The sequence below is a fragment of the Pleurodeles waltl genome, chromosome 8, assembly GCF_031143425.1.
Source record: "Pleurodeles waltl isolate 20211129_DDA chromosome 8, aPleWal1.hap1.20221129, whole genome shotgun sequence".
NCBI classification, from domain to species: Eukaryota; Metazoa; Chordata; class Amphibia; order Caudata; family Salamandridae; genus Pleurodeles; species Pleurodeles waltl.
In genome coordinates, this window is record NC_090447.1 from 1,488,796,663 (window position 1) to 1,489,209,480 (window position 412,818).

General features: G+C 46.2%; 1 protein-coding gene across 2 annotated transcripts; it reads left to right on the top strand.

The window, feature by feature from the left end:
- The first annotated feature begins 16,459 nt into the window (after positions 1-16,459).
- On the top strand, positions 16,460-369,550 carry CFAP91 (cilia and flagella associated protein 91). 2 transcript variants are annotated; one of them, XM_069202687.1, is made up of 18 exons: positions 16,460-16,622; positions 42,688-42,764; positions 113,613-113,746; positions 147,856-147,924; positions 149,356-149,412; positions 199,599-199,780; positions 212,943-213,120; positions 233,807-233,964; positions 260,771-260,953; positions 261,067-261,206; positions 270,445-270,561; positions 282,648-282,719; positions 320,166-320,312; positions 326,875-327,096; positions 338,352-338,500; positions 350,067-350,158; positions 357,008-357,166; positions 369,399-369,550. In XM_069202687.1, the coding sequence occupies exons 1-17, from the start codon at positions 16,538-16,540 to the stop codon at positions 357,163-357,165; spliced, it is 2,220 nt and encodes a 739-aa protein (XP_069058788.1). In that variant the 5' UTR covers positions 16,460-16,537; the 3' UTR covers position 357,166; positions 369,399-369,550. The 2 variants fall into 2 exon arrangements, with proteins under 2 accessions (XP_069058788.1, XP_069058789.1); XM_069202688.1 differs by lacking the exon at positions 16,460-16,622 and adding an exon at positions 17,271-17,390 and having other exon boundaries at positions 369,399-369,549.
- Positions 369,551-412,818: the final 43,268 nt, after the last annotated feature.

Sequence of the window (412,818 nt, forward strand, 5' to 3'; positions counted from 1 at the left end):
TATATATATATTTTGTGAACAAGAATCTCACCGCACTCCACGAGGTTCAAATTGGCATCTTTTATTGCAAGCTACAGCCACATACGCGTTTCGACTCTCAAGGAGTCTTGATCACAGTAAATGAGTCCCTCTTTTCTTTCATTTTTTATACTTGCAATAAAACATGTCAATTTGAACCTCGTGGAGTGCGGTGAGATTCTTGTTCACAAAATATTTTTGAGGTTGCTCTCCTCCATCACTGAGTACCGGCAGTGGAGTGCGCTGCACAACAATCTTTTAACCAATTTGTGTTGCATATATATATATATATATATATAACTATATATATATATATATGTTTAGAAACAAAGTGGTTGAAGGGTTGCTGGGTGGCGCACTCCACTGCCGGTGCCCAGTGACAGAGAAGACCAATCTTGAAATTATGTAATGCCGAAAAATGTCACCGCACTCCACGAGGTACAAATAAACGTGTATTTTATTGCAGTCAATAACCACCAACGCGTTTCGACTCACCAAGGAGTCTTGATCACGGTCCTCGAGGAGTGCAGTGAAATTGTTCACCATTATAAAACAACACACACAAAAGAAAAACAAGCATTTACAATGCAATGGGTCTCGCATCTGCTCGAGTTAGAGCTATTAACGTTATAAACTCCTAACCCAACTTTTCTTGCCACATAAATTGATAATTGAAAGTTAAACACTTTCACATAAGAGAGCCGATTCACAGCGCCACGGCCACCATAAGCATCAGGTGAAGTGATACACAAAAGGAAAAGAAGTTCGCTTGCAGTTAAACATAACAGCAAAAGTGCAATTAGCCATGTACCAGGGGCGATGGCCAAGGCGGTAACAAAACCTCCCCAAGGAGGGACAAAGGTAAACCATTTACCAATGTAATCAAAGGATTTTTGAAGGGCAAGCCCACTGATGGGCGTTGTTAGAAGCCCAGATCCACACCAAGTCAGAAAAGCAGCGCATGGGGGCTGCAATGCTCGACCTGAAAAAAAAAAATATATATATATATATATATATATATATATATATATATATATATATATATATATACATATATATTTTTATATATAAATATATATGAGAGAGAGAGAAAACAAGACACTAATTTCACATAACTTTTTTTTTCATACATGTGTGCTTGCCCTTGGCAAAGCACACATGTATAAAAAAAAAAATGGCCCCATAGATGGTCACCCTAAGGGGTGACCACCAACAATTTGGTTTTTTTTTAGTACAATTTTTACCCTGGGGGGGCGATCGGCCCCCCCAGAGAAAACTACATGGTTTTTTTAGCCCCAGGGGTCGGCCCGTGTTCTGAGGGCCGACCCCGCCATTTTGTTTTCCCTTTTTTTGTTTTTTTATTTATTTTTTTTTAAATGTGGGGGTGCGATCGCCCCCCAAAACAGTTGAAATAATTCAATATTGCCCCGGGGATGGGGGGTGGCCCTTTTACTAGGGGGCCGACCCCCCGAAAGAAGATCCCTGGTGCCTAGGGGTGTTTTCTGGCCATGGATCGCAGCCGCGCTGCGATCCATGGCCAGGAAACGGTGCCAGGGAGGCATCAATGGAAAGGGGAGAGCCTCCCCTTTCCATCGATGCCTCCCTGGCATCTGGGGAGGCTGTTTTGGCCTTTTTTTCCCCACCGTAGAACAAGAGAACGCTTACCTGCTTCTCTTCTTCTCCGGTGGGGAAAAACAGTGACATCAACGCGCCTCGCGGCGCGCTGACGTCACAAAGGGGCGGGATGGAGATGCAGAAGTTCTTCTGCGTCTCCTACGGGAAAAAAATAAAATACAAATCCTCCGGTGCATTACACCGGAGGATTTTTAACCCACTCCCTGGTGTCGGCCACTGGTCGTGACCCGCACCAGGGAGGGAGGGCGTCGGCCAGTGGCCGACGCGCGCACCTAAAAGGTTAAGTACTAGTTTGCTACTCCGACCACCCTTATGGTACACTCTGAAAGTGGTAATTTTGGAACCTCTGCACTTCTGACTGTAGAGCGTGTAGCTCTGGTATCAACCAAGAATGAAACCTTGTGACCCATTACCTTTCCTTCTACATAGGGTCCCCTCTGGTCTACTTCTAGGGACGCTGCAAGCCTGCACTCTTCGCTATCTGAGCTGTCATCCGACCACTCCTCATTCATTCCATCTTCACCATGCAATGGGAATTGCTGTACTGTATTGTTTTGACTCATCAACTGACCCGTGACCTGCTGAGGAAGCATCACCTGCTGCTGTCCCATTGGAGCCATTGGTAATTGCATTTGCTGTCTAGGTACCATGGGAACCTGCTGTTGTACTTACTGCATTTGCGCTGGTTGAACACGCGGCATTTGCATTTGCTGCATTGGCTGTAACCCTTGCATCTGAATCATGTTATTTTGGAAGTTCGAATTTTGATTTCTCAATTTTGGACCTCTCACATTTTGCAATGTACCGACATTAGTGCTTTGTTGAACGACACCATCCTGCACCACATTCGGGCATTCCCACTTACAATGCCCCACACCCCCGCACGCGTGACATGGTGACATCCTTTTCATCCCTTGTGCATCATTTTGAACCACAACAGTATTCAAGTCTGGACCGCGACTCACAAAACCTCGACCTCTCGGTTGTGCCTGAAACACACCATTCACTTGCGGTTGCTGCTGTATCATCTGTTGAACTCCATTTCCCTGTATTCCTGCCTTTGCAGCCCTTATCTGCATCACCATCACTTTCTCCTTTAACTTTTTGTGCTTCAGCTCAATTTCGTCACTACGGTATTTCGCGTACTGCAACACCTCATTAATCGGCTTCGCTTGCCAACAAATAAGATGATTCTTAATCATCTGGCTAACCTCTGGTCTCAGCCCTTCAACGAATCTGAACACGAGATGGTTCATGTCTTTTGGTTCGATGGTCTCAGTACCACTGTAATGTTTGAATGCCTTCAACAACCTCTCATAGTAAGAATGTATTGATTCCTTACCCTCCTGCGAGGTCCGGTCGATTCACCTTCAGCGACACTTTCTGCTTCAAAAATTCAATCACTTTATGATAGTACTTCATCACCTCCTCAGAGGGTGCTCCGGTTACCTTATCCCTTGCCGGCTCCTTCGTCAGACAGTCTACCCCTCTCTTGCACTCGAGCCACAAATCAGGTGGAACAATGATCTCAAACAGGGTATTCAAGTCTTCCCAGAGACACTTTGCAAGTTTTACAAACCTATCTGTTTGTTGATACCACTCGATCGGTTTCTCCCTCAACCTGTGATAATCAGTAGTAAAAGATAGGAGGTCTCCTCTGGACCACGGCACATGAATTAAAACTCCACCAGCTGTTTCTCTCATTGGTAGTATTTTTACTGATTCTGTATCAGGTGAAGCTTTGGCTTTACTAGCTCCTGGGCTGTCATCTTTCTCCTTGTCTCTTTTCTTAGCCCATCTGCCTTCCCACTTTTCTAACGCTCCCCAGATTTGCGCACTTTGCAGTATTTCCTTCAGATACGCTTTCATTCCGGCAGACCTCATATGCTCAAAGTCTTCTGAATCAAAGTCTAACCTGTAACTTATTTTCAAATGTTTAGTGTTCTCAAAATCAATGTTGTATTTGTCTGCTAGGTTCGCTAATCTCTGATGTACCTTGCCTACCTCTTTAGTAATCTTAGGGCCAAGGTATCTTAATTCTGCTTCTGTGTATGATTCTAATCTGTTTACACCCATTGTTCCGTCCACTAGTTCAGCAGCTTCCACCCCCAGTCTCACAAAATTCAGGTACTCATCTCTCCCTATCCTTTCCGGTTCTATTGCAGTCACCGTAATCTTCTGTGAAGCATAGGTCTTCTCTAACCATTCATTCAACTGTTGTACTGTAAAACCTTGCAGTGAAATGTTCCCTGCATGCATCATTGGCGATTGTGAAGCGTTCGTACTTATTGTCTGTGGGGTTAACACCCCTACCCCTGCCTGCCTCATTGCCTCCAAGGGTGCTTCAACTGAGCTAAGGTCTATCAAAGACCCTGGTTTTTCAATTGCTTGTTCTCCTGGGGCCATTAACTGAGGGGTTCCTATGGACCCTCCTCTTAGCCCATCTTGGGCCTTTACTCCCTGATCACATACACCAGGCTTACTTTGTGCATACAATGGTACTGGTGGACCAACAGTAATTGGTAATGATATTGTGGCAGGTATCTGACCCGGTCCCAAACTTCGTGGAGCAGCGACTCCAAAGGTCTGATCTAGCGAAGCCGGGGCAGGTATTAACGGAGGACCCGCTACTGGGTTATATCCTGGTATCAGTTGTGGCCGTGGCTGGGGCAGCTGTTGCGGAGTTGACTCAATCTGCACTAATCGCGATTTTGTATATATCGGGACTGGCGGCACTATCAGATTTGTAGTAGTCTCTAGTACTGGGACATCTGGATAGATTCTCTGTATCTGCGGTGGAGGTTGCAACTGTGTCTGTATGTCTGGCGCAGTGGGTACACTGACACCATTTTGTATCATACCCGTATCACTAGTCTGGGCTGTATCAGTAACTCCCTTCTCCTGCGTCTGGTCCCCAGGATCTGTACTAGTGCTCGGGACATTGTCGCTCGCCGCATAAGGTGAGGGGCGATCATGTAATATACGATCCATAAATTCTTCATTGTCTGAATCGTCTTCCTCTTCCCAAGGTCTCTTAGTTTCCTTAGGCTTACTAGAGTCTTTGTCTGTTTTACAGGTGGCTTTCTTTCCCTGCGTCTCGTCTCCCTATGTCATTGCTGGGAACAATTTCAGTCCATCAACTATTCCCCGTCTCCACATTTTGTTCTCATTATCCCACCTAGCTTCTGCATAAGTCTTTTCGGCTCTTTTTATTCTTCTTTGGAATTTCTCTTGTCTATGTTAAAGGGCCATTAAGTCCCAAATCGCTAAAGCCTCATACTGAGCTGGCCTCAGAGGTGGTTTTTGTGTACTTAACATCCACCTTAGATTCTCTAGCACCTTTGTATTGAACGTCCCTCTTTCTCTGTTAATTTGCGCCACTGTTTCATCCATAAACAAGGCGCGACACCTTTTTCTTCCATAACTATGTAAGCTGGAGTACCCTCAGGTGGTGTAGGCTCCCCTTCACTCGCCATAATGTATGTGTCTCCTTTCAGAGCACTCTTAAAAGACTTGACAAAATTAATTTTTAAGTTTTCTCTTATTTGTATTTAATCAGAAAATGACTTAGTTCCCAGGACACTCTTCACCCACCTTTCTCAACCTATTGCCTCTCACGGACAGCGGCCAATCCGTGCGTGACCCCTCTCAACAACTGACCTATCTCAGCGTGGCACCACTGACGTCACACTCACACACTGCAGCTGACAAAGTCTTGCGGCTCGTCCGCCCCTCACTGTATTCACACAAAACTAATGCAAAATTACTGCGAGCACCTTTAAACAACAACACAAATCCGCTGGTTTACTATAGGAAGGGTAATACATTCGCTTCAGAACTTTATAGAGATTTCACTTGAAGCCTCGGCCGCTACTCTGTCCTTCTCAGTTCCCGCATACGCAAGCAGAATTCGACCCGCAAATCCTACTCTCGACTTGTCAATGGTTCGTCCTAGGGCACTTTAGAACTTGCCAAATCTCCATCGAAGGTTTTTGACACATACATTTTGACTCGAACTCGACTTGTCAACCACGCCCGATTGACCTATTAAACCGCACAGATTACAACATAAACCCAAGTGTCTCCTACACTTGTCAATATACTCCGGAGTCTTAGACCACGACGGGTCCGTACATGAACAACCAACCACGTGGATAATTTTGAGTATAAAAGCGCCACACTCATATGAAGTACGCCGACTTCCCTACTTTCATACTGCTGAGTATGCCCACTCCTACTAAAACAACTTTTACCTGGCCTAAATACACACAATTTTCACAATCACCTGCAAAAAGGCATAAGCTGAGCAATCGCAAAACCCTATACCACACACGCTATGACGCCGAGAACATTCCCAACTCACTTAGGCAGGCTCCGAGATCCCGGGAAAGTCATGGTGAATTTAGAAACACATCATACCTCCAATTTGCATTATCTCAGAAAAACAATTTAAACAAGGATTCTCCGTCCTAGGGCCCCAAAGGGCCAAACCGTTGCTCTGCTACCAGAACTGCTAAATCGTCCCTTTATGATAATTTATTTCACATCAGGACTCGTTTTAGGCCAATTAACCTTTAGACCCAGTTGAGAGACACCGTAGGACGAGATAGCTAATCAATATATCAATTAATACATCAATAATGTCATCAATATTTATCACGACAATGCATTTCACTTTAGTCAAAGTCATTAATCAATTTAAATGACCCTACCACGACCTTTCAGCCATGAATAACCACACCTTGTTTAGTAGAATCTTATGAATTTTATTCCCTATTAATTACAATCTAGCAGCAAATGTGTTAATCTCAAAACCAAGAAACAAAATAGCATAGTCACGATATGGCAACTTTGATAAGATTTAATTAAAGCAAGAATCACAAACATCAGAATATAACATGGCGTGAACATAGATCAAGATTTGCAGAGTATCAATATTGCGTAAGTTCAACAAAGCATAATTTCGGTCGTTTGTCTATTTGCGTCAGTTTAGGTGATCACCTGTCCTATCCACTGATTAGCATTAGCATGTTGGGCTTCATACAAAACAATTTAGAACACCAATTTGGAAAACATTTAGCTAAGGTCTCTGTCAAAAGTAAGCAGTTGGTACCTAGAAAGGAAAAAGCAAACAGACAAATCACAAATGCATTGTCATAATTACCCTCCAAGGATTGGGTCAGCGCACAGGTTCAGTCTTCATCTTCAGGACATCAGTCAAATCGCCATCAATCAGAACTCAGCTAAGGGGCAAGAAGGCACTTCCCTCATAAGGAGGAATGTGTAAATGGACAAACTAAGGACGAGGATGGTTTTAATAAAATCTCAAGTCACCAAACAGAGTGACAGAGTTTCTGGATAAAATCAATAGCATTCCCTAACCCATCATTGACCTCTCTATGACATGGGTTTTATCCTTTTTCGTAGTACATTCCCCCAAAATTCTATTGGACATTTACTATACCCCACTATCTTTAACCTATCAAATTAGACATTTAGGTAATCCTAATCTTCACCCCATATTGATTTACAAGTTTTTGATTGGTCTTCATAATTGATGTCTTCAGAGGTGGCATATCGGGTGACTTCCTTCCCTTGTAATTCTTTGCACATCTTTTTGTCAGCAGTTCCATTGTCTTCCCCGGTTTGAATGACCTTGTACACTACATTAATCTACACTGTTTCAATTCATTTATAACACTCTAGTTTTCAAGACGATGGGAAACAGGGAAAAACAGATCTACATGGCTACATTCATCTTCCAAGTTCGAAGGAAAAGAACGAGCGGGTCATGGCCCCTAGTGAGTCAGCACACTGAAAAATAGAAAAATGCATTTAATATGAGAGCCAGGCAGCTAAACTCCGGCTCATGCTTATTTAAGGCCTATGAGGTTTTCAATACAGATTTAATAACGCAAATGTTAATATAAGCTCATTTAAACGTAACATAAACATTTTGGTCATCATTATTAGTTTGCGTATACATTGGTGGCCACTCTTCGTGGTCACAATTCAAGTGCACGTTTAAGCAAAATTGCTACTACTACAGTTTCTATGCGGCATCATCACACCTTAATTCATAAACATTTCATGTTAATATAGATTATATAAACTACGCTCTCTCACTATCTTTATAAGAGAGCAAGAAATCAAATAGAGAAAAAAAAGTTTGATGGGCACTTTATTTATTTCACTTTATGTCGTTTTATAAATCCCTGCCAAGTTTCCCAGGTCCATGCCTGACAAACTGCTCCAGGTACCATCCGACCCGAAGGTATTTTGAGCGCTTTATATGAGCACCAGTTATGTTACACAATGACACACATTCGTTTTTTGGTGGGCACGGGGAGATTAAGTTGTTCCATTCAATTATAAAACGGGACTACAAGTCCCAGAGTTCAAAAGAAAAAATGGTCTGGAGCAGCACGCCAGCACGTATGAAACTGGATAGCTTTGTTTATAAAGCGCGGACACGATCCGACGGCTTAGAAGGTTTATACGAGAAGCAGAAGTTGTCAAGGCTCATAGCGCTGCTACCCCTAGTCCCTTAGTGGGTGTGCAATTGGCATTTATCACAATATCATGCATGCAACATAATAAATGCTAGGACAACATTTTGTGGGTATAATATGTCGCAAGTTTATTATTTACACAGGTTGGGTTAGCTTACGGGCGATCCCGGTGTCAGCGATGAGTTTCTTAAACATTGGCCGACACCCATCCTGAGAAAGCTAGAGCTGTTCCATCTGGTGTTCTCTGCACCAGCACGCTTAGCATCTTACAGCTCGTTCCTTTATTGTGGTTTACCACTTTATCAATTTGTCATGCTCCTGACAAGTCAGAGCGAGACCCAGGCCAGTCTCCACAGTTGCTCAGGATTCCAACTGTCCCTTGCGGGATTAAGGAGCGCCGTCACGTCATCCCAGGCCCCGCCGTAAAAGGCTCCAAGTAGCCTGAGGAATAGCTTTTTGCTCCAGGAATCACCATCTGGAGGCCTTTTAATCATTTATAGCTTTAGGATCGCCCTGTAACTCCGCTTTGCGACGTTTCTTGATGTTCCTGTTGAGAAATTCATGTTGTAAACACCTCTTTCACATATGTAATCACCTCTTCATCTCTGAATGCATGAGCTTGTTTGCCCTGTCGTAGGGGTGGGTGGGAGGTTGCTCGCCTTTCGCCAAAAGAGGCCCAGCCCTGGGAGGTCACCCCTTAAATGGACCTCCTGGCCTCACTCCTCCCTCCTCGCACCTTTTGGGGCCATAAACCGGGGGTGGACCACCCTCCCTAGTACGGAGGCCCCCCTGGCCAATTTTTCCTCTAACAGGGGAGCGACGCTAAGAAGCTGTCCCCTTTATTGTCGCCCTACGTGCGACGTGGCCAGCCACATAGCGCTGCTACCCCAAGTCCCTTAGTGGGTGTGCAATTGGCATTTATCACAATATCATGCATGCAACATAATAAATGCTAGGACAACATTTTGTGGGTATAATATGTCGCAAGTTTATTATTTACACAGGTTGGGTTAGCTTACGGGCGATCCCGGTGTCAGCGATGAGTTTCTTAAACATTGGCCGACACCCATCCTGAGAAAGCTAGAGCTGTTCCATCTGGTGTTCTCTGCACCAGCACGCTTAGCATCTTACAGCTCGTTCCTTTATTGTGGTTTACCACTTTATCAATTTGTCATGCTCCTGACAAGTCAGAGCGAGACCCAGGCCAGTCTCCACAGTTGCTCAGGATTCCAACTGTCCCTTGCGGGATTAAGGAGCGCCGTCACATCATCCCAGGCCCCGCCGTAAAAGGCTCCAAGTAGCCTGAGGAATAGCTTTTTGCTCCAGGAATCACCATCTGGAGGCCTTTTAATCATTTATAGCTTTAGGATCGCCCTGTAACTCTGCCAAGCCTCGGGGATGGCATCTCGCGATAACCGAGGCCCCCCCACCTGTGCTCCTCCCTTACTTATTAATTCTCAGGCTGTTATCTCGAGAGGGTTTCTACCCTTGTTAGGAAGTGTCTGTGCCCGCCTCAGACCGGTGTACCCATCTGCTGAATACCATCCATGCTGATTCACACTAGCGCGGGCTGACTCTTTGCCTGGACATTCCACTTGGGGCTGGAGACCTGGCTCCCTGAATCACCTCTCCTGGGATCTTCTTGGCCCAATTATGCCTCAGAGCTCCCTCGGGCAACCTTTCTGGCCAGACCCAGTGTTAAGACGGCCCGCCACCGTGGACCTCTACCGCCAGTTGTTTAGCTAGTTTTCCCCCCAGGTGGATTTCTGGAAAGGCTGGCTTAACCCCTTCTTGGCCCACCAGCTGGCCCACTCTAGCTCACACATGGCACATCACGTTCCAGGGGGTTCCCATCCAGGAGAGTTGCTATCGCTGAAACCGGGTTCCAGCCACCCACTCTGGCCAGGCGTTCAGCTCTGGCCACCACGGAGTGGCCCCATCATCATACTGTCGCAGTCCCTAGATGGACGAGAAGGGAAGCATTACCTCACCACTTCTTGACATCTGTTACCGCACATGTTATGGCTCGTCAATGCTCTAGTATATTTACATGCCCCCTTTTTTTTTTTTTTTTGCCATGCCTTAACTTCCTCGGATGTGTCCGCCATTACTGCAGTCATTACCCTGCATTACTGAAGTGCCTTTCTTCGCCTGTGCCACCACTTCCTTTGTTTGCAAATATTGCACCTGTGGTTCTTAAAATAGACTAGAAAGATATTTTCTCTACACAACCTATTAGCCTGGAATTGTCTCTGAGTGTGTGTTCCTAATTTATTGCCTGTGTGTGAACCACAACGCCCAGCACACCTCTGATAAGCCTACTGCTCGATCACACCACCACAAAACAGCGCATTAGAATTCTCTCCTTTCGCACCATCTTACCTCTAATGGGAACGATTGTACTCTGTGCATGCCATTCCTCGCTCTGAAATAATACCTCCAGAGCGCGCTTCCTACAGCTGGGCTACAGTTCGGCCCGGCTGAGATTCATTTAAAATTCCTAAACCTATGTCGCTCCTTTCGTTTATCTGCTTATCCATTATTATTCTGAATTTCCAATAACCCCCCACTTCGTGCATGTGTGTGATCCTAATTCATTGCCTGTATGTGAACCACAATGCCCCCGCACAAACCCCTGATAGGCCTACTGGCTGACCACACCACCACAAAATACCACATAGAATTCTCTCCATTTGCACTATCCTACCTCTAAGGGGAACCCTTGTACTCTGTGCATGCCATTTCTTACTTTGAGATAATACCTCCAGCCCGCTTCTTACAGCCGGGCTACAGTTCGGCCCGGCTGAAATTCCTTTAAAATTCCTAAACCTATGTCGCTCCTTTCTTTTTTCTGCTTATTCCTCATTATTATTAATTTTCGATAACCCCACTCCGTGTATGCATCCAGGCCCCAGCGCTGCTGGCCACCGATTGGTCACAACCCTACTCTTAGAGGCAGCTGGGGCCCCAGCATGATTACCTGCATAAACTCCTGCCCCACTGGCCTGCCTCATCCGCTTGACAACAACACGTCTCATCTCGGTAGCTGGGCCGCAGTTTCCTTACCTGTGTAGGCTCCTGTGACAGACCTTTGCCTCCTAACTCAATCACTCCCTTTGTCTCCTCAAATGACAAGTCCCTAACATTACAAGTCAGGATAAGTTCGAGTGCCACGCATTGCTCTCTATATGGCTGTCAGACAGAATTTGGAGGCAGGTTATAAGTCACAGATGGTAGGTCCCATATTGCTAGTTCTATCCTGTCAATTGCCCCGGAGTCCTGCTATTTGCGGCTAAGCTTCTGCTTCGCATCCTTATTGCTATACTTACTTATATATGTTAATTTCATTTTATTAATATTGTGTATATATATATATATATATATACACATCTTTTTTTTTTTTTTTTTTTTTTTGTTTTGTTCCCGAAGCGTAGTCCAGAAATGCACATGCGCCTGGAATTGTTCGCCTGACTCAACCCTCCAACAAGTCCATCTCTTATGTATGCTGCCACCATCGTTCTTTCATGTCAGATCTGGTGGTGCTGTCCTACTCTCCATCGCTGCCCCACCTTCGCTAAGTCCTGTGACACCGCAGAGAACCTTTTGTGGGGGAGGCAGCCGGGTTACCAATGTTACACATAACATACTGTTGATAATAGGGCCGCTGTGTTACCCATGTTATCAGTAACATACTGTTGATAATGGTACCCTAGGGTAAACCTGTCCTCCGAGCAGGATCCGAACCCGAGACCTAAAGATCCCTGACTTTGCTCACCGTCCTCCGCTCTGCCAACTGAGCTATCGAAGGGGCCGTTAACCTACTGCCCCACCCGATTCCATGGGCCTAATTGAATAGACCCCCTGGTTTGGCCGTTTTGAGGGACGAGGGGCTGAAGCCTAGCCCCGAACCTGGTTCCCCCGCTCAAGGTTGTCTCCACCGTTGTGTTGTCGATCTATTAATGCAAACTCGACACAAGGGTATTAGAGCGTTGTTAGTTGACTTCATTTGCGCCCACTCTACCTGAGGTATTGGAAAGCTCGGAGATGTGTTGATCGGCACACATGTTGCCCACCCCCCTCAGGCGGCATCCCTAGTTGTTACGCATCCTCCCCTGTGTGACCTTACCATATATATATGCATATATATATATATAAACCAACCTTAAGTGTCCCGATAAGATACACATGTTTTCTTTTATTTATTATATATATATATATCTACATACATACACACACATATATATATATCTATATATACATATATATACATATATATATACATATATATACATATCCACATACATACACATATATATACTTTTTTTTTTTTTTTTTTTTTTACTTCGCATGCCTCGTATGTCTTAATGCCTCACGACTGTTGCGTATCCCTGTGTCATAACTGAACGGTGGCTTTCAGCTCCCCAGGTGGCACCCCCAAGGAATTCTTCGTAATGCTACAATTACAAGGCCGTTCCTAGTTTATGCCAGGTAATTGGTTTGATGATGCGGGGTTTCCTTACGCGTACACATATCGTGCGTATGTAACTTGTCCTCATGCTGTGGGTACTCCCTGATATACTGTTGGCCTACTGTCCTGAAATAAAGTACCTTATTTTTTGTACTTTTGTGTATTGTGTTTCCTATAATATTGTGCGTGTGACACCAGTGTAGACCAGATGGTCAACTACTGAGGGCACTCACTGGGATCCTTTTGGCATATTGTAATAATCAAGGACCTTTCTTTTAGTATATCTGTGTATTGTGTGTTTTTTTTTTTATTTTTTTTATTTATTTTTTGCTATTGTGCATACGACACCCGTGGTACGGTAGGAGCTCTGCACGTCTCCTAGTCCAGCCGAAGCTGCTCTGCTCTATCTACCTTCTATCAGCCTAAGCTGCTAGAAACACCTCTTCTACACTAATAATTGATAAATGGGCTAGGCACAAGGTGTAAGTACCTCTTGTGCCCCCTATGCGCCAGGCCAGCTTCCTACACTGCGCACCCCTCAGCTTGATAAAGGTGCCCTGACCAGACGCCCCCCCCCCCCTTTTTTTTTTTTTTTTTTATCTCCCAGCTAGCAACACAAGCCGCTTTGCCAGGCCTGTCAGGGCCGCTCCACGCAAAGCGAATCGATACCAGTTCGTTGCCACCATCCGCTGGCTACCATTCAATTATAATGTCTGTTGGGGAACCAGGACTTTACTTTCCAGAAGCTCCTCTGAAAAAGGCTCTAGGGGTGATAGGCAGTGCTTGAAATGGAAAAAATGTGAGTGCGGTTACTCTGTGCTAGAGTTTCTGAGGAGTGCCGGTACTCTCCAATTAAAAGTATTACGTTTTTTTTTTTTTTTTTTATTTTTTTTTTTTTTATATAGATTTGCCGGCCCATTTAAAGCACTGGTGATAGGAATGACGTTAGTTGAAAATCGAGACCCAGGCCGATTACTCATTACCGGCCGTTTATTTTGTGGGTAGTTTTTAAAGCAATGGATATGCGTTTCGTTTGAACATGCTGTAGCTGACTTTCCTGTAGGCTGATAGCAAGAGCCCCCCACACCCGCATCTGTATGGGCAGCTCTTCTGATACTGCCTGGTTTACCCTAGTATGGTCTAGTCCCACTTTGTATATTAACAAGGGGGGGGGGCTTAAGCGCTTTCTAGGCATGTTGGTTAACCCGCAACCACGCTTCACCAACCAGCATTCGCACCCAAAAACGTAATACTCCCAGTTTACCGACAAACAAAACACTGCAGGACACCATGCTTGCCTGGCAGCTCTATTCACTCACCCAGTACGGTCGCGTTGTGCACATTTCCCCGCTGCATCAGGTGTGAATCCACAACCTGGTACCACCTGTTGGGTAGACCGGAGGCAGGTCGCCCTTTATGGGGGCGCCGCCTCACCTCGCTGGCCGTCTCTGTGCGGCTCCTACCCTGTTCTGTTATCTGGCCAATCTGGTCAGGTCCCCGCAGGAGCTCCAAGGGCCCGCAGCAGAAGCGATGGAGCCAGAGTCCCGCCATCAGTAGCACACAGGCTAGGCGGGGCGGCGACGAAACCGGCGACTCTGGCATCAGCTGCCCGCCGAGGACGAGCCCGGCCGCCGCTCTGACCAGCAAGGCGCCTGCACAGCTCAAGAAGCTGCGAGGAACCGACTCCACGCACTCTCTTCCCGTGGGAAGCCGAGATCGCCCCCGAATGCCGCTCACCTGGAGCAACCGAACACACGTATTTCTTAAAGTATGCTGGGCGGCGGTGTCCCCGACTTACAACCCCGCCTGAAGCAATACGCCTCGGAGTGCCTGCAGGCAGCGGCTGTGGATAACACTGCCCAACCCCCACCTGGGAGCCGTGCGCGCGCGTGCTGCAGGCTGTTAGTAAACACACGCTGGCCAGAAACCTGTTGACCACAATAACTATTTGCAACCATCCTTCCATATACGGCGATACCCCGGGAGTTTACTGTGTTACGCCGGTTACGGCGCCCTTCAGCTTACTTACTTATTCAATTAATTTCTTTATATTTTTAACATTTATTTATTCCTTTATTTTCTAGATGCATGGTTAGCTTATGCTTTAAGTTGTTAAATGTCGTAATGCCAGTTGGAAACACAGGCATTCCCTAGCTGTTCATTGCAACAAAACCCTGACCGCTGGCCCTGACTGTGTTTAGTGGGGGGGGGGGGGGCACTTTTTTGCCGAGCGCCACTCAGCCCTTTGCGGCATCGGCCCGCCCCTCGCCCCCAGTTCCTTCGCGGGTCCTGGTGAGGGCAACTGTGCGCCGCTAACGGCAACTTTTCGCTAGCCCCGATGTGCCCGCACCCCGACAGAAACACGACAATGCAGACTCGGCCATGTCAGCGCCTGCAGCCGCTTCTGATACTTTATATAGCCGCGCCTGCAAATGGCGCGCCGTCCCCCTGAACACGAACTGAGGTGAGGAACTGTAGCGGGCGGGGGTACGTGGTATTCTGATTGAGCGGCCGTAGGTGTGTTTGCAATGGGGGGGGGGGCGCTCTTGCGGAACGAAGCCTTCCACTCAATGCTGCTTCGAATCCCGATGAGCTTTCTATAGTTATTAGTTAACTATTGTTAGTGTAAACGATTTTTGGCCTCGGGACCCCCGCGCAATCATTATTATTATTATTATTATTTTTTTTTTTTTTTTTTTTTTTAACTTCATGGCTACCAGACTGAAGCGCTTCCGCGGCTTCATTGGCGCCCAACACTGCCGAGGCTTCATGCGGTGCCCACCCCTGGCCGAGACACCCTTGCTCGAACCATCCCCGTGCGCTCCCTCGTGAGCGTTTCCGCCCCGGTACCGGCGCGAAAAGGCCCCGGCATGCCGTTGGCGGCTGCGCTCAATTCGCCGCTTGGAACCAGGTTCCTAACTATCCCGGGGGCCCCAAGATAACCTGCGAGTATTCCGCCGCCTGCACCAGACGAGAGCAGGCGAGAGTGGCTTTGCTTCGGTGACCCAAGCAAAGTCTGAGAAGGGCAGGACAGAGGGGGTATCAGCTTCGGACCCCAAACCGAAACTGAGAGAAACAGATCTGGTAAGGTGAAAAGGAAGGAGGAAGGGTTTGCGGGTGGCAGCGGCCGAAGGGAGCGGGTGGCATCAGGTTACTGAACTCGCGCCTTCCCCGCTTTCTCTGACCCATATCCCCTTTACAAAAGCAGGGATTCGCCACTGCCTCCAACCCTCGTACCCCCCTTTCCTCTGACTCACCTCACATTTTCCCTGCCAGATGTCCGTATCAGGACTCTGCCTCCCTCCCGTCCTGCTCATTGCTCGCCTTTCGCCAAAAGAGGCCCAGCCCTGGGAGGTCACCCCTTAAATGGACCTCCTGGCCTCACTCCTCCCTCCTCGCACCTTTTGGGGCCATAAACCGGGGGTGGACCAACCTCCCTAGTACGGAGGCCCCCCTGGCCAATTTTTCCTCTAACAGGGGAGCGACGCTAAGAAGCTGTCCCCTTTATTGTCGCCCTACGTGCGACGTGGCCAGCCACAGAGAGGTTAAGCGATCGGCCCCACACCATAGGCTGCTGAGAGAGGTTCGGGTTTCGAACTGGGATCCAGGTCTAAGAGGGCGCAACGTGTTTGCTGGTATCAGGCTCACACGTCCTCTCCTGTTCCGAGGCCTCCCCAAGAACTGGTCACTCCTGGACGTTTTATGCTGTTAACGACCTTCATGCTCACTCTAAGATGTCGCCCTCTTCAACAATCTCCTGCACCATTTCCGCGTCATGTGACTTGCTCCATAGTTACCGTTGCTATAGTGACTGTGTACCTCGGCCATTACCACTCTCCCGCACCGGAGCCCAGTGACAGCCTTGTCGGGCAGGGACTTGGACCCAGGGTGCGGCAGAGGCGTCATGTCGGTGACCCACACCGTGCAGCATCGGCAGCAGCATGAAGGCGGCGGGTACCGGCCTACCAGGCCCTACGACTTCCTTTATGGTGAGACGGGGCAGCGGGCCGGGGTGGGTTGAATATAAAAGGGGTGGGGGGCGTGGCGTGAGACACGCCCAGGAAAAGGTGTTTGATGATATGGATCGGTATATCCTCTCCTACACATGGAGACCTTAGGAAGTGTGCTACTTACAGAGCTCTTCAACGTCTAACATTTGAATGAGTAGCCTGAACTTGTCATTGAAATTGGGTCCAGGGGCAAATTCGAATACGCTGGTGTAATTGTCGCGTAATTTCTGAAAATTTGCGTTATGTTTATTATTCTGCATGCTCGAAGATTTGCCAGTACGCCACGTTGGATAATTGGAAGTGCTTGGGGTAAAAATCCTAGGCCTATAGTTACAAAGTTTTCATGCAACGCAGCTCGCTGGCAGCCACATCTACCAAGTTCCATACGTAACTAGTTTGACTAGGCATGTTGTGTTTTTTTAGGTCGAGCCTAGACAGCGCACATGCGCTGTCTGGAAAGACTTGCTGTATTCAGCAAAAGGACTTTAGTCCCACCTGCTGCTTACAGTTGGTTCTCTGCAACGTCACTCTTCCTTGCTACCTCCTAACTGGATCAGGCCTCCGATACGTCACTTCCGTTCGGGCTGCGGCGCACCGGCCAAGTACAGTTTCCTTTCGCTTTTATTGTTTATCTGTTGTTAGGGGGGGACTCTTTTTTAAATTATTTCCTGCCTCGGTATGTTCCTGCCCCTGTTTTGGAAATTTCCTCCTCTACGCCGACAGGAGTTCCTTTCTAACAATTTCAAGGTATTCACAATCTTGTTTTTAGGCACAGGACGCAGAGACTCGAACTCAGCTCCCCAGTGCCAAAGTCAGCAGCGCTGGATGTTACGCCACATCTTTTTCTCTAAATATTGCTTCAAAACACTTAAAAATAGTTTGCCATCAAATTCCAAACAGCCATAGAATTTCCGTTATGAAACGTAGGAAACCCACGAGTGAATCCTGCCACTAAGTGCTGCACACGCTGATCTGTATTCCTTGTAATAAATCAGCATAGGCAGGTCCTCCTGCACTTCGCTGTGAGACAGATGCTTGTTTAATCATGCCACATTACTAAAACAAAGCTCGTGAGGTGAACCAAAGAACAGACTAAAGCATTAGCAGTTCCTACTCCAATAAACCTCAGTTCACTCTCAGGCCAAACTTCGCGCTTTTGCCACTTCACATTAAATGTCTTCAGAAAAACAAAATTTTCACGAGAGCAATAACTCAAAAGCACACGATGTAGGAGACGAAAAAACAGTGAAACGGGAACAATAAATCCACAAGCTTTGGCATGAATGGCAGTCCTTTATTTGCAGATATCAGGCGTTTCAACATAAGGGTGACTGGTGCATTTCAAAGTTTGTTTTGGCGGTAACAGCAATACATGCTGTAGGAGGCTGGACTGGCTTGTAGTGAGTACCAAGGGGTACTTGCACCTTGCACCAGGCCCAGTTATCCCTTATTAGTGTATAGGGTGTCTAGCAGCTTAGGCTGATAGATAATGGTAGTTTAGCAGAGCAGCTTAGGCTGAACTAGGAGACGTGTGAAGCTACTACAGTACCACTTAGTGTCATATGCACAATATCATAAGAAAACACAATACACAGTTATACTAAAAATAAAGGTACTTTATTTTTATGACAATATGCCAAAGTATCTTAGAGTGTACCCTCAGTGAGAGGATAGGAAATATACACAAGATATATATACACAATAGCAAAAATATGCAGTATAGTCTTAGAAAACAGTGCAAACAATGTATAGTTACAATAGGATGCAATGGGGAAACATAGGGATAGGGGCAACACAAACCATATACTCCAAAAGTGGAATGCGAACCACGAATGGACCCCAAACCTATGTGACCTTGTAGAGGGTCGCTGGGACTATTAGAAAATAGTGAGAGTTAGCAAAATAACCCTCCCCAAGACCCTGAAAAGTGAGTGCAAAGTGCACTAAAGTTCCCCTAAGGACAAAAGAGTCGTGTTAGAGGAATAATGCAGGAAAGACACAAACCAGCAATGCAACAACTGTGGATTTCCAATCTAGGGTACCTGTGGAACAAGGGGACCAAGTCCAAAAGTCACAAGCAAGTCGGAGATGGGCAGATGCCCAGGAAATGCCAGCTGCGGGTGCAAAGAAGCTTCGACTGGACAGAAGAAGCTGAGGTTTCTGCAGGAACGAAAAGGGCTAGAGACTTCCCCTTTGGTGGACGGATCCCTCTCGCCTTGGAGAGTCGTGCAGAAGTGTTTTCCCGCCGGAAGGACGCCAACAAGCCTTGCTACACGCAAATCGTGCGTTTGGCGTTTTTGGACGCTGCTGGGGCCCAGGAGGGACCAGGAGGTCGCAAATTGGACCTGCAGAGAGAGGGGACGTCGAGCAAGACAAAGAGCCCTCACTGAAGCAGGTAGCACCCGGAGAAGTGCCAGAAACAGGCACTACGAGGATGCGTGAAACTGTGCTCGCCGAAGTTGCACAAAGGAGTCCCACGTCGCCGGAGACCAACTTAGAAAGTCGTGCAATGCAGGTTAGAGTGCCGTGGACCCAGGCTTGGCTGTGCACGAAGGATTTCCGCCGGAAGTGCACAGGGGCCGGAGTAGCTGCAAAGTCGCGGTTCCCAGCAATGCAGCCCAGCGAGGTGAGGCAAGGACTTACCTCCACCAAACTTGGGCTGAAGAGTCACTGGACTGTGGGGGTCACTTGGACAGCGTCGCTGGATTCGAGGGACCTCGCTCGTCGTGCTGAGAGGAGACCCAAGGGACCGGTAATGCAGCTTTTTGGTGCCTGCGGTTGCAGGGGGAAGATTCCGTCGACCCACAGGAGATTTCTTCGGAGCTTCTGGTGCAGAGAGGAGGCAGACTACCCCCACAGCATGCACAAGCAGGAAAACAGTCGAGAAGGCGGCAGGATCAGCGTTACAGAGTTGCAGTAGTCGTCTTTGCTACTATGTTGCAGGTTTGCAGGCTTCCAGCGCGGTCAGCGGTCGATTCCTTATCAGAAGGTGAAGAGAGAGATGCAGAGGAACTCGGCTGAGCTCATGCATTCGTTATCTAAAGTTTCCCCAGAGACAGAGACCCTAAATAGCCAGAAAAGAGGGTTTGGCTACCTAGGAGAGAGGAAAGGCTACTAACACCTGAAGGAGCCTATCAGCAGGAGTCTCTGTCGTCACCTGGTGGCACTGGCCACTCAGAGCAGCCCAGTGTGCCAGCAGCACCTCTGTTTCCAAGATGGCAGAGGTCTGGAGCACACTGGAGGAGCTCTGGACACCTCCCAGGGGAGGTGCAGGTCAGGGGAGTGGTCACTCCCCTTTCCTTTGTCCAGTTTCGCGCCAGAGCAGGGGCTAAGGGGTCCCTGAACCGGTGTAGACTGGCTTATGCAGAATTGGGCACATCTGTGCCCAACAAAGCATTTCCAGAGGCTGGGGGAGGCTACTCCTCCCCTGCCTTCACACCATTTTCCAAAGGGAGAGGGTGTCACACCCTCTCTCAGAGGAAGTTCTTTGTTCTGCCATCCTGGGCCAGGCCTGGCTGGACCCCAGGAGGGCAGCTGCCTGTCTGAGGGGTTGGCAGCAGCAGCAGCTGCAGTGAAACCCCAGGAAGGGCAGTCTGGCAGTACCAGGGTCTGTGCTACAGACCACTGGGATCATGGAATTGTACCAACAATGCCAGGATGGCATAGAGGGGGCAATTCCATGATCATAGACATGTTACATGGCCATATTCGGAGTTACCATGGTGAAGCTACATATAGGTAGTGACCTATATGTAGTGCACGCGTGTAATGGTGTCCCCGCACTCACAAAGTTCAGTGAATTGGCTCTGAACAATGTGGGGGCACCTTGGCTAGTGCCAGGGTGTCCTCACACTAAGTAACTTTGCACCTAACCTTTACCAGGTAAAGGTTAGACATATAGGTGACTTATAAGTTACTTAAGTGCAGTGTAAAATGGCTGTGAAATAACGTGGACGTTATTTCACTCAGGCTGCAGTGGCAGGCCTGTGTAAGAATTGTCAGAGCTCCCTATGGGTGGCAAAAGAAATGCTGCAGCCCATAGGGATCTCCTGGAACCCCAATACCCTGGGTACCTCAGTACCATATACTAGGGAATTATAAGGGTGTTCCAGTAAGCCAATGTAAATTGGTAAAAATGGTCACTAGCCTGTCAGTGACAATTTGGAAAGAAATGAGAGAGCATAACCACTGAGTTTCTGATTAGCAGAGCCTCAGTGAGACAGTTAGTCACTACACAGGTAACACATTCAGGCACACTTATGAGCACTGGGGCCCTGGGTTACCAGGGTCCCAGTGACACATACAACTAAAACAACATATATACAGTGAAAAATGGGGGTAACATGCCAGGCAAGATGGTACTTTCCTACACAACCCCCCCCCAAACGAAGGACAATAAGACTAGCCATTACCTGATGAGTCTTCATTGTCTAAGTGGAAATATCTGGAGAGTCCATCTGCATTGGAGTGGCTACTCCCAGGTCTATGTTCCACTGTATAGTCCATTCCCTGTAGGGATATGGACCACCTCAACAATTTTGGATTTTCACCTTTCATTTGTTTTAGCCAAAGTAGAGGTTTGTGGTCTGTCTGAACAATGAAGTGAGTGCCAAACAGGTATGGCCTCAACTTCTTCAGAGCCCAGACCACAGCAAAGGCCTCCCTCTCAATGGCAGACCAACGCTTTTCTCTAGGGGTCAACCTTCTACTAATAAAAGCAACAGGTTGATCCTGGCCCTCAGAATTAAGTTGTGATAGGACTGCCCCTACTCCTAATTCAGATGCATCAGTTTGGACATAGAATTTTTTAGAGTAACAAGGGCTTTTCAGGACAGGTGCAGAGCACATGGCCTGCTTCAGCTCCTCAAAAGCTTTCTGACAGCTTGCTGTCCATAATACCTTTTTAGGCATTTTCTTTGATGTGAGGTCATTAAGAGGGGCTGCAATGGAGCCATAGTTCTTAATGAACCTCCTGTAATACCCAGTGAGGCCTAGGAAGGCTCTCACCTGAGTCTGAGTGGTAGGGGGAACCCAATCAATAATAGTTTGGATTTTCCCCTGAAGTGGTGCAATCTGTTCCCCACCAACAAGGTGTCCCAGATAAACCACCTTACCCTGCCCTATCTGGCACTTTGAAGCCTTGATAGTGAGGCCTGCCTTTTGCAGGGCCTCCAAAACTTTCCAAAGGTGGACCAGGTGATCATCCTAGCTGGAGCTAAAGACAGCTATATCGTCCAAATATGCTGCACTGAAAGCTTCCAGCCCTTGCAGGACTGTGTTCACCAACCTCTGAAAAGTGGCAGGTGCATTTTTCAAACCAAAAGGCATTACAGTAAACTGGTAATGTCCTCCAATGGTAGAAAATGCAGTCTTAGGTTTAGTATCTTCTGACAATTTGATCTGCCAATACCCTGCAGTCAAATCAAAAGTGCTTAGATACTTGGCAGATGCCAGTGTATCTATAAGCTCATCTGCCCTGGGTATAGGGTGAGCATCAGTTTTGGTTACCAAGTTGAGACCTCTATAGTCTACACAAAACCTCATTTCCTTCTTTCCATCTTTAGAATTGGGTTTTGGTACCAGTACCACAGGAGAAGCCCATGGACTGTCAGAGTGCTCAACCACTCCTAGTTCCAACATTTTCTGAACTTCTTGCTTTATGCAGTCCCTGACATGGTCAGGCTGCCTATAGATCTTACTTTTGACAGGTAAACTGTCTCCAGTATCTATAGTGTGCTCACACCAAGAAGTGGTGCCTGGCACAGTAGAGAAGAGTTCTGAAAATTGTCCTAGGAGATTTATGCAATTATCTTTCTGCTCAGCAGTAAGACAATCAGCCAAAACTACACCTTCCACAAGAGCATCTTGTTCTGTGGAAGAGAAGAGATCAGGTAGAGGATCACTGTCTTCTTCCTGTCCCTCATCTGTTGCCATGAGCAGGGTGAGATCAGCCCTGTCATAGTAGGGTTTTAGGCGGTTGACATGGAGCACCCTAAGGGGACTCCTGGCAGTGCCTAAGTCAACCAAGTAGGTGACTTCACCCTTCTTTTCAACAATAGTGTGGGGTCCACTCCATTTATCTTGGAGTGCTCTTGGGGCCACAGGCTCCAAGACCCACACTTTCTGCCCTGGTTGGTACTGAACCAAAACAGCCTTCTGATCATGCCATTGCTTCTGGAGCTCTTGGCTGGCCTGAAGGTTTTTACTGGCCTTTTTCATGTACTCAGCCATCCTTGATCTGAGGCCAAGTACATAATCCACAACCATAAATACAAGTTCGAACAGCATTATCTTTTGGAAACACATTACCTCAACTGCAGAGAGTTCCACTCTCTGTAAACAGGCAGCCAAAGGGTTTGTGCTGCAGAGGGTTGGGCCTACTTGTCCCAAGGACAAAGTAAACATAAAAACTTGTTGCCCTTGACCCCAAACAAGATGTCCCGGGCGTCGGGCGATAGGAATTCCACATCCCTGTGCGCTACGTAATTAACTACATTTTATATGATTCCGGGCCATTTATGAAGCAATGATGAATCCCTTGGTTTGAATCCCATTTATCCAGTTACGAGTCTTCCTGTTTACAGTTGTAGTAAATGAGCAGATGGTTTAATGAAAGCTTTCATCTTCCGCATCCCAACTCATTGAGGGTCAAAGGCTGGCTTGTCTTGTATATACATGTATTTGTTATTGAACTGAATGGAATGCGTTGCTTCAGAATCAGAAAGATAAAAAGTGAAAAGTAAAACAGTTTACATAAGCGAGCCAATTCACAGCGTCACAGCTGCCACGAGGGTTGGGGCAAAGGGCACAGAAAAGTAAAACAGTTGCCTTAAGCGAGCGCAATGGCTGCCATGAGCGTGAGCACGAAGGAGACACGAAAGGAAACATGGAAAGTAAAACAGTTTACATAAGCAAGCTGTTTTAAAGTGCCACGGCCGCATGAGCGTGAAGGAGACACACAAAAGGAAAAAGAAGTTTGTTTGCAGTCAAACATATCAGCAAACATGCAATTATCCATGTAACAGGGTCGGTCCCCAAGGTGGCAACAAAAGCGCCCCTAGGAGGAACAAACGAAAGCATTAACCAATGATTATAAAGGATTTTTGAAAAGCAATCCCACGAATGATTGAAAGTGATGGGCGTGAGGTGGGCATGGTTAAAAGCCCACATAGATACCAATACGTCCGAATAGCAGCGCTTGGGCACTGCTATGCCCGACCTAAAAATGATGAAATAATGAAGTAATCCCATTACAAAATGTGCTGCACTATGCTACATAATTTGCCTTTTTTGCCGAAAAATCTGACCCTCCCCTGCTGCATAATTTGACCCATACCTGCTGTATAATTCCAGGGGCCCTGCCTATGTGTTTTGTTTTGTAGTGGATGTGTGTGGTGTGTAGTGGAATTATGTGTGTTGTACTGGAATAGTTGGTTGTGTGTGTTGTGGAATTGTATTGTGTAGTGTACTTGTGTAGTAGAATTATGTGGCGTGGTGAGAGCTGCAGATAATAGACAGAAAGGAAGAATGAGAGGGATAGGTAGTTTGTGCAGATAGTGGTTAATGACATTGAGACAGAGGAGCAGAAATAGTGTGAGAAAGAAAGAAAGAAGGGGAGACCACAGATGCCTAAAGAGGGATCTTTTGTGAATGCAGAAGACACCCTAAGAAGAGGATGAGAGTGTGTGTTTGAGGGACGTCAATTTTGAAAAGGCACGGGAAAGAAACTGTGTATGAAGATCTGAAGTTAACTATACTAGTGAGGCGCGAGATAGATGGGTATGGCATTGGTAAATGCAATAGGTTTCACGTATGTGATTAATCATAAGCTGTTTTTGTTGTACCTTGGTGAGCAGTTGTGCAATTTAAGCAAAAAGCTTAAAAAAGCATTGGTAAAGCCATTAAGTCTTGCTTGTTTGAGATTTATTGGTTTTGCTAATGTTTTTTCTCTTTATTGCAAATGGCTGAAAGTAAAGTAAAAAAGCTGTATGACACAGCAGTGTTGTCCGTGATACAGCACCTTTTCATTTTCAGTTATACTGCACTGAAGCTAGCACTGCTGTACTAAATGGCTAACAAAATATTGACAAAGTCGATAGATTTTGCATAGGCGAGACCTATTGGCTTTGCCAGTTCCTGGTATGGACCGCCGTATGGTAAGTATATATTGTTTACAACAGATGAAATGCTAATGTTACAGAAGGGGGAGTGCCCTTGCCAAGGTGTTACTGTGCCCAGATTCAGAAGCATTTTAGGGCCATACAAAAACTGTGAAAATGTGCCATATAAATGCGCTGTAGGTAGACAGAAAAATCCAGTCGGTTACAGCTTTTATTGCAGTGATACTTTAGGCTATGTGTTACTTTGGGTGCAACTGTTACAAAAGAACCAAAAAAAAGCACTCCTGACTGCTTCCTAGTGGTAAAATATAGCAATAATTAGTGTTCAGTTGGTTTCCTAGAGCAGTGGTTCCCAACCTTTTGACTTCTGTGGACCCCCATTGTATCAATACTGGAGCCCGGGGACCCCCACTAAATCATTATTGGAACAAGGGGACCCCCAAGGAGTCATTACTGATAGCTGGGACCTAATATTATTACATTTTTTAAGCAGCCGCGGACCCCCTGAGGAGGATTCGCAGACCCCCAGGGGTCCCCGGCCGACAGGTTGGGAACCACTGTCCTAGAGCATTTGGCCCCTGTGCCACTGCACCTGCTGCACCATTCAAATCATGGCCATGGTGCTTACAAGGTAACTGCGCTTGTAACTGCTTGTTTAGTAGCAACATACAGCAATAATCGGTTTTCAGTGGGTTTCCTGGAGCGTATGGCCCCTGTGCCACTGCACCTGCTGCACCATCCAAATTATGGCCTGTGCCTGCAAGGTAACTGCGCCTGTGACTGCCTGCTTAGTAGCAACATATAGCATTTGGCCCCTGTGCCACTGCACCTGCTGCACCATGCAGCAGGGTCATCCAGAGGGCTGCACTGGCGGAGATGAAACCAAAGTTGAACCGCTTGTAATAACCAGTGCCACGCAGCACGGCTCCCGGGTCCCGAACCTATGGCTGGCTGTACCTCCTCGAGCAGAACGAGTCACCTCTAGCAGCCGTAGACTGAGAGGGGGCCGTGTTGAGGGGAATTTGCAAGGAGCGGTGGCAAAATGACCCAGCCGCGATTGCTGGAGGAAGGGGGGGCACACTAAGGGAGGTTTCAGCAGTACGGCTGGCTGTACCTCCTCTTAGGACAACTCAAGCAAAAATGAAGGAACTTTAGACTGAACCACTTGCAATGACTGGTGCCCCACAGCACGGCTCCTGGGTCCTGCTCCTCTGGCTGGCTGTACCTCCGACGAGAAGAACAAGACACTTCCAGCAGCTGTAGTTTGAGAGGGGGGCTGCTTTGAGGAGGGCTTGTGAGGAACAACTGCAAAGTGACCCAGCCCAGATTGCCGAGGGAAGGGGGCCTCTTTGAGGGAGGTTTCTGCAGTGCAGCTGGCTGTACCTCCCAGAGGATAGCGAGACATGATGACCTTTAACCCCTTCGCTGCCAGGCCTTTTCCCCCTCCTGTGCCAGGCCTTTTTTTGGCTATTTGGGGCAGTTCGTGCTTAGGCCCTCATAACTTTTTGTCCACATAAGCTAGCCAAGCCAAATTTGCATCCTTTTTTCCAACATCCTAGGGATTCTAGAGGTACACAGACTTTGTGGGTTTCCCTGAAGGAGGCCAAAAAAATTAGCCAAAATACAGTGAAAATGTCGTTTTTTTTTCTCAAAAAAAGGGGAAAATTGGGCTGAAGAAGAAGGCATGTGGTTTTTCCCTGAAAATGGCATCAACAAAGGGTTTGCGGTGCTAAAATCACCAGCTTCCCAGCTTTCAGGAACAAGCAGACTTGAATCAGAAAACCCAATTTTTAAACACAAATGTGGCATTTTACTGGGACATACCCCATTTAAATGATTTTTTGTGTGCTTTCAGCCTCCTTCCAGTCATTGACAGAATGGGCGTGAACCCAATGCTGGATCCCAGAAACCTAAACATTTCTGAAAAGTAGACAACGTTCTGAATTCAGCAAGGGGTAATTCGTGTAGATCCTACAAGGATTTCCTACAGAAAATAACAACTGAAAACAAATATATTGAAATTGTGGTGAAATTTTTTTTGCCACGTTTTACTCTGTAACTTTTTCCTGCAATGTCAGATTTTTTAAAGCAGTATACCGTTATGTCAGCTGGACTCTTCTGGTTGCGGGGATATATAGGGCTTGTAGGTTCATCAAGAACCCTAGATACCCAGAGCCAATAAATGACCTGCACCCTGCAGTGAGTTTTCATTCTATACTGGGTATACAGCAATTCATTTGCTGAAATATAAATAGTGAAAAGTAGCTATCAAGAAAACCTTTGTATTTCCAAAATGGGCACAAGATAAGGTGTTGAGGAGCAGTGATTATTTGCACATCTCTGAATTCCGGGGTGCCCATACTAGCATGTGAATTACAGGGCATTTCTCAAATAGACGTCTTTTTTACACACTCTCTTATATTTGGAAGGAAAAAATGTAGAGGAAGACAAGGGGCAATAACACTTGTTTTGCTATTCTATGTTCGCCCAAGTCTCCCGATAAAAATTATACCTCACTTGTGTGGGTAGGCCTAGCGCCCACGAAATGAAATGGCCCAAAACACAACGAGGACACATCACACTTTATCACAGAAAACAGAGGTGTTTTTTACAAAGTGCCTACTTGTGGATTTTGGCCTCTAGCTCAGCCGGCCCCGGGGGGGCAGAAATGGCCTAAAATAAATATGCCCCCCCAGCCGCCGGGGAGCTACCCTTGCCTATGGGGTCGCTCCCCTTGCGTGACATTGGCACAAAAAAAAAATCCCCGGTGCCTAGTTGTTACTGCCCCCTTGGGGGCAGATTGACCTACAATCGGCCGATCTGCCGCCGATCTTCCCCCAAGGGGGCCAGAAATGGTCTAAATACAATTTGCCCCCCAGGGGAGCGACCCTTGCCTAATGGGTCGCTCCCCATCTCTAAAAAACCAAAGAAACAAAAAACAAAAAAAAAACAAAAATTGGGCTCTAGCGCCTAGAGGTTTCTGCCCCCCCTGGGGGCAGATCGGCCTAATTACAATAGGCCATTCTGCCCCGGGGGCAGAAATGGCCTAAAATAAATTTGCCCCCCCAACCCCTCCCTTGGGAGCGACCCTTGCTTACGGGGTCGCTGTTAGGGTTTGTGCACAGCAAAGAGCATGTCCCCTCTCACTGCACTAGTGGGTTCTGTAATAGCTCCCTTTTAAAACTTACTATTGAAAGCCTTTCTTGTTATCTCACCTTCCCCCCCCCACCCCCCTAGGCTTCTGTGTATGTTGTTTAATGTGCTGTTTTGTTTACACATTGGGCCTTGCTTTTACCAAGGCTTCTTTAAAACACTCCTCTCTAGGCCATGTGTTAATTTAACTCATTTGCATAATAACTGAAACTCTGCACACCTTTCAAGAACATGTGCAGCATCTGAGGACCACACCCAGCTCTTCAAACCACACCCAGCTCTGCACACCTTTCAAGAACATGTGCAGCATGTGAGAACCACACCCAGCCCTGTCTATAAAAGGCAGCCCCCGAGCCTCACCCAGTGCTTGTGCTCGTCTACCTCCCGCTTACCTGAGGACCGATCCCTCGGCGCTGGCACTCCTGCTCTCTACAGACTTTCATTGGCTTTAATGGGCGCAGCTGCTGGCTCTTCCTTCTTCCGGTTTCCGGTTCCTCCTTGCCTAAGCCTCTCTCCTACAAGCAACCTGCAAAAGAGAAAGAAGACCGGGTTAGACTGATCAGTATCTCTTGCCAGCAACAAGTAAGTGCAAAACTTTTATTACCTGAAAGAACTTTGACTACAATTTCTGGATTTGTGTATAGACAATTTGAAACAAGATACCTTCCACGAACATTGTGATTCAAACTCTTTGTTACAACAATACTTTGCGGAACTTTGTGAAGCAAACATTTTTTTATGGAACTTTTAAGAATCGAACCGTGGAAACCATTAACAACAAGGCAAACAGTAAATCAAGGACTTGCACAAATTACATGCTGTATTTTGACGTAAAAGTACAGTATTTGTTTTATAAAAGATTCTGGAAATATGGGAAAAGTGAGTCTGCTATTGGCAATTTAGGCTTTAGTTATATTAAGATGAATGTTTGATATTGATAATTCTGATAACCGTATTTGTTTAATGTTTTAGAAGCTTTAGAGTAATAGAAAGCACATCCCAGAGCAGTAACACATTCCAAACCTGGAAACTAGAGACCAGGATCCAAGAGGTACTTTTAGAAGAAAATTTCTAATAAATAAAGGGATAGTCAGGAACCCAGTTAGGAATAGGATGTACTTATCTGTTCTTTGTTTATGTTTCATTAGGCACCAGTTTCTACAGAAGTCAGAGAGGGCCGCAGATTTGTGCAGCACTTCAACAGTGGAAACGCAAGAACGCTGTTGTCTCTTTATTTTATTTTATCCACTTCCCCCCCTTCCCTTGAGCTTCTGTTCTGAGTGCACTGTTTTAAAAACTAGTGTGCTGGAACAAGCAGTTTCAGGGTGGGGTCGGATTGTCTTCAACCTCCATCAGAACTGAACAAGGACTCAGGTGAGCTGGGCTTTGACAGTCGCTCCCCTTGCGTGACATTGGCGCCAAAAAAAAAAAATCCCCGGTACATAGTGGTTTCTGCCCCCCTGGGGGGCAGATTGACCTAAAATCGGCCAATCTGCCCCCAAGGGGGGCAGAAATGGTCTAAATACAACTTGCCCCCGAGGGGAGCGACCCTTGCCTAAGGGGTCGCTCCCCTTGCGTGAAATTCACGTAAAAAAATAAAAAAAAATCCCTGGTGTCTATTGGTTTCTGTCCACCTTGGGGGCAGATTGGCCTCCTAAAAATAGGCCAATCTACCCCCAAGGGGGGCAGAAATGGCCTAAATATAATTTGCTCCCTAGGGGAGCGACCCTTGCCTAAGGGGTCGCTCCCCACCTGTAAAAAAACAAAACAAAACAAAAAAATGATCCCTGGTGCCTAGAGGTTTCTGCCCTCTCTGGGGGCAGAAAAGGCCTTTCAATAAAATGCCCCCCTGGGAGAGACCCTTGCCCAAGGGGTCTCTCCCTTATGCCAATTAAAAAAAAAAAAAATCCCTGGTGTCTAGTGGGATCCGGCTTTTGAAACGCTCAGAGAGACTTCAAAGGGAAGGAAAGGCCTCCTCCACGTGATCGAAAGAGAAATGCTTTGCATGAGCTTAGCTTCCAGCGCGATGGAGGAGGCCCTCTGTGATTGTCAGCGTGCTATGCGCTCTGACGTCAAGGGGGGGGGGGGCGGGGTGGAAGGGGAAGGGCTTCCCCTTCCATCCACGACTGGGGGGGTGGGTGGGTAGCCCATGGGGGGAGCGCTAGCGCTCCCCCCAGTTCACGGGTGCAGGACGACATGACCTCGTCCAAGGCACCTGGGAACCGGTGCCTTGGACGAGATCACCTCGTCCAAGGCACCGTAGGGGTTAATATTTATTTATGTATATAATTATTTACCAGTTTTGGAAGACTATTCGTCAAACGGAGTTCATAACACTACCACTAAAACAGCATAGCCATTTTGGGATGCCAAATAAAACAACAAACAAAAGCAGTGCAGGGCTGTTTGTCAGACGCACTCCAAACGCAACCAGTAAAGAAACAGACTATTAATCAAAAGGAAAATTAGTGCACAAAAACAACAGATAAGAACGACAAGGGAGGAAACAAATGAGCACAAGGTGGCACTGAAAGGAGAAATCACCCAATGGCAAAGAAGTCTTTTTCAAAGAACCAGCAAATAAAAAGCTACTGGGCTTGATGGAAGCCCATTAACTGATTACAGTATGTCTCATAGAGACAGCCCATGCCTAGACTCGACAGAAAAATGTGGAGTTTTAAACCTTGCTTCACAGTTAAATCTTTCTCTAGGAGACATAAGGTTTTGAGGAAATTGTTGTTGGTAGATAGGGATTTGCATCAAAACCCATGGATAGTTGTTTGGAAGTGCCCTATGATACCCATGGAATAACCTCTTAACGCAAAGTAGCACATTATAATACTTTGCATTACTTTGGTCAACTTTCCAAATCAGTTCCTGATTTGTGTTGGAAAGTAAAAACCAAACATCGCTCTGGTTTTTCATTAGTACTGTGTTTGCATTAGTTTTCTAAGTGTTAGTAAATTTTGACACTACTGCAGGGCACAGAAACAATGCAAATGAGTGGAACGTGAATATCTGTTGTTCATGTTGCATGCGATTTTTGTGCTTTTCTTTTTTTTTTTTGCGTTAAATACACCTTTGTGCCCAAAAATCACACATTTAGCGATAAAAGGGAATTTGAGTGATGAAAAGCCAATGGAACAATTGTATGAGAAACTGTGAACATATTAAAAGAGGGTTTACAGTGAAAAATCAATTACGAAAGCCATCTCAACTGCTAAGCAAGGAGATAGGGCATTTCTTCTGGCTACCATAAGCAAAGAAACAAATTGAAATAAGGACATCACATAATTTGCAGAATCATTAATAAGAATTGGCATCTTCTTATTAATAGTCCTACCCTAAAATATGCAATAACTGCTCAACCGTGATTCTTTTAGAAGGAGAACCAATTTGAAAACTTTACTGTGTTGCTCTGAATTTCATGAAAAATGAAGCAAGACTACAGCATATTTCCGAAACCCAATGGCGTCTGCAATATGCCAAGATTGCCCAATTTGCAAATTTAAGGAACATAAAAAAGTGAATTCAGTACAGTAGGCCTGAGTTGGTTATGGTGACAAACAAAATATAACAGCTATAGACTTGGTTGGTGTGCTTGGAATTGTTATGCCAGATGCTATAGGTGAAGCCTTTTTACTACGGGAAGATATTACAAAGGCAGTAGGCCTTAATTATGTGTTGTGAAAAGCATGTGGTACAGCCACTAGGCCTTTAACAGTCGACCGTTGTCACATTTTGTTACAGGCACTTGGGGCCAGATGTAGCAAAGGTTTTTACCCATTCTGTGTCTATGGGAAATAGTGTTCGTACATATGGCCCTTGTTTACATACAATCTCACATATTACTATTGTATGCAAGGGTTATGCCAATTTGGCCAACCCAGGAAGTAGAATTTCACTGTGATAATTCTTGTTAGGCTCTATTGGGAAGGGCTGTATATTGTTTTGCCAACTGTAATTTTGTAAGTATTTGTAATTTTATAAATGTATGCCTTGATGGTTGCTAGATTCTGTGCACTTCTGTAGGCCTGGGTAAGGGTTGTATAGATTGTCAAGATACTGGTAAAGGGTATAGTCTTTCTAAGTACATTGGGAAAGTTCTATCCTATTCTCAAGTGTTATCTGTTTATAATGAAGAGTTCTATCTGATAGAGACTTCTAGTTGCAGATTCCTTACCTTAGAATTTCCCCCAGGCGTAAGACTGGATCTGGAGATTTTTCTTCGAGCAATACCCTTGAACGTCGGTAGGTGGTATTGGCCGACTCTGCAGGCGGCGATGGCATCGTAGGCGCGGTGTTGATGTCAGGAGTAGTACATAGACCCTACCTCAGCTCAGTGACGTAGTGTAGGAAAATGCCACTGTTGGCATGGTTACCCCCTAACATTTTTCCTTTTGTTGATGCCAGCTTGGATTGAAAGTGTGGTGGGACCCTTCTAACCAGGCTCCAGCACCAGTGTTCTTTCCCTAAAACTGTACCTTTGGCTCCACAATTGGCACAGCCCTGGCACACAGATAAGTCCCTTGTAAAAGGGCCCCCTGGTACCAAGGGCCCTGTGGCCAGGGAAGGTCTCTCAGGGCTGCAGCATGTATTTTGCCACCCTGGGGACCCTCACTCAGCACATGAACACTGCCTCACAGCTTGTGTGTGCTGGTGGGGAGAAAAAGACTAAGTCGACATGACACTCCCTTCAGAGTGCCATGCCCACAACCCACTGCCTGTGGCATAGGCAAGTCACCCCTCTAGCAGGCCTTACAGCCCTAAAGCAGGTTGCACTATACCACAGGTGAGGGTATAGCTGCATGAGCACTATGCCCCCACAGTATCTAAGTTAATTCTTAGAAATTGTAAGTGCAGGGTAGCCATATAAGAGTATATGGTCTTGGAGTTTGTCAAACACAAACTCCACAGTTCCATAATGGCTACACTGAATACTGGGAAGTTTGGTATCAACCTTCTCAGCACAATAACTCCACACTGATGAAAGTGTGGGATTTATTGAGAAATGCACACAGAGGGCATCTTAGAGATGCCCCCTGCATGCCAGCCCAACTGCTAGTGCTAGGCTGACTGGTCTCTGCCAGCATGCCACTTCCAGACCAGTTTCTGGCCACGTGGGGTGAGTGCCTTTGTGCACTCTGTGACCAGGAACAAAGCCTGTCCTTGGTGGAGGTTCTTCACCCCCTACCCCTGCAGGAACTATAACACCTGGCGGTGAGCCTCAAAGGCTCAAGCACAGTGTTACAGCACCCAGGAGCACTCCAGCTAGTGGAGTTACCCACCCACCCCCCCCCCCCCCCGGACACAGCCCCCACTTTTGGCGGCAAGTCTGGGGAGATACCAAGAAAAACAAGGAGGAGTCACCCCCTCAGCCAGGTCCACCCCTAAGGTGACCAGAGCTGAAGTGACCCCCTCCTTAGAAAATCCTCCATCTTGTTTTGGAGGATTTAGCCCAATAGGAATAGGAATGTGTCCCCTTACCAAAGGGAGGAGGCAGAAAGAGGGTGTAGCCACCCTCGGGGACAGTAGCCATTGGCTACTGCCCTCCAGCCGTAACACCCCCCCCTAAATTTAGTATTTAGGGGCGACCCTGAACCCAGAAAATCAGATTCCTGAAGACCTACAAAGAAGAAGGACTGCTGACCTGAAAACCCCACAGAGAAGAAGGAAGACGACAACTGCTTTGGCCCCAGCCCTACCAAACTGTCTCCTGATTCAAAGAACCTGCACCAGCGACGCATCCTTCAGGCCCAGCGATCTTTGCCGACTCAGGAAACTGAACTGCATCTACAAAGGACCACGAAGTCCAGAGGACAGCGGAACTGTCTACCTCAAGCAAGAAGAAACCATCTTTAAAGGGACCCTCACCTCACTCCAGAAGCGTGAATCCCCACCACTCTGCACCCGACGCCCCTGGCCTGTATCCAGAGAAACCAATGACCCAGAGAGGATCCCCAGGTGACTCTAATGTCGTGTCTACCCTGGGCTAACTGCAGAGGGAATCCCGAGGACCCCCCTGACCGTGACTGCCCGGAAAGAAGAAACTAGACGCCTGGAAGAAGCACTGCACCGCAGCCCCCAGGCTCGTGAAGACCCAACCACCGGTGCAGCAGTGACCAGCAGGTGGCCCTGTCCCTTGCCCAGTCGGTGGCTGGCCCGAGAAGCCCCCCTTTGTCCTGCCTGCAACGTCTGAGTGACCCCCTGGTCCCTCCATTGATTTCAATTACAAACCCGACTCCTTGTTTGCCCACTGCACCCGGGCCGCCCCTGTGCCGCTGAGGGTGAGCTTTGTGTGCCTACTTGGGATCCCCCCGTGCTCTACTAAAACCCCCTGGTCTGCTTCCCGAGGACGCAGGTACTTACCTGCCAGCAGACTAGAACTGGATCACCCCCTGTCTCCATAGGCGCCTATGCTATTTGGGTCCCTCTTTGACCTCTGCATCTGACCGGCCCTGTGTTGCTGGTGCTTGGTGTTTGGGGTTGATTTGAGCCCCCAGCGGTGGGCCGCCTTTGCCCCAGAGACTGAACTTGTAAGTGCTTTACTTACCTGAAAAACTAACCATTACTTACCTCCCCTAGGAACTGTTGAATGTTGCACTGTCCTCTTTTAAAATAGCTTAGTGGCATTTTATGCCAAACTGTGTACATTACTGTTTTGATTCAAAGTGCTATCTATACCTATGCAAAGTACCTTACATTTAATATACTTACCTGCAATTGGAATCTTGTGGTTCCAAAATAAATTAAAATAATATTTTTCTATATAAAAATCTATTGGCTTGGAGTTGTCATTGAATATGTGTTCTCATTTTTTGCTTGTGTGTTTACAACAAATGCTTAACACTGCCCTCTAATAAGCCTACCTGCTCGACCACAATACCACAAATAGAGCATTAGTATTATCTATTATTGCCTCTGTCAAGTGTCTTGGGGAATCCCTGAACTCTTTGCCCACTATCTCTCACTTTGTGATGGGTTCAAGCCGTGCGAGGACTGTCACAGCATGATGTCGATGACGGATCCGCATCTGGTTTGTCTGTGGTGTCTCGAGTGTGGCCACGACCCGAAGTTGTGCTCCAAGTGCCGGGCCATACACCCGAAAGCCTTGAGGGAGCAGTCCCTCAATCTCATGGCGGCCCGGCACTCGATTCTGCGTAGGTCCCGGTCTCACTCGAGAGGAAGGTGTTGAGACTGTTCACAGAGTCATCATCACTCATCTTCCTCAAACTTTTCGGGTGCATGTAAGAAGAAGAAGTCGAAGCAATCTCATCGCACTTTGACTTCGCCCCGTCCTTGGAGCCTGCTTCTGGGTCTGCTCCGCGCTGCCCAGAGTTTCCGGGAGCCAGAGGGACCCCCACCCAACTTAAGGAATTCTATGAGGCCATGTACCTCATCTTTGAGCAGACCTACCCCGATACAGCGCCTTCGGGTTCCGCGCTGGCGGCATTTGCTCTGGCCACCAAGGTCCCCTACGGATCCACTCAGGGATCCACAGCGGCACTGATCGCACCACTGAGACCTTCCCCGGCGCCGGGTCAATTGTCGACTCTCCTGACGTTGGTAGTGCCCACTATCGATGTTGACCCGATCCTTCTCTCCGACGAATCGGAGTTGGAGCGGTGTCAGCCGATGCCACCTTTTGTCTTCGATGGGGCCTACTCACCCTAGGTTGGATTTTGCCCCTTTTTCGAATGGGTACGAATTCGGGGAAGGATTGGAGGGGTCCCTGGACCCTTATGAATACCAGGATGATCCATCTTTGGACTGGGCACATGAACTGTGGGGCACCAGTGGACTGGACACTTCTCCAGACGCTAGCATGTTGTCTCCTCCTACCGTGACTGCAGTGGAGGTAGCGACTTATGGTATGGTGGTTAGTAGGGCGGCTGAGGTCCTTGGCCTTGAGCTACCTACTGTAGAGGTCAGGCCCAGCCTCCTGACAGAGGTGCTTCAGCCAGGGGCTGCCACATCTGAGCACCTTTTACTTTTCAGTGAAGCCCTCAGTGATGTCCCTTTGGGTATTTGGTCCAAACCCAACACAGGGGCTCCTGTGAACAGGACTATCGCACACCGCCATCTGAATGACCCTTAATTCCTGTCCCAATGCCCCAAGAAGTTGTTTTCTTCCTCCAATCTCGCGCTGCGGTCCGTGAACACCACATGTCTTTTAGGCTGCTATATCCACTCTCTGTGGGACACTGTTGCGCAAGTCCTGCCGCAGATACTGGAGGAGGCCCGTGCTATCGTCTCCCAAGCTGCCAACGATGGGAGTGATGCAGGGAAGTTCACAATCTGATGTGGGCTGGACACGACCGGCTCGCTAGGCAGATCAGTTGCTACGACAGTGGCCTTGAAACACCACGCCTGGTTGCGTACTTCTGGTTTTTCTGGGGATGTCCAACAGTCTCTCGTGGACATGCCCCTTGATGGCTCCCGCCTCTCTGGAGACAAAGCGAACTCGGCCTTGGAGAGATTTAAGGATTCCCGGGCTATAGCTCGTTCCCTTGATCTTTTTGCTGCCCCTGCAGTCTGCTTTTCTCCCCTTTTATGGCCACGGAAGGGGCTCCAAGTTGCGTCCCCCGCCCAGCCACCATGCCACCCATGCTGTTCAGCCGCTGTGTGGCCGAGGATGTGGAATCCCAAATAGACGTGTGACAGGGAACCAGAGGTCTGCCCAGTCCACCTCTGCCCCGCTGCAGCCTCCAAACCCTCCTAGTCCATCCCCTCATTCCCATCCAGTTGGTGGCAGGATTCGCCATCACCTGCCCCACTGGGAATCCATCACTACAGACAGGTGGATTTTGCAGACCGTTCGAAAGGGCTACTCTCTCCTTTCCGAATCTGCCCGACCAGCCATGCCTCCATCACTCAGCCAACTCCCGGAGGATCATTCAGCACTTCTCCGCCAGGAAGTCGCGGCTCTCTTGACCAAGGGAGCTATAGAAAAGGTCCCTGTGCCCGAAGTAGGTTGTGGTTGTTATCCCTGCTACTTTCTGGTGCCGAAAAAGGACAAGGGCCTACGTCCTGTGCTAGACCTTCGGGACCTCAAATACTTCCTCATAAAGGAGAAATTCAAAATGCTCACCCTGGCTCAGGTTCTGTCTGCCTTAGACCCAGGAGACTGGATAATAGCGTTGGACTTGCAGGACGCTTATTACCACATCCCCATCCTGCCTGCCCACAGACGTTAACTACGATTCGTGGTAGGTCACGAGCACTATCAGTTTACCGTGCTCCCATTCGGCCTTACCAGCCCCCCTCGGGTGTTCACAAAAGTGACAGTGGTGGCTGTAGCTCATCTGCGCAGGTTAGGGGTGTCAGTCTTCCCCTACCTCGACGACTGGCTGTTGAAGGTGGACTCGCCCAAGAAAGTCATCTCCCACCTTCAGACTAGAGCGAACCTCCTGCACATGCTGGGGTTAACTATAAACTTTCTGAAGTCACACCTGACTCCCTCTCAGACGCTCCCTTTCATCGGAGCTGTTCTGGACACAGTGCAATTTCAGGCTTATCCTCCCGAAAAGCGAGTCCAAGATAATCAGGCTGTGATTCTGATCTTTCAGCCTCTGTCATGAGTTTCTGTGAGACTGACTCTGAGGCTGCTGGGCCACATGGTCTCCTGCATCTTCCTAGTGACACATGCCAGTTGGCATATGCGGGCTCTGCAGTGGGACTTGAAGTTCCAGTGGGCACAGCATCAGGGGAATCTCTCCGACATGGTCCAGATCTTGGAGGGGACTGCGAAAGACCTGCAGTGGTGGCTTTCGAATCCGCATTGGGTCCATGGCAGATCTATCTATAGTGACAGATGCGTCACTTCTGGGTTGAGGCGGCCACATGGGAGAGGCAGAGATCAGAGGCCTCTGGTCTCCAGATGAATCTTCTGGTGCTCTGGGCGATCAGGCTTGTGCTGAAAGCATTTCTTCCCTCTCTCAAATGGAAAGTAGTGAGGGGGTTCACGGACAATACTACCACCATGTGGTACTGCAACAAACAGGGCGGAGTAGGGTTCTGCACCCTTTGTCAAGAGGCACTACGTCTCTGGACATGACTGGAACATCAGGGCATTACCCTGGTAGTTGAACATCTGGCAGGTTCCCTCAACGCCAGAGCGGACAAACTCAGCTGTTGATGCACAGCTGATCCCGAATGGCATCTCCATCCGGAGATGGCGCAAGGTCTGTTTCAGCAGTGGAGAGATCCTTGGCTAGGTCTGTTAGGCTCCACAGAGAATGTGCGATGTCAGCTGGTTTGCGTGTTGGCGTTTCCAAGGCGGCACTCGCTCAGAGACACTTTTCGTCTTGAGTGGAACTCCGGCCTCTTTTCCGCCTATACTACTTCTGTCCAGAGTTCTCAAGAAGATCATGAACGACTGGGCCTGAGTCATCTTGGTGGCTCCGGACTGGGCACAGAGAGTGTGATATCCAGAGCTATTGAGTATGGCCATCGCTCCTCCACTGAGACTGCCTCTTCAGGTGGATCTTCTGTCGCTGCAGCAGGGGACGGTTCTCTACTCGAACCTCTTCAATCTCTGCCTTCATGCGTGGATATTGAGCGGCGACAGTTGACGACTTTTGATCTTCCACCCGAAGTCTGTGATGTTATCTTGGCAGTCTGGCGTCCCTCCACCAAAATGGCATATGCCTGTCGTTGGCATCAATTTGTGGCATGGTGCACCAACAAATCTGTTGATCCTCTCTCTGCCCCTCTATCTGAGGTTCTTTTGTTCATTCTTGCTGTGGCCCAGCAGGGCTCTGCTTTGGGCACCCTTAAAGGATTTTTTTCAGCCATTTTGGCCTTTCCTAGGTTTCCTGATCAGCCCTCACTCTTTAAATCTCCTATTGTGAGTAGATTCCATTTATTTCCTCCCACTCCATTGATCATGCCTCAGTGGGACCTCAATTTTGTCCTTACTTATTTAATGTGTACTCCCTTTGAGCTGATGCACAATTGTCCCTTATGGCTCCTCACCTTCAAAACTGTCTTTCTCGCTGCCATCACCTGTGCTTGCAGGGTGAGTGAGCTCCAGACCCTTTTGTCCAAACCTCCAAACTTGTCTGTTCACCCTGACAAAGTGGTGTTGTGCACTAAGGTGTCTTTCCTTCCGAAGGTGGTTACGCCTTTTCATGTAGGCCAGTCCATCACCCTGCCTACTTTCTACGCACCCCCACATCCTTCCCATGAGGATAAGAGACTCCACCATCTGGACCCAAAAAGAGCCTTGATGTTTTATCTTAATTATACTAAAGATTTCCAGGTGGACGATCAACTCTTTGTCGGGTATGTGAGTACGAAGAAAGGGAAGGCGGTGTAAAATCGTACCATTTCTCGATGGGTACTTCTTTGCATCAAGATGTGCTATGCTTTGGCCAAGAAGCAACCCCCTGAGGGCTTGTGTACTCATTCCACCAGAGCAACCGCTGGTTCCACTGCGTTAGCACACGGAGTTCCTGTCCTGGTTATCTGCCAGGCTGCTACATAGGCATCCCTGCACACGTTTACTTAACAATTCTGCCTGGACATTCAGGTCAGTCTGGACGGCTACTTTGGTCGTTCAGTCCTGCAGGACTTCCTAGTATGATCTTGGTTTGCAGCCCCCACCGAGGATGACATTGCTTGGGTATCTATTCTAAGGCAGTGGTTCCCAACCTGTGGTCCGGGGACCCCTAGGGGTCCGTGAAGCCCCCTCAGGAGGTCCGCGACTCCTTAGAAAATTAAAGAATATTAACACATTATCCTCCCAGCTTTCAGTAATGACTCAGTGAGGGGGTCCCTGGATTCCACTAATGATTTAGTGGGGGTCCCCGGGTTCCAGTAATAAAACAGTGGGGGTCCACAGAAGTCAAAAGGTTGTGAACCACTGTTCTAAGGTAAGGAATCAGCAACTAGAAGTCTCTATCAGATGTACAAGTTTCTTACCTTCGGTAACGAAATATCTGGTAGAGACATATTCTAGTTGCAGATTCCTTATCAACCCACCCATCCTCCCCGCTTGCGTACTGATTTCTAGGGACAGGGATTCCCCCCTTCAAGTCCTTAGCTCTGGCGCACCAATCTCCGTGTTCTTAGCGGCTCTGCGCTTTGGTGTGGAAAGTCGTTAAAAGAAACTAATGTCACTGCGCTGAGTCAGCATCTATGCACTACCCCCAATGTCATCACAGCGACTACAATGCCATTGACGCCCGCGGAGTCGACCGATGCCACCTACCGACGTGCGGGTATTTCTTTAAGAAAAATCTCCAGATCCAGTCTGACACCTGGGGGAAATTCTAAGGTAAGGAGTCTGCAACTAGAATATGTCTCTACCAGATATTTTGTTACCAAAGGTATGTAACTTGTACGACAAAGCAGGAGGCCTTATTTACTTATTGTAAAAAGTATGTGTTAATGGGAAAGAAGGATAGATTGTTATTTTACTGTGCTAAAGCCAGTAGGCAGACATTTTGTGACCTGGAATATTGCAGATTACTAAAGTTGGAAAGGGCTTTGGTGCTGGTGATTCACCTGACGATAGAACCAAATATGAATTACTGTGATGCAAATAGTCTATCAGTAGGGATTGTTTACTGGTTTGACAGCTGGATTTTGTACAGATTTGTAATTTTATTACAATATAACTAGTTGTTGCTTTGTGGAAGGCTTATGAACCAACAAAGTAGGTCTGATCTGCATATTTTGACAAGCCGCTGATAAAGGTTATATGCTTGATTGTTTATAACGAAAACTTATGATAAAGGGAAGAGGGCTGACATATTGATTGTGGCAGACATATGTTAAGGTCAGTACACATTTAAGGGCAGATTGGTATTACTCGATTTTAAAGCCTAAAGGTAGGTACTTTGTTACATTAAATCTCACAGATTACTGTAGTAGGCAAGCATTTGAATGCTGGTTACCCCCTCTGAGAATCCCAAGGTATAGAAGATTTGTGTTGCCAGAATCCTTGTTAGGCCCTTTTAGGAGAAATAATATTTTACTTTGTCAACTGTAAATTTGCATACTATATCATTTTATGACTGTATGTCTGTCTTATGGGAAAGCTTATGCTCAGTGAAAGAGGTCTCAGTTGCTTATGCCATTGATAACAGCTACAGGCCTGATTGGTTCATTAGGAAAATATTCTGTTGCCAAATGCCTGATCTGTTTATATGAAAATTATCTTATACACATTAGGCTTGATCTATTGATTATGAAAAGCATATGTTAAAATCAACAGGCATTTAAGGGTGGCTTTTTATTTCACTGTATTACGACCTATGGGTAGATACTTTTGTTACAAGAAATGTTAGAATAATTTTGTAGAAAATGATTTTGGTGTTGGTTACTGCCTCTGACAAACCCAGGGAAGAAGATTTGCACAGTAATAATTCTTGCTAGAATATTTTATTAGATGTCTGACAGGATCTTGTAATAAAAAAACATTAAATATTGCAAACATCCATATATGAGAGAGAGAGAGAGACAGAGAGAAAGATTGAGAGAGAGCGAGAGATTGAGATTTACTCGCGCTTCTACCCTTGACAGCACACTGCACGGGGTAATGCTTTCTTTCTGCATCATTCATTGTCTCTTCTACCATGTGAATGATGGCATTTTCTGACCACGGGTGTATATCCACCTGAAAATGATTGTGCTTCATTATTGTGGCTGCTCAGCCAATCTCTTATTTATGAATTGATGAGTGGATGCCCGAGTAGAAAGATGAGTGATAGTGTGTTTATGATGACTTTGAGTGTCTACAAACATCAGTGACACAAAATACATTTTCATACATATGCCAGACCTATTGTCATTGGCTGTGCTTGTTTACATGTTTTTTACTTTAATCAACATATAACCCTTTGTCTTTCCTTTTCGAACCTTTCTCCAACCCAAATAATTCTGTTTTTGATATGTGTTTTACATATCATTCATTTTCACTTATTCTGGAACCTGCATTGCTGATCTGAGGATATAGGTTATTTTGTATACGCAGGCACAGTGGGTAGCCTACTGAGCCACCTGATGTTTCTTGTACTCTGTCTCAGTGACCATCTATGTGCAACACCGAGTTCAACTAAGTTCTGATGCTCTATCATCACCCATTACAAATCTCTAACAGGTTTGCGTTCACACTTTAGCGGAATGCCCAGTGCTGCTACAGTCAACGCTTTCGAACCATGAAAGACCTGATAGAGATCTAATGATTTTGTTTGCGCCTCATAAAATTGAGTTCCAATGCAGGCGTCAGCACTTGAAGAAGACTTGTCTGATTACGGGCAAATCATCTTATCACCCTGTGTCTCAAATTGTAACTGTGTGTTGTAAAATAATACTATGAGGTGTTTTCTTCCAATGGCATGTTGATCATCTTATCCTGTTGTCTGTGGTAGTGTTACCATTGGATCCGATATACACAATACTGTTCTATGTGCAACACTTTTTCATAGATTTTGCTTAACAGCAATAAAGGTTATTGACCTTAGGTGTGTGATGTTCCTGCAGCAAAAATAGTTCTCTGCAAAGCCTTCCACTGAAGGCTTGAAGGTATGTTTGTGCTACTTCTGAAGACTGAAATAAAACTTAAAATTAAAAATACACCACTGTTTTACAGTCTGCCCAACAATCGCTCACTCCACTTTAAGGTAAGCATGCATAAATCATCCAGGTCTCAATTTAAATGTTGTTTGCGTTTTTGTGGCACAGTGTTAATATTCCTAAAGTGAATGTCCTGCCATGAATAGTATTTTGGTCATGAATCTGAGGGCTCTAACATTATCTTCCAGATCCACTACACACCTTATCAGGTGAGATGGACCATGCTCGGGCCAATGTCCGCGCACAGCTCGTTTACGGCAGGATGGTAAGTCTCATCCCTTTTATAAAGTACTATATGAGCAATAACAATTGGTACATTTTGTTTATTAATTGATTTGCTGATTGTACTTTAACACTAGGTTTGTTGCCTTCTGCAAACCTGGGAAGTCCTTGCTACACACACGTATACTGCTGTGGTGATCCTCATTATCATTTGTATTTAGTTAGTGTAAGGAGTTGTGCTGGGTTTTAAGGGAAGGCTAGTTAATTGAGAGGGAAATAATGGACATACTGTTCTTGAGCATGAATGTATCATACTGAGCAGTTGAAATCAGTCTATAGTACTTTAATTAGTTAGTGTAGTCTGATCTCGATGTCCTATCACATCATGGGTACTCAAAGTACGGCCCGGGGGCCGCATGCGGCCCACTTGACCTTTACATGCGGGCCCCTGGACAACAGGAGTACAGGGCTGCTCTTCATTTGATCCTAAATAAAGAGACAATTGTTTATTTCAAGGTTAACTGTGTTAAGGAAAGAAAGTAACCAGGGAGTCCTGAGCTTCACTTTAGAAGCAAGTTAATTTTTAAAGACATCTTTCAGCAAAAGTGTACAAATATAACAGTCACTTCAAAATTCAATTAAGTTAACACGCAGTCCATTTCACCTAAGTGTAATTCATTTATTGTATCAGTGCAATGAGAAGTATTAATTTAAATGTGATAGTTTTCAAACAATAATTTAGAAACATTATTTTTCACTTCTACCCTGACAAATACGCCAATAGTGAATTAAACAAGCAAGTCATGTGCTATGTGCACTTTTTGAGTGAACTGGGTTTCTATTATAGATGAACAGCATTATAGTTTATTAAATCAAACACAGAAGCAGATTTGTACGGTGCAGACCCTGAACCTACAATTAAGCAATTGCCTAGGATCATACAATTTGGAAAAGTGGGGAAGCTAAAATTAATCCCAGGTTTTCTAGTTTCATATTGCTCAGTTCAGCCACTAGATGTATACCCTTCGCTTCACCTACCAATACTTAACCACCAATTCTCCCAACCCGCTCGCCCGACTGCCATTCCGCTGGCATTGATGCGGCCTCAGTCACATCACAGACCAAACTTTTTGGCCCCTGGGAAAATGTTTGTGAGTACCCATGTATCACATGCTTGTAGGCAGACTTTGGTTTTCAGGAATTTTCTGATTTCATGATGGGAGCAAGTGAAATGTTGTTGTTTTTGCCCCTGGTTTTTTAGTGTTCATCACAACTGTTTGTGCTGCTTCAGTTTCTTTTGACAGATGGCCTATATGTTGATTAAATTAAGGGTTCTCAATAGCACCTTCTTTGTTGATATCATTTTACCATGGTTCTTGTGCCAGAACAGCATGGACATAAAACAAAAAAAGATTTTTAATTTAACTTTGGCCTCTGTGTTGGAACAGGAATGTCTCCTCTTTGGTTAATAGGCCTGTACACCTGCCCTGAGTGATCAACTACTTATGAAACTGGTATCCTGACTTTTAGTTTGGCCTTGGCATCATGCTCATCCAGTGTGTGTGCAGAGGCCTAGGCATCACCGTGTGTGAACCAGACCAAGTATGTCCTTATAATTAGCATTGGACTACTCTCCATGCCCTGAATGTATTCACGTACAGCCTCCTGTGTTTTATGAATCAGTAGTATGACCAGATATTTTTTCTGTGTCAAGAAGAGGAGAGCCTACTGCCTTGTCTTACGTAAAGTTCTGCTTGTTATCAGGACCAAGAACCTTGTACTGACATGCTGAGTATGTTTTGAGTGTGTGTATTTGCAGTGTGTGTAGCACAAACTGGTCTTATTACCAGAGTCTCATGATTGTTGTCTCTGACACCCTCAACCACTAATTACCACAAGCGGTATATGTAGGAAAATGGATCCTTGTTGCAGTTATCCCCACTCACACACTTTTTGCCTGATATTGATGCTGACTTGACTGAGAGTCTGCTGGGGCCCTGCTAACCAGGCACCACACCAGTGTTCTGTCACAAAAAATGTACCATTGTTTCCACAATTGGCACACTCCTGGCACAAGATAAGTCCCTTGTAAAAGGTACCAGTGGTACCAAGGGCCCTGTGACCAGGGAAGGTCCCTAAGGGCTGCAGCATGTGTTGTGCCACCCTAAATCAATCCGGAATTTGTAAAGTGCACTACTCATCAGTGAGGGTCTCAAGGCGCTGAGGAGTAGGGGGGGTGCTGCTACTCCTCGAACAGCCAGGTCTTGAGAAGTTTCCTGAAGGTAAGGAGGTCTTTGGTCTGGAGCAAGTGGGTGGGAAGAGTGGTCCACATTTTGGCGGTGAGGTGCAAGCATGATCTACCTTCGGTTGTGTCCCCTAAGGGACCCCTCACCTAACACATGTACACTGCCAATGCAGATTGTGTGTGTTGGTGGGGAGAAAAAGGCAAAGTCGACATGGCATCCCCCTCAGGGTGCCATGTACACAAAACACTGCCTGTGGCATAGGTAAGTCATCCCTCTAGCAGGCCTTAAAGCCCTAAGGCAGGGTGCACTATACCACCGGTGAGGGCATAGCTGCATGAGCAATATGCCCCTAAAGTGTCTAAGTCCATTCTTAGACACTGTAAGTACAGTGTGGCCATATTATATATGTATAAAGTATATGGTCTGGGAGTTCGTCAAAACGAACTCCACAGTTCCATAATGGCTACACTGAATACTGGGACATTTGTTACCAAACTTCTCAGAATAATAAACCAACACTGATGCCAGTGTTGGATTTATAAAAAAATACACACAGAGGGCATCTTAGAGAAGCCCTCTGTATTTTACCCAATATTTCAGTGCAAGACTGACTGGTCCGTGCCAGCCTGCCACTGAGAGACGACTTTCTGACCCCCTGGGGTGAGAGCCTTTGTGCTCTCTGAGGCGAGAAACAAAGCCTGCACTAGGTGGAGGTGCTTCACACCTTCACCATGCAGGAACTGTAACACCTGGTGTTGAGCCTCAAAGGCTCAGGCTTTATGTTACAATGCCCCAGGGCACTCCAGCTAGTGGAGATGCCTGCCCCCCCCCCCTCCAGACACAGCCCCCACTTGTGGCGGCAAGACCAGGAAGATAATGAGAGGAACAAGGAGGAGTCACCCCCTCAGCCAGGACCACCCCTCAGAGCTGAAGTGACCCCCTTCTTGGAAAATCCTCCATCTTGTTTTGGATGATTTAGCCCAATAGGGATAGGAATATGAGCACAAGGAGGGTGTAGCCACTAGCTACTGCCCTGGGAACCTAACATACCCATAAATTCAGTATTTCGGGGCAACCCGAGCCCAAGAAATCAGATTCTTGACGACCTACAAAGAAGAAGGACTGATGACCTGAAAACCCCACAGAGAAGAAGTAAGACGACAACTGCTTTGGCCCCAGTCCTACTGGCCTGTCTCCTGGTTCAAAGAAACTGCACCAGTGGCGCATCCTGCGGGCTCAGCGACCTCTGCCGACTCAGAGGACTGCACTGCAACTACAAAGGACCAAGAACTCCAGAGAACAGCAGAACTGTCCACCTCAAGCAAGAAGAAGCCATCTTCAAAGGGACTGTCCCCTCACTCCAGAAGCGTGAGTCCCCACCACTCTGCACACAACGCCCCTGGCCCGGCTCCAGGGAAATCAACGACCCAGAGAGGATCCCCAGGCGACTCTGACAACGTGTCCACCCTGGGCTAACCTCTGAGCACCCCCGCGCTGACGGCTGCAGAGGGAATCCCAAGGACCCCCCTGACCGCGACTGCCTGGAAAGAAGAAACCGATGCCTGGAAGAAGCACTGCACCCGCAGCCCCCAGGCTCGTGAAGAACCAACCACCGGTGCAGCAGTTACCAGCAGGCGGCCCTCACCCTTGCCCAGTCGGTGGCTGGCCCGAGAAGCCCCCCTGTGCCCTGCCTGCAATGTCTGAGTGACTCCTCTGTCCCTCCATTGATTTCAATCACAAACCTGATGCCTTGTTTGGCCACTGCACCCGGCCCCCCCTGTGCTGCTGAGGGTGTGCTTTGTGTGCCTACTTGGGACCCCCCCAGTGCTCTACTAAACCCCCCTGGTCTGCTCCCTGAGGACGCAGGTACTTACCTGCCAGCAGACTAGAACCGGAGCACCCCCGTCTCCATAGGCGCCTATGTTATTTGGGCCCCTCTTTGACCTCTGCACCTGACCGACCCTGTGTTGCTGGTGCTGGGTATTTGGGGTTGACTTGAACCCCCAACGGTGGGCGGCGTATGCCCTGGAGACTGAACTTGTAAGTGCTTTACTTACCACATTAATCAACTTGTACTTACCTCCCCCAGGAACTGTTGAATTTTGTAGTGTCCACTTTTAAAATGGTGTATTGCCATTTTATGCCAAACTGTGTACATTACTGTTTTGATTCAAAGTCCTATCTATAACTATGCAAAGTACCTTACATTTAATGTACTTACCTGCAATTTAAATCCTGTGGTTCTAAAATAAATTAAGAAAATAATATTTTTCTATATAAAAACCTATTGGCCTGGAGTTAAGTCATTGAGTGTGTATTCTCATTTATTGCCTGTGTGTGTACAACAAATGCTTAACACTACTCTCTGATAAGCCTAACTGCTCAACCACACTACCAAAAATAGAGCCTTAGTATTATCTATTATTGCCTCTGCCAAGACTCTTGGGGAACCCATGGACTCTGTGCACACTATCTCTCACTTTGAGATAGTATATACAGAGCCAGTTTCCTACAGTATATATAATCTCCTCTGGCGTGACATTGTAGGTAGCTGATTGACTCCTGCGGTGGAGAGCCGTTGTGCCAAGGTGACTGCTCAGTTCCAAGTAATCCATTAATTGAGTAATTCAAAGGTACATTGGGCTTTTATAGACAACTTTGTAGATTGAGGGTTGCATTTTAGGTTTTATTGAGTATTTTGACACTGAGCCCTGATGATGGTCTCTTGGACCTCTTGGCCATTTGAGACCAAAACGTCAAAGTTGGGTCCACTCTAACTACGATTACGGCATCGTATATTGGAGGAGTCCAGTGTTGGCAAACTAGATGATAAGGACACTGACCACTTTAGACTAGAGATTTCTATCCCTCGTGATTAGGAGGACTTTGCACTTCCTCAGATCTGTGGATTTCATATATATGGATTTTAAAAGAGGAAGTGTCGGTGCTCTACTATTATTGTATGTGCTGGTCACGCTCTAAGAATCAAAAAGAGGTTGCTATTACTATAAGTTTACAAAATTGTGATATTATCTACTGTATATATAAAAGTGAACTGTTTTCAGCTATACAATACGCTATGTATGGATTTTGTGTAGCAATCATTGATTTAATGTTTGATTCTATGTTTACAAATTATTTTTTATGTTTCTGGCTGGATCATTATGTTGACGAACACTCAATGTAATGAATTTTGATAGAAATATTTCCTGGAACACCTTTGCCTTATATTTTAGATTACCCAGTTCCATGGGGAAAATTGGGTTGCCCTGGCCTTCATAAATAGTAGGTAGCGTTCCCAGGTACTCTCTTCTCCAGGTGAGTGACTCCTCCAATAGGAGGGAGAATATCTGGAAGAAGATACTAGTGGGAGCGGTGTAAAAAAAAAAAAAAAAAAGGATACCATTACCGTGAGTGAGTTTAACGTGAAAAGAGAGATGGGGGAAGATTAAAAAGATGTGGGTGATGTTGTTGGCCACATTACAGATCCTTAGCATCACACAAAAAGGTCAACATGTTTCGCCCCTTAGATTTGGTTGGCCTTTATCAGGACCTTATGGCTTAGATCCCTGTTAGTTAGTGAAAAACAGCCCTGTGTTCAGGTAAGTGCAGTAACTTACAGATCTTTGTTATTCTTGTATAGAATCTTATTGTCACAGGTGTAGTGGCCGCTTGCAACATATAGGGAAATAAACAGTAGAGAGCAATGCAAAAACTATTTGCATGCAAATTATTAATTCACCTGTGACCACCGCCATCTTGTACCCGATGTGTAGCTACATGAAATTAACTCTGTTTGTACAGGGTATCTGCAGATGGCACTTTAAGGATGTCTTATGTTCAGGGCAATTAGCCAGACTTTCTCTATAAATTACACAGTGCAATGGTTAAGCACAAAGTGTGGTGATTCCTGCAAACAGTAGTGCTTGCTATTAAAATAATAAAATCTGAAAACAACATTCTTGGAGTAGAACCGTCTGTCTCCCATAGTTCCCCACTTACGTGTGGATCGAGAGCCTGCAGCTTGTTTGTCTACGATGTCCTCCCCATCTTAGATATTGGATCCTATGTCTGGAGCACTGGTTAAAATAGGTGGACCTTCATGATGCAGCTCGCAGTAAATGTTTTCAGATGTGCCCTGGTGTGATTGTGGTGGAGGCTCATGGGAAAATAAAGATAACACTAATGATTGCTAAAACAACATAGATAGTGTCTATAAGTGAGCCCAACTTGTGTCAGGGCTAAAAATAGGACTGACGATTGCTCAAAACGACATGTCTAGGGTGTGTATATGAGCACAGGCTGTAACAATGCTAAAGGAAATACTGGGAAGCATGTGTGTTGACTAGCCTGTTAACATGCTCTTTGAACACAGTATCTAAGAATAAAAGGAGCCTGCTCAACCTCTGTGAATAGATATGCTGTCAAGCGTGTAGTGTCACAAAGACAAGCTTAATATTAATTGTTAGTTGACGTTCACTCCTCCTGTGGGAGCTATCAATCATAAAATGGACCTGGTGATGGGGGTAGATTCATGGGTTCAAGAACGGACTCAGGCGATGGTGTTCTGACTGTGTCTGTAACATTATCAGATGAACCCCTAGTTTTTTGTTTGCGGTAGTAATGACTGATTAGGGCCTCCTTATCCCACTGACTGTGTCTGTAACATTATCAGATGAACCCCTAGTTTTTTAGGGTCGAGTCTGCGGTAGCGTGTGCTTGCGCATGCGTTTCGCTTGCGAGACGCTGTAGTAGTTAGAAAAGGGCTCGGAGCCCCGTCCATGTCACATCAGTGTCTTTCATTGGTTTGTGGGCTTGCCTTTTCAAATCTGCTTGCTTTCACTAGTGGAAGGCATGCATACGTCATACCTTTTCCGGTGGTTAGCCCTCCTCGAGCGCAGCGAACAAGCACTGAAAACATACTAGGCTCGCTGTTTTCCGTCCAGTCTGTGGACTACTTTTTTTCTCTTTTTTTCGCAGCACGATCTCGCTTGGCAGAAATCGAGCACTTTGCATGACATCGACCCTGTTACATAGTTCATTGCACTTTTGCTGGTTACGTAGATAATTGCACTTTTGCCGATAGGTTTCACTACGAGTAAACTGTAGCAGCGCGATCACGCTTGTTTTTTTCCATTTAATGAGGCAAGAAAAGTCTGGTTTGGGAGTTTACAACTGCTAATAGCTCTAACACGGAGAAATGCGAGATCCGTTGCATTGCAAATCATTGATGTTTGCAGTAGCGACAACAGATCAGGCCCTCCTCATCCCACTGTGTATGGTCTTTCGTCATGCTTGATGTTATCTGGATACCCAGTCAAAAGTCCTCGACCCGGGGTATGTTCTCTAAGAGTTAGATGCGTTCTCAGTGTAAAAGTTAACTCACCATCAGTAATAACTATGGCATGTGAACACCAACTCAGCTATTGTGTACGATATTTAAACATTAACGGTTATGATGCAGACACTTGACTGGCAATAGATGAAGGCTACTGCTTGTGAACAAAACTTGTTTCTTGTGTGCAGAGCTAAGCAGCTAACAACCACAACCCTGTTAAGGGTAAAGCCAGTGCGTTGTCAGTTGTGTTCTACATTCATTGTTGTGAAGTTGTATATTATGATCTACTGATTCCTTGCCTATACATCCGTCACCTTGTCCTCAAGGAGACTATTGCATTGGGCACAATGTATTTTGTTCAGACTTTTTATCATGTTGTTTTATGAGTGAGCTGTTTGGTTCAGTGCCAACAAGGGAATATTGTCGTTCAGGCATATGTGGAAAGTTTTAACATGGTTGATTCCCCCATTGTTCTTCTTGGGAGAAAAACTTTGTTTGCATTATTATCATCGGCGTGATCTAATGTCTCTAGGACCACCCATTCAGGATTGTCTGCTGTGAGGAAGTGGTTACCCATGCACGTTGTTGCTTTTTTGTACCTGATGTTGCTGTGGTGTTCCCCAGTCGTATTTTGATCTTTCTACATGTCATCCCTATATATTTCAATGGGGAAGGCATGTAATCATGTGAATGACGTGTTGGAGCCCATATGCTTTTTTAAGATCCACTTGAAGTGGATGTCAAGATCTAAGACTGATTGCCTTTGTTAGGTGGCACACTGAGCATGTGCTGCCTGGGTAATGACCTACAACGGGTTGTACGCTCTGGCAGGTAGGCACTGTGTGAATGTTTTTCAAAATTTTTGCTGATTGAGTATGGACTAAACAGTCCAGAATGTTCTTCCCTTGTTTGTTAGCGGATCTAGGTTTTGGCCAGTTCAGGGTCCCTGATGTGATGATATCTCAGTGTTTGGTGATAACCTTCTTCACACAGTTGGAGGCTGTACAGTATGTAGTTGAACATGTGAGGATGTCTTTATCAGTGCTTCTATTTGTTTATTCCAAGAGGCTTTCCAGTAGTCTGATTCTTGGCACGTTTGCGGCACCTGTATATGATGTGCTCAGGATATTCTCTGTCTCTTAGTTTATTAGTGAGATTGCATGTTTGATTGTTGTAATCCTGTATTTTACTGTAGTTGGGACGAATTCTCAGGAATTGACCGTAGGGCAGATTCTCCTTCAATGAGCATGGGTGAAAACTGTTAAATGATAATAAACTATTTCTATCTGTTGGTTTGTAGTAAATCTTGACACTAAGTCCTGTACCTTCTGAGAAGATGGTGACATCTAGGAATACTAAAGTAGTCTGATGTGTAGAGCAAGTGAATTTCAGGAAATTATGTGTTCAGCAAATGTGCTGTCCATTGATGTCCCATGGGACTGCAGGAACAGGGAGCCCTTGTATTCAAAACATTTTTGGTCAGTGCTAGTCTGCAACATTAAAGGACAAAGTGCCTAAGTGTACTATGATGTGAGTCTTCTCTGAACAGTATGTGCTCAGTAGTTGCCAGAGTGGCATCTTGTAGCAGGCTTGTGCAAAGGTTTTCAATGTCAAGCCCTACCAGAAGGTTACTAGTATGATCATACTCTTGGTCCTTTAGCAAGTTCAGCAAGTCTCTGGTATCCTTAAAGTAGGTAGGAGTATGTTGTATGAAAGGGTGAATTAAAGGGTCAGCAAACTGCGATAATGGTTCAAGAATGGAAACTATGCCTGACAGTATGAGGCGTCCTGGAGGAGGTATTTTGTTCTTACGCATTTTTGGAAGTGAATAAAAAAATATTTTTTTTTTAATTCCCTTGTGAGAAGGTATTCTGCTTCTTTTTTGTAAATCCAGCATTTGACTTTGGCCTCTTCAATCATGTTCTCTATGGTCATGCGTAGTCTCTGGGTGGGGTCTACTTCCAACAGTTCATAGTACCGAACCTCAGTAGTTTGACTACATATCTGTGTGTATTTGGATATAGGTATATACATAAAAAGTCATATTTAAACATTTTAATTAAGCAGCACTGCTTTGCAAAGAGACATTCAGCAGCTGTGGGGTGGATTACAATAGCCCTCTTGAGATGCCAGTGAGAGGAACATCAACAAAGTAGATGGGTAAAAGTTTACATATATTTGAGAATAAACTGTAACATTCTAAAATTCATCTTGAGGACAAGTGTGCAGACAAATGGCCTGTCTGGCTTGTCAGGAAGTAAAAACCCAGCAATAAATTATCTGATGTTTGTAAGTGAAAATTAATAGCTAGCTTACAGTGTGGCTAATGGAGTAGTCAAAAGATATTGTAGGAAAGTATACGCTCAACCTCTTACCCCTATAAAATATCAAATATGAGACTACCTGGGGCAGGCCTAGTTGGTAGAGTTTCAGAGGGTGACCTGGGGGCCCAAAAGTGACAAGGCCCTCAATAACCAGCTGTTCTGTGTTAAAGAGCTAATATGTTAATGTTGAATTGGGAAACCAAGGCAAAATCCTCTAGAGATACAGTTTTGTAAGGATAAACATCAGGCAGCATTTTGTGTGAAACGTTTACTTACAGGCAGGACGACATCTGTTAAAATTACTCGTTGTCCTAAATTCTTATATGCTTTTCAAGTCAAATGAGCACTGGCTATGTGACTACGTGGGTGAAACAAGGAAGCAAGTAGCTCTTGAAGCGTCTCTGTTCCCTGGCAGAGAAAAGCAGAGTTGATTTACATATGTTAACTACTACTTCACAGCTGCACAGCTTAATTTAAATGCAATATCTGTGAGGGATTGGAATGAGTTCAAACAAGCAATGTCAAATTTCCTAGCTGTTGTGAAGGAAAGTGTCAATTCTATTAAAGACACAGAGGCTAGGTTAATGCAATTATGTTCTCCATTAATCTGTTCTGGAGCCAAAAAACAACCACATTTCAAACAACTTTAAGACTGCGTAGCTCATGAGTCCTAGAATCAAAGTAACAATTCACCAATCGCAATCCAAGACCTCCATGTAAAACATTCTAGAAGGAAAAGCACTTTCTCTTTATTCATCCCTCGTTTTTGCCCTTTGCCTCTGGTAGTCTTGTTTTTGCCTCTTGGGGAAAGGAATAATTTGAGTACTCATGTTTACAATCCATGTAGATGCTACTTTATCACATTTCAGTGAAAAAGCACAGAACAGTTGTGTTGTAATCCAAACTAACAAGTATACTTGTATCATATGTTCAAATAAGACCCAGAACCACTGGGCAGGTGTACAGAAGCCTTTGTATCTTCAGGGATGGGATAGCTCTCTCCTCGGTTTCCTTAACAGGATTAAAAATTCCTTCACAATGGCTAGGACATTTTACACTCTGTGCCAAGTCCAGAGGCTCAGACTATGCAAGCTGAAAGTTTACTGATTACAGATGATGCCACCCTCATCATTGGCTTACAGTTGAGTTTCCTAAAAGTTGAGTCTGAATACTAAACTGTCACATTTAGGATGCCTTCTAAATGACTTCCTAAGGAAAAGGCTTTAGATTCCATCGCCCTTTGACAGAATGGGTACCAAAGAGCCCATACCTGCTTCCTGCATAACCTACCAGACCCATGGTGTGGGAATACATTGGTTTATAAGGTTTCTTAATTGCAATCAAGAGTTTAATTGTAGACGGAGATCTTATCTCCTCCGTCATGGCTTCATAAGCCATAATGCACTTTACCATACACAGAATTGGGTTCTCGGGGAAGCTGGGTATCGAACTACTCTAGTATGAAACTTGGAGTTTCCACACACCGTAATGGAGGCTACATCTGAAGTGAATTTCCTGGCTCACAAATCCAGGTCTCTCAAATCTGATTCTCATTTACAAGATATAAGGCAAAGTAACTGTTCTGCTTTCCCTTTTATCTCATAACCGAGCTTACAGAACCTCTCTGGAATGCACTTCTGAGTTTAAAGAAGACATTTATTGTTAGTAATTCCCCACCACGAGGTCCCTGAGAGACGAAATTAGTAGATTGGAAGCACACGTTCAAAAGTAGTCGCAGCAATGCAAAGTACTTCTCAGTTGCAATGTACACAGCAAATATAGGTGATTATATTATAGCATAACTTCAAAGCAAAGCATAAAAGTCAAAATTCATCACTGTAGGGCCTATAGCTCAGCTTCATCTTTCTGGGGTCTGCAAGTTGATGACTCCGGTCAACTGCGAGAAAGAGATTCTCTACCCAAACTGGAGACAGGCAACTGACGTCTAGCTCCTGTCTGAAGTCAAAGCAGGTTCAATCTACCTCTCTGTAGCCCAGAGTCATCCTTAGAAGCAAACTCAGTGTGAGAACCGAAGGACCCTGGAGAGTGGCCAATTCTCCCGAGCCCCCGAGCTCTCAAACTGGATTGCGAGGTAAACACAAAATATACGTGCTCTTATCAGCTAAGGTCTGGTGTGAAGAAAACAGCTTGGTCCATCTTGTGGAAAAACACAGCTTGGAAAAACACAGCTCATCTGCAATGTCTCAACTGAAATGTCTAACCCCACATTAAAGCCAATAGGCAGCTAACCTAAATATCAAATGTAATAATGTCTAATGTCATGTCAAAGCCAATAGGCAGCTAAATTGAATACAGAATGTAATGTCTAATGCCATGTCAAAGCCAATAGACAGCTAAATTGAATACAGAATGTAATGTCTAATGCCATGTCAAAGCCAATAGGCAGCTAAACTGAATACAGAATGTAATGGGTAATGCCATGTCAAAGCCAATAGGCAGCTAAACTGAACAAAACATATAATGTGCTACTGGTGAACATTGAGCAACTAATATGCGCAGTGGTGAAACACAAAGTCATTGGTCAAACACAATTAATAGCATCACCTTCCACCCTGTGACCAATGAATTTTTGTTTCACATACCTCTTATTTCAAACAAAAACAAAAACATCAACACAAAAAACATTATAAGCAAATCAGATTTGAATGATAAAAGCAATCACTGTAAAGCAATGGAAGTGGATCAACATATTGATCTCATAACCTTTCACATCAGATACATCTACACAGAAAAGACTGAAACTTATATACTCAGATTGAACAGTGTCTCTAAAATAGCAAGTGGATGTAGCATGAGTTCTACTCATGTAAAGGTGCACGGTCCACCTGAAAGGTTTGCTGGCGAAAGTCAGCGTTCCACACGAAAAAACACAGACAGTTAACTGTTAAGGTTGCTTAGTTCCAGTGGAAGAATGTAATCAAACAAGTTGAACTTGAACTGAAGGCGCCATTTGCGCAAGATGGATCCATGGTGCTTGTACTTTACTCAGTCAGGTTCAGGTTGGGGGTTGGTCCCTTCCCCGACCCAACACGCACACACCCGAAGGGAGACCACACAGCACCCTCATGGTCAGTGGCGAAACGTGTAGGATCTGCAAAAGAAAAAAGTATGAATTTTCTTGCAAATAACATTTGTCATCTGAAATGTGCCCTTCCTCTTCCTTTCCCTGTTTTATAATCAGCAGGATATTTTTGGGGCCCTTTGTTATAATTTCTGCAGATTCTGGAGGGTCAATTGGGGATTCAACCCATACCTCAGCACTGAAGTTTTTATCTGCTGCACCACAGCCTCCCTTTCCTTGCACTCTCAGAACGGCTGGGGCAGACTCCTTCTTTAAAAAACCTCCATTCACTGCACTTTTGACAAGTTGGGCCATTCTGTCTCCAATTTGTATGAATGAATCGGATTCTTTTCTAGTTGCCAGCAAAATTTTGATTTCTCCTTGGTAATCTGCAGCAATCACTCCCCCTAAAACCTGATCAATTTGCCATATCTGTCCTGGTAATTTTTCTCTCTCCAACTGATCTTTGACTGTTTGTGGGACAGATTTCTGTTGTGCATGCTGACAAATAGGCACAATCACAGTTTTTATCAAGTCTAGGGGAATGTGCATCTCTCTAATCTCTGCCCACCTGTAAGTGGCTTTTTCTCCCAGCTGTCCACATTTCTGGTGCACCCACTTAGGCATCCCCACTAAGTCAGAATTCTGGGTGGATACTTCAGACTCTGAATTTTTCTCTTTAACATCTGCAAGGGAATTGAACCAGTTATGTACAAGCCATGTGGAAAACCAAACGGCTAAACCATTGGCAGTGAACCAAGAATCAGTGTAAAAACGACACATCTCAAACAGCTCATGCTTTAAAGTCTGACACACATTGTACAACACTGTTTCTTCTCCTGTGCTAGAAAACCACTTTTCAGTCAATGAATCATTAGTCAAACAAACATGCTTTTTATCCTCATGGGACACGAATTCAAATGGTGCACACAATTTCACTGGTGACTCTTTTACCTGTGGTACTCCCTGCACCCTCTCCACATCCTGAAAAGGGACTTGTGACACCTGTTCATGTAGGGCTGCAGTGACTCTAGCCCTGTCTTGCATGTACCAGATCCAGTGTATGATACTAGCTTCCTGTGCCTGTCCTAAACTGTGAGATTTAGGTGAATTAATCACCCACTGCATGCTTGATATTTCAGTTTTCATACCCCAAAGTTCCAGGGACACTCTTGATTCACATGTAAATCAGTGTTTCCCTCTTGCACTGCGCAGAAACCTAAAGTCTGAATTATTTCATTTGCCAAATCACAAGCGCGCAGCTGCCCATGCTTTTTTCTAATTACTTTATACCAAAGTGTTAGGATTTCACTCAGATGAGGGCTATACTGTTTCCAAAAATCAAACAAGCTAATGAAACTCGGTGTAGTGCAAAGAGTAAGAAACTCTAAAATCTTTTGTTTTACTTGTGCCAGTAACTGCACATTTTGCAACGGCACTTCTGCCATGTCCGAATTAATTTTTATTTGCAGAAATGGTCTGTAAATAACATTCTGAGCTCTGTTCTCAGTGTTATCTGTTAAGGAATGCGGGGTGTTTTGCTCTATGCTCTGCTCACACGGAGGCTCAGACTGGCTCACAGCTGTCTTAACCGCCTCATTACTGGAATGGGAAAAGCCAGATTCTTCTAAAACAGCAGTTTTATAGATTTCAGCATTATCTTGCATTAATGTGTTCTGGCTAATTTGCTCACATAAATTCTTATTTTCATGTTCTAACTGCCTACATCTCTCCTGCATTTTTCTGTAAGCATATAAAAGTATCCAAACCCTTCTGTCAAGAACAAAAGGAACATCATTTCTTTCAAAAGGCACATCTAAATATGCTTTATCACAGCAAGAAAACATGTTTCTCACAGCACCATAAAGCAGTTTAACTTCACATGCATTTTCAAACATGGTCTGCCGTGCTTCTGTAATTCTCTAAACAACAAAAAACAATTACACTTTTAAATAGTGCACTTCCAATTTCCAATTTGACTCCCAGACTGACGACTTACGACAAAATGTTCTGCTTTCCCTCTTATCTCATAACCAAGCTTACAGAACCTCTCTGGAATGCACTTCTGAGCTTAAAGAAGACATTTATTGTTATTAATTCCCCACCACGAGGTTCCTGAGAGACGAAATTAGTAGATTGGAAGCACGCGTTCAAAAGTAGTCGCAGCAATGCAAAGTACTTCTCAATTGCAATGTACACAGCAAATATAGGTGATTATATTATAGCATAACTTCAGAACAAAGCATAAAAGTCCAAATTAATCACCGTAGGGCCTATAGCTCAGCTTCATCTTTCTAGGGTCTGCAAGTTGATGACTCCGGTCAACTGTGAGAAAGAGATTCTCTACCTAAACGGGAGACAGGCAACTGACGTCTAGCTCCTGTCTGAAGTCAAAGCAGATTCAATCTACCTCTCTGTAGCCCAGAGTCATCCTTAAAAGCAAACTCATTGTGAGAACCAAAGGACCCTGGAGAGTGGCAAATTTTCCCGAGCCCCCGAGCTCTCAGACTGGATTGCGAGGTAAACACAAAATCTACGTGCTCTTATCAGCCAAGGTCTGGTGTGAAGAAAACAGCTTGGTCCATCTTGTGGAAAAACACAGCTCATCTGCAATGTCTCAACTGAAATGTCTAACCCCATGTTCAAGCCAATAGGCAGCTAACCTAAATATCAAATGTAATGTCTAATGTCATGTCAAAGCCAATAGGCAGCTAAATTGAATACAGAATGTAATATCTAATGCCATGTCAAAGTCAATAGGCAGTTAAACTGAATACAGAATGTAATGGCTAATGCCATATCAAACCCAATAGGCAGCTAAACTGAATACAGAATGTAATGGCTAATGCCATGTCAAAGCCAATAGGCAGCTAAACTGAACAAAACATATAGGGCCTGATTCTAACTTTGGAGGACGGTGTTAAACCGTCCCAAAAGTGGCGGATATACCACCTACCGTATTACGAGTCCATTATATCCTATGGAACTCGTAATACGGTAGGTGGTATATCCGCCACTTTTGGGACGGTTTAACACCGTCCTCCAAAGTTAGAATCAGGCCCATAATGTGCTACTGGTGAACATTGAGCAACTAATATGTGGAGTGGTGAAACACAAAGTCATTGGTCAAAACACAAATAATAGCATCACAGTAGCATTGTCAATTTACCTGGTAAGAACTGATTATCTTGCCAGGATCACAGAAGTCACAGATCCAAGTTCACGACCCATAGACTTTAGTGTGTCTGTTCCAGAGGTAGTGATAATTCTACTCCCCAGAGGAGTCTACATACCAGCAGGTGTTTACCCACCAGTACTCTGCTAAGGGGAAAATTGTTGAGGGGCGTGTCCAAGATAGCGACCGCCTTGGACGCTCTTTAGCGAGCTCCGCACGGGGCCCGAATATTATCCTGCCTAATCAATGCCGCGGGGTCTCCTTGTTAGTGTTGCTGCCCACAAGCCTAATCCTCGCACGCTGGACCCCTGGACTGCAATAGAGAGGTGGAGGGCGACGTGGCAGACCCCGATCTGCTCGCAATAACAGAGGCTGCAGCAGGAGGGAATATGGCGGCTTAGGCCTGTGGCGCGACCCAACACCTAACGTGGCGAGCCGGGCCCGCCGATAGATTGTTGACGACGTGCCTGGCCTGTCTGCCGAGACCATCTGAGAGGCCCCGCAATGGCTGTCGCGCAGCGTGGAACTTACCGGTGCTGCGCTTGACAGAGGGGGCCCTCGCACCGACGCGAACGGACACGGCGAGGCGGTGCTCGAAGGGCTGCTCTCATCCTGCAGATCGTTAACGCAGTGAGTGAATTATCGCAGAAGGGAAGAAGGGATGCATGCTATCACTGGCACAGAAGCGTAAGACCCCAACACCAGGTGCGCGCCTGCACTTTGTCTTGCTGGAGACTAACACCGCCACACAGCGTGGGCCCTGGGGCAGAGGTACACTCGGGCACACATGGGCCAGAGCTGGCGATTTAAAAAAAAAAAAAAACATTGTCATAAAGTAGCGAACTCATGCAGACTTGCCACTCCTAGTACAGAGCGTCTAAGCACCTACATATAGGATTATCGGAGCATGTGCAGCTACACTATGACTACTGGGCGCATTGTATGAAAGACCTTGCGCTGGACCCCAATGAATGGCCTTCTTCCCCTTGGACATTCCTGCACGTTGGTATACCGGATCACATAGATTACAGGCTCGCGCCCTTAGTATCGCACACTGGCTACACAGCGCTTTGATCATAGGGATTGTATAGTACTGCTGGTTGGGTGACTGCCATCTGGTAACTGCAGATCCCTGTCAGTAATTGAAACATTGCTGTTTAGCCACTCATAGCGACTCAATCCAGAGAGGATCTGTTTGCTGCTATAGATTTCTCCCTTGCAAAGCCATGGGGAAACCGTGGCCTGCAAGAACACCGGGAGACAACTTGCACACAGCCGAGACTGACACCACGGACCTCTCATCACAAACTGCACAATTTCAGCATCTGGAAGCGACACTCAATGGTCATTTGGAGAAATTTGAAACAATTTTACATGCCATACTGGATACTAAGACCTCATTGGAAGCTAAGATAGACTCGGTCTCTTTGGAAGTGAACTTGCTGAGAGTGGACCATCGTAAACTCCGACTTTCCAATCCATGCAAATGCAAATAACGGCCATGCAGGAAGAACTGAATGCCCTTCACCGCAGGGCTGAAGATGCGAAGGGCCGTTCATGTCGCAATAACATCCACTTCATTGGTTTCCCTGAGCGTTCTGAACTCCCCAGTGTCGAACTGTTCTTGGAAAACTGGCTTCGCTCAACGGTGTTTCAGGACAGCGTACCCTCTTTGTTTACCGGGTCGCCCTCCCAAAGCGGGAGCTCTACTTCCACGACCGAGATACAATACTTCACTTGTTTCGCACCAAAGGACCATGGCACTTTGAAGGAGCATTGATATCTGCATACCCAGATTACACAATGGAGGTGCAGCGTAAAAGGGAATCCTATATGCCGGTTAAACAACGGCTTCACACCTTGCAAATCAAATATGCTCTTCTATTTCCAGCAAAACTTAAAGTCATGGATCAAGAGAAAACAAATTTTTTTCAATCTCCAGAAGATGTATGGACCTGGCTACATGCCAAGGGCCTGGCGACAACAGAGGGAGAAGAGAAAGAGACGGACACGTGGATCAGCCCTAAACCAAGAAGACGTCGCAGGAACCCACCCAACTCCCGACCAGGCCGCACACAGGCAGTGGCAGAATGAGCCCGAGCAGTTGAAACAGTAACTAAGTGTCAGACCAATTCCTATTCGGCTCTTCACTCTTCGCTCTGAACACGCACTATCATCTGGATCGGATACTGGCTCTGAAGTCTCCTTGACAGGCAGCAATAGGCCACTCATGTCACGCCTGGATCAGTGGATGATCTTATTTGACTGCAAACCAGTAATAACTTTGGCGCTACAATCTAACGTCCTTAGTTCGCAGCATTGGCAAGGAAGGAGACAATCTGCGGACAATCACCACCTCGATATACTTTCTTATTATCCCACACGGGCCCCAAAGCGGGGCATTTTCACAAATACACTGTCACTACCCCCACAAGATGTACCTTTGGACACGTTGTTCATCGAGACATCATGGTAACTGGTACTTGACGCCTGTTTGTGCGTATTGGGCGGTATACTGTATGGTTGCGGCCCTGGGGGGATTGTTCTTATTGTTGGGGTTATTCCTTATTTTTCATGTTTATGTTTTACCATGCTTAACACTACAGTGCTTTGAGCGGCACCGCTGTTCTAAACATGTGTACACAAGAATGCAGGTGATTATAAGAGTGGTCTGATATATATGCATAGTGAGTCTCAGTTACCTGTTATTTAACGTGCATTGCCTTGGAAATGATGTCTAACATATCGTCGAAGTCCCATGTGCCACAATATAGATTCTTAACCTTGAAAGTCCGGGGTATGGCGTCTTATACCAAGCGCTATAGAATACACTTATATCTCAAACGACATGCAGTAAATATTGCAATGCTTCAGGAGACGCATCTTACGATTTCAGAACTAAACAAGTTGCGATCCAGGTGGCGGGGGCAAACATATGGTACTGTCACACCTGCATATGCTAGAGGTGTCCTAATCTGGGTGGCCCCTGGAACTCCATGTGCCCTTACATCGCAGACCATAGATGTGGACTGCAGATATGTCATACTGGAAGGCAACCTAGATGGCATGCCCATTAACTTTGCGGCTGTCTATGCTCCTAATACAAATCTAAAACAATTTTTAGATTCCCTCACACCAGCGTTGTTCCAGGATCCACTTATTCCGACGATCTGGGGTGGAGACTTTAATTGCATTATGGATCCCCAATTGGATCGCTACCATCCCTCGTTGTCAGCAGCAACTAGTACTCGTAACGCCCACCACTTTCGGTACTGGAGCACATATATGAGACTCGGGGACAGATGGCGCATAGGTCACCCACATGATTGTGAATATTCATTCTACTCCCCGGTACATGACCTTCACACTAGGATAGATTTCCTATTTAGCTCTACTAACAATGGACACCTACTAGATCGCTCAGAATACTTAGTCAAGACACATTCAGATCATAATCCACTGGCAGCGATACTAACCTGGGGTTTACCACGCACTTCCATACCTACCTGGCGTCTGCAAACGGAGGCTTTATTAGATCCCACATTTTGTGAATCACTATTACAAACTATCCGACAATATTTTCTAACCAATGCGGGTTCTACCTCCTCTCGGGCGATAGAGTGGGAAACTCACAAAGTAGTAATCAGAGGACACTGCATGTCTTCAACCTGGGAAGTTAGGCTGCAACTACTATGTGATATCTCTGAGATAGAGCAGGACTTGCAACAGGCGGAATTGCATGACGCAATGCGCACTTTCACCGCCATACCTACGCCAGCTCCGAACTCGTAGACAAGAAGCGGAATCCACTTTAAGTCACCACGACTATCGTACACGAGTGGCTCTGCAATATGCCCAGGGAGATCGCTCGGGCAAAGTTCTGGCCTGGCTTCTCCAAGGGGTACACCGTGACATACCGGCTATGTCCATAAAGACGCCGGATGGCACAATAGCCACCTCACAATTGTCTATTAATGCTACTTTTTGCGACTATTACCAACAATTATATGAAAAACCGGCTGACCTGAGTGCAAAGGGCGCGCATAGTTTTTTGAGGGAGGTATCCCTTCCTAGGCTAACGGACCCGCAGCGCACTAGTGTAGAGGAACCAATACAATTAGAGGAGATCAAAACAGCCATCACGCAAATGGCCCACAACAAAACACCAGGTATAGATGGCTTGCCCATTGAATACTATGCCACATATCCTACCACCCTCATCCCTCGGCTGCTGGAGGTCTATCAGGAAGCATTTGAAAGAGGCTTCTTACCACATTCCTTGCGGGAAGCCCTAATTGTGGTGTTGCCTAAGCCGGGCCGTGACCCAACGGATGTACGGTCCTATGGCCCTTTGTCTTTACTTAACTTAGACTGTAAAATCCTGGGAAAGATATTAGCCAACCGTTTATTGCCTGTAATGCACACATTAGTACACCATGACCATTCCGGCTTTATACCTGGTCGCACCAGATTTCTTAATATTAGAAGCCTCTAACATTTGATCCACAATCCCACAGTTGGTGACATACATCGGGTGGCAATCTCCCTAGACATAGAGAATGCCTTTGACACCCTGGGTTGGGATTACCTCTTTGCTTGTCTAGACAAAATGGGATTTGGCCCATATCTTGTACGCTGGGTCGTGATGTTGTATGGGGAACCATTGGCCAGAGTGAAGACAGGTCGGGTTTTATCTCCCTGCTTTAATATTCAGCGAGGCACAAGACAAGGCTCCTCGTTGTCACTACTCCTATTTGCCTTGGCCATGGAACCCTTGGCATGCTATTTGCGCACTTGGGCCGAAGCCTGGGGGATATGGGACTCACAACGATTCCATGTGGTGTCTCTCTATGCGGACGATGCTCTTGTATATGTAAGGGATGTACGCACCACACTAAGTGAACTAGAACAACTGTTAACACGCTTTGGCACAGCCTTGGGTCTCCAGGTCAATTGGCCTAAATCATGCGTGCTCCCGCTGACAATGTGCCCCCCAACCGACAGATTTACTGGAAATACTTTGCGCTTGCAATGGCAATATGATACCTTTAAATATCTAGGAGTCAATATATATCATACACCCGAAAATCTTTTGGATGGCAACTTAAACAGAACATTAATGAATATACGCTCGTCCCTCACCTTTTGGCATTGGCTACCATTATCGCCGCTGGGCAGAGTGGCAATATCTAAAATGCTAATTCTCCCTCGACTGTTGTATTTCTTTTCGGCACTACCTATAGTGATATCACGTACTTTTTTCAACACGTTGAATAGCTTGCTTTTGGACCTAATATGGGGAGACAAGCGTCGCAGAGTATCTCTCTAAACTACAAAGACCTCTGCAGGAGGGTGGCTTGGGTGTTCCACATTTTGAGTCATATTATGCATTGATGCAATTGCAATGGCCGACCTCATGGCTAACCTCCCCGCTACACCCGGAAACAAGAGACATAAAGGCCCATCTAGGAAACGTGGCACTATACACCTGGTTAACTGACACTAATAGAGTCGATCCTACTACCACTCCACTACTAAAAATAGCACACACATGCTGGCACCGCTAGCTACATTCTAAAGGACCTTACATTCCTTATTCCCTTGAGACACCCATATGGGACATCCCCGGAATCAAACGGAATACACAAGCCCATGACCGGAATTACAGGACAGAAAAGGGGGCCACCCGAGTGGGCCATCTCTTCTTGGAGGGCAAGCGTAGATCCTTCACGGACATGATTACCACATATGACATCACATCGGGACAATTTATCACTTACTATACCCTAATACAGTGCGTGAGCCATCTCTGGGGCACAGTGACTACTGAACCGTCAATGTCTCCTGCATTACAAGCCATGTTATCTGCCACGTCCACTAAACACGTTATTACCACCCTGTATATTGAGTGTGCCCACCAATACCCTTTTACAATCAGCACACGAAAAATGGAATAAGGCATTGCCACAACCACTGACTGCAATAGAATGGAACCTCGCGCTACACTCCATAAGAGAGATTTCCCGTAATGTTCGATTTAGGTTTACCCAATTCAGTTATATACATCATGCATCTGTGGACCCACAACGCCTACATCGGATGTATCCTACATGTGAACCGGTTTGCACACGTTGTGCTTCCTCCTCAGCTGGATTTTATCATATGGTATGGGACTGCCCAACGCTGCAGATTACTTGGCACAAAATTAACGAGGTGATCTCGGAACTGACTGATCACCCCCTACCCTTGACACGACCTTTTGCTTGTTAAGCATTCGCACGAAACGGAAAAAAGATAAATACCTCCATAGGTTTATTGACCTAGCATTTGTACTTTTCAAACGCAGGATAGCCATGTCATGGAAATCACTGTCTCCCCCTACTCATATCGCAATGGTTATAAGATTTATTGCTGTGGTCCGAAGCCTATCATCTCCGATGGCTTCGAGATAAGGGAATACTTAGCACGAGCCCGGAATACTGGGACCTATTAGTTCTAAAAGTAGAGGCTAAAAACGATCTGCCTGAATCAGGTGTTCAGCACCAACACACACATGCTTAAACCATAACCTCCATATTTACCTGGATGTCAGCATTGATTGCTTATGCTGTCAACCCCATCCATTTCTTGGTTAATTGTAACCCACACTGTATTGCATACACTATATCTCACAGAGCTGCACTCGATAATGCGCTAGCATGGTTTTTATTTTTATTGATTTTGTTATATCTTGGTTTGGAGTCTATGTTACAGTTAACAGTTTATAAATAGAAAAACTAGATGTTTGTATATGTATAGACTCTTCAAACAAATAAGAAATGAAACACTGCAATATTGTTGGAATATCTGATAACCTATTACTATCCGTAGTAATGTTGCTTGCAACAACAAAATGTTATCCTGTCTTGTATAATCTATAAGCAAAATTGTGAAAACTAATAAACAAACATAATCAAAAAAGGGGAAAATTGTTTGCCAACATAGCTGACATGCAAAAATTAACAGTGTGTTAAGCCCAACCCTTTGTTAGCTAATTCTGACAAATATTCAGGATATGCACTGCACCTGTCCCCATGGGATTCAAATTCCATCCACAACAAGCTGAACTACATCGTTTGACTGTAGATTTCAACTATTCCTACTTGTGAAGGGTTAAAGATTGTTCCCAAAGTCCTGTGATAGCCCAGTGTCTCTAGTAATCTTCCATGCCATCAGTCAGAGTGTCCCTTTCTTTGCTAATGGATGTAAGTTGTTGTAAGCATCACTCAACATGTTCTGAGGCTAGGGAAGTTGGATTGAGGAGTCCGAAGAAAGTTCCAGAAGGACTAGGAAAACAAACTTGCAATCATCAAACTGGCATCACCACAACCAGGATCTTCTTCTGTTTCCTGACCTGCACTGTGAGTTTCATAGTCATCAAGGACAGAGGGAACCCTCATCTGAGATTCTGACTTTTGTCTTGAAGAAACGCATCCATTACCTGTGCCAGAGTCTGGCTTCTAACTGAGGAACTGAGGGAGTTGATGAACCAGTCTTGAATCAAAGAGTTCTACGGTCCCCACTTTTTCATGATCCCCTAGATCAATTCCAAATCTATCTTCCAAACGTTGAACTCCCTCAGATATCTGGTGTTCCAATCTGCTAAAAACCCAGTATTTATTCCACTGTGACCGATACCTTTTTACTGAGGCAAAACTGTCAAAATTCCTTTGCCAATTCTGGCAGGGCTTTATATTTGGCTCAGTCCCCAGAGAGAGTTTATCTACTGTACCACCAGTACATTGTTCATCTGCAGGCGAATGAAGCATGAGACCTTGTCTCTTGTCAAGCATTTCATTGTTAACAAACCCACCAAGAGTTCCAGAAAGTTGATGTGTAATTTATTTTCTTGTTCTGACCACGGTCCTTCTGTGGTAGCAGCTCCCCACTGCAAATGGCTTGCGTCTGATTCTGTGACTAGATCTAGTGCAGAACCAAACAGTCAATGGCTATGCCAAGGAGTCTTGCATTTGTGAGAGTTAGAGCTACTGGTGTTGTAAATTAAAATGTGTTTTATTTATGTTTTTGGTTTGGAGTGTAGAGGATGTTTGTATTGTGTAGTGGAATTGTGTGTTTTGGAATTGTTAGTTGTGGAGTGTGTGGTTTATGTGTGTTGTGTGTAGTTGATTTGTCTAATGGTATTATGTGACTAGATGGGGTGAGATCTGCAGAGAATAGATAGGAAGACAGATAGTGATAGTGATAGTTTGTGTATGAATTGGTGAATGATTCTAAGATAGAGCAGTAGATCGTGTGTGTGAAAGGGTGAAAAAAGGGTAGGGTATGCAACAGACGTATAAAGTAATAGTGTTTGTGTACGTGCAACTTTAACCCCTTAGCTGCTGGGCCTTTTCCCCCCCAGTGCTGAGCCCTTTTTTGGCTATTTGGGGTAGTTCGCGCTTAGGGCTTCATAACTTTTTGTCCACATAAGCTAACCACGCCAAATTTGCGTCCTTTTTTTCCAACATCCTAGGGATTCTAATGGTACCCAGAGTTTGTGGTTTACCCTGGAGGAGACCAAGAAAATAGCCAAAATACAGTGAAAATTTAGTTTTTTCCAAAAAAAATGGGAAAAAAGGGCCGCCGAAGAAGGCTTGTGGTTTTTTCCCTGAAAATGCCATCAACAAAGGGTTTCTGGTGCTGAAATCACTATCTTCCCACCTTTCAGGAACGGGCAGACTTGAATCAGAAAACCACATTTTCCAACACAAATTTGGCATTTTACTGGGACATACCCCATTTTTACTATTTTTGGTGCTTTCAACCTCCTTCCAGTTAGTGACAGGAATGGGTGTGAAACCAATGCTGGATCCCGGAAAGCTAAACATTTCTGAAAACTAGACAAAATTCTGCAAGGGGTCATTTGTGTAGATCCTACAAGGTTTTCCTACAGAAAATAACAGCTGAAATAAAAAAATATTGAAATTGAGCTGAAAACAACAGCCATTTTTCTTTATGTTTTACTCTGTAACTTTTTCCTGCGATGTCAGATTTCTGAAAGCAATATACCGTTTTGTCTGCTGGACTCTTCTGGTTGCGGGGATATAAAGGGCTTATAGGTTCATCAAGAACCCTAGGTACCCAGAGCCAATAAATGAGCTGCACCCTGCAGTTGGTTTTCATTCTATACTGGGTATACAGCAATTCATTTGCTGAAATATGAGGAGTGAAAAAGAGGTATCAATAAAACCTTTGCATTTCCAAAATGGGATCAAGATAAGGTTTTGAGGAGCAGTGGTTATTTGCACATCTTTGAATTCCGAGGTGCCCATACTAGCATGTGAATTGCAGGGCATTTCTCAAATAGACGTCTTTTTTACACACTCTCTTATATTTGGAAGGAAAAAATGTAGAGAAAGATAAGGGGCAATAACACTTGTTTTGCTATTCTATGTTCCCCCAAGTCTCCCGATAAAAATGATACCTCACTTGTGTGGGTAGGCCTAGCGCCCGCGACAGGAAATGCCCCAAAACACAACGTGGACACATCCCATTTTTTCACAAAATACAGAGCTGTTTTTTTGCAAAGTGCCTACCTGTAGATTATGGCCTCTAGCTCAGCCGGCACATAGGGAAACCTACCAAACCTGTACATTTTTGAAAACTAGAGACCTAGGGGAATCCAAGATGGGGTGACTCGCGGGGCTCTGACCAGGTTATGTTACCCAGAATCCTTTGCAAACCTCAAAAAGTGGCTAAAAAAACAAGTTTTCCTCACATTTCGGTGACAGAAAGTTCTGGAATCTGAGAGGAGCCTCAAATTTCCTTCCACCCAGCGTCCCCCCAAGTCTCCCGATAAAAATGATACCTCACTTGTGTGGGTAGGCCTAGCGCCCGCGACAGGAAATGCCCCAAAACACAACGTGGACACATCACAGAAAACAGAGCTGTTTTTTGCAAAGTGCCTACCTGTAGATTTTGGCCTCTAGCTCAGCCGCCACCTAGGGAAACCTACCAAACCTGTACATTTTTGAAAACTAGAGACCTAGGGGAATCCAAGATGGGGTGACTCGCGGGGCTCTGACCAGGTTCTGTTACCCAGAATCCTTTGCAAACCTCAAAAAGTGGCTAAAAAAACAAGTTTTCCTCACATTTCGGTGACAGAAAGTTCTGGAATCTGAGAGGAGCCTCAAATTTCCTTCCACCCAGCGTCCCCCCAAGTCTCCCGATAAAAATGATACCTCACTTGTGTGGGTAGGCCTAGCGCCCGCGACAGGAAATGCCCCAAAACACAATGTGGACACATCACAGAAAACAGAGCTGTTTTTTGCAAAGTGCCTACCTGTAGATTTTGGCCTCTAGCTCAGCCGGCACCTAGGGAAACCTACCAAACCTGTACATTTTTTTCAAACTAGAGACCTAGGGGAATCCAAGATGGGGTGACTCGCGGGGCTCTGACCAGGTTCTGTTACCCAGAATTCTTTGCAAACCTCAAAAAGTGGCTAAAAAAACAAGTTTTCCTCACATTTCGGTGACAGAAAGTTCTGGAATCGGAGAGGAGCCTCAAATTTCCTTCCACCCAGCGTCCCCCCAAGTCTCCCGATAAAAATGATACCTCACTTGTGTGGGTAGGCCTAGCGCCCGCGACAGGAAATGCCCCAAAACACAACGTGGACACATCACAGAAAACAAAGCTGTTTTTTGCAAAGTGCCTACCTGTTGATTTTGGCCTCTAGCTCAGCCGGCACCTAGGGAAACCTACCAAACCTGTGCATTTCTGAAAACTAGAGACCTAGGGGAATCCAAGGAGGGGTGACTTGCGGGGCTCGGACCAGGTTCTGTTACCCAGAATCCTTTGCAAACCTCAAAAAGTGGCTAAAAAAACAAGTTTTCCTCACATTTCGGTGACAGAAAGTTCTGGAATCTGAGAGGAGCCACAAATTTCCTTCCACCCAGCGTTCCCCCAAGCCTCCCGATAAAAATGATACCTCACTTGTGTGGTTAGGCCTGGTGCCTGCGACAGGAATAGATCACACAACGGTCAATGTTGGTCCTTACGTGAGGCAGCTGTTGACCCTGGGGTGATCCATTCCTGACACAGACACTAGGTGTAGGCACTCAAGTGGGGTAGTGTTTTTATCAGGACAGGTGAGGAGTCACTGTGTGGTAGGAATATTGTGGATCCCAGCATATTCCTGTAGTTTGTGTGACAGAAATGCGAGAAAAATTGAGTTTCTTTTCAACATTTCAGCTTTGCAGGTATTCTGGGTAAGAAAACTTTGGGGAAGCCACACAAGTCACACCTCTGTGGACTCCCCCGAATGTCTAGTTTCCAGAAATGTTTGGGTTTAGTGTGTTTCTCTATATGGCCGCCGAATCCAGGACCAAAAACACAGGTGCCTGCCTTACAAAACCAGTTTGTTTTGCCATGGATAATTTTGATGTCTCCACAATATGATTTGGGTGGTGGAATTTGGGGCTGAACTAAATTGGGGAGCTCCCAAGAGAGCACTCTCTCTCTGCTTGCCGCCGCATTCACCTGCTCTCTGGGTTGGCCTAACCCACTATTACCCAGTTGCACAAACAGCTTGCGAAGGGACAGCAGGACTGTCCTCATCACCTCCCTCATAATGTACTGGAAGAGGAGTTATCGAATGGGACTCCTCTGACTGAAAAATCACTCCCAGAGTCTGCGCCATTGTCCTATCCCTCAGATGCTGTCTCAGTATCTGATGTCTCAGTCTCTGATCCTATGTCAGAGCGGTCCTCTATAACCCGAGTGCAGGCAGCAGTCATCCATCAAGATGCCATCTCTGCTATTGGCTAAACTGTTGCTCTAAAACACTAGCCTACGTAGACAGTCACAAAATCGATGGTGTGTGAGATACGTGCAACAGTAGAGGCCACCTTACCTGCGCTTCTTCCCTCAATCAGCACGTACTTTCAAGACACTCAAAAAACACCTTGTCACATACCATTCGTCACAGTCTTTAGCACCTCCTGCGCCCAGTCCAACAATCATTATTGGTGCTCCCACTCCCTCCTCCTCGGATTCCCTCATTACCACCCAGCAAAAGTGCCCTTCATCTCTCCATAGACTTTGCTAATGTACTCAGCTATTTACATAAAATACAGATTTGCTCTTTGCAGTAGGCATATAAACCTTCTGCGCTTCTTTATGGCACTAAAACTGCCACTAGACAAGTCGGACCCTTTTCCCCCCAGGGAAACCACACACATATTGACAAAAGTGATATATATATATGACAGCCAATCACCTGAAACTCAACTCAAGCAAAACCGAAATAATCCTCTTTGGCCCACACAAAAACACCTGGGACCCCTCATGGTGGCCCACCACGCTAGGCCCTGCACCCACCCCCGCCAACCACGCACGCAACCTCAGCATCATCCTAGACTCCTCCCTCTCGATGACCCAACAAATCAACGCTCTCACCTCCTCATGCTTCAACACACTCCGTATACTGAAAAACATTCAAATGGATCCCCACAGAGACCAGAAAAACTGTCACTCACGCACACATCAGCAGCAGGCTTGATTACGGAAACGCCCTCTACGCCGGCACCACTCTAAAACTCAAGCGCAAACTACACGCATCTAGAACTCAGCAGCACGACTCATCCTCGACCTCCGCCGACACGAACACATCTCTCCACACCTCAAATCCCTCCACTGGCTCCCCATTGACAAAAGGATCACCTTCAAGATCCTCATCCTCGCACACAAATCACTCCACAACACAGGCCCTGCCTACCTCAACGAGAGTCACCTTCCACACCCCCACACGAAACGTCCGCTCAGCTGACCTCTCTCTCGCCTCTGTCCCCCGCATCAAACACACCACCACTGGGGGCAGATCCTTCTCCTACCTTGCACCCAAAACCTGGAACGCCCTCACAACCCACCTTCGCAAGACCCAAAACCTACTTCTTTTCAGGAAGGGCCTCAAAACCTGGCTTTTCGAACAGTGAACCTCCCAGCCCCTTTCCCTCCCCCCAGCCCCCCCCAAGCGCCTTGAGACCCTCACAGGTGAGTAGCACACTTTATAAATCTCTTTGGTATATATAGATCTACCTCTATATATATATATATATATCTATGTACATAGATATATCTATAGATATATCCATGTACATAGATATATCTATCTACATAGATATATAAATATAGATCTATATATAGATCTATTTTTTTTAGTTGTTGTATGGTTTCCTTTGGGGCCAAAATGGCCCCCAGGGAAACCCTACAACATCTAAAAAAAAAATTGCCCCCACAGGGGGTCACCCTGCCCACGGGCGACCCCCTGTCATTTTTTTTTTTTTATTATTTTTTTTATTATTTTTTTTTAAAACAATCCCCGGGGGGGGCGCAATCGCGCCCCCCCCCCCCCCCCCAGGGGGCACCTACCTTTTTTTTTTTTCATTAATTATGCCCCCGGGGGGGGCGGCCCGTTTTCCGAGGGGGCCGCCCCCCCAAAGTGAAATCCCTGGCGCCTAGTGGTGTTTCCTGGCCCCCGATCGCAGCTGTGCTGCGATCGGGGGCCAGGAAACACTTTGAGAAGGCCTCGTAAGAAAGGGGAGACTCTCCCCTTTCTTACGAGGCCTTCTCAAACTGTTTCTGGCACAGCTGCGATCGGGGGCCAGAAACAGTTTGAGAAGGCCTCGTAAGAAAGGGGAGAGTCTCCCCTTTCTTACGAGGCCTTTTCAAAGTGTTTCCTGGCCCCCCGATCGCAGCTGTGCTGCGATCGGGGGGCCAGGAAACCTGAAAGTGTTTCCTGGCCCCCGATCGCAGCACAGCTGCGACCGGGGGCCAGGAAACACTTTCAGGAAGGCCTCGTAAGAAAGGGGAGTGTCTCCCCTTTCTTACGAGGCCTTCCCGAACGTGGGAAAGGCCGTTTTCCCCATCAAAGCAGGAAGCGGCCGCAAGGCTGCTTCCTGCTTTGATGGGGAAAACACCTTTGCAACGTCAGCGCGCCGCGAGGCGCGCTGACGTCACAAAGGGGCGGGTGGGGGGGCGGGGGGAGACACGGAAGCTTCCGTGTCTCCCGGGGGGGGTTTAAAAAAAAAAAAAATCCTCGGGTGCGACGCACCCGAGGATTTATTGATACTCTTCCTGGTGTCGGCCACTGGTCGTGACCCGCACCAGGGAGGGTGTGTGGGCGTCGGCCAGTGGCCGACGCCCGCAACGAAGAGGTTAAGAAGAGGAGTATAGTGTGTGTTTTGAAAATGTATAGGAATGAAAGTGTTTTTGAAGTTTTGATTTTAATTTTTTAAGAGCGGTGGGAACCGTGTGAGAGCATGAGAGAGAGAGAGAGAGAGAGACTCTTTGATTTTATTAATTTAATTGTATTAACTTATAAATTTAGTGTGGTTGTGGGCAAACTTTTGCTACTTGTTTTCAATTATGATTGAGAGGAAAACGTAAGAAATGGTGTGTGTATGTTGAGAGTAAGACAGTAAGTGATATATTTTTAGTGTGAGAGTTTTTAAATGAGAAAGCAAATGAATATTTGTATCAAAGTAATTAATACACAGACAGGGAGGGCTGCTTCGGGGAGTGGAGAGAAGAGAAGAGGCTCCTGCATGTAGAGAAGGGGCGAGAGGGATGGGGGGTTATTCTGCAAGGAGCAGAGAGCAGTGTGGGGTCCTGCAGAATGGAGAGCGTAGCTGTGAGGGTGGGTTAAGAGACCTATGTCTTCAGAGAGCGGGGTGGGAAGGGGAGCTGCTGCTGTGGGAGACATGGCTGTAATGGGAAGCAGAGACAATGACTTAAGCAAGTCAGAGAAGCACTGTGCGAAATCCGTCAATATTTCAACCACAGCTCTAAAAATGGAATCACCTTTTGTACTTAATTGAGTAATGTTTAATGGAACAATGAAACATATTTATTATACTAAACTTCTCTTAAAACAACGAAACTGGAAGCCTGCTGGTATCTCTTACGCATGTGTCCTTTTACTCAGCAAAGGGGTTCCCATTTATCAAGCCGATATATTGGTCCATGATGATCTGTACATTACAGTTAGCCGCATTGCCCTTTTTTGCCAGCAAACCATAATAAAATAAATACAAAGGGAGGTTGTCTAGTTACAGCTGCAGTTAAAGTACTGACGGATTCTGCACAAAGCTTCTATGTTTTCCAGACGGAATTATTTTAATGTCATAAACAGTGGACAAAAGTAACAAACTTTATCCTGAACTATCAGCCCTGCAAAAAAAATTGTTTACTTCACTGTTGGTTTATGTTTACAGAGGGAGCTGGTGGGGAGGAGTGACAGAACAAGCACCCATACTGTTGAGGTGAAACAGGCAAATGCCAAAAAAAGTCCCTTACAGAAGAGATAAACAGGACATAGCGTAATTACACAGTACTTTGTGCTGCTCCCAAAGTGAAAAAAGGCAGGACAAAGCGGCAGAACTGACCACTAGCAAGCATGGATTTTTGAAGGACACTGCAACTAACAAATCAAATAGCTTTTCTTCACAATATAAGTATACTTAACCCCTTCCCCGCCACGGACGTAATGGTTACGTCCATGGCAGCGCCCGTGTGGCGCCATGGACGTAACCATTACGTCCTGAATGCTTCCCTCGGGAGAAGCGCTAGCGCTCCTCCCGAGGGCCGCCCCCCCACCCCCCTAGGTCAGGGTTGACCGGGGAATCCCTTCCCCTTCCACCCCCCCCCCCCCCAGCGAGCACGCGCTGATTTGTCACAGGGGCCTCCCTAGTCGCGCTGGAAGCTCTGCTTCCAGCGCGATTGAAAAAGAAATGCAAAAGCATTTCTTTTTCAATCACTTGGGAGGCCCGGAGGGGCTTCAAAGGGAAGGAAAAGTATTTCCTTCCCTTTGAAGTCCCTCCGAGGGTTTCAAAAGCCGGATTGCTTGCAATCCGGCTTTTGAAACCCCACTAGACACCAGGGATTTTTTTTTTTTTCATTGAAATTGACCAAAGGGAGCGACCCCTTGGGCAAGGGTCGCTCCCAGGGGGGGCATTTTTTTGAAAAGGCCTTTTCTGCCCCCCCTGGGGGCAGATCGGCCTTACTAGGCCGATCTGCCCCCAGGGGGGGCAGAAACCTCTAGGCACCAGGGACCATTTTTTTTTTTGTTTCATTTTTTTTTATTGAGGTGGGGAGCGACCCCTTAGGCAAGGGTCGCTCCCCTTGGGGGAAAATTATATTTTGGCCATTTCTGCCCCCCTTGGGGGCAGATTGGCCTATTTTGATGAGGCCAATCTGCCCCCAAGGGGGGTAGAAACCACTAGACACCAGGGAGTTTTTTCTTTGCGTGAATTTCACGCAAAGGGAGCGACCCCTTAGGCAAGGGTCGCTCCCTGGGGGGGAGGGCAATTTATTTTAGGCCATTTCTGCCCCCCCTGGGGGCAGATCGGCCTATTATTAGGCCGATCTGCCCCCAGGGGGGGAAGAAACCTCTAGGCGCCAGGGCAAATTTTTTTTTTGTGTTTTTTTTTTTGTTCTTTCTTTTTTTTTTAGAGATGGGGAGCGACCCATCAGGCAAGGGTCGCTCCCCTGGGGGGCAAATTGTATTTAGACCATTTCTGCCCCCCTGGGGGCAGAAACCACTAGGCACCGGGGATTTGTTTTTTGGCGCCAATGTCACGCAGGGGGAGCGACCCTGTAGGCAAGGGTCGCTCCCGGGGGGCGGGGGGGTGGGGGTTGGGGAGGCAAATTTATTTTAGGCCATTTCTGCCCCCCCCGGGGGGACAGATCGGCCTATTATTAGGCCGAACTGCCCCCGGGGGGGGGGGCAGAACACTCTAGGCGCCAGGGCAATTTTTTTTTTGTGTGTTTTTTTTTTGGTGTTTCTTTTTTTAGAGATGGGGAGCGACCCATCAGGCAAGGGTCGCTCCCCTGGGGGGGGGCAAATTGTATTTAGACCATTTCTGCCCCCCTGGGGGCAGATTGGCCAATTTTAGGTCAATCTGCCCCCAAGGGGGCAGAAACCACTAGGCACCGGGGATTTGTTTTTTGGCGCCAATGTCACGCAGGGGGAGCGACCCCGTAGGCAAGGGTCGCTCCTGGGGGGGGGGGGGGGGGGTTGGGGGGGCAAATTTATTTTAGGCCATTTCTGCCCCCCCCGGGGGACAGATCGGCCTATTATTAGGCCGAACTGCCCCCCGGGGGGGGGGGGCAGAACACTCTAGGCGCCAGGGCAATTTTTTTTTTTGTGTGTTTTTTTTTTGTTGTTGTTTCTTTTTTTAGAGATGGGGAGCGACCCATCAGGCAAGGGTCGCTCCCCTGGGGGGGCAAATTGTATTTAGACCATTTCTGCCCCCCTGGGGGCAGATTGGCCAATTTTAGGTCAATCTGCCCCCAAGGGGGCAGAAACCACTAGGCACCGGGGATTTGTTTTTTGGCACCAATGTCACGCAGGGGGAGCGACCCCGTAGGCAAGGGTCGCTCCCGGGGGGGGGGGGGGGGCAATTTATTTTAGGCCATTTCTGCCCCCCCGGGGGACAGATCGGCCTATTATTAGGCCGAACTGCCCCCGGGGGGGGGGGGGGGGGCAGAACACTCTAGGCGCCAGGGCAATTTTTTTTTTTGTGTTTTTTTTTTTGTTGTTTCTTTTTTTAGAGATGGGGAGTGACCCATCAGGCAAGGGTCGCTCCCCTGGGGGGGGGCAAATTGTATTTAGACCATTTCTGCCCCCCTGGGGGCAGATTGGCCAATTTTAGGTCAATCTGCCCCCAAGGGGGCAGAAACCACTAGGCACCGGGGATTTGTTTTTGGCACCAATGTCACGCAGGTGGAGCGACCCCGTAGGCAAGGGTCGCTCCCGGGGGGGGGGGGGGGTAAATTTATTTTAGGCCATTTCTGCCCCCCCGGGGGACAGATCGGCCTATTATTAGGCCGAACTGCCCCCCGGGGGGGGGGGGGGGGGGGCAGAACACTCTAGGCGCCAGGGCAATTTTTTTTTTGTGTGTTTTTTTTTGTTGTTTCTTTTTTTAGAGATGGGGAGCGACCCATCAGGCAAGGGTCGCTCCCCTGGGGGGGGCAAATTGTATTTAGACCATTTCTGCCCCCCAGATTGGCCAATTTTAGGTCAATCTGCCCCCAAGGGGGCAGAAAAACTAGGCACCGGGGATTTGTTTTTTGGCGCCAATGTCACGCAGGGGGAGCGACCCCGTAGGCAAGGGTCGCTCCCGGGGAGGGGGGTGGGGGTTGGGGGGGCAAATTTATTTTAGGCCATTTCTGCCCCTCCCCCCCTGGGGCCGGCTGAGCTACAGGCCAAACACCACAGGTAGGCACCTTGCAAAAAACACCTCTGTTTTCTGTGAAAAAATATGTTGTGTCCACGTTGTGTTTTGGGCCATTTCCTTTTGTGGGCGCTAGGCCTACCCACAGAAGTGATGTACCATTTTTATCGAGAGACTTAGGGGAACGCTGGGTGGAAGGAAATTTGTGGCTCCTCTCAGATTCCAGAACTTTCTGTCACCGAAATGAGAGGAAAAAGTGTTTTTTGGGCCAAATTTTGATGTTTGCAAAGGATTCTGGGTAACATAACCTGGTCAGAGCCCCGCAAGTCACCCCATCTTGGATTCCCCTGGGTTTCTAGTTTTCAAAAATGCACTGGTTTGCTAGGTTTCCTCAGGTGTCGGCTGAGCTACAGGCCAAAATCCACAGGTAGGCACTGCTTTTTATAAAAAAATGTGATGCAAGTCACCCCTCCTTGGATTCCCCTAGGTCTCTAGTTTCAGAAATGCACAGGTTTGGTAGGTTTCCCTAGGTGCCGGCTGAGCTAGAGGCCAAAATCTACAGGTAGGCACTTCGCAAAAAACCTCTGTTTTTTTCCAAAATTTAGGATGTGTCCACGTTGCGCTTTGGGGTGTTTCCTGTAGCCGGCGCTAGGCCTACCCACGCAAGTGAGGTATCATTTTTATCGGGAGACTTGGGGGAACGCTGGGTGGAAGGAAATTTGTAGCTCCTCTCAGATTCCAGCACTTTCTGCCACAGAAATGTGAGGGACATGTGTTTTTTTAGCCAAATTTTGAGGTTTGCAAAGGATTCTGGGTAACAGAACCTGGTCCGAGCCACACAAGTCACCCCTCCTTGGATTCCCCTAGGTCTCTAGTTTTCAGAAATGCACAGGTTTGGTAGGTTTCCCTAGGTGCCGGCTGAGCTAGAGGCCAAAATCTACAGGTAGTCACTTTGCTAAAAACAGCTCTGTTTTCTGTGATATGTCCACGTTGTGTTTTGGGGCATATCCTGTCGCGGGCGCTAGGCCTACCCACACAAGTGAGGTATCATTTTTATCGGGAGACGTGGGGGAACGCTGGGTGGAAGGAAATTTGTGGCTCCTCTCAGATTCCAGAACTTTCTGCCACAGAAATGTGAGGAACATGTGTTTTTTTAGCCAAATTTTGAGATTTGCAAAGGATTCTGGGTAACAGAACCTGGTCCGAGCCCCGCAAGTCAACCCTCCTTGGATTCCCCTAGGTCTCTAGTTTTCAGAAATGCACAGGTTTGGTAGGTTTCCCTAGGTGGCGGCTGAGCTAGAGGCCAAAATCTACAGGTAGTCACTTTGCTAAAAACAGCTCTGTTTTCTGTGATATGTCCACGTTGTGTTTTGGGGCATATCCTGTCGCGGGCGCTAGGCCTACCCACACAAGTGAGGTATCATTTTTATCGGGAGAAGTGGGGGAACGCTGGGTGGAAGGAAATTTGTGGCTCCTCTCAGATTCCAGAACTTTCTGCCACAGAAATGTGAGGAACATGTGTTTTTTTAGCCAAATTTTGAGATTTGCAAAGGATTCTGGGTAACAGAACCTGGTCCGAGCCCCGCAAGTCACCCCTCCTTGGATTCCCCTAGGTCTCTAGTTTTCAGAAATGCACAGGTTTGGTAGGTTTCCCTAGGTGGCGGCTGAGCTAGAGGCCAAAATCTACAGGTAGTCACTTTGCTAAAAACAGCTCTGTTTTCTGTGATATGTCCACGTTGTGTTTTGGGGCATATCCTGTCGCGGGCGCGAGGCCTACCCACACAAGTGAGGTATCATTTTTATCGGGAGACCTGGGGGAACGCTGGGTGGAAGGAAATTTGTGGCTCCTCTCAGATTCCAGAACTTTCTGCCACAGAAATGTGAGGAACATGTGTTTTTTTAGCCAAATTTTGAGGTTTGCAAAGGATTCAGGGTAACAGAACCTGGTCCGAGCCACACAAGTCACCCCTCCTTGGATTCCCCTAGGTCTCTAGTTTTCAGAAATGCACAGGTTTGGTAGGTTTCCCTAGGTGGCGGCTGAGCTAGAGGCCAAAATCTACAGGTAGTCACTTTGCTAAAAACAGCTCTGTTTTCTGTGATGTGTCCACGTTGTGTTTTGGGGCATATCCTGTCACGGGTGCTAGGCCTACCCACACAAGTGAGGTATCATTTTTATCGGGAGACGTGGGGGAACGCTGGGTGGAAGGAAATTTGTGGCTCCTCTCAGATTCCAGAACTTTCTGCCACAGAAATGTGAGGAACATGTGTTTTTTTAGCCAAATTTTGAGGTTTGCAAAGGATTCTGGGTAACAGAACCTGGTCCGAGCCACACAAGTCACCCCTCCTTGGATTCCCCTAGGTCTCTAGTTTTCAGAAATGCACAGGTTTGGTAGGTTTCCCTAGGTGGCGGCTGAGCTAGAGGCCAAAATCTACAGGTAGTCACTTTGCTAAAAACAGCTCTGTTTTCTGTGATGTGTCCACGTTGTGTTTTGGGGCATATCCTGTCGCGGGTGCTAGGCCTACCCACACAAGTGAGGTACCATTTTTATCGGGAGACTTGGGGGAACATAGATTAGCAAAACAAGTACTATTGCCCCTTATCTTTCTCTACATTTTTTGCTTCCAAATATAGGAGTGTGTGTAAAAAAGACATCTATTTGAGAAATTCCCTGTAATTCACGTGCTACTATGGTCACCCCGGAATTCAGAGATGTGCAAATAACCACTGCTCCTCAACACCTTATCTTGTGCCCTTTTTGGAAATGCAAAGGTTTTCTTGATAGCAATTTTTTACTCCTTATATTTCAGCAAATGAATTGCTGTATACCCGGTATAGAATGAAAACGCACTGCAGGGTGCAGCTCATTTATTGGCTCTGGGTTCCTCGGGTTCTTGAGGAACCTACAAACCCTATATATCCCCGCAACCAGAGGAGTCCAGCAGACGTAACGGTATATTGCTTTCGATAATCTGACATTGCAGGGAAAAGTTACAGAGTAAAACGTAGAGAAAAATTGATGGTTTTTTCACCTCAATTTCAATATTTTTCTTTTTCAGCTGTTATTTTCTGTAGGAAACCCTTGTAGGATCTACACAAATGACCCCTTGCTGAATTCAGAATTTTGTCTACTTTTCAGAAATGTTTAGGTTTCTGGGATCCAGCATTGGTTTCATGACCATTCCTGTCACTGACTGGAAGGAGGCTGAAAGCACAAAAAATTGCACAAATGGGGTATGCCCCAGTAAAATGCCAAAATTGTGTTGAAAAATTGGGTTTTCTGATTCAAGTCTGCCTGTTCCTGAAAGCTGGGAAGCTGCTGAGTTTAGCACCGCAAACCCTTTGTTGATGTCATTTTCAGGGGAAAAACCACAAGCCTTCTTCTGCAGCCACTTTTTCCAATTTTTTTGAAAAAAACGAAATTTTCACTGTATTTTGGCCAATTTCTTGGCCTCCTTCAGGGGAACCCACAAAGTCTGGGTACCTCTAGAATCCCTAGGATGTTGGAAAAAAAGGACGCAAATTTGGCTTGGTTAGCTTATGTGGACAAAAAGTTATGCGGGCCTAAGCGCGAACTGCCCCAAATAGGCAAAAAAAGGCCTGGCACAGGAGGGGGAAAAGGCCTGGCAGCGAAGTGGTTAAGTATACAACACGTCGAACGCTAACGCTCAACCTAAAAATGAAACAAGAATAATGGGCCCTATACTAACCAGAGTTCCAGCCTGTTAGACACAAAACGTAGTGTCTACTCGTTTTTCTAACCCAACGTGTAACAAAATGTAAACACTAAAATGTGAAACCATTTATTAACAGGAAGAGATACCACGTTCTTACCCCTAAAAGGCGTGAATGGCTGAGACAGTCAGTAAACTGCAAGTCATTGCCACACTGAACCTTTGGTACAGATAATTTACTATGTCCCAACTCTATCTGCCCTGCACAAACACCTTGCTTGTTTTTCATGGACTCTACACCAAGATTTTTCACATTTAGTCAGTCATAAAAGGGCTTTCTTGTTAAAGAGCTCTTTCCTAATTAATGAGTAACTATCCAAACCAGCCTTTTCTATTTAAAACACGATCAAGGAACGGATTATGGGGAGCTTTATATTATGTTTCAAGTACTACACTTTTAGTTGTTTGCAGCACAATGTAATTTTAAAAAAAACCCACAGATGTTGTGTTTTTATACCTGCTGATGAGATGTTATAATATAACACACAATTATGTATTTGTGCAAAAACAATGATTTACTCCCATTTAACATTGTTTTAGATGGAATACGATAGTTTTGCCACAAATATTTTAACGCGTGCTAAATGGTAATAGCATTTTAATAGCTGCTGTAAACATCCAACGCACATCAGTAGTGTTTTAAATAAACATTTCTCCCAATCAAGTGTAATAGAAATCCCCACATGAACTAAACGGGGCAAGTTTTAAATTCAAAGAGCTGGTAGGGCTGGGGAAAAGTCAGCTACTTAGCAAATGGGTAAGTGAGTTTAAATGAGAAAGCAAATAAATATTTGTGGAAAAGTAATTAATATAGGAAGGGCTTCTTTGTGGAGAGTAGAGAGAGGAGGCGAGGAGAGTGGGATGGGGGTTATGCTGCAGCTGGGGCGTTGGGTGAGGATAGGGACGCCTTCACAGAGCTGCTGCCATGAGACATGGCTGTGATGGGAAGCAGGGTAAGGATTTATGGAAATGAGAGATGAAACCATGAAAAAACAGCAATCACGAAGCGCGAGGGTGTTTAAAGGTTAAATATACACTTAGGGGGTCATTCTGACCCTGGCGGTAATTACCGCCATGGCGGAGGTCGGCGGTAGCACCGCCAACAGGCTGGCGGTGCACCGCTGGGCATTCTGAACCGCCGCGGCCAGAAACGGAAAGTCGGCGGTGTCCCGCCGACTTTCCGCTGCCCTTGAGAATCCTCCATGGCGGCGGAGCGCGCTCCGCCGCCATGGGGATTCTGACACCCCCTACCGCCATCCAGTTCCTGGCGGTTCTCCCGCCGGGAACAGGATGGCGGTAGGGGGTGCCGCGGGGCCCCTGGGGGCCCCTGCAGTGCCCATGCCAATGGCATGGGCACGGCAGGGGCCCCCGTAAGAGGGCCCCAAAAAGTATTTCAGGGTCTGCCCAGCAGACACTGAAATACGCGACGGGTGCAACTGCACCCGTCGCACCTTCCCACTCCGCCGGCTCAATTCTGAGCCGGCATCCTAGTGGGAAGGTTGATTTGCCCTGGGCTGGCGGGCGGACTTTTGGCGGCCGCCCGCCAGCCCAGGGCAAATGTCAGAATCACCGCCGCGGTCTTTCGACCGCGGTGCGGTGTTCTGACGGCGGTACCTTGGCGGACGGCCTCCGCCGTCCGCCAAGGTCAGAATGACCGCCTTAGATTTTTCATCAAAAGAAAAACAAATACCAGCACAACAGAGCATATGGGACACAACATCACAAACTCACTTCTTCCCTAAAATATGTATCTATTTGCATTCTTATTACATCGCACTTACCAAGTTCATACGTAACTGACGTAATCCACTGCGAAGCAGTACAGTCTGCTTTAAAGCAACACAGAGTTACGTTTAGAAAACTGTCACATTACAGAAGCAGAGAGCTGCAAGGAAAGCTGCTTGAGGACAGAGGAAGTGTGGGGCAAGGACCAGAGCTGCCGACTTTGGAACGAAGGACCTGCTCAACATTACTTAATCACAACCTGCCTACAAAAAAATAAAAAATAATGCAGCTGGTACTCACGAAAAGCCTCATTAAATAAACAAACAAGCGGGCCTCTGCCCTCCCTCCCACCACCGGAGACTGCATTCGGGCATAGTCGGATCCACGAAGAGCAAATGTGACCAACAGCCTGATTTACAGCCTCGCTTGAAGCACAGCCTTTCCTGAAGCAACGTTAAGGCGAAGATAAGCTGAAAACAAAACAAGCATTTTCAATGTAACGGGTCTCGCATTAGCTCGAATTAGAGCTATTAGCGGTGTAAAGAAAAAAAAAATGAGTGCGATCTTACTATGCAAAATGTAGCGCGATTGCGCCGCGTGGAAAATAAACGGATAAAGTAGTCCGGACACCATGCTGGAAACATAAAGCCTCGTATGTTTTTAGTAGTTTACCGGTGCTGTATAGGTGGGCTAAATGCATGCCTTTCACAAATGAAAGCAAGCGGATTTTAAAAGGCAAGCCCACGAACCAATGTAAGTGACTGACGTGACATGGTTGGCAGCCCAAAGAGAGATTACAGAATGGGTTGGTGCGCTTTGCGGTCACCCCTAAAAATGCTCTGCAAAGAAAACAAGCATTTGGAATGCAATGGGTCTTGCGTTTGCTCAAGTTAGAGTTTGTTAGCGTTGTAAATTCCTAACTGGACTTTTCTTGTCACACAAACTGAAAATAAAAGTAAAACAGTTACATAAGCGAGCCGATTCGAAGCACCACTGGGAGCGCGAAGAGAGAGACAAACGGAAAAAGAAGTTTGTTTGCAGTCAGAGTTATCAACAATTGGTGCAATTATCCACATAACAAGGTCGATGGCCAAGGCGGTAACAAAAACGCCCTAAGGTGGTCGAACTGACAGCAGTTACCAGGGAAAACGAAAGATTTTTGAAAGACAAGCCCATGAACGAGGGGTAGTGAGGGGCGTGCGGTGTGCGTGCTTAAAAGCCCAGAGACATACCAGCACATCAGAAAAGCAGCACTTGTGCGCTGCTATGCTCAACCTAAAAATGGCTTTTCTGTTTCATGCTCGTGGCCTCTTCTGTGAAGTTTATTTCCACTTTGTAGGTTAAACTTTCCTTGATATGTGATGCTGTGACTCTCTTTTTTTTTTTTTTTTTTTTTTCTCTCCCCCGCATTTTTTTATTGAGAAACCAAAGTGGAACAATACAAAAAAAAAGGGGACTGAGAGAGATTAATTGAGGGCGCCTCCATTAAGAACCTGGTGCAGGATGTTGATGCCCGCCGACCGCCACGGTTCCCAGTCCAGGACCTCTCCACTGATGCAAAGGCCTGTGTTGCCCAATAATGGTGCATGCTTGTGGAGGAAGGGGTCCACATTGAAAAGGTCTGCATGATCGGATTGGCAGGATGTGGTTGGAGCTTGACACCCCTTTAGAGTGGTTGTAGCCTTTGCTGGCAGGCCAATAGTGAGTACTCCACCATGACTCACAAAGGTGGGACAGGTGTCCCGGGGAGCATGTAAGTCAGCTGGGAGAGATGAAGGGCCAAGGCATAGTGCTCGACTGAGGCGAGGCCCATGGCGCCACACAGGCGATGCACCAGGGGTTTGGTCTGGGCCAGATGAGAGTGACCCCTAAGTACTTGAGGTGTGATGCGTTCCAGCGAAAGGAGTAGTCATCATAGTTTAGCACACGAGGGGCAGAGCTTAACTCTTGTCCCAGTTCACTTGGTACCCTGGAAGTGCAGTGAAGTTAGCAATGATGTCCAGCAGGGCCGTAAGGGAGTGAGGGAGGTTAGTAGTACATCATCCGAGTAGAGATATACTGTGGATGTCCCACCTGGGATGAGAACGTTAGAATGTAGTTGGGATTGGTGGATAGAGGCTGTGAGGAGTTCCACTGCCAGGAGGAACAGCTGGGGTGGCAGCGGGTAGCCCTACTGGGTCCTGTGTTGGATCGGAAAAGAGTCCAACAAGAAGTCACTGCAATTAACCTGAGCCATGGAGGAGTCCAAGAACCAGCGGATCTTGGCAATAAATCCTTCCCCTAGGCCTAACCATCTCAGGGTTACATAATGGTACCTGCACTCGATCGATCAAACCCCTTCTTGGCGTACAGGGAGAAGACAAAGAGGCTTGTCTGGTAGGTCTTTGGCCACCCATAGGGTGTGAGTGAGAATACGGAGGTGGTTCCTAGAGGAGCGGCCGAAGACAAATCCTACCTGTGTGTGGTGGATCAGGGCTGGAATCACTTTGCGGAGGCAGGATGTGAAGACCCAGGCGAGATTATTAATGTCTCCGTTGAGTAAGGAAATAGATCTGTAACTGCCGCAGAGGAGAGGATCCTTCTTCTGCCTGTGGAGGACCGCAATCAGCACCCTATTAGAGAGGGATCTGAGGGACCCCGTCTGGTTGGCTTTGCAGAAGGCGTTGTGTCGACCACGTCCCCGCCCGCCAACTTATAGAACTCTGCGGGGAAGCCATCTTTCCTGGGGCCTTTGTGGTACAGAAGTCTGGAGATGGCTTGTGTGATCAAGGTCTTTCTGATTTGCCCACTCAGCACAGCCCTGCTAGACTTGTTATGCTTGGAAGGTGTATATTATCGAAGAAGGCCCCCAGACAGGCAGGATCCACCATTGTCTCCAATATGTAGTGCGCACAGTAGAAGATGGCAAATTCATTGACTCTGTCATGCAGGTGGGAGAGAACTGGGCCATCCGCGGATTGTATGGCAGAGATAGCAAGCGCAGCCTCCTGTTGGCGCAGCTGAGCCTCTAGGAGGCGGCCCACCTTCTTGCCCTGTTCACAGTGGTGTCCTTTAAGCCTTTGAGGTGCATACTCAGCCACAGAGATGAACAGGGTCTTAAGGTCCATATGTGCCTTCTCCAGGTGTCACCGGGCAGGGGATGAGAGTTTTGCAGTGTAGAGATGCGTAAGAGTCACAGTCTCGTCCTCCAGGTCTTTTTGCTGGACTGCCTGCCGCTTATTAGTCAGGGCCGCGTCTCTCATGAGCTAGCCACGGATGGTTGCCTTTTGCAGCTGCTTACAGAACCCTGTGGGAGGAAACCGAGCCTTTGTTCTCATCCAGGTATGTGGAGACGTGGGAGCGGAGTAGGATTTTTCCCTGAGGGGCACAATAGCGTGCACACTTGGGTGCTAAGATTTGTGGCTGGGGGAGGTGAGGCCTAGGACCAGTGAAAGCAAGACTGGGCAGTGGTAAAAAAGCACCCATCTCCCCAGCATCTGGGAGTCCCGGACAAGGGCCACCACTCAATGAGAAACCAGGAAATAGTCCAGCCTGGATTGGGTGCCATGTGCCGATGATAGGAAGGCATACTCCCTATCTGCTGGGTGCAAAAATGGCCAATGGTCCATCAGGCCATGAGCTGAGATCCCATCTCCCAGGAGGGCTCTGTCCACGTTGTCCCCTGTGTCCAGGGTCCCAGTGCGCTCCAACTCTGTGTCCTGTGCCAGGTTCTAATTGCCCCCAATGAGGAATTGGGAGGGGCCGATTTCCGTGAGGAGGTGGTTGAGCTGTAATAAGAGATGCTTAAAGCCCGTGGGGGCACAGACCGAGCTGATACAGAGTGTCTGTTCCCTCAGCATCAGTTTGGCGAAAACATAGCAGCAGCCGTCCAGGTGAGACCAGGACTTGAGAATGGTGACGAGCAGATATCTGAGCATGATGACCGCAACTCTGCATTTTCTGGAGGGGCCAAAACTAGACATGGTAGCCTCTGGTCAACTACTGTGGATCACTCATCCCATCTAGCTATCCCCACCCCCCCAACCAGTTTTTCGTCTCCGGGCGTGAGAGGTCGGTCTCCTGTATTAGGGCCGTGTCCACTCATTTGGACTGCAAGAAGGATCGCACCTTCTTGCGCTTAATGTAATGCATTAGGCCATTAACGTTCCAGGAGATGGCGCTCAGAGAGGCGGCCAGCGAGTGTGTAGGGGCTGTCATCAGGGCAGCGTATGGGCAGGAAGATGGCGGTGAGTTGTGTGATGTGCCTAAGGCAAGGGCAGGGGGCGCAAGGATATGGGAAAGAGGTGAGGGGAGCGTGTTGGAGGTGCAGGGATTGGGAGGAAACAGAGAGGGATAGAGGGAAGGGAGGAAGAAAAAAAGTGGGGTAGCAATTTGGTGTGGGGACTCCTTGGGTGTGGTACTGGCTGAGTTGCCAATTGCAGTGGGGGCAAGGAAGGAAGGAAGGAAGGAAGGGGAGAAATGTGAACCAGCTCTAAGCCAAAGACTAGACTCTGGGAGCGCTGGTGGCTATTAACCACGGGTCTAAGCTTGCGGTGCAAGTGCACTGGGGTTGAGCAGAGAGGGGCAGGGAGGTGCAAAGTACACTCACTGGGGCACTAGAATAGAGGCCAAGTCATGAGGGGGGACAGGGGCTTACGACGGGCTGAGGTACATCCCCTAGTAACATCCCAGCATCTTCGGGCAAACGCAGAGTAGGGGATGTGTGTTGGGGGAGGTAAGGCTCTGCTGGTGACAGGCAGGTGGTAGGCTTCGGGCAGACTCATCATGGAAACTACATGGCATAGGTAGTGGGAGGGGTTGGGCGGGGTGAGTGGCAATTGGAACAAGATCCAATGAGAGGCCGGAGGCCACGGGGAGGGAGATTGGAGAATAAGGGGGTTGGCAGTGCTGAGGGTGCCCTTCAAGCTGGTGGTACAGTTCAACTGAGGGCGTGGCAAATGCAACATGTGGGGTTAATCATCAAGCATCATATCTTAGAACAATACAGAGGCATGTGTGCTTACAGCAAGACAAAACAGTGCAACAGAGGACATAATACATTGCAGTTGCTGAAAAGCATTCTGGAACAGCTTGACTGTATAGGGAGCTTTGAAGGGAGACCTTCAAAGCTGTGCGGACCTCATGCCCCTTCAAAGTCCTATGACCCATGGGAGCAGGCTGCAGTTAGGAGCAGTCCCACCTGCTCCTGCCGGAGGAAGCAGGCTATTAAAAGGCGTGGTCGACCCGATGGTTCCTGTCACAGTGGACCCATACGGTGTGCCCGCTGCATCCTCAGAGGAGGAAAGAAGATGAGGCCTCTGAGCATGGGAAGGGCACTCTTAAGGAAGTCCCTGACGTCCGCAGCCTTTGCACGCTCCGGAAAACCGAAGAAGCGGACATTGTTCCTGCGACTTCTGTCCTCTAGGTCCATGAGTTTGTTCCGCAAAAAGATAAGTTCCCAGTCTCTGTCTGGTATGGTGCTTAGGTGGCCCTACACGGCCTCCAGTTGCTGCTTCACCCCTTCCACTTTGTCTTGGAATCCCACAATCTCGTCACAAATGGATTTGGTCTCAGTCACTAAATCGGTGATTTTGAAGTCCATGTCTTCCAGGTGGTGGCCAACCGCCATGACCTCCTGAAGGATGGATTCCATGGTAGAATCCTGTTGCGTACAAGAAGGGGTTGGCATCATCGTGGGCCCATCAGTGGATGGTCCCTGTGGGGCAGCCATGGTACGGTGCTGGGAGAAGGCCTCTGAGAAGAGCAGCTGAGGTGAGAATTAGCTAGAGGACTTACCGCAGGGCATCTCCAGGACAAGGGTCTGAGAGTGGGGGGATGTGGGAGGGGAACCTAAGTGTGGAGCCCTGTGGGGCTGTAGAGGAACTGGTAGCTCCCTATGCTGGTGGTCAGGTAACGTCAGGCTCCCACGAAGTTGGAGAGAGCACCCCAGCAGGTGCCAGTCCATCCGGGCAGGTGATTTCGAGGTCCTCCCTCTGTCTCCCAAGATTGTAGATGGGGGTTCAGATCATGAGCAGTGGGTTCCCCATCACTCCAATCGGGGGCAGCAGGCAAATCTGCTTGGTGCGTGAGGCAATCCCAGACTCTTAGAGAGGGAGGAATGCCGCCCAGGGGCCGTCAGGAGGCCTATGACAATCCCCTCCTAGGCTAGGAGGGGGGAGCTTGGGCAGGAGCAGAGGCTCTGGTCGAGAGGGGATGTCCACACTGCTGGAGGGGACCAGCAGCTGCCCAGCAGTCAAGCAGTGGTCTTCATGCATGTCCAGACCACACCCATGCTGTGACTCTTTGCTCTTTAATTAATGTTCGAACTCAGACCTGTGATCATTGACGATAAACACCAGACCTTCAAGCAGTGACATTGTCACGTTCAACTCGCTCTTCAAGCAGGTGGAATATTGGTTCATTAGCAATATGTCATCCTGATAGACCACGATTTTACCCTTACTGAGACAGAGGCAGCATTTTTGGGCAGTGCGCACTCTAGCTTTCAAGAAGACTCACATGTATGAAGCTGGGCCGTTGCGTGGACGTTCAGAAGGTGCACCAAATGTGAGACCATCTGTGCCCGTCGGCATCCCAGCAGTGGCCAGAGCTAGCCACTATGTTACTGGCACATTAGGAGTTACCCAGCGCATTTGCTGCTCGATGGAACTACTGTACTGACTAGCCTCCATACAAAAGTGTGCCTTGCAAACTCCACCATTTATACTCAATGACGGCCACTCCTGTGCTCATTGTGGCTTTCAAGCAATATCTAGCCCTTATTGTAAGGACCTACTCTCACTCCACAAGTCAGTCAAAATAGAGCACTGTTCTTAGTCTCCCTGATAATGTCCGCTCTGCAAAATCTTTGTGAGGAAGAGCCAGATGTGCTGTTCATGACAGAAACCTGGCAGTCTGGAGTCTCAAACCCATTAATTGCAACAGCCATCCCCAAGGGATACTTAATGCTCAATCTTTATTGCCCCAGTGGGAGTGGAGAAGGGGTAGTCATACTCTTCAGGGAAGACTCAAGCTGTTTGACAATCCCTAGCAAGGATCTAGAGGGAATGGAAGCACTGTGCTTCTGCCTCACTTTGTCCTCCCACCATCCATAGCAGGTGTGTTAGTCTATAGACCTCAGGGCTCTGCAGAACCCTTTCTTAGCTCCTGTGACAATGCATTAGCTCACTTGGCCTTAAGATATGCACATTGTATGGTGCTGGAAGACCTTAATTTGCACATGCATTGAACAGAAGATAGAGGTGACTACACTATTAGATTCCATGGCATCACTTGAGCTGACCCAACATGCCTTTAAACCCACACATCAGGCAGGGCATATTTTGGACCAAGTCTTCCTCTAGTGTTAATTTGCAGACTGATGAGCCCATCCCAGAAGTCTGGACTGATCATTTTCTGATTAAATTCGCATGGTCTGTCTTGTTAAAAATACAAGGCCTGCCTGCAAGAGCTCCTTATGAGTTAAGAGTGTTCCACAAGGTTCAGCAAACTGAGTTGTCCCACTCTCTGGAAAAGAGTATTTCCACTCTTTTGGGCTCAGTTGAGTTAGATACCAGTTTGGTCGACAGCTGGGTTAGGAAAATAACCGATAAGCTGGTGCAGGTTTCATGCTGCAAACCCTGCAGAAATAAGCTGCCAGATCTCTGGTTTATAGACAGTCTTAGGGTAGAGAAGAAACACTGCAAGAATTTGGAAAGGCAGTGGAGGAAAGATTATAAGGATGATGATAAAATCTTATACAAGCCCGCACTAAGGAAGTATCATGCAGCGTTCAAAAGAGCAAAGAAGCTCTATTTTGAATGAAAGATAGAAGGTAGCACGTAATAAACCAAGGAATATTCAAGGTGGTGAAAAAGTTTGTTATGTCACCTAAGGCAGTGGTTCCCAACCTTTTGACTTCCCTGGACCCCCACTTTATCATTACCTGAACCTGGGACCCCCACTGAATCATTATTGGAATCTGGGGACCCGTTACTGAGTCATTACTGAAAGCTGGGGACCTATTCTGTTAATGATATTTAATTTTCTAAGCAGTCGCGGACCCCCAGGGGTCCCTGGACTGCAGGTTGGGAACCACTGACCTAAGGCCTGTGCCGGAGCTCAACAACCGTGTACTGTATGGTGCAAACAGATGGCCTCCTATTTTCAAAACAAAATCTCTATTATTGAAGCAAGTGTGACCTATGGTATACCGGTAGATGAGTGTCTCATGGGTACAGTGAACATGAGTATGACCACCAAAGTGGAGTCCTCACTACCAACATTAGTCCATTTTTGATGGATACAACTACCTGTGGATTCCTCACCTAATGAATACTCCTATGGCGCCAGCATTCGACGGAAATCTTCTTCCTAGTCTCTGCACGTCGACGAGGACGTCACTCTAGCCCACGCGACGCCGTCTGACGTCATACAGGCAATAAGAGGTCCTCGACAACGTGCCGACGTCAGTTCCCTTTTTTCCGTGCATTCGAAACGGTTATCTTCGAGGGAGCAACTGTTACTTTTGTGGTTACAGTGTATTTTTTGCTGCGTAGTCCTTCTCTGCAGTAATAATGTCGCAGAGAAAGTCGGGTTTCAAGCCTTGTCGAGAGTGTGGAGGCAAGATGTCAGTTACAGATCCTCACTCCGACTGCCTTTGGTGTTTGAGCTCCAACCACGACGTCTCAACTTGCGATTCATGCCAGCACATGAATCAGAAGGCCCTCAAGGAAGTGAGGCTAAGTTGTTTATGGCGAAGTCGAAGAAAGAAAAGCATCACAAGAAGTCTTCTTCGCCAAGGCATCGGCGTCATCGAGACTCCCGGCGCCGTAGAGATTCACGGCGCCATTCAAGCAAGGAGACTCGTTCCAGGTCGCCTTCGGATCGGCGCCGGAGGACTTGGGAGGTCAGTCCCACGGTCACGCCGCATCCGTCGATGCCGTTGCCCTCTCCGGCGTCACCGACTTCACCTGGGCAGGCGTCGGTGATTGAGGTGATGCAGCCTCTTGTGTTGTCTCCGGCGTCGCAGACGTCGAGGCCGGCGTCGGGGTCGCCTTCGATACAGGCACCCCAGTATCCGGCTTTTCCCACCCCTGGAGCCGATAGTACCGCATTCCTAAATGCGATGTATACCATCTTCCAACAGATGGCTCCAGGGGGTGCTCCGGCTGGTCCTTTGGCCTTTTCATTGGGTGATCCTGCGCCTCTACGGCTGGCACCCTTTATGCCCTTTCTCCCTTTTGGGAACGTGGGCTCGGCGCCGGTGTCGGTGCCGGTGGCCGCTCCGGTGGCTTCAGAGGGATTGGCCCCGGAGATTTCCATCCCGTCGACGTCGGGATTTCGTCCTGTGATTCCGGTGGGTCCATCTGCTCCAAGTTCTCTTCGTCCTGCTCTTTCATCGGCGTCGAAGTTGCTTCTGGGGATCGGCGCCGATCTTCGACTTCGGCGGAGGCCATGTCGACTCCGCGTATCGAGCAGAGGCTACATTCGAGGAGACGGGCTCTTCGTCTTTTGGAAGAGCAGGAGTAGCAACGAGTCCTGGAGGAAGGAGAACTGGAGGACTCTGGTGATGGACTGCATGGTCTGGATACAGCCAGTGGGCTGGACACTTCCCCTGAGTGGGATCTTTCGTCTCCAGGGGAATATACGGAGGAGGCGGCTTCCTTTCACGCTGTAGTACGGAAGGCAGCTAACTTTCTGGACCTGCCTTTGCCGGTGGCAGAGGCGAAGCAGAATCTTCTAACGGAGGTGCTACATCCGGCCTCTGCTGCAGCGGAGCCTCTCTTGCCGTTTAATGAGGCTTTGCTTGATCCAGTGGTAGAGGTGTGGAAGAGGCCAGTATCTTCCTCAGCGGTTCATAGGGCTGTGGCCAGGAGGTATTGAGCTGCGCCATCTGACCCTGGCTTTCTTTCTAGACACCCTACACCGGAGAGCTTGGTGGTGCAAGCCTCCTGTTCATCAAAATCAGCGCCTAGATGTTTCCCGACGGTGCCTGGAGACAGGGACTCGAAAAAGCTGGATGCGCAGTCCAAAATTTTTTTTTCATCCTGCAGTCTGGCGTTGAAGGCCACCAACGCAACTTGCATTCTGGGGAGATACATCCATGCTCTTATGGATGACATTGCGTCATCATTTACGGAGCTTCCCCAGGGTCTTTTGGATGTTGTTTCGGACGCCCAGGCTGCCGCGACCCAGATTATTCAGTCTGGGCTGGACACGACCGACTCGGTGGCTAGGGCAATGGGCACAGCTGTGGTGGCACGGAGACAGGCCTGGCTCCGTAATTCGGGGTTTTCTGTGGATGTGCAGTCAACCCTATTGGACCTCCCGTTTGATGGGGACAAACTGTTTGGGGCCAAGGCAGATTCGGCCTTGGAGCGATTTAAGGAGAGCAGGGCCACAGCCAAATCGTTAGGGCTCCAAGCTCCTTCTTCCTCTGCCTCTTCCAGATTTTTCAGGAGGTTTCGTGGATTTGGGCGTGGCTCTTCCTCCTCTTCCTTTCGGGGGAGATTCCAGCAACCTACCTGCCTCTTCCCATCCCTATAGATCTTTTAGAGGGAGAGGTAGGGCCCGCACCAGAGGAGCCTCTCAGCAGCACTCTGCCTCTTCCTCGTCCTCTGGAGGGGTGCAGCAGGGAAAGCAGCCTTAGGCTTCCACCATTTCCCACTCACTCCTCTCCTGTAGGGGGAAGATTACGGCATTTTCTCCGCAAGTGGAAGACTATTACAACGGACACTTGGGTTCTCAGTATTGTGGGAAAAGGCTACACCCTTCCCTTTCGGGAGTTCCCGCCCCCCATCCCGCCTCGCCCATCTTATTGTTCAGAAGAACACCTCTTGTTGCTAGAACAGGAGGTACAAGTCCTCCTTTCAAAGGGCGCGGTGGAGTTGGTCCCAGAGCAGGAAAGGGGTCGAGGTTGTTACTCAAGGTATTTACTGATTCCCAAGAAGGATGGTCGGTTGAGACTAATCCTGGATCTGAGGATCTTGAATTGGTTCCTCAAACAGGAAAAGTTCAAGATGCTGACCCTAGCTCAGGTGCTTTTGGCGTTGAACAAGGAAGATTGGATGGTGTCTGTCGACTTGCAGGATGCTTACTTTCATATCCTGATACTCAAGTCACACAGGAAGTATCTCCGGTTTGTGGTAGGATCGCAGCACTATCAGTTTGCGGTCCTTCCGTTTGGTCTTACTTCAGCACCTCGAGTCTTCACGAAGGTGATGTCGGTGGTTGCGGCAGAGCTCAGAAGGAAGGGGATAGCAGTATTCCCTTACTTGGACGACTGGTTGATCAAAGCCAAGTCTCCGGAGCTTGTGTTGCATCATCTGCAGTCAACGACTCAGTTGTTGTTCGACCTGGGCTTTTCGGTGAACGAGCCCAAATCTCACCTGGAGCCCTCTCAGCGCCTCCTGTTCATAGGGGCAGTACTGGATACAACATTGAGTCGAGCCTTTCCTCCGCCTCAGCGGATTCAAGATATTCAGGAATTGGTTCCAATGTTTCGAAATGGAGCGGTAGTTCCAGTCCTCAAGGTCCTTCGTCTGCTCGGTCTGTTTGCCTCCTGCATTCTGTTGGTCACGCATGCTCGCTGGCACATGAGGGCTCTTCAGTGGTGCCTCCGAAGGCAGTGGTCTCAACACAAAGGAGATCTAGAAGGTGCTGTCAAGATCTCCAGAGATGCTGCTGTGGACTTGAAGTGGTGGATTGCGAGCAACAATCTTTCACAAGGAAAGCAGTTCGCGCAGTCGCCACCAGTGGCCACGGTCATAACGGATGCTTCCACTCTAGGGTGGGGAGCTCATCTGGGGGATCTGGAGATCAAAGGCCTTTGGTCTCCAGAGGAACAGATGTTTCATATCAATCTGTTAGAGTTACGGGCTGTACGTCTGGCTCTCAAGGCCTTCCTCCCTTCCCTTCGTGGTCAGTCGGTACAGGTCCTGACAGACAATACTACCACGATGTGGTACATAAACAAACAGGGAGGAGTAGGGTCGTACCTTCTCTGCAGAGAAGCTCTTCGACTATGGTCCTGGGCAAAGGACCATCAGATTTGCTTGGTAGCAAATCATCTGGCCGGGGTCTTGAATGTACGTGCGGACGGTCTCAGTCGCCAATTCTCGGCAGACCACGAGTGGCGTCTCCATCCAGATCAAGCCTGTTTGATCTTCCAAAGGTGGTGGTTTCCTCGGGTAGATCTGTTTGCCACTCTGGAGAACGCGCATTGTCCGTTATTCTGCAGCCTCCAGTATCCGATGCAGGGAGCGTTGGGGGACACGTTTCAAATAACCTGGTGCGGCCAGTTGCTTTACGCGTTTCCTCCCATACCCTTGATTCCTCGAATATTGAGGAAGATTCGCCAAGACCGGGCGCTAGTCATCTTAATAGCTCCGGATTGGCCAAGGAGGGTGTGGTACTCCGACCTTCTCCAACTCTCAATGTGCCCTCCGCTCCTTCTCCCTTTCAGGGCAGACCTCCTCTCGCAGTCGCAGGGGCAGGTTTTACACCCCAACCTCCAGAGTCTGCACCTACATGCCTGGAGATTGAACGGGGCAACCTGAGTTCCTTCTCTCTTCCGCCTGATGTAGTGGATGTTATATTAGCGGCCAGGCGACACTCCACTAAATCTATCTACGCTAATAGGTGGTCTAAATTTGTTGCGTGGTGTGGAGAGAGGCAGATTGATCCCTTACATGCTCATCTATCGGACGTTTTGTCTTTTGCTCTGTCTCTAGCGCAGAAAGGTTGTGCAGTGGCTACCATTAAGGGTTATTTGTCGGCCTTGTCAGCCTTCATTTGTCTTCCAGACCAACCATCGTTATTTAAATCCCCTATTGTTATCAGATTCTTGAAAGGTCTTCTAAATAAATATCCTCCAAAACCATTCGTTATGCCGCAATGGGATTTGTCCTTGGTCCTGACTTTCCTTATGGGGTCCCCTTTTGAGCCTATGCATTCTTGCCCCTTAAGGTATTTGGTTATAAAAACAGTTTTCCTGGTAGCTATAACATCTGCAAGGAGAGTGAGTGAGTTGCAGGCCTTATCGGTAAAGCCCCCTTATACAACTTTTTATGGGGATAAGGTGGTGTTGAGGACCAAGGCTGCTTTCCTCCCGAAGGTTGTTTCACCGTTCCATTTGGCTCAGACAATTACTTTGTCCACGTTCTATCCTCTGCCTCATCCTTCTAAAGAGGAAGAAAGACTGCACCGTCTGGACCCAAAGAGGGCGTTGAGCTTCTTTATTGATAGAACAAAGGATTTCAGGCTGGAGGATCAGCTGTTCATCGGGTACGTGGGCAAGAGGAGAGGAGAGGAGAGGAGAGGAAAGGCAGTCCACAAGAGAACACTCTCCAGGTGGGTTGTTCTTTGCATTAAAATCTGTTACTCTTTGGCAAAGAAGGATCCTCCTGAGGGCATTAGAGCTCATTCCACCAGAGCTAAGTCGGCCACTTCGGCCTTGGCCAGAGGTGTTCCTGTGGTCGACATCTGCAAGGCCGCAACTTGGTCGTCCCTTCACACTTTTGCGAAACATTACTGTTTGGACTCTGAGGTCAGAAGGGACGGCCATTTTGCACAGTCAGTGCTGCAGGATTTCTTGGTTTGACCATTTAGGCACCCGCCACCGGGCGTGGTACTGCTTTGGGACTCTATTCATTAGGTGAGGAATCCACAGGTAGTTGTATCCATCAGAAGAACGAGTTACTTACCTTCGGTAACGACTTTTCTGGTGGATACATTAGCTGCCTGTGGATTCCTCACGGTCCCACCCGCCTCCCCGTTGCCTTTCTGGTCTTACCAAGTAATCCTTGAGTGCGCTCCTCTTGGTCTTCAAGGTTGCAATAGATGTTGTATATATAGATACTTGTGTATATTTATCTGTATATATATATGTATATATCTTTGTGTATATACATGATTTGCATATATTTGTTCGTTTAAAAAAAAAAAAAAAAAAAGAGAGTTATATTAAATTTACAGCTATTCATTGCAATATTGTGTATTTTACAAGGTTTTGGGATGTTGCCTTGCTCTTTCATTGCATTGGGTTGTTGTTCTCATGCACATAAAAAATGTTGGTACTGACGTCGGCACGTCGTCGAGGACCTCTTATTGCCTGTATGACGTCAGACGGCGTCGCGTGGGCTAGAGTGACGTCCTCGTCGACGTGCAGAGACTAGGAAGAAGATTTCCGTCGAATGCTGGCGCCATGGGAGTATTCATTAGGTGAGGAATCCACAGGTAGCTAATGTATCCACCAGAAAAGTCGTTGCCGAAGGTAAGTAACTCGTTCATCTCTTTGGAGGAGACACTAGCGGCTATTCGCAGCCTTCAGTCAGGAGCACCTATGGATCCTTGTCCTTCTAATTTGCTAGTACTATGGGCAAATGCCATCAACCCTTTAATCAACTCGGTTAAATGAGTCTCTGTCTACAGTGACAGTACCTCGCTGGAAACAGGCGAAAATTCTTCCCCTTTTAAAAAACAAAAACTTCCCTTAGATCCCAAAGTACGCTCTAATAATAGACTGATATCTTTGCTGCCAGCTCTGTCTAAAGTGCTAGAGAAGTTTGTAAACCAGAAACTCTCCCAGTATCTGGAGGACAATAACTTCTTACATCCGAACCAGTCTGGCTACAGATCCAAATTAGCACTGAGGCCACATTGATGGAGGTTTCTGAGTACATCAGAGGTATCCTGGATGCAGGAGGGGGGGGAGGCAGTGCTGATGATGTTAGATCTGACAGTGGCCTTTGACATGGTCCCCCATTCCAGGCTCCTGGCCTGTCTCCAATCAATTGGAGTGGAAGGTCAGGACCTGAACTAGCTTGCATCTTTCTTGAGTGGTAGAGGACAGAAGCCATAGGTCCCTCCTTTTTCTTCAGAGTCTGTGGAATTAACAGCTCTGCCTTGGGCCCCAATCTGTTTAACATTTATCTTAATCCACTAGCACAGTTGGCGGGAGCCTTGGGGGCAAAGTGACCTCCTATGCTAATGACATACAGTTGCTATTTTCCTGTAGGAAGGGACAAAAGATTGCAGGAGATTCAATTAAATCTTGTTTAGCGATTGTATTTTACTGGATGACCATCAACCAATTGAAGTGTAATGCAGACAAAATCGAAATTCTTTTTTTCTGTCAATATCCCCCAGCAACCTGGCAGATCCTTTGGCCAGATGGTGCCCTCCCAGCAGGCCCTTTGGGAGGGGAGTAGTCAAAAATCTTGATGTCAAATTTGACAGCTGTCTTTCAGTTCAACCACAGAATAATTCTGTGGTAGTCTTTTGCTATGGTCTAGACTTGCTAAATTGTTCTCTTATCAGGAGACAACCCCCCCAATCAATCAATCAATCAAAAAATGTGTAGAGTGCGCTATTCACCCGTGAGGGTCTCAATGTGCTAGGTGGGAATTAAGGGGGGTCAGGGAGGGTCCCTGATCCTACAACCATGTCTTGAGGTTCTTTTCGAAGAGCAGTAGGTCTTTGGTTTTGCGAAGGTTGGTGGGGAGGGAGTTCCAGGTTTTGGGGGCGAGGTAGGAGAAGGACCTTCCTCCTGTGGTGGTGCGTTGGATGTGAGGGACTGTGGCTAGGGCGAGGTCGGCTGATCGGAGGTTGCGTGTGGGAGTGTGGAAGTTCACTCTTTCGTTGAGGTAGTTTGGGCTGGTGTTGTGGAGGGATTTGTGTGCGTGGATGAGGATCTTGAATGTGATTCTCTTGTCTATGGGGAGCCAGTGAAGGGATTTGAGGTGTGGTGAGATTCGTTTGTGGTGGGGGAGGCCAAGGACGAGGCGTGCGGCTGTGTTCTGGATTCTCTGGAGTTTGCGTTTGATGCCGGCGTAGAGGGTGTTACCGTAGTCCAGTCTGCTGCTGATGAGTGCGTGGGTGACTGTCTTCCTGGTCTCTGGGGGAATCCATTTGAAGGATTTTTTTTAGAGTGCAGAGTGTGTGGAAGCAGGAGGAGGTTGGAGTATTGATTTGCTGTGTCATGGAGAGGGAGGGGTCCAGGATGATGCCGAGGTTGCGTGCGTGGTTTGCGGGGGTGGGTGCGGGGCCTAGGGCGGTGGGCCACCAGGAGTCATCCCATGTGGTTTTGTTGGGGCCGAAGATGATGATCTCGGTTTTGTTTGAGTTGAGCTTAAGGTGGTTAGTGGTCATCCAGTTGGCGGTGTTGAGGAGAGCAGCGTGTAGGTTGGTTTTGGCGGTGGTGGGGTTGCGGGAGAGGGAGAGGATGAGTTGGGTGTCATCTGCATAGTAGAGGATAGTGATTCCGTGTGCTCGGAGGATGTTGGCTAGGGGGATCATGTAGATGTTGAAGAGTGTGGGGCTGAGGGAGGACCCTTGGGGGACTCCGCAGGTGATCTTGGTAGTGTTGGAGTAGAAGGGTGGAAGGCGGACTCTCTGGGTCCGGTCGGTGAGGAAGGAGGTGAGCCTGTCTAAGGCTTTGTGGCAAATTCCTATGTTGTGGAGGCGTGTGCGAAGTGTGTGGTGGCAGACGGTGTCAAAGGCTGTGGAGAGGTCTAGGAGGATGAGTGCAACGGTCTCGCCTTTGTCGACTTTGGTCCTGATGTCGTCAGTGCATGCAATGAGGGTGGTTTCCGTGCTGTGGTTCTTGCAGAACCCGGATTGTGAGGGGTCAAGAGTGTTGTTTGCTTTGAAGAAGTGGGATAGGCAGGCGTTGACTAATTTCTCATCAACCTTGGCGGGTAAAGGGAGGAGGGAGATGGGGCGGTAGTTGGAGAGGATATCCGGGTCGGCTTTTTTTATTTTATTTTTTTTTATTTTTTTAGGAGAGCGGTGATTTCCGCATGCTTCCAGGGGTCTGGATAGGTGTCGGAGTCGAAAGAGGAGTTTATTATGTTGTAGAGTATGGGGGTGATGGTTGGGCTGGCTATGTTGTAGATGCGATGTGGGCAGGGGTCGGAGGGGGATCCGGAGTGGATGGAGTTCATGGTTTTTTCGGTTTCTTCGTGTGTGGTGGGGGTCCAGGTGGAGAGTGTGGTGGGGAGAGTCAAGAGTGGGGGTTGGGTTGGGTGAGTGAAGGGTGTGCGTGGTGAGTGGGTGTGGTATGAAGCTGTTGTGGTTGTCCAGGATTTTGTGGAGGAAGTGGTTGGAAAGGGTGTCACATAGGGGCTGTGTGTGTGCGGGGTCGATGTTGCTGGTTTTGGGTTTGGCAAGTTCATTAATGATGGTGAAGAATTCTTTGCTGTTTTGAGAGTTGTTGTCAAGGCGTGTCTTGTAGTGATCTCTTTTGGCGGTGCGTATGAGTTGGTGATGGCTGCGAATGGTGGTTTTGAGGGTGGAGAAGTTGGTTGTGAAAGATTCTAGTCGCCATATTTTCTCAGCTTGGCGTCGTTTGCGCTTTGGAGTCTTGGAGTTCAGGGGTGAACCATGGGGCGTTCTTGATGTTGCGGGTGGCGATGTGTTTTCTGAGGGGGGCTAGTGTGTCTGCACAGGTGGTGATCCATTTGGAGAGGTTGTGTGCTCCTGTGTTGCAGTGGTTGGCGTGGGGGTGTGTGTAGGAGGCTGGCCTGGCTTGTAGTGGGTACCAGAGGTACTTAAACCTTGTGCCAGGTCCAGTTATCCCTTATTAGAGTAGAAGAGGTGTTTCTAGCAGTTCAGGTTCATAGAAGGTAGCTATGGCAAAGCAGCTTAGGCTGAACTAGGAGACATGTAAAGCTCCTACTCTACCACTGGTGTCATATGCACAATATCATAAGAAAACACAATACACAGAGTTACTAAAAATAAAGGTACTTTATTTTTATGACAATATGCCAAAAGTATCTCAGTGAGTACCCTCATTATGAGGATAAGTTATATACACAAGATATATGTACACAAACCAAACTTAGGTAATTAATAGCAATAAAAGTAATGCAAACGGTGTAGAATTACAATAGATTGCAATAGGAGCACATAGGTATAGGGGCAAAACAAACCATATACTCCAAAAGTAGAATGCGAACCACGAATGGACCCCAAACCTATGTGAGCTTGTAGAGGGTCGCTGGGACTGTAAGAAAACAGTGAGGGTTAGAAAAATAGCCCACCCCAAGACCCTCTGGCTTTGGCTAGTGCCAGGGTGCCCACACACTAAGTAACTTTGCACCCAACCTTCACCAGGTGAAGGTTAGTCATATAGGTGACTTATAAGTTACTTAAGTGCAGTGGTAAATGGCTGTGAAATAACGTGGATGTTATTTCACTCAGGCTGCACTGGCAGGCCTGTGTAAGAATTGTCAGAGCTCCCTATGGGTGGCAAAATAAATGCTGCAGCCCATAGGGATCTCCAGGAACCCCAATACCCTGGGTACCTCTGTACCATATACTAGGGAATTATATGGGTGTACCAGTATGCCAATGTGAATTGGTAAATTTAGTCACTAGCCTGTTAGTGACAAATTTGGAAAGCTGAGAGAGAGCATAACCACTGAGGTTCTGGTTAGCAGAGCCTCAGTGAGACAGTTAGGCATCACACAGGGAACACATACAGGGCACATACTTATGAGCACTGGGGCCCGTAGATTAAAACAACATATATACAGTAAAATATAGGGGTAGCATGCCAGGCAAGATGGTACTTTCCTACAGGGGGTTATGGGCCAGTTGGGAGTTTAGTCGTTCTGTGGGGATCTTGTCCCACATGTGGTAGGGTGTGGTGTGTTGATGGTAGTGTGTGGGGAGTTTGGTGAAGGAGAAGTGGAGGCAGTGGTGGTCAGTCCAGAGGAGTTCGGTGGCGTGGGTGTAGGCTATGTGTTGGCTTGCGGTGAAAATTGCGATGAGCGTGTGTCCTGCTCAGTGGGTGGGTGTGGTGACCAGTTATTTGAGTCCAAGATTGGTGAGGTTGTCTATGAGGTCTATGAGGGAGATAGAGTTGTGGTCTTGTAGGTTTTCTAAGTGAAAGTTGAAATCACCGAGGAGGATGTAGTCTGTGGAGGTGAGGGCGTGCGAGCTGATGGTGTTGGCAATGGTGTCGCAGAAGGCGGGGCGTGGTCCTGGTGGTCTGTAGATTGATGTACCTCTGAGGGTGGAGTTGTTGTTGATGTGAATCAGGAAGTGCATGTGCTCTGTGTTGTTGATAGTGTCTTGGGAGCTGGTGGTGACTTCGATTGTGTCCCTTTGTAGGATGGCGATGCCACCACCTGGCCTGTTGAGGCGGTCTTTGCATTGGAGTTTGTATCCCTTTGGGGGTGGCGATGGCTATGTCGGGTTCTGAGGAGGGGTTGGTCCAGGTTTCCGTGAGGAAGGCGATGTCAGGTGAGTGTGATGTGATGAGGTCCCAGAGTTTTATGGCATGTTTGTGAAGGGAGCGGATGTAGAGGAGCAGGCAGTTGAGGTGGTTGTGGTGGGTGGTGTTGGTGTGGTGCGTGAGGGTGTTGTTGCGGGGTGTGTTCTGGTTGTGGGCTGGTGTGCGGCGGGTTGGTTGGTGGGGGCAGAGCGGGTGAATCTTGCGTTGGGGGTGTTGTGTTTGTTGAAGGTGGGGTCGCTATGGTTGGTGTGTGGTGTGAGGGATGAGGAGCAGGAGAAATGACAGGTGTGGCAGGTGAAGGGGCCATGAGTGTGTCTGGGGCTAGATGGGGTGCACGTGGGGCAGGGGCCTGGGTTGAGAGAGTGGAGGGTGGGGGGGGGAGTAGGTGTGTCTGAGAGGGCCAGGGGTACTGGCGTTGGGTGCAGTAATGGAGCGGACGGGCGCAGACGGGCTTGCATTTGGCATGCCAGCGGCGCGGCCGCGCCGCAGCTGCCATAAGAGGAGGGGAGGGTGGGAGTGGCAGCTGGGAGGAGGGAGGGCTTGTCGAATGGGAAGGCTGGGGGGGTGGTGCCACAGGGGATGCAGCGGCGGGAAAAAGGAAAACTAAGACGGTGAGGAGGAGGAGGAGGGGGGAGGTAGGAGGGGCCGCAGGGGACGCAGCAGTGGGGAAAAGGAAAACTAAGGCGGTGAGGAGGAGGGGGGAGGCAGGAGGGGCTGCAGGGGACGCAGCGGCGGGGAAAAGGAAGAGAAAATACGAAGTGGAGGAGGGGGGACGCGGGAGGGGCCGCAGGGGACACAGGGGACGCAGCGGCGGGGAAAAGGACGAGAAAATACGGAGTGGAGGTGTTGCGGATGGCGGAGCCGGGAGCGACCTGCCTGCAGAAGCAGGGTCAAAGGTTGCTCCCTGTTACTGCACCGCGGCTGCCGTAAGAGGAGGGGAGTGGCAGCTGGGAGGAGGGAGGGCTTGTCGAATGGGAAGACTGGGGGGGGTGGGGCCGCAGGGGACGCAGCGGCGGGGAAAAGTAAGAGAAAATACGGAGTGGAGGAGGGGGGAGGTGGGAGGGTCCGCAGAGGACGCAGCAGCGGGGAAAAGGAAAACTAAGACGGTGAGGAGGAGGGGGGAGGCGGGAGGGGCCGCAGGGGACTCAGCAGCAGGGAAAAGGAAGAGAAAATACAGAGTGGAGGTGGCGCGGATAGCGGAGCGGGGAGCGACCTGCCTGCAGAAGCAGGGTCAAAGGTTGCTCCCAGTTACCGCGCCGCAGCTGCCATAAGTAAAGGGGAGGGTGGGAGCGGCAGCTGGGAGGAGGGAGGGCTTGTCGAATGGGAAGGCTGGGGGGGTGGGGCCGCAGGGGACGCAGCAGCGGGGAAAAAGGAAAACTAAGACGGTGAGGGGGAGGCGGGAGGGGACACAGCAGTGGGGAAAAGGAAAACTAAGATGGTGAGGAGGAGGGGGAGGCGGGAGGGGCTGCAGGGGAGGCAGCGGCGGGGAAAAGGAAGAGAAAATACAGAATGGAGGTGGCGCTGAGCGGGGAGCGACCTGCCTGCAGAAGCAGGGTCAATGAAAGCATGCGGTAATCAAACCACTTTTAAAAAAGACTAGTCTTGACCCTCTTTGTCTGAGTAACTATAGGCCGATCTCCGTGTTACCAAGAGCATCGAAGCTCCTGAAAAAGCATGTTAATAAACATTTCTCGCTTAACTTGAATACAACAAAATTCCCCACTCCACTCAAATGGGGCTTAGACAAAAGCACAGCATTGAGACAGCTTTGCTGGCTGTGATTGAAGAACTAAAACGATTACTGGATCCAGGAGGCTTGGCAACCATCATTCTCTTAGATCTTAGTGTGGATCTCGATACAATAGATCATTCCACACTTATTCGGAGAATATCAAATGTGAGTATCGAGGGTGGAGCACTGAAATGGCTCATCCCCTTTCTGGACAAGAGAACTTTTCAGGTTCTATAGCAGTCCTGTTACTCCAGCAGTCTTCCTTTGAGTTGTGGGGTACCTTTATATGTATTTCTCTCCTCTGGCTGGAATTGTACACTCATATGGGTGGTCATTGGTTTTTGTATGCCGATGATACATAGCTGGTGTTAGAACTGACACGCTGAAGTAGTGGTTCCCCAAACTTTTTTGCTTTTTTCTAGGAGGCTTTGCTGATTCTCTTAAGGAGGCCCTCGGGCCCTTTCCCACTGTAATTACAATGTGAAAGTGCACAAGCCCTTCCTACACCTGCTGGGAAGTGGCACCAACCTGTATGTGCTCACTTGCACAATGGTGATGTCATGCATACTAAACCTGGCACAGCTTGCAAGCATGTGCACATTTGCACAACAGTGTTTTTTATTTATATATATATATATATTTTGAGCCTGGCACAGCTTGCCAGCATGTGCACATTTGTACAACCGTGTTTATATTATTATTTATATATATATATATATATATATATATATATATATATATATATATATATATATATATATATATATATATATACACACTGAACCTGGCACAGCTTACCAGTATGTGCACATTTGCACACTGGTGTTTTTATAGATATACTGAGCCTGTCACAGCAAACCTTTAAGGGTGCACTTGCACCTTTGTGGTATTCTTACCCCTGCAGGCTTGTGCGTGCAAAAGGGCATATGTGCCCATGGAGTGAAGAATACCTGTGTGTGTTTTCACTACCATTGAGAGCTGCTTTACCCGTAGGTTAATATGGAGGAAAGTTTACAATTAATCCTAGCTCCAATAGTGGATTGCAGTGGAGCAGCCTCAAAATGTTTACGATCATTGGACTCACAATGGCAAACCCTTGCAATGGTGAAGGTGGCTTTATCTGTAATACTTTGGAAATGCGACTTCTGGAAAAACTTCCTTTGTGTGTCTTTTTAATTCAGCTTCATTCCTCTGGAGCCAGGGGGGGAAACACATCTGTGCATTCCGCAGTGACAGCTATAAAACTTGGGCAACTGGAATGACAGACCTCTGCCATTTAAGGGCCTGTCGGGTAGATTGGAGGGAGAAGTTTTGACACTCTGCCTCTTGGAGCCAGATCATGGCCCCACTAAAGATTAAGATCTGCATTCCATGACCCCATGGCAGACAGGATGGAAATTTAGGTGAGACATCTGTGGTTCAAAGGGGAACTCTTTGTACCAGCCCCAACTTCAGAGTCACACTTCAGTATAACTAGGGGTACCACACTTCAGCAACTCAGAGATATACTTGCAGGAGGGGGGACAGAGACCCTGAACTGCGTGGTGCACACTGCCAGAGAAATCTGTTATGGACAGGAGCATTTACTACCATGGGAAAGGACCGCACAGCCTTCCTGCATTGTGGCTGGTCTGGGCAAACTGCCTGCTGCAGTGTAGTACTCTAACGTGCGCTCTCCAAGGGCTTGTTGGCTTGTCCCCTATTTATTTGAAGGTCTCATAGACATCAAAGACATGCTGCGAGGGACCTACACCTTCTTACGGTGTCATCTGTAGAGCGGTGCCCTCCTACACATCTACGTTGTCTTGTATTCCACTGGGTAGCAGCAATGTGTGTGTAGAACAAAGTAATTGCGCCTGTAGACTGGATTTGCGTGGTGCAAAGCCTTCAAAGTACTGCCTGAATTCAAGGAGTGCAGCCCTTCATCGCAGCGCCATGTCACACATAAGTGTCTTGTTGGTAGTGAGCAGATTCACTGGTTGCGGGACCCCACGTGGCCTGCTTTTGTCGAGCGTGCCGTATTTCTCTCATTAGACACCCGATTGCATGCTCATTGTGTGCGGTGACCGTGTCACTAGTTGCCATCCTTGGAGGTAGGGGCATACCCAAAACAGTGCAGCATTCTACCTCGTGTGGCACCGCTGAACTTGCATCTGCCTTGGTAACTTTTCTTGTGCAAGGGGATTTATTTGGAGTGACAAAAGTCATCATACACCAGACATTGTGCCTCCTTCCAGGGAGGCACTGCATTGGTCACTTTGGGTGTGCAATCGGAATCGTCTGGTGTGACTCCGGTCATGGCACACCAGATATTGTGCCTCAACCAGGAGGCCACAGAAATTGGTAACTCATCGTGGATGATTGAAACAGCTTGGTGCAACTCAAGTCCTCACGCACCCGAAGTGCTTCCTTTCAGGGATGTGCCAATTTGGTAACTCTTTGTGTGCAACCAGGACGCCTGGGATGTCCCAAGTCATCGCACCCCAGATGTGGTGCCTCTCTTCCTGGGAGAGGCGGAATAGGTAACTATTTGTGAATTGGAGTGTCTGGCTTGGCTGGGCACAACTGTGAACAGAGTGTGGCCCAAGGCAACCCTCACTGTACTTTGCAGCCCGAGGCCCATGCCGGAAGGTCAGGTTGAAGACCTCATAGTGAATTTCCCGAGTTGTGGCCAAATCTCCATTTGTTGACTGTTGCTCGATTAGCCATTCTCTTTCTTCCCCCCTGAATAAGTATAACCACCGGCCGGGAGCAGCCCAATATCCGGGGAAAGGTTATTACACCTCTAGCTTTTGGGGGCAAGAATTGGTTGGAGGAAGGATAAAGGTTTGGGTCCAAGAGGAGTCTGTAAACTCACTGATAACTCACCTGCTGAATGTCAGAGCACCACATTAGGGTGCTGGAAGCAAGTGTGTACAAGTGCATGTATACTAGCCTGCATCACGTGGCATTGCGTCGGGGATGCCTTGCACTACTATTACGATTGACATTGAAGTTTACCTGTGCGGCCCAGGCCGCAGAGATATTTTAAAAGTGCTGAGATTCTCTGTATGTGCACATTGCTGCTATTGTTGGGAACCCGATATGTATGCTATAACTGTTTGATATTTAATTGGTGTGATCGCTAGGGTGGGTCTGATGCTGCCAACGTGGTTGCATCGCATGAGGATCCTGCGAGGGAAAGTATTCTGTTTTTTTTTCTTTCTCATGTGTACATACTGCTAATGGCGTATTAACACAGTTGGGCCTAGTACTACTAGTTATATTTCTAAATGTGATTGATGTCCAGATTCATATGATGTTCATGTTGTGTTAAAGCATGTTGAATACAAACTTTATTTACAAACCTCTTGTGTGAAGTCTCTTATGTGGCACTCAGTATAATTGTTGTTTGGTAGTGCTGTGCCAATGCTTCCCACATTGCCCCCCCCCCCGATAAGCGTGACTGCTCTGTGCCAAGTGACCCAAGGGTGAGCGCAAGTTATACAGTGAGTGCAATCACCCTCCCCTGACAGGAGTGGTAGGTTCTGACTGGTTAGGGCCTCGCCTCAGCCAACCAGAACATGCCACCTCCAGCAGGTTGATATATATAAATCTCCCCTGGCCCCAACTCAAATCACTTTAACTTGGCCACATGTTTTCATGAAGTAGCCAGATGAATGACCAATTTTCGACTAAAACTCAATGAAGACAAGACAAAGGTCATGTTGCTAGGTAACAATTTTAGTAATAAAGCCCAACTCCTATGCCAGGATGCCTGGGCAGGTTTCTTAACCAAAAAAACGTGATAAAAAGCCTGGGGATGTGGTTGGACTCCAACCTAACAATGGATCAACAAGCAAAACAACTCTCTGCCAATTGCCTTGGTCTTCTGATACTCTTGTGGAAGGTTCTTAGTCTTCTTCCCTTCCTAGCCAGAAGACTGATTGCTCAGGCTCTCAAAATATCTTGCCTGGATTACAGCAATGTTATATATATTGGCTCGCCCCAACATGTGGTCAAAAGGCTGCGGGTTGTCCAGAACACCACCACCTGGCTCCATATAAACATCCCAAGACACCAGCCTGCCAAAAAGGCTCTGGTGGAACTTTACCGGCTTATGGTGGAGCAGCGAGTACAATTTAAAGGTTTATGCGTTTTGCACAGGGCACTTCACAAAAAAAGGCCCAGTACTGCTTAGACCTTTAGCCTCCCCATATCTTCCTGGTAAGTTCCTTACCTCTTCCTCAGCACATTTGCTGAATGTTCCTAAGATTCTGAGGCCCCGATGGGGAAGCTGTTCATTGGCCTATTTGGCTCCAAAACTCTGGAATACCTTACCACACCAGTTACGCCAACTGGGCAACGAACATTCCTGCCGTAAAGCCCTGAAAACTTTACTGTTTAGGAACTAATCCCCTTCTGTGGTGATAATGGTATTTTGCATTGTCCCTTCCTGTGCTGGGAGTCCTTCGGGTAGCCACACGATCTGCAAGAACACTAAAATGGAATAGACCACCTTTCACATGCATCCTTTAGTCGATCGAGATAATCTATGTGAGACTCTCCTTTGTTTTGCTTACTATTCCTGATTTATGTCTGGTATACCTCAATTACAGCGTACAACCCATTCTTTGTTGTGGTCAGGGCAGCCTTGCCCAAAAGAGTCTGATGAAGCCAGGTACACTCAGCCGATCTCTTACCTCACTTTGTACTATTAACCTCAACAGTTGATTCGCATCAGCCCAACTAGGTTTGTAGCACTCAAACACAGTTTAAAGTTCTTTACGGAATTTCTAGTTTTTTTCACCATTGTAGAGAGTTTTTTCTTAATATTAATTAGATTGGACAGTGTCCATAGGACATAAACATTAATTCATCTCTCTTGGCCGGGTAGTCTCCAAAAGGGAATAGGATATCTTGGGGGGGGGGGGGAGGTTGCCACTCTCAGTGTCACTAGGAACAGTGGTGATTCTGTCATTGTGGAGCTTCCTGTCAAGCTCATTTGGTATAGTTGGACTTCCAGGTCTATCGGGCCGTTACCTATTATCAGCCCAATGGAGGTGGGGGCGAATGTGAACTTGACCATGTGATGTGGAACATGTGATGTTGTGGAATCAGCCTCTGTGCTCAAGCACCTTGTACCATCCTGTAAAGCATCACCTTCGGTCATGCTGCAAGTCTTGAGGCTCCATGCGTTCCAACTGCACTCATGATATTTGCTTGCATTATTTTCTGCCCCCGTAATGACGGCTGTGAAGTCAGTCTCTGAGTGCTCCCACTAGTGCAACCCTTTCCCATGCCGCTGGCATGGGAAAACATAGGACATTTAAAGCATACTTTTTTTCCTTCTTTATGCTCATGTTTCTTTGGAGTAATTTAGGGAAATAAGTGATGAGGAGGCATGGCAGTAAGGGTACATATCCTAACTTAGTCTCCCATGACTAGGCAGTAGTGTCTCATGAGATTGTTTCTTCCCTTTCATCTGCGACTCGTGTTTTTGTTTATTTGCTTCCTTGTAACAATTCAGGAAGACTCACCACTTTCCTACATCTGTTTGATTCTTGGGATCTTTTGGTCTTCTCCTCAAATCATTTATCTACATAAAAGTACCTTATTCCTGACTTCTTCCCCTCCTTGTCACTGAATCCCTACTGTTTCTGAGACGTGCACACCCTTTTTCATATTGGTGGTACTGTGCATGGGTGAGATTCTGTTTCACCCAGGGCTCTTTTTACTTTGACTTTCTGGCCCACATCCTTAGTTCTGTTTCACACTCAAAAGGTTGATGAGGGCCCTTATAATTTTGTCGCTAACTTTTTTCTGGTTGGAGGTAGGAAGGTATCATCCACTCAAGCACCCTGACCTCCATGCGTTATGAATTCTCCAGTTTCAACTTCCGTGCTCACAAAGGTGCCAAGGAGGCTAGATCAGTGAGCCTCTTTATCACACACTCATTCATCATATGGTCTGTGCTGAGGTCTTGTACTCCTGTCTGTCTTCTCTTTTCCACCCTGCTTCAAGAGTGCACACACTCTACACCATGGATTACATTCACTGTCCTCAGTCGTGGGTCCTCCCTTGTACCTGTCTGCCAAACCGATTAGACCCATTGCCACATACCCAGACAACATCCTTGAGTAGAAAAAAATGTAAAGAAATAAACGTGATCAGACTGCAGAAATGTGAACTCACTAACACTCCCTGACCTGATGGACTGGTTGATTGCTGGGCTGTGCTCCACCCCATTTACCTCGGAGAACTCTCTTGCCTACCTTGGCAGCTGGGATCATCGTGTGGAGTGCTGTCCAGTCTTTCTCTGAGCAGAGTATAGGCGGTTCCTGGCAAAGGCACTAATTTCATTAAAGAAGAATCTGCTCACACACCTACTTGAAGCCTGGAAAAGTTTATTAAGCAAAGTGTGATATCACAGTGCAAAGTGGCAAGGGTTTCATCTCATGGCAGTGAGTAGTTGATGCTAACCCCTTCCAAATACATCGAGGAGACCTTTGTATACAGACACCAGAAGAATACATGTGACAGAACCTGAAACTCAGATATCATGGCAAGGGTACGATGATCTCAACACAAAAGTGCGGGGGAGCGCGAGGAGCAATACAAACAATATAAATTTCTAGGCGCTGAGCTGGATACTTTTGCATCCTTGCCTGTACTGCTAAGCATAGTCTTGAGGCTAAATGTGCCAGACATTTTACAGCCTGCACAACTGTGGTAAGCATGAGCAGGCATGATGTTGGTGATGGGGATCAGTGGTCCTTCTTGCTACATCTGGGTTGGCCACATTTGGACGGATGATTGCAATTCCGCAATAAAAGATGATACCGCAGTGCATTAGTCAATGCAACATACAAAGTTCTCTACCTCCATCTAGGCTCAATGCATGATCCGCCAGAATTAAGAAGACGTGTTACATCATGCTGCCACATCAGTACTAAAGATGTCTGTAAGGTTGGCATGAAGGTTCCATTGCCTGTCTTCAGCCACTATTGCATGCCTTCTTTTGTCACTGTACCTTGAATGTGTCTTCCAGAAGTGATGCACATTCCAGTGCTCTTTAATCCCTCCCTTAATTATTTTGTTTGACATCTGTTTCCATGACTTGAAACTTGGAGAGAACTAGAGGAAAGTGTAAAATTAAGGGTCCTTGGTGATTATTGGTACTTCAAGTCTTAAACGATCTCATATTATTAATACTGATCATCCATGCCCTGAAGTTGTCTGATGGCTTAGGCTGGCTGGCTGGCTGACTGGACAGGACAGGACTGATATGGGAGCACTGCTTGATGTGGGCGGTCAGTTAGTGTCAAAAGGTGCCTCAGGGTATTCATGGACTAATTGTGCATCAGTTTTTGCTATTTTGTACCAGTTTGTGAATAATACGCATTGGGGAGCCAAGATCACAAAGATTGATAATCTGAAATAAGTTTTGGACTTCGAGCTTTGCAGTTACTATGAATGTAAGTTTATGTAAAACTGTCCTGGCTCTTTGTCACCCATAGATGGAAGATCCCCTTGAAATGGGTCTCCTATCTATCCATTACTAACCATCACAGCAATGTTACTATGCCTGCTTGGCCACTCCAAGATCTCTTCTGTTCCTGGCCTGCTCTTTTATCTGCACAGCTTGGGCACTGGTGAGGCACCATCCTAATTTTGGACATTTTGTTAGAAACTGAGGGTGCTGATACAGTGGGTAAAGTAATGGGCCATATGAAAACATACACTCTTCTTTTGTCTCAATGCTACCTCATTCCATTGTGTCACTTATATCATAACTGTGGGGAGTTTAGCCTGAAAAACACAGAGGTTATTACAGCTGGTGTGTGATGAACTAGTGGAAAACCTTCATTTTCCATATAACAGGCCAAATGTGTCCCATGATGTTTCGTAGGAGCCAGATCCTTTCCACACCTTCAGAATACTTAATGACGATGCAAATGAATCCCGTTTAGATAGGTTTGTAAACCTATTGTATTCAGACAACCTGAAAACCTTGTTAAATCCTGCCCTTGTAGACCAATATTGGAGGCAGCTTAAATAGACTGTGTCACAGACGCCTCTCACTTTCTTCTTTTTTGTACCATTGAAGTCCAGCTTCCGTTCAAAGTTCTGTGTGTGGTCCATACACACATATACAAAACTGCTCTGTGTGGCTGATTTAGAGTTTAGTGGAGAAGGTACTCCATTGTAACAGAGTGCCCTCTCTGCCAAACTCCTAGTCCTCTCACCTGAAGTAGGGGTGAGCGAACCAACAGTATGTCAGTGATGGGGCTATTCTGGCTCCATCGCCAACATACTCCTTCGATGTACAGTCCGTCAGAGGGTAGCCAACTAACTGCACGTCCAATTTAGAGTGGGCGGTTGAGTGGCTTCTTTTACTATGTGTTACAATAAAAACAAAAATCCCTGCATACCATGGGAGTAAACTCCCGTTGTGTGGCGATCATTAGTTTTACTTTATAAATAAACAAAAAACACATTGGGAGTTTTTTTTAGAAAAAAGTAACATTTTGTAGTCATGTTTGACAGAACCATATGTCAAACTTTTATGACATTGACAGAAACTGCTGTAAAGGCTGTGCCTGCCAATGACAGGATGTTCATCAGGGCAACGGAGTAATCTACTCTGTTGTCCTGAAAGATATTACCCCGTCCTCTAATCTCTCTAAATCAGGCCTTTAGTCTTTAGTATAAACTGCAGCGTGTGTTTGAGCCCCACATTTCCTGATTCTGAAATATGTTTTGTGATGAGATTAGGCCTTGTTTGTCAATGAAATTTAGCTTCTCTACACTGAGTACCCTTGTTGAAGGCCCTGTAGAAGTAGGCCCATATTTATACTATTTTAGCGCCTCATTTGCGTCATTTTTTGACGCAAAAACAGCGCAAACGTACAAAATGCAATTGTATTTTGTAAGTTTGCGCCGATTTTGCGCCAAAAAACGACGCAAATGCGGCGCTAAAAAAGTATAAATATGGGTTTTTAGTGTGTGCTTTACAAGTTATGTCACTCACTGTAGATACAGACCGCTCTGAGCTAATTCTTCTGCAGGACTCGTGTGCAAGGAGAGGTAAAGCATTGTCTCTGCAGATTATTGCGCGTTTAAAGACACAACATGCTTCTCTTTCTCCTCTGAAAATCCGTCTTTTGAAGGAAAAGCAGGGACTTATTCCACAAAATGGACAACTGCTGTGACCATCATTCCCCCTCAATGACATATACCAGAAAGCGAATGATAGCTAGAAGTAAGTCAACCATTGCAGCAAAGATTTTGCTTGTATTTTGGTCTTTCTTTCTCCTGCTTCCACAGCAGTTCTCAGCATGCAGGATTTCAGAACGTCAGTTTCTGTTTTAAATGGGTCTCAGGCTTATTGCAACATGCATCATTTATCTACACCCTTCTGTCTATACGGTGGCTCACAACTCTGCACTCTATTGTAGCTACCCCAAGTACTTCTCTCCTAACACTGCAGACAGCTTCATTTTGTGCTGCTAGAGCAGAATCAAGACAGCTGTTTTGTGACTAATTTTTCATAGACCTGATGACATCATTTCATTCTACCTTGCCTTTCGGTAAAAAAAAAAATAGCAATGTTTTCAGAGCTTCCAGCATCCCCCGTCCCCCTAATCAACTAAGATACTCAATCCTCATGAGGCTCTAATGTTACCTGTAAGAAACTTCCTTGTCAAGAAAGTCATGTAGAAACATGACTAACCACTAGAAATTAATAAAACCTACGTGTATAGATGTTTTAAGCTAGTGCCTGGGTCTGTAGGATGTGTGGAATTTAACAGGGCTTAAGGTAAATGGAAGCCATAGCAAGAAGGACTGCCAGTCCTGTCTATTCCCCAAAGACCGTCTTTGTTAGCCATTATGCAAGGAACATACTCAAATAGATATCCCTATACCCCCATTAGGGGGGATACAAAAATGGCTTCTCGGGGGCTGAAAGGATGGGTTGATGATCTCTTCCCAAAGGTATAGGAGAAAAGAAAAGGAGGCTTGCACTAATTTGAGATTATTTCAAACTTCGATGTTGATCATTTTCATTGATCATGTCTATTTTTTTTTGTTTTTTTTATTACCACAAAAAATCCAGAAAAAAGTTTCAGATTTTCCAGCCATGTTTAGTAACCTCCCTCATCATCCGCGCTACAGTCTGTGTCTGGAACTAAAAAACCCTCCGCCACAGTTTGTCGATCGACGATGGAGAGGCCATGCTGCACAATACCGGTTAGTATAAATGTGGTGCTTAGCTGTGTTGATTTGTGTATTGGTGATTTAGATCATGTAATTGGTTTTATTGATGCACCCGTGGAAAACCTTGTTTATGCATCAGTGACTTATACATCATATGTATCGCAGCCTAAGGCCTGAGTCTCATTTATTTGTGCAAGGAAGTTAGACTTGTTCATGCAAATTGGTTACTTTATGGGTAAAAAACTATGTTCCTGATGTCTGAAATTTCCATTCACAAAAAGTGGTCGCAATTTGTGCACTGATTTTTTGAGAATGAAAAAAAAAAATGCAAACCAACCAATATACTAATAGATCAATCCACAACAATCTATATCATAATGGGTTGCAGTCTGATCTACCTCATTGATGTTCATGATGTATGTTACCAATTGTGACTCACTACGATTGGATGGCATCACAGGGATTATGGGCCTCTGGGGTCAGCAGACCACCATGTCGGTGATTGCATTTAAATAAAGTAAACATGTGTTTTTTAGCTGCAGCCCGTTTTCCTCATAGGAAATGGGGCTGCATTTAAAAAGAAATGTTTATTTTTTTTAAAGCTTGGTTGTGAATTGACAGTTGCCCCAAGAAACCTTCCTTTTTGCATCTATATAACCACTGTAACTCAAGAATCAGTAACTTTTCAGTGTTCTTTTCCACCAAGTTTCGGGAGCAAAACACTGAAACTTAACATAACAAATCGCTATTTCAAATGGGCACCCTAAACACTTCACTTCCAAAAAGCAATTTGTTATGCATTGCTAAATCCATTTTACGATTTAGTAACCATGTGCCGAATCGTATGAATTTAAAAAATAACAAAAAGTATTTTTTGGATTGCAAGCACCCTGAATTTTGCAAATTTTCAGGCTGGTCGACCACGAAATGACTTTGTACATCTGGCCCTATATTGCTAATTAGGAAAAGTTGTTTTTTTACTCAAAAAATAATTTACTCACCTAAAGATGTTCCAATCAGTATATTTACGAGCATGGGTGGGGTAGTGGTCATTCCAGGGTGGGAATGCTTTGCAAGTCCGTAAACATTTATAAACTTATAGGTTTCTGCATAGACACAAAGCTCTCAGATGTTAGAGATGTACTCCTGTCAAAGGCAGAAGTAAATCCTTTACAAGGGCACACGGGGTAAACAACCCCAACATTGGTGGGCGTTTTTGGAAAATAATTATGCCACAGCGGAAAACTATTTTTCCCATACACAGCGGTTTAACAAGTACGTTGTGCTTGTAGAATCACATCTGTAATGTGGCAATTTCCAATTTGTAATAGATTTCCAAGAGTATGCCTACATTCATCTGACTGTCATAGTACATGTTTAGCCTGGGAAGCTAATCTGAATACCATAAAGAAGTAAATGTTCATCCATGTAATGATTTAGTAATTTCTTTCTGAATTAAACTTTAAGTGTTTGGGTGTATGAAAACATAGGTTAAGTCATCTGTAAAACTCTGAAAATTATTTAATTTGGTTGAGTATTTAAAGAGTGCAGCATACCTTACTGGAGGCATCTGTGTGCAGGAACCCTCATAAATCTGAGGGCTAAGGAGCACAGATGTAAATACAGCAAGGTGATGGATGGAATGCTTGAAATAATCTCAGCCACTGGCCATCGCTCGGGCCGTATCCCAATCCATAGTGTTTTGCCCACCAAGCCACCTCAGTTTGGACCCAGCCATAGGCAAATCAGTCCTGACCCTGTTCCCCATAGGAACAGTCCAGCCCAAACTGCCAAGGCAGGTCCTTGCTGAACCAGAACACAAGCAACCCAGGACCAGTGTCACCCTTGTTATGGTTCTTCAGCCAGGTATAGCTTGATTCAAGTGGCACAGTGAGCCTGGGACCCACGTCTGGGCATACCTGGGGCACTTAGGGCATCAAGTGCAATAACAACAAGGTGAACAATGAAATGCTTAAATTAATCTCAGCCACTGGCAATTGCTTGGCTGCATCCCAATTAATCGTTTTTTGCCCTCCATGTGACCTCAGTTTGGACCCAGCCATGTGCAAACCAGTCTTGACCCTGTTCCTCATGAGAACAGTCCAGCCTGATCTGCCAAGTTAGGTTCTTCCTGAACCAGAACACAAGCAACACAGAACCAGTTTAGCCCTTTTTTATGGGGTCTTCAACCCACACAGCTTTGTTCTAGTGGCACAGTGAGCCCAGGATACACTTCTTGGCAGACCCAGTGCACTTAGGACGTCAAATGGAAAAAACAACAAGGTGATAGATGGAATGCTTGAATTAATCTCAGTAGCAGGCAATCGCTCGGGCTGCATCCCAATCCATCATTATTCACTCACCGTGCTACCTCAGTTCGGACCAGGCCATATGCAATTCTGTCTTGACCCTGTTCCTCATGTGAACAGACCGGCCTGAACTGCCAAGCCAGGTCCTCCCTGAACTGGAACACAAGCATCCCAGGGCTTGTTTTGCCCTTGTTATGGACTCTTCAGCTAGGTACAGCTCAGTTCCAGTGGCACAGTGAGCCCAGAACCCATGTTTGCTGTAAGTGTGCCGGAAATGCCCAGTTGTAGGTTGAAGAACACCAGCTGCTCTAAAAAAATGTATCCTTCTGACTAGATATGACATGCAACCTATCAGTACATAGGTTGGGTAACAAAATTCCAGACTGTGAAAAAAGAAATGCTGGTCCACAGTTTGCAACCTCTTTTTGCAACCAGTCTCTTGTAGTCCAGTTTCATTATCTGCATGTTATTCAGGGAAGACATCAGTAGAATGGACAGTTCTAACCAGCTCGCGCTCATTAGGCTTAAATGTCATGTCTGAGAGATTTCATTTAAAAAAAATCTAAATAATAAATAAATAATGTGGGGAGGACTTTGATCTAGTGGGGTTCTTGCCCATTCTGCACCGGAATCCAACTGAGAAAGTGTACTGACTATTCTTAAGAATCGACTGTTATTAAACGGTGCTCTTGGCTTCATTATGAGAAAAAATTGCTGTGAAACATTATTACAAGATTGCAAGCGTTGTTGTAGCCTTGGCTTCTGCAGTGCTTTCATGCGCCGTTCTTGGTCCTTCAACCAGACGTATGAGTGCACACTGATGAAGTAGATCCTAGTGCGCAGCCACACATTCTGAACACTGCCTTTTCTTATACTCTACCACCAGATATGCTGGTGGTGGTGGGGCTAACACACAGAAGCGCTCTCACACTGGTACCAACTTATCACAGATTTCCACTAGGAAGGAAGAAAAGTCTCTAATGTCCCTTTTCTCAGACCTTGAGCCAGCCTCACTTGAATATTCTGGTACATCAGCATCATCAGTAGTGCTTTGCAGGTATTGACTGTTTCATAGATTGACATGCTTGAATCAGCCAACCTCCCTGATAGCATTTCAAAACAGTGGTAAGTAGTGATAACATGCATGCTTTTAATGTAATAGCTGTTTTTAGTAGTCCATTACTTGTATTGTAATTGGCTAAACTTGAGCTATTTAGGCAGTTGAACAATAAACTCCATCCCGCTAGATGTTTTTGTAGGTCAGGTTTCTGCTGTGTTCTTCGGGAGATAGCCACAGCAAATATTTCTACTTTGGACAACCTCAGCACTCAGCCACACATACTTTATAGCATCACTGATTTGGGGCAATTTGATGAAAATAATATTTTAACAGTTCACATTTTTGCTGTGTGCTTCACGTTCAGCTGCACTCTGCTGAAACCATTCATTCAGGATATTCACAGATCCATGGCCTTGCCAATCTCTTTTGCATTGTGCAAGGGCCATTACATTGTAGAAAGCAGACTGAATGATTTGCTGCTCTTGTATACTTCTTCTGCATGGCTCTCTTTGTACTTGAGTATTGCTGCTGCTGTTAGAATCACTGTTCCACTTTCCCAGTTTCTCTTTCGTAAAGTCTTTGTCACTGAAAAACAACAGACCACATTCTCATGGATACAACCACCTGTGGATTCCTCACCTTATGAATTCTCCCAACGCGCCAGCATTCGACGGAAATTTTCTTCCCAGCTCTCTGCGTTGACGAGAACGTCACAATTGCACAGCTCCACACGCGACTCCCTCTAACGTCATCGTGGCAATAAGAAGTCCTCGCTGGTGTGCTGACGTCAGTTCCCTTTTTTCCACGCCTCCGACGCTAACGTTTTTTTCCTGTCTCTCGAACAGTTACTGTTTCGCAGGAGTTGTTGTCGGTTCAAGCGCCTCAGGACGAGCAGAGGTTTCCTGCCTTCCCGACTCCGGGAGCGGATCCAGCAGCCTTTCTTAATGCTATGATTAGCATTTTCAACAGAGCTACGGCCCCTGCTGGTGCACTGGCTAGTCCCACGGGTCCATTAGCTTTCACACTGGGTTTGCTGGCACTGCACAAACAGGCCCCGTTTGTACCCTTTTATCCAGGTGAAGGTGCTGGTTCGGCGCCGATGATGTCGTCACTCCAAATGATGTTGCCGATGGAGTTGATGCTGGAGACGGATGGGTCCCGATCAGGGTGCAGTGTCTATCCACTCTCTCCTCCGCCGGAGCGTCCATCTGCTTTGAAACCGACGTCGTCGGCGAATTCTCTGTCGACGCCGCGACTGGAGGCCAGACCGAGGTAGAGACGGAGGGCCTTGAGGCTCTTGCAGGAGCAGGAGTATCCGCAACCACTGTTGGAGGAAGGGGAGTTTCCTAAGCCTATGGATGAATTTCAGGGCTTGGACTCTGCAAGTGGCCTAGATACATCCCCCTGAGTGGGATCTTTCATCCCCTGGCAAGCTCACAGAGGAGGCAGCATCTTACCACAGCGTGAAAAGAAAGGCTGCTGAGTTCTTAGACCTTCCTTTACCAGCATAGGAGGTGAAGACGAACATTCTGACCGAAGTGTTACATCCTTCCTCTACGTCTTCGGAGCCCCTACTCCAGTTTAATGATACCCTTACTGAGCCCATTCTAGACATATGGAGGAAACCTGTCACAACTCCAGCGGTTTCCAGGACTGTGGCTAGGAGGTACAGAGTTGCTCCAGGGGATCCACAGTTTTTGTCTCAGCATCCAGCACCTGAGAGCTAGGTAGTGTAAGCCTCTTGTTCTGCCCGGTCTGCACCTGGTTCGTTCCCTGCTACGCCATCAGATAGAGATTCTAAGCGAAAGGAGCAAAGAAGGGTTTCTCCTCGTGCAGTATGACCTTGAAGTCTGTCATTGCTACCTGTGTGCTGGGGAGGTATATTCATGCCCTGATGGACACTGCAAGAGCTGTGGTGCCAAGCTTGCCTCTGGATGTGAAGGGACAGTTTGATGAACTCCTGTTGGACACTCAAGCGGGGCCAAGCAGGCTATCCAGTCTGGTTTGGATATGGCAGATTCAGTTGCCAGGGCAATGGGCACTTGAGTGGCGACCAGGAGACATGCGTGGCTTAGGTCTTCTGGCTTTTCCACAGATGTTCAGACAACCTTGGAACTTCCTTTTGATGGAGAGAAGTTGTTCGGGTCCAAAGCAGACTCCGCTTTGGAGTGTTGTAAAGACAGCAGGGCACCTGCAAAGTCCTTAGGACTCCAGGCTTCAGCATCCACACCCTTTAGATCTTTTCGGAGGTTCAGGGGTTTTGGCAGTGGGTCCTTATTTCGTGGGAGGTCACAGTCCAGCATGCATCAGCCTGCCAACCCTCTCCATAGGTCTTGTAGAGGGTGGGGGAGGGTTAGAATGCGAGGAGCCACTCAGCAGCTTCCCGTCTGATCTTCTTCCTTTTTTTCCATCTTGCATTATACTTCTCCCTTAGGGGGAAGGCTATTTCATTTTCTCCATGAGTGGGAGTTAATCACATCAGACTCCTCAGTGCTGAATATTGTGGGGAAAGCTTATGTCCTTCTTTTTCAGGAGTTTCCCTCTCCCACCCGTCCCCGTCATCCTTTTTGCACGGAAGATCATCTCCTGTTGCTTCAGCAGGAGGTGCAAGTCCTTAAAGGGTGCAGAGGAGTTGGTTCCAGAGCAGGAAAAGGGTCAGGAATGCTATTCGAGGTATTTCCTGATTCCCAAGAAGGATGGTCTATTGAGGTCTATCCTGGACCTGAGGATTTTGAATTGGTTCCTCAAACAGGAGAAATTCCAAATGCTGACCCTAGCACAGGTGCTTCTGGTGTTGAACAAGGAAGACTGGATGGTATCTGTCGACTTGTAGGATGCTTACTTTCATATTCCCATTCTGAAGTCGCACAGGAAGTATCTCCAGTTTGTGGTAGGGTCGCAACACTACCAATTTGAGGTCCTTCCTTTTGGTCTTACTTCTGCACCTAGAGTCTTCAGGAAGGTGATTCCTGTGGTTGCAGCGGACCTTAGAAGGAAGGGAGTATCTGTATTCCCTTAACTGGATGATTGGCTGATCAAAGCCTGGTCCCCAGAGCTTGTGCTGCATCACTTGCAAGTGACTACTCCGCTGTTGTTCAACCTGAGCCTTACCCTAAACGTGCCCATGTCTCACCTGGAGCCCTCTCAGCGCCTCCTGTTCATAGGGGCAGTACTGGATACAACATTGAATCAAGCCTACCCTCCACCTCAGAGGATTCAAGACATTCAGGCGTTGGTTCCAATGTTTCAGAAAGGAGCGGCTGTTCCAGTCCTCAAGGTCCTACGTCTGCTCGGTCTGTTCGCTTCTTGTATTCTATTGGTCACTCTTGCACGTTGGCACATGAGGGCTCTCCTGTGGTGCCTCCGCAAGCAGTGGTTTCAACACAAAGGAGATCTTGAGGAGTCGAAAAAGATTTCCAGAGAAGCTGTAGCGGATCTACGATGGTGGGTGGTGGACGGCAACCTTTCCCAAGGAAGGCTGTTTTGTCTACCACCTCTGGTGGCCGCAGTCATAACGGATGCTTTCACTCTAGGGTGGGGAGCTCATCTGGGGGACCTGGAGATCAAAGGTCATTGGTCTCCAGTGAAACAGATTTTTTCACATTGGTCTGTTAGAATTACGGGCAATACATCTAGCTCTCAAGGCCTTCCTCCCATCCCTTCGCGGTCAGACAGTTCAAGTCTTGACGGACAATACTACTACGTTGTGGTATATCAACAAGCAGGGAGGAGTAGGGTCGTACCTTCTCTGCAGAGAGGCTCTGCGGCTTTGGTCTTGGGCACATGACCATCGGATTTGCATAGTAGCAAGCCATCTGGCCGGAGTTCTCAGTATACATGCGGACAGTCTCAGTCGGCATTTCTCGGCTAATCACGGGTGGCGTCTCCATCCAGACCTGGTTCTTCACATCTTCTGGATGTGGGGATTTCCACAGATAGACCTGTTTGCCACTGAGGAGAACGCACACTGCTCATCGTTCTGCAGCCTCCAGTATTTGGTGCGGGGAGGGTTGTGGGAAGCGTTTCAGATGTCTTGGTGCGACCAGCTGCTTTACGCATTTCCCCCCAATACCCTTGATTCCTCGGGTTCTGAGGAAGATTCGACAGGATCAAGCTCAAGTCATTTTAATAGCCCCGGATTGGCCAAGAAGGGTGTGGCACACAGACCTTCTCCAACTTTCACTGTGCCCTCTGCTCAGCCTCCCTCACAGGGCAGACCTCCTCTCACAGTGGCAGGGGCTGGTTCTACACCCCCACCTCCATAGCCTGCACCTATATGCCTGGAGATTGAACAGGGCAATCTGAGTTCTTTTTCTCTCCCTCCAGAAGTGGTGGATGTTATTTTATCGGCCAGGTGACACTCCACCAAGACTGTCTATGCTAACAGATGGGCAAAATTTGTTGCTTGGTGTGGAGAGAGGCAAATTGATCCCTTGATGGCCCATTTTTCTGATGCTTTGCTTTTTGCCCTTTCCTTGGCACAGAAGAGATGTGCAGTTGCGACTGTGAAGGGTTATTTATCAGCACTGTCGGCATTTCTGTGCCTTCCTGATCAGCCATCCTTATTTAAGTCCCCTATAGTTATTAGATTCCTGAAAGGTTTGACTAACAAGTTTCCTCCTACTCTGTTTGTCATGCCTCAGTGGGATTTTAATTTGGTTCTGATTTTCTTAATGGGTTCACCGTTTGAGCCTATGCATTCTTGCACTTTGAGGCTTTTAGTTTTAAAAACAGTTTTTCTAACGGCTATCACATCGGCTATGCGTGTGAGTGAGCTATAGGCTCTTGGTGTGAAACCTCTTTTTACAACCTTTTATGCTGACAAGGTGGTGCTGAGAACCAGGGCGGCTTTCCTTCCTAAAGTAGTCACTCCCATTCATATGGACCAGTCTATAACACTCATTTTTTTACCCTCCTCCTCATCCATCAAAGGAGGAGGAAAGACTTCATCACTTGTATCCAAAAAGGGCTCTACGTTTCTACATTGAGAGGACAAGAGACTTTCGAGTTGATGATCAACTCTTCGTTGGATTTGTGGGCAAGATGAGGGGCAAGGTTGTCCACAAGAGAACTCTTTCCAGGTGGGTCATTCTTTGCATAAAGATTTGTTATTTACTGGCAAAGAGGGTACCCCCTAAGGGCATTAGAGCCCAATCCACCAGGGCTAAGTCTGACACTTCGGCTTTGGCTAGAGGTGTCCCAGCTGCTGAAATTTGTAAGGCCGCAACTTGTGCTTCCCTCCACACTTTCGCAAAGCATTATTGCTTAGAGTCGGAAGTTAGGAGGGACGACCATTTTGCACGTTCTATTTTGCAAGATTTCTTGGTTTGACCAGTCAGGCACCCACCTTGGAGTGCTGGACTGCTTTGGGATTCTATTCATAAGGTGAGGAATCCACAGGTAGTTGTATCCATCAGAAGAACAAGTTACTTAACTTTGGTAATGCTTTTTCTGGTGGCTACAGTAGCTACCTGTGGATGCCTCACAGTCCCACCCGCCTCTCCGTTGCCTGTCTGGTCATACCAAGACTTCTGTTATTATAATTGTATATACGTTTTTGGTGTTGTTATATAAACAAATATTGTGGTTTATATTTGTATTTGGATTGGTATATGTTGTTCCTGTGAGGTCAGTATTCACCTGTTCGCCTCAAAGGCACGTACAAAATGGTGAAACTGATCTCAGCATGCTGGCAAGGACTTCTTATTGCCACGATGACGTCAGACTGAGTCGCGTGCGGAGCCATGCAATTGTACATCCTCTTCGACGTGGCGAGCTGCAAAGAAAATTTCCATTGAATGCTGGCGCATTGGGTGAATTCATAGGGTGAGGAATCCACAGGTAGCTACCGTATCCACCAGAAAAAGCATTACCGAAGGTAAGTAACTTGTTCTTTTGGCCAATTTCTCCACTTCTTCTAGTTGGTGGATTGACCTTAGCTACCAGCTGATTACCTTGCTCTGCACCTCCGTCAGTGGACAGTCAGTGCCTTTCTCTCAGCTTTGTAGTCTCATCTGCTACTGGCCTGGCTTGAGCTACTCTCAGTGGAGCAGCCACCATAATGGTGGAAATTTTAGGCCTTATCACTAATTCAGCGAGTATTGTTGTAGTGATTTCTTTTGTATGTAGTTGTTTTAGTCAAATGAGGAAATTTCATGTCAGATGGAATCCCATTAGAGACATTTCAGTTGGTCTGTACTTTGTTCATCATGAGGTTCCAATACAATTTCACATAAGTCTTGTAACAGTTCATCATCCAGTTGTGACAACTGAATCAGGTCATATACGTATGCTTCAAAAACTGGCATTGCATAGCTGAATCTGGGGTGACAGCTGTCCTAGTGCTAGGCACATTTCATACATTGGTTTAGTAAATAAATCAAATGTAAACAACTCAGTTCAAAGCCTTACAGTTGCTAGTTCATAACGTTCCTTAAGCAAGTATTTGAACACCATATATAATCAAAGTCGATACACAAGTAAGAAAGCATTGAAATCCCTTTTTGAGTATACCAAGTCTAAGTTGGCAGTGGGGCAGAAAGCCTTTGTTAAGAATGATAATTTGGGTATCCATAATCTTCATAGATGATAGGTAGTAACTAGTTGATTGTTTTTTGTTGTGTCTTTTTCCCTTGATTGTGATCTCGTCTGTATTCTTGAGGTTGAGGGGGGTTGCTGTTCCGAGTAGATTTTGGAGGAAGTCTTGTATCTGAGATGTTTTGAGTTCTCATCAGAAGCCTACTGAATTCCTCCAAATAATTCACTTGAGGTTGTGTTGTGAATGCAGCTACTGTATTGCCAAGGAGTCTGAAGATAGTTTTGTGTGTGATTGTGCTTGAGTGGTTTTTGGGATGCTGTTGTACTTTTTAGCAAAGGCATACACTCTGCCTAATTGGTAATCCATATGGTCCCTTCTGTATTTACTTTCTTTTCCTTGAATAATGCCATCTTCAAATCAAATTCATCGATGATTTGGTTGAGAATTTCAGTTTTACTTTGTGGCTTCTCCCCCACTTCGATTTTTCTTGGTGAGCTCATCAACTTCTGTTTTGGATTTGGCACATTCTTCTTCAGTGCTAGTTAGTTTCCTAATCTTATTATTGGAGGCTTCCCAAAGGTTATTTTTCCATTTCTCATGAATTTCTGGGTCTTTAGTTTTAGCGGGAATAAAAATCAAAATCTTTATTTCTCTCGGGATACGACCAGCCTGCAGATTCTTGTGAGCTACACTACCTCCCACCATTTGGTGGTTTCTTTTTACAGCTTTCTGAAGGGCTTAGAAAATAGATCTGGCTGGTGATGGATTGGGCTTGAGAAGAATTTTGCCTGTGCTTAATCTATTAAATGCGTCATCCATGCGTGCCCCTCTAATTTTTAGTTAGTTAACCTTTGTAGTTCCTTAGTTCATGCACTAAGCATGGGCCAACTCCACTGGTACATCCTGTCTATTAATCTCATTGTTCATTCTCCTGACTCTGCCCAGTGTTCAGTGATTCCCATTGTCTGCATCAGAGCACTTGGAAGTACCTAGGACATGTTAATTCTCTGAATTCCTGAGCCAGAAATATGATACATTGTGTAGTCTTGTGAGACTGGGTGAGCTAGGACCCTTACGTTTCTGGGTGGACCTAGAGGAGAGATTGAGCAATTGGGTGGGTGGGTGGGTGTTAAGGGGTGGTTATTTAACGACTAAGACGTAATCAGTGATTTAGTGCCTGATTGTATGCAGAGGAATAAAGCTGTCTAAACAAGAGCTACATGTGTGGCGTGGTCTTTGCTTGCTCCCGTGCTGGGGAGGATGCTACAACTGGTGACGAGTAAGGGGATACGTGCCCCCAAAGAAACAAGACGGCTCTCCCTGAGTGTGTACAACGACCCAGCATAGTGCTTGTGTGTGCTATGTCCTCTCAACTCAATCAGAAGTTTGTCAAAGTTGGCACATATGCAATTGAAGCGCCAATCCAGCACTCATACGGCCCTCAAAGAGCAGAAGGCCCTGAGGAGGAGAGCGCTCAAAAGACTTAACAGAACCGTGTGCTGCACCATAACACAGAGCCATCGTAAATAATACCAAAATGCTGAAGGCAGTGAGAACCAGGTACGTTGCAAAAAGCTAAGCCCAACAGTGATCAAGTGCGAGAAACCGAGTCATAACCTACTGTCAATGGAATAAGACCGGGACCAAGATTAAAAACAGAAGGAAAGTGTAAAATGAGGAATAATGCTCAACCACTTTCTGCATGGTGCTGGAGCTTAAGGAGATTATCGTCGGGCTCCTAGGACATGGTCAACATGTTTCGCGTACAGTGGTCTAACAAGATCCTATGACGCTTCTTCAGGACCAATACATAATAAGACTTCTCCTGTCTATATTACCGAAAGTTTGCAAAAATGTCAAACAAATCATATAGTCACTTACATTGAAGTTCACTAATTGTCAGAAACCTCTAATGGTCGCCCTAGAAAAATACAAACAAATCATTTTGATCAAAACACACGGAAACATAAGGAAGGACACCCGTGACACAACAGTGTGTAGTAGCCAGTTGTGTAAAAACATAATAAGACAATATGCTTACCATCCCTTGGTACTTGGGGGCCCCTTGGGAAGTAGCATGCCGAAAGCGGTCACTACTAATAAAGTGGTAAAGCAGACACCATGAAAGCAGTGTAATCAATCAGAACCAAAACAGTCACATTCGCTACTAGAGGTCGGTTGGTTAAATTGATTATGAACATCAAGCACATTATTAGTCCATGTCACTTGGAAATTCATACACAGACTCGTCACTAGCATTTATGACGTTTGTTGAAGGAAAACTGGGAGGAATAAAACAGTTTTACAACAGAAAATATTTCTAAAAAGGCTTGGTGAGTACTGTAGCAGAGTGTAATAGTCTGCGTGGTGATTTACAAAGGTAAAAACACACTGGCAAAGCGTGGTGATCCATAGAATAATAAGGGATTACCCCGACCTAAGTATGTTAATACTTTGAGAGATGTCATTAGTTGAGCTCAATATATGTCCCCAGAGTAAATAAGTAACCGAAAAAAGCGATAAACACACAAACGCAAGGTCACTTACTTTGTGGATGACGGCAGTCTGCAGGGGAACCTACCCTGACGTGCTCTCCCGAAAAGACAACTTCCCGACTCGGTACGAGTCTTTTAAAGAGAAGTTTTCCCGGCAAAAATGGGAGAGGGTGGTCAAACCTGTAGAAGGACTACACTCCGGGAACAGGTCTCAGAAATAAAAGAAGGACTCAAGCAAAATTACGGCGGCCATCTTTGTGAACCGAGATATAATAGACTAGAACGAGCATTACTCCAATAGCCTCGTGGGTGGTAGTCAAAACAAACAATGGACTAAAAACATCGTCGGCCATCTTGGAATGGCTGGAACTGGATAGTGAGTTATGTCAGTTAATACCATGAGTGGTTTGGAGTGGGAAGCCGGAAATAACCGCCCTAGTAGACAAAAGAAAGGTATGGGCCACAGAGTAATACATAAAATGGGGCTCCCTAAAACCATAGTCTTTCACAGTCAGTCCAATTAGGATGGAAATAAAAAGTGAAAAACAGAACAAATATAGATTGAAGATACTGAATACTCGGTGGTAAATCCTTAAAAGGGGTTGATTAGGCGGACAATGTAGTCCAGGGAATGGCATCATTCAACCCATCAGTATGAAGCTTGAAAACCTACCGTTGTTCCAGTCTGAACAAGGAGTGTGGAGAGTCAGTAGTGATTCTAGGGGCGTCAAGTATGACCCAACTTAAATCATCTGGACTGTGGGGGGCATCTAGGAAGTGTGCGCATAATTTTGTTGTAATGCGTCCACACCTGATGTTGCTCCTATGCTCGTTAATTCGTATTTTAACTGGTCTAGAAGTCATGCCCACATAACGTAGCCCGCATGGACACGTAATCATGTAAATGCAGTTTTTAGTGTTGCAGTTCGTGTGTTTTGTCAGGTGCCATTGGCCTATAGGTGCCAAATCTAAAGTTTTGTTGGGGCTAGTCAATTGACAGACATTACAGTGTCCACAGGGATAATGTCCAGTTACAGGTGGAAGGTTCCAGAGTGTAGTTTGTGTCTGTGTTCGCAATGTGTCTTTTGGACCGGTATGGACTATCAGATCTTTAATATTTTTAGATCGTTTAAATGCAAATAGAGGCCTAGGAATGGTATTGCCCCCACTGTTGAGGATAGGCCACCTTTTTATCTGGTTAGATAGTGGGGTGAAAGTAGATACACAAGTCAACCGTCTATTCGTGACTCTAAGTAGAGAGTCACGATTATTGTTCCTTGCTCTCTTACGAGCTCGGTTGATGACGTGTTGGGGATAATGTCGTTCAAGGAGTTTTATTTGAAGATCATCTGCTTGGGTATTGTATTCCTGCATTGAGGAACAGTTTCGTCGTAGTCGCAAGAATTGGCCAAATGGTAAGTTGTCACGGAGGGATTTAGGATGATGACTCTCGTACATTAGCAGGCTGTTGCGATCTGTATGTTTTTGGTAAGTACAGGTTAATAATTTCCCCTGTTCAATTGTAATCAGTAAGTCCAAAAAATGAACCTCCTTATCCGACACCGTAGAAGTGAATCCCAAATATGGGTTTAGTGTGTTTACCCACTGGGTCAGTGAACTAGCTGTAGCCAAAGGGCCTTGCCATACAGCCAAGATGTCGTCAATGTACCAACGCCACAATTTTATGTTATCGGTGAAAGGATTAGAAGCTGGTAAAATGAATTCTTTTTCAAAGTTATACATATAGAGGCATGCCAAGCTGGGAGCAAAGGTACTTCCCATGCTAGTACCTCTAATCTGATGATAAAATTGATCTTCAAAGCGAAATAAATTTTCTTTCATTGCTAATGTGGCACATTGCATGATAAATGCAATGGGTGATGTCAAATTGTCACTATTGTGCTGTAGTAGAGATTCCACTACCTGTAGAGTTGCATCTTGGGGTATATTAGTATAGAGAGCCTCCACGTCCATAGTAATTAGTGCTTGGACATCTCCTGTGTTATTAATAGTCTCAATCAGATTTAATACGTCTTTAGTGTCCTGTAAATAAGTGAAGGAGCCCTTTACAAGTGGTTGTAGAAAGTGATCGCAAAAGATCGATAAGGGCTCGAGGATCGAACCAATCCCAGACACAATTGATCGCCCCGGAGGGAATTGTGTACCTTTGTGGATTTTAGGTAAGCAATAGAAATAGGGAGTTACCGGATTGGTTGCATCTAGGAAAGAAGCTTCTTTAGGGGTGATCCATTCATTGTTGGATGCCTCCGAGATCATAACCCTTATCTGAGTTTGAAGTTTTGGGGTAGGGTCACGCGGAATCAAGGCGTAGTAGGTCTCATCCACTAGCAAGCGTAGGCATTCCGTGCGATAGTCGTTAGTGTTCATTAGAACAATAGCGCCTCCCTTGTTAGCTTGTTTTATAACGACGGAATTATCGTTAGACAATCCCTCTAGAGCCTTCTTCTCGATAGTCGAGATGTTGATGAAAGGACGTTGCGGGCGTATAGATGTGAGATCCGCAAGAACAGCTTTTTCAAATGTTTGAACTTCGCAGGGGACAGCCGACAGTGGGGGGACCAATGTGGATTTGGGTCTAAGCCCAGAGTCCCCCGGTGTGCTATTCACTGGGCGGTCGTCAAAATAGAATTGCAGTCGTATTTTGCGAAAAAATTGTGACAGTTCGCAATTAAGTCGAAAAAGATCCTCAGATGGAGTAGGGACAAACCCTAAATCTCGATTAAGTGCTGTTATCTCCATGTCCGTGAGAGTTCTTGTGGAAAGGTTTACAACTAAGTTTTCGGGGGCTGGTGCTTGCCCTGGCTCCTGGTGACCATTTGTGGTTCTTCTCTGGACCATTGCACACGTTTGCCTCTGCCTCTTCTTCTGCCTCTCCCTCTGCCCCGGCCTAAAAAAGGCATGAATGTCATCATGGGGCGGGGTTGATAGAATGGATAGGGTGGTTGCCAAGGCATTTGGTGGCTGCCAGGGAACTGAGGATAATTATAAAAGGGTTGAGAGAGAGTGCTCTCATCTGTACTCCATCCATCTGAGGACGAACTGTTGCTGTTGTTGCGGGGCTTTCTGGGGTAGGAATGTGACTCATCAGAAGAGCGTGATTGTGTGTCAAAATCATCTTGAAAATAGGGATATATCTTTTCCCTACGGAATCTAGTGATCTCCTTTTGGAGTTTATAAATTTTCTGGTTAGTCAAGAATTCTTTGGTTTCATTTAATTCCACATTAATCTCCGCTAAGCGGCTCTTGAAGGCAGCCAGGGTCACAGTGGTTTTTATGGTGCCTTCAAGGAGATTGATTTGAATAGCGATAGAATCTGCTAGACCCTAAATAGCCCTCAGAGGAGGATTGGCCACCTAACCAGGTAAGCACCTATCAGGAGGGGTGTCTGAAGTCACCTGCTGGCACTAGCCACTCAGAGGTCTCCATTGTGCCCTCACACCTCTGCATTCAAGATGGCAGAGGTTTGGGACACACTGGTGGAGATCTGGGCACCACCCCTGGGGTGGTGATGGACAGGGGAGTGGTCACTCCCCTTTCCTTTGTCCAGTTTTGCGCCAGAGCAGGGGCTGGGGGATCCCTGAACCGGTGTAGACTGGTTTATACAAGGAGGGCACCATCTGTGCCCTTCAAAGCATTCCCAGAGGCCAGGAGAGGCTACTCCTCTCAGGCCTTGAACTCCTATTTCCAAAGAGAGAGGGTGTAACACCCTCTCTCAGAGGAAATCCTTTGTTCTGCCTTCCTGGGACTGGGCTGCCCAGACCCCAGGAAGGCAGAAGCCTGTCTGTGGGTTGGCAGCAGCGGTAGCTGCAGTGAAAACCCCAGGGAGCTAGTTTGGCAGTACCCGGGGTCCATGCTGGAGCCTCGGGGCTGCATGGGATTGGCACCCCAATACCGTATTTGGCATGGGGTGACAATTCCATGATCTTACACATGTTACATGGCCATATTCGGAGTTACCATTGTGAAGCTACATATAGGTATTGACCTATATGTAGTGCACGCGTGTAATGGTGTCCCTGCACTCACAAAGTCTGGGGAAATTGCCCTGAACAATGTGGGGGCACCTTGGCTAGTGCCAGGGTGCCCTCACACTTAGTAACTTTGCACCTAACCTTCACTTAGTGAGGGTTAGACATATAGGTGACTTATAAGTTATTTAAGTGCAGTGTAAAATGGCTGTGAAATAACGTGGACGCTAATTCACTCAGGCTGCAGTGGCAGTCCTGTGTAAGAATTGTCTGAGCTCCCTATGTGTGGCAAAAGAAATGCTGCAGCCCATAGGGATCTCCTGGAACCCCCATACCCTGGGTGCCTAGGTACCATATACTAGGGAATTATGAGGGTGTTCCAGTGTACCAATCAGAATTGGTAAAAATGGTCACTAGCCTGCAGTGACAATTTTAAAAGCAGAGAGAGCATAAACACTGAGGTTCTGGTTAGCAGAGCCTCAGTGATACTGTTAGGCACCACACAGGGAACACATATAGGCCACAAACTGAGCACTGGGGTCCTGGCTAGCAGGATCCCAGTGACATAGGCAAAAACAAACTGACACACAAGTAAAAATGGGGGTAACATGCCAGGCAAGATGGTACTTTCCTACATTCATGCTTTCTATTAGTGGAGTAAATGTCTTCAAATAATTATGACAAGGTTATTGAGCGACTGGACGACATCTTTACATCATGGGGAATACCTGACATTCTTAAATCGGACAATGGTCTGCCGTTTAACAGTCAAGATTTCAAGGATTTTCTTGTCAAGCTGAATATTAAGCATCAGAAGAGCAGATCTCTGTGGCCTTAGGCCAACCAATGGTGTTGTTGAACAATTCATGGGCACTCTCAAGAAAGTAATTCAGGGAACAGCGATGGAGAGCATTGAACTGAAACAAGACTTGTGCTCAGCAGTCATTGCTTATTGCTCAATTCCTCACTCCTCAATTGGTGAGAGTCCTGTCACTACTGTGTGGGAGAGCTATTTGAACCAAATTAGCACAGTGGACAGTGGATTGACCCTTGGATGCTGGTAGTGTTTGGACTTTGGACAATTCTTGTAAATGCAAGATGAAGGCATATGATGATCTGCGTCGGTGAGCTCAGGAAACAGTCTTTGACTAAGATGACTGGGTCTTAGTTAAGCAGAAGCGGAAAACGGATGTTCCATTTGATGTCAAACCTCTGGAGGTGGTGTCTTGCAAAGGACTCATGGTGATGGCTCAGTGGCCCGGAAAAACCATCACACTGGACTTGTCACATTTTAGACATCTACCTCGATGTTCATCAGCTCCTGCCATCTTCAATGAGGTGACTCCACCTGGCAATCCGGATCAGATGTTAAGCTCTGCACCGTTGGTGTCCAATCAGAGTGCTGTTTCATCACCTCGCACCAGGAGATCTGGTTGACTAGTGTGACCGCCTGAGCCACTCATCGAAGAGATATGACTAATTGAAGAAACATTTTTGCTTGTACTTTCTATTTAACGAGGGAGGAGATGTAGTGTTGTGAGACTGGGTGTGCTACAAGCCTCGCGGTTCTGGATGGACTTAGAGGAGAGATTGCTCAACCAATTGCAGGGTGTTAAGGTGTGGGTATTAACGGCTATGATGTCATCAGTGATTTAATGTGATTTTATTCCTCTGCATACAGACATCTCATCAAGAGCTCCGTGTGTGGCGTGGTCTTTGCATGCTCCTGGGCTGAGGAGGACTGTGCACATAGGTCCCATGCCTTCTCAAACAGGTCTATTATCTGGTCTGGCGCTGCTGAGATCTTTTCCAAACCTAACAGCTTTCAGAGCCTGAACTCCAGTGTACTAGCACTTTGTTAGACTCACAGAATGTAGCAATAGCTTGTCCAGTTGCACATAAGGGTTAGTTTAGTGAGTTTAGCTATGCCTCTAGTGTAGGTGCCAGAGAAGGCAAAGTAGTTATTCCACCCCCATGTACGTCCGTTGATCCTAGGTGTGTTCCTTAGAGGAACCCAATCTCAATGCCATGTTTGTCTGTGTATGCCAGTATTTGGTGTTTGTTTCTGGGATTTCCTAGCCCACGTAGGTTCCATGTGATTATTTGACCCTACCTTATTAATCTCTAATGAGTATAGCTTGCAGTGATACTCATGAGACCAAGGAGTCATAGTGTAAGAAAAAAGTGCAATATAAATGCTTCTACAAGCAACAGCAGCAAATCAAACTACTACACCCACATCCTCCCTCACCACATGGAATGCTTCAACTGTCAGTACATACCCATACATTTCCAAAACATCCCAAAAACAAGTAAAAAAGCACATTGCTTGAAAGGTGAGGTTAGTGCCAGCAATGCTCTGCTTACATATCAATCTATCTATCTACACATTCTCCTTGGCGTCTAGCTGATGTGATCTATGGGATCGGAGCAAGTGCTATGTACATTATGAAGACCCAGGTATAGATAGTGCCAAGCGTTAAAGAAAACCACACCTCCCTGCTTACTAAGCAGTCACCTTCTACAGTAGATCCCAAGTTGCAGTTCAGGCTACAGGAGGCCTTCATGGTGTGTTACTGCTTGTGTCATCCGGCTAGTGTGCAAGCTTGTGGTGCTGATGCAGTATTAGCATAGTGTGGTGAGGCTGGTGTCCATCCAGAGTCTGGCTTGCCCGCCGCCTTAGCAAATGTTAGTGCCTTTTTAGGGTTGTTATATATGCATACATTTTTGTCAACATGGATGCAGAGAGGGGCTGAATAAAGCATAGCATATTTTATATTTTCCACTTTCAGGATCTTCTGAGTTTTAGCAAATGCCTTACGTGGCTGTTGTACAGCTAGAGTAAAATCAGAATAGATAGAAGCTCTGGTATCTCAGACATCTCTGTTCACTCGTCAGATGAAGAGTGGTGTCTCAATCGCATAAGATCAGTAGCCTTGCGATAACCGTCAGGGGAGGGACCCCAACTGGCAGTTTGGGGAGTAAGGATCGGTGAACCCTCTACACCACCAGTATGTTGGGGAAGTTTCCTCAACCAAAGAGTTTCGCTACCAGGAACTCAATGAAGAGTTCAGGTTTACCCATATTAGTGGTTTCTGGAAGTCCCACTATGCAAATGTTCTTTCTTCATGATTCCAAGTCCTCACCTGTGGCCATCATCTTCAATAAGTCCTGTCCAAGATGACACACTGTTGCTTTAGTGGCAAGGGTCTGTCTTGTGTTCAAGGGTCGAAATCCTAGTATCTGCTTCACCAAAGTAGTCGCCATGCTTATCTAGTATATCCTTCCTCAGGTCCATTTGTGTATTTAAATGGTTGATTTTTGCACCAGTTTCATTAAGTCTCGATTTCACCACCACAAGGCCGATTTTATGTCTGGTCCTAGTTGTGAGGACACTGCCATCAGTGGACTGGGCACAGGTGAGGGCGATTTTGAGCGTGAACTTCTCTGGTGCTGCTGCTTGAATGGAAGTGTGTTCTGCTTGGTATCTGTTTTCCCTATAGCAACTGATGGTCTCTCTGGCCAGTGGTCCCCTCCAACCTCGCACGTTCAATGTGAGCAAATTGTGGGTGAGGCAGGCCCTAGTAGGTATTGTTAGGATCTGGGCTCTGTCACAGCTCATCTCGCCGGTTGGTCTGGGAGGGGGAATTGCAATTCCCATGGATGTCAAGTGGCCAGGAAGGAGGGCTTTCCTTGACTTTCTAAGGTCCCCGGGGTAGCCATTGTTTCTCACCAGCAGACCGGAGGTCACCCTTCCCTGCTCCTGTCAGTGCCAGTGTTGCGTAGGCTCTCATTATCCTAATGAGACTACTGGATTTTTGGGTGGCAAGATCGTTCACAGTGTGGGGGACTAAGTCTAACCCACGGTGAAGGACCCTTGTCACCCCAAATCCGGGTTGAGCTCCGGCTAACTAGCAGTGCCTCATCTCTCCCAAAGGGAAGAGACAATTGGGCATCTGAGCGCATGACATCTTAGTGCTTCCCAGGGAAGTTGTGGTCACTCAGATCCCAACCAGTTCTCTCATACACAGTGTGGTCTCATATATAAATGACAAAGGCAGTTTGAGTTTTAAAGATTGGTTTAATAAAACGACTGCATTTTAGATAACAAGGCGTGAGCCGCAATAACCAGAACCATACAACACAGTAGGATTGAAATAGAAACGAGGAGAGTGAAACATAAGAATAACGCTATCATGGTGCAACTAGATTACGTTCTCTCTTCTAAGTTCTATTTTGAGCACAGCATGTTAAGCTCTAAGCCTGCCTTTCAGGTTCCCCTGGGAGGACATCGACCCTCATACCTGAGCAAAGGCCTGTGATCGTGATCAGCATCTGCAACAGGGCAGTCAGCGTCTAGTTGTGGGTTCCTGGTCGGAATCTCCCTCTCACATGTACCAGGACTAGGAAGTGTTTTTATAACTAACACGCCGGTGTTCTAAGAAACGTCCCTACGTAAGAATGTGTTCTTTCTACGAACCCTTAAGACTAAACTTCTACCACGTCTATCGGCAATGTACCAGACTGTATCCTTGACTGAAGCACAGAGCGAGAAAGAATGTATTGTTTGAGAACTTCAGTGCTGAAGTAAGCTAAACAGTGTGATAGAATGAAATAAAACAAGACCGTGAAACTGGTTATTGTAAAATAACAGTGCGAGGCTAAATAAAATGCATCTAGGGCAAAGTGGACAGAGGCCTAATACTTAAAGCAAACGCGCAGAAAGCTCCATTAAAAATGGCTACACTACACCCTCCCCTTGTCGGTAGAAAGTGGTTTAAGCTGAAGCTAAAAATGCCCTACGCTAAAAGATAATTAAAACCCTACAGAATTTCAACAAGTCAAGAGGACACCAAAGCACATTAATCTTCAATTTAGGAATAAGCATGCGGCTAAGAGCCAAATTCATGTGACAGTGTTAATTTAGACCAGATCCAATTTAAGCAGTGGTCATGGAAAGCAGGAGGTTCTCCACTTCGGCAGATGACAAGACCGGAAAATCCACACCAAAGACTATCAAGGAGCAGGTGTGTTCCAAAGCCCCAGTGTCAACCAAGGCGGCATCCCGTACAGAGTCTGTGAACGAGTTAATATCAACTTCCTCCAGGAAGGGTATCTCGTAATCAGCCTCACAAAGCAAACGTGCATGTCTGGGAATGAGCCCTCATCGGGAACATCAACACATCAGCATCAACCACTGGGGGGCATTGCTGTGAGAGACAGACGTCTAGTGCATGTTCAAAAAAGCACCAACGGCACCGAAACACAGGATGCACACAATCCAAAACCGGTCTGAATGACCGAGACCAGTCACACCCCAAATGTTCCAGGAGTGTTGCTCCAAAGTGCTGCATCATGCGTTCACGACACAGCTGCGCTGATGGGAGCGCCCACATTCGTCCTTGTTGCAGTGGGACAGCCATTGCGGAAAAACAACAGCAACAGCAAAATGCCGGCTAATAAAGCCAAAGTTATCGGAAATCCCCCAAAAATGCTTCCGAAAATTGAATGAATAGCCAAAGGTATTAAACCAAATATGGAAGAGAAGGTGTGAACGAAACGAACATCAGCAGCTTTGAAAAAATTTGCTAATCCAGCCGTGCTGGACGCATTAAATGTACGTCCCACAAGTTCACCAAAGTGGCTCGGAAAGTTTGTATTTAACAGGGACTGTATTTCTGCTGATGACCTCGCCACCTGAAGTGCGTAGGTCTTGCGTGCAGATGTAAGGGCCACATGCTTTTGAAACAATAAAGCCTTTAGTCTACTTAACTTGTCGAAATTCACCTTGGAAGTAGCAATGTGAGGCCATATATCCGCTACCTCCCTTAATTTAGTGGGGGCAAACAACACATTCCCGCAGCAAGTAACGACCTTGGTGACCGAAACAACGTAAACTATTCCGGCCCGCATGCCGCAACAGTCTTCACTATTGAGGAGGACGTAGCTGCCGTTTGAAAGCACCTGGAACGTGCGTTTAATCAAGGGGACTGGAACTCCCTTCAGATAGCAAGCCAAATTCGCAACCGAGGCATTACATGCCCCATGCAAGGACAGCTGCTTACAAATCATCGAATGGTTGACTGAAGTCTCACATTCACTGCCGCTAAGAAAGACCTCTTTCATGCCATTGAGGCATTTGTACAAGAAGGGAAGCTCCCACACCTCATGGATGTAACTATCTCCCAACTTTTCATATCTGCCTACCGGAACATGTTTCAAACAAGAAGTGAATTGTAATGTAGAAATAGGCAGATTAATAACCCCGTGTATCAAGCACTCAGCAGATGGTATTTCGGCCACGGTAAAAGGCAATCTTTCTAATTTCTCAATGTTGAGCATGACATAAGTCGCCTCCTTCTTATCCATTAGTTGTTGTTGTCGCGTTAAATTAAAGGAAAAAAATATCTCCCTGGCACTGATGTGCTGTCATGGAACGCGACCCGCCTTCAATGTCTGAAGTGTTAAACCCAACTACATAATGGACCGAGTCTGATTTTGTCCATGATATAAAGAAGACATATCGGATCGTATGATGTCTATAGCAGAAGAAACAATGTTGTTAATCGTATATATTCGGTCGGACAAGGTGTGAATTCCATTATCCACAACAGCTAATGCCTTTTTCAAATTTTCCTGATCTATTTGCCTTAACCGGGATGCAGCCTTCTGTTGGGAAAGTTTCCATATTTCATTGTACACTTTGTACAAGAAACGCTTCCTACGTGGTGTCTTCGGGTCTGACAAAAAATCTTGCAAGTCAGTGTTATTAGACAGGAGAGTGAGATGTGTCTTGACTGCATCTAGAGCGGACGATCTTAACCATTGTTTGCATAATTTTCCCACACTATATGTAGTAATTATGTCAGCATGTTCTGTTGATATATGGCGAGGGTCTGCCCGACTCGCCTTGAAACCCCCCGATGAGGTGACAAAACGTTGATGACACCCGTTGGTGTTTATAGGCCACAATAACCACCCGCCCGGACGTTTCAATGAAGTGTTAAATGTACCATTATGGACCCAGTCTGTAAGCTCACTAAAAGTGGCATTTATGTATTTCTGCCAGTTATTAATTTTTGCAGGGATAGGTATACTAGGCATGTTCAATTCTCTAATCGTTGCTAAGCCCAAACAGCTAGTCTGTTGTACTGTTTCATTTAAAAATCATTTGGACGGGAATGAGACATGCTCTAAACAATGTTTCTCTACCCTTTGTCTGCCAATGTTTTGTTCCCCAAACACTTTTCAAATCAACCTTATTTGACCAATATTCATAACCTTCAATCGACAGTTGGGAAACAAAGGAATCTGAGTATATGAATTTCGTATTAGTCAACAACATGTGCTTATCTTTAGACGGAGTTAACTTAAAATAATATGACTTAGCATTCATTTGATGATGCCCAGAAAAATACGTAAATTTGTCAGAATAAGTTTTGGAACTCCCTTGCGGGGGAGTTGGGCAATGTTCCCATTGCGGATAGTCAAATATCGTTTTTGGACTACTTGCTTTATGTATAAAATGGTGCCCATAATAATTTTAGCAAAACATGTCACCATAATTGTCTTTAAACTGGTAAACATCTTCATTTTCATAGACAGTATAATATTGTAGTTCAGTAATCATGGAATCAACTGTCTTCACATCCCAATCATCAGATACAATGCCAGGTATTATGTTATCATTCATAGATAACTTTAGGACATAAGGTATTTGAATTATCTCAGTGGGACCGTATATATATCAAACATTACTTTATGCCACACAATCCCATCCGGAATTGGCACTGCAGAAATGTTCACAAAGGACAAGTCTCTTCGAACCTTATGTGATGAAAAATGTGGCTTCAACACCTCCTCCACCTGTTCAACCGCTGATCTCTCAGGAAGAAAATGACCATGTATCAACAGAAAAAAGGTAATGACAAACCCTATCCAGAGAAAAAATGCTGACATAGTCAATAGGAGCCACAGATAGTTCCAAGGAAAAACAAAATACGTATCTTTAAGCCTACGTGGACCTGGGTCAGTAGTTGAAGAGGCAAACGAGTCCGATAGACCATTGTTGTTGTTGGCAAAGTACCCAGAGGCAGTTCGTGCAAAAGGTGTCGCTGTATTCAATGGAGGTGTTGGTGTTTCTCGCGGTGGTACACTGTAGATAGCACCATCCGCAACGTCATTAGTCATGGTGACTCGATCAAATGTATCTAAATTATTTGTTGTCAGTGGAACTAAAGCGAGATCATCATCCACCCTCCCCAAGCTCGGGGAGGCAACAGTGTTGGTATAGATAACTTGGAGCGGAACATCTTCCCCAGTAGTGAGAGGGATTCGGGAACTACTGGATGTTCCTCTTGGTCTGCTGTGCAGAATCGGCCACATGCTGTAACTTGACATTGTCAATAGAAACAAAGCAATTTTCTTTGGCACCCGGCAACGGTGGTAAAATAACAGTCCTCGTTCCGTGTATCCCCAACACAGGGACTGGTGCTCGATAGGAAGGGCCAAATTATTTTTTCACTGCGACCTTTTCACTCACAAGATCCCCAACTCTGCAAATCCAACCAGTAGGTGTTACTGGCACTTCCTTAATTCCTGTGGAGGCAGCACTTTTAGAAGAGTTATCTTCACGGAACTGCTGTAATTCCTGCAAAACAGTGACACGATCATTTATGTCAAAAGGCGTTTCCGCTGCCTCCATGCCAGGACCATCAAGATCCGGAACAAACATTCGTGTTCCGAACAGGCACTCATATGAAGTACGACCCCCCAGGGACCTTCTAGGCAAGTTATTTAGTGCTCTCTGAACTCCATACAGGTGGGTTAGCCAACTACGACCCGTACCTAAGACTCTTGCTGTTAAGGATTGCTTTAAATTGCGGTTTAATCGATCCACGACAGAATTTCCCTCGGGATGAAATGGAGACAAGAACTGGAGCTGGACCCCCAACAAAGCCATGGTGTCCCTGAATGCCCTTGAGGCAAAAGCAGGGCCCTGGTCCGAATGGAATGCCACAACTGCATATGTACAGACAAAGACACACAAATCTTTAATAACAGTTCGGGCGTCAGCCGAGCACTGTGGCCACACCCACACAAATCTGGAGCAAGAATCAACAGTGACTAGTATATATTTGTATGCACTATCCGGTGTGAGTGGACCGCAATGATCCAAGCACACACATAGTAATGGTCTGTTCGATATTAAGAGGGGTGTCTGCGGCGGGCACTTAGCTGTTGAAACTTTAATTTGTTGACAGATGTCACAACAAAGGACATACTGCTTAGTCTCTTTATAGAGACCAGGCCACCAGTAACGGGCCTGTAATAGCGAAATTGTGGCGGCCACGCCAGCATGTGCAGATGCCACTCCCTCATGCGCTGCATTAATCAATTGTGGTCTTACAACTTTATTGGGGATCTCGCGTATGCCTACACTAGGTATTCTAACCTCAGCGTTGAGCATATTTCCCATGAAGTATTGATATTTATTAGGAAATCCTTTAGGATAGGGCGTGCCATCAACCATAGCTTTTATGGCAGCCAGAATCTCTGTGTCTGGTTTGGAACTCGAACGAGTTACTGCGGCCACAGTGGCAACTGCTGACTTTGCGGCTTCATCAGCCAAAGTATTCCCAGCAACGTGTATTCCAACGCGCTGGTGTCCAAGAGTATGTACAACATGGACTTTGGGTAGTGTCTCCTTCAGGTCTGCTACCTTTCCCCCACAGTAGTCTGTGTTTTATTGTGTTGCCTTTCGAATCTCTGAACCCATTCAAGCGCCATTAATGTAGGTATTCATGAAAACACTGGACGCAATAATATGAATCACAAACAATCAGTGTAAACTGTGTCGGATCTGTATGTACTAATGCCATCAGCAGAGCCTTCAGCTCGGCCAACTGTGCCATACAATCCCCTAAGGTCTGTGTATAAGTATGTTGGGGTAGAATTTCTCCCCCTCCATATGGCCACTCACTACTGCACATGCAGCAGAATATTGGTGTTTTGTCCCCACCTCCGGTTGCGCAGAGCCATCGGTGTACATGACTACTTGATATTGATCAATAGGCAACGTGTCAGCGGGAACTGGATATTCAACTTCATATTGCAGAAATTCCTGAGTTTGTAACTTTGGGTCAAAAATGTAATCTACATCAGTGGCTGTTAAAGACGTAGCCCATTGTATCCATCGCGGGTGTGGTGCTTTTGCGTTAGGAACTCTCGCTTTTGTAGAAGCCTCCAGGGCCTTAATAGGGGAAACGACTATAATGCGTTTACCCTGGGCAAGATGTTGTTCCTTAATAACAGCCATCTGTACAGCAGTGAGAATTTTCTCTTGTTGCGAATCGTTTTTCAGCAACCGAATACAAGTGAGACTTGTATCCAATCGGGACTGTCTCACCTTCATTAAATGTGACATACGTAAACCCAATGGCCCCAGCTATCACCCTGATGACCAAATGCGTCTTATTGTCCTGTGTATGTAAATGTTTTGCAGCTAGGAGATCTGCTTGTCACTCCCGAATAGTATGTGTATGTTTAATTGTCCAGAATTTGCTTGAAAAATCAGGACGGATTAATTTGTATAAAGGTTTTATGCGTGTAGCTTAATCAGGAATGTATGTTCTGCCAAAATTTAGAAAGCCCAACAATGATTGGAGTTTCTTAATCGTATTAGGTGGTTGCAATTGTGCACACTTTTCTAAAAATTGTGGCGCTAGGCTCTTACCTTCATTCGACAGCTCATATCCCAGGAATATGACGCTGAGGAAGGCAATTTTAGATTTTTTTAAGTTAAATTTGTAGCCAATTTTGGCAAACCCTACAACAATGCAGGCTACCCGTCTTAAATGTTGTAGTAACTCGTCATCCATGAGATATATATCATCTACATATGATAATGCTTCAGGGTCCAACTCGTGTAAAATTGCAGTCACACGAGCCGCAAACAGTCCCGGGCTATTCTTATACCCCTGAGGCAAACGACAGAATTTTTCTGGGAGCCTAACGCGCTAAAGCTTGTGAAATCCCTGCTTTCGGGTGCTATATTCTGGCAGAAGAAACCCTTCGAGATGTCTAAACTCGTTTTATATTTTTTCCGCACAATGTTGTTCATCAGTGCGGCGCTGTGTGAATTTTGAATAGCATATGTACGTGTATGTCCGTTCAAATGTCTGTAGTCTAAGACTATTCTATATGAATGGTCCGGTTTAGCTACAGGCAATAAGGGATTATTCATCGGTGAGACACAGGGTTCAATTACCCCCTGGTATTCCAGTTGTGTAAGTATTTCCCTCACCGGTGCCCTTGCTTCATGTTTTATTGGATACTGCGGTTGTGGCTGAGGTTCACCTTTAATTGGAATTACATGATATGGGGAATCCCTATCCCACCCTACGTGATTTCTATATAAGGCAGGTGCTTGTGCTAGAGCCCATTTGATACAATAGGACTCTGCGAGTTCCCCTGGAACAAGTGGTGAGAACAAAGTTTAATAACCTCCTCCCCAACTGGACAGGTGCGAACAAAGTCAGGCGGCCAATCCTGTTCAGCCAGCAAAATGTCATATATCTTGACTATACTATCCCAAAAGATTGCGTTTATAGTGTGTTCAATGTCTCCTTCCAATTGTAAAGTCACTGTATACACCCTATCGGGTTCAGAGACATGCATATCCGCCGTTTCAACTTGTATGAAGTCATTAGTTGCTTTCACCTCCAGATGCTCTAGAAGATTCCGGCGAAACTATTGTGACCTCTGCCGCGCTGTCTGGCAGTGCTAGTGCCCATGTCTTGTTCTTCAAGAGAACTCTCTTCCTGTGTGGCATGTCTAACTGAGACTGCCGCCACCTTTTTCTTTTTAAACTGTTGTTTTTGTTGTATCGGTTTCTCTTCCTTCTTGGCAGAAACCTCCGAAGAGCGTTGTGATTCCTGTCTTGGTTTCACGTACTCTGTTCTTTGCTCTGACCGCCCACGTCTCTCATTTCTCTTTTCCAATGAGTCCTGAAAAGAACGAGATTGGCGTGTATCAGTATATTGATATCTATCAGGCGTCTTCAAATTATCCCTATTTCTGAGATTATACCTATTCTGTGGGGTCTCCGTACGCGGAGATTCTCCCCTTTCTTTTTTAGGTGTTTGTTGTTTTTTCTCCCAGCGCTTCTTATTACCCTCAGGTTGTTGTTTAGCATTGTCTTTACAAATTTTTCCTTGAAACTGTGTTTTTTGCGGTCTAGCCCCTAGGCTATCTTGACCGATACTGGAATATGTTTCCGCTATTATTTTAGGCAGTTCCCACTCCTGATCTAGTTGCGGGACCTCACGAAGACGCATACGCACCGCAAGTGCAACTGCCTCCCCATTAAGATTACTTAGTATTATTGAGGAAACCGTGGCAAAGTTGCCCATCAGTTGCATTCCCAAATCTAAGGCTGGGGCAGCCCCGTACTCATCCTGAATCTGTTTAAGCACTTCCGGTAGGTTGGCCAAGGTCGGTGTACCGTGTGCTATTGTATAGAGCGCGGCAAACACCGTGCCCCATGTATTACAATGTTCCACTATGGGAACCATGCCAAATGGTAAACACATAGTTAATATTCTATGTTTGTCCTGAGGTCCCGTATGGGGAAATACCGCCTCCAGCGTATTCATTTTCTGTGCCAGCCAAAATGGAGTCTCCTCCCGTTTAGCTGGAACTTTACCCATGATAGAGTGTACAGTCGCCGGGTTTATACCTGGAGCTACTGCCTGTGGTTGTGCTTGAGCAGCACGCGCTGGGTTTGTATTTAGTGTCTATATGTAGCCGTTAAGTCTGTATATAAACGACGAACTTCAGCCACCAGCATATTTGCAACCGCAGGATGTGGTGTATATGTGGCCAATAAAGGCCAGGTCGGACCATCATTACTCAGTGGACCTAACCTTACTGGCAATATTGTATGGGGTAGGGCGCCATCAAGCTAATTATTATGTTCTTGATAAGATAGAGGTATCTCCAGGTATGCGTATGCCCTGCACTGGCCAGGCACGATCGCAACCGTATATGTGTGAAATGCATTTGTATTCCCATCAACTGCTGGGAACGTGACCCAGGAGTAGAAAAGTTCTGTTCTATAGGCTGCATGGGCGGCCACCACAAACGTGACTGGACCACCCTGGATCTTAAGACCATGTGCAAGCAAATGTGCTGTGAGCGGCTGTCTCATATTAAGAGCTATCTGTATTACCTGGGGATTCGCCATTAGAAAAACAGCAATGGTTCAGAGAAGGCACACCAAAACGGGGTCTTTCCTTTTAAGGTTCAACTTGAACAACCATCCGCTATATTTAGGGTTACCTATATCGCGGTGGTGGAAGTCCTCAGTGCCACGGACGTCTCCGTTAAAGGAACTGAGGGATCATTATCATATATGAGACAGAGAGAGACTGGTGGACCCGAAAATTAGAGCCAGACCAATCGTTGGTGGCGCCATGTCGCATAGGCTCTCATTATCCTAATGAGACTACTGGATTTTTGGGCGGCAAGATCGTTCACAGTGTGGGGGACTAAGTCTAACCCACGGTGAAGGACCCTTGTCACCCCAAATCCGGGTTGCGCTCCGGCTAACTAGCAGTGCCTCATCTCTCCCAAAGGGAAGACACAATTGGGCAGCCGAGCGCATGACATCTTAGTGCTTCCCAGGGAAGCCGTGGTCACTCAGATCCCAACCAGTTCTCTCATACACAGTGTGGTCTCATATATAAATGACAAAGGCAGTTTGAGTTTTAAAGATTGGTTTAATAAAACGACTGCATTTTAGATAACAAGGCGTGAGCCGCAATAACCAGAACCATACAACACAGTAGGATTGAAATAGTAACGAGGAGAGTGAAACGTAAGAATAACGCTATCATGGTGCAACTAGATTACGTTCTCTCTTCTAAGTTCTATTTTGAGCACAGCATGTTAAGCTCTAAGCCTGCCTTTCAGGTTCCCCCGGGAGGACATCGACCCTCATACCTGAGCAAAGGCCTGTGATCGGGATCAGCATCTGCAACAAGGCAGTCAGTGTCTAGTTGTGGGTTCCTGTTCGGAATCTCCCTCTCACGTGTACCAGGACTAGGAAGTGTTTTTATAACTAACACGCCGGTGTTCTAAGAAACGTCCCTATTAAGAATGTGTACTTTCTACGAACCCCAAAGACTAAACTTCTACCACGTCTATCGGCAATGTACCAGACTATATCCTTGACTGAAGCACAGAGCGAGCAAGAATGTATTGTTTGAGAACTTCAGTGCTGAAGTAAGCTAAACAGTGTGATGGAAGAAAATAAAACAAGACCGTGAAACTGGTTATTGTAAAATAACAGTGCGAGGCTAAATAAAATGCATCTAGGGCAAAGTGCACAGAGGCCTAATACTTTAAGCAAACGCGCAGAAAGCTACATTAAAAATGGCTACACTACACCAGAGTGTGTGCATGCCAGTATCAAACTCCTTGGCAGCTCCCTGAGTGGTAGGAGTCTCTGATCTTCTCGCGAGTCGCCGGTAACACTGTGAAGGGTCTATGGACGTGTGCCAGTCAGAACAATCCTCCCAGGAGTGCCCCAAAGGCTTTCAACTGGATGGAGTGCATGATATTCAGAGATATCAAAATGAGAGCTCTGCGTGAAGCAGCCATCTTGTTTGGTGCCTGCCTCGCCTCCTGACCTACTAGTGTTTAAACAAATTTCTGGGGACCCTACTTGGCCCAGCCATGTTTCTGGATTCAGTATCAGGGTTAACTGTCTCAGAGACATAAGGGTTCACCATAGGGGTCCCTTACCTTTTAAAACAAGAAAGAAATATTCTCGTCCCCCCCCATCTTGAAAGACACAATGGAATGGTTGTCTTCTGGCATATCCCACTTCCACTGCAGGTCTGTGGTTACCAGCACTAGCTGATGTGCATCTCATCTCACCATGCGTCTCATTAATCCCTCTTGCAGGGTACTGTTGACAGCTTTTCTTTCTCACAGGATTTCTTCAGCTGAGGGTTTTAGGACTCCAGGGTTCCCCTCTCTCCCATGTTTTTCCATCTACCTTTTCTGCTGTCCTTGGAAGGTTTTTGTTGGATTTTGAAGTCCATAGTTGTCAGGGGTGTCGAGCCCAAGAATGTGTTGTGCCTCTGGGAGCATATTTGTTGAACTACATCATTCCACTTGACAATAAGTCTGAGTAACACCCTCCACCGGTATCTTATTCCTTTCCCTGTCAGGAAGCAGGTCGTCAGTTGAAGGAGACGTCTTTCTTGACATCTGATTGGAGGCAGATCTTAAAAGAGCCACAGTATTACCTCCTCGAACGTGAACGTGCAAGCTTATCTTGTTGCTGACATCCATTATATCCTTTTTCTGCTTAAAAGTGTGGACACATGTCAAGAGGGGGATTCTGAGGCTTTGGTGGATCTTCTGACTCGTGCGTTGTTTCTTATTATATTTCAACACCTGATAATTCTGATCAGAGATGTTAGAAGTATATATCTTAAGACTCTTCAATGTCCACTTTCTTTGCACCCCTTGGAGCCCTACAAATTCTGATGCTTGATTTTCTGGACCTGTTCTCTAGCACTTTGGGGGTGATGCAGTGGGTCTACAATCTGCTCTTTCAGTTCAGTGACCTTCTGCTGGAAGATATCAAATGCCTGCTCTGTGGTGTCTCTAGAGTCCTCCAAAGTGGACATGTGGTGTCCTAGGTCTGCCACATCCTGTATCATCGCTGTAATGAGCTTTGTAACTTTCTCTTGTAATTCAGAGATGTGCTCAACAGGCCTGCCATGAAGATGCTGGTTTGAGCGACATGCATGTCTCCCCATGATGAACACTGAAGGAAGGGGCCGTGGCCCACTTCACACCTGCTTGGTGTGTACTGCTTTGATGTGGCTTTGGAATGCATACCTTTTAAAGCAATGCCCCTTTTACTTTTTTTTTTGTATGGTGCCTTGTCTGCTGGTGTCTCAGTCAGAATGAGGGACATAGGTAGATATCTTGTGTGTTTTTTCCCCTCCTTGTTTCAGCTTGACTTAGACCGGGCACTGGTGCTGTGAGTTATGACCACACTTCCTCAGGAGACTTAGCCCCTGGGTCTGCCTGGGTAGTCACTACTGCGGCCCGGCGGTTTGAATGTTTCAGTGGCATTTCAGCTTCGTGGTGGAGGACGCCTCTCCTTTGGTACCCCCAGTCTCTAAGAATGAGCCTTTCTCCAGGTGTACATACAGCTTGCATTCGCTGTGTTTCGTGTCTTGTGAGCATTGCAGGGGTCACGGAGTGCATTTCTGTTAGGCCGCTGAGTCCTCAGGCCTTAGGGCCAACATCCATTCACTCCTCTCCCTCTTTTGAATAGCTGGTCACCCTGTGCAAGTTTTTGTTTGATACTTGGCATGTGGAGGTGCAGTTCCCTCGTGGCATGCAATGGCGTTGTGTCTCAGGGGAGATTCCTGTTTTGCAAGATCCTGCTCTGGCCCCCTCTGGATTAGCACCCCTGTTGTTGGGCCCCGCATTTGTCCCTCGTCTTTCTCCAGTGCGTAGGGGTAGTTTCTGGGCCACTGTGCTATTCTGTTGTCGGAAGCTCACCACTTCGCTGGAACCTGGATGCACAGGTCCAGTGCTTAATTTGTAAATAAAAAGGTGCCGGTGCCCAAAGCCCTCCTCTTAAACGCGGCTGTTGCAATTAAATTCAATCCACATAAAGCCACTCCCTGCATATCAGCTCACTCTTGCAGTTTTCTACTTTCTCCCTTTGTGCCGCTTTTTCGTTTTTCCCTTCCTCCGACTTTCCCATATGTGTCTTTTGCTCGCAGCAAATGCTTGAGGCAGAAGAAAACCCCCCGCCGCTCAAAAATAAGTGCCGGTGCTCAGCACCGGAAACTACAAGCACAAATTAAGCACTGCACAGGTCACTAGGGACTCTCATGAGCCATCTTGTCTGCACCGCGTGCCCTCCTCTGTTCACTGTGCCTCTGCCTGGGCCCCTTTTCAATCCACGGCCTCATCCGATGCTCTGTGCTGTGTCCTAGACAGTGAGTTTGGCAGGTCGTGATTGGAGCACCAGGATCTCGCACTCACTCCACCGCCATCTTGACCATTTGGCAGCAAACACTCTGCAACCATATTGGATTTTATGATACCTGAAATGCTAAAAACTAGAGCCTTAATCTCTGCTTTGGGCATGGCACAAAATGTGCCTTATGTGCCGCAACGTGGAGCGGTTGCCTGAGTGGCGCAAAGTGTTTTTTTTGGGATAATTTTATCGGAGTTCAACATTCAGGGTTTCCGACAGCAGAGCCACCTGATGTTGCTATACTGGCAGAAACCTAACAGTTCTCCCGCTTCCTGAACTGGCCAGGGAAACAGAGGATGTTGGTTGGGGCATTCGCCAGCCTCTAAAGAGTCCCCAAACCTTTTTCTTTCTGATGGAGGAAGACCTACGTTAGCTGTACTAAAGCAACACATGTTTTTAAAGCAGCTAAAAACTGGGATAAAATCCTGTTTAAAGCAGTGAAAAGAAATTGTGAAGCTTCTAATTAGTATTAAGTTATCCAAAGTTATTAAACAAGGAGATTTATATTACTCATTAGCATTTTACGCTTTGATGAGCAGTTCCTTTTAGCTCTGCTGTTTAAATGGCAATTGAGTGAATATACACAACGCTTTATAAAATGCAGTGTTAAAACAAAAAAGGCACTTTTGTTAGCTAGATTTATTATAACTGATTTCGTTCTACATTTGTAGATCTCAAGATTGTTCCCCAGGTGAAAACGCGGATGTAACAGGACGGAACCGCTATAAATATTTTGAACGGTAGGTGCATGAAATGTGGCAGGTATGGAAATGTTGGCCTCAAGAAGAGTTTTTTGTTTATTTAGTTGTTTGTTTTCTTTACATTCCTGAATGTGCTTTATTTGGGATTATGGAGCCCATTACCATGGTTAGAATGAGTTCTTGCTACCAGAGATGTGTAGTACGAATATGACCTTTTAATTAGAGCCAGTCTAGGGTGAGACTCCACGACTGGTGTGTGATTTGTGTACCAGAAAGTTTTCCATACATTGGAAAAAAGTATGTGATGAGGCTGGAAACATAGGTTTTCTCTCTATATTACCAGTAATTGGTTCAGTTAACAGTTGCATTTCGTCAATTTATTAGCCATTACTATAATTCATATTATGCCATGAGCATTCTCACAAGATAAAAGCACACTTCCACTCATGCTTCTATATGTATTATATATCTGTTCAACACTTTTCCCAAGTTTCAAATCAGTAGTTAGTTTGATTTAAGTTGACAGAGTGCACTGATGTAGCTGGAATCTATAGATGTTGGTGATGTAATTTTCGTTGTCTCATTTGGCCTAAGGTGGTGTTCCTCTGTTGGTCACCTCCATCCTTAGCCCCCCCTTTGTCCCTGACTCTACTCTCTAGTGGTACGAGGTAGGCCTGCTGAGGTCACTGATGCTGCACATGGTTGTTTCATTCCACAACTGTGCCAGGACATCTCTAGTTTGAGAGTCAGCCTACCTTCTTCTGACTGTAGTGAATGGGTAGGATGATAGGTTATGCTTTAGACTAGATTCAGCAGCCTTTTCTCTGTCGAGGGTGGGATTCGAACTTGGTTTCCCTTGTTCCAACACCAGCCGCTGCAGCCACTAGGCGCATCTCCTGCCTGACTTGAGTATAAGTGTTTAAGTGATTTCTTCTGGTTTCATAGTCAGCTGCATCATTAATTACAGTACCCATGCTCCATGAGCCCCTCCTCATGGCTAAACGTAGAGTGAAGAATGTGATGCCGTGGTGTGACGGCCCCTCTCTCAAAAGTTAAGGAATGGCTCCAATGCTTGAGGTACTTGCACTTCATTCAGAGCATCTCTCTTGACCCAGAGATATTCGGCCCCAGTTGCTACAACATCTGGCACCCCATTCCCAAGAAGAACAGAGAAACAATGTGATATCTGCTTAGCATGATGAATGTCTAATATTTTTAGGATAACTAGGTGATAACTGGGGTGTGATGAAAAACAGTTTAGTAGTAACTGTACATTAGATTTGCCTCAGTCTGCTTGCTATGTCTAATACTGTTATAACAACTTATAACTGATGCCACTCTTGCAATTTTGAGAAATAAAAATCAATTAAATAGACTTTTGTTGATGTAATGCTATTATTTACTGCATGGCTTGCTTTTCTGTACTTAATCTCAGGTGCATAAATACTTTGATGTTGTGTTTTTTTTCAGCCCTATGATTCCTTTTGTTCAACAAATTCCACCACATATCCTTCTTGAGATGGGCAGGTGAGTAGAATTAATGGAGAGATCTGTTATAGAAAATCCACCACCTTGCAGTTCCTGTCTCTTTTGCTCACTCTTGCAAGATGTTTTTGATCCCTGCCTTCTCTCTTTGTGACTGTTTTTCTCTCTCCACTCCCACTTTCTGTCTTCTACCGTTTTGTCTCTTGCTCATGGTCAAAGCCTAATGATAAAAAATAAGTCCCGGACTCCAGAAATGAGTCCAGGTTCCCACAACCGGACCACACTGGCAAACATTAAGCACTGGCTGTTAGTGTGTTAGTCCAAAATCTTACAGCTGAAAAGGCCAGGCTTTGGTATGAAATATAATGTTTTTAAATCTCCCGTCCTTCGGCCTTAGGGCATGTCTGCTGTTTTAATATCTACTAGCAGGTCTCCCCTCCTCAAGAAACAAATGTTTGTGAATAGGGTTAAAGAATGCTTGAAATTCATGAACTTTCTTTTAAAAGCATAGCTCAACCCAGCCACCTACTCAGGTTTTGAGGACAGGGGCTGACATGAGGATAGTTAGAGAGAACATCCACAGAGATGCAATTCACACTGGGATTTTGAAAGAGAAGAGACTACTATATAAGACAAGGGAAACTGACTTCAGTAGCAAATAGAAGGGCACAACGCCATGGAGCAGGAAAAGAGCAATTTGACAGCAAGACTGTAGGAAATTGGGAACAGCAACCATTTGGAAAAAGCAGAAATGGACAGCAGAATAGGAGAAAATAAAAAAAATTGTGAATAGAGATGACTAACAACTTTAAGAAGGAAAATAAAAGCAAGGATAAACAAGAGATGGAAGACTCTAACTCTAATGCAATAGTTCCCAAATGTTGTAGAACCATAACCCACCTTTTGAAACGACAAATGTTTGGGTCTCACTTAGCTATTACCGACATGCGGGGGTAATAGTAGACATGCATTCAAAATGCTGTGAATTACTAAAATAATGTACTTTTTACATTTTTTGTGTTTGTCACTAACAGCAAATGAGGTTTATAAACAAGAAATGTCACAACCTCGACCATGTCCTTCCATGTGTTTTTATTGGACTGTGGGCAAGATATTGATCTGCCAATGTTGAACTTCCCTGGAGCTGGAACACTTTTCAGAGTGGGTTGCTGGCCTTTGGCATCTGTTCACTAAAATCACAAGACTTCTGAAAAATCTTCGTTTTGATACCAGTGATTTACTGCATTAGCGTATGCGGCAAGACCTCATATCCATTCTTGTGTTACGAGGCCCAGTGGTGCATATTTGGGCTATATTTATATATATTGCAGTTGTATGTAGGACAAACACACCAAATCAAATCAAATCAAATCATTAACATTTATAAAGCGCGCTACTCACCCGTGCGGGTCTCAAGGCGCTAGGGGGGAAAGGGGGGGTTATCGCTGCTCGAACAGCCAAGTCTTTAGGAGTCTCCGGAAAGCGGAGTGGTCCTGGGTGGTCCTGAGGCTGGTGGGGAGGGAGTTCCAGGTCTTGGCCGCCAGGAAGGAGAAAGATCTCCCACCCGCCGTGGAGCGGCGGGTGCGAGGGACGGCAGCAAGTGCGAGGCCAGCGGAGCGGAGGGGGCGGGTGGGGACGTAGAAGCTGAGGCGTCTGTTGAGGTATTCCGGTCCCTTGTTGTGGAGGGCTTTGTGTGCGTGGGTGAGAAGACGGAAGGTGATCCTTTTGCTGACTGGGAGCCAATGCAGGTGTCTCAGGTGTGCGGAGATGTGGCTGTTGCGGGGTACGTCGAGGATGAGGCGGGCCGAGGCGTTTTGGATGCGTTGCAGGCGGTTTTGGAGTTTGGCTGTGGTCCCGGCGTAGAGGGTGTTGCCGTAGTCCAGGCGGCTCGTGACGAGGGCGTGGGTCACGGTTTTTCTGGTGTCGGCGGGGATCCAGCGGAAGATCTTACGGAGCATGCGGAGAGTGAGGAAGCAGGCGGAGGACACGGCGTTGACTTGCTTGGTCATGGTGAGAAGAGGGTCCAAGATGAAGCCGAGGTTGCGGGCGTGGTCTGCGGGGGTCGGTGCGGTGCCGAGGGCCGTGGGCCACCAGGAGTCGTCCCAGGCGGACGGGGTGTTGCCGAGGATGAGGACTTCAGTTTTTTCAGAGTTCAGCTTTAGGCGGCTGAGCCTCATCCAATCTGCGACGTCCTTCATACCCTCTTGTAGGTTGGTCTTGGCGCTGGCTGGGTCCTTGGTGAGGGAGAGTACAAGTTGGGTGTCGTCGGCGTAGGAGGTGATGATGATGTCGTGCTTGCGTACGATGTCGGCGAGGGGGCTCATGTAGACATTGAAGAGTGTCGGGCTGAGCGATGAGCCTTGAGGTACGCCGCAGATGATCTTGGTGGGTTCTGAGCGAAACGTAGGGAGGTAAACTCTTTGGGAGCGGTTAGCGAGGAAGGAGGCGATCCAGTCCAGGGCCTGGCCTTGGATCCCGGTGGAGCGTAGGCGGGTGATTAGGGTGCGGTGACAGACGGTGTCAAAGGCAGCCGAGAGGTCGAGGAGAATGAGGGCGACTGTTTCACCGTTGTCCATCAGGGTTCTGATGTCGTCTGTGACTGAGATGAGGGCGGTTTCCGTGCTGTGGTTGGTTCGGAATCCGGTTTGTGAAGGGTCGAGCAGGTTGTTGTCTTCCAGGAAGGTGGTCAGCTGTTTGTTGACGGTCTTTTCTATTACCTTGGCTGGGAAAGGTAGAAGAGAGATGGGGCGGAAGTTTTTCAGGTCGCTTGGGTCAGCCGTAGGTTTCTTTAGTAGGGCGTTGACTTCAGCATGCTTCCAGCATTCGGGGAAGGTAGCAGAAGAAAAAGAAGAGTTGATGACGGTCTGGAGGTGCGGGGCGATGATGTCGTCGGCTTTGTTAAAGATGAAGTGCGGGCAGGGGTCCGAAGGGGCGCCGGAGTGGATAGAGTTCATGATGGATTTGGTTTCTTCCGTGTTGATGTGGGTCCAGTTGTTGAGGGTGATGTCCGGGGAAGCGGGTTCAGTGGTGTATGGTTGGGTCTGGTGTCCGAAGCTGTCGTGGAGGTCGCTGATCTTGCGATGGAAGAAAGTGGCGAGGGATTCGCACAAATCCTGTGAGGGCGTGACGGCGTTGGCGCTGGCGCTGGGGTTGGAGAACTCTTTGACGATGCTGAAGAGTTCTCTGCTGTTGTGGCTGTTTTTGTCTAGTCTGTCGGTGAAAAAGTTCCTTTTGGCAGTGCGGATCAGGTGGTGGTGTTCGCGTGTAGCGTTCTTGAGGGCGGTCATGTTGTCAGCGGTGTGGTCCTTGCGCCAGGCCTTCTCAAGGGCACGACAAGTTTTCTTTGATTCTTTGAGGGTGTCAGAGAACCAGAGAGGTTTTTTGGTGTTGGTCTGTCGATGCGTGCGTTTGAGGGGAGCAAGGTTGTCAGCGCAGTTGGAGATCCAGTTTGTGAGGTTGAGAGCTGCGTCGTTGGGGTCGGTGGTGAGGGTGGGTTGGTTGGCGGCGAGAGCGGAGAAGAGTTGCTCTTCAGGGATCTTGTTCCACTGTCGATGAGGGATGGGTTGAGTGCGGAGGTGGGAGGTCTCGCGTCGGAATGTGAAGTGGACGCAGCTGTGGTCGGTCCAGTGTAGGGCAGAGGTGTGGCTGAAGAAGACGTGTTTGCTGGCGGAGAAGATAGGGTCGAGCGTGTGTCCGGCGATGTGGGTGGCGGTGTTCACCAGTTGTTTGAGGCCGAGGTTGGCGAGGTTGTCGAGCAGGGTGGTGGTGTTGGGGTCGTTGTTTTGTTCCAGATGGAAGTTGAGGTCGCCTAGGAGGATGTAGTCCGGTGAGGCGAGGGCGTGCGGGGAGATGAAGTCGGCGATGGCGTCGCTGAAAGAGGCGCGAGGTCCGGGAGGACGGTAGACGAGGGATCCTCTGAGGGTGGTCCTTGGGTCGGTGCGAATCTGAAAATGCAGGTGTTCAGCGGCGAGGGGGGGGTCTTCGGTGGAGGTGGTGACGCTGATGGAGTCTTTGAAGATGATGGCGACACCTCCTCCTACTTGGTTGGTGCGGTCTTTTCTGGAGATCTTGTAGCCTTCGGGGATGGCGGTAGCGATGTCTGGAGCAGAGGAGGCGTTCATCCATGTCTCCGTGATGAAGGCGACGTCCGGGGCTGTGGAGTCCAGGAGGTCCCAAAGTTCAACGGCGTGCTTGTGGACGGAACGAGCGTTGATCAGGATGCACTTGAGGTGGTTGATGGCGCGTGGGCTTGTGGTCGTGGTAGTTGCGTGGTGGAAGATGCGTTTGCAGGAGTTGCAGGCGAAGGGTCCATGGGTGCGTTTGGGGTGAGCTAGGAAGCAGGTTTTGGAGCGCCCTGGGTTGAGGGCGTGGAGGGTGGTGGGGTCGTAGCGGATCAGCGGGGCTTGGGGGAGCTGGGGACCAGGGGTCGTGGCGCTGGGCGCGGGCCAGGCGCGGACGGGCGCAGACGGGCTTGCCTCTGGCGCGCCAGCGGCGTGCCCGCTGCGCGCGCCCGCTGCGCAATCGCGCAGCGGCCGCCATAAGAGGTAGGAGGGGGGGGGGAGGGGTCAGCTGGGGGCGAATGGGAGCTGGGGGGCGGGGGCGTGCAGGAGGTCGCGGCGGGAAAGCGCGAGGGAGGGGGGGACAGGTAGAGTGAGAGGAGCTGGGGGAGGGGGTTTAGGGTGGAGGAGGGTGAGTGTTAGGAGGTTTGGAGATTAGGGAGAGAGATAGGAGTAGGGTTGTGAAGATAGGGGAGGGGGGGTTGTAGAGGTGGGTGAGGGAGAGAGGTAGAGTGAGAGGATAGGGAGATAGGTAGTAGAGGGGGTGGCGGGAGGGGGGAGAGATAGAGAAATAGATAGAGAAAATAGATAGAGAAGTCGATAGATAGGGAAATAGATAGATAGACAGATAGGTAGGTAGGAGGAGGTGGAGAGTGGGGGAGTTAGATAGTGAGATAGGGAGCTAGAGAGATAGGAAGATAGGAGGAGTGAGGGAGGTAGATAGCGAACGGGTTAGCTAGGGGTGAGAGAGGGGGAGGCGAGTGAGGGAGGGGGATGAGGAAGGAGCAGGAGGGCAGGCTCGGGGGAAGAAGACGGAGGAGGTAGAAGAGCCGAAGACAGGAGAACAGAAGACAGAAGAACAGAAGACAGAAGAACAGAAGACCGGAAGAGCAGAAGACAGAAGAACAGAAGAACAGAAGAACAGAGAAGAACAGAGAAGAACAGAGAAGAACCGAGAAGAAGAACACAGAAGCACCGAGAAGAACAGAGAAGAAGAACACAGAAGACCGGAAGAACACAGAAGAACAGAAGGGAAGAACAGAAGAACAGAAGAGAAGAACAGAAGAACACAGAAGAAGATTGCAGAGGGGGGGCGAGGAGGAAGAGACAGAGAGGAGGAAAAGAAGCAGGAGCAGGAGAGAAGGTGAGTGGCGCGGGGCAGGGCGAGGGGCTGGGAGGAGGGGGGTACTTACAGTTAGGTGGGTCTCAGGAACACAGGAACTCGGGAACTTGGAGGAGCTGCAGCGGCAGCGACCTACCCTTGGGTCAAGGGTCGCTACCACTGTCGCGCAGCGGCCGCCATAAGAGGTAGGAGGGGGGGGGAGGGGTCAGCTGGGGGCGAATGGGAGCTGGGGGGCAGGGGCGTGCAGGAGGTCGCGGCGGGAAAGCGCGAGGGAGGGGGGGGACAGGTAGAGTGAGAGGAGCTGGGGGAGGGGGTTTAGGGTGGAGGAGGGTGAGTGTTAGGAGGTTTGGAGATTAGGGAGAGAGATAGGAGTAGGGTTGTGAAGATAGGGGAGGGGGGGTTGTAGAGGTGGGTGAGGGAGAGAGGTAGAGTGAGAGGATAGGGAGATAGGTAGTAGAGGGGGTGGCGGGAGGGGGGGAGAGATAGAGAAATAGATAGAGAAAATAGATAGAGAAGTCGATAGATAGGGAAATAGATAGATAGACAGATAGGTAGGTAGGAGGAGGTGGAGAGTGGGGGAGTTAGATAGTGAGATAGGGAGCTAGAGAGATAGGAAGATAGGAGGAGTGAGGGAGGTAGATAGCGAACGGGTTAGCTAGGGGTGAGAGAGAGGGAGGCGAGTGAGGGAGGGGGATGAGGAAGGAGCAGGAGGGCAGGCTCGGGGGAAGAAGACGGAGGAGGTAGAAGAGCCGAAGACAGGAGAACAGAAGACAGAAGAACAGAAGACAGAAGAACAGAAGACCGGAAGAGCAGAAGACAGAAGAACAGAAGAACAGAAGAACAGAAGAACAGAAGAACAGAGAAGAACAGAGAAGAACCGAGAAGAACCGAGAAGAAGAACACAGAAGTACCGAGAAGAACAGAGAAGAAGAACACAGAAGACCGGAAGAACACAGAAGAACAGAAGGGAAGAACAGAAGAACAGAAGAGAAGAACAGAAGAACACAGAAGAAGATTGCAGAGGGGGGGCGAGGAGGAAGAGACAGAGAGGAGGAAAAGAAGCAGGAGCAGGAGAGAAGGTGAGTGGCGCGGGGCAGGGCGAGGGGCTGGGAGGAGGGGGGTACTTACAGTTAGGTGGGTCTCAGGAACACAGGAACTCGGGAACTTGGAGGAGCTGCAGCGGCAGCGACCTACCCTTGGGTCAAGGGTCGCTACCACTGTCGCGCAGCGGCCGCCATAAGAGGTAGGAGGGGGGGGGAGGGGTCAGCTGGGGGCGAATGGGAGCTGGGGGGCAGGGGCGTGCAGGAGGTCGCGGCGGGAAAGCGCGAGGGAGGGGGGGGACAGGTAGAGTGAGAGGAGCTGGGGGAGGGGGTTTAGGGTGGAGGAGGGTGAGTGTTAGGAGGTTTGGAGATTAGGGAGAGAGATAGGAGTAGGGTTGTGAAGATAGGGGAGGGGGGGTTGTAGAGGTGGGTGAGGGAGAGAGGTAGAGTGAGAGGATAGGGAGATAGGTAGTAGAGGGGGTGGCGGGAGGGGGGAGAGATAGAGAAATAGATAGAGAAAATAGATAGAGAAGTCGATAGATAGGGAAATAGATAGATAGACAGATAGGTAGGTAGGAGGAGGTGGAGAGTGGGGGAGTTAGATAGTGAGATAGGGAGCTAGAGAGATAGGAAGATAGGAGGAGTGAGGGAGGTAGATAGCGAACGGGTTAGCTAGGGGTGAGAGAGGGGGAGGCGAGTGAGGGAGGGGGATGAGGAAGGAGCAGGAGGGCAGGCTCGGGGGAAGAAGACGGAGGAGGTAGAAGAGCCGAAGACAGGAGAACAGAAGACAGAAGAACAGAAGACAGAAGAACAGAAGACCGGAAGAGCAGAAGACAGAAGAACAGAAGAACAGAAGAACAGAGAAGAACAGAGAAGAACAGAGAAGAACCGAGAAGAAGAACACAGAAGCACCGAGAAGAACAGAGAAGAAGAACACAGAAGACCGGAAGAACACAGAAGAACAGAAGGGAAGAACAGAAGAACAGAAGAGAAGAACAGAAGAACACAGAAGAAGATTGCAGAGGGGGGGCGAGGAGGAAGAGACAGAGAGGAGGAAAAGAAGCAGGAGCAGGAGAGAAGGTGAGTGGCGCGGGGCAGGGCGAGGGGCTGGGAGGAGGGGGGTACTTACAGTTAGGTGGGTCTCAGGAACACAGGAACTCGGGAACTTGGAGGAGCTGCAGCGGCAGCGACCTACCCTTGGGTCAAGGGTCGCTACCACTGTCGCGCAGCGGCCGCCATAAGAGGTAGGAGGGGGGGGGAGGGGTCAGCTGGGGGCGAATGGGAGCTGGGGGGCAGGGGCGTGCAGGAGGTCGCGGCGGGAAAGCGCGAGGGAGGGGGGGGACAGGTAGAGTGAGAGGAGCTGGGGGAGGGGGTTTAGGGTGGAGGAGGGTGAGTGTTAGGAGGTTTGGAGATTAGGGAGAGAGATAGGAGTAGGGTTGTGAAGATAGGGGAGGGGGGGTTGTAGAGGTGGGTGAGGGAGAGAGGTAGAGTGAGAGGATAGGGAGATAGGTAGTAGAGGGGGTGGCGGGAGGGGGGGAGAGATAGAGAAATAGATAGAGAAAATAGATAGAGAAGTCGATAGATAGGGAAATAGATAGATAGACAGATAGGTAGGTAGGAGGAGGTGGAGAGTGGGGGAGTTAGATAGTGAGATAGGGAGCTAGAGAGATAGGAAGATAGGAGGAGTGAGGGAGGTAGATAGCGAACGGGTTAGCTAGGGGTGAGAGAGGGGGAGGCGAGTGAGGGAGGGGGATGAGGAAGGAGCAGGAGGGCAGGCTCGGGGGAAGAAGACGGAGGAGGTAGAAGAGCCGAAGACAGGAGAACAGAAGACAGAAGAACAGAAGACAGAAGAACAGAAGACCGGAAGAGCAGAAGACAGAAGAACAGAAGAACAGAAGAACAGAAGACAGAAGCACAGAAGATCGGAAGAGCAGAAGAACAGAGAAGAACAGAGAAGAACACAGAAGAACCGAGAAGAAGAACACAGAAGCACCGAGAAGAACAGAGAAGAAGAACACAGAAGACCGGAAGAACACAGAAGAACAGAAGGGAAGAACAGAAGAACAGAAGAACACAGAAGAAGATTGCAGAGGGGGGCGAGGAGGAAGAGACAGAGAGGAGGAAAAGAAGCAGGAGCAGGAGAGAAGGTGAGTGGCGCGGGGCAGGGCGAGGGGCTGGGAGGAGGGGGGTACTTACAGTTAGGTGGGTCTCAGGAACACAGGAACTCGGGAACTTGGAGGAGCTGCAGCGGCAGGGGGAGCGACCTACCCTTGGGTCCAGGGTCGCTACCACTGTCGCGCAGCGGCCGCCATAAGAGGTAGGAGGGGGGGGGAGGGGTCAGCTGGGGGCGAATGGGAGCTGGGGGGCGGGGGCGTGCAGGAGGTCGCGGCGGGAAAGCGCGAGGGAGGGGGGGGACAGGTAGAGTGAGAGGAGCTGGGGGAGGGGGTTTAGGGTGGAGGAGGGTGAGTGTTAGGAGGTTTGGAGATTAGGGAGAGAGATAGGAGTAGGGTTGTGAAGATAGGGGAGGGGGGGTTGTAGAGGTGGGTGAGGGAGAGAGGTAGAGTGAGAGGATAGGGAGATAGGTAGTAGAGGGGGTGGCGGGAGGGGGGGAGAGATAGAGAAATAGATAGAGAAAATAGATAGAGAAGTCGATAGATAGGGAAATAGATAGATAGACAGATAGGTAGGTAGGAGGAGGTGGAGAGTGGGGGAGTTAGATAGTGAGATAGGGAGCTAGAGAGATAGGAAGATAGGAGGAGTGAGGGAGGTAGATAGCGAACGGGTTAGCTAGGGGTGAGAGAGGGGGAGGCGAGTGAGGGAGGGGGATGAGGAAGGAGCAGGAGGGCAGGCTCGGGGGAAGAAGACGGAGGAGGTAGAAGAGCCGAAGACAGGAGAACAGAAGACAGAAGAACAGAAGACAGAAGAACAGAAGACCGGAAGAGCAGAAGACAGAAGAACAGAAGAACAGAAGAACAGAGAAGAACAGAGAAGAACCGAGAAGAAGAACACAGAAGCACCGAGAAGAACAGAGAAGAAGAACACAGAAGACCGGAAGAACACAGAAGAACAGAAGGGAAGAACAGAAGAACAGAAGAGAAGAACAGAAGAACACAGAAGAAGATTGCAGAGGGGGGGCGAGGAGGAAGAGACATAGAGGAGGAAAAGAAGCAGGAGCAGGAGAGAAGGTGAGTGGCGCGGGGCAGGGCGAGGGGCTGGGAGGAGGGGGGTACTTACAGTTAGGTGGGTCTCAGGAACACAGGAACTCGGGAACTTGGAGGAGCTGCAGCGGCAGCGACCTACCCTTGGGTCAAGGGTCGCTACCACTGTCGCGCAGCGGCCGCCATAAGAGGTAGGAGGGGGGGGGAGGGGTCAGCTGGGGGCGAATGGGAGCTGGGGGGCAGGGGCGTGCAGGAGGTCGCGGCGGGAAAGCGCGAGGGAGGGGGGGGGACAGGTAGAGTGAGAGGAGCTGGGGGAGGGGGTTTAGGGTGGAGGAGGGTGAGTGTTAGGAGGTTTGGAGATTAGGGAGAGAGATAGGAGTAGGGTTGTGAAGATAGGTGAGGGGGGGTTGTAGAGGTGGGTGAGGGAGAGAGGTAGAGTGAGAGGATAGGGAGATAGGTAGTAGAGGGGGTGGCGGGAGGGGGGGAGAGATAGAGAAATAGATAGAGAAAATAGATAGAGAAGTCGATAGATAGGGAAATAGATAGATAGACAGATAGGTAGGTAGGAGGAGGTGGAGAGTGGGGGAGTTAGATAGTGAGATAGGGAGCTAGAGAGATAGGAAGATAGGAGGAGTGAGGGAGGTAGATAGCGAACGGGTTAGCTAGGGGTGAGAGAGGGGGAGGCGAGTGAGGGAGGGGGATGAGGAAGGAGCAGGAGGGCAGGCTCGGGGGAAGAAGACGGAGGAGGTAGAAGAGCCGAAGACAGGAGAACAGAAGACAGAAGAACAGAAGACAGAAGAACAGAAGACCGGAAGAGCAGAAGACAGAAGAACAGAAGAACAGAAGAACAGAAGACAGAAGCACAGAAGATCGGAAGAGCAGAAGAACAGAGAAGAACAGAGAAGAACACAGAAGAACCGAGAAGAAGAACACAGAAGCACCGAGAAGAACAGAGAAGAAGAACACAGAAGACCGGAAGAACACAGAAGAACAGAAGGGAAGAACAGAAGAACAGAAGAACACAGAAGAAGATTGCAGAGGGGGGGCGAGGAGGAAGAGACAGAGAGGAGGAAAAGAAGCAGGAGCAGGAGAGAAGGTGAGTGGCGCGGGGCAGGGCGAGGGGCTGGGAGGAGGGGGGTACTTACAGTTAGGTGGGTCTCAGGAACACAGGAACTCGGGAACTTGGAGGAGCTGCAGCGGCAGGGGGAGCGACCTACCCTTATAACCCAGATAACATGTGCTTTACATAAGCACCAGATTACAATATGTGAGGTCAGATTCATTTTATTTTAAGCACAGGAGATTAAGTGATGTGTCCAGAGCCAACGCCAGGGCTCAAACCTCGTTCCCCAGAACCCAAGTTGGTAACTCTGGTCTTTAGGCTATATCCTTACTTCCCAATTTATGTATGAAAGTCATACACAAGTGGGATTATTGCATATAACCACGTATAGTGAGCACATTCAAGGGTTTGTTTGCTTTAAAACTGGTCTGAGGGTCATAGTTCAGCACCTTTGCACCAGTGGTGCTGGAACAATTTTCAGAGTGGAGGTGCTACATCAATGTTACATCACTGAAGTCATAGGTATTGTGAAAAATCCTAGCTTTGTATGGAGTTTAGCAAATGTATTCAGCAAGAGAGTGGTGAGGGTGTGGTATGTAGCTGATGGTACATTCTGGAGCACACGGTCACAAATAATACTAAAGCATCATGCTGGAGCGCAGTCATTTATAAGCTGCACATTATCCATTGAAATTGCTGCTAGTTTTGCACAGACATACAGTTCTACTGATAAAAGTATATAGCACACAAATGATAATGTTTGACTAAATCCGGTTTTAGTAAATATTTGTCCTTTGCGCATCGCAAAGTGTCTTGATTTGTTTTGATCCTATTAAAACCTTTGGTTCCATCACACTTCAGTACTGCAAACGTGCTTAATTTTTGCTTTCCTGATTGCTCACATTTGCGTACAATTCTTTTACAGGTGTTTAAATGTTGTTGTGTTTTGCAAACAAAAGGGCATCCTGCAGCCTTTCATTTGACACTCCTTGTACCCCAGCAAGATTGTCACATAGTTCACTTTACAAACTCCTCTCAGTTTGCAGTCAGAGAAAGAAAAGTAAACACAAATCTCCATGTTAAAAGCATAAGTAGCAATTTGTGAGAAGACATAGGGGGTCATTCTGACCTCGGCCGGCGGCGGAAGCCGCCGGCCTGGCTGGAACCTCCAGAATACCGCTGCGCGGTCAAAAGACCGCCGCGGGTATTCTGAGATTCCCGCTGGGCGGGCGGGCGACCGCCAGAAGGCCGCCCGCCCGCCCAGCGAGAAACACCCTTCCATGAGGATGCCGGCTCCGAATGGAGCCGGCGGAGTGGAAGGGGTGCGACGGGTGCAGTTGCACCCGTCGCGATTTTCAGTGTCGGCCACGCAGACACTGAAAATCTATGTGGGGCCCTGTTAGGGAGCCCCTGCAGTGCCCATGCCAGTGGCATGGGCAATGCAGGGGCCCCCAGGGGCCCCACGACACCCGTTCCCGCCAGCCAGGTGGTGGCGGTGAAAACCGCCAGAACCAGGCTGGCGGGAAGGGGGTCGGAATCCCCATGGCGGCGCTGCAAGTAGCGCCACCATGGAGGATTCCCTTGGTCAGGGGTAAACCGTCGGGAAACCGCTGGTTGCCCTTTTCTGACCGCGGCTTTACCACCGCGGTCAGAATTGCCCATGTAGCACCGCCAGCCTGTTGGCGGTGCTACCCCCGGCCTCCACCCTGGCGGTCATAGACCGCCAGGGTCAGAATCAGGCCCATAGCCTGGTATTTGAAGTGCAGCAAAAGTTTGAAAAGCCTCTTTATTTATTCCCCTTTCGTGACCCACTAGAAATTGTCTGGGAACCTTCCAGTAGATTGTGACCTACAGTTTAGGAAACGCTGCTCTAATAGGTATTAAAAATGAAGAAAAGTGACGGCAAGGTTTGGGACGATTGCCTGACTGACTTAATGTATCTAATGCAGAGACCTGTCCATTCGTCCTTTTATAATGAATAGTCAAGCCTAGGTTTTTTTTATATTGTTGTATTGAAACACAATAAAATTCATGTAAAACAAAAAAGTGCATTAACGAATTTCCATTGAGTAATTCATTACCAGAGTTGTAGTATTGTGAGGACCTTGTTCTGATATACTGCGTAGTTTTTTTAGTGCTGTATCCAAAAATGACGGGTACCCCAAACCTGACTTTCCTGAATCATCTACCTGAATCATTCATAGTGTGTCTCTCAAGATATCCTGTTACCTTTCTGGCTTTGATGGAGTAAGTGAGGCTCTGCACGTCCCCCAGATTAAAGCTTAAGAGTTCTGGGCCTCCTTAGAGCTCGGAGCCTTTTCACTGGTTTCTGTACCAGTAGGTATTGACAGTCAGTGGTCCATCCTTCCAGTCATTAGCATGCATCTCACTATTGTAGTGGAAGGTCTTCATATATAGCTGTAGCCTAATCAAAACCACTGTTTCCTATTGTTTCTATACTGAAAACTCTTAAGTGCACATTCCTGCTACAAATATCTTTCAACAACACATCACCTTACAGGGGCATGCCTGAATACTCGAGTGTCTCTCCTCTGCACTAAATGCAATAAGTGTAATAGCTGCATGCTCTCTCAGTATATCACCAGTATTAGAAATATTAATGCGCTGATGCTGGAATCACTGCGCACCTGGTGCTGTGCCCATGTATAGATTCCATGCTTATCACAAAAACATAATCCATTAAACGTGTTGAAGGGCAACATGCCAGCTATGACACAGCTAATGAGCTGTCCGAGCCAACAGAGGAACAGCATCATAGCCGCGACCCAAGGCAGCCCAATAGGTTAGTGTAGGAGGCTGGACTGGCTTGTAGTGAGTACCAAGGGGTACTTACACCTTGCACCAGGCCCAGGTATCCCTTATTAGTGTAGAGGGTGTCTAGCAGCTTAGGCTGATAGATAATGGTAGCTTAGCAGAGCAGCTTAGGCTGAACTAGGAGACGTGTGAAGCTACTACAGTACCACAAATGATTATGCACAATATCATAAGAAAACACAATACACAGTTATACTAAAAATAAAGGTACTTTATTTTTATGACAATATGCCAAAAGTATCTCAGTGAGTACCCTCCGTATGAGGATAAGAAATATACACAAGATATATGTACACAATACCAAAAATAAGCAGTATAGTCTTAGAAAACAGTGCATACAGTGTAAAATTACAATAGGATGCAATGGGAGCACATAGGGATAGGGGCAACACAAACCATATACTCCAAAAGTGGAATGTGAATCACAAATGGACCCCAAACCTATGTGACCTTGTAGAGGGTCGCTGGGACTATTAGAAAATAGCAAGGGTTAGAAAAATACCCCACCCCAAGACCCTGAAAAGTGAGTGCAAAGTGCACTGAAGTTCCCCTAAAGACACAGAAGTCATGATAGAGGGAAAATGCAAGGAAAACACAAATCAGCAGTGCAACAACGATGGATTCCTGACTGAGGGTACCTGTGGAACAAGGGGACCAAGTCCAAAAGTCACAAGCAAGTCGGAGATGGGCAGATGCCCAAGAAATGCCAACTGTTGGTGCAAAGAAGCTCTTACTAGGCTGAAGAACTGTGAATACTGCAGAAACGACAAGGGCTAGAGACTTCCCCTTTGAAGGATGGATCCCCCACGCCTTGGAGAGTCGTGCAGAAGTGTTTTCCCGCCGGATGGACGCCAACAAGCCTTGCTAGCTGCAAATCATGCGGTTGGCGTTTTTGGACGCTGCTGTGGCCCAGGATGGACCAGGACGGTGCAAATTGGACCAGGAGGTAGAGGGGACGTCGAGCAAGACAAGGAGCCCTCACAGCAGCAGATAGCACCCGGAGAAGTGCCAGAAACAGGCACTACGAGGATGCGTGAAACGGTGCTCGCCTGAAGTCACACAAAGGAGTCCCACGTCGCCGGAGAACAACTTAGAAAGTCGTGCAATGCAGGTTAGAGTGCCGTGGACCCAGGCTTGGCTGTGCACAAAGGATTTCCGCCGGAAGTGCACAGGGGCCGGAGTAGCTGCAAAGTCGCGGTTCCCAGCAATGCAGCCCAGCGAGGTGAGGCAAGGACTTACCTCCACCAAACTTGGACTGAAGAGTCACTGGACTGGGGGGGTCACTTGGACAGAGTTGCTGGATTCGAGGGACCTCGCTCGTCGTGCTGAGAGGAGACCCAAGGGACCGGTAATGCAGCTTTTTGGTGCCCGCGGTTGCAGGGGGAAGATTCCGTCGACCCACGGGAGATTTCTTCGGAGCTTCTGGTGCAGAGAGGAGGCAGACTACCCCCACAGCATGCACAAGCAGGAAAACAGTCGAGAAGGCGGCAGGATCAGCGTTACAGAGTTGCAGTAGTCGTCTTTGCTACTATGTTGCAGGTTTGCAGGCTTCCAGCGCGGTCAGCAGTCGATTCCTTATCAGAAGGTGAAGAGAGAGATGCAGAGGAACTCGGATGAGCTCTTGCATTCGTTATCTCCGGAATCCCCAAAGAAAGAGACCCTAAATAGCCAGAAAAGAGGGTTTGGCTACTTAGGACAAAGGATAGGCTAGCAACACCTGAAGGAGCCTATCAGAAGGAGTCTCTGACGTCAGCAGAGGGCACTGGCCACTCAGAGCAGTCCAGTGTGCCAGCAGCACCTCTGTTTCCAAGATGGCAGAGGTCTGGAGCACACTGGAGGAGCTCTGGGCACCTCCCAGGGGAGGTGCAGGTCAGGGGAGTGGTCACTCCCCTTTCCTTTGTCCAGTTTCGCGCCCAGGCAAGGCTGAGGGGTCCCTGAACCGGTGTAAACTGGCTTATGCAGAATTGGGCACCTCTGTGCCCAACAAAGCATTTCCAGAGGCTGGGGAGGCTACTCCTCCCCTGCCTTCACACCATTTTCCAAAGGGAGAGGGTGTAACACCCCCTCTCTGAGGAAGTCCTTTGTTCTGCCATCCTGGGCCAGGCCTGGCTGGACCCCAGGAGGGCAGAAGCCTGTCTGTGGGGTCGGCAGCAGCAGCAGCTGCAGTGTAACCCCAGAAAAGGCAGTTTGGCAGTACCAGGGTCTGTGCTACAGACCACTGGGAGCATGGAATTGTGCCAACTATGCCGGGATGGTATAGAGGGGGCAATTCCATGATCTTAGACATGTTACATGGACATATTCGGAGTTACCATTGTGAAGCTACACATAGGTAGTGACCTATGTGTAGTGCACGCATATAATGGTGTCTCCAGCACTCACAAAGTCGGGGAATTTGCCCTGAACAATGTGGGGGCACCTTGGCTAGTGCCAGGGTGCCCACACACTAAGTAACTTTGCACCTAACCTTTACCAGGTAAAGGATAGACATATAGGTGACTTATAAGTTACTTAAGTGCAGTGAAAATGGCTGTGAAATAATGTGGGCATTATTTCACTCAGGCTGCAGTGGCAGGCCTGTGTAAGAATTGTCAGAGCTCCCTATGGGTGGCAAAAGAAATGCTGCAGCCCATAGGGATCTCCTGGAACCCCAATACCCTGGGTACCTCAGTACCATATACTAGGGAATTATAAGGGTGTTCCAGTAAGCCAATGTGAATTGGTAAAATTGGTCACTAGCCTGTTAGTGACAATTTAAAAGTAATGAGAGAGCATAACCACTGAGGTTCTGGTTAGCAGAGCCTCAGTGAGACAGTTAGGCACCACACAGGGAACATATACATGTACACTTATGAGCACTGGGTCCCTGTGTGAAAGGGTCCCAGTGACACATACATATAGGCCACAAACTTATGAGCACTGGGGTCCTGACCAGCAGGGTCCCAGTGACACATAACAAACACACTGAAAACATAGTGTTTTCACTATGAGCACTGGGGCCTAGCCACCAGGATCCCAGTGAGACAGTGAAAACAGTGACAAACATCCTGACATACACTCACAAACAGGCCAAAAGTGGGGGTAACAAGGCTAGAAAGAGGCTACTTTCTCACAGTTAGTCTAAGGTTAGGTCCTTCATTGTGCATAAGGGCTTAGTCTTAGCCTACTCTGCACTCTTTGTTGACTGCCAGTGCTATTGCGAGGTCCACTACATATCTTTGCTACAGTGTGATAATAAGATTGAGTGCATGATCAGCTGTGCTAAAGAACTGGACTTGTCCCTTGAATTCCACCCAAAAGTTTGAGGATACCGTCCTGGTATGCTAGATTCTTTTCTTTTAACATCTTATCTTCCACTAATAAATTCTATGCAACGTGGAACACTGAGATAAGGTCATAGTACTTTGAAACCTTCCTATTGTAGCTTGTCTGTCTTCTTTTCATACCTTGAAATAGTGTTCCTGCTCCAAAAGTTTAGGAGCTTTGCCTTAGAGCCATGATGGTCTGCTGATGTGGGCCACTAGGTCAGCTGTTTATGCGCACACTCAACTGCAAATTGCTTGGACAAAGAACCTTCCTTGAATTATTATGCAAGTTGATGTTCTACATATTCTTTCATATTCCTGGTTTGTTTGTTCTTCTCAAAACCCAGAGCATAAATAATGTCTCTTTTGGAGAGTCCCTCTCTATCCTCAAACTTGGCATGAAGTTGCAACATTTGTGATTCACAATGCAAAAGCTGTCACACCCAGCATGCTCAAGGTATGAAATTTGCTTCTTTTATTGGCCAGTCCTGTAACATAGCTTTTCAAATCTTCCCTGTGAATTTTCTACTTTATAGGTTAGAGATCCAGGTTTGTACATGTGCAATTGATTTCGATTCTATTTAAGACAATATTCCTGGTTGTCTACTACAGCATCCTGTGAGAATGGATCTTCAGTCCTGTAGGAGGCTGGACTGGCTTGTAGTGAGTACCAAGGGGTACTTGCACCTTGCACCAGGCCCAGTTATCCCTTATTAGTGTATAGGGTGTCTAGCAGCTTAGGCTGATAGATAATGGTAGCTTAGCAGAGCAGCTTAGGCTGAACTAGGAGACGTGTGAAGCTACTACAGTACCACTTAGTGTCATATGCACAATATCATAAGAAAACACAATACACAGTTATACTAAAAATAAAGGTACTTTATTTTTATGACAATATGCCAAAGTATCTTAGAGTGTACCCTCAGTGAGAGGATAGGAAATATACACAAGATATATATACACAATAGCAAAAATATGCAGTATAGTCTTAGAAAACAGTGCAAACAATGTATAGTTACAATAGGATGCAATGGGGAAACATAGGGATAGGGGCAACACAAACCATATACTCCAAAAGTGGAATGCGAACCACGAATGGACCCCAAACCTATGTGACCTTGTAGAGGGTCGCTGGGACTATTAGAAAATAGTGAGAGTTAGAAAAATAACCCTCCCCAAGACCCTGAAAAGTGAGTGCAAAGTGCACTAAAGTTCCCCTAAGGACAAAATAGTCGTGTTAGAGGGAAAATGCAAGGAAAACACAAATCAGCAATGCAACAACGATGGATTCCTGACTGAGGGTACCTGTGGAACAAGGGGACCAAGTCCAAAAGTCACAAGCAGCTCGGAGATGGGCAGATGCCCAAGAAATGCCAGCGGTTGGTGCAAAGAAGCTCTTACTAGGCTGAAGAACTGTGAATACTGCAGATACGACAAGGGCTAGAGACTTCCCCTTTGGAGGATGGATCCCCCACGCCTTGGAGAGTCGTGCAGAAGTGTTTTCCCGCCGGATGGACGCCAACAAGCCTTGCTACACGCAAATCGTGCGTTTGGCGTTTTTGGACGCTGCTGGGGCCCAGGAGGGACCAGGAGGTCGCAAATTGGACCTGCAGAGAGAGGGGACGTCGAGCAAGACAAAGAGCCCTCACTGAAGCAGGTAGCACCCGGAGAAGTGCCAGAAACAGGCACTACGAGGATGCGTGAAACGGTGCTCGCCGAAGTTGCACAAAGGAGTCCCACGTCGCCGGAGACCAACTTAGAAAGTCGTGCAATGCAGGTTAGAGTGCCGTGGACCCAGGCTTGGCTGTGCACGAAGGATTTCCGCCGGAAGTGCACAGGGGCCGGAGAAGCTTGCAAAGTCGCGGTTCCCAGCAATGCAGCCCAGCGAGGTGAGGCAAGGACTTACCTCCACCAAACTTGGGCTGAAGAGTCACTGGACTGTGGGGGTCACTTGGACGGTGTCGCTAGATTCGAGGGACCTCGCTCGTCGTGCTGAGAGGAGACCCAAGGGACCGGTAATGCAGCTTTTTGGTGCCTGCGGTTGCAGGGGGAAGATTCCGTCGACCCACGGGAGATTTCTTCGGAGCTTCTGGTGCAGAGAGGAGGCAGACTACCCCCACAGCATGCACAAGCAGGAAAACAGTCGAGAAGGCGGCAGGATCAGCGTTACAGAGTTGCAGTAGTCGTCTTTGCTACTATGTTGCAGGTTTGCAGGCTTCCAGCGCGGTCAGCGGTCGATTCCTTATCAGAAGGTGAAGAGGGAGATGCAGAGGAACTCGGCTGAGCTCATGCATTCGTTATCTAAAGTTTCCCCAGAGACAGAGACCCTAAATAGCCAGAAAAGAGGGTTTGGCTACCTAGGAGAGAGGAAAGGCTACTAACACCTGAAGGAGCCTATCACAAGGAGTCTCTGACGTCACCTGGTGGCACTGGCCACTCAGAGCAGTCCAGTGTGCCAGCAGCACCTCTGTTTCCAAGATGGCAGAGGTCTGGAGCACACTGGAGGAGCTCTGGACACCTCCCAGGGGAGGTGCAGGTCAGGGGAGTGGTCACTCCCCTTTCCTTTGTCCAGTTTCGCGCCAGAGCAGGGGCTAAGGGGTCCCTGAACCGGTGTAGACTGGCTTATGCAGAATTGGGCACATCTGTGCCCAACAAAGCTTTTCCAGAGGCTGGGGGAGGCTACTCCTCCCCTGCCTTCACACCATTTTCCAAAGGGAGAGGGTGTCACACCCTCTCTCAGAGGAAGTTCTTTGTTCTGCCATCCTGGGCCAGGCCTGGCTGGACCCCAGGAGGGCAGCTGCCTGTCTGAGGGGTTGGCAGCAGCAGCAGCTGCAGAGAAACCCCAGGAAGGGCAGTCTGGCAGTACCAGGGTCTGTGCTACAGACCACTGGGATCATGGAATTGTACCAACAATGCCAGGATGGCATAGAGGGGGCAATTCCATGATCATAGACATGTTACATGGCCATATTCGGAGTTACCATGGTGAAGCTACATATAGGTAGTGACCTATATGTAGTGCACGCGTGTAATGGTGTCCCCGCACTCACAAAGTTCAGTGAATTGGCTCTGAACAATGTGGGGGCACCTTGGCTAGTGCCAGGGTGCCCTCACACTAAGTAACTTTGCACCTAACCTTTACCAGGTAAAGGTTAGACATATAGGTGACTTATAAGTTACTTAAGTGCAGTGTAAAATGGCTGTGAAATAACGTGGACGTTATTTCACTCAGGCTGCAGTGGCAGGCCTGTGTAAGAATTGTCAGAGCTCCCTATGGGTGGCAAAAGAAATGCTGCAGCCCATAGGGATCTCCTGGAACCCCAATACCCTGGGTACCTCAGTACCATATACTAGGGAATTATAAGGGTGTTCCAGTAAGCCAATGTAAATTGGTAAAAATGGTCACTAGCCTGTCAGTGACAATTTGGAAAGAAATGAGAGAGCATAACCACTTCTGATTAGCAGAGCCTCAGTGAGACAGTTAGTCACTACACAGGTAACACATTCAGGCACACTTATGAGCACTGGGGCCCTGGGTTACCAGGGTCCCAGTGACACATACAACTAAAACAACATATATACAGTGAAAAATGGGGGTAACATGCCAGGCAAGATGGTACTTTCCTACAAGTCCTGTCCGCCCTGATCTGTTTCTGTTGTAAGGACCTCACTAGTCTGTGCACCCATTAAATGAACTTGGCTTGTTATTTATCATATTTGCCCATCCTTACAGGGGATGCTGTCCTGCAACCATAGTTGCAGGATGGATGCTTACAGTGAGACCTTAATGGTGTACTTAGATGAGTCCTTTCCCAGTGTTCCATGTACCCAGCAATGAAAATATATATTGGTGTGCCTGAAAAGGGTTCAGAGGAGGCTGTCCAAAGCAGCTGTCCAAATGGCCAGTTTCAAAGCTATATACGCTCTTATTCAGTGAAGGTCTCACTTACTGTATTGTGATAACGCTTCCAGAAAAACCCACCTGAGAGCTGCAGGGCTTTTGCACTGAGCACAGGGCCTCACATACAAAGGTGTTTTGCAGTTGCAAAGCTGTGGCCTCGCAAAACTATAGGGTTTGCAACTGCAGAACACCTTTTTACAGTCAATCAAAGCCCTTTTATGTGTGATAAAAGACTACCAAGTTCATAGAATAGCTTTTGCGATCCATTATAAATGACAAAAAGGAGAGGACATGAAAAGGGTGTCCTCCCCCTCCTATTTGGGAGTCACAGTGGAAGGCATCAGTGCTTTTCAACACTGCAAAGGGAGTGGTATCTTATTCACAGCGTTAAAAGTGTACCAATTGTCTAGCTTCCTTTTTGGGAATTATGCCAGACAGCCTTGAAACGAGCACCCAGTTTTCCAGGGGACCACTGCAGGATACTTCAAATGTATTTCCTAATGGAATAATTTTTTAAAGCAGCATCTTCCCTTTTAATGAACAAGGGCTACTGTTTAAAAAAAATGCGTGGCTGGTGGTTTGCTGGACTGAGCAGGACACCATCCTTGCTTTTGCAGCCATTCACAAAGGGTCACAAATGTTCAGTAGGTAGGTTATTTTGAAACTCTCAGCGAATGGACATTTACTGACGCAACATATTAGTACATAGATCAAATTGCAAAATGATGGGTATGTTGCAAAATGTGAGTGTGCAATTTGCACCCATTATTTCTCTTGTAGGGGATCTCTGTTGATCGCCATTAACATTTGCAATGTTCCGCCCACATGTGGTATCGCAGAGCACTTCTTTACATAGTCTCTTCTTAAGTGTAGACATTCACCTTGCTTTAGGAAGGCCTGCAGAGAAACTTAAGAAAGAACATAATATGCAGCCTAGGCAAACAGGCTACTGTGGTGTAATTTTTCAGATTGTACTTAATAAATAAAAAAAGAGTCAAAATATCCTTATAAGTGTATAATTTGAGGTCAATGTTTTTCAGCAGACCTCAAATCTCCATAACAAACCCTTTTTCTGACAAAGAGATGAAGAATAGAAAGTCAGTGGAGCCCCTTAGGCTGCTATTATGTGAGTGGAAAAGAGTGACTGTGCCTTTAAGGCTACAGAGACCACCAGTATCCCATCATGCTCAGCAGATGGCAGTTGCCTCATTTTTTTTCCGGTACCTGGTGACAGGTTCCTGGAGCACTGAACTCAGCCTTTTAGGTTATTTTTTCCCTCAAAATTCACCAATTTAACTTAGTTCAATTGACGGTGTTTGTCAGTCTCTTGCCTTCTAACACATTTTCTGACAGGATTTTGAGGCATTTATCATGCCTTCCCTGTTTGACAAGTGTCCTCCCTGTGGACGAAAAAACGCAAAAACAGACCACAGCGTCTGTATCCTTTGCCTTCCATCAAGTCATGATACAGAGCAGTGTCCTCACTGCAAGAATGTTTTTGCACCATACCCTGCTAGAGAGGGAGAAGATTTGCCTCAATGGCAAGGAAGAGTGGTGCACACAGCAAATACAGTGCCAGGGTGAGGCCTCAGAGCGAGGTCACTCCTCTACTTGGGCTCTTATATCTGCCTCTGAGGGACATGGAAGGTCCTCAAAGAGAGTGGCCCAAAAAGCATCATCTTTCCCGGTCGACGTAAAGACCATGTACGGCACCGACTTGTTTGCCATTGAGGACTGAATCGCTGTTCAGGAAGCGTCCTAGATCGACGTCGAGGCAAGCTAGGATCTACATGCCATCAGCACATCCTGTGAGGTCGACGTTGAGAAGCATGTTGATGTCGAGGTGTCCGGACCCTTTGATGCCAGGGAGTGTTACAACGTTGAGGAGATTGACGTTGTGGCATCATCGACAGCGGTCCCAGTCGAGTCAACGTCAGAGGTCAACATCAAGATCCATTTCGATGTCAAGAAGAAAAAGGAGGCGTATCTATTCGTCATCTGAATTGGAGTGCTCAAGGGTCCTCCTCTCCAATAGTACTGCCGGATTCACCACCTCCCCAACCTCACTTGTCACCAGAGGACGATCTATCCACCTTCCTGGAGGTCTTGGTAAGGGGAGCAGAGAAATTTAACATTCAGATGTTGGTTCCTACACCTACGACATCTGTCATCTTTGAGACACTCAATCAAAGATTGGCGTCTAGGCCGTTGCTTCCACTAGTGCCAGGAATACTGGAGCCTGCAGTGGGGCTTTTCCTCACTCCAGCAACAACCAAGCCGGGTCCTTCGAGGCTACAAAAGAAATATAGGCCGCCTCCAGAACAAGATCCTCTGTTCCTAAAAGCAGATCCACCTACTGACTCCGTAGTCATCCTAGCTGCAAATAAGTATCATGCCACGGCTCCTGCTTCTTCTGTGCCTCCTGACATGGAGAGCAGAAAATTGGATTTAGTAGGTTGCAAGGTGTGTAATACAGCTGCACCAACCATGAAGGCTGCTAGTGCCACCTCCGTCCCGGGTAGGTATGATAGAGCACTTTGGGACTCTATGCAGCAATTTGCAGAATACCTCCCCAGGGATAGGAGAGAGGACTTTCTAGAAATAGTAAATGAAGGGCTCATGGTGTCCAACCAAATAATCAGTGCAGCAGCAGATTCGTCCTTGTTGGCAGCTCATGAATACTGTCATGGTATTGCCTTGAGACGTCACTCTTGGCTACAACTCACCTCCTCAAAGTTTGAGCCACAACAACGGATTTTGAATCTTCCATTTTCAGGAACTACCCTCTTTGGCAGTCACGTGGACGACAGCATGGCTCCCATGAAGGAGGAAATGAAAACACTGAAGGCGGTCGGCCTTGAAAGACTGAAAGAACAAAGACATTTGTTCATGCATTATCAATGCCGTTTTTACTTTCAGAGTGTTCAAGCCCCTCATTAGTGCCAGGGTCGCCAGCAGCTGCAGCAGCAGGACCCTTACCAACAACAAAAACAGTGAAGGCAATCTAGAGGGCGATCTTCACAACAACCCACCCAAGGGTGAAAAGCAACAGCAGGGGCAAAATAATGAATTTTCCCTTCCCCCTCTTCTGTTACCCAATCTGGTAGGGGGACGCATCTCACACTATCTGGCAGAGTGGCGAAAAATCACAAAAGATTTCTGGGTGCTCAATATTGTTCAGGATAGCTATTTTCTCAGATTTATCAGTCATCCCCGACGATACTACTGCAGCCATCCAACCATCATTTGCCCATGCTTAGGAAGGAAGTAAACATCTTGCTTCAGAAGAATGCGGTGGAGGTTGTTCCCCGCAGACAACAGGACACAGGAATCTATAAAAACAAGAACAAGTACAGGCCTATTCTGGACTTACAAACCGCCAAAAAATGGATTTGAAAGGAAACATTTTGGATGCTGGCATTACATCAGATTCACCCTCAACTACGTCGGGGAGATTGGCTGTGTTCCATAGACCTCCAAGACGCGTATTTTCTCATACCCATTGCAAAGTAGCACCTCAAATCTTTGAGGTTTGTAGTGGGGGGAGGACCGCTATCAATACCAAGTCATTCTGTTTGGCCTCACATTAGCCCCCAAAACCTTCTCCAAATGCATGGCAGTAGTAGTTGCACATCTCAGGAGGCACTGGGTTTTCGTCTACCCCTATCTAGACGATTGGCTGATCAAAGTTTGACTTCACAAGAAGCCCAGTGTCAGTACAACAGGACTTGCGAAGCACTTCAGCAGTTGGGTATACACATCAATCGCTGGTAGTCGATCTCCACACCAGTGCAGGCTCTGCAATATTTAGGAGCCACTCTTGACACCATAGAGGCAAAAGTGTCTCTTTCAGAGGAGAGACTTAATTTGATCCGTTGGAAATGTCACACTCTAATTAAAGTCTCTTATGCCACTGTGAGGTCAGTTTCCTCTGTCGTCTGCTCTGTGGCCTCATGTATCTTCCTCACTCCAAATGCACACCTTCACATGCGTCCCCTTCAAGAATGTCTCAAGGATCAATGAGATCAAGTGACAGTAAGCTGAGAGGACAAGATATCTCTCCCCCACAAAGAAACAGTCTCTGACCAGGTGATCCTCTACAACCAGCCTTCTTCACAGAGTACCTTTCCACCACCAGCCATCTTCCTAAATCCTAGTAATGGATGCATCACTACTGGTATGGGGAGCCCACATGGATCAAATCCAAATACAAGGCAAATGGTCTCCAAGAGAAATTACGTACCATAACAACCTTCTCGAGCTCAGGGCAGTCCACCTGGTTCTCAAAGTGTTTTACCAATCCTTCTGGACCCAATCCCTGCTTGTTCAGATGAACAGCTCAACCACCATGTAGTACCTCAACAAGCAGGAAGGAACGAGGTCCAGACCTTTGTCGCACAAAGAAATTTGGAAATGGCTCATAGCCAGAAACCTGCAGATTATGGCAGCACACCTCCCAGGTGTGCAAAATGTACAGGCAGATGCCCTCAGCAGGGCCTTGCAAGAAAACCACAAGTTATTCCTTCACGACGACGTCATCAAAGACATCTTCAAGCCATGGGGCTCTGTGCACATCGACTTGTTCGACACCGCAGAAAACAAAAAATGCCAAGACTTTTCCTCAAGGTACTTCCAACCAGGGACTCCTGGGAATGCCCTTTGGATCAACTGGTCAGGCAAATGTCTCTATGCTTTTTGCCTCTGATCTGCAGCAGTCCTCCTCAAGCTGTCCCACTCGAGAGCCAGACTCATCCTGATAGCCCTGAAGCGGCCACGTCAGTGGTGGTTCCCAGACCTCCTTCATGGGTCACAGTGTCAACATCTCAAGCTACCATGTGCTCCAGACCTACTAACGAAGTTTGGAGGCCAGATGGTGTACCCCAATCTCTCCTCTTTGAATTTGGCAGCATGGCTCCTGAGCTAGAGCAGTATGGACACCTAAATCTGACACAAGGCTTCATGAATTTTCTTAAAGAAGCTAAACCTGTACTGCTTACGCCTTCAAGTGGAAGAGGTTCTGAATTTTGTGTTCTTCCAAGAACATAAACCCTACATCTTGCCAAGAGGAAGCCATCCTCCTCTATCTCTTCTGTCTGGCAAAATCTGACTTACAGTTCTTATCCATAAAAGTGCATTTGGCGGCTCTTACTGCCTACAGTAAATATCCTTCACAAACCTCTTTTTTCAAGATCCCAGTAATTAAAGGTTTCCTTGAGGGGTTAAAAAAGGTTTTCCCTTCCATCAGACACCCTTCCCCTCCCTGGGAACTTAACATAATCCTTTCACAACTAATGCATGAACCTTTTGAACCTATTGATAAGGCATCTCTACAGCATCTATCTTGGAAAGCAGCTTTCCTAATAGCTATTACATCAGCTCGTAGAGTTAGTGAAATCCAGGTATTGTGTGCTAATGAACCCTATACATTTTTCCATTCTAATTAGGTAGTTCTCAGAACCCATCTGAAATTTCTTCTCAAAGTTATTTCAGATTGTTACGTCAATCAAACAATTTCCTTACCCACTTTTTTCAGAATCCTTCTACTCCAGCAGAGCGAACCCTTCACTCCCTGGATGTAAGGAGGTTCTTGAGGTGTTACCTAGACAAGACGCGCAACCTGCGCAGATCGGACAAGCTTTTTGTAAACTATGAGCCAGTCCGCACTGGTTTGACCACTTCCAAACAGTCCATCTCACGCTGGATAGTATCCTGCATACTTTTCTGTTACCAAAAGGCCAACAAGCCTTTATTGACAAAACCTAAGGTCCATTCTACAAGAGGCAAAGCAGCTACAACTGCTTTAATGATAATCCGGTAGGACAAGCTTTCCTCAGGAATTTATTTGCCTAGTCCGATCTTTTCTCCTCTGTTCTTTCTGCCACTTTTATTGGGGATGGGCTTGGTATTCTATTCAAATGCTTATGACTATCAACGGCGATTCCCCTACGAGAGAAGGAATAGTTTCTTACCTGTAACCCCAGTTCTCTTGTAGGAGAATCTCTGTTGAAGCCGTAAGCAACCCTTCCTCCTCCTCGGAGAACAGAAAAAATAACAGTATTGGACTTGCCTATCACTGCAGCTTATCGTCAGAAAGAACTGGGGCAACTGCCACCTGCTGAGCATGATGGGATACTGGTGGTCTCTGCAGCCTTAAAGGTACAGACACTGTTTTCCACTCACATAATAGCAGCCTATGGGGTTACTTTTGTTTTTAAAAAAAGGGTTTGTGAAGGAGATTTGAGGTCTGGTGTAAACATTTACCTCAAAGTATACATTTATAAGGGTGTTTTAACCCTTTTTTCTATGTACAATCTGAAGAATTACACCACTATATCCTGTTTGCCTAGGCTGTACATTATGTTATTTCTGAATTGTCTCTGCAGGCCTTCCTGAAGCAAGGCAAACATCTGCACTTAAGCTGAGACTGTGTGAAGAAGTGCTCCGGGATAGCGCATGTTGGTGGAACTATTCAAATGTTTATGACTTCAATGGAGATTCCCCTATAAGAGAACTGGAGTTACAAGTAAGAAACTATTCCTTATGACCTACCTGTAAGTACATGAGGCTCGTAGTGTGCACTCTGATGAAGTAACCTCTTAACTCAGGTAGTCACTACTTTGTTAGTCATATATAGTGTTACCATCCAAGAATGGCCTCGGTGAGTAATGAAAACCCAGCAGTTATCTCTCTTTGCTCAAGACCTCTTTCTGATGCTGATAAGTACATCAATGAGGATATAAATCATTCTCCTAATATTCTGCATATCTTGAAGGTATTTTGGCACTCATTCTTCAGCACCAACTAGTGCCCCTCAGCACTTTTCCAATACTACCAGAGTGTGTTTAATCGCCTCCCACCGATACCCCTCACAGCCTTATCCTCTTGCTGAAGACAGCCAAAACACTGGCCACAACAGCTCAGCACATAAATCATTTATGGTACTTTTTTAATTTTTACAATTATTGTGACATGATTTTAGGGATAAGGGTGTCCACTGCATACAGCTTCCTGAAGATATGCCTTTTGATTCATTGATTCATGTTAGCAAAGCTAACAATATGTTTAAGGTCAAGGGATCGAAGGACATCAAATTTATGTAGGAATTCATAGACTTGAATGTCGAGGCATACAGCTGAAGAGAGGCTTATGGTCAAGAGCGTCAGTCAGCTTTAAGGTATTCCTGCTCAACACTGATGATAGAAAACAAGAGCGAAATATATGCCAGAAGCTCTGCAGACTCGGAGCATCCTCACAAGCTTTAAAATGTGGTTCCTGACACTTTTGATCAGGCAAAGTGAGTCTGTAAGACCACTTCTGGCTTCACCTTAAAGATGCTAGAGCTGAGGCAAGATGTCACACCCGTCCTGATTTACCAGATCCAAAACATAATTTAACAACCCAAATTTCAGTCAGAATGTTGTTGCTTAAAGAAGTTGGATCCCTGCAACCATCAACAAACTGTGCACACAGGTCTGATTTCCCTTCTGTCTGGCATCATAGTATGTCTGGGGTGTCACCTAGGTCAGTTCCTTTCAGGATCTATCTAATATATAATCTTGCTACATTTACAAATGAGGGAACCAGAGCTTCAGCAAGGTTAGCGTTCCCACATCTCTGTCTCAACAATAAACGTGTTACATTTGAGACCCTGTAACCTCAGTAGCTTCTCTGAGACTTGTAACGTCTGACTGCTTGACATTTCATACCAAGAAAGTACAACAGTCACCACATATCTTCGTCTGCAAAGCACTGCAAAGAAATCCAGGCATCTAGACTTGATCTTCTTTTTCTATAGAGAAAACCACTGCTCCCACAATCTGATTTTATTATTTTACTTTTACTCCATTACAGGAGCGTGTTGTCAACAGCTCATTTAGACATGCCTATTATTGATGTACCCTTTTCAAGGGTGGGAATGGACTTGGTAGGTCCCCTCCTTCCATCAAGTAAAGGGTATACTTACATACGAGTCCTGGTAGATTATGCGGCGAGATATCCCAAAGCAATACCCCTCTCCAGCATGACAACAAAGAATGTGGCTCATGCTATGATTGGTTTCTTCTCCAGAGTGGGGTTTCCAAACAAAATCCTGACCGACCAAGGAACTCCATTTATGTTCAACTTAATGGCACAAATCTGCCAAATCCTGGGAGTCAGACAACTAAAAACCTCTGTGTACCATCCACAAACAGATGGTCTCGTTGAGAGATACAACCGTACCTTGAAGTCCCTGATGAGAAAAACTGTTTTGGAGTCTGGGCGAGACTGGGATAAGAAATTACCCCTCGTCCTCTACGCTATAAGATCCCACGTCCAAGCGTCCACAGGCCATAGTCCCTTTGAATTGTTCTTTGGACGCCAACCCCGGACCTTTCTCGATATGGCTGCCGAACTATGGGAGGAGGAAGAAGGGGGCGAAAAAACAATATTAGAATATACTCAACAACTCAAAGCCCAATTACAAACTGTCTGGGAAGACATGCGTTTACATAGGGAAAGGGCACAAGGAAAACAAAAACGGTACTATGATCAGGGTACTAAATTGAGACAACTAAAACTGGATGATAAAGTTCTTCTTTTACTCCCGAGCTCAGACAATAAATTACTAGCTAAATGGCAGGGCCCGTATAGAATAGTGAAGGCAATAACCCCTGTCACTTAACTAGTCGAATTATCTCAGGAACCAAGGAAGACACAGATCTACACATTAACTTGTTAAAGAAATAGGAAGAGCCCAATACCTCCCTTCCTCCGATATCCACGGGGTTTCTGGTGACCCCTAACAAGACTTTAGAAATAGAACTGTGCCCCACCGCTCCGAGTTCGGAGCTGAACAGACCTCAGGTCCGTTCCACATTGCAAAACGAGCAACAACTACAACTCAACACTGTTCTCCAACAACATGCAAGATTTTTTTCCTCAAAACCCGAGATGACCTCACTGACACAACACCATATTAGAACAACAGGTGGTCAGATCGTACGCCTCCGACCGTACCGTATCCCAGAAGCCCAGAAACACCTAGCAGGAAGTAGAGAAAATGCTACAGAAGGAGGTTATTGAACCATCTGTCAGCCCCTGGTGTTCTCCAATTGTCCTAGTCCCAAAGCCAGATTGCTCAATTAGTTTCTGTATTGATTTTAGGCGGCTAAACACAATATCTCAGTTCAATACCTACCCCATCCCTCGGGTTGACGAGTTGTTGGAAAGACTAGGTAAAGCCCACTACCTATCAAGCATAGATCTGACCAAGGGCTACTGGCAAATACCCTTGGCCCCGGCAGATCGAGAAAAGACAGCCTTCTCTACACCCTCAGGGCTATACCATTTCACTGTGCCTCCCTTTGGGTTACATGGTGCTCCCACTACCTTCCAAAGACTGATGGATCAACTTTTGAGGCCTCATTATGAATACCCCAGAGCTTATTCAGACGATATAGTAGTCTCCAGTGAATCCTGGGAAGATCATCTTAAACACCTAGACCGAATATTCCATTTATTGTACTCTGCTGGTCTCACAAGCAACCCCGCCAAATGTCACCTGGCCTGCAATGACATCGCGTATCTTATATTTTATAGGTAAAGGACAAATCCGACCACAAAAGAGTAAAGTAGAGGCTATACTCCAAGTACCGGTCCCAGCCACCAAGAGGGAACTTCGATCTTTCCTTGGCTGGTAGGGTATTATAGGAGGTTTATACCTAACTATTCTATTCTGGTTGGCCCCCCTTGCCGACCTATTAAGAAAAGCACAACCGACAAAAATATCAGTTCTATCCCCAACTCAACTGTCCAGTTTTCATACCTTAAACAGTCTCACCACCGAACCCGTCTTACGTTGCCCAGACTTTACAAAAACATTCCATCTCCAGATTTATGCCTCCGATGTAGGGATAGGCGCAGTACTTTTCCAAACAGATGAATCAGACCACAATTAGCTGGAAACCCTTGCCATGAGAACAACGCTACCCAGTATTTGATAGGGAATGCCTGGCTATCAAATGGGCCATTGAAAATTTACAATATTACCTTTTGGGTCACCCTTTTTTATTATATACCAACCATGCTCCCCTCACCTGGTTGTCCAAACACAAAAACACGAATTCCCGCATTCTGCAGTGGTTCATGGAGCTGCAACCGTTTTCGTTTCGGGTACTCCACATCCTGGGAGATCAACAATACTCGGCGGATTACTTGTCCTGCTAGCCCATAAATTCGGAACTCCAACAGTCCCCCTCGAGGGGAGGGATATTTAGTCGGGCGCCGGAACATTCTGCTACCATAGATGGCGGCCCACAGACAGCAGGATACCCCAGGGGCACCACAAGGGATGACCCGGAAGGAGAAGACAATGGGAATCCAGATATCCGGATTCCCTTAGCAATAAACGACGGACTTTCACTGCGGCCGCGGGCTGGAACAGAGAAGAACGCAGAAGCCACAGAGATGACTGGAGCCCTCGTCCAGCGACTGCAGAAGAACGGAAAGCCTACACAAGGAAGTACTCCTAGATGAAGAGCAAGGAGGCCCGGAGACTCGAGGACTCCGCCACGTCCCTGGAGGGACGTGGCTCAAGCAGGTACGGTCCTGCTTCCAGAGCAGGATTAAAGCCCTGGTGGGGAGGGAGCAGGAGGTGAGAGGGGAAAGAGGGAGGAAGGGTAAGGTAAATAAAAAAACAAAGGACAAGGAAAAGAAGAAAACATAGCACGGCGCCTATACATGACTGCTAAAAGAATTACCTGACACAATTGTGTTTTTTTTGTGTTTTGTTGTTGGTTGTTTGGTGAAAGGGGTGAAACCTATCCTTTAAGTACATTCCCCATCACTAACACCAGCACTTATTTTTCCTGCACGGGTGTGTAACCGGGCATCTATCGCAGTGGCTATGCGTGCGCCGACAGAGCCCGTACCGACATACCCCCGGGGCACTCAGGAGAGTCTCGAAGGGGTGACGTCAGACGCAGAAGGCGTCTCATCGGCCAGTGAAAGAGAGGACGGCCGAGGAGAGCGCCGTCTCAGGGAGCAGGAAGGAATCCAACAGATGCGGACCGAAGAGAGAGAGAGATGCTGGAACTGGAGGAAGTCTGGGAAGGACGTGACCGGAAAGACGCCGGAGAAGAAAGGAGGCCACGGAGCGCCTCCCGCCTCTACCGGGGAGAAGTCAGGAGACTACGAAGGGGCCAGCCACCTCCCAGGAGGGGCGTGGCACCCTCAGGTACGTTCGTACGTAACCTGGGGTTTCTGGCCGGCTTGGCTAAGGGGAAGGAAACCGAGGGAGGGGAATACAGGGAGCAAGGAGGGGAAGTCCTACATAGAAGGGGAAATCTACTGACCCTACCACTAACCTCACTGTGAGGGGGAATCCTTCTTAGGAAAAGAGATAAAACCAAAGAGAGAAAATAAACCAGAAGGTTCACGGGAAGGTGACACTCAATACTGAAGGAAGTTACCCCACCACAACCCTACACTTCCCTCCCCTTCCACCAACCTATTAACCCTATTAAGACCCCTGCCTTACCTCTACACTTACCTGTTGTCCCGTTCTTCTTTTGTGTTGGGGAAACCTGGGCTGCTGCCACGAGGGAAAAGACCGGACCTCCTTCTATCCTGGAACAGGCTACACCGGAATCTCGATCCAGAATCCTACCAGAGAGAAAAGAACCCGGATGAATATAATAAGAAGCCAACCTGAAACATAATAATCAAAAAGACAACCTTAATTACTTATAAATAAACCACTTATCCACTCAATCCTGAGCCTATAGAGTTATTCCAATTTCTGATGGATACAACTACCTGTGGATTCCTCACCTAATGAATACTCCCATGGCGCCAGCATTCGACGGAAATCTTCTTACTAGTCTCTGCACGTCGACGAGGACGTCACTCTAGCCCACGCGACGCCGTCTGACGTCATACAGGCAATAAGAGGTCCTCGACGACGTGCGGGCGTCAGTTCCCTTTTTTCCGTGCATTCGAAACGGTTATCTTCGAGGGAGCAACTGTTACTTTTGTGGTTACAGTGTATTTTTGCTGCGTAGTCTTTCGCTGTGGTAATAATGTCGCAGAGAAAGTCTGGATTCAAGCCTTGTCGTGAGTGTGGAGGCAAGATGTCGGTGACGGATCCTCATTCCGATTGCCTTTGGTGTTTGAGCTCCGACCACGACGTCTCGACTTGTGATTCATGCCAGCACATGAATCCAAAGGCCCTCAAGGAACGTGAGGCGAAGCTGTTTATGGCGAAATCGAAGGAGAAGCATCACAAGAAGTCTTCTTCTCCGAGACATCGGCGTCATCGAGACTCCCGGCGCCGTAGAGAATCTCGGCGTCATTCGAAGGAGACTCGTTCCAGGTCTTCGGATCGGCGCCGAAGGACATGGGAGATTAGTCCCACGGTTACGCCGCATCCTTCGACGCCGTTGCCCTCTCCGGCGTCTCCAACTTCACCTGGACAGGCGTCGGTGATTGAGGTATTGGAGCCTCAGGTGTTTTCTCCGGCGCAGACGTCGAGGCCGGCGTCGGGGTCGCCTCCGAGACAGGCACCCCAGTATCCGGCTTTTCCCACCCCTGGAGCCGATAGTTCCGCATTCTTGAATGCGATGTATGCCATCTTCCAACAGATGGCTCCAGGGGGTGCTCCGGCTGGGCCTTTGGCCTTTTCTTTGGGTGATCCTGCGCCTCTTCGGCCGGCACCCTTTATGCCCTTTCTCCCTTTTGGGAACGTGGGCTCGGCGCCAGTGTCGGCGCCGGTGGCCGCTCCGGTGGCTTCAGAAGGATTGGCCCCGGGGATTTCCATCCCGTCGACGTCGGGATTTCGGCCTGTGACTCCGGTGGGTCCATCTGCTTCAGCTGCTCTTTCGTCGGCGCCAAAGTTACCTGTGGCGCCGGACGCGGCGCCGGTGGCTTCTGAAGATCGGCGCCGATCTTCGACTTCGGCGGAGGCATTGTCGACTCCGCGTATTGAACAACGACTTCATTCGAGGAGACGTGCTCTCCGTGTATTAGAGGAGCAGGAGTACCAACGAGCCCTGGAGGAAGGAGAGCTAGAGGACTCGGGTGATGGGCTGCGTGGTCTGGAGTCGGCCAGTGGGCTGGACACTTCCCCTGAGTGGGATCTTTCGTCCCCGGGAGAATATACTGAGGAGGCTGCTTCCTTTCATGCAGTGGTACGGAAGGCAGCTAGTTTTTTGGACCTGCCTTTGCCGGTGGTGGAGGCTAAACAAAACCTTTTAACAGAGGTGCTACATCCGGCCTCAGCTGCGGCGGAGCCTCTTTTGCCATTTAATGACGCTCTGCTGGATCCGGTGTTAGAGGTGTGGAAGAGGCCGGCATCTTCCCCAGCAGTTCACAGAGCCGTAGCCAGGAGGTATCGGGCGGCTCCGACCGACCCTGGTTTTCTATCTAGACACCCTACGCCGGAGAGCTTGGTGGTGCAGGCCTCCTGTTCATCCAAGTCAGCGCCTGGTTCTTTCCCGACGGTGCCTGGGGACAGAGATTCAAAGAAACTAGAGGCGCAGTCCAAGAAGATTTTTTCGTCCTGCAGTCTGGCGTTAAAAGCCACCAATGCAACCTGTATCGTGGGGAGGTATATTCATGCTCTGATGGATGACATTTCCTCATCGTTTACAGAGCTTCCCCAGGGTCTTTTGGATCTTGTTTCAAATGCCCAGGCTGCTGCGACCCAGATTATCCAGACGGGACTGGATACCACCGACTCGGTAGCCAGAGCAATGGGCACAACTGTGGTGGCAAGGAGACAGGCCTGGCTCCGTAACTCAGGCTTTTCTGCGGATGTACAGTCCACATTGTTGGATCTCCCGTTTGATGGGGACAAACTGTTTGGAGCCAAGGCTTATTCGGCCTTGGAACGTTTTAAGGAAAGCAGGGCCACGGCTAAGTCGTTAGGGCTCCAAGCTCCTTCTTCCACGGCCTCTTCCAGATTTTTCAGGAGGTTTCGTGGATTTGGGCGTGGCTCTTCCTCCTCTTCCTTTCGGGGAAGATATCAGCAACCTGCCTCTTCCCATCCCTATAGATCTTTTAGGGGGAGAGGTAGGGTCCGCACCAGAGGAGCCTCTCAGCAGCACTCTGCCTCTTCCTCATCCTCTGTCGGGGTGCAGCAGGGGAAGCAGCCTTAGGCTTCCACCATTTCCCACTCACTCCTCTCCTGTAGGGGGAAGATTACAGCATTTTCTCACCAAATGGAAGACTGTTACAACGGACACTTGGGTTCTCAGTATTGTGGGAAAAGGCTACACCCTTCCCTTTCGGGAGTTCCCGCCCCTCATCCCGCCCTTCTTATTGTTCAGAAGAACACCTCCTGTTGCTAGAACAGGAGGTACAAGTCCTCCTTTCAAAGGGCGCGGTGGAGTTGGTCCCAGAGCAGGAAAGGGGTCGAGGATGTTACTCAAGGTATTTCCTGATTCCCAAGAAGGATGGTCGTTTGAGACCAATTCTGGACCTGAGGATCTTGAATTGGTTCCTCAAGCAGGAAAAGTTCAAGATGCTGACCCTAGCACAGGTGCTTTTGGCGTTGAACAAGGAAGACTGGATGGTGTCTGTCGACTTGCAGGATGTTACTTTCATATCCCGATACTCAAGTCACACAGGAAGTATCTCCGGTTTGTGGTGGGATCGCAGCACTATCAGTTTGCGGTCCTTCCGTTTGGTCTTACTTCAGCACCTCGAGTCTTCACGAAGGTGATGTCGGTGGTTGCGGCAGAGCTCAGAAGGAAGGGGATAGCAGTATTCCCTTACTTGGACGACTGGTTGATCAAAGCCAAGTCCCCGGAGCTTGTGTCGCATCATCTGCAGTCAACAACCCAGTTGTTGTTCGACCTGGGTTTTTCGGTGAACGAGCCCAAATCTCACCTAGAGCCCTCTCAGCGCCTCCTGTTCATAGGGGCAGTACTGGATACAACATTGGGTCGGGCCTTTCCTCCGCCTCAGCGGATTCAAGATATTCAGGATTTGGTTCCAATGTTTCGAAATGGAGCGGTAGTTCCAGTCCTCAAGGTCCTTCGTCTGCTCGGTCTGTTTGCCTCCTGCATTCTGTTGGTCACGCATGCTCGCTGGCACATGAGGGCTCTTCAGTGGTGCCTCCGAAGGCAGTGGTCTCAACACAAAGGGGATCTAGAGGGTACTGTCAAGATCTCCAGAGATGCTGCTATGGATTTGAAGTGGTGGATTGCAAGCAACAATCTTTCACAAGGAAAGCCGTTCCAGCAGTCGCCACCAGTGGCCACAGTCATAACGGATGCTTCCACTCTAGGGTGGGGAGCTCATCTGGGGGATCTGGAGATCAAAGGTCTTTGGTCTCCAGAGGAACAGATGTTTCACATCAATCTGTTAGAGTTACGGGCTGTACGTCTGGCTCTCAAGGCCTTCCTCCCTTCCCTTCCCTTCGTGGTCAGTCGGTACAGGTCCTAACGGACAATACTACCACGATGTGGTACATAAACAAGCAGGGAGGAGTGGGGTCGTACCTTCTCTGCAGAGAAGCTCTTCGACTATGGTCCTGGGCAAAGGACCATCCGATTTGCTTGATAGCAAACCATCTGGCCGGAGTCTTGAACGTGCGTGCGGACAATCTCAGTCGCCATTTCTCGGCAGACCACGAGTGGCGTCTCCATCCAGATCAAGTCCGTTTAATCTTCCAGAGGTGGGGGTTTCCTCGGGTAGATCTGTTTGCCACTCGAGAGAACGCGCATTGTCCGTTATTCTGCAGCCTCCAGTATCCGATGCAGGGAGAGTTGGGGGACGCGTTTCAAATAACCTGGTGCGGCCAGTTGCTTTACGCGTTTCCTCCCATACCCTTGATTCCTCAAGTATTGAAGAAGGTTCGCCAGGACCGGGCTCTAGTCATCCTAATAGCTCCGGATTGGCCAAGGAGGGTATGGTACTCCGACCTTCTCCAACTCTCAATGTGCCCTCCGCTCCGTCTCCCTTTCAGGGCAGACCTCCTCTCGCAGTCGCAGGGGCAGGTTCTACACCCCAACCTCCAGAGTCTGCACCTACATGCCTGGAGATTGAACGGGGCAACCTGAGTTCCTTCTCTCTCCCGCCTGAGGTAGTGGATGTTATATTAGCGGCCAGGCGACACTCCACTAAATCTATCTACGCTAATAGATGGTCTAAATTTGTTGCGTGGTGTGGAGAGAGGCAGATTGATCCTTTGCATGCTCATCTATCGGACGTTTTGTCTTTTGCTCTGTCTCTAGCGCAGAAAGGTTGTGCAGTGGCTACCATTAAGGGTTATTTATCGGCCTTGTCAGCCTTCATATGTCTTCCAGACCAACCATCTTTATTTAAATCCCCTATTGTTATCAGATTCTTGAAAGGTCTTCTAAATAAATATCCTCCAAAGCCATTCGTTATGCCGCAATGGGATTTGTCCTTGGTCCTGACTTTCCCTATGGGGTCCCCTTTTGAACCTATGCATTCTTGCCCCTTAAGGTATTTGGTTTTAAAAACAGTCTTCCTGATAGCAATAACATCAGCAAGGAGAGTGAGTGAGTTGCAGGCCTTATCAGTAAAGCCCCCTTATACAACTTTTTATGGGGATAAGGTGGTGTTGAGGACCAAGGCTGCTTTCCTCCCGAAGGTTGTTTCACCCTTCCATTTGGCTCAGGCAATTACTTTGTCCACGTTCTATCCTCCGCCTCATCCTTCCAAAGAGGAAGAAAGACTGCACCGTCTGGACCCAAAGAGAGCGTTGAGCTTCTTTATTGATAGAACAAAGGATTTCAGGCTGGAGGATCAGCTGTTTATTGGATACGTGGGCAAGAGGAGAGGAAAGGCAGTCCACAAGAGAACACTATCCAGGTGGGTTGTTCTTTGCATTAAAATCTGTTACTCTTTGGCAAAGAAGGATCCTCCTGAGGGCATTAGAGCTCATTCCACCAGAGCTAAGTCGGCCACTTCGGCCTTGGCCAGAGGTGTTCCTGTGGTCGACATCTGCAAGGCCGCAACTTGGTCGTCCCTTCACACTTTTGCAAAACATTACTGTTTGGATTCTGAGGTTAGAAGGGACGGCCATTTTGCACGGTCAGTGCTGCAGGATTTCTTGGTTTGACCATTTAGGCACCCACCGCCGGGCGTGGTACTGCTTTGGGACTCTATTCATTAGGTGAGGAATCCACAGGTAGTTGTATCCATCAGAAGAACGAGTTACTTACCTTCGGTAACGGCTTTTCTGGTGGATACATTAGCTACCTGTGGATTCCTCACGGTCCCACCCGCCTCCCCGTTGCCTTTCTGGTCTTGCCAAGTAATCCTTGAGTACGCTCCTCTTGGTCTTTGAGGATGCAAAGGACGTTGTATATATTATATGTATATATCTTTGTGTATATACTTGATGTGTAGATATATATTTTAAAAAGAGAGAGTTGTATATACATATAAAAGATTTACAGTTATTCATGCAATGTTGTGTATTTTTACAATGTAATGGGATGTTGCCTTGCTCTTTCATTGCATTGCCTGGTTGTTCTCATGCACGTAAAAAATGATTGGTACTGACGTCCGCACGTCGTCGAGGACCTCTTATTGCCTGTATGACGTCAGACGGCGTCGCGTGGGCTAGAGTGACGTCCTCGTCGACGTGCAGAGACTAGTAAGAAGATTTCCGTCGAATGCTGGCGCCATGGGAGTATTCATTAGGTGAGGAATCCACAGGTAGCTAATGTATCCACCAGAAAAGTCGTTACCGAAGGTAAGTAACTCGTTCATCTCTTCCGCCTGGAGGCACATTACAGTGGTGTCAGAAGTGGGATATTGGAATAGGCGACAGGACAGATTGATACCATGGAGGGTACTCCCACCATAGCGGACATGATGCAGCAATTGGCTGAGGGGCAGAGACATCTGCAGATCGTGTGGGAGGAACAACAGAAAGAAGCGAAAGTGGAAAGGGAAGCACTACAAAGCGCTCTCAAAAGTCAGGCCACTATCATGGCCAACAATCAGTTGGTACATGAGAATGCACTAAAAACCTTAACAGATACCATTGCGGCCACCAGAGTACATCCGAATGTACCCAGCTCAGTGTTACAAAGGTATCAGGAAGGCGAAGATCCGGACGCCTTTTTTACCAACTTTGAGCGAGTTGCCACTTTAGCCACCTGGCCTCAGGATAGGTGGGGGCAGTACATTGCCCCTTTGTTAACCGGGACCCAACTCCAAGGGACTCCAAGCAGCTTATCAAGCGGTAAACCCGGGAGGTACGACGCCCTATCAAGATATTAAAAAGCATCCTGGAGCGGGTGGGCTTTGACACCGAACATTATAGGGTCAGGTTTAGGAAAGCCAGGTGGGGACTATCCGAGAATCCCAGAGCATTATATTTTCGGATAAAAGATCTGGGTCTCAAATGGCTAGGACCCATAGGGACTAATAGGGAAGATATTATCGAGGCCATCCTCTTGGAACAATATCTAGACGCCCTACCCACCAATACCCGCAACTGGATCAAACAACACCTAAGTCCTGACACGAATACTACCATCGAGTTGGCCTGTGCTTTCCACCGCTCCCTCGAGTTTAAGACACCTCTCCACCGCACAACACCTACCCCCATCCGACAGAACCTCGGACAAACCTCTTCCCTGGGGCGAAGACTTGTTGAAGACCCAGGAAAATCACGAGGGGCCGAGAGACCGTATTTACAGCAACCCCAATGTTATAGTTGTGGGGAGTGGGGCCATATAGCCCGGGTTTGTCCCCTGAAAACTGAGAAACCAGAGCCTATGGAAATAGGAATTACTAGAGGGAGGGTCTTCTTTACAGGGGGAAAAGATACTCAGTACAAGAAAGAGCTTTTCATCAGTGAGAGACTAAATGTGGCACTTATCGATTCCGGATGTAGTCAGTCCATAATCAGGGCTGATTTAATAGACAGCCATACCTTCACGCCGGGACTTACTGTCTCCATTTGTTGTATACATTGTGAAACGATTGAGTATCCCATGACTTGGGCCACCCTTTCATGGGGGGGAAAAGAAACCCCCATAAGGATGGGAGTAGTTGAACGACTGGTTGAAGAAGCCATCATCGGGACAGACTTCAAGGACTTTTCAATACTTTTGGATAGTACAAGGAATAAAGAGGACACAAGTTCCTGGTGGAGGAGCGCCCCCTTTTCTAACATACAAATACAACCCCAGGCTATTCGGTACAAACCTACTAGGAAAGAAAAACGAGAAACAAGGAAACTCAATGGAAAAGGGGACTCGAACTACAATAGGGTAATTACACGGGTTCATACCCTCACTGGTCTTCCCCCTTCCGCATTTGTCAAAGGGAAGATCCTAGTCTGATTAATGCCTGGAAGACCGCCTGACCTCGATCCCCTGACGATAAGAGCCCTTCTTTTACTATAGTTAAGAATTTGTTATATCGAATCACTAACAGTGAAAGGCAAGAAAAGAAACAACTACTGGTTCCCGAGCCTAATAGACAGCAGGTGCTACATCTGGCCCATAGTCAGCCGGTAGGTGGTCACTATGGGAGAGAGAAGACGGAAGAGTACCTGTTAAGGAGGTTCTATTGGCCGGGGGTCTTTTCTCAGATCAGAAAATTCTGTCAACAATGTCCTAAATGCCAATTGATCGATCCTGGACCAAAGAAAAAAGCCCCATTACAGCCTCTTCCCATTATTGAAATACCTTTTTCAAGGATAGGAATGGACATCGTATGTCCTCTTCTACCTTCCTCTAAAGGCTACTGATATATACTAGTATTGGTAGATTACGCTACCCGGTACCCCGAGGCCATCCCCCTCACCAGTATTAACACCAAGAGTGTTGCCAATGCAATGATAGGGTTCTTTTCCCGAATAGGCTTTCCCCGAGAAATTTTAACAGACCAAGGTACCCAGTTCATGTCCAATTTAATGGCTCAGATTTGTCAACTTCTGGGAATTAAACAAATAAGGACTGCGGTTTATCATCCACAAATTGATGGGTTGGTGGAGAGATACAACCGCACCCTGAAAACTCTCTTAAAAAAATCGGTTTCAGAGACAGGTAAGGACTGGGATAGGAAGCTGCCATTAGTATTGTATGCCATCAGGACACATGAGCAAGCCTCCACGGGACATAGTCCATTTGAATTGTTGTTCGGACGACAACCTAGAACATTATTAGACATGGCAGCGGAGTTATGGGAGGAGGAGGATGACGGGGAGAAATCCCTTTTGGAATATACCAGCGATTTAAAATCCCGACTACAAACTGTATGGGAAGACGTAAGGGAACATATGGAAAGAGCCCAGGGTAAGCAAAAGCAATATTACGATAGGAACACGCAAATGCGAACCTTAACAGAAGGGGACAGGGTGTTAGTACTTCTACCAAGTTCCGACAACAAGCTGTTGGCAAAATGTCAGGGGCCATATAAGGTGATAGGAGTAGTAACCCCTGTTACCTATAACATCCAACTAACTGATAATCCCACAAGATACCTGATCTTTCACATCAATCTGCTAAAAAAATGGGAAGAACCTATGGTGGGCCAGACAGCTGGATATTTAGTTAATACGGTTAAGGAACTGGAAATAGGATGGTGTCCCACAGACCACCTTTCCAAAGCCGAAGTACCCCAAAGAAATACAGAAGTCACGTCCCAACAGAATAGCAAGTTAACTCAACTACTCAACGATCATAACCAAGTATTTTCCCCGCTACCGGGTAAAACCAAGTTAGTACGACACCATATTATAACCCAACCTGGTAAAATAGTCAGATTACGACCATATCGTATCCCCGAAGCTAGGAAAGTTCTAGTGGAAAAAGAAATAGAGAAAATGTTAGACCTAGGTATTGTAGAGCCTTCAAAAAGTCCCTGGTGTTCTCCGGTGGTGTTAGTACCAAAGCCGGATGGGTCTGTACGCTTTTGTATTGACTTCAGACAGGTCAATGCCGTATCCCAATTTGATACTTACCCCCTTCCAAGGGTAGACAAACTCATAGAAAGATTAGGAAAAGCCAAATATATGTCTACCCTAGATTTGACCAATGGGTACTGGCAGATTCCTTTAGCAACAGAGGATAAAGAAAAAACGGCATTCTCTACCTCCTCGGGCCTATATCATTTTAATGTCCTCCCTTTTGGGTTACACAGGGCACCTGCCACCTTCCAAAGTCTTATAGATACCATATTACGACCTCATACCAGATACGCAGCCGCCTATCTGGATGATATTGTTATTTATAGCAAAACTTGGGACGACCATTTGTCACACTTAAACAAGATATTTACAGTCTTACAGAGGGCGGGTCTGACAGCCAATCCCTCCAAAAGCCGACTCGCGTTTCATGAAATCTCATACCTGGGGTATCACATAGGAAGAGGTATCATTAAACCACAAATGAATAAAGTAGAGGCCATTTTGCGCATAAAAACGCCTACCACGAAAAAAGAGATAAGTTTGTTTTTAGGCCTAGTGGGGTACTATCGGCGATTTATACCGCACTATTCCACACTGGCGGCTCCCCTGACGGATCTCCTGAAGAAAGGTCAGCCCAAACATATTACGAGTCTCAACCCGGTCCAGTCCCATAGTTACCATACCTTACAAAGGTGTCTTACTACTCAACCGGTATTAAAATGTCCTGATTTTGATCTCCCGTTTCACCTGAAGACGGATGCCTCAGACATGGGTCTGGGGGGCGTTCTTTTTAAAAAAGATAAGGAAAACGTGAGCCACCCTGTGGTCTTTATTAGTCGCAAGCTTTTCCCCAGGGAACAGAGATATCCTATAACTGAAAGGGAGTGTCTGGCCCTCAAGTGGGCGATTGAGAGCCTACAGTATTACCTCCTAGGGCGGTCTTTCCTGCTGTATACGGACCACTCTCCTCTTATGTGGCTCTCGAGATATAAAGATACCAACGTCCATATTCTGAGATGGTTTATGGAGCTTCAACCTTTTTCCTTCCAGGTTTGCCACTTCCCTGGTTATCTTATGGGTCAAGCTGACTATTTGTCCCGGTTCCCGGGCCCTCTGGGACTCGAACAGCCCCATTCTGGGGAGGGGATGTGTAACCGGGCATCTATCGCCGCAGCTACGCGCGTCGACAGAGCCCGTACCGACATACCCCCGGGGCACTCAGGAGAGTCCCGAAGGGGTGACGTCAGAAGCAGAAGGCGTCTCATCGGCCAGTGAAAGAGAGGACGGACGAGGAGAACGCCGTCTCAGGGAGCAGGAAGGAACCCAACAGACGCGGACCGAAGAGAGAGAGACGCTGGAACTGGAGGAAGTCTGGGAAGAACGCGACGCCACCGGAAAGACGCTGGAGAAGAAAGGAGGCCATGGAGCGCCTCCCGCCACTACCGGGTAGAAGTCAGGAGACTACGAAGGGGCCAGCCACGTCCCAGGAGGGGTGTGGCACCCACAGGTACGTTCGTACCTAACCTGGGGTTTCTGGCCGGCTTGGCTAAGGGGAAGGAAACCGAGGGAGGGGAATACGGGGAGCAAGGAGGGGAAGTCCTACAAAGAAGGGGAAATCTACTGACCCTACCACTAACCTCACTGTGAGGGGAATCCTTCTTAGGAAAAGAGATAAAACCAAAGAGAGAAAATAAACCAGAAGGTTCACGGGAGGGTGACACTCACTACTGAAGGAAGTTACCCCACCATATCCCTACACCTCCCTCCCCTCTCACCAACCTATTAACCCTATTAAGACCCCTGCCTTACCTCTACACTTACCTGTTGTCCCGTTCTTCTTTTGTTTTGGGGAAACCTGGGCTGCTGCCATGAGGGAAAAGACCGGATCTCCTTCTATCCGGGAACAGGCTACACCGGAATCTCGATCCAGAATCCTACCAGAGAGAAAAGAACCCAGATGAATATAATAAGAAGCCAACCTGAAACATAAGAATCAAAAAGACAACCTTAATTACTTATAAATAAACCACTTATCCACTCAATCCTGAGCCTATAGAGTTATTCCAATATCTCTTCCGCCTGGAGGCACAGAACCCATTACAGGGTATTTAGAGATTTAGGTCAAGACTTACCTTGCTTTTTTCTTTTCCCGGTTCCTCTGATGACGTAACTCCGCTACGAGACTTCCGACTGGATTGAAGAGGACCTAACAAGAAAGAAGAGAGGATGAGTTATACTCACTGGGAGATAGAGACTTATTGACCGATAGAAAGAACCCTGTATTACAAAAATTGTGAATTTTCAACTCATCCTAAACCTGAGTTGTCTTATCTGTCTTTACCGCTACGCCCACCGCTACAGGTCCTCAACACTTTGGAGAGTGGATATGGTCACAGATTGAAGTGCCTTCCACTAAACATTTCACCGTATTAATCACCAGACCTCTCCATCTCAACTGCCTCCTAGACTTGTTGGTCACATTTGATGTCATTGACCACAACATTGTGGCAGCAGCAAGTATGAAGGTTCATGATATCAACTACGGGGTCACACAAGGGTCAATCTTCTAACTCTCTCTGTTTAACATTTATATGCTGCCCCTTGCTCACTTGCTCGGCCAAGTAGGAATACACTTTTAAATGTATGGTGACTGTGCTCAGTATGCTTACTGCACAAGAGTTTCCCAATCAATATACAGTACTTTAATGGAGATCCTTACTATAATCAAATAAGGGATGGCCAGCATCTTCCTCAAGATAAACCTAACCAAAAGAGAGATCTTAACTCTGCTTCATCGATCATGGAATAGGACACATCCTTATGGCCGATATATGTTATAATATTCAGCACCAATATCCTTTTACAGTGTTACTGTATTTAGGAATTCTTTTGGACAGCACTTGTCCTCGGAAGCTCAATCCACGAATGTGACTTGTGCCTCTTTCACCCATCAACACCTTCTAAAAAAGGTTCCCTCCTCTATTGATCCATCTTTGCGCTCACTACTTGTAAACACTATTGTTTAATCTTGTGTTAACTATAATAAATCAATATACCTTAAATCTCCAGTTAAATTATACCTCAACTGCACCTTGCTCAGAATGCTCTGGCACAAGTGCTCAAACAGTGCCAGAAAATTGCTATGGTTGCCAGTCTCTGCTCTGGCTACCCATTTGATCTTTGGGAGTCTGGAAGGCGCTAACAATTATTCTTAAAGCCCAGGACCTTAGATCATTCTTGTTTCTGGCCAATATATATTCCTTTTATGAACCTTTGTGCTCCCTCAGATTTTTAAACCAATTCTTGCTTGGCACCACTGGAACCATAATGGTCATCTATTTGGACTGTGCTTTTTTTACATTAGTGCCCAAACTTTGGCACTTCCTCCTTTGTGAGTTTGAAAGCTGAAACCAACCTCTTTTGTGTTAGACACTGGTTGAAAATATATAATTTGGCCATTAGGATTTAAGTTTGTGTTTTCCTAATGCGCCAAGAAGCATCAGCATTAGAGTGCTCTACAAGTAAATTATAACATAACATAACAGAACAAGTAAAATGGAGTTCCAATCCCAAAACACCATTTGGCAACATGTATACTACCACTATTTCCTGAGTGAAAATAAGGGACGTAAAGATGAGTAAAGACCCTAAAACAGACAACAAATGCCTCAAAAGATATAGGTTGTAAAGAATGACTTTGCAGATGATGTATTCTTATCTAACCAGGGTCTGGATGTGCTACATACATCATCATAATGCATATTTCAAAATATCAGTTGCAACAAACTGTTAATTCCTTAGGTGTATGGTAAATAGCCAACATTACAAGAACAAAACCTTGCCTTTTAGGCCGATTTGTTTTTTTTGCTGAAATATGCAACAAAGTGATGGATGGAATGCTTGGATGAATATCAGCCACTGGAAATTACTTGGGTCGCATCCCAGTCATTCTTTATTTTGCGCACCATCTCACATGCATATTAGTCTTAACACTGCTCCAGTGTGTACATTCATGCCAAACTGCCCGGCCAGATATTCCCCTGAACTGGAACACAAGGAACCCAGGACATTTTTTGCCCTTGTAGTCAGCCAGTAAGAGCTTGGTTCCAGTGACAGTGTGTACAGAACCCATATATGGGCATTCCAGTCCTACTTGAAGTGACACACTGAAGTCTACAAAAAAGTTTAAAAGGGTAATATTACAGTATGGTTTAATCAATCAATCAATCACATTTATAAAGCGCGCTACTCACCCATAAGGGTCTCAAGGCGCTGGGGGGGAGGGGGTCAGTGCTCGAAGAGCCAGGTCTTGAGCTGCCTTCTGAAGGGGAGGTGTTCGGGTATGGCGCGAAGGTGACTGGGCAGGGAGTTCCAGGTCTTCGCTGCCAGAAAAGAGAAGGATTTTCCTCCGGCGGTGGTTTTGCGGATGCGGGGAACGGCTGCCAAGGCCTGACCGGTGGAGCGCAGAGTGCGCGGAGGGGTGTAGAAGGAGACGCGGGAGTTGATGAGTTTGGGTCCGAGGTTGTAGAGGGCTTTGTGTGCGTGGGTGAGGAGTCTGAAGGTGATCCTCTTGTTGACCGAGAGCCAATGGAGTTTTCTCAGGTGTCCGGAGATGTGGTGGTGGCGAGGTATGTCCAGGATGAGTCGTGCTGCGGCGTTCTGGATCCGTTGAAGTTTCCTCTGCAGCTTGGTGGTGATGCCGGCGTACAGAGTGTTCCCGTAGTCCAGGCGGCTGGTGACGAGGGCGTGGGTGACGGTCTTCCTGGTGTCGATGGGGATCCAGCGGAAGATCTTGCAGAGCATGCGGAGGGTGTTGAAGCACGCTGAGGTCACCGAGTTGACCTGTCTGGTCATCGAGAGGGAGGAGTCCAGGATGAAGCCGAGTTTGCGTGCGTGGTTGGTCGGTTGGGGAGTGCTGCCTAGGGCGGGGGGCCACCAGGAGGAGTCCCATGCGGAGGGGGTAGGGCCGAGGATGAGGACCTCTGTTTTATCTGTGTTCAGTTTCAGTCGGCTGTCTGTCATCCAGGTCGCTACTTCCTTCATGCCGTCGTGCAGTCTGGTCCTTGCTGATGTGGGGTTGTTGGTGAGGGATAAGATGAGCTGGGTGTCGTCGGCGTAGGATATGATGTCGAGTCTGTGTTTGCGTGCGATGTTTGCCAGGGGGGTCATGTAGACGTTGAATAGGGTGGGGCTGAGGGAGGATCCTTGGGGTACGCCGCAGATGATCTCCGTGGCTGCGGATCTGAAGGGGGGGAGGCGGACTCTCTGGGTCCTTCCGGAGAGGAAGGAGATGACCCATTCCAGGGCCTTGCCTCTGATGCCGGCGCTGCAAAGGCGGTCTATCAGGGTGCGGTGGCAGACCGTGTCGAAGGCTGCAGAGAGATCCAGGAGAATGAGGGCCACGGTTTCACCCTTGTCGGTCAGGGCTCGGATATCGTCCGTGGCTGCGATGAGGGCGGTTTCGGTGCTGTGGTTGGCCCTGAATCCGAACTGAGTGGAGTCGAGGGAGTCGGAGGTTTCCAGGGCGGCGGTGAGTTGAGCGTTGACGATTTTCTCAATCACTTTGGCGGGGAACGGTAGGAGGGAGATAGGCCGGAAGTTTTTGAGTTCGGTGGGGTCTGCTGTAGGTTTCTTTAAGAGGGCGTTGAGTTCTGCGTGTTTCCAGCTTTCAGGGAAGGTAGCAGTGGTGAGGGAGGCGTTGATGACGTCTCGGAGGTGGGGTGCGATGATGTTGTCGGCCTTGTTGTAAATGTGGTGAGGACAGGGGTCGGAGGGTGATCCCGAGTGGATCGAGTTCATGACGCGGGTGGTTTCCTCGGTGGTGGTAGGGTTCCAGGCGAGGATGGTGGAGATGTCGTTTGCGGCTTCCGGGGGCGGGTTCATGTTGGTGGTCGTGAAGCTGTTGTAGATGTCGGCAATCTTACGGTGGAAGAAGGTCGCGAGGGAGTCGCAGAGGTCCTGTGAGGGAGGGATGGGGTTGGTTTCTGCGTCCGGGTTAGAGAGCTCTTTGACGATGCCAAATAGTTCCTTGCTGTTGTGGGTGTTGTTGTCAAGTCTGTTCTGGTAGGCTGTTTTTCGTGCGGTGCGGAGGCGTTGGTGGTGTTGGCGGGTGGTGTCCTTGAGAGCTGTCAGGTTTTCCTCTGTCGGGTTGAGGCGCCATGTCTTCTCGCGGAGGCGGCATTCTTTCTTGCAGTTTTTGAGTTCGGTGGTGAACCAGGAGTTTTTCTTGTGGTTGTTGGTGTTGGTTTGGGTCTTCAGAGGGGCCAGGAGGTTGGCGCAGTCGGAGATCCAGTTGGTGAGGTTGTTGGCGGCCTCGTTGGGGTTGCTGGTGCTGGTGGGTTGGTTCAGGGAGAGCGTTGCTGCGAGTTGTTCTGTGGTGATTCGGTTCCAGTATCTTTTTGGTGGTTGCCGGGTGTGGTGATGCACGGTGGTTTTCTTGAAGCTGAAGTGGACGCAGCTGTGGTCCGACCATGTGAGTTCGGTGGTGTGGCTGAAGGTGATGTGTTTGCTTGAGGAGAAGATGGGGTCGAGCGTGTGTCCGGCGTAGTGGGTGGGGGTGTTGACCAGTTGTTTCAGTCCCAGGTTGGCGAGGTTGTCTAGAACGGCGGTGGTGTTGTTGTCGGTGTGGTTCTCCAGGTGAAAGTTGAGGTCTCCTAGGAGGATGTAGTCGGTGGATGAGAGTGCGTGGGGGTTGACGAAGTCTGCGATGTCTTCGCTGAACTTGGTGCGGGGTCCTGGTGGTCTGTACATGAGGGTGCCTCTTAGGGTTGTCTTGGGGTCGATGTGAATCGCGAAGTGGAGGTGTTCGGCGTCGGGAAGTGAGTTGTCGCTGTGGGTCGAGATGCTGATGGAGCTTTTGTGTGCGATGGCGATGCCAGGAAATGAGGAAATGAAAATCAGAAATCACTGAACAAAGAACATAAACTGAAATTGATTAAACTGATAATTAACATGGCACAAGGTGGCAACTGACATTAGGTTGAAGAAGAGAGTCAACTAACAGTAATATTGAATTAAAGTAAGCCAACAATGGAGAGGAGGAAGTAACAGTGAAGGTGAGAGATGAATGTGTCAGTGGGGTTCAATGAAAATATATTTTTGCTGTAAGAGAAGAAACTGACAGTAGGCAGCAGAGTCAGGAAAGCAACAGTGGCTGTTATAAGCAAGGAGATGTACAACTCACCATCCTCAGTCTGTTCCCTGGAATGTCAAAGTTCAATGTTTCTTCTCCGTCTTTATTTCTGCTATAAAACAAACCTCATGCAGATTAAGAAGTCAAGTGGCCATTGTTTTAGATATTTAGGAAAGGACTCAAGGCTATGCCATAGTTGTATCTAATTGGTGCTATATCTTGACTAGAGAATTAGAGTGCACAGGTTGGTAATATTCACCACCTTACAACAACGGCAGGTTGGACTGTCTGTGCCATGGTAGTGCTTATAGACTGGTTGGTGAACAGAAGAGCAGGCCATTTTAAAACAGAGCATATGGTACCACAAGACTGTTCAGCAGGTCCTACATCTCTGGGGTTCAGAAAGCAAATATTCTGGGGGGGGGGGGGCATCATCAGCAGATATTTTACATGCCCCCTCTCTAATTACCTTTTTAAATGGTGCGCATATATGTTGTACTGGTATATCATAAACCTAGCCAAATGCAGAAGTGCTGTGGAGAGTGTCCCAGACAGAGTTCCTCATCTTTAAAGATCTTAGAAAATGTGTTCCCTGAGGAGTAAATTCTTAAAAATCACCATTCACCTGTACCAGCGCTGCCCCAGTGACAGGGCCTGGTGCACCCAATTCAGCAAGAAACACCTTACTGTAGTCTGAAGGATTAAGCACACAGGCTATACAAAGGGTATTCTTCATAGTTTGAAATGCTTTCTGATATTCAGGGGTTATATTAACTACCTTTGATTGCTTTCTTTGTGTCAATCCAGCAAGGTGCAACCATGCTTCTGTAACCTTTGACAAGCTTTTTGTATTATCAAGGGAGGCCAGATACACTATTAATCAAGGTTGAGTTGTCGTAGGCTAACTCCTTGTCTACAATTAACTATATTTTTGCTTGGAGATACTGCATGTCTCTGCCTTTATGTCAGGCAATTGAATGCTTCTTTCAGAGAAAAACACCTCTTTATGTGAACTCAACATATTAAGTTGCTCAGGTCGAATTTATTACTTACTAAAATACAAAGTCTCCCAATGTAATCTGTTATATTTGGCTCCCGAGATCAACATTTTCAACAATAACATACCATTTTTTTCTGAAGATAACAGTGCTGGGAAGTCACAGTAGGGACTCTAATGCTTGTAGTTGTGCCTTCCTCCTCATGGCCCACCCATCTGCTCTGCTCTTTCTGTTTGTTGTGGAGTGGCCCGGAAATCCAGCTGCCATGTACCAACTGGGTGGATTTGTGATTCAGGCAGTAAAGATTTATATGGTGGGCACATAGTTACTTTACCTGTCTGACTGTTTTGTCCCAGGCATGATGAGTGTGATGGAACCAAGGCCTTAGGACCACTAGTATAAAAGTCTCTGCAGTGAAAGGCTTATACATATTATTTCAAACACAACCGATTGATGCCATTTATTGATATATGACTAAATAACTAAACAAAGGTGTCTTTGATATATTTCAGGACAGACCCCTACAATAGCCTGGACACTGGTGAAGAACGACCTCTCACTCCTCCTGTGCGCACAGTTGGCATCCAGACCGATTATCGTGACAGTGAAGCTCAGACTGATCCCTATACCCCTGAATATGTTGTCCGTCCTGGATCAGTCCCGGAACTGCTAACACTTGCCAATCTCACGTGGGGTGAGTCACTGATGGATAAGTATTTACTTATAAGTAATTCATAGGCGTTGCTCTTCCCCATATCATATTGTCTATCAGGGTACTGTGGCGTTTTGCATGTGCTTCCATTGTGTACTATCTACACACCACAGTTCCATTACTTTTACAGATGGTTGGTTTGTTGTATTCTGGCTGAATAACTTGGCCCATTGGGTAAGTAGAATGTATTTCACCCACAAATGCATCCTGCATGGGGAAAGTTTCACCAACCCTATTTGTAAACCTAAACCAGGATTACATTGTAGTTATCATCAGTAGTCTCCTGTTATTTGGAGACTTGTATGGTGTAGGACCATCTAGTTATATTTTGGTTTTCCCAGTAAAGCAAACGCCATGTACGTGAAATATAGGATCATGTACCTTTTTAGTTGAGGAATGTGGTAGTCATCTACTGTTTGGTGCTGTTACTTTAATATGGACAGTTCTTCAAACCCATAGCCTAAAAAGATCTACATACATGCCAAAAGACCTGATAATGGTGGAGACTCTCAATTTTTTTAAAGCCAAAAATGGCTTTATGTGTAGCGTCTTCCACCTAAAAGAGCCTTAAATTCAATATACCTCAGAGGGATAAATAAAGCCCTCAGTTTATTATTCTTTTTCAAAATTTCCCTTTTTCTAATTTCAAAATGTTGGATGGTATGGATCTATTCAACTTCAGACAAGATCCCAAAACTCCAATTTAATAGGTTTCACTTAAGAGTTTCTTGCAAGACCTTTTGTTTCCTTGTGAGGGGTTTAGAGGCTGCCCATTGCTTACCATTTGCTTGCTTCTTATTTGTCAGCTTCGGTAGGCTTCCTTCCTCTTTGTGTTTTTTTCTGACCCCTCAAGCAGGGATGCATTACTGTGTCCTACGACAGCTTGCTTTTTCAGACGGTACTTTTTTCTTTTTGTTTAAGTACTGTAAGGGAGTGCGTGTTTTTTCAGCTGCCTCTCTCGTGTACTTCTCCCCCCCCTTTATGTTCCTTCACCAGTCTCATCTGCCCACACTCAGTTTTCTACGCGCTTGTTCCAGACCTTCCAACCCTCATGTCCAGCTCCTACTGCCCACCCTCCATTGTCTGTGTGCCTGCCCCCAGCTTTTCTCACCCACACTCTGTTGTCCATGTGCTTGCACCCAGAAACCTCGACCACCATCTGTTGTCCATGGTCTCCCTATCCCCTCTTGCCTGTCTTCTCCCGCCTGCACTATCCATGTCTTGTTATCCCTCCCTCCATCTTGGCTCAGGAGCCAACAGCTAAAAACAAACAAAATGCACTATCATATGGCCATCTCTAATGCACTTAAAAAAAAAAAAAAAACTCATTACTGCTTGCAATGTCATAGGGCTTTTTAAAAATATACTTATATCTGTTCAACATGGCTACGAAAGATTGCCAAAGCCAATAGCTCTTATAGGTAAGACTTATTGGCTTTGTCCATGCCCGTTCAATATATACTAATATAAATGCCACCTTTACAATTCTGAATGATGCTGCAACACCAATGCAGTATTAATTCGGAGTCTTGCCAATTTACCTCATGCCATATTACGTATTTTGAGTGCTTGCTCCTGGCTAACTGAGGCTTTATGTTATTCATCTTTGCCATTGTTTTCTTGACTTTGTGTTTTTCCATGGCTTCTTCCTTCAACATCATTTTTCTCTTTGTTCTGTCAATGTTTCACTCTGTGAAGTTCTGGAGGACATTTTCTTTGTTCAAATATGGCTTATGACGGCCAATACCCTGCATTCTGTTTTTGGCTCCTGAGCTACTAGCTTGCCATTTTAGAGAGAAACTTTCCTTCTCTGAAGATCCCTGAGGTAGAGTGGCAGACGTTCTTTGAATGTTTGTATGTCTGACTTGTTTGTTTGTTTGGAAATCTGTGGTGGAACTGCGTTGTTCGAGGCATGAAAACTCGGTAAGGTATGTGCATAGGTGTCCTCCCACTCATACGACATAGAATTATTTTGCCCTTTCAAGCATGGCCCTTCGAGAGCTCCTCTGAAGGTGTAGCATTGACTGACCGGGGGTTGTTTGCCCCTCTTCTCTATGGCTTGAAGTGGAGTTGTTCTTCACACTGCCGACTGCTTAGCTGTTGTAGAGGTACACCCATCCTTCATATTCCATTCCATATCCTTGTTTTCCTGGTGACCTCTAGATACATTTAAGAGAACGTCATGTGGATAGCTTATGAAGATTTCTTGTCCCTTACTAGATGTAGTATAGGTTTTTCTACTGGCAGGTTATATCATCCTGGGACAAATCTGAAATATGGAAGCTGAATACCCACATGTGAGTGAACATACTGAGGCTTCACAAAATTGGGCACTGGAGTATAGCTTTATTACAAGATATAACTTATTCACTTGGTGAAGATCACACATCTGTGCTCCAGATGTATGTCCATGTGCCACTCGTTAAAAATGATACTCAGATTTTGGAAAGAGCAGGAACGTGACATCTGTGGTTAGGCTGAGAACAATAGTAAAAACGAATTGACATAACTGGGGATAGCCGTGAAGTAGTGTTGTCCAAGAAGGCCTAAAGAACAGTGAACCTAAACAGGGTTTAGGACACTGAGAAGAAAATATGGAGAAACTCCGTTTTGGAGTGGAGTTAATGGAGTGACCTTCGATCACTCTTTACTCTTGAGTGTATCACTGAGAAAGGTTGTGCCTAAAACTTGCAATGGCTGTTCTTTACTGCAATATCCGATTTCAGCCATTTCGTGTTGTCATCTGTGAAGAGATTAACTTTTGTACAGTTCGCCATACATTTACATATTTGCTCCTCTTCAACTTTGAAATATGTTGAAAAAATGATAACTCTTTATCATGAATAGATGACGTTTTCTTGTTGTCATCAGTAGAGGATTTTTCTTTGTATCAGTTTTGAATACTTCACGTGTGTCTGCTTTTTATCAAATGGCAGGTTATGGTTTCTCAGTGTTTCATCAATCCTCTATTTTTACACCTTTCATGTCAGTGAAGATCCTCAAATAGTTTCATACGTGACAGTGTTCATAGGCTATCTTGCTGATTTCTTTGATAAACATGCCACCATGTTATGCCCAAGTGTCTGCCGTCTACATTGTTGCTGAAGGTCCCAAATATAGATGCAACAGTCAAATCGGTCTATTTATGAACTGCCAATAAAGCCACTTGATGATCAAATATATAGTTATCATAATTGATGTATTACTATGATGCCATCTCTTTTTCAAGTGAAGTGTGTCCTTGTGTATTTCTCTTCTCTCTCATGCATACCTCGGCCCGTAACATTGCAGTAGCATAGCTATCCCTGTGTCATGAAGATGACTTTCTGACAGTTTTTTTTTTTCAACCAGTAGATGTGAACATGGTAGTGCTTGTAAGAGAAACTACAAATCCCTGGATGCAGATCTGGTTGCATGTCATCACTGTGACATGGGGTCAGTTGGCAGCAACAGAAGAAAGCCTTGAATAAATGAATATCTTGTCGAGCAAAATCATTCCAGTAGGGATGTTCTCTTTTGATGCCTGTTAGAGGGTACACATACTTATTTATTTTATTTATATAGCATTGACCGAGCATCTATGGTATCAGAACTCAGAACTGATTCATCATTAAATACATCTCAACATTATATGCAAGGGGAAAAAGGCATAGGATTACAGGAAGAGTGTACAATTTAGTTGGAAGGAAGAGGTTAAAGAGCTATGACATAAAGGATGTTCATAAAGTGAGAACTTTCAAAGTGGAGCTTATTTGCTAAGGGATCTTGCTCTACCATACATCACCTAACACGATAAGGGTTGGTGTGAGTTCTATTTTTTTCACTGCAGATAATTCCATAATTGGAGATGTTTTATATTGTTGACCTGTGACCTCCAGTAATGTTTATTTCATCATGTAGATATGAAGGGTGGCCAGCATGAATGGGGTTTGTGACTTACTCAGGCAGTTTTGAATGTAAATCAGACTTCCAGAAGAAGCCAATGTAGACCCCTAAATGTAGGGATAATGTGGCATGATTTATTTGCTCCAGTTAGCAACCTAGCCACCCATGTAGTATTGCTCTGGGAGGTTTGGTTGCTGGTTTAGAGAGACTTGCAAGAACTGCATTTTCCCTGTTCAGATGCACTAAGATACCAAGAGTTACACAGATGCTTTGAAGTCTGATGGTGGGATGGATTTTTATATTGTCCTTAATACATGGAGTTGGAACATTGCTGTTTTAGTGAATTTGAGGATGTGTTCTGCGTGTTCATATTTTGGCTAATTATAAATCTGAGTGATTTGGCGTAAGGTACTAGGGGCCACAGGTACCATTTACTAATCGCAATTTGTGACCAGTATTTTTCCAAACAGTAAACCTATTTAAGAGTCATCGTATGTAGTAATCGGTGGGTTCTTAAAAATGTGAACAGTAGTATGGGGAAATCTGATCTACCTCATGCATATGAATAAAACAGATCGCAAATTGCGACCCAGTATGATTCATTGCCATCACAGGAATGGTGGCTTGCTGGGGTCAGGAGACAACCAGGTCTATGATTGCTTTTTAAGAAAGCAGTCTTTTTTTTGTTTTATGCTGATTGTTTTCCTTAAAGAAATCCGGTCTGCGTTTCAAAACTAAAAAATAAAAGTTTTGAAACTTTTTTTATGAGTAGGCAATTATCTAATATGACCACAGGCTACACTTGGAATGTGTTTGGATTGTTCACCTTTTCCCTGTTTGTGGTTTATTACTACATGTAAGTAGTTTGTAAAATATTGATGTTTTGCGTCTGGATTTGGGCCACAAAAGACTTTTACTTACTATAAAGACTTGGTATTTGGAAGGGACACCCTAAACATGCCTGTTAGACCTAGCATCCTTGGTATGGTTTCCCCTGTCTATTTGCCTTAGCTTCCTGTATTTTTGACTGTGTGCTGGGCTTAGGTTTTGCTGGTTTTGGTAATCTGGGCACTTTACCACTGCTGTCCAGTGCTGAAGTGCAAGTGCTCTTTATCTAAATTGTGATTTGTTTGGTTATCCCTGATTGGCGTATTTAATTTACTCGTACGTCCCTAGTAAAGTGCGATAGAGGTGCACAGAGGCTGTAAATCAAATGCTTCTAGTGGGCCTGCAGCACTGATTGTGCCACCCACATGAGTAGCCCTGTAAACATGTCTCAGACCTGCCACTGCAGTGTCTGTGTGGGCAGTTTGGAACATCCAGTTCGACCTGGGAAGTGCACCCACTTGCCAGGCCTAAACCTTCCCTTTTACTAAATATGTCACCCCTAGTGTAGGCCCTAGGTAGCCCCATGGTCGGGGTGCAGCGTATTTAAAAGGTAGGACATGTACTGGTGTGTTTAACATGTCCTGATAGTGAAATACTGGCAAATTTGTTTTTCACTATTGCAAGGCCTATCTGCCCCATTGATTAATATGAGGATTGCCTTTAAATATATTTTAAGTGCAGTTTCTCATTGGGAGCAAATAGAGATGTGGTGTTTGGGGTCTCTGAACTCACAATTTTAAAAAACATTGTTTGCTAAAGTTGGCTTTTAGATTGTCTGTTTGAAAATGCCACTTTTAAAAAGTGGGCAATTTCTTGCTTAACCATTCTGCATCTCTGACTGGCTGCTGAATATATCCCTGGGTCAAACTGACAGTTGGACTGGTTGTGAATTCACTTTAGACAGTAACACAAAGGGAGCTGAGGTGTGTCATGTATATCCTGATGAGTCTCCCTGGGATAGAGTGGGGGGGGGGGCTGTCACCTGTACTTGAAAGGGCTATGCCTATCCCCTCACACTACAGTCTCCAACCACCTAGAATGTGGCTGAGGCAGGGCAAGGAAGCGGCAAAGTCTAGTGCACTACAAAGACTTTCCTTTGACGTTTGCCTACTTCTAAGGCAGAAATGAGTATAAGTGTTGGACTGGTGACCCCACAACTTTAGAACACTTCTGGATCAAGAGGAAACTCTGCAAAGAGAAGAGCTGTGAGGAGGAGCACTGCCCCTTTGCTGTGTGTGCTGGGTTGGCCTGCAGTTGCTGCTTCTGCCTTAGAGAGGATAAAGACTGGACTTTGCTGTGTATCCTGCTTTCAAAGATTCTCTAAGGACTTGGACTGAGCTTGCCTCCTGTTAAGAAGTCTCAGGGACATCAAAGACCGCACCTGGGCTCTCTTGCTGAGACTCCTGACTTGTCAAGTGGTGCCACATCCAGTCCCTGGGCCCCCGGAAGGAGAAGCTGGCAGAACCTGTGAAAATCCACACACCTGAGAAATTGATGCAGCACCGCCTCACTGCTGTACAATTGATGCAGCACCTGCCTTGTGGCTGCAGAAATCGACGCATCGCCAGCTCAGCGTTGATTCATCGTTGCAGTGCATCCAGATCTTTCAAGCATCGTTCCTGGGTGTCAAACCTGCAACACCACCGCACTGACCGAGTCTACTTGGCCGGAAATTGACGCATCCCTTCCCTGTAAGAAAGGAATCGATGCACCACTTACCTAGCGGGGTAAGAATTGATGCGCTGCCTCACTTGCGAGTAAGGAGTTGATGCATCGCTTGCTTTTCTGACGTACCCCTGCAGCATTATTTTTTACGCATACCAGCTATTTTGTGCTAAAACAACGCATCCATTGATTCTTATTAATTAAGACTCTTTTTACTTTAAAATTTGATATCTTTGCTTGTGTATGTTGTTTTTTTGTTTTAGTCTTGTTTGATTTCGATGAATATTGGATATTTTTCTAAACTGATGTGAAGTCCTTTTGTGGTGTTTTCACCATGTTACTGTATGTGTTTGTGCAAATACTTTAGACATTGCCTCTGAGATAAGCCTGACTGCTGTGTGCCAAGCTTCCAAGGGGGTGAACAGGAGTTATCTGTGCTGTGCATCTCTCTTACTCTGACTAAAGTGAGGGTCCCTACTTGGATAGGGTGTAAACTGACTCCCAACTGGAGACCCCATTTCTAACAAGGCCCCTTTAAGATACCATTTTGGTATGGTTTTCTGGATCCATTTAGCGATATGATAAACTATTTGTGAATCACTAAATGCGTTTAGTACACTCCCTGCAGTCTGTGACCAGCAAAAGGGTTTGAACATCTGCCCCTAGATCCAGAGTGATGATAGGATGTTTTGCCATTTCAGAGCAGAAGGGGAGATTCATAAACACACACACTTTCAGTTTTGTGGGGGTTAACTTAAAGCAACATAATGTTTTCATTCCACTTGTTAGTTATCAGCCTGTTGGAGTAAGGATACATTTTTATCCTGAATCATTCCACTTTGGGGTTCCATAGAAATGATTGAATAGATAAATTGACAAAATTGAGCCAAGCATTGCATTTTAGAGTGAAAGAAGGGAATCCAAACATGCCCTTTTTCACAAAGTGTGATCTTGAAGAGAGCAATAAAAGGAATCATTTTAGAACTATTTCATCAAGTCCCATCCCGGACTGAAGAATGTGTTGTAGTGGGATGTAGTTAATGGTGTCAAATGCTGCAGTGCTTTTGAACAAAATCTGTAAACATGCATCACCCTTCTCCAGAATCTTGAGAAAACTCATAGCCACATTGTACATAATAGATTTTTCTTAGTAGAATAATAAATTATGCTTGATAGATTGTTCTTGGCAATGTAGTTCAGCAGTTATGATGGATACAGGTCTAAAGTTCTGTAAGTAATTGATGTCAAGTTTGTTTCTTTATTAGCAGAGTTAGAGTGGGGATTATACCTTCTTCAATTGAGGAATTTATGAATTTGAGGATGAAGATGAAATATCTAGTGCACTTAACCAGCCTTAACCAGTTGTGCTGGAATCAGATTTTTGGTGTAAGTGGGGCATTTGTGGATGTTGTGATCTTTAATATGTTGTGAACATTTAACATGTTGAAGTTTTGTTTTGATTCACCATAAGGAGACAGATTTTTGGCATTCAAGATGGTATCCTCATGTATTCTCTGGGATTTGTTGAGGAAGGTTTTCGGTTTATTGGTGACTTGGGGTTTAGTATCAGTGAAATTACTTTTACTATTGAACTGAGATCTTAGTCTATTGATGGCCCGTTTGTGTTTTTTAAGCTGTTACTTTTTGTGTGATGATGAGGCCTATATGTAGTGATTTTTGCTGGTTCAGAATTGGAAGTACGTTTGAAGTTTCGGATTGTTTTTTGCTAGTTTCAGTATCCTTTTTTGCTGGCATCCAGGTGTCTGCATTACCTGTCAGGGCAAGAGTTAAAAAAGTCTGTTCACAATGCTTTGAGTAATGTCCATGTAGAAGTTGTATATAGAATCTACGTGACTGCTATCCTGATTACTATCCTAATTACAAAGAAGGATGACTGGCTAAGGTGACAGTGTGAAAGTACATTCAGTATGAAGATCTATGGCTTTAGAGAAGTGAAAAAATGCCTTGTGTGGCAAAAAGTGTATTCTTAATGCAACAAGAGCCACTTCCTTCTATTGGTGGAATTAATTATACACCCGCCCTTCAAACCCGAGAGACCCACAGCCTGGAGCAGTAGATAAACAGCTGACAGAAGAAAAATGTCCAGACACGGAGTGAAGCCTCCATGAGTCTCTTTTCACATTGTTCTCCCGCAAGATGAACCATCAGACTGCAGCTTGGCTTCTACCAGGAAACAAACGTAGAGCTGCCTCTGCCAAGGCACATGTTCTTATGATTGTTGATAGAGATTTTGGATACTAGATCAGTCACGTTCCACACACTATGGCCCTTCAAGTCACAACCAGCACTTGTACATCTTGAACTTAGTGCTGCATTTGATGGTGTTGATCACCACATTCAGCTTTCTTGTCTACAGCTGAATCTAGGAATCTCTGACTGTGCCTTTTCCTGGGTTTACCCTTTTTTAAAGGACTCTTTCAGTTTGTCTAATTGGAGTCCTTTAAGCTGCTACTCTTTAGCACTTAATAGGAAGTTCTAAAATATTATCCCTGCCTGCTATGCTCTTGAATGCATACCTGACACCCTTGGCACATAAATCATTTGCACAAGCACATATCTCATGTATATTAATTACATCCATTTGGTATATACTAAGAAAGTGGAATGCGAAAGTCAGTTTCTCACCTAGGCAAGTGTAGTGTGTAGAGGGGCGCTGGGAGTATTAGAAAACACCAAAGGTAAGTAATAGAACCCACCCAGGAGCCCAGGAAAGCAGGAGTAAATCATAGTAACTTTCCTAGAACGCAAAAGAACACGAGAAAGAAGATTATGCAAGAACAAGAAGAGACTGCAAGATATCAACGATGGATTCCTGGACCTGAAGACCTGTGGAAGAAAGGGACCAAGTGCAAGAAGCACTGAGAGTCCAGGAAGAACAGAAGCCCCTGCTAACTGGGATGAAGGTGCAAAAGAGGAACCACTGGTGAGGTACAACAGTCGGTATTGCACCCAAGAAGACCGATGCGGGTTCCTGGTTGGTGCAGAAGATGTCCTACGCCGGATGGATGAATGCAGTCTGGTTTGCGTTTCTGGATTCCGCCAACAAGCCTTGGCACACGCAAAGCACGCAGTTAGCAGAAAATGGCGCTGCCTGGGACCAGGAGGAACCTGGTGGACTCTACCCAGGAGGGGAAGGCAGAGGGGGCAAAGGAGTTGCACAGCTCGCGAACAAAGAAGGTGCAAAAGGAGGCCCGCAAAGCACTACACAAAGGGATCCCACGCTGCCGGAGAACTATTCAGGAAGCTGTGTATCGCAGGATAGAGTCTGGGGGCCAGAGCTGCATGGTGCACGAAGAACTTCGTGGAAGGATGCCAACAAGCCTTGGCTACTGCAAAACACGCGGTGCAGGGGGGTACTGTCTTGCATGGGGAGGCAAGCTCTTACCTCCACCAAAGTTGGACGTCAGGACCGTTGGGACCACTTCAGTCCACCACCCGTGTTGCTGGATCCACGCACTTCTTCAGGATAGGGGACCCAAGCTAATGGTCGTCGCAGCAGGGAAGTGTCTCCTTCACTTCAAGGGTGATTCCTTTGTTCTTCTGGTGCAGGCTGAAGACAAGCAGTCCTCGGAGGATGCACAACCCGGATGCAGTTGCAGTTGCTGACAATAGCGTTGTCTTTGCTTCTTTGTTGCAATTTGTAGAGTTCCCGGAGGGTCCAGATGCAGTTTCTTCGGTAAGAAGGTGAAGTAAAGGATGCGTAGGATTCCTGCTGGAGTCTTACAATCCGAATCTGAAGAACCACCTAAGAGAGAGACCATAAGTAGCGCTGAAAGGGGGATTGGTCAGCTAATCAGGTAAGCACCTATCAGTGGAGGCCTCTGACGTCACCTGCTGGGCCACTCAGATGCTCCCAAAGTGCCCTGCCAACTTGAAATCCAAGATGGCCAAACCCAGGGACACTCTGGAGGAGCTCTGAGCACCACCCCTGCGGTGGTGATGGACAGGTGAGTGGTCACTCCCCTTACTTTGTCTAGTTTCGTGCCAGAGCAGGAACTGGGGGGTCCCTGAACTGGTGTAGACTGGATTATGCAAGGAGGGCACCATCCGTGCCCTTCAAAGCATATCCAGAGGCTCTGGGAGGCTACCTCTCCCATGCCTGTAACACCTATTTCCAAAGGGAGAGGGTGTAACACCCTTCTCCTAAAGGAAATTATTTGTTCTGCCTTTCTGGGCTCGAGCTGCTTGAGCAACAGGAGAGCAGAAACCTGTCTGTGAGGTGGCAGCAGCTAGGGCTGCCTGAAAAACCTCAGAAGGCTGTAATGGCAATACTGGGGGTCCTCTAAGGAGCCCCCAGAGTGCATGGAATCATACAACCAGTGCTTGCAAAAGCCTTGGGGTATGATTCCAACACGTTTGATACCAAACATGGCCATATTCGGAGTTACCATTATGAAGCTTTACATAGTAGTGACCCTTGTTCAGTGCACTTGTAAAATGGCATCCCCGCACTCAAGAAGTCTGGGGAAATAGTCCTGGAGGTCGTGGGGGCACCTCTGCTAGTGCAGGAGTGCCCTCACACACAGGTACTCAGCACCCAGCCTTCAGGGTTAGAAGGCCTGCAATATGGGTGACTTATAGGTGACCTGGTGCAGTATAAATGGCAGTGAAAGGGTGCATGCACCATTTCACACAGGCTGCAATGGCAGTCTTGTAGAAGCCTTTGCATGGGCTCCCTATGGGTGGCAAAAGAAATGCTGCAGCCCATAGGGATCCCCTAGAACCCTAATGCCCTGGGTACATAAACTAGGGACTTAGAAGGGGGCACCAGTATGCCAATTTTGGATGGAATACTGGGTGACCAGTATGCATTGACAACATTTAGAGGAGAGAGAGCATAATTACTGGGGTCCTGGTTAGCAGGATCCTAGTGAACACAGTCAAACACTCACTGATATTAGGTGGGAAATGGGAAATTGGGGCTAACATGCCAAAAAGAGGGTACTTTCGTACACTTGGTCATGGAGTTAATCCTGCATTAAAATGGCTCTAAAATTTTACCTTTTGCCTTGATTATGTTGAAACATGGATATAAGCAAATAATGAGCCATTTTAAATTGATCGGAATCAGAAATCCTCCCAAATGGCATTCAAGTGAACCCACCTTGTCCTTTCAAGTGGCTCAGTCACAAGTAAGGGTACACACCTACTAGTATACAGTAAAGAAAAAGTGGTACCAACTTAGACAACCGTCTTTCACCACTCAAGCCAAGATTGTTATTATAAGGAATACTACCAATTGGCTGATGTCAGAGAAGCAGTCTCACTCCTTCCTTCAATAAAAGGAAAACCATTATCCAGGCTGACACTTCTCTAGGCTGGATTAGTGCAAGCCCAAAACTAATGGTTTTAAATTACAACTAAGGAAAACTACTGCTGTCAAAATGTTTCACAAAACAGAATTTCTGTATCAAGTAGTCTCCATTAAAGGATTTATACTCTTCCCTTTAATGTGAATTAATGGTAAACATGAGAGAACATGCTCTATTGCAATACTGCAAGAAGACTAAGGCACAGGTTGGAAGTTTAAGGGTTTAATGTTTCTTTTTGTGTGTTTTCAACATTTTGCTCTTTTCTCTTTCAGTTAGGGATCTTAAAATGTAAGCTTTTCACTAGTAAGGGTTTTCGGGAATATCTCTGACGACATGAGAGAGATTGCTAAAACGGTGAATTGCCACCCTTCTATGTTGTCATGCTTAGGCCCTCATTTAGATGTTGGCGTTTTTGGTACAGCTGATGAAAATTGTTGGATGTCCTGCCCATTTAGAGAGCAGCTGTTTGAAGTCTTCTTAATGGTGGGGATGGTGTTTGAGTGGTCGCCAAAGCACCTTAAACATAATTCCAGTTGGCAAACCTCCAATCATGACTGTCAAGGAAACCATGACAGGCCTGGACAGAAAATACTTCCAAATGTCCATACACAAAGAAAAAACTACCTGCATGTTTGGAACATTGGTTCTTTGTGTCACTTGTGGAACGATGGTTGTGTGCCTACATGGAAGAGGAAATTTAATGGCACGTATTAAGTGTCAGGATTGCCTTACTTTTTGTCAGATCCAAAGCTAAATTGATTCAGAGGGAAAGATAAACTGTAAATGATCCCCTTATTCTTTACTAAAAGGGAAATCCTTGTGATCCATTAACGAGTCATTTTGCATTTCACCACTTGTTACTAAGGTATATGTTTGAATGCCTTACTGAAGATATTCTGTTTAGGTCCAGTGGTGCAACATTAGGTAACGCATGTGCCACTTTTCTGTGCTAAAAATGGCTAAAGAGGTGTAACACAATATAAGCCATACCTGGCCAGAATGTCCATTTAGAGCGTGCCTCACTTGATCAGCAGTCCTTCTGGCTTGAACACCACTTCTTCTAGTTAGGTCCACTCCCACACCACACCCAACATGTGGGGGAAGGGGTTTCAAGAGAAAAATAGGTTTCTTTCATGCTGAGAAAAGGCCAAATCAGCCTATTGGGTGGGAAATACTGGATCTGGGAGATAGTGGTGCCAGCCTTTGGTGCCATAAAGGATTTATTCTCCAATAACCTCTCAATGCTGCATATATGAGGTCAAGGGTTGTGGAGGGAGTTTGCCATTCACATATATAAAGACAAATGCTTACAGGAGCATTATGAGTTTACAGGAGACCTCCTATGAATCACAAGTATATTTTGATTATTGAAGGTCGAGGGCTTCCTGCTGGACTGGCGGAGGTGGAAATGATTGAACGGGCACGTGAGAAGCGAGCATGGGAAGCAACGTTGCCATCTCTTCAGGATATGTCACAACTGGAGAAGAGAAGGAAAATGATGGACGAGCAAGAGAGGAAAGAGTGGGCTTTCCGGGAACAGGAAATAGAAAAGTAAGTGCAACATGCTCACCTACGACTGTCTGACTGTTCTGTAACACTTTGAGTAGTGTTTATAAAGGGTGTAGTAAAAGAAGATGAAGATTACCATGTGGTACTGGAGGTAACATGCACTCATTTTGCTTTATTATTGTAAAGGCAGCAACATGCCTCAGATGTGGCTACATCACAATCCTCTTTACTTGTTACAGTGGCACTAATGTGTGATACGCTTATATTGCACACCTATAAATATTTCAATTACATTATGGTGAGTGGATGTTGTGGTTAGTCCAGCCATGCAATAAAGAATACATACCCTTGGTTGAAAATATATATTTGTTTTCAACCTGCATAAAAAATCTGTCCCAAGACTTTTATTAGGGTATTATATATTTATTAGGGGGTTGATTCACTGGCTAGACCTGTGCAGCAGTGTGCTGATACTTGTATAGTTGATAGAAACATCTAGAAATGCATAATGATATGGCCTGCATCCCATGGTACAACATGTCCAAAATCCATAGTCATCAAATTGCTTTATGGACAATTGCATGTTGAACAGGTCTTACCAACAGTGCAGATGTGTTAAGTGAAAGAAGAAGGTTTTAGGCATTTTTATAGAACCACAAAACCCAACTGCCTGCATATGTCAGGTGTGAAGTAATTTATTTAAAGGTTTTTCTATAGCTCTGGGCATCACCTTGCCCACTTCAATACACTAGGAGATATAATTAAAAGAGCAGGACAAGCAGAAGACTGTTGGGATCAGTTGGATGTAAGAACTGGTCCTAGATAAGGAATTTGTCTGCCTCTTTTATTTAATATGCTTTTACTAGTACCCTTGTAAATATGACCCACTAGATACTCCTTATCCCTTAGCAAGCAATGGTTCGAATCAAATCGCCAGCTTTGCTGTGACCAATACATGTCCCTCAACTTACTTGGAGATAATGCCTATTGGGCAACAGTGAGATCCTGGCAGAGACTGTCAGAAATACATTTTATTTGAGTGAGTTACTGAAGCATCTTTCCTGAAGGTCACACATACAAGTGGTCCACTCCATGGTTTTAGAAGGCTTTATTAATATGTCAAAGTCTGGTTTTATCGCTGAATATATGAAAACGCATAATTGCAAATATAGGCATTATGATTACCAAAAATAGGGGTGTAACGTAGGCCCCTGCAGCCTCTGTGGCTCTGAGGGGACCTCACCCCTGAGGGGCCCCAACCCCATTCAGCCCCCTATTACTATTAGCAAGATGTTGGAGACTTGGGGGCCTATTTTCACATTCTGCATGGGGGCATCATTTTTTGTTACGCCGTTGAGCAACATGAAGACAATACATGTGAATAATATGAACATTGACAGCATAATAAATGACAAGGCCAGTCTTTGTCTCTTTTTTGTCTGCGTTCTGAAGCAAACCCGATATCAAGTGCCAGAATGCAAACTTGATGCAGACTGTTGGTCATAGATGCTCCTTCTGGAATGTCAGAAGATTATCTTTCCCACAGAGGCGTTTTCACAGGTTATATTTTCAGAAAAATTAGCCTAAACGGAAACGTGAATTCCCTTGCATATGAATCTAAAGCTATTGGGGCTTATTACGAGTGTACGAGTGCAGTTGGCATGGGCAGTGCCGAGGCCCCCCTGGCCAGCACTGTCGCAATGTTCACTGTCTGCGTTGCACCCTGCAGGCGATAGTATTGCCGTCAGCTCAATTACGAGCCAGAGACAATGCTGTAACCTGTTTCCTGCTAGGCCAAACCTACGTTTCCGCCCACCAACCTAGCAGGAAATCCATAATACCTCTGACTGGGAGGTCGCTGCGTGTAGGCGACAGCCACCCTGTTGGGAGTTTAGCGGACAGAGTTTTCCATCCGCCAAACTCGTAATTAACCCCATTGTGTTTCTTTCCAAATATCACCCCTCATGAATATATAGTATATGAACTATTGATACTGTATCAAACAATAAAAAGACATTGTTAAACTGTGAATACATAGAAACAAAATAGAAAATGGTTACTGTGCAAAAACATATGTAAATGATAATGAGCACACAAATAAATGTACTGTAGGAAGAGGCTCCGAAGCTGAAATAGGAAAATATAACACATGGATGAAGAAGATACCAGATCTGAAGAACTCAGTTTTTTTATTTTTGTGTTTTTTTAACTTCATTGCTATGTAGGTAAGGGATTTCCACATATTTGGACTTGGCGTAAGGTATAGATCATGAAGACCATACTGTAGTGGAAGAGCAAAGTTTGCTCTTCGGATGTGTTGTCAAATTATTACCTTCAACAACCTTGTAATCAAAGGCTGACTTTTGAGATGTCAATTTTGTGACCGCTTACTAGAACCAGTGTACTATACAGGCCTTCTGGGGAAGGAAGGGCATACAAAACCTTTTAGTTGTCTCTTTTTCTGTTTGCAACCTACTTCAGAAGCATTGTAAAGTGGAAGAGGCTCAGGGGAGATGGGACTATCATCCTGGTAGACCAATACATAGTACTTCCTGATATCCTACCAAATGATTTTGTTCAGAAAGTGTTGAAAAGATCTGTGTTCCACAAAAATAAAACATTTTCCTTTTAGGAGCTTCATTGTGAGGTTGGCAATAATAACTTAAGTCTTTTTTTCACTAAGGGATGAAGTTGTTCAGAGTGAATTCACAACACAACAGACCCAAACTCTGAGAAGCAAACTTACAAATTTGCAAAATATAGTATAACTTAAAGAAACATGTATGTGTTCCATATTTAAAATCTAAAACAATGTTATAACAATGGAGTCAACCCAAGTTTCAGATTTCAAAGATAAATGAGGGAAGGCAGTAGTGTTAGAATCCTTAAGGATGATGTTGGGTATTAAAATGCTACACAGCTGCCTTTACGACCCAACCAGTCTTTTAATGTGTTTTGGGGCAGAGGATAACAAAACTGTTCTTTTGACTTTGCTACTGGTAGAATGATACCCAAACTTGAAAGGATAATTGATGTTTAATGAAGTGGGGTATTTAAACCCTTACAAATATAGGCTAGCAGTCTAAGTACCTGAGATGTGGCGTCGCTAGCACCCCACCTTCTAAAATAAAGATGGTAGCTGTGCCCAGATTTGGAATAAATGAACAGATTAGCGCACTCCTACAAGCACAGCTGAGAGAAAATTATAGTGCACCTGAAGGGTCCAGATCTGTGTAAAGAAAAGTTGGCTAGACATGCAGTCATGGGAAACATTTGATCCACCTGGTGTCTCCGACAGCTGAGGCAGGCTGTGACCCTCATGGGAAGTGGTAACTAGGGGAGTACTGCTCTGATGATGAGGCTTTGCTTATGAGATGGTTGTTGTATTTATACATCTCTACCCTTACCTTCATAGACAAGATCACTCAGCATTGCATGAAGGGGTGGTTCACTGGTACTCCCCCGCCGCTGCTTGTCTTGATCTGTACTGGCCCCAAGTGGAGGTTGAAGCCTGATAAGATTCCCTGCTTTGAGGGACCAGCTCTGTTTCGTTGTGGAATCCCTCCGAGTGCTAACAATGGAAACAGATCCAATGACATCCTTAATGGTAGGATTGTTTTCCTGGACTGGATGATGATGACTGTAATGAAAAGCCCCAGACCATGAGGGATCACACTGACCCTAAAAGCACTAATAGACTGCCCCCACCTGCATCCCTCACATTGTAGGGGTCATACACCAAGAATAGGCGGAGGGATTACTGAGGGGACTTGCAGTTGCTGGACCCAAACCTCCCCACTCTTTGCATTTGCCAATCTGAGTGCTTAAGGGTGCCACTCAAAACCTGTGTATGTTAGTTTGTAAATCCCAACCATTCAGAAAGCTGTACATATTGGAGGGATTACCCCTCTCTTAGACCGCTCTCTGTGCAGGGTCACCACAGATTTTTGCCTTCCTTTGTCTTTCTTTGTTGAACCTGTTTATTTGTTGGCATTTAGGACTCTGTGCACTGTTTCCCTGCTAATTAGTAGTAAAGTGTTTCTGCCCTGTTCCCTAAAACATTGGTCTTTACCTGATTTTTCCATTTAATATACATAGTACTGCATGCACCCAAGGTCTGTTAATTAAATGCTATTAGTGGGCTGCAGTACTCATTGTGCCCCCCACTAAAATAGCCTTTTAAAACATGTCTCTGGTATGCCACAGCAGCCTATAATGCAATTTTGACCAGGCAAAATAAACTTTTTCCCAGGTCTAAACCTTAATTTCTAATATTTTTAAGTCACTCCTAAGGTAGGCCCTACCCACTCATTAGGCAGGGTGCATGATATTTAAAAAGTGGAACATGTGGGGGTTACATTTACATATCCTCACACTGAAAAAATCCTAAAACCTTTTGCACCTGTTATAAGACTGTCCCTCTGATAGACTAAATCTGGGCTGCCTTATTACTCTTAATGAGTGCTAATTTCATTTTGGTCCACATAGAACAATGTTCTTTCCATTCCAATGAATTCTGTTATAAAATAGTCTTTAATGGTGAAGTCAGATTTTAAATTACAATTTTTAAAATGCCACTTATAGAAAGTTGTCATTTTGCTTCCCAAACCAACTGTGCCTTCCTGTCAGTGTCTAGGGTCACATGACTGCGAATGTCTCTCCTGTTATATGCTTCCAGACATGGGAAAAACGAAGGCCTAGGTGTGAGGGGAGAAGATCTTCTTGATAGGTTTTCTGAAGGAGAGTTGTTCCCGGCCCTGATTCCACGTCAAAGAGCCCTGCCTGCAGCACACACAAAGGAATCTAGTGCCAGGCCTACCTTTGCCTTTGTCACATTAGACAGTTAGGAGCCAGGATGAGCGCAAGAATTGACCAGAACCAGTTTTATGGGTAGGCTAGGGAATTCCTCACATGAAGACTGGCACCAGATATAAAAATGGTACCTTCAGAACCTCTTATCAGAACCAGGACCTGTGGAAGATTCAGAAGAATGACGGCCCTGCTGTCTGAAGAAGGAAGATTAGGCCTGCTTGCCTTGAACCCAGGATGTGCCCAGACGTGGGTCCTGTGCTCACTTTGCCTCTGGATACAAGCTAGCCTGATTGATGAGGGGTGATACCTCAAAACCGGTCCCAGGATGCTTGTTTCCAGTCCAAGGGGTGGGGGGACTGGCCTGGTAGTTCGGGCTGGACTGTTCCCATGGGGAGCAGGGTCAAGACTGATCTGCATTTGACTGAGTCCAAGCTGGGGAGGCACGGTGAGCAAAACAAACAATGGATTAAACTCAGATCTTTGTCTGGGGCTGAAAGTTTGACAATGTTCGGCATTCCTTCATCATCTTTTTGTGTTGCTATAGTTGTCCTAAGTGGGAAGGGTATGCACAGACTTATGGTCTCACTGTGCCACTGGATTCAAGCTAGCCTGGCTGATGAGGGGTGATACCCCGAAACTGGTCCCAGGACGCTTGTTTTCAGTCCTAGGAGGACCTGGCCTGGCAGTTTGGTCTGAACTGTTCCCATGGGGAGCAGGGCCAATACTGATTTGCATATCACTGGGTCAAAACTGGCATGGTGTGGTGAGCAAAAAACAATAGGTTAAACCCAGATTTGTGGTTGTGATGAATGTTTGACAATGTTCAGCATTCTGTCCCACATCTTGTGTTGCTATAGTGAACCCAGGCTCCCCAAATGTGACTCCAAGGGACCTCCTGTTCCAGTTAAAGAGACACAGCAATCTTCCAGGCTCCTTCCTGCAACTGCGTAGCTGACTAGCACCACCTGGACATGCTTGGACCTGCCTAATCCCTGCTGCTGGCCTCTGCAGGAGTGAGTCCTGATACCCAAGAGGAGCACTTCCCCCACCTCCTCCCCCCCAGTCCTGAACCCTTGACTGGCATCAAAGTGGACTCCTCCTGAAGCAAAGGTGAAGATTCAGAAGTTTGGGCTTCTCATGACTGTGAAGTGACCTCTTCTTGCTATGCATCGACTAATGCGATGATGGCCAACACAAAACTCAGCAAGACATACACTTCATGCCAACAGCGACTGTCTGCAACAGCTGCCAACGCGAGGGTCCAATGAGACCTGCACTTCCCAAGGACAGTGTCAGCTGTGTTGACTGCCAACACACGTCCTAGCGGCCTCTGACTCTTCACGCTACACCAGTGAATGTCTGTGATGCGCGCCTGCTCCTCATGCTGACAAATCCTGTTTGTGTGCTGCATAAATATTTCACACATTGCCTTAAAGTTAAGCCTTTCTGCTTTTGTTCTAAGTGACCAGAGTGTTAAGCACAGGTTTATTTAGTGACTTTTGCGATTCAACCTGACAAGAATGATATTTAGTATTTGAGTGGGGCTTCCATCCCTCTCACCTAATAACCCAATTTCTTACAACCTAATTTAACCCAAGCCATTTGAAAAGTATTGTTGGTAATAGCTTGGTATAAAGAGCCTAAACTGACCTTCCCAACACTGTGTTGGTGTCTCAGGAGGTTATCCATTCTCTAGTTGGTTGAAGTCATTTGATGACCAGATGAAGCATCGAAAAGCCTTGTAACAGACCAATATAACCTGGGAGGGGTTCGAAGAGATCAATAACATGGCGGTAAGAAACAAAAAGCTTGTTTTTACCAAAGAAGATTTAAAAGCTGGACTAGCCAGGTTTCCAAGATGAATGGACGAGGACCTTTAAGGTGGAATGGGACATCCTAAATAGTTCCTGAGAGCAGTAACAACAGTGAAGTGCTATTCTGGCTTAAAGAGGAAAAGGATTATGGAATATCAAGTGAACATACAAAACCTGGAGGTTTCTGTGAAAATGAAAGTGATGTAAGGACTTGCAAAACAAGACGAGTAGTAAAAGTATAAGTAGAGCCTGTAACTTAAAAGAAGAGGCAGAAGGCAGGACCAAGGTTGAGCTCCTCCAATTACTCTTTTCTCACATATTGAATCTTGACAAGGGAGCAAAAGTGGGGTCAGAAAGGGTCCATTAAGTGGGAACAAGACTTACCAGCAAAGAATAAAGATCAATAGACATAGTGACAAAAATGTCTTCATACAATTAGGACGCTATCAGAGATATGATGACATAATGGGCACCATGTTTTTAAATAGTGCACTCTTACTTCTTGAAGTTGCTTAGGCAAACCTGTCAAAAAGAAAAGCTTTGAAACAAGTGATGCCACCCTAAATGAAAAGAAAACAGATGAGCTTTCCAGTGTGAGGTCCAGTACCAAATTGACAGCACTAGCTTTAACGTTACATCTTTTAAAATATGACTGAAGGTGCTTCAACTGTGGATGTAGGAGTGACCATACCACAATGGAGGATAAAGTGTCTGATTCTGTAAATCTGTTTCAACCCAAGTGCTCATGCACAGAGTGGAAGAGGACTGAACTGGATGGAGACTGGTCAGGGTCTGGTAATGACTTGGAAGAAGGTTAGGCAGCAAGCTCATGCTGTGGTAGAACAGTGATGTGGCCTGACATTCAAGGACTAGAAGCTAGTAATCAACTGGACCACCTGTAGCATTACAGGGACCCAATGGGCACTGAAATGGTGGCTGAGAGCAGGTTCGAAGTGACACCTTGGAGAAGGTGGGAAGCTGAGGGGTCATGGGGTTTCATGTAGGGTGGGAGGGATAATAGCCCCTATATAGGAAAATGCCCCTTTTTGACATGGTTGCCCCCTACCTTTTGCCTGGTATCTGATGTAATTGTGACTGAAAGTACACTAGGTTCCTGTAAATCAGGCCCTCAGTGCCAGATCTATTTCCCAAAACTGCGCAGTCGTTTCCTTAATTTTCAAAACCTTTAGCACGCTCTATAAGTACCTATTAAATGATACCCATGGTACCTAGGGCCTGGGGACTAAAGGAAGTCTCTAAGGGCTGCAGCATGAATTGTGCCACCCTAAGGGACCCCTCACCAAGCACATGACAGGCTGCCATTGCAGGCTGCGTGTCCTGGTGCAGACAAAAGTGAAACCACGACGTGGCACACAGCCTGTGTGCAATATCCCCTAAGTTTTCCGTGAAATATATGTAAGTCACCCCTCTTGCAGGCCTTGCTGCCCTAAAGCAGGGTGCATTATATTCCATGTGAGGGCATATCTGCACGAGCAGATATGCCCTTGCTTTGTCTTTGTCAATTCTCAGACATAATAAGTGACCAGGGAAGCCATTTTAAATGTGTGTGCTGGACACTGGTCAATACGACTTCCCCAGTGACATGATGGCTTCACGGAAGATAAGGATGTTTGGTATCAAACATCTCGTATTGACGAACGCACACTGATGCCAGTGTTGGATTTACCAATACATGCACCCAGAGGGCACCCTAAAGGTGTCCCCTGGAAACCGACCCACTCCTAGCGTGTTGACTGACTGGTCCTGACCAGTTCAGCCACCTTAGCCTATTTTCTGACCCATTAAGGTGAGAGACAGCGCTCTCTAAGGCCAGAGAGAAAAGCCTGCACTATGTGGGAGGTGTTGACACCTCTTGCAGGTAGGATGGACATTCAAGGGTGGGAAGCTTCAAAGGCCTAACAACTTTTGTAATGTATCCCAGGTTTCTCCAGATGACGGAGATGTCCAACCCCCTGTCCTGACCCCACTTCTTGCTGGCAAGACAGACAAGAAAATTAGTTAGATTAGGAGGTGTGCCCACATAATGCCAGTCCCACTCCTAAAGTGGACGAGCTGAAGTGGACACCACTTTTAAAATTCCTCCATCTTGTTTTGGATGGAATTAGACCTCTAGGGTCAGGGTTATGCCCACTTCCCAACGGAAATGGTTATACAGAGGATGTAGTCACCCTAAAGGTGGGCAACCCATGGGCTGCCACCTGTCACTCCCTGTAGTGCCCGTAAATTGAGTACTTATGTGGCAGCCCTGAATCCAAGACCTCAGAACCTGACGACCTAAGAAGCCCAAGGTCACTGAAGAATCACATCAGCAGAAGAGGAGAAAAGAAGCAGCTGACCTAGTACCAACCCTGCTGGCCTGTCTGCAACCCTTGACAGACCCTGCACCAAAAGTTGATTTGTCCTGCAGCTGAGCCTCCAGAAACTCAGGAGGCCTGCCTTCGAAAAAGACTCACTTCAGTGAGCAGTGGACCTACTCCCCAAAAAACTCAGAAATAAGGATTCTGCAGCCTCCAGAACCGCAGGGACCTGACACCTGAAGTCACCACTGCACCCCACCGTCACCAACACGAGTTGGAGTGGATCTCCTGTGCCAATAAGGTTACCCAGCTCCCCGGAGCCTGAGTCCACTATGGTTTCACCCCTCCTTGACTCCATGAAGTCACCTGCAGCCACTGCATGCAGGCCCCCTCTCCTGCAGACTCTGTGGTGAGAAAAACCCAACCCCTGAAGCAACCACCGCATCCGTTGCCCACAGCCCAGGTTGAAGTGGACCCCTGGTGTCTACAATGCCCCTCAGCTCTCCTGAGCTCGAGTCCACTGTGGTTTCACCCCTCTTGGGCTCCCCGACGACGCCTGCAGCCTCAGACCACAGGACCCCTCAACCGTGAGTGCTCCCAGACACAGAAACCCGACGCCAAAGGACATCCTTGCATCCGTCGCCCCTGGGCCTTGGTGAAGAGGACCAAAGGTGGACCTATGTCCCCGAGCACCCACACCTGTTGCCTGCCTGTTGGTTTTCCCCAACTAGCTTCCTAGCTAGAGCCTGCAGCCTATTTCCATGGAGACCAATCCCGATTGAACTACATTGGGCACCTAACACCGACTACACCTCTGCATCTGGCTGCCCCAGTGCTGCCTGGAGTGACCTGTTGGTGTGGTCATGAGCCTTGCCCGATACTCCCCTTAAGTCTCAGAGATTGGTCCAGTAAGTCGTCATACAGTACCTGTTTGCTGAACCTGTTTTTCATCCCATAGGGTAACATTGAAGAACTCTGAAAAATGTACTATGTCCACTTTTGCAAGTGAAAAGAATTTATACTTAAAAATGTGCTTACCTAGTAACAAAGTTCTTGGTTTTAAAGTGTATACAAAAAAAGTTTTATTTTTCTAATTTGGTCTGTGTGTGTACAACAGATGCTTAGCACTATCCTCTGATAAGCCTAATTGTTTGCCCACATTATCACAAAAATAGAGCATTAGTACTATCTTCTTTTGCCTCTGCAAACCAATTGGGGATCCACTGGACTTTCTGCACCACAGTGTACTTATTTTTAGTGTACCATAATGAGAACCAGCTTCCTACACCCTATTATAGTTAGTCTATTACTACTACACTGCATTAAAAAGGCATGTTCCTTGAAACGCATTTAAATTCCTAACACTCATTTTATAGGACCTAAACTCTTCTGCTACCATAAAAGGTTATTAATAAATGTAAAATAATCTAGGGCAGATGTGGTTTCTTTATAGATATGTCTATACTTAAACTGTATTCTCTCCTATCTAGATGTACTTTAAAGATGGCGCCAAGGCTTAAGACAGTGGCTGTAGTTATTAAATTTGCATTGTAGTATCCTCACTGAGTCATAAATGTAGGAAAATTCCCACCAGTGAGTGGGTACCCTGGAACACTTCTGTTTAACTTTCTGACAGAACTTGCAACTGAACACCGAGTGGGAAGATGATAGATGGACCACCCACAGAATAAGGTTCTGTGGCAACCTTCTTCCTGCCAAGGGAAAGGCACTTCACGAATAGTAAAGGCATTAAAAGTGGAAAATCTTCACAGATGGTTGTGGAAAATGTGAAAAGACCTTTAAAACAAGCAAGCAGAAAACCTCCCTGAAAGGTTCTAGGATCCAGTCAGCACGAACCGGAAACAAAATGAATCTGTGAGGCAAACGGCCAGTACCAGGCATGCTGAGAGACGGAAGCTGCCAGCTCCATAAAGAATCAGTATGTTCTTTTTGACCTAATGCACCCTTAGCCTTCAAGCACCCCTTTTCTTTATTTTTTCTCTACAGTAATGCGAAAGTTTGAGTCTATATTGTATGTTTATATTTATATGTTATGTTCAATGGCATGTGTAGCTGCAGCTACACATGCTGTGCATATGGATTCCAACATTTAGTGTTGGGCTCGGAGTGTTACAAGTTGTTTTTCTTCGCAGAAGTCTTTTCGAGTCACGGGATCAAGTGACTCCTCCTCTTCAGTTCCATTGCGCATGGGCATCTGTAGCGCAAACCTACCCAAAAGGCAGCTGAACATGGTTAAAGGAAAGCTTAAAGTTAGCGAGTAATAGGACAGGAGGCGGAGTCGTGGATGGTTAACGCATTGTGATGTAGTGTTCTTTAAAGAGACGAATCATCAACTCTTTCCTCAATTGGAGCAACATTGTGTCAGTCCTGATGGAAATGGAGATGTTGCTTCAAATACTAGGTGCATAGACGCATCCAGTTGTCTTGGTTTTTTATTTTTTACACTTTTTGATCTGCAGTCTGATGATGTCCTGCCTGTGGGTGTGCCAGAAACCACCAGAGATTGTGAGCTTGTCTGCAAGGTAAGCGGGGTTGCTGATTATGACAGCTTTGTCAATGATGCAACTGGTTTTGAAGATGGTACTGGGTGGCATGGGGAGCTAATGGAGTGCCATCACAATGGGGATGATGTGTTCATATTTCTTTATGGCCAAGATGAGATGTGCTGTGGCATGTAGGATGCTCCGATGGGGTGCCAGTCTGGAGTCCTGGAGGCCATGTAGTGGAGCATTCCATCATTAATTGTAAGGGATGCATTTTTCAGTAAGATACTACAAAGTAGGTTTTAATATGGCTACCTAAGAGAGAAAAAATTCAGTAAATGGCACCTGGTTTATTTTATAAAGGTGACATGCATTGGACTTTTTCTGAAAATGTTCCCCTCCATTGGATTATATATCTATGAAGTTATGACAGCAGTGGTCCTGCATCCCTGAGCACAGGAAGAAATAATTTTACACTTGCGGCTCCAGTAAGTATTCATAAGTAAGTAATGTTTTATTTTCTCACATAGAGCTCTGGGCTTTAAGGGGATGGATATAGTTATGAAAGTAGCTGGTACCTAAACATTTATTGGGAAGATATGATGTGGATGCAAGCCAAAATATATGAACCGAGCTAAATACCAGATCAGTTTTTCTCTAAAGCAATAAGGATAGTAGCAGGTTTTGTGGAGGAGGCACTAATCCTATTGAGGGCTTCAAATTTGTCCTGGATGTACAGATGGGCTCACATAACAATTTCCGCAGTTAATCTGAAGGACCACACATGGGTACTTCTTAAAGATCATAAGGCTTTGTCTAGCCTCAGGTAGATCAGTGACAGTCTTGTCCTGAAAGCAGCTCTCTTGGTTGTCCTGTAGAACTTTCTCCAAAGTCTAGAGTGTTGATATTCTACCTTTAGAGTACCAGTATTTAGCCAAAGTTGGGGGCATGCGCATAAAGCCTGGGACACATTCAGAGTTTTGCTGTGTTTAAAACAAAAAAAAACAGTAGCAGTATTCATTTTCACAGGCTTTGTCCAGGCCTTTGTCCTCTCATTGAACAAGACAGAACTAGGCAGAGAAGCTTGCAGAAAATGAGATCTTGGTCTAGATATTGTCAAAAAGTGTGTGTCCCAAAGAAGTTAACAGGGACTACTACCTGAAGAGGCTCACATTGTGTATGTTGCCATGATGCACAGCAGCAAATGGCCACTATGCAATCAGGTGGGAATGTAGGGCCATAATTATACAAGACATGACATATGTTACTGAGAGGAGAGAGAGAAAGACGGCTCTCTTCAGGATGCAGTTACAATGATCTACACTGTGACTTTAGAATCACTGCCTGGCAAAGAGGGGGTATTCTGCTCCTTTATAAATGGTGTGCACTGTTGGAGTATCCCTATTGTTCTTGAATCACGTACTAGGAAAGTAACAAATGTGAGGCCAATTACCTGTGGTCACAGGTAAATTCAGAATCTTGTAACAGTGAGGCGAGGCGTTAAAGCTGACTGCATTTGCAGGAATATTGATCTTTACACTCATGTTAAGGTACTCATACTTCTCCAAATAGACCTTAATCTGGACGCTTTTTTGAAAACAGTTAATTCATGCATTTGGTGAAGCATGTACTTTGGTTTGATTCAGTAACCACTAAGACAAAAAAGACACACTGATTCCTTTTCACATAAAACCTTAACCAACAATGCCTACAATTATCATTGATGTATTATGGTACTGTTTCTGTTGCTGCAGCAAACAGAAACAGCCACAAAGATAAGTTTTGTTGGGCCCCCTATGCAAGAATCACAATTGGAAAGATAGACCTGAAAAATCCAAAGCTTGGCTGCAGCACATCCACTGAGCAATATTAAATGACTTTCCTAAGTCAGTGTAAACCAGAACATGGGAGGTCCAATGTATTTTGATGCTATAAATTAGATTTAATATTGTATGTACATTATCTATGACCAGTTTGTCCCTACAAATACAACATGCCTTTCATTCACAATCAAAGAAAGAGTTTCAAATCTGGTAGCTGAGCTCTTTGCATGAAGTGTGATGTCATTCAGGCTCGTGCACTGTTGGTTGACATCAGAATCACCACAATGTATCCTTTCCTAGCCTAGGGATCACTATCATGATCACCTAATCACGGTTTGAGACATCTCTCACCTTTCCCCAAAATAGATACATTTGACCACAGATTTTTGGCATAGCTTCCAAAAAAATGTCAAGGAATCATCTGTGCCTGGTATTTTTGAAATGATCTGATTTATATAAGCATTAATACTTTTTTTCTTTCTCATGGGACAAAAAAGGTAGGTAGGACACTTAATTCCAGATAATTCAACGGTATCTTTCCTGGCACCAGATGCTGAAGTATGTTAACATTGCTAGAAAGTTCAGTTTATATATGTTTTAATTTTGTTTTTGCAGCCCACATCTAGTTGTTATCTGTGGATGTGTTTATCTGCCCCTTGTCTTTTATGTGAACGTAAGGAACCTCTTGAACATGTTCACTTTCACATAAAAAGCTATGTTCTTTAAGAGTAAATTGAAATCAACCAGAGAAAAGTATTTTTAACTTGCTTCTGGCTAGAAACAATTTGAGAAAGATCATCCCCAATCACTTCTTTGTGTTCTGTCTCCAAGGCCGTCATAATCTGCTACTATCTCCTGCTGTTAAATTATTTTTTGGTAGTTCCAGTATAGCCTCTACACTGGGATTCAGTCTCTGATCGGAGTCTGAACTGCTTCTCATCCTTGCACGTTTGTTAGATTTCAATAGTTCTCAGTCCCTTCACTGATCCTTCCTTGCTACAGCATTTTTAATTACAAACAAGCTGAGTTTTTGCATCCTGTATCTTTGCTGTGAGGGTAAAATAGACACTCTTTGGCTTGGGGGCCATTGGCATGCTGGCCAAATTATACAGTCTAGAACGAGTTTAATCTGGACTGATCTGATATGAAACTGAAGTCCTTATGGGTAATGCAAAGGTCCCTCTAAATGTTGCACATTCTAACCTCCTTATAGCATGCAGTGCATCTTGAGAAGCCTGTTTAAGCCCACATTTGCCTGTAGTAGATGTTATGGTATGTTATGCAGACTTGTGGAGCTCACTATCACATGGGAGGGTATCCTCGTGCTAGGCCGGTGTGAATCTACACATAGCAGCTGGTGGGCCTACACAAAAAGCTAGGCTTCAGTTTCTTGTGGAATTCAAGAAGGTGTTTCATGTGACTATTTTTACCATTGTTACAATTTGCATGAGTAACATCGCCTTCACCGATCTAATTACCTCATTCGAATGTAGGCTAATGATTCCTGGAATCTGTTGGTCTCAGACAATCTTCTTTCAACTCCCCTCCAGCCAGCAAATTAAGTATTTTCTCACCAAACGGAGTATCCCTGTGGAATCCAAGACGTGAGCTGCTGAGAAGCCCACAAGAAAGGACTGATTAGCTCAACTTTCACTATTCTTCCAGAAGTAAATAACTTCTGTTTGTCTGTCCTTCCCCAGCCCTTTGCCCAGAAACCCCAAAAGTACCTCAGTCACAAATTAATAATATCATCCTATTCTAACATTTAAAACCAGAGGTTAACTTACTTTAGGAGACGAAAATCTTCTATATATGATAGATTATTTATTTTCGATCCCCGTGTTCCACCCCAGATCTTCCCTCTCCTAATGCAGCCCCCCTCCTCATGTTTTCTCTAAACAGCGATCTTATAGTATTGATCATCTCATTATTGCTAACACATCTTTCTTTACTTTCTTCTACTGAATGTTTAGGATCCGGACTCCCCCCTAGAATTACATGTCATGGTGGGTCTTTTTTTGTGAGCGAACATGATACCAAATGAGTTTGTATGTATATATTTTAATTCACTTTGCTTCTGGTATAGACCAAAATTGTAACCTTTGATAATGCTTCATGAAATGTCAAGAAGGTTTGTCTTGGGAAAGCAATTGTGCAAGAATCTCCGGTGATCTGAAAGATTTTCTCTTTTATTGAGAACTCTTTCAACTTCATAGTCAAATTTCTAGGTGGAATCTTCACTCTTTTGTTCAGAAAACTAAATCTGTGTACCTGCTCTGTTGCTCTGCCCTGCAAGTGCATGTCTGAACCTACCTGCGAGAACAGCTGTTGATTCTCTCATGTCTGTTCCTTCTATGTCCTTGACCAGTTCTTTAAGTCTTAGGTTCTTCTACCAAAGGTTTCCAAATCTCTGTGCTAGTCTAGCCCCAGCTTAAATTTTTTTAATCTTATTGTAGCGGAGCACAAATTAATTCCTGGTTGTATTGAATCATGTGACCTTTAGCCTTATTTAACCCCAGGAAGTATACTTCATTTTCATTTGTGTGATAGACGTCTGCAGCGAGGGCTTCAAGGAATCAAGACATTCATTTAGATCCTTCTTGATATGTGAGTCATGCCACTATGATTCATCTCCTCTTCTGCCAATTTCTCAGGCAGTTGCTCCTAGTTTTTGCTTTGCTGGTTATGCTCTTAATGCATCATTCTGTTTACCTCCTTCCACAATTTATTACTGAACTCTTTTTTTGTTTTGCGTTTTCCCCTCACAAGCCACTTAGTTTTCCAGGACTTCAATGCTGGGGAAACCCCTGGGCCAAGATTCCATTATAGAACTACCCAACCCCAGAACCTACACTGCTTCTCAAGAGCTTCACCTCGCTCTATTTCTGCTCATTGCAGAATCCCTCCACACTTCTTTCCCCTTTAGGTTTGCTTTAGTTTACATTAAGAAACCAATAGCAACAAAGAGAGAAGTTTCGTAATGTGTATACTAATCACAGTATCAACTCTGTGATTTTAAAACACTTGCAGTGTCAGGCTTTGTTTAATCTTTCAGTTGTGATATGCATGAATGCTGTTATGTTGGAACAATTTTGAATAGTATGCACTTGCCGTCTCACTTGGATTATTTTTTCCTGACATGTTAGTGCTTATGAGCTGTCTGCCACAATATTGATTTTATAATTTTTCAGAATGGCTGCAGCAGAGTATCTGTTCTCTGTTCTGACTGAATTAAACACATAAAGCTACAGTGTACGGCACTTTGACCTTGTGCACCATCTTTCCAATACATGCAATTATGTTCTTTAGGTATTCAAAATGGTCTTATCTGAACAGTAAGCAAAGCCTGTTACCTTTCTGAATGACTCCAGTAGGATATTCAATTTTGTTGCTGCTTCTGCCTGCCGCATTTTTATTCGAAATGCTTTTTGAACCTCTCATCTCTAATAGTCCATTCCCTCATTATAGCATAGTTTGAAGTGTGTATTGAATGCTCAATATTTCCCTCTCCATCATACATATCCAATTAGGCTTCTTTTTGAAGAGCATGTTTGGAGTTCGACCTTTCACCTGTTGAACTTGGCCCTTTCTGCAAGGTCATCCCCAAACCTTTTGCCTTCTCCCCTCCTATTTCTGCACAATTTATTTTTGTTGGGCACAGGACTCTGTAAACTTTAACACTCCAGTGATAAAGTGCGTGTGCTCTCTTCTTTAAACATGATGATATTGGCTTATTCCCAATTGGCACGTTTAATTTATATGTAAACCCCTGGTGTAGTGGTTCCCTATGTACTCAGGGCCTGTAAATTAAATGCTACTAGTGGGCCTGCAGTACTGATTGTGCTGCCACCTAAGTAGTCCCATAAAACATGTCTCAGGCCTGCCATTGCAATCTGTGTGTGCAGTTTTAAACTGACAATTCCACCTCGCAAAATGAACATTTTTCTAGGCCCATACATTCCTTTTCGATACAACACATATACAGTACCCTTATAGTAGGCCCTTAATAGCCAGGGCAGGGTGCACTGTATTTAAAAAAAATTGACATGTACTTTTAAGTTTTAGAGGTCCTCGTTGTGAAAAACGTCTAAATTTATTTTTAACTTCTGCAAGCCCTAACATTGAGTTACCTTATTACATTTAATAAGTAATAAACTTTCAATTGGGAGCTGATGAATAGCTTGAGTTTGATGTCTAAAGAATTGTAATTTAAAGCCCTCTTTAATGGTGAGATTGAATTTTGAGTCACAATTCTGAAAATGCCACTTTTAGAAAGTTAGCATTTTTGTGTTCCACCCATTTGGGGCCTGCAGCCTGTTACTGGACCACATAAATAGGTGTTGCTGCCAGTTGGTCTTTGTGTATTACTCCCAGACAGTGAAACAAAGGGAAGTTGGGTGCTGGTAGGATGGGCCACTGTGGCTCCACAAGGGGGAGGAGCTGCCCCCTACCACACTTGCACATCAGAAGGGCCCTGCCTGAAGACATTCACAAAGGGTTTGTCACCAGTCATTTGTGTCCCCAGACATACTGGGGCCAGGCCAAGGAGGAAGGAGACACCCAACACCTCTTCTCCTACTATAAAGTGGGCACCAGGTATAAATAAAGGACCCTCGAGCCCTACTCTCAGTACCCATCTAGACCTGTGAAAGACCCAGAAGAAGGACTGCTGTGCTTCTTTGCTGCAAGAGGGATTCCCACTCTGCTACCATGCTGTGGTGCCCTGTTGTTCCCCTGTCTGAGTGAGAAGAACTGGACCACCAAAGTGACTCCAAGGGCTGGTTGGCTGGCCTCCTGGTCAGAAGCCTTGGGGACAGAACAGGGTTCCTCCATCTTGAACCCAGCACCTGGACTCTGCCAGCTGTGAATCCTGCCCTCCCAAGTTGTGCCACGTCAGTCCTGGACCCTTGGAAGTGTGCCAGAAGGTGCTCTGCCAGCTCAACTGGGGTGCCATCAGAACCCGATGCATCAAGATGCATTACCTCATAGAAACTCCGCATTCGTGCTGCTGTGTGGTGCCTCACCAAACTTCGTGATGCATCCTTTTTGCAGGACTTCAAATCGCTGCCCACAGCCTCCCAGGAGCCACTGCTGTGCGACGCATCATCAGGGCAGGCCTTCGCATCACAAGCCTCTTGTTGACTGCCTCTTCAACAATGATGCAGGACTCCATATTGCAAGCCCTGCAGCATCTGCAGAAACAGCTGGTGTGTGGTGCATCTTCGATGCAGGACTTTGCATCACAAGCCCCTCATTGATGGCATTTTTGACGATGATGCCGGATCTCACATCAAAGCCTCACAGCTCCTAAGAACTCACGTTACATGACACATCCTCAATGTGGGACTCCACATCGCTTCACCAACAGGATTTAGGATGCTTTGCTTAGCAGGCCTAACTTGGTCCATGAGCCAGCCTGCACTCCCTTGCTGTGGGCCTGAATTTGTGACTTTGTGCCAGTTTGACATAACTAGATAACCGCTGGTGGTGCTTTGTGCTTTTTGGTGCTGTCTACCCATACAACTTTAAAATGCATTTCTCTGGTGCTACTGATTGGCTTTTGGTCATTTTGGTCTTACATAATTTATAATATTTTACTCTATTTTTCTAAATTAGTGTGGGATTTGTCTTGTGTTGTGTCTCACTTTATTACTGTTTGAAGTGTTGCATAAATACTTTAAACAGTAATCTAATTAAATGCTGATTAAGGCTTTTGCTATACTTGTTGTCTGTCTTTAACAAGGGGTGCAGTTTACTCAGTTTGTTTATGTTCACTCCCTGGTTCATTACGTGTCCTTCTAAATTCAACTTCTCTCCTATCCCCCCCTACATATCCTTCATGACTGAGTTAATTCCTCTTCTATGTTTCCCCCACACCTCTCACCACCAATAGGCTATGAAGCAGTTTGACATAGACATAAAACAATGCTGGATTCAGCGTTGAACCTTATGGAATTCCTTGCATGAAATTATTAGTTAACTACCTTACTAAGAACCTGGGTGGTACACGCCAGCACACACTACATGAGACCACTACTACTATTGTCCGATATATGAGGATATCATAGGTAGCCACATAAAAAATAATATACAAAGCCAACAATACCAGCAGTTATGAATGACTCTGGTCCTCTATTTTCAGTAGACACTCCCTAACATCCATTGGTTACTTATGTTTTGAAATGTCCAAAAAGTCTGTAATGCAACAGAAAAAAAAGACAGGAAATCCATAACGCAATGTTCAGACAAATCAAATGAGCTACACAATTTATTTAGTCTTTTTCTATATCAGTAGATACAATCATAATGTGCTAAGTGATATTGTGCTGACGAAGTGCACAGGTGATGGGAATAAGTGAAACAAGCATACATCATCTCAAAAAATGGGGAGAAAAACAAATGTTTTGGCTGTTGAGCTACATTAAAGTACTCCTATATTAAAAATATCCTCTGTAAATGTTCATTATATCTTGATACAGTTCAAAACTATATTGATGTCACCATTTTGATCCAAAGGAAACAACTTGATGAGGGTCTTTATCAGGACATGTTTCAATAGACATTTAATAGCATCCTACCTACAGATGGTCACAACAATTAATTCAAAAGCATATCAACTACCTATTCATCTAATTCAGGGACAATGTAAATGTAACCACAAAAAAGTAAACGGATATGCATTAACTGGAGCCCTTGCAACAGGAGAAGGTTATCAACTTTGTCCCATGTACTTTCCTGAGAAAGAGTCAGAAGCTTATTATAATACACAGCATCCTACGATTAACAGGTTGTCCCCTTTTTATGATTATTCTAATCTCCATGCCATCCATCAGAGTGGTATCAGTCCCTCTCCCAGGCCTGACCGAGTTTCAAAGATGTACGGACTTTTCTATATGACTAGACAGTTCCTGTGTGAGCACTTTTCCCAGCAGCCTCTTTAAAAAAAAAAGGGCCAGTTGCAATAGGAGAAAAAATTGTGTTGTGATTAGGTACAGTGAAGATTTCTTCAATAATAGCCTGACCCAAGCATGTTTTAAGCAGGCTAGGATACATTGATCTGAGATGGAAGCATTTTTACCCTCACTTATGGTTTAGTATTGATTTGACCATCCTTTCACTGAAGTTTCTGAGCAAGAGGATCCTAGAGTCAGGCTCATGGTGATAATGAATCTTTCTATCACTAGTGATATAAACTGGACAGTAAAAAGCACTCCACTTTCATCACTGATGAGCACAAGAGGAAAAATGTGATGTTCTACAAAACAGATTTATTAGGTTTCACTCTAAACGTGTAGACTGATCACCTTCTGAGAGGCAACTTGACTGTTGATATTGTATGGCATAGATATGTAATTTTTATGTGTTAAGATTAAATGGACTTGAGTGTGTTGTTTAAATTTCTCAGATTTTTTTTTGTTAACTTTAGTTTATATACTACTCTTTCTCATTACCGGAAGATTACAGGAGGCGCGATTGGAGGTCTTAAAGAAACTTTTGAAGCAGCGTGAGGATTCGCAACGTGAAATAGATGTGAAACGTTTGGATGACCGCTGGTGCAAACTTCAGCAAGCAAAGGACAAGCGTGTGAAACAAATCAAGAAGGAGCATATTAAAGGTATTTCAGAAAGACAGCAAATTCTTATAAGAAGAAAACATATGGGTTAGTAGTTGTAATTAGTTATAGAAAAGCTGAGAACTTGTCAAGGAGAAGACCAAACAGGTGTCTTGTGTAACTCCAGGAAAGAACAATTAGACCTTCAACGCATTGCCAAGTGTCCATCGACTAGTAAACATCTAAGAGCTTGGAGTAGACACGGATTGCTTGCAGAGCTATTAGAGCAAAAGTGAATTAAGCAGAATTTAATTTTATTCAGGTTAGATAACAGTAATTCGAGAGAAGCTGGCATGAGCCACTTTTCTTTTAGGTGAAAAGCAGTAACTAAAGGCATGGAAGTTACAGCTGAAAACAATAGGATTCAGGAATAATTGGGAGGGTTCGTTAATATGAAATCTGTAATCAGATGACAGTCTTCTCTTGAGGGCCGAGTAACTGAAAAATTGGCAAGAAGATTTTGTGCTCAGACAAAAAATATTTGGCCTGTATCGTGAATCTTTTCCGGTTAATAGTTGAGTTAATCATGACTCACAAAGCTTATTTTTACTTTTTGAAATACATGAGTAAATCACACCTAAGTCTCTAGTGAAGTACACTTGCCAACAGAGAGTGCTTTATGAATCAGGCCTGGAAATTCATTTGGATTTCACACTCAAGAGAAGAAGACAACACAGTTCCTGATAAAAAGGATTTGTGAATCTTTCCAGCTAGTATTCTAAATAGACCATACACCTGCTGTAACAGCACACCTGTTAAACACCCATATTAGGCGAGAGTACAAAATGATCTATCAAGTAAGTACAGGAGATGACACTAAATATGTCAACTTATACCCACAAGGGCTTGATTTTAATATCAGGTCACTACATGTGAGGCATTTTCTGTAGGCCTTCTGGCTATCAGTCGATATTCGTGGTGAGTACTGTTGTTTACCACTAGTGTCCCAGTGCCTCAGATAATATTGTACTTCTCTTTGATGAGTAATTTGCTCCCCTTTCACACTCATCTCTCCCAAGGTAGCTAGTGAAGAAGCTAGCAGGTATCTGAGGATTTAGAACTGAGACACGGCATGGTACAAGTAATGCATTTAATGTATTCAATGTTCAGTTAACACAATGTTGTTCAAACAACTATGACATCCAGGGCAAAGCTGGTCATGCCCAACAGAGGACACTAGCTTGTGGGGCTATGATGCAACTTCAGCTTCCCCGCTTCCAGTGGGTACCCAGAGGCTAGTTTACTGCAGTCTAAGAAAAGCTTCAGCAATATGAAGCTTGTCTGGCCATGAGGTGCATTCATGAACCTGCCGGTTGCCCTAAGTGGCAGTGAGAGCTCAGAGTACTGCCTCTCTTATCCAGGCGCTCAATAAATCCTTTTGAATTTAATTGAATTGACTTCAGAGTTTAAAATGGCACTAACACACTTTTCCGGCCAAGGAGAAGTGATTTCCCTCCAGGAGTAACTTGGTGAGTAGTGGACCTGTGACATAACAGGCCTGCTCAAACCCTGAGAGGTGGTACAAGCACCGACAAGAAGATAATGGGTGGTGAACCAGTGCTGACTGCCACTCCCTTCTCTTGACTGCTGGGACTATCGAAGCTAGGAAAACAAATATTTGGTAAAACATCTGTCAGTGAACAAGAAATAATGGGTGCAAGAACAATACAATTCAGAGAGCTTGTGACACACCATAGTGTTCCTTCTGCTGCTACTCATTCTGCCCTACGTTGCCGGATTCCGATTGGGCTTGGCCTGATTTTTTTCTGGTGAAGACTGCTCTTGAATAAGTATTGCTTCCCTCTCAGTACCAGCCTTGAGGCATCTAGTCTCCACAGTGTTCAGCCTTCCCTTATTCATGTCATTGGTCTTGGAGCTTGTTGTGCCCTCATGCAGAAAGGGAAAGCGAATCCTTTTTCACAGGATTCTGGGTAAGCTCAAATCTTGCCTGCCTGATCTGGCTAGGGAGACCACAGAAAGACCCCTCCCCCACCTAACCAAGTGTACCATGCAAAAGGCTTGTACAGGAATTGTTTGAGAAATGCCTTGGTTAGTTGATGAATGTGGGCAAAAGGGGCCGATTCCCAAGATCTGTCTGAATCTTTGTATCCTTTCAGTGCTATCAAATACTGCAGACCTTTCCTCATCTGTAGTTGAAAATTGCTTCTGCTTCAAACATTCGGGTCACCCTCTATAAATATTGCAGGCTGGAGAACAGAACTTTGCCTATCCCTAGCTGGTTTTACTCTGAGACCTGAAAACGAGTTGGATTTTCCTCTCATTTGGCAAGATGTTTTGTGCACCTCCCCCCTACTCTACTGAGAGCTGGGGACAGGACATAGGATATGCCTCTTTAATAAAGAGATGTGCTGAACCAGGTCTTATTCCCAAGTACAGAAGAAGGAGCAAGCAGTATATGTCTATCTGCATATGTTTTATAACTGGCTTTGGCCTGTTAAAGACTGCCAATAGATGATCTTAAAGACTATATGGAGAGGATATCTTACAAGGAAAAGGACAGTGAATAAATTCTCGGTTGGTATCCATAGATGAAGTAAAGTAGTGAAAACCCCAGGGATGCATGCACAGGAATTCAGGCTACCTATGCAGAAATACCACAGATACTGTTCAAGTGTCTGATGATTTTTTTTCTCTCTGGTTATGAGTCTAAGGATAATAGATGAAAAACTTAAAACTGATAAATCCCAGAAGGAGCAGCAAAGCATTCCAGAATTCAGAGACATTTTGTGTACTCCAGTGTAGAACAACAATATCCGGAATGCCATGAAAACCAACTATTTCCTTTAAAAGTGTTTTGCTAGACTGGTAGGTAGTTTTTCTATGTGAACAAAGTGTGCTGATTTAGAATGATGATTTAGAACTATCAATATCTTGTGGTTCTCAAAAGCAAGAATTTCAACTATGAAATCCATAGATGTGTTCAGGGTTGCTTGGATGTGAGCCAAGGGACAAGGAGTCATAAAAGTTTGTTGTGGTCTGATTTGGCCTGAATGGATCTGCCACAAGTCAGGATTCATGGTTGAACACAAAAATTACAGCTGAACTAAATTCAACGTTTTCGTTATTTCAGGACTCTAAGCCATCAGATTCTTGTAACACAGAATTGTCTTCTGCCTTTCTACATCTGGCTAAAGTAGTTGGTTCTGTGAATCAGAAGGATATTGCACCTTATGATTAGTGGGGAATCCGCTATCAAAGCAGCAGCATTGATTGACTGAAAACTATTCTGTATGTTCTCTAAAACTTAAGTAGGCCTATCCTAAATCTGCATATGTACTACTACAATGGTGGGCAGATATTTCATCACTCTCTTTTCCTCAAGTTTTTGTCTAGATAGCAACTAATTATTCCCCGTTGTTTTCAGCAATCACATTCTACGGTGTAATTAATGTGTAAAATAATAAATGTCATCCTGCATGCTCTGCATTGGCACATTTCATAGATCTTAAAAAACTGAAGTTCTTTTGATTAATTCATACCTTGCCTCTAGTGCTTGAATGCATCTTTAATGGCTAGTGATTTCCATTCTAGATTGTGTAATTCCTCTTTGCAGATGACTGTTTGTGAGCAGTAGACTATTAAATGCATTACATCCATCTCAGTGAGCTTTAGAGCAGTGAGACATGATGGCCCCCACGATAACAAAGGAAGCTTTTATTTGTCACAAAATCCAGACTATTGGAATCTGAATGTCTCAAGACTGGAGGAGTGATGAACACCTATTTAAAAAAGAAAACACTTTGTCCTGTTCCTATGACTCTGCAAAAGGAGTTTACATTTTTAATTGACTAATATGGATCACATTTTGCAAAAAAACCTTAAAATGTTTATTAGAATTTGATGAAAATCCTAAAAATCTCTGGCATTACTTAATGGTAGATTAAGGATGCCAGTTTTGAAATGACTTGAACCTTTTTGGGATTCATCTGAACTTTGCAAGCTGAAATAATACATCCATAAGAATGGGGCTATTGATGATAAATTGTTACAACATTGAGCTCATTGTAGTCCCTGCAGGGACACAATACATCATCAGGTTTTGGTATAAAAATACAGGTGATCCTGCTGGAAAGAAAGAGTGGTGATGTTATCACTTGTTGAAGATTTTTTTCCAACTACGCTTTAAAGACTGCATTCTCTTTCAGTGTCAAAGGATAGTTTCTCAAGAGTGGTGTCTCTGCCTAGGGAACTAGGTAGCTTGAACATTCTGTGGGGGGGTAATTATTCAACTTTCCTGTTGCTTAGATAGGATGGAAAGTTGTTCTTTGTCTCATTGAACAACAAAACAAGGAAGATATTGCCAGTTATTGAGGTGAGGTCTAGGCCAACTGTGTTCTTGGCAGTATCCAGAGGACAGCACCATACAGCCTTCTTTCAAGTGAATGTAAGAATGATGAGTCCTCAACTAAGAACTCTCCAGGACTAATGGGAACTTTGGTGTAGATATCATAACAAATACTAGTGACTCCACATGTCCTCCTTCCATTCCCATTACAAACTGCTGGGTTTTCCAATAAATCTTGCCCAGCAATAGTTGTCTGCCATCAGTGCCAGAGGTGGCCTTCACCAATTCTTTTCTTGTAAAGATATTTTTTCTAACTGACAGTATTGGTAATCAATGATCATCCAGAAGCTCCACTAACCCTGTGAAAAATATATAGGCCCACTGGTGTTATAACACTGACCTGTAGATAGAAATTAGTTTTGTTTATTGTAAACTCTTGAATGGTAAAGACTTCCACCTGGTGTTTGCAGATAATAGAAGGGTGTTTTAATTTTTGTGGAATGCTTGACAATTTTTTTACAAAGTGACCCCTCTGTGCACAATGGAAACAAAGGTCTTCTTTTCATCATTATTTCTTCTCTTCTCTGTTTTTTTTAGTTAGCTTTTTTCAATAAACATACAACATGCGAGTTGCAAAACCTGATGTAGAACAGTGTCAATGAGATTGTTTGTGATTCGGAATGGGGTCGCAAATGAACTACCTCATGAATATTCATGAGGTAGGTCGCAATTTGCGACCCCATTGGGAATGGCGGCACTCACAGGGATGGTGGCCTGCTGGGGTCAGCAGATCCCCATGTCTGTGACTGCTTTTAAATAAAGCAGTATTTTTTGGTTAAAAGTGCAGCCCGTTTTCCTTAAAGGAAAACTAAATGCATTTCGAAAACAAAAATTAAAAGTTTTCTTTTCATTTTTTCAGAGCAGGCAGTGGTCCGTGGGACTACTACCTGCTCTGATTTTTTTTCCGCATGCATTTACTTCCCTTTTGCGAATGGGTTAGCACCAATTTGAGATTGGTGCTAACTGCGATTGTTTTATGACCGCATTCGTGGTCACAAAACAATCATACATCGGACTGCGACTCACACTTAGGAAGGGAACGCCCCTTCCTAATGGAGACTCGCAAACCCTTTTTGCAATTCGGTAAATAGATTACCAAATCGCAAAAATGGGTCTGTACATACCAAAATCCTTTTTTCTCGTTGCAAATGGCCCGATTCTGCGAATCTGCCGTTTGCGATTAGAAATATGGTACTTACATGTGGCCCTTAGTTCCTACTATTGGAAAAGTATGTGCTATGGCAGCTACACATTTAAAAAAATGCCAGCATGATGACTCTCCTTTGAAGGTATCAGAAAGAAATATGTGTAGGCATGCAAACATTTATCGATGGTCTACCAAAACATTGGCTTTTGCTATAGGATTTTAGAAAAATGCTGCATGAAAATTCACTGATCTTCAAACAAGTGCAGCAGTTGATTCGGCAGAATTGGCAGCCACAAGAGACTGCCATGGTGTATATAACTGTAGCTCTTCCTGGCTCCAACTTACCACTTTAAACCTGGAGACACATCTAAAATTTATGGACCCTCCGTTTTCAGGGTCTGCCTTGTTTGGGCAACTCGGGGCCAAAGAGATCCTCAAGATGAAGCACAAGGCAGAAGCTCTGAAGGCAGTGGGCCTTGAAGAAAGAAAAAGGTTTTTGAACAGTTCAAGGCAGGAGATGGGAGATATTACTAACTCCCCTTTTCAATATCAACCACACCAGTACCTCCATTAACAGATACCCTTACCAGAGAAGATCATCGTAATCTAAGTCATCATCAACACACCTTTCCACTTCCAGAGGTAGGCACTCATCAGGTAATAGACAGTAGCAATTTCATAACTCCCCCTCCATTTTCCTCTCCAGTGGGGCTAGTGGTATCCTTGCATTTGATAGAGTGGACTTCAATTACAGGAGATAAATGGGTGTTAAATATTGTAGCTTGTGGACTCTTTCTATGTTTTAAGGCTATTCCACCTCCATAACTTACATTGGAGCATCAGTTATTGGAAAATCAATCCTATTAACAAAAGTGTGATCAAACCAATTCCATCAGATCAGGAGGGACAAGGAATTTTTTAAAGGCCCAAAGTAGGAATACAGACCAATATTACACCAATGGTTCACAAAAGAATTTATCAAGAAAGTTAAATTGTGATGCTCACCTTGCATCCGACCTGTCCGCATCTGTGGCACAAGGAATGGATGTGTGAAATAGATCTGCAAGATGCATATTTTCACATTTTAGTAGCAAAACCCCACAGAAGATTCCTCTTATCCATTGTAGAAAACAACCACTATCAATTGACAGTCCTGCATTTTGTCCTCAAGTCTGCTCCTCCTCCTCACAAACTCTCAAAATGTCTGGTAGTAGTAGCAGCCCATATGTGAAGCAAATGAATTTTCATAAGTCCTTACCAGGAGCAGCTACTATACGGTCACTGTCAGGAAAAGGTGAAGCAGGATTTTTTGACAACCTTGAAACGTCTGAACAGGCTGGGTCTTCAGCTCAGCCATCAAAATCAATTTCAACCTCAGCGTAAAGACTACCTTATTTGGAGAAAACATTCAACACCATGCAAAACAGAGTGTTTCCTTCGAGGAGAAAGTGCCATCTCTCCTTGACAGGTGCCTTCTTCTGGAGAAGACCTTCAACCCAACAGTAAAACAAATTGCCTTCCTTCTAGGCTCTGACATCGTATATCTACATTGTCCCTGATGCAAGGTTCCAAATGAGACCTACTGCAATCTGCTGGGACCAATGGTGTCAGAAGAAGAACAATTAGGAAGACAAATTGATCCTAATCTTTGCAGCAAAACAATCCCTAGCATGGTGATGCAAGACACAAAACTTGCTCAAGATTAGTTCACTTGAAAAAGGAGCTACTGTCGTAAATCGTGATGACAGATGCTTCCCTGTCTAGTTGGAGAGCTAATTTCCAACATTTGAAGGTGCAGTGACAATTGATACTGAAGAAAGCCTCATAACATATAAACTATTTTGAACTGACAGTAGTCCACCTGGTCCTCAAAGCGTTTCTATCATTCCTGAAAGAGAGATCAACAAATTAGATTCAATAAATTTCTGATGGATACCGCAGATTCCTCGCCTTTAAAATATTTGCAGGTGCAGATTGGATCCAGACATTTTCTCAACAGTGCTTCTGTGCACCGCTAGGTTGCTATGCTTTGGCTTTGATCCTCCCCGGAAGTAACTAAGCTGCTTTTTCTAATGTTTTCAACACGTTTTCAGTTTGGATCCAGTGTACTAGGGTACAATGTCCCCACCTAAAACTAGAGGGTTGAGGCCATTCTGTGACTGTTGGGCATGGCTGTCGGTAACCCGCATGTGGTGTGCCTTTTGTGCCTGGGTTCAGAGAATGCAGTTGTGTGATGTAGGAAGAAGGCTCTGTATATGCTATATCAAAATGAGATATAGGCCCTCATTATGACCCCGGTGGTCGCCGTTAATATGGAGGAAAGTACTGCCTCCGTATTATGACATTGGCGGTTTGGATAAAGCCAAACCGCCAATGTACCACACCGACCACCACGGCGGTAAAGAACGCTGGGCTGGAGACTTCACTCTCCAGTCCGGCGGCCATCACTTGCCCGCCTGCGGGATTATGACCCCGCTTACCGCCATGGTTTTCGTGGCAACCTTACCGCCACTAAAACCATGCTGGTAGGCACTATCAGGGACAGGGAATACCTTCCCTGTCACTGATAGGGGTCTTCCCCACCCCTCTTCCTCTCCAGACCCCCCCCTTCATACACGCCCCACCCTTCACACACGCATACAAACACCCATTCCAACATTCATCCACGCATGCATACCTCCATTCACACACACACACATCCACACACACTTATAAACAGACACGCATTCAAACAACACAACATACACACTCACACATCCATACACGCACACACATACAAAACGCAACACACACCTGCTTACACGCACGCACAGACAGACAGACAGACAGACACACACACACACACACACAAAAAACACCCCCCCACATCCTTCCCCTGTCTGAGCACCCAACTTACCTGTAGTCAGGGGATCCTCCGGCAGGAGACGGGACGGGGCGTTGCTGCCAGCAGCAGCATCCACCAGCAGGACCAGCAGAACACCAGCAGGCCGTATCATGTGTCATGATACGGCCAATGCCGGTCTACTGGTGTGGCGCAGCACCACCTTACAGCCATCCGCCGGCATGGCTACAGCTGGATTTCCACCATCCTTCTGGTGGAAATCCGGCTGTGGTCATAATACGGCGGACGGCTGGTAGCTGCGAGGACAGTCTTTTGGCGTTAGGCGGTTTTTACCACCAATGTCATAATGAGGGCCATAGTGTGCACAGAGTCCAGGGGTTCCCCAAAGCCTTAATAGAGGCTCAAGTAGATAATACTAATAATCAGATGGTAGTGCAATGCATTTGTTGCACACACAGGCAATAAGTGAAGCACACACTCAATGACTAACTCCAGGAAAAAAATTGTATATAGCAAAAATATATTTTGTTACTTTATTTCTACTGATCAGCACCAAACACACATTATCAGCGGCGCAGGGGCGGCCGGGTGCAGGGTGCAAACACAGCATTGGGCTCCCAATGCTTTCCAACAGGGGGAACCCAGGGGTCACAAAGATGCTGCTGGCTAAGTCCAGGGGGTCGGTTCTGGAAAACCAAAGGCTGGATAAGCAGGAAGGCCGCCTGCTGGATGTTGCAGGACCGATGATCGGATTCCCGAAGGCCAGGGGGCTGCGGGTGTAGTGGTACCTTTGGACATCGGGGATCTTTGTCCAGTTCTCTCGCGGTCGGGGGGTCCTCCGGATTTAGGCTGCAGGTGTCGTCATGTTGGACAGGAGCGGCCAACCCAGGGTGGACACTAGGTCAGAATTGCCTGGGGACATGCTCTAGTTGGTTGGGCCTCCTGGACACGGGCTGTGGGCGTCAGGTGCAGAGTGGGCAGGACTCGTGGATCCGGGCAGTTCTGGAAACTTTTGTTGGTGTTTCTTTCTGGACAGAGCTACTGTCAACGGAAGATCTTTGTCCTCTGGGGTGCAGACAGTCCTCTTGAGACTTTTAAGAGGTCACTGGTTCTGCAGGATGTGTCACCTTTTGGATGCAGGGCTTCAGAAGCTAGAGGCAGGCCTGTAGGGCTGGGGCCAAGTCAGTTGGTGTCTTCAGTCTTCTCTGCTAAGGGTCAGCTTCGCAGTCTTTCTTCTTTCTTCTTCTTGAGGTTTGTAACCGGGCGTCTATCGCCTCGGTTACTCTCCGTCAACCGGAGACGACAATAACATACTCCTGGGGCACTCCGGAGAGACTGGAGCGAGTGACGTTAGACGCTGAATGCGCCGAAACCAGAATTGAAATTGACGACGGACTACCGAATGCGTCGTCAGAGAAGCAGGAAGGAACCCTGCACTCAAGGACCGAGAGTAAGGAGACGCCGGTATTCACAGCGAACGAAGGATCCCAGGAAGCCTGCGAACAGAACCTGAGGGAGCCGGAGGACGGGGAAGCTCTATTCCCGCGGCAGGAGAACATCGAGGAGGAACCAGGGAAACACGGAGGGGCCCGCCACGTCCAAGGAGGGGCGTGGCATTCACAGGTACGATCGTACCTAAGGTTTTCTTTTGTGCCGGCATGGTTTCAGGCTGGGAGAAAGTTTAAGGGAGTTGAAGGGAGGAGTGGGGAAAGGCGCTGCAAAGAAGGGGAAGTCTTTTGAGCCCAAATCAACTAATCCCACGAACAACTGTGATAAAAACCCTCTCCCAGCTAGAGAAAGACACTAAAGAGGAAAGAAAGAGAGAATATTCACGGGAAGGTGAAATGCACTAGAAAATTAATACCAACCACAACCCTGCACACACCCCCCCACCCTCCCACTACCCCTATTAACCCTCTTAAAAACCCATACAATTACCTCTACACTTACCTGTTGTTCTGTTCTTTCTGTTTTGGGGAACCCGGTCCACCGTCACGGGAGAGAAGAACCGACCCTATGCCACCAAGGGACAGACTGGCTCGAGACCTCTACCCAAACACCTAAAAGAAGGGAAAAGAACCCGGCTGAACTCATTAGCAAGCCACCAAGAAATCCAACAAAAAGAGGAAAAGAAACTGTAAAATCATACCAATAAAGCACTTATCCAACCAAAAGCCCATTGCCTATAGTATTATTCCAATATCCATCCCATATAGACTAAGAACCCATTACACTGGTGTCAGAAGTGGGATATTGGAATAGGAACCCAGAACGGATAGAGACAATGGAAGTGTAGTGTAGCCATTTTTAATGTAGCCTTTGCGCGTTTGCTTAAAGCATTAGGCCTCTGTGCACTTTGTTCTAGATTCATTTTATTCAGCCTCGTACTGTTATTTTTAAATAACCAGTTTCACGGTCTTGTTTTATTTTCTTCTATCACACTGTTCAGCTTACTTTAGCACCGGAGTTCTCAAACAATACATTCTTGCTCGCTCTGTGCTTCAGTCAAGGCTGCAGTCTGGTACATTGCCGATAGACGTGGTAGGAGTTTAGTCTTTAGGGTTCGTAGAAAGTACACATTCTTACGTAGGGACGTTTCTCAGAACACCGGCGTGTTGATTATAAAAACACTTCCTAGTCCTGGTACACGTAAGAGGGAGATTCCAACCAGGGAACCACAACTAGACGCTGACTGCCCTGTTGCAGACGCTGATCCAGATCACAGGCCTTTGCTCAGGTATGAGGGTTGATGTCCTCCCGGGGAACCTGAATTGGAAGCTTAGAGCTTAATATGTTGTGCTCAAAATAGATCTTAGAAGAGAGAACGTAATCTGATAGCACTATGATAGCGTTGTTCTTATGTTTTACTCTCCTCGTTACTATTTCAATCCTACTGTGTTGTATGGTTCTGGTTATTGCGGCTCACACCTTGTTAACTAAAATGCAGTTGTTTTATTAAATCAATCTGTAAAACTTAAACTGCCTCTGTCATTTGTATATGAGACCACACTTGGTGTGAGAGAACTGGTTGGGATCTGAATGACCACGACTTCCCTGAGAAGCTCTAAGATGTCATGCGCTCGGCTGCCCAATCATCCCTTCCCGTTGGGAGAGATGAGGCACTGCTAGTTAGCCGGAGCAAAACCTTATTAAGGGCAGCAAGGGTCCTTCTCCGTGGGATAGACTTAGTCCCCTGCACTGAGAACGACCCTGTCACCCAAAAATCCAATAGTCTCATTAGGATAATGAGAGCCAACGCAACAGAAGGTACCCTCACAATAGTGGACATGATGCAGCAATTGGCTGTGGGTCAGAGGCACCTTCAGATCGTGTGGGAAGAACAACAGAAAGAAGCTAAGGTTGAAAGAGAAGCCCTGCAAAGTGCTCTTAAAAGTCGGGCCACTATCATGGCCAACAATCAGTTGGTACATGAAAACGCTCTAAAATCCTTAACAGACACCATCACGGCCACCCGAGTACATCCAAATGTACCAAGCTCAGTGTTACAAAAGTACCAGGAAGGCGAAGATCCCGACGCCTTTTTTACAAACTTTGAGCGAGTTGCCACTTCAGCCACCTGGCCTCAAGATAGGTGGGGTCAGTATATTTCCCCTTTATTAACTAGAACCCTCCAAGCAGCTTATCAAGCGGTGAACCCGGGAGGTACTACACCCTACCAAGATATTAAAAAGAGCATCCTGGAGAGGGTAGGGTTTGACACAGAACATTATAGGGTTCGGTTTAGGAAAGCCAAGTGGGGACCGTCCGAGAATCCAAGAGCCTTGTATTTTAGGGAAAAGGATCTGGGTCTCAAATGGCTTGGGACTAATAGGGAAGATATTATTGAGGCCATTCTGCTGGAACAATATCTAGAGGCCCTACCCGTCACCACCCGCAACTGGATCAAACAACATCTGAGTCCCGACACAAATACTACCATTGAGTTGGCCTGTGCTTTTTCACCGCTCCCTCGAGTTTAAAACACCCCTCCATCGCACAACCCCAACCCCATCGCGACAAAACCTAGGACAGATTCCCCCCTTGGGAAGAAGACCGGTCGAAGATCCTGTAAAACCCAGAGGGATCGAGAGACCATTTTTGCAACAACCCCAATGTTATAGTTGCGGGGAGTGGGGCCACATAGCCCGGTTATGTCCCCTTAAAACCGAGAAACCAGAATCTATGGAGATAGGTATTACTAGAGGACGGGTTTTCTTTACAGGGGGGAAAAGATACCCATTATAAGAAAGAGCTATTGATCAATGGGAGACTAACCATCGTACTTATCGACTCCGGATGTGCCAGTCAGTAATCAGGGCTGACTTGATAGACAGCCATACCCTTACTCCTGGGATTACCGTTTCCATTTGCTGTATCCATGGCGAAACCAGAGAATACCCCATGACTTGCGCCACCCTTTCTTGGGAAGGGAAAGAAACACCCATAAGAATGGGAGTAGTAGAACTGCTGGTTGAAGAAGCCATAATCGGAACGGATTATAAGGACTTTGCTGTTCTTTTGGATAGTACAAGGAATCCGGAAGATACTAGTTCCTGGTGGAAGAATGCCCCTTTTTCCAGCACGCAAGTACAACCTCAGACTATCCGTTATAAACCTACTAGAAAAGAGAAACGGGAAACATAGAGACTCTATGGAAAAAAGGACACAGACTATAATCGGGTAATTACACGAGTCCACACCCTCAATAGTCTTCCCCCATTCCGTACGTGCCAAAGGAAAGATCCTAGTCTACTTAATGCCTGGAGAACCACCCGACCTCGAACCCCTGAAGATAAGGGTCCTTCTTTTTCCATAATCAAAAACCTGCTTTATAGAATCACTGACATTGACAGTCAGGAAAAGAAACAACTACTTGTTCCCGAGCCCTATAGACAGCAAGTATTACATCTGGCCCATAGTCAACCGGGGGGTGGTCACTATGGGAGGGAAAAAACTGAAGAATATCCATTAAGGAAGTTCTGTTGGCCTGGTGTATTTTCCCAGATCAGGAAATTTTGTCAACAATGTCCTAAATGCCAGTTCATTGATCCCGGGCCGAAGAAAAAAGCCCCCTTACAACCCCTTCCCATTATCGAAATACCCTTTTCCCGGATAGGGATGGACATCATAGGGCCTCTTATACCTTCCTCAAAGGGTTATCGCTATGTATTAGTACTAGTGGATTATGCCACTAGGTACCCCGAGGCCATCCCGCTCACCAGTATTAACACCAAAAGTGTAGCTAATGCTATGATAGGATTCTTCTCCCAAATAGGCTTTCCCAGAGAGATTCTAACAGATCAAGGAACACAGTCCATGTCCAATCTAATGTCACAGATCTGTCAACTTCTGGGAATTAAACAAATAAGGACTGCGGTTTATCATCCTCAAACCGATGGTTTGATGGAGAGATACAACCGCACCTGGAAAACCCTTTTAAGGAAATCAGTTTCGGAGTCAGGGAAAGTCTGGGATAGGAGGTTGCCATTAGTACTATATGCCATTCGGACCCATGAGCAAGCATCCTCAGGACACAGTCCTTTTGAATTAGTGTTCAGACGGCAACCACGAACATTATTGGATATGGCCGCGGAACTATGGGAAGAGGAGGAAGGGGGAGAGAAATCCCTTTTAGAATATACCAGCGATTTAAAATCCCGATTACAATCAGTATGGGAGGATGTAAGGGAAAATATGGAAAAAGCCCAGAATAAACAAAAACAGTATTATGATAGGAGTACACAAATGAGAACCTTAAATAAAGGGGAAAAGGTGTTAGTACTCCTACCTAGTTCCGATAACAAACTATTGGCCAAATGGCAGGGGCCGTATGAGGTGATAGGAGTAGTGACTCCAGTTACCTATACCATCCAACTGGCGGTTAATCCCAAACAAACCCAGATATTCCACATAAATCTGTTTAAAAACAAATGGGAAGAGCCTACACATGCTTAGGCAACTGGATGTTTGGTCAATACGGTTAAAGAGCTAGAGATAGGGTGGTGTCCTACTGACAGACATTCCAAAACCGAAGAGCCGCAAAGAAATACAGATCTCACGTCAAAGCAAAGTAATCAGTTAACCCAAATGCTCACCTGTCATAATCAAGTGTTTTCTACACAGCCACAGTAAAACCACTTTAGTACAGCACCAGATTTTAACCCAACCAGGTAAATTAGTCAGGTTACGACCCTATCGTATTCCTGAGGCACGAAAAGTCCTAGTAGAAAAAGAAATAGAGAAAATGTTAGACAATGGTATTATAGAGCCCTCAAAAAGTCCCTGGTGTTCCCCGGTGGTGTTAGTCCACAAACCGGATGGATCCATACGCTTCTGTATTGACTTCAGACAGGTCAATGCGGTGTCCCAATTTGATACCTATCCCCTTCCCAGGGTAGACGAACTCATAGAAAGACTAGGAAAAGCCAAGTATATGTCCACCCTTGATTTGACAAAGGGATACTGGCAGATTCCATTAGCAGCAGAGGATAAGGAAAAAACGGCCTTCTCTACCTCCTCGGGCCTATATCATTTTAATGTCCTCCCCTTTGGTTTGCATGGGGCTCCGGCCACCTTCCAGCGTCTTATAGATTCTGTATTACGACCTCACACCAGATACGCGGCTGCCTATCTGGATGATATCGTTATTTATAGCGAAACCTGGGATGATCACTTATGCCATTTACATAATATATTTACTGTCTTACACCAGGCAGGGCTTACAGCCAATCCCTCCAAAAGCCGTTTAGCCTTTCATGAAATCTCTTACTTGGGTTATCACATCGGAGGAGGTATCATTAAACCACAGATGAACAAAGTAGAGGCCATAACTCGCATAAAAGCTTCTACCACAAAAAAGGAGGTACGTTCTTTTCTAGGCCTAGTTGGTTACTATAGGAGATTTATACCGCATTATTCCACCTTGGCGGCTCCCTTGACAGATCTCCTGAAGAAAGGACAGCCCAAAAATATTATGAGTCTCACCCCTGTCCAAACCCATAGTTACCAAACTTTACAAAAATGTCTCACTACACAGCCGGTATTGAGCTGTCCAGATTTTAATCTTCCATTTCACTTGCAGACTGATGCCTCAGATGTATGGCTGGGAGCGGTTCTTTTCCAAAAGGATAATGAGAACATAAGCCACCCTGTGGTCTTCATAAGTCGCAAGCTTTTTCCCAGGGAACAGAGATATCCTATAATAGAAAGGGAATGCCTGGCCATCAAGTGGGCAATCAAAAGCCTACAGTATTACCTCCTAGGTCGGTCCTTCTTACTGTATAGTGACCACGCTCCTCTTACGTGGCTCTCAAGACATAAAGATACCAACGTCCGTATTCTGAGATGGTTTATGGAACTTCAACCTTTTTCCTTCCAGGTATGCCACCTTCCTGGAGAGCTTATGGGTCAAGCCGACTATTTATTCCATTATCCGGCCTCTCTGGGACTCGAACAGCCCGGTTCATGGGAGAGGACATGTAACCGGGCGTCTATCGCCTTGGTTACTCTCCGTCAACCGGAGATGACAATAACCTATCCCCCGGGCACTCCAGAGAGACTGGAGCGAGTGACGTCAGACGCTGAATGCGCCGAAACCAGAATTGAAATTGACGATGGACACCCGAATGCGTCGTCAGAGAAGCAGGAAGGAACCCTGCCATCAAGGGCCGAGAGTAAGGAGACGCCGGTATTCACAGCGAACGAAGGATCCCAGGAAGCCCGCAAACAGAACCTGAGGGAGCCAGAGGACGGGGAAGCTCTATTCCCGCCGCAGGCGAACATCGAGGAGAAACCAGGGAAACACGGAGGGGCCCGCCACGTCCCAGAAGGGGCGTGGCATTCACAGGTACGATCGTACCTAAGGTTTTCTTTTGTGCCGGCATGGTTTCAGGCTGGGAGAAAGTTTAAGGGAGTTGAAGGGAGGAGTGGGGAAAGGTGCTGCAAAGAAGGGGAAGTCTTTTGAGCCCAAATCAACTAATCCCACGAACAACTGTGATAAAAACCCTCTCCCAGCTAGAGAAAGACACTAAAGAGGAAAGAAAGAGAGAATATTCACGGGAAGGTGAAATGCACTAGAAAATTAATACCCAACCACAACCCTGCACACCCCCCACCCCATCCTCCCACTACCCCTATTAACCCTCTTAAAAACCCATACAATTACCTCTACACTTACCTGTTGTTCCGTTCTTTCTGTTTTGGGGAACCCGGTCCACCGTCACGGGAGAGAAGAACCAACCTTAAATCCTGGATTTAGGGGCATTACAGGGGTCAGAGGGCAGTAGCCAATGGCTACTGACCCTGAGGGTGACTAGCACCCTTCCAGTGTCCACTCCCTTCAGGGAGGGGGACACAGACCTAACCCTATTGGCCCCTGTCCTCCAAACCAAGATGGAGGATTTTGCAAGGAGGAGGTCACCTCAGTTCTGGACATCTTAGGGGTGTTCCCAGCTGAGGTGGTCTCTCCTTCTTGTTTTCCCTAATTTTCCTGCTGGACTTGCAGCCAAAAGTGGGGCTTTGTCCAGGAGACTGGCATCTCCACTAGCTGGAGTGCCCTGGGGCACTGTAACAAGAGGACTGAGCCTTTGAGGCTCACGCCCGATGTTACAGTTCCTGCAGGGGGAGGTGTGAAGCACCCCTACCCAGTGCAGGCTTTGTTTCTGGTCACAGAGAGCACAAAGGCTCTCACCCCATGCAGTCCGAAACTCATCTGGAAGTGGCAGGCTGGCACAGACCAGTCAGTCCTGCATTAGAAGTTTGGCTAAAATACAGGGGGCATCTCTAAGTTGCCCTCTGGGTGCATTTTTCAATAAATCCAACACTGGCATCAGTGTGGGTTTATTGTGCTGGGAAGTTTGATACCGAGCTTCCCAAACTTCATTGAAGCCATTATGAAGCTGTGGAGTTCATAATGACAAACTCTAAGCCCAAATACTTTACTCCCAGCCCATATACTTTTTTTGGGCCACCCTGCACTTACAATGTCTAAGATGGACGTAGACACTGTAGGGGCATATTGCTCATGCAGCTATGCCCTCACCTGTGGTACAGTGCACCCTGCCTTAGGGCTGTAAGACCTGCTAGAGGGGTGACTAACCTATGCCACTGGCAGTGGTTTGTGTGCATGGCACCCTGAGAGGGGTGCCATGTCGACTGTCGTTTTCTCCCTACCAGCACACATAAGTTGCAAAGGCAGTTTGCATGTGCTTGGTGAGGGGTCCCCCAGCGTGGCATAGTGCATGCTGCAGCCCTTGGGGGGCCTTCACTGGCCACAGGGCCCTTGGTACCATGTGTACTTTTTACAAGGGACTTAACTGTGTGCCAGGGATGTGCCAATTGTGAAAACAATGGTACAGTTTTTGGGAAAGAAAAGTGGTGCTGGGGCCTCGTTAGCAGGATCCCACCAACATCTGTCAAGTAAGCATCAATATCAGGCAAAAAGTTGGGGGTAAACATGCCAAAAAGGGGCATTTTCCTACTTGTGTTGAGTGTGCTGTTGTGCACCCGAAGGTTATCCAGGAATGTGAAGCAAAGCGGTACGACGCTGAACATTGAAATAAGTTACAGACCATGTGTTAAGTCCACTCCTGTTCCAGGCCATGAGTTCAGACCCACTCGTTCTCTCAAGTTTGATCCAGGGACAGATTTTCATTGAAATCATCAGGTAAGTCGAAGTCCAGATCGAAGAAGAAATATAAGAAGGCAAAGCAAGACTCACCTCATCCCGCTGCTCGCTATTGAAAGAGAAGTCATAAGAATGTCAAAGTGCCAATCAGTCTCGCTCCCAATCCCCAATTGATCCTGATGTACCTCGAGTTCCCCGAGCCACCAGTGACACTATGGCAAGTCAAGGCCATCAAGGAGACCATACTTTGTATTTTTGGTACTCTCCTGATACCTCTGCCACGCTTCAGGTCCCCTGTGTCTCAGTGGCCTCCAGTCGGATTACCACCAATAGATCTGTCCTCTGCACCGTCTGAACTCTTCAAACCGTTTAGGGTCTGCAGCAACCTCAGTGCTGACTTCCATTCTCGCTCTGAAATCTGCATAGGTCCCTCCTCATTGAAACTGATACTGATGTCGGACCTGCGTGAGAAGGTGGTTTTAGTGCGGACTCCGATGTCTGACACTGAGCTGAATCTGTTTCATTCCTGACCAAAATCATGCCCTGACTCTGCCCCAGGCTATCCGGTTCTTGTACAGCCTGATTCTGACAGTGGGGTGTAAATCAGCAGCGTAGATTAATAAGAAATGCAGTATTTCTGATGTGAAATTAACCGGCATCAGCCACTTGAGGAACTAAAGTGCAGCTTTATTGGCATACATTGTGAGTATGAACCAGCACTGACCAACATGAAGCCAGCATTTGATAAAACATCACTGCAATGGTATGTTTTGTGACGTTTTATCCCCATTACAGTGAGAGCTGATGCTGTTGTGCAAGGGTTATTTTGCAAGAAATACACTTAACTGGCATGTGTAATTAAGCTGCACGCTATTGATTTAAGGAGGACCTGGCTAACGGTCATTGAGACTCGAGCTGCATGTAACTACTGCTTACCCGAGAGGGCCAGCTTGTCCTTAAGGCATACTTGCACTACAGAGCATGCAGTAGAGGTCATGCAGCATCTTGGAGCAATCGCCTACTGAAACTAGCGTTAAGCGACGCCCACCGCACTGGCCAGACAAGCTCAATTTACCTTGGAAAACAACACAATGCATCTGCAAATTGACGTTGTCTTCAACGTACTTGCATGTATACAGCTGACTGTCCAGTATAAGCTGCCCAATCGTAGAGTACAAACTTGTGTGCAAATCTTCCACAGGAAAGGTGATGCATGCATTGGAAATGTTCTAAGTGTTCCTGAGACACTATAAACGTCCAATTGTTAAAGCGAGGAGAGAAGTTTCGGGTGAGAGGTCGCTCACCGGGGAAATTAAGTGTTACTGCTTAACATAATTCTATGCCATCTATGATGTGTTTGTAATGTAATGCCAGTTTATCTCCGTGCACTGTTATTAATTTGCTGCTGCATTTTAATTTTCTCCCTAAGTGTATTTTGCTTAATACAAGTCTAGATTAGCTGCATGTGCATATTTTTAGAATCCTCAATATGTTAGTGTAAGTGTGTCCATGCTGATTTCACTGTTGAGTATGGCCATCTATGCCATGCACATTAAGTGTTACTGCTGGACATAATTCTGTGTTATCTGTAATGCATTTATAATGTCATGCCAGTTTATCTCTGTTGGCTGTTCCTAATTTGCTGCAGTGTTTTCATTTTCTCCCTAAGTGTATTTTGTTTAATGCAAGTCCGGATCAGCTGCTTAGAATGCACACTATTTGTCTGAATGCTTTAATTTGAATTAACGGTAAGTTGCAGTGTCGAGTACCCTAGTGGTGTGTTGCAGGGTCATGTACCCTAATAAGGTGTTGTAGGGCCATGTACCCTAGTGTTGCATTGCAGGTTTGTGCGCCCTAGTGCAGCGTTACAGGGATGAGTAACTTAGTGTTGCAGGGTTGTGTACCCTAGTGTTGCATTGCAGGATTGTGTGCCCTAGTGTAGCATTGCAGGGTAGGGTACCCTGATGTTGAGTTGCAGGGTTGTGTACCCTAATGATGCATTGCAGGGCTGTGTACCCTAGTGTTGCAGGGTTGTGCACCCTTGTGTTGGGTTGCAGGGTTTGGCTAAAATACAGAAGGGAATCTCTAAGTTGCCCTGTGGGTGCATTTTTCAATAATTTCAACACTGGCATCAGTGTGGGTGTATTGTGCTGGGAAGTTTAATACCAAACTTCACAGAAGCCAATATGAAGCTGTGGAGTTCGTAATGACAAACTCCCAGCCCATATATTTTATATGGCCAACCTGCACTTACAATGTCTAAGAATGGACGTAGACACTGTAGGGGCATATTGCTCATGCAGCTGTGCCCTCACCTGTGGTATAGTGCACCCTGCCTTTGGGTGGTAAGGCCTGCTAGAGGAGTGACTTACCTATGCCACAGGCAGTGGTTTCCAGGGCTGAGTACCCTAGTATGTGTTGCAGGGTCGAGTACCCTAGTTTTGCGTTGAAGGGTCGAGTACCCTAGTGTTACGTTGCAGAGTTGAGTACCCAAATGTTGCATAGCAAGGTTGAGTATCCTAGTGTTGGTTGCAGGGTTGTGTACCCTAGTGTGCATTGCAGGGTTGTGTACCCTAGTGTTGCAGGGCTGAGTACCTTAGTGTGCACTGCAGGATCATATACCCTAGTGTTGCGTTGCAGGGTTGAGTACCCAAATGTTGCATTGCAGGGTTGAGTATCCTAGTGTTGCCTTGCAAGGTCGGGTACCCTAGTGTTGCTTTGCATGGTCATGTACCCTAGTTTTGCATTGCAGGGTCGAGTACCCTAGTGTTGGGTTGCAGGGTTGTGTACCCTAGTGTGCCTTGCAGAGTTGTGTACTCTAGTGTGCGTTGCAGGGTTATGTACCCTAGTGTTGCGTTGGAGGGTTGAGCACCCAAATGTTGGATTGCAAGGTTGAGTAGTCTAGTGTTGCCTTCCAGGGTCGGGTACCATAGTGTTGCTTTGTAGGGTTGTGTACCTTAGTTTTGCATTGCAGGGTGGTGTACCCTAGTGTTGCATTGCAGGGTCGAGTACCCTAGTGTTGCATTGCAGGGTCGAGTACCCTAGTGTTGCATTGCATGGTTGAGTACCGCAATGTTGCACTGCAGGGTTGAGTATCCTAGTGTTGTGTTGCAGGTTTGTGTACCCTAGTGTTGCGTTGCATGGCTGTGTACCTTAGTGTTGTGTTGCAGGGTCGTGCACCCTAGTGTGCGTTGCAAGATTTAGTACCCTAGTGTTGCATTGCAGGGTTGAGTATCCTAGTGTTGTATGGTTGTGTACCTTAGTGTTGTGTTGCAGGGCCGTGTACCCTAGTGTTGCGTTGCAGGGTTGTGTACCTTAGTGTTGCTCTGTTGTGTGGTGTCGTGTTAATGCGTATTTGTAATTGCGTGTTGCAGAATGGGGTGAGTGTGGTGTTGTGTTGATGAGTAGGTTGCACCTCCTTGTGATAGTGTGTGCAGAAGGGGTTGGGTGTTATTGAATTGTATACTGTATCTGACATTTTAGGACTGCTTATCATATTTCCATCTTTAGTCCTTTTTATTTACTGATTTGTTCAGTTTGAATTTGTACCATCATCTATGGGTCCTTACGTTAAAGGACAATGTTATTTCCAACATTTGTTTTCTCTAAGGAGAGATGTGTTGTGACTTGAATTGTTGCTATACATTCTCTTCTTAGTTACCAGTTCCCTGCTGCTCAGCCAGTGTGTGTGTGAGGTCACGGAATGTTGATGAGTGCCTGGTTGGTGTGATGGTCAGTTGGTGAGAGTGGACTGAGCAGCAAGGATGCTGCTCCTGTTGGGGTGTTACCTGTAACTATATTGAATAAACCTATGTCTTACAACCTACAAAAGATCTAATATTAATTACAACAAGCTGTCCAGTCATCTGTTAGGCTGTGATATGGGCATCGGTGCATATGTTCACTCAGCACTATTGCCTTGACAGCCAGGTACAACAGGAAGGTAATTTTGCTCACTCAGTCCTCCAGGACATTTTGGTCTGAGCCCACTCCACCTTCAGGAGATTCTGCTTTGGTACCTATACCAAAGTTGAGGAATCTGCGGCATCAGAAGAAAAAGTTACTTACCTTTGGTATGCCCTTTCTGATGGTTACTCTAACCTAGTGCAGATTCCTCCCTGCCCTCCTTACTCGCCGCTCTGTGGTGCACTCTTTTGACCATCTGAATGGTTCCAATTTAAAGATTTTTACCCTGGTACCAACAATCCTGAGGGTGTGGAAATAGGTAATCAAGAATATAACCTCAGTGTGCAGGGTTAGTGCTTACATGTGGAGCCACTCTGTCACTTCTGGGGCGGAATAAAGCCAGCGTGGAGACACACGGTGCCAACTAGCCATGCACAGGAACGCTTCTGAGAAAATTTCCAGATCCAGTCTGGTGCCTGGAAATATTCTAAAGATGACAAATCTGCAGTTAGAGTATCCTCCAGAAAGAGATTCACTGGAGGTAAATAACTTGTTCACCACCACGCATTATCTGAACAGACCAGGAGGCACAGGGTTGAGATTGTTTTCCATTGAAGCACACACAATCTAGCACTGAACTGACACTAACAGGGGTTCACATTCCAGGGACAACGAATCAGTAAACAGACTTTCTCAGCTGCTATTAAGAAGTGTCTCACAAGTGGGCTCTGGAAAATGAAGTCTTAAACAACATTGTTAAAATGTTGGAAACACATTCTATAGACCTCTACACAACAGCAAAAAAAAAAAAAAAATGGCAAGACTTTGCATCTGGGCTACCAGAACTGGGGTATCTAGGAAATTCCCTTTTGATCAGGTGATCAAGCCCATTTCTTTACACTTTTCTACCAATCCTACTATCTACTCAGTAATACTAAAACTGCTGTGATAATCCCGTGAAAATGATACTAATAGTGCCAGATTGGCCGAGGCAGAGGTGGTACCCAGACGTTCTGGATATGTCCATGGAAGCAAACAGGAGACTTCTGTTCAAGCTGGATCTGCTGACCCAACTTAGGGCCAGATGTAGCAAAGGTTTTTACCCATTCTGTGTCTATGGGAAAAAGTGTTCATACATATGGCCCTTAGAGTGCAAATGAATCATTGAATGGCAGCATGGTCCCCGCAGTCAGACAGTATGGTGATTTGAATCTTCCGCCAGCCTGTATGGTTATCCTGAAAGAAACAAAACACCCTATGGCGTTCTTGAAAGAAACACAACACCCCTCTCCAAGACTGTGCTATTTCATGAGATGGAAAAGATTGCCCATATGGTGGCAGGATAATGGGCACTATCCAATCCCCTTTTAGCAGGATATTATTTGACCATATCAGCTTCATTTGGCCCAAGCCAAGCTTCAATTTACATATTTATAGATTCATCCACCCGTTGTTACAGCATACAGAAAATCTCCAAGTCAACAATTATTTTCTAAAATTCCAGACAACAAAGACTTTCTTGAAGGAATTAAGAAACTGTTCCCTCCAATAAGACATCCTTTTGCAACATGGGAGTTGAACATTGTTCTGTGAAAGCTGATGGGCTCCCTTCTTGAACCACTACACAAGGCTACATTGCAGCATGACGTCTGGAAAACTGCTTTCTTTGTCGCAATTACCTCCACTAGGAGAGTGTCTTAATTACAAGCTTTAATAGCGTTAGAACCCCACGCTGCTATCCACTCTAATATGGTGGTAATGAGAATCAGCCTTCATTCCTCTGAAAAGTTGTTTCTGATTTTCATATTAACCAAACTATTTCTGTCCTAATCCCTCCTCAGCAACACAATGTGCCATCTGTTCACTAGTTATTAGAAGAGTCCATTGTTTCTACAAATCCTGAGAAACACTGAACACCGTTTTGTTAACTATGGACAAATTACACAAGGTATAGCCACATCCAAGAAATCTATTGCTATATGAATACTAGCCTGCATCTTGTAATGCTATCAACCACTAAGCAAACCTATGCCAAAGTGGAGGAAAAGCAGCTACGAAAGTTTGGATTGGGAATCTTTAAGGCAGCACCTTGGAAATGTAATCACACATTCACAAAATGCTATTGATTAGTTTCAAATATTCAGGTGGATGCCAGAACGAGCCAGTAAATCCTGAGAAGTTTCTTTAAATAGAAACACTCAACTTTATCAAACTAAACTCTGTACACTTAGGACTGATGTTTTTTCTGTTTTTTTCCCTATTGTGCAACAGTTGCCTTCTGCTTGATAAAACTAGCTTCCCACTCTATTCTAGCAATATGACTATTGAGAAAGGCACTTTGACAGCAAACATTTTATCTGAGCCCCCTTGTAAAAACCTGAATAGCTATCTTACTGAATGCTTCACAGATGTGGCTTCAACCCCTCCCTTGGTGTACCTGGAGACCGCAAAGGTATAAAGGAGCACCAAAGAACACAGGAAGATTGACTTACAAGAAGGCGGTATAGAAAGAAGACATAGCAGAGGGTAGTGATGCCTGAGCTCTCTATAGCACAAAAATAGCCAGACCGGTGACCATCCTGTCAGAAGGGGAGGGAAACAGCTGAGACCAATAACCTGAGAGAAAGTAAGATAACCATGGGGAAAATCTAGGAAAACAACAAATGTAGATGAAAGAGATCTAACAGCAAAAGAACCAGACAACTCACACTATGCTATGGATCACTTTGTTCCTGCTGCACATACTTATTTTACCTATGAAATACATTGCCTAATTCCTGTTAGGTTTCACCTGATTCGCTGTGGAAAAACAGTGTCCCAGGCATCCTCTCTCCCTCTCAGCCCCAAGTGACCCACTCTCCACAACCCTCCAGCCTTCATTTGTTCATATCCTTTATCTCAGAGCCTGTTTTCTCTATGTGAAAAGGAAAACGAGTTGTTGTTTCTCAGAGCCTGGGTAAGCTCTGATCGTTCCAGACAGGATCCTTCTGCAGAGATGCTTGACATCCACTTCCACAAATACAACCAAGAGGACCAAATGACTTCCTTTTGGGAGCTCTGTTTTTTATTAGTACAGCCCAACCTCCTTAAGAAATAGTTTTTCAGCTACCAGTTCCACAATTAATAATGTCAACCATAATTTCTCCGTAGAGCAGGGGAGTTCACTGCCTGGAACTCAACAACCATATTTTATGGTTAGCCAGGAAATGAAGCTCCACGTATATCACTTGAGAGTCAAAGCTATATCCATAAGATTCTAGTAATTATTCCTTTTCACGGAGGAAATGTGTTTAAACCCTCTTGACCAAAACAGCAGCCGTATTCTACTTTAATTAAGATGTAAAGATGTAGTCTCATCCACTGTATCAGCTAGAGGCTTACCTTTTGGATGGGGTGATTCAAAACAAAATGTCCTATAGATTGGAGGGGAAGGGCAGCCTCTTTGTACATACCTAGAGCCAATACCCCTCCGAGATGGTAAATGAATTAGACAATTCTTTGTACAACCTTCTGTAAGTAGGATGTTTTCTGGATTGGTCAGGGGAGTTCTTGAATGCCTTTTCATCAACTACTCTGTTTGAGAGGACTTTCCAAACAGTCAATACCTGCAGTACCGTGTCAGGGACCCTAATATTCCCATTATAGTAGCATTTCTGCTTTCCAGAAACTGCTTTCTAAAGTTTTGGATTATCTGATACAGATGAGTTTGGATTCCCAACCTTAGAACCTGGTCCCTGAAAAATGTGCATATGCAGTGATGGGCTTGTCAGGAACAGATGCAGCAGTAATTGTGTATTGGAAAGAATGATTCCACCAAGCCTCAGTGTAAGAATGAATAGCTTCACATTATAGTATGCTCTTGAACATCACCATAATCCTTTAGAGACTTCTTTAGATGATGGTTCAACATTCATGGAGCATTTCAAAGTTATGATATTATTGGAATCCTGCAAATCTGTTCTGGCTATTTCTGTATATTCTGATAGCCAGAACATGTTCACCGAGCTATCACTGTCTTATTAGCCCTTGAGACATTTTCTCTTGAAAAGCAGACAACTAGGAGGCTCTGTGGAATTACCACAGAAAATATGGCAGTAAAAACTACTATGCCAGGTCAGTAATGTTATGCATATCAAATGAAGACAACATGAGAAAGTTTCACTCTTGCTTGAAACTTCATGATTATTCCACCAAAGCTGAGACAGCAATGAATGCTTTCCAGTGGCATTTATATAGAAATCCATTGGCTTCCTTGACCCCTTACTAACTGGATGTATGTTCATGTACAAATGCAGCTTTTGTCCTAGAGGTTCTGTCAAGTCTATTTGCTTATGATGTCTCCCACTCCAAACATGTTTCAGGCTTTGGAATTAGGTTTTTAACCACTTAAGCAGAAGCTAGAGCCAAAACACCATAGTACAGAAAAAGGTATCTTCATGATGAGGTACAGTAGCTTTAGCTCTGGCTCTCCTTCCTTCGCCACAGCCACCAAGCCATCCTCTTGTATATACATGCAAAAAAAAAATTGAAAACTGGACTGGCCATATTGCTTACGCCATGGGTAATGCATGGTGTGTGCATAAAATGATACAACACTTGCACTTTGTTTCCTTGAAATGAATGTAAAAGTGTTCTTTGGGAGAAGCTTTTTCTGGCACTGCTTGTGTTTCAGGCATCACCAATCAGTTGTGAAGAAGGGGGGCAGAACTATTGGAATCCCTTTTTACTCAAATTGTACATCACAGACTGGGTTGTCTATTTATTGATGTTTTATTAGAACCTACTCAACTATGTTTTAATTATCATATTGAACTCTGAGGAATGAAAACGTGTCAATTCTGTTAATATACAAAGTTATGATGACCCACACATTTCAGGTAATTGTATGGCACATTATTCCACAAAACTTAATTTATATTTCAGAAATCAGAAAGTTGACTTGCAAGATGAAGAACATTGAGGGGAAGCTAGAGCGTCGAGACATCATTCATGACTATAGCAGCTACGACTCCCAGGTCTATGCGCCTCTCACCCGGATCGGCTATTTTCCAGATCGCAATTCTGAACGATACGTTGTGAAAAACCCCTTTCTCAGTTCTTATGAAGGTACGAATATTCTGAGTGCACCTTTAAAAGAATGGGAGTAAACACTGATGTGGGAATAATGATAAAGTAAACTGAAATATCTGAAAGTGAATATTATCTTTCTCTGTTCCTAGGATTGTTGGAGCTGGAGGCTAACCTACCTGACTTTGTCACCCAGCCCCGAATCAAGACTCCCAAACATAAACTCACCACCAAGGATGGGTTCCTTAAGCGAGCAGCCAGGCTGGATTTAGAACTAGAACAAGTTCATAAGGTAATACAGTAAGACTCTACAATGGTAATACGTTATGTAGGTACCTGAAATATCCCAAGTAATTATAGGTTCCGCACATAAAATATATAAAGAAATTCAAAATAAACATGCCTAGTTCTATTATATTGTCTTTGTCCTACCCCCCCACCCCCTCACCCAACCTGAGTGCCATGTAAGTGCTCAGATCTAGTTGAAGACCTTTGTAGCTTACAGTGGTATAGGCTGGGTAGCTCTATTGATGTCCAGTATCTTGTTATGACAGTAGTACTGCAGACAGAAAGGGGTGAATTGATACATTGTAACCTTCTATTACTTTTCTCATCCCCATGTTCCATTCTGGGACCAGATGTATAAATAATATAGGGTACAGCAATGTTGCAGCCATGAAAAACTGGAGAGGAAACTTGCCCAAAGTTGTAAGATTAAGGCTGTGGGGTTATGAAATCCCCCTCCCACCATTTATGCAGTTATGCAGTTAAGGATACCAGGGGTTTCCAGGGACATGTTGTTTCCTTGGATATTCTCTGTGGATAACACCTATTGCCAAAAAGAATGTCCATATTAAGGTGCAGATATAGCTCTGTCTGTCTTAGTGAATCATCACTTTGAGGGTGTCATTGTAGCTCCAAAAAGGGCCAACCTAAACTCGGACCCATTTTTCTCATGCAGGCTGTTTTTTTGTTTTTTTTTAACCAATTTTTTTTTTTTTTAAAGCGTCTTTAGAAAGGCAGAATCTTCTCTGGAGCTCCAAATATGTATACACAACACCATTTATGGCACTCCTCAGCATGGTTGCCTTTGCCCATCCCTGTGTAATTCAATTCAACAGCTCCCTGGCAGCAGCATCAATATTCTCCTTGAGACGTAAATCGGCCAAATAGTAGGTGATATTGCAGCACACAACACAGCAACTATGTGTCACAGAATGATGTTGTTCTTCAAGATCTTTTGCACAGTCACATTTCTGTAGCCTTGGTGACAAAGCCAGTTGCTTGGAAGGTCTTTGTCTCACCAGTACTGCTTACCTTGTCAGTACAGTCCTGGTGGTTGAATGTATATAGTATTTGGTACCTTTCAGTGTATGTGTCTTCTCTTGGTATATTCTTTATTTTTCAAGAATGTTAATGTACGTCACCATCGGACTGGCTTGATCTATAGCTTGCATATTGATGGTTGATTGATCAATGCAGAGCTAACTGTTACAAAATCAAGGCCATTTTTTCAAATCAAATTTTTGACGTAGTTACTCTCTTTCTAAGATTTGACAGACCTGATACCTGGCAACACATTGGATAACATTGATAGATACTGTTGGCCAAACATTGTTGTGAATACAAATGTTGGCAGTGGTAGGAGTAATCATTACACCATCAGTTTCAACTTTAACCTCCCTCTCACACATTCTTAACCAGGTGCATCCAGCAAACGTGTTTAGGCCTGTCCGAAGCCTTTGATGCATTGGTTCCAGTCAAAGCATTCATGGCACTGGAAGCACCATAGGAACACTGGTGGCTCAATTCAGATGTAATGCTTTGAAAAGCGAAAATTGGAAGACTTGGAGGACAATGGAAGCAATCACAATATGAAAACCCGGCTCTAACAGCAGTGCTAAATTTACATATCAGCCATTGAGAAAGCTAAAGGATCTCACAACCTGAATCACATCTCAGATGCAACTTGTCTGTATTTTCAAATTATCTATGGATTTCATAATTTAGGACTTTTTAAGTTCTCCAGTATTGAATCTTTCATAGATTCACATGCCTGAATCATTCTTTGTCGTCGAGATGGGAGTCCCCCAGTACCATAACAAGGAATATACATTATACTAACAGGCTTAAAAAAGGAATGCCAAATTCAATTTTGCAGCCTATCCATATTGTTTGTTAAGAAAAGAACCATAGCTATGGACTGACTAATCAGGCGACAGCACCCTCTAGAACCTTCATCACAGAGGCTCCAGTTCATCTGATTTTCTACCGCACGTCAGGTGATAGGAGTCTCCCTGAGCTCTGCTCAGTTTTCTCTTCAGAACAGCTAACTTCAACTGAAGACTTCTCAGGTCAGCTTTAAATTGTATTTTATTATAGCCTGGGACACTCTGACTATGCCAGGATCTCCAAGAAAAGGCCTTTTTAAGCCAAGTAACACTGGGTGGCAAAAAGAGACTTTACTCAGAAGATCCTCACAGAGAGTGTATTTATTGTCTCTATCCAGAACATAAGGTTGTGGACTGCAAAATTTGTAGAATGTTCTCACAGAAAACCTTAAAAGACAGAGAAGGAGACTCCTCTTGTGGTTACAAAAGGGTAAATCAAAGGGGAATACATTCTCTGGGGAAGAGAGTGATGACTCTTCACAAACTGAGAAATCCCACAAGAGAGAAAGATCTTTGGAAGCGGAGCCTTCAGAGCCCCACAAAAAAGCACTTAAAAAAGCTCATGGAAAAGAGACCACATAAAAAGTCCTCCACAAGAGTCTCTTCTGAGCCTTCAACACTGGCACCCAGAAAAAGTTCTGTCAAGAAAATTTTGAAATCACTTCCTTCTACATCAAAAATGATTTCCGAGAAAAAATCCAAAATGTCATCGCAGTCAATGATATTGTCAACGACATCTACTATCATAACACTGGCTTTCACACCGGTGCCATCGCCTATGATAATGTCCCCGTTTCCATTGTCATCGACCATTGTATCCTGCAAGAATACGACAAGGCTTTTGTCGACTAAAAAAAGTAAAGTGCCACCGTCGACGACCCGGTACCATCTTCGACGATACTATTATCGTCACCGTCAACGAGGTTGCCTATAACAACCATGCTGTCTTCAACACCCTTCTTACCTGTTGCTGGTCCATCCCCTGCAGACCAGCTATTACTTCCAGAGCACACCTCACCAAGTAAGGTCACACCATTTCCACCGCATCATCTATTAGACGATGAATCAGAGGATGAAGGACCTTTTGGAGTAGCGCACAGCCCTTCCGAATTGCAAGATAAGTATCTGGATGATGAACAAGATGATGACCAGTTCTATCATTCCAGCGTTTACATGACTGACAACAGGGCTACCAGCCCATATTGCCACAAAATATTCAGGATCAAGCAATCCAGATGCCACAGGACTTGATATTTAACCTGCAAGCACTGCTGCAGGACTATTATAAGCGCTTTCCTAAACCTGAACAATCTCCACCTCCTTCGCAGCTTCAAACACCAGCGAGATCACCTCAGCAAATGCCGCCTGCTTGTCCTACTATGCTATCCTTTTCAGGGATTCCGCTATCTACAGTGCCATTAGGGGACCAACATACATCGCAGGATGAACAGGAGGAAGAAGGAAAAATAAGAGATCAAGCCTCCACGTCTTCAGAGTGGGACAACTACGTCATACAACCACCATCACCACCACAGCCGCCTCATGTGGACTCTCACAAGACGACATTGGTGATTTTCATAGCATATTGGAGCGTACAGTAAAAAGGTTCCAGCTGTCTCGAACATCTAAACAGACAGACTGTTTCCTGTATGATTTTAAGGAACCCAGAGAGAAATCAGTGAAAGCAATACCCATAATAGATTGTATCTGGCAAAAAGGTATTCGTACTATGAAGAATCCAGCCACCATTTCAGCAGTCATGCCCAGACTGGATAAGAAATATAAAGTGCCAGACAATGCACCAGCTTGTTTAATCGGACATCCGAGGCCAGACTCTGTTATAAGCCAAGCTGCCCAGAATCGTTCTAGAAATCCATCAGCACCCATCATAACACCACCTGATAGGGATGGGCGCCACCTCGACTCTATTGGAAAACGATTCTCGAGTATGGCAGGGCTTACAGTTCGTGCAGCTAATTCTCTTGCGATTCTGGCAAGGTTCGACAGACTGATGTGGTCGGACATGTTGCAGTTCATGGATCTCCTTCCAGAAGATTCTAGAGAGGAAGCCAGAAAGATTATCCTAGAAGGCCACAAAGCTTCCCAAGAGATAATAGACTGCGCGATTGACATCTCCGCAACAAGTTTTTCGGCAGCTGGCAGGAGCAGCTGTGCTTAGAACTTACGCCTGGCTAAAAGCCACATTGTTTAGGCCTGAGGTGCAGAGCAAAATTTTGGACATGCCTTATAATGGCGAATCATTATTCGGGAAGCACATAGACGACGCTTCACAGGCTATTCAAACTGATACCAATATAGCCAAGTCCTTCGGTACGTTACAATCGAAACGGCAACCCCATTGAGGAGCCAGAGGCAGGAGTACCTTCTCCTTTCAGGGGGGGGGGGGGTGTTCAGCCCTATAGGCAGTAATATCAGCCCTACCAAGGGAAGTACCGTTCTCAATACTCTCAGCAGTATAGACAACCACCTACTGCAGTCTACAAGCAACCAACTAGGAGGAAACAACCCACCAGAGGTCGAGATTCTTCACGGAAACAATGACCTTACACCAGCGCAGGCTATCCCGCATTCCAAATTGCCACACAGATTAGGAGGTCGAATCTCCCAATTTTTACACCAATGGGCTACTATAACAACATGCAGATGGGTCCTAGATGTCATATCTCGAGGGCACACCCTTGAATTTATCAACAAACCTCCCGGCCAAGGATCCGCCCCTCCACGTCTAAAACAACTACTAAAAAAAAATTCCCTCATGATAACAAAAGGAGCAATAGAAAGAGTTCGGTGTGCTCAAAAGGGAATGGTGTTTTATTCCCGTTTCTTTCTGATCAAGAAATAATCAGGACATTGGGATCCGATATTAAACCTTTGCAAACTGAACAAATATCTCAAAAACAATCCCTTCGGATGATTACCTTACAGGACATTTTGCACCTTCTAAACCATGGCAACTACATGACATCTATCGACCTCAAAGATGCATATTTCCACATACCCATTCATGCAATTCATTGAAAATATTTACGATTCCAGGTAGTCAGTGCTCCTTTTCAGTTCAAGGTGCTCCCCTTTGGTTTAAAATCAGCCCATCGAATATTTACAAAGATGCTAGCCCCAGTGGCAGCACATCTAAGGCAAAAAGGAGTTCAAGTATTCCCTTACTTGGATGACTGGTTGATAAAAGCACCATCACAACAATCAACCATAGAGCACACAAACGTGCCTCAACTTGTTCGACAAGCTGGGTCTCACTACAAACCTTCAAAAGTCCTCCCTCATTCCAAAGACAGAAATAACCTTCCTAGGTGCAGTTATCAACTCCAATACAGACAAGGCGACTGCCTCGTTGGACACACAGATAAGAATGCAACAATTGTCCCACAAACTGATCAAAAGAGACTCCGTTTCAGTTCAAACATATAAATCATTCCTAGTAATGCTCTCTTCTTCCATACCTTTAATCCAGAACTGCTGACTTCGCATGAGACCACTTAGAGTTAGGCAGGCAGTGGAAACAATCTCAGGGCTCCTTCGATGACATCATACAAATAACAGTAGCGATGAGATTCTCCATACAATGGTGGACGCAGAGGAATAACTTGTCAGAAGGTCTAACATTTCTGTCCCGAGTAACGGACTATGTAATAGCAACGGATGCATCCCTACAGGGCTGGGGCGCTCACTTGCAGGACCTTTCCATCAGTGGAAAAATTGATAATTCCAACAAGAAAAGGCACATCAACTATCTCGTGCTCAAAGCCATACCTCTGGTGCTCCGTTCGTTCGCAGAATTGCAAAATCATCCGTGCTCATCAGAACGGACAGCACCACGTGCAAGCGCTACTTAAACAAGCAGGGGGGAACGAAATCACCAGCATTGTGGCATCAAGCACAAGAGATTTGGCAGTGGGCAATACACAAAAAAGATATCCCTCAGAGCAGAGCATTTACCAGGAGCATCCAATGTGCTGGCAGACATACTGAGCAGATTGTCATCAACCTGCCACGAATGGGAACTCAACCATCAAATATTGCAGAACATTTTCATCCGATTGGGCACGCCAAAGTTGGGTCTCTTCGCCACAAGGAACAACCGCAAATGCCAGTACTACGCAAGTTGGCGTTACCAAAAAGGTTCGTGGGGAGATGCATTTTCGATCAAATGGTCGAAGATATTTGCTTACGCTTTCCCCCCAATTCCTCTTATCCCTCGAATACTTCGCAAACTCTAGAGAACCATGCAGGATCATTCTCATAGCCCCCAAATGGCCAAGACAGTTCTGGTACACTGAACGTCTCCTGCTATCGGGACGTCCACACATGCAGTTAATGCCCAATCATACATTGCTAACAATGAACAACAGCCAGATCCTACATCCCAATCCAAAGCATCTACACTTGATGGTTTAGCTCCTGGATACCATGAATTTCGAAACCTAGACATCCCGTCTGATTACGGAGAAATTCTAGCTAAGGCAAGAGCAGATTCAACAAATAGATCATATAAATAGATATGGAAGCGTTTTTGTTATTGGTGCCAGCGGAACAACTTGCACTTGTTTTTTTTAAAACCGGAACATACTTTACCATACCTTCTACAGCTAGCAAAATCTGGACTCACACACTCATCCATAAGAGTTCATTTAGCAGCAATATCCCGATTTAGAATAGAGGAGAGAACGCCTTTTCTCTGGTCCTCACAAATTATCAAACAATTTATGAAAGGGCTTTTCAGAGTTTTTTTCCCCCAGTAAAAACACTGCCACATAGGTGGCATCTTAACATTATCCTGACCCAGTTGATGAAAACCCCTTTTGAGCCTATACATAAAGCAGAACTAAAGTATCTTACAGGGAAAACTACGCTGCTTCTAGCGCTTATATCTGTTAGATGACTAAGTGAAATACAAGCCTTTACTATAAAACAACCCTTCATAAAGTTAAAAAAGGACAGTATTCTTAGAACAAACCCTAAATTCATACCAAAAATCCCACCTTATCTGTGAATTTCTTGATAGGGATGGAGTCTCAACTTTTACCAACCTCTCTAAGGAACTCTGGAGCTCTCTTTACATTAACTCTATTGCTAGTCATGCACAATCCTTCTCCCAAACTCACACAAATGGGCCACTGTTTCTTCAACTTGCTTGCAATAACAGAAATCCTTGAAGTAATTAAATATATCAGCATTGCTGGCTCATTAGATGACCCATGCCGCCCCTCATATATTTATAATGCGTACTCCTAAGATAAAGTGCAACCATACTGGCCAAAGCAATCATTAATTACTTTAATCCCAAGATTTTCCTGGTAACCTAAAAATATCTTAGCTTAAAACCATCCTAATTAAAAAGGCCTTGACCGGTTGGAGCCAGAAAATAAGGATAAGTTCCAACTGACCATTTCTGGATAAACATTTTGGAAAACAGTTTTTTCTCAGATTAACTACTTCCTGAAATAAAACAACCTCTTTGAGACACCCAAACATAATTCTGACCTGGAAGTGGCACAGAATATGTGTTGAGTCCTATTTAGAAGAATCTCAAAAACTACTTGACCTCTCATCAGCAACAGCAACTGCTACTCTGAAGAGTAAGCGGAACATTACTGCTCTTAATTGAATTCAGCCCTTTTTCGCAGACAGAGATGAGATTGTAACATTTCCTCAATTCTGTCCAGCACCATTTACCCCTCAGATGAGCTTGACATTTGATCGTCTTCTCTTCAATGTATACTTCATCCCACTTTTAGAACTTGTTAGTTCTTTCACTCTTACTCATGAGAACTAAGCTGATGGTGCGCAGATCAGCCTAAACTGAAAAAGCCTTTGGACCAGGGCTCCTCGAGAGATAGAGCACTGGATGGCACGGAACCTTCTGAAACATACCTCCTCATAAGCAGAGATCCTCCAACTTCTACTCCAAACTCAAGATATTTAATTGACAAAAGGTTCTTGTTTCAACCTGAAAATACTATGCCATATATTTCCTCACTTAGATCTCGCCACAGGTTCCAAGCCTCAGTAGCCCTAATGCTGTCAAGTATGCTGTATCTCAGCAAGGGCAAAAAACACTGTTGGCCAACCTGGAAGCCTTTTATAAAAATTCAGAGGCTATTGTAGCCTCTACCATGGCCTCCCTAGAGAGACTGGAAACAACGATCCAAGAATTGCAAACATATAAGGGCTGGGAAACAACACTGATGTTTAAAAAAAAAAATTAAAAAATTGTAGAAAGTCTTTCAGCACTCAAACATTAAGGGGTTCAGGAATCGTGCATCTGGAGAATAGGATAATGCTTCTAAATAGCCTCAACAGGGAGATAAACTTGAAGTGTCAGCACAGCCAAGTAGCACAGCACTAAAATTGTCTATTGTACAGATTTTGCAGAGATTCGTATCCCAAAAAAATAGAGGCTGCTGTCCTCCTGCAGAGGCGTTCATAGTGCCATAAGGAATGGGGCGAAAACAAAACTATGAAAAGGATCTAGATTGATGCCCCTCCGTGACAGTAGAATCATACACCTCACCTACAAAACAGTAGCATATCTGGCTAAAAAACTAACCATCTTCAGAAGTTGATGCCATGCAACACTGCAAGACTAGAAATCAAAAAGTCTGAGACAAAGTACCTGTGCTGGAAGCATGATGGTCAGAGCCATGACTTATTTGTGGTATAGCAATTTAACTATACAAATGATTCCCACTGATTCATGGTATGTAAATTTATCTTGTGTCGAAATGTTGACATCTTGAAAATCAGGCATGGCGTCGGCCCTCAAAGATCAACATGAACGATATAGTTCTAGCTATTGTCTTTAAACAATGTTACATAATTTAGTAAACCTTGATGAGGTTCCGTGTTTGGGATGTTACACCAATAAACATCATCATGTGGTTAAAATTCTATTTAGAGTATGTTAACCCTTTACTGTATGTGGGCCCTTACAGGCAGTGCAACATGCCTGTTGTTTGCCACTCAGTTGTATTACACAACCTCAACAAGATGCTGATCCTTAGGTTCTGTAACAAATCAGATAATATGTGTACTTTTAAATATGAGACCTTCCATGATCTTCTCTCCCATGTTTGTTGGGATGTGTCTCTTTTGAGAAAGAAAAAACTTTAAACCTGTGTTGCCATATAGAGCATGCAATACATTTTCATACTAATCCCCAGAAGTGATATATTTGGTGAGATCTTTGAGACAGATAAGTACTTTTGTACTGTGAGCTCTTAAAGAGGCTTATACCTCACCAAAATACCAGATGACCTATTTAATAATTTTATTTAAGGTGGAATGGACAAAAGTAGGAATGGCTGTCTGTTTTTCTTTTAGGCACTTGTGGAGAAAAGGACAAAATCTAAGGAGGAAGAAAAGCCACTCCGTTTCCTTCATAAGATTGAAAAACCTGCACCTCGGCCAATTACCCCTAAGGTGGAGGAACCTCCTGAGGTGAGAAAAGAATCCAAATCAATAGGTTGTCAGTCTAAAATATTCTTAGGGTTTTCAGGTTTTAGAATAACATTCATTGCTAATGTTTGTGGAAAAACGTACTTGTACGTATTTGTTCTGCTATAATCTTCCCGATCTTCATGGCTTTGCCCTCCTAAGGAATACAATTCTTTCAGGTGATACACGATTTCCAGTTAAAGAAAGAAAATCAAGAGCACATACATGATTTCTTATCTGCTGTTTAGAGAGGCCTTGTCTGCAAGCACAATAACATTTGATTTTTGCTCACAACTAAAGGTATGTGTCAGTTAATATTTTGAATAAAGGTGATTTTTATTGAGGCTTTTGGTTGAGTGCCAGCAGTTCTCTGTTTGAAAGCCTTCACAATAGTGAATTGTTCAAAGAGTTTGCAGAGTTAAAATCATGTTTTCCATTTAAAAGTGCAGCAGAGAATCCCGTCTTTGTGGGGCTATCGGTGCCATTGTGTCACAGGGATGTCTGTTGTGACCGTGGTATGTGCAGAGTACAGAATACAGTGCTACTTTGGTGAAAATAAAGGAATTGCTTTGGCAGTTTGTTCTCTGGTACTTTAGATTGAGGAGCAATTCTGCATCATTTTTCTATACACTACAGGACTATATTTTAAGGTCAGTGATTTTTTTTGGTGAGGTATACTAAAACATCCTTTTTGTTGTCTGGCTTTGTGTATGCAAACTGTTATGGTGTCTGCTGGTTTGTCATTGAATTATAATTATAATTCTTGTTGACTGTTGAGCACAGGCATGCAACCTTGTCAGAGGTTTTCCTAGTGCTGCCTAGAAGCCACCCTAGTAGAAAAAAGTTTTTGCGTGAACAAAGGGAACTTTCTTAGCAAAGGAACATTTTTACAAATCTTAGGAGATTAGTTTTGCTTCTAGAGTCTTCACTGATAATCTCATACATGCAAAGTACTAGCATTTTACTGCCTGCTTGAAGGATTCCCAGAAGATTTATATCAAATAAAAATAATATTTTTTAACAGTGAAACTCCTTCAGGGATACCAGTCACAGCCTATCACAGTCCACATTTTATGAATTTTATTAACATTTAATTTTCTAGCTCATAAGAACTATATTTAAAACAAAATTGCAGGATAATATCTAACCTCGCTGCAGAAATAAATTAGTGAAACATATTTAAAAGGAATTGGAAATACAGCCTGGTTGTGATTAGCCGCTTCATTCTTTCATGGTAATCATTCAAGTTTCCTACCAGTATATTTTGATAATCCTACAATATCAGCAAAAAGATTTATCCTTTCCATAGATGTGAGGAAAGTGGTGGAATGGAAATGCCTCCTGCATGGTAAACAAACTTGTACCCCTGTTGTGAGGGCCCAACTACATTCGAAGCTAGTATCCTGAGAATTGTTTGACCTTAGTTTCACACTAATCTAGCATGTACTCAGAGGCCTAGTCTGTTTCTGGTGGTGCGTGATCCAGAAACTGTTCTGCGACCTGGAGGGGTGCAACAAGCGTGTCTTCATAGTTGTCATAGGACTTCTGTCCATTCATGGTGTAAAATGCTTAAAGCAGTGGTGGCAGTGTATAGTGTTCCGTAAATCTTTAGGGTGGCCAGGCCCTTCTCTGTTTGTTGGGCAGCTACTACTAGCCCTTTTTGTGTAAAGCTCTGCTGTTATGTCAACCCCCTAGAGCCTTACCCTGTCATCCCGTGTGCACATCACCTGCTTATGTGTGCACTGAATGTAGAACACATATTCGGTAGTGGGTGTGTGGTATGAGTCTGAGCACTGGGAACCATTAGTTCCCCTTGCTGAGCATCGCAAAGGATGTAAGATGAGGATAGCTTCCTAACACAGTGCATGTCCATTGTCTACATTCATGTTATAGGAGGTTAGAGACCTTTTGCAGGTCCCCGTGCCAGCTCCCTCCTCGCTGCCTTTAGCTAAGTGCCTCCTCCATGGTTGCTTTCTGTGTTCTAGCCTCCTCTCAGTGCATTGTTTTGCCTATTATCATTCTGCATTGTGTCTGATCTCTGTCTGTTATCGTTCTGTATTGTGCCTGTCATTTTATTGTACATTGGTATTGTTCTGTGCCTGATTCTTTATTGTGCCTGTGATATCTCATTGTTTTGTTTTTATCATGTCTGTTATCTTGCTCATCCCTGTCATTGTTTTGTTGTTATTGTGCCTCTTATCTTGCCCATCTCTTCGTCGTCCACTCTCCGTACCGTACGTTGTTTTTACAGCTGACTCCTGCCTCCCAGGACCTACTTAATGGTGACCACAGTGCCAAAGGCAAGCCTATCTGCGCCCTTCCACCCCTAGACTGTGCCCAGCGCCAAGAACCTTGGATCTTCCACCCCACACAGCAACTCTGCCCCAGACCTCCGAAACACTGAACTCCCCAAGGCAAATCAACAAGTACTGCTGCTGCGCTTCCCCACACACCACCAGAGGACCATTCACCTGCAACACTGAAACAACCATTAAACACCGGAAACACTGCAAACACGAACACACCCACCATGTCATCCAAGACTCCCGCCGAATAACTCCAGTGCATCCTGCCCAACACATGATCGCTCGGCAAACACACACAGAGATCTGGAAAACTATCTCATCCCTCACCCTGGATGTCTTCTTCACCGAGACCAGGCTGAACTCTGCTTCTGCACCAGAATTCGCCACCCCCGAAGGCTACAAGATAACTCACCAGAACCAAACTGGTGGAATCGCCATCATCTACAAAGACACCATCCACTGCATGACCTTCTCAGATGACTCATCCCTGAAAATGGAGCATCTCAACTTCCAACGACACAAGTGGAAAAAAAAGCACTATTAGAAGCATGGTCGCCCACGGACTACGAGGGCCACGCCATAGCTTCTGCAACGCCATCAGTAACTTCATGGCCCGATCACCATTGGCTCAGAGCACTACATCTTCCTAGGGGACCTTAACTTCCACCTTGAAGACCTTGAACACAGCCAAACTCCTGGAAAGCATGAACGACATCAGCCTCAAGCAACTCATCACTGACCCCACCCACATGGCAGGATACTAGCTCAACCTTATTTTCACGTCCAGTGCCAGTCAAGTACAACCGATTTTCACAGCTCAACAGGACCGACCTCTACAGGGTCCACTTCACCATCACAGAACCCACTAACACTGGCACCAACCCCATCAGCTCCATGCACACAAACTGGAGGGAAAAAAAATCAGCCTCCTTAGACACAGTAGACCTTCCCTCCCTCATACTCACCCTCTAGTCATAAATAAGATTCACGAGCAATGTCTTTCACTAGTTCTCCACCTTCTTTTCCAACCAATACCAGTTTGTTCACATGGGCACCTCCATGTCATAAAAGATCCCTAATAGCGCCATGACTCTTCAATTTGCTGACGTTGTCCAGCTCTACTTGAAAGTCTCCTCTACTTCAGACATCCAACTCCTTAAACACTGTTCACACATCATCAGACCTTAATAATGTTCAGTGCCTACATGAAGCTTAATCCAACCAAGACCGAGTTCCTTTTATTTGCCAAGAACAGCAAACAAGATACAGTACAAACCTGGCTCAGTCACATGAACCCTGAAGGCTTTGAACCCCAACTTTGACTGAATGCCAAGTCACTTGGATTCACCTGGACACAAATCTTACCCTCAAGGAACACATTGCCAACAAAACAAAGAAGGACTGACACCAGTTCTCTCTTCCATCTATGCACCTAGAATCTGGAACAACATCCCCTTATCCATTAATACCCCCCCAACCCAGCTCCAGTTTAGGAAAGATTCACCTTTTCAAAGAAGGCTATATAACAGTGTATTAAATGTCCATAACTTAGGTTCCTCTTCTAATACTATCTGACTTTAAGCTTGCCATGCACAGCGCTCTGCTGCTTTTTGGCTAGGTTTGTGCTATAGAAATACTATATACTTGCATACTTATAAAGAGGCGGTGTGAATTTAACACATTGAAGCATGCATCAATTTCATTCAGCCTGACTTGTAATCATGCCCATATTCTGATTTGGAGACCATACCCACAAGAACTTTATTTAGGTACTATATTTACTTACCTAACTTGATAAGTGTGGGCAGTATTGGGAGTGCACCCAATTATTTGTTGAGCGTTATAGTAACTAAAATTTCAAAATCTTAAGTGAGATACATTTTAGTCAAGATACTGCGCCTCAGCACAACAAGCACACCAAATTCATTAGAATATGGCTCACACGCCCTCTGTTTAGAGAACACCAGATGCCCTGACTGTGGACCCTCAGGGTATGGAATTTCTAAGCAACCTTCTGGAATTCAAGGCTATTTTTTCTCTTCTTTTTTTAACTTTACTAAAACACAGATTAATTCAACCTTACAAACTGACATCACATTCAGAAATAATCATAATATTCAGTGAGCATCATAACTGTTAGGAGAAATACAGCACTAGGATTAACCACATGGAGACAAGACACAATTTTACTAATATTACAGAGTATGTTTGCTGTCAGCTGGAGCTGAAGTAAGCTATGTCATGTAAGTAGGCGGCACAGAATGACATTCTTTAAGCCAAAGGGCATCACTCTGAACTATAAGTCGCTCTCTGTGGTTGAGCATGTAGACCTCTCTTTTGCCCCCTCAGTCAGAGCAATCTGCCAGTACCTTGATGTACGATCAAACGTACTGAGAAACTCAGGGTATGGGGTGTGTTAATTTTAGTGATGGAATTGAGTCATCTGGGGTGTGTTAGTCTTAGTGATGCAATTGAGTCATCTGCAGTCTATTCAGATCCCAGGTTCTGGAGAGGTGCCCAATGAGGCACCACAGGGCTGGACCAGGTACTGCAGGAAGGCTCAATCACCCCTAGCATCAGCATCTTGGAGAAATCTTCCTTGATACTGGCCCTCACCCTACCTTACAGCCTGTAAATTGTATTTTTGACAGGCATACTGTCTCCAATATCTGTCATGGATACACAAATGTATAAGACAAGGGGTGAGGGAGAAAACTGCACCAGCAACCGACAATAGTCACTCTGCTGTTCTAGGGTCAGAGTAGGGGAGAGGTTGACAAACTGTACCGACCCGTCATTCTCTTGGGCAGACAGGATATCAGGGAGGGGCTCGCTCTCCTCTTCTACCCCTTTTTCAATCACCAGGAGTATGTTCAATTTCAAAGTGGGGTTTGAGGCAGTTTGTGTGGCACCCTTAATGAGTTTCTAGGGGTCTTGAGATCCACCAAGTAGGCCCCATCTGATCCTTCACCTAATCTTGGGCAAGTCCAGTGATCCTGGAGAACCCTGGGCTTCACAGGCTCCATTGCCCACACCTTCTGGCCAGGGTGAAACTCTACCAGAGTGGCTTTCTGTTCATACCAGAGTTTCATAACCTTTTTGACTGGCCTCAAGATTGCTTTCTGTCTTGTTCAAGAAGCAATGCATCTAGTTGCGGGGGGGCAGTATGTAGCTGACCATATCCTCAGGGGTTTTCCTAGGAGCTTGCTCCCACCCCTCTCTGACAAGGCAGAAAGGTCCCCTTGCAGGGTGTCCATAGAGGAGAATGAATGCCCTATACCCAACCCCCTTCTGTGGCGCCTCCATGTAGACAAACAGAAGACATAGCAGGAGGATGCCACACTTCACCTCATGGGCTCAGGTAGGCCATTTATCATGCCTCTAAAGGTTTTGTTGAATCTTCCACAAGCCCATTTAGGGGGTAATAAGGTGTGGAAAATGTGCAAGTCACTCCACACTCATTCCACATGGACTTCCTATATGCAGACATAAGTTTAGTGCCTCTATCAGAGGCTACCTCTTTGGTGGGGGAACCGCTCATTGGTAAACCCCCCCATCAGGGCCCTGGCCATGGCAGGTGCATTCACCAACCTCAGTGGGGAGGCCCCTAGATAATGGGTGGCATGGGCCACCATAATTAGGATGAACCTCTTGCCTAAAGCTGGCTTGGGTCCAGGGGACCAACAATGTTAATGCCCCCCCTCTCAAAGTGCGTGCCAATGACCGGTAATGGGGTGAGGAAAGCCGTAAGCTTTTTCCCCTGACTTTCCACTGGACTGGCAGACGGGACAAGACTAAAGAACACATCTGTGGCCAGCTTCATCAGAGGCCAATAGGAGTGGGCAACAAGCCTAGTGAAGGACTTGTCTTGCCACAGATGTCCTGCCAGTGGGATATCATGAGCCAACCCCAGTGGGGGGGTCCTGTAAACAATGGGGGACCACCAGCACATGGGTTGCCCCAGGTCCAGGAACCTTAGGCTCAAGGTACGGGGAGGCCATTCTCCCAACAGATAAGGTGATCTCCAGAGGTATCACCTGCTGCCTAGGCCTCAGCTTGCCACCTCAAGCCCTCTAGAGTGGGACACTTTTTCTGTGCTTTGTAGAATTCCTTCCTGATGGGGCCCACTCTCAGCTTGCCATCCAGCAGTCTGTCAGGCCACCAAGAGCAGAAGTGCCCTCCCCGTTAGGCTCAGGAGCATTCTTCTCAGGTGCCCCGCAACTTGAACCCCTGAAACGTCATTGGCTGGTTTCCCACACTTCTTGCCCTTACCCTTCTTGGCAGCATCCTGGGACATTGTTCCAGGACCGGTCAGCCATGGACCTTGTGGTCATATAGACCTATTCAGGCAATCATAACATCTCCAAGTGTGACCTGAGCTCTACCTCTTTCCAGATAGTGTGCTCCAGGTCCTTGCCCAACCGATAATATACAGGCATGGCATGGATTACAGCCTCCCCTCCCCACCAACAAACACACACACTGAAAGAGAACTAGAGCCGCCGGTAGGTGACAGGTGACTCTTGTGGTTATCTGCCACTATGACTTGGTAGAATGAGTTAGAGAGTACCTTCTCTGAGGACACCAGCTGACAGCTTATAGTAGTCATGCTGGCTCCTGTTTCCCTCAGAGCCTCCACTTGTTGCCCATTGATGGTTACACACTGTCTACACTTGGAAGCATTTGTATGCATATGGACTTTTGACATCATCTCCATATCCCTCAGGGACACTAGGGTAACCTCAGTCTGCTCCCCAAAGCTAACTGGGAGCACCTCCTCCCCAAGTGCTTAACTCGCCAAACCAGACGTCTGCCTACTAAACTCTTCTACCCAGATGTCTGCCTACTGGTGGGAGGGCTGTGCCCTCTTGGGACATTTGGTGTCTCCCTTGGAGTGGCCATGCTTGTAGCACTCAATACTCTGGGGGACAAACCTCCTTGTCTGTTTGTTAAAGAAACCATTCTTCTTTGGCTCAAATTGGGACTGGTTTCTGTTGTTGTCCTGGGAGTTATGGGGGCCTTTTGAGAACTCCTTATTTGCATGTTTATCTCCACCCTTTTTTACTGGTGGGACCCCTGACCACCCTTTTGGTAGTGTTCCCCCTCTGCGCCCCCCCACCCCCGAAACTCTGATGCTGGCCCAGAGGTTTACTTCCTCAACAAGATTCCTATATATATCCTGCTGTCCACTAGGTACTGGCACAGTTTTGTAAAACAAATATTGACCATCTGCCCTGTGACAATCATGTTGTGCAGCCTATTTTAATAATTAACCTTGCTGCCCCTCACTGAGCCATTCAGTGCCTTGCTATGGTACTCTAAGCAGTCCACCAAAGACTGATTTGGCAGTTTGTGGCTGTCCCTGAACCTCTGGAGGTACATCTCAGGGATCATTCCAAATTTAGCAAGAAGTATGGCTTTCATGGGGGTGCACCTGGTTTGGTCCTCTACTTCTAGTGTAAGCAGTGTGTCCCTGCGGAGGAATATGTTTACACAATCCAGCCTACCTCTGACCTCCCCAGCTTCCCCCCCATGCAGTGCTCCTCTGGGTTCCTGTGCACCCTTAAGGTCACCTCGTAAGCAGAAAACCATGTATCTATGCCATCTCCTACCACATAATTTGGTACAAGATCTTTAGGTATACGGACCTTCTTGTCTCCTCTCCCTCAAACACTGAGTGAATGCTGCCACCATTGCTACTGGATTCTTTTTGTCTAAATTTAAGGTCCAGCTCTTTGAGGCTCCTTTCTTGAGCCAAATTGTTTCTCCTTCAGAGCCAATTTCCTCTCCTCCGTTTTGAATTGGGTAATCTGTAGCCAAACTCCCTCTCTGACTTCTTGTCTGCCAGCTCCTCTGGTAACAGCCTATGTGTGGAGACAGTTTCCTTCTCTGGCAGGGAGTTCCAACTCCCCACCGAAGGCTATGTTTCAGTGCTGATATCCAGGTCATGATCCATATCATCCTGTTTCTCTGCGGCTGTTAACGACTGGTGAACTTCCCACCAGGACTCAGAACTCCAACTTCTTGGTACCCTTCTTGGTGGGGAGTTTCCTCTCCTTGCAAAACTGTTTGAGCTCAACCACAGTGTAATTTTTTAGGTTAACCAGCTCAAATCTCATTGCTGCAGGTATTGTCACAGACAGGTAGTAGTAATGGAAGTACATTAGAAAAAAAGCAAAAAGATCCAATCAAGATGCTGATCCACATGGTTGGGAGCCTGTTATTTCCCCATGGCTCTGTACAGGGCGGCCAGCAGACTGTTCCTTGGAGTCAATCTGTGAGCCCTGGACTTTTGTGCAGGTCCAATCCCTCTAACTCAGGCAAGAGGGCAGCAGTCCAGAAAGGCAGTAGTCCAGCAGGGCAGCAGTCCAGCAGAGTGGCAGTACTTATTCCTGCAAGAGTCGCCACAGGCTCAGAAGTATACTGAAGAGTTGGTATCTGAGCTCCAGTATTTATGCTAGGTGCCTCCTTTAAAGTGGGAGAAGCTTCTAAAGGTGTCTCTTTGAAGTGCACAGGTTTTCTGCCTCCCCTGCCTTGGCTCCAGACTAACTAAAAGGGGTATACAGCCCTATGCGAGAAGGCAGGACACAGCCCTTTCAAGTTAAGTAGGGATGTGCCTAGCTCTGTCCTCCTATCCTGACAGTCGTGGCCCATCCAGGCACACTTAAATTCTCTATTGCATACGGCTGTCTAGGAGGAGTAGACAAAGCCCAACTATCAGCTGCACCCAGTCATGTGACCCAGAGGCAGGCTGCAGGCAGTAAATGGCTAGGGCAGAAAAATGGCCACTTTCTAAAAATTTTATTTTCAAAATTGTAATTTAAAATCCGATTTTACAATACGAGCTGATTTTTCATTACAAGCCCAAAGAGACCAAAAATGAGCTGGTTACTTGTTCTCATTTGGAAGTTATGGGTTATTAAATGTAATAAGGTAACGTCAATGCTATTCATATAAGAGGTAGGCCTAGCAGACCTAGATGGTCAAACTACCAGGAGATGTAAAACTTAAAATTACATGTCCCACTTTTTAAATACATTGTACCCTGCTCTCTGAGTTGTCTAGGGTCTACCCTCTGGGTGACTTACATGTATTAAAGAAGAAGGTCTGGGTCTGGCAAAAAGTTTATTTTGTCAAATCAAAATGGCAGTTTAAAACTACATCCACAGGGAGCAATGGCAGGCCTGGGGAATGTTTTAAAGGGCTACTCTGGTGGATGGCATAATAAATGCTGCAGGCCCACCAGTAGCATTTAATTTACAGGCCCTGGGTACATGTAGTACCACTCAACTAGGAGCTTATAAGTAAATGAATTATGCAAACTGGGGTGAAGCCAGTATTACCATGTTTTAAGGAGTGACCACATGCACTTTTGCACGGATTATCAGTGGTAAACTTCACAAACTCCTAAGACCAGCAAAACGAGTTCAGCAAAAAATGGAGGCTGAAGGTAAAAAATTTGGAGGAAGACCACTGTATGACTGACAGGTCTTGCAATTCCGTATTGACACGCATCAAATATGTAAAGTTATCAAAGAGTGTTGTGAAAAAATTGCAATCTTTGCACCGGTGCAACACAGCTGCAAAACAAAATGCAGTCCAGAAAAGGAATCCCTTTGTAGTTTGGCCACCTCATCCGCCACGGTGTAAGGGATGTCTCAAGTCCTTGCAGTGCAAAGGGACTGTTTGTGAAAAGTCACAATCATATTAACGGCGTGAGAATCGCGCTGATTGAGAAAGCAGTAAAGGCTGGGATGCAGGCCTGCATTGCTACATCTGACCATGTCCATCCCTTAAACCTTCAGATATGTAGTGTTCTCATCCTTTATGTCCAAAGCATGAATTAGACCAGATCAACTGCTGGTATTTTTCTTCGAAGCCTCATGCATTCATTATTCTTCACGCCCACCCGGTTTATCTTGTATAAATTGAAGTAACATTCTCTCATGTCAGTTATATCTATTACACGTTGTCTGCATTTATTTGATCTTTTTCCTTCCTTCTTCTACATCGGTATGTGTTAAGCCCGAGGACTGACAAGGTAAGGGAATCATTGAACTGCAGCTCAGAGGAAGATGTATTCTATATGAGAATTGATAAGTTTGTTACAGACCCCAAGTGTGAGCTGAGCTGAGAACGCTCTGTGCTGTTCTACTTTCATCTGTTTGAAGAATCTTCACGTTTCTTGCAATCAGAATTCCTGACCTCTTTCTTCTGCTGCAGGGTGCTTTTCTAATCCCTGGGCAAATCCGGCCTTGTTTCAGATATTCTTCTGAAAAGTTTGATGGCACTTTCTAAAGACATGCTTTGGAAGATGAGAGTTGAAAGAGGACAACGCAGAGTTCCCTTAGGAACAGCAATTCAGCGCTTCCCAGGTCCCTTTCTGTCTGGATTGCTAATTCGGAACCTATGCTCCTGCTCAGTTGTCACACTGGTTTTGAAATGCACTAGAAATCGCCACTAGTGCCACGGGACATCAGGCCCCTTAGATGCAGCATGAAGAGAAGCAAAACGAGAAGAAAGATGGTGCCTCCTGCAGGGCCAGTTTCTTGGGCTGGGTTTATAAGGTTGGGTCAGAGAAGGTTTATCAGAAACTTTAGGGGAAGCCAAACTGGACCTCGGTGGGTTTGCTTGGTGACGGTTGGTAATGATCTCGATGGCCGCGTGGTCTCGTCAATCAATTTGTTTCATCAATCCAGTCCCATCATTCGAGGGTGAGCTTGTTTTACGGTTCAAGTGCCAAGAAGCCTTGTGGTGTGCACGTGCTCTGCAAGTAAGTAAATCAGCCAAAGAGAAAGCCAATGAGAGAAAGCGTCTGCTTCAAAAACATTTACTGCTGTAGCTTAGAGAGGAAGGGATGGTGATTCGCAGATCAGTGAATATTAATTTACTCAAATCACTATGTTTCTAAAAAATGATAAATAAATGCAAAGATTTTGGTTGAGCAGGAAAATGTAATTTAGAGGAAAATGATAATCTTGTTCCCATCGTAGGATACTTGTCAGGGTGACAGTAAAATATACCAACAAGACCCAAACTCCTACATAGCACATTAAATGATTTTAGTAGTCAGTATTGGTTTTACATTTCAGATTTAAGCAAATAAACCGTGATGACTAATGCAGTCATATCATGTGGAAGTCCTTTACCACCTTCCATAGGACAAGTACTAGTCAACATAAGTTTCAACACTAACTAGTCCAACTTGTCATAATACTGGAGTAAAGTCTAAAATAAACTTAGAATGGCGCGCAATCCTGATCGGCCTAGAAGCAGAATAGGTTGCAGCTGTGATGGACTCGGGGTGCTATAATGGGAGCGGGGTGCATGTTATGTCTGTGGAAACATGAGGAGAGTGAGTGGGTATTTCACACTTACAGAGGAAGTGTCTCCTTTCTAAGATGTTTACCGCCTGCAAGGATGTAAATATTACATGGCTACCTGATAAGTGCATTCCTGTGATTTATGCATTGCAGTAGGTTCTTCAGATATGTTGGTGAAGAATAGAGCTGTCCATATTGAAGCATCTTCTGTCTTTCACATATTGAATTCCATTTATTTTTACACCTGGGTTTCTGCTCAGGAAGCATTTTGAAGAACCAAAAAAGACCAAGGGTAGGGTGGAAGGGGGGACGCTTTATGGCACTCAAGTTTTATTGCTCAGAATCCAGGACTAGTGTCATTGCTTCCTACTCCAGGATGCACATCCTTGCAGGTAGACCATGAACCTAATCTTGCTTTGGAAGAGGAATGAAACAAAATATTTTCTGTTTGTTTTGATAGGGTGTCGAAGAAAGAGAACTGGCAATTATCTATTTGCAAAAATTAATTCGTGGCAGAGCTATTCAGAATATGGTGAGTACATGCCTTCTTCTTTATACTGCTGTTTATTCTGTAAGCCGGCCTTTACACTTTTTATGGACATCTCTGCTCTGCGGTCAGGTTTGCTCCTTTTATACATCTGTTTTGAAACTGTACAATTTAGAGCGTGGTCAGAACTCCTTAGTTATTTAATTGACCCTGAGCAACTTACCACTTTCATAAAAAAAACATTTCACATCCACATTATTATACCGCCCGGATTGTCCTGAGCAGCGCTTCTGTTTACCGTTGGCACAGTTATGAATGAGTTGGGAAGGTCTACCTTGGGAGAATGTACTTTTGTTTAGACCTGATGCCAGAGGATGAAGAGTTTGAGCAATCCTCCGTGTTTTCCTGGCCAGTGCTCAGTTATGATGATTCCCCTAATTTCTTTCAACCTTAGCTGGGCAGTTCACCCAAATGGGGGCGACCACAGCAAGCTAGAGTTCTTACTTGACGCAGATTGTGAAAGATATACAGAAAAGTGATGCCATTGCCCTCACCAGGTTTATGTAAGAGAGAGATGTTATCAAGAGCTAAGAGTCACATATCTTTTTCCTAACCAATATTTTTCCTCTGCTGGTCCCGATAGAGTTTTCCCTCATCTTCCTGTGATAGTTTGTTTGGGTTGAGTTGGACTTCAGATCTGTTCACTGTACCTAGCTATGTCTCAAGTCAAATAACCAAATATACAGGCAATATATACTGCCAGAAGCAGATTGGACTCCTGTCAGTTGCAGAAAATACTTCCAGGGGTTGTGAGGCAGCCTGGATCTTTTGTCCAGGTACCTAAGCAGGCTTCTGCTGCGCAGTTGTATATTGCTTAGCCATCAGGAGTGAAACACAGGCTGGAGATTTGTGAAGGAGACAATAAGTCTGTCCACGAAAGCCACTGAAATATTCAAGCTGAAAAGGTTCTAAATAAATTAGCTTGATATTGTTCATTACTGAGGTTCTGCCAGGTGAACGCTGATTGCTTTTCCTCCTTTGGGTGAGTAGATCTAAGTTACAGACCCTTTTGTGTCAGGCTCCAACTATCTTCTATTGTGGCTTATTAAAATAACTTTTCCAGACCTCCAGGATATCGTCATTGTGCAATAAGCAAACAAAATAGTGAAATCAGCAATTTTGTGAAAAATCCAGCAATTTATACAAAAGTGCTAGCAAATATCGTCACACTAAAAATAACTGAGCCTGATCCTCCTTTTATTCACTCTGCTGAGCCAATGAAAAAGGGTGAGCAATGGGTACTGGCGGCAGAGAGAGGTGGTAAATTCCGCTGTTGCCTGCCTTGCAAAGGCACAACCCCCCCACCCCCCTCCTGTGCTGACAGCCCCCGCCCTCCGTGCTTCTCTCTGTTTCCTGGGACATATTGCTCCTTGACACTGTTTATTTCACATCTTTGTACAGCCCAAACTCAACACGTATTGGAGCGCTTTACATGGCTCTAGTTGCATCACACAAGGTTACTTTCTTTCAGGAATTAGTGAGATTACGTGATTAGCCCATACTCACAGGATGTTGGGTCAAACCTGCTCCCCCAGCTCCAAAGTCGGCTCCTCTGGCCAAACTCCACAACCGCTCCTCCACATCCTCACCCCTCCTCTGCCTCATCTCTCCTGTGCTCGAAACGCCCCTCACCAGACTACCCCAGGACACTCATCGTGGTCCTCACTTCACCCCCTTTCGCTTCAACACCCACTCCCGGGTCTCCTGTTCCCGCCACTCCATTGGCGCAGAAGATTTTCCAGGAGGATATCATGGTGTTTGGGGGATCTTAACTGGCGGTTATATGTGATACTAAGAGTCTCTTACAGAGCATCCTCATCAGTAGTCATAAGGACTGGATCCGCCCCTCCCACCACCACATGACGAATCCTTGAGCCCTTTACCAACAATACATTTGCACACTTGTGCAAAGCTTTTTATTTGAAAAGAGCACACAAGTGGTAAAAACCATTATGTGTTTAGCCTAGTAAATTTTAAAAAATGGCCCAATTTAATTTCTTTTTCATTTTTACGTTGAGCATAAGAGCGCACAAGCGCTCCTTTTCTGACGTGTTGTTATCTATTCAACCATTCGTGGGCCTGCCTTTCAAAAATCCTTTGTTATCATTGGTAAATGTTTTATGTTTGTCCCTCTTTGGGGCGGTTTGGCCACCACCTTGGCCATCGATCATGTACATGGCTAATTGCACTTTTGAGGATACTTTTGACTGCGAGCGAACTTAATTTTCCTTTTGTGTGTCTCCTTCACGCTGATGCTCATGGTGGCTGTGGCGCTTTGAATTGGCTCACTTATGTGAAACTCTTTTACTTTTCATTTTCAGTTTATGTAGCAAGAAAAGGCCAGGTTAGGAGTTTACAACGCTAATAGCTCTAACTCGAGCAAATGCGAGACCCATTGCATTGCAAATGCTTGTTTAAAAAAAACAGCCAATCAAACCAGATAATGAAAAGTGACCAAAACAAATATTTCTCAAATCTTTTTCAAAACGAAAAAGAAAGGGAGAGCAAAACAGGCACTCTGCCTTTAAAGGCCTCTTCTGTCCTTCTTGGTCCCATCATACCCCACATATACCCACAAGACCCACAAGAGGGTGGGACAATTTAGTTCTTATGACTCTGATGTGTGTTCTCCTGGAAGAGAACTATGATTACATATGAGTAACCTTTACTTCATCAGGAAAGCAGTTTGAAACTAAGGTGGTCACTATAAACATGGCGGTAAACACCGCCATGGCGACGGTGAACAGAAGACCGCCATTGACGGCGAACAGAAACCCGCCATGTAAAGATGCCAAAATGAGAAACCGCCAAAAATTCTGCACCCACCAGCCACCACCAGGGCCTTGTCGGCGGAAAGGCTGCACATCCCACCCTGCCACCGCCAAGCACACAAATCGCCCGCCCACCAAGTAATGATGCACAAATCACCTATGCGGTTAGTGGAAGCTGAACGACCATTGGTGGTACAGACCGCCACGGCCAGCAATGGGACCCAACAGCAAGAAATGCACACATTGGCAAGTTTGAAACCAACACACCTGACACACATCCACAACACCATAAAACACGCACAGACACTCCCCACAATCCTTTACATCACCAATAGGAGAAGCCAGACTGACAACACTAGACGCAGACACTGAACGCCACATCACACAACTCACATACCCAACCACACAACAGCACCCTCACCAATATCCACACAACACAGCATCCACAACACACACCATGGCACCCCCTAAGCACCCACGCTTCACAGAAAGGGAGCCAAGAACAATGGTGGATGAGATACTCAAGGTCCAGCCACAAATCTTCAGGCATAGGTCCAGCACACACCCATTGCCAGAAAGATGGAGTTATGGCAGACTATAGTGAACAAGGTAAATGCAGTGGGAAACCATTGATGCACTAGGGACAACATCTTCTGGAACGACCTGTGCTGGAAGGTGAGGTCCATGGCATCAAGGCACCACATTGCGGTCCAGAAGACTGGGGGAGGACCCCCACCTACACCCCCCGAATACACCGACTGGGAGGAAAAGGTACTGGCCATCTTGCACCCTGAGGGCCTCACTGGAGGAATGGACTCTGGTAAGTGATCTACAATTACCCCATATCCACCAAACCTGTAATGCATGCACCACCTCACCCCTCCAACTACCACCAGGATCATACCCCACCCTGGCCTGAATCACTACATCCAGTCACCTTGCATTCCCACAAACCCACCAACAGGCCCACATCCCTCCCCCTTTGCACAGCCACCCAGCCCTGCAAGGTATCACAATGGCACTACACGGCCCACAAAGCACGACCACATCACATGCAAAATGCAATGGCAACCCCACAGAAGGTCCCTGCATGGCCCAACAGGGTATAAACTGCACAAAAGAGGCCTGACCTGTGCACCCTCATCCAAATTAGTAGATGTAGCATACATGTCCATTCCCCCCCCACAGGCACCACCATCCATGCCACCCTGACGGAAAGGACAAGGAGTGGCAGTGCCCCACATGGAGCTAGAGGCACCACTCAGGACACTGGAGAGGGAACAGTGGACACTGAGGAATACCCTGATCCGTCGCACAGTTCTGGACTGTCACCCTCCAGCAGCTTTCACCCAGGACACCACTGTACAGAGGCCACAGTCTCCACCTACCAACAGGCAGAATGACCATGTCCACAGTACAAGTGGTACCGCCAGACCTGTGCAGGGGACACAGGCACAGTGGGCTAGACCCATTGGGAGGGCATCAGTGGCCCAGGGGGGAGGCCAAAGGATGGATTCAGCAGCCAAGGAGGTGATATCAGAGGTCCTGGGAGCATACCGCCATACGGACAACAGGATGGGCCAGTTCCTTGCTACCCTGGAGCAGAGTCAAAGGCTGCACATAGCCCAACATCAAGAGACCATGGAGGAATGGAAGCAACTCAATGCCACCATGGCCACTATTGCAGGGGTGCTGAAGCACCACTACCCAACCCAGCCTGAGACCCCCACAAACCAGGAAGCCCCTACCACTGCCCAGGACACAGACCAGCCATCAACATCAGCAGCAGCAACTGGACTGATTTCACTGTCTAAGGACACACAGGAGACCAGCACCCCTACCTGTACTGCACAGCACCAGACACTAAAACGGTCCCTCAGACCCAGATATGGCACTGGAACACCTGCCAAGATCAAGGCACCCTCAAAGAAGTGACTTTGACATGAACTGTCTCCCAAGTGTGCCACTGTGCTACCATCCTCACCGGCCAATTGCTACTCAACAACCTGCAAGGTACAGATGGACATATACCCATTGCCACCAATCGCTGAGACCATGTAGCCAGTATGGACATCCACCATCAGCCCACTCCCTATCATTGTAAAGAGCACCAATGCATCCCTGACAACTATTAAAACACATGTACACCAATTTCTATGTCCCCTGTCATTATGTTGAATAAATTGTAAGTGTGAATGCATTTGCCAGTTAAATTCAAATTCAGATCTTTATTGCAGGAATGGCACCCCACGCACAGCATTGTGTGGAGTAAACAGAAATGTACACCATGTTGGTTATCATGTCACATGGCAGCTGAAATTCATGTAACAGTGTCAATGACTACAGACCCACATCCCCATTAAGAATAAGTCAGACTGACATTATGCAGTGCAGACAACATCATCAGTGAACAGTACCTCATAGTCACTGGAAGTATAGTTGGATCAGTTGGTTCCTGGAGTGAACATCTTCCCCCTCTTCATCATCCCCATCACTCTCATTCCCTCTCAGAGGAAGCTGGTCTGGATATACAGCACCCTCCTCCTCCAGTAGGGGGGATAGATTTCTTCACAGCCACGTTGTGCAGCATGCAGCTGGCCACCACTATTCTGCACGCCTTCTCAGGGCCATAGCACAGGGTTCCCCCGGAGAGATGGAGGCAACAAATTCTAGTTTCAGGAGACCTATAGTGTGCTCTATCACCCTTCTAGTACATCCATGGGCTTCATTGAATTTCCTCTCAGCATCTGTCCAAGGATTCCTCACTGGTGTCAGGAGCCAAAGCATGTTGGGGTAGCCAGAATCACCTGCAAAAGTGGGTGAAACAGGACTGGAAAAAACACCCTCAGTTGCAGAAAGCCTGGCTGTCAGCTATGTACAGAAAGAGTGTAAAACACCCTCATCTATGAGCCATCCTCTGTCCCCTTGTAGTTGTTGCATCATGTGTGGCACTCTGAACAGTTATTCCTGTTTCTGTACACCTGTTCATTTACCCTTGGGGGGGATGAGAGCTATGTGGGTGCCATTGATGGCACCTATCAGATGGGGAATGTTGGCAAAGGCATAAAAGTCTGACTTGATGGCAGGGAGTTCAGCAATTTGGGGAAACTTCACATATGCCTGCAGGTGTTGTACAAATGCATCCTGGAATTTGGACAGGATGAGGCTAAACATTGGCTGTGAGAACCCAGCATCCATGCTTACTGTCTCCTGAAATGAGCCCGTAGCCAAGAAATGGAGTACAGAGAGCACTTGCACTTCAGTTGGGATGGCATGCTGATTCCGATTTGCCGGTCTCAGTACAGGATCACCAATGCACAAAGTTCATTGATAGTAGCACAAGTGAATCTGTAATTGCTAATGATGTGACGTTCCACCACAGCCTCCAAATCAACAAGAGGTCTGTACACTGATGGGACCCTCCCTCGCCACATGGGTCTGTACCTAGAAGGAGTGGAGAACACATGTGAGGGACACACATTCATTTGCACAATCTGTTGTGTATTAAACACAGCTGTCCAACATGTAGGTTACACATAGCATTGTAAGATGTACAACTGGAGTGACATGTTTTAACTGATGCGTCTGGACTGTTGTGGTGAGTAAATAGTAATTTCGGCATGCAATTGAGGGCTGGGGTTCATAGGGCCTGCATCGGGCCCATGACCAGAAATATCTGCGTAGTACTTGCAAAATGGCAGCCCCCGGCCATTTAGATATGTAGCAGTGGAAGTGACTTCCTACCGCTACCAGTTGTTGTAATGGCGTAAGGCGGTGTCAGTGGGGAATATGGGCCTATCATGATCACCGCCGCCGGTGACGGTACACACAGCCGCGGAGCGTATGCCATTTCGTCACCCCAGGTTCACTTGACTCCCAGATTCCGTGCATTCCAGTACTCCACTGAGTGTGCTGCTGTGTCCTGACTGGTTACTCAAATGGCACGAGTCACTGGGGAAAGGGCCCCGGGATTCACCACAGAGGAGCTGGAGAAGCTGGTGGACGGGGTCCTACCCCTGTATGCCAAGTTGTATGGGTGACCAGAGGTGCAGGTGAGTAAGCGGATGGGGTGCATGGATGTGTGTGATGGTGGCAGATGCATGTGTGCACGATTTGTAACTGCACAGGTGTTGAATGTTTGGCAATCAGCGTGAATGAGGTGGTGGAATGATTTTGTCAAGTGTCCGTCCCATAGGGGACGTACAGCCAGCGGTATCAAATGGGCAGTGTCTGACCTCTGTTACTTTTCTGTGTGTTGCCTACAGGTCAGCGCCCATCAGAAGAGGGGACTCTGGCAGGCCATTGCCAGGGAGGTGAGGACCCTGGGGGTCTACAACCGGCGAAGCACCCACTGCAGGAAGCAGTGGGAGGACCTGTGGCGCTGGGCCAGGAAGACCTGCGAGGCTCACCTAGGGAAGTCCTCCCAACAAGGAAGTGGTGCCCGTCGGGCCCTCACCCCCCCTAATGCTCCGCATTCTGGTGGTGGCATATCCAGACTTGGATGGGCACTTGACGGCTGCAGCAGACTAAAGAGGGTGAGTACTGAGATAAGTTTCTGCCTCCTTGATTGATGTCTGAGGATGCTGTAGTATGTATGCTGTCTAGTCTAGTGGCACGGACTCTGACTAGTGTCTAATAGCAAAACGGGCAATTTGGTGATAAGGGGCAGGTCTGCAGTTCCTCAGGTCCTTCTGTAAATTGTGGAAGATGGTTGTATGCTAGGGTTGTGGCCACTAGACTATAGCTGTAGGTGCTGCATGTTGGTGTATTAACTGGGTGGGAGTATGAGTGAACCAAATATGTACATCCATTCAGATGTTAACATATTCCTCTCCTGTTTTGTCTCCCCACCCCTGTACTCTTGTGTTGTCTGTGTATATCAACATCATCTAGTGAGGGAGCAGTGGCACTGGTGAGTGGGGATGCAGCGGCCCGTGGTTCCAAGGAAGCAGAGTCTACAGACGCCAAGGGGACCAATGGTTTGGAGGGCGAGGGGAGTACCACAGGGGAGGCTACTACCACTGGAGGTAGTGACTCGGATACCTCCTCCGATGGGATCTCCCTGGTGGTGGCTGACCCTACTGGGCCCACCCAATTTTTGACATCTTCTGCCACCCCCCATACCATCACTGCCCTCCCAGTTGTGCCCTACACAGGCACCTCATCCCCTGCTGCCCTCACTGAGGAGGCTATTGACCTCCTGAGGACCATCTCTGTAGGGCAGACAACCATCATGAATGCCATCCATGGGCTAGCATCCCAGATGCAGCAGTGCAGTGCATACCTGGAAGGCATTCACTGTGCCATGTCTGGCCTACAGAGATCTTTTCAGGCTCTGGCCTCCTCTTTGACGGCAGCCAGTGTCCCTGGTCTTTTCGTCCCCCCCCCATCCAACCACCTCTACCCCTTCCAGCACCCCACTCCCTTCACCCATCCCAAGCACACGTTCAGACAGCCATGCACACACCTCAACACACAAAAAACATACAGAGAAACACAATCACCACACTTCACACCACAGGCGCATACACAGTCAACATACAGAGGCACACATGACAACATCCATTTCCCCCAGTGTGTCCACCTCTCCCGAATCCCTGTCTGTCACCTCTACATGCACACTCACAAGCACTGCACCCTCATTAACTGTTGCTAGCCCCATTCTTGCAGTCACCACAACATCAGACATCCTGTCAAGCACCCCAGACACCACACCTGCACTCACCACAACGACTTTGAGTAACACTAGCAGCACACTCGCCAAACTTGCAGACACCCAGACAACATCCATTTACACTGGCAGCCTGTCTTGTCCCACTGTGTCCACCCCCCTCCTCCCAAGACACTCAAATGTTCCCAGACACCCACCCAACACACATCCACCACACCTCAGCATACTGTATAGGCACCTGCATCCATGTCATGCACACCTACACCTGTTACAACCACTCCCTCTACCTCCACTCCCACACCTTCCTCCAAGTCCACCCCTAAAAAACATTTCCTGTCCGTGTTGACCTTTTTTAACCCACTGGCCCACCCAGTCTCGTCCCTAAACGTGCCCACCTCCTTTCTGTCCACACCTTCCACGTCCATGTCCGCCCCTGTCTGCCCTTCCCATTCCTGTGCCCCTTCCCCAGTGAGTAAGAAGCCCCGTGCTGCCCCTGGTCGATCTGAACCCCCCCCCGCCCCACCCCCCCAGTCCACGCCCACTCCCCCACCTTCCAAGGCTAAACCAAAACCTCCTCCACCTCCCAAACTAAAGCCCAAGCCCCCCCTTCCAGATGTAAGTTTCCACCCCTCCCCGCCCCCTGCCCCTGTTCCATGAGGTGCTGGGCGGCCCCATTGATGTCCCTTTATGGTGGAGTACCATGTGCACGTGTGGGAGTCAAGTTCAGGCCATTTGGGCCCAACAGCCTTTTTGAGTTGGACTTGCCAGTGGCCTAATTTGGACAAGCTGATGTTACTTCAGATGTAATAAAGTTTGTGTGCCCAGTGTTGGTGTTGGCACACTCTGGATACGTGGTTCATCGTTTCATTGTGGGTGGAGGGGGGTGTTGTGCACATGTGTGTACTTTGGGCAGGTTGTCTTCGCCTTGTGTCGGGTAAGTTCCTCTTGCTCAGGTGTGTATGGCTTGTGATGTTGTGAGGGGTTGTTATATATAAAAGTTCTGCTAATAAATCATTAGGCCTTAGTTAGCATGAGTCGAGGCCTAGCTGCCTGGTTTTCATATTAAATGTGTTTTTCTAACGTGCAGTGTGCTGAAGGACAAACTCTTGTTTTTCCAAAGCTAGAAGATAAATGTAACTGTAGTAGATCCGTTCTCATGAAATTCAACTTGCTTAGTGAAACATTCTTGCTGAATGCAACAGTGTAGACTACTCACAGGTACAAGGTCGTCTGAACCGGTACAGACAATGGAGCCACTGACTAAAGATGCAAAGAGGACCACAAGAGTATGAAATCATACCGGACATTCTACCCGCTGAAGACGTCAATCATAAGGACAAATAAACTACGTGAGAACTGTTATGGGGTGACAAATTTGATGAGCTAATTGGTAACCTATTTGATAGAGATAGTGGGGTGCAACCCCTCAACCAATGAAGAATTAGGGGACTGTACAACAGAAAAGGGATAAAAACCCTTGACACAAGGAAGTAAATCAGAATAGGAGACTAGGAGATAGATGAGAGGGAGATGCTGTCGCGTTTTGCTATGATCCAGACACTTTGTCACTCTGCATAGAGACTTTGCTGTTTGGTTCTTAAAAACATCCTTGCCTTCTATTGCCCGTTTACACTTTACCTCCTTATGAGGGAAGTGCCCCTTTTACCCGATTGCTGAATTCCTGATGGCGAATCAACTGATGTCCTGAGGACGAAGACTGAACCTGAATGCTGACCCAATATGGAGGGTAACTATATGACAATGAAATTGTGATTGTCTGTTTGCTTTTCCTTTCTAGGTACCAACTGCTTCTTTTGACCGAGACCATAGTTAGATGTTTTCTAAATTGGTTTTACTAAATTGTTTTGCATGAAGCCCAACATGCCAATGCTAATTCGAGGTTAGATGAGGGGTTCACTAAACAGACGCAAATAGACAAATGACTGAATCTATGCTTTGTTGAATAGTGTGATAATGATTCTTTGATAATCTATGTTGACGTCGTGCTATATTCTAATATTCGTGATTCTTGCTTTGATGAAATCTTATCAGAGTTGCCATATTGTGACTATGCTAATGTGTTTCTTGGTTTTGAGACTAATAAACTTGCTAGTAGAATTGTAATCAATAGGGAATTAACTTCATATGATAGTACTAAACTGGTGTGGTTATTCATGACTGCAAGGTCATGGTGGTTTCTGAGTTTTATTAATGTCTTTGACTAATTTGAATTGTCTTATTGTGGTAAATATTGACAACGTTATTTGACATATTGATTGACATGCTGATTAGTTGTCTCGTCCTAAGGTGTCTTCAATCAGGGTCAAAAGATTCATTGCCCTAAAACGAGTCCCAAAGTGAGTAAATTAGTCATAAAGGGACGCGTTAACAGTAGGTTGTGGTACTTACCGTCTGCGTCGGCGGTCACGGTCGTGGAGGTATATGGCAAAGAGCAGCACTGGCATGATTTCCAATTCTCTTTCCATGTCTGCTTCGACGTGTTGTGTGTGCCTACGGTGTGTTTCCTTTTATTTGGTTCGTTTCTGCCAGGCTTTGAGTGGCGGTAGTTCCCGCCCCGAACTGACAGCGGTCTTGTGCTATTTGTTGGGTGGGTGGGGCCTTTCCGTCGGCCTGTGGACGGCCTCTTCTGTTGTTGTTGGCACTCCTCTGCTGGTGGTGGGTGTTTTTCAGGCTGCCTGTTTTTCATGTGCTTCATTATTTGGCAGCCCAAACAGCCAGCCTGTTGGTGGTAGTTACCACCACCGCTGGCGGTGTTGTCTTTCCCGCTGTGTTCATAATGACACGAGAAATGCAAGGTATGGTCATAGCGATCAAATATCTAGGATATAATTAAGCCTTCCAGTTTTCCGTTTTTACTGCTTTTTACAGATAAACACAGACAGAAACCAATCTATTTCCTGTTTGTATTTTCTTTTTTAAAGCGGAAAAATACAGAAAATTGTGCTTCTTATGAGTGACAATCCAAGTTGTCCTTCATGCACTCCAGAACAACTGCTAAGCAGATAGACACCATGGGGATTTAAAAAAAGGATGAGATTCCCTTAAATACAGTTATATGTTCACATATATTTGTATTATAATGCTAATAGATTCCTGTCAGTGTAGTGTTTCTTTATATTTGGCTGCTTAATTTGCTAAAACGCGACAGGCATCAAAGTACGAATGCAGGTTTATCAGTTAAATAAATGTGGAAAAATGCAATTTTATGACCCCATTTATTCTCAAAACATAAAATAAATATGGATAAAGACCAATAAAATAGCCAAAAAATAAATATGGATAAGTACAGACGGAAATGTTAGAGAAGATAAATACCATATGTACAGCTGAAAGTGTCAGAACAGAAGTCCATTTGGTGAAGGTCACTTGGGGAGGCACCAGACCCAACTAATAAGGACCAAATAGTCTTGTTTCTTGGTTTGGAAGAGATGCACATATGGTTCTTGCACCAAAAGCTCAGTGCGCAAGAAAAATTAAATTCATGATTCACTGAATTTATCTCCCAGTTGAGGTCTTGAGTGAATCCTGAACTCTGCACATTAAATTCTTAAGGCAGTTAATAATGCGTTTGGAGATGTTGCACCATCTATGTACTGATGTTGTTATTGTACTGCATGACTACTTAAATATCTCCAGACTTGTATGCTGTATGGTCCAGCTTAACAATCGTTGTGGTATTCTGTTCCTGTGTATTTTAAACTAGCAACAGTTTTTTTTTCCACCGTCCTCATTTAAATGCCCCTCACGGTATAGGCAACTGAGCTTTTTTCCTGTAAGCACTTGTGTTTTTTTGAGTATTTGGAAAATTCCAGCTCCATGCGCTTTTGTTTCTTTCTAAATTATGTATTGGCACTTTCCTTGCAGCGTCAGCGCATTAGGGTCTCACCTAAAGACAGCTTTAGATGTCTATTGGCAAACCGTCATATAACCAGCGTAGACTAAAAATGGCTTTGAGTTAGGTCTTTGCTCATGATGTGATGACTATAGTATCAATCTCAGTTCCCTCTCCTGATTTGATGGGTTTCCTCTCTCTTATTTTGTTTGTCTTGCCCAAGGACATTTTAGTCTCACTGTTGATTCGATGAGTTGTATCTTCCAACTACTTCACGGCCTTGCATTGCTGTGCATGAGGGACAATTTTCTCTCCCTCTGTGTGTCTCCTCCTGCTCCTTTCCTCATCCTTTAAGCCCCCTCTTTATAAATTATTTAGCCTCCCATAGCACCTGCTTGGCCTTTAGCCCCCTTGCACTCTCCAGCTCCTTACCACTGTCTCAGTAGACAGTCTTATTTGAACACATAAAAAACATTTGGATTGCCACCCAAGGTCCAGGCTACTATCTCTCTTGTACTGTCTAAACTTGATTACTCCAATGGGTTCTACCTCAGTTCATCTTCATCCACAATGAAAGGACTACAACAAATTCAGAAGTCTGCTGCCAAACTACTCCTACATGTAAAGCCACAAGCCCATATCTCCCCTGTCTTGAGGAATCTACATTGGTTACTGGTTGCCAGAAGATCCACCTCCAAGCCGCTTTGTATCACCCACTGAGCAATACGTGGAACAGACCACTTTTCATGAGTAATAAATACACTAAATACATTCAACAGAGGAACCTCCGCTCAAGATTGGCACCCCGCCTCAAGACCCCACCATACAAGACAAAGACAATAGGTGGTACATCTTTTTCTGTTCAGGCAGCCAAACTGTGGAATTCAATACTCACAAGCATAAGATCCACAGATAACTATCTTATCTTCAGAAGACTGCTCAAGAGGTGTCTCTTTCCTAAATAACCACCATACTCAAACACTAATGTACAGCATTCTATGTCTAACATGTATATAGGTCACTGCATAGTTTTTATGTAAAGATTATCATTCCAATTTTGTCTACAAGTGCAAGTGCTTCACTATTGAAATATTGAGGAAAACATCAAATAAAAATTGTTATAAAAATACGCAAATAAATTAGCTTAAAGTACGCAACACTTGAAAGTCTGAGTTTATAAAATACAAGTTTAAATCTTGATATATTATGTTCCTTATACATAGTAATTGTAATTACATATCACTTACTACCCCTGACGAGGCGTCAAATATATACCCTCTATGTACTTATTCTATATTTTTATTACTTTACTCCTACAGTAGAAGAAAAAAAACCTTTGACTCTCTTCAGTGCACTACTCAATGTCTCACCCTATACCTCTTTCAATGTGTCCTCTAACTACATTGTCTCACTCATCCCAAACTACTACTATTAGAACATTGGAATGTTGGGAGCTCTATTGAAGACAATGGGGTGCTCCGGGCTTCTAATGACTGACTGGTGGAAGCTTGAAGCTCTGCGATTCCAATGTTGTGGTTCACAGCTTTTGCTGTGAACAAAGGCCTCAGGGAACCTGCAGGGATTTCAATCCCCTTGGGCCCCCTGAGGCCTTTGTTTTATGTGTCAGAACATTCTACCCTCCAGTGGCGGAATGTTCTAATAGCCTTATAGCTATAGGAATAGAGGAGGGAAAAGTCTAGAAAGGGTTATTTTGGATTTGATATAGCCTTATAGCCCTCCATAGCTGGGCTATACTGGCATTAAAGGCCCACTCCCTTTGATGCCTGGTACTGCCCGCTAAGGTGGACTATAAGGCTATATCAAATCCAAAATAACCCTTTCTAGACTTTTCCCACCTCTATTCCTCCTTGGATTACCCCAAGCCTCATTTTACTACTATGATCTCCCAATCAACCCTTTCTAAATTCTTCCCTCATGTACTCCTCCTTTGACTAATCCCAAATCTTATTTTCCTACTTTGGTCTCCCTAATCCATTTCTAGAGACTCTTCCCTCCTCCATCTCTCCTTTTACTCATCCCAAACCTCAGCTTACTTCTATGATCGATCTCCCAAAGAATACATTCTAGATTCTTCCCTCTTCTATCACTCCATTATCCTATTCAATCCAACTAACAGACTTGCATGTCCACCGCTCATATTAACTCATTTCCCTATACTAATACACCACTAATCCTTTTTAGGTTCTGAAGTCGCATGCTACTCCCCTTAAAGCGCTTCAACGCCTCATCGGGGTAGTAAGCGCTACATAAATAGAATTACAATTAAATGATGGCTGTCCAAGTATGCGCTTATGTGACGATAGGTTGGAATTTTATTCCGCAAGTGTGGGAGCCATTCTGAAATGGGTTGTATTATAATAAAAAGAAAAGGCAATCCAAGATGTTGCTGCATGCATGCACGGATGGCAGCCTTCTGGAGGGTATTAAATTAACAAAGACAATATATGTCATGGACAAGAACTATTCGCTTTGCCCAATGTTTGTTCTTGAAACTGTTTAGGCAAAAGATTTTGAGTGCTTAACTTTGTGTAGTTTTCATGCACTAAAGACTCTCAATCAATCATTTCTAAAGTGTGGCTAATCACCCATAGGGTCTCAAGGTGCTGTTTGTGGGCGTGCTCCTCAATCGAAGAGCCAGGTCTCAAGGTCCTTCCTGAACTTTTTGAGTGATGCGGTCTGCCTGAATTTGAGAGGTAGCGTGTTCCATGTTCGGGCTGCGAGGTAGGAGAAGGATTTTCTCACTGTGCTCTTCCGGATCTTGGGAATGGCTGCAAGGGCGAGCTGAAACGAATATGGTTGTCTATTGGGTACATAGAAGGTGAGGCGGTGGCTGAGGTATGCCGGTCCTATGTTGTATAGTGCCCTGTAGGTGTGGATCAGGAGTTTGTATGTGATGCACTTGTTGACTGGGAGTCAGTGTAGGTTTCTGAGGTGGGAGGAGATGTGGCTGTGTCTGGGAATGTCCAGGATTAGTCTGGCTTCCGCATTCTGGATTCTTTATAGTCTTGATTGCAGTTTCTTGGTGATGCTGGCATAGGTGTGTGTTGCCGTAGTCCAATTTGCTAGCGACGAGTGCATGGGTGGCTGTCATCCTTGTGTTGGAGGGGATCCACTTGAAGATCTTTCGAAGGATTAGGAGGGTGTGGAAGCATGATGAAGAGACAGCGTTAACTTGGTGGGTCATGGATAGTGAGGAGTCCAGGATGATGCCTAGATTGCGTGTGTGGGCCATGGGGTCGAGGGCATTTCCCAGTGTGGTGGGCCACCAGGAGTTATTCCAGGCAGAAGGGGTGGAGCCGATTACGAGGATCTCTATCTTGTCTGAGCTGAGTTTGAGGCAGCCTGCTTCCATCCAGGTGGCAGCTGCTCTCATCCAGTTGTGGAAACTTTTCTTGGCCTTCACATGGTCATCAGACAGGGAGAGAATCAGTTGAGTATCGTCGGCGTAGGAGACGATGTTAGCTTCTGTTGTTTGGTTTATCTTTGCTAGCAGGGTTATGTCGATGTTGAGAAGTGATAGGCTGAGTGATGATCCTTGGGGTACTCCACAGCATGTATCTTTGGGTTCTGATGTGAACGGTGGTAATCTGACACTGTGTTCTTCCGGTAAGGAAGGACTTGATCCATTCCAGTGCTTTATCTCAGATGCCGGCGTCATGGAGTCTGGCGCAAAGGGCAGGGTGGAAAACTGTGTTGAATGCAGTGGAGAGGTCGAGGAGGATGAGTGTGGCCTTGCCTCTGTGGTCTAGTATGGTTGTATGTCTTCAGTGGCTGCTAGCAGTGCTGTTTTGATGTTGTAGTTGCTCCTGAGTCTGGATTGGGAAGTGTCTAGGATTTGGTGTGTCTCAAGGAATTCAGTGAGCTGCTGGTTGACGGCCTTTTCTGTTACTTTGGCTGGGAAATTGAGCAGAGAGATGGGTCTGTAGTTCTTCAGCTCCCTTGGGTAAGCAGTGGATTTCTTGAGTAGCGGCTTGTTCTTAGTGTGCTTCCAATCTGTTGGGAAGGCAGTGGTCTCGAAAGATTGGTTGATAGTTTGGCAGAGCGGAGGTACTATGGTGGTGAGGGCACGGATCTGAGGGTGCTCCCGAGTTGATGGAGTTCATGGGTCTTTGGGTGTCCTTTTCAGTGATAGAGGTCTAGGAGTATAGAATCTGGTGTGGTCCTGGGTCCGTGGTGGTGTTTGTGAGCGAAGCAGGGGGGGGGGGGAGCTTTGGTTCCTAAAGTCTTCGTAAATGTCCTGGATTTTTCAGTGGGAGAAGGTGGTGAGGTCGTCGCAGACGTCTCGGGAGGGATGGTCTGTCCTGGGGTTTGTATATTCTTTGATGATGGCAAAGAGCTCTTTGCTGTTGTGAGCGTGGGTGCTGAGACGTTCATGAATGGCAGCTTTTTTGGCGGCTCTGATGTGCTGGTGGTGCAAGGTGACTGCGATCTTGTAGGCTATGCGGTCTTCAATTGATTTGCTGTTCCTCCATTTCCATTCCAGTTGTCTGCAGTAATGTTTGGACTCTTGTTGGTCTGTTGTGAACCATTTAGATGTTTTGCTATGTTGGTTTCCAGCTGGTTTCCTCAGGGAGGCAACGCTGTTGGAGCATTCCGATAGCCAGTGGTGTAGATTGCATGCGGCCTCATTAGGGTGGGGCGGAGTGGCTGAGAGCGTTGGTGAGTTGCGCTTCTGTAACTTTGCCCCAGCATCTGCCAGGGGCATAGTTGCATGCAGTTTTCTTCTTGAAAGTAAAGTGGACACGTGTGGTGGTCCAGTGGTGTTCGGAGGTGTGGGATATGGTGGTGATGTTCCCTGCTGAGAAGACGGGGTCGAGGATATGTCTGGCTCTGTGGATGGGGATGTTGACATCGGGGCGGTCGAGTCAAGGAGGTCCCAGAATTCTAATGCGTGCTTGATGAGGGAGCGTATGTTGAGAAGTATGCACTTGAGGTGGTCGTCTGTGCTTGGTATGGGATCGTGTATGATGGTCCTTGAAGGGTGAGGGAGCATGCACTGCACGAAAAAGATCCATGGGTATTCCTCCGGTCAGCTAGGTGTCAGGCTGAGGATCTTCCTCGGTTGAGGGCATGTAGTGTGTTGGAATTTAACTGGCAGATGGAGTGAGGACCAGGGTCCATGTCACTGCGTGCGGTCCAGGCGCAGATGGGCTTGCCTTTGCTGTGCCAGCAGCGAGGCCGTGCAGCGTCCGCCATTAAGAAGGGGAGGGAGGTGAGGAGTCCGGTCAGCTGGGAGACGGGAGGGTGGGAAAAGCACTTTGCAGGGAGGTGGGGGGGAGCGTAGCAGTGGTGCAGGGAAAACTTGGGGAGAATGAAGGGAGAGAGAAAGAGACCAGCAGGAAAGAGAATCAAATGGAATAAAAAGACAGAAGAATACACAGAAGTAAACAACAGAAGTAAAGCCAGAAGTAAAAGCAAGAGTAAACAGAGACAGAAGCTACTTACATGCAGATGGCCACTAGGCCACCAGGGATGAGGCGCAGGTGGGAGCCTACGGGTGGAGGTGGGGCTCGAACTGAGTCAGACAGGCTCTCAGTTCCCTTGAGGCAGAGGCAGCAGCAGCAACAGGTGGTGCTGCACAGAGGAGGGCAACAGCCGCTGACCAGGAGGTCAGAGGAGTTGACAGAAGCAGTTTGCTAACATGCTTCCTGTTCCTCTGCATGCCTGATCTGCGCTTTGACTCAGTAACAGTTCCTTTTGTGTTTTTCAGCCTAACTTGCTCTTTGCAAGTTACTGTATAGTATTTATGAGCACCTGATCAGTACTCTTCATTCCACTGAACTTCCTATAGTTTCTGCTTTACACTACACTATTTCCTGCTTTCCTGCATGCACTTATCCCTGCTCAGCGTCAGCATTTGAACTTGTATGCAAAGTCATAGTTACCTGAATGTTACTCCTCATTGCAAATTTTATACATTAATGCATAAAAGCTCCATAAGTGTACAATAATGCAAAACATACTTGTCCCCATGAATTTTGTGTTTGCTCCAGGAAACTGTAGAAAAGGCTTCAATAACCTTTTCTTTTAAAAAGAAAAGAAAATACTTCTAATGCATTCTCTGATGCTTGAGAGGCAGAGTGTTTTGAGGACTTCTTGTTGTCAGGTGAAGATAAAATTTGATGTCTAAGTTAAAAAGTTGTATCTGTATGTTCAGAAAAGACACTAATTTTGTGATGCTGCTGAAACAGAAAGGTAATGGGGTGGAATGCTTGCAAAACTCTGATCCCTCTGTCTGCATTCCAGTCCATTTTTTGACCAGTACACCACTTCATAAAAGGGCTAGTTTATGGAAATCAGAGTTAGTCCGACTCCAGTGGAAACAGCTCAGCCTGAACTGCTAGATCATATCCTCTCTAAACAGGAACAAAAGCAGCTCCAGACCGAGTTTGGCCTTCTTGGACATCATTGGTGCAAAGCAGTGTTTCTTGTATCACAGCGAGCATGCGACCTATAAATGTGTATACCTATCAAACATAAGACATCACACTTAAATATGGAGCATGGTGTAATCCATGCAAAAGCCACACTCACTGGCAATGGTTTGAGCCATGTTCCAGTTCAGTATGCCATTCCAGAATGGAGCAACTGATCCCAACTGTCAGGCCACATCCCTTCAAAAGGGGAACACAACAAACCCATCAGTGATTGTAGGAAATTCGGTTTTTGATTGGTTGGGGGGGGGAGACCATCTCAAGTAACAATCACAATAATTGTCTGGGTGAACCACAAAAGTCACTGATTTAACCTGTGCTTGCCCCTCTGGTGGCTTGGCACAAAAGCAGTCAGGTTTAACTTAAACACTATTGAGTGTTTATGCAGCAAACAAACAGTAATAAAGTGAAAACACAACACAAGCAAAATCCCTCACCAATTTATAGATAGAGAAAATGTTTATAAGTAAACAAAATGAGATAATGAAATAAATCCAATCACTAGAACCAGAATTGTGATGTTTTAAAGTTATTGGTAAAAATAGTGTTAAAAGGATCAAAGCACCAACTACAGGCATCTAGTCCTGTGAGACGGGGGCAAAGTCAAAAGTTATGGCTGATCCTGATGGAGCACTGTTCAGATACAGGAAGTGGATGGGGCTCGGTTTTGACTTATCTTTGGACTTAGAAGACTTCTTGAGGAACAATATCTGAGAAGGTAAAGTTCTGTGGGGCAAGACAGCTGGCGGTGCCTGTAAGGAAGACATTGGCATCAGGGAGCTGCTCGAAGATGTTGCGGTGAAGATTTCTACGTCCGTACTTTGGCACTTTTCTGAAAGTTCAAAATCTCCAGTGGGACGAAGCTGCAGGCTGTAGCCGACAAGGGCTCCATAAGACCGGATACAGTTGCTCGAAGGTCCTGCTGAACAGGATTTGCTGCTGTGGAGACGAATGTAGTAGGAGCTACCTCGAAGTCAGGGCGACTGGAGATGTACTTTTGGTTCGGCAGGCAGGTTGGCCCCACTCTTCTGTCAATTCTCAGGCCACATTTTGGTGGAGGTTTTTCTAAGCCCCAAGTTTCAGTGTTTGGCTGTTTGGGCATCATTAGCACCACTTCCAAGGGTTCAAGACTGGCCAAGCACCATTTGGAGGAATGGTCTCCCTTCATGCACTGTCCAGATTCAGGTTCAAAGTTATTGGAGCTTGTTATGTCCCTGTAGCCCTAAACAGGAGGACAGCCAAATAGTGCTTGGAGTCCACTATTGAAGCAGCAAGGAAGACCTCAAGCAGCAGGACAGTACTCTGACGGTACAGGCAGGGTCAAGCAGCAAGCATTCCTTTCATAGCAGCAGGGCAGCCCTCTGAAGTACAAAGCAGACCTCAAGCAGCAGGGTGGCCCTCTGAAATAGAAGGCAGTCCTTCCGTGTGTCCTCTGCGGGCCCAGGAGTGAACTGAAGACTTGGTCTGATTGTCCAATATTTGTACCTGGTGCCAGACTTTGAAGTAGAGGAAAAACTTCTAGACTTCCCGACATCAGGTCTGGAGATTTCCTTCCTTCCCTGCCCAGGCTCCAAGTGATCCAGGGTGACAAAAGGCTGGTCTCAAATTCTTTGTGAGTGTGTTGACGGCAGTCCCTTTGAAATATAATTATGGCAGGGAATAGCTCCGCCCCTCCCATCCTTGCAGGATGGCTCAGCCTGCCAACACATAGTCCCCCTTTGTCTCACTGTCTGGGAGGAATACACAAAGTTCAACTGACAGTTAATCACAGTCATGTGACCCAAGACATAGGCTGCAGGCACCAAAAGGTTAGGCTAAGAAAATGGCAACTTTCTAAATGTGTCATTTTCAGAATTGTGACTTAAAAATTAACTTTACCATTAAAGAGTATTTTAAATTACAATTCTATTGAGACCATGATATCTCTACCTATTCCCAGTCAAACGTTATCACTTATTAAATGTAATAAGGTAACCTAATGTATGCTATGGGAGAGGCAGGCCTCACATTAGTGAAACACAAATTTGGGAGTTTTCCGACAGGGAAATATAAAACATAAAAGTATATATCCCACTTTTTAAATACACTACACCCTGCCTTCTGGGCTTTTTAGACCCTACCTTAGGGGTGACTTATATGTATTAAAAGGGAGGGTTAGGCCTGGCAAATGGTTTATTTTGCCTGGTTGAATTGGCAGTTTAAAACTGCTCACGGGCTGCAATGGCAGACCTGAGACAAATTTGAAAGTAGTACCAACATGTAGTACCTCCTTACCAGGGTCTTATAAGTAAATTAAATGGGGCAGTTTGTTGTAAGCCAATGTTACCATGTTGATGGAGAGCGCACAGACACTTCAGCACTGGTTAGCAGTAGTAAAGTGCACATAGTCCTAATGCCAGGAAAAACAAAATTCAGAAAACAGAAGGGGTGAAGGCAAAACTTTTGGGGGTGACCCTGCAGAGGACAAATCCAACAGTGATCAACTCCACCTCCTTGATTCTACTTGGTGACCTCAACTTCCACCTGGAAGACCACACCAACAACTCCCTGGAAGACATTAATGCACCAGATACCTACTCAACCCTATCTTTACCAACGTTTCCAGGCTTTTGGTGGACCAGCAAATCCTCCTCACTTGAACCGATTACTATTTTGTCCGCTTTGACCAGCTTCTCCCCCACCACTGCAGAACTTCACCCTTTAAAACCACCCAAGGCAGCTGGAACAAGATCACTGACTGAACATGGTCCTCAGAACCCCAAACCTTGTGCCAGATGCATCAAGTCCACGACAGCTCCCTGTCCATCACCTTCTTCATCGCCCTGATCACCGCCTGTGCAGGCTAGCTGGCCCCAATTAAGACCAAGACCAACCCAAGGCCCAGATCTCATACCAGCTTATACACAGAAGATCTAAGCTCTCCAAATGCCACAGCAAGCAAATAGAATGCTGGTGGAGACACATCCACAACGTACATAATCTAACCTCCACCTCCTTCAAATCCGCTTTCCACTTCTAACACCAGCAACTCATATCATACAACCCCTCATTACAGAATGAATGTACTGAACACAGCTCCAGCAATGAACATTACCTCACCCTCTGCCACCTCCACGACTGTCACCCCATTCCGGGAACTCTGCACCCAGCTGTCCCACTATTTACAGCCACTTTATCCCGCAAACAGACCTTTTCAGGTCTGACCAGGCCAGGCCCATCTCCCTTTTACCTACTCCTGCTAATATTTTAGATAAACACATCAACTCACAGCTCTCCAATTTTCTCGCAGCCAATAGCCTTCTTCATCCCACTCAGATGGGTTTTAGACCAGGGTATAGTACGGAAACAGCGTTCTAGCTTTTGTGGAAGAAGCTAGGAAGTGTGGAGATCAGGGACACACCACTGTAGTTATTTTGCTGGACCTGAGTGCAGCATTTGATACAGTTGACCATCAAGTGTTAATCCGAAGGATGAGGACCATCGGTATGAGGGATCAAGCACTGGCATGGCTGACGTCCTTCTTAGAAGGTAGATCGTTCCAGGTTTTGGACCGTTCCCATCTGTCTGACAAACTACAGTGTAAATGCGGTGTTCCACAGGGCTCTTCCTTGAGCCCTACTTTATTTAATATATACATGGCCCCGCTAGCTACACTGGTAGTGTCTTTTGGGTTAATGCTGGTGTCCTATGCTGACGACACTCATTTGGTCGTCTCTTTCTCTTCCAATGTGGATTTGGAAGGGGCCATATTATCCACCTGCCTACAAGCTGTCTCAGATTGGATGGCTGATAGTAAATTGCAATTAAACGAAGAAAAGACAAAACTAATGATTCTGGGCCCAGAACCTAGATTAGGCACTCAGCGAAGGTTTCCCACAGCGTTGAGGGATCTTCCGCCCCCTAAGAAATCGATCAAGAGTTTGGGGATCTGCCTTGACCCTCTTTTGACATTGGCTATCCACGGTAAACATATATCCTCTACTTGCTTTAGCCTCCTCAGACTTCTGAGGAAGGTCTTCTACATCTTACCAGCCTTGGCTAAGATACTTATTGTGCAAGCCACCATCCTTTCAAGAATTGATTATGGTAACGGACTTTTCCTTGGATCCCCATCTTACGTTAAAAAGAAATTGCAAAGGGTCCAAAATGCCGCTGCGCGGCTGCTTTTGGACATTCCAAGATGGTCATCTGTAAAGACGGGTCTAGTTTCTTTACATTGGTTACCCGTCGAACAGTGGATAAAATGTAAGGCCCTATGCTATATACACAGGTCCCTTCATGATAGGGGTGCCCCTCTTCTGAAGAATATTGCTACTTTCTATAAAGCAAATAGAGCTTTGAGATCTGCCACCCTTACTTAGGCTATCCTACCCAAAATAAATAAAACCAAATGGGGTGGAGCCACCTTGGCCTTTTTGGGAGCCAAGTTGTGGAATTCCCTTCCTCCCAGCCTACGGCTGATGAACCAAGAGTACAATTTTCGGAAGGCCCTAAAAATGTGGTTATTTTAGACCTGGCTCTGGCTCTGACGTTTTTATTTTCGGTCTTGGTCCTTTAGCGCTGGGAAACCCCAGGGTAGCCATGCGCTCTATAAATAGTATAACATAACATAACATTAACCTTCACTGCCATCCAATGGAATGACACAAACACCCCAGAAACTTTGATGACCTGCTGGCCTTGCATCACGTTGATGGAGACTGCCAGTACCAAGCGCTCCATCCACTCCGGAACCCCATTGGATCCATACCCATACTTCATCTTCACCAAAGGAGTTTATGCCATCTGCATCATCTGCCCTGCACTCACCCCAATAGTCAACCACTCCCGCACCACAGCCACCTTCTCAATACCTGTAAACATGTCACCATACTACCTCTGCTGAAGAGACCCTCAGTAGACCTGAAGACTCTGGCTAACTACTGACCAATCCCCTTTGTTCCCCACCCAGCCAAAGGTATTGGAAAAACTTGTAAACAAATGACTGGCTTGACCGCCTCAATAACAACCACCTCCTGGACACCTTTTAGTCTGGATTTAGGCCCAGTCAGAGTGACCCCTTATCACCGTGATAGAAGATATGCACTTGATCATGATCATGGACAGAAGAGACATAGGCCCTCATTCCAACCCTGGCGGTCATGGACCGCCAGGGTGGATGGACACGGAAGCACCGCCAACAGGCTGGCGGTGCTTCAGTGCCCATTCTGAATGCGGCGGTAAAGCCGCGGTCAGAAAAGGGGATCCGGCGGGACCTGGCTGGGCTGAATCTCCATGGCGGCGCTGCTTACAGCGCCGCCATGGAGATTCCGACCCCCTTCCCGCCATCCTGTTTCTGGTGGTTTTTACCGCCAGGAACAGGATGGCGGGAACGGGTGTCGTGGGGCCCCTGGGGGCCCCTGCACTGCCCATGCCACGGCATGGGCAATGCAGGGGCCCCCTAACAGGGCCCCAGCATGATTTTCACTGTCTGCATAGCAGACAGTGAAAATCGCGACGGGTGCAACTGCACCCGTCGCACCCCTGCAACACCGCCGGCTCCATTCGGAGCCGGCCTCTGTGTTGCAGGGCCTTTCCCGCTGGGCCGGCGGGTGCTCCTTTGGCGGGCGCCCGCCGGCCCAGCGGGTAAGCCAGAATGGCCAAATGGCGGTGACCGCATGGCGGGCGGCTACCGCCGCCCTCCGCGGTCAGAATGACCACCATAGTGGCAACATTCCTGTTCGACCTCTTAGCTGCTTTTGACACCATATCCCATCCAGCGCTTCCACAAAACCTGCACACGAGAACCCACCCTCCATTACATCAGCTACTTCATCACTGGACTCACCCAATATGTCAGCCTGGTGCTGTACACTTCTACTACGACCAACCTAACCTGCAGAGTCCCTCAAGAGTGCTCACTCAGCCCCACACTGTTTAACATCTACATGGCACCACTCACCAACATCATCTGCGCTCATTGAATCAGCATCATCTCATACACAACACTCAGCTCATTCACTCCCTTTCTGACCGCTTTCCAAACTTCTGAATGAAGTTCAACACTTTCATGTCTGGATGAAGAGCAATCGTCTAAAGCTAAACTCCAACAAGGCGGAAGTGGTCTTCACAAAGAACACATTGCTATTGACCTTTCTATGGACCTCAGCCTAGTGACCAGCTGAACAGAGGCCCACACACAACCCTTCGAACCAAGCTAGGAACCTCAGGATAGTGGTAGACGATCAACTCTCAATGGTCTGCAGATCAACATGGTCCCCTCCTCCAGCTTTCCTACCCTCAAACTCCTCAAAGAAAACTTCAAATGGCTTCAACTCAACATCCAGAGAACTGTCATACAAACCCTGGTTTCTAGTAAACTAGACTATGTGAACACTATGTATGTATGTATATATCTGCTGCTCTACTGCTGCCAGACACACTCAAACTCCCACCCGACACTCATATCTCCACACACCTCATAGACCTTCTCTGGCTTCCTGCTCACAAACGGTCATTCTTCAAGCTTCTCACCCATTCACACAAAGCCCTACATGATCTAGGCCCCACTTACCTGAACAGCCACATTAAAATATATTTCCGACCAGAAATTTCAGCTCAGCCAAGCCTCCTGCTCGTCCACATCACCTGAAACCACAGAGCTAGAACCGACTCATCCACTTTCTCATTGCTTGTCCCCAAAGCCTGGAACAACCTCCCCTTGCACATCAGAGCAGTCAGCCTCTCTACATATCATCATAAAGGACTGCTGCCAGAGTAGCTAAGCGACACTATGTGTATCACACAAGTGGTATTTTCCTGTTCTTGAGGATTGCTTTCTGTCCGATGGTGGTAGCAGTGTCCCAAAGTATCACATGCACCTTGCATGGGACGATTGTAGGAGTGGTGTTTTCTCCAGATGACATCTTGATGTTTTGCATGCATGTAACTTAATAGGGGGTTGTGTGAGGTGCTAAAGATTATTGAGGAAAGCTGTTTGAAGCTAACTGAAGAGAAGTGCAAGCTCTCCAGCACTGGATCGTTTATATATTTACATACTTGACTCATTCCTCGTTTGTCAGTTTGGGAATCACTTGTAACTTTAAATAACAGTAAATAGTTTTAAAATGGCAGTAGACTACAGCAACATCATTTGTTTAGTAGTGCATCTACTTTTTAAATAAAAAGCACCCAAACTTTAGCCTATGAGACTGAAGCTCTAAGCTCTCCTGTTCTCCTAGGGGACACAGCAGCAAGTCATGTGTGAGGAAGTCCCTAAGAAGAACTCTGCCCTAACATGATTGTACCCTAATACTTTTCTGGTATTCCCTGGATTTGAACTAGCCCTTTCCTCAGATTTTAGTGCACTGTAATTTGTTAGCAGATTTTTGTGGTAAATCTCCACTTTCTGATGGATACACCTACCTGTGGATTCCTCACCTAAAAAATTCTCCCCCTCGCGCCAGCCTCGACGGAAATTTCTTCTAGCTCTGCACGTCGACGATGACGTCACAATCGCCCGACTCCACTCGACGCTGTATGACGTCATCTAGGCAATAAGTAGCCCTCGTCGACGTGCAGACGTCAGTTCCCTTTTTTCCGTGCCTCCAAGTAACAGTTTTTCTTCGAGGCTCACAGGGAGCTACAGTTGCGTATCGGCGGTTACAATGTCACAACCAAGAAAATCCGGTTTTAAGCCTTGTAACCAGTGCGGGGGTCGAATGTCAGTTACTGATCCCCATGAGAATTGCCTCTGGTGCCTTAGTTCCGACCATGAGGTAGAGTCATGCAGCTCCTGCCAGCGCATGAACCCTAAGGCGCTTAAGGAAAGAGAGGCAAAATTATTCTTGGCCCGTTCTAAGAAAAAGAAGGAGAGGCGTCATCGAGAGAGTCCTCTTCGAGGGCTCATCATCGCCATGGAGACTCTCGGCGCCGTCACGACTCCCGGCGCCGATCAAGTAAAGGACGGTCCAGGTCCATCTCCGTCAGCTCGGCGCCGTCCGACGTGGGAGATTAGCCTGACCTCCTCCGACTCAGACTTCACCTGGGTCGGTTTTCGAAGTCGAGCTTCTTCAGAGACCAGAGGGTTCTCCTAACCAGGAGTTGCCTGGCCCATCTTCAGCTTCTATGCCGGCGCCGGTGCAACAGCAATATCCGGCTTTCCCGGCGCCGGGTACGGATCCTGCGGCTTTTTTGAATGCCATGTTTAACATTTTTTCCACCATGGCGCCGGGTGGAAGACAAGCAGGTCCGTCGGGCCCTTTGGCCTTTAATTTGGGTGTTCCGGCGTCTTATAAGTCGACGCCTTTCATGGCATTTTTGTCTGCTGCAGCTGAAGCCGTGCTGATGCCCTTGACGTCGCCCAGGAGACCTGCAACACCTGCTACGGCGCCGATGGATTCGCCTCGGATCCAGTCCACGGTCAAGGTTCCTGTGGAGCCAGAGGGCCCGGCGTCGGATGGATCCGAGGGTCGGCGCCGACGAAGATCTTCGGCGTCGGCCGACGCCTTATCGACGCCGGGTCTCCAATCTAGACTTCGATCCAGACGCCTGGCTTTGCGCCTTCTGGAGGAGGAAGAGTACAGCAGACAACACCTGGAAGAGGGTGAAATCTTGAAGCCTTCCGGTGACTTTCAAGGACTGGATACTGCGAGTGGCATCGATACTTCCCCTGAGTGGGATCTGGCTTCCCCTGGGGAGTATACTGAGGAAGCTGCATCTTTTCATGCAGTAATACGGAAGGCTGCAGACTTCTTAGATCTTCCTCTTCTGGCTGTGGAGGTGAAGAGGAACCTTTTGACAGAGGTGCTACATCCAACTTCTGTGACGGCAGAGCCTCTCTTGCCTTTTAATGAGGCTCTTCTGGACCCCATCAAAGACATTTGGAAGAAACCTGGGTCTTCTGCAGCTGTCAACAGGGCGGTAGCACGACGCTATCGAGCGGCACCAGGTGACCCTGTCTTCCTCTCCAAGCACCTGACACCGGAGAGCTTATTAGTTCAGGCCTCCTGTTCTTCCCGGTCCTCTCCTGGCTCATTCCCCAGAACCCCTGCGGACAGCCTGCATTTTGGGACGTTATATTCATGCCCTTATGGAGGAAGCAAAAGGCCACCCGAACTTGTCACAGGAAGTGTTACAATTGCTGATGGATGCTCAGGCGGTGGCGACCCAGGTGATCCAGTCTGGGTTAGACACTTCGGACTCAGTGGCAAGAGCTATGGGCACATCCATAGTTTCGAGACGACAATCTTGGCTACGTTCGTCTGGCTTTTCAACGGATGTGCAGGCGACTCTCCTGGATCTGCCTTTTGATGGTGAAAAACTCTTTGGGACAAAGGCAGATTCTGCTCTTGAACGATTTAAAGAGAGCAGGGCCACAGCGAGGTCGTTAGGACTTCAGTCTGCCTCCTCCTCCTCCTTTAGGTCTTATAGGAGGTTTAGGGGTTTTGGACGTGGCTCCTCCTTTCGTGGCAGATTCAAAGGACCACAACAATCTGCAAGCTCCCTGCCATACAGATCCTTCAGGGGCAGGGGCAGAGTCCATACTAGAGGAGCCACCCAGCAGCACTCTGCCTCTTCCTCTTCCTCAGGAGGGGTGCAGCAGGGAAAGCTACCTTAGTCCTCCACCACTCCCTGTTCACTTGTCTCCGGTAGGGGGGAGACTTGCCCAAATTCTTCCAATGTGGGAGCTTATAACAACAGACTCTTGGGTCATCGACATTGTGAAGAGGGGGTATGCTCTTCCCTTTTGGGAGTTCCCTCCTCCCTTCCCTCCCCGCCCATCCTTCTGTTCGGAAGACCATCTTCTGTTACTACAACAGGAGGTGTTATCCCTATTGGCAAAAGGCGCAGTAGAGTTGGTTCCCGAGCAGGAGAGGGGTCAGGGCTGTTATTCAAGATACTTTCTGATCCCCAAAAAGGATGGTTGGTTAAGACCAATTCTGGACTTGAGGATTTTGAATTGGTTCCTCAGGCAGGAAAAGTTAAAAATGCTGACCCTTTCACAGGTTCTTTTGGCATTGAAGGAAGGAGATTGGATGGTGTCGGTCGATTTGCAGGATGCCTACTTCCATATTCCGATCCTCAAATCGCACAGGAAGTATCTCCGGTTTGTGGTGGGATCGCAGCATTATCAGTTTGCGGTCCTCCCGTTTGGTCTTACTTCAGCACCTCGAGTCTTCACAAAGATGATGGCGGTGGTAGCGGCAGAGCTCAGAAGAAGGGTGATAGCGTTTTTTCCCTATCTGGACGATTGGTTGATCAAAGCCAAGACTCCGGAGCTCGTGCGGCGTCATCTCCAGTCGACAACTCAATTGTTGTACGACCTGGGTTTTTCAATCAATGTGCCCAAATCTCACCTGGAGCCCTCTCAACGCCTCCTGTTCATAGGGGCAGTATTGGACACGACATTGAATTGGGCCTTTCCTCCGCCCCAGCGGGTTCAGGACATTCAGGCGCTGATTCCAATGTTTCGAAATGGAGCGGTAGTTCCAGTCCTCAAGGTCCTTCGTCTGCTCGGTCTGTTTGCTTCTTGCATACTGCTGGTCACTCATGCACGCTGGCACATGAGGGCTCTTCAGTGGTGCGTCCGCAGGCAGTGGTTTCAGCATAAAGGGGATCTCGAGGAATCGATAAAGATCTCCAGAGACACTGCAGTGGATCTTCAGTGGTGGGCAGCGGTCGACAACCTGTCACAAGGAAGGCCGTTTTCGCTACCGCCACCAGTGGCCACAGTGGTAACGGATGCTTCCACTCTAGGGTGGGGAGCTCATCTGGGGGACCTGGAGGTCAAAGGCCTTTGGTCTCCAGTGGAACAGAGATTTCACATCAATCTGTTGGAATTGCGGGCAGTACGTCTGGCTCTCAAGGCCTTCCTCCCTTCCATTTGCGGTCAGTCAGTCCAGATCCTAACGGACAATACTACCGCGATGTGGTATATAAACAAGCAGGGAGGAGTGGGATTGTATCTTCTCTGCAGAGAAGCTCTTCGACTCTGGTCCTGGCTTCAGGAACACAAGATCTGCTTGGTAGCCCATCATTTGGCCGGAGCTCTGAACGTGTGTGCGGACGTTCCCAGTCGACGCAACTCGGTCGACCACGAGTGGCGTCTTCATCCAGATCTGGTTCTGTACATCTTCCAGATGTGGGGATATCCGCAGATAGATCTGTTTGCAACTCAGGAGAATGCACAGTGTCCGTTATTTTGCAGCCTCCAGTATCCGGTGCAAGGAGCTTTGGGGGACGCGTTTCAGATGTCCTGGAAGAGTCAGTTGCTTTACGCGTTTCCTCCCATACCCTTGATTCCTCGAGTTCTGAGGAAGATCCGCCAAGACCGAGCCCAGGTCATCTTAATAGCTCCGGATTGGCCAAGAAGTGTGTGGTATTCAGACCTTCTCCAACTCTCTCAGTGCCCTCCGCTCCATCTCCCTTACAGGGTGGACCTCCTCTCGCAGTCGCAGGGGCAGATTTTACACCCCCACCTCCAGAGTTTGCACCTTCATGCCTGGATCTTGAATGGGGCAATCTGAGTGCTTTTTCTCTCCCACCGGATGTGGTGGATGGTATTTTAACGGCCAGGCGACACTCCACTAAATTGATTTATGCAAGTCGTTGGGCTAAATTTGTATGTTGGTGTGGAGAGAACAGAATTGATCCCTTAAAGGCTCGTTTGTCTGACATATTGTCATTTGCTCTTTTCCTGGCGCAGAAAGGTTGTGCGGTTGCCACAGTCAAGGGTTATTTATCTGCACTGTCGGCTTTTCTGTGCCTTCCTGATCAGCCTTCCTTGTTTAAGTCTCCTATTGTTTTAAGGTTTGTAAAGGGGCTCACTAACAAATTTCTACCATCACCATTTGTTATGCCTCAGTGGGACCTTAATTTAGTATTAACATTTTTAATGGGTTCTCCGTTTGAACCGATGCATTCTTGTACTTTGCGGTTGCTAGTTCTCAAGACTGTTTTCCTGGTGGCCATAACATCGGCCATAAGGGTCAGTGAGCTTCAGGCTCTTAGTGTAGAGTCCCCATACCTTTCTTTCTTTAGAGACAAAGTGGTGTTAAGGACCAAAGCGGCTTTCCTCACGAAGGTTGTTACACCCTTTCACTTGGGGCAGTCTATTACTCTCTCTTCCTTTTACCCTCCGCCTCATCCATCCAAGGAGGAAGAGAGGCTCCACCGGCTGGCTCCACGAAGAGCGCTGAGCTTCTATGTCGACAGGACGAAGGAGTTCAGGCAAGATGATCAGCTCTTCGTTGGATACGTGGGGAAGAGGAAAGGTATAGCAATCCACAAGAGAACGCTATCCAGGTGGGTCATTCTATGTATCAAAATGTGTTATTCTTTGGCGAAGAAAGAACCACCTGTGGGGCTTCGTGCCCATTCCACCAGAGCTAAAGCTGCTTCTTCGGCTTTGGCTAGGGGTGTTCCTGTGGTTGATATCTGCAGGGCGGCAACTTGGGCGTCCCTCCATACTTTTGTCAAGCATTATTGTTTGGATTCTGAGGTTAGGAGGGATGGCCATTTTGCTCGCTCGGTGCTGCAGGATTTCTTGGTTTGACCATTCGGGCACCCACCTCCAGAGGTAGTACTGCTTTGGGACTCTATTCTTTAGGTGAGGAATCCACAGGTAGGTGTATCCATCAGAAGAATAAGTTACTTACCTTCGGTAACACTTTTTCTGGTGGATACAGTAACTACCTGTGGATTCCTCACGGTCCCACCCGCCTCCCCGTTGCCTGACTGGTCATACCATGAAATCCATGGGTGAGCATCCCTTGTCTTGTATATATGTATATACCTGAATTATGTATATAGTTGGGGCATGTATATATGCATTTCTTTCACCAATTTAGTTAGTTCAAGGAAAACATGTTTGGACTTGTCTCACATATTTTACTTTCATATAGAGCACTTATTGCTGTTACCTAATTTTGTCTTTATTGTAATAAATGTTGTGATTTCATTCCATTTGATGTGACTATGTTCTCTTTAAGGTCAATGTTCACCTGTTCGCCTCTATGGCACATAAAAAATGGTGATAACTGACGTCTGCACGTCGATGAGGGCTTCTTATTGCCTAGATGACGTCATACGGCGTTGCGTGGAGTCGGGCGATTGTGACGTCATCGTCGACGTGCAGAGTTAGAAGAAATTTCCATCGAGGCTGGCGCGAGGGGGAGAATTCTTTAGGTGAGGAATCCACAGGTAGTTACTGTATCCACCAGAAAAAGCGTTCATTGTTGGAGCAGTCGACAAAATATCCTCCAGAAAAGACTTTGTTGGTGAGAGGTTTGTCAACTAAGGCATCGTCGACAGAAACACTTCACTCTACGAGGATGTCAACGATGACATCACTGTTGACGAGACCGTCTACAACACAGTCGATGAGACCATCATCGTTGATGTCATCAATAACACCATCGTCGACAATATCATCGTCGACGACACCACTAGTTCCTACCAGCCAAGACAGCATGATCCCCATTTCTTCTGGATCTCTTGACCTTCAAGCCACTGTAAAGATTACAACACTTTCTAGATCTGCTGTATATCCTGCGGACACATCACCTAGTAAGGTGACAACCTTACTGCCTAGTCACCTGCTAGACTGGGAGGAGTCTGAGGATGAAGGGTCATTTGATGACGCACACAGCCCATCCCAGTTACATGTCAAATACCAAGATGATGATGATGATGAGTATGAGCAACAGTAGCAGTCTTATTATCTGCATCAAAGACGTTACTATGAGCCATTGCATCAGCCGAGAGACACAGTACAAATGCCTGCTTCCTTAATTCAGGACTTGCAATCCATGTTACAAGATTGTAAGAGGAGATTTCTAACTGCAACTGAGACACAGCCACCACAACCCTCCTCTCCGGCTACACCAAGGACTATGCCTCCGCCACCAGCAACGCCCAGGCTCACACCTACGTCAGCAATAGCCGCTCCCCCCAGAGAGGATGTTTCCTCTTGAGAAGATGAAAGGGAAGAAGGATAGATTTTTACTCCCCAACATCCCAACGATGAATGGGACTACTATTTAGCTCCTACACCATCACCACCACCACCTCCTCATCCATCAAATTCTCCACCGTAGGATATAGGAGGTTTCCATAATTTAATGGACAGAGCTGCTACACATTTCCATTCACCAACATCTGTCTTGCGTTCAGAATGCTTCCTCCCTGGTTTTAAAGAACAGGCAAGAAAGTCTGAGAGAGCAATCCCCATCATAGACTTTATCTGTAGTGAAGGTCCAAAAATTATGGAAAATCCATCTACAATCCCACTGAAACTAGATAAAAAATACAAGGCTACACATGACTCTCCAGCCTGTTTGACAGGGCACCCAAAACCAGATTCTGTCATATCTGAGGCTGCCCAAAGACGTTCTAAGAATCCATCTACGCCTATTTCTACTCCACCAGACAAGGAAGGCAGATGTCTGGACTACGTGGGCAAGAGGTTCTCATCCATGTCCGCTATTACCGTGCGTGCTGCCAACACTCCAGCTATTTTAGGTCCCTATCACCGTCAAATGTGGTCTGACATGAATGCTTTTATTGAGCTCATTCTGGAAGACAAACAACCTGAGGCATGTAAGATACTGCAGGAGGGAGAGCGTAATTCGACAGAGATAATTGACTGGACATAGCCTCCACGGGCTTCTGACATCTGGCGGGAGCAGCTGTTTTGCGCCGCCATGGATGAATAAAAGCAGCCTCTTTCAGGCCGGAAGTCCAATCCATAATATTAGACATGGCCTATGATGGCGAAACTCTTTTTGGCAAACACATAGATGACGCCCTGCTAGCCATCAAGACTGATACGGAGACTGCTTGTTCTCTGGGTACCCTACAGTACAAGAAGCAGCCCTTTCAGGGAGCCAGAGGTAGGCTTTTGAGGTCCCTACCATAGACAGTACTAACAGTCACAGTACAGGCCAGCTTATCACCAGTCTTATAGACAGCCATCTGCAGCCACCTACATCAGACAAGGTGAAAGAAGAAAACTGACCTCACAAGCACGGGATCAACCCTGTACACAATGATACTCATCGGGTACCAGCTCAGGCTCAATGTTTCCCACAATTCCATCCAGTGGGGGCGAACATCTCCAATTATCAACAGAATTGGGAAAAAATAACATCAGACAAATGGGTGCTGGATATAGTGGCTCACGGTCAATAGCTAGAATTTGTACAGAAACCACCAGACCACCCTCCTGGGAAATCGCATCCACTTCATCTTCACTTGCTAAAACAAGAAGCATTACAAATGCTCTCCAAGGTTGCGATAGAAGAGGCCCCTGTACAGCAGAGGGGACAAGGATTCTATTCTTGTTTTTTTCTCATAAGAAAGAAGTCGGTGGAATGTAGACAGATCCTAGATCTTGGACAATTAAACACATTTCTAAGGAAAATCCTTCCGTATGATCACACTGTCTGATATCCTTCACCTTCTCAACACTAGAGATATTATTAAATCGTTGGATCTCCAGGATGCCTATTTCCACATCCCCATACATGCAAAGCATCAAAAATACCTCCGCTTCACAGTGGCCGGTACCCATTACCAATTCAAAGTTCTCCCGTTCAGATTAAAGTCAGCGCCAATAATCTTCACAAAATGTCTTGCGCCGATTGCAGCCACTCTCCGCAATGAGGGCTTTCAAGTTTTAGCCTTAGACAAGATATGTCAAGCTGCAACGCCGAAGACTACACATTCTTTCGCACAGTACACACAAAGAACCGATTTAGTCGTAGGACAGGCGGTCCTGCGTCATCTATTTAATTAAGGCGAACCTTTTTGAGTGTATATGTTTAATTCGATATACAATTGCTTCTAACACCTGTGCAATTATTGCCTGCTATGTATCAATAAATATATATAGAGATGTGTGTGTGTGTGTGTGTGTGTGTGTGTGTGTGTGTATATGTATGTATATATATATATGTGTGTGTGTGTGTATATATAAGCTAAAATGCTCTCTCCCACTATCCACTATGGGCAGAACAGTTATTACGAGTACTGCTGGCTATTCAGATTCAAGCATGTGATGATTTATGAAAGATCCAATACTGGATAAGAACACAAGTTACTTACCTGTAACTACAGATATCCCGTATTGGTATCTTTCATAAATTCACATGCAACCCACACTCCTCCCCTTTGATGCTCACCTTCCTTTTTCAGTACATACTCTTCACTCTAGTGCTAGAAAAAAGAGCGTATGAGCCTCTTTTGGGAATATTCTAGAGGGTGCTGGCGCCTGATTGGTCACAAGTCAAGTTAGTTTCTTTTTTACAAAAGGACATGGATAGGCTGTATGTTTGAGTTTGCTAGCATTATAGCCTATGGAAATTTTTAGTTACTGTTTTTTTAGGATACATGGTACTCCCACTTCAACGGGGATGATTCAAGCATGTGAATTTATGAAAGATACCAATACTGGATAACTGTAGTTACAGGTAAGTAACTTGTTTTCTTTTGGGCAATGTATAGAATGTCTCCATGGAACAACACTCCTATTGCACATGATCTCTCAGTCACAGAGCACATTGTTAACATTCCACACGCAAACAGCACACGCTGGTGAAGGAGCTTTAGGATTCCAGTTATAGAGGACTAAACAAATGTAAGCATGGAATTTTGGAACTCTCTGCCCCACCAGGGGTAAAGGCAGGGACGGCTCTGTTGTAGTTGGACTATAACTTCTAGAAGAGACTGCTGGTTTAGGGATGACAGCACTTTTGTTTGTAACAACAAGTCGCAAATGTCGGCCCAACCCTCCCGGCTCACAAGCAGTACCTCTGCAAAAACCGAAACAGTAAAAATATGTTTTCTGGCAGCCTTTACGCATGGACTCTAGAATGCAACATCTCAGGGGAGTCGTGGTGGAACTGAAGTTACCCTTTTCTCACGTTCGTAAGAAGTCTCAATCACACAGGCAGTGAAGAAGATACAGGAAGGTTTTCAATCGTTTTATTGAAAAGACTTCACTCTACGATAAAATGCATGAAATGCAATGATTAGGATAATGAGTAATGCAAGAAGCAGAATTGCAAAGATGAGTAGTTAAGACAAAGACCCCTACCATCTTGCAATGTACATGAAATGTAAAATATCCCTAAAACCCCAGCATCGAGAACCTAATCTCTAACCTATCAAGAGCTAGGTATAATACACCTAATCTGCCAGTACCATGTCCATGAGAAGCGCCAACCCAACCTTTGTTACCTTGGAATGAGGTCTCTAGATCAGACTGTGGTGACACGAAGGCTGGGTCTGCATCAAAGCCACGTGCAGCATAGATGGCGTCAGTAGCATCTGGTAGGATTCCCACTGATAACCTTGTCTGCTTGAGATGTATTTATACAGATCTTGTAGGACCCCTGACGCAGGTAAATTCCCAAACAGTAGATATGGGCCAGGCTTGTGGTGGCAATTATATAAACATTTCCCACCAAAAGTACATTATGTTCCTGTCACACATACGTGGGAAAGTGACGTGATGTGAATACCTACGTACATCACTTACTTTTGACAGTGATAGTGACACCTTCCTAGAGTGGCATTGATAACATAAATCAAAACATTGCTCTAACTCTAAACAAAGGCAGCCATCTTAAGAGAAACAATAAAATGAATAGACTGAGTCAGAGCAGGATAATTAGGTTAAAAGTCACTAGGTGACGGGGGCACAGGCCTGCAAGCCAGAAGGCTAAGCTAAACTCCTGATTCCCATTAAAACTAAATAGGATCCACTACAGCACCTTCGCTATGACGAAGGAGTGTTGCACCTCCTGGCTGAGCCGGCAGCAGAAAAATAAAACAATAGTTGCCACTAATGTCCTTGACAAGTAGCTGGGGGGCAACATCTGTATCGAACATTTGCCCGGCCTATGGTGCAGTCCCTGAGAGCGTTGAACATTTTTTGCTTTTTTGTACAGCCTACGTTCTCCCTCAACGTAAATGGATAATACACATTTGCCGGAACCTGGGCACTAGACAATATGTTACTGCTTTTAGGATCTTAAAAAGTGATACTTCTTCTGTTACGGTGCTGCCAGTTGGCTTGTGGCTGCATGGCACATACACACTTATTTTTTAAAAGAGTGTAAATGATAAATGTTAATAACTTGTGCTAATCCCTTACATATGGTGCACACATGCTAGTTTTGTTCTTAATTTCAATTAATCATGCTATTAAGTACGAAATTATGTACATTCAGTGGCCTTGGGTCTGATATGGTTTTACTTCCCTTGCTCTTGTTTTATCTTTTTTTTTATTCACTGTATTTATTATTGTAAATTATGTAGTGCTTTTTGTCTTGTTGCTTTGATGGTTTAATGACCGAATAGAGCTTTTTATGATGATGATGAACACATTACAGAAGAAAAAAATGCATCCTCTGAATTGTGGCAAATAGAAGTTATTGTTGATAAATTATTTTCTTCACGTCTTATGCCAATTTGTGCACCGAAAGTAAATTTATAGGACACTTTTTCTATGATATGCTTAGGGTGGATGGAACAAAGTTGATTCAGTTATAGAATCACTCAGGGATACTGTAAATGGACCAAGGCAACATAATATCATTTAGCAGGAGATTTTACAGGCTTCCATAGAGTCCAATATTCTTTGTGACTTTTCTAGTATTGGTTATGTTGTCTCACTTATCACTTATTTTTCAATAGATCTATGAGGGGAAAGAGAAGCGCCTGGAGCTAATCCAGGAAATGCGCACCACACATGCTCTCCAGGAAGACAAGCAGCTCTTGAAGAAAGCTGAGAAGCAGGTGACACTGGCTTTACAGCGCCAGAGGGACTTGCGTGATCATAAGGTATGACAACAAAGGAGGGAGAACTTATATAAAAGAGCTTTGTTGGTGATTTTGGCATTTACTGCGTCTTAAGATCCTCATTGATTGTCATAAACTTAGAATATTCCTTCCAATGTGTGCGGGCCCGGAACACTTCTTTTCCATAGTATATAGCAAAAATCTTAATTGGATGTAGACATTTCATAATGTTAAGCATGATATCTTTTACTGAGGTTTTCTCACTGGTATAGTCAATTTAGGAAACAACAAAAAGGCTAGGTAAAAAATGTTAGCTCCCCATATTTCATGTGTAGCCCCATATTTCAGTAGTGGAATATGAAGAAAAAGAATGCCTGCAAGATTAAAAAATATACTGGGCTCAGAAAGAGGACACTGCTTCTTTAAGGGTGCAGCAGCTTCCCTATCCCAGAATGCACTGTACTGACAGTTTGCCTCACAGCATCAGTTATTTTTTAAAAGTATAATGTCCGTTACCAAAGGAAACACTGGTATTCAGGGAAGGTGGTTGGTCGTTTATAACTTTAGTGATACCTATGATGCAGAACTGGCGGAATTAAAAATAGGTTACATTCCCTTCAGCATTGTAGGATGCTCACTGTTAGTAATATAGAGATTAGAGTAACAAGCATATCAGTATTTCCCAGTAAATCTGACTGATCAATTTATAGTCTTAACCAAAGAGAGTCTTACCCACTGTTGTATCAGTTTAAGTGTCCTCATCCAAACAATAAAGTTTAGTGAATGCATGGACAGATCTCCATGTAGCCACCTGACAGATTTCAAAAAGAGAAGTGGTTTCAACCTTTTGCAGAATGTACTTTTGATTTACCAGGCAAAGGCTTGTTGGTAACAACATGGTATGAAGGGCAATCTAGAAATGATTTGAATAATGGACTTCATCACGGTATGGAGGGGTCCATTATCTACAAATAATGCATATATGTTAGAAATTGGAGTTTCTGATTGTCAGAGTATGCACCATGTAGAAGCAGGAACCACAATCCTAGTTAGGGTAAGTCAGATATAAACTAAAAGATAACCTGTGTTCTTCCTTTGGTAGCTTGGCACAGAACAATAGACAATAATTTTATGAATAAATCAAGACCAAAACAAAAAAAAATCCAATAAGTAAAAGTCGAGTTATACATTTTTTAAGAATAAAAAGAGTTCTAGTTATTAGAAGCAATGAGCGCCAATGGGGGTTATCTGCTCCTGTTGGACCAGGACAAAGTCAACAGTTCAGGCTGACTGCAATAAAGCGCAGGCCGGGGACAGGAGCCACGCAGGCCCGGTGAACAGAGTACCTTGATCCTGGTTGCAACACCGAGATGAAGGTTGCAGACAAGTGATGTGCCGATACTGGACCTGCAGTTGAGGTGATGCATCAATTTTCTTCATGCAAGGCATTGGTATGTTGTTTCTGAAGACACAGTGTTGAGCTGAGATGCGTTTTTTTCTAAGTGCAATGCAACAGGTTTATCCTTGCATTCAAGGGGATGCTTTGCTCACTCCAAGCTGCTGTGATGGCAATGCGGGGTTCCAAGCGTCGGGCTCCCAGAGCAATGCGCCGGTCCTAGTCCTGCAAAAAGGTTTATGCGCCGGTTCTGCTTCAAGCAGACTGGAGATGCGCCTATTTCTCTGGTGCAAGTATATAAGTCCACTTCCAGTGAACCAGGCATATAGGAGCAGGGGTAGAGACTTTGACATCCCCGAGTCTCAAGCAACAGGAGGCATATCTGCAAGCCCTTGGCGAGCACTTTGGTTGCAAGGCAGAGTCCATCTGTCCCTCAGCAGAATCAGTGAGCAGCAGGCAACACAGCAGGAAAGCAGTCCTTCCAGGTCAGCAGTCCAACAGAGTAACAGTCCTTGATGCAGCACTGCGGTTCTTCTGACAGAGTTCAGTTGTAGGTCCAGAAGTGTCTGATTTGGTGGGGTCAGAGACCAAGTACTTAAGCCCAGTTGTGCCTGTGAAGTGGCGGGGACGTCAAAGAAGGGTCTTTGATGTGCACAGACGCCCTTTCTTCCCGGCCCTGGCTCCAGGCTATCAGTAGGGGATAATCAGCCCCTTGTGCACAGACAGGCGCTGCCTGTTCAGGTGTGTCACCCGTCCCTCCCTTCCTGCCCAGGAAGAGCCATCAGAATGCATATGAGTACTCAGGCACTTTCCTGTGATTGTGGCTGTTCAGAGGGAATGCACCTAGTGCAGCTGTAGCCCACCCCAAACATGACCTGGAGACAGGCTGTAGGGACACAGAGCTGTAAGAGCAGCGAAATGTCCACTTTTGAAAAGTGCCATTTCTAAAATAGTAATGTTAAATCCGAATTTTGCAGTAAAGAGGAGTTATAATTGCCATTCCAGTGATATGAAACAAGATATAGCTACTCCTTATCAATGAGGAATTATAGCTTAAAAGTGTAATAGTGAATTCCCAATCTTAATCAATGAAATGAGTAGACCTCACAGTTGTGAAACACAGATGTAGGTGTTTCTCGCTACTAGAACATGGAAAACCTAGAGGAACATGCCCTACCTTTTACTTAGACAGCACCCTGCCCTTTGGGCTACCTAGGGCCTACCTTAGGGGTGACCTGTGTGTAATGAAAGGGGAGTTCAACTTGGCAAATGGTTTTAAAGGCCAAGTTGAAGAAAACTGCACACATAGGCTCTGCAGTGGCAGGCTTAGGACATGTTTAAAGGGATACCTATGTGGGTGACACAAGAAGTGCTTCAGGGACTTACAAGTAAATTAAATATGCCAATTCTGTATCCATCAATGTTACTATGTTTAGGGGAGATGCACATGCACTTTAGCACTGGTCAGGAGTGGTAAAGTACTCAGGGCCAGATGTATCAAGCTCCTGGTTTGCATTTCTTATATAGCGGATTTTAAGAAATCGCTATTTAAGAAACACAAAATGGGATGTATGAAATTTGCGAGTCGGTAATAGCAACTTCTTAAAATTCACAATCGCTATTACCGAATCGCAATTAGGGAATGGGACTCCATTCATCTCTACGGGCCTGTAGGCCCATAGGTGCGAATGGTTTTGCATTTCGGAATTCACAAATTAGGTAGTGCAAACCCCAGGGTGCTGGGGGCCTAAGGCCCCCTCTGATGCACCCCAAAAAAATATTTGCGGACATGTAAAGCACACACATGCTCTAGGGGCATGTGTGCGCTACATGTCATTTTTAAAAATGCACTTACAATGCATTTTTAAAAATTGCACATGCTTACCACCAAATTGGATTTGGTGGTAATTGCATTTCCTAAATGCCCAATTTGCATTTGGGAAATGCTTGATACATGTGCTTTGGAAATCGCAAATAGGAATTCTCTATTTGCGATTTCCTATTTTGAGAATCGCAATTTGCGATTCTCTAAATGGGGTCGCAATTTTAAGGAATCGTTATGTTTGCACAGCGAATGCCTTTCATACATCTTGAAAGGCATTTTTGCATTCGCAAACGGCTTAAGTTTGCGATGCGCACCGTTTGCGAATGCACAATTGCTCGATACATCTGGCCCTCCGAGTCCTCAGGCCAACAAAAAGATTCTGCACAAATATGAGACAAGTAGGCAAAACATTTGGGGGAAGACCATCCTAAGGATGACAGGTCTAACAATAGATTTACTTATGTTTTAGTTTTTTCTTCTATACAAAATCTCACCATTCTCCTAACATCTAATGATTGTAATGATCAATCTGCTGGGGTGGAACGATTAATGAAAAGAGAGGTAGATAGACTGGTTGATATGAAAGCCAGAAACACCTTTAAGCAACAAATGTAGGTGTTTTCTTACCACTACCGTATTGTGATGAAATAGCAGGTAAAGTCGAAACCTCACTAACCTTTCTAGCTGGAGTGATTTCTACTAGAAAAGCCACCTTCCAGAAAAGGGGCTGCAGCAATGCCTTATGGACAGGCTCAAAACGTGGGGGGGGGATAGATAGCACAAAGTTAACAATCCATGGGTAAGAAGAGTGCTGTTTTGGAGAATAGGTTTTCTTCAGTCTTTAAAAAAAAAAAACTTTAATACTGGGATTGTGAAGGAGGATCTTTGGTGTGGTCCTTTTCTGTAAGCATGTTGGCAGCTAAATTTAGTTTTATTGATGAATATGGCACATTTGATTTAGCTAAATTCAGACAAATACGTTATTGTGACATCACTATGATATCAAATGGTATCATTCATTCAGGTATCATTCTGTAGACACCAAATAACTGATCGTTTCGACTTGAATGTGTTGGATGCTCCTGAGTAAAGTTGCTTTGCATTTTTAAGAATTGTCATACATTCCTGATGCAGACATAGGTGTGCATATTACAGGACCTTAGGAGCCATGCAGCCATATTCAACTATTGTATGCTGGCATGGTGTATTTTTCCCTTCATGTTCTACAGCTGATCAAATCTGCACAGCATTTTTTTGTGTGGTCTTATTGATAGCTGAAGACTTCTGGGAACCACCACGGTCTCTGACATTCTAGGGCAATATGTATTATTGCACTGTAACGCTTCATTAGTACTGATGGAATTAGTGGGAATGGTAGATAAACAATCAAAAATTGGGGGGGACCAATTCATCAAAAGGGCATCACCCATTGACCCTGGCTTGAAGAATCCGGTCCTGCTTTTTCCTGAGACTTGTTCCTTTATTCTGTGCATCTTGCTTTATTTGCATTTGTCCTCTCATGTGTTTTTACTAAAACTTGATTATTGCTATTGATGGTACCCATGAAAATCTGAGACCTGGTGCCTCTTGCCAAGTGCTGACTTGCCTCCCATAAAAGCTGCTGGTTGTCTTCCAAGGCTTTGTTAGATGAACTGCTCTTTTGCCTTATTGAAAGATATTTTTCCCTCACAGAGAGATCATATTCCAAGGAGCACACAGACTATCATGTATGATAGTTTGGCTTTTGTTCTTCTGTTTTGTATTTTCTGACTACCTTCCTATTGTTTGTTGTAAAGTATATGCTTTGTCTGTCTAGCTTTGTCTTTGCAGGCATTACACACTTCATATACAGTGTTCTGACTCCAGTCTGTTCCAACCTGTTCCATTTCTCAAAAAAAAAAAAAAAAAGCCCAATTGTCTTGGTCGCATACAGAAAAGATGGAACATATCTAGTGAAATAATCCCAAGGCATACACGTGCAACCCAGAGTCTGAACACCATAGGAAACTACTTGCCTAAATCGCACATCTGTGATGTTCTTAATATCCTTACTGGTTACAAGTATCGACTGTGCTGTGTTATAAAACTCCTACATCAAGGACATATATAGAAACAAACACAACTAGATAAGTATAATGGTGACCATATTCAGAACCACAATACTTAAAAGAGAAAACTGAGTAAGGTGCTTAGCAGTTATAACTATATGGCCCGATACTTGTTACCAGTAAGGATATTAAGAACATTGGAGACGTATGTGATTGCATGCCTTGGGATTTTCTCACTAGATACATGACACCTTTCCTGTTTGGAACCCAGACAAACTGGCCTTTTTTTTTTTTTTTTACTTTTTTAAAACTTTTTTCTTGCCCTTTTTTAAACGTTCTTTGTCATTTCTATCTATGTTGGAGTTTCTGGCTTTTCAGACACTTTGTCTGATAGTTTGATTCACTGATGGTAACATACTGTAAATTCTGGTGATGTAACATGATTTCCACTTTCAGATTCAATTTTGCATTATTTAAGCACTATGTTTGTTTTTAAGTGGTGAAGGTAGAATTTTCATACCTTTATTTGTATTTATTTTACTACATGGCAGTATGTTTGTTATTTCCAGCCCTGATGAAGTCTTAGGGATCACTCCCGCTTGACGAAACGTGTTGGCTGGAACTGTGGCTGTATTTGTGGAATTTCAGAAGAGAATTCTTCAAGAATAAACTCAAGAATTAAAAACTTGGAAAACTTGAAGAAATTTGTGTTGACTTTGTATTACTTTGGGCGTGTGTCTTGAATTTCAAATGATTACTGTGACACTTCTGATTGGTATTGTAAGTGAGATGGGTGGATCGCCCTCTTCCAGGAGCACCGCATGTGTAATGCTTTTGACTGTAGTGTGAATCTGTGAGCGCCATTTCCTATTAGACACACCCCTTTGGTTTTGATTGAATAATTGAGCAGTACTCCATTTGTATTATTAAGAAGTATTATTGGCATTATGTATTTGTGCACCCAGATGGTATAACTAAATGACAACATTGGTATAACTGGGGTGCTTCTTGGTCTTTATTGTCAGCATCAAGGAAATTCCTATGCAGAGCAAAATAATATTTTACAGGCACCATAGGTACGTGCTTTGTATACCTATGGCAAGTGGTGTCTTGGGTAGTTTCTTTTAGCTGATATATTTTGCTGCCTTTCATATGTTAGGCAAACCCAATATTTTATTCATTTCAAACTAGAGAAATGTTACCATTTACATCAAAAGGTTGATATTTATCCTACGTTTATTGTTAAAAGTAGAAACTTCATAGAAAGTGTTGTGATACAATGTCCATTTCTCACATAAATGTACTTGACACCCGTGTAAACTTCTTTCTCCCAAGCTGTCTGTGTTGGATGACCACTTGTCAGAGCTAGAGGGAGGAGCCCTCTCGGACATGTTTGATTTCCTCTCCAAAGAGCTGGTGCGGCTACAGCAAGAGCGGAAGATCCATGCCTTTGCAATGCTGGCTGAAAGGCAACGGCGCATACGAGAAGCAGAGGAGAGTGGGCGCCGCCAGGTGGAGCAAAGGCGACGCCGAGAAGAAGATGAAATTTTCAAGCAGGTTAGTGTATCATAAAGCAGCATTAGCAAATGGCAAGTTTCTTGGCATCCAGTTACTGGGGCATTCACTTTAGCAGACACTAGACAAACGTACACATTTAAAATTAAATACCATGCTCAGACCTAAAGGATGCCTATACTATGTGATTGGTTTAATATATTTATTAACTGATAAGAGCAAAACCTGCAACAACCAGATCGAGGCCTGCATCAGACCCACATCGACTAAATGGTGTATTTGCTTCCACATTAGAAGAAGCAATCATATTGTACTAACAAACATTGCATTCAGATTGTTCCTCTGAAGCATGTCCAGCTTAATCCTCTTTTGGAGTAGAAGTAACCTCTGTCATGCCCAACTCGCTCCCTGATAAGCCACATGATGAATCCCCAGAACCTAGATCCCCTTTCTACAGAGCTTTTAATGACAGTATGTATTTGATATGTATATGTATTCAATGTAATTGAATCTAGTTGCACCCTGAATGCAATTGAAGCTAGCTGCACCCTGAATGTAATTTAAGCTAGCTACACATTGTGAAGCTAATATAGACCTGTCTTTCTCTTCAATACACCATATGATTACTTATGTTTACCACTCCTGTGGTGTAGTTCACATAAAAATAATGTACAATCTTCAATTAACCTTACAATAGGACTATTCTTAATTGCTAATGTGTAGCAAGTCACAAATCCTAGATGTCATTGCCTTGTTTATTTTCTCCTAATTATGTTGTGAATTACCAATTTACAGTGACATGCTGTACCAAAGCTGTATATTTCTTACAGCAAAGTTCTGTCCTTCAGAATGGACAATGTGATGTCACGTGCCTTGTGTATTTCTTCTTTCTGTGTTGATTGTCCATCGTAGTTGTTCCCGGTGTGCACATTGTCACTAATGGATGGATAGTTGGGTTTTTGATTGTGTGATAGGGCAGGGATAAAGCATCTCTGAAGTGTGTTTATTATCTCAGTGTTTATTCACTGCATATGTGTTTGTTCTGTGTTTCTACAGTTTCCCTACTAATTTACATTTCTTTATCAGCAGTTTTCTATCACATGAGCCAATGCCATGAGGTTGCAGAGTGATTTACAACAGTAACAAAACAATATATGCAAAATTTTCAAATTAAACAAAGGCAAAAATAACAGAAGTTCTACATAGTAATGTACAAATTATACAAATTGTGATGCTGTAAGGCGAGGTTATCTAAATTATATACAGCGAACGGAAAACACATATTTGTAACTAGGATTGTTTCAGCAGTTCTTCAGAGAGAAGCTAACAGCTTCATAAATACAGGACATGTGAAACAATTTACATCTGGAAACTGATGTGAAATAGAAGTTGTTTGTATTTTCTTGAACCTTCCATGTCATAGGATTGTCCTGATCTTAGACAAATTAAGTTACAGATTTTGGAGCCGCTCTGTGTGAAAGACTGAAATATGGTTTGTGTTTCTTGTAGATATGTCTTCCGAAGAAGGAGTCTTGGAGCTCCATAAGGATCTAAAGCCTTGTGAAGTCACCAACCTTTATGACAATTGAATCAGGGCCCCTTTGTGGATGGCTTAAGGAGCACAGGAGAAATGTAATCAGATTGTATCACTACAGATACCTATATAGGAGCACATGTGCAATCTCCTAGGAGGTGTGAGCTGTAACTTAAAAAGAGAATGATTTGAGTAAAAAACAATAATTTAAGTCAATGACCATGGATAGGATACAGATTTGTTTTGTATTGATAATGAGAGGGTTTTGGAGTAGGGCCAACTCAAATCCCTGCATAGCAAGAGCTTCGAAAGCTGACACTTAAAAAATGCTCAAGCTTTACAAAAGGGCTTTGAAAATCTTGCTATCAATGCTTGCTTCATTTCCATAAAAGGGCATCAAAAAACACAAATACGTAAATCAGTCCTGACCCTGCTCCAGTTGACAGTCCAGCCTGAACTGCTAAGCTAGGTCCTCCCTGAACAGGTACACAATCAAGCTCCTATAATTGAGAAAGAAACTAAAAACTCAACTCAAGGAACATTACTTCATACAGGCTAGCATCTCACCACTTCCAACTACCCTTTCTCCTACCCCTGTCATATGCCCATGTATTCCCACTTGAGTTGTCCCCTATACTGCATTCAGATGCCAGTCGGCTAGGTTTGCACATTAGAAATACTAAAACAAACATACACACATGCATGTTAAGCCTTCCTTCAAATTTTGTAGGATTTCTGTTCATTCTCTGTGAAGGTCTTCCTTTCATTCTTAAACATATCATGTTTGTAAAGTGCACGTTCACCTTAGTCTTTAGTGTCTTGGTTCTGAAATAACAGAGGTTTATTGTTACCCAAGTCAATGGTAATCCTGTCTCATTTCCTTTGGAAAGGTAATCTTTAACAGTGGTGTGTGTGTTGCTTTGGCTCACCATCTTTTTGACCTCTTCAGGGATTGTGGTGGTTGAGCAGATCATCCATTTGACTTAGGTGCTGTTTAAGGTGCATATCAGCCCGGGATTACCACTTTCTCCCACAATTCCCCTTTACTATTCGTCTTGGGCATTCTTTGCTGCTTTACCACTTCCTTTATTACAGTCCTTGTCCCTTCCTCCAAAAATGTCTGTTGATGATTCTGAGATCTGTCCTCACATCTTACCACTTTCCCCCATACTATGCACCCTACACGGATAGATTATAGACCTCTATAATCCTGCTGTGAGGTGGCCTTGTCTGCCTTCATATATTCTCTGGAGCCCGCTCCCCCTCACCCTCCCCCTCCCCAACCCACAGGACTTTCTTACAGGTACTCACCTCTCCGATCAGTGTCTGTCACAAGCGGAAAGACAGCAGGACATAAGTAGGTTTATCAGTGACATAACACCCTTAGCGTATATTTAACTATGGAGGCATGTTGGTCCTGCCTTTCAAATAAAGAGGCAAATAGTCAGTTACACTTATGGCACTATTTCATGCTTGAGTCATGAGGCAAAGTAAGACCGCATGAATATATGTGTTTGTCATCCTTGTACTGGAACAGACATTAGGGACATGACTACACATTAGTTTACACATTAGGGTGTTTTCAGAACATCCTGAAGAAAGCCTAGGACCCTAAAAGGCCAGTAGAAGAGGCTAAACAGGTTGACAAGAGGTGTGAGGATAGAAAACACCCTATAGACACCTACAATTCATCATCATTTTTTAACGTTGGCTCAAATACCCAATAATAAAGGGATATCAGGGTTATCTCAATGCATTTTTATCTTTTTACTCTCCATTCCACAGTATCATGAAGTGCTCCCTGAAAAATGGAGGAGCCCATCCTGGCTTTAGGGACCAGAACAACACCCGATGATGAAGCATGGCACTAATAGAGTGTGTGAGGGTCTAATAAAAAATTAAGCAATTATTCCAGGAACTTGATACAACTTTTTCTGGAATAAGTAACAGGTTGGACTACAGGCTCAGGACAGTGTGGATAGTTTGTCTTTTGAGGGGAGAATATTTCCTTCTCTCGTAGGGGATTTCCATGTATAGTCATAAGCACTGAATAGTTCCGCGCGCCGGCGGGGACCTCAGAGCACTGATGTGAAGTATATTCTTAAGTGCAAATACCAGCCCTTTGAAAAAAGGTCTGTCAAAAAAACACTTAAGAATAACAATGTGCAGCCTATGTGAACAGCTACACAGGCCAAATTGTTAAAAGAAAAACAGTTGTAGTGTAACTTCACATTTAAACATCTATTTATTCTAGAAATGCAATAACAAATACATTCTCATATTCTATTTACACCTCTCATGAGAATAACACAATGCAGGGCAGTGTAGCCCATAGGCTGCCATTATACAGAATGTAAATAGAGCTGTGCCTTTAAGAAAGTAAAGTCTTCCTGTTTCCCATCATGCACAGCAAAAGGCAGTTGCCTCAGTTCTTTTTTCCGGCTCCTTTCTGACAGGACCCTGAAGCATTGAGCTCTACCTCACAAAGCCTTTTTGTGACAGAAATTCATTACAAAATCTTTTGAATTTCAACTTCACTCGACGTTTTTAATATTGAGTGATCATTTCCTACTCTTTTCTGTTAAATTCTGACAGAATTGTGAGGTTTTTCTAGTTTAGAAATGCCTTCACTTTTTGATAAATGCCCTTCTTGTGGCAGAAAAAAGGCTAAAACAGATCCACATCGGGTCTGTATAATTTGCCTTCCATCCAGCCACAAACCGGAGTCGTGTGACATCTGTAAAACTTTCTCCAGAAGAACTCTTCGTGATAGGGAGAAAATCCGACTTCAGGCGAGAGAGGACAGGAGAAAAAGTGGTCATTCTACCACAGAGCGAGGAGAAGGTCAGTCTTCTACCAGGGCTCACCCTGTTTCCTCTATAACTCCTACCAGACCTGCTCAAAAACGACACAGGTCTCCGACGACGTCGAGGGCGTCGACGTCGAGACAGGGAACGGCGCCAACATGCTCGCCGTCGAGGAGTGGTTCACCGGCGAGGAAGAAGCATAGTTCGCCATCGACAGCCATTTCGCCGTCGAGGCGGCGTGGACGCTCGCCGTCGAGGATCTGGGTCGCCGTCGACACGGCGAGGATGATCCACGTCGAGGAGATCTGAGTCCGGCTCGCCGTCGACACGGCAAGGGCGATCGACGTCGAGGGAGAGTGCTCGCCGTCGGAGACGTTCCAGTCACCACAGCGACGTCGAGGGTCGTCGTCGAGAGGTTCTCAACGGCGAGAGGAATCGACGTCAAGAGGCACTCGCCGTCACCGCACTTCGACGTCGAGGAGTGTGTCGACGTCGAGGCGACAATCAAAGAGACCTAGAAGGGTTTATACCACGTCAGAATCCTCGGCCTCACTCATCCTGCTACCAGCGTCTCCACACCTCTCTCCTCAACAGTCGCCGTTGCCGCAGACACCAGTAACACCTATGGCTCCTCTTCCGGCTCCTCCTTCAGAGTCTGTTCTGAGGACTCCAACGCGATCCGTAAGGCATTCTGGACATTCCTCTAGACGTTCATCTTCCTCTCTGCACCATTGTCATGAGTCACAGCAGAGATCTCAGCATTCACATCATAGACATTCTTCTTCGTCTACACGGGACTACTCTCCAACCCTATCGGACTCACCGTTCCCGAGAGTGTCCCCCATAGATGATGTGAATACATTCCAGGAGGTCTTAGTGCGAGGGGCGACCAAACTGAATATCCCGTTGGCGGTACCTGCCCCATCGACATCAGTAATCTTCGAGACCTTGCATCACAGGACATCTTCGAGACCTTTGCTTCCACTGGTTCCGGGTCTTATTGAACCGGCAATGGATATTTTTCTTACACCGGCCGCAACGAAGTCTGCTCCTTCCAGACTTATTAAGAAGTATCGTCCACCAGAACAAGATCCTCTATTCTTGAGGTCGGACCCAGTACCGGACTCGGTGGTTATAGTAGCGGCAAAGAGATTGCACTCTACATCACCGTCTTCCTCCTCACCTCCGGATAAAGAGAGCAGAAAGATCGATGCTGCAGGCCGAAAAGTATGCTCTACTGCAGCCATCACAATGAAAGCAGCCAGCGCCACTGCTTTATTAGGGAGATACGATCGGGCCCTCTGGGACTCTATACTGCAGTTTGCGGAGCATCTTCCTAAGGACAAAAGGGAAGATTTCCTGGAGGTCGTGGGTGAGGGAGCCATGGTTTCTAACCAGGTTATAAGTGCTTCGGCTGATTCTTCGGTACTATCCGCACATAACTATGCCCACGAAATAGCGCTAAGAAGACATGCATGGTTGCGACTAACATCTCTCAAACCAGAAGCACAGCAGAGGATACAAAATTTACCTTTCTCAGGCTCCACTTTGTTCGGCTCTCATGCCGATGACGAGATGGCCAGGATGAAGTCTGAGCTAGATACCCTAAAAGCGGTAGGCATGGAACACCCGAAAGAACAACGTCTTTCCGTCCATATCAGCGAAGACTTTTCAACCACAGGTATCAGACACCACACTGGATGTCTTCACGCCCCCAGCAGCAGCAGCATCAAAGGGGCTTCTCCACACAACGAAGGTCGACAAGGGGTCGTTCAACACCTCAAACTCAGACAACTTGACAGGCTTCCGCGTCTAAGCCCTGAATCTTCGCTTCCCCCTCCTCCGTTATCCACTCCGGTAGGGGGAAGTATCTCAAATCATCTGGACGAGTGGCTACACATCACATCAGACGCCTGGGTATTGAATATTGTGAGACATGGTTACGCTCTCAGATTCACCAGTCCTCCACCATCTGTTCCACCCAAACCAGCCAACCACCACCTCAAAGCTCTTCAGTTAGAAGTCACTATTCTATTACAAAAACGAGCCATAGAACCCGTCCCGATCAGCCAGCAAGGGAAAGGGATTTATTCGAGGTATTTCCTTGTGCCGAAAAAAGACAAGCAAGAGTTTCGTCCCATCTTAGATCTAGGGACAGCAAACAAGTGGATTTGCAAAGAGAAATTCAGGATGCTATCCTTGCACCAAATTTACCCACATCTTCGTCAGGGCGACTGGCTCTGTGCGATAGACCTTTGCGACGCTTACTTTCATATTCCGGTGACCAAGAAACATCGAAAATTCCTAAGGTTCACCGTCGGAAAACATCATTACCAATTTGCGGTTCCACCCTTCGGCCTCAAATCAGCGCCGAGAACTTTTTCCAAATGCATGGCGGTGGTAGCCGCCCACTTGAGGAAACATTGAATATTTGTCTACCCCTATCTAGACGATTGGCTCATAAAGGCCTCCAGTTATCTAGAGGCGCAACAACATTTCAAATGGGCTCTACAGCTGTTACAGAATCTCGGTCTTCAAGTCAATCTCCTAAAGTCCACAGCAACGCCTGTTCAGAGGTTGCATTACTTAGGGGCCATTATAGATACCAATCTAGGAAAGGTGTTTCATTCGGAGGAACGACGATTATCGATTCTCCAAAAGTGCAAACAACTACAGAAAACTCCACAGACCACTGCAAGAGTAATAGCTTCTCTACTGGGCTCGATGGCGTCTTGTATCCATCTCGTTCCCAATGCTCGCCTCCATATGAGACCATTACAGGAAAACCTGGAGGATCAATGGTGTCAACTGATGGACGATTGGGAGAGCAAAGTCCTCCTTTCTCCCCACGCCCTACAGTCCCTCAAGTGGTGGTGTTTACCCAACAATCTCTTGGTGGGGATTCCGTTCCAACAACAGCTTCCAGCTCAAACCATCGTAACAGATGCGTCACTGCTCGGATGGGGAGCGCACATGGAACATCTTCGAGTCCAAGGCAAGTGGTCACGGAGAGAGAGTCTCTATCATATCAACCTGCTGGAGCTTCGCGCAGTCCACCTTGCGCTCAAAGCCTTCCTTCCCTCTCTGAGAGCGGAAACTCTCCTTCTCCAGACGGACAACGTGGCCACTATATACTACGTAAACAAACAAGGAGGCACCAGGTCCAGGATTTTATCCAGAGAGGCTCAGACAATCTGGCATTGGCTTCTAGCCAGGAACCTGTCGCTAGTGGCAACTCACCTGCCTGGCATCCAGAATGTTCAAGCGGATGCCCTCAGTCGAGTATTGGACGAGAACCACGAATGGGTGCTACACGACGACATCGTTCGTTCCATTTTCGCACTATGGGGTACCCCCTCTATAGACCTATTCGCAACCCCAGAAAACAAAAAATGCCAAAACTTCGCCTCCAGATATTACCATCCAGGGACATTGGGGAATGCCCTGTGGATAAGCTGGTCAGGAGCATTTCTTTACGCCTTTCCACCGCTTCCCCTGATTCCGGCGGTCCTCCAGAAGTTATCCAATGCTCAGTCCAAAATGATCCTGATTGCTCCGGAATGGCCACGCCAATGGTGGTTCCCAGACCTTCTTCACCGGTCACTCAAACCACTCATCAGGCTGCCTTATCGTCCGGACCTGCTCACGAAGTTCAGAGGGCAGATATCTCATCCCAACCTCTCATCGTTGAGTTTGGCAGCATGGCTCCTGAGCTAGTGCAATATGGACACTTGAACCTACCTCAGGACTGTATGGAAATCCTGAAAGAAGCAAAGCGCCCTTCCACACGATCGGCTTATGCAAGCAAGTGGAAGAGGTTCTGTGTGTGGTGTTTAGACAACAACATTGACCCGGTATTCTGTGGAGAGGAATCTATCCTGCCATACTTGCTAAGTTTGGCAAAATCGGGCTTACAACTGTCATCAATAAAGGTACACTTGGCGGCTGTAACGGCATACAGAAAGAGCCCTTCACAAACTTCCTTTTTTCGGATTCCAATTATTAAGGACTTCCTGGAAGGTTTAAAAAAGGTCTTTCCTCCCATTAGAAAGCCATCTCCTCCATGGGAACTGAATGTTGTCCTATCGCGTCTGATGCTACCTCCATTCGAGCCAATACATAAGGCATCACTTCAATATCTCACATGGAAAACTGCTTTTCTGGTGGCAATCACTACAGCGCGTAGGGTTAGCGAAATCCAGGCCCTTTGCGCTCAAGAGCCCTACACGGTTTTTCATTCTTCGAAAGTGGTAATGAGGACTCATCCAAAGTTTTTACCAAAAGTCGTCTCCGACTTTCATGTGAACCAAACCATTTCATTACCAACTTTCTTTCAAAATCCAACTACTCCTGCTGAGAGAACTCTGCACTCTCTGGATGTAAAGAGGGTTTTGAAATTTTACTTGGACAGGACAAAATGCTTACGTAAATCACAACAGCTCTTTGTTAACTATGGCCCAGTTAGAACAGGGTTAGGCATGTCTAAGCAATCTTTATCCAGGTGGATTGTTTCATGTATAATGTTATGTTATCAGTTAGCGAACAAATCCCTTGGTGGTAGGCCAAAAGCCCACTCTACTAGAGGGAAAGCAGCTACTGCAGCCTTGATGAGAAATGTCCCTTTGGCAGAAATATGCAAGGCTGCCACTTGGAAGTCGGTCCATACCTTTACTCAGCATTACTGCCTTGATACAGACGCTAGGGCAGATGCGCAGGTTGGACAGGCCTTGCTTAAGAATTTATTTGCATGACTCATGTTTTTTGTCAGTATTCTTCTGTCTACTCCACCGCAGTTATGGGGATGGGCTTGCTACTCTATTCAGTGCTTATGACTATACATGGAAATCCCCTATGAGAGAAGGAATGGTTTCTTACCTGTAACTCCAGTTCTCTCATAGGGGTATTTCCATGATAGTCATAAGCAACCCTCCCTCCTCCCCGGTGGAGCTGACATAGAACAGGTTGTCATAAATATTATCGATGTTGGTACTCCAACAAATGTTTTGTTCCTTCATGTCAGGTTACAAGCCTTCAAAAAGAACTGAGGCAACTTCCTTTTGCTGTGCATGATGGGAAACAGGAAGACTTTACTTTCTTAAAGGCACATCTCTATTTACATTCTGTATAATGGCAGCCTATGGGCTACACTGCCCTGCATTGTGTTATTCTCATGAGAGGTGTAAATAGAATATGAGAATGTATTTGTTATTACATTTCTAGAATAAACAGATGTTTAAACGTGAATTTACACTACAACAGTTTTTCTTTTAACAATTTGGCCTGTGTAGCTGTTCACATAGGCTGCACATTGTTATTCTTAAGTGTTTTTTTGACAGACCTTTTTTCAAAGGGCTGGTATTTGCACTTAAGAATATACTTCACATCAGTGCTCCGGGGTCCCCGCAGGCGCGCAGAACTATTCAGTGCTTATGACTATCATGGAAATACCCCTACGAGAGAACTGGAGTTACAGGTAAGAAACCATTCCTTCTTCCTGCTGAACCTTCAGAGATTGTTTTCTCTCCACCCCTCCTGCATTATAGACTTATATGACTTTGAGGTGGGTAGATTAGAAATAATAATCTATGTACTTACAGTCAGTATTGTTTCCAAAGTGTTCAGCAAACCATGGCTGTAAAATAAAAAATAAGAATGGGATGAGCTACTTGTTACAGCCATGTCTAGATGAATTGCAATATGTGTCTTCGGAAGAAGTCTTAAATTTAAGTTCAAAAGATTAAATCAGCTCTGCTAGTGGAGTAACATAAATGTTGAACAATGTAGGCCGAGTCTTGGGGTACCACAGGCAGGGTAGACCGGGCTATTGAGACAAACAGAGGGGTACACAGATTGAAACAGGTCAGTTATGTAAAAGGCAGCCCCAGTCACACACTCCAACCGAAAAAAAGCCTGTGAATAAGAACTTTGTGTGATACTGTGCAATAAGTGGCTGACAAATCTAACAATTCGAACCATCTTGTTTACCTGTATGTCTCATATCATCTAACCTAGCAAACTGGGTTGATTCAGTGCTGTAAAATGAGTTGTAACTTAACTGATTGGAGTGGCAGACGTTTCCAAGAAGTTAGTGATCTAAAAATGGATTCTGTTTCTAGAATTTTGATGGGGAGTTTGAAAAGAGATATCAGGATGATTATTAATAACACTATTGGGGCAGAGGTAGGTTTTGTAAGAGGGGGAAAACATGAGCATGTTTCTGGATTTGAAAGATGGTAATACTGGAAATAGAAAGGTTACATAGCTCTACAAAAGTCTGTCTAATGACAGTAGAAATTATATTTAAACTATGTGCTGGACAAGGAACTAGGAGCGATCCAGCTTCAATAGCTACAATGCTGTTCACAGTGGAGTCCAAGGACAGCAAAGAGAAAGCAGATAAAGAGGGTTGTCTCCTTGCTAGTCATAGTCATTGAAGAGAAAGGTTAAAAAATGCTGCAGTTAGAGATAATTTTGTTCTGCAAGAATTGAGATAGATTTTTGCAGAGATTGAGAGGTTTCAATTAGACATCTTACAGCATAAATTACAAGATACAGAGGAAGGAGGCACCCCAAATAAAACATTCAAATTCAGGATCATTGAATTACATGAGATAAATGCATTAGCAGCACACAAAATTGTTGATACACAATCTATCATAGCTTAGTCAAAGTGTAATTAATTCACAAATACAATACAAAATAAAAAAGTCGAATCAATTGCCTAAATTACAAAACATGAAGAACGCCAGCCCACACTTGTTTCACGAAACTTGTCGCTTTCTCAGGGATGACACAAGATAAAATGTTGTTTATTTATGGGCCTGAGAAAATCACACTGTATTATGTAGTTTGACTACATAAAACGCTGAAGGTGGTAACCCTATGCTGTAGATTCCAGTAGGATATTCTGTTTTTGCTGATACACATTTCATGACCCACTGTCTTGCCTTATTTAGGTTGTAAGAGTGCACCAGAGTACAGTTGACACATATCTGGAGGACATTATCCTGAGTGCCACAGACAGCACAGCTGATGAACAGGCTCGGGAGGAAATTCAGAAGATGGCCGAGGAGATCAATGACATTGCTTATGAAATGGAGACCCGGTATGTGTACAGATATGTTGGTATTCCATTGATTTCCTTGTTCAGTCCCTGAATGAGGTCATTTACAGCAAGGCTTTTCGAGTGAGGTAAAGTAACCCAGGAGAAAGTCATCTTTTGCAGTCATGTGAACACTTGGCTATTTTTTATGCTGGTACACAGTGCAGAGAGGCAAACTATGAGGAGTAATCCATCATGAATGGGGTGAACTTTATCCAAACCATTACAAAAAGACCAGCTTAAGGATAAGGTTCAGTTTGGAGGATAAGAAGATGACATGGTCTGTGTTATAAAGGAAAACTATCTGGCTTGTGTCCCCTTATAATGTATAATGTATCAACAGTATTGAAAAACAGTTTTTGCAAGAATCAAAGTGTGAAGTACCAAATGTAACTGATCTTAGGATACATATGTATTGTGTGTGGATAATGGTGTCCTTCTGGGAGAGCCTGAGAAAGCTCTTCTAAAACATATTACCACCCACAATGGAAATTGGAATCAGGAAACACAATTAGTATGTTTCCTTTTAAATCAATAACCACCAATTTGGGTCTTTTACACCTAAGTTTGAGGTCCTGTCTGAGAGTAATACATTGGAAACATTCTGAGGGTACCAAGTCCTTGTCTTTGTGGCCATTCAGCAACTCCCTTATCACTTGCCACTGCCTCTACATGTGTCCAGATTTCTCCTGTACCCTAACTCTTTGATTGTATTTTCTTTGTTTTTGTCATGGCTTAGCTCATTATCTATGTTTAGCGCTTAATCCACTGTCTGGTCTGCTGTGACCTGAACACTGCTTCTTGGTGGGGGTAAGACATTCATAATGACACCTGTGAGGATTGCCAGTCAAAATGTTACTCAGCTTTTTATGCTGATACCACTGAGGTCTTCTCAAGGTGCTTATTCTATTACATCACATAACAATGCATATCAGCATACACCGCTTAGCAAATAACTAGGTAAAAGCACAATTTTAAATTAAACTATAGGGAATTTTCTAAACAATTTTTCATCCTTGCTAACATTTGGGACAAATTATGAAATATAGACAAGGGTATTATTACTAAGATAACTGCTCTTCACTCTTGTTAAATAGGGTTGTGGGCCTTGGAGATTGCACACAATGCCACGTTAAGCCTCATTGCGTGAGATCCTATTCCTCTGTAGATCACTCTTGAGGTCCCTGCACATCTAGCGCCCATTCTGTGTTAAGCATAAAACCAAGGAGGCCCATTGGTGTCCTCTGGACCGGAAGTTGCCTCTGGATGATTGTTTTCTCCGACAGTGATAAGTAGCGTGAAAAGTCTTGGTTTTCCTCCAGGGGATCTTCAATTATAGTCATAAGCAGTGAACTGTCTGGCCAATGTGTGGGAGCTACAAGCACCTTTACAGAATGTGTGCTTTTTACTTTTCTTTCCAAAAAGCCAATTTTTAAGTACAAAACCATTTTAAACAGACTAATGCAGAAAAGAAGTCAGATTAAAATCAGCAAATGCCAGTATTTCAAAGAAAGTGACCAGAAAACATTCATAAACCTTCATCAATTGAAAAGTGAGGGAAAACAATGGGGTAAAAAGAGGCCGATATATTCAAATAGATTGCAGCCTGGCACTGCCTGTTTAAGGAAGGTCACACCTCTAGTGTCCTATCATGCCCTACCAGTGGCAGTTAGGTCATTTATTTTCTCCAGCCCTGGTGATAGAAACCTGGAGCATAGAGCGTTGCCTTTTTTCTTTTTTTTTTTTTCTTTGGGAACCTTTCAAAATCTTTAAAAACTAACTCTGTCTTTAGTGGCAGAGTATTTATTTTCTGTTTCCTGACATGTTTTCCTTTACAAAATGTCATCCTATTGGAGATACAGACCCTCATCAGGTCTACAGCATTTGCTTTTCCAATTTTTATCTTCCAGAAGTCTTTTCTTTCTGTCAAAAATGCCCAAAAGGACTATATAGACAAGGAAAAGATGACCTTGTCATCTGCCTCAGCTTTCAAAATGCTGTCTCTATGTTCCAGGAGCACCCATTGCAAGTTTCTACTTTTCCTGCTTCTCCTACGGCACTGGTAGCCCTGACACCACCATTGCCTATAGTTACATTCCCGCCTCGCCCTACTGCCCCCTACCTCTGCCATAGGGTTGTATTCTACAATATCATCAACACCTAGGAAAAGATCTTGTACCCCGATAAAGCATTCCAGAAGTTCACATCTTCTGTGTCATCATCCTTCCAGATCAATACATTCAAGGCGTTCAGAAATACGTCATCACTCGAGAGCACCATCATGGTCCTGCAGAACGTTACGTACACAGTTGTCTTATCAGTTCAAGAGTATTCTGCACCCTTGATGAGTCCCCTTCAGGTATCATTTCATCGATAAACAACATAAGAACAATAATAAGGCACAGGTTAGAGGGTATGGGAAGTTAAGTATTCCATTCTGGACAACTCGATCCAGTATATCTGTCATATTCGGCATCGCTTTACCACATCACCGCTGCTCTCTCCAGTCTCAGGTCTTTTGGAGCCAGCTATAAGGAGATTTTTAACACCTGCCTAAGCTAGATCTGCTTTTGTCCGCTTGCAAAAGAAACACTAGCATCCAGACCTGTTCCCTCTTTTCCATTGTTCAGCTCCTTTGCAGGATTGTCATCATTTTTACTACAGCGAAATATCATGGTACTACTCCATCCTCTGTAGACTTTACGAGGACAGTAAAAGAATGGATTCTGTAGCAGGGAAGTTTTGTAGTACCTCTGCAACTGCAAAGAAGGCAACTAGCGATGTTACCTAACTTAGGAGGTGCAGCATATCCTATGGTAGTCTCTTCAATGCTTCCAAGAGACATTTCCAAGTGAAGACAAAGAGGATGTCCAGGAAGTACTTTACAAGTGATTTCCAGTTAGGTGATCAGAGTAACTGCCGGCTCATCTGATGTGACAGGCATGGTGGTCATAGGCTAGTTTTATGTGGTTCTTCTTGGGTTTGGTTTACTATATTGAAACTGAAGGCTCAACCAAAAACCTAAAATCATCCTTTCTGTGGTAACACTCTTTTTGGGCCCCATGCAGGTGAGGAAATGTAGTGTATGCAGAGTATTCAGTTCCCTGAATGGCTGCAGCAATACCAGCAGTAATCAATCAATTAGGGATTTGTAAAGTGTGGCTACTCACCCGTGAGGGTCTCAAGGCATCATCAGACATCCAACTTCAGACGCAACCCTACTTCAGGCATTCCAGAAGAAACATCAAGGTCATACACTGCTGTTTCCTGGCACTAGCTATCTGCTTCTCAAAAGTACAGCCCTATAACATAATGAAATATTAACCTTTCTTCTCTGAGCAGGCTGCAGACTACAAAAACACTGAGAGCAGATCCTCTGCCCCCCCTTGTGCAGTAGCACCGCAAAGCACTTTACAGCACCTGCAGTGCAGCACCTTCTGCCTGCCATGTCTTCTGCTGTGTTGCCAGCTTCTTTAGGCCTTGCTGGCATTTGCTGATCTTCAGGCTGCTCCCGCCCTTCCTGCGTCTCAAGCCCCCTCCCACTGCGCTTCCTGCCTTTTTCCTCCCACCCTCTGCGCTCCCGCCCACCTCCTGCTCCTCCCTCCTCAGGACCTATTTACTGGCTGTCGCTGTGCGACTGCGTGGCTGGCGTGCCAAGGGTGTGCGCCTAATGCAAGTCCATCGGTGCCTGGACTGTGCACAGTGCCAGGATTCCTGGATCTTCTGCCCAGCAACAGTACTCCTTCGACGAGCTCAAAAACCTTAGACTCAAGGCCCTCAACCCCAACGGCGGCATTGCCTCACCCCGAGAAACCAAAGGTCCATTCTCCCGCTGCCACTTCTGCGATGCGGGAACTATCGCAAGCTCCACTCAGTAGACGCCTACCCCCAGACCTCAACTCCATTGCATACTTCTAAACGCCTGAATCCTCTGCAAGCACGCCATAGAAATCTGGGTCCCCATCACTGACTTCGCACCCGAAATAATCTTCATCGCCGACACGTAGCTCACCCCCACATCGGCAGCAAATATCGCCACCACAATGCCGCCCCAGATACAAGATTATTCACTGCATGGCAGAGGCATTGCCATCATCCACAAAGACTCCCTCCACTGTTCCGCCTCAGACAATGACACAAGCCCGATCATGGAATACCTCAACTTCCAGATCAAAGCTGATGCCAAAACCACCATCAGAGGAACCCTTGCCTACAGACCCCTGGGCCCCTGCCACAGCTTTTGCAACTCCATCCTGGACTTGATTGCTCCTCTGGCTATCACCTCCAACCACTACATCTTCCTGGGGGGCCCTCAACTTTCACCTATAGGACCTGGACGACTCCGACTCCACCTCGCTCCTTGAGAACATGAACATCATTGTCCTCTCTCAACTCGTCAACACCCCCATGGTCAGTGAAGGACACAGTGGACCCCATCTTCTCCAACAGCAACAGAGCTAAGTTTTCCCATGCCACAGAGGTAACATGGACTGGCCACCACATTGTCCACTTCACCATCAAGAGATGGCCTGAAGCACCAATGAGATTCCTGACCCTTTCTCGTCGCAACTGGAACAAAATCACTGAAACCCTCTGGGTCTCCACCCTCAAAAGAATCAAGACCCATCCCTGCAGACACCATTCAACACTGTGTTTAAAACTTCTCCAACTGGATCTCCTCAGTCACTGACACCATAGCCCCCCTGAAGTGCACCACCAACAGGAAACCCTCCAAGCAAGCCAATTGGCTCACCCCTGAACTCCTAAGCCTCAATTGCTGCTGCTGGAAACTAGAGCGAAACTGGCGCAGCAACAAGACCCCCACCAACCTCGACTCTTTCAGATCCGCCCTCATCTGTTACCACCACCATATCAGGGAGACCAAGAAAGAAGCTCTCAGCACCCGCATCGAAGCTAGCACCAACCACGTTAAAGAACTGTTCAGCATTGTTAGAGAATTCTCCTGCCAATTCACCAAAGAGAACACAACTCATCCCTCCCAAGCCCTCTGCGACACGCTCTTGGGACTACTTTCACCACAAGATCGCCGACATCTGCAGCAACTTCGACCCTCAGGCCACTGACCTCGACCACCCATGCACACCAGCTCAAACCTCCCCTGCCCACCGGATCTCTGAATGTAAACCACTCTCCACTGAAGACACCATCGCCAACATGACCTCCATCCACTCCGGATCCCCCGCTGACCCCCTGCCCACACCACTTCTACAATTTTGGAAGAGGAGTAATTTGAGCCTCCCTTACCGAAATCCTCAACTCCTCCATCTCCATAGCCACCATCGCCGACACCTGGAAGTATGCTGAGGTCAAGCCCTATCTCGCTCCTCCCTTTCCCCGCCAAAGTCTTGGAAAAGGCCACCAACTGCCAGCTCGCGGATTCCTCCAAGACAACAGTTTGTTTGACCCATCCCAGTCTGGCTTCCGGCCCAATCACAGTACTAAGACCACCCTGATCGCAGCAACCGACTACATCACACACCCTCTCAACCTAGTAGGAACAGCGGCCCTCATCCTCCTCCACCTATTGGTGGCCTTCAACACTGTCTCCCACCACACCCTCATCACCAGGCTCCACAGCATTGGCATCCAAGACAATGCACTCAACTGGATCGCCTCCTTCCTCTCGGGCCAAACGCAGAGAATCCTCCTCACACCCTTCGTCTCCACACCCAAAGACATCACCTGTGCCGTTCCCCATGGCTCTCCCTCAGCTCCATCCTCTTCAACACCTATATGACTGGACTAGCTGATATCACACGCACCCACAGCTTTAACATCATCTCCTACGCCAATGACACCTATCTCATCCTATCCCTCACCTATGACGCCTCCACCACAGGAATGAACTTCCAAAACACCATCACCGAAATAGCCACTTGGATGAGGGCCAACTGCCTCAAGCTAAATTTGAACAAGACCGAGACCCTCATCTTTGGGAACGACACATGGTGGCCGCCAACCTAGGCCCCCCACCCACCCGTACCAACCATGCACGCAACTGCGGTATCATCCATGGACCCCCAATTCACCATAAAACAACAGATCAATGCTGTCTCCTCTGGCTGTTTCCACATCCTCTACAAGATCTTCCAATGGATCCCCATTGCGACCTGGAAGACAGTCATCCAGGCCCTTACCTCCAGCTGTCTCAACTACGGCAATGCAACCTACGCCAAAACCAAAAAGCAGCTCTTGAACCACCTCCAGACCATCCCAAATGGGGCAGCAAGACTCATCCTCAACCTCCCCAGACGAACCAGCATCTCTCCCCACCTGAGGGCCCTCCACTGGTTTACCGCCCAGCAAAGATGCCACTTCAAGCTCCTCACACACACCTACAAGGTCCTTCAAAATGCCTGATCTGCCTATATCAACAAACACATCACATTCCACCGACCCACCAGAAAGCTCTGTTCAACCAACCTCGCACTAGCCTACGTCACCCACATCCGTCGGGAACGCCTCGAAGGCCGTTCCTTATTCCACCTCGCCGCCAAGATCTGGAACAACCTCCCCCTCCACCTGCGCACCTCCCATTCCTTGGAAGACTTCAGAAGACAGCTCAAGACATGGCTCTTCGACCTCCACCACCAGCCAGCCAAGAAGACAGCTCAAGACATGGATCTTCAACCTCCATCACCAGCCAGCCAAGGATCACAGATCCACTCCCAGTGCCTGGAGACCATCGGGTTGACTAGTTTGTGCTCTACAAATACCTGTGATTGATTGATGGATTGATTTATGAGCAGATATGTGAGTTGCAGGTCATTTGGGAAGAACCTGATTTTTACAAGAATTCTGTGTTTATGTAGACACTGCCAAGGGCTAGAAAAGAAGAGATTCCATCATTGCCTTTATTTTATTTAACATAATGTTTATAGCTACAGTTACCCTTTTTCATATACTCTGCACTAAAATTTAATAAAATTTTTACAATTATAGTTTGCAATTCTTGTGTCTGTGCGTCAAGGAAAGGTGTTCCTTCCAGTAGCCCACAAATAAATAAATATGTAATGCTGAAAATTTCTTGTAGAATTGATTGTTACCCAATAGACATTATCTCCTCTTAAGTGATTGGGGGAGCCCAGCATGCCTGTTTCTGCTGCTCATGTTGGTAAATAGGTTCAAAGCTAAGCTTGTTGAAAAGTCAAAAGGAACCTACTGGGCCAATTTTACAAGCTAACCTGTAAAACATATCAGTCAAGCTACCAAAGACAACACTGGCCCATCGGATTTCATTCTTGCTGAGGTCATTGGCAGTTTGGCCTAAAAGCCCAACTGCAGATGAAACTTCTGGAACAGAGGCTGGAAGACCAAGTGCGCCAGTATTCAGGCAGTCCTGAAATTCAGTCTTGTTTCCGGTGCAGCCAAAAATAATCTTATGAAAGAGGTCCCCTTTCATTAGGGCATTTCGACTGTAACCATTTTGATAGATTTCTTCCATTAAGGTTTGGAAAGCATGCATAGGTATGCTTCAAACACAAGGCAAATGGTCTGAGAAAGAGAAGACCTATTGTATCAACCTGCTAGAGTTAAGAGCAGTCCACCTTGCTCTCAAGTCTTTTCTTCCAAGCATGAAGATGAATTCTCTGCTCGTACAGGCTTACAATACAATACGTGCATCAGCTCAACAAGTTGGAAGGGATAAAATCCAGAGTTCTCTCAAGGCACAGTTGATATGCTAGTGCCTGATTGTAAAGAACTAGCAGATCACCACAGTCTACTTTCCATGTGCCCAAAATGCAGAAGCGAACTCTCTCAGCAGGGCATTTTATGCAAATCACAAATGGGTGCTAATTGATACAGCGTTACATGACATCTTTTGCAAGTATGGTTTCCCCAGGTGGATTTTCTTACAAGCGCACAAAATAAGAAATGCCAAAATGACGCATCCAAGTTTTACTAGGTGGGCATTCTGGGGAATGCCCTTTTGGGAAGATGCTTCAAGAAGTTTGTATACACATTTTCTACTGTACCCCTTATTCCATCAGTCATCATCAAGCTAACAAGCGACAAGGTTTTAATGATACTGATTCCACCAGAATGAACACGTCTATAGTAGTTCTCCAACCGTCTGCATCTTTCAGAGTGCCCACAAAAGAGGCAGTCATGGAGACCAGATCTCCTTATCACATTCGAGGACTAGATCCTGCACATCATCCTTCTATTGTTGAGCTTGGCAGCTTGACTGCTGAACCCCTGCATTTTGGCTACTCAAATCTTCTACAAGATTGAATGGACATTTGAAAGGAAGCTTGGCATTCCTCCACCTGAACATCATATGCTTTTAATGGAGAAGAACATCAACTCAACCAGACACCAGAAAGAAGTGGCACACCCTTATTTACCCTATTTGGCAAATGCTGACGTTTTCTTTGATAAAAATGCACCTTGAAGCCATTACCACTTATGGGAAAACTCTTTTTTTTTTTTTTTTTTTCAAGGTCCCCTTAGTGAAAGATTTTCTAAAGGCAATTAACATACTGGAAAGCCGCTTTCCTACTAGCCATCATAGCCCCAAGCGTAAGGGAAATGTAGTCTCTATGCTGTAAGGGATAAGGGGTCATTCATGTCCATGAATGTAAAGTTGTCAGGAGAAATCATCTAAGTTTACTCCCTAAAGTAGTGTTAGGCTTGAATGGTGATAAAACTATTTCCCCTGCAGCCCTTTTCCAGAAATCTTTTTCTTCAACAGAGAGGACTGTAAAAATGTCTTTGTTATAAGGAGTAAAAGGCATTATCATATTGACTGAGAATTCAAAGCTTATGCTCAGGTGGGCCAAGCTTTCTTACCGGTGAAAGAATGATTGCTTACTTGTAATGCTAGTTTTCCTCCAGGGGAATTTTAGTCATAAGCAGCCATTCCTGCTCCCCAGAGAAGAGACGACGACATTTGACTACTATCACCTCAGGGTCTCTGATTCCTGCAAAGAGAAGTCTGACCTGTTAGTGTCTTTGCCAGATGTCCAAGACTGAGACAATCTTTTTTGGGAGTGTTAGCATACTGGGATTGCAGTTTAAAATCCCTGCCCAAACCCTCCAAGTCATCAAGTTTTTTTCGTGAATTGCTACCACCGGATACTGCCCTCAGTTTCCTTGAGCCTATTACACAATGCCAGGAGTTGTGGGATTGCTAGTCGGAAGATAGGCCATCTTGAAAGGCATTGCCTCCAGGTTTGCTGTATTTATTCAGTACAGCTAAGATAGATGTCTCTAATGGGGGTAAGGAGGGTTTGCCAACCACCCTTCAGAAATTAATATAAAATATGAAATATTCACATTTAGGGCCAGATGTACAAAGCATTTTGTGGTCGCAACCAGCCTGGTTCTTAAAATGCTTTTTCGTGTGTACAACAAACAAAAAAATTGCGATTTCGTAGCTTTTCAAATCACAATTTGGGGTTGTGACCGAATTCCAATTCGGTATTTGGAAGGGTTGTGTTTAGGGCGTCCCTTCCAAACACCTAATTGGAATTACATGTATTAATGTCTAGCAGCCAAAATCCTGCTGCAAACTATTAATACTTCACCAGCTACAGAAATGTAGTGGTAATGCATATGCAGACGGGAAGGGGTCCTTAAAGGACCCCTTCTCCTTTGAGAATAAAAAAAAACATTTTTAAAGAGTAGGTAGTGGCTCCATGGACCATTGCTTACTCTTAAAAAATATGAGCTAAACGTTTTTTTTTGTCTTTTTTTTTTTTTTTAAACCATCCCATTTCCTTTACAGAAAATAAGTTAGGTTAAAAAAATATATAAGATTGCGTTATTTAAGACGGACATGGGGATCTGCTGACCCCAGCAGGCCACAGTCACTCTGATGTCTGCAATTCCAAATGGGTTGCAAATTGTGACCTATCTCATTAATACTCGTGATGTAGGTCGATTTGCGACCCGCTAATAATCTGTAATTTGTAAACCGGCTTATTAATACATAGGTCAGCTCACAAAATAGCACTCTGGTGGCAAAAAAACTCGTCGCAAATTGCAGTCGGTATTTTGGACCAGAGGTTAGTACATCTGGCCCTTTGTTCCTTCTCTCTAGTGGACGAAGAGCTCGGTCCACTGTCCACCATCGTTGAGCAACAGACATGAAGAAAGCTTGCCGGCTCATGTTCAGGTCCATATGGAAGTTAATATTGGTGAACAATGCATGCTATAGGAAGACACACACACTCCTCGGTGGTGGTTAGAGTAAGCCACAACACTCGAGGAAGCATTACTGTGCTTGGGCCGGCATGTAAACTGTCAGGGTTTCTAGCACTGCATGTGAAAATGCTTTGCTCATGTTGATGGGGAAGAGAAAGGGCAGGGGCCGTGAGTGCCCAAGCACAAACCTCACTCGCATTAGTGTGATGGAGCTCACTGTGGCTTCCAGGCCCAGCTTCCTCCTCCACCTCTACCCTTGACTTGCCTGACCTCCATTGAGCATGTCTTTCATGCAAAAGCAGGACTGAGCAGAGGCGTTGTGACTGCTTCAGAGAAAGCCAGTTCAGACAGGCCCTCAGTCGTGGGTAATGATCACCCTTCCGTTCTCTCAAGATGAGGATTGTGGTACAACGCTCCGGAGACACCTGATCCTGACTGTGCAGCACCCAACACCATGGAAAGTCCAGAAATGAAAAGAGAGAGGATCCCACAGTTACTCCCTCAGTTGGACAGTGTAAAAATTAAATCGTTCATAATTATTTAATATCCCAATAATGGACAGTTTAAACCAACCCAATCGCCATCAGTCAGGAACATGTTTTGAATGAACTACAAGACATGACACCTATCTCTGCGACGAGAGCCACAGAACATTGTGTCTGTCTCAGGGGCGCCATTGGTGCAAAACATCCCATGTTTGTAATTTGTTGTCACCTTTTCGCAGCGTAGGGACATGTGAAGGATGTGACAGTGCGTTACTATGGGGAGTGTACTCTGTGTGGAGTGTTGTGGGGTGCAACCCTATGATGACCTGCTGGGAGTAGCTTCCTCTTTTTGAAGAATGGGATATTCAAGAGAAGCTCCTTGTCACTATGGAAACACCATCGTCTAACAACGAGGACAAAGATCGATTGGCATATGCCTTGAAACCTATGACTTGCATACTATTTCAAGGTGTACACCCTCCTTTTTGTGCATCCCAAAAAAGAGAAAATCTACACCAGTTGTGGGGGAAAAAATCTGGGATGTGTCGGTTCATAACTTTCACAGCTGTGTCCCTTTTTGCTCTGGAAATCGAGTTCTTCTTAGAAATATAAAATGTGTAATCTTTAACATAAAAAGTGGTTTGAATAGCCATTAACTGCTTTGTTCACAAACACTTCACTTGCACTAAATGTTTTGTTAATTTTTTGTTAATTTCATGAGCGTTTTTAAAATAATGTATTTTTAATTACAGAAGAATGCACCCACGCCAATGAGACATTGGGGTCTAGATTAAACACGAGTACTTTGGTTATCTAACTGCGGCCCTACTGCATTTAGACTTTTAAAATCGTTTTAAGCTTTTGATGTCCTGATGTATAACAAAATGATATGCCGTTTTTTGTTGAATATTCAGTAAAACTCGTCTGCAGTCGGAGGAGATCGTGGCAGAGCTGGTCTACAGTTTCCTCATCCCAGAAGTGCAGAAAAGGTCCCTCAAGGAGAGGGGTGAGTATTTGAACTCATTATACAGTGGTAAAATGTCACAGTAGAGTTTGTTACTTCCCAGTACTGTTCTCAGGTTTCCTAAGCTTGGGTGGTGATGTTAGTGAGAAGTCTTTGTCACTACCTCGGGTGCCGTTTCCTTCATCCCTACTTTGCAAGAATTCCCAGGTGTGTGGCTTGCACTAGAACTCTGCGAAAATTCTTACATCTTGTGGCTGAAATAACATGAATATTCCTCGTACCCACACCTCTTCCAACCCCCATCTTCAGTTCCATTATCCCGACCTAGGTGTACAGACCAAAATAGTGATGACATGACATGGTTATGGTAATTCTGATTGTGTAGTTTAGTGAGTTCCTCTTTTTTCTGCGCGTGGGGCCTGTCAGTGCGCTTCCTTCTCTTATCGGTGTAGCTTTGTGTGTGATCTGTTGCACAGGGCCTGGCACAGTGGAGTGTCCAGCCTGTTTGTGAAGTAGTATACAATTGTAATAAAACATGTGCAGAATTCCATTGCATGCAATATCTCGGATACTGTTCCTTTTCCTTTCTCCTGCGTTAGAAGTTCCTTATGTTGTTCTTGGGAGGATGGAGAACAGAGTGTTGTGTCGTGGTTGTGTTTCCACAGTGTCACACTATACTTATATAAGAAGGGTGACCTTATCCAAGGGGCTATACAACTTGCACCTCAGCTAAGTGTGTTTGTAAGAGTCCAGGGTCCTCACTGCAAGTTTGTCAAAAAGGGTGGGATATTCACTGCACGTGGTAAATACCATTACCCCAAGTTGAGGGAGGTATTTACCACCAGGTGAGGTATTTACCAGATGTGGTAAATGCCTCCGATTCCGAGTTTAACTGGGAAACAAGACAACACATACAGAATCGGTTTTAAAGACTTCGAATTCAGCATGTTCTACCCTTTGCCCCAATACATTTTGTTTGGTTTAGCTAGGGGAAATTATGAGAGTGTGATAATTATCACAGAAATCTTATTTCAGATCCCTGTTAAACACATGTTTACACAGAGATCGGAATTTAGCCCTGAACTCCTAATGAGGGCCGAGGGAGGTTATTTCCAAGGGCCTTATATTGCACTGGCCACCACAGAGGTAGGGCGGAAGGAATGATGCAGGCACTAAATGAGAGGATTTTTCATTTTCCAGGTTAGGGGTGAGCCCTTCATATATATAGTTTTAGTATTTTATATTTTCCTCTTTACTGGGGTGGGGTGTTTGTTGAAGGCGGCACTGCAGTTTATAGCTTGTACAGCAAAGCTTCTGAGCCTTTGGCCATAAGTGCAACTTACAATATCACAGGATATTGTCAAGACAGCATTTCTCAATGCCAAAGGCTTGGATGCCCTCAAATACAAGAATTTGTTGCTGAAGAGTTTACTCTGGGAGAGTCATTCACTTCCATGTCTGAAGAGATGATCTTGATAATCCCCAAGCCAGGTGAAGATCTGGATCACTGGTCCTTTTGTAGGCTGACTGTATTAATTCATGTGGACACCGCCATTTTTAACAAGATTTTAGCAGTGTGATTTGATCCGCTCCTTCCATAGTAGATGCAGATCAGTTAAGTTTTGTCTTTAAGAGGCATTCAGGTGACCAATGTAGAAATTCATAGGCCAGCTACAATACCAGGAATATCTCAAACATGCCACATAATTTTGAAAGACTGTAGACGCCAGTTGGACTGCTCTTGATACACAGAAATGGCTTTTGAGCAAATAGAGTGGTCCTTCCTCGAGAAAGTGTTTATTAAGGCAGAGTATGTGTCAGTTATGCATCTCCTAAGATCTTGTTACCAGTTAACTGCAAGCCCACTGGGGATGTACTCCTGAAAAACGTCATGAAACATGGAGGCCTGGCTTCCCTCCTCCTGCTGCTTGTCATGGTGATGAAACTATTAGGGGTTAATAAGGAAACAAAGAGATATTCCATCCAGAGGAGAGGACATATGATCACACGATTCGCTGTTAACAGGTTATCATGAAGTAATCCTAAAACCTAACTTGCAGCAGCACGTCAGGATCTCAAGAACTTCTACAGTCTCTGGAATATTTGAGGTGCTGGATTTTTTCTCTTGCTGAGTGACTTAGTAAGCCTGTCTTTAGACAGTGAGAGACTTGGGAGTGAAGTTGATTAGAGAAATGAGTTCAGTGTATGAAGCCAGCTATCCTAAACTGTACAGAGAAATCCCCTCTGAACTAAGAATGTGGCAAAACATTACATATCCAGGTTGAGCTGAACTTTCTAAGTAACTTTGTGACACAACTGAAAATGTTATACCTCTCAATAGAAGTCCTGTTTGTTTTGGAGGGAGGGAAATCTAGAGTGAAGAAAAAACTCAAACAGGCTTGGCATGCCCAGAGAGGCTAAGCAGCTAAGGAGAGTGAGGCATTGGATATTGGACATCTTTAGAGAAATACTGATTTTTATGGAGTCCGCAATTGCCAGATATCTATTGTAGGATGTTAAATTAATAGTACAGGACAGTGGCTTCAACCATTCCTGATTGAGTATTATGGCACATTCTTATCTATTTATATAAAAGTGGGCTTAAGCCAGATTAGACAGAATACGCGTCACATTTTAGAGGAGCAGAGAGAAAGCAACTTGAGGGATCATAAAAACGTAAGATCTCTAAGTTATGCTTGGAAGGCACTGTGAAGAGATGGATGAGGTGTACCATCTCCAGAATTTGAGGCATTGTACATTTACTGAAAACAACTTCTTAATGAGGTAACACTGGTGGTTGCACATATGTGGGGCAAAGCACGTCTTATGACTGAGATCAGATAGAATATGTGAAACATGTTACCTCCTACATGGTTCATAGGGGAGAGTAAAATCAACTAGATTTGGTCAAAAAAACAATTTGTGAGATCCTATGGCAATAATAAGTTACTGGCCCAATTGTGTTAGTGGGTGGAGGATGGGGGCTCTTCTCTTCTGGTGTTGTGTGCCTCCATACTGTGGACCAATAGGCTGAGGACCAATTATCCCTTTTGAGTACTTCACTCTCAGCATAGTAAGATTATTCGCAAACATAAAATAAGGCCTTTTGGTTTTAATATAAACAAAACTTCTCATCAGATAAAATGTAAGACCTATAGTCTTTCAGTCACATTTTCCTTTGGTTACACAGCTGCCTAGCATCACTCTCTGATCCCACAACACAAGGAGTCTGCCGCCTCTGTGCCTATGAGCCATAAGCCCCAGTAGCTTGTTTGCTAGTGGTGCCCTGCCCTTTCTAGTCACCCACCTTCTCCCTCCTATGAGATTTAGTGGCACAAAGTTTCTTCATGCACTGTGGGATGATGAGGTGCCATGCCCTTAAAGTGGTCATCTAACAGTTGCAAATGTGGCCCCTCTGAATCACCCATGTTACATTATATACTCCTTTTCCTGCATCTGGGGCACATTCTTGCGTCTGCAACCACCCTGATGCTTTGTTTTATTTTTCCTATTGTAGCTTGTTGGATTTTCCATGCCCCTTTAAACACTTCACTCTTTTCTGAAGGGGGCTTCTCCTCTCCAGGGGAATCTGGTACACTCACTGCACAGTCTGGCACTGCTGGTCATCCCCAATGTTCCTTCCACCTCTGCTGTTTTTTTACAAAATACTTTACTCTCTTGAAGCTGCTGTGTGGTTTCCTGTGTTGGGTGTGGACGTATACAGAGAAGTCTCCTAAGCAGCTCAGAGAGGCTGGCTTAAACCTTGAGTCTCAAAAACTCCTTACACAGGGCAGAGTGAAAAGACCGGGGGCTACCTTGAGGCAAAGTTACTCTACTCTGGTGCAATATAGGTTGGGGGGCTGACAGTACAGTACAGTTTATCTGCCTACAGGAAAGTTAAGAAACCTGAACTAGAGGGAGGTTCAATCCTACAAGAGTTCCCCGGACAAGCACAGTTCAGTGATACCGTGGATTTCTTAATAGCTGTGGTTGCTCAGACCTCTAGGGCATCCAGTGTAGATCTGAAACGTCCATGCACAAGTGGCAACTTGATTTCTAAATCTCTTCCTCTGCACTGCCTCAAGAAGGATTGATACCATTCAGCTCCCTTTGGTGGGCTGCAGCTGCTCCTATCACCATTCAATGGCCACCTGACTCCCCACAATATTTGGCTCTTTTTAGCAGCCTCTTGAAAGCCGGTGGCACTACTGCTTTCTCCGCCTTAGATGCAACTGCAGAGACCCAGATTATGCCTTCTTGCCAAGCCCTGGTGATGTTATGACCTGATATCCTGACAACAGTCCTTAGATCATCCTTAGTAAACTATTCTCCTTACCTCCACTCCTCAGCAAGCCAGGCTTTCGGTACTTGCAGGGTGAGTATGCACAACACCTAGAGTGTTCAGCCCCTCTCCTGAGATAGTCAACCAGCAACAGTCAAACAGAAGGGATTCTCCTTCATGGTCTCCATCAATTCCATCCTCCACCCGCCTTGGGAAGGAGCCAGGAAGCCGTATGACCAGCCCTGAAGGGAGTCCAAAAAGTCTATGTGACAAGCCAGGAGTGGATGCCCCTAGTCTCTGGCAGGAGTTCATCAGCTATGGCCTTCCTTCCTCCGTTCTGGTATGCACCCCTTCTAATTCTGAGCATGCACATGGACTTAAAAAGGGAGGACATCCACCCAATCTAGTGGTACCCCATCATTTATCTATCATCTGATATAACTGAACAGAACTAGTCCACAGACTTTTGCACCCCTGAACTACATTCTGGGTATAATTGGAAATTGCAGTTCAAATTAAAAATTGAGGCACATTCCCCCTTTGAACCAATCTTTGCCCACCCAGGCATTCTGTTATCTCCCAAACTCTTCAAAAAGATAAACTGCTGGGAAGCAGAAACACAACACTGCCCCCTTGATTATCAAGTCCTCGGAACATCACGTCCTTGGATTAGCAAGAAGATGCTAAATGATGTCTGTGGAGATTTTAGTCTCACCCCCTTCCTCCAGCAAGAAATTCCTAATACTTCTGGAATTGACCAGTTGCTCCTTGAGCCTTTTTTTCTGGCAACTGGTGCCCGAAGTAATTGATTTCTCAAACCAGGTAACTGAAAGGATGAATTTCCTTCAGGGCTGGTTCAGTGAAACATATCCACTTATAAAGTATGTTAAGAAATCAAAATGAGCTTATAGTTAGTGTCAGAGCTCAACAGTCTATTTACAATGCAACACTGTTGACCCTTGTATCATGTTTGATTCTGCAGTTGCAGACTAATCCCACTTTAACATACAAAGTGTACAGTGTAAGTATGACACATGATAACCTTTATCCAGAAGGAATGTTGCAGCTCCTCCCAGTCTCCAATCAAATCATAACAATTTAGTCTGGGCCCCATCTGTCACCTTTGCACAAACAAGGGTCTTCCTTGCTTAGCCTGTACAAGTGCACGCATAAGTGAATGTGTCTAACGCAACTTGGCTAGAGTCTTTGTCCCCAGCTGCACACAGCAGCTATCCATGTTTTTAAAGGTGGGCACTGGAGTTTACAGCCCAAAAACATTTTACCCAAGAGCATTACCGTGGATAATACTTCATTGGCCACAGCAGTTCTCTAAAGATCAGGAGTCCAGAAGCAAAGTCATTGGGGATTTTCACTTGTAAAACCCATTTGCTCATAATGGAATTTGGAATATGTGACAAAACAATTATCTAGCCCTGCATCTCAGTACACTACATTTATTCTTAATGACTAACACATATTAAAGTGCATGAGCCCAAATGGCAAAATAATAAAACTTACCATGAAAATCATTTGATATTGCTCAATACCTGATGAGCCACCTGATGGGGGCATGGAGTGAAGTACAAAGGGGGTGTAGAAAATGTGATATATTAGGGAAAAGCGAGATGTGATGGTTTGGGGTATCCTTTATCATTAGATTCTTTCAGGCAAAAAAATTGCCTTTTACGTGTAGCATTTACACCCCACTGGCTGTTTATGATTCAGCCAGGGTCTTGGGATCCTATAAAGATATTCCTGGGAACCCAGTCCATATTTCCAGGTTTGAAATATATTTTTTTAAATGGGTGTCCTCCAATGCGGCAGAATTGATATGACGTAGCCTCTGGACATATAACCCAAAACTGGGGACAAAGAAACACTCCTTGGCCAGTTGGTCACTTGACGTACTCAGATAAAATGGCCCTTTATCTGTGTTCTGGCGATATCTCTGCACAAATTAGCTTTAGATCACCCCCAACATGGACACCTATGAGGCTGTGGATGGCTTTTTGTTAAACATGATTGCAATGAGGTACTCTCCTGAGCTTACTGCTTGTTTGCCACTTTTCTTCCAATATGACAATACCCCTATTTTTATAATTGTCTATTCACTTGGTGTGTCTGCTCATCATTGTGCAACTAAATTATTATGTACTTGGCCTGTTTACCTTTTTATTCATTATTGACTAAAAAATGTGTTGTTTGAAACAACGCACACATAACATGTTTTCCAAAAGGTTCTGTTTGAATATTGTTTATAGTCCGATATCTCCTCATAAGTTTCTAGAACGGGCTTCATCTTCTCATCACTGCAGATTATTTTAATTTACTTTATCCAACAGAAACTGTGATCATCTCTGACATTGTGGAGAGATACATTGTTGTCTAAGTTTTAATTGATTTTACTATGATTTACCCTTTAAGGTTCATGTATTAGAGGAGATCAGTACAAGCATGACATGAAACCTAATAAGCACGCATAGTGCTAATATTTCAACCTTGACAAGCATGTAATCGACCTCACCTACTGCTCTGTTACAGAACTGTGTTTTTACAAAGCTACAGCATTGCACTCTAGAGTCCACTCTGTTTCTTTTTGTCCCCAACAGTAAGACTTTCCCAAAGGAAGCACACTGTAGCAGCCCACCGTGTCATCCATGAGGGCACAGAGACTGTGATGATTGAGAAACCAACAGCCAAGGAAGAGGGGAAGATCAAAGCAGTTACTCCAGAAGAGGAAGATGCTGAACCGGAATGTGATCCGTAATGTATGTTGGGAGACATATTTCATGCATTCGCCACACAGTGCCCTAGCATGTTATGAGTGTATTCAGTATAGAGGATGAACAAGAGGCTTAGGGTCTGATTTAGAGTTTGGCAGGCAAGATATTCAATCTGAAAACATAGTGGATGTCATGTCTGCTGTATGACAAGGGCATTATAGTCTATGGCACAATAAATGCGGCAGACAGGGCATACGGCACGTTGTGATAGATTATCCTGTCCCTCAAGCTCTAATTAGACTCTTTGTTCCTTGTTAATTTAGAGTTCTCTTTGGAAAACATTCTTAAGTTGAGGTTATGCATTTACACATAAACTGACACATACCTGGATGGACAAATCGTTAGTATAGTAAATGATTTGATGTGCAGACCTTCTGTGTGTTAGTTGGTTTTATTACTCCAACGCATGCCCCTACTGTAGCAACATAATGCCTAAAGTGGTTCAGGACCGTTCCCTGATGTTCTTGGTCACCTGACTTTGAAATGCTCTAGATCTCGGTGGCATGGAAAGTCTCGGGCCCATTCACAGAGCCATTTCTGGCACCCATCATCACGCTGTAAGTTGTCAGGTAAGTCACATAAGATATTTAGGAAGTTGAAGCGCTCTTTGACTTCGCCTTGCTAATCCAAATCTTCAGACAAGGCATCGAAACAACAATACAGGTCTAGGCCCCCACACGTCAGCCACGGAGTTCCATTCTGGATCCAGACTGGCTCCGGTCACAATGCCACAAACCTTCCCCAGAGTTTGTTCCAGTGACACCATTCCTCATCATGATACCCGACTCTGATACAGAGCTGATTGGAGTTGATGTTGGACAATGCCAATGTCGGCTGGAACACGACTGTCCCAGTCGAACCCAGGACCTACTTTTTTCAATAGGACCTGTGGGGAGTATGATTGGGGAGGATTGTGGATCCTCATGGTTATCCCAGTCCCATGGAAGAGCTGGAAGATAACTGTTATAAGGGACTGGTGGATGCCAGTGGTTTAGACAGTTCCCCACACACTGGCTTAGCCTCTCATCTTAGTGTGGCTACCCAGGAAGTGGCTTCATATTCCACATGGTTTGAGGCCCTGGACCTTACGTTGTCCTCGGTGGCAGTCAAGACAAACATCTTGACAAAGGTGCTTCAGTCTCTCTCTCTCTCTCTCTCTCTCCCTCTCCCTCTCTCTCTCTCTCTCTCTCTCTCCCTCTCCCTCTCCCTCTCCCTCTCCCTCTCCCTCTCCCTCTCCCTCTCCCTCTCCCTCTCCCTCTCCCTCTCCCTCTCCCTTTCCCTCCCCTTTTAACGAGTCCTGCTCAGGGCATGGGCCAAGCCCTGCACAGGACATGGGCCAAGCCCTGCACAGGGGTTCTTGTGCACAGGACGATTGCCTGCCATCATTCACTCTGCTCCTGGGGACTGAGCTTTCCTCACCCAGCAGTCCAACCCCAAGAGCCTGGATGTCCAGGCCTCTATGTCCAAAACCAACCCTGGAGCATTCCCTACCACTCCACTGGATAGGAAATCCAAGAAGTTGGGCACTGGCAAGAGGATATTCTCTTCCACCAGGCTTGCACTGTGGTTGGTGAACAACGCACGCCTCTTGGGTTGATAAACCCAGACAGTTTGGAATTCTTTTGTGCAAGTGCTGCCATCTTCTCGGAGGAGCCCCAAGCCACCCTGACCCAGGCTATTGCAAATGGCAGAAGCGCAGCAAAGTTCACCATATACTGCGGACTAGATGCAACCGACTCATTGGGCAGAGCTATTGCATCGTTAGTGACACTCCGTTGCCACGCCTGGTTGAGGTCTTCTGGCTTTTTGGGGGTGGCCAGGCATCCCTTTTAGCCATACCCTTCGACAGTACTCTTCTGTTTAGTGAAAAGGTGGATTTGGTTCTCATTGCATTTTAGGGACAGCAGGTTCACCACCTGCTTGTTGGGACTCTCTGCTGCCCCGCACCAGCCCCACTCTACCTTTCTCCCTTCCGTTGCTATGATAGGGGCTACCAACCATGTCCTTTTCTGACCAACCACCACAGCCAACAGGCTCCCCAAAAATGTTGTTCCCCTCTCTGCACCTTTGTCTGAGGTATTGTTGTTTGTTCTGTCTTTAGCCCAGCATGGCTTTGCTTCAGGCACAGTTAAAGGGTATCTTTTATCCATTTTTTGCCTTCTTTACAGTTGCTGGATGCACCCTCTCTGTTCAAGTCACCAGTTGTGATCCATTTTCTAAAGGAACACCAACATTTGTTTCCTCCCAAACCCTTGATTATGCCCCAATGGGACCTTAACTTGATTCTGATGTTTGATATGCTCACCCTTCAAACCCATGCACAGCTGCCCTCCACGCCTCTTGACCATAAAAACAGTATTTTTAATGGCCATTATATCAGCCGGTGGGTTAGCCAATTTCAGTCACTTTTTGTGCACCCTCCTTACAATAACGACTTCTCAGGTAAACTGGTTCTCCATAGTCATGCCTCTTTCCTACCAAAGGTGGTGATCCTTTTCCATGTTGACCAGAGCATCATGTTGCTGACCTTCTTTGCTCCACCCTTCTAAGGAGGAGAAGACACTCCATCGACTAGGCCCAAAAAGAGCATTGTTGTTCTACATTAATCACACCAAAGAAATCTGGGTGGATGATCAACTCTTTGTTGGGTTCACCCGAGGAAAGAAACAGAAAGCTGAGCAAAAACTGACCCTCTTTAGATGGATTGTGCCCTCTGTTAAGATCTGCTACACACTGGTCAAAAAGCAACACCTGAGGGTTTGCAGGCTCATTCTTACAGAGCCAAGGTCGCTACCTGTGCTAGCCCATGGAGTCCCCATCCTGGACATCTGGACATCTGTCAGGATGCTATATGAGCATCTCTGAACACCTTTACTAAACACTACTGAGTTAGGTCCATTGCAATGGGCACTTTTCCTGTTTGGTCCTCAAGACTTCTTGGTTTAATCTATTAGCAGACTTGCCTCTAGGGAGGTATTGCTTGGGTATGTATTCTAAGATGAGGAATCTGCTGCTAGAAGTCTATATCAGATGAACAAGTTACTTACCATTGGTAATGTCTTAACTGGTAGAGACTCAATCTAGCCTCAGATTCCTTAGCGACCCTCCCAACCTCCCCACTTCAACTCACAGATTCTCTCTATTCAGAAAGACCCTATAGGTCCTAAGTGTCTCCACACTGGTCCATTGTTTCTACAAGCGTGTCGTTTCCAGCGTGGATGATGCTGCCAACATTGAGCTGATCAACACCACCAACTGGTGTGCGGAGGTGCTTCTCAATATTTTCCTGATACAATCTGACGCATAGGGAATACTCCAAGGTAAGGAATCTGGTGATAGATAGTCTTTACCAGATAAGCCGTTACTGAAGGTAAGTAATTTGTTCATTATTACCTGACCTAACTATAACGTCACATTAACCTTTAGTTTTATGAGCGAATTTCTGAGATTTTTTAGGGTAAAGTAACAACATGAAGATATGTGCTTTCCAGTAAAGCAGACCTACTGGCGTTGTCATAGAGTTAGAACATTGAAATATAAAAAGCTTCCCAATTACCTTTAGCAAGGGGTAAGCACATTAACCAATGTAGAGCAGACTTTTTCGTTTTGTCAAAAAGCCACCACAATAACCACATTCAAAAGTAATACTTATAAATACACACATAACAATGCATTATTATTGTTACAAAGCTATTTTATTCCAGACAACCATAATGAGTATTTGTTTAACGCTCTCCAGACCACAAAATGCATCCATAAAACCAACCACATGGGGTCTCTGCACTCCGGCTGAAGAGCATACAGCTCCGGCTCAAAGTGCTTTAAAAATAATAGAAAACTCTCCTGGTGTCATGCATGTAATGACCAAAGAAACTTACAGTTTTTAAACAGAAAAAACCTGGGGCTTCTGTGCTGCTTGCAGCCCCCAAAACACTTTTGTAACATGGGGGTGCCCCAGGACTAAAATGGGGTACCACAGCACTGGGAGAAATGTCAATAAACCCTTTAAGGTCATTATGGGCGCGCCTGGCCTGGAGAAGTGATTAATAAGTTAGCGGTTCCTGCTCCTCATTTCTTATTCATTTTTAAATTTTTTGGATTATTTTATGGGTGTCCCACTGGGACACCCATAGTATATGTAAAGTTGGGTGCTGTGAGGGCTACCTCTTTGCCGGCTCCCCACCAAGCACCCATCTTGGAACCTGCCATTTTTATATATTTTTTTTATCCAGGAGTGCTCTGGTGCCTTCCGGGGCTCCTGCAACTTTTTTAAATGTTGAGGTTTTGTTGGGGGGGGGGGGGAGAACCCCAAGGCTCCCACACCCCAAGTGGCTGCCCAGTCAGCACCCATCCCACTGGATGGGTGCTCCCGCCTGGCAGGAGCAGCTTTTGTTTTTGCTCCCACCCGGCGAAAGCAAAGCTATGTTCCCTGCCCAGGTCAATGTGGGTAGCATTCTAGATTTGTATTCCCTGTACTCTCCTGGACGAGGAAACCAGATGGTATGCTGAGATATGGGTCCCCAGAACACTGCTTTTCTTCGGGCTCCAGGGAATGGGCTACTTGGGCCGTCACATGGATCGGAGAGGAGGATCGCACTCCCCCTGCCCGAAATAAATACAACAGCCCCAAGGGATGGGATCCCTAGGGCCTTTTAATGGCTTTGGGATGAGAGCTGCATGCTCCCTTTCCCAAATTAATGACATCATCCCTGAGGAATGGGATCCACGGGGCCTTCAAAAAGGCTTGGGGGAGGGGTCTTCCCACAAAAATGAATTTGGCCATAAGGAATGGTGTTCCGGGGTCTTGGAATGGCTCGGGTATGGGCACTGCGTGCCCTCTTCCCCATATAAACATCACTGGCCCGGGAGATGGGGTCACCGGGGCTTTGTAATGCCCCAGGGGTGGGGGCCACCCGTTCCCCTCCTCTCCAAATATTCAATATGCTGGGCCTTGGTCCACCCTGGGGTGCTTTCATTTAAAAAGGGCAGGAGAGGATCCGCTGTAAAATAGTTTAAAAAAAAAAAATTACATTTGTGGCCCCAAGGGTCCCATCTGTGACCCTCTACGAGGCCTAGAGGGTCAGGTATCCCTGCCCTCCCCCCCCCCAATATGCTTTTTTTATATATTAGTTATTTAGCATAGGGGACTAAGTTACCGAGTCCTAAAATGGCTGACATAAGATTTTTGTTGATGTTGACGGCAACTAATCAGATTTTTTCATTAGATCTGTTGGTTCCGCAGTACTACGGTGTCTCTATGTATAAATACATTTTGACCTTTAATTTCTCAAAAACAAATTTATACAAAATACCAAAAACATGCTTTGTGGATAAAGATTTACAGTCATATGGAGTAATTCCTTTGTTTATCACTGTTAAATCCTCCTATGGAAAATTACATGGGGACAGCTCGTTTTGGGCCCCCCTCCTTTTTTTACTTAGCCCCCACTTGCCAGATAACCCTGAAAACTTCTCAGGAAAGAGCTAAGATGGATGAACCTTTTAATTGGAAAGTTTTGTGAAGAGACTTTAAACAGCACCAAAGTTATTGGCAATTTAAAAAATCAATTTCTCTCGTAGGGGATTTCCATGTATAGTCATAAGCACTGAATAGTTCCGCACGCCTGCGGGGACCCCAGAGCACTGTTCTGTAGTGTATTCTTAAGTGTAGATGTTTGCCTTTCTTTGAAAAAAGGCCTGTTAAGTCACTTAAGAATATCAATGAGCAGCCTAGGTGAAAAGCTACAAATGCCAAATTGTTCATTCTTTAGGTTGGAAAGAAAGGAAGCTGTAGTACAGATATACCTTTAAAAACGTATTTATTCTAGAAATGTAGTAAAACATATTCTCCAACTTTATTTACACCTTCAAATGAGAATGAAACAATGCAGGGCAGTGTAGCCCATAGGCTGCCATTATACAGGATGTAAATAGAGCTGTGCCTTTACGAAAGGAAAGTCTTCCTGTATCCCATCATGCACAGCAAAAGGCAGTTGCCTCAGTTCTTTTTTCTGGCTCCTTCTGACAGGACCCTGAAGCATTGAGCTCTACCTTTCATAGCTTTTTTTGACAAAAACTCAACTAAAATCCTTTGGATTTCAATTTCACTCGACGTTTTTCATCTAGAGTGAACATTTTATAGCTTTTCCTGTCAAATTCTGACAGAAATTTGAGGTTTTTCTGTCTCCAGAATGCCTTCTCTTTTTGATAAGTGCCCTAGCTGTGGCAGGAAAAAGGCCAAAACAGACCCACATTAAGTCTGTATTATTTGCCTACCGTCAAGTCACAAACCTGATGCCTGTGACATTTGCAAAACTTTCTCCAGAAGAACTCTTCGTGACAGGGAGAAAATCCGCCTTCAGGCAAAAGAGGACAGGAGACGAAGAGGGCAATCTGCCACAGAGCGAGGAGAAAGTCAGTCTTCTACCAGGGCTCTCACTGTGTCCTCTGGAGCAGCTGCCAGACCTGCTCACAAGCATCATGGAACGCCGCCAACATGCTCGCCGTCGAGGACCGGCTCACCGTCGAGGAAGAGACATCGCTCGACGTTGACAGCCGTATCGCCGTCGAGACGGCGTAGACACTCGCCGTCGAGAAGTTCCCGGTCCAGGTCGCCGTCGACGCGACGGGGACGATCGACATCGATGGACAGTACTCGTCATCGGAGACGATCGCCGTCATCCCATCGACGGCGAGGGAGATCGCCGTCAAGAAGCTCAACGACGAGAGGAGTCAGCGCCGAGAGGTACTCGTCAGCGTCGTACTTAGACGTCGAGAAGTGTGTCGACGTTAAGAAGGCACTCGAAGAGACCAAGGAGGGTCTATACCACCTCAGAATCCTCGGCTTCTCTCATTCTTTTACCACCTTCACCTCAACCTTCTCCTGAGCCGTCGCCTCTACCACAGACACCTGGCACCTACAGCTCCTCCGTCGGTACCTCCTTCTGAGTCCGCTCCAGTGACTCCTGCAGAATCCACAAGGTATTCTCGACACTCTTCGAGACGCTCTTCTTCATCTTGACATCATTATCGGCGTGAATCAGTTCGAAGGTCTCCTCGTTCCCACCATAGACATTCCTCCTCATCCACAAGGGATTACTCTCCGACTTTATCTGACTCCCCGTCTCCGAGAGTTTCTCCCATAGACGATGTGAACACCTTTCAAGAGGTCCTAGTTCGCGGTGGTACCAAGTTGAACATCCCTCTGGCAGTACCCGCTCCAACAACCTCTGTTATTTTTGAGACATTACACCAGCGTTCTTCTTCTAGACCATTACTACTGCTGGTCCCAGGACTACTTGAACCAGCAATGGACATATTTTTAACACCGTCCACAGCTAAAACTGCTCCTTCCAGGCTTATAAAGAAATATCGTCCTCCGGAGCAGGACCCTTTGTTTCTGAGGGCGGATCCAGTGCCCGACTCGGTGGTAATCGTGGCTGCTAAAAAGTTACATTCTACGTCTCCGTCTTCTTCTTCGCCACCGGACAAGGAGAGTAGAAAGATTGATGCCGCAGGCCGCAAAGTTTGCTCTACCTCAGCCATCACTATGAAAGCAGCTACTGCTACTGCCCTGTTAGGCAGGTATGATCGTGCCCTTTGGGACTATGTGCTGCAATTTGCGGAACACCTCCCTCAGGAGAAAAAAGAGGATTTTTTGGAGATCGTTAGTGAAGGTGCCATGGTCTCCAATCAAGTGATAAGCGCGGCTGCAGACTCCTCTGTGTTATCTGCACATAATTATGCTCATGGAGTTTCTTTGAGAAGACACGCCTGGCTACGCCTTAGGTCACTTAAACCAGAGCCGCAACAGAGAATACAAAATTTGCCCTTTTCAGGTTCCACTTTGTTTGATTCTCATGCTGACGACGAAATGTCGAGAATGAAAACGGAACTGGACACTCTAAAAGCGGTGGGCATCGAGAGACCAAGGGAGCAACGGAAAACATTCCGTCCCTACCACCGTAGACTCTTTACTCAAAGATTTCAAACACCACAGTGGATGCCTTCAAGATCCCAGCAACAACATCAGAGAACCTTTTCAACCCAATGAAAGCAAACAAGGGGTCGCTCTACGCCACAAACCCAAACAGCTTGTCAGGTACCAACGTCTAAGCCCTGAATCCTCGCTTCCCCCTCCTGCGTTACCCACTCTGGTACGGGGAAGTATCTCAAGTCATCTGGAAGAGTGGCAACGCATCACATCAGACGCCTGGGTGTTGAATATTGTGCGGAATGGCTACTGTCTCAGGTTCATCAGCCCCCCGCCGTCTATTCCACCCAAACTGGTGAATCACCACCTCAACGCTCTCCAAGTGGAAGTAATAACTCTATTACAAAAGAGAGCGATAGAACCTGTCCCTATCAACCAGCAAGGAAAGGGAATCTATTCGAGGTATTTTCTGGTACCAAAGAAAGACAAACACGAGTTTCGTCCCATTCTAGATCTAGGGGTAGCCAACAAATGGATTCGCAGAGAGAAATTCAGGATGCTATCCTTACACCAAATCTATCCCCAACTTCGTCAGGGCGACTGGCTCTGTGCAATAGATCTCCGCGACGCTTACTTTCACATTCCTGTGATCAAAAAGCATCGAAAGTTTCTGAGATTCCTCATCGGAAAAAGTCATTACCAATTTACGGTGCTACCTTTCGGCCTCAAATCGGCACTGAGAACGTGTATCAAATGCATGGCGGTGGTGGCAGCCCATTTAAGGAAACATCGAATATTCATCTACCCCTATCTAGACGATTGGCCCATAAAAGCATCCACATACCTAGAGGCTCAACAGCATTTCAACTGGACTCACCAGCTCCTCCAGAGTCTGGGCCTTCAGGTCAGCCTCTCCAAATCCACAGCAACACCTGTTCAGAGGTTGCATTACTTAGGCGCCATCATAGACACCACTCAAGGAAAGGTGTTTCCTTCGGAGGAACGACGGTTATCAATCCTCCAAAAGTGCCAGCAGCTAGAGAAAATGACTCAGACCACTGCAAGAGTGATATCCTCTCTCCTGGGCTCGATGGCGTCTTGCATCTACCTCATTCCCAATGCTCGCCTCCATATGAGACCCTTACAGGAATGTCTGGAGAATCAATGGTATCAACTAGTGGACGATTGGGAGAACATCATCCTCCTTTCTCCCCATGCCGTACAATCTCTCAAGTGGTGGTGTTCTCCGAACAATCTTCTGAAGGGGATTCCATTCCAACAACAGCCTCCAACCCAAACCATAGTCACGGATGCATCGCTGCTCGGATGGGGAGCGCATATGGATCACCTCCGAATACAAGACACGTGGTTACAGAGAGAGCGACTGTATCACATCAATCTTTTAGAACTTCGCGCAGTCTATCTTGCACTCAAGGCCTTCCTCCCCTCACTGAAGGCGAAAACTCTGTTTCTCCAGACAGACAACATGGCCACCATGTGTTATTTAAACAAACAAGGGGGTACGAGATCCAGGACTCTGTCGACAGAGGCCCAAACAATTTGGCACTGGCTTCTAGCCAGGAACCTATCGCTAGTGGCAACTCACCTTACGGGCATACAGAATGTCCAAGCGGATGCCCTCAGCCGAGCAATGGACGAAAACCACAAGTGGGTTTTGCACGACGACGTCGTCCGCTCCATTTTTTCCATGTGGGGTACACCTTCTATAGACCTATTTGCAACCCCAGAAAACAAAAAATGCCAAAGCTTCGCCTCCAGATACTACCATCCAGGTACATTGGGGAATGCCCTGTGGATAAACTGGTCAGGAGCATTTCTTTACGCCTTTCCACCGCTTCCCCTGATACCGACAGTCCTCCTCAAGCTGTCCAATTCTCACACCAAGATGATTCTCATCGCCCCAGAATGGCCACACCAGTGGTGGTTTCCAGACCTCCTTCACCGGTCACTCAAACCACACATCAGATTACCTTGTCGCCCAGACCTTCTCACGAAGTTTCGAGGCCAGATCACACATCCCAACCTCTCATCGTTGAATTTGGCAGCATGGCTCCTGAGTTAATACAATATGGTCACCTGAATCTACCTCGGGACTGCATGGAGATTCTAAGGGAGGCAAAGCGCCCCTCCACAAGAACAGCTTATGCCTTCAAATGGAAAAGGTTCTGCATGTGGTGCTTGAACAACAACGTCGACCCAATAACATGCGGAGAAGCAGCTATTCTTCCATACTTAAATTTGGCGAAGTCTGGCTTGCAGTTGTCATCAATAAAAGTACACCTGGCAGCTCTAACGGCATATAGAAAGGGCCCTTCCCAATCCTCTTTCTTTAAGATTCCAATCATAAAAGACTTCCTAGAATGTTTGAAAAAGGTCTTTCCTCCCATTAGACGGCCATCTCCTCCATCGGAGCTGAATATTGTCCTCTCGCGTCTAATGCTACATCCTTTTGAACCAATACATAAAGCTTCACTCCAACATCTTACATGGAAAACTGCTTTTCTGGTTGCAATCACTTCAGCTTGCAGGGTCAGTGAGAGCCAGGCCCTTTGCGCTCAAGAACCTTATACGGTTTTTCATTCTTCAAAAGTAGTAATGAGGACACATCCAAAATTTCTACCTAAAGTCGTTTCAGACTTTCATGTAAACCAAACCATCTCATTACCAACTTTCTTCCAAAATCCGTCTACTCCTGCTGAGAGAACCCTACATTCTCTCGATGTTAAAAGGGTCTTAAAATTTTACTTGGATAGAACAAAATGCTTGCGCAAATCACAGCAGCTGTTTATTAACTATGGCCCAGTTAGAACAGGTTTAGCCACTTCCAAACAATCCTTATCTAGGTGGATTGTTTCTTGTATCATATTCTGTTATCAGTTAGCAAATAAATCCCTCCATGGCAGGCCAAAAGCCCATTCCACTAGGGGGAAGGCAGTGACTGCTGCTTTGATGAGAAAAATTCCTTTGGCAGAAATATGCAAAGCGGCTACCTGGAAATCTGTCCATACCTTTACTAAGCATTACTGCCTTGATTCAGATGCTAGGACAGATGCGCAGGTTGGACAGGCCTCTCTCAAGAATTTATTTGCGTAATTTATTGTTTCGGTATTGTTCTGTCTACTTCACAGCGGTTATTGGGATGGGCTTGCTAATCTATTCAGTGCTTATGACTATACATGGAAATCTCCTATGAGAGAAGGAATGGTTCTTACCTGTAACTCCAGTTCTCTCGTTGTGGTATTTCCATGATAGTCATAAGCAACCCTCCCTCCTCCTCGGTGGAGTTGACATAAGGATATCTACAATAACGATAACGATGTTGTTAATTAAAAGGATGTTCAGGTTTCTTCATGTCACATTACAAGCCTACAAAAAGAACTGAAGCAGCTGCCTTTTGCTGTGCATGATGGGATACAGGAAGACTTTCCTTTCTTAAAGGCATAGCTCTATTTACATCCTGTATAATGGCAGCCTATGGGCTACACTGCCCTGCATTGTTTCATTCTCATTTGAAGGTGTAAATAAAGCTGGAGAAAATGTTTTTACTACATTTCTAGAATAAATACGTATTTAAAGGTATATCTGTACTACAGCTTCCTTTCTTTCCAACCTAAAGAATGAACAATTTGGCCTTTGTAGCTTTTCACCTAGGCTGCACATTGATATTCTTAAGTGACTTAACAGGCCTTTTTTCAAAGAAAGGCAAACATTTACACTTAAGAATACACTACAGAACAGTGCTCCGGGGTCCCCGCAGGCGTGCAGAACTATTCAGTGCTTATGACTATCATGGAAATACCCTTACGAGAGAACTGGAGTTACAGGTAAGAAACCATTCCTTCTTATTGAAAGAGTGAGTGTGTGTGTGTTTGTGTGTGTGTGTTTGTGTGTACACACCTACACTGTAAATACATGTGGGCATGCATATTGCATGTTTTTTTTTTTTTTAAACATATGCGCGAGTGCTGATGGCCAGATCCATTGGTCTTGCTTGTGTTCGGTTTTTTAAATTGTTTTATTAAGCTGTAAACATAACCATTGCTCGATTTCATAAGGTTTTAAAGTTCTATAGGCATTTCTCCATGATGTAGTTACTAAAGTAAATGGATAGATACATTGACGATGGTCGGTTGAGTTGCCTTGCGAAACTTTCAGAATGGTGTATTAATATGGACCAAATGTAAAATGACAATACCGTTTGTATGAACATGTTAAATATTTTATTTTCAAGAAGTTGAAAAAGTATATATTTTTTTCTTTCAGCTCTCTGGATGCTGCAGCTAGATTATTCATTAAGTATGCCGGTGGACTTGAAAAATGCATCAGGAAACCGAAATGTCTTATTTTTGTATATGAAGCAAAATAAATCCATATGTAATATTATTTTAAGAAATAAAAACTGCAATATTGGTGGTACTCCCTGGATTACATTTTAGTTTGATTGCTGTGAAGCATTGTTTATAGAGGTAAACTGTGGGTTTAGTCATGTGGCAGCATGCAGGATAGGGCTGTGGGGGGGGACCTTTACATTCCTGATATGCCATTAATGAGATCACCATATTATATTATGAAGTTGTAGTACACAAAGGAGAACACAACTATTGCAAAGCACGGAGTAGAATCATGCAAAGTAAGCAACTAATAATGTTAGGATTGTCACCGGTGGGCCTGTGAACGGTTATAAAATTTGCACAATACTCTTAGATCTGAGGTACGCAAGATTAGAAGCTCATATGTCATGGAGTAAGGAAAAGAATTAGTGGCTGACAAATCATGGGGACAGTGGCCTGGGATCTAATCTGAATTATGTTACACAGATTTTTAGAGTCTGCATATCACTCTGGTGGGTATCGTGGCACTTGAGAAGGAGAAAGATTTGGACCTTTCCGAAGTGTTCTATTGTAAGAGCCATGTTTCAGTATTTTTCTGAATTCGAGGACACTGCTGGCAGCTCTGATCCAGGCTTTGTGGGCAATATAGAAGGATGTGTGACCTCCAACTTTGCTCGCTTGTTAGGGTAGTCTGGACCTCAGTTGTATAGAGTTGGTAGGTGCGTTTGGGAGGAGTTTGACTGGAGAGCGCTTGTGAGTTGGGAGCCAGTGAAGGTCTTTGATCTTTGAGATGTTTGTATATATGAGCACAGTGAGGTAGCTTGAGTGTGAGTCTGGCAGCTGTGTTCTTTACTACTTGTAGTCTGTTGGTGAGCTGGGCTGTGATGTCAATGTAGAGCATGTTGCTGTAGTCAAGCTTGCTGGTAACGAGGGCTTGTGTGACGGATCTGCGAGTGTCGAAAAGGAGCCATTTGAAGCAGTTTGAGAGAATGGAACCAGGTATATGTGGCCGCATTGACCTGGTTGGACACAGAAATGTGGCTGTCCATCCTAATTACCACGTTTCTGCCAACATTAGAGGGGCAGAGAGCCCAGTCCTAACTCAGAGGGTCATTGGTCCGGGACTCGAGAAATGTATCTGTGCAAAACAGAACCACGTTAGTTCTGCCACTGTTGAGTTTAAGACAGTTCCTACTCATGCAGACTGCTATCAAGGGCATTTAACTGGTGAAGTTTGCTTGGGTGGTGAGAGTGTTTTGAGTTAGGGAGAGGATGAGTTCTGTGTTGTCAACCTAGGAGATGATGCTGAATCTGTGGAAGAAGATGGTGCTGATGGGAGGAGGGGGCATGTAGACATTGAACAGGGTGAGGCTCATAAAGGAGTTCTGGGGAATTCCGCAGATCAGATTGGTGGTATCGGACAGATAAGGGGCTAGATTGACCAATTGGGTGCACCCGGAAATGAAGGACCTGAGGCATTGTAGTGCCAGGCCACAAATTCTGGCCTTATGGAGACATTGGATGAGGGTGAGGTAGCAGACGCTGTTGAAGGTTGCCGGACGGTGTAGTAGAATCAGGGCTGCTGTCACCTTTGTCCATGATGTGGCTGATGTGGTCTGTGGCTACGATGAGGGCTGTCTTGGTGCTGTGATTGGGCATGAAGCTATATGGTGACGGGTCTAGGCTATGGTTTGTGTTGAGGTGGTTGGGCAGGCAGGTGTCTCCAGGACTTTGCCTTAGTAAGGAACGAGGTAGTTTGGCCTGTAGTTGCCTATGATCAGGTGGTTTGCTGAAGGTTTTTTGAGGAGTGATAGGATGGTAGCATGTTAGCAGGAGTAGGTTTAGAGAAAGGTAGGTTGAGTATTGGTTTATAAAGCTGTGCAGGTGGGGTCTACAACTTTAGGGAAGATGGAGTGCGGACACAAGTCTGCAAGACTGAGGGGGCTCCTGAGTGGATGGAGCACATAGTATTAGCAATTTCCTTGGTGGTGGTGCTGGCTGGCCAGCAGCTCAGGGTGGTTTCCAGGTTGTAACAGATGTGGCGCTGCTCCTCAGAGGCTGGCTGGCTGCAGATTGCAGTGCTACTAGCTGTGTCTGGTACTTCTTAGAGCCTCTTACAGGCAGAGGGTGAATCGGTGGAGTCAGAGGTCACACACCACCACTGACTTCTCAAGCGGAAGTGCAGCACTGATGCCACACACACAGTGTTTGGTTAGCGGTTTGGGCCGTGCAGGCCAGTCAGGTGATCAGTCCACTTCAGCCACATTTCAGTCTTCAGTTGCTCTGTCTGTCTTGAGACACAACCGTTCACTGCACAGCAGTGCAGTAGGCTCATACACACCTAAGGTCAATGCCACAGGCTAACTGCATTCAAGAACAGTGTGGTGCAGTCTGTGCACACTTCAGGACAGTGCTGCAGGCTAGCCATGGTCAGGGTAACCGTGCTGCAGACTGCTCAGGGACACATAAGGACAGGACCACAAGCTAAGTGCTTAGGTGAGAGAGAAAATTCTCTGATTCAGGAGCATGCATATCAGTCACTCGTGAGCCTCTGGTGGACTGACCCTTAGCTCCGTGGTCAGCTGCTTCTGTTCTCTGTTAGTCCCCGTCTCCTGCAAGATTTGCTCACCCCTTGCATCTTCTCAGGCAGGTCAGCTTCCAGGCGCTTAAGGGCAAAGATACAGCACTTCCTTTTAGGTCAGACTCCAGGTGATGACCCTTCATCTCTCTGAAGCTGACTCTCAGGAAGCCCCAGCTCTGGTTCCTTTGTCAAGGAAAACTTGACACTGGAACAAAAAGCTAGTCAGCAGTTCCCATTTTCATACATGTACAGCAGACAAGGGGATGTGTATCGTCTGCACTTTCAGAACTGGTTTGGATTGGTTCTTATTTCATTTCCAGGCTGTCTTCCAGACTCTCCTTTCTGGTAGAGTAATGCTCAGCCGTGGCCCGTCTTTTAGGGCGGAGAGGCCACCCCCCCCCCACCTTTTGCCCCTCATGAAAAGTGCCTGTTAGGCTGAGCAAAGGGGGGGGGATGTGTGTGTGTGTGTTTAATGAATGTTTGGTGCGTGCGTGCATTTTGAATGCTGATGAGTGGGTTGTGAATGGATGTGCGTGCGTGTGTGAATGAATGCGAGCGGGTGTGTTTCCCGCCTGCCCCCCTCCCTCCTAAAATTACCGGCCGCCACTGGTAATGCTCTTCAGCATGGTCGCCTTCAGGCTGGGGTATCCACAGCTGAGCCTTAAAGAGGTGTGAGCATTCTGCACTATCAACAGACACACTTAACAGTGATCCAGCCGAAAGACAAAAGTCTGACTTCAGTTAAGGGAGCCTTCACTCTCTGATCAACAGAGACTGTAGTCCTGCCCATCACTCCTCACCACCTACCACGTGACAGTGCTCAAGAAGACTAATCATCAGTTCCTTCCAGCAGAATTACCTAATTACATTTCTACGGGGAGCTCGGTCTTCTCTTCCTCACTCTGGTGTCTGGAAAAACAACCCCACCTCAATCTTGTGTACATAACCAAACTGGGGCTACCAAATTCAAACCCAAAGGCTTCCAGTACTGTGGTTCACTCAGACATGCTATGTATGCAACCCGCAGGACACAAACTTGCACTGGGATGTTAGCACTAGGACCTGGGTTAGATTGTAGAAGTGGAAATTAACCCAAGTGGGTTGGCAATCCCCTACTCTTGTGACAGACAGAAAGGTCTGTTCACAACTACTGATTCACAAATAATGGTATGCTTTCACCTCCACTCTGTATGCTAAACCCATGATGGGAACAGTAAACAACTGTCAAACAATATGAGCCCAATTAGTGCACCCCTTCAAGAGTTCAGGCCAAAGCCTACACACATTCACACCAGATCAGGGTGTGAGGCTGGGACCAAAATCAAAACCCAGGACACCAGATACTCACAGTGGGGGTACTTACGACAGGAGAACATGACTGTACACCATGCTAAAGAATGCTGAGATAAAATAGGGACAATAAAGCCTGAAAAGGATGAAGCCAGGAAGGCCATGAAAACTCTGCTACTCCTTTAAGGAATAGCATCCAACCAGTGTCCCTTCATGATCTGTGGATGGCAGTAAGTTGAGCCAGTTCTTTTTTTCAGGCTTCTGCTGAGAGGATCCTGGAGCACTGAGCTTGACCTTTTTTAAGGTTCATCATCTTGGAAGTTTTTCCAGACCTTTTAAACACATTGGCTGTACATCTTTAAAGCCAACCAGCACTTTTTTTTGTTTCCTGTCAGAAAAAATGTTTTTCTACATACAATGCCATCTGTTGTGTAGTACCCCACATATGGATGAAGGAAAGCCCAAACCTCCAGCGGCCTCACGCAGTCTGTATTGTTTGCCTGAGTGTCACCATTGTGTCCTGCAAATTCTGTAGGAAAGCCTCAAGGAGTGATTTGAAGAGCAGGTATAGGGCTACATGGCTTTCACGAGGATCAACACAGGTGAGAAGAGGCGTATAAAAGACCTGAGGGACACTGGGAGGCTGACCCCTCCACCTCTGCTGCTGCCGAGATCAAGGGAAAGTTCAGAGGAGAAGAGAATTTGCACCTGGTCGATGTCATGAAACATGACTTCAAAGGTAGAGTCTGTCACTACCCGTTCGCTGTTGAAAGCTGGTTTGCCATTGAGTAGAGGTATATTAAATCGAGGAGAAGGAAGTCGATGTCGAAGACTGTCTCGATGTCGTCAGGCAGAATATTTCATTTTTCTGTAGAGTGGGCCCCCACAAACTTAAAAAAGGAGGGTTCAACATACACCTGATTCAGATTATTCCACAACATACTCTACTACCAGAGAGGAGAACACCCTGCAGTGACCCTTTCCTCCACTTCCGCTCAGGCACCTGAACATGGAGGGTCACCCCTTTCTCTTCCTCTGTAAACACAGAAGCGCAGGTAACATCAGAGTCTGCATCACCTTTGTGTCCTCACTCAGCACTCCCTCCCCAAGTTATTCCTCAACCACCTAATATGCAGATCACACAAATTGCCATCAACATCACTCTGGATACCCTCACAATTCCAGATCTTCAATGGGATCTACATTTTTGAGATGTTAAAGGTCTGCTCATACTTCCTCTGACTCTTCCTCTTCAGTTAGTAGGTACTCCCCAACTTCATCGGAATCTCCACCTGCAAGGGTTTACCGATTGACAATATTAATACTTTCAGAAAAGTATTGGTGAGGGCTGGCTTAACAAACTTCAGCCGTTTATTTCAATGTCTCAACCAAAGTGATATCTCTCAAGCCACGCAAGGCCACCTTGCTTGGCCCAGAGTAACTTGATAAATCTGAAGTAACACAAGGCAGCGCAAATCGCGGCCTTGCATTACTGTGTCCCAGGCAGGCATTTCATACGTGAAATGTGAGTTTCAGTGAATTCACCTTTGGATTTTGGTGCATTCCTAGACTTACCGTTAGTGGTAGGCCTGGAAATGTGTCAAAATGCTATGCCTTACCAGACAAAAAACGTTATTTCTCCTTGTTGTTGCCTCTTTCTAAGTGTGCTTCATTCTGGTGCAAGGGTGCCTGTGTTGGCACAAGGCAGCATATCGTGTGCTTGTACAAAGCAAGGACAGGAATGCACCGTATGATGTTAAATACAGCCCCTTCCTGCACTTTCCTTTTTACGCAGCTCGACGCAGTGAGGTGGCTTGTTGTGCTGCATGAAATAATGATAAATCTGCCCGAGTCTTACCGGTCTGGCACACCGTATACCATTGATAGGTAGATGAGGTCAGTAGGTCAGCCCCCCTCCTTCATTGACTGCTGTAATGTTCATTCACTTCTAGATCAAATATTACATCCATTGGATGTTGTAATTGTGAATGATGACTGATCAATGTTTTCCTCCCTTTAGGCATATGGATATTATATCAGTTCTATAGCTTCAGGGGCATATTTATTATAGGTTTTGCGTCGCCCTGCAATTCAAAACCTACAATTAGAGTTACCACGCCTCGCAAGGCCATCCTGCACGGCCCCTGCGCGGCTTGGTAAATTTGATGTAACGAAAGGCATCCCAAGTCGCTGCCTTGCGTTACGCTGCATTGTAAGGGTTTTACATGGGTGGAACGTGGGTGTGCCCACACAGCTAGCCTCGTCTTCTGACAAATTCTAAGCTTTACCAATACTGGTAGACCTGGGAATGCAACAGAATTGTACACCTTCCCCCAAGAGGCACACAGAGGAGAAATAGAAAGAGGAAGCAACGAGGAGAAAGCTAAGTGTGCTGCACTCTGCAGTGCACTTAGAAAGAGGAAAATGGCTCTGATGATTGTTTTTGTGCAGGAAGGTGCCCCTTCCTATACAAAACCAATCCTTCCTACAACAGGCACACTTGCACCAGATTGCAAGGGTTCCTGCGTTGGAGCTAAGTAGTTCATTGTGCACCAGGGCAGGCAGAGAGCAGGAATGTGCACTTTAATGTTAAATACAACACATTCCTGCCCTCCCCCTTTCACGCAGCGCAGTACGGGTGGCTTGCTACGTTGCATGAATATTTGTTAAATATGCCCCATATTCTGCATGAGATGCTGTGCTTTTTTTTTTCTTGTGGTGCAGGTAGGGTGACCATGTATCCAGAAAGAGCTGCAGGATTATTCGCAGGGTTGCTATATGTACCCTCCTACATGACCCTCGCACATGCCCAGCACCATTGCTTGAGGCAGCTGCAAGTGCTGGTGGCTTTCAGAATGGACCACGACTGGTGGTTAGTCTAGCTCCACAAAGAAGGGAGTTTATATAGTGCTGACCATCACTGAAAGGCACCTTGGCTGGCACATCCCAGCTGACGGGGGAAGAGACTTCATCTAGGCTCCAGTACATGGGAGAAGCAGCCAACACTTGCAGATACCGGCTTCTCATTCGGCCTCTCTGTGCCATGATCTTGTCCAAACCCTACCTCAGAGAGGCAGGAGGCTGAGGGAGGGCCACAGGAACCCACTTCTGCAGTGTACTGCATCGTGTACTGTCACGAATGGTTTGTTCCTGTTTCACTTAAGTGTTGCGTTGCCCTTGTACCCCCTTGCGTGGCGCAAGGGTGCACAACACTGTGATAAATATGTGCCTTAATGTGGTGCACTTAAATACAGTTTATATGAGAATGTGTTTTATTTGGTGCACTGACGTACACTGCTCATCCTATGGTGAACCCAGATGCAGTGTCCCAAGAGCTCCTGCATTTGGTGCACTGAGGTGCGCTTCTCCATGGCAATGATTACGGTATTCCATAGCAATGCTCGGCACGAGATGCAGCAAAGTACAATATTCCAAGGCCATGTTTTCATTTGGTATACCCAGATGTTGTTTTATATGGTTCTGCATTTGGTACCATAAGGTACATCATTTAATGGGAATGCTTTCGATTTGGTGCACTTAAATACAGTTTCCCTGACAATGTTCTCCATTGTATGCACTAAAATGCAGTATTTCAATAACAGTGCACTTTACTAGCACATGGCAATGTTCTGCGCTTGGTGGGCTAAGGTGCAATATTCATTGACGATGATTCCATTTGGTGTATCCCAGTGCACAATTCTATGACACTGATTTAATTTGGTGTACTTGGGTACAGTATTCCGTGACAACATTCTGCATTCGGTGCACAGAATCCCATGATGGAGATTTCATCTGGTTAATACGGCACCGTGTTCAATAGGCTTTTAATAATGTTTGGTTGTTTTATAACAGCCCAGCTATGTGACAAGATTCTAGCCCAGGTGGGATATAGGCTATATGAAACTTAGGTTCTTAAATAACACCACATAACGGCCCAGCTATGACACAAGATTGTATCTCAAGTGGGATATAAGGCTATATGAAATAACACCAGGTGCTAACAGCCCAGCTATGTGACAAGATTCTATCTCAAGTGGGATATAAGGTTATATTAAATCTAGGTTGTTTAATAACACCCCGTGCTAACAGCCCAGCTATGTGACAAGAGCGTAGCCTTCTACCAAGCGTCATCTGCCGAGTGAATATGCTTGCTACGCTAGTGCGTTGAGTTTCATACACTAGGGGGCGCTGTTACACAGAAACTCATTTCGTACAATATGTTTCAAGATAACTCTGTTTTATTGAGCCCTGAGTGACAGTAACTATCTGTGGGTTAGTTTTCTTTTATGTCGATAGCTCTGCTCACTTTTTGCTGGCGGTGGTCATCAGACTTTGACGAGACAAGGGAATGACCGAAAACGGAACAGGAAGGAGGAAGAAGAGAGGCATAAACAGAGACAAAGGGAGAAAGCAGGAATGAGAGAGAACTTGCAAAAGTGAAATAAAGAGAGAAGAAATGAAGTATGGTGGAAGACCGTGGCATGAGGCGGAATCAAGGCTGAGCAACCCCCACCTCTTGGCAGCGCGGGATAAGTAAAACTCTGTCTCCTCAGTGGCTTAACAAAACTGTCTGCGGATGTCCGGCAAAGAACACGGAGGCCCCTCCCCTGGACTCACTCAGGCCAGGTGCTGTGCTGAGGGCCTTTGTTACGCCACTGCGTCTCAGGCTCTCATGTATTTGTTTATTTTACAAATGAAGCACGACAGCGATCTGACAGCAATGCTGTGGTTTCCCCCGTGCATTCAGCAGGCCCGTTTATTTCCTGAACTGTTTCCAACTCGCTGTTTAAGTGACTGTCTGGAATGCAGTTCTTCCTGTATTTACAAAGAGGCAGAACAAGAGCAGACAGCTTAGCTCTAGACTTCCAAAACAAGGGGGCGTGTCCAAAGTTCTGGGCCTGCTACTGCTCCCTCTATGGGCCAAATTTGAGAAAAGTGGCACTGAATCCAATGCAGCGCCACTTTTCTTGCACCCCCCTAATGCCACCATGTGTGCGCCATATTTAAGATATGGCGCACCATGGCAGTAGTGAGAACAATAGCGTCAACATTTATGACACTATTGTGGCACTTTGCTGAACTAGCGTCAAAAATTGTAACGCTAGTGTAGCAAAGTGCAAGGAGGCCCATTGATTTAAATGTTTGTGTCATTTTAACGTCTGCTCTCAGCAGACATTAAAAATGACAGAAAAAATGCTGCAGTAAAATCGTTTAAATTTCACTAGCCATTTTTTGTGCCTCCTAACTGGGTACACCCTCTTTACATTCATTATGCCTGATGCAGGCATAATGTGGGCACAGACTTACAAGGTAGTGCAATGTATGCATTGCTCCACTTTGTAAATATGGTGCGGGGAAAAGGCCGCCTTAGCGTAAAAAAAATTACGCTAATGTGGCGCAAAGGGCTCTTAAATCTGCCCCTATCTATTCTAGCCACATGGTATATATTATATATCCATCCGATAACACCCAAGCCAAATATGGGGCACAACTTTAAAAGGTGTGTTTTATAACTTATTTTTATTCATCTCATTTAATCAAGAAAAACACCCTATAAATGCCTGTTTTGTAATAGGCAGTTTCTTTCTCAGATCCACAAATTTAATTTATGATACAATTCTGAATCTGCAAATTCTGGTCACCAGGGAAGGCTGAAACGCACTATTTCTGACTACTCCATTGAGAAATGTATTTCAGCGTACATGCTTCAAAAGAAGGGAGCCCCTAAATTGGAAATGTTGTCTCAGGAACTGCAGAGTTGTGTACCTCAACTCTGGCCCATGAGACACCAGGGAATGTAAATGAAAAAAGTAATGAGGTGGAGGCGATTCATCCTGGCATCGGGCCACGCGCCCGGCCACCCAAAAGACACAAATGTCTTTCTGCCCCACCAGGGGCAGATTGTAGGTCTCTACATCAAATCTGCCCTGCCAGGAGGAAACACAATTCTCTTTAGACATGAGAGCAGGTAAAAGTGCACTTGTAATATGGCGAATGGGAGTGACAGAGCATAACTTGACTGTGCCATTATGCGATCCAGAAAGCTCTATGAAATTGTAATCACAACAATTATATTTTGTGTGCTTAAACTGTATTCACGTAAACATGGTGCACTGGAACCTATATAATTGAGGTGCACTTATAAGTAGTAATGTAGAAAAATCATATGCAAGTCATGTATGCAACTCTATTCAAATGTGTTGATATTTTGATATTAGTTAAATGATATTTTCTTAGTTATCCTTCATTTATTATGTTTATGAGATATACACGTATAATCATGTATTCAAATGTGCAATGAGCTCTATGCTAAGTTGGCTGGAATTAAGGGCTGAAATGTTTTCGTGCATTTAACCTTCAATGTGGAGTTTTGCTCTTCCTGAATATTTCTTTATTTGCAGGTGCATCAGCACGCGACTCCAGTTAATAAAGAGTTTATTGTTAGTAGCAGATAAAAGGGTATGGGAGGATGCGTGGCTAGGGACGAGTAGCACTAATAATAAGAGTTTGAAGATTAACTCCCTTCCCAGTTCCTGCATATGGGAGACGTCAAAGGCCATCCTGATGTTCCATTCTCAAGATGAAAGCCTAATGGGAGTTGCAGCTCTCAATTTGTGCATGCAAGATGGAAAGTTACTGGCGATAATTATGTCCGCTCTTGAATGTTTGCAAGGTTTAGTGTGATGTCTAGTTGCTTGGAGAGTCAGATTCCCTTTGACTAGAGTGGACCCTAAGAGACTTAGGGCCTGTTTTAGATATCGGCGGACAGGTTACTCCGTCAAAACAGTAACAGAAATCCTGTCTGCCAAGATATAACTCACCTATGAAATAATGGGATTTATATTTAGGTGGGCAGGATATCAGTCATCGATGTGACGGAGTACTCGTCCGCCAAATTCTAAATCAGGCACTCATAGAGGTACAGATCTCTCTTCTTTTGGCTGAAGTAGCTTTATGCTACACACATCTCTCTTGCAGAACTTGTACTGAGGTTTCTGTGATGCTGATGCTTTTGATTAATTTTTCCTTTCCTTAATTCTGAGAATTCTTAGGAGACCCTCTGCTTTATTAGAATAACTAGATCATTTAGATTCAGTGGTTAGGGAGGAGAATTGCATTCTGGACTCAGATCATCACATACTTTTTCTCATCCTATGTATTGCTGCCTCCAAAATATTGGTCTGTCTTATGCTGGTATGATTTAATTTGCGTTCGCCTTTGGTGATTCTGTACTGATATAGTATGCTTCTGAGACTCATATACATAAGTCTGGCTTTGAATTTGTAATAAAACTCTTGAACTCTTGTTACTGTCTCCGAAATTCAATGAGCGACCAAAAGGGTTACACTGTAAATTGAAGGCAATATTGTTAGGTTTCTCCTAACCTCTTCAAACTCCTAAAAGGATTCATCAGTTCCATAAAATCCGTAAATAGGAAAAATGCTTTTCCACGACACCCACCACGTTTGTGATGAAGTATCTCATTCGCTAAACTCTAATTAGAACGTTGGAATGTTGGGAGCTCCATTGAAAACAATGGAGTTCTCTGGGCTTCTAATGGCCGGTAGAAGCCCTGAGCTCTAACAATCCAATATTGTTGTTCACAGCTGTTGCTGTGAACAAAGGCCTCAGGGAGTCTGAGGGTGAAGCCTTTTTTTATTTATTAGAACATTCTGCCCTCTAGTGGTGGGATGTTCTAATAGCCTTGTAGCCCTCTGTAGCTGGGCTATTCCGGCATTAAAGTCCCGCTCCCTGGTTAAAGGCCCTCGTCTTTAACGCTGGAGCAGGTCTTTTAATGGCCCGTATAGCCTCCTCTGGCGGGCTATATGGCTATAATATGTTGCTTAATGTTCAATGAAAAGTGTGAGGCCCATAAAGAGGGTTTACTGCTATCTAGACCAAAAACAGCATTTATGGTTACCAGCCAGAATCTCTCCTCTACGTGTTCCTGTGCCAACTAGCCCGTAGGAAAGTATACTGGGTCAGTAACATTTCCACTCCCATAATGTGCTTGTTCTGGTCATTAATATATCATTTTTATACCAGTCTATGAACAGAATGTGTTATTTTTTGTTCTATTTGGTAGAGAGGGTACAATAATTGTCAATAATACTTCATGTACTCGAAAATACTTCATTCTATGTTTAAAAATAGTGATATGTGTCGAGCAGAGTTTTTTTATCTAACAAGAGAACTACCAAAGTAACATGGAACCTACGTTATTGGAAGTGTTAGCACATATGTAAATCTCCTGTTTTCTTTGCAAACGTAACCTCTATGTATTTAATTGTTGGCAAATTATATGTCCCAAGTACTAACTCCTTTGCTTCTCCCATAGCCCCGTACCACGACTATAAAAGTGCAAATACTTCTCTTTATCTTTGTATCACATGGATAAACACATCCTCTTGTACGTATTAATGACAGCACAGTGGTGAGACAAAAAAGTCAGCTGCAATGTTTTAAAATATTTGCCTTTAAATCCTTTATATACCACTTACATGTCTTTCTCTTGCCTCTGTCTTACCAAGAACCCAGGGGAGGAAGCAGGTTCGGACTGGACTAACGGGCTCCAGGCGCTTTCCTTGTGGGCTGGCAGGATAGGGCCCTGTTACACTGCTGCTGGGGAGCCAGTTTTGTGACTGTGGACCTGCCGGCCACTTACAAAAACAAAAGCTTTTAAGGTAAGATTTAAGTATGCTTTCAATCCATTTGTTTTTGCTTTGTTTACTAGAAGTGTTGCAAGTGCAGTGTTGGGGCCCTAGGCCCTCATGCTATGAAAGAAGGTGACAGACACAGTGGCATGGTTCAGGTAACTTTTTATTGGCAAGGTCACTTGACTAGTGACGCCTGTGTTGGATGGGTGTGGGGTGTGTGTGTGCGTAAAGCCAGCCCTCAGCCGAGTAGCTGGTGGAACACTAGAACGTGTCCAGCAGGACACTACATCAAGTAGGAACGTGGCCAGCAGGTCCCCGATAACAAAAGCGGCCTCCACGGCAGTGACACTGACACCCAGGAGTCAGGCCGGCCCTGCCCTGGCAGGACGTACCATGTTAAAGTAGCATCTCCAAGCCATGTGTGACGCCTTCTTTCAATCCTGACTTTTTTTAGCCAACACCACTTTGCTTCCAGTGTCTTATAGTTGTGACATTTCCATTCTCTGTCTCTGCCTGCAAATCCCTTCCTGAAAAGGGATGGTGGCTAAAAAGTCTTTAGACCCTCCAGATGAGAAAAGTAACACTGAGCTCTAGGGCAGATTTGCATGAATTGTTCATATAAACTGATGCTAGTGGCAGGTTTGCTGCCAGCCAGCCAGTCAGACAGCAGGATTAAGAGATGCTCACACTCACTGACTAGAGAAGTGGATCTGTTCATCACACAGAGATGGGAGCTGCTGACCGCTGCCATAAACACGGAGTCAGATTTACTCATTTTTCATTCAGTGCAGCTGCCAGAATGTTGTGCTGCCTTGTGCAATGGGTAAATCCTCTCTGCTGGCACATAAACAGGGTGCCTTTGTGATACTAGCCTTGCACTATAGTGCAAAGGTGCGTGTGTGCTCTCTGGCATAGGTTTAGGATTGAAAGCACCCCTTTCCAGTGCATATTCATATGCCTCGACAAATTCAGAACAATCCCACATCTTGCATGGGTGCTGTGCACTGCAGAATACATGCAGTGCATGGGTTTTAAACAGATGCAGTGCAATGACTTGTTAACTCCTGCTTTAAGGAAACATTCGTTTTTTACGACAAGCCCAGACTGGGTATCTCACAGTGGCGGCTGGTAATTTTAGGAGGGAGGGGGATGGGCAGCACACTCATTCTTTCACACACACACGCACATCCATTCACAACACTCATCAACATTCAAACATACACGCCCGCACCAAACATTCATTTAAAAAAAACTCACACACTTACCTCCACCCCCACACACACACTTACCTTCAGCCTTTGAGGTCCCAGGAGGGTTGGGACTGCTGCCTTCCCTCACTGGCTGAACTTAGGTCAGTCAGTGAGGGAAGGCAGCCGTCCCAACTTCGTCACAGAGTGAGATGGGGTCAGTGAGACTTCTGACTCCACCCCACTCTGTGACGAGGTGTCACTGATTGACATTCACCCTGGGCGCTTCAGAGCTTAAACCTGAAGCGCCCAGGTCGGAGTCAATGGGTGACGCTTCCCCTTGTCACCAAGGGGGAGGGCCTGAAGGCACCTTTGCTGAGCCGAGGAGGTCACGCCCATAGGAGCTGTGACCTCTTCAGCCCAGCAAATTTCAGCTCAGACAGCCAGGAGTCTGTGCAAATTGTGCATGTCTCACTCCTGGCTGCCTGATCTGAACATGAAGAGTGTCTGTCAGGCTGACCTTTGCTCAGCCTGACAGGTACTCTTCATGAGGGGCAAAAGGTGGGGGGGCTTGGCCCCTCCGCCCTAAAGGACGGGCCGCGGCTGGTATCTCAGTAGTTTGGACTTAGCCTCTAAATAAATTAGGTTTTGCGCTTATCTGCCCCACTAATGCCCGCTTAAGGCAAAGCAACACATGGTGTGTTTTTGCAGTGACAATTAGGTATTTTTCAAGTGCAAAACACCCTGTCCCATATCTATACTTTTTGACGCTAAACTGTAGTTTAGCGTCAAAAAGTATACCACCGGCTACCGCCATTCCAAGACGCCGGCTAGGTGCAAAGGATGGGCTGACGTCATGGAGAATGACATTAGACGGGTGGGGTGGCGGTATGGGAGTAGTGGGTTTAGCGTTAAAAAATGACGTTAGGCTGGTTAGAGTAAAATATAATGACTCTAACCAGCCTAGTGTCATTTTCTGACGCTAAACCTACCATACCACATGACTCTTGTCTTGTAAAAGACAGGAGTCATGCCCACCACCCCAGTGGCCAGCACAGGGGACAAGGGACAAGGGACAAGGGTCCCCATGGCATGGCCATTGCACCCAGTGCCGTGGATGGGGGCCCATTTCAGGGCCCTGATGGCACTTAAAAAAAAATTAACCAAATACATACCTGTACGTACCTGGGATGGGTCCCCCATCCCCCGCTGTCCCTCTGGTGTGGGTGGGGGTATCCCTGGGGCGGGCACCTGTGGGCTTATTCCATGCTGCTCCACCATGGAACTAGGCCCACAGGTCCCCTAAGGCCTGCCCTGACCCAGGTGTTTAATAATGGCGCCAAGCAAGCTTAGTGCCATTACTTAGGCCAGCCTCCCTCCCATGCACCATTTTTGCACGGGAGGATAAATAAGGCGCTAGGGCAGAGGTCTTCAAACTGGGGGTCACGACCCCCAGGGGGGCCGTGGAGTCCTGTTAAGGGGGTCCCGCATTCCCCCCAGCCCATCCTCAAAATGCCTCAGCTGAACTTTGAGTCTCCTGTGCTGTGAAAGCGCACAGACAGCTAAGGAGGCCTTGCCAGGGCGTCTGCTTCCTGAATGAAATGCAAACGTGCTCTAGCAGCTAATCTGCAAATGTAAAGGGTGCTTGGGAGCAGCTTTAAATGATTCAAAGCTTTGTGAGGACAAACATTTATTCTTTTTGAGGGATAGTGCAAAGGGTTAACAACTGCCCTGTGAAGTGTGCTTTTAATTGTGTGTCCACAGTGCTTACTTCACCTGGAGGTGCTGCAGGGACAGCTATTAAAATAAAAGGTATTGCATCTACATTTTGGAACCACAGTTTTATCTTAAACCTTTTTGTAGTGGCCTACCTCATACTGCGTGTAATGCAAGTATAAAATAATGCCTTACATATTCACAGTGCTTTCTGTCACAGGCTGTGACCTCATGGCACTAAAAATACACGTCACTGTTCTCCACTGCACTGACCAAGATTTAGGCCCTCATTACAACCTTGGCGGGCGGCAACCGCTGCCCACCAAGGTTGAACCGCCGGGCGGCAGCCAATGCGGCCGCACTCCCGCGGGGTCTATTATGAGATCCCCGCTGGGCCGGCAGGCAGAAACCTGGTTTCCGTTCGCCGGCCCAGCGGGGATCTCAGCCGCAACACTTGAGCCGGCTCCAAATGGACCCGGCGGTGTTGCGGCTGTGTGACGGGTGCAGTTGCACCCATCACACTTTTTACTGTCTGCAAGCTGCATGGGGCCCCCAGGAGCCCCACGACTCCCCTTTCCACCAGCCTTTTCATGGTGGTTCTTACCGCCATGAAAAGGCTGGCGGGAGGGGGACTCGTAATCCCCTGGGCAGCGCTGCAAGCAGCACTGCCCTGGGGGATTTAAACCGCCATGACCAATGTGGTGGGAAAACGCCGGTCCCGGCGGTGCGACCGCAGCGCTTCCGCCGCGGACGTAATTCCCCTGGAAGCACCGCTAGCCTGTTGGCGGTGCTTCCTCCAAAACAGACCTGGCGGTCGAATGATCCCCTTAGTTCTGTCGCTCTCCGGATACACACAGACCTCTGCAGTGCATTAACTAATAGAGGTTTCATAATGCACTGCAGTGCATTTCCCAATGAGTAACAACTTTCTTTTAATTATTTTACATTTAAGCTGGCTGTTATTTTATATGTAACTACCTGACAGTGAAAGAAATAAAAACAACTTAGAATATTTTGGGGTTTATTTATGAGAGGCTTGCGCTGCTGGAGCATCACTTTTTTTGATGCTCCAGTGGCACAAGCCCCCTAATAATACGTGAGGTGACGCAAAGCCACCCTGCGTGGCTTATAATGGCCTTGTAGATATGGAGTAAGGCAAAGCAGGGCAAGCCGCTGCATTGCCTTACTTTGCGTCAAGGAGGCGTTCCATGAGCATTGCGGTGGGTGTTCCCACACAACACAGACGGATTTTGATGTTGCCCCAGATTTACAAAATCACGTAAACTGGAGCAGTCCTAAAACCTTACGCCTCCCCAGAGCACGCATAATAAGGAAGAAATGTTTTAATTTCTCCTGTTTTTTTTCTCGTTCCTTGTGTGTTGCGTTCTGCCGCACATATAGAAAGAGGTGCAACGCCTCTCTGGATTGTTTTTGTGCAGGAAGGTGTCCCTTCCTGCACAAATACAATCCTGTCTATGTTCGCACTAGGCAACAATCGTGCACCAGCGCAGGGGGAAAGGACAGGAATGCAGTGTTTCATAAATACGGTGCATTCCTGCCCTTTTGTATTGGCGTGTGGCAGTGTAGCAAGAAGGCTTGCGGCGCTGCCCACGTCAATTCCTCATAAATGAGGACCTTTGTTTTTCGCCACATCCTTGACCACGCCCCCACACTCACTGACCTTTGGTTTGCTAAACACTGTCTAATATTATTTCCTCACAGTAAAAATGATTTGCTGTGGGAAATGGGGACGTTTATTATTATTATTGATGATGAGGATTACCAGGTTCTAGAAATTTTTATCAGGAGGGGGTCCTTACACCTACAATTTTTTAAGAGGGGGCCCCGGCATCAAAAGGTTTGAAGACCTCTGCGCTAGGGCCTTAGAGTCATTTTTTGCCCAGGAACGCCTACCTTGCATCTCATTGATACAAGGTAGTTTCCGGCAGGTAGAAAATGACTTTAACTCCAATATTTTGGTGCTAGACAGGTCTAGCGCCAAAATATAAATATAGAGAAAAGTTTGCGCTAAATTAATGTAAAAAAGTGGATGCTAATTCAGCGCAAACAAAGACCCGTGAAAAGCCTCCAGGGGACTGCCTGCCTCACTGAGGACCAAGAAACTCCTGTGGACAGTGGACCTGTCCAACAAGAAGACAAAGAAACAATCTTTAAAGGGACTCTCACCTCACTCCAGAAGCATGAGCCCAAACTACTCGGCACCCGATGCCCCTGGCCCATGTCCAGAGGAACCAACCAGCCAGAGAGGACCCCCAGGTGACTCCGACCAAGTATCCACCCTGGGCTGACCTCTCCACCCCTCCACAACGATGCCTGCAGAGGGAATCCCGAGGATCCCCCTGACAGTGACTGCCCAGGACGAAGATATCCGACACCTGAAGAAGCACTGGACCCGCAGACCCCAGACTTGAGAGAAACTGACCACTGGTGCAGAAGTGGCCAGCAGGCGTCCCTCCTCCCTGCCCAGTCGGTGGCTTGCCCGAGAATACCCCCTGTGCCTTGCCTGCAGCACTTAAGGGACCCCCGGGTCCGCCCATTGAGTTCCACTGGGAACCCAATGGCCTGTTTGAACCCTGAACCTGGCCTCCCCAGTACCGCTGAGGGTGTGTGTATGGTGCCTAATTGGGCCCCACCAGTGCTCCTCTAAACACCCCTGGTCCACCCTCTGGTACTTACCTGCAAGCAGACCGGAACTGGAGTAGCCCCTGTCTCCATAGGGGCCCACATTATTTTGGCTCCTGTTTGACCTCTGCACCTAACCAGCCCTATGTTGCTGGTGCTGGGTGTTTGGGGTTATCTTGAACCCCCAACAGTGGGCTACCTATGCCCCGGAGACTGAACCCACAAGTTTCTTACTTACCTCAAAAACTGTACTTTACTTACCTCCCCCAGGAACTCTTGAAAATTGCAGTGTCCACTTTTATAATAGCTTTTTGCCATTTTAAAGAAAAAAGTCTACAGTGTTGATTCCATTCAGAGTTCTAAGTATTAATATGGAAGGTACTTTTCATTTAATGTACGTACCTGCTAAATAAATCTTGTGGGTCTAGAAATAAATTAAGTAGGAATATTTTTCTATATAAAAACCTTTTGGTCTGGAGTTAAGTCATTGAGTGTGTTTTTTCACTTATAGCTTGTGTGCTTACAACAAATGCTTAACACTACCCTCTGATAAGGCTAACTGCTCGACCACACTACCACAAATAGAGCATTAGTATTATCTATTATTGCCTCTGTCAAGCCTCTCTGTGCACACTATGGCCCTCATTACAACCCTGGCGGTGGGTGATAAAGTGGCAGTAATACCGCCAACATGCTGGCAGTAACTACCGCCTAATTATGACCATGGCAGTGATATCTTCGAAAGACAGCCAATGTACCACACTGACTGCCAGGGCGGAAACAACAGTCACCACGGCGGTAGCCGCCTACAGCCAGGCGGAAGACAATGTTCCGCCCACTATATTAAGACCCTTCAATCTGTCACCTTTTCCGTGCGGTACCAACACCATCAAAAGGCTGGCGGAAACAGAGCACAGAAGTCAAAGGACTCACCATTGGAGACACCGGGAAGAACCACGCCTCCATGGAACCCGAATTGCATGTTTTCCTGATGATCTTCTACTTCATGCTCCACCACGAACACCAGTGCCAGCGACGATGACGTGGTGAGTACAGCCGCCTAGCACACAAGGGAGGGATGGGAGGAAAATGAGAGTGACACACACATGCACAACACACACCCCACACACACACACCATACACACAAGCAGATGCACAAGAAAATCAATTTGTCCACAATAATCTGCAAAATAATGCAAGGGCAACAGGAATTGGCTAAAGTGATTGTAATAGGATCAACATAAAAAATAATAAGTCGATGTGGCAATGCAACAGATATGTACAAATGTACAAAAAAGGGACACTGCCCAGTCCATAGTGCACAGGGCCCACATGGCCACAGGGCAAACTCCAAAGCCCCACTCAATTCATGCACCAATACAGAGAGAACATTGCAGAGGCATCAGTTGGCAAATAGGCAGGCACCTCAGGGGGAGGGGGGCACCTGAGCCAGATGCAGAAACAAGACCACTGGTTCTGGAGGGGGCAATATGCCCTGTGCTTGGTCCTGAGGAGTGCAAGGCCACAGTCTCTCGAGTGGGTGACTTGCCCACTGGTTCTGGAGGGGGCAACATGCCCTGTGCTTGGTCCTGGAAGAGTGCAAGGCCACAATCTCTCAAGTGGGTGACTTGCCCACTGGTTCTGGAGGGGACAACATGCCATGTGCTTGGTCCTGGGGAGTGCAAGGCCACAGTCTCCCAAGTGGGTGAATACCCCACTGGTTCTGGTGGGGGCAGGCCGCACTGCAGCCCAGGAGGCTGGACTATATGGCGTCCGCCGGCGGGGACGGCTGCACTGTGTTGGTGGTTGTGGGAGCCTCCTGCTCAGCCCCTGCACCCTCCAATGGCTGCACTGTGGTGGCAGTTGTGGGATGCTCCTGCTCAGCCCCTGCACCCTCCAATGGCTGCTCTGTGGTGGTGGTTGTGGGAGGCTTCTGCTCAGCCCCTGCACTCTCTGATGGCTGCACAACCACGGCTGGCGGTGGGGGCTCTGTGACAACTGCTGTTGCAGGCTCCTTCCCCTTCTTTGTGGCTGGTGCAGGCTCCTTCCCCTTCAGTATTTGTGGTCTGGAATCCTTTCCACAAAGAGTAGGTGCTGCTAAAACTGGGCCCGTGGACTGTTTGGCTGAGGTGCTTGCCTGGGTCCTTGATACCCTAGCCATACGTGCAGGACTGGGGGGTAGTGAGGAGGTCAATCTGTGAAAGGAAAAGCTTTTTAGGGACACTGGGGCAGGAAGAGGGAGAAGTAGTGGAAGTGGAGGATGAGGGAGTGGTTATTGGAGGTGTTTGCTGGATTTGGGTGCAGGTGCATGGGTTGTATGCTGTTGTGAGGTGGTGGCTGGTGGGTGTCTGAGTGCTTGCGTTTGTGCTTGGGATGGGGTGGGGTTGAGGAGAATGGGACTGGGAAGTGGAAGTTGGAGGGGGACAGTTGAAACAGGAACAATGGCTGCCATCAGAGAGGAGGCCAGAGTCTGGATCGATCACTGTGAATGCCCTCCAGGAATGCATTAGATTGCTGTATCTGAGCTGCCAGCCCCTGGATGGCATTCACAACGGTTGACTGCCCTACAGAGTTGGATCTCAGGAGGTCAATAGCCTCCTCACTCAGGGCTGCAGGGCTCACTGGGGCAGGGCCTGAGGTGCCTGGGGCAAAGGAGATGCCCACCCTCCTGGGTGAGGGGACATGGGCAACTCGCTGAGGGGCTGCTGGGAGGGCGGGGCTGCTACGGGGGTTGCGGCTGTACCTGTAGCTGGGGTGGTGACAGAGGTGTGCGCCACCACCAGGGAGCTTCCATCGGAGGAGGTATCTAAGTCTGTTTTGTCCCCTCCAGTCTCTGCCGTGGTGCTCCCCTCCCCATCCATCCCATTGGTACCCTCAGCGTCGGTTAACTCTGCCTCCATGGTCCTGTGGGATGCAGCTCCCTCTGTCGCTGGTGCCTGTAGTGTGATATATACATGTATATATTTATCTGCATAATGTTTTTGCATTTGTGTACACATTGGAATTTCCATAATATAGTTGGTATGTTCCTGCTCCCCTCCACTCTTTCTTCCATCTGTTTAGTCTCTCCAGAATGTGGAATGCTGGTGGGGAGACTTGAGGAGCGAAGGGAGAGCAGAGGCGGCAGATCTAGTTGGTGGATGAAGTTTCTACTTCGAGGATTTATTTGGAAATAAACTTGTAGCTGTCTACATCTATCAGCTTTTGTATTCTTCTTCTCCGTCATGGGTTAACAGGAGATACCACAGTGCCTCTGCTCCTCCACCAGATGATGCTAATGCACATAAGGACAGGATGACAAAACAATAAAGAGGGGAGAGAGACAAAGGATACACTGGGTCAATGATGCACCAACACCACCGTTGGCGTTCACAGCACCCTCACACACAGGGTACAGGCCTACGCGCTATGCATTGCACTACCATTGATATTGCTAGCCACCAAGGCATGAGGAGGAGCACACACCGTCAACTGCAGCACACCTGGGACCCACGCAGCCCTGACCAGTAGTGGATGACAACAAGCTAGGTAAGCAGTATTTCCCCTTCAGACCCTTAGCCACCAGAGGACCTACGCTGCTATGCCTGGCCTAGGGACACCCACTGACACACAACCACCACCCGGATACCACCCCTCCAGCTGTGAGCTTCAATGATGGCCACTATACTCACTCCCTTGTGGCTGCTGTGATGCCCTTAAGCGCCCATCCAGCTCAGGATAGGCCACCACCAGTATGCAGGCCATCAGGAGGGTCAGGGTCCAACGGACACACCTTCCTCATTGGGAGGCCATCCCCAGCTGGTCTTCCGAGGTCTTCCGTGCCCAGCATCTCAGGTCCTCCCACTGTTTCTGACAGTGGGTATTCCGCCTGCCGTAGACACCCAGGGTCCGCACCTCCTTGGCGATGGCACGCCATATACCCCTCTTTTGATGGGCGCTGACCTGCAGAGGCATTACAGACAGAAGAACACCATTAGACAAACAGTCCAGCCAGTAACACGAATGTCCCACCATACCCGTTTCCATCACCATTGGCACACACATAGCCCAGCACACAACGTGTACACAGCCAAGAGGACATCCACCCCCCCTTACACAGTGCCTTCACACACAACTCCATGCATTCATGCCACATGCATCATGCCCACAGTGTACTCACCTGTTGGTTTGGAGGCCCATACAGCAGTTTCATACTGGGGTAGGACCCCATCCACCAGTCTATCAAGTGCCTCAGAAGTGAAGGCTCGGGCCCTTTCCCCGGTCACACGGGCCATGGTAGGTTCCAGACACAGGTCACAGCAGCACATGCAATGTAGGTCCTCTCCTATGGAAGGTCAGGAAACAAGCAAGGAATATGATAGAAAATGGCGGTCATGTCCGCGGCGGTGCATACCGTCACCGTCGGCGTAGATCACCATTGGCCACTGTACCCCAAAGGGCCCACTTATAACCAATGAGGAGTTGCACTGCGGTTCCCGACCGCTTACCGTCACAGCGCACAACGTCAGCGGCATTACCTCACTTCCACCTGTCCCTCCACACAGGACAGGCGGACGCCATTTCGGGGGGGGAACAGGCCTATGGACTAATGCTGCCTCACAGGATAAATAGGCACATACTTGACAAATTACACTGTCCCGTTACATGTTTAGAGATTGCGGACTAATGTTGTGGCTCCATTGTTCAGTTTGTGACAGCCTCCTCACTCTTTTGTCCCTTAGATACCTAACGCTGCGGATGAATAGGAGATGGAGACATACCCCCGTATACAGACCCCTGGTGGACTTGGCTACACTGGAGGACAGGCCCATTATCCTCACCTATATACTGGACAGGGCCACAAGCACAATGCTGCCCAATTGGAGCCTGACCTGATATTTGCTATCCATCAGCCCACTGGGATACCCCCTCTTGTGCAAGTGCTATCAATTCTCCACTTCCTTGCAACTGGTTCTTTCCAAGTTACAGTGGGCTTGGCAGCAGGAATGTTACAGCCAGTGTTCTCAATAGTGCTGACAAGAGTGTTGTCTGCCCTGATAAAACACATGTGCATCTACATTGCATTACCCCAGGTTGAGGATTTGGCCACTGTGAAGGGAGGGTTTTATGCAATGGGATATATCCCCAATATAATTGGGGCGATTGACGGAACACATTTGTCCCCTCCCCCTGCCTGAATGAACAGGTGTTTAGGAATCGTAAGAGTTTCCACTCCATGAATGTGCAGATGGTGTGCTTGGCGTACCAGAACATCTCCCACATCAATGCTAAGTATCCTGGGTCTGTGCAAGATGCCTTTGTCCTGAGGAATAGCACCATCTCAAATCTGATGTCCCAACTACTGAGGGACAGGGTGTGGCTAATAGGTGAACCATGGTTCCCACCCAGTATATGTTGGTGTATGCCTATGGTTTTGGCCCTATAGGATAGTGTGTGGCTAAATGTTGTCCCTCAATATTTGCAGGTGACTCTGGTTACCCAAACCTATCATGGCTGCTGACCCCTGTGAGGAATGCCAGGACAAGAGCAGAAGAACGTTATAATGAGGCACATGGGAGAACCAGAAGGATCATTGAAAGGACACTTGGCCTCCTGAAGGCCAGGTTCTGGTGTCTCCATCTGACAGGTGGAACCCTGTGCTACTCACCCATGAAGGTCTGCCAGATAGTCGTGGCATGCTGCATGTTGCACAACCTGGCCCTCAGATGCCAGGTACCTTTTCTGCAGGAGGAGGTGACTGGAGATGCCCCTGTGGCAGCAGTGGACCCTGTGGACAGTGAGGATGAGGAGGCAGAGGATGAGGATGTGGACAACATAACATCTGTGATCCGTCAATACTTCCAGTGACACCTAGGTGAGAATTTGCAACTTTAAATTTCAATTACTTTGGTTGTATTCTGTGTGGCATTGGCATGCTGGTATTTACCACTTCTATGCCCACTTACTGTTAACTCTAGGTATTCATTTTGCAGCTGTTGGTGATTTGACAAATACCCCTGGTGTGATCACAACAGCCAGCTACAGGTCATTGATTCTATGCTCATTCTAAGTACAGTTCATTTGCAATGGTTGTACCTGTTTCAATCAATACATATTTGAAATACATGACATACTCAAAATCGATTTTTTATCAAAGGGTATTTATTGTAGTACTAATATATAGAAGGGAAAGTGGGGGTGTGGCCGAGCCGCTAAACATGGCGGATGCGAGCTGAAAGAGCTCTGCGCCCGGCTTATCTGGCACCATCTCTGGGGGCGGAGGACCTGGGAGACCCCGCGGGTGCCCAGGCTCAGACCCAGACAAAGTGGGGACACTTCTAGCTGGCGGTCCGATTTCCTGGGTCGGACCGTGGGAAACTTGGGTGAGAGCCGTGCGGACCGGGGCCTACTGGGCTGTGCTGAGCGGCTGGGTGGCCGCGCTGCGTGGAGCGACGCACATGGTGCTGGTGAAGGCCGTGTGCAGGGGTGCCCCTGCGGCAGGGCCCCTGCATGACTGCAGCTGCTTGGGAGAAGGCAGAGGAGACCCAGAGGCGAGAGGAGCGATGGGGCTGCAGGTGAGCGACCCCCCCACCCCGGTGACGGGACGGAGGACTGGGCCGGGCCTGTGCGGCCTCCTTTAGGGCCCGACAGAGACATTGTGGTACCTGGGCAGGGCCTACCTTAGAGAACTGGTGGTGGGAAGAGGCTCTGCGGAGCCGGTGCCCCCTCTGGGCACAGCCATGCTGCCTGTGAACGGGATGCAACCGGGGCCGTGTCGGGCCCAGTGGAGACCACTGGGCTGGGTTTGCGCCCGCCCTGGACCTGACTGGCCTACTGTGGGCCCGGAGATTGGCGGTGGACTCCCCGGGAGCTGGAGAAGATATCGAGACCTCTGAGGCATAATACCCGAGGGCCGGGCTGCTCGTGCTACCGTGTGGCGGCGTCCTGGCTGCCCTGGCAAGCGGGCCTGGCCTGACTTGGAGCCCATCAAATTGAACGACAGTAGGAGTGGAGACACTGTGGGGTGCCCCACCTGCTAACAGAGACGTGAGTACCATGTGGAGGCTCATTCCTGGTGCTTCCTGCTGTGGACCCAGTTGTCGTCGGGCACTAGAGGAGTGGTTTTGGAGGTGGACATCGGCTGAGTCGTCTGGTAGCGGGCAGCTGCATTCTTGGTGGCAGGTTCTCGTATTGGGACCTTCACGCTGGTTGGGGTCAGTTGCAGTTACGACACAGGTGCAGCTGGTGGTGAGACGGCGAGTGTCGCCTGGAGAGCAAGTGGAGCCTATCCGAGGCTTAGAGCATGGCGGGGACGGGACGCCTGCATTCTGGTGCCAGAGCTGGGAGGACACATGACATGCCGGTGCAGGACAGCTCAACGCAGTTCTTGCCGCGGTGGAGCACATCGTAGACTCGTTGGAGCGTGCCCGCACGTCATTAGAAGCCAAAAAGGTGACCAGCAACCTTGTCCTGCTACATGCTGATCACCGTAAGCTGGTGGACAAAACTAGCGAGATCGAGGCACGGGTAGATGACTTGACGCCAACGACCTCTCGTTTTAAGTTGGAAATGGAGGATGTGCTGTCCGGTATGGCAGAGTTGGAACGTCGAGTGGAAGATGCAGAGGGGCGCTCCAGGAGGAACAATATTCGGGTGGTTGGCCTGCCGGAGGGTACTGAGGGTCAGGACGTGGTGGCCTACTCGGAGAGCTGACTGAGGGGGACTGGTACCGGCGGACAAGCTCACCCCCTTTTTCTCTGTGGAGAGAGCGCATCGGATTCCCATGCGGTCAATGCCGCCAGGGAGCAGTCCTCGGCCGTTCATTATCCGTCTCCTCCATTATGTAGACAGACGTTATACTCTGGGCTGTGCGGGCCATCCCGCCCCCTCGGGTGGATGATGCACAGATTCTACTGTTCCCGGACTACACCCTGGCGGTGCAGAGAGATCGAGCATCCTACCTGACTTTGAAACGTAGACTTCGGTCTCTTGGCCTAAACTACTCCTTGTTATTTCCTGCCAAGCTGCGCATTGTGGTTGAGAATAAGTTGCACTTCTTTTCTGCACCCGTGGCGGTGTGAGAGTGCCTCGAATCAATGGGCCGTGCCACGGGCCGGGCGACGGTGCAATCTGTGCCGATTGCGGGAAGCAAACGCAGTCGGGCCAGACGTGCCCGGAAGAGAAGCGAAATCAATGCGGGACCTGGGACACATGCACCAAACTTAGAGCAGCTTATACAGGAGAGGAGAGAGGCGATTCACTCGGCTGCGGCGATCAGTGCCTCTCCGCTGGTGTCAGAATCAGAAACTGAAATTTTGCAACCGCCCAGTGATCGACCCCCCACGCCTGATCGATCTTCCGAGTCGGGCTTGGTTGTGGGCCCAGCGGTAACACCAGCCACGGCGGATGAACTTTTTTAAAAGGCTGCCTGAAATGTGTTTGAAATTTACACACTGCTAGGATTGCACACCTGGCCTGTTCGATGTGCTTGAACCCACTCAGTGTGTCTGATGTTGTGATAAGATGGAGTATCTGGTTGTTGAATGTGGACCCTTAGCCCCTGGGCTGTGTGCGAGTGGTGCTGGGTCTGTGATTGTCTTCCTCCCCCTGTTCACTATTATGGTTGCTGAGAGTGGTCTACCCCCTTCTGATCTTCTTTTCCTGTCCCCCTCCCTATTATCTGCTATAGCCGGATAGCATGGTTTATGTAGAGGTCATCTCTCTGCGGGATTGGCCTACCCCACACTCCTACTAGTGGAGATGCATAATGAGTGGTTGTGTTGTTGCACGCTGCTGTTCGTGTTTGGTTTGGGCGGTGACCTGTTGTCTTTCTGCCCCGATGGTATTGGTTCTATTTTGGTTCTGCTGGAAGACCCACATAGAGCACCTGATCGGAGGCTGGGCTACTGTTAACGTGGACTGGGCGCTAAACGGTGAGGTGGGGTGTCTAGGGTTAGGGGCGGTTGGCTATTTGTAATATGTCTTCATACACTGCGATCACCTGGAATGTGAGGGGCATACACACCCCCAAGCGCTGATATGCTATCTACTCCTATCTTAGAAGGCACTCAATCCAGTTGGCGTTTTTGCAGGAGACACATCTGGTGGGTTCAGAGATCCCCAGATTGCAGCGACACTGGAGAGGGCAGCTCTATGCGACAGGTCACTCGGCGTATGCTAGGGGCGTTCTGATCTGGATCAGAGCGGGAGTTCCCTTTGTGGTGGAAGAGCAGATTACGTACCCATAGGGCAGATTTGTTCTGATTTGCGGCAGACTGGCGGCCCATGCTGTGGTGCTGGGTTCCATCAATGCTCCGAATGTAGACCAGACGTCTTTCCTGCACGGATTATCCCAGCACTTGGCGGGTTGGAGTGAGTTTCCATGGTTATTAGGGGGGATTTCAATAGTCTGCTTGATGTTGACTTGGAACGCTCTTTCACGCCGTTACCCACGTCTCCGGTTGTAACAGCTGCGCGCAGCCTCGTGTCTTGGGCCCAGCATTGGCAGTTGGTTGATATCTGGCGGCAGCTGCATGCCGGGGATAGGGTCTACTCATTTTATTCTGCTCCGCATTCTCTGCGTGTGCGTTTAGACAGGATGTTTTGCACTCAGAATCTGGCCCCAGTAATTGTGGACACGGATTATCTGGGGTGTACGCATTCAGACCACAACCCATTGCTAGCGAGCCTGCGTTGGGACTCCTCCCCTCCGGCTGTCCCCACCTGGAGTTTGAGGCCGGAATTATTGGAAGAGGCTGCCTTTAGGGCATCGCTGGGCACTGTGATCCCGGAGTACTTTGAGCACAATGAGGGCACAGCCTCATTGGGATTGTTGGAATGGGATGCGTTTAAAGTTTTTATCCGTGGGCATTGCTTGGGGACCCAGTGTAGCCTGCGCCACTCCGTTGAACGCGATCTGACCCGAGTGGAACGTACTATGTTGCGCCCAGAGGGCGGCGCGTACTAAACACCGTTCGTTACTTGAACGCTTGCGCTGTTTGAATTATGCCACGCACTCTGCGAGAACACATGCCTCCGCCGATAAAGCGGCTTGCTTGGCTGATTCGACGCAACTGTGACAGGGGACCAATTGTGGAGATTCGTTCACGGGCGGGGGGATGGTGCACATGCCCCGGGAAATACACGCTGAGTTCACGAGACACTATGGGGCACTATATGCTCCAGCACGCCTCCTGTGGAGGGTCTCTGCAGCGACTTCCTTGCTGATGTAGCACTCCCATGTTTGGAGGAGGAGCAAAGGGAGGCACTTGAGGTGCCTCTTGACCTTGAGGAAATAAAGTCCAGTATTGGCGAGTTGGCGTCCGGTAAAACCCCTGGACCGGATGGTTTACCGGTTGACTTTTATAAGGCTTTTGCCCCCCCAGCTGGCACCCCGGTTGCTCCAGATGTACGAGGAAGCTGCTCAGAGGGGTTGCTTGTCGGCCTCTCAGAGGGAGGGACCCAGCGGAGATGGGATCGTACCGGCCCCTGGCGATGCTGAACACAGACTACAAAATTCTGGCTAAGGTGTTGGCAATGCGACTTGCCCCGAGGGTGCCAGACCTGGTCCAGCCGACCAGAACGGGTTTGTACCAGCTAGAGACACCTCGCATAATATTAGACGGCGTCATGCAGTATGCGAGGCGGAGAGCGGGCTGTCTCGTCCTGGATTTGGAGAAGGCTTTCGCCTACTTGGAGTGGCCTTACCTGTTTAGGGTGTTGAGGCAGTTTGGCATAGGACCCTCTTTTGTCCGGCTGGTTAAGCTGTTATATACTCGGCCGCAGGGTCGGGTAAAACTAGGAGGAGTCATATCGGATCCGATCAATGTGTGCAGAGGCACGCGACAGGGCTGTCCTCTCTCGCCATTGCTATTTTCTCTCGCCATAGAGCCCCTGGCGGCGACTTTGCGCGGTGAAGGGACCAACTGGGGTATTACCCTAGGGGGCGGTGTGCACATAGTATCGTTGTATGCTGACGACCTTCTCCTGTTCTTTCGAGACATCACGCAGATTCCCCTGAGGGAATGCTGTTACAGCGTTTTGCGTTGATATCCGGTCTCAGGGTTAACTGGTCCAAATCGAGTCTTTTCCCCTTTGACCCTGAGCTCCGAGATCCGGGACTCATACTGGCTGGTAGTCCTGTCCTGTGGCAACCATGTATGATCCGTTACCTCGGTATCCGTGTATACCATCATGAGGGAGACCTGGTTGATGGCAACCTCACGAGAGCGGTGACTTAGATTAGGTCCCAGATGTCCTTTTGAAGGATGCTGCCGCTATCGGTGGCTGGTAGAATAGCACTTTTGAAGATGGTGGTCCTGCCTCGCTTATTGTACTTTTTCTCAAACCTTCTGCATTACATCTCCCCCGGCTTCTTTAGACTCCTGGAGTCAGAGTTGTGGGATTTTATTTGGAATGGAGGCCGTTGCAGGGTTGCACTGAGGAAACTGTATATGCCGCCCGAAAGGGGCGGGTTGGCGGTCCCTAACCTAGAACACTACTACTTGGCCGCTCAACTTCAGTAGGTGTCGAGGTGGCTGGCAGGCACCCAGCTCACTGATATGGCCTCTGAATGCGGCCCTTGGACACTGCAGCAGATCCTTCACTTATTTCATCCACTTACGCGGGTTCCGGCCCCGCGCCAGGTGTTCCTCAGGGTGGTGCACAGATGTTTTCATAGATCCCTCCGCCTTATTAGGCGGGTGGCCCTGTTTGCACCTGCCATAGCGCTACTGGGCACGCCACGGGGTCCCAAGATTACGTCGGGCTCGAAGCTGCGCGCGTGGCATGAAGTGGAACTGTGCACGCTGGGCGATCTCTATGAAGATGGCCAACTGCTTTCGTTCACTTGGCTTCAGGAGCTGGGGCTGCCACCTGGGCAATTCCTCCTCTACAGCTCTCTGCTGGGAGCCCTGAGATCCAAATGGGGAGATGTGTTGACGGCTCCCCCCACCCACTTGCAGATTCAATATTTACATGTGATGGGTCAAGGTAGGCGTTTGATTAGCTGGTTTGCAGACGCATTGCGAGCGCATACTGTTCTGGAGAGTGACACGCTGCGCATGGCCTGGGAGGAGGATACGGGCAGTTCAATTTTGGAAACACAGTGGAGGTCAGCCCTTTCTAGTCACCGTGATGTACCCCGTAACTCCAGATTTCGTTTCATTCAGTTCTATATTGTCCACAGGGCCTATCTCACCCTGGCTCGAGTGAATAAATATTTTGCTCGCCAGGATGCAGCTTGTCCCCGCTGTTGTGCGGTGGGTGCGGATTTACTACACATGCTGTGGTCTTGCCCTTCTCTGTGCGCCTACTGGAAGGCGGTGGTCACCTGTCTGTCGGAGTGCATGGCTCAATGGGTTCCTTTCACTTGGGAGGCGTGCATGCTGGGACTGTTTCCCAGAGGCAAGGAGCATAGGGCTGCGGTGCGTTTCACGGATCTGGGGCTAATCACGGCCAAGAGGTTGGTGACCCGTAAGTGGAAATCAGACCCTCCACCGATGCAGGCATGGAGAAGCTCCTTTGAGGTGTGGGCTGGGGCTGAGGGAGCGGCACTGAGAAGGGAAGAGGTGCTGGGGCTGTGTCAGTTTCCATTATCAGCTAGTTGGGAGGAGTTAATGTCGCGACTGCGGGACAAGAGTGGATCTCCGGAGGCGGAGAGTTTGGTCTAGCATGGATGAGTGTTCGCTCGGCGTGCGGTGCGCTGGGCCGGGACGCTGTGTGTGCTTACTGGTGGGATCTGATACGGTGTGGGAGATCGGCGGGGTGTGGTAGACAGGAAGGGATGATAGACTCTCCCCCTCCACCAACATGCCGGATTGCGGTAGATTATCGCCCAGCCCGCACAGGAAGTGCTCACATAGCAGTTTGTCACTAGGTGTAATACCCAGCACTTGTTATTGTTCGTATTACTTGTTTGTTACCTGTTTACAACATTAGTCTGCCAGCCAACCACACTCATGCTGCAGTGTGAATGGAGATAACACAGTACAACGAACTGCCTTGTTATGTAACGCCTTTGTTCAATACTTTATCACTGATGCCCCCTATTTGAGGACAAACGTGTAAGTACTCTCATTTGTATTGATGTGACTCTCTCGATAATAATTCTCAGATAGAACTTAGTCTATACATGGACTAACGGAGCAACTAGAGACTAAATAACGGTTTGCCATGTAGCCTAAATCTTTTTCTTGTTTGTCTCACTCTGATCGGCAGTTTAAGGGCAGTGTAATTACATAACATTACTTTTTTGTATACAAGTAATTTGTGTTCAGATGTCATGACAAAGTAAAATGCAATAAACAGATTTATGAAAAAAATATATAGAGGGGAAAGTGCAATGGGATGGGGTGATGTTGGAGGAAAGTCCAGGGCATTGTTCTAGTCTGTTCGTAGCACAGGTGCATTGTCCAAGGGGACATAGAAAGCAATGGCAGTTCAAGGTGGACAGGGTGATTGAGTGGGACACAAGGGGGACAATCAGGAGAGTCTCATTTCCTGGCTGGGGTCTTGGCAAGTGTCTCTGGCATCTGTCTGGATCGTAGGGAAGGTTTGCGGGGTGGTTCACCTTCTGCAGGGGGAGGGGTGCTGGTGGCCCGTGGGTCCTGTGGCAGGGCCTCCTTGCCACTAGCGGAAGTGGAAGGCTGTTCAGATTACTGGCAGGGGCCCGCTGGTGTGACACTGCCTCTCTCATAATGTTGGCCATGTCTGCCATCACCCATGCTATGGAGATCATTGTGTTTTTGATGGCCTGCAAGTCCTCCCTGATCCCCTGATACTGTCCATCCTGCAGACACCTGTTCTCCTGCACGTTGTCTAGGATCTGGCCCATCGTGTCCTGGGAATGTTGATAGGCTCCCAGGATCTCAGAGAGCGCCTCCTGGAGAGTCGGTTCCCTGCTCCTGTCCTCCCCCTGGCACACACCAATCCTCCCAGTTTCCCTGTTGGCCTGTGCCTCTGTCCCTTGAACAGTGTGCCCGCTGCCACTGACCCCAGGTCCCTGATTGTCTTGGGGGCGAGGTGTGGCCTGGGGTCCCTGTAGAGGTGGGCACACTGCTGATTGACGTGTCCTGGGGACAGAGGTTTAGGGACGCTGGGTGGGTGCTGTGGTGTTGTTTCCTGATGGGGGAGGCTCTGTGGTGGTCTGTGACTGGGCTTGGGTAACCGGCTGTCCAGTGGTCCCTGATGGCCCAGGTAGATCGTCCAGATCCCGAAGACCAGAGTTACTGTCAGCACTGTGGGCCTTTTCTGTTGGGGGACTGGATAGTGCTGGCACCTCCTCTCCAGTGACATTGACTGGGGTACCTGTGGGGATGTAAATGATGTATTATGCTTCATGTGTATGACATATTGTAAATCACTGGCTTCCCCTCTATGGTTGGTGTTGCCCTGACAGCTTTTACTTGTGTGTGTGTGTGTATTGGTGTATGGTGGGACTATTAGTTTCCCTATGCTGTGCATGCTTTAGTGATTAGTGTCCATGCAGGGCTGTGAGAGGTGTCCATGCATTGGTACAGCATGCAGGACTTGGCATTGGGATTAGTGAGATGTGATGGTGGAGTGTGTGGGATGGAGTGGAGTGAGGGTGAGGGTATATGATGGCATGCAGGTATGGGGGGTGATAATTGTTGAAAGTTGACTTACCAGAGTCCAGTCCTCCTCCGACTCTGTCCAGGCCCTCATGATGCAGTATTGCCAAGACTTGCTCCTCCCATGCTGTGAGTTGTGAGGGAGGAGGTGGGGGTCCACTGCCAGTTCTCTGGATAGCGAGCTGGTGTCTTGCTGCTATGGAACGTACCTTCCCCTGTAGGTCCTTCCACCTCTTCCTGATGTCATCCCTTGTTCTTGGGTGCTGTCCCATGGCGTTGCCCCTGTCCACAATTCTCTGCCATAGCTCCATTTTCCTGACTATTGATATTTGCTGTACCTGTGCTCCAAACAGCTGTGGCTCTACCCTGACAATTTCCTCCACCATAACCCTTAACTCCTCCTCAGTGAAACGGGGGTGCCTTTGTGGTGCCATGGCTGTTATGTGAGGTGTGTATTGGTGAGGGTGTGTTGGGGTGTGTGATGTGGAGTGCGTGAGGGGTGTACAGGTGTGAGTGGTGTGTGTGTCTAGTTATCGCAGTGGCCTTGTGCCAATTATTTCTATTCGTAAAGGGTTGTGGGTAATGTGGATGGGTGTTTTATAGTGGTGTGGGTGTGGTTTGTGTATGGGTGTCAGGTGTGTGTTGTTTGAATTGTCCATTGTGGTGGTGTTTTGTCTGTGGGTGTCCATTCTGAGCACAGCGGTATGTACCGCCAATGGCTTACTGCAGTTGAATGTCCGCCATGGTGATTTGTGGTTCATAATGTGATGGGCTTTGTTCTGTTGGCGTAATGGTGTGGGTTTTGATTCTGCCAGTTTATCACTGACCTTTGGTCTGGCAGATTTGTGTATGTGGCTGTATTCGGTCGGATTGGTGTGTGTGTCATAATATGGTGAACGGATTTCCGCCGCCTCGGCGGTAAGTTGGCTGCCGTCAGCGTGGCAATAAGTGGGATTTACCACCAGAGTCATAATGAGGGTCTATATTTCATTTTGATTTAGTATATACAGAGCCAGCTTCCTGCACACTCTAAGCCTGAAAGGGCATTGTTTCGCTTTTGTGTCTGGACAAGACTGTACCATTCTAATGAACTCCCACAAAGCGAAACGTGTCAGGGTTTGCTTTTACTCATTCCAGGTTGGCTTGGATGGTATTTTACCAGCCCAAAGCTATAGTACTGTGCCTGGAATGGTAAAAAGCTTTTGATATTTTTCAGCTCTGCTTGGATGGCCCTTGCTAATCCGATGCTTAAAGACTTTACAAGAAAAAGAGACATTACAGGTGAGTAGATTTGGAGTGTTGATGGTGCTGTACAATACTCCCTGTGAAGGAGCTGCTCTCCACCTAAATCGTGTGGGCTACCCAGGGTTCCCTTCTCTGTTTTGCATAATTTTTGGGGCACTCCACTTCTGAAATGGCATTGTTTTTGTAAAGATATTTATTGAAAAAACAAAGATTAAAGTTATATGTTATACTTGGGTCTTGTAATGATATACAAACTAACATGTAAAAAACAAAAACACTGAAATTCATCAGCTAATCAGCTATAGTTTGCTGAGTGATCTAGAACTTACTCGTCCATCATGCACTGCTTATGACCTTACATATAACATCACCCATGTGTAGAAAAGTACCCTATTTTTGGCATGTTACCACCAATTTCTGCCTGATGTCAGTGTGTTTTGACTGTGTCACTGGGATCCTGCTAGTCAGGACCCCAGTGCTTATGGTTTTTAACCTGCTTGTAAGTATGTTTCACTGTTTTTGAAAGTATGCTTGACTGTGTCACTGGAGTCCTGTTAACCAGGACCCCCAGTACTCATGCTCTCACTGTTTCTAAATTGTATCACTACATGCTGGTAACCCAGTATTTCACTCCAAATTGGCATACTGGTCAGCCCGTATAAGTCCCTAGTATATGGTACCTAGATGCCAGGGCATTGGGGTTCCAGGGGATCCCTACGGGCTGCAACATTACTTTTGCCACCCATAGGGAACAAATGCAAAGGCTTCTACAGGACTGCCATTGCAAGCTGTGTGAAATGGTGCATGCACTATTTCATTTCACAGCCATATACACTGCACCAGGTCACTTATAGGTCACCTATATGTCTGGCCTTTCAACCCTGAAAGCTGGGTGCAAAGTACCTGTGTGCACTAGCAGAGGTGCCCCACATCGTCCAGGACCATTTTGCCCGACTTTGTGAGTACGGGGACGCCATTTTACGCGTGCACTAGACATACGCCAATATCTATGTCCAGCTTCACAATGGTAGCCCCGAATATTGCCATGTAAGGTGTCTAACAACTTGGAATTGTACCCCAATACTGATTCCAGTATTGGTTGCACAATCCCATGCACTCTGGGGGCTCCACAGTGGATCCCCCAGTACTGCCATACCAGCCTTCTGAGGTTTTCCAGGCAGCCCCAGCTGCTGCGACCTCTCAGACAGGTTTCTACCCCCCTGTTGCTTGAGCAGCTCAAGCCCAGGAAGGCAGAACAAAGGATTTCCTTTGGGAGAGGGGTGTTAAACCCTCTCCCTTTTGAAATAAGTGTTACAGGCTTGAGAGGGGTAGCCTCCCCAAGCCACTGGAAGTGCTTTGAAGGGCACAGATGATGCCCTCCTTGCATAAAATCCAGTCTACACCGGTTCAGGGACCCCCAGTCCTTGCTCTGGTGCAAAACTAAACAAAGGAAAAGGGAGTGACCATTCCCCTGTCCATCACCACCCCAGGTGTGTTGCTCATAGCTCCTCCAGACTGTCCCTGGGTTTTGCCATCTTGGAATCCAAGTTGGCAGGGAACTCTGGAAGCATCTGAGTGGCCAGTGCCAGCAGGTGACGTCAGAGCCCTCCCCTGATAGGTCCTTACTTGTTTAGCGGACCAATCCCCCTTTCAGGGATATTTAGGGTCTCTCTCTTGAGTGGTTCTTCAGATTCGGATTGCAAGACTCCAGCAGGAATCCTCTGCATCCTTTACTTCACCTTCTTACTAAAGAAACTGCATCTGGATCCCTCCAGGAACTCTACAAACTGAAACAAAAAGGAAAGATTACTTCTGCAACATTGTATCTTCAGCTCCTGCCAGCAACTGCAACTGTTTCCCATTTGTGCATCCTCAGAGGACAGCCTGTCTTCAGCTTGCACCAGAAGAACGAAGGGATCTCCTTTGGAGTAAAGGAGTCGCTCATCTGCTTCAGCAGGCACCTCTCTGCATTGACGATCGGCTGCGTGGACCCCCTCTCCTGGTGAGTTGCATGGATCCTGCATCACAGGTGGTGGACTGAAGTGGTCCCGACATCCAACTGTCCAACTTTCGTGGAGGTAAGAGCTTGCCTCCCCCACGCGAGACAGTACCCCGTGCATCGTGTGTTTTGCAGTTGCCAAGGCTTGTTGGCATCCTTCCACAAAGTTCTTCATGCACCGTGCAGCTCCAGCCCCCAGCACTCCTTCCTGCGATGCACAGCTTCCTGTGTGGTTTTCCGTTGGCGTGGGACCCTTTGTTGTAGTGCTGCATGGACCTCCTTTTGCACCTTCTTTATCCCTGTGCTGAGGGACTCCTGTGTGCGCTGCCTGGTCTTCTGTGGGCTCGGTGAGTTGCTGAGAGCCCTCTCTAACTCCCCCTCCTGGGTAGAGTCCACCAAGTCCCTCCTGGTCCCAAGCGGCGCCATTTTCCGCTAACTGCAAGCTTTGCGTGTGCCAAGGCTTGTTGGCAGAATCCAGCAACACAAACCAGACTGCAATCATCCATCTGACATGGGACATCATCTGCACCAACCAGGAACCCTCATCTGTTTTCTTGGGTACAGTACTGACTGTTGTTCTTCACTGGTGGTTCTTCTTTTGCACCTTCATCTGGGTTATCAGGGGCTCTTCTTCTTCCTGGACTCTTCTGTGCTTCTTGGACTTGCTCCCCTTCTTCCACAGGTCTCTAGGTTCAGGAATCCACTGTTGTTGTCTTGCAGTCTCTTCTGGTTCTTGCATAATCTTCTTTCTCGTGTTCTTGTGTGTTCTAGGAAAGTTACTGTGATTTACTCCTGCTTTCCTGGGCTCTGTGGTGGGTTCTATTACTTACCTTTGGTGTTTTATAATACTCCCAGTGCCCCTCTACACACTACACTTGCCTAGATGGGAAACCAACATTCACATTCCACTTTCTTAGTAAATGGTTTGTGTTCCCCCTAGGCCCAGTTCTAACTATTGTGAGTTTCACTAATTGCACTGTTTTCTAACCGTTTTTATTGCTATTTCTGCATATTAGTGTATATAATTTGTGTATTACTTCCCTTTTTAGGGAGTATAGTCCCTGTGGTATTTTTGTGGTATTTTTGGCATTTGTGTCACCTTTATGTTTGTAACACTGAGTATTTTCTTTCATGTGTGTGAGTACTGTGTGACTACAGTGGTATTGCATGAGCTTTGCATGACTCCTAGATATGCCTTGGCTGCTCAGCTACAGCTGCCTGTAGAGAGCCTGGCTTCTAGACACTGCCTAAATTTCACTAATAAGGGATAACTGGCCCAGGTATAAAGTGTAAGTACCTTAGGTACCCACTACAAACCAGGCCAGCCTCCTACATTGGTGGTGCAGCGGTGGGATAAGTACTTGCAATTGCCTTATCACTCTGTCACCAGTGCTGTCCACAGGAAAGAATACTCTGTACCTAGAGCTATAGATATATATACCTAATACAGGGTTCTAGTCTCATCCTTTCCGTTCCAAGAGACTAGAGGTTAGGTAGGTTAAGGTTTCCCTACACTACATTCATACACACACATCATGTCTACTGCTGGGCCTAGCTCTGAGGTCATGGGTACTCCCTATGATGAAATGACCTCCAAGGAACTGAAGGGGCAGATTCACAGATACGAAACTAGATGTGGGGAAGAACCCCAACAAGAATTTCCTTTTGAGCCTCCTTCAGGATGACCAGGAGCATGATGGTAGCCATGAGGAGGAGGAGGAGGAGGAGGTAGAGGGAGATTCTGACCCCATAGAATCAGAAAATTATCCTTCAGGTTAAGGGGGGACTCTTCTAAAGATCTTACACCTAGCTGACCCATTAGTGTGGCTGGTAGTGGGAGGGGTAGTCACTCAGGTAGGGCTCCCTTCACACCCAGAGGTTAAGTCACTAGGGTTACAAAAGTTGGAAAGATCCACCTCTGCCCATTCCCATATCACCTCAGTGTCTGAGGGCTCCCATGGTACAACTCCAGGAGATGACTCCATAGATAGGTAGCTCAGGAAACTGAGACTGGAGGAGGCCAGGCTGAGGCTGCAGCAGCAACAGCTAGCCCTAGGTAGGGAGGCCTTGGCTGTGGAAAGGGAAAGGCAGGGGCTGGGGTTTGTTCCCCATGGTGGCAGCAGCAGCAGTTTCAGGAGTTATAGAGTCTGGGAGGACACTATTGATTCTAACAGCTTGCATAGAATTATTCCCCCATATCAGGTGAGGGGTGACATTTACAAGTGGTTTGCTGCACTTGAGAGGGCCTGCAGAGTTCAGTGGGTCCCTCAAAGGCAGTGGGCTGCTATTCTCCTGGTTGTCCTTTTCTGACAAGGCGAAGTACAGACTTCTCACTGTCAGAGAAGAAGACTAAGACAACTACAGTATTCTTAAGACTGCACTTTAGATGGATTTGGTCTGACCACTAAACAATATAGAATAAAGTTCAGGTAGACCAGAAATGAGTCCTCACAAGATTGGGTTGACTTTGTGGACTGTTCTGTTAAGGCTTGAGAAAGCTGGTTACCTGGCAGCAAAGTGTCTGATTATGAGGGCCTATACAATCTTGTTTTGAGAGAGCATATTTTGAATAAGTGTGTGTCTGACTTGTTGCACCGGTACATGGTAGACTCAGATCTGACCTCTCCCCAGGAGTTGGGAAAGAAAGCAAGCAAATGGGTCAGAACAAGAATGAGCAGAAAAGATCATACAGGGGGTGACAAGGACAAGAAGAAAGAAGGTGATAAGTCTCAGGACACGGGTGGGGACAAACACAAAAGTAAAGACTCCCCATCAGGTCCACAAAACTTCTCTGGGGGTAAAACCTTTTCTTCTTCCTCTTCTGCACACACTAAAAAGCCTTGGTGCTGTGTGTGCAGAGGTAAAGTCCATAGGCCAAGGGACAAATCCTGTCCAGGTAAAGCCCCTGAGCCTACCACCACTACTAACTCCAAATCCACTTTTAGTGCCCCTAGTAGTAGTAGAAGTAATAGTGGTGGTACTACTGGCAATAGTCAAAGTAAAGGTGTAGTTGGGTTCACATTTGGGTCCATAATAGGAAATGGTGTAGGTGTAGAAATCCCCACTACATTTTCTGTCTCACCTGGTGGCATTGGCCTTGCCAGCTCGGCTGCTTGTCCCCTTAACATGGATAAGTACAAGCAGTCAATTCAGATAAATGGTGTTGAGGCCCAAGCCTACAGGGACACAGGTGTCTGTATCACTTCAGTGACTGAAAACTTGGTGTCACCTGCACAACACCTCGTTGGACAGAAGTACCAAGTTACTAATGTCAGTAACTCCACTCAGTCTCTGCCCTTAGACTGTAGTGCAACTTAGTTGGGGTGGAGTTACTGGCCCTAAGCAGGTGGTGGTGTCACCTTGCTTATCTGTGGACTGTCTCTTAGGAAATGACCTAGAGGCCTCAGGTTGGTATTAAGTAGAGTTTATGATCCATGCTGGGTATATCCAAGGAATTGTTTCCTTTAATCTCAAGTGAGATTAAAAAGCAAAGAAGAGAAGGAGCCCTGAAGCCTCAGGATCGTCCTCAAACCGCAGGTAAAAAGGGTATCAAAGTATACCCTATGCATGCTACCATTACGGATACCATTCCTGTGGTGGGAGACACACATCCTAGGGTGGAGCCTTTATTAACGGGGTCAAAAGCTACCACAGCTGGACTCCCAGAGGTAAAATTAACTCTCTGTGAGAAACTTAAGACAGAAAAGCATCCCTGTCCTGTCTTACAAAATTTGGAGCAACCCTCCAGCCCTCCCAGAGAAACTTTAGAGCAGCACCCCTGCACTACCTCTAAATCCACAGGACAGCAATCCTGTCCTTATGTGGAGCCCTTGGGACAGCAACCCTGTCCTGCTCTACCCCAAGAGGGACAGCATCCTTGTCCTCTTTTAGAGCCATGGGGATAAATATTTTGCCCTGCTCTAGCCTTGCTAAGACAGCATCCCTGCCTGGCATTACAGTCCTTAGGACAGGAACCCTGTCCTAACATGCGGTCCCAGGGACAGTCATCCTGCCCCACTCTAAAACGTTTTAATAACCTTAAACCTAGAGTCCACAGTTTCACTGTTCTGTAGCTAAAAGTAACCAAATAGGGTGGTTCACCTCCCCCAGAGAAGGGACCACATAGTGGATGATAAAGGGAGTAACCACTCTATTGCAGAGCTACTCTCCACTTATCAACATTTAGACAATAAAGTCTCAACTGGCCAAGGTTAGCCTTATTGTCCTTCGTTTGGGGGGGTTGTGTAGGAAAATAGCCGCTTTCTAGCTTGGTTACCTCCACGTTTGGCCTGTTTGTCATTGTGTTTGACTGTGTCTGCTGGGATCCTGCTAATCAAGACCCCAGTAGTTATGCTCTCTCCCTTTAATAATGGTTATTGCATACTGGTAATCCAGTATTTCACCCACAATTGACATACTGGTGCCCCCTTATTAGTCCCTAGTATATAGTACTTAGGTACCCAGGGCATTGGAGTTCCAGTGGATCCCTATGGGCTGCAGCATATCTTTAGCCACCCACAGGGAGCCTATGTAAAGGTGTCTACAGGACTGCCTTTGCAGCCTGTGTGAAAAGGTGCATGCATCCTTTCACTGCCATTTACCCTGCAGCAGGTCACTTATAAATCACTCCTATAACAGGTCCTACAGCCCTGAGGGCAGGGTGCAGAGTACCTATGTGTGAGGGCACCCCTGCACTAGCAGAGGTGCCCCCACTACCTCCAGGACCATTTTCCCGGACTTCGTGAGTGCAGGGACGCCATTTTTTGTATGTACTGGACATGGGTCACTACGTATGTACGGGTACATAATGGTAACTACAAACATTGGCATGTTTGATATCAAAAATATGATTCCATGCATTCTGGGGGTCCTTAGAAGATTACCAGTATTGCCATTCCAGTCGTCTGGGGTTTTCCAGTCAGCCCCAGCTGGTGCCACCTCTCAGAAAGGGTTCTGCCCTCCTTTTGCTTGATCAGCTCAAGCCCAGGAAGGCAGAACAAAGGATTTCCTTTGAGAGAGGGGTGTTAAACCCTTTCCCTTTGGATATAGGTGTTACAGACTTGGGAGGGTAGCCTCCCCAAGCCACTGGAAGTGCTTTGAAGGGCACAGATGATGTTCTCGTTGCATAATCCATTCTACCCCCAGTCCCTGCTCTGGCACGAAACTGGACAAAGGAAAGGGGAGTGACCATTCCCCTGGCCATCACCAGCCCAGGTGTGGTGCTCAGAGCTCCTCCCGAGGGTCCCTGGGTTTTGTCACCTTGGAATCCAAGTTGGTAGCGAATTCTGGGAGCATCTGAGTGGCCAGTGCCAGCAGGTGATGTCAGAGCTCCTCCCTGATAGGTCCTTACCTGTTTAGTTGACCAGTCCCCCTTTAAGGGCTATTTAGGGTCTCTCTCTTGGGTTGTTCTTCAGATTCGGATTGCAAGACTCCAGCAGGAATCCTTTGCATCGTTTACTTCACTTTCGCACCGAAGAAACTGCATCTGGACCCCGCCAACAACTCTACCAACTGTAACAAAGAAGCAAAGATGACTTGTACAACATTGTATCTTCAGGTCCTGCCAACAACTGTTTCTGTTTCCCATTCGTGCATCCTCAGAGGACAGCCTGTCTTTAGCCTGCACCAGAAGAACAAAGCAATTTCCCTTGGAGTGAAGGAGTCACTCCCCTGCTTAAGCAGCCACCTCCCTGCATCAATGACCGGCTGTGTGGGACCCCTCTCCTGACAAGTTGCCTGGATCCTTCATCACAGGTGGTGGACTGAAGTGGTCCCAACGTCCAACTGTCCAACTTTGGTGGAGGTAAGAGCTTTCCTCCCCACGCAAGACAGTACCCCCGTATACCGCATGTTGTACAGTTGCCAAGGCTTTTTGGCATCCTTCACGAAGTTCTTCATGCACCTTGCAGCTCTGGCCCCCCGGTGATGCACAGCTTACTGCGTGGTTCTCCGGCGGCGTGGGAACCTTTGTTGTAGTGCTGTGTGGACCTCCTTTTGCACCTTCTTTGTCCCCGTGCTGTGTGACTCCTCTGTGCGCTGCCTGGTCTTCTGAGGGCTCTCTGAGTTGCTGAGAGCTCCCTCTGACTACCCCTCCTGGGTAGGGTCCACCAGGTCCCTCCTGGTTGGGGAGCGCCATTTTCCACTAACTGCAAGCTTTGCGTGTGCTAAGGCTTGTTGGCGGAATCCAGCGACACAAACCAGACTGCAATCATCCATCCGATGTGGGACATCATCCGCACCAACAAGAAACACGCATCCGTCTTCTTGGGTGCATTACTGAGAGTTGTTCTTCCCCAGTGGTTCTTCTTTTGCACCTTCATCCGGGTTAGCAGGGGCTCATATTCTTCCTGGACTCTTCTGTGCTTCTTGGACTTGGTCCCCTTCTTCCAGAGGTCTTCGGGTCCAGGAAGCCACTGTTGGTGTCTTGCAGTCTCTCCTGGTTCTTGCATAATCTTCTTTCTTGTGTTCTTGTGTGTTTTAGGAAAGTTACTATGATTTACTCCTGCTTTCCTGGGCTCTGGGCTGGGTTCTATTACTTACCTTTGGTTTTTTATAACTCTCCCTGCGACCCTCTACACACTGCACTTGCCATGTGGAAAACTGAAATTCGCATTCCACTTTCTTAGTTTATGGTTTGTGTTCCCCCTAGGCCCATTTCTGACTATTGTGATTTTCACTAATTGCACTGTTTTCTAACTGTTTAGTGATATTTATGCATACTAGTGTATATAATTTGTGTATTACTTACCTCCTAAGGGAGTATAGTCTTTATGGTATTTCTGGCATTTGTGTCAGCAAAATAAACTACCTTTATTTTTGTAACACTGAGTGTTTTCTTTCATGTGTGTGAGTACTGTGTGACTACAGTGGTATTGCATGAGCTTTGTATGTCTCCTAGATAAGTGTTGGCTCCTCAGCTACAGCTACCCCTAGAGAGCCTGGCTTCTAGACACTGCCTACATTTCACTAATAAGGGACAACTGGACCTGGTATAAGGTGTAAGTACTTTAGGTACCCACTACAAACCAGGTCAGCCTCCTACACTGAGCACAGCTTGCGTGAACGGCAGAGTATGTTTCAAAGAGGTTGTGCCTTAATTAAAAGACCTGTTACCAACAATGCTTCACAATAATCAAAGATTCACCTTACAATACATGATTGTCCTGTGGACGGCTAGGCACTTGCTGTCGTGAAAGATATATCATAGAGCGCTGCTGACAAAATTTGTGTAAAAAATAAATGGAGTTTCACAAGGTGGAAATATTTATTTCCAAAACTTCACAGAAAATTCTGACACATGTTGTTGTATGGTGTATATTGCACGGCTGACTCACAGACAGTTCAAATTGCAGTATGATTATGACGATTCTTAAAATGGAGTACACCATTCTGCTCATTTCGGGACTAAGTATAAGATGTCTTTACATGCTACCGAGGGTTGTCCATAGGGCCTGGTAATGCATG

Bases quoted from the DNA above. Each gene is read 5' to 3' on its own strand.
- CFAP91 (XM_069202687.1), top strand. From the start codon at position 16,538: ATGTCGGTGACCCACACCGTGCAGCATCGGCAGCAGCATGAAGGCGGC. The intron at 282,720-320,165 runs GTGAGTACATGC...ATTTTTCAATAG, and splicing joins GCAGAGCTATTCAGAATATG to ATCTATGAGGGGAAAGAGAA. The intron at 338,501-350,066 runs GTATGTGTACAG...TTGAATATTCAG, and splicing joins GCTTATGAAATGGAGACCCG to TAAAACTCGTCTGCAGTCGG.